Source organism: Centrocercus urophasianus, unplaced genomic scaffold (assembly GCF_019232065.1).
Source record: "Centrocercus urophasianus isolate 14NV4802_14NV808 unplaced genomic scaffold, USGS_Curo_1.0 seq_12, whole genome shotgun sequence".
NCBI classification, from domain to species: Eukaryota; Metazoa; Chordata; class Aves; order Galliformes; family Phasianidae; genus Centrocercus; species Centrocercus urophasianus.
Window position 1 is genome coordinate 56152006 of NW_024884364.1, and position 573162 is coordinate 56725167.

General features: G+C 41.5%; 10 protein-coding genes and 1 non-coding gene across 22 annotated transcripts; 2 read left to right on the forward strand and 9 right to left on the reverse strand.

Annotated features, from left to right (window-relative positions):
* Window positions 1–811: 811 nt before the first annotated feature.
* Window positions 812–4745, reverse strand: MITD1 (microtubule interacting and trafficking domain containing 1). 3 transcript variants are annotated; one of them, XM_042810022.1, is made up of 7 exons: window positions 4471–4745; window positions 4156–4257; window positions 3910–4046; window positions 3297–3383; window positions 2503–2618; window positions 2313–2373; window positions 812–2226 (listed from the first exon to the last, which is right to left on the reverse strand). In XM_042810022.1, the coding sequence occupies exons 1-7, from the start codon at window positions 4622–4624 to the stop codon at window positions 2131–2133; spliced, it is 753 nt and encodes a 250-aa protein (XP_042665956.1). In that variant the 5' UTR covers window positions 4625–4745; the 3' UTR covers window positions 812–2130. The 3 variants fall into 3 exon arrangements, with proteins under 3 accessions (XP_042665956.1, XP_042665954.1, XP_042665953.1); XM_042810020.1 differs by having other exon boundaries at window positions 4481–4561; XM_042810019.1 differs by lacking the exon at window positions 3297–3383.
* On the forward strand, window positions 4726–24334 carry MRPL30 (mitochondrial ribosomal protein L30). 4 transcript variants are annotated; one of them, XR_006167312.1, is made up of 7 exons: window positions 4726–4822; window positions 4991–5071; window positions 5714–5860; window positions 6727–6800; window positions 6888–7021; window positions 22831–22914; window positions 23465–24334. XR_006167312.1 is itself a non-coding variant. In XM_042810027.1 (6 exons), exons 1-5 carry the CDS (start codon window positions 4775–4777, stop codon window positions 7018–7020), a joined length of 483 nt encoding a protein of 160 aa, XP_042665961.1. In that variant the 5' UTR covers window positions 4726–4774; the 3' UTR covers window position 7021; window positions 23465–24334. The 4 variants fall into 4 exon arrangements, 3 of the variants coding, with proteins under 3 accessions (XP_042665961.1, XP_042665960.1, XP_042665959.1); XM_042810027.1 differs by lacking the exon at window positions 22831–22914; XM_042810026.1 differs by lacking the exons at window positions 22831–22914; window positions 23465–24334 and adding an exon at window positions 10851–11040.
* LOC122155809 (lysozyme g-like) lies at window positions 10688–16573 on the reverse strand. Its single transcript, XM_042810024.1, has 5 exons — window positions 16396–16573; window positions 15811–15900; window positions 15015–15211; window positions 13944–14082; window positions 10688–10980 (listed from the first exon to the last, which is right to left on the reverse strand). Exons 1-5 carry the CDS (start codon window positions 16400–16402, stop codon window positions 10847–10849), a joined length of 567 nt encoding a protein of 188 aa, XP_042665958.1. The 5' UTR covers window positions 16403–16573; the 3' UTR covers window positions 10688–10846.
* LOC122155808 (lysozyme g) lies at window positions 21628–24752 on the reverse strand. Its single transcript, XM_042810023.1, has 6 exons — window positions 24729–24752; window positions 24005–24077; window positions 23641–23742; window positions 23303–23499; window positions 23032–23170; window positions 21628–22118 (listed from the first exon to the last, which is right to left on the reverse strand). The coding sequence occupies exons 2-6, from the start codon at window positions 24045–24047 to the stop codon at window positions 21985–21987; spliced, it is 615 nt and encodes a 204-aa protein (XP_042665957.1). The 5' UTR covers window positions 24048–24077; window positions 24729–24752; the 3' UTR covers window positions 21628–21984.
* Window positions 24753–28990: 4238 nt separating this feature from the next.
* Window positions 28991–32602, reverse strand: LOC122155961 (lysozyme g-like). The gene is made up of 5 exons (XM_042810352.1): window positions 32027–32602; window positions 31306–31395; window positions 30976–31172; window positions 30624–30762; window positions 28991–29757 (listed from the first exon to the last, which is right to left on the reverse strand). Exons 1-5 carry the CDS (start codon window positions 32157–32159, stop codon window positions 29627–29629), a joined length of 690 nt encoding a protein of 229 aa, XP_042666286.1. The 5' UTR covers window positions 32160–32602; the 3' UTR covers window positions 28991–29626.
* An 8960-nt stretch (window positions 32603–41562) lies between these two features.
* On the reverse strand, window positions 41563–52423 carry TXNDC9 (thioredoxin domain containing 9). 3 transcript variants are annotated; one of them, XM_042810811.1, is made up of 6 exons: window positions 52386–52416; window positions 51958–52059; window positions 50464–50680; window positions 47811–47929; window positions 45358–45612; window positions 41563–42941 (listed from the first exon to the last, which is right to left on the reverse strand). In XM_042810811.1, exons 3-6 carry the CDS (start codon window positions 50650–50652, stop codon window positions 42824–42826), a joined length of 681 nt encoding a protein of 226 aa, XP_042666745.1. In that variant the 5' UTR covers window positions 50653–50680; window positions 51958–52059; window positions 52386–52416; the 3' UTR covers window positions 41563–42823. The 3 variants fall into 3 exon arrangements, with proteins under 3 accessions (XP_042666745.1, XP_042666744.1, XP_042666746.1); XM_042810810.1 differs by having other exon boundaries at window positions 51982–52059; window positions 52386–52410; XM_042810812.1 differs by lacking the exon at window positions 51958–52059 and having other exon boundaries at window positions 52386–52423.
* A 733-nt stretch (window positions 52424–53156) lies between these two features.
* On the forward strand, window positions 53157–84858 carry EIF5B (eukaryotic translation initiation factor 5B). Its single transcript, XM_042810150.1, has 24 exons — window positions 53157–53276; window positions 65358–65483; window positions 65568–65652; window positions 66026–66674; window positions 67159–67379; window positions 67552–67702; window positions 69545–69640; window positions 70240–70332; window positions 71760–71840; window positions 73601–73905; window positions 74527–74634; window positions 74785–74895; window positions 75804–75871; window positions 76973–77114; window positions 78061–78192; window positions 78804–78986; window positions 79124–79285; window positions 79948–80079; window positions 81320–81451; window positions 81578–81654; window positions 81777–81941; window positions 82832–82970; window positions 83500–83661; window positions 84078–84858. Exons 1-24 carry the CDS (start codon window positions 53242–53244, stop codon window positions 84183–84185), a joined length of 3663 nt encoding a protein of 1220 aa, XP_042666084.1. The 5' UTR covers window positions 53157–53241; the 3' UTR covers window positions 84186–84858.
* Window positions 84859–87397: 2539 nt separating this feature from the next.
* REV1 (REV1 DNA directed polymerase) lies at window positions 87398–141476 on the reverse strand. 5 transcript variants are annotated; one of them, XM_042809730.1, is made up of 23 exons: window positions 141384–141476; window positions 127920–127986; window positions 127072–127204; window positions 125015–125183; window positions 122552–122701; window positions 119602–120317; window positions 117666–117773; window positions 116072–116188; window positions 111288–111420; window positions 110059–110187; window positions 109198–109352; window positions 107196–107315; window positions 103469–103689; window positions 102240–102412; window positions 100644–100746; window positions 98830–98986; window positions 98264–98466; window positions 94341–94574; window positions 91584–91692; window positions 90374–90585; window positions 90035–90191; window positions 89052–89154; window positions 87398–87817 (listed from the first exon to the last, which is right to left on the reverse strand). In XM_042809730.1, the coding sequence occupies exons 2-23, from the start codon at window positions 127974–127976 to the stop codon at window positions 87706–87708; spliced, it is 3771 nt and encodes a 1256-aa protein (XP_042665664.1). In that variant the 5' UTR covers window positions 127977–127986; window positions 141384–141476; the 3' UTR covers window positions 87398–87705. The 5 variants fall into 5 exon arrangements, with proteins under 5 accessions (XP_042665664.1, XP_042665663.1, XP_042665662.1 ...); XM_042809729.1 differs by lacking the exon at window positions 141384–141476 and having other exon boundaries at window positions 111288–111417; window positions 127920–128364; XM_042809728.1 differs by lacking the exon at window positions 141384–141476 and having other exon boundaries at window positions 127920–128364.
* Window positions 141477–167923: 26447 nt separating this feature from the next.
* Window positions 167924–484307, reverse strand: AFF3 (AF4/FMR2 family member 3). The gene is made up of 21 exons (XM_042810250.1): window positions 484255–484307; window positions 436203–436323; window positions 430904–431698; window positions 334976–335020; window positions 293021–293107; window positions 286582–286618; window positions 281301–281352; window positions 254276–254327; window positions 238373–238413; window positions 208285–208453; window positions 199531–200583; window positions 196947–197071; window positions 193810–194011; window positions 191776–191903; window positions 179839–179902; window positions 177029–177165; window positions 174925–174996; window positions 172718–172811; window positions 169835–169884; window positions 169481–169695; window positions 167924–168183 (listed from the first exon to the last, which is right to left on the reverse strand). Exons 1-21 carry the CDS (start codon window positions 484305–484307, stop codon window positions 168062–168064), a joined length of 3714 nt encoding a protein of 1237 aa, XP_042666184.1. The 3' UTR covers window positions 167924–168061.
* LOC122156387 lies at window positions 173416–173525 on the reverse strand. The gene has a single exon (XR_006167477.1). It is a non-coding gene; the product is annotated as a U6atac minor spliceosomal RNA (small nuclear RNA).
* Window positions 484308–538805: 54498 nt separating the features above from the next.
* On the reverse strand, window positions 538806–573128 carry LONRF2 (LON peptidase N-terminal domain and ring finger 2). Its single transcript, XM_042809811.1, has 12 exons — window positions 572387–573128; window positions 557696–557814; window positions 554323–554445; window positions 553315–553476; window positions 552586–552811; window positions 550325–550421; window positions 549858–549972; window positions 549120–549241; window positions 548129–548287; window positions 545091–545253; window positions 543041–543190; window positions 538806–542684 (listed from the first exon to the last, which is right to left on the reverse strand). Exons 1-12 carry the CDS (start codon window positions 573126–573128, stop codon window positions 542526–542528), a joined length of 2337 nt encoding a protein of 778 aa, XP_042665745.1. The 3' UTR covers window positions 538806–542525.
* Between the last annotated feature and the right edge of the window lie 34 nt (window positions 573129–573162).

Here is a 573162-nt window from a genome sequence, read left to right on the forward strand (position 1 = left end):
TAACCTACCACTCCTTGATTTTACCAGAAATATAATTACCTTTCTCCCTTTTCTTTTACCAGAATTCCAATCACTTTTCCCTCTTTTTAGCTGGTACCAGGAGGCATAGCCTTGCCTGAACAATCCAGGTGTTGACCTAACTACATACATGAGTGGCAGCATAGAATATGACCAGAAATCAGTAAAATGATTGCAAACCCTGTGCTCCTACATTGCTCTGATAAAATAAATGCTGAAGAAGGTAACTTTCTATTCATTTATGTCCATTTCTCTTCATACAGCGTTCCTACTGACAATTAAGGGAACTATGTAAAGATAAAGAACTTAGAAAACCTGCACTGCACAGGTATGTCACTGAGGGTATAGCAGTATAGATATATACAGATAGTGCATATTCAAAAGATATGGAAAGAAATCAGTAGCCTTAGATATTTTGCAGTCAGAAGCACAGGAAGGTCTACAAATGAAGAGAGAGAAGACCAGGGTTACCTCCTGTGGTACCAGTACAGGACCACACCACTGGGCTTACTGCTGGAATAAAGAAGCATATGGTATGACAGGATGCAGAAAGCATAAGGCACCCATCAGTCCTGAGTTTAAAAGATCTCGATTGCTAACTGAGAACTAAGATTTGAAGTTGATCTGAAATATTGATGGGGGTTTTTCATTTAGCCCCTGTATGTCTGAAATCCGGGCTAGGTGAAAACATACAAAGTTTCACATTCAATGAACTTCTTCTCATCAATAGCTGATCTTTGAGACATTACCTGGCTTCTTGGAGTCGTAGAAAAATTTAGACAGATGACTTAAATTACAAATAATAAAAAATAACCTTTATTCCCATTAAAGATATGCATATGTTATGTACAACTGAATAAAATCAATGACAGTAACTACACCCATTATCTCAGCAGGAAGACAGGGACTTTCTATGGAATGTTTTGAGGGTCCTGGTAGCATATAACTTCTGTGGCACACAGTATTCTTTGTCTGATTCAACACTGAAAAAGTGAGACATCTTTATGCAAAAACATCAAGGCAGACCATTGGTAAACTGTTACCCATAAAACAGGGCAAAGATCAGCAGTTTCTTGTTGATAGCTTTGGAATAGATCTGTTTCATTAGAGGCAAGACTTAAAGAGGGATAATGAAATACAACAGGAAAAAGAAACAAGAAAGTTTTGGGTTATGTAACCTCTGGAGTAATTTAAAAAACGTTATTACTATTTTTTTTTAAAGGGCTCAGTAGCAGGGCAATAGCTTATTGCAGTTCTGACTGGCATGACTAGAAGTACAGACACTGAACTTGATGAACCTGAAGTCAGGAGAAGTCTAGGAGAGGATCACACAACTTTTCCATGCCTAATGCAAAGTATAGAAATCAGATATATGACAATGCAGCAAGGAATAAAGGAACATACATGAGCAATACTGAAGAGAATACAGCTAGAAAATTGTTTGCATCTTTTCTGCCCCAAATTCATCATTCAGAGAGATGTACAGGAAGACTCTAATATGTCTGCATACTGAACACTACAACTTTTGCATGCAAGGAGCTTAGAGAATGGAATGCTAGATATGGGGCTATTTGTAGTTTGTGAAATCAGGTATTATGGGATCAACTAAAACAGCAGAACATGACTAGAATGCAGGAATTCAAGGAAATACATAGGCTGCTTATAAAAGAGGACATATGGGTTGAAATAGTAGCACAGCTTCAGATGTTTCTGAGGTGGTCAATTAAAATTAAAACCCGCAACATTTGCTCAAGACAAACAAAATTAATAGCAAAATAACAGTAAAGAGGCCTTTAAGGAACATTACTAAGGCTGGTATAAAACCACTTCTCCATAAAGTTTAAGTTATCTTAAGTTTAAGACATAGGTTGTATTTAGACATGGGTTGTATTCTCTAAGATCACAGGATAAAAAAGTAGAGTGGAAGAATTGTACAGCTCTGTTTTCTCGGACTGTAAAGGCACAAATATCCTTAAATCTATGGATTATAAAAGCAGTGCTGGACCAAGTATCTGTTCTGGAGTGCTTCTGATGATGGACAGTTGGACCCAAGTGGTACAAATTTACATTTCTATGTTTATAAAAACACTCATTAAAAGCAGTTACAGTTGATTACATTTTCTTTGTATGTTTAGTATGAAAGACATCCACTGTTGTTTCATGGCAAGGTCGCAAGTCAAAGTCACAGTATCCAATACTAAAACGACCCTATGGAAATTAAGAGAATTGACATGGGTAACACAGAATAAGCTATTCTACATGGAAGTTAATTAAGGAGGTTTGAGTGTTTTTACCTGTGGCCTCTTAAAATAATCAAGACCCCTTCCAATCTTAATCATCCATCCATTGTTGAATCTGTTATTAAAAATAAATGAATTTGAAAACCATGAGTACACCAAATTAAAAAAATTAGAAATTATTCCAGCAACTAGGGCTAATTAGTTTAAATAACTGGAATTCACTGATTTTTTTAATATCACCCACCTAATTTCTCGATCATGGATTGAAGATGAAAATGCAACATTCAGTGTTATCCCATGATTCCTCAATGACTGCTTTATTTCTTCCAAGCCACTTGTCTGTTGATTCCTCCCACTGCCCTGTTAAAAATAAAGATAACACTTTCTTTTAAAAAAACATATATCCTATTTTTGGTCACCGCTTCCTAAAATCCCCTACAAAACCTTTTTAGTAATAATTTAAACCCAAAGAAAGCCATCTGAGTGAGGGCAGATTTGCATTTTCATGGGACAGGATAAGAAGCAGGCAGATTACAGATACACTTGCTAAGGTATGTGGAGGAAGATCTCACTCAACCCCTTAAAGCTAGACACAGATTACTATTTGAGCCAGCATAAATGCAGGGGTAGTTTGAAAGCTTTAGCTCACCGAAAGCTCTTAAATGAGAGCTATACAAGCAGTTGGAAAAAAGAAGCATCTCAACAGAGATTATTTTTTTTTTATAACATTTTCCACAAAAAAAAAAAAAAAAAAAATCTTTCACCAAAATAACCTTTCCATTTAAAATCCCATTACCAAGAATTTGTTATGAAAAAACTCTGAATTTATGAAATTATTAATGTTCAGCTATCACAGTTTTTCCTCTTAATCTATGATTTCTACTGAAGGCATTGAAGCCACTCTCAAACAAGTACTTGTAAATATGAATATATTTGTATTTAAATATAAACATTCATGTATACATGTAGGCATGCTGGATGTGTTTGTGTGGTGTTACCTGGACACAGAGAAATGGAAATTGAAACCTGGACACTTACTTCATCATAGGAAGTGAGGAGGTGGATTGTTTTCACTTTGCACGGCCCCTTAACCAGCATCTCACAGAATCGCAGGAAATTATACAACTGTAACAATTTTGTGTAATTCAGTAACTAGGATTATTTTAGCTGCTACATCAATTAAAACACAGCAGAACAGCAGTCAGGACTGGAATGCAGGAATTCAAGGAAATACATAGGCTGCTTATAAAAGAGGACATAGGGATTGAAATGGTAGCACAGCTTCAGATGTTTCTGACTTTATCGCTCTCTACAACCTGACAGGAGGTTGTGATGAGATGGGGGTTGGCCTCATCTTCCAGGTAAGAGTAACAGGATGAGAAGGAATGGCCTCAAGTTGTGTCAGGAGAGGTTCAGGTTGGATATTAGGAAAAATCCTTTCTGAGAAAGAGCAGTGAGGCAGTGGCACAGGCTGCCCAGGAAGGTGGTGCAGTCACTGTCCCTGGAGGTGTTCAAGAAACACATAGATGTGGCACTGAGGGGCCTGGTCAGTGGGCATGGTGGGGATGGGCTGGAGGTTGGACTGGATGATCTGAGAGGTCTTTTCCAACCGTACTGATTCTGTAATATGCAACACTGAATATCTACTTGCCTGATGGACGTGCCTAATGTAGGGGTCCTCCACCCATACTTCAGAAACAATCTCAGTCAGATACTCCTGGAAAAGCTTCTCATAGCCAAAACCTGTTGCATTTTCCTCTATCCTGATTTGCTTATGGTATTTGCCATCTGAAGAAAAAAAAAAAAGAAAAAAAGCACCTTTGTCAGTAAAATCATGACATAATCCCCAGGTAACACCAAACATTTAAATGTGAGCAAGACAGTGGTGCCTGCACACCTTGCTTCTCCTTCTCAATATACTTTTTTATGTCTTCAGCCCTGGTCATGTACTCGGATATTTTCTGCCGGTACCGCTGCTTCTTTGCCTCATCCTTCGTTCCTGCCAACCAGAACCGCAGAGATGAGTTCTCCCAGAGCCAGGCCCCAGGTCCCCCAGAGGCGAGAGGGGAGCGGGACGATGCAGCCTCCCGACTCGTGTCTCATCGCAGCCGGCGGTCTCCCGGCGAGCCCCGAGATGGCCGCGGTCCAACACCCGCACACAGCGCAGTGTTAATGGCCGCACGGTCCCCCGCTCCCGCTCGCAGCCCGGTACCTTTCACCACCTGCAGCAGCAGGTCGATGCCCTCCTGGTAGCACACCAGGGACTCCTGGAAGCGAGACGCCAGGTCCAATTCCACCGCCCGCTTCAACGTTTCCGCTCCGGCCCGCTCCAGCGCGCCGGTGCCATCGCCCCCCGCCCGAGACATGGGCACGGCGACGGGCTGTGGGGACGGAGGAGGAGCCGCGGGGAAATCGAAACCGGGCCGGTGAGGCGGGCTGCTCTTCACCGCTGCCCTTCCTCCCTCGGAACCCAAGCGCTGCGGTGGCGGTGCCCGGCCGGAAGGCTGCACACCGACATGGCGGCGGGCCGGGGCGGGTTGCGGCTCGGCGCTGCCTGGAAGGCGGTGAGGGGGTGGTGGGGGCGACCGTATGCTGGCATGGAGAGGGTCCGGTCGGGGCGGCCGCGGCTTTTGCTTACGGGGAGACGTGCGCGTTGGGAAGACCTGCGGCTGGGGGGCTCTTCTACAGCCGCCGTGAGATGTAGTTAATGGAGGCCGCTTTGTTGTTGGTAGGTGCTGGGGAGAAGACCGGAAGGCATCGTGCCCGCGCCATGGGCTCGGCACAAGTTCACCAAATCGAGAATTCCCGAGTCGGTACGTTCTGCCCTCCTAGAGGAGGCTGAAAGCCGTGGAATTACGGCAGAGAGATACTAGCCTGCTCGTTCTGGGCCTTCTCTGATGTGGCGGCTTTATTCACAACGGTTCAGAAGCCAGGTTGCATTCGACTTTTCCTAAATCTTCTTAAAGTTTCTTAGTCCTGTGACAAAACTTTTGACTCGTAAGCTAAACAGAGGTTGTCCTGTGAGGTGCACGTGTCATAAGCGCTGTGCTATTACAGAACGCCGTGTATCCGTGCTGTCATGTGGCCTAACTTCAGAGTTAATGTATTGATTAGCAAACCATTATAATTTTCACAGTGCTATAAAGCTGCATTTGAGCTTCTTTACTGTGGGGGTGACAGAGCAGTGGAACGGGCTGCAAAGAGGTTGTGGAGTCTCCTGCTATGGAGATATTTGAGACCCACCTGTACGCTTTCCTGCTACCTGCAGTAGGGAACTGCTTCAGCAGGGCGGTGGACTCAGTGATCTCCAGAGGGCTCTTCCTACCCCTATGATTCTGTGATTCTATCGCTTGGCAAGTTGACCTTATGAAAAGAAATTTAATTGGAGATGTTAGATTTTTACCAAGGCTGAAGTGTGATTTGGAGGGTTGAAAACTATGAGCTTTTTGCTCTAGGTATTTCAGCCACGGCCTGGAGATCATGAGAAGTATGGAGGTGACCCCGAGCAGCCCCACAAAGTTCATATTGTTACTAGGATCAAAAGTGTAATCGGCCGCCCATATTGGGAGAAGAAGATCATACATGATCTTGGACTGGATAAGGTAAGGAAGTTGTGATTATTCTTACTCACAATGTGCATTCAGGATGCAGAAACACAGGGTAGAATTCAGACGTTTTTTCTTGATTTTCATTGTTGCTGTTGTGTGCTTTATGTGCAATCACAAAACTTGGATTGTTTTACAGCTACTATGAAGCATAATTGAGAACTGGGTCATGTGTGTAAGAGCGGATAGGAACAGTAATGAAAATTGCTGTTAGTAGGAATTCAGATTATGAATACATGGTATTGCTGTAGTGCCCAAGGAGAACTTTATCTTCAGAATTCTGCTAAAATAATAACAACAGATTTGCAAATACTTCAAATTCAGTTTTCTCGCTAGGTGATATTAAGCAGATATTGCAAATAGACCTCATTTATTAATGAAAAGTTTTCTGAATCTAAAAGGTGTGATGAGTGCTCAAACAGATTTAAGAGTTCGTGTCAGATTTATTCAATTTTTTTTTTTTTTTAGGTAGAATTGCACTTTGTGCAAAAATTCATCTAGTTGATATTATATTTTGGAGGGGAAAAAAGTGATGAGTTTAAGGCCTAACTGAAGCAAGTCTCACACTGTATTTATGTGTAGGCATTTCTAACATTTGGAAGAAATTTGAATATATTGATAATGTAGTGGGAATAAAGCTGAAATTGGCATTTTACTGGAATCATGAGTTTGATCAAGCTTTGGTTTCATATTTTCATGTATAGTACATCATACTACATCATCACATCATGGTCATAGTACATCAGTATTATTTCTCCAAATCTAAATTTGCAAATGTGGTTTATATGTTACTGAAAAGTTTGGTGAACAGAGATTTTTACTTTGGAACTGTGTTTTTAAAACCAGTACTATCCTTTATATAGGCGCATCAACCAAGACTGCACAAAAATATCCCTTCTGTGAATTCCAGACTGAAAGTTGTTAAACATCTGATAAGGTTTGTTAGCTATGTGTTTAATTTGGAATACTGATACAATTCCATTCTAGTCCTAGAGCCTTACTAAACACAGTCTTCTATCTGTAGAATACAGCCGTTGAAACTACCATATGGGTTGCCAACAGAAGAGGAAATGGCAGACACCTTTCTTACAAGCAAGGGAGAGCTTATCATTAAACAGCGTCTGAAACCCGTGGAGCAGGAAGAAATTAAGTCATGAGGTGTGCTGGTTGGAATTATGTTTTCTAAAATAAATAATTTAAGTCCTGAGTTAAGAGCTTGTTTGTGAAATGGAAGCTGGTATGTACATAGAACAGATCTAACTAATGATAGTGTATTTGGCAGCTAACAGCAAAGGTTTGCAATGAGGGTGCATGACTTCACCTTTCCTACACTAAAAAAAGAACAGGAATTGAAAAGCTTTTTCGATCATGGGTTACCTGAGCGCTGACTGACTGTCTGTTCAGAGCTCAATTTATTGATGCAGGCATTTGAGTGGCTTACGTCTGTTATTCAAATCTCATGTTTGTTTCTTAGCAGGCAGTTTCATCTGGCCTGTACCGTATCTTAAAATAGAATTGTAGAATCACAGAATGGCTTGGGCTGGAAGGGACCTCACAGCCCACCTAGCCCCACCTCCACCATGAGCAGGGCTGCCCTCCACCAGCTCAGACTGCCCAGAGTCCCATCCAACCTGGCCTTGAGCCCCTCTAGGGATGGGGCACCACAGCTTCTCTGAGCAGCTGTGCCAGGACCTAATCAGTCTGAGTAAGAAATTACTTCCTGACATCCACTTAAACCTCCCCTCTTTTAGTTTAAAACCATTCCCCTTCTCCTATCACTATTAGACCATGTAAAAAGTAAGTCTCTCGACTTTTAAGTATTGGAAGGCCACAATGAGGATGCTCCAGAGCTTTTTCTTCTCCAAGCTAAACAAGCCCGACTTCCTCAACCTTTCTTCATAGGAGATGTGCTCCAGCCCTACAATCATCTTTGTGTCTTTCCTCTGGACCTGCTCTAACCTGCATCCTTCTTGTGCTAGAGGCCCCAGACTGGGGGTAGAAGAAGGGGCTCATGATTGGAGAGCAGAGGGGAACAGTCACCTCCTCACCCTAATGGCCAGCTTTCTTTTGATTTCACTTTTTTCACTTTTTTTTTTTGTAGTCTTTATGAAGGTTAATGCTTTTCACATGCTAACAGAAATCTGGAAACCCTGAAGCGTATTTGTTTGATACAAGTTAGCAGTTAAGAGCTCCAAGCATATAAAATAAGACCTTTCACTGGAGTGTCTTGGATAGTACTGTGTGCAATGATTTAAAGACTGCTTTTATTTACTATTTAAGAATTGTGGCTAAAATTAGGAAGCTGCTGCGATATCAAGTGATAAAGTAGTTTTCATTCCAGCAAGCATAAATTCCATCATTTATTGTGCTGTGAGCCTCTCCCACACTAGAGACATTGTAGAGGAGCTAATCTTAATTACTGTATGTTGTGGAAAGATCAGAGGGATACAGTGGCTGAAAATGAATGTTTATCCTTTCTGCATGCTTGCAAGGAAGAGTAAAAGCCTGTGGAAGTTCTAAGGAGTATACATTATCAGTAGAAGGACATAACAGCTAGATATGCTGTGTGCAGAAAAAAGGCAAAGGATAGGATATAGTAGTACATTAAAGGGTGAGATGGCTCCTGAAGACAGGCCAAAGACAGATGTGGGTTGAGTTGAAAAACCTCAGTTTCTCAACAAACTACAGGCTGCAATCAGGACACAGAAAAGACTGAAGGATATAGAGTAGCAAGGGAAAAAATGAGATAGATAAATTGTGTGTTGTTTTTTTTGTTCTCTGTCCTTCATTTCAGTGTCTGCACAACATCTTGTGCTGTAGTGTAACTGCAGTTTGTATGGTGGTTTCTGCATTCCCACAGGGAGGTGCTTGGTAAAGCTGAAATTTCAGCCCTTATGAAAGACATGTTGTTCATCTGCCTTGTTGCTGAGGGACAGCAGATACAAGGCCTGCTCTAGGAATGGTAGCCTAAACTGACAAAGCCAGGCATTCTAAAGTCTTTGCAAGTGTGTTTGGGATGTGTCTGCAGCAGTGCATCCTGGTGAATCTCCAACAGAGGGTGCACTGCCAGTTTTGTTTTACACAACATATACAAATACACAGATCTCTCAATTCACTGTACAGACACTGCAACCTTCAGAAGTTTCAGAAGTTACAGAAATGTAAACTGAAAAAGATGTATTTATGACCAGGCTAGCTTAGTACTGTGCACAGCTTATGTATTTGATAAACTGCCTGTGATAGAGCAGAGCTAGTCCCTGCTTCCCAAGTGCAGAGAATGGAAAACATTTTGGACAGTTCCTGTTCTTTGTGAGTAAGGATTAGCTACAAGAAATGTATGCCATTGACAGACTATCAGTTTTCATGAGAAAAGAAATTACATTTTCTTAACATTTTTAACATATGTGTCAGTTTGGTTGTTTTTGAAATACTATCTGCTCTAAGGTCGCAACAGCTTGCAGTGAGAATTTCTCAGATTTTCTATGTGTAAACATAAGTTCTCTAAAGATTTATCCTCAGGTGTAAAACTTGAGCCTAACAAAGTGCAAAAACCTACTGTGTGTTAACATAGTCCTCATGTAAATCTTCCTGAAGCACAGGTAAGAGATGCAGGCTTTTTGTGTAGGGAACAAAAAAGCTGACTTAAGATGGGAGAAAAATTCAGGTTGGAAGGTACCTTGCAGGTCTTTGATCCAATGTCCTGCTCTACAGCTCAGCTATGCTCATGGGGGGAAAGGTGTAGATGCAGAATAGTCTTACCCTGTGTGAGCTTCTCTTTCAGCTCATGCCTGTTGTCATTTATCCTCCCACCTTCCACCGCTGTGAGGAGCTTGGCTCCATCCCCTCCATTATCCCTCCCAGATACGAGGCGTTCCCTCCCAAAGCTGTCCTGCCTCGTGAGACAAGTCCTCCAGCCCCACGCACCCTGGGGGCTCTCTGCTGCCAACCTCACTCTACTTAATTTGTCTTCCCTTTGCCCAAAACAGCTCTGTTCTAGAAGGAACTGGAAAGTGCTCAGCAGATGCAAGTAATCTCTTCCTTCAGCAGAGCTGCACTTTTGTTCATACAGTCCAGGGTGTCTTCAGCCTCCTTGGCTACTTGGGCACATTGCTAGCTTGTGTTAGGCTTGCTTGTTGGACAGGATTGATTCACTATGTCTGCTTGCCATAGAACTTGAAATATATTCAAATGAATCAAACAAATCTTTGGTGCAATGTCTGGTACCAATATAGAAACATACATATGTAGAAATGCACTATTTTAAGAAGATTTTTGAAAATTCTTTTGCTGAGGATATTTTAAATGACAAATATAAAAAATCTGTAATAGAACTATAAAAATGCATGGTTGAAAAACCCCCTACAGTATTCATTATCTTTTGTAGCTCCTAGTGATACACTTGCTGCTTTTCTTTTAGCTACTCTAAACTTCTTTCTTGAAACTTTCTTGAACTTCTTTGTCTTGAAATAGCTGATTCAAACCAACAGCTCTGAAGCTAAGGTTCTCCAAATGCTTTAGGATGTGTTTGATAATAGAGCAATAAATCTAAGAGGGAGTGACACACTGAGATACACTCTTGTAGCAGATTAAAAGTATACAGTACTTTTGTATACATGTAAGTATACAGTATATTGCAAGGACTGGTGTTTGCCTTCAATGATTTGCTCTGCTAAGGTGAAAAAGAATAAAAGGTAGCTAATGAACCAAACTGTAACCTATCTTTTGCCATTGGTTTTTTTTTTTTCACTTCAAAAAAGATTCAAGCAGTCTTCATCTCTTGTAATTTCTCAGGTAGCAAATTAATGCTGCAGGAAGGAGTCATAATGCTGTTTAACAGGAGCAGCTTTGGATTTTATTGATCAATATGCGTTTCTAACAGCAGTACAAAATAGGCAACAAAATCACCTACTGACTAACAATTTGCAATTTTGGTAATGTAAAAGCATTTGCCATAAGTATTGTATAATGACTCAGATATCTTTCTCAGTATCCATGTCTCTGAAAGAACCTGGCTCTTGCAACCACATCGTTGGCATAGTCGTCGTGTGTTGTGCCAACATCCATTCCTTCATAGGTCTGGACGTTTCTCGTTCCTGCATTATAGGCTGAAATCCCACCTGAAATGAGAAAGAAACACTCAAACAAAGGTAGTATTTCCTCAGTAAATAAATAAAAGTCACAACCTGAGTGTATCGCTTGAGTTTGTTGGTGTCTTTTTACCAGTATTTTTTGGCTGCAATGTTACCATTTTCAGCTGTTTTCATCACCGAGGTGTTTCATTTGCATTTTAGCATTGTTAAGAAATTATGGTTTACACCCAGGCTTAGTGATCATTGTTTCTTTGCTGTATTTTGCAAATCTAACATCTTCTTTTGTAGTATTGCTTCCTTTTGTGATGTTGATAACATCAGGTACGTTTGTATCATAGCTGGATAGGAAGGGGCCAACCATAATGATGGCTTCAGCTGTGATCAGTGTCTGGGAATGAACCACAGAATCACAGAATCACCTGGGTTGGAAGGGACCTCAAGGATCATGTAGTTCCAACCCCCCTGCCTAGCAGGGCCACCAAACATACACATTCAGATCAGGTTGCCCAGGACCCCGTCCAACCTGGCCTTAAACACATCCAAGGACGGGGCATCCACAACCTCCCTGGGCAGCCCGTTCCAGGGCCTAACCACTCTCCTTGTATAGAACTTCCCCCTAACATCCAACCTAAATCTTCCCTCCTTCAACTTCGATCCATTTCCCCTAGTCCTGCTGTTGTCAGCCCTTTTGAAGAGTTTACTCCCCTCGTGGATGTAGGTTCCCTTCAGGTATTGATAGGCTGCAATGAGGTCACCCCGCAGCCTTCTCTTCTCCAGGCTGAACAAGCCCAACTCCCTCAGCCTGTCCTCATAGGGGAGGTGCTCCAGCCCCCTGATCATCTTAGTCGCCCTCCTCTGGACCCTTTCCAAAATCTCAATGTCTTTCTTGTACTGAGGGCTCCACACCTGGACACAGTACTCCAGATGGGGCCTCACAAGAGCCGAGTAGAGAGGGACAATCACCTCCCTGTCCCTGCTGACCACCCCTCTCCTGATGGAGCCCAGGATCCCATTTGCCTTTCGAGCTGCCAGAGCGCACTGCTGGCTCATGTTCAGTCTCTCGTCCATCAGGACCCCCAGGTCCTTCTCTGCCGAGCTGCTCTCAAGGACCACTCCTCCCAGCCTGTACGGGTGCCTGGGGTTCTTCCGGCCCAAATGCAAAACCTTGCACTTTGCCGTGTTGAACCTCATTAGGTTCACCCGAGCCCAGCCCTCCAGCCTGTCGAGGTCCCTCTGAATGGCATCCCTTCCTTCCACTGTATCAACCGCACCACTCAGCTTGGTGTCGTCAGCAAACTTGCTGAGGGTGCACTCAATTCCCTCATCGATGTCATTAATAAAGATGTTAAAGAGCACCGGTCCCAAGACAGACCCTTGGGGGACACCACTTGTTACCGGCCTCCACCTGGACATAGAGCCATTGACCACCACCCTCTGTCTGCGGCCTTTCAACCAATTGCTTATCCATCGGGTCGTCCACCCATCAAATCCACTTCCCTCCAATTTGGAGATGAGGAAGTGGTGGGGGACCATGTCAAAGGCCTTGCTCAGGTCCAGGTAAATGACATCGGTCGCCTTCCCTTCGTCCACCAATGCCGTCACTCCATCATAGAAGGCCACAAGATTAGTTAGGCATGACCTTCCTTTGGTGAAGCCGTGCTGGCTGTCTCGGATCACATGCTCATTCTTTATGTGATCGAGCATGTTGTCCAGGAGGATCCGTTCCATGATCTTCCCAGGCACGGAGGTGAGACTCACCGGCCTGTAGTTCCCCGGGTCCTCCCTGCTCCCCTTCTTGTATATGGGAGTGACGTGACCCTTCCTCCAATCATCCGGGACCTCACCTGACAGCCACGACTTCTCAAATATGATGGAGAGCGGCTCGGCAACCACCTCAGCCAGCTCCTTCAGGACCCTGGGATGCACGCCATCCGGCCCCATAGACTTGAATTCATTCAGTCTAAGGAGGCACTCTCGGACTTGCTCTGCCCTTACAGTGGGGAGGGATTTACCTCCTTGGTCCCCACATAGAGGTTTGGGGATGCAGGGTTCAGGGACGTGAAAAAGACTAGAATCCTGGCCACCAGTGAAGACCGAGGTGAAGAACTCATTCAGCACCTCAGCTTTCTCTTCATCTGTTGAAGCCAGTTCTCCTTTTAAATTTACCAAAGTAGGTACGCCCGTTTTGGCCTGTCTCTTCTGGCCAATGTACCTGTAGAAGGTTTTCTTATTGTTTTTCACGTCCCTTGCCAAGTTCAGTTCTGCCTGCGCCTTGGCTTCCCTGATCCCACGTCTGCAAGTCCGGACGGCATTCCTGTATTCTTCCCAGGTGACACAGCCTTGTTTCCAGAGCTTGTACACCCCTTTCTTCGCCCTCAGTTCTCTCAGCAGGTCCTTGCTGAGCCATGCCGGTTTCCTACCTCGCCTGCCCACTTTCTTATTCAGAGGAATGGAGACCTCTTGTGCTTCCAGGAGGGCATCTTTGAAGAGCCGCCAGCTCTCCTCAACATCCTTGTCTTTGAGGGCAGCGCGCCAGGGGATCTTGGCCAGCAATCCATTGAGTAGTTTGAAGTTTGCTTTTCTAAAGTTCAGTGTCCTAAATGTCCTAAACCATGTTTCCTTCAGTGAGAACCATACAGTTCAGAAATTGATAGTCTCTCTTTGGAGTTGTGAAAAGACAGCTTTTTATAAGTGGATATAGAAATACAAAAAAAAGCAAACAGGCAGATGGGGAAGAAAAAAACACCTTACTTCTTGCAGCTGAAAGCATAATGATATTTGTCAAGTTTTCCAAAAGCTTGCTAGAAAGATAATGGCATTTTTCCTTTTAGTGAGTATCATGAAATACTATTCCACACACTAATAAAACTAACAGGGTAACCAGGATGTGTTTAGTTTTCTAAGTGCTTGGTTTGACAGCATTACCATTCTTGACTTTTATGCGTATGGATTGTTATAAAGTTGACATTTTAAAGCTGATAAAGACCTACCTTTGAGCTGCTGCTCCTTACTCCATGTTGGGAATTTTTTCTGAATATCATTTATTGACTGACACAAAACGTCTGTGCCTTGTTTTATATGCTCTTCACTGTTCCATGCCCCATGAATCTGATGGTACCGTTTGTCAACCTGAAGACAGGAATATCAACACATGAGATAAATGCTATTTGTTCAGAGTTCTTCAGCACTTTTAGGCTGCCTGTACTCGTTTTGATCTTTACCTGTTCTGGTAAGAAAGAGCAAGTGAGCTCAGCCCAAGGCAGGGGCAAAGCCAGCGGATACATATGAACAGCAAACTATGGGGGCAGTGGACAGGAGTGTCTTTCCCACCTCTGTCTGTCAGGGCCTTATAAAACTTAGGTAACTGTTGCTGCACAGGTGCCAAAAGCCATGTTACTGCTGCATAAGCTTTTTCAGCTGCAAGACAACTGCTCCTGTCCTCCCCATCTGCACCAAGGGTGCCCAAAATGTTGTTTCCCTGGGGGTGACTCCTGGCTCCATCCCAGTTCTCTTCCCAGGGCAGCAGGAGCAGCATTGCATCTTGCCCACAACACAGTGCAGCCCTGAGAGGGCCGGAGCTTTTATGACAGTGTATCTGAACACTTGAAGCAGATGTTTATGGTTGTACAGATAAGTGTGCAAGTTGGCAAACTAGTGAGGCATGAATATTGAAGCAAGGTCCCTACTAGCTGAGTCCCATGGTACATAAAGAGTAATTAACCTGATTGCATGTAGCTACAGCCTCTGGGTCTCTGCACTTAGTTTAAAAAGTGCTTTTTGAAACAAGATTTATTATTTAACATATGAAATAGAAACAATCTCCTTGTTCCCAAAGAGCTCTGGGAAGCAAGCAGCAGTTTCACTGTGTAGATGCAGGCCGTTCTTGCCCTGATATTTTCCAGCATCCCCTCCCATCCATCCCCATGGCAGCTGGAAAATGGATCAGCGCTGCTTTATTCTGACTGAAAAGTTGTCTGAAAATAGCAGGGAAAGGAAAGAAAACCTTCTGGTTGACACTGCACCCAGTTTGGGCCACTGAATTTTGAAAGGGTTGGCCATACCTGCATTAAACCAAATGCATTTCCATGGTCACCCCAGCCATCCTTCAGTGCTGTCCCAGCATGTGATTCTCGAGAGATAACAGCAGCAACCACAGATGGTGAAATGCACTTGCTGTTGGCCACTTTTATAATAGTTTCTTTATATTTGTCCATATTCTTCAAATCTCTTTCAGCAATCTTCTCTGAAGCAGCAACTCCTACAGCACAACGTATATCATTTTTATTTTTATTTTTACAATCAGAAACAAAATTTTCTAATGGTTCTTCTGACTGAGCCAACATTCTGAATCCCTCTGAATCTCTTAAGAGGGAAACAGTGACAAAATTGACTAATTTCAGTGAAGTAGCCTAGTTGTCAACAGATGGCTGATATAAAAAGATATTTTTTCAAAAACAGTGCATTTCTCTAGTGTGCAAACTGAACAGTGGGACTGCTTTAAGTCCAAGCCTTTGGTTGGATTAGTTCCAGAAGATTTACTTATTTTAATTTAAGACTATGCTAGGGAAGCTTTCAGAACTTTAGGTCACAAGGGAAGCCCTCCTAAGGGAGAGAGAGAGAAAAATGGGCTTGATGAACATGCTTAGCAAACCTTGCGTTTTCTCTGTGGTAGTCTTGAATATTCTTGTCAGCATCTCAAAGGTGACTCCAATCTCAACATAATTTGTGCACCCAAATAAGATCTCTGACAGCAGTGCAAAGACCACTCACGTAGCTGTGACCAACAGCCAAGGGCTCGGGTTTGCCCTGAGCCCATGTGTGGGTGTGAGGTAGGAGAAGGACTGAGATAGCACTCACCTGCATAGTCCAGACCTTCCGGCTTCGCAGTTCTCTCTGATGCACCAGTTGTTTCAACATTTGCTATGTTCCCATAGAAATTAGAACAGCCTAAAGGGCAACATATACAGTGAGATGTCACATCAGAGCAGCGTATGGCATATTTTCAGATCCACAGCTGAAACTGATAGGCATAATTTAGATACTAGCCTGGGCTTTTATTGGAGGAGGTGCTCTTGTGGTATTGTATTTGTGCACGATTCATTTCCTCTAGTTTTAGATCATTTTAGCTTGTCTGAAACTCAGTTGGCATCTCCAAAGGGTGTTTTCCATTCCAAAATAAAAAATCTCTGAGACTCAAAAGAAAGCCTGCGCAACTTCGTTACAGTTTGCTTTCCCATCAACAAGAAAAATCACGGAGAGCATCCTGTGAATACCTTATGTGCAACGTATCTACATTTATCTGTTGCCTAAACGTGCTGTTGTGTAAGGTAAAATGCAAACAGTGAAGGAGAGGAGCAGTGCCAGCCTGACTTGAGTAGTCAGTAGAAAAGAAGCTTTCATACAATGAATTATTTAGAAGAGTATCAGAGAAATGCCACCGACCTGACATGTTTGCTGCAGGATGACTCCCAACTGTCTCTGGGCATTTGCTTGAGCTGTGTGTATGTTATAGCTGTGGGCACAGCTGCCGCAGCACTTCCTTCATGGCAGGGCTTTTATGGGAGAAGGGCAGTGTCCAGCAGCCTCCACCCAAATGCAGCAGGGTTTCTGTTTCAGCTACCATTTGAAAAAGGAAATAACACATAATTGAGTTCAAAAGTTGGATGCTGACTGGAAGTAGGAGGAGCCTTATCTGAAAACAACTCCAGTTTCTGGAATGATGACAAGCGCAGAAGGAGGAATCTGAGCTCTTGGATTTGTGAAGTTATTGTAGGCAAAGACCCAGCAGCACTACCACATAACAGGGCTGCCACTGCTGAAAATGTGGGTGTGCAGAGTGAGTGAGTTTCCTGGCTTTATTCCCACTCAAACACAGACCCAGGTAACCACGTAGCATGCAGCAGAACCATGGCAACTGTTTGGGAGTAAGAAAGAAACCACTGGATGGCAGATCTCCCCATCCCTCTTCATCTGCTAATGCACCTCTGCCCATGTTCATTTTGTGGGGCTGAAATGCTGTTCCACCCTTTGATCAGCTCTTCACAAAGTAAGCTAGGGAACTGATTCTGTGTCATTGTCTTGAAAGATTTGATTCTGTAACTTTTGCATATACTGTTATTGATACCTCAAGTTGATACTTGGACTAGATGATTGATCATTGGACTTATTTTAGTAGTCTTTTCCAATCTTAAAGATTCTATGATTCTACTGTAAGTCAAGAACCAGATGGAAAAATTCCACAGTCCCTACATGGAGCTTGTCATGTTTATGGTTATGAGGAAAGTTGAAGGAAGCTGAAACACACTGAAATATTTTAGACAGGCAGCAATATAGAGCACATATACTCATACAGAAATGACAAATACTGAAAATTGAGAATCTCACTAAAGATGATTTAGTGTAAACTCTGAATGGTTGTGCTGCTATTCTGTTATTGATGGGGGAAAAGAGAAAAAGATGTACTGCATTACTTCTGCGTCATAGTAACTGAGGCAGGGGGGATCCACAGAATCTCACATGTAACATCTCTAATACTGTGCTCATTTTTGGACTTCTTACTACAAGAAAGGCATTGAGTTGCTGGAATACGTTCAGAGAAGAGCAATGAAGCTGGTAAAGGCTCTAGAAAACAAAGCGTGTGGAGCAGCTGAAGGAAATAGAATTGTTTAGTCTGGAGAAGGGGAAGCTCAGAGAAGACCTGAGTGCTCTCTACAACAGCCTGAAAGGAAGTTGTAATGAGGTGGAAGATTCACTTCTTCTCCCAGGTAACAGTGACAGTGCAGAGATAATGGCCTCAAGTTGCACCAGGTGAGGTTCAGGTTGGATATCAGGAAAAGATTTCTTCTCAGGAGTGGTGAGGCAGTGGCACAGGCTGCCCAGGCAGGCATCCATGGCTTGCTTGTCACCAAGGATGTGGCTCTTTGATGTTGTGCTCTGTGCTGATATGTCAGCAGTACAGGGGTGGCTTTGGGCAGCCATTCATACGTGGTTTGTGTCCCGGATTCCCCTTTTGCTTGCTGTTGCTTGAGGCATTCAGTAACTTCCAGTTTCATATACTGTTCTTCTTAATTCTGGCTGCTCTTCCTTAAAACTGGTTTCTGCCTTGAAACTGGTGATAAGTGAAAGCTTCCTGCTATGGAGATGGCTTCACCGCTGAGCAGCACTGGCAAACACAGCTGGCCAGGAGACTTCTTCCCCTCCCAGCATCTCTGGGTTATGCCTGTCATAAACGTGCAGCCATGCTAATGGCCAGGGCTGATGCTGGCATTGCCAGGGACAATCTAAAGGCAAGGGGAATGCAAGGAGACATGACCCAAGGACTCATTTCATTTTGCTGATCATCTATTGGAAGTGGAAAAGCCCAAAGGAAAGCAGGAAGAGGGGAGAAAGCGAAGTGAGCTACATTTGATTTCCACAAACAAAACATTTGGATGTCGGGGGAAATTCATTACAGAGAGAGTGGTGAGGTGCTGGAACAGGCTGCCCAGAGAGGTTGTGGATGCCCTGTCCCTGGAGGTGTTCAAGGCCAGGTTGGATGGGGCCCTGGGCAGCCTGGTCTAGTATAAAATGTGAAGTTTGGTGGCCCAGCATGTGGCAGGGGGGTTGGAGATTCGTGATTCTTGAGGTCCCTTCCAACCCTGTGATTCTGTGATTTATTAAGCCAGGGCCTTTCGCAGAAACTAATTTCTGAAAAGCTGCAGTGATGACTGCAGAGTCAGGCCTCCCCCAGCATTTTTCAGAAGCAAATTTTATGGCAGTTAAAGGCAATTCCTAGAACAGGTTCCCAGCATAGAAGGGATTTATGGCTCACCTGCAACATTTCATCTGATGGAATTCACCATTTCACCCCTCCCTGCCAAAGCTTCAAAAGGGCGTGCTGCATCCATCTGCTGGACAAAGGGGGCTGAAAAATGCTTTCAACTAATGACGAAGCTGAGTGGGAGGAGGCAATGAGTAGTGTGATTTATTTTGACATCATGCTGCTGAGATGAATGCCTGTATTTACCTGCTTCTTTACTGTAGTTAGAGGTTTGGTTTTTTTTAACTGTAAGACCGTGGCTTAACTTATTTCTACTGGATTCACTTTTGCTCAGGCTGTCATTGGGTGCATTCTGTCCACCTTTGCAGAGTTTAGACAGCTGCAGACAGAGTAAGACATCCAGAGTCAGACAGCAAAGGTTGGGTAAGCCTGGGCAGGTTTCAGCCACAAGTGGAGGCAGCTGTCATTTATATCATTTGTAGCTCTTGTTCATCTTCAGCAGGAAGGAACTTGTCCATTTAAAATGTTCAAGTCTTTTTTCTTGAGTAGGTAGGAGATTTAGAATACACTTAATAGAAGAGCTCCTTGTAAAGGAGGGACCCAAAGAAGTCAAACAGGGTCCTTCCTGTTTGACTCTTATACAAACTAATACAAACTAATGATTAAGCAGCACAAAGCAAATTAAGAATATACTTGTAGGCCTTTTCTGCATTTCATCAAGAATCATACAAGAATCACAAAATTGCTACAGCTTTTTTGGAATAAAATTTCTAAGTAGGCTGTCCTTAAAATATTTTATTGCTGCAGACAATTCTATTGGTTTTTTGTCCTCCTTATCGTTTTAAATGTATGCATGGCAGAATACTATGCTTCTCAGTATTGAATGCAGAGATGGGGTGGTTTGGATCTAGTGGAACATTTTTACTATTTGCAATGTAATTTCTAGATAGTGTAGTGCCCTCAGTTAACCATCCATGATGCATGCCATTCCCCTCATGCCATTCATGACACGTGATTCTTAGCCACTGCTTTAGTAATTTCTTTTTCTTTCTGTGATAACCATTCGTATTTAAGAAATGAACTTCAGACACTGGTGTAGCAAAACTCAATTTTATAGTGCAACATTTACGTAATCAAAAAGATGTTGAGACAGAGATGCTGAGAATGAGAACTCCCAAAGGAGTTCTGTTAAAGGAAACAAGTAGCACCAGTCATTTCATAACCCTCCTGGTTTCATTTATTGTTTTGTTTCAAAGTCCCCTGTGGTTTCTGCAGAAATTCTCCATGTCACATCTGCAACAAAGAAGCCCCGAGCTGGAGAGTGCAACAGGACTTAAAAGCGAGACTTCCACAGTCAGCACAAATTTCAGCGTCTTTTGTAGTAAGTTAATTTCTGCAAGTTTGTGTCTTGCAAATTGTGCTGAGGTTTTAAATAAGTTTTTAGGTATCTTGGAAGTCTTGTTCATGGCCTTAGCTAAGTCTAGCGAAGGCCGTTCTTATAAAATAAATACTAAAGAGCAATACTTAATATTTTATATTCATTGCTGATAAAAATGAAAGCAAATAGTGGGAGCTACTAAACATTTCCACATTTATGGATGTGTATTTGCTTTCCCTCTGTCCGCTCAGGCGTGACAAACCATTTCCTGCTTTCCTCTTCCAGGTCATCTGTTGCATAGTTACACATACATCTGTCCTTAGTACATGTTCTCCCACTTAACCCACCCCAGTTCTTTCATCTTTTCAGGTCACAGTTTCCTCTCTTCTGATCATGGTGGTTGCTCTGCTTTGGCTGCTTTTCAGTTGGTCCCCATGTTTGCTGAGCTAAGCAAACAGATAATCTCAGATAAAACAGATAACCTCAGATAATCTGAGGCCTTTCTGGTGCTGGTGAGCCTGAAAACATCACATTTTGTAGATGATACTCTGTCATCCTTCCTAATGTGGCAGTTGCCTTTGTACCACAGGGCAGGAGGTGATGAACGCTAGAGTTTTAATTCTATCCACAGCTGTGGGAATCAAACCCACTTCAGTGGCATGGGTGAGGAGATTGGGAAGTCATTACCTGCCCATGTGTAGGGATGTCTGCTGTGAATGTCTGCTGTGAGGCCTGCAGCCATCTCATTGATATGTTAAGTCAACTCATAGGATCTTAGAGTCATTAAGGATGGAAAGGACCTCTGAGATCATCCAGTCCAACCATCAGTCCATTCCCACCATGCCCACTGACCACATCCCTCAGTGCCACATCCACACGGTTCTTGAACACCTCCAGGAATGGTGACTGCACCACCTCCCTGTGCAGACTGTGCCACTGCATCAGCACTCTTTCTAAGAAAGAATTTTTCCTAATATCCTAATATTCCTAATTTTCCTGAACCTCCCCTGGTACAGCTTGAGGCCATTTGCTCTCATCCTCTTGTTGTTACCTGGGAGAAGAGGCTGACATCTACCACTCCACAACCTCCTGTCAGGCTGTAGGAATGATGAGGTCTCCCCTGAGCCTCCTCTTCTCCACTGAACAATCCCAGTTCCCTCGTTCACTTCCCATCAGACTTGTGCTTCAAACCCCTCACAGCTTTGTTGCCCTTCTCTGGACATGCTCCAGGGCTTCAATGTCTTTCTTGTTGTGAGGGGTCAAAACTGAACACAGCACTCGTGTTGTGGCCTCACCAGAGCTGAGTACAGTGGGATAATAACCTTTCTGCTCCTGCCAGCTGCACTATTTCTGATACAAGCTGACCTTCTTGGCCACCTGGGCACACTACTGGCTCATGTTCAGCTGGCTGTCTACTGATGCCAGCAGATCGTTTTCCCATTCTCTTCTCTGCTTCATTGTCTGCTAATATTAACATTACTTATCCAAACTTTGCTATCACAGATGAAAATACAAGTATCTTGGAGTCTGGTTTCTTTTGCTAATAACATGTTTATTAATTTTCTGTTTGCTTATTTCTGTATGACTGAGAAGTGACAGAAAAATCCAACTGCGGTCTATGTATCTTTATGAAAAGTTGGAATTCAGCAAAAGTGACTACATAATTATATTAAGTAAGTATCGGGCATCTTTGAAAAATGCCTGTTGCTTTTAAAGAAAAACCACATGACCAGGGTCCTACTGAATATTGTTTTTAAAGATGTGAGTTTTAGCCTGCTTTTTTTTTGTTCCTGTAACATGTGCATCTCTATGGATTTGCAGTATGTAGCTTCTCTTGTGTTTTGGTGGCTGTTTAGGTGATGGTAGGTAAATCACTTGGTATGGTTGCCTCAGCCTAGTATCCATGCTTCTTGAAATACTGGGCTCGAGCAACCACGTCATTGCCGTAGTCATCATGGAGAGTGCCGATGTCCATTCTCTCATAGCTTCGGACATTTCCAGTGCCAGCATTGTAGGCAGAAATGCCACCTAAAATGAAACACACAAGGGGGTAATGCAGATTTAAAATTCCAGCCTGACAGTTTGAGAGAGTGCACCCTCAGCAAGTGTGGGGATGATGCCAAAATGAGTGATACAGTAGAAGGAAGGGATGCCGTCGTAAGCGACATAGACAGACTTGAGGAGTGGGCCCACATGAACCTAATGATCTTCAAAAAGGCCAAGAAAAACCCACTGAAAACAGCCCTGAGGAGGGGAACTTGGAGGTCATGGTGAACAAAAAGCTGGGCATGATTCATCATTGTGCTCTTTCAGCCTGGAAGGCCAACAGTATCCTGAGCTACATCAGAAGAGGGGTAGCAGCAGAGAGGGAGGTGATTGTCCCCTTCTGTTCTGCCCTCGTGAGGCCCCATCTAGAGCATTGTGTCCAGGTCTCAGGCCCCCAACACAAGAGTGATGCGGAGCTGTTAAAGTGGGTCCACAGGAAGGCCATGAGGATGGCTGAAGGGCTGGAGCACCTTTCCTACTAAGAAAGACTGGGGGAACTGGGCTTGTGTAGCTTGGAGAAGAGAAGGTTCTGGGGAGACCTCATTGTGGCCTTCCAGTACTTGAAAGGAAACTTGCAATCAGGAGGGAGACTGACTTTTTACATAGTCTGATAATAACAGGACAAGGGCGAATAGTTTTCAACTAAAATAGCTGTATTAGATGTTAATCTAATCTAATCTAATCCTTTACTCAGAGGATGGTGAGGCCAAGATGTATGGATGGGGCTCTGAGCATTCTGATCTAGTGGAAGATCCCTGCCCGTGGCAGGTGGATAAAGGTAGGTGGTTGTTAAGGTACCTTCCTACCCAAATCATGATTCTATAAAATCATTCAGTATGTACTTGTCCTGAAGTTTTTCTTCTCTCCTGGACAAAATCTGTGGTCTGCACATTACCTTTTAGCTGTTGATCCCTTGTCCAACGTGGGAATTTTCTCTGTATTTTCTTTATCATGTCAATAAGTATTCTTGTGCCCTGCCTGATATGGGTTTCTCCATTCCACGTTCCCTCAATTTTATGGTGTCTTTTGTCAACCTGGAAATATTAAAAAGAAAAGAAAAAAAAAAAAAAGGCATTTCACTGCAGTAATGGGAGATATGTAATTGGGGCTTACTTTTATTTGTATGACATTACTTCATTAGGTTTTATTGGAGCATCAGCAAATACCTGCATTAAACCAAATCCATTTCCATTGTCACCCCAGCCATTCTTCAGTATTGTGCCAGCATGAGATTCCCGAGAGATGATGCCAGCAATCACAGCAGGCTCAATACATAATGCTTCACCAACTCTCTTAATGAGTATTTTGTATCTATTCATATTTCCTAGGTCCCGTTCAGCAATCTTTCTCGAAGCTTGAACTCCTGTAACGAAAACAAAAAGATGTCTCATCTCAGAAAGGAGGTAGACCTTGCCTATAAGGTTATGCATTTTGAAAATACAAAGGACTTGAAATTATTGTGCTTCTGTGGAAGAGAGCAATCCAACTGAAGTGTAAGACTCACCACAGTAGTTTAAGCCCTCCGGTTTTGCAGTTTTGCATGAAGCACCCGTGGTATCGATTCTGTTTACATTGCCATAGCAATCCGTGCGGGCCTGGCACATACCTGAAAATGTTGTATGAAAAGACGTAAGCGTCCTGCACTCTGCATCCTGCACTTTGCAACTTGCACCCTGCGCCTTGTGTCCTGCACCCACCCACCCCTCAGAGCTAACCTCTTCTTCAGCAAGACTTGCAGGAGAAGTGAGCACCTTATGTCCCAACACAATTTGATAACAATTGAGATTTGGGAAGGGGAGATGGGGAGGTATGTTAATCTAGGGCTGCTCAAGGGATGAACGCAGAGGGGCAGCAGGATGCTGACTTACCCAGGAGGGCGGTGAAGCCCAGCAGCGTGAGCACCAGGTGCATGGGGTCGTTCTTCCGAGCACGCAAAACAATCTGGAAAATCAATCAGCAAACGTGAAGGAATGATCCTGTCTCAGTGCTCACTGATTTAACACAAATAAACCATTTCTGAATTGATGGCTTATGTCTCTCGGTTGGATACACAAAGTGATATAGAAGTGCAGTCACGTCTCTCTTCTGGCACAAACCAAGCTGCAATGCTTCCAGCCCACGTCTTCAGCAACATCTTAGTAACCAACCTCCAGCTCCAATATTTAGTTGATGAAAAATCAAATAAAGAATAAAATGAATGATGCTCAGTGTTCCTTGCTGCTGTGCTTCCACTCCAAATGCCCTCATCCTGTGCCCGTAGTCTCTATACAAGCACCTTCACCACACTGAGGTAGCTTTGCCCGAATCTAAGGCTTTATGCTCAGAAAACAGGCACTTGCAAACTGCACTTTATCTTAGTTATTGTGGATGGCTGCTTCAGGGTGAACCATACTCTGGTCGGCTGTTAAGGAAGCCAGGGGAGATGGGCTCACACAGAGATCTGAGCTCAGGTGAGCTGAGTCCAAAACTACAAGACAAATTTTTGTGTCCCTATGCAAGCACAAATCTCAAATATCTCAGCAGAAATCTTCTGAGGGGGGGTGGCATTGCTGAAAGGGATGAAAAGACCCCCCACCCTGAGGAGCATCTTACCTACTTGTCTTCAGCCCAGCTTCTGCCACGTTGCTGAGGTTTTGGGGGAGCTTAATTTATAGGGTGAGCTACCTTCTGTTCAGTGGCAATCCAACACTGTGTCGAAATGTACTGGGCTGTGGTTTTGGGAGCAATTTTCTAACGCAAACAGAACCTGTTGCACTACTGACATTGGCATGGTGGTAAGTTTGCTTTTGGGAGTGGCATTTCCTACATTTCAAAAAGGAAAAAAAGTCCTTATTTTTCTCTATGTGCTTCTTGTATTTCGTACTCAGGTGAGGGCTAAGCTGAAGACTCAGCTTCAGGTGTTCGTTGGGACTTATCCCAGCATCCTGCGCTGTGTCCATACTGCCCAAAGGAAGAGGGTTGGGGCTGTTTTATGTGTGCTGGACCTCTGTAGTACAAGCTTCTTGCCTGCCCCTCCCACCATTCCTCAGCTGCTTCTCTGTTTTCCCCACTACTTCAAGTGCTCTCTAAAACCTACCTCTTCTCTTGCCTACCTCTGCCCTGAGCCACTGTGGGGGAGGTGCAACCCTCAGAGGAAGAAAAAGGGTGCCATAAATGATGGTGTCCAAAGGCGGGGTTTTGGGCAGTGATGGGGACCTTCTCAGAACAATGCCAAGAATCATAAAATCATAGAATCACAGAGTGATTTGAGTTGGAAGGACCTCACAGCTTACCCAGCCCTACCCCCTCCCTACCCCATTCAAACTGGCCTTGAGTGCCTCCAGGAATGGGGCACCACAGCTTCTCTGGGCAGCTGTGCCAGTGCCTCACTGCCCTTGGTGGAAAACGTATTCCTGACATCTAATCTAAATCTCTCCTCTTTTAATTTAAAACCACTACCCCTCATTCTATCAGTACATGCCCTGATATAGTTTCCCAGCCTATTTTTCCCATAGCCTCCTTTGGAATGCTGTGGGGGAAAAGCATATCGGCTTCTGTCACTTCTGCTTTTTGTCTTTGGCTGCTGCCAGTGTCCAAAGGATGCTTAGGAAGTGCAGTGAGGACATTTGGGGCCAGCAGTGCACAGTATTCATTGTGGCTGGACTGATGAGTTCTGCCCATCCCGTTCTTCACAGATTGCCCTTGCTGGTATACGTGCCCTGGGTGTCATTCTGCCTCTGGCAGTGCGACTGTGGCTTGGAGCCACTGCACGGTCCTAGCAATGGTTAAAGGAGCAGCGAGCTGCTCCCTTGGGTTTGCTTTCATTGTTCATTTGTTTAACAGCTGAGATATGCTACCTGTGTGTGGAAAATTTGCCCAAGAACATTGTTATTTTAACATTATTTCTCGGAAATCTTACGGATGGGAAAGCTGATAATAAACAAAGGATTGGGGATTTCCACTCCCTTCGAGTTGGAAAGAACATTGGAAATAAGCTGGCTAATAACCAGTTGCTGTGGTCACGGGACTAGCTAAACCCTTCTCTGCCTTCTCCAAGGACCACTCTCAAGGCCCACGAGTACATCTTTCCCTCAGGTCTCACAGTAGGAGTGCTGTGGTGGTCAGCAGTGCCATCCCAGCCACTCTGACCTGCTCTGCCTCTACAGTTTATTCCCTCTGGAGTGCCGTGACCCAAAACAGCCTTCTTAAAATATCACATATTTAGCTACAAACACAAAGACCAGGTCTGCAGCAAAGAGGGCTGCACATACCAACCGCAAGAGATGCTCAGACCTGGGAACTGGTTCCTAGCTGGAAATCCCAGACCAGTTTTTCAACAGGTAATAAAGAAGAACAAACTCTTTCACAGCACAACACTGCTGTGGTGGAATTCCCCTTTGTTTTGTGTCTGTCAGAGAAAGAGTCATGAGCTGCGGCTGAGACCCAGCCAAAACTGGCATTTAGAGTCATCTACCAGAGGACCCTGCTCATCCGCATTTAAATACACTTCCCCAAACTGACATCAGTTGTAACAAATGCTAACATAGAAGATTTTATTTCCTCGTCTTGTTATTCCTATGTCTACTTGCTGACTGCAGAATCAAAGATGATCTGTCAAAGGGATTTTCCCTTTTTCTTTCCTTCCTCCTTCCCTTGGCATCAGCTTGTTGGGTTTTTATGGGAACCCCAGCCCTCCTCATGAGATAGCTGCCTACCCGCTTCTCCAATGCTCATACCCATACTTGAATTGCTTCAGTGTTTTGCAACTGTTTGAGTAAACTGTGTTTACTCAATTTCAGTTCCTTGATTCCTAGCAGGTTTTGACCATTAGTGGAAGTGTTGATGCTCCTTCTCACTGTGGCAGTCACCTAGCTCTGGTCCCATTCACATCATGACCATGAACAATATAGAAAGCACCGTAGGACAGTCTGGAGTGGTTCCATGGGAGGCATCACGTTGGTTTGACCATAAGCTGCCAAGAACTGCTCCAAACAGTACTTTTTCTTCCTATCTTAAGGGCCTTCACATGAGACTACTTCAGAGATTGCTGATAAAAGCCTTATCAAGCTTGCAGTGTGGCATTACCACAGATTCTATGTTGGCCATCTACCTGATGAGATAAGAGTTGTGGCTGGTTTGAGGCATTTTATCCCTACAGAACAACATTGCCAGAGCCCTCCTGGCTGCTTTTTTGATGCACTGTTGTCCCCCAGGTTCTTGAACAGTGGTTGTTCAATAGGTGTCTTTCCAGGCATTGCAACTAGGCTGTTTGGTCTCTGAATTCTAGACGGGGGGTATAAGAAAGAAGGAAACAAACTCTTTAGCGAGGTCTTTTGGGGTAGGACAAGGGGAAATAGTTTCAAACTAAATTAGGAGAGATTTACATTGGATATATAGAAGAAGTTTTTTACAATAAGGGTAGTGAAGCACCAGCACAGGTTGCCCAGAGATATGATGGGTGCCCATCCCTGGACACACTCAAGGTCAGGCTGGATGGGGCTCTGAGCAACCTGATCTAGGTGTAGATATCACTGCTCATCATTCAATTGGTCTAGATGGCCTTCATGGGTTGCTTCCAACCCAAATGATTCTATGATTCTATGATCTTCTTTCCCATCTTGTTCATCTTTTCTCTTTCCTGATCTGTCCTTCTGCTTTCCATGATAAATTCCATGCTATTAACTTGCTTTACAAGCTGCCTGCTTTTTCTAATCATTTGGAGTGTCCAAATTTGCTCCCACAGCTCACTGTACCCGCCAGCTGAACAGTTTATTCCAAATACAATGTACATGAACACGCAAGGAAAGATCAGAGGTCAAAAACAGTGCCAGCTCACTGGCAGAAAACTTCTGCTCAGACCTGGTAGCAATATGCTGGTGTTGAATTCTCCTTAACTCCTTCCTGCCAACTTATCAGGCAGTTGTATTTCAATTCACTTCCCATGGAGATTTTCTGTAGTCGGTACAAAGTGCTGATACCATAAAATAACGTTTGTGATAAAACACAGAATTGCTGCAATCGAGACCTTTAAATGGACTTCTAAAAATTTCCTTGATGGGAGCAAGATGTGGAGCAGCAGCCTCACAGGTAACACATGCAGAAATGGGACACCCAGTGCATTCAGAGATCCACAGGAATAGCAGCACATCCTAGTGGCAGCAGAGAAGGGCATTGTGAAGGGAACCAAAGAAATCTCTGCTTTTGCAAAGCTTCCAAACTCAAAAACTCTACAGATGTGGAAATGAGATTCCCTGCCCCCAGCCCATATAAAGCTTATAGTCTTCTACCAAAAGTGTTAACATACATTGTGCATAATGTAGGAGGATTGCATAAGATAGAAGTTTACAGCAAAGACTTCAACCTATGCATTTTACATAAGCTGTTTCAAGCAGAGATAATCAAACTGTGTGTGATGCCTTACGAGTCTGTATTATAACATGGTGTTTTACTAAAATTATCTGAGTTCAGCACAGAGTTCACTACAGACGAATTAGTATCTAGTTGAATACCTCTGATAGCTCAACACTGAGCTGTTTCCTGGAGTCTTAAAGCAAAACAAAACAAAACACAGTAATGTTAGAGATGTCCTATGGCTCCCTCTGGCCTCCAGAAACTGTAAACATAAAACTGCCTGCAAGTATTTCACTTACACACAGTCCTTGCTGGGATGGTAAGCAGGTGAGTGACTGACGTCTCCCAGCCCAGCTCTTCCTACTGCTGCTCTGCTGCTCCGTTTTCCTCTTTCTGTTCTCAGAAAGTCCCAAATTGGGTTAATTACCTAAGTCACAGGTTGCCACTGACGATGCCTTGTGAAACAGCAAAGATGAATACATTGCCAAACAAATAAAAAAATGGAATTCAACATTTATCTTTATTTTGATTGCCAGTAAGCCTAAATTTGCACCCAGAACCATCCACATTAAAAAGTACTCTCAAACAGTTTACAAACCCAGAGCTTACCCACTCCTAATTAGAAGTCAGGCAAACTGGCAGGACAGAGGGACAGAAGCTGGAATGCTTTGAAACTTGGCAGGTTCCAGCACAAATGCTCCAAAGGCAAAGCAGGGAAGATGCTGAGGTTGTTACCAGCACTGATGCTGTGGCACAGCTCCTGGGACAGGTGTGTATGGAGTGATGCAAGACTCAGAGAGGAGCCTCTTCATTGGGAAGTGGCCAGCACTATCAAAGGGGAGAAAACTCAAGGGGTTATCCCTCCTGTTTGTAAGAGAGAACATGGGCAGCACAGCCCATGCTGAGTGAGAGCTGTTTGCATCCCCACCTGGAGATGCATGAACAGCCCCAGGTTCAGCTCCTGATACAAGGAACGTCCTCACCCAACATTTTAGCATCACTTGGATGTCACTATCTGACTTCTAAAGGCCTCCAGATTGTGCTCTGTTGTCCCTGTGAGGCACATCAGTCCTGCCAGGTCCCTGGGAGGCTCTGGGTACTACTGTCACTACTGGGCTAGTCTACATGTAGTGGAGGCTCGGTGGCAGGGGGTCACTGAGCTAGAACCCATTTCTCTTGAAGTATTGGGCCCTCCTGATCACGCTGTTGACATAGTTGTTATCTCTGCTGCAGGGGTCTTCATCGTACATCTGGAGGTTGCCGGCTCTTGCATGGTAGGTGCAAATTCCCCCTGGAAAGAGTCAAGAGGAAGTTGTTGTGGGCTGATCAATCAGAAATACAGATTTTAAAATAAAACTTCCTAGCCTGAAAGGCAACGCGTCTCATTGAACTTATACAGCACCATTGGAAATTGCTACTTGTGTCATTAATACTGAAAAGTGACTCATTTAGCAAAAGCCCTATTTCTGCAGTTAAGGAACCCATGGTTCTCTCCAAATGAGGGTGGGAACAGCACAGTGACCCTATGAAGGCAGTCTAACGTGGCAGCGGGAGAGTAAGGATGGGAGAGCAAGAAATGGCATGGAGTGAAATAATGGCATGCAAATATGGATTCTAATGCCTCCTTGACTGAATGTTATAGCCTATCCCAACAATACTGTTGCTGGTCTGCTGTTTTGTGATTGCCTCTTTCAAATGAGGAAGATCTTTTATTTATGTATTTTTTCAAGAGATGCTGAAATGCTGTACAGTCTGCCAGGCTGATGCTTTTATTCTTTCAGAGGTGATAGCAGCAAACGCGCTGCACTCTCATCATTTAGAGGCCTCTGCTTCACGCAAATGAAAATTCTTCGCCTGGTGTTAATTAAGTGTTGTTAGAAAGCTTCTTGTGTTATTTAAATTGAAAAAAAACCAACAACCACAAACCTACAACCACAAACTGCCTTGATGTACATATCCCAGTATGGATTGCAAACCAAATTGCTGACAGGGAAAACTAAAAGAGTTCTGTTTGTCAATTATTTCTGGTTTAAGGATTTCAACTGTTCACATCCCTGGTGAATGTTCACATACTGGTGGTGCCAGTAACACAACTTCCCCTCTTTGTTTCTACGTGTTCCTACACATCACCCCCGCATGCACTCCCGCACGCTGTACCTCGCAGCTGCTGATCCCAGCTCCAGGCAGGGTGCCTTGCCCTCATTTCATTGATTCCTGCCACCAGCATGCTTGAACATTGGTTTATGTGATCCTCACTGTCCCACGTCCCAAAGGGCTGATAATACCTCCTGTCAATCTGGAAAAGTCAAGAAGGAGACCAGTTTTTCTCGGAACACAGCCACCACTCATAGCTTCACCATGCTCTCAGCACCCGCAGGCTGCGATTCATAGGGACCTCATATCCCAGTGCTAAAGGCAGGATGCTTGCTAACTGAGGTGAAGCCCTGAGGCACCCAGCACACTGCCATGCTGCCACACAGGATTATCTTCCCACGTCACCTGGCTGTACCTGCATCAGGCCGTACCGCTGCTGGCCCTGGTCCCAGCCGTTGTTCAACAGAAGGCCGGCACGGCTCTCCTGAGAGATGATGGCAGCAATGAGAGCCGGGTCCAAGCAAAGCCTTCTGGCCACTCTCTTAATGGGCACCTCGTATTTCCTCAAGCGGATGACGTCCGCTTCCACCGTCCTCCTCAGAGCAGCAGGGCCTGCAGCCAGGGCAGAGACAGCCTTACCCAACAGCTCCCTCAAAAGTGAAGCCTGGTGAGGATGCTGAGGATGCCAACAGGAGACACAGCATCTCTCTGTAGGCCAACAAGTCAAGCCGTGTCTGATACCTACCGCAGTCCTGGGCTCTTACGGCTGTGCAGGAAACTGTGGGTGCTTGAAGAGCACTGATATCACCATAGCAACTGTAGCTCATGGATGGAGCTGAAAAATTAAATGGAGGCGTTTGGAAACATTAGACCTCACAGCAGTATCATACAGCTTACTGCAGGTGAATACAGGCATGAGGTGTTCATCCAGACCCGTGATCCAAACCACTTTATTATCACTGTGCTTATACTGTTGCCACTGCTGCCTATCAGTGATGTTATCAATCACAGCTAAAGAGTAGGAATTTGTTACTTTCTGGTCAAACAGATTGAAATAAATTAAATATCATTTTACACAGACAGGTGTCATCCCTGTTAGATGTAAAGGTTGCTGTGGGGGAAGGAACCACAGCCTCTGTATTTACTTATCGATGACCCTTAGTGTCCAGGCCACCTCAGATGATGGCTGCTGGCACCTGAGCACTCTGGCTGAGAAGACCTCCTCTGTCCCTCTGCAGCTCAGTGGACAATTAACTGAGGAGAGTGCATGCCTCAATCTGGGAAAACTGCCCTATTTATTTCCTCAAAACCCATGAAATTCATAGGTTCCATCTAACAAGCAGCCTGTGATGTTTGTGAGATCATTCTGAGCAGGCAGAGAGGTCAGATAAGGCTGGATGGGTGTTTCTGTGACTCTGTGTGGCAGGGTGCTCTCCACAGCACACCAAACGTAAGCCCAGGCTCACCAAACAGGGCCGAAAGGCCCAGCAAGAGCAGTGCAGTGACCATGGTGATGGCTCTCCTCAGCTGCACCAGGACACCTGAAAACACAGGATGAAGAAGTTGGAGCTGATATTCAGCAGCCCTGGAAGAAAGCATGCATGGCAAAAGCTCCCCTGCTCCTTCCCATCACCCATTGGCTTCAGAGTGTGGTGATGGGAGGAGATGGGAGCCCCACTTGCTTATTTCCTACCTATTCAGATGGTTTGGAAGGACATCTCCTCCATCACATGTACCACCATGCCATCATTATCAGATTGAGAGGGAAGCACTAAGCTGGTGGCCATTGTCAGCAGGGATGTTTTGGCCTGTCATCTGCTGATACAGTAAAACCTCTGCATATATTCAGGTGTGTGATAATGGCAGATAATCACTTCAGTAATAAATGCCTCTTGTGTTTATCAATAAAATTCCAAAATATCATCAGATAATAGCTATTGACTGGAAAAAAAAAAGCATCGATTGCACTTGCCTTGCTGCAGAGCGCATTAAAACCATGCAGTTTTATAAATTACAAATGCTTTTTTTTTCCCCGAGAGGGTTTTGAGTACAAAACAATGCCACAGCCCTTGCAGGCAATTCTCCTGCCATGCTATTAACACCTGAAAATGCCTTATTGATTTTAATAAGGCTTGACCTTTTCTCCAGCCTAATAGTTCTTTCTACTGTAAACTACATCACATGGATGTTTGAACACAAACAGTCCATCCACGTCATCTGAAAGACTCCAGTGCCCTGAGAGAGCTTATTCGGGTAGCCAAACCACTGCCTGAGCTCAGGTTGAGCCCTAACACTGAGTATTTCTCTGAGCAACCAGATCTAGCTGTAGGTGTCCCTGTTCATTATTAATCCTGGACTAGATCACCCCTCAGAGTCCCTTCCAACTCAAACAGCTCTATGATTCTGTGATTCTATTTGCAAGAATAGAATATTGGATCAGCACAGATTGACCCAATAACTCTTAATTCAATGGCAAGTCCATATGGGGACCCAGCTAGCACTATGATTTGAAGCTGCTTCTACATGCAGAAAATTGCCATATAAAATTTCAAGTTATCAACCATTTTGTTTTCTGTCCCACCACAGAAATCATCACAAGCCTTAAGTAGAAACAGCACAACAACTGCAATAATAACAAAACAGTAAATCAAAGCAAAAATCAAGGCTTCTTCCCCTGAATATCTACTCTAAGTGGATTCAGACTCACCCGTCTTCAGTTGGCCTTGCTTTGAGAAAGGTCGCTCTATGAGTTTTATATATATGGGAATGAAGAGGTATCCACCCTCTGGGCTTTGGAATGTTAATTCCTACCTACTGTGATGACATTTGTTATAAAGTGTAACAAGCAGTATATAATAAGAGCTTTGAACCCTTATGTTTCCTTTCATCCAAAGATTTGCACAAGCAGTGGTTACTAAGACTCGGGACATTTCTGTGAAAGGAAATAAATATTGTTTTTCCTCCATCAGTGACTACACTGATGCTCCATAAATGACTTGCAGAAAGCATTTCAATGAATCAGTGGTGGGGACAGGCAAAAATCAGATCCCTCATAATGTTCTCCTTGCTTTATATCTCAGATCAGCCTGGGCACATTTCTGCAAGGGTTTTTGTCTTATTTCCTCAAGGACTTCAGATTAGTGATTGTCATGCCTTCATCGGAATTCCATAAAGGACAATTAAAGAAAACCATCTCTCTGCTGCATTGCTTACTGCAAGCCTAATTTGAGCAGGCAGCTAATAGACTGTGAGAGCAGAGGCAGGGTTTGAATTCTCTACTTGGGAAAGATGGATGCTGCAGCTGAGAAAGAAGGGTATTTGCACCATGTGTCTGAGGCACTTTTTGTGTGTAGAAGCTACTAAAACCGACTGAGTCATGTGGAGACTGAAAAATCCGGGTCTGTGAGGCCTGTGTCTCTGTCCTTTCCCTCCTTTTTCTCTTCACCTGACTGCCTAGCAGGAGTGGAGGCTAACAAAGCAAGGTTTTCTCCAGGCAGCTTTCTTTGCGCCATTTAATAAACAACAAATCCATTTATTCGTTTATTTATTTATTTATTTATTTATTGGTTCCCTTTGTGCTTGAGACTTTCTGAGTATGAAATACTATTTCGGTCAGATATTACTTTTTAAGTTCAAAAACAAATGATGTTACAAGTCTTTACAGCTCAGGATATCAAGTGGGCCTTGTCCCCCTAAAACCTATGAATACAACTATCACAGACCTAGACCATGTGTCAGTGAGGAGAGGGACATCTAGCCCTGCTGTTACACAAAGTTGTGTTGGGTTGTGGTGAGTCCTCAGCCACTCATTTTTGGGGGGTGAAACATTGAAATAACAGGAACCTTTCCACAGACAACAAAACAGCAAGGCATGCATCCTTCCTCTGCAAACCCCATGTCTTATCATGGAGTCTTGGACTAGACTAAATTGTAAATCTTCTACTACAGCTCAAGTAAGATATTAAGTACTTAATATCATTAAAGCGTTTGACATAACATAAGGCACTAATCTATGTGCTATCTTTGGAAAAAACAGGTAGAAAATGGAGCCATCATACATACAGCATGGCTTTAAGGATCTCAGAAGCAAATTGTGACCAAAGAAATGCTGGGGTAGGGAAAGCCCAAAGAAATGAGCTGGGAAATGGCCTGAGCGCACAGCTTGATGACAGCAAAACTGGTAGATATATTCATTTGTCTTTTGTAGAACAAGATGATCTAAGTAGAAAGAGATGTATTCTTCCAAATGGATGGAAGTAATTGTATATTATTATGAAGTTGCCCTTTATAAAGACACTGTCGTATTTGTGATCATAAACCACTGTTCCTCTCAAGTCATTTTGATGACTCAGAAATTTCTTTTCTTTTTGGAAAGTATCCTCTGACTGTGAGAGAGATTTCTTTCTTAATAGGTTGGTCATTCTCTGATGGTCCTTAAGGTCATTTTCATTTCAAATACTGATTCTCTTTGTTATGCATTTTCTCTCGTTTATTACCCACACAATCACAGACTTTCTGCCCATTGTACGGCACTGTCACATGAATTATTAATGCCTGCTTTGCATTGCATTGCATTGCTTTTTATTTACTCATTGAATTGCGGATGCTATTTTTTAAAGTACAGTTATTTCTATCTTTCCTGCTGTATGCTTAGATCCCTCTTCATCTTCACACGATTTCCTGCATAAGGCCAAATAAGAGGTCATTTTCTCAGCAGCATTATGAATGATATTTTTCCTGCTAAACATTTCTCTACCTTCTCAAAATTTGCTGGCTTCTCTCTCTTAGAGTGGAATGCAGAAAGCAAACAGCCTTTGTAGAAATGAGGTCATGCAAACATTGCTGAATGGAGCAGGGCTCTAAGCCAGCATGTTCATCCAGGGTACCACTATGCTGCAGGACCTGCAGGATGCTAGGTAGCAAGGTTTTTTTGCCTGCGCTGTGTACTCTCAGAGCATTAAATTCAGGTGAACTGCTTAATGAAAGTGAGCTGCACCTATCACTAGCACAGCACCATTTTGAATCTCAGCGCTAGATGTAATTTGGAAAATGATGTCAACAGCCTGAATTCAACCTCTGACTGACCAAAGGGATGGACACAGCTGTGTTATTATGCCACTACTGATACACTGAAGAGAGGATGAGCTGGAAGGCATCTTCATGTATTGTCCAGAAAAGCGAACAGCCTGGAGATGCTCAAGGCCAGGTTAGATAGGGCCCTGGGCAGCCTGATCTCATGTCTGATTCAATGGTTGAAACTAGATGGTCCTCAAGGGCCCTCCAACCAAACTGTTCTGTGACCAAAATGTTCTTCAGAAATGGTTGGAATTAAATAAAATCTCTACAGGAACGCACTGAGCTCACGCCCCTGAACACCGTATTCATTCCCTCACAACATTACCATACCTCCTTTTAGATTTTTATTGTTCTTGCTATTTTATTTAGAAGCACAAGTTTTTAGATGTATATGATACTGTGAGACTTATTTAGAAAGGCAGCGATTTGCTTGCCCTTGTTGTCACTGGTAAGGAAAGGATATGAAACCATGGCAATGCATTAATTATTAAATGAATATGTAAGAAAAAGAACACAAAGATTATCATTAAATATAACAACAAGCCAAACACATAATTTGAAATGCATTTTGCTGATCTGTAGTTTTTAGATATAAAAAATGTCAGCATGCATTTGCTTTCTGCTGGATTTCAGTCGGCCCAGCATGTGATTAATAGGAGAGGATGGAAAGCCAAGGAAGGAGTTCACTTATCGTATGGTATCTCCATCTACCTAAGTTTAAGAAGCAGGTAAGCTTCCTGGCACTCACAGCCAGCCTCCAGCAATAAGCTGCAGTTACACTGAGATACAGAGAATATAGAGTGGTCAAAAATGCTACCCTACAGCTTTACACTTACTTTAGAAAGGGATGCACCCGAGATCTAAAGCATACAACATACATAAGAGCACAAGACTCCATACCACTAGTTCTTCTCCACTCACAGATTTACACTTTTCTGTTTGCTTTCCTGTGCCATATACGATCTAACAATTCTTTTTTTATTATTATTATTTTTTTCCCCTCCCATTTAATGGAGGTGATTTTCAGAACGATGCTCCATTTTGAACACATCACCTCTTTCATGCCATTCTGCTTCAGCTGAGGGTTCTATCATCATGTTCCATGGGATGGTGAGAACACTCTCTAAAACTACCTGGAACAATACCCATACTAATTACTGTCTCTTTGGCACACTTCAGCCCTCGTTTCATAATATCACCAGTCAGATGCATTTCTCAGGCTATTCCTTTTGTCTGAGACGTAATTATAAGTAACACCGGGTATTTACAAGCTTTCTGACAGCTTTATAGAGAAACTGCCCATGCTGATGCACAGGGGATGCCGAGCACTAATTGACCAGTTAAAAATACATCTGTAACTTCCCCTCATGGGCTTGTTTAGTCCCAAACCTTTCATCTCAGGCAAACACTGTAGAGCTGTGTCTCTTAACTTCTGAAGGGGTATAGCCACCTTAAGAGTAGAATTTCTTTTCTATGTCCAGTGCATCTCTAAATAACAACAGCTAAAGTGTGCTGAGAGGGACTTCAAATCTGTTAGATGTGAGGCTCTCCATTTTCACCGTGCTCTGAACCAAACAGCTGTTGAGGGCCACAGTTTCCTCCCTTATATTGCCTTTATGAAAAATGCAGGTGAGCACTTTAACAACATCCCAATATGCACAAAACTTATCTCTAGCCATTGTGAAAAGAAATCAAGTATTTTTCTTCTGTTTTCTGAAATACTTTGAACATTACTGTAGGAAAGGTAGTTGAACAAGTAACTCACTGTGCTGAGACTTCATATGTCAGCTTAAACACAGACACATCACTTAAAACAGGTCACTTAGAGTTCAAGTCAGGAGAGGGTGTAAACTCATAAAGCCTGGCACTGAAGGGTTCCAGAACTGTGTTCCACTTACTTGACTGAGTTGTACTTCAGTTCTTGCACAAGTCTAAAACAGCCCAGCCAGAGCAGCTTGGTCCTTACCTTCTAAAGACTGGGCTCTGGTCTTTGCCTCCCAGCGTCAAAATCTCTGGGCAAATGGGAGTCTGTAACCTGAACTCATGTGTTTACTCACAGAAGGTGGCTGTGATGCCTACTCTGTTTAAACCAGAGTAGGTTAGTTAGAGGATAACCTCATGAAGGCAAAAACCCACATTAAACTCCCTTTTTGCATAAAGCACTTAAATGCCACACCAATAAGATGTCTGTGTGTTTGTTTTTTAGCCTGTCAAGCTTGCATTACTGTGTGGTGGAGCACAACAGAGCTGCAGAGGAAGCCAAGGAGAAGACAGGGGAACAGCTCTATAGCCTGTCAGCAAGGTCTTTCAGTACCAAGGTGGCACAGTCATATCAGCTCCTTGTTCCTGAGACTGCACTGGTGTTTTATATTACATATGTGGAAAAAAATAGAACAAACACCATACACACACACCAACAAACCAACAAACCAGTGGAAAATACTGGGAATATTGGACTGGGAATAGGGAAGAGAATGCAAACTTCTTCCAATTCCGTAATCTCCTCAGTCACTTCTGTCTTCTGCTCCTTCTTCCCAGTCCCACAGTCCTTATGCTATCTTGCACAAAACTTCAGAAGTGAGGGTAGAGAGAAGTGTTGTACCTGGGCAGAATGTTTCATAGTCGCTCACTTCACAGCACTCATCAGCATTCTGGATGCCTCTGATCCTATCCTGGGCCACCTCACACCAAAAAGAAAGCTGAGAAGCCTACTCTCAAAATACGAGTTCCAGGAAAAGGCTGACATTAGATACTGGAGCACCCAGTTCTTGGTGTTCCCAGGTCTTCCAGCAGAGCTAATCTTGTTTTAGTTTCCCACATATAAAAAGAGGATTACACATTTGTGACTCACAGGGATGTCAGGCTAACATCTATGAATAATTAACTTTACCCATTAATCATGATAACTATTAAGAGCTTTTCTGTGTGCCTGGAATTCATGGTACAAAGCACTGAGGGCCATCAACATTTTGGAAACCAAACAGGAAACAGTTCCAGGCTTTTTTGTAGGGCAGCACACTAACAAAAGAAATAATTAGCAAGGAAGAACAGGAAAGGAATTAATTAGCTTTCATACGTTACAATCACCTGATTTTCATACAGTGTCATCCTGGGAAAAGCCAATGTTTAGCAATACATTGTTTGTAAAGTAGATAATTATCTGCAAGCATATTTAAAAGGAATTGTATGTTATAATCTACCACAGGGCAGATGATGTTTGTACAGGTTGTGTTTAGAAAGGCAAAGTATAGCAACACAAGTCCAGTGCTGAGTTATACAGTTACATAGCTCTTGAACCAGCAGGTCCAGGTTTATTTCCGGCAGCTCAACCCAGGGCTGTAACAGTGTAACAGCTAGTCCAAAAACTGTAGCCTCAGAGTGTGTTTCATAGGATCTCTAAAAGCAATTCTCAGCACCCCCTTTTCATCTAAAAAACATCTAATATCTCTCAGCGTACATACATTTGAAATTAATTCACCACATTTGAACTAGATATATTTTAGAATCATAGAATCACTCAGGTTGGAAAAGACCTTGAAGATCATCAAGTCCAACCACAACCTCACCATCCTACCCTGACTCTAACAGCCCTCTGCTAAATCATGTTCCTGAGCACCACATCCAGTTTTTAAACACATCCAGGGACGGTGACTCAACCACCTCCCTGGGGAGCCTATTCCAGTGCTTAACAACCCTTTCTGTAAAGAAACGTTTCCTGATATCCAACTTAAGATCTTCAGAGCAGTAACTTGCTCAGATGTGTGGGAACCTATTTATCCTTTACAGAGGGATAAAGGGCAACATCCTCCTCAGAACATTTAACATAACTGTATAACATCAAATACCCTCCAATTCTGACTTGCAGGGGTCTTAAACCCGGGAGCATAACCCCCACTCTCAAGCTGCTGGACACAGTTGATCTAAAAAGACAGGCAGGTCAACCAATCACTGACAACTTCCCTTTGAAACAGTGGAATACACAGCAAATGAGTATGCAATGAGCCCAGAAGGCAGATGATTCCTGCATCAATTTGGTGAGTGTGTATACATAGGAAGAAAATAACAGCGTCCTCAATACACCTGTTATTCAGAGCTCATTTTCTACAGACATTTCTGTAGGGAAGTATTCATTTTAGAATTTCTAGAAGGAAAACGACACAAAATGGATGACTTGGAGCACAGGGCTGGAAAACATCTATTCATCTTTAGTGTCTGCCTTCATGAACGGTCCCTATTACAACCGCAGGGGACTCAAGCTACTAATGGGGTCCGACTGCAGCCACTGATTTGTTATGCACTTCAGAGTTTGTCTCATCTCTTTCAAGGACTGAACTTCCTCACACTTCCCAAATCCCAAATCAGCACTTTATGTAGGCAGATTTCTCAACCAGGGCATTCCAAGCTTCCAGTGGCATCAATCAGCCATCGGTGCACAGTCAAGCCCAAATAATCTAGCATTAAGCTGAACAGTACCAACCTCATTATTTTCTCTATGCATTAATGATTACTTTGTGGAAGCATCAAGCCCACACTTAATCGCTAATCGTTATTAATATTACATGCTCAGTTCATGCACAAGCCCCACAGCCTCAAATGCTGTACGTGAACATTTCTCATCTATTTATTCCACAATACCCCTTCAGGGCTGGCACATGCCAGACCAGGTGCCATTTTGTAATTAGTCTAGGTTCAGGAGCCCCAGTTAATCGTGTCCTTCTATACACATCATGTCACAGCCGAAAGCAACTAATCACATACAACCCAAGCCTTCTGGGTACTGCATATTCTCATCTTCTCTGTCAGTTTCATTGCCACCAGTTGACTGATGACAAAAATCAAGCTTCGTGCTTTCTGAATTTCTGCTGTTGACATTTTGTTACACTGTGCTCTTTTGTTGTTCTCTCTCTAGCTTACTGAAACACATCTGACTGCCACGGACATCTGGCCAAATAATCTGTACCACAGAATTACTGAGCTTCACCTCAGATGAAGAATGTGTTCCCCAAAATGCAAAGAATTTTCCACAACTTAAAGAATTTCTATATTTGAGATGAAAAGAATTAATGGTTTTGGACTGCTTGAAATAGTATGCAGATCAAGACTGGAAAACTTACCAGAATAACCATGCAGTGACAGTTTAAATCTTCATTCAGGGCAGAAAATGGAGAAAGCAGACACAAAAATCTGAAGCAGGCAGATCTGTGTGGTTGCTACTTGAAAATAAACTAACCAATACAATCTCAACCTCCTCTTTTATCCAAACTGCACATTCCTTGCAAGCCCTTAGCATCAGCACTGGAGCGTGTGAGGTCATGCTACAAGCCAATGAAGGAACAGGTAGAACTGAAGATTAGTCTTGGAAAAAAAAAAAAAAAATCAGCAGCTTAGAGGGACATGAAACCACAGCATTGGTATTGTGTTCATAATGGAGTTATTCACACACAGAACTTAATAAACTTTAACAGAGCTACCTGCCAGAATCTTGACTACTAGAAGTAGGACAGAAGTACAGAAGCTACCACCTAAATGCACATCCATGGAACATACAGGAATTTTAAACAGGATTTTATATTTCCACATCTACTTCAACATAATTAAGACTCAGAGATGAGCCCTGCTAAGGCACTCTTAACAATGCTGTGAAACATTTGTCTCCTAAATCCAATTCCATGTAAAAAAACACTAGTGCAGTTAGAGAGTTTGTGCACTGAAAGAGAGATCAGCTCGAAGCAAGCCTGCTTCTAATGCAGTAATAGGCAGCTGCATCTTAAGGTGATTGATTACTTTCTCAAAATGAAGTCAATGTCAGAACAGACAGTAGCTCGCTACAAATCTAGCAAGAGCACGTGCAACACTGACAGACCACTGAAAGAAAGTAACTCAGAGCAGCTAGACCATCTTCATGGAAAGAATGCAGAAGTCAACATTAGAATTAAAATAATTTTATTTCAATGTACATGACCTGAAATAAAATATAATAATTATTGTTTAGACTTACTTGCAGGGTTATATTGCTGGGCTGGCCCAATGGCATTCTCCACCACAAGGCAGCAAGAACTAACAAGACCCACTTCATTGGCTTTTTTGGGCCAATTCAAAGTAGCATCTTAGAAAGTATCCTCCAGCACACAGCAAACCATGATTTTGAGAATAAAAGAAAAACATTCAACTCTTTACCTACCCAGAAAATTTATATCATGTTCCAAAGATGCTCTCCCTTGAAAATTCAGTCTGTTACTGAAAAAACAGCACACAGAATGCTGAGCTATATCTAAACAGATCAAGGTTTCTCCTGAATTCTTTTCTCTAGCCTACTCTCTTGTACAAAGCATCTGCTAAAAAAAATCCACACATTCAAAACCATGTAACTATACAAACCTTTTTTACAACTTACAGGGCAATGTAGTTAAGTTATGCAATGTTGTGACACGGCACCACGAGGTAAGCAATCCTCTGTTAAATTGTACAATTCCTGCACTAATAACTTGTGGTGCTTTACTGACAATAAACAGTTGTAAGTTTGAAGAGAACTGGCAGATGAACAGATAGAGAAAAATCAAATTGCTTCTTGTCTCCTTTAATGAAGAAAATTAAAAAACAAAACTTAAATTCAATGAAAACAATAGGAAGTAGTCCTTGACACAACGCAGTTAAGTTGTGGACTCCTTGCCAAACGATGTGAAAGCTATAAAGATGTAACGATGGTTAAAAAGATTTTTTTCTTTTTATCCAACAAATGTTTTCAGACAGAGTTCCCCAAGCCATAAACTGCTCAGACTATTTCCTGAAGAGGCATCGCTATCTGCTTACCCTGTTTTTACTCTTTCTTGTGCATCTGCTGTTGGCCACTGAGACTGGATATAGGGCCAGATGGACCTTTGGTCTGACTTGATACAGCTGTTCCTAACAGTTACTTCACAACACTTCATAAATGTACAGTTAGACAAAGTTCATTGTTGGCAACACGTGACTTAATTAGGACTTTGATTTTTGAGTTACAAATGACTCCCAAAAGAGAGAAAAAAAATATTTTAGGCTCTCTTCTGATATGACCCAGTTGTATAAAACTGTATAGAAAAAGTGAGCATTATGCGCAGATGTAATGAAAAGCAATAAGATTTATAAAAATCATCCTTAAAAATGTACCAAGCATAAACAAAACATGATTTATAAATAGATTTAGTGTTCTAGTCATCATCAGAATCTGAATCATATTTCTTCCCTCTGATGGTCTTCTTATCCAACTTTGTAAAGCTTGTTCCAAATTTCTTTTGGCTTTGAAAAGGTGGCTCCATCAAGTTTCCACTAAAATAATAATAAAAAAAAAAAGGTGTTGATTAAGGTCATATTTATGCAGACAGAAAATAGCATCTCCAGCTACCTGTCCCTCCAGAAAAAAACACAAACACCAAGCAAACACAATCCCTGCTCCCTAAAGCCACCCTGAGTAGCACAGTGCAATTGCCAGTAGAGCACATCCTTATTTGACACTATGCACAGCCTAGTAGGCTGTGCAAGAACCCACCCCTAGTCTGCACATGACCTTGCGGGAGTCTTCTCACTAGTGAGTGGGTGCAGAGGTTGCTGAATCAGAGAACGGCTTGGATTGGAAAGGAACCTCAAGGATCATCAAGCTCCAACCCTGCCACAACAGGCAGGGCCACCAACCTCCACATTTGATAGTAAACCAGGCTGCCCAGGGCCCCATCCAACCTGGCCTTGAACACCTCCAGGGACGGGGCATCCACAACTTCTCTGGGCAGCCTGTGCCAGCACCTCACCACTCTCTTTGTGAAGAACTTCCTCCTGACATCCAACCTAAATCTTCCCTACTTGAATCTATAACCAGCTATTATCCGTGTTCATGTAAAGCTGGGGCTCCTGCATTTTCTACAGCAGACGGGAATCCTCTCCCCTCATTCAGAGAAGGCTGTAGGTGCTTTTAATTCACGTGAGCCGCAAGAGGTTTGCATGTCAGTGTTAGGGAGTGAGCAATTAGAACTTTTTAGAATTAGCTACAGAAGGCTGATTGAAAATTCGTTGTTAACACTTTGTAAATAACATGTTGAAGCTATTGACTCTAAATACAAAGTTCACTGACTGCTAGTTAATTACATGTCAGTAATTAGTCAATACGACATCTGAATCCTGATTTTACTCAAATCAATGTGACCAGAACATTTTTCCTCCTAAATACAGCACATCCTTTCACCATCTGTCATCCAACATACACTGAAGGAAAAAGAAACCCACAAAAAACCCAAACGCCTGTTTTCAGACTCATGAGGAACTCCAGAGAGTGGGACGCTGCATTCAGAGCTACGTGGAAACATTTATAAATGAACACGTCCAGGAATTATCTCCTGGGCTGTGCAGATATAGTGGCTTGCTTTCCAAAGCCAGAGCACCAAACATAGAGTGTGGAAAAAAAAAAAAGAACAAAATGTTCTACTGGAAGCAGAATACACTGTACTATGAGTCAAGCAGAAAGTAAAATTATGCAGTGAGCCAGTGTACTAAAATTTAGCAAATTCAGCACAGCTTGATACAACTCCACTCAATTATTTCTCCCATAAAGGGGTGCTGCTGTCTACAACATACATCCACACTGCCTTTAAGACCTCTGTTTATTCTCTTGTTACTGAACAGGCAAGTGGATATTACCACTTGTTATGAACTACAAATTTTCATTTTGGTCATCCGAAGTGCAACAGCTGATAAGCTAAAGTGAGTAATAGTTTACTTGCCTTTGAGATATAGTACCTCTTGTCATAATTTGGGAATTAGGCATTTAAATAAATTGCAGACAAAGTATTAGAAAAAGCATTAATGTAGCTTGTAGAGTTTTCACTGAAGTGAATCAAAATGCTCAAACTTTACTGCATTGCAACTGTGACACCTGAGCTCATTTAGAATGAATGACATTAGGCACAGGACTCAGCCAGGTTAACTCTTCTATATACCTGCAGTGAAAATGCTACGTCACAGCATGACACAGTGATTGAGCACCTGGTGGGAAGGCAGGGCCAGCCCAGGGGAGCTCAGGTGCATGCAATGCCTGAGTGACCACGAGGGGTGCAGCCAAGATCCACCCCTTCCCAGATCTCATTTAAGGGCTGGCAGTGGAGGCAAGGCCGTCTCACTGGAGACCCCTACATACCTGAGGCCTTCTGAAATTAAGCAGCTTCTTTCCCTTGTTTCTGTGCCCGCTGCTGTTGCATTTGAGTGAATCCTCACTTGCTGCAGCCTGGGATCTTGCTGCCTTACTGACATTCTCATGCTATCCAGGGTGTTACAATACCTCACAGCAAGAACTGTGTTTGTTTCTATTACTGTACCAAAAATACATAATGATCATTATAAGATCTCAACACATTGCCAAAGATATGCACTTGCTTTCCCTTGCTAATGTACACAGATGAAATCATGCCATAGAACATAGAATGACCTGGGTTGAAAAGGACCACAATGATCATCTAGTTTCAACCCCCCTGCTATGTGCAGGGTCCCCAACCACCAGACCAGGCTGCCCAGAGCCACATCCAGCCTGGCCTTGAATGCCTCCAGGGATGGGGCATCCACAGCCTCCTTGGGCAACCTTAAACTCGTTTGTGCCTTAATCATACAACGTATCAGTCAAAGTTACAAACCTTTAGATTCTTGTCTACAAGCATGTTCTTGCATTTTATCTAGAAAAAGCAATCACAAAACTGTTAATTACCTGTAATTAATTATGTCTGCACAGCCTAATCTCCATTCTAAGGTCTCTGTAGTGAAGTCATCGGTGTTACCGAGATCAGTGAAGCCAACAATATAGTCTTGTGTTTTTCCATCTTTTATTAGTGCTAGAGTTGGAATTACTTTGATGCGCAGTCTCTCACACAAGAAAGGAGATTTTTCTGCATTTAACTTCAAGAATTTCGTCTCAACATGTTTTTTTGCCAATACAGTCAAATGCTTGTCCATTATTTGGCACCTGTGAGAAAAAAAACATATGAAACATTATTGTCAAATGAGATGACAAACACATACTTTATAGAAACAAGAGTTACTTCTATCACGTTGCTTCTTTAGACATCATCTTTAAAATTAAAAATTTAGTTCCAAAAGAAGCTGTGTTCAAAGGGATGCCAGACCTAACAACAGAACAATACCCTGGAGCACCTTTATTGCATAATTACATCATCCATTTCTATTGTTTCTTAATTATACTCCAAATCCCCCATGCACCAGGAAAACCTCTTTCACTTCTGAAGACCTGCAGTTATTGACAAAATTTCCTCCTGATCTCCATGTTCCTCTTTAGTTTCATTGTCTGTGTGCTCAGAAAACTTCTCAGTAATCAACTTCCTAACTTCATAAAAGTCACAGCCTCCAACTCTGAGCCACAGTAAATCACTGTACACAGAAAAATATATTTGCACAGAGCCCTTCATTAGTGCCAAAGGCAAATGTTTCACTTTTCTGTGGCGAAGTAATAATAATGAACATATAATTATCGTTTCTCAGCTAAGGGACAGTAACATGAACTGCCCAAAATACTTCTCAGAAGGCAGAGACATATAGAACTGTCACTTGCAATCTTCACATTCTGAACTTTCTTCTTGGAGTGGTTTGGCTCAGCTGCACAAATCTGATGTGACTGTCCTTAACTAAAGGAGAAGGCTGAGAAGATCAAAAAGCTGGAGTGGACAAGGATGAAAAGAACTTGATAATGTGGATGGTAAATCTGACACAGTAGGTTCAAGCTGGTTGCCAGCATTACATGTTTCACAAAGAACTTTTAAAGAAAGTTTCTCTTCCTGTCTGGGACTACACACTTAATTGGCTCAAACAACAGCAATGAGATCCACATCTGTTTTAATCTACTTATTTGCACAGGTGTTTTTCCAACTTTGCTTTGCTTAGTAAAAGCTAGCTGAATCCAACAGCTTCAGATACTAAGAATGTTTTGGTCAGAAGGGACCTCAGAGACCATCCAGTTCCAACCTTTCTGCTATGAGCATGGACACTTACCAGTCCAGGATGCCCAAAGCCACATCTAACCTGCCCTGAAACATCTCCAGGAATGGGACATCCATGACATCTTTCCTGTAGGCCCCCTTCAAGTACTGGAAGGCTGCTCTAAGGTCTCTCCAGAGCCTTCTCTTCTCCAGGCTGAACAACCCCAATTCTCACAGCCTGTCTTCACAGCAGAGCTACTCCTGTCCTCTCATTTTCCTTGTAGCCCTCTCTGGACCTACTCCAACAGCTTCACGTCATTCTTGTGCAGGGGACCCCAGAGCTGAACACAGCAGTGCAGGTTGGGGTCATAGGAGAAACTCAGAAGAGCCCTTTCTATTTTACTACCTCTCTATTTTACTCAGAAAACTTAAGATGCAAATACCTAGCCGCATAATCTAGATTTAACCTTTTTTCTATTTCTTACATTGAAGCTGTTTCAGTTTATGTTCCATAAACCAGACAGAATGCAACTTGGGGAAAAAGATAGGACAATTGGCTCCTCCTTCAATAAGCACTGCAATCTGCAATTGCACTTCAACAGAAGGCACTGAGATAAACCATCTAGGAACAGCTTACAACCCAGAACTTCTGAAATTCCTCCACAGCAGTGGGAGATCTTATTTTAGGTTCCCATTCTGAGTCAGGATGTTTACTCAGATCTAGGTCTCTCAGAGTCTAAAGAAGTGACATAATCATGACAGTACAGGCCCAAAGAGAAAACAGCTGTAGCTGGTATCCAGGAACCCTTTCAAAAGTCAAAACCTTAAATTCTAAAGATGCCTACAGAGGTTCATGTTTATATCCTGATTTTGTCTGTCAGAACTTCCCAGAATATCTCCATCTGGAATAATGACAGTGATCTGTCAGAAGTTGCCAGTCTTATGTGGTCACTAAATGTAGAGAGCTGGCTCCCTGAAACAAAATCAACAATGACCCACAGTGCTGTCTCACATCATTCAAGAAACTTGCATAATTGATTACAATATAAATGCCAAATCACATTCACCTCACTTGGAAAACAACATGTGATTTTGGGGAAAAAAGTAAGAATTGGAAAATCACAGTATTTTCATACTTCTAAAAATCTGAATTTACTTATGAGATTTTAAAAACTGCTTTTATAAACAAATATAAAGAGAAGGTTTCTTGAACATCAGTTACTTACTATACCTGAAAGTTGTATCTCTGTAGAAGTGGCAAACCACATTTTTACTTTCTTTGACTTCTTGGAAAAAGTCTCTCTCACTTGGGATTTCTCTGTACTCTCCGTGTCCTTTAGAAAGCCACTCCTTAGGGAAAACAAAAGGAAATAATTAGTATAGATTTAGTTAGCCCTGCATCTGCTGTGCCAGCATGACGGCTCTTAAGAACCAAAAACAACAAACAAAAAAATAGAAGGGACTTCAGTGGAAGCCCATTTCATACAGGAATAGGTAGAAGGCAGGTGGTTGAGCTGTAAGATACCTCACATATTTGTAAACACAAGTCTTGTTCTGAATTGCAGAGATTTCTGCAGGGCAGCCTCTCAGTGAGATCAGACTAGCTCAAAGCAGAAATTCTCCAAATTGAAAACTGTAAATGTACAGCTTGGTCGACTCCAGACTGCTTTTGCACAATAAAAAACAAACAAACAAAAAACCAACCAGCTTCTGAAAATTAATTATAGTGCATTCGTAAGAAACTCTTCACAGTGAGAATGGTGAGGCAGTGGTAGAGGCTGCCCAGATGGCCCACGCTGGGAAGTGGGCAAGGTAAGGCTGGATAGGTGTTTGGGCAGCCTGATTTACTGAGAGTTGTCTCTGCCCATAGCAAGGTGCTTGGACTTCAAAGGTTCCTTCCAACCTAAACCATTCTATGGTTCTATAACAAAAAAACAACCGAAACAACAAAACCCAGACAGCCAACAACCAGCAAGTATAGTCATATAAAGAAATTATCACGATGACTTATTTTTCCAGAATAGCATGAGGCATCTTACTTTTTACTCAATAGTAAACTACTTCAAAATTGCACTTCAAAAGAGATAACAGTGACAGAACATCAACTGATAGGAGTACATTTGTGCACGTGAACTTCCATATGTCCATATCTAAGAGTGCCCAAGTGTCATGACTTTGAAGAAAAAAAAATATAACTGTTAAAGATAAGCAAATAGCATAACACTTTTTCTGCTTCCACGTGTGGAGAATCAAAGCCATTAACACTGCCTCTTGTCCAGAATCCCAACCATTCAACATTTTACTGCATTTCCAATTCAAAACATGGCACGAGCCACCACAGCCAAAGGATCTCCTCTCAACCCAGTCACCCTTATCCAGCTCCAGTCTATTTCTTTCTTCAGATTTGCTTTAAGAGTAAGTTAAGAAACCTATTTAGAATTCAGGTCTCAGACCACATGTTACAGAAATATAGGAGTTGGAAGATACCTCTGGAGATCATAAGTCCAACCCTCTACTAAAGCAGGTTTGACTACAGAGGAAAGTGTCCAGGATATCCTTTGAATATCTCCAGAGAAGGAGATATTCAACCCCTCAGGACCCCTTAGGACAGCTTTTTTTCAGAGCTCTGTCACCCCCAAAGTGAAGGTGCTTTTCCTTATGTTCACATGGAACTTCCAATGTTCCAGTTCGTGCCTCTTACCCCTTGTTCTATCTAATAGTGGGCACTACTGAAGTCCAGGGTTGCAATTCTACCCGCTGCCCTGCTTCTTTCACACAAGATCCTGAACTCTACTACCTTACGATCACTGCAGCTAAGGTCATCTCCAGCCTTCACATCCCCAACCAAACCTTCTTTGTAAGCAGAAGGTCCAGCAACGCATATCTTGTTGGCTTAACCACCACCTGTGTCAGAAAGCTACCAGCAACACTTTACAGGAACCTCCTGGACTGCACATGTTTGGCTGCGTTTCTTTTTGATGCCCACTGCAGGCTGCCAGTATAGTGTCTATAGCTGTAAGAGCTTTATATCTTTTTGGCTGTGAAGGGTTGGGACAGAACTGGAGCCCTGCTTTTGTGAGTTATCAGGGACCAAGGTTGTTGTTCCCAACACTGCCTACACCTCCTCAGGTGCTCTAACGACGGCTAGAGGATCCTGGCATCTCTCTCCTCACCTTGGGGTCTCCTCAATTTCAAGACCCCCTTCACACACTTTAATCCCCGCTCTGCATGCTGCTTCAGAACATGCCTGCACTTGAGGTGATCACCTCAGAGCACAGATTACTAAAACTTTGTGTTTTCAGGAAGAACTTCCAGGGGAGCATGAAGACCACAGTTTAGCAAGAGATGCTAGGAAACAAAGCAGAATTTCTTCCTGCAAGAAGAAATGAAAAGTCATACACAGCCAGCGTTTCATTAGATTAGAAGAAGCATGACAACTAATTTCACCTCAGAACAAGGACAGACTCTACATCATTCTTCTACAAAATGCCTTAGAAAAGAGCAAGCACCACACACATTCCCTAATTAAACTTCTCCAGCATCTGGAAACACAAGGAACCTCAAAGGCTCGTGGTTAAGTTGTCTGCAAGGCTTAGCTTTCATACAGCAACATTCACTGAGTAATGACACGCTGAGATCTTTGTACTAAACTCCTTATCCCACTCTTCCTATAAGACAATCACAGAGATTTTTTTCTGACTTTGAATATCACAAATCACACAATGCGTGGACAGATGCTTGCTTTTCTACATAATTTAAAATTACTAAATACAGGAAACTGAGAGAAAAAAAAATGCATTTAGTTCACCCATACAATTTTTCTAGGATTTCCAAAAAGCCTGTTACACCGTACGAATCAAAACCTATGTTAGTATAAGAATTACTTGTTTCTGCTGCTGGGCCTTTTTCAGTGCTTCAAGTCTCCTCTGTTTCAGGTGTTCCAACTCATCTTCATCCATTTGGTCGAGCTTCTGCATTTCAGCATCCAGATGTTCTTCCACTACCTTGGCAGTCTGAAGTATTTCATTCTCCAGAACTTTCTGAAGTATTTCAACAGATGTATCAGCAGCCATCTTTAAGTATAAAGTGATCTCCTCAGAGCTGTGGAAACAGTGATACCTGGTGTGAGCACTTCCAATTAAAAGCCTTATCTCTCTGGCTTGCAGTTTACATCCTACAGAAACAAAATGTCACTGTGTTTAAAGCTACTGTACACAGTTATTTTCTACATAGCAACAATGAACACAGATAGCAACAGAGATTCCAGTCAAGTCCTATTATTGTCATACAGATCCAGGCACCTTTGACTGTACACAGGAACACAAAATTACTACTCAATATAAAGTAGTAAAATGAATCAGTTCCAAGGGAACAGTCATCCTGAACCAGATCCACATGCCTTTAATTAAGATTCTGAAACTAGAAGATGCAATCAGAAATGCTGGGAGGACATATAAGATCATAGAACGACCTGGGTTGAGAAGGACCACAGTGATCATAGATTTTCAAGTCCCCTGCTATGTGCAGGGTCACCAACCACCAGACCAGGCTGCCCAGAGGTCTCAGAATAAACCTAAGCAGAGCTCTGTGTAAGCTTTCAGTAGTCTAAACACAATTACTTTAAGTACTTGATGCATGTTAACATATTTAAACCTGAATTAACATTGCTCCCCTTGCAGCCAAAAGCGAAGCACTCAACTGCAATTGCTTTAGGTCAGTGCACTGCTTCAATTAATACAGATTAACTATTATTGCAAGCATCACCTTCTGGCAGAGAGGGAAAGGATTTAAGAAACCTCAGCATCCACTACTTAATTGTTGCAATGAAGAAACACAGCTAAAATTATCTTCTATAAGATTTCTCCTTTCCTAACATTTCAAAAGGCAGAAAGTATTGAGACCAGAGTACATCAAGAGGTGGGGGAATCTAACTGATTGTTCTCCTTGAAAAACTTCCACCTTACAGCAACAGTTTTTTGTTGCGTAACGACTGGCAGTTTTCAAAGAGAAACAGAGGGACAAAACAAAGTCACTGAAATTGGATTCTTTAAGTGCAAGAGATGATTTGGTGCTAAGTGTAAATTCCATGGTTTGGTGGTTGGAGACCATGCACATAGCAGGGGAGTTGAAACTAGATGATCACTGTGGTCCTTTTTAACCACAGGCCATTCTATGATTTCCCACAGCCAGCGTACCAGCGCCATCGGCTTCCAGAACACCTTGCACATAGAGGCAAGAACGCATTTGAAGCAGCGATGGGCAAAGCACCAACATCGTGGCAGTACTCCAAGTTTAATGCACCATCAGCATTGTTGCACGACTGCCACGATGTACACACAGCACGGGCAGAGCGTTTATTCTTTATCTCCCGTATGCACCTCGAGGGGTGGTAAGGAGCTCACCGACACAGGTCAAAGAGAGAGATCTTCAGGATATGGGCGGAGCCGAGCCCCGTGCCGTTGGAACGCCACTGCTTCGGCCTCCGAAGAAACAGGAAGGCGGTTAGTCAGCCCTTCCGCTCCCTACCAGCCCCCAGCGAGCGTTCCCGCGGCAGAAGCTGCACCGCAGAAGACCGCCCAGATAAAGCTACAGCTCCGCAGGGCCGGGAGCCGCCGGCACCGGCGTAGCCGCTACCAACAGCTACTGCCCACCCACCTGCCTAGGGGCGCGGCCGCCGTCACAAACAGGGGCTGCCCGCACGGCCACCCTAGCTCCCGATGAGCTCAGTGACCGCCCCGAGAGCGACCTCACCCGCCCCGGGGCCGCCACATCCCCACAGCCCGCAAATAACACCACCGACACTCACCCGTTCCGCCGTCGCCACTCCCCTCACCTCGCTCCCGCCCCACCTCGTCACGCTCTGGCAAAGTCTCGCGAGAGTCAGAACGGGTCACAGGGGGGGCAAACTGCCTTTTCGCACGCTCATTGGTCAGGAAGGTGGACACGGAAGCGACGGCGACCAACGCGCGTGCGCCGTGCCTGCGAGGGTGGCGGCGGCGGCGGCGGGGGGTAGTGGGCGCGATCCCTGCGGTGGCCGTTACTGGGCGGTGTAATGGCTGCGGGGGGAGCTGAGGGACCGGCCGCGCGCCTTCCGGGGGTCTCCCGCACGGGGCGAGGCGTGTGGAGCGCGGCGGGAGCGTCATGACCGGGAGCCGCTTGTTTTGGCCCGCGCGACAGTTGCCGTGAGGTGAGGGCGGCCCCAGGCGGTGCCTCCGCGCTCCGGGAGCGTGAGGCGTGGCTTTGGCAGCCCCGCTCAGGAGACCGCGCGTGAACTGCGCGCGAGAAGATCCGCGGGTGCGGTTGATGGGATATTAAAGTGTGCCTTAAAAAAAAAAAAAAAAAAAAAAAAAAAGCGTTGTGCTCTTTTTGTTTCTTGGAACTCCGACCGTGGCTCTGCTGCAGCTGGGGCGGGGAGATAACGCTCGGAGCGCCCGCGGTACGGGGCCGACGGCGGGAGGAGCGAGGCCGCCGCGCTCTAACCTCCGGCCGGCAGGGGGCGCTCTCGGCGGGGGGCTCGCCGCAGCTCTCGGCGTGCCGGCGCGGAGCAGGCCGGGACGGCGCGGCGGGGGCGGGGCGGGCGGCTCGCCGTATGCACGGGGCTGCGTGCGGTTGCGGGTGGCTCAACGGTGTTGAGACGGGCGACGAGCCGAGGGGTCGCCGCCATGGGCAAGAAGCAGAAGAACAAGAACGAGGACAGGTAGGGGAACGGCGGCCGGGCCGCGCTGTCTCTCCCCGGGAGCGTGACAGCGGTAGCGAGCGCCGGTGCGGCGGCGCTGAGTCAGGCCCTGCCGGGGCTCGAGGCCTCGCTGGGCCCGGGCGGCGGAGGCAGGGCGGGCCGCGCTGAGGAGCGGTAGGCGCGCTGCTTGCCGCCTCCTTCGGCCCGTTCTCGGCCCCGCGTGGCGGCGGGCCGGCTCGCGGTCGCCGGCTAAAAATAGCGCCTGGGCCCGGCGTCGGGGCTCAGTGGGCTCAGTACGGTACTGCCGTGCGGGACAGTGCGGAGATTGCCCCGGCTGTAGGCTCCGGCCCTGAGGGGCTCTCGCAAGGGCGATTATCGTGAACCGTATGGAGCGCTGAGTGAATAACGTCAAATATGTGTGTTTCAGCAGGAGAGAGCGTGTGCTGTTACTTGTCACTATAAAGTAGTAATAAAAACGTTTACAGTTGGCTCGCAGTGTGCTTCTGGTTGTTAATGCTGACTGAGTTAAATGAAAGCTATTTTCTATACACAGATGGGTAGCGATAGGACAAGGGGGAATGGTTTTAAACTGAGACGAGGAAGTTTAGGTTAGATATTAGGAGGAAGTTTTTCACTCAGAGAGTGATGACACACTGGAACAGGTTGCCCAAGGAGGCTGTGGATGCCCCATCCCTGGTGGCATTCAAGGCCAGGCTGGATGTGGCTCTGGGCAGCCTGGTTTGGTGGTTGGGGACCCTGCACATAGCAGGGGGGTTGAAACTGGATGATCGTTGTGGTCCTTTTCAACCTATTCTGTGAACCTTAAAGTGTGCGTGAACTTGAAACTGTACAGGTCTTTTCCTTACCCAGGCTGACCATTTCGTATATTCTTCTTGAGCCATTAAATGCGCCTTTTCGTGGAAGTACCACCATGAAAACTATCTCACAGACTGTCATTTTTTCTGGTTCTAATATGGGTGCTTGTTCTTATGTTAATAATCTGTACTCTTATCTCCTTTTTCTTTAATTCCACAATTCTATGATTTATTAATCTAAGTCTTAAATCACTTTATGTTTTCTGGTACTTTTTGGATAATAAGTGTTTTGTTAGCAAAGATTGATCTTGGCTAACTATTTTTCTCTTGTGTCTTTTGCCATATTATGCATGCTGGTTTGTACTGTCTGCTATTACAGCTTGTTTCTTGGGCTGTATTTCACAGGTGTGTCCCAGGAGCAGCTCTGGCAAGAGAATGAGTCAAGTGTCACTTGAGGAGGAAGAAGGAGGGGTTGGAGATTTATGCTCTTCAGGAAGGCAGATCCAGTGCTCTCTGTACCTGGTGTGTTAGATGTCAGAATCATGCAGAAATCTTTGGGTGCTGAGGTGCTGCTGTCCTGAGTCCTTTCAGCCATGGTGATGGTGGTGGTGTGAGGTTCTGGAGGGGAACTGGAGAGTCATAGTGCCTACCAGGTGTCTTGTTCTCATTTGAGGCTGAAGGAAGGAAGCATACCTTCAGTGAGAAGCCAGAACTTTATTGTTAGAATAGTTGAAATCTTAAACCTAATGACTGTTTATCCAGATCTGATTATAAATTAGCGTGCTTACTATCTCACTGCTGCTGCAAGTTAGTGGTTTCATCCTGAGGATAGTGAGCTTTTGTAGTGAGTGGTCAGCATTAGAAGTTCTTTGTGAGGAGCAGTGCAATCATTGGTGTTGATGGTTTCATTTTTATTTTTTTATTTTTTTTTAGGATTGACTTGAGATGCTCTGTATGTGCCATCTGTTAGTGTCCATCCCATGACTGTCCTTTTCTCTGCAGCATCCTGCATCTCCACTTCTCAGTGCCTCTTCTTTCATACCAGGCCTATATTTTTCTGCTCTGCAACACTATGTTAGAGCTGTAAATCCCTCATTCTTTAACTGCTTGTTACTGCTGTCTACATGAAACCGTGATTGCAGCGTGCCAGGGTAAACAGAAGTAAAGCCCAGTTACGAATAGATACCTGGTCACTTAGAGAAATTGCTGTCACAGCTAAATCAAGTAACAGTTAAAGGCAGGCCAAGAGAAGCTCAGCCAAAGTAAGCCTGACAGACTTCAGTCCTAAGAGTTTGCAGATGCAGCACAAAAGCTTCTGAACTTCTGTTAGCAGGGGCAAAAGTTATTATTGGGCTACAGCTATGTTGTGGCAGAGGGTTAAGCTGGAGGATGAGATTAAACAGATGTGTATTTGAGAAAGACAGGACAGTTGAGGGGGGGTATATCTTATTGCCAGGAGTTTAAGGGGATGGGAATGAGGTAGGACCTGGAAAGCCAGCGGTGTTTTTAGGTGGGCTCTATCTGCAGAAGTACCCCTTCATCTGATGGGGCTGGTTCTGGCTGATACTCTGTAAGCCATGGGTTCCCTCCAGGGAGGGATCGTGTGTTTGCATCTGTAGCTTCAAGATAGACTTCAGCACCCCTGATCAATCTGCGTTCTGTTCCAGTGAAATGAGGGAGGACTGGCTCCCTGGAACCAAAGGCTCACTTTTGTTTCCCACATGCTTACTTTTCTGAAAGAGTGGTCAGGCACTGGAATGGGCTGCCCAGGGAGGTGGTGGAGTCACTGACCTTGGAGGTGTTCAGGAACGCTTGGATTTTGTGTTGAGGGACATGATTTAGTGAGAACTATTGGTGATAGATTGGACTGGATGGTCTTGTAGGTCTTTTCCAACCTTGGTGTTTCTGTGATTCAGTTTTGTGCTATGCCAAGTTATTCATTTCTTTCTTTTCCCCTCTTCTTTCCTCAGTAACTGCATTTTAGATGTTCCTTACATCCTTTTTGGCTGCCTCTCTGAAAGTGTGCTGCAGCTCAAGGGCACAACTTGCAGTGCAGAGGGAGCAAATGGGAAGATGTGGGCAGTATGTTGGTGTTGTGAATATTGCTTTGAGCATTGATGTAACAAAAAGGAGATTTTTCTCCTTTTCTGCTGACTTGCTGAGACAAGCTACAGAAGGTACAAGTCATCTTTACTCTGCGTTTCTCTTCTCTCCTCTCACCCCTTTCGTTTTAACTTCTGTTACGTAGTTTTCCCTTAGCATGTTACTGTGGAGCATAGTAGAGGTCATGCTGATCAGTAGTAATGTACATCCACGTAAATGAGGCTGACTAAGAACTTTGGCATAGGAGCAGGCTCAAAGTACACAAGGCTGAGACCCTGAGGGTTGCAATACCTGTAGTGAGTAGGGAAGGAATGAGAACGTGGGGTCACTGTCTGCTGTATTTACTCATTGCTATCTGAACCAAATATACCTTCAAATCTGTTTCTACTCCGCCAGCACCTCTGTTATGCTCCTAGGAAATTTACTGACTCCTGCCTTCTGATTTTGGTGCATATGTCCATGAAGAACATATGTGGGTGGTCAGATGGCGTGTTTGAGAGGTGCTCTGTTAAGGTGAGGAGCATCGTGGGTTGTAATTAGTACCTAAGCTAAATGGAAGTTGCTTTGATGGATTCCTCTTATGATTATGTTGATTGCTCATTTTCAAAGAAAACTTCATAGCAAGGCTGTCAATAAAAATATGAGACTTCATAACTTCCAGACGTTCCTAGTGGAAGAGTGGGTGTTCTGATGTGTAATTTGGCTCCTAGGAGTGGTGTGCTATGGATGAGTTGGTTCTTGGGTAGAGCTGTAATGGCAGAAGGCTCTCCCCTGCTGTTTCTGTGAGTTTCGTACAGGAGGCTTTTTAAATGTGTGGGAAGAAAGGCTGTTGAAAGCTACAGAACTCTGTGCTTTGAATTCAAACCTCAGACTGCTGTAGATTTCCAAGTGTAAGTGCTGTATGCAGTAAGTTACGAATAATTTCCTGCCTGAAATCTGAATCTTTACGTTCTTAGCTTTTCTTGTGTGTTTTTTTTTTTTTTTTTTTTTTTTCCCAATCTTCTCCCTGCTTAGTTCTTTTTTCTCCTCCTCTAAGTAGTCTCCTTTAGCTTCCAGTATGTAATCTTTAGGTGTGTTTGTCCTTGTGCCCTTTGATATTGTGTGCTGCTGCTGGGGCATACCTCTCTGATCATTCATGCGTATTGCTTTAGAGTGTGCAGGTGCCAGCAGTGATTCTGCAGCCAAGAATGAGCACTGCTGCTAAAATAAGACTTATAGTGTGGCTGCCTATGCTATATATTGTTTCCTGTTCTACAAATTCAGTTGCTGGTACTGTCTGCTAATCGGTTTGGTCCTTTAAATGAAATCCCCTAAGTGTAGCCTTGGGAAGTTCAGTGAAGGCTGCGCAGCCCACGGACACCTGGAGTTTAGAAATGTTGTGCACTGTAGAACGTGGACAATCTCTGTCTCTATCTGCTTCTCAGGAATGGTCCCACAACAAAGCTTTATGCAGTTCCAGCAAGGAGAGCAGCTGAGAAACACTTGAATTCGTTGTCGCAAATCTCATCTAGAAGCTGCTAGGATTTTGTACTGGCAAATGAAGTATAATTCTGTGCAAATATATGTATGTTACCAAAAAGGCCATGTTTTGTAACACAAGCATTTCACATTTTTAAGAAAGCTGATTTTATACACGTTATTGGATTTCTGTAAAGCAGAGCATCACATCTGGGCCTCTAGGAAGACTATAAGGATCTGCAAATGTTTGCAGTACTGTTTTCCTTTTCAGTGTTGCAGTTCTGGATAAAACCTCTAGTTCAGTTAGTTACTTTTAATACTTACGTAATATTCCTTTTCTTCCTCTTGCTGAAAATAATAATAATAAAAATAGGCCCTAGAACCTGCTGGAAATAATTCTTCTGCACACAGGCTGTGTATGCATGCAGTTAATCCAGTCACTAAGTTTGATTTATTTCAGAAAGTAAGTACTGTGCAGCCTGGTGGGGGTTCTGCTCTGGAAACAGCTGGTATCTCACAAAGATGTGTGTTTTGATGATCCTGCTGCTTGTAGGTTACTGGTTACTTATTCTCCCCACACATCAAATATTTATCTATATGTATTTCTATATGTCTTTTACAGTGAGGGTGGTGAGGCACTGGCTCAGGTTGCCCAGTGATGTGATGGATTCCCCGTCCCTGGAGACTTTCAGATTGAGGCTGGATCAGGCCCTGGGCAACCTGGTGTAGCTGTGGTGTCCTTGTTCATTGCAGGGGTGTTGGACTGGATGACCTTTAAAGGTCCCTTCCAAATCTAACCATCTAACTCTTTTCTATGATTCCACGTTTTACAGTAGTCTGGAGATGTGAATGAGTGTGCTATCTTAACTCTGAAATATGTTCCTTCAGATACACATGATTAGATGAAGTGTTGAGTTATAGGTAATGCAGGCAGGTGTGCTTTGTTTCTCAGAATTGTAAACTCTCTGAAGTGTATTTCAGAATGTGCTCTAAGTGGTATTTTTGGTTTTTTTTTCTGCTGATGAGAAATACCTAGGATACAGAAGCTATGAAGCAGTGGGCTTGGAGGTAATCCTTGTAGCCTGTGTACTTTTGTAAACCAGCAAAGCCCCAGAGATGTAATTCAGGGAAGACCAAATGTTACTTCTTCACTTAGCGTTTCATATTCTGTGCTTTTAACCATCCTCTTCTGGGAGCTAAGCACTTAAACTGAACCTCGAAACACTGTCTTCTCCCAGAAGCTCTGTGCTGTAAACTGCTAAGTACGTGATATCTTGAAGAAACATTTTATCTTGAAGTTTTGCTGTATCTTGAAGTGGAATTCTAAGTTGTGGTTAGCTTTTTTGTTTTGTCCTGTTGAAAGAGCCTTTCTGTTGTGGCTTTCTGTTTCCTATCACCTGTTGCCATTAAGAGTTTCCTATGCCTTCTATTTTCTATGCCTTTTTCAGAAGGTTTAGTTTAGCTGATAGTTATTCCACTCTTCTTTTTCCACGGCTAAACTTGAGAGAGGAGGCATGAGCCTTTCATGTTATGAAATAGAATCATTATCTTCAGAGCCTGACCGAATAACAACTGCCCTCTTGGTCAGGCTTTGCTTCCTGCTGTCTCATGTAATTAGGGAGCGTCACCAGCTTCCTTCATCTTACCAGGGAAATGGGGAAGGTGCAGTTTGCATCACGTATAGTTTGGCTGACTTGACTTGGGTTTGCTCTTGGTGTCTGTCCCCAGCTGCACCCTGCAGTCATTTCCCATCATATTGGATCTGGTACTGCAGCGTTGGCTCGTGTCTCTGGTCTTTGTGTGGGCGCCCCTCACTTACTGGGGGTGGGGAGGTGCAGCTTGTTGTGTCCCAGCTTTCTAACAGTTGTAGGCATACATAATCCACATGTTTTCAGCAGGAAAAACAAGACAGCTTCTTAAAATCTGAAAAGTTGGTGGTATTCATCCATTCAGCAATGGGTAAGAAGAAGAAAACAGCAGTAACTTTGTTTTCTTGCTTTCACTAACATTGCTGAGCCAGCAAATCCTTGTATTTTCAGTTTCATAACCCACTTACGTGAAGTGCGTGGTTTTGAACAATTAAATAATCACTTCCAAAGCATTCTGTGTAGTGCAGGGTTTTCAACCCGTTGCTCTGAGAAATGTTTTTTGTAGAGAGAATACCTGAACACCTGTGAGTAAAACAGCTACAAGTCTGCCATTCAGCCTTTGTAACTCACGGATTTTGGAATAAGCTTGTGTTTAGAAATGTGTCTCCATTATTGGGCTCAGAACTCATATCTTCAGAGATGTGGGTATAAAATGCTTTATTATTCCATGCAAACGCATGGAAACAGATGGTTCAGCTTCTTTCAGTCTTTCTGAAGTTCAGGTTGTTTTCTTTCTAAGCAAAAGAAGGTCACTTAATGACAGTGATGCTCTTTGAGGTTGGCTGGAAGAGCTGGTGCCATGTAAATGATGAAACATCTCCAAAGTTGCCTCAGCAAAAATGAGCCTCGTGGTTATGCAGGAATGTAGGAGTGAGCTTGCAGCAGTGATGCAACTTTCTTGCTGCGTCGATTTTTGTCTCTTCTGCCCTGTGCACACAAATGCTTTATTTATACTTTTGGCCTTTTTAAATCTGACTGTGTTTTCTGGCATTTGAACTTTACTGAGATATCTTATAGCATATTTTTATTTACTATCTCAGTTTTGAAAGTGCAGGAGATCTTTAGTAGTTATGTTTGTGTTCATCAGTGCAGTTGCTCCAAAAGCACTTGGACAAGCACTTTGAGTGTCTGTGTATGCTTTTAGTTTGGCAGGAGAGTGTTACCTCCTTAGCTTTGTTTGCAGAGCTCAGTGTTGGATTGCTAGATGTTAAAAGGTTGGTTTTTTTAAAAAAGTTTCGTTTAACTAATTTCAATAGAGTCAAGTTGATACTAATGAGGACAACTCAGCTCCTTTGCATTCTGCTGATTAATCCTGTTGCTCCACTCTTTCAGTTCATGTGTGGAGTGATAGTTTTCTCTCTACCACTGCCATCCTTTGTTGCGTAGGCACACGGTGCCCGTTGATAACAAAGTTCTGCTCAGTGTTTGGGGATCTGTATTGCAGGTACTACTGTCAGTGTACTTAAAGCCATAATAGACTGAGAGCTAAGAAAGGGACTTTATAGGATCTCACTGTTGCAGGCCATTGCATCAGAAAGGGAACTTGCTCCAAAATCAGATCACATTTTTAACAACAGCAACCAAAAGAAGACAACAAACAAGGCAGTCAACACCTTTACAGATGAGCTATTTTAGTATTTTTCACCAGATGTTAAGTAATAACTGAGCTTGTGCTTTTTTTTTTTTTTTTTTTTTTTTTTTTTTTTTTTTTTATTGGAGTGTTAGCCTTGAATGTCAATTCCTTGTTGCAGGAGCAAGAGAAGCACTGGGTTGGTCTCTTTCAGCCCATACGCATGTCAGTCATGGGGGACTTCCCACTTTTCTGACTCAATAGCTTGCAACTGTTGGGGATCTGATAAGTAGGAGAGCTGCTGGCAATCCTCTTACGTGCGACTGAGCCGAGGTAGGTGGCAGCTTTTTGTTCGTTCCCAGCTCTTCTGTAATCTTTTCACGCTTTCTCTTATAGGCAGGCTTTGAGCGTTATTTGTCACTGTGTTCAATGTGGAACACGATGTGGATTTTAGGAGTGTCGCTTTGTCACTGGCTTGACCACATGTGATTGCGCGAGGGGTGTTACTGAATTTCCTTTCTTGCTCCTGCCTTTCTTAAGCATCTCCGAGTATTGAGGATGGTCTGGGAAGATTTGATCCTGATTAGGTGTACTAGCACAGTATTCAGCTGGTGGCCCACTGAGTATCTGTTAGCAGCCTTGCTTTTTCCTGTGCAATGCAAGTTTTCAATAGTTTTATTTGATATCTGAATTCTAGTGATTGCTGTGTCCTTGTTATGGATTACTGCTATCTTATTTAATTAGCCCAATTAGCTGTGTCTTCTCCCAGTGCGTAGTTTTGCCCTGTGTTAGGCACAGATGCCCTTGGAGAAATGTCTGCAGCCATTTAGTGTTTGGCAGATGGTTTGTTGACATTTGTATGTGGTGTGCACACACTTAACTCTTGTTCCAGCTTACTTACAGCTCACTTTTTTAGCAATGCCAGAAGTAGGGAATGTCTTATCTGGCAGCAGAAATAGAGGCTGGAATCAAAAGTATATGAATAAGAAAGATGGCTCTGGCTTTGCTTCTCAAGCAGCAACAGGACAAGGCAAATGCTCAGCAGTGCAGCAGTGGTTGGCTCTCTGCTTCATGTTTTCTGGGCCTCGTTGAGGTGTGTGTGCTGAGGGAATATGGGAATATTTGTGTGGGAACCTGTCTACAGCAACCCTGTGTACGGTGCTCATGGGGTTGGGGTAGGACCCTTGCAAAGGCTGAACGTGGGGCATAGGGGGGATGGGTGAGACCTTCTGCAGGACTTGGAGGAGGAGGTTCCTGCAAGAGAGCTTGGGTTTCTGAAAATTGCATTTGGGGAGTACTTCAGGTTTGTGGGAAAAAGTTTCCTAGGTACATCTTCCAATGCCAGTAGAAAAGAAACTCCACAGTTCTGTATCTAAATACTTTGTGTTCCTTATGCCGTAAAAAATGACGTAAGCATCTCCCAGGAAAAGGAGGAGGGCCCTTTCTCAATCTGCTTTTCCACTTTACTATGGAATTCTAGAAGAATAACACTGAGCCAAGATTAGAGTCATTAGAATTCAGCATTCTAATTCTAAATAATGAAATAATTAGATTGCTGACAGTGGAATATATTTCAAAATCTTTACTGCAGCATTCCGTTGGCTGAAAGTCATGAACGACGATTTGAAGATAAGGAGATTCAAGGGCAATATGGAAATAAACTCTTAGTCATGGAAGCCAATATTTGAACTCCTTGGCTTTCCAGTGATGCTCTTGCTTTACAGTTATGAAGAAGAGTCATAACTTTATATATCACCAGTGAATGTGTTTTAATTTTACTTTTTACTTCATCCAGGCACAAATGTTTGAAGTCTGCCCTGTCTTGTCTTTGTAAATGGAAATGTAGTGAAAAGCATAGATTTCTTGGAAACCTTTGACTCGTAAGCTGTAGAAGCCAATGTTAGAAAGAGTCTTGTGCTGTATTTATGCCACTGTTGTGACAGCTGAATGGTCTTCATTGTTATTTCTAAATTGTGCTCGCTGGTGGGTGTTAAAGCTTAATGTCTGTGAATGAGTTTTTTTGGTGTTTGATTTCAGATCTTTTTCCCAAGAAGTTTCCCTTTTCAAGATGGGGTTGAAGTGTGCAGATTTAAAGGCAAAACAAACCCCAAACAAAAAAGGAAACCCACCCATAGTACACATGCCCTGTTTCCCCTCCTTAAAGCTTGCACCCTGGAAGGCATGAAGTGCCATAAGCTGTCTTTGCTAGTAGCCTAAAAACAGGTGGTTATGTTTGAACGTGCTTCCTGCAAAGTTGCAAAGTCATGAGAATATCCATGTGGATTACAGCCTGCTTAAAAGTTTGCCTCTTTCATGTCCGTGCAGCCATCTGGGTAAGGTCCTGTAACAGTTGGTGTGAGCTGTGCAGCCACTGGAAGCAGTAGCAGCAGTCTCTTCTAATTACTTCCAGCTCACGTTAGGCTCCTTTGATTCAAGGTAGAAGGAGGTAAGTGAGTGTACTTAATAAATTTACGGGCTACACCGGGCGTAAAAAGAAAGGACCTGTGCGAGGGCCTGCGTGCAGCATAGTTAGCTTGAGGTGTAGGGATGATTGCTGACGTTTTTATTTCAGCTCTGTGCTACCCCAGGGCCACAGCCAGTTAAACTGCGTATAAAAACAGCCCTTCAACGTCAAGTCAGCTGTTTCTAAGGTGCTAATGACCCCAAAGTTTATTCTTTTTCCCCTTGGGGTACATGGGGGATTGGTTTAGAAATCAGCATTAACTACAGGAGAGTTATGTTTCTGTGAGAAATATATCAGTGGGTATAATGGAGATTTGCTTTTCTTGTTTTGACTAAGAGCACGTATCCCTGGCAACGTGCTGGATGGTGAGCTGCTTCGTTGTATTGCTTTTTATTAGGTGTGTTCTGTCGGTATAGAAGAAAAGTTATGATCTTGAAAACAAATAATAGTTGATCTTGTGCTGTTGTCACAGGCAGACCGTTCTGGTGACTTGTTAATGCAGAGATTTGGGGATAAATTGGGTTTGCGAATGTCAGCATGTAAAAATGATTCTCTGAGCCCTCACTTTTTGCACAGAGACTTAAGCATTTCTCCAAAGATTCTGAAAAATGTAATCCATATATAATAGTTTTGAGCCCCTCACTACAAGGAAGTCATTGAGGCCCTGGAGTTGTGAGGGGTCCTGGAGCACAAGTCTTATGGGGAGTGGCTGATGGAACTGGGATTGTTCAGTCTGGAGAAGAGGAGGCTCAGGGGAGACCTTATTGCTCTCTACAGTAACCTGAAAAGAGATTGTGGTAAGGTAGAGGTCAGCCTCTTCTCCCAGGTAACAGCTGTAGGATGAGAGGGAATGGCCCCGAGTTGCACCAAGGGGTGTTCAGGTTGGACGTTAAGAAAGGTCCAAAAGGGTGGTCAGGTGCTGGAATGGGCTGCCCTGGGAGGTGTTGGAGTCACTGACCTCAGAGGTGTTCAAGAAACATTTAGATGTTGTACTGAGGGACGTGGTTTAGTGGGAAATCTTGGTGATAGGCGGACTGGGTGATCTTGGAGGTCTGGCTGGTGAAAGTGGGTAGCAGTGATCAAGACAGTGAAACTTTGAGTCAGTGAGTAGTTTTCTGTCCGTGTACCTAAGAGGGAGTTAGTTGAGATATCAGTAGCAGATTAAATGATTAATAAATATATTTTCTAAAAGCTGCAAGCTGCGATATGAGTGGTATCCTAATGCTTACTACTTCAGTAGGTCTAAAAACCTAAGTTTTAAGTGTGAAGTGGGGAATAAGCAAGTCACCTTTCTCACAGCTGCACTGTGAGTACAATCACATGACAAACCTCTGGGCACTAGACTTCATCTTTGCTCCCTTCTGCTGGTACAAGAGAAGCAAAAAAGTGCATTTGATTTACTGCTATTGATAAAAGAGAGTAGAAGAGCTTTTGTTTCTTGGTTGCAGATGAGGTTACTTGTAACAAGAAAGGAAGATACTTTGAAACAGAAGCTTACATTCTCCTTCTCATTAGATCTCATTGTATTATTTCAGATGCCTAGTGAAACTTCTTTTAGCTGTCTTTAGGCCTGAGAGAGGTGCTACTAAGTATGCAAATGGTGGAAATAATTGCTTGTCAACTGCATTACTATTTTTTTTTCCAGATGTTTAGTCCAGTAGGGGTGATATTCTGCTTCTCAACCAGCAGATTGCTCCTACTGAATTAGGAAATTCCTTCTGCATCATTTTTTACATTTTTCAGTTTAGGGATTGCTTTTCCATCCATGATGCCTACTGTGATGTGGAGGGATAAGCGATTTGGCTGTTGGAGGAGCAAAGTCTAGTTGTATTCTTCCAAGAAGGTTTTATCAAATCTCACATCTGAATTTTAAAAGTCAGTACTGGAAGATCTGAATATGTTTTACCATTCTTTTTACCTTAAAGCAGACAATACATATGCAGATTTTTCCTTTTTTCCTACAGGGTCAATTAAGTGTAATGATTTGAATGACTTCTATTTAGATGAACTTTCAAATAACCCTATTTTCCTTTTGCATTTTAGTGCAAAAGATGATATTGATATTGATGCCCTTGCTGCTGAGATAGAAGGTGCAGGTGCTGCAAAAGAACAAGAGCCTCAGAAATCCAAAGGCAAAAAGAAAAAAGAGAAGAAGAAACAAGATTTTGAGTAAGATTTTTTTCCTATCCACGTTATTTTATTTAACCTTGCAAAACTTCATTTACTTAAGTACCATAACTTTTCCTGTTTTAGTGAAGATGATATCCTGAAGGAGCTGGAAGAACTGTCACTAGAGGCACAAGGAGGGAGAGCTGAGAGGGAACCTTCTGCAGGAAAGGTGAACACTGTGGGGCAAGGGGAGACTATGTAATAGGAAGTAGTTGGGATATGAGACACTTCCATCCTGGAAGAGTTAGTTTGTGTTTGGTTGGAACTCCTAAGGAAGTTAGTGGATATTTCTTCTTATACTTGTAATAGTAAATGTCAATTGTGAAATATTTTACCCTAAGCAGTGTTTTTGTGTGATGATCATCATTCGAACTCAATCAGAATAAATTTTAACTGTGGGCTGAGTGTAGTACAGTCAGCAGTTCATAGTTACTGCTTTTCAAACTTCATCTTCAGTAAGAGAAGTTTTTCTTGACATCTGTGAATGCTAACTCTCAAAAGCATGTTATTTCCCATGGCTGATTTTATCATTTAATTACCAGGCTGAAAATGACAATGAAGATAGCTTATCAAAACAGGACAAAAAAAGGAAAGGAAAGAGCAAAAAAGCCAATCTTGAGAATGACTACGACAGTGAGGAAATGGAAGATAAAGATAGAAAACCTAAAAAAACTCAGAAAGCAAGACAAGACGTACTTTCTGGCAGTGATGATGATGATCTTGAGATTCAGCCTAAGAAAAACAAAGGGAAAACTCAGAAATCAAACAAAAAGCATGAACTGTCAGAGGATGAAGCTAACGTTAAGAAAAGCAAGGAGCGTGTGGGGACGTTGTCTACAGGTGAGAGCGGTGATGAATCGGATGAGTTCTCCCAGCCTAGAAAAGGACAAAAGAAAAACCAAAAACCGAAGTCCACTGCTGCTACTGGAAGTGGGGATGAGGAAGAAGAGTCATCATTCAAAGTAAAAACGGTAGCTCAAAAGAAGGCAGAAAAAAAAGAACGTGAAAGGAAAAAACGTGAGGAAGAAAAAGCCAAACTGAGGAAACTGAAAGAAAAGGAAGAATTAGAAGGTGGTAAGGAACCAGCAAAGCCAAAGGAAGCTCCAAAAAAAGCTGAAGAGAAGGCTTCTCCTGATGTCGCAGCAGCCCCTGGCCCTGGGGAAAAAGGAGAAATTCCTGCAGGAGCAGAGGGTTTGTAACATGGTTTCTAAAACTGTAATTTAAACATGCTGGTTTTTATCAGGAGACCAGAGTATTGACAGGCTGTGCAGGTGATTTGTTGCTTTATTCTAAATCTGGAGTAGTAATCATTTGGTAGCCTTGTCTTCCTCTTTGTTGGCTGACATGTGGCTATTTTTTCTGGCCTGTAGTTTATTCAGGTACGGGTGTAAACAAAAGCCAGATGGTGAATTCTCATTACCACATGTACGTAGCAGTTCTGTAATGTAAACATAATTTTTCTGCCTAATTATTGTTAGACATCTGTTACATTAAGTCTTCAGGCCCTGTCTTTGTAACATAAGAGACAGTTCCATTTTTTTTTATTATGAAGTGCTTGTATAGTAGCCTCTGAAAATGTTCCTTGTTTGGAGTTAGTTACAGTGTTGGAAATACTAATTGCATTTAGAGTCTTTACAATTTCTGGGGTCTTTGATCCTCTCTCTTCTTTCTGTAGCTGATGACAATGAAGGGGACAAAAAGAAAAAAGACAAGAAAAAAAAGAAAGGTGAGAAAGAGGAAAAGGAAAAAGAGAAGAAAAAGGGGCCCAGTAAAGCTACAGTTAAAGCTATGCAAGAAGCCTTGGCTAAAATGAAAGAAGAGGAGGAGAGGGCAAAAAGAGAAGAGGAAGAACGCATACGACGACTGGAGGAATTAGAAGCTAAGCGCAAAGAAGAGGTATGGCATTTCTTACTCTGAGGACAGAGTAAGGGTCGACTTAACCTGAACTCTTGCTGGTATGCAGCTTCTATATCCGTCCTTAATATGTTTTCTCATCAATGGAATAAACACACAGCTTTTGTGTGAAGCGTGCTTTAAAATCTCTGCATGTTTTTTAACCTTTCTCTAGGAACGGTTGGAACAAGAAAGGAAAGAAAGAAAGAAACAGAAAGAAAAAGAGAGGAAGGAACGTCTGAAGAAGGAGGGAAAACTTTTAACAAAAGCTCAACGAGAAGCCAGAGCCAGGGCAGAGGCTACTCTTAAACTACTTCAAGCTCAGGGTAAGTTATACTGCTGTTTTTAAAAAAAATTAAAAAAAATCTACTTTTCACACCCCTTACTTCTCTTTGTATTTTTTATCTATATTTGATTGTATACTGAGTAAATCTTTGTAAAGCTGGTCTGGATCCTCTTGTGTTAATTTGTGTACTCGCTTAAGCACATGCATTATTTTGCTTGAAGTCAGAGGAACAACATTATCTCCTTATGTTTGCTTTAGGAAAGGGATATATGGAAGCTTTCCTACTTATCAGTTAGGTAGAATCTACATCTCCCCTGCAGTGAAGTAAACGTGTTATAATCCCGCGTTGTCCCTGCTGACTTGTTCCTGTGGCTAAGGAAAACCCCTCTGACTCTGCTCTTGTGAGGCCCCACCTGGAGTACTGTGCCCAGGTCTGGAGCCCCAGTACAAGAAAGACAGGGAGCTGTTGGAGAGGGTCCAGAGGAGAGCCATGAAGATGATCAGGGGACTGGAGCACCTCCCCTGTGAAGACAGGCTGAGGGAGCTGGGCTTGTTCAGCCTGGAGAACAGAAGGCTGTGGGGTGACCTCATTGCAGCCTTTCAGTGCCTAAAGGGAGCCTACAGACAGGAGGGGAATCAACTCTTTGAAAGGGTAGATAACAGCAGGACAAAGGGAAATTATTTTAAGTTGAGGGAGGGAAGATTTAGGTTGGATGTCAGGGGGAAGTTCTTTACAGAGGGAGTGGTGAGGTGCTGGAACAGGCTGCCTAGAGAGGCTGTGGATGCCCCGTCCCTGGAGGTGTTCAAGGCCAGGTTGGATGGGGCCCCAGGCAGCCTGGTCTGGTATTAAATGTGGAGGTTGGTGGCCCTGCCTGTGGCAGGGGGGTTGGAGATTCATGATCCTTGAGATCCCTTCCAGCCCTGGCCATTCTGTGATTCCGTGAAAGAAGAGAATTCTAGAGGCTGAGGAGTATTCCTGTTGTATTTGTAAAGAACCAGTGTCTGACTCTTTGCTGTTAGGGAGCATAAAGGTGTAGAAATGTCTGTAACTAGTGAAATGAATCTTTAAACACACGGTAAGGTGGTGGTTTTTCTTCAGCCACTGTTGTAATTACTAGAATTCTTCTATCTCTTTGCTGCCACAACCAGATTTTTCTCAAAGCAACACAGTTAATTAGGTGGGTACCTGAAGGAATTTTGAGATTTCAGGAGGTGTAGTGATAATTAAAGGAGTTTATTTTTGCACCAGACTTTTGTTTATAATTGAATCCTTTCCAACGTTACAGTATTGGAAGGTATGGTGATGACTTGAAATTGCCATTATTTTAATACTTAGAGCTTTTTTCTTTCTCCTTTAAGTGGAGAAAAACAAACAAAAATGCCATCAAACTATCCTCAGAAATAAAAAGCAAATGAAAAAAAGAGCAAAAGACTAAATTCTGTCCTGAACAACCTTAAGCTCTTAAGAAGAGATGTGCATCTTAACTCTTCCAGTTTGCATGTCATTTTCAGACACTCGTTTTAAATGCATGTGAGCGTAGCAGAATTTGCACTGATGTATGTTAGTTAAACTTGAGGTGTGTGTGTTCATCAAATCCTATGGAAATTTGATTGATCAGTGTGTTTTTTTTCTGTTAGTGATGTAACTTCTTTAGGAATGGTCAGAGTATCTGAAGAACTGCATTTAACAGTGCTCAAATTCTGCTGCTTTTGAAAATGAGACTGCTTTTTGAGAGTTGAAATCTGCAATGAACCTACTTTCTGCTCTTCTCCTCTGTCATCTGGCAACTCTTGAAAACTTGTTTTCATTTAAACTAAAGGAAGCAGTCACCTGATTTATTTTTCTACAGTATTTTATTTTTTCCTAACAATGTTTTTACAGGTGTTGAAGTGCCATCCAAAGACTCTGTGCCAAAGAAGAGGCCAATATATGAAGACAAAAAGAAAAAGAAGCAGCAGCAGCCAGAAAATAAAGAAGGTGTGGTTTGCATCTAGGAATACTTGATAAATTAGTCATGCTTCAGGAAATGTTTGTGGAATAAATCAGCTAAAGCTATATTAGTTGCACTTCAGAGTGCCTGCAGGTTTCTTATGTCGTTCTTTAGCTGTGCTTTTTTTGTTGTTGTTTTTTAGTCTCCAACATAAGTAATGTGGCTACCTACCCACTTCAGAATAAAGAGCTGAACTGGCTGCCCATCAGAATTGCAGAAGTTTGGTTTTTTAATAGAACAGTATAGAAAGAACGGGTGGTTTGTTCCTTAGTACCGGTTCATTCTCTCTTGTGTTTGTAAGAAAGAGGCTTTTTGTTTTAATGTTCAAATCAGCGGTGATTGTCATAGCTTGTAACTGAACTTTCACATGAATGCATGGAAGGCCAGATGTTTCTCAGATGAGCTGCACACTTTGACTTTGTTTTAACTGAGTACATGGGACTTCAGTTAGTTTGCTATCAAATAGAAATGTTATTTACTTTAATAGCTCAACTTGAAATGAAACTTAAATGTGATGCTGAACGTCTGACTCTGCTTTGAAGTTTGGCCTTCTGAAAGAACCTGGAAACTAATTTGCTTCTTGCAGTTTCAGAAAGCTTGGAGGTGACTTCCCCAGCTGAAGATGCAGTAGAACTAGAAACACTGGTAAAAGAAGAGTCTCCTCTTCCAGCAGAGCCAGGTTAGTAGTAATGCTAATAAACTCAAAGCATGCAGGGGCAGTACCACACGGCAGGTATTTGCTGTTTTCAACACTCTTCCTCTATACCTTGTTGGGTAGGAGCTGAGTGGCCATCCATTCTTGAGGCAGTTGCCTTCCTTTCAAAGGGATGAACGGATGGAATTTTGTGGAATAAAAAGGCATGAAGAGTCAGAATGAGATTGTAAGGGTCCCTTACATGGTGAACTCCCATGTTCAATTATGTAGGCAACTGTGTCATATAGGTACATTCAGGGCCCTATGATTAGCTCCCTTGACTTTTCATTTGTTTTCTGAAAGGTGTTTTTTCAGGTGTGATGTGGGAGTCAGAGGGAAATATGTTGCTTCTCGTGACAGCCCTGCGATCTTCAAACTGAGAATACAATCACCATGAAGTGTTCTGTTTTCCCAAGTGCTGAATGCAGTGAATATGGATTAGCTTGCAAAACTGAGGTGGAATCAGCCTACTGAGGGGTTGTTGCTGTCATTTTTCCCTGTGCACAATATTTACTTTGGCAGAATAGCTTAATACTGGACTTCATTCTCAGTGAGGAGACAGTTTCAATTTTTACCCTTATTCTTAAGTCAGGCAAGTAGTGGCAAAGTTTCCAACTTTGTAAAAATCAAACTGAATGTGTACTCCAATTCTGGCTTGATGTATCTCTTGAAAGAGCAATTTTAGTGCCATAATAAAAAGCTATCTGGCAGGAAAGCAGTTCCTAGCTAATGTTACAGCAGTCTGGAATTAATTCTTTCTTTATGTTAAATTTCATGACTGTGTGTTGTTCAGTGCCCCTTTTGGAGAGTATTAAGAATCTGCATTTTTCCATTTGTCTATTATAAGAAGAGACAGCAGCTTTTATCTGATTTAGCTCCTGCTGGAATGAATTAATTTAATCTGGAATTCATGATGTTGCATAATTGTGTCAAGGCACCTGGAGTCTTAAAATAGCACTTTCTGTAGACGTTTCATACTAATTGAAGACTACAAGTGTGGTGGTTACAGCATTAATTTGTTTCTCTGTCACCTTGCTACGCATGGCTAATGGTTAATTGTGCAGCTTCTGTCAGGAACGTGATTTTGGTAGAAGTTTGTGAGGTGTATATGAGGCAGGTACTTGCATGATGTGCAGGGAGCAACTGCATCAGTACTTTATCTGTCTTCCAAAAATAAGCTGTGCTAGGCAAAGGTGATAGAACTGTAAAATTTACATGGAGAGGACTGAAGTTTACGTGTTTCTTAAGTGTGCAGCATTTTTCTACTTAGGGAATATGGAGATAATTTGTTATAATTATGGTAGCAAACTTGTAAGTTTCAGCAGTCCATGTGTCAAAGGAAAGGTCATCTTAAATTTCGTATGTTGGTGTGCTGTTTCTTTTCCTCTAATTTTGGATTTCTTCCTCTTCAGAAGAAAAGGAGGAAGAAGAAGAAGAAGATGCAGGCTTAGATGACTGGGAAGCCATGGTTAGTGATGAAGATGGAGAAAAAGGTGAGCATGTAAATACTGAACGGATGTGTTTTTTTCTGATTAACAGTTGTTCTCAGGGCTTTGTTTTTAGTTTGTATGGAACCAGTAGTGTGCTTAGACTCCCCTTCTCCCACTGTTAAATAATTTGCAAGGCAAGCGTGATAGAAAATAGACATAAGATTGTCTGTTCATCCAAGGCAGAGCTTTCACTGACTGAACAGACACGGTTCAATGCTCCCCTTTGGAAATATACGTGCACTTATCACCTAAAATATATCAGTTGGATATTTTTATGTTATTGGCAGTAAAAAAGTAATAAAATGCCCTCCTCTTAATGTATGTTTTCAACCTCATTTGGGAGCCAAGAGAAACTTTCTACTTGATACTGTATTTCTCTAGTAGCTATTCCAAACCCCTAATGATTTTACTACAGAAATCTGGCAACATCTAGGAGAATACCTTCAACACAGGTTCTCAAAGAGGTGAGAGACTTAGGTGGCCTGAATGTTAGCATGCATGCATTACAGTAAGTTCTAAGTACCTTCTCTCCTCTCCTTTGAGAGGCAAGCATAGAAGAGTTAACAGAACATTGATATTCCTAAGCATGTATGCCAAAGCCTCTATTCTGTCTGGTCAATGGCAGCTTCTGTTGGGGTTGTTAAGAGCTGAACAAAAATGTAGGGGTAATTTCTCAGATATTTTCCTCTTCTGTTGGAGGAAAGATACATTGCTGTGGATCTTCCAGACCAGCAGTTAATTACTGTAGTTAGTGCTTCCATGATCTGTCTTTGTTATTGAGATCAAGAACTATCCAAGTCTTTTTTTATTTGCTCAGCTGTGGACACATCATATTTCATTGCTAGTGTGTGCTCCTATGGTCTTAGGCTGTTCTACCTCAGAGTACTACTGGCTGCTAACCTTCTTTAAAGTCTGCTGCTACTACACTGAGGAGAATGCCTCTATTCTACTTCTTGCTACTTGTATTTGAAGGAACTGCCAATGTGATGTGGAGAAAAAAACCTTCCTGGGAATTAGATCTAGTCTATTAATAAGCTCATGGACTTTCAGTGTAGCAAGGAAACATTACTAATCTCAAAGAGCAGTGAGCCTACTAGCATCTTTGTAAAGAGAACAAGATATAGCTTTAAAGAGTGTTTGTTAGCTTGTCCTTTGTGATTTTACAGGTGTGGTAACCAGGGAGCTTTCAAAGAAAGAAGGTTACTTGCAGATAGTTCTTGTTTATTGAAGAATCCCTTTGAAAAGTATTGTTTCTTAATTAGGAATTAATTAGGTCTAGGGAAATTTAGAATGAGATATGAAAAGTAGTAGAAAAGCTCAGTTGTTCTCATTATTTCTGTTGCTTCAAGATACCTTCCTGATCACTGAATCCATATTGTGTTGAATTTGGAGGATGGTTTTGTTTAGAAGTGGGAGTGCATCCATTCCTTGTTGAAGTGCACAGAGCTTTAGAAAATGTCACTTCTCAGAATTTTTGCAAATGATTTCAAATGGAAGTGTGCTGCTGATATCATTCCTCCCTCCAGCCCCAAACTTACTTCACAGGTTCTAAACACTTTAAATCAGCAGCTCTGAACATGAAACACATTTTATATTTACAGTTGAGAGATGATCTTGCATTGCACTTCTGGGGTGGAACCTAATCTCAGTCCTCTCTCTTTGGCAGCAGACTCAGTAGACTTTCTTCATTTCTTTATTGTTGATCTCTCCCCTGGGAACGTGAATTTAAGGAAGTTCTTACTTTAGATTTTATTTTTTGATAGAGAGCAAACCTGTTCACATTGAAGTCAAAGAACAAAATGAAGTAGATGAGGAAGAAGAGGAGGAGGAAGAGGATGAAGAGGAAGAAGAAGAGGAAAGCGAAGAATCTGAGGATGCGGAAAGTGAAGGGAGTGAAGATGAGGATGAGAAGACTTCAGATGAGAGGGATGCAGATTCCCAAGCTACTGGGAAACAATCTGGGGAAAGAAAGCCCAGCAAGGAAATTAGCTCTGATTCTGAGTATGACTCAGATGATGACCGCACTAAGGAAGAGCGCGCTTATGACAAAGCTAAACGGAGAATTGAGGTATTGGGATGCAGCTTTGTTTGGGGGAGTTCTCATGATGTGCAAGGAACAACGAATTTTCAGTTCACAGGAAGGCCTTTGAACTATAGTTGCCAAAATGATGGCTGTGTCATGACGCTGTTTAGGCAGGTCCATACATTGGGCTAATGAAGGCAATGCCTGTTATTGCCTGAAGCCAATCTACCACAGCTTGATCATGAAGAATATACGTGTCAGTGTCACTCTTGTCTGCCTCTCCTTCTTCTGGACAAAGAAGCTTTTATCCTTTACAGAGAAAGATTTTAGTGTTAAAAGCTGTATTTCTAAATTGTACAGCATTTTTTGTGACTACTTTAATGCCCTCTGTTTCCTTACCCAAGTTCCTTCTTCAAAATGAACCACTGAGAAAGCTGATAAATTAGCCTGCGAGCCTGTAACAATAACAGCAACAACAAGCATAAAACACATTAAGTATTTGCTGTAGGCATTTGGACTTGGGAAAAGAGGGATGGCAGGCCTTGAATTGCCTTGAAAATTTAAGTCCTGCTGTTAGCTTTGTTTAGTGTAGATATGTGGTCAGTTCAAGGGGTGAGCTGTGTTTCTTGATTTATACGTAACAATTTTCCTGCATCTCCCATATAGAAGCGTCGAGCTGAAAACAGCAAAAATGCCAACACTGAAAAGCTGAGAGCACCAGTTATTTGTGTCCTGGGGCATGTAGACACAGGCAAGACCAAAATTTTAGATAAGGTAAGATGCAGAATGTGAAGGTACCTCTCCTTGTGTGTGTGATTTTTGGGGTTAAAAATAGAAAAGATTAAATTGTCCTCAAAGGGGTTACTTTAAATGGGATCTGACATGTGAATATTTCTGGTCTTTTTTTCTTGTTTTTGCCTTCAGCTCCGCCATACTCATGTGCAGGACAGTGAAGCTGGTGGGATCACCCAGCAGATAGGTGCAACTAATGTGCCCCTTGAAGCTATTAATGAACAAACTAAGATGGTGAAAAATGTAAGTTATAGCACTTCAAAGACTTAAAATACATATATATAAATTGTAAACTAGTTACTACTTAGGCCTTGTGAGATATCTCCACAAAGTCAGGTACCCTTTTCCTGCCAACGTTGGTGTTGATTTAATTCCTATAGGCAATAACTTTGTAAGCTCTGACTTTTGAAGCTTACTGAGTATTTTATTGTTAACAAAACTTCACTTCTTACCTCCTCTGCTGAAATTGGTCCAGTTCACAGGTGATGAATATTATTGTTAGAGAAATAGCAACTGTTGTGGTTTTGGATACTATATGCTGCCTGTAGCAGCTGACCGAAAAACTTTGGCAGTGATGCCTGTTTCTAAGGGATGGAAATATTACTTGTAATTTTAGTTGAGTAATCCTAAAACTATTCAGCTAAGTGCTGAGGAAGCGTTCTGGACAAACTTTCCTCACAAAACATTTGGCTGCTACTGAAAATAACGATGAGCTTGCATCATTAGCTCCTGTAAAATCCTAACAGAAAAGTCTCTCTTAATTCCATAGATATGTTTTGAACTTATTTAATTTTACAGAAGCTTTATGTAGTCTTTTAAAAATGTGAAATCCTTGGGGACGAGAAAACATTCACAACAAGGGTGATAAATCTTGCTAGCTTGAATGTATTTTCTGGGGTTTTTCTTTTTTCTTGTTCCCCTCCTATAGGCTACTTTGTCTTAACAAATCTTACCTGAGCTTATGGCTACTTGGCATCTAGGAGATGTATTGCATCGTATTTTTTGTATGGCAATTAGCTTTGATTTATTTTGTGGAGGTGCTGGCTTGAAAATGTCTGTGGATTTTCTGAAGCAAGTGCTATCTGTAAGTTGCCAGCTCAGGTTTCTTCTTGCACTACCTTGCCAAGGTGACTAATATTTTGCAATGTTAGTTTGACAGAGAGAACATAAAAATTCCAGGAATGCTGATAATTGACACTCCAGGACATGAGTCTTTCAGGTAATGTTTGTTCACACAGTATTGTATTTCCCAGAAGATGCCTGAAGCATCTGCATGTATTTTTAACTAAGTATTCAGTCTTTCTCTAGTCTGTTGTGTTTCTTCTTCCTTTAGAAAACTGAAGTAGAGGTTTGCTTACTTTACAGCTGCTTTTTATATCTGGTTAATATCTGGCATTTAATATCTGGTTAATGTCTTGTCTTCATGCCAGTTGAGACAAGAGTATCTGTAAAAACACGTAAATAATTTTTGTTAATATAATTATTGTAAGAGGGAAGATAGAGGCAGGAAGGAAGGTAGCTGTAGAAGAACGGGTGACCTAGGTATGCTGGCATGAAAAAATCAAGCTCATCTCGTCTCCAGTTCTGCGTCCAGCTGATATAACTGAGTTCAGGACAGTGAGACACCAGTTGCACAAATAAGCCGATTCCTAGCAGAGTTCTTGTACAGTGCAGGGATACAGGTGGCATACAGACAAAAGATGCTAGATCATCTTTTAAGTTAAAAGCACACTGTGCACAACTGTTCTCATTGAGGTGGTGTTCAGATGAAATCCCTGGACAGGATTAAGACTTTGTTGTGATGTTCTTAAATGGTAGCCTCTAAAAGGATTGACGTTCCAGGCCTTAGGTACATGATGATATTCTGACCTGTTTCTTGGCATCCTGTCACTTACAGCCCTTCTTCTAGCCAGGTTTTATTCAGCACTTCAGGTGTCTCATACTGGTGTTTGTCATAACATTGAGTCATCTGTCTCATTCAGATTTTCCTCCTATACTTCACTGTAACCCTCTCAGTTTCCACTCAAAGCAATTCAATGAATCATAACTTGTAAGAAGTCTATAACAGTAGGAAAGCTATAGGCAGAATTGTAGTTTCTTCTTACTTTTGCTTATGTGTATTCAAATATACACTGTTAAATGGACTTCACAGTATTATTTCAGTGTTTCATGGATGCATAATGAAGGACAATTTCTGATGGGGGAAAGATGAATATTTGATCAGCTTTCACTTATTCATGAGTGTAAGTTTGACACTGTATTTGGTGATTTTCTTAAAGTTCTGTTGCAACATGATCTTTTTTCTCTTTTAATGCCACAGCAATTTAAGAAATAGAGGAAGCTCACTTTGTGACATTGCCATTCTCGTAGTTGACATTATGCATGGTTTGGAACCACAGACAATTGAATCCATAAACCTGTTGAAATCTAAGAAATGCCCCTTTATTGTAGCTCTCAACAAGGTAAGAAAGCTTTTCTCTATGATGGTATTTTTTTATATTGTAAGAAGGTATTTTGACTCTAGTTTTCTGTTGTCTTTCATGATCTTGAATTGCCTGTGCAAAGACTGAAGCAGTGGTTCTTAGCTCCTTTCTGCTGCATTTTGGTCAGCTGCTTTACGGGAGTTTTGCAGAACAATGTGGCAGTTTGTCTCACAGTTCTTACTGATAAACTTACATAACTTCAGTATACTTTTGAAAGTGAACTGAATATTAGCATTAAAGGTTGCTGGAACCAAGGCAGCTTTATCTCATTACTGAAAATAGCTGTGATGTTTTTAAAACGCTTGGATGGAGGGGTGATAAAAGATTAACAAAAAGATCTTATGGTTTATGTTATAGTCCTGTCACTTAGGTCATAATCCATTTTCTGAGATCCAGTTCGGAGATGTAAAGCCAGTTCTTTGGACCTAAGATCAGTTGGTTTTCTGGAAGTCTTTCTGAAGCATGCAGGTTATATGTTTTGCACAGCCCCAACCATCTCTGTAGCAGTGTGGGAAAGGGTTCAAATTCACCAGTAAGTTTAGAAAAATCTTTGTAAAATGAGTGCAGTCACTTTTCAAAGGGAATAAAAAACAGCCTCAAGTTTTTGTGTATGTAAAGCTGTACATGAGTCTCTTTTGTCTGAGTGTTTTATCTTAAACCTGATGTAAATGATGTATGTAAACTTCTTCCATATGAACACAGACTATTATGGTTTAAATGATTAAAATATGAAGTAGTATTACTTTCCTGACGTTCGCTCTGGCATGGGGTAGATACATAGAGAAATAATGCCTTGGAAGCAAGTCGATTTGACTGCTAGCCATCCAGTATTGCTAGCTGATGAAGTATTTATCTCAAATTGTGTGGAGTAAGCATAAAGTTGTCCTTCATGTTGCGGAAGATGATGTATTACTGTGTTTTCAAGATCGACAGGTTATACGACTGGAAAAAAAGTCCTGATACAGATGTAGCTGTGACTTTAAAGAAGCAGAAAAAGAATACAAAAGATGAGTTTGAAGAACGTGCAAAAGCTATCATAGTGGAATTTGCAAAACAGGTAGGTTGGAATGTGCAAGTCTTTTCTGTTAATAGAAGTGGTAGTAAGGATGGTGCTGTGGGTGTGATGGTTTTGATCGCTTCTGACACATTGGTGTTTACTGTCCGTAAGCCAAATTTTGTTGTCAAGTAACAGCTCTTTGAACTGCTCCATCTTTGGAGTGCTAGTCTGGAGGAAAGTAACAGCAAATTGCTGTGCGTGGTCAGTGAAGACACGAAGAGCAAATCAAGTTCTCTGTCCCTGTTCTTACCCTCTTTGGGAATCACACGAGAGAATCCCACCTGTCCCTTGTTTCCTTGGACACCAGAGGGGTGCGAGTCGTATCAACTGTGGGAACAGCTGTTGGTGGCATACAATAGTATCTAGAAGCTTCATGTGGTAATAGGCTTTGTAGAGTTATCCCATGCTGCATCCAAGTATAGGTTGAAGCTGCATATTCTGTAGTGAGCTGCCAGTAACTGTGTTGGTTTTATTTTAAATTAAAGTAGAGAATCGCAGTGGTTGGCTGGAATTGTATGTTACTGTTAACTGTGTGTATATGGTGTGTGTGTGTGTGTGTGTGTGTGTGTACGTATCTGTTTTCCTCAAGTAACTATTAATCCTGATTGCAGGGTTTGAATGCTGCCTTGTTTTATGAGAATAAGGATCCCCGCACTTTTGTTTCTCTTGTACCTACCTCTGCTCACACAGGGGATGGCATGGGAAGTCTGATAGCTCTTCTCGTTGAGCTAACGCAAACTATGCTGACCAAGAGATTGGCTGAGTGTCAAGAACTGAGAGCTCAAGTCATGGAGGTAATTCAGCAGCTATTCTTTGAAACTCACCCAGAAATTTCTGCCCTCACCCCCTCGCTCCCTTCTACTTGGCTTACAATTAAAAAAAGAAATAATTGTTAAAGCAGAGAGTAACTTTCTTTCCCTCTTTTGTTCAGGTTAAAGCACTGCCAGGCATGGGCACTACCATAGATGTTATTTTAATTAATGGACGCCTGAGGGAGGGAGACACCATTATTGTTCCTGGTGTAGAAGGTCCCATAGTGACTCAGATTAGAGGTCTTCTGCTACCTCCTCCTATGAAGGAGCTACGAGTTAAGGTATGGAAACTGGTTGGTGTACTGGCTTTAAGAGAGCATTCAGAACCAGAGTAAAATCAAGTTTTGATACAATAGAGAATGTAGTAGAATTCAGTAGCAGTATGGAAGGATGATTTGAAAGGGAAGGCAGTACAATATGTTAAAAGCATTTCTGGCCATTGCTTCTCTTTATTCAAAGCAGAAGATAAACTGGTGTGTGAAACTGTTATGAGACTTATGTCTTGTGTGGGGTTAAACAGCAGTGTTAACATCATAAGTTTCCCAGGTCAACAAGATTGTCAGGTGGATTTCGGTGATTTGATGGCAGATGTATTTTTGGTGAGCAACTTCCTATCACTGCTTGCAGTTTCCTAGTGTGCCCAAGTTGTTGGTCCTCTTCTGTGCCTTGGACAGTTCCCCTGCTGCTGCATGCCTTGTCTCCCATTCCTGAATCCCAACAATAATAACAAAAAAAATGTAATGGGAGAAGAGTATTCAGATAAACAGGATGTCAGCACTGTGAAGTAGAGAAAGTAACTGATAGATAGGAAGAGCTGGATTTCACTGTCGTCCTGTCTGCTGCAATTGCTGGTGGTGAGCTCTTCAGCATCTCTTTACTACTACTTTGTATTGCTGAGTAGCATCTATGTGAACTCTTTCCTACTGTGTGTTCTCCTTTTCAGAACCAATACGAAAAGCACAAAGAGGTGGTTGCTGCTCAAGGTGTGAAGATTCTTGGGAAAGATTTGGAAAAAACATTGGCTGGTTTGCCATTGCTTGTAGCTCATAAAGAGGATGAAGTCCCAGTCCTCAAGGTGAGATGGCTGATGTTGAAATGAGACACTTAATCTGGGGGTGACTGAGCTCTCTGGTGGCGAAGTTCATCCCAAGATTGAGAGCTCAACGTTCAAGTAACTTGTTATGCTTATTTTTTTGGTTATGTGTGAGAAACTGTTACAATCATCTGGACACAAGGCTCTGCAGCATCTTAAGTGTTACTGCATTGATGTTTTTGCTATCTTGATTCTTAGTTTTCCTTGGTATTTTGCTGGGTTGCCTCTACTTATGGAATAAGGACTGAAAACACATCATAGCACAGTTTGACTGCATTATTAACTACTGATTCAGCATCTGTAGTGATTCATACATATATTTCAGTGAAATCATACTGCTGGTGGAGTTTCTTAAACTATCATCAGGATTGGAAAGACTTGCGTAATAAACTTTCTTTTGTAACTTTCAAAGAGGCTAAAGAAAGAACACATCTATCTCAAAAACTGAAATTCAGATGAGATGCTCCTGCCCTTCCAAAATGAAGAAGTAGTTTAAAAAGAAGACCCACTGTGCTGATAGTTTGTTTATCCACAGTTTTCCTTCAGCCTACTGTTTACTTACCTTTGCCTCTTAAGGAAGGTTAGTCCTTCACATCCTCCAGTTACAGGCTGTTTTCTGGGTAGATCAGAGTATGTATGTAAAATCTACTTGTTGTAGATGTGTGAGAACTTAAAAGTAAAAGGTAACAACTATTGATCTGTTAGAGGAAAAGAGTGTTCAGGCTTGAGAGGCACAGGCTCTTGAAAACAGGATTGTAACATCTCAGAGCAACAAGGTGGCCCTTCTGCTCTGATATCCTCCGTGGCGTACCTAGGCCTTGCTGCTCATGAGGCATTCAGAATCCTTTTTAGCCAATGGTTTTAGGGATCTCTCTTTGTTAATGTTCAGTTGAGCAACTGAAGACACCGGCACGTGCTGTTTTGTGTGTTCTTTCATCTTGCTGGAAGAAGCCTACTGTGCTTGGTGGAACAATGTAGGTTGCAGAGAAGTGTTACTGGCTCTCAAGATGGCTGTCTGCTTTGTGTTTGTGGTCACCTTCTTTCAAAGCCCTCAAATACGATTTGGTACAGGCTCTTCTCACCAAGCCACAGTGTATCACAGGGCTGTGTGTGACCTGTACTGTGGGGCTCCACGCTGGTACCTGTCGGTATGGCTGTCAGGAACAGGAAGACTGCATACCAAGAACAGCAAAAGAACTAAACCTTGCTTTTCTTTCTAAAGGATGAACTGATACACGAACTGAAGCAAACACTGAATGCAATCAAGTTAGAAGAGAAGGGTGTTTATGTCCAGGCTTCTACTTTAGGGTCTTTGGAAGCATTACTTGAATTTCTTAAAACGTCAGAAGTGCCAGTAAGTGCTCTCTGTGCTGCGTCTGATGTTGCTTCTATTGCTGTGTGGTGGTGTTTGAGTTGATAACTGTTTCCTTTCTACTCAGAAAGGTCAGTGACTGATTTGTGTGCCTTTTCTCTTCAACAGTATGCAGGAATTAACATAGGTCCTGTCCATAAAAAAGATGTTATGAAGGCATCCGTTATGTTGGAACACGACCCCCAGTAAGTGAGCTCTTTGCTATCTGCTGTGTTGGCAAATGCATAGCGGTGTTTCGGGAAGCCTCCCTTCTCAGCTGCAGTTCTGTGATCTGCCTGCTGAACTGCTTGACTTCTTTCTGTTGCAGATATGCAGTCATCCTGGCATTTGATGTGAGGATCGAACGTGATGCGCAGGAAATGGCTGATAGTTTAGGAGTGCGAATTTTTAGTGCTGAAATAATTTATCACTTATTTGATGCCTTCACAAAATACAGACAAGACTACAAAAAACAGAAACAAGAAGAATTCAAGTAAGTAAAAGCAGTCCAATTCTGCATGCTTCGTAAGTAACAGAGTCTCTTAATCCTTTTATTACTAAATGAAATTGCCTTTAGCTCGTTGATTGCAAGTTATTGCTTAGAAGTAGTGAAGGAAGGAAAAGAGGAAGAAGATGGGACAATAAACTGTTAGTTTTCAGGAATACAGTCCAGTCTAAATGTTTACATCCAGGATTAGGTTTAGTAGGATGGGAGTTGTGAAGTCATTGCAAGACTTAGCTCATGCAACATGGAGTGTTCTTAATGAGGTTTCCCTCATATACTTTTCTGACAGATGGGAGCTGCAGAGTTGAGAAAGCAAGCAGAAGGGTTTGGGTTCTATTGTTTCATGTTTATGTAGTTGCAGTGAACAGGGCTCAGTTCTGACTGCAGTAGCATGAATTATCATTTAAGAATTTATGGGGATCCAAAACTTAATTTTTGGAATCTGGTCCTCAGTAAAGACAGTAAACCATTTATTTTTAATCCAAATTTGAGATTGTGTAGCTCAACATTTTGAAATCCTTGTTCACAAACAAAAGTTTTGAATTTCTTCAGTCGCTGATGGATTATGGCAACAATTCTTATGCTCCTCTGAGGTTACAATTGCACTGCAATTACTGTTCCTTTGGTCACAGTCTTAGCCAGTGCCCGAGCCAGTCACAATAAAATCCACGACATCCCTGCCTGTCACTGTCATTGTCACCTACAGTTCTTTAAGATGGAGCACTGAATAGGATCAGCAGAGAATTTTCCTGCCTGATGCTTTGTCAAGTGACACTGTTAGAATAAACGTCTAGGCTGTGTGATAGCGGGCAGAACTGTGTGCTCTGGTTGCTGTTGCAGCATCTATTTCAAAACACCTTTTCTTTGTTGTCTTCCAGGCATATAGCAGTATTTCCTTGCAAGATGAAAATACTCCCTCAGTTTATTTTCAACTCCCGTGACCCAATAGTGATGGGTGTGGTTGTGGAGGCAGGCCAGGTGAAGCAGGGGACTCCCATGTGTGTACCCAGCAAAAACGTGAGTAAGAGCCTCTTCCCAAGGATGCTCGATCTAGCTGGTAGTTGCTGGAATGATGCGCCAGGAAATGTTTGCATGCATTTCATCGTTGTGCAGAATTTTGGCAGAGGAGATGAGATGCAGAGTTTTAGATCAGTTATTGCAATGATCAGCCATCGTGCTACTCTGCTGGAAGCGTCACATCCTGCAGCAAAGAGCGCCCTGCCAGGAAGCATAGCACGGCTGTGGCAGGCAGCCTCTCTCCTTTGTGCAGTGTTGATGTTGTGATGCAGAGTAACAAGCAAAACTTCCACTGCTGGTCACTAATAAGGGGAGAACTCAAGTCTTGGTGTTCTGAAGGATAACAAATAAGGCAGATGAGCTACAGAGGGGTTGGCACCGCTGCCCTTTTCTGTGCTCACAGTGCTCATTTGCAAGTTCTGAGGTAGTGGCTCCGATAGCTTTGTGTGAGCAACTAGCAGGAATTGAGAGAGCACCCGTGCATGGGTTTTGCTGATCTGTCTTACACAGTTTCTTCCTTGCGTTACAGTTTGTTGACATTGGAATAGTTACAAGTATTGAAATAAACCACAAGCCAGTGGAAGTGGCAAAAAAAGGCCAAGAAGTGTGTGTTAAAATAGAACCTATTCCTGGTGAATCACCGAAAATGTATGGACGGCATTTTGAAGCCACAGACATCCTCGTCAGTAAGGTAAAAGCCAGCTGCATTTGTGGTGTATGACAGGGGTAACAAAGTGAAACAGTCGTGTGAAGCCTGAAAAACTGATACTGGTGACCCTCATTGGAGACAGAGAGCCACTTGAAATTCCTCGTGCAGGGCTTTGTTCTGTTCTTCCGTAGCCTTTTTATGACTTCTGTAGCAGTGCTGCTCAGGAGAGCCAAAGGAATGAGGTACTGTAGCTAAAAGCACTTGGAAGCTCAGTGCGCCAGAGGGGGAATCTAGTCAGTGAGCTATTTGTGTACCGTTCTGTAGTTGGTGCTCACAGCTCACCCCTTCCTGTTCTGTAGGTGGGTGCCTTTTCTGTAGGCTGCTGTTCCCGGTGTGTGAAGAGCTGCCTTTGTCACCGTGCACATCTGTTTCTGATGGGCTTGTCTTGTGTGTTACAGATCAGCCGTCAGTCCATCGATGCTCTGAAGGACTGGTTCAGGGACGAAATGCAGAAGTCTGACTGGCAGCTCATAGTGGAGCTGAAGAAGGTGTTTGAAATCATCTAGATAACTTTTTACAGTGATGGGAGGCAGGAATAGACTTGCTATTCCTGTTTTGATAGTTACCAACAAAGTCGTATACTGAAGACAGTGTTGGATGTGTTTGGGAGGAAAATATGTGGATAAAATGTTTTCCATGAGAAACCAAGAAATTTACACTGGTTTGACAGTGGTCAATTTACATGTTCCCACGGTTCCAATGTGCCTGTTCACCTGTTCCCACCGCCCTTCCCAATACTGGCTGCTGTTTTAAAGTTTGCCCTTTCTTCTCTTACACCTTCCTTCCACCCTTTTTCCCTCCTCTCTCCAAAATAAAGTAAAATAAATTGAATTTTTATTACAGAACTAAAGCTCTTTCACTTTTATACTGATGAGATCAGTACTGCAGTATTTGATTAACTAAGCTTCTGCAGACTTTGTGATTCTTGGGACATTTTTGATGTAAGAAGTACTTCTTTATTTATGCATACCTCTTTCCTTGATTCTCTTTTCCAACATTCTTCTGCTTTGTGCCTATAGACATTTTTTTAAATAGACAACTAGGCAATTGGATCTTTCTGTATTTGCTTTGTGTGAAATGATGTAAAGCATAGTTGGCCGCCTTCTACTGCTTGTACAGTTCATGACAGTCAACCTGTAATCATTATAACGCAGAGCTGCAATAAAGGAGATGGACATACGGCTCTTGTTTGACGGCGCTTCAATAAACAAAACGTCCCTCATGAGTTGCAGGTCAGAACGACGGGAGGGTCGTGGTGGGGAGGAGGTTGGATGTGTCATCTCTGCAGCTGCTGCAAAGCGATTGTCCGCATTAAGTGCTGACTGCGGGAGCTGACCTGCGGTTGTGTATCATGGTACAACAGGTCCGGTTCAGAAGGTGTTGGTGATGACCAGGAATCAGTGCCATCCCACCATCTCCATCCCTTCTCTCCCCCCGGCTCTCCCAGTCTACCTTTCCTCAGGCACTGTTAATGTTCAGCTTGGGGTGAGAGTTGGGAAGCAAACGCAAGCTGAAGTGAAATCCGTAACGATCTGATTTAATGATTCAAAATAGAAGAATTTAAGTTGCGGTGAGCAGTTTGATCACGTTTCTTCTGTCACTTAGATCTCTTTTCTGAGTTGGAAAAAAACCTGAATTTGATGCTGGGGACTGTCTATGCTCCATTACAAAGGAGCAGTTAACAACTTGCCACCTGAACTTGATAAGAATTTTTGTTTGTTAGACTTTATCTTGCCCTGGAAAAGGACATTTTCATCTTGTTAGAGTGAGGCTAGACTCACATCACTGCATATATGCATATCTGTTCTAAGCCACAAGTTCCAGTGTCTCAGAGAGGAGACTGCAATTAATTAGTTGTTACAATTTTCTTTTGCAAACTATGCAATCACAAATGCTACACTAATAAAAGATGTTAAGATCATGGATGTCAATTAATGTGGTCTTGATGTGTTCTTAATTTGTTTCTTCACATCCAGAAGGGGAAGGAGTGTTGCTGTTTTTGGAGGATGCTGTTGCAAAACTAGTAAAATGCCTTCATTAAATGGTGTAAGGGGAGCAGAAAACTTGAATAAAATACTTAGGGGTTTGAAGCAGGGCTCAGTAAGGGAGAATGAAAATATCAGTTAAAAGTAATCCTCTTCTTGAAGATGAAAGCTTCAAGTATATCTTGAGCAGCACTCAAGAAGATCAGAGCTGTGTACCTGAAATGCAGCGAGCTAAATACTTGTTTGAACTGCAGCACATACATTCTTCTCTTTAACAGCAAAATAGAGAAATGGAATAGAAGTGCTTGTGATATTATGTACATCCAGTTGGGTTTTGAATACTTCTCTACTGCTCAGGACTCCAGAAGCCCTCTGAACAATCTCCAAGGTTTAGTTACAGGGCTGTGTGGGGAGGTGTTAAAAGTAATTTGTTGTACTTTGTCAATTAAGAGTGGAAAAGGGACTGTTTTCCTTACTCCTCTCAGTGTCTGTATACAGGGATGAGATTCCCCACCCTTATCAGAGCTTTCCAAGCCTTCCCTTGTATGAGATGCTCCATTCCCTTGATCACCTGGACTAGGTTCACAGTCTGTCCATGCCTGTTTGCACTCCCTCAGCCTGCTGCTGCTGACTCTTCCTCATGCAGCCCAGGAAGCTGTGGACCACCTCTACTGCGAAAGAGCCCTGCTGGCTCCTGTCTACCTTGAGCAATTGTATTCCATCTTTCAATTCTACAGTCAAATTCACATGGGTAATTTTGACCCATCCACCCCCAGATCTTTTCATTAAAAATTTGGGTTTTCTTCAAGTGCATTTGGGTTTCCTTTTCAGGCAGCTTCCTTCAAGATACTGAGCTAAATGTTACCACATGAGGCTGATACACATCTAGAAAAGCAAACTTGTCCAGAACACCACCAACAGAGGTGTAAGCACATAAACCCCTTATCTGGGACAAATTGTTGGGGTTATTTCATAGAATATCCCAAGTTGGAAGGGACCCGTAAAGACCATCAAGTCCAAGTCCTGGCTTTGCACAGGACCACCCAAAAAAAATCAGACCAAATGTCAGAGAGCAGTGCCCCAGCACTTGAACTCTGGCAGCTGGGGGCAGTGACCACAGCCCTGGGGTGCCTGTTCCAGAGCCTGCCCACGCTCTGGTCAGAACCTTTTCCTGATCCCAGGTACAGACCCCTTCTTGACAGAGTTCTGCTACTCACACACCCTGTGTTGTTGCACAGAGGAAATGCATGTTAACTGGTGGGATGTGAAGAGCGGAACGTGGCTCTACTCCAAGTACAAGCAATTCAGAGGACTGATAAGAGACTTATTGCTCCACTCTGGCTTACTCTCTGGCATACAGGGCTTATTTTGAGTAACTTTAAGGGTCTCCATTTGTTCTCCTTCATAAGCACATAGCTCAAGGACAACTCTACACCTGAATTTGCAGGCCTCAGAGAGCACATGCACCTCAGCTACCATCTGTGCTGGGAATGCCTGAGCAATGCTGGCTTCTTTTACTGAAGGATGAAGTAGAAATGACGTAATACTCTTTCTTCCCTCGGTCTGAAATCTGTGGAGCCAGAGTGCAGCAGATGGACATACAGCAATCTCCTGTGTATGCTGAGGCAGCACCAATGTGTAGGACTTCATGAAATGAATCAAAGCTGCAGCGTTAATCGAAAGGGTTAGCAATATTCAAAGTGAAGCATGACAAAATAGAATCAGTACAAAAATATACATACAGTTCTTTATTAAACAACTGTAAACACTTCACTGTAAAAATCCATAAAACTTTATAAACAAACATTTTGTAAATAGATTCTATACTACAATAAAAGAATTTTAACACAATTATTTACATGCAATACTGACAAATTTGGCACTTTCTGAAAAGAAATGTACAAAACACTTTGTTGTTTAAAAAGAAATTTGAAATTATAAAAACTCAGGGCATTACTATCATGCACTTTGCAAATACCTCACAAGCACTTATGGCACAGCTAGCAGAGAGCTCCAGGCTCTCAAGTTCCTCACTACAAGTTCAGATAACTTTTAATGTGCTTCCGTAAGTTTGCTGTAAAACTACCTGAACATTGTCAAGAATGAAGTCAAATGCCATATTCCAAACTGATTCCACAGATGACTGCATTAACCTGAAAGGAAGATAGAAAAAAAAAAAAGGGTGAAAACGACCATTACAGAACTAGCTTTTCTTACTTTTGGTCTTCAAACTGAAGAACAAGTTATCACAGAAATGATGAAAGGGACCTTCCAACAACTTTACACAAAAGAACCCAAAATGGCAAGTTTTACAGAATCACAGAAGTTTCTGCACCCCCATCTTTCCTTTCTTAAACGAAGACACGGGCACTACACCTCTCTCAACAAATGCAGTGATAACTATGGCATTTCAGTCATAATTTGGGGGACTCTATATTGTCTGTGCACCTACAAGTGGAACAAATCACGAACACACAGGTAAGTGCGAGTTAGCTCCATCGTTCAGTTGCTACTAAAAGAAAAGCAAAGTTAAGTAAAAAATACCCAAGGAAGACAGAGCCACTGTGTTCTCTCTCTCTCCCCTTATCAGTCACCTCCTGGATGACTGCTGCAGGAGAGCAGAGGGCTCCTACATGTACAGCTTTGGAGGATCTAATGTCAGTGCCACATGGACAGCTGCGTATCTTTCACTTCCATGTCCTTTGTCCTGTGCTTGCTGAGACACTGCCGTCAGAGCACATCTCGCATTTGGGGACCAGCAATGATATCTGATGCTTTCTGGTAAGTTTTATAAACAATTCACAGTATTCAACAAAACAGTTCACTGCAGATTTCCTGTTTTCTGAGGCCTAAAGACATCCCATAATACAAAAGTTGTAGTCTTTTGGACATGACTCGATCTGTGAAATAAATGTTTCCACGATCTACGAAACAGGAAGCTGAGCTACATGGTGAAGTGTCAGTTGGTAAGCAGGATACAAATGGAAACTGGGCCTCCCAACTCACAGGGGGAGTAACAGCACAGCAACTAAGCAACAGGAACGGGTTTAATGGGGTTGGAGAGGTGAGACAGAATCCGGATACAGAACTGTGATCAGGTGAGATTTAAGGTAGGCTGATAAATGAATGAAAACAGAGTGAAGAAAAGGGATAGTGACACAAAACTCTCTGCAGCAAACACTTTCTAAATGCTATTATTAATTTTTCAGATCATCTGTTCTATCAGCCCAGCTCTCTCCCTCTCCTCACTTTATTAATGTTTAATAAAATTTAAGCTCAAAATATTTACACTCATCAATTCAATGTCTCACAGGCTTGTGAACTCACAAGTACCTAATGCAAAAGTGCTAACAATTTAAATATCACAAATATTAGCAACTAAGCTACCTTTTCATGTACTTAACAACCAGATCCAATTTTTCCAAATCTTTTTCTTCTATTAGATCAGTACAATACTTCACAACCTGCAGAATGTCTTCTTCCATAGGATCTGTAAAAAAACAATGAAAAGACTGGAGAGAACTTTTCTTAAAGTACACTCTCAATATAACCAAAGAATTAGAATGCACTACAAGAAAACAAGGCAGTGTTAGCACTTCAGGTGCCAATCTGACAACTGCTCTATTCCCATACCTCCCCCAGCATCAGAAGCTCTGTACATAAATGGATTGCAACACCCTGAAGCATCAATTCTTTTTTATCCTCTCCTCCTGTAAGGACAAACGGCAACCGAAGGGCGAAGGAAAAGAAAAAGGGACTTAGATTGGAATGATTCTTCCAGAACTCTTGAGGAAAATGGCGCTGTCTGGGATACGAGGGCTCCTGCAGGTCAGATTTCCCAAGATATGAAGGTATTGCTAATTGTGTGACACGATGATGAAATTCAAATCACAATTTAACAACATCGTCATACTTTTGCCTTTTATTCTACAATGCCTTCTGGCAGTTTTTTTATGTGAAAAAATATGCATTCCTTTTCCTCTAAAACAGTAACTTTGGGAGCGGAATTTCCTTTTAAAAGCTTTTAAATCCATAGAGATTTACCATACTGGACAAAGTAGGAAAAACCTTTCATACAAGTAACATCAAGGCATGACACAAGAACCTGACCCACGGGCTGAAGAGAAGAGCAGGCAGATGGTCATGATGCAAAACACAGAACATGAGCTGGCAAAAACAAAGAACAACTGAGTAGGAAGAATCAAGTTACTGCAGGACTGCAAAGCATTAAGAAGTTACGATCGCTGTGAAAAGTAACCATCAAAAGGAACACTGATGAAAGAAGGAAGAAAATACGAAGAGCTTGTTAAAAAAATAGAAAGTTTTCCCTGTGATGCAAGTAACATCATCACTAGCATGGAATCCATTACCTGAAATAGTTGTTATCCATTCTTTCAGCAGCGTTTTTACATCATTGAATTCAACAGCTCCAGCCAGGTTGGGTGCCTGTGGCCTGAAGGAACCACACTGTTCAGTCTGCAGAGCTGATGGGTCTGAAGCATCTGAAGTTGATGGAACTGCTTCTAGCTGTTTGAAACATAAGTTGGTAATGCTCAGTCTGACAAGTATGGTAACACTAAAGACACACATGCATTGTAATGATCCAGTAAAGAATCCAGCAGAGAAAACAAGCTATATTTGTGAACACGGACCAAATCTAAAGCAATGGATGTGGCTTTACTGAAAGCTGTCGTTAGAGCTCCAATTACCTGAGCAGCTGCTCCTTCCTGTTTCAAGAAACCATCCATTAGCTTCTGTGGGCTTCCAGATGTAGCTGGCATGTTTTTCACAGGGCTACCCAGGAGTTTGTTTTTCAGAGGACTCTGAATCTTTTTTACAGGACTGGCTGGATTTTTTTTCCTGATTTTTTTCTTATTTTTTGTTGTTGCATGCTTCAGTTGTAGGCAAGGATTCTTTGATACTGAAAAACACATGAATAGTCAATGATTGATGCATTTAAAGTCAAATGCTTTTCCACTAAAAAGGACACTATCTTCTGTTAAAACTATGAATCAATTAGGTAAACATAACCCAAATAAAGGAACTTAATGTGCACCTGTCATTGCAGATATTGGCAATATTTTAGGTATCTGAAAAGCATTTGCCTAAACATTTGTATACTCAGGATACTCAACCATCCATAAGCCTTTCAATATCCAGCACTTCAGTGCTTGAATATGTGCAGCTATTGAAATCTGAAGCCTACTGGACAAGGTGGCTCATCCTAGAGCCCTCTCCAACCCAGACACCTGCTAAGACTTCTCTCCTGTGGGTACCAGCAGAATCAGCAGCAAAGAGGACCTCAAAGTGCTTTAATGTGCAGTGGCCTGCTACCCATTAAAATAAAGCTTCATTGTAGTAATGCAGCACTCAACTAACAATGAACTCGCTGGCATTTCCAACCCATTTCATAATAAGCAAATTCACAGGGAATTAATCTTCTACCTTTCTACTGATTACATAAAGGAGACCCAGGTGACCAGGCAGGAGTAAAATCATCTCTCAGATATGGCGACATGTATCAATTATTACCCTGAAGCACGTACTATTGCTATATAAACCAAGAGGATGCTAGTCCAAAGGTACTTGCTCAGCTACCTAAGTACTGAAGATGCAGTGCTTTAAATCAGGAGACATACCAAGTTGACATTCCATTCTGCAAACATATGGACACGGGTGGGTTTAGTGCCACAGTCCCAGTGAATTGAATTAATTACCCGTTTAAGTAAAGCCAGGCATCTGTTTGCAAAATGAGGCCACAGCTGGTTGTAACTCACTATCAAAAATAGAGAAATTTGATTTAACACAACATCTTCCCAGAAGCTTTATTTACATTTACATAGCATTGAGGGTTGCAGAAATCTCTTCAGGTATTAAACAACTCCTACACAAAAGCACTGTACAACTATATATACTTACCAAAAGCGTTAGCAGGTTGCTGCTCTGGTTGCTTTTGCCTTTGATCATATGCATCTTTCAGCTCTGCTTGCAACTCAGCAGGCAGTGCAGCAAAAACCTCAGGGTCCACCTGAACAGTGACAGAAGGAAGATTCATTTGATTATTTTGCCAGTCATCAGCAATGTCTGCTTTCCTCTACACTACCCACATGAGAAAGGTATTTACATTTTATGCCAAGCAAAAACGGATGAGACACACTGTAAAACCGAAACACTGTAAAATACACTGCATGTATAAGAAGTGTAAAATACACTTTTTGTACTTTAGCTTGTAAAATGACAATATTTTCCTTTTAACATTACATTTATTATTTTGCAAAGTTACTATTTATAGATGTGTAACACACCAACCATCAGAAATGATCAGAGGTGCTAATAACTCCTTTCCCCAAGATGCTCCACCGTTATTCAGCCGCTATTAACAGCACAGCTAAGCCTAACTCAGAGAACAATGCCTTCAAACTGACAAACTGAAACCTCTGCAAGCAAACATTTGTTCCTCTCTTTGTTTTGATACTGCTACACAAACCTCAGGTAAAACATCCTTGGGAGCGGTCTCACTTCTTTAAGTGAAGCAAAAGTCCAACTACTTTATATCTTGAACTAACACAAAAGGTTTTCAGAAGTCCATCCCTTCATTTACTGATAAGAACACAGCCCCTTGCCAATTAACTCCTAAGGCCTCAGTTCTTTTTTAAATATAAATTTTATTCAATAAAACTATATTAGAACGATTAATGTTCACTGGTTAAACATGCAAGAGTCAGGAAAATGGGAGGCCCAGTATCCAGTACTTCTTTTTTTTTTTGGTGCAATACATTGCAACTGTTCCAAGATTTAACAATAATAATACAATATAGGGAGATGAACAGAGTTTTGTTCTTCCCCCCCATCCCTGCCCTCTGAAAGTACAGCAGTCGCTGTACCGATGTTGCCCTAACACATCATTCATGCAGCTGTATCACACTTGCACGTTACGGAAAATGTCACTACTTCATCATTTCAGCAGATACCAGCACTTTTCATGTGCTGTACAAGTTCTAAACAGAACCTGTACCACATTAAGGCAATGTAAGGAGGAGGTGCAGAGCTGCCACCAGCAGTTTGCCCTGCTTCTACAAACGTCATTCACTTTTAAGCGTAGGCTTTGCTTTCTAGGAAGAGGCTGAACATCTGTCTGCCAACACGAAGTCGTGGATTAACTTCTTGTTCTCACAGAATGGCCTGGGTTGAAAAGGACCACAATGATCATTTGGTTTCAACCCCCCTGCTATGTGCAGGGTTGCCAACCAGCAGACCAGGCTGCCCAGAGCCACATCCAGCCTGGCCTTGAATGCCTCCAGGGATGGGGCATCCACAGCCTGCTTGGACAACCTTGTTTTGCTTTGCTCGTGTGTATAGCTTTTGTTTTACCTACTAAGCTGCCTTCATCCCAGCCCACAAGTTTTCTCCCTTGAGCAGGCAGGCAGCTGTGTGATGCTGACCTGCCCACACGATATATCCCACAATTTCATTTTACACAGCACAGCATAATTCAGCCCTCAAGTCCAAGATGTGTTCATTAACAGGTGAGAGTTTAATTACGTAATTTAAGAAAGCTGAGGGATGGAGAAATCACTTCCTATTCTCACAGTATCCCATACAGAAAAGCCAAATTTGCCATTTAGGGATGAAAAAAAAAAAAAAAAAAAAAATTTTTAAAAAAAAAAAAAAAAAAAAAAAAAAATCGAGCCAGCTGTTTTTGAACCAATCAACTTGAATTAAGGTGAAGAAATTTTAGTACCAGAATGGTCTGTGCATTAAAAAAAATAATACTATTTTAACTATCATTTCCTGAAAGCAGATCAGGAATTTCATCTAATTTTCTATACATTCTTTGACAGCATCGATATGCCTCAGAAACAGCAACAAACATCCCTTTACAAATCTGATTTGTTGCCAGCACATTGAGAACAAAAGTGTAGCAACAGCAAATAGAAAAATAAAATTGAGCAGCATCACCAATAATTTTGAATTATGCATATGCAAGATAGTGTGTATCTGTGTATTCCAATCTGTGATTTTTTTTTTTTTGCCCTATATTTGTTCAACATCATTCTGGAATGAAAGGTGGAGCATCACCAGAAGCATCGCTATTGCTGCCTCCTCCCCCCTCCAGGCCACTATTCTGAGGAACCTCACACTTCCCTTGCCCTGGACCAGCTATATAGGAGCCTTTTTAGGCATTAGGGAGAAATGCACAATCTTTACCCAAGCCTGCCTTTCTCAGAGGAATGTGATATTAAAAAAAATCACATCTACAGAAGCTAAAGGGTTGGCTTTACACCATCAGAGCATCCACACTTAAACACAGCGAGTCTCCTGTGAAAAGCTAAGCTGATTTTAGGCTGGCTTTAGACTGATGGTGCAGTATAGCTCAGCCGCAATGCAGAAAAACAATTATTTACACACTAGATCACAAAGCAATGTGTAAACAAGGTTTTGCATTAAGAGGACAAACAGGCATATTGACTATAAATCTTTAATAAATAAACGCCATCATTATACTCTGTGATAGAGCAAGTTATGTTTAAAAGCACAGACTTTCAAAACATCTTACAGGACCGTCATTCATTTTGAGTCAGTAACAGATTCTAGCAATTCTGTCTCAAGAAAAAGCTGCTAGCTCTTCTTGTAGGTGGAAAGTTGATGTTTATTGATGTCTTGCAAACATCCTACCTGTGAGAAAGCTGGCAAGGCTATTACATTGATTCCCATATTGGCATTTGGTTCTTGGAGCTCTGGTACTTGTAAAAGCACTGTTCCAACTGGCTGTGAGAGAAGTGCAGTGTTACATCCATTTATTGGCTCTCTTTTGCTGTCTCCATAGGTCTCTCCTTGCTGTATGGTGTAGATTTGCTCTACTTGCTCCCGGAGATCGGGTGGCAGAGCTTCTAACACAGACTTATCTAGCTACAAATACAAAAAAAAAAAAAAAAAAAAAAAAGAAGAAAGCTTTAAGATGTCCCTGAGAAACAGATCACAAAGTCAATTTCAGTAAAAGAAGACAGAAAAGAAAATAGTTTTATAGCCTTTGAGATTGAGGGGGAAAAAAATTCATCTTAATCTGTGGATGTGCAAACATTAGAGGACCTGGCAGTTACACTCTGCAGCAACAAAATGTAAAAAGCACAAAACAGAAATAATCATTTAACACTAAGTAGGCAGCAAATATGACTGCTCACTTTTCTCTTTTTACAGCATCTAGTGTTCTCATCTCAGATTGTATGCAAGCTTTCCTCAAAGTCCTTTCATTCCAAGTTTGCTATGTGTAACATCACTATACAGATCCTCTGGAAATCCTGGGTTTAAAATATCATGCTGTTCCTTCCCTAGCACACAGTATATATAACTAGCAGTATAGAACTGTCAGCACTCCTTCCTCATAACAAATTCCATATTATGATGCAGTTATGAAACAAAAGGGAAGAGGAGCACACTGTGCCATAAGGCCACCAAGGTTTTAAGAACTACACTGCACAGTTAGTGCATGTTTCTCCTGTTCTTACATTTTGCTTCTATAACAGAGCAAGCAGTGGAACTCCCTACTTTTCAGCCAGGTTGCTTTTAAATCATGAGCTGACTTCAACATTATGTTACAGAAAAATAAGCAGAAAAATAAGTTTTCTGCCAAAAGCATACTCGGCTTCTACAAACGTATAACTAGGGAAAGCTGCTAACAAAATGTCAGCAATTGCTTTTGCAGCTTTAAATTACAGAAATAAAAATCAGAAATTTTTACAGTAAAGCAGGTAAGTCTGCTTACACCTAAGGTATTGACAGGATTCAACTTGCTCATAACTGACCTTGAAAGCAGATACCAGCTCAGAAAGATAATGTGGGGGCAAGAAATAAGGAGGTTCTTCCTGTGTTAGAGAATCAACAGCCAATCAACCAACCAACAAACCCTAAACCCCACAGAAACATTTTACTTAAAGACTGTACTCCTCTCATCTAAAAGCTGACATTCCTCACTTCAGTGTCAATTGAAAAAAGTATCAGAAAAAAACCCCAATGTTAAAAACTACATTTAAAAAATTAATTAGTAATAAACTTAACAGATGCAACTCTAAGAGCTAATGTAAGAATAAGGAATTCACAAATCATATCAAAAGAACTCTAAACATTGATTACAGAATGTGCCTCATTTTTCTGATGGAAACTTTTCTGAAGTTTATTCATGTTTTTCACAGCTAGAATTCATAATTTTTGTTGAAATGAGAAAAAAGTGTCAGCAGAGTTGCCACACTGGATTTGAAGACATTAAATTTTAAGCTACCAGGGGAGCAAGTTAGCAGTTCCACTGGGAATCCAGGGGTCCAAGAAAGCTGGTCACTTTTTAAGAACCACTTGCATAGAAACAAGCAGTCCCATTGTGCCATAAGTTTAACAAGCAGGGCAGAAAATGGGCTCAGTTAAATATGAAACTCTTCTTGGAACCTGAGCAGGAAAAGATAATATGCCATCTCCAGAAATTCTGCAGGTTGCTTACAGAGTTGCAGTTTGCATTCGGAGGAAGAAAACAAGAAACACTAAAGCTTAAGTTGACACTGGCCACTGTGGATAAGATAACAAGAAAGGCCCTTTTTAAGTATGTCAACAGCAAGCTGAGGTCTAAAGAAAACAATGGAATGACATTTGATGCAGATGGCCATCTAACTATTAAGAATTGAGGAGATGGCAGAGACATTTAGTGCCTTTTCTGCCTCTGTTTTTAACATTAACAACAGATCTTGGGCTGCCAAGTCCTTGGAGTTGAAGGACCATGAAGCAGCAATGTTACATTTGTGGTCACCAAAACCATAAGGGACTATTTGGATCAACTCAAATCTTCCTAAGTTCATGCAGCCTGGATTCACCCTTGAGTGCAGGAGTTAATAGATGTCATGGCTGAACAATCTCAACAATTTACCAAAGCTTTTGGGTTCTGTGGAGGCACTTGATGACTGGAACCTAGACAACACTATTTCAATTGACATGAAGGCTACGAGAGAAGACTTGGGGAACTACAATCTGTTGCTCTAACCCCAATAACTGGAGAAGTTATAGAGAAGATTACCCTGGGTGCTATCAGAAGATATTTGAAGAATAAAGCTATCATCAGACAGCTAACATGCTTATCAGGAAGAAGTCCTCTTCTATGATAAGGTCACCTGCTTAGCAGGTGAAGGGAAGGTGGTAGAAGTACTCTCTCTGGATTTTAGTAAGGCATTTGATACTGTCCCTCCAAGTATTCTTCTGGACAAGCTGTTCAGCTGAGAGATGGTACATACTATGTTGGGTGATGAATTGCTGAACAGTAGAGCTGAAAAGTTTGTAGACATTAGGGCTATACCTGACTGGCAGCCAATCATTAGCAGTGTTCCCCTTGATTCTTGGGCCAGTCCTGTTCAACATTTCTATCACTGGTCCAGAGGTGGGAGTTCAATGTACTCTTATAAAGTTCACTGATGATACTCAGCTGAGAGGTACTGTTGACTCTCTGGAGGGATGAGAGGCCTTGCAAAGAGATCTAGATAGACTGGAGTATTGGGCAATCATCACCAGCATCAAGTTCAACAAAGGAAAATGCCAGGTGCTGTATCTGGACACTGGTACAGATGGAGACAAGTGGCTGGAAAGCAGCTCAGCAGGAAGGAACACCTGGGTGTGCTGGTGACAGCAGCTCAGCACGTGCCAACAGGGTGTTCTAGTAGCCGGGGGCAAACCACATCTTGGGGTACATTAAAGACAACATGGCTGCCAGCTAAAAAAAAAGTTGATTCTTCCACAATATTTAGCATAGTGCAGCCTCTGTGTGGAGTTCTGTGCTCAACAGTATAAAAAGGATGTTGTAAGCTACTGCTCCCTGCAGTGCCCTTAGGACAGGAAACAGGGAGGTGCTGGGTTCTGCTCCTAACAACTGATGGCAGGATGGGAATGGCACAGAGCTGCAACAGAGGAGAGTCAGGCTGGGCACTAGGAACAATTTCTTTACTATGAGAATTGTAACTGTAACAGGCTTCCTAGAGAGGGAGTTGATGCCCCTCACCTACATACGAGAGGTATTTTGAGAATACTGTCAATCAAATGCTTCAACTTTTAGTTATTTCTGAAGTGGTGAGGCAGTTGGAATTGGTGGCCTAAGTATTTTAATTCCAGTTCTAAATCCACAACAAAGCATGCTCAAGCTTTAGGCCACAATAATAGAGACAGACCTTTATAATTAGGCTTTAGGCTCCTTTAAAGAGCTGTGGCTGTGTAAAGTGAAAGGTAATGCTTTTTAATTTTTCAGGCTTGGCATCTTCCTCATTCCTGTTCCATTTCAATCCTTTGGTAAATGACGGGAAGCAAAACAGACAGGAACACTAAGCTTCCATCCTTTGAATAAAAATAACTTTTATTCTTTGAGTCAGTCTATAAGACTGCTTTTTAAAAATCAGTTTACTAAGGCAAAACAGTTTTGCATTAACAACCACCTCTTTCTGTGCATTCTATCCAACTGCAGTTTTAAAAAAAAGAACGGATGCAACATTTTTTTGTTTATTTGTTCTGCCCACATAAGACCAGCAATTCCAAATTATTATAATATATTGCAGATATTTAGTATTACTGGGTTTTACCTGGGAAGCAGATGGAACCTCAATACTCAAATTAAGCCTGGATTTTACGCTGATAGGAGAATGCAAGCCATTCAATTTGACAGCAGAATCAGCCTTGCTAACATTAGAATTGAGACCAGCTGTGAGATGGGTGCCGCGAGATGGAAGAACAGTGCAAGTTCTTGAATCAGAAGATATTTCAAGGTCCATAGCAGCAACAAATACTAAACACATTAAGAAAAGACACACACGAAAACAAAACAGATCTAACAGTTAAAAACTCTGAAGTGCCAACATACAGCAGAGCTAATTTTTCTAAGGTAAGTTTTCATTACTCAGTAGTTTACACAACATACGTCACAATAATAAAACTTTATATTATGAAGTATCCTCTATTAATACCCTTTTATGAAGATAGGAATAACGCTAAAAAAATTATGCAGTATTTTCATTTGCAGCAGCAAAACATGCTCTCAAAAACTTTGTTACACTTGTGTAAAATTGATTAAGTATTCAAAAAGATAACTGAAGTTCCAGTCCGTAAGAACTAATCATTATGATACACGTGAAGTACAAAACTTACTGACCTTCTTTATGTTCTTCTTCTGAGCATTTTTTTGCTTTCTGAACATGAAGAAGATCAATAACTGAATGTGATCCACCAGGTAAGCGTCCCGACTGCACTGCTGATTGAGCTGAAGTGGTTTTACTGATGGGGACTAGCTGCTGTACCTGAATTCCAACCTAAATCCAAAACATTAAGACACTCATTTAATAAAGTTTTCAATAATAACAATGAAAACATTAATCTACAATTCAGTCATAATAGCATTCCCTTCTCCTTCTCAAACTGGCTTCCTGTTGGGCATGGCAAAGAGAATAAGAATATTAAAAAAGCATGAATAGCCACGTAAAAACATGCTATAAAAATCCCAGGATTATCCACCACAATCCAACAAGTAATGAATTACAACGATAATACCGGCTTAACTTCTCTGATAGAGAAAAGTGCTGTCAACAGGCCCATGAAACAACCTGTTCATTATGACATTTCTTAGATATTGAAAAATATAGCAGCACTGACCAAGGAAAGTGGTCAGCATTAAATATGGCTACATGAACGAGAATGGAATGGCTTTCCTCAATCTCACTAGGTCACCACTTTCAAGTCTAAAACCGAGGAAGAAAATATTGTTTCACTTCTAGAAATGGTTCTCACAAATTCTCGAAGGATGAAAGTATTTCTGTGAAAGCAGTCTTGATCAGATGAGGTGCTTGTCATTCTGAAAAAACACCTTCACTTTTTATTTGCTTTTAAATACCGAATCTACAGAGCTTCAAAAAATGTATCCGACTATGAATACACTGGTACACTGTGGGATTTTACTGTCAATGTTCTGCACTTCTTAAGGAAAAAAAAAATACACTAAAAAAATTGCATATAGAGCTCAAAAAGCAGGAAGGAGCTCGTAAACACATTTTCATCAGGTAATTACATAGCAGGGATTCTAATTTAATAATATTAACTAGTTTGTTAGTTGTATTTAAAAGCCTACTAAAACACACTGGGACAAGCCAGCAGATTCATGAGCACAGATGTGGGCATTGACAGTTAAGGATGCAACTTTAGGACACTACAGGACAGACTGAAAAAGGGCACACATCTCACTTTATGCATAAGTTGTGAAGCTAAAGAGGACTAGGTCCAATACAGACACTGGGTACTTAAGTCAGTTGAGATGAATACCACTCAGTGAACTTTGTCCTATCATTCAGGACTGAACATCCCCCTCCAGAAGTGAAAAAAGCCACCTGGTCAGAGAAGTACATTGTTTTGCAAAATAAAGCACACGATACCCTCTAAGCTAGAAAAATAAGCTAGAAAAAAAGACAGGGAGAGATGATCATTATTTGATGCACTCCAAGAAGAAAAACCAAGCTATGGGGCTGAATTTGCAACACAATACTGTGAATCAACAATCTGCTTTACATCCAGATGACTAATCAATGCACGTTTTTCTAGAAAGCCTCTGCTCTGCCACAGCCAATGCCAAAATAGTCTTTGAGACTACTGGTTTACACTGCTATGACAGAACCATTGAAGTAATCAAGAACACCATGAAGTAAGTCATGACTCAAGACAGCCATTGATTTCACCTTCAAACAAAGGCCAAACCACGACCTGGTAACTTTTCTGGATCTAAAACTTGCAATGTAGAGCAAAAACTCCAATCTCTGATTGCAGTTATAAACAGTATCCTTACTAGCTACTTCATGAGTGGATAGCTTACTTTACAAAAGCTTTGTATGATGTACGCTTGCTTTAGCTTGGTTGTTGCCACCAAAATCTATGAAGGATGAGGAAGAAGTTGACAAGGATAACCAATTTCCATTAACTCACCCCTCGCATATCAGATATGTTCAGTTTCATTGTGTGGAACATGTTTAGAGTTTCTTTTCCAATTACTTTTGCACTGTCTGTTGCGTGGTCTAGAGTCACAGTCCTGAAAAGAATTTTCAAAAGTACTGTTAACAAGAAAATTGTTCCACAAATTCTAAAGACAACAGTTCTGCATTTGTTACAGAGAGGACCTTAAAGACAGACACATCATGACTTCTTGCATACAGAAACTGAATGCTAGTTTTTCTTTTTAGAAGCAACAGAACTAAGCATATTCTACAGAGAAAAAAAACAAAACATGAAAACAAAACACATATTTACTAATCAGACATTTCCAGTTCAAAAATTAATTTGCAATTTGTAAGATATATTCATATGTGTTACCTTCTGAAGCTAGACAAATATATTCCACGTTGCTGTACTCACAGAAGCACACCTATGAACTACCCTTTGTTTAATCTTAATTCATAAAGAGTTTACCCAGTATGATTTCAGTTGTCAAATGTCTAAAGCAAGTGATTCAAGGGAACACTGAAGGAGAAGCAGATGCACAAACGTGTGTGTGGACTACAGATAATGATGAGCTCTGATTACTGCTAACTAACTTAAAGCAAACTTGGCAACAGCTCCCACACAAAATTACCTGGTTGTGAATTTTCAAAATTGCCATCTAGGAGCTTTGTAGGGCACTACTAGCACCTTGTAGTTCTAGATTCCCAAATGGCATAGCATTTGAGACAAATAAGAACAGAATTTCAGGGGGCTAATCAAACAAATGAGAGGAATGTAGATTTTTTTCACAGAGGTAATGTATGCAGTTTTAATTCAGATGGAGCAAACAATTTTAAAGATGCTACATGTGTCCTCATAAAAAAAGCAGGACAGGACCATCTCTTTACTAAGGAATAAATGCTTTGATACAGAAGTGTCTGCCTGAAGAATAAAGGTGTATTTGGAAGGTTCTGAAACAATCCTGTATGAAATGAAATGCTCTCACAAGATGCCATTTGTCTGCATTTCATTCTTGTGTTTTGATGTGTTTGCAAGCATATAAATAAGAGGTAAAAAAAAAAAAAATAGTCAAAATCATCCAGTTGAACAATATAAAACAATCCCACAAAACAGAAAAACAATAATTGTTAAGTGTAATAGGGCTGCTTGTGGAAACTGAAGGTCCTCTTCCTCTGTTGACAGCAACCTATCAACTAACTTACTGGGGTACACTTTTGCACCAGGGATGAGCAGCTACCACAGGCAGCATCTCAATGAGATCAAAACCGCTGCAATGAGACCAAGCAAAAAGCTGCTTTAGTATATTGGCAGTGATCAAATAAAAAAACTAAGGCACTTCTTAACTATATGTAAAAGCTTAACTGTAAATGCCGAGAGAATGGGACTAGTTGCCTTCTTGAGTAGCTGAAATACAGACACAGAATGTTGATAGTAACATCTGATGTTAACGCAGCCTTGCTACATAGACAAACAAGTATTGAACACTTCAAAATTTTTGTCCCATCTTACTCAGATTCAGTGCTCAGCATTCTGCAGAAATGTGCTCAGGCCTACTACTGACCACTCTTTTCCATGCACAGTTACCTGGCAATGTTATCGCAGATTCCATGACCTCCATACTTCGCAGGTTCCACTGGTGCCCCAGCCTTTCTGACCATTATCTTGAGAGTCAATCGTTTACCCTTCATACCAGCAGCTTCAAGTCTACGTTGGATTTCTTCTGAAAGACTCAGAAGGAAGGCTTCTGCTTCCTTAGGCTAAATGAGAAAAGACAATATTGAGACAATCTGTTCAGACTATTACCGGTTTTCAAATGTGTAAGGTAAATCATTAAGCTTCATTATAACCCACTTCATAACATGCTGAAGTGTGCGCTGGAAAGAATTAAAAATAAGAAAGATTTTGCAAACTTAAAGACCAAGTTGACTCACTGGCAACTATCTTAATTAGCTCTGAGTATTTTGTTTATATTGTAGGCTGCTGAAGTTAGGCAGAGATAGTAGACTCCTACTGATGAAATATGTAGTCCTTTTGGAAGTAAATCTTTTTAAAAAACATTTAAGAAAAAAAATTATGTCTTAAGAACTTTAAGTCTAATTTTAAACACAAGTGTAGAAAATGAAGCATATACAGCTTGTAAGAAAGAAAAATAAGTGTTTTCAACATGAGAACAGTTGAACAGTAGAAGAGGTCAGTGAGAGAATCTGTGCAGTGTTTGTTCTTGGAGGTTTCCAATACCAAACTGGAAAAAGCCCTGAGCAAATGTTCTGATCCATCTCCCCCTCCTTTCTTTAAGCGAAAGTCTGAACTACAAAACATTTCTCTGAAGCTCATTTTTTTCTGTAATTTCTATAAATGCTTAAATTTCCAACAACAACAAAAGTTATTTTTTAACATGTTTTCGTTTCAATGACAAGGAAGAACTCAAAACATTTGCAAAACATCTAGTAAAAAATGAACTGGAGCAATCTGTTCATTGTTTCAGACACTGGCATATCTGAACAATCAGCACTTAAATGAATGAGAATACTAGGTGCTAACAAATCTACTGCAGTTCTCTTTTTCTGTACCAGACTTGTGTAACAAATGCAGAATAGCCAGCTATTTTGTGCAGGCTTCTTTTCAGTCCAATAATTTTCCAGTCTCTCCTCCCACTTTATCATTTGGTCTCCCACTTCTTCATTTTCCTCACTTCTATTTGATGGCTAAGATGGTGCTCTGACAGATTGAAGTGTAAGTGAGAATAATCAGAATACGAGAAATTCTTCCTACAGTTGAAAGAAATGGCTGCAAAAAAGAAAGTTTGGATTTACCTGTGTAAACCTTATTCCATAGTTGATTTCTGCTGAAACAGATTTTCTTTCTTTTTCTGTGCGGACAGGTCGATCATCTAAACCACGACAAAACCTGTAGAGCATTTGTCCTGTTTTTGGACCAAATTCTTTTTGTAGTTTTGACATCGAAGCACACTGCAGATCTCCACAGGTTCTAATTCCCAAAGAAGCCAGCTTAGATTCCATCGACCTGCCAACTCCTAACAACAAAGCAATTAGTTCTGTTAACACTACACGACTCAGCCAGACATGTTTTTAACGAATAAAATTTGTCCTTTTAAACTTAGGCTATGCTATATCAAAGAAACAAAGAAGAAATTCCACTCAATGAAACATGATTTCAATGTCTTCTGCTGTCTTCATCTCAATTTTTTCAGTTTGCATTACATATAGGATGTAGCACGTTTTTACATTCCCGTAAAGAGTGAATGATTCCTGCTTGTAAATCTTCGTTACAGGGTACTGCCTGTTGCAGTGGATATAGCTCTGAATATCACAGCACACCATCCAAAAAGAGTGTAAAACATGTGTTTATATACAACTGAGTATAGAAAAAAAAAAAAGAAAAATAACAAATATTTTGACTACTGTCCCACTGCTTCCTAGGCAAAAAAAAAACACAACACAACTATTTCAAGCAGAAGTGACAGCACATATGTATCACTTGTGCCTCGAATTACCAGGCACTAGTAACTGTAGGTATCCATGGCAACTGCACATATGCAAGTGTGATAAACTTCAGTATATTTCTGGGATTGGGAGAATGGGCTGTTACTTCAGAAAAAGTAACCCTATATTCAGCAAAATATTCACCCTATATTTAAAATATAAATACAAATATGAATATAAAATATTCACCCTATAATTCAGAAGAAGTTTCCCCTATATTCAGCACTGGTGAGGCCGCACCTCGAGTACTGCGTCCAGTTTTGGGCCCCTCACTGCAAGAAAGATATTGAGGCCCTGGAACGTGTTCAAAGGAGGGCAACAAAGCTGGTGAGGGGTCTGGAACACAGGCCATATGAGGACAGGCTGAAGGAGCTGGGAATGTTCAGCCTGGAGAAGAGGAGGCTCAGGGGAGACCTCATTGCTCTCTATAACTTCCTGAAGGGAGGTTGTAGTGAGCTGGGGGTCGGCCTCTTCTCTCGTGTCATTAGTGATAGGACCAGGGGGAATGGCTTCAAGCTACGGCAGGGGAGATTCAGGCTGGACATGAGGAAGTATTACTTTTCAGAAGGGGTGGTCAGGCACTGGAATGGACTGCCCAGGGAGGTGGTGGAGTCACCGACCCTGGGGGTGTTCAAGGAAAGGCTGGATGTTGTGTTGAGGGACGTGGTTTAGTGGGAGCTATTGGGTATAGGTGAACGGTTGGACTGGGTGATCTTTTAGGTCTTTTCCAACCTTGGTGATTCTATGATTCTATGAAAAATATTGATCTTGTGAGTTTACATTACCAGAGTCAGCAAAAGTTATAAATCAGCTTTTATCTTTCATAACCGCTTTCTTTACCCAGTGATATTATCGACACAAATACTAACGAGTTTTTACTATGAATGTCTGAGTTCATTGAAAGCATGTCAAAAATAAATGGGACTGGGCTGCCATGTTTGTCCAGGAAATGGAGTATAAAAAGAATTTCCAGTAAACCTGCATCTGTGTACACATACTATTCCTACTCTCCGTTTCAGTGACAGTCAGTGTGTGTATATACATACGTGTGTGTCATTATTACCTATAATTCTCCTTTCACAGTAAGTACAGATCCCTGCCATCATTCTGTTGACTTCCACTATGCCTTGAAGAGCCTCCCTAATTCGTTCCTTCCTCACAGCATTTTCTTTTGGTCTCAGCTATGTCTATCGTTCCAGTTCTCTTACTGAAATATTCTTCTCTTTCCTCACAATCAGGGAATGCAGGACAAAAGTCATGCACTCTGGCTAAACACAGAACAACTAAGCAACTACTATCAACATGCATAACAGTTGAATTTTACTGTCTCTCAAAGGATCTTTAAGGTCTTTTCCAATGTGAGCAATTCTATCCTATTCTATATACTAATACGGATCATTTTCCTCTGTCAAGCTGTCATTTTCATAACATTTGTGTGAAACTGTGTCTGCAAAACTTGTATCACTCAGAAAGACTTGGCTGAAACTACCAAACAGTTCACAGATCAGTACTGTCACATACACATGCACATTTATAAAACATAATCATCATCACAATTGTTCCCTCAGACATCTAGGCAAAAACCTCTCGGAATTCAACAAAATTTTTGCTCTTTCTAAAAAGAAGCAACGCATTCTGTCACAATTTACAGTATACAGTATTTAACTTAAGATCCTTGCAAAAAAAAATAATTCCTCGCATAACATATGCCTAATTTGTATTCTAAATCTACTAGAATAAAAAACTACTTGTAAGCAGACAAAAGCCAACAGAAGATGTACTCTCACAACAGCCTTATTTTTCATGGTCATCTGCGTCTCTGAGAGTTTCTTAAAAGCAGCAGATTAAATTCTTCTCCCTTTTTTTTTTTTTTTTGTCATACATGCTGTCTTATTATGATATCTGTGCTACCTTTTCTAACTCTTGACCTCATACACTTCTCCAGAAAGAGCATTCTCTTGGGTTAGTTCTAATTTCTAAGCATATCATGTTTCTCTCGGTAATAAAATGAATAACATCAGGTACTTATTATGTTCATTATAATGTAGAAACCTAGGACTCATTTAGGTGATTAATCTGAATAGTTTTGTCAAAGAAAATAAGAATCAGAATGGCCCAGGTTGGAAGGGACCTCAAGGATCACGAATCTCCAACCCCCTGCCACAGGCAGGGCCACCAACCTCCCCATTTAACACTAGACCAGGCTGCCCAGGGCCCCATCCAACCTGGCCTTGAACACCTCCAGGGACGGGGCATCTACAACCTCTCTGGGCAGCCTGTTCCAGCACCTCACCACTCTCTCTGTAAAGAACTTCCCCCTGACATCCAGCCTAAATCTTCCCTCCCTCAACTTAAAATCATTTCCCCTTGTCCTGCTGTTATCTACCCTTTCAAAGAGTTGATTCCCCTCCCTTCTGTAGGCTCCCTTTAGGTACTGAAAGGCTGCAATGAGGTCACCCCACAGCCTTCTTTTCTCCAGGCTGAACAAGCCCAGCTCCCTCAGCCTGTCTTTGTAGGAGAGGTGCTCCAGTCCCTTGATCATCTTTGTGGCCCTCCTCTGGACCCTCTCCAACATTTCTCTCTCATACTGGCAGCTCCAGACCTGGACGCAGTACTCCTGATGGGGCCTCACAAGAGCAGAATAGAGGGGGACAATCACCTCCCTGTCCCTGCTGGTCACCCCTCTTCTGATGGAGCCCAGGATACCATTTGCTTTCCAAGCTGCAAGGGCACACTGCTGGCTCATGTTAAGTTTTTCATCGATCAGGACCCCCAGGTCCTTCTCTGCAGGGCTGATTAAGGTTGCATAACATATTAAACTTTAAGCTTCTTGCACAGATATATGTGGCTGCATGGCTCTGTCTCTAAGATTCCTTTCAGGAATATGATTTTTGAAAATTTTGGATATCTTTTTTTTTGGATCATAACCAAGGAACAACATCTAATCCTGCTTGATTCGTAACTGGAACAACACAAATTTGTAGCTTAAACTTTTAAAATCAGGTGGCAAAATGTCTTGTAAAATGGAACTGAGTACCTGGAAGATTTGTAACAAGCTGACCCCTGATAAAATCATCTACTTCTTCAGGTTTTAGGTGATACTGTCCGTCGGGTTTTGCTTTACGAGTTGCCATTCTGGCCAGCAGAATATTGGAACCTGTAAAAACGACAAATTAAATTGTGTCTGTGGTAACTTCTGTCTTCTCACGTAGAATTCTGCAACTCAACAGTCAAGGGAAAAGAAGTGCAGAAATCACAGTCAAATCTTTATATTTTAACAAAAAAAAGACAAACAAAAAAAACTCAAAGCAACCAACAAGTATGTGCAGGATACTTCACGAAGAACACTCAATCTATTTTGTCTTGATGGTGTTCTACTTATGCAGAGGTATAGGTAAACAGTTAACTAACTGAGAACAGCTAAATGCACAGAAGAATAATACGTCAACACTGTATAACATCTAAATGTCCATTATATTCAGGGCAAATAATACTTAAGATGACAATTCTGCCAGGCATATTGTATATGAAATACTAGAATTAATCTATTGTTTAGGTTCTGGATAATCACTAAAACAATCTAGTGACTTCATTAAATTATTATGCATGCTCATTAAGTGTGAACAAAGCTTATTTCAGCATTTCTTCTTCCCCATTTATAGGTTTACTCATGCCCAGGCCAACACAACATCTCTGAAATGATACCAGAATAGCTTCATTATTGCCAAATGTCCCATTCTAAGATTAAAAAAAACCTCACAAAATGTCAGAAGAATCCAGTACTCTCAGCACTATGTGTTACTATTGCTATTTTCCTCCCATCTGTGTTCATATTCTTTTAATCTATTTGAAATTTTAGCGAGTAAGAACCAACTTCTGTGTCCACTGTTTCACTTGAAAAGTTTAAATGAACGAAACAAATATTGACAGAGTCTTCTTTCAATTTTCTGTTTAACTTTAGAGATCCACGTTTTGTCTACAGAGTACTGCATATCAAACATATCAACACAGCCACCGATACCATGAGGTAACAGTTACCTTCTGTAACACATCATTCTCAAAACACTGAAATAAAGCAGAAAAAACCTAATAGCTCACTTAACAAATGAAAAATCAGGATAATGGATGTTTACAGAGTAAGGTTTTATCTTTCACTAGCATTCCAAAACAGAACTGAAAGGCCAGGCTGGATGTGGCTCTTGGGCAGCCTAGTCTGGTGGTTGGCAACCATGCCCATAGCAGGGGGGTTGAAACCAAATGATAATTGTGGTCCTTTTCAACCCAGGACATTTGGTGATTCTATGAACTATTACATCTGATTAGAAAATCATGCTTTAGAAAGTAATAGAAAAAGGAAACACACTAAATATGCATATGAAAGAAATTGCAAGTGTGTTCCAACTCAAAACAGGACACAAAAATGAATCCAACGAATTACAGTCTCTGTACCACTATGCTGTCAAGTGATAAAGAAGAATTCTGCTTATATCACAAGTGGATTTTTTTAACTTATATAAGCTTAGCACATATATTTATAGATACTTAAGTCTAACGTTACTAGGAACAAAAACAAAGGAGAAAGGAAGGAGTCAAGTGAAAAGGAAATCAAGTCTTTTCAGAGGTATAATTTTATATATGAAACCCCTACAAATCACCCAAATCTTTGCTTTCAATGACTCAATTATATTAGATCATCAAACTCCTACTGCCTTCTCCTATACTAAACGCAATCTGTGATCAGCTTTCTATTTACTACAAAAATATAGTAGCATTTCATTAAAATGAACAGAAGAATATTACACAGATGGAGTTTTAGCCTACTGTGAGATAGCAGAGGAGGGCTGATAGCAACTGTATACATTTTTGCTTAAATCTTTCCACTTAGGAAAATTTTCTTGTATTTTAATTTATACTAATATAATGCAAATGGCAATATATTCTCTATTTCAGAAACACTTCAGAGTTATGGCAATATAGCATAGTTCTGATACACCTAAAGAAAGCAGGAAGTGGTGACAGAAATGAAGTAAGGCTCTTACCCATCCCAACAGAAGCAGTGCATTTAGTCTGGGCTTGAATTTCATCACGGATAGCATTTGCAAGTTCATCAGGAGTCAGTCTGGTCTCTGTAAGGATTTCAGTGATATCTACTAGCGCTTCATCACAACTGACAGCTTCGATGTTATGAGTATAGCTATCAACACAAAGTAAAGGAGGTGAAACAGCAGCAACAGCTCACCATCTGTTAAAACAAATATGTAGCAAATAAAGTCTTCCTTTTGAGGTAGCATTTCCCTGCTTATTTCGCATCACACAACTTACATGTAAAAAAAAAAAAAGGCACAACAGCACATTTCGGTAACATTGCTAACGTAGGATGAGTTTCAACATGCATCATGCTTTAAAAGGAACAGGAAAAAGATTTGAACACTTTTTTTTCCAGTCATTCTGACAAATATCCAGTTTTGCACAAGTGCATTTTAAATCAGAAAGTAGTTCCTACTATTAGTTTACTGCTCCAATAATGCATTCTTAAGGTACTCACAACAACCAAAAAAGCAAACAACCACAACACGAAGAAAAGCAGCCAAACAAAAGCAACACCTTGGAAGAACCTCACTACTACAGAGAATCCACTTCTCCTCATAAAGGTAATCAATAAAAAATTTAACAATGAGTCCTTTGGAAGTTAGATAATGACTTGCTTCAAGATAGAAGGGTGCTCAAAGGAAAGTAAGTAAAATAGTGCAAAAGGAAGATCTGAACAAATGTTTTGAAGAAGTTGAAGACTAATATGAAATGAGAACACTAGATCAAGAAATGCCATTAAGCAGTGGCATATTAAAATAAGTTTGATAATCTTACCATGGAAGATCATGTAAACACACAGCACATCTTACCTTGCCAGTATTTCATATACTGTCTGCGCAACTTCTTTATACGCATTAAAATCATACGAAACTGCTTGAAGGTTTGGACACAACTTTTTTGCTTGTCCAAAAAACATTCCATTCTTTATGCCAGCTTGTCTAAAATTAAAGAATAATTTAAAAAAACAACAATTAAATATAGTATCAACTTTCCCTGTCATGGGCTTTTCCAAATGTATTATTAGTGTTTTCTAACAAAAATAACTTACAAATTAAAAGTAATCCAACCGCTATCAAAATGAAAAATAGAAAAAATAACTGCAAACAGAACACTTGAATTAGCTGTGTAACATTCAGGCATACAGCCTGGACACAAAATGTCCTTAGGAAGTTGCTTAGGACAGAAAGTCTCCAGAAAGCCCTATGTCACAGAACTGCAGTTGCCACCCTCTTTTTCAAATTAAACCTAAGCATGTACTACATTGACTAAGGTATCTGGTTTTCATTTTCCACTGTGCAAACCTATAAAAGTATGCTCACTTGATAAATAAATTAACTTTTTGAAGCAGACACAGAACTGCTTACCCTAGAGTACTTGAAAAAGGTGCCAATGAATGCGCAATTTCTGGACTATTATCCTTATAAAAGAAAAAAATATTTTCAATACTGTGGTTATAAATATAAGTTATTTCATATTCTGAACGTTTATAAGCTGTTATCAGGGATGCTCAACATAATCTGGGCAAGGAGGAGTTTTAAGTTCAGTAATCAGACATATCAGTGTCTCACTGAAGTGATCCTAATTCCATGAAGACAAAGAAATGAAGATAACATGAAATCAACAGTATCACTGCGAATTACGTAAGGTTTTCCTTAACAGGGTTTGTTTCAGATAACTCCTAGGTTAGGCTGAAAACCTTTAAAAAGCAGCAACATGTAGAGAGAAGATTTATGCTTAATTCTAGCAGCCTACACAACTAATGTTTTTAAAATATATTTTAAAAGTTTCTTATCTGGATAAACTTACAGAAATATGACCTAACAAATGCTATTTTTGGACACTTTATACAATCAGAGAATCACAGAATTGCTTGGTTTGGAAAGGACCCTAAAGACCTTAAAGTTCCAACTCCTCTGGCATTGAATACCACCAAGGACAGAGCATCTACAGCTTCTGTGGGCAGACTGTGCAAGTGCCTCACCACCCTCTGAGTAAGGGTGAGATTCTCAAGTAATCTGGTAGGTTAACTTTCACCTACCTGGCTTCATAACTACAAGAAGCAATTTCAGCCATGGACAGAACAGTCAGATCACAGTCCACTCCATTCATGTGTGCAGAATCCAAATGCTCCCAGACCGAGGAGTCCAGCTTATCAGGTTTTCTAATTTCTGCTTGGAAAACAATATTTATATTTGTCTGTAAAGTGTTCTTCTTAAGAATTCAATAGAATCAATGTGAACGAAGTAAGCATAATAAATTATATCTGACACAATTTCTATGCTACTACTTGTTAATGGTGAGGTTTTTTTTTTTTTTTTTTTTTTTTTTTTATTAATATTTTTTTTTAAAAAATTTTTTATGTAAAAAAAAAAAAAAAAAAAAACAACAACAACCAATAACAAAAAACAGAACCCCCACATTGTAATCTCTCTCTACAGGTAGTTCTACACATATTACTGAGAAAAATACTGTGCTACAGAAAAATTTTGCTTTTATTTTCCCCCAAGATACTAGATAGCAACTTGCTGGTGACAACATACCCCCTCTGTAAAACAGGATTTATCTCAGTTAGCTTTAAGGACAATAAAAATGATCAAACACTTGAAACTGCTACAACCATATCAACCTTAAGACAGTCAAAAATTTACCATCTGCTTGCCAGAACAAAAAGATGCTTAGCTATATTTCTTGTTATAGGATGCACAACTACCACCAGAACAAAGAAGTTACATCCAAAATACAATTCCACCAGATACCACACTTATAACCTCTTATTTAAAACTACACTCCATTAATTATTTAATCTAGATAATGTGAAGTTATTTTTAAGGAGTGAAATGAAATGACCAAAATCCTAATCATCTCAAATTATAAAGAACACTAGCTAAAAGTTTATATTTCCTTTAACGTTCTTTTAGGGAAATTAATTGACAAGACTTCTGTTGTTATTTCCTAGTATTTATTAGATTACGTCAAATATGTCAACTTCTGTCAAGCATCACCATCAATTTCTCTTGGATCAAGATGACAAAATTATAAATACTACAACATCAGACTTTCAAAACACAGACCTTCCCTATTTCTATAAATGTCCACTGTACGCTCTTAGGTAAGTTTTAAGGAGCCCTTCTGGCCCACTAGATACTAAACAGAATTTCATAACACAATACTGGAATCCAGTAAAGCATTCTCTGTTCCCTTCCATGCGGCTTTTCACAGAATGCATACCTTGAAAGATACAAGCCTGTACTCTCAGTAACTCACCAGCCTGAAAAATGGCCAGATGCAAAAAATGTTATGCCCTCCCAAACTCCCCATCAGAATCAAAACAAGGTATCGCACAGACAAAAAGGGTCTATTTACTTAAAACAAAATATTATATGTACGTTACAGCTCTTTTTCATTCTGCAGCCTATTTATTATAATAAACAGGCAGTTTTCTTCAGTGCCACAACACCTAATTGTATTTCATGATACTAACAACTTACACGCTGACAATTTGAAAGGAAATGTGGTGCTACGTGCACATATGAGTAGTTATGAGACTAGAGAAAAGTGCTGTAATGAGTGGAGACAGCAGGGGCAGAACCTGACTCACGTGAAAAGTTGCTTTTATTCAGAATTTCTGCTAAGTTCATGTACCTTTTTATGTCTTAAATATTTTAATGTATGATGAGCTCAGTAAGTTACCTAAGGTGTCTGCAGCAGAAAATTAGAGCAAAATTATGCCCCAACTAAAGGTAAGGATGACAAGAAAAGTTTCTTTAGTCCATGCCTTCCTGTGCCCTGGCCTGAGATGATGCTGTCATCTTGTCTATCTTCACTGGACTCGTCGACTTTTTCCACATCGCAGCAGAGCGGATCCCCCCATGAGCTGATGGAGTCACTTCATGTGAAATTCAGGGCAATGCAGAACACATTGTCCTCAATGGAAGGCAAGGTAGAGAACCTCTCATCAAAAGCTGGGAAACTAGACAGGCACATGGTGAATGTGGAGCAACGGATGGAGAAATCAGAGGCCAGGACCCAAGTCTGTGAAAAAGAAATCGCTGAGAATAAATCTGTGACTAACATGATGGTTAAAAACTGCTGCTCTTTAGAATGAAAAACTGGAGACACTAGGGTTGGGGGAAAGGAAGCCTAAAAAACATTCACAGCTTGGGCATCCTGGCCATGGAAAAAAGACCCCAAACTATGAATTTTGATTAACGTATGTTAATCCTCTAACTTTTGGACACGAATGTTAAAGATGACACATACGTGGAAAACTAATTTTGACTACCCAGAAAGTCCATCTCCAATTGGATGATTTAGAGAATGACAGCATTTTTTTTTTTTTTCCCCCAAATTCAAAGTTATACATTTTTGGATGAATTCAAACAAGAAAAAGAAAGTATTCTGTAAAGACTCAAGATTCTATTGACACTAGATACTTGTCTAGCAAGGCAGATCAAAGGCAGGAACCAGTATCAGTAAAGAAGTCATCTGCAAAAAAAAGAAGTAGCTGAAGCTGCAGAATTCAATATTTGGTGAAAGTGAGTGACTCGTCAGGGTTTTTGTTTGTTTGTTCTGCTTTTTTTATTATTTTTATTTTTTAATTTGAAACATTTTCTCTAGTGAGCAAGACCAGAAGGCAAAAATCAGACAACGGTCTGGAAAGCATGAAGCACCAAAAAATGAAGCAGGTTCCACGTTAAAGCACGGATATAAAAATCTGTTCATGTTCAAAGTTGGTCGCAACTACCTTTCTATTTCATTTATATAACAGTCCCCCAAACAGAATTATGTACATTTAACACATTACAACTTAGCATTTGCTATTTTTGATATTGCAGAAAAAGCACTTTTCCATTTAATATGTGCGTTTGCTGGACCATATTTACCTGTGGCAAGGCACAATTAAGCACACACTGCTAAAGTGTTTCACATACACTTTCTAAGATACTGTGAAGTTAGAAAAACCTAACCCACACACCTTTTCACCTAAGACTATTACTAATTTCTCCTCAAAAGTAAGAGAATTCATGTTCTCGTGAAAATGCAAGCAAAACAGCTAGCTGCATTTTTTGTTGATAAAAACAATGTTTGTGGAGATAAAAACTAATAGAGAGACCAAAATACATTATGAACCTGCAGCTAATAAGATAGAGACTGTAAAAAGAGAGTTAAGAAAAAATAGTTTCACCAAAACAACTGGTTGTATAACCAGATTAGGTATCAAGAAAAGAGATAGCTGCCTGCCTGTGTGCAAGCCACTGAGATTGGATGGTGAAGTTAAGGAAATGAATGCGTGGATATTCAGAAAAAGCTGCTGCAGTAAGAGTTTAACTGAGTTTATTACATGAGGCTGAAACTTCCTTAAGTAAAAAATACAGCAGAAAAGATACCACTGAATTTGTGAATCACGAATGTGCTGGTTATCAGCTAAACGTCCTTGATTCTAACTGCCTCAATCTCCAAATATTGCTTGATTACATGAAGTCTCATCCTTATCCAGTGTAAGGACCCAGTAAAAGTTCCCACATCACTGTATAAAACAGCTACCAATAAATATTCATACACAAGCTGTTCTTACAGGAAATCCAACTCCATTCAAAACACAGCTATCTTTGTAACACACTTATATACGGCACTGCCAACACAGCAGAAGCTAAGACTAGAGCATACTGAGAAGTCTTTGAAAAGTTCAAGGCCAATACATTTCACAAACATATATTCTAACTCAGTTTTGAAGTACTGAACTACACAAAAAAAGACAAATAAAATGGCATCACTTCCTATACTTTGGAAAGCTCTAATCATCTATAGCCTTTTTTTTTTTTTTTATTAAGAGTACTAAAACTTCACAAACAACCATGGAATAACAAACTGTCTTGTATCTTGTACCAATGAAAACTAACTGAAGCATAAACCTTAGATCAACAGTACTTCCTACTGCAAGTTAGGTAGAAAAAAAAAAGTGCATCTACAAGGGGCGAAGGAGAAATTTAACTTCCAAAGCTAAACTGAAATAGTGGCAGTAAGACACCTGGCTACTTCAACATCCACCTGATTATGCAGACTGTTGGAGGAAAAAAAAAACCAAAACAAACCCAATCACTATTTATGGTTAGCAACCTACTTCCTCATTCTAAATGCAGTTCAGGCACTACAGTAACAACAACACTTTTTAAAAATAGTATGTTTACACTTGTATGCTACTACTCGAGGACACAAAGTAAGAGATCTCAAAGTTACTGCAGGCATGTAAGGAATTCTCATGCTGGAAGAGATGCTCTGGTTTTGCACAAATAAAATATTGGAAGACAGAACTCAGGAAGCTGCCACAGACCTTCATGGCACCCAAAAACGCTCTAAGGACCACCCAAATGGAACCACTGCATACAGATACTATAATCATTGTACACATATACAATTCAAAAGCCAACTTCAACCAATCAATTTCTCCCTGGCCACGTACTGACATTTCTACTTTAATAATTTAAAAAATAATTATTGTTCTTCTTTACAGAAGGCTTACTCAGAACCAAGTGATCCCATGTGGTCTCTATCTCTTACTTAAAAGAAGTACTTAATATACCTTACGCTCAATGAAATCTAAAATTGCTCTAAAAGAATTCACCCACCCTGAACAAAGAAAACTGACAAAAGAGTCACAGTGGCCTATCATTACTGAAGCCACAGCGCTTGAAGTTGTCCAAAGACATTTCCTTAACTGAAATTCCACATATGAAAACAGTTTATCCACTCTGCACTTGTTAATAACTTTAAGGAAAAAATCTTCAATTACAAAACAGTTTAAACAAATAGACTTATCTGTACCTGCTTTGCCATTCAATAGCTTATTCTGGTAATATTGCCATTCAAGCTGGGGATTTGCACCAGGGCGCAGCGGTGCCTTTCCTGCACCTCTGTTGCTAGTAACAGCTACTGGTTTTCCTGTGGAGAAAAAATGCATGTACTTAGAAGAGTTATAATACCTTATAATTTTAATAGTAGTGCACATAAGAGTAAGATTATAAAGATGTCTGCTTTACATTTTGCAATTTCTTTCAAGACCATACACTCTTCCAGCATTAAAGGGGAAGCAGCTATGAAAGTGACTTTGCACTGTGACTCTGAACTTCTGTGACTGCAATTAGACAGCAAAGAGAAGTTTTGAACAGGTGAATTGCAGTCATTCTTGTTTCTCTTTATGATTACTATAAACCATGTTGTGAAACTTCACCAATGCCCTATTAATTTGTTAGTTCAAAGCACAGCAAACAACATACCAATTTTAAATATTTGTTTAAACATATTTATTAGCTTAAATAAAAGAGTGTACACATACCAACACACTCCATTTGCTAAATTACCTGCACAATATCAAATCTGTAGCTAAACTTTTGACTCTTCAGTAACATCAACACCTCGTAATTTTTCTTAGCAAACTAATATATGCACTGAAAGTTCTGGCAGACTTCTGTGGAACAGGCAGAAAAATATCTGCAGGAAGTCCTAGGTTCTTTTTATTTGAGCAAAGGAATTTTAAACTTGGCAGGATATTCAGTTTAAAAAAAAAAAAAAAAGCAGCAAAAAGCACATATACTAGTATTATCTTTAACATTATTGCTCTCGCTTTTGGAGAGAAAAGTTATCATAGAGCTTACTCTTCTTACCCAAGCTTTATAATGGATACTAGATGTCCACCACAGCACCAAGTCTTCAGATTTGTGCATCAATGATGTTCAGCAATTACACAGAACAGCCTGTATTTCCACTTCTCAATGTTATATTTGAAATAGAACAAAACAACAAACCCAGAACAAAACCCCAACCCCTTCAAAATAAACAAAAAAAGCCAACACAATCAAAACCCAAATTGCTAAGTCTTATATGTGATCACACACCCCAACTTCTAAATGTTAAGCTGTTCATCCTCCAATAATAATTCAAGTATAAAAGCTTAGATAGGAAAAGGAAGGAGTGGCGAACTTCTCATGAAAAAATCATTCAGGCAAAGAGACAATGCTCAGTCTTGATGATTCCACCATTCTAATTAAACAAAGCTCCTTAGACAGCTTTAGGAAAAGCACCGAATAGTCCACTTTTTTTTTTTTTTTTCCCCCCCCCCCCCCAGTTTCTGATATGGCAGATCTAATTGGATAGGTGCAACAGTAATGGGAATAGTTACTCCAGATTTTATTTTTTTAGATACTGAAAGCAAACAGCCAAGGAAATTCCAGTTCTGTCTTCCACTTGCGTTTATATTGTGAGAAAACATGAATATGAAAAGTTGCATGGTCTGAATATCAGACAAAGATGCCCAAAAACAGATTAACATGTAAAAGTCATGTTTTAAGTGTACAACTCTTTTTGTTTGTTTAAGAAGTCTCAACTTAATAAGCTGTAATATTGAGAATGGAATACTGACCTTTGAGATCGGGTCTATTTCGGATCGCCACAGACACAAAGAAGCAATCCATATCCACGTGCATTATACAGCTCTGTGGCTTGGCTGAGCTCGCAACAGACACAATACCTAATATGAAGATACACCAATAGAAAACTTGAACCCTAATTGACATACTTTGGTACTAATTACAGCAGTCAGCAAGGACTAAGCAATTTTTTACTACCTCCAGTTATAAAGACTTGTTTCTTCTCACTAGAGCGCACATACATTTCCTAAACTGTCGAAGAAATGTAAAGATAAACAGCAGCCAAACAACCTAAGCAATGCATCAATTTGAGAGTTTCAATTTTATTTTCATCTAATTAAGACTTTTTACCTTGCTATAACAAGTTCCCTCAACACAAGGTTAGCGTATGTTGTGGAAACAAAGTCATAAACTGCAGTACGATAGTATTCAATCTGCAGCAGAGAACTTTACCCATTTTCCTTCATCAATCAGAAGACTGTTCTAAGGTTTAAAAAATTTCAGCTGCACTTAGAATTCCCTTTGACACTTCTTGAAATACATCACAATGTGTTAAACCTTCCATGCAACTGGATTTTGTTGTTGCTGTACTGCACTCACATGCAAACACGTGAAGGTAAGCAAGACAGCAGTGTAAGTTTTTCAGTCAGTAGCTAACATACAAGTAATACTTGTGTCAGATAATCTAGATGTCCATGTCTGCACGTCCATGGTGATGACCAACTGGAGGAGACTAGAGCTAACAGAAAATCTTAATTTGAACAATGCGTAACAGTGAAAGAACATTTCACATATAAACAGATTTGTTTTGCTTGACAATTGTGGTAACTGCTGAATAATAATAATAAAAAAAAGTGCTTCCTCATTCTTAATAATTTACCATTTGGACTCCTTACTAAAAAAAACCCAAACAACTGTTTTATGAAAGACATATTTACAAACCAAGTGCTTAAATTAGCCCTTAAGATGCTGCTTTATGTGAATTAGACGAACTCTCTAGGCCAAATCGAAGTAAATATATATTAGCTCATATCATACTTGGTCAGAAAATAGCATGCATTAAGGTATTCTTATAAGACAGCATGTTTTATAATTGGAGTGTGCTATGATAAACATATAATCAGTTAATTTACCTAACAAGAAATTTTTAGAATGTGAAAATTTATCATCTGAAGCAAATTTTCATGCGATTACAAATGAGTATTTTTTACAACATAGCAGAATCAGAATCTTGTCAATAGAACAGAACTAACCTTTTAATAGGATAAGACTATAAATTAGAGCTTCTCAAGATGCAAAATACTTAATCTATATGTGCAACAGTTTGCCTCATAAATTACACACATTTTAATTTTGGCTCTTGGTGTGCAATATAATGACAGAACATTTCTCTTCCACAAGCCAGGCCCAGAACTACCATATGACACAACTACTCTTCAAACAGACACAGAGGTACACAGAAAACTTACTACCAAAAAATTTAGATTTTAACTCATTTCCAAATGTTGCTGCTTATATGTATTTCAGTGTGAAAAATTAAAGGAAGAGTAATATTTTTGGTTTTTTTTTTTTCTTTTTCTTTTCTTTTTTTTTTTTTTTTTTTAAAAAGATTTTTCACATGGCAACTACAGACTTGTGCATTTAGATAGATGTATGTTTCCCCTCAATCAATCTATATGTCTTGGTATTATTTCTACAAGAAAGAAATGAACATAGATCAGTGCATCACAGTAGATCACAATTTAACAAATAAATACAGAAGTAGCAGAGCCTTTAGTTTTCACTGCATCCAAGTCACCACGCTTTTCCAGATAGCCTGACTGCAATGTGAATACTGAATATTACCCTGCTTAGTCTCTGGTAGACATTAAGTACGTGAACAAAGATAAGGCACCTTCTCAAAATAAACCTTCTTAAACAAGTATCTACCTGTGTCAGTTTTAAGTGCAGACCTGCCTGCTTTCCATTTTTTTAATTTTTCCCTTCCTGGAAAGACACCGCTGTTTTTCCTCTGTAGGCTGTTGACAAACTCAGTCAATTCACACTTCCATGTTGATATATGATGTAATCTTGAATGTGAATAAAAGTCAGAAATAAAACTACAATCTGAAGGTTTGGACACGGATAAGGAAGCTGTCTTGCTTGGAGCAGGTACAGAAGTGCTTTTTGTGCTTGAAGGCCCCTGAACAGTGGAGTGGTGAGCACCATTTATTTTAGTATTACTGTGCAAAGATGAAGATGAGGATGAATTACTCATAGTCCTATGTGGCTTCCACGAAAAGTCTGTATTTTTGTTGCTTTGCTGCAACTGCTGCATTGTGCAGTCTCTAAAGTCAACGATGCCTTTTTCAGGTTTCTCCTCCTCCTGCACAGAGCCTGGAGAGAACCTACTTGCAACACTGTTGCTGGAGGGCACCAAGCAATCCTGTGTCTTTAAGGCACTGGTACAAATGTTAGGCGTGTGTCCATTAAAAATGGCAGTGCTGTCTTTGTGAGATTGAATCCCATTTTGTTTTCTTCCAGGAAGGATCTGGTCCAGCTCTGCAAATCCCAACCCATCACTGTCTTCTTCCAGTTCTTCATTCCAGCTACTTATTCCATTGGGTGTGACCTCACTTTCCATCTCACACTGTTTAATGTGATTTCTGAAACAGATAGGCAACAGATAATTTAATATCATTTCTTTTATTAAACAGGGGCATTTACAGGTCATTTCAAGTATTTATCTTACCAATTGTTATCAGTATATAACTGGTAAGTTTTTACAGTCAGTCTCGAGACAAGAATCTCAAACTCTGAGCTACGCCTTCTCATTATGACAAAATACCATACAGCAGACTGAGCACATTCACTGTGTTATTGCTACAGTGTTTCCAGAAGTTTACACAGCTTTTCTAATTCGAGCGTGATTCTGGGCACTTCTATTTCCAAAGCATTAAATTTGATTATCAGTTTCCAGTGTAACTACAATAATTATTTATTAACAGAACTGTTATGCTGCCATGGATAGCATAGTAGTGCAGAAATACACAACTATCAGGAGGAGTTATCTTTCTATAAAGAGATGCTATTTTTGTCATCTAGTTACCAAAAAAGTACACACACAAAACTTCTGTTTTTAAAAAATGATTTAAATTAGCGTGTTGGATTCATTTTCTCTTTTCTCAAGAAAAAGATTGTTCAAGCTCTGTAAATCAAACATACTCTTGGCTTTAGACAAAAACCCGAACAGATTATTTTTCATCATCTAAGAGTGCAAAACAAAATAGCCTCCCACAAGTGCACCAGCAATTTACATTCACTCAGATGATGTAAAAACTAAAACTTAAGAAATTAATGGTGTAACAATCTTACGCAGAATTAAAAACAGAGCCTTCAAAAGCTGTACATACTCTTAAGACTGCTGGAAAAAAAACAGCCACCGCTCCCAATTCCCAAAGCTACCAATTTAAGTACAGTCACAAAAAAAACACGGGTAATAATTAATTATCCAGTATACCAGTAAAATCAGAAACCCAATTAACAGTGATAATTTGGGTAAGACTATCACAATTATAAATTACATTCAACATAACAGTTCTGAAGAGTTGCATGCTTGAAAGTGGCATACCCAGTGGTACAAACTACATACCAGGCTTTTAAATACCCAACTTGAGTCTAAATTCATATTTTTGGCAGTATGAATATTCCCCTCATTTAAAAATCATTAACAATGCAATAGTAAGAGATGACGGTGATCTTATCACTCACTGTTTAAAATATTCATAATAAATACTGCTTAGGATATTCATTTTGTGGCACCAACTTAATTTACCCCTGAAACTATAAAATCTCTCTCATGGTAAGTCTCCTCAGCAATACAAACAGATCACTGTTACAAATAAATAATATTATCTTGTTCAGTATCTTTGATCAATGGCATTGATCGATGATCTCCAGAGGTCCCTTTCAACCTCAACTATTCCACGATTCTTGTCTCTGAACAACAAATATGTAATATCTGTTTTTGAAAAAGATGCAACAATCAACTTAATTACAAAACACATCGTTCAAAGTAAAAGGGCTTTCACCTTCTGATTCTTCTACAAGAGTTTTGCTGAAGCCTTTGATTCTGTTCCCTTCTTGCAGTCTTTTAAGGTAATTCCTTCTGTTATAATTGGATTTTTTAATCCATTTTCATACCAGCTTTTTGTTTTTGAAATAAAGACCTACTTTTCAGTGTTATCAGTCATAATCCTTTAAATTATGCCTGTTGCTTTCACACACACACGCTGTATCCTATTGGACTCTCAGGTCACACTAGTGAGGAAAGTATCACTCAAAGACTAGAGACAAGACTTGGAGTCAAGGTGATGGCAGTTCCATCCTCCACTCCTCATAGGATCATAGAATTATCAGATATCCCGAGTTGGAAGGGACTCACAGGAATGACTATGTCCAACTCCTGCCTCCATAGAGGAGCACCCAAAATTCCAACCCAATGTCTGAGAGCAGTGTCCAAACGCTTCTTACATTCCATCAACTTGAGGCCATGATCACTGCCCTGGGGAGCTTGCTCCAATGCCTGCTCTTTCCTTAACACTCCTGACCCTCCCCGACACAGCTCCACGCCTTTCTTTCAGGTCCTGTCATCGTCACCAGAGAGATCAGTGTCTGCCCCTCCCTTGACTGCCTCATAAGGAAGCTCTAGATCTCCACAGTTTCATCCTATCCAAGCTGAAGAATACTACAACCATAGAGTTATACCTTACTTTTAAATTTCAGTATCTGAAAGTTTCCCTCCTACAGAGGGAAAACAAAAATAATGCTATCTTGTTACAAATGCAAGTCTATTATGAGTGAATGATTTGCATCAGCATATAAGGTTAGAAACACTTACACCCTGTTGAGATCTTTAGCTATATTGCTTGGACCTGGCACGGCATCTTCAGGTTTGCATATGCTATTAAAATTGAGACCTTTTTGAACACTTGACTGCTTGGTGTAAAGCTGATATGGAATGTGTGAGAGGAGACGCCCAGCTTTAATGCTGAAACAAAAGAAAAGGAATAGGTTACTACTAAAAATACTTAAAAAACAATGTACAGTAAGTGGTTACTTTCATCATAACCATTAACGTTCCAGTATGAATACTTACCGCCCCTTCCAAAACCTTCTTCCCTCTACAAACTGGATTGAAGAAAGAAGTTATTTGTAATGCAGTGATTGTTACTAAAAAATACATTCACACAGTTGTACTGTCAGTTGCCTCCAACTACCTCTCTAGGTAATACACAGACATCCCAAATATTTCATTTCAAGAACAACACTCAGTCAAAAAAATAATCTCATGTATGGTCCAGGTTATTCCAAACGAACAACAGGGACTGAATTCTTTAACTTGGCACAGTACAAGTAATACACATCCCCAGCAAATTTGGAAGAGGACAGCTTCTACTTTTTCCATTCCAAACGATAAATTTCCCCTTCTTGTAAAAAAGTGCACTGACAAAAAGCTACAGACCTTCCACAAATATCTACCACACTCTTTCCAGTTCTGTCCTACGTTCCACTCTCCCTTTCTTTTTTTCCCTTTGAAACAGCAATTATACTTCAGTAACTGCTAAATTGCTTATCAAAGTCATGGACTTTGAAGTGGAATCCTCTCAAAAATACATCATCTCGTGATTTCACCTCTCCATACCAATGCCTGTTGCTAGTGGAGAAAGATAACACCCTTGTCAGCCTATACTCCACCTCTCCTTCATGTACAGCTTGTCATACTGCACACTGTCACAGACGCAAAAGCTTCTTACAAAGAGGAACCTCTTTTATATCAAAGAAGCTTAATATTAGTGTTCAGTTTTGATGATACAATTGGATTTAAATTTTTAAAGAGAATTTAGCTCAGTGACATATGAACTTCTTTGCTGCTCTTCAACACCTGAACACTTTCTTCAGAGGTGAGCTTTTTAACTAGCTCAACTGTAACACTATTAAGGGAATTTGACAGTGGAATAGAATCCCTTATGTGGAGCTGTCTTGTGGCAATTAGAGAAGAATGTAATGGGAAACTGCATTACCTAATTAGATAAATTAAAGCTAGCTAGCATATACATAGAGACATGTTAAGGTTTTTACGGGATGGTAAAAACAGCCCTCAAATGTATCACTTCAGTATTGTTTGATATGGTAGGCATATTGCATTTAGAAAGGAACATGATTTACATTATGTATCGCCAGAGCTGAAACTAACATGGTAGAATTCCAAGGTTTTATATACAGAAAAAGATGATACAGCAAATAAGCTAATACAAGTGCTTATAACGTTCCTTGTAACACTCTGAACTTGCATAACCATCCACACAGTATCTCAAAGTCATTACAGTATTTTCAAGGTCATCAGAAAAATCAAAAAGCATTTAACATTTTTTTAATGCTAAGATATTAGCTACTGGAGTAACTCGTCCACTAGATCAATACACAGTCTGCTGTTTTTTTTTTCTCTCCATGCTGTATTAAGATGCAGCAATCTTATTGTAGACTCATTGCTCAACACCCCTCCCCTTTCCACACTCCCTAGAACACAGACTCTAGAATCACTGAAAAAAATTAAGTTGGAAAGGATTCTGCAGGTCTCCAGTCCAAATCATACTAAAACCAAAGCTAACTCTTTGAGGCCACCCAGGGTTGACACAGCTGCTCCTCAATGTAGACTCTTCTAGACCTTTCAGTCCTTTTACAAAGCTGCCTCCTAGCCAGCACCTCTAGCTGCACGGAGTAAATTCTGTTCCAGATGCACTGCATTTGATTTTGTTGAAATTAATGAACTTTCTTAAGAACCTCAAGATAACTTCAGTTATGCATTTCAGTGAGTGGAGGAACCAAAAGATGTGTTATTTGGATTAAAAACCTTGGGTTTAGTTTCGTTTTTAGAAGTCAAATTATGGTAGATCTTAAGGTAGAATAATTTCAATTTTATGAAAATGCTTTTAAATTGACATTACTCTTTATTTACAGATCAGATGAAACTCATGTGAAACACAAGGCAAGAGGTTAATTAAGAAACATCGCCTAGTATTTATTTAAAATATTGAGCACTAATCCAGTCAGTGGATGTGAAATTGGAATGAACAGGATAACGTTCAGCTTTGTGCTAGGCCTGACATTTTCTGAATGTTCTCAGTAAAGTTTATTAAAGAGCAATCACTGAGATACAAATCTTCAATACAACAGCTGTAATTTTACTCAGCTGTTGCAAGCAATTTGCTAAAATCTTTTATAAAGCTATTTTTCCAGATTTCAAGTCTGCCCCACAATCCTTTCCCTTCAAGAAATTCAAAAGCAACAGACCTAAACTTACCTTTCCATTATCCACTCTGGTCGAACAACTTTTTCTCCTTTCAGTTCTTTTATTTTGGCATTTGGCAGATTTGTGGCAATGATGTGCGTTGTTTTTGATCTGGAATAATACACATGGTATTGACCTCCATGCAACATCATAAGCCGTCTTAACTCATCAGCTGAGGGATCTATAAAATTTAAAAACAAATATTCCTGCTTTGTGTCAGCAAATACATTAAGAAAAATGGTAGCTGAGAAATACAATGCCATGATCAGGAGTGCAAAGGGCTGTTTTTGCGTGTTCTTCAAAGACCAAACCAGAAATGCATCTCTGAAGAAAAGCAGAAGACTACATTTCTAAAAAGACCGATTCAAAATGCAAACATTGTGCTTGTTATTGAGGATATTTCCACAGTATGTATGAAGGAAGCATGAAAAAAACCACTCGAGAATTCGATGCTTCACTACTTCCAAAAAAAAAAAACATTTCAATGCAAAAAAAATACAAAGAACAAGTATTAGATTAACTGGTATGTTGATCAAAGTTTGGGAGAGCAGTTTACATCCAGAAAAAATAGAAAAGAATTAATATCAAAAAGGTTCAACAAAGCAAAGAACTCCTGCACTACAGTTACTGACTCACTGAAGTAGCTAACCCGCTTTTCTTTACCAGACTATTCCTTAATTCCTCTGGGGAACAGAGACTACCTTACAAACAAACATCTCTTCTTACTCCCTCTAACGTTTCTCATCCCCTCTGATTACTGCAGTAGCTATTCCTTCTTACATGACTGGGGGGAAAAAAAAAAAAGAAAAAAGCAACTTAATGTGTGAATAATTATTTTTCAAGCAGCAGAGAAAAAAAGGAAAAAGCTTTTCAAAAACCTTTGCAGTGGTGTCACCTTGGCACTAAAAAGTTTGGGTGAGCTCTAACAAGTGCAGATGTTTAGAATGGTACATTAGGCACAAGATACCAAGAGTCCATCAACACAAGAAGGAAGAATAAATTTATTTTTGCAATAATTAAGCTACAATTCTTTCCAGAGGCTTACTCTCAACTCTCAAAACAGTTTAACCACCCAACTTAACTAAAGATATTGCACATGGTCTTCAAAGCATTGTCTCCTTCTCCAGTCTTGCAAACATCCATCTTGTGGATCCCTATTCGGAAACTACTGCCCTGAACACTAAAAGTAAATGCTGGAGTTTCAACAAAGAAATTGTATTAAATATCTGATCCAGCTGTATTAATACTTTAATCTTTTCCAGACTGTGTGAATCACAGCTCTTCCCCATGCTCAAACTAGCCGTGCTCCATATCACAGATGCTGCACACATCAGTTATGTAACAGTAACAACATTCTTGGCACAGGCCCCTGAATAAGGCTTCTGGGAAGTTTCAAAAAGGTTATTAAGCTGCTTTAGGGAACCCAAGAGAAATATGAATATACGTATGGTAGATTAAAAATCTTACTCCAGTTAGCATGCATTGCACTTGTCAGTCCACCAGATACAGGAAAGCATATCTATGCCTTAGCTCTTTCAATATTGACGGGTTCACTGTCTCAAGTATTACACCACTCTGAGCATGAAAATCTCTACACATCCATCCAAACATAAATTTAACGAATCTGCTGTATGTCCAATGCAACTGTTACCAGTTTGAAAGAGTAACATGTGATTTTGTAGGAGTATAGTGGTACTTACAGGGATTTAAAAACACTGACTGCTGAACAAATGTATTGTTCACTCAGACTCCTAGAATTCACTTTCAGTAAGTGAAACAGTAAGTGAGGACTTGTAAAAGGCAGAAAAATTAGTTCCTATTTCTATCAGTGACCATTCATGTAAATGATCCAGTAAAGTAATATTTATATTCTGAAAGTAAACGCGATTTTGTATGGAAAACCTTTATTGTGAAATACAAAGGAGAGTTAAACACAAAACTTAAGACACACAGTAATTGCTACACAGTTAGCTGCAAACAATAGTATTTCGCATTTCTTTACTCCAGTTAGGATAGTGAGCAGACACTGCAAAGAGACAGAACAGATCCTGAAAAAACAAAAGCTTCACCTGTAAAGCCATTGACATAGATGGCAACGCCACTAAAGATACTTGATGAATTCCCATCCCTCTGGTGTTGTATGGCAGAATCTGACCGGAACTGATCCTCCAGTTTCTTGACCTTTGCTGACATGTACCCTCCCTAGTTTTTAAATTAAAAACAAGCAAACAAAGAAAACCAAATTCATTATGCCAGTCCTATTTTATGTTTACAGGCTAAAACAAGCAAGTTACAGAAAGCTGGAAAAGTATGCAACATTCCCTCAAATTGATTTTTGCTGACATACAAAAGACACATTCATCTTGCAAACAGAAAATGCCAAATCCTCAACTTAAAATTCTTATCTGCAAGATAAACTGCATCTTTCTGCCAGTATGCCAGGACTTATTTCATACTTCTTTATTCTTATTCTCTAAGAAAAAAAAAAATTCTATCTCTAAAACTGTTCTTACGGAATAAAGAAAACAGAAATCAGGGAGTGATACAAGTTTAGATGCTAAGCCAAAGCTCTCACAGTGTTTGTTCAGCAATAAAGAATGTAGTGATAACAACTAAAAATATTCTTACAATTACTTGGTTTAGATTTTAAGTGGTGGTTAAAGCTACTCGAGGTTCTATACATCCCGATGAGTCACTTTAGCTGATGACTATAAATTAAGACTTCAACACATGACTGATGTTCAGAAGAAATTTTAAGAATTAAGTTTCACAAGTGAAGCAAAAGAGTTCAATTTACAGCGTACCTTCTGCATATTTAACAAAATTCTAAACCCTTCTCAGCCATAATGCCATTTGTTTTTTGTTGTTTTTCTTTTTAAGCAAATAATAAATAAAAATCACTTGGTTTTAAACATACCCATCCTCCCCAGCCATCGCCTTCACCAGCCCGTTTCCTCCATCCACCTCGCCTCATACTGAAGCTTCTGCATAAAAGAAAAATGCACAGTAAGATGCTCAGTAATATTGTCAGTGACATTTCAGCGATGCCTTCTGCAGAATATCACAAAGATTACAATGGCCAGGCATTGAAGTATATGAGTTGACTTCAATGCAAACTAAAAAATTGCACACAATTCCAGTTAGTCAATTTTGTAGTAACTTACAGAAAAAAGTCCTTACAAAGTTCAGTACTTTGCTCATCAGACCTCTGCTATAAACAGTGAAAACCAGAAGGTTCTTAAATACCACTCCTACCATTCATGAAAAATACTGCCCAAAACAAGAAGAGTCTCTTTCATTTTGAGTATTACCTATGTGGTGGGATGCAAGCAGACATGTCCTGGCATGAAAGTGGATTATTCTACCAGTGAATTCAGTCAGATCTAATCATAACAGGTCCAAACATTTGTCGTTTCAGTGCAACAGAATTACATAAAAGATAAAAAAAAGTCTTTTTTTCCAATGAAAAGTCAGTTATTTAAATGATATAGTATAATCTACAGCTAGGTTTCTTTAAAAAATAAACCTAGCCAGCCAAATTACAGCTTTCAGTTATGTAATACACTTATCCCCAGACCATGAGCTGTACACAGCAGTGTCCCCAGATGAGCCATTAGTGAGCTATAACAGTACTGGTAGAGAGAAAGAAATGTTTTGGACTGTGGCCAACTGCTCACTGTACCCAAGTGATCCACACTGACTGTAGCTGCTGTAACACCAATTTTAAAATACTGATCAACGGTGCGGTCTGATCAGGAGGTCACTGCTGCTACATTCTATCTCTCACTTTCTATTCTAACTAGCCCCCAAACTACAAACACTCTTTTGCCTTTTAGGGCTACAAGCTCTTAGCATGATGACAGGAATAGGACCTGGTATACTCCGAAACTAAGATTTAAGCCAGTCACTTTTATTTTATTAAATATTTCTTTATAGCCCATACAAATGCATGAAAATGCAGTTCATAATATAAAAGGAAGTCAACTGATTTTTTCTCTTCCTCCTCTGCTTTTGAGACGATATCTACTCTTTGGACTACACACAGAATCACAAAGTAGTGGAGCACAGAATCTTCCCTTGCTCTTCAGCCTACTAGAATGTATATGCAGGTGTATATGGAGATAATTACCCACTTTGGTCATTTACCTATCCAGACACCAGCATGCACTGTTCTGGAGACTGCCTGATTTACCACATTAAAATACTACTTTTTCTGCAAAACTTGGCTAAAAATCGAATTGCAGCCTTCTCTCAAGTCCCTTTTGTTCTCGAGTTACCAAGCAGGCATACTCTGAAATCCAGCTAAATCCCCCTGGACTGCAGGCATGTCTCACTGCAGAAAAAAAACAAAGAGTCAGCTGCAGGCAGGTTTTCAGAAATATGATCATTTTCATGTAATACTGTGAACATGCCAAATTAGGTACCAACAGAATTGAAGCAAAGCAAGTATAACACACTTCATCAGTTTCAGGATCTCTGCAAACACAGGAAGATCACGATGCACCTGGTTCTATTCTTCTCATGCTTGCTGTAATTTGATACATAACCTACACACATGTATATAATTATCAAGATTAATGATTTGTCAAGGAGATTAGCTCTACATCAACAACCAAAACAATGCCATCTCTCCCCATTATGTGACATTTTCTCTCGAGATACTCATGTTTCTTGTGGATTTTCCATCAACTCATGTAAACTGTAATTCAAATGTATCTGGATGAGAGTGTATAAGACCCACATAAGTCACCAGTAGTCTTACAGATCTGTTTTTCATTTCAATCACAAAGTTCTTGACCAGAACATTAGCTATTCCAAGCTCTGTATTTCAATAAGCAAGAGGTTGTCCATAAGTCCTTCCACTACCAGTAAAATGAAAACAAAAATATCCAATGCCTGCTAAACCAAAGAACTTTTCCATGAGAGGAAACTTTCCTGAAACCTTGAAAAATGAAATTCCTATTTAGGACACAGGGAGGTGAGGAAGAAAAATCTCTAGTTCAAAAGCCAATGGAACAGATCATCACAACCAGTGGAGCAAACAAAAATCATAAACTAGGACACAGCTGTGATTAACTAAAAATTAGATAAACGCAACTCCTTCAGATCGGCGTGTTAAAAAGCACAACGTATGAATTGCTCAGAAGTTGTCTTCCCACAGTCCTCAAAACTAGAGAAACCAGGCTGCAATGCCTACTTTCAGCATCTGATAATGATTTACAATTTCCTTGGCAGATGATGATTTTTGACCCAGCCCCTTCAATTCTAAACACAAGTTAAAAACACAGTATTCCAGTTACTACTAAATGTCTCTCTCTGGGTTACCTCCTAAAAGTTGGGGATTACTTAATTTCTTCCTATGTAGTTTTACAAACTGAGTGATAAACCAAGGTTTCTGGAATACAGAGAATCTCCACTACTCTCTTCACAAGGAACCACATGGAAAAGACAAGAGACCACAGGTACAAGCTGTTTCAGGACTGGCTTTGTCTTGATATACGACATTTTTTTTACAGGGGGAATAACTGGTCACTCAAACAGCCTCCCCAGTCACGTTGTGCAGTTCCCACCACTGGAAGTTCTCAGTATGCGACCATACAAAGTGCCAGACAATCTCAGCCAGCTTCCCTTTTCTCCTGAAAGGCTGCACCTGATTTTCTTTCAAGGTCTCTTCAACCTGGGCTGTTCAACGATCTTGATAAAGCCTTGAGCTTCCAGTGCAACTTTTTCTTTGAAAATGAAGATAGAGCTGCTTTTCTGAAACCTAAGGAACAAATGAATGTAAAAAACATCTTGCACAAGACACATTAAATCAGAGAAAAAAGTTAAGCAAGACTTGAAGCACGTTCACTGCTTCACAAAACAAGAACTGAAAAGATGATACAAAACTCTCTGTACAGGAATCAGGACGAAGGGATGAGTAAGAGAAATGCTTTGTGAAGAGCCCTCAAAGTGGTGGTGTGGAGAATCAATAGAAGGGACTTGGTAAAGCGAACCACCATGATACATCATTTTCAGGGCATCTCCAGAGCAAAGACAATCTACAAAACGACCCTTTGCACAAGAAAAAAGTTTTTAAATAAAACTGAAATGCCTATGCTGTGGACCTGGGAACACAAACAATTCCCCAACAAACTCTGTAACTGCACAGCAGTCTGTAATGATTGAAGCAGTATTCCTAAGAACAGAATCCAAGTTCTTCTGTGCAAGAGGAAGAAGTTTTCAAGGTTAAAAAAAAATATATACATATATATACATATATATATACATATATATATTTATATATATAGAATAGTCATATTAAGAATTCCCGCCCTCATAATTACTACAGTTTGGCCCTGTGACTTTCAGGAGTACACACAGTATAAATCTCAGTGGTTTGGTAAAGTAGGATTCTTTAACTAAAGTTCACTGGGAGATGCTTTCCAAAAACTGAAGCTAGAAGACCACCTAAGAGTTCTGGTGTACTTTGTGATGTGCTTTGTGCATGACTAGTAGCTCAAATACAGTCAATATCACACACTTGGAAATGATACGTAATGTCCCACTGCACAACGGTTTATAGGCCTCACGTTATACTTCTCATTCCACAACCACTCAATTTTATTATTAAAGACTGTTAATCAAACTTCACAGATCATTTAACGGAGTAAAAGGTTATATCTGTTTTATGAATTCTATAAACCTGTTCATGTATACATAAGATCTGCATGGCAACTGTGTTATTTTTGACTGTAAAACAAGGGATGTAGACGTGAATGCTGACATTAAGTATCTGACTCAGGAAAGTTATTTCTTTGAAATACTTTAAAATCAGGATGATGTGGTTGTAAGGAGGCTTTCAGTTATTTGGGATAGTTCGGATGACAGGCAAACCCAGACCAAAACCACAGGTATTATGGGGAAAATGCATAACAGCACAGAACATAGTCTTCAGTGGCTCTATAAGAAGTGAACATAGATTCCCATATGCTTTTTAATTCCAGGTCAGTACCAGTCCTGCCCAAATTTGAGTTGGCACTGCCATACTCTTCAGCATTCCCTTTTCCACTATGCAGAGACATTTCCACTGCCTCTTCAAGTCATCAACTCCAGTCTGGCTGAATTTACACTTTGCAGTATGTGAAAGCACAAACTATTAGTAAAGACAACCAGAGGCTGCACCATGACTCAACAGTCAGCCCTGCCAGACTGTGTCTAAATGCAAAGCACAGCTTCTAATGCAGGGAACCCCATCTCTAACCACTGAAAGTTGAATGGACGTGTAACACAGTAACATACATTGTTTTTCTGAGCAGAATGAACACTATCAACACCCTTTCATGCAAAATAAACTGATTTTATTAATTTACTCAACCACGAACAGTATTTTTGAAGGTGCAACTCTTCAGAAGTACAGCTATCTCAGGCCATTGCTAATGAATATCAGAATCTTCTGCCTGAACGATAGATTGAATCCCTCCCAGCTCAGCAGGACTTAAAAGCTGTTCCCATCAAACGGGTACTTTGCGGCCTGTTTGAGTTTCATGCATTTAGGTTCCAGCTCCCACATCAAACTCACCACTCTGCTTGGCACTAGGCTGCAAGTTTGTTGAGGAAAGAACTGTCTTACATGTTTACACATTTCTCAGCACATGAGACCTATTCTTGGCTGAGACTTCTGGAAAAAAGCTGCTGCCACAGAGTCTTTATCTATTTTATTTTATTTTTTTTTACTACATACTAAAAATCTCAGAATCCAATAAAGGAATTTCAAAAAAAAGATAGTTCGAGTTGCCTTTTTGTTTTGTTTTAAAGAGACCTATGATTTGAGGCACTTGAGTTAACAACACTGTTGTATGTTAAACTAAGTAGCAAGTTGCAAAGCGACTGAATTTTATTCTAGATTGGGAATAAACACTCAGGGTGAAGTTTCACAAGATGGGTGAGTCAACTCAATGTCTGCAAGCCACTGAAAGGAATGAAGCTGCTCTTCAACCTCTGGTAGCCTAACAGGCTTTATCCCTTATTCCCAACTTCTACTCTAACTCTGCATTCATATATTCATATTCACCCTTATGACTGCTGCTATGTGCCAATATGGCTTGCTGAATCAGAAAAAAATCCTATGATTGTATAGGTTACTTCCTCACCTGTTCAGTGTTCTGAGCTGAGTCTCAATAGGATCACACAAAGCCAAAGCAGAGGAGCCAGAAAAAGGAGTGACTAGGACTGGTCCATTCACTGCTGACACAACTTGAAGACTATTTCAGCCACTTCTGGAAAGCAACTTTTAAGTCACTGCTATAATCAACCAATTGTGCCGTAAATGGGGACACAGATTTGCAAGGACCAGGTTACTGCTTACTAACCAGCTCTGCTTATATCCTCCCCCAGTGAATGAGAGCAGACCATCCTGGTTTTTTTCCACAACAAAGTTTTCCACGAGAGTTACAATCAAACAGCACAGGAGCGAAGTCGGCTTCCCATCTTAATTCCCACGTGCCCATATTATAACCACTTCCAACTTAAGCACCTGTGTTACTGCGTTCACCAGCACGATCTTTTCTGCAATTCAACCTCTGATGGTATTTTAAAGCAACAGAAATGAAAACAAAAATCTGTCTCCAAAACCACCCAGCAGTACTCCCTTCTGTAAGTAACCTGAGGAGCTCATGTTAGCAAAGAACAATCACGTTCAGTCAAGTAATGGACACAAAACTGCTAGTGGGAATGAGAAATGTAGAAATAGTATTTTTCAAAAAGATGAGTACCCACGGCATTGCCTAGAAAGGTGACACGGCATACAACTCACATAATGAATGGAAAATCAGTTCTTCAGAACCAACTCCTTAAGAAGTTGAAGATGACTATTCCAAAAGCGTGCTCCCTGCATTCTTTCATTTGAGCCTGGCAGCAAAAGTATAGAATCATAGAATCCCCAAGGTTGGAAAAGACCTACAAGATCATCCAGTCCAAACACCCACCTACAACCAATAGTTCTCACTAAACCACGCCTGCAACACAAAATCCAAACGTTCCTTGAACACCTCCAGGGTCGGTGACTCCACCACCTGCCTGGCAGCCCATTCCAGTGCCTGACCACTCTTTCAGAAAAGCAGTATTTCCTAACGTCAAGCCTGAATCTCCCCTGGCACAGCTTGAAGCCATTTCCTCTACTCCTATCACCAGTTACATGAGAGAAGAGGCCGACCCCCAGCTCACTGCAACCTCCCTTCAGGTAGTTATAGAAGCAATGAGGTCTCCCCTGAGCCTCCTCTTCTCCAGGCTGAACATTCCCAGCTCCCTCAGCCGCTCCCCATAAGCCCTGTGCTCCAGACCCCTCACCAGCTTTGTCACACTCCTTTGAACACGTTCCAGGGCCTCAATGTCTTTCTTGCAGTGAGGGGCCCAAAACTGCACACAGTACTGGAGGTACTGCCTCACCAGAGCTGAGTACAGGGGGACAATCACTGCCCTGCTCCTAGAGCAAACAGTACTCTGACCTTCAGTGCTCGCCCAGAAAAAGACACAGGACCTCCTTGCTAAATAAATTATTTCAGTTTCCAAAACGACAATTTCTGCAAAAATGGTCTTTATTTCAGATCAGTTTACTTGCACGTCAACTACTAAATGCTTTCAACACAAACACTGAGATGCACTTATTTTGTTAGCTCATCATCACAACTGCCTAAAGCAGTTGCTCAGCACTTAACCATTTCCACAAAGAGCTGCACAGAACAAAAATGTTAACACCTTTTTCAAAACGACTTGGAGTCTGGGACAGATGACTATTTTTTTTTAAACTGTCACAGCTTAAGGAACCATGAACAGGTTACATGAACAGGGTACAGAACGCAGCAGAGGACTTGCTGTCCTAGTGTAAGACAGTACATCACTGCACAGTCTGCACTAGCTTTGAGCAATCTGTTTTCAACAAGACAGTCTTTTTGCTTTTATACATGGCATTTGAGATGGTTAGTTCTCTGAAAAATAGCAAGCCAGATTCAATTTGAGACCAACTGTCAATGTTTCATCCCCCTCCAGGAATAACACTCAGTAGCAGCTACAGTCCACTTAGGGCTTGTCACAGTAGAGGTTTAACTTGATTGAATTTTTCTTCTGCACGGAGAAGACTCCGGCCTCCGTTTCAACATTTCTGCATTATTTGGTAATATTTCCCCCATCCCACCCCTAGAGTTCCTCAGTAACAAGTGGTTACTCATAAATTGTCAATGATATGTTCAGCCACGTAGTTCAAGTCACTGCTTAGTTCAAATAGTCTTATTGCTGCAATACACTGGCAAATTTCAGATGTCAGCAACCAGCTTCATTATTTCTTTTAGTACTCATACTCTTTTGTGGCACAGGAATGTCCCCAAGAGGACAGAGCACACTCACAATCTTTATGCTGGCTTCTGACTGTCCAGATTCCAGAATAAAATCATTAAGTCAAATCAGGACAAGAAACCACTTGGAATTATAATTCTCAATAGCAATACACTGACCAGACTGTAAATCAAACCAAAAAGTAATTTTCTTGAACTTCAGTATCTGAAAGAATAAGTGAGATGAATATGTAATTCTTCCTCCAAGCCTATGTATGTCTAGCAGCTCATCGTATTTAAGAATAGAGAACTATGCTCTTCTTTTCTTTGAAAAGAAAGGGTGAGCTGTTGGTTTTTTGTTTGTTGAACTGAAAAAAAATCAATAAAACTTGCTTAGGAAATGAAAATCTGGGCATACCTCAGCCTGACAACATCCAGTCTTATAACTTGTGTCTCGCCCACGAAGCCTGCAATGAAATGCAGGTAAAGCAGCAAGCAGGCAGCACATGTAAACAAAGATCTCTTACTCCAAGTCATGAATTACTGCTACTGAATGATTTAAGGCTTCCTAAGCACAACTAGAAGGAGCGTCTAAAAAGCTGAAGAAAAATTTAACAAGGCAGGCAAAATGGGTAAGTGGAGGTAAAAGTGTTCTTGAATAGATCAAAAAACAGGTAGAAATTTTAAGAGGTGTCCAAAACGAGGAACCTGAGGATGCTCTGAAATTTTTAACAGTGAATTCAGAGGAACTGTTCTGGAGAAAACTTCTGACACACACCATCTTCCATCTTTCCCAGGTCCCCTGGGCATGAAATAAGCATACTGGTAAAATCACGTTGAAAGAGATAAGGGTATTGATTGATTTTATGTAGTTGCTTGGATATACATGCGTACATACAGATGCATTTTTCCACGCATGCAGGTGTGAGTGCACAGAGGCGTGTTAAACTTTTTGCTGATCTCTTGATTTATCCAGCATCCCAATTAACCACTTCAGTAATAGCAGTAGCATAAAAACAAATCTGCACTCTGGACCAATGCTCTAACTAAGGTAATGAGAAGGCTCCATTTCTTCTCTGCAAATTATTTTCTTGCAGAAACACCCAAGGCAGTTGTGCTTTCTGCTGAACTCAGTGTTATCAGTGTACACTGAGCAGATGCTGAGCAGGCCAGGCTCTTCAGGGAAAGGGAGATAAGACATCCACTTTGTCAGGCTCAAGTGGCATGTGATGTCAAATACTAAGAAGGACCATCTCTCTACACCCATATGGGTGCCACTAAACATGTAAATCATGGAATCATAGAATGGCCTGGGTTGAAAAGGACTGCAATGATCATCTGGTTTCAACCCCCCTGCTATGTGCAGGGTGGCCAACCACCAGAGCAGGCTGCCCAGAGCCACATGCAGCCTGGCCTTGAATGCCTCCAGGGATGGGGCATCCACAACCTCGTGGTGACAGAACAAGGGAAAATGGCTTTAAGCTCAAAAAAGGTAGATTTACGTTAGATATAAAGAAAAAATAAAGAAAAAATCTTTTACAGTTGAAGGTGGTAAAGCACTGGAACAGGTTGCCTAGGGATGTGATTGATGCCCTGTCCCTGGAGACCTTCAAGGCGAGGCTGGATCAGGCCCTGGGCAACCTGATCTAGCTGTGGTGTCCCAGTTCATGGCAGGGGAGTTGGACTGGATGGCCCCTAAAGGCCTCTTCCAACACTAAGGATTTTAAGATTCTATGAATCTATATCATCCCTTTTTTTTTTTTTTTAAGGTAACAAATTACAGGAGCTCGGAGAACAAAGAGGAAGCATCTCAGTATGGTTGTCTCTTTACTCTTACCTTGGTATTCACTATTTGCAACTTCTAGAGACTGTATAGGTTAAGGCAAACTTTTCATCCGACTCAACACATTTTCAAGTTTCTACTTAGATTCAGCTGAAAGAGATATTCAGTACTTTCTTGGAAAAACACAGTTGCAAGTTCATTGGAAGAAACAAAAAAGCTCTAATTCATTAAATCCCTGCATAAAACTCAAATCTGAACTACATTCTTGACCCAAAGTGGTTATAAATTGTATTTTCAGTACAGCTGACATTGAAACAACATTACCACCCTACGTTGTAAAAACATATCAATACAAGAAGGCCACAGAGCAAACATGGCCTTCCTCAGGCAAACGTGAGGTTTTGTAGAACTTAGCAGGTTAAAAATCAACATAGGATTTATTATGGAGAGGAAACACATTATTTTAAGATCCTTATCAACAAGAAATTAAAATGATAATTCTTTACCTCCTGATCCCTCTGACTGCTTAATCAAAGGATTGCTTTAACAGCTTACAAAAAAAAGCAATTTCAGAAATCTAGGAAATAGAGACTGAAAAGCCCTTTTCCCCTGTTCCCCAGTGATCTCACGTTTCCTTAAAACAAAAGGCAGACTCAGAAACCAGCACAGTATCCTTTTACTGCAAACCACTATCTCATTTCTTTAGCAGAATTAAGAGTTGCATTAAAAAAAAAAACACAAAGCAGTAAAATACATTTACTCTGCTTGGTTAATTGCACTCATTGTTACACACAGGAGTGTGGGCTTTCCTACCTGTAAGAATCACTTATTTCATGACTTCCTTTAAGCTTAGGTTTCCAAATTGATCTCAGTGGAGAACAACCATTTGTCCGAGATGCTTACTCATCATGCCCTGGCCTAACAGCTGATCAGAATCACCTCAGAGAGATGAAGTCACAAACACAGCACACAGAACTTTATTTTACTTTGAAGATTCACTGACAACTGGCAGCTGACCAGAAATGTTTGTAACAAGTCCCAACCCTCTGCCAAAACCTACCGCATGTATTGCCCTGCCAGAAGATGGCCAGTCTCTAAGCAAAGAAAACTCTGAGCAGATCTCAGCCCTGCTCTGCACAGCATCAGCACTGACTTCAGGTTTTGGCAATCAAACCAGTCCACCTGCATTTATGGGAACAGCTCCGCACGGTACCTGAGCCGCATAATTTATCCTGAGCTAAATTATCTGTTTCTCAGGACTACTTTCTTTTATAAATCAAGAAAATGAAAAGGTCTTTACAAGTTCAAGCAAACCAAATAAGGAAGTAACAAATGTTAATTTCCTTATGTTGGAATTTGGTAAAAATAGCAAGTTAAACAAATGCAGAAGAGTCACCCACAATATGTCTGAACTTTGTTTATGCCAGCAAATAAGTTTTAAACCATGAAGTTCGGTTCTATTAAATAGGAGGAACACCAACAAGTAACCCTACTTTAAAGAAGCTTTAAGATAGGAAATGAATTAGGAAAAAAAAAGAAAAAAGTGATAGCATTTTATGTTTTCCAAAAGCTAATACTGAAATTCAAGAGGTAGGGTCTGCTTCAGCAGTTGCTGCAAAGAATATGAAAGACAAAGCAGTCAATTCTATGAGTACTCCAAATTAAAAATCTCTCTTAGATGAACTTAATGGTCACAGATTCCTTAACTACAACAGTTTCAGTTAGTCTGGACAAGACACGCAAGAGGAAGTTATCATCACTGCTCTGATATTAAAGCTGTTCTGCATACTCATCTCAGCTCCACTGAAGATGCAGAAGGTTTTCCTAATTCTCATGAGCACCAGTTACTCCACAAGAGACAGAGAGGCAGGGGGACCACAGACACCAGAAGTCCTTCTCCCTAAAAACATCTGTCTCTCCAATTAAACAGTTGTCTGGTTTCCACAACAAAGCAGAAGGCTGCTATCGGGGAGAAGCATTACAAAAATTTGTCTCTTAAAAAAAAAAAAAAAAGACATTTCCACATTTCATTGTACTACATGAACTACGTTTGAGAATCCCTCGCCTGTTCCTCACACTCTTCTGCATCCACTTAGATTTGCTTCTTACTTTCACCATTCTTTATAACTACATGGCCACTCTCATTTCTATTTGCTTCCAATTCTTCTTAATTTTGCTACGCTTAGGTAAACACATGCCACCATCATCAAATTAATCTACACTGTATTCCTGGAGGAGGGTTTCAACATTTGGTTATTTAGCTCCCTTGTTACAACTACACCAGGCAAACAAACTGCTAAGAGCTGACAGAGATCTCAGAGATAATAATATACACCTTTAATTAAAACGGAGAATGTTTAATATAAAAATCATTCTTCATAAAATAAACAATAGCTAACAGATTAAATGGGGAAAGCACATGGGTAGGGTCAGATAAGTTATTCTTTCTCTACTTGTCCTAAACAACTGATTTATTAATAAGTCTGTGTAATCATATTATTTTTCCTGCATACTCAAAGCCAGTCTTTGTATCTGACTCCACTGATTTCTTTTTTAATCTCTCCAATAGCTGCAAGGGATGGCAGCAAGGCCGAAAATTTTTCACGAGGCTTTTTTAGAGCAGACATCCCAGTCAAGGGATGAGAAAAGGCTCATCTGGCTCAGCAGCCAGCAACAAGACACTGCATCACACCAAGCTGTGACTCACTGAGAGTACACACATGCTCTCCAGAGGAATGGCCTGGAGACACCTCTGCAGTACCAATTAGTGTGAAGACACTTACACTGTCTGTACACAAATACAGAGTTTACAACAGATGCCTGAAATACAGTTTGGCATTTCTTTGCTATTATCATTTTAGTTTTAAAATAACCTATCTTCAAGTAGTCAGACACTGGTAGGTCACAAGGCAGATGTCTGCACTGAGCCTCTTCTGTCCTACCAATGACCTCCAGTATGACAGTTTGGGATTATTTACTAACAGGGATTTGGTGAACTGTCCAGTGGGAAAACTGGATTGACTGAAAGACAATTAAGGTGGAAATGAGTAGCACACGCTTGAGGCAAGATGGCAAAGAACAAATCTGCCAGAGATTTGGATTCCTGTGTTAAATGTCACAAACCTTAATAATACCAAACTAGTGTAGAAATAAAATTTAAGTGTAATCCCTTACACCTAATAGCAATTAGGCTTAAAGTATGCTATCAGAGCAACAACAGCACATAAATGAAATAAGAATTCAGCTCATGCAGTTACAATCCACCGGTTTTGCTCTTCGGTTTATGAGAGATTGGATCTGGACTTCAAATCACGATGCACAATCAAGATCAACTCTTCTTCTCATGAAGGAAATCTCCCATTACCGTAAGCGGTGTATTCGCAGGCCTGACATTTTGAAGGCCGACATCGATTTGAAAGCACCAGAAATAATGGAATATCGCAGCACGCAACGCAGATTTTCCACCCAAAACAATCACGTGCCGGCGATATTATCTGTCTATTCCCTGGCTTTCCGTGCCGTTACGGTGCATCTCACACGGCGGAGAGGGATGGGGGGATGTGGTGGGGGGGGGGGGGGGCTGCCCGCTCATAGCCGCAGGTCAAGCCGACGCCAACCAGCCAGCAAAACACAGCAGCACGAGATGGGGAAGGAAGAAGCGGCGGCACGGCTCACGCTCGCCCTCGCGGTCAGCAGGCACGAGCCCGTGCCCAGCACTATTGCTCAGCAAATACAACTCACAGCCCACGCGGCGGATAACCGCAGGCAGCGCTGCGTGAGGGATCACAGAACTGCGACACGGCTCGGGCCAAGTCCCCCCCTCCCCCCTAAACCCACCCCACCTCCTCCTCCTCCCCGCCACCACCTATTTCCCTGCAATGACCCCTGCGCCGCTTCGGCGCCGGCGGCGTCCCCGCAGCCCCGTGTTGTGTCTGCGGCCGTACCCCATGTGACAGCCGGGCACGGGCACGGGCACACAGGTGCGGCTCGGGCCGCGCTACAGGAGCGGGCGCAGCCCGGCCCAACTTGCGACCCGCGCGCGCTCCCGGGGGGCTCCGTGCCCCCTCCCCCCGCACGACGCCCGCCTCCCCGCGCGCGCCGGGCCCCCGCCGGCGGTTACATAACCCCCCTCCTCTCCCTCTCCTCCTCCTTCTTTTCCCGCCGTTGAGGAGCGGGGTCGGGCCCAGGCCGCGGGCCAGGGGAGGGGCTGAAGCTGCGGGCCCCGCCGCGCCGGGCCGCCCGCACGCAGCACCGCGAAGGGAAAGGGAGGCGGCCGCCGCCGCTTGCTCACCTTCCGCCGCTGCGTCCCAGACGAGCATTCCCGTGCGCCGCCGCCTCCGCCTGCCCCGCCGGGGCTTCACATCGCGGCTCCCCCCGGCACGGGCGCAAGCAACCGCCTCCTCCCCACCTCACTCAGCCCGGCCGCGCTCTCCCTTCCTTCCTTCTTTCCCCCTCCTCCCCCTCTCGGTGTCCCCGGCAGCGGCCCCTCCTCCCCCCCGCCCTTCCTGCGAGCGCGTCACGAGAGAGTCTCGCGCCACCAACCGCCGCTCGGTCAACAAGCGGCGCGCGCCGGGCGGGCCGGCTCGCCCCCACCCCGCCCAGCCCGCGGACGAGGCGCCCCCTGCCGGCCGGCACCCGGCGCAGCGCCACCGCCGAGAAAGGCGCGGGAGCGCCGGCAGCCGAACACGTGACGGCGGGGCGGGGCGGGGCGGGGTGCGCCGCTCCCGCGCCTCTCCGCCTCCCTCCGCACGGATGGACTGCGGGAGCCGCGGGGTTGTGGCGCCCCCTCGCGGTGCTGTGCGGAGAGGACGGGAGGGCAGTCCGTGGGGCGGCCCCGCGCTGTGGCGCAGCGGGAGGGGCGTGGGTTGGGCCGAGCCGGCGGCGTTCCGCCAAACCGGCCTCTGCCGGCGCTGGCGGGGATCCGGGTTCATGCCTGTTTCTGCTGCGTCCTGGTGGCAGAAGTCACAGAATCACTTAGGTCGGAGAGGCCCCAAGGTCATCGAGTTCGGCCGTTAATCCAGCACAGCCGAGTCTATCACTACACCATTTCCCTAAGCAGCACAGCTACAAGTCTTTTAAATAGCTCCAGGGTCAGGATTCCACCACTTCCCTGGACATCCCATCCCAGTGCTTCACCACCTTCTCTGTAAATCAATTTTTCCTCATATCCAGCCTGTATCTCCCATGGCACAACTTGAGGCCATTCCCTCTCAACACCATTACTTAGGAGAAGAGGCCAACCCCCACATTGCCACAGCCTCCTTTCAGGTCATTGTAGAGAGCAGTAGAGAGGTCTCACCTGAGCCTCCCCCATACTAAATAACCCCCAAAACAAGACGATTTCCTTGCTGTGCTTTCTATGACTAGCTGGCATATACTTGTGCAACTCCTGTCAAGCCATGCGGGCCCTTCTCCAAGCTCTCCCCATGTTACACCTCAGGAGAGAGTGCTGGAGATACTGTGATACATGCTGAAGAGAAGCTGGAAGGAAGGAAAGTTCAGTTATGGGGGAAGACACAGGGGATGTGGTTAACCTTGTACAGGAAAGCAGGCATTACTGTGGTGTGGGAATATGGACTCAGCCTCAGGGATGAGGGCATACACAGAATCGTAGAATCATAGACCTTAAGGAAAAGACCTTAAAGATCATTGAGTCCAACCATGACCTAACCGTACTACCCTGATTCTAACAACCCTCCACTAAACCATGTCCCTGAGCACCACATCCAAACTGTTTTTAAACACATCCAGGGATGGTGACTCTAACAACCCCCCTAGGGAGCCTCTTCCAGTGCTTAACAACCCTTTCCGTAAAGAAATGTTTCCTGATGTCTCTCTCTGTAACAGAAGTCCCTACCTGTAACCTTCCTTCTTCCATCTGCATTGTCTGACCAGAGAAACAGTTGTGCTGTGTTGCGGAAAAAAAAGTATTTTCATGCTCTGCACTGTGTGAGGGAATGCAGACTTTCATGACTGCATTTTCTCCATAGCTGCTTCATACTGATCAGGGTACCCAGGTTGATGAAGAAAAGTCACATTCAGGTCTACTGAAGTCTGTTGACTATCAGGTATTTTAGCCAGGATGTGGATTCTTCATTTTACTTAGACTTTTTTTTTTTTTTTTTTTTTTTTTTGTATGAAAAAGAAAACCAAAACATTTGGGTTTTCAATGAAATTTCAATGAATTTCAATGAAATTCATAGTCAAAATCTGCCAAGTAGAAATGCTAACTAGACTTTTGACCAACTTTAACCTCTCAAATTTTAGAGGCATTTTGGCTGGCTGTTTTCTTTACAGTTCTGATCAGAAGTTATATTATCTACCCAAAACAACATTTTTGAAAGATACTTTGCTCAGAAGGGATATATCATTTAAAGTGAATCTGTTTCCCTGGGCCGGCATTTTCCATTTTTGCTGAGAAAATGCAACCAACATCAGCCCGTGCCAGTCCAGAGCAAACTGTTACAAGTGCAGTGTGATTGGAGGCATGCATTACTTTTTCCTTCCAGAGCTGTTTCTCCAGGGGGCAGTTGAGGAGCAGAAAGGCAGAAAGACAAGTAGAACAGGGATTAATTTAGGTTATTAAGAACAGCTTTAAAATGGTTAGTCAATGATTATATTTTATTTTTAAATAGATGCTGGCATACAAGCAAATTGTAAGAGGAACCAACAATTATTTAGAGGGGCTTATGGGGACAACAATTTTGTTGAGTAAAGTAAAGCTACGATAGGAGTTAGCAGTGAGAAAGACTGAAGGAACCATACAGTACTTTCAACAAAGATGCATACGATTAGTTAAAATAAGAAGAAAAAGGAATTAAGAAGATAAAAGTATGAAAGCTTAGGTAAAGGGATGAGTATCAATAGAAGTGATTTTCTTCTGTGTCTAAGGAAGTTCTCGCAGTGCATCTCCACCAGCAGGCTCCTAAACTGACATACAAACACATGAAGTTATGGTAGCCGGATTTGGAATGGGGTCATATGCTTATTCACTGTGTAAATATTTACAAGTGCAGACTGGCTCACAGTGTGCTCACTTCAGTAAAATAATTCTTGCCGTCTTCACCAAGTTTGGAATCAAATCTGGATTTGGGGAGAGAGGCAGTGTATGTGCAAGCCTCTGTTCAGTGAGACTGTGCTCCTAGTTGGAGCATCTCAATGAGGTAAGCATTACTGGTAAGCAGCTTTTACATATAAATCTTGCTTTCTGAGTCAAAATCTGCACCATGGTACCAAAAAAAGTAATTCTGATGTAATTTCAGTCACCTCACCTAAACAAAGGGATTTCAGGTGAAATACAGGAGGCTCTACGTCATGCTACTTTGTGGCCTAACAAGGGAGGCATGACCAGCAATGACTGTAGGTGCTGCGGCCTCTGAAGGCTGTTGTCGTAAATACAGAGAACTCTGGGCCTCCTCTTGTCAGGGAAGGCTGTAAAGCACCACCTGAAAGCTTGTCCTTGTCTTGATACTTCTGCGTGTTCCTTGTGCTCTCATGTATTTCCCAGAGTTACTTGACTGGTTTTGAGCAGCCATCATACATATAAATAAAAGGGCCAACAGGAACTCCGTACTTTGCTGTGTCTCAGAAAAAGGAATGGGTAAAACACAACACTGGCCATTACATTGCTTGCTGTTGCGCTGCTCTGTAAGTTAAGTTTGAACAGGAAAGAACTTCCACTTGCTTGACTCTGCTAGAGCCATGTTGGTCACCCAGTAAAAGGCAATAAAGGCAGTAAAAGGCAGCCTACCACCCCCACAACACCTGCAGAGACAGAGGCTAAGCAGCATGAAGCTGATAACCAGATGCTGCTCTCCGATTACCCATAGCAGGATGGCTGAAATAGAAGGGGAGGGACGCCTCAACTCAGGTTCAGTTTTCAGCAGCAATTGAGCAATTTCAGAGAAATTGAGAACGCGGAGGATGCTGAATTCACCACCTGGACTGGGAAAGAGTTCCCTTTCAATGCCAACACGCAGAGCCACGCCATTCACAGCTCTGACGGACACAGCGCACTCCGCAGCCCGGCTTGCAGTAGCTCTGTCGCACAGCTGCGCGCCCGCCAGCTGCACGCAGCCGGAGGGACGGCAGCCGCCTTTCCCAGCCACAACACCCAGCGCCGTGCGAGGCGGCCTGACGCAGCAACACCTAACGGGAAGGCGGGGGCACTGCGGAGCGAGCGAGAACCGCCAGCAACCCTGCCACAGCGCTGCCAGGCCGTACTGCACTGCGGGCCGCGCCCCGAGGCCGGGCACCGCGGGGCGGACACAACCCCGGCGGCGCCACCGCCTCGGGACGAGGCCGCGGCTCCGCAAGGCCAGGCGAGGGGGGGCGGCTCGCGGCGCGCTGCCCGCTGCTGACACCGTGTGGAGCCGCGCCGGGGCTGCAGCGCGCTGCGTCGTCCCGGGTTGTTCCGCGGGTGGTCCCGCTGGAAACGCTGCCGAAAGCCGAAAGCACCCCGCTCCGTGGGTGGTTAGTAGAAGAGCTGCCTACGTGCTCGGCGGCGGTTTCCTACCTTCGAGGTAATTATGAATGACGGAGACACGTTTCACAACGCCCGCAGTGCTGTAGTAACGCTCCCTGCCGTAGTGATGCCCTAAATACTGACTTGTAAAAGCTGCAGGGTTATTGCAGCCGTTATCCCTTTTGTTTCACGGTAAGCAGTACAAAGTGCTGATGTAAAATCTGATCTGCAGCGTTTGGTTGCGGCATTAATATGTTACATAAGGCGTATCGCTCCTAAAGCACAATGCAGTTGGGTATTTTTAGCAGGAAGATATGTTTTGTTGCAATCGTAATTAATCAGCTCTGCTCAGCAGAGCTCCTCTTGCTCTTTCAAGAGTGAAAGAAGCTAGAAAAGGTTTCTAGCCAGGGATGGAGGTTCCTGTGTCTCCTGCATGGTTTTAAAACATCACAGAAAAAAAAAAAAAAACCAAACCCAAACCTCTGCAGGATAACCTACAGTGGCAAACGATCTGTTTTTTGTTATTGTTTTCAGAGCAAGTTTCTAAGACCAGTTCTGAAAGGCTAACATCCCATAAGATCAAAACTTCCGGAGATAGCAGCAGTCTGCACGTGGGCCTGAATTAGGGGAAATGGCTGTTGGGCTTGGGACAGAAGGCACTCATACAATAGTAACAAAGGTTTTGCTGAAAAGTGATGGGAAGCAAAACATGGAAAAACAAACCTGGAAGGGCTATTGGAAAGAACCAGACCAAAGATCTCTGGGGCTTAAGAGGGTGGTGGTTATGGCACTGAGCATGCCAGAGTCCAAGAGGTGTCTGGACAGTGCTCTCAGATAGACAGTCTGATTTTTGGGTGGTGCTGTATGGAGCCAGGAGTTGGACACGACGATCGTTATGAGTCTATTCCAACTCAGGATATTCTATGATTCTATGATTTTGTTAATGATGAGGAAACGTGGTTCTTAGGTTACTACTGCTGTCCACAGAACCAGTGGATGAAGGGAAATATGTCACCGATGGGTATTTCTCCTATGTCCTCATCTTGCCCAACTAACAAGAACAAAAATGTTGGCACGTGAGCCTATTCTGATGGCTTTATTTTTCCAATTTAGAATTACAGAATTGCATGGGTTGGAGGAGACCTCTGGAGATCATCAAATCCAAACCCCTGCTAAAGCAGGTACCATGCAGCAGATCACACACGTAGGCATCCAGTCAGGTCTTGAATATCTCCAGAAGAGACTCCACAACCTCTCTGGGCAGCCTGTTCTAGTGCTCCATCACTCTCACGGTAAAGAGGTTCTTCCTCATGTTCATTTGGAAATTATTGCGTTCTAGTTTGTGCCTGTTACTCTGTTGTTCTGTTGCTGCACGCCATTGAAAAGAGCCTGACCCCATGGATTTGACTCCCACACTTCAGATATTTATGAACAGTGATGGGATTTCTTCTCAGCCTTCTCTTCTCCATACTGAACAGCCTTCTCTCATAAAGGAGTACTCCAGGCCCCTCATCATCTCTGTGGCCTTCTGATGGACTCTTTCTATAAGTGCCCTGTCTTTTTTGAACTGAGCAGCTCGGAACTGGACATAGTGCTCTGGATGTGGCCTCACCAGAGCAGAGTTGAAGGGGAAGATCACCTCCCTTGACCTGCTGGCCGCACTCTTTTCAATGCACTCTGGGATACCATTGGCCTACTTGACCACCAGGACACACTGCTGGCTCATGGACAACCTGTTGTCCACTAGGACCATTAAGTTCTCCTCAGAGCTCCCCTCCAGCAGGTCAGCCCCTAACCTATATTGATGCATGTGGTTATTCCTCCCAAGGTGCAGGGCACTACACCTGCACTTGTTGAACCTCAGCAGTCTGCTCAGGTCTTGTTGAATGGCAGCACAGCCTTCTGGTGTGTCAGCCATTCATCCCACCTTTGTATGATCAGCAAACTTGCTGAGGGTGGAATCTCCTCATCACTCCTCAGAGTGGTCCCTAGCAGTTATTCTGACGTGGTGCTAAAGTGGCCAGAGTGGACCAGTACATCAGATCCACAAAGTGTGGATTTATTCAGAAGCCTAAGGATCTCTCAGTACCCTCTTCCCCATTACCACTCGCTTGTGCAGTGCTGAACCGGTGCCAGTCATGTGGTTGCAGCTGAATGGTTGAGTCTTCCTCCACTCATACAGCAGGGATGCATCTGCTCTATAAACAGGGAAGACTACATCAAAATACTTTTTGGCTAATTTTGTTCTGAAGTACTCTAGGACACGGCAGTAGTAGAACTTATTTTAGATGAAAATTGCATATCTGCAAAGATTTCTGTATCATCCCAATAGTGTTCTGGCATCTCCATTTCAGCAGTTCCCTCAATGCAAAGTGGATTTTGTGAAAAAAATATACAAGTGGATTGCCACCTGCAGCCTAGTTTTCCATGAATCTGAAACCATGGCTCAGTACTCAAACATATTGTTAGATAATAATATACCACTTATATGTGGATATATATATGGATGCCTTTATGCTTGATGTTTTTTTCATGGTCTCTCTCTCCAGGTTAATATTCCCTTATCAGTTTTAAGTTCTGCATCTCTACTCCAGATAAGATGAGACGGAGTCCTTGATTTCAGTTGTTACATGCTTCTTCTCTTCATCCTTCCCAAATAAACTTGGAGCTTTGTTGGATACAAACCCTCTTCTGGAATTTTGCCAAAAGCAGGTGCTTGCTACGAGATGGCCTGTTCAAAATAACAAATTCTGTAAGGCAACAATGGAGAGGAAAGAAAAACTGGGTGGGCATTTTGGACCACAGTAATATAAGGAAGCCTAAAGCTGTGTCTCTCGCCTAACTCCTTGGTGTCTCCATATTCAGAAAGGTGGATGGATCTCTCCTTGCAGTCGCCAAGAAGGCAGACTCCCTGCTGCACTGGATTGTTCGCAGGTTAGGTATGAGGAGGGTGCTTACTCTCTGAAGTGATGGTTCTCTGCTTTAAGCTCATTTGTGTTAAGGTAGGGGAAGAATGATTCTGTTACCAGGTCAATCACCCCCAATTCTCTTTTTGTTTCTTTTTCTACTTAGGCTCAATTTCTTCCTTCTCCTCAGAATTGTTTGACATCTCAGTCATGGAAATCCGTAAATTTTACTTCCTTTTAGAGCTGCCAAAGTTTTGTATGGTTTGCTTTTTTCATGGTGATCAGGGTGCTGTTGAGAGCATTTGAACAGGCTTACATTCTCTCTTTTCTCTGCACAGATACCAAGGCTTTATTCTGAAGCCTCTATAAAGCCACAGAAAAGCTCAGTTTTTCAGTGATGGAAATTAGTAGATATCTTTGTTCTCTCAGTTAGTGCCGTATCCAACAAATCAAGTTGCAGAGATTCTATTGCAAATTCTCATTAACAGTCAGGAAGAATTCTGAATTAGGTGGGAAACAGGAATGTATTCTGGAATATTTTTGCATGATATGCCCTGTGGTAGCTCAGGATTGTGCATTTTGAAAAATGCCATTGATATCAGTGAAGGGGATGCAGTGAATTCAGTGAACGCTGACACAGACAATGCAACTGGAACCAGAAATAAAGGACTGAATTGATTTCTCCTAATTTAGATACCTTCAGCTGAGCCAGCCTCGAATGTACCCGTCTCCACTGAGTATAAAGGCACCTAAGGTGACTTGCTTATATATAAAGCTTGCTTATATGTAAAGTCTATACTCTGGAATGTTTAATATTAACAAAAATTAATCTTACTCATAAAAGTTGGTTTCTTATTCATTTCAACTTTCTGCCATGTATCAGTTTTCTTACATGGGGTCATATTATGGACTGACTACAGGATCAGAACCTGTCTCTGTCTTATTAGCAGAAGCTGTGGGAAAAGAAAGGAATAGGGAGAAAAGAAACAACTGGATAAGGCAAATCTTTGCTCCTAATCTTAGTATCATATGCAATAGCTGCCTGGGAAATGTGTGGTAGGTGAAATTCATGATTCTGAAATGAGAAAAACTTGGTAAGACAATGTCTTCAAACCCAACTCTGGATGCTCCTGTAAATCCTACAAATCCCAGAGCATCAAAGGTGCAGTAAAGGGGCCACTTTATCCTCGAGTTTGCTGTTCTACTGGAAAACACTGCTAGCTCCTGAGAAGGCAGCACCTTGGGTTGTTCTACCTTACTCTGGCTCTCAGCCCAGTGTGGAGGCCTAGGGAGAGACAGAATTACCACAACGCTTCAGGAAAGGATAAACAAGTAGAAAGTGGATGTTAATGTTAACATGGGCAAAGAGAACAGTGTGTCAGCAGAATAAAATGGTGTGAACAACGGACCTAGTGGTTACTCCTTCGAGAAAAGAAAAATCTTGTGCAAAGGCACAAAGTGGGAAATCCAGAGAATGCTTGTGAGCTGGAGGAAGAGATAGATCACTATCTTTTTTTCTTGTTTGTTTTGTTTTGCATGTAGGCAGAGGCCTCACAGTATTTTTTTGGAGGGAATTTTACTTGCTTCAGATGATGAGATAAATAGGGAAGATGGTATTGCATTGGGGGAACATTGGAGTCCTTCCCTTTTTGTAAAACTTCTTACTTTCTCTGGATACAAATTTAGCAGAAGGGAAAGCAAAATAGAAGTGCCAGGCTGTGTCTAAGTGTCATAATAGAGGAGGTTTTCAAAAGTTCCGGTGAATCAAATAAGATCACAGGTGCATGCTCAAATAGTGCTCATGAATTCCAGGCAGTTTAATGAGGCTGCATGCTGCACAAATCAACTGCTATGATGTATAAGAACAGGTCTAGACCAGATTGCTGAATTTTTATTGTTAAAAAAGGCTGAATTTTGGCTATCGCTTTTCTCTCTCACTCTTCAGACATGAAGCTAAATTTAATACATCTGGAAGCTTCATTCTCTTCTTGGAGACATGAGACCAAGGGAAGGATTATGAAAAGTCTTTCCACACATACATGCGATGTACTCCTCTGACTTAGTATTAATAATATATCAGAATGCTACCATGAATTAGCAAAACTCTTCTTTCCTACCACTCTGCCCTAGCAGGAAAGAGTGTGTGAGTAGTGTGGAGTGAATGCTGATCTTCTTTGCTCAAATAAAGGTGAAAATTGTTCTTCAGAAATGTTGAGCATCTGGAATCCCAGCTGGTTTTAAGCGTGTGGAAAGCATGGGATAAAATGCAGTATCTCCAATCATTATTATAACCAAGGTCAAGCTAGTTAGGCTGGGTTTGCTGCTTTCCAGCCTAAGAAAGGCACAGCACAAGTTCTCTTATATTTTCTGATATTTGTAATTTATTAAAGATTTATTCATGTTTTGTGCTCCTAATTTAAATGAGTGGGTAAAGGTTGTCCAGTTCTTCTCTTACTTGAGTGAATCTTGGATAGGCAACTGATAAATGCCTCGAGTGCAGACATGCTTTTAGAGAAAGCCCAGAAAAGATCATCCAAAAGGTTGCTCAGTCTGGGCAATCTCAGGCAATTTTTTTCCTGAAACAACAAACAAAATGACGTGAAGGCAATAGACAAGCAAGCCAGGCTGGCTGTTACTAAGACAGAAAAGAGTTTCCAGCAGAATGCCATGTGGCACACACATCAGCTCAGCATAAGGCTTGCCCATAAACCCTGCTTTAAGATGCTTTAAGAGCATCCGCACTTATCCCACACTACTCAGCCACAACTGGTGCTCAGAGCTGGGAAGGCAGTGTGTGTCCCCAGCTGACCCCTGCTTCTTCCATGCATGGAGCATTGCATAAAGGGATTCAGAACAATTTCTTAGTGCTGGAATATTAGAAATCACCCTCTTGAGGTGAGAGGAAACGTATTGTTTTACCCATGGCTCCAGAGGTGCTGATTTCCCAAGGTGAAGCCTTGTTTTGTCCCCGTTTCTTATTTCTTTCGTGCACGTGTGTGAACACACAAGGAAATAGCAGGGAGAAGACACAGCGTGTGCCTGTCCTTCCAATGTGGGTAGTGAGAGCAGTGAAGAAGGGAGCAGATCACAAGCATGTTGGTGTGGGCACACCAGTGGGGGTCTCAGAAAGAGGCAGCAGTCCATTTACAACCCTTGGGATCCGTGTTGTAAGACACTGCTTTGTGCCATCCCCCAGTGCAGCACCTGGGCTTAAAGCCACACTTCATCTCAAACCTCCCGCAGCACATGTGAGCCTGATTTTTGCCAAGGCCAACCCTTCCTTTCTGTCTGAATGCAGCAAGTGGCAAATCCAGGAGCGATGCTCTGCCCAAGGTGTGAGAAGATCCAGCAGATTTGCATGCCTCTGCTCCTGTGCCTCAGCTGCTGAACGCCGCAGTCTCCGCTGGTTGGACAGTAAGACTGGAAGCACAGAGAAGCGATAAAGAACAATGCAAGCGGATTCAAAGGGGATTTGGATCATTTAGTTGATGAGCCAGCAGATGGCAAATGCTGCTTAGTATAGAAAATGAAAAGTAATTAGTCTGGGAACAAAGAGCAAATGTAAGGAATGGGTGTTATATTCAGCACGCTGATCAGAGAGAGAAAGGGGTTACCGTGGAAAAAAATCATAGAAACAGTCACTTCAGTGCACAGCTGCAATAAAAAAGGCAAACAAGACACTAAACTGATGGAACAATGAGCTATAATGCACCAGGAAAGAGGCAATACAGTCCTCTGGAAGATGGTTATTAGGCCTCGCTAGAATACTGCAAGGAGCATGGGTCACTGTCTCAGGAAGGTTATGTTTGGAGAAAGGTGTATTATAAAGCAACTCAACTCTAATGGTTTCAGCAATCTCAGTTCTGAGGCAAAGTTAAGAGGCTCATTTGAAGGGGTCGAAGAGTCCTTAAAGGGATTTTAAAATTATAGTAACAATCAGTACAGTTACCAGACAACACTTAGAGTGCTATGAGATTATGAAAATTAAGGAAGTGATGCTGAGCAAAGAGCAGAAACTTCACAAACTGCTGCAGAAAAAGAAGAGACCATTTCCTTCTGATGGCAGTATGTTAGCTGAGTGTCATTTCAGCTTTGGAACACTTGGGCCAGTGAGTGGTGCACAATTACAGTATATGAAATTGTCATGCGGAACAAGCAGAAAGGCAGGAAAGGCCTGGAAAAATTTTCAGGGTTTGTTTTTATTTGGTTTCAGCATGTATATTTTCCTAAACTGTACCTGTCTACCAGTAAAATGTGCATCCTTTGCTCACAAGTCATAACAAATATGCACTGGGGCAAAGAAGAAGAAAGAACATGGAAAAGGTAAATGTTGCCTCTTACAAAGCTTGGGATCATACCATGTACAAATAAGCAAGTTTCAGGTTTAGTTGAGACAAAGAATTGTTGCTGGGTTGCTGCTTGAGAGAACATAGAATCACAGAATGTTTTGGGTTGGAAGGGATCTCAATACCCACCCAGCCCCAACCCCTGCCATAGGCAGGGCTGCCCCTCACCAGCTCAGGCTGCCCAGGGCCCCATCCAACCTGGCCTTGAGTGCCTCCAGGGATGGACCACAGGAGCATGAGAAGCTGAGCTGAAGGTATATCCACCTATATTAAAAAAAAGTTAACTTTTAGGGATATATCATCAGGAAATAGAAGGCAAGCCTCCTAAAAGAGAGCTATTTTCTATGGCTCAAGCTTAGATCATGATTAAGCTTTGCCCTTGTTGATGCTGGCAGCTCTATGAAAGGGAAAGCAAGGCAGGAGCAGGCAAGATTGAGCTTGACTCTTTTGTGCAGTGAGGAAGGTATGAAATTCTCACACTCCACATCTGCATGGTTGTGGCTCCCCAGTCTTAACTCCACTCTATTGTTATAAAGAAATTGGTTTTGTGCTGAAAATGCCTTGTGTGGATTTACTACAGATGTTGCTGTATCGCTAGTGGAAAAACATAGGTCTGAATCTGCTGACTTTGTTGCATCTACGCAAAGCTTCCCAGTGCCTCTGAAGTTGATGTACAGGTGGGAAAATGTGTAGGCTGATGATCTGTCCTTAAAAGGACCAGCATCAACTGCTTGTATTAACCTCAGAGACAGATGTGGGATAATCTACCCCTCTAGAAACCTGATTTTTATTCTCCCATAGTCAGATACTGACTTAAACTCTGAAACCCTGCCTTTATACTTCCAAAGTTTAGCATAATTGTTCTGACTGAATGTTCTTGTGATCCATATAGCCATCCAGTCTTTCTTTGAATCCTACAAAATTCTTGACCTTTCCTGTGGTGATATCTTCCATTGTCCAATTATACATTATGTGGAAGAGATTTCCTCTGATACCTTTGAATGCATCAAGTCTTCATTTCACTGAACATTTCTTTACTCTTGTGTTATATGACAAGATAAAGTGAAGTGTCTGATACGTCTTCTCATGGTGTATTTGGTAATTTATCTTACCATGTCTCTTCTTATACATCTTCTTTCAGAGATAAACAAGCCTAAGTCTTTTCAGTGTTCTGCCATGGTCCTGCCTCTGCCTCCATCCCTTGCCTTCTTACTCTCACTCTTACTCTCTGACCTCCACTTGTTCCCGCAGGGTCTTTTAGAGCTTGGAAGGGATAAGAACAGATGAGAATTAAGCACTGATTGGTACAGAGGGAGAATACTGTCTGCTTTATTCACTGCCTCATTCATTGAGTAGCTGAACATTTTGCTAGCTGTTTGGATTGCAGCTGTACTCTGAGTAGATGTCTTCCCTGAGCTGTCTGTATTGTTGTTTAGACAGTTGGTGATGAGCTCTTCACTTCAGACATTAACTTCCGTAACCACCTCCTCTCTGGCATCTCTAACAGTCATGCTGTCTCACTTCATCTGGCAGATATTTTGCTACCCAGGCAGTCTGCATTATCCAACAACACGACCTTATCTCACCTTCCTTATTCCTTTTTTCTTATCAAGTCAAGAAGAAAGGCCTTACCCTCATTTCAAAAAGGCCTTTTTAATGCTTCTTTTTGCTATCTGCTTGCTCTTATGCCCTCCTTAAACTATTCATGACTTTCCTTTCATGTTTTTGTAGTTCTCATGTGCTTTTCTGACACTGCCCATGCAGACTTTATGACAGGAGCTTTTCTGTGCTGATCTGTAAGGTTACTTACTACTACTTTGTAGTCATTCAGACCATCCTTAAGTCTAGCTTTCTGGTAGTACCTCCAAGATACAGCAAAGAGCAACGATGCAGGGTAATCTGGAATTGCACGGTATGTCCATTAGAAGTGTCCAGACGTGAAGATGTGCAGAGGGTGGAGCTCCCACGATGTTTAGCAGAAGCTGTGCTTCCCCTCTCATGTAGAAAACTCCTTGGAGATTAAAAAATAATTCATGTGTGGTCAGACAGTGACCTCCAGAGCAGCTGGGAACCAGACACGCAAGTGCATCTCAGTCACACAGATGATCCCACTCCCCATCCCATTAGGACCCTGCGGGAAGCTTTCTCACAGTTTTGGAGCTGAAGATGTTTCTCACATGTTGTAGTTGTAGATTGTAGACTGTGGTTTTATTTTATTTTATTTTAGTTTAGTTTAGTTTAGTTTAGTTTATTTTGTTTTATTTTATTTTTCATACAGGAACCTTGTTTGCAAAGTATTGCCTCCTTGAACTAAAGCTCAAAACATTCCTGATGCTGAAAAAGGAATTTACTTCTGAGTGTTTCTTGTTTTTTTGAGCCTATTTCATGCCACAGTGCTGTTCTGGATAAAATGGTTTCTTTCATATCAGTATATAGTATTGGAAACGAATAAATTATTGAAGGTAGGAAGATGGGAGTGAATTAGAAGTGGACCAAGTGAAGTTCAGGTGGTACCTGAAGAATTTCACCTGGGAAAGTACTACTGAGAGGAATTAGCACCGAGGTTGTAATGTGTTGGGCTGAAATCCACAAAGCATTTGTTTCTGCTGTCTTACTCAGAGAAGAGATGCTGGGAGGCACCTGTCCACTTAATTTTGCAGAGAGTGAAGGGGATGGTGAACAGTTCCCAACGTTCTTTAAAATGGGGAAGATAGTGGTGTATGGAATCTCTTTTGTAGTTTAATAAAGGCAATATAATCTGAATTTCATCTTTTCATTATGTGATGGTTGTGACTGACACATGATTTAAATTGGCACTTACAAAATGGAAAAGAGGAGAGAATGGCTGAACAGTAGAAGCAAAACCAGTTGGGTCACTTCTCTTTCTTTAGTGTGAAATTCTCAGAACATGCACGCTGAGAAAAGATATAATCAAAAGTGAATTTTGGGTTGCTTTCAGGGTTCCAACGGCCTTCCATCTTCTCATGGCCCTTTCTGTGCTTTGATAGAGGCTTTGCAAGATGGTTATCATATCTCTTTCTTAGGTCTGGAAACCGACAGTACAGCTTCATCCTCTTCTTGTGGCTTTGTCTGGATGAGGATGGGGAATTCGGTGAGACTGTGACCTAAAGCAGCCAGACAAGACAAAGTACAGTTTTTGTGTACACCTTGTTAAATTTAAGCTTAATTCTCCACTCTTGCTGTGTTGTAACTCAATACGCAGGGAAGTCTACTGTATTTCATTTTGATTAGAAAATAAAAGCTCAAGCTAGATAACAGGATCTTAGCCTCAGCCCTTAAATTCCATCCTAGTCAATAAATATGTTCTGATGAAGCAAGAACAAATTATTTCTGCTCCATCTGAACCTTTTTGAAGCTTTTACTTCATGCAACATCTTTGAAGTTTAGGTAACATTTAAGGCCTAAACACTTAACTGACCACAGCTGCAAAAGCTTGTTTTTGATACCTTTAGAAAAGCAGGGTAGCAATGAGAGATATGTCTCAAGGCAGTTTTTCAACGATATGCACCCTTTCCCCCACTGCTTTTCCAGTAAGGTATAGTCTTTGTGCTTGGTGTTCTCTGCTTTACTTGGTGAGACTTGTAAATCATAAGCTGTATGCAGCATTGTGGGTCTAAGAAATACCTTTCTGAGTAGTTGTACGGGGAAGGGGAGGGAAGGGAAGGGAAGGGAAGGGAAGGGAAGGGAAGGGAAGGGAAGGGAAGGGGAGGGGAGGGGAGGGGAGGGGAGGGGAGGGCATGTATTCCATCCTCAGGTTTTGATTTTTCCTTTTTTTTTTTTTTTTTAATGGTTTGGCTTTGCAATTAGCTTTAATAGCATTCAAGCGGAAGCCCTGGGGCAGTATTTTTAGCAAATAGCAGTCCAGGAGATGTGGAAAATTCTTCATTACTTTGCATCTTTAAATCAAGATAGGGTGCCTTAATAAAAGGTTAGGTTTCTCTTCATCAAGTTATTAGCCTTTGATTAAGGAATCCCTTGATGAAATGTTACGGCCCGTGTTTTGCTGGGAAGTATGACTAGATCATCATAACGAGCCCTCCAGGTCTCCAGCTCACTGGTGCCTGACTTCTTTCCTGACCTTGAATTACACTGAGAAGAAGAGGTTTTTCTAGAACGAGTCAGAAGTAAAATCCTGCAGGAATGTTTTGCAGGATTGCCAGCAAACTGCTGAGGTGTGCAGAGGAAGAGGTAGCACTGGACCTGCTGTCTGCTCTGGCAGGAGTGACTCCACAACCTCTCTGGGCAGCTTGTTCTATTGCTCTGGGCGGCTTGTTCTGTGGCATTTCATAAGCCAGAGCTTGTGTCTAAAACATGCTCCCTGTCCTCCCTAGCAAAGGCTCTCAGTTTATGTTCTTTGGTGTGTGATAGTTAGAGGGCACTGGAAGCACACGTTACTGGATGGTGGTGACTCACCAAAGCAGCAGGCCATTCTAGGGAAGATCATTCCTTCTGGCCTGCCCCTGAGGCATCCAGCCCACGCCTGCTCTGCTGTGGCTGTGATTTCTCCAGAAAGAAACAGAAAAACATCCAGCTCCCTTCCCACCTCCCCCAGGAATCAACTAAGCGGGGAGAACTGCTGGGAGGTATCATTGTGCAAAATAGTTGTGTTAAAACTACAGCATTTTGGCTTTGTCTAAGCATGCTGGAATAAGTAATTCTGAGAGAGAAAGGTAATATATGGGACAAAGCTGTAGGCATTAGGAATCATCAATGAATATGTGAGTGGACAGGGGAAAGCAAGGTGGAGGGTGACTTGGCACTTGTATTTCTCGTGGTTATTATCATACTGTTGGCCAGAAAGAGGTCAACTGCTGCTCTGCAACTGCGTGGGTCATGGCTCTCCTAGCACTGCTCACAGCCATCAGTCATCTCAAGGTACAGGAGATTGTCTCCTAAATAGCAGTGAAAGGTTGGTTGGTTTGGGGTTGGTTATTTGCTCATCCCGTGCCTCACTAAAAAATAGCAGTGAGTCTCTTCTTTCCCCAGAGAGCCCTTTGTCTTTATGTATTTGGTTCTGTTTGACACCCCGGCTAAATCTGCTGCCTTGTTAATAAAGTCTGATTGGATGTGCTTTTCCTTTTCCTCTGAAAACCATGTTTTCCAGTGCCTTCTTCCATCAATGGAGTGGAGCTTGGGGCAGGAGCACAGGTAACTGCAACAGGACCCTAAAGCCACACCACAAAAACAGGCAAATCTTTCAATCAGAAAAAGCTATAAGAAAGAGACAGATGAGACATACTTGAGACAGAAGGATGTTGATTTCATGGTTTATTGTCACATTAAAAAAGTAATCTTACTGATGAATTAATATTTGCTTTTTAATATAAAAGTGCTTATTCTTACAAATCCTTAAGGCTCATTCTGATACATTACAGTAGGATTTTTCACCATCCCAGAAACTGTGCTACATGAGTTTTGTATGAACTGCGGACATAGCAAAATCTCCAAACAGTAAAACAAGTCATCAATAATTTCATTGCCTTTGTACGCCTGAACCTGTTTGGTGGTGTAACAAAATTTAACGTGAAGACAAGCAAAAGTAAAATTTTCTTGTATTTTCTAGTTTGGCTTGGAACTGATCCCCGTAAGATTTCCATTTTGCTCGAGTGAATGGAACAAATACATTGTTCTTGAATCTTAATTTTAACTTCTGCAGCAGAACGGAAGGAGTGAGACAAGAGTGTTGCAGATGTAGTATTTATCCTATGTTTCTTGCTGAGGAAAGAGAAGGAAGGGCTACCGAGTACCAGTGCTGCTCACAGGTGATGTATTTGTTTTGTAATGTCCTTACGTTGTACTTTCACCTATGTAAAGCTCCCACCAAAGCCGATGTGAGTTTTGCCTGAGGGAGGAATAAGACTGGAGCTCTCATGGGGAACATTTTAGATTAAGTGGCTTATCGTGTTTTTGTCTCAGAATGGAAGAATGAAAGAGGTGAAAGTTACTAAAGCTCTTGTTTGTATTGATCGTAAGTGGACTATGATTTGTGGCACGTAGTATAATACACAGTTAAGAATATATGATATTTATTTTTAATCATAATCAGAGCTATATTAGTTGGATGGGCAGCGAATCTGCTATTTCTACTTAAATTTTAGGGACCTATTTACTGTAAATGCTTTCTTTTTTCAATGATAGGGTCAAAAATGCAGTAACTGAAACATTACCTAATGCGAAAGATAAAAATAATTTAAAGTATTCTGGAGCAAAGGGGGAAATGCTAACTGATCTAATAAATAAGGCAGTTTAAAAGCATTTGTGACTGCTACAGTGATGTATATACATATCTTACAGCATAAATTACTGTACAGAATGCTCTGCTTATTAACCGGTATAAACACTATTGCCTGCTATGTAGGGATGTTGCAGGATTTCCCTCATTGGAAATATAAACCGCTGTAGCTTTGGCTGGGTTGGTGAAGCCTCAGACAAAGCACCCTCGGAGAGAAATGTAAGCAATGTTTTATGAGGTGCAAATAAACCATGCTGACTGGAATGATTTTACAAAAAAAACCTGCCAACGTTTGTGGCTATAAAGAAAATATGAAATACGATAAAATACAAACCCAATTCTGGTCATTGTCTCACTCTTGAGTACCTCAGCTGGACAGGTGCTCACAGTTGGCTGTGTGAAAAGGGGAAGTGGGAAAGGCTGAAATGCTCCAGTATCCCCTGTATGCTGTGTGCACTTTCAGCACGCTGACCAAGAGGACAGTCAGCAGCTGGACCTCACACTGGGACTGCTGTGTTGCCTTGTCAACCACTGGTGCTACACTCAGCATAGGAAATGGGAACCCTGATTACTGTGATTAAAGCTACTGATTGGGTAAGTAGTGACAAATTTAAACATCCTGTTGTTTCAGAGGCCTGCACTCTCTTCCCCACCTGTTCGTTTTTCCTTGCCCACTTGCAGCGTGGTTTGGTTTTGGCTTCTGCATGACAGCAGCTCTTTGGAAGAAGGTCTGTGGGTCACTCTGTAGAGTGCCTGCTGCAACAGGGCCTTGGTCAGCAAGCATTGCTACAGTGCAGGTTTTGATTAATAATGCACACAGGAAGGCAGGGAGCTGTTGTTAGCAAAGTGTCAAAGTTTGTGCAGCCACGTTTTGTCATACTTGTTTTTATCTTCATCCACCGAGGCCCTGCACAGGAAGATCTGGTTTTGTCAATACCAAGCGTTGGCCTTGGCCTCTCCATGGAGAAGGTTTTTGGCACCTCTCAACTCTCCTGCTTTGTCTCCAGCAGGAGCTGCTACAAGTCTGGCAGTGTGTGGGCAGGCCACAAGCCTTAGGTGGCCTTGTGTTGCCTTCATGCTGTTTATTGTAGATAGAAATGCAATGCTGAGTTCTTTTGCAGAATTTGTTGAATTTCCATTAAAAGAGTAACACTGGCATTTTGTGGGGTCACAGCTGGTCTGATCTTGTTGTCCATCTACAGAAACACCTTCTTCTGTTTAAAGAAAGACAGCTACGCTCTCAGGCAACATACAAAAAAAAGTATCTTTAAGTGTTTACTAAACTGTAAAATACATTTTCTAGGTACTTCAGCAGTCTTAATAGAAGAAAGATGCACATTCAGTTCTTGAGGAGCTACTTGCTTCTTTGGGTTTGGGCCTAATGAATGAGAGAATGGGCTAGGGATGGTCCAAGACCAAAACATGCTTTAAACATTTCAGAGATAACTCTTTAGCTCCTACATATTTTCTGCACCTCTGCTCCCTCCCAAAGCAATGTCAGCCATATCCTGCCTCAGTGCACCTCGTGGTATTTTAGCAATTTCAGGAGCCGCTCTCAGTAGCAACAAGTGCAATCATGAGCCTGGGGTGGGATTTGTATTTTTGCTGTATCGGAACTCATCAGTGGAACCAGATGACAGAAACAAGTTATCTATGGTGTGATTCATCTTGCTTAGACTTTTCAGTATAGGGTGAGGAGAATCTTAACTTCTGTGTTAAAATCAGGCCTTTTTTACTCTTCTGTCCCATCTTCTCTTGGTACTTAATCCAATGAATCACTACAAAGCTGATTGTATAGCCTCAGTGATACAGTGAAACTCTTCGCACAGGCGTGAGGCTACCAGTTCCTGTTGGTTCTACAGCAGGGCCACCAAGTGGCAATGCTAATTCAAGCAAATCAGTAACACTTGAACCAAAGGCTGCAGGCTGTGTTGGCACTGCTTTAACTCCTTCCAGCTGTGCTGCTCGCTAGTCATCAGCAGTAAGGGCTTTGAGCCCCCTGGTTGGTGGTCTTTCTCATCCACCTTCACATCCAGAGAAGAAAAGCAGGTCAGAAGTTGTGAGTGGAGTTACCATCTTTTCCTTAGGGGAAAACTGGTTTCTTCCTAGGGCTAGCAGGGAAAAGGAGGTGGTGGGCACTAGTCCCACTGGAGGGGTAGCAACAGGAAAACAGAAAGGTGCTGAGCTGCCCTCCATGTATTGTGTGAGATACTCCTGTAAGTAATGCACAGTTACACAGAAAATAATAAGTTGGGAAAGCTGTAAGAAGAGCAGACTGTGACCAGGGAGGCTGAAAAAAAGGCATAAGATGAATTTGTGTACTGATGATGGCTACTTTACTATGTGTGGTTTCCTGGGGAAAAGATGGAAGCCCCTGAGCTCCCAGACAGCGTTTTCCATGAGCAAATGGAAGATGAACTTGTGCGTCATGGGTGAGGGCAGGGCCCAAAGTACAAAGTGCAGATGAAAGCATCCTTTTTGAATTCTAGTATTTTCAGACATAGAAAAAAGACTTAAGATGAGCCTCTACTTTGGTACTTATCTATGTTGAGCATGTCCCCACAGTAAATGCCTCTTTCTCTGTGGATAGAGTGAAGGTTTCTTCTATAAGAATGCTAAAGGGAGAACAAAAGGGTGAGTAGTGCTAAGCGAGGAAGGTTTTTCTGGCACTGCCAGAATAATGTGAAGAGCAACAGAAACAGTTTGTTCTGACTGGCATTCAGTCCTTGGTGAAGTGCTCTGCAGTTCTTCCAGAGGTAACGTTTCAGAGGAGAGCAGGGAATTTCACCCTGTAATGCCAGCTAATAATGGCATGATTTGGGAAAGTAGTTCCTTGAACACTGTGCTCCCAATGTATCTGACTTCCCAGATCAGTAACTGGTATTGCAAATGGACACAGACATTTTGTTGTTGTTAAGTGACTAGTCCTCTGCAGTGTGCTATTCTAAAAGAAGATATCCATCTGGATTCATTTGAAGATGGACTTGGAATAACAAATAAGTTGGACATTTCCGAGGCTGTTAGGAGAAACACTTTTGGTGAGACTGGGGAGGCAAACTTCTTTCACAGAAAGACAAAGTGGCTTGCTAACATTAAAATAAAGAAGTATATATATGGAATTCTTAGGATGCCTCCCACCTCTTTGTTAGCCTTTGCTGTTTGTCCCAGAATCACTCCTGTGATTCTTGCTTGCTGCCAGGCTCAAAGTTACAGATACCCTGGGAATGGCGATTTCACCTAGGCTCTGACTCCCCTTGGTGCTAAGCACAAGTTTTATGTACTTATGGCACTTACACTGAGAGCTTAAATGATGTTTAAGGTGTTTGAGGGTCTTGTGGCTCTGGGCTAGGGGGTGAAATTCATCCACTGTGCCTATCGGATCTTTTCCACAGCTACAACACCACTTTTCTGCTGAGAACGCACCGTGACTTGCATACATGAATTAATTCTCATAAACTCCTTCTAGACAGATGAATGTTAAATTTTTCTTGTGTTAGTACACATAAGAAAGAGAAGACCTGACTGTCTTGTATGATCTATGCTGTTCTCTATATTCACTCCTCAAAAGTGCCTTGGGACAGAGGAAATCCCCATTCTTTTCTTTTTTTTGGCATTCCCTTGGACTCACTAGAGTTCTTTGTGGTTAGCTTGGATGAGGCTGGGATTCAAGCTACACAGATCAAAAAAGAGGAAGCCTTGCTGTATTACTGCTGGTTTTGTGGAGAAAAGCAAGACCCTTTGTGCATCCCATGGATTACTTGCTTTGTGCTCCAGCACCCAGGTGCAAAGGGAGCTTGGGCTGCCAAAGAAGATGACAACACTGAAAGGGAATTCATACTTGAAGACTTCCAAAAGCCAAGGAGCCAGGCAGCAAGCAGAGGCAAAGAATTACTTCAGAAACATCCAGTTACATCTCAGTGAGGAAGCCCATAGTCTTCTGAAACTGATAGAGCCTTGGATGGTCCACATCTCAGTGCTTTTTCCTCTCTGTGGCTTTAGTGAGCTGAGGGCAAACAGAGCCTGCAGTATAACTTTCCCAGTTTGTTGATTAACCTTAAGAACAATTTACAGCATGGCAACTGGTAGTGCTAGATATGGAATCTTGGCGTTACGGAGGGCAAATGGCAGTTTTATGGGAGACATTAAAGTAGGCAATTTTTCATGCAACAATATTGGGTGAGAAATATTGCTCTCTGTTTTTCTAGACAGAATAGACATAAGATCATCCAAATGCTTTTCTAAATGAATTCTGGCAATTTTATCTACAGTAACATGCCTTCCCAGCCTTTGGTGCACAGCTCACAAGCTAATGTAACAATTACAATTATGATACCAATCAGACCTATCGGGCCTTTTTAAGACATGAAAATCAGACTGCTTCTCTAGTTTCAAACACAATGAGTTCAAATATGTGATGTAAATGCTAACAGAAAGATATCGAAATGAGAGGCATGTTAGGTCTGTGCCAGCCAAGCCTCTACAGTTATCTTAACAAGTTCATATTCTTCAGGCATTGTTTGTATTTCCATTGTGGCAAGAGATTTTATTCTTTAGTTTGAGGATTCTCCCTGGAGGGAGGAAGGGAAACACTGCTCTTGTTGTGAAAAAGAAACATTTCTTTTTGACATACTAAGCATTAAGCGGATTATGTAAAGGCAAAGCATATTGCAGAAGGAGATGTTCTTAATATAGTTTTGACCATGAACTCATGACCCTCCACAAAATTTAGGACAGTTGGGGGGGGGGGGAAACAAACAAACCCACAACATATTGCTTTGACAATCCTTTCATTTGAAAAAATCTTATAAAAATTCCTGGAATTCATCCACTGCAATTTACATAAAACTCAACCTTTCCTGCTTAAAATCATGAATCATTTAATGTCACATCTGCAGGGTATCCGAGACAGATGCCATTAATCCAAGTCATTTTGCAAATTCCAATTTCATTTGGATTAAAACCTACAACGAAGTCAGTGAATAGTATATACTATACATGCATTAAGGCTGGTGACTACTGAAGTCTCTTGGGTAGATAAACTAAGCACAGATTAGCCAGGTCTAAGTGCATGTCTTCATCTAGGGAAAAAAAGATATCCTGACATTTCAGTGTTGTCGATTTGAATCAGTAGCCGTGAAAAATGGTTGAACGTTTGTATTACAAAAGAGATACGATGACACAGTCCCAAAGGTGCATTGCTTATAAATTAATTAGCTGCACAAATTATTTTGATAACAGTTACTGCAGTTCTGAGGTGATATGGCTGCTCAGTGATGAGTAGTTGATGATCAATGGTAGGCACTAGTAATATCCTTCATGCTGAGTGACTTTAATTACTATTTAGATTTACAGTATATACATGTTTGTATCTACACTTAGGGCTTGATCTTCTTAACCTTCTTTACCTAAGGTCTTCTCTTCACTGAAGCATCTTCCTTGCCCTGTGATATTTGGCTAAAAGAAATAGGCAAATGAGCTGGGGAATCCTGCCATGTGATGGCAGGGCTGTGCTTGGCTTTTAGCCACACCTGGACTTCTGCGTGTGTCCTTCATTCATGTCACTATGGAATACTGTAGACGATTAAGGTCAAGGATTTGTATTATCTTGCTGTCTTTCAGGATCCTGTATGGTGCTTTGCACTTCTTGTATCCACCTTCACTATATGGGTGACTTAAATGTACTCCCGTTGCTTTATCAGCTTTTACTTATTCAGAAGCCTCGGTTTGTAAGCAAACCTCTCCCTCCATGTGTAATTCTTCTGGATTCATACAGGCTGATGTCTTGCTTGCACCAAATGAAGCTGCACATTGCTGTAGTGCTAAGAAACCTGCATGTTAATGGGCTTTTACGGCTGTCTAAAGCGAGTAAGCATCTTTCACTGAACCCCAAAGGATGGTGTCTACTGGTTTCATCTAGAACAAAGAAAGTACCTTTGAGTCATGGTGGAATATCTGCAACTGCTCTGGTTCTTAATGTGGAGTGTATGCTTAATTGGACCAGACCTAAAGGCCACACGCACCTCTCTCCAGTTCAGGCCTTAAGAAGATGAAATGAAGTATTTGTTGTCACCACGTCACATTCAGCTCCAGCTGTCTAAACTGCTGCAACTATTACGCAGCAAAAAGTCTGCACAGAAGAGTATTGCAAATCTCTTCACCAAAAAAAGCTGTATAGCTGTGAGAAACCCCTCAGAAAAAGGCCAAAAACTCTAATCCATGTATATGACCAATTGGTTTAAATGGCTGCTATTTCTTCCCTTTTTGCCACCCGAGGTTAAGGCTCAGTGTGCCCATCAGGCCACACAGATGATGCCAGCACACAACCTAAAAACCAGTGTGTTTTTCCAAAGAAGCAATGGGTATTTTGGCTGGAATAATCAAATGTGAGAACAATGTACAAGAAATGACAGTCATCTGCAAGAAATCCTTAGTGCTTGGAAACGTTACAACAGGACAGCATAATTCTTGCATTTCTTTGAAGTTGCTTGACATATTACATCAATACAAAGAGTTCATTGTGATTAGGAAATATACACCTAGTAAAATAAACATGCTTCAAAGTTCCATACTTGAAACTCAAATGCCACATGAGCAATAAACTAAACTCCATTTAAGGCAAGTAATTTATGTCATGTCTAAAATTTCTCAACATTAAATAGCAATAAGGGCTCCCAAACCCCCAAATTATCTGAAGATAAACATCATAGGCACCATCAAAGAAAACAGAAGCAAATCTAATTGGAATTTCACTAATTGGAAATCCAATTAGTGAATCCAATCCTAATTGGAAATTCCACAGTACCTTCGTATGATGTTGAAGCAGCTGACAGAATCCACTGCTGCCGGTCTGGTACATCATGGTAGACGCCCACCGCTGGAAATCAGGCAAGTAATAAACAGAAAGGCACTAACCATGTTCTCCGTGATACTTGGGACCAAACAACTTGTGTTCCTGCTGAGGTGGGGAACAGCTGGAACTAAGAGTGACGAAGGACTTGGAGGATGTGCACTTTATCATTTAAAGGCAGGCCCACGTTCACTCTTAAAGGCAGCCACACTGTAATATTCAAATCCGTGTTAAGAGGTTACCACAGCCTGATTTTAGGAGTTTTCCTGGGGAGGAAGGATCCAAGCACCAATCGGCACACAAGATTGGATTGGGATGGCTTGGAGATGAGCAGTCCTTATGTAGTTACCCTGGTGAGTTGCATCAAAGAACAGGGTGATGCTCTGAGCAATAGCCAGCCCTATTGTAAGCAGCCTAGATAAAAAAAAAAAATGCCGGTATTGGAGCTCTGCATGCTGTTCAGCCTGCTCTTGAACACAGGGTAATACAGCCTTTCCTTCCAGAGATGTTTTACTGAGAAAACATGCTACTTTGTTTGGTATCTTTTCCTTTTTTAAATGCATCTTTTCAAAATCAGAGAGGAAAAAAAACGCAGCGAGAACCAATCAATCAACCCTCCATATCAGTGGCTACTTCTACTTGCATCATCTACTGAAAGAGATTTTTGTACTCACATTTCCTTAACATACTTGTGAATTAAATTAGGAAACAACAATCAAAGGGTCAGTCAGTGACTTGGACAAGAACAGTCTATTGAAGTCACCAGAGCTGCTGACTTGAGTAAGGGCTACAAATCTAATTGCAAAGCAAGCAAAAAATTATATTTCCATTACAGAAGAAGAAAAATAAATGTGTCAAAACCATTGAAAATGAACACAAATGCGCTAAGGGCAAACACAGTTGGTATGAACTGGCCTTGACCTCAGCTGACCCAAATTAAACTCCAATCACTGTGGGATTAATTCTTCTGGCATGAAAAACACAGCCTGTCAACAGGAATGGAAAACATCCCACAAATCAAGAAACATTAAAGCCTAGTTGAGGATTATGCATGAAGAGTGAGAGGATTATGATAGGAAACAGTTCTTAGCCTGATGAGCAGAAAACTCTGCTTCCCAGAGAAAGGAAATTGCATGTAGTGTTCCTGTGCAGCCTAGAAGAATGTGCTGCAAGCTTCTGCTAGGTGAAAAAGATATGAAAATCAGAATCTATAAGATGAAGCCTTCCCATGCAAAGCCAACAATTGTTATGGATATCTGTCTGTCTGTATGTAGCTGAAATTAACACATTTTCTTTAGTGAGTGGATTGCAGTTTGCCATTTTTTTTTTTCATTTATCTGTTTACTGCTGGTAACAGAATGCAGTTTCCCACCATCTCCTTTAAAGTTCATGCAATCAGCATATCTGTTTTCAGGCTTTTTGCCTGTTATTGTAGGTTATATTGTTGGTGTGGAGCCGAACAAGAGGTCAAGTGATTTAAAAAGACAGGAGATAAAGAAATGCAAGCAATCTGTCAAAACTTATCTCACATTGAAGGAATGCTGTCTTTCTCCATCTTAATGCAGACTACGCATCTCTTCTGTGTGCCCCAGCAGGGCAGCTACAGGGAGATAGAATATAAATATTGGAACTTCTGTGAAGTGTCCACGCTTGCAGTAAGTTCTCTGTTGCTGAGACTTGCCCTCATTCATTTAGTTCAGGAAAACCCTTGTATATGTGCTTAAGCTCTACTGAAGTAAATGGGATTTCAGCACAAGCTTAAAAGGTAAGAGTCTATTGAGAGCTTTCCTGAATAGGGATTTGTGCTTATTGCACTTGGTTCAATCACCCCATGAGATTTTGGTTTCTGAATTTTTCAGCACACGAATAGAAAGGGTATGTTTTGTGCATTCAGATCAGTTCTTTCTAGTATTTCTAGTGTATGAAAATTTTCTGGAGAGTGGTACAGAACAATTTATTCTGAAGAGAAATCATTGTATATTGTACATATGCACAGATACATATCTACTCTCAGAAAACATCTTCTCAACATTGAAGAAATATTCACCTTTGTTTGGATCAATGCTGTGGTTGACTATTTCTGTAGCACAGTGTCCAGAATAACTGAATTATCCATGAAAGGTTATATAGTCCAAATGAATGGCACACAGTCATTATGACAAGTGAGTGCTATTCCGCACCCAGTGAAGTCCTTGTTGAGTGTACTGAACTAAATGCTCCATACTGCTGTGCAAGGTGATAGGTCCCATCAATGCATCCAAGTCGTTAAAAAATTCTACAGGGAGGGAAAAAAAAAAAAGATTTCAGCATCAGAAGAGTGAAGCTGTATTTGCTATTTGTCACCCTTTAATAGGTTTTATTCTTTTGCAAATTGAGTCAAGCTGAACATTTCATGGGAATGAAAGTTTAGTGCTAGTGAGATTAATTTTAAAGCCCCACGGTTCATGATGTTACAGGCTGATACGTAACAATTTTCTTTTGAAAGAACAAAACAGTGAGTTCTTCAGCTTTGCCTTTCGTTAATTTCCATTGAGTCTTGACAAAACAAACAGATGCTGGGCAAGATATATTAAGGACAAGTGAATCTAAAAGCCTATACATAAGTGTCTATCTCTACATATGCCAGATATCTAAACTGCCTTGATAGACAAATAGAGGCATATATACAACGTGATCATCCCAATCTGAAGAGTAATCCGCCTAAATAGTCAATAGCTACTTAATTACATCCTTAGAGGCATATAATGTCCATTTGAGATGTCCTCAGGCAGTTGATACATATATAGCTGACCTAACACAGGACATACAGGAGACTTCTGGAGCAGCAGTACAGGAAAGGACACCTCAGAAGGGCATTGGGTAGCTACAGTTAGGCAACTGAACTGGATCCTGGTGTCATCTTCAAGGTGAACTGAGCAGCCCTCTGAACTCTGCTGTTTGTATTGAACAAAGTTCCATCCACTGCAATGAGAGATTAACCCAACAGCTCACATACAAACACCTACATTTAAGTGTCCTAATTTTGATTTGAATCCTGATCACATCCCTGCCTTAAATACAGTGAAACCAGTTTAACTGGGAAAATCTTACCCCGAATAGGGAGTGAGGGTGCCTTGTTCCTATCTGTCTCTCCTTGGGAGTGGAGGTTGGATGGGTTCTCATTTCTTTTGCAGAAATGAAGTGTACTCCTGATTTGTGACATGGTCTGGCTAGAAGCATCTCATCCAGCTCCGTGACTCTGGGAGCAGAAGTCTGCCTTGCCCCTTCTCAAACCTCTCTCTCCAGAATGACACAAATGGCAGTGAATACTGCCCGCAGATACATCTGTGACCTGTGATCTGTCTGTCACCAGCAATGTACAGAAAAAATTAGTGATATAAAGATGCTTCCAAATGAGACAGCTGTCAAAAATTGCATTTTTTGGGTAATTTTGGGACAGACTAGAAAAAGACTGAAGAAAAAAAGAACCTCTGCAGCCCTACTCTGCTGACAGGATTCCTGTCAAAGCATTTTTTTGCTGATCAAAACATGTGATGTTCTTATAGAGTGGCCCATATCCTTGCATCACCCACCTCTATTTTCCTTGGCCAGGTTGTCAGCCATCTCCCAGTAGTCATAGCTGTGCAGGATGCTGTTGGTGATGCTGACGTGGTTGGCGGCCATCTGATGGATGCGCTGGGGGATGCTGATTATAGGAGATGAGGAAGGGGGCCCTGTGCTCCCCTGGGATCCGACAGAACTGACTGGAGAAGGGCTAGGGGACATGGGCGATGGAGTTCCTGTGCTCCTGAAATCAGATGTTGACACCATGGCTTAAAAGAGTGTTTGATTTAAAAACATGGAAGTATCAGAACATACAGCAGGTAAGAAAATGTAACACCTGACAGTCAATATGTTCTAAGTTTCTGCGCAACAGGTGAACTTACTTTCCACTGTTACCCCAAGAAGATGGGTTCTGGGCAGCTTTTGATGAATTCTGTAAAGGAAAAATAATTAACAATACACATAATTAATGTAAAAATACGAAATGAGGAACAGCAGACAATATAAAAGTAAAGGAATATAAAGAAAAAATTATGCAGACAGAGGTATTCGAATCTCTTGATGCAATTAACCCAGAGAGCCTGGTTTGGAATTGTGGCGAAGCGGTGCTGTAGCACAGACTCAAATCACATTCCATTACACATCCTGAGATGGGGGCTGGCTAGGAAAACACGCTCGCTGATGCTCAACCTTCTCACAAAAACCCTGGGAGTTCAGAGGGAAGTGCTAGGACTCTTTGTCAGGTTTAGGCTGGAATTTCTCGTGATAGAGAAAACCAGAACACAAGAAGGCCGTGAGCAATCCTACAGAACATTCAATCATGTAATGCCTGATTTCCACCAATCATGGAACTTCAACCTGAATTTTTTTTTTCCTTTTAATAAAAGATAGCTAGGCATACAGAAGTCCTAAGTCACTATCATCGTTGCTCTCTTTTGTCCTACTCTACTGTTTAGCAGGCCTCTAAGTTAGGAAAATAGGTCCTATTTCAAGATTTCAAGACTCAACTTTCTTAACTTCAGTGTTTCAGAGTTTTCTTGGTCCTGTGCCAGCAAAACTGCACGTCACCTGGCATTATCAGTAATGTTTCCATACACAGTGATCACATTATCTTAATGGTTTTCTGTAAGATGGGCACACTGCTTGAGCCTCTCCTAAAAAAAAAAAACTTGTTTTCCCACCTCTGATGCATCCTCTGCATTCCTTCAAGTGTTTCCACACTCCAGAACTGCATTTTGACACCTGGCCTTCTGTATTATTGCTATGAAAAAGTAGCTCAGGAGTGTCCCACACTGGGCTTTTCCTTCAGTGTGTTTTTTTTTTTTTTTTTTTGTTTTTTTGTTTTTTTGGTGTGTGTGTATTCAGAACTACTGGCCTTCCTCTTTCTAGTGCAACAGAAACTGAGCATGTGTTATTTACTTACAGAGCAGGAGGCAGGAAATTGAGAAAACTGAAATGGAATCAAGGATACTTCCACTGTAAATTTAAGTAGCCTCTGCCTTACTGTACAGCTTTCCACACCTTTTTTCTCATGTTGGCTATTTTTTTTTTTTTTTAAATTCTCTGCTACATTACTTTTTTTTTTAATATAATGGAAATAAAATACTTAAAAGGAGATTTAATAAGTTTTCTTTTCTTGTTTAAAATAAAAGTACGTCCGATTTTCCCTGAAAATATGTGTGAAATAGTTTAAAGCCATTCTCTGATTGATAATATATGTGGAAGCTCTTAATGCAGTCAGTATTTCATGTCAGTTGGTTTTGAAAGCTTTTAGATACCAAATATGAAATGAGTGGAGAATTGGCTTGTTTTCCACTGAAAATTATGGCAAATGGATTTTTTTTCCTATTTTTACTTTCAAAGGTGAGAATACTTACTAATGTGAAACTGCACTATCATTCTATCAGCAGGAGCTTTGCAGAAAACAAGCTCATCTTGTCTGTAACAGAGTGTAAGTCCATTTTATGTTTGCTGTGAAACAGTTTCTGTCTGCGAGTAAGAGACATTTTACATGGTTGAGAGCCTGACCATGCTGTTCTTAATGCAGGCATTCTCTGAATTGGTGAAGAAAAAGAAAGTGTTATAATTGGCACATATTTCTTTCCCCTGAAATCAAGTCATTGTTAGAGAAACATAAGATGTTGAATTATATATTGCTAAATTTTTAGAAGCAATTACAGTGACTTCAATTTCAGTTTGACAATAACAGATCTGTCAATTTCCTTCAATGTGTTCATGTGTTTAAAATCTGGTCATGAATGCTCGTGGTTGTATTTGAAATTTTTTATTAACAAAATGTCAAAGGATGGATGTTTTTCATTTCAAGGTACGTTCCTCTGTTAAAAAGAAGAAGAAAAAAAGAAAGAGAAAAAAAAAAAGGAGCCTCATGTTTAAAGACAAATGGCTGTTCCAGTTCCCAAAACAGTTTGTCTTGAAACAGTTTGTGTTAAAGCATTTATATGTACATATTTATTTAATTAGAAAGATAGAGGCTATTTTTCTTTCCATGTAGATTAAATGCTGGATGGACTGACTGCTAGGAGGGCTCCACCATAAAGATTCTGTCCTTGAGATACTTTCAGAAAAAGGCTGCCTGTCAAATAAAATAGATTAAAATGCTTTGAATGACTTCCTGTTTTATTCAAAACAACCAGGCTGTAGACCAGGCAGGAACTGGAGATAGCAAACAGTAGCACACAAAGCAGGAAGGGGAAGCCAGTGGTGCTCTGTCAACTACATGGCAGGTGGCTTGGTTGCCCTCTGGTGCTTTTGTACAACTCCCATTGAAGTCAGCGTGGGCTCTTTGCTAGTTCCTCGGGTGAGAACGTGTCCCACTGCACTGCCTTACCTACCCAAGCTTCTAAGGGGAAGTCCTGCAGCTGAGGACTGATACAGATCAAAGTCTTCAACTCACAGGAAGTCTAGTGGGAAGTGTAATCCTGGAGGTGATTCTTGGAGCAAAATCTCCAAAATCTACCTACAACAAAGCAGGTTAGCACTAGATAATTGATTGAGTAACCTGAAAATGCCTGTTAGTACAATAAATTTCTTAGCCTTCCTGAAGGGACGTGACTTGTATATTGCAAAGAGGGTCCCTTGTGAAGGCAAAATAAGTAACCAGTGATTAAGTGTTGCTATGGCAGTCTATAACAACGTTCCTACCGACTTAGTGGGACAAGAACTAACCCCAGCACAGCTATTGTTTTTATTAAAATGTATTTACTGTAACAGCACACTGATTTTAGAACATGTGAAAAAAAGAGTACCTTGAAATACTCAATAAGCGCTTTAGAATACTTGACAGCATGGTCTCTCTTGAGTCGGAACATCCTCCAGTACAGAAGGGCCAGGCAGCGGTAACTGCAATAAAAGGGAGAGCAGAAGGTGAAGTGTGCCTCCAAACAGTATTCTCAATGAATTATCTTAAATTCTTCAACTAATGTGCAGTGGAAGACTGGCGGCACTTTGCTTACTACTAAGTTCACTTGTTCTGTTCATTTTACTTATCACAGAATCTTATCATACAATGGCTGAGGTTGGAAGGGACCTTAAAGATCATCAAGCTCCAATCCCTGCCCTGAGGGGTATAGCTTCCCCTCACCAGCTCAGGCTGCCCAGAGCCCCATCCAACCTGGCCTTGAGCGCTGCCAGGAATGGGGCACCACAGGTTCTCTGGGCAGCTGTGCCAGCGCCTCACTGCCCTCTGAGTGACGAATTTCATCCTGATATCTAATCTAAATCTTCCCTCTTTTGGTTTAAACCATTCCTCCTTGCTCAGTCACTATTAGATCATGTAAAAAGTTGGTCTCCCTCCTGTTTGTAAGCTCCCTTCAAGGTTCCCCCAGAGCCTTCTCCTCCCCAGGCTGGACAAGCCCAGCTTGCTGAGCCTGTCTTCATAGGAGAAGTGCTCCAGCACTCTGATCATTTCTGTGGCCCTCCTCTGGACTCGCTCCAACAGCTCCGTATCCAAACATGGTTAGATGCCACAAAGTAGGTGACAATGCCCTAACCGTATGCGTGCTGTACTGAGCCACTTCCATCCTTATGAAGAAGACTGCTAATGATCTTTCACACTTTGCAGTGGATTCATGAGCAAGGCTAGGTTAGGTGCCGCGGCCATGGCAGTCCGTGAAGAGAGCCACAGAGCAGGCTGTGATCGGAAGGGTTTGTGCACCTTGGTTCCCAGGTTTTAGCCCTGAATTTGATGCACTTATGCTTCGACAAAGGAGAAGTCATTATTAGCCTGGAACCCCCAAAAGATTTAATCTTTAAATTCATTTCTCGTTGCAAATGCAACAGCAGCCTTTCGGGGTGCCTCATTCCGCTACTGCACTCCAGCAACCTGCAGCCTAAATAACAAACTAGCCATTCTGGCTCTATCTCCCGTGTGCCTTTCCCAGCAGACTTAGGCAGCCACGCGTAGCCTCCTGTCCGCCCAGGCCCCACGCAGCTCCCGAGGCTGCAAGCTGTCCGTGGGGAAGCGCTACGCCGGCCCCCTCAGCCCGCAGCCGGCGAGTTGCGGCCGCCCGCCGCTGGAGGACAGCCTCGGCTCGGCAGACGGGCAGCGGCTGGCAGGCAGCAGGCGGGAGGGAGCGGCCCGCCGCCCCTCACCGCTCCCCCCCCTCCTTCACCCCCCCCGTTTCTTTTTTAGCCGCTTTTCAGTAATTCCCCACCTAAGCATTTTTAAAGCAATTCCCGTGCCCCGTGCTCCTCCGGACCGCGCCAGCAGACTGGCGACAAAGGAAGGGCGTTTAAAAGGAGCGCGCACCTCTGAATACTTGGTTCTTTCTACACAAATGATTAATTAGGACTCTTTTATTTATGGAGGATGAAGATGCATTCAGTTTGGGTTTTTAACAGATGGTTAATAGATGTTAAAAACACACTTGCTGATTGTAAATGTCCACTTACTGAGAATCAGTAACCATGTAATAGGTATTTGATGTATTAACTACATAGATATTAAATTAAAATTTGATTTTAACAGCGTTTAAGCATTTTAATAGCCATCAGCAGCCACCCTACAGAATGTAAGGTGCGTGTGTATATCCTGAAATCTCTGTTTGGGAGGGAATCCAAGAGGCTTAATTATCGCCATCACCGTATCTCTCTTCACGTAATGTAAATGGAATTTATGATTATAGAGCCTAAATGTCAGCCATAAAGAAATTGCCAAACTATTGGTACAAAAGTACATTGCTCATAAAAACAGCAAACCATCGGGCATTTAAAAATTAATTATGCTGATGTACGATAGCTGACCTGTCACAGTCAATAAGTATGAATTGCTTATTTACAGAGACAGAACGCAGACCTGTTGCAGTGATATGAGGGCTGGACCTTCCCAGAGCTGAAAGTATGCTCTTTCTTTCAACAGACAACATAATCCTATCTGGCCGCGTCCAGCGTCTGATTTTCAAGAACTGTCTCCCTGCAGAAAAGGAGCCTTTTGAGGAAATGGTGATCTACTAACCATAGTGCTGCCAACTGCTTGTCTTCTGGCGTGGCATTGGGGCCTGAGTGGGTTTTTAGTCTCACTGCGTACCTTAAGCAAAAGGAAAGAAGCCCATGTGAGTAAACCGACACAGCTTTATTTTACTGATCAGCTCCTACAAGAGCTATGCTGACCAATGTAATTTGAGCTGGCCCGTTATACACATTTGCTCAAGTTACCAAACATACATGTCCTTTTCTGGTTGTGTTTTGGAACTATTTTGCCATTAACGGTGCCTCCCTGCACTCCTTATACAGCAGTAACTCCCCCTGACCATAGATCAGTGCAGAGGGAAGCCCAGCTGGCAAGGTGCTGCTTCCTGGCTTGCTGTGCTGCCCTACTGAAATAACCTCCGCCGTCGGGGAGGCCCAGTTACACAGAGTTCACGCAGGGAGGTTTTTGCAGTGCTTGAAGGCAGGTGACAGCCTGTCTTGAAGCTGGTGCTGCCCTCACCCTGCCAATTCCGAGCGTGTCTACCCGGATTTGAGCCTCTGAGCAGAGCACGGCACAGGGGGAACTTGTAGCTCAGAGCTATTTTTGCACATATGACATTACGCTCAAATCCTATAAATATTAAACATCCACAGTGGTAACACTGCTGTTTCAAGAGTGTATGTGCTGTGCAATCATAAATTAGTTTCTGGAAATCTCGGCTTCCAGCTGAATACCTGAACAATGGACAAGGTTAGGACAACACAGCACTTCTGGGCTCGCTTCCAGAAAAATACCTGCTCCCCATAATTAGCTGCCTGTGGTTTTTCTTATCTTTGTTTTCAAACTTTAATCCTGATACATGTGCAAAGATTCAGTATGAACATTTTGTTTTAACAGGTGTACCTAGTAAACCTAGCATATTTTTCTAAGCTGCAGCAAGTGAGATCAACAGTAATTCACACTACTACACAACCACAGCTACATACATTATTGAAAGCTATGAATCTGCAAGCAAAATTCATTTCCAGAGTTAGGACCATATATTTGCTATCATGATAAAAGACAGGGCAGACAAAGGAAGAGCTCTCTGCCTGTGATGGTGCAAGTATTGAAAAAAAGAAGGAAGAGATGCAGAGATGCAGTATTCTACTCTCCTACTGAAAAAAAAATATTTTACTTTGTTTAATAATCTTCCAGTTAGAAAGCTGGCCTCAATCCACTGAAATGCATGAGAAGAGAGCCCTAAGTGGAATAAAATGCCAATGGAATTGTTAATGTTGGTGAGAAAATGATTGCATCAACACTCCAAAAAAGAGCTCCAAAAGAACGCAATTGTTTGAGGAGCTTTGCTTCATTATGAATATGATTAAAAATGAAATGTTTTAATTACTATGACCTTAGTGCTGATGAGACCTGCATGGTTGACTGTCCTAAGGAATTATGCCATCGTCACTGACAGTGCAACTTTCTCTGCTAGTGTGCTGGACTTTCTCTTGCAGAGAGTCACTCAGATGCTGGGATGAGTTTGACCTATTTTTCTCTTCCAGCACTCAATATTAACTATTAGTACAAATTACAATAGAGGAAAGGACTTAGAAGAAAGAAACTCTCCTTGTAGGAATTGTGGGTAGGACTGTACCTGGGTTATCTTGTTTGGATAGCCATGTAGCTGGGTAAATGTAGGGATCTGTTCAAGTGTGAGCTGGACTGTTTTCAGGAGTCCACTAGCGTCCGTAGGAGAACACACACTAATGGGCCTCAAATGCCCATTTTTCTATGGCTGTTCACATCTTTCAGGTAACAATTATACTGTAGACTTAAACATGTTACAGCATTTGCAAATGATCGCTCCATGAGTGTGTTCTGGTATTAGGTAGCAGTTTTTTTCCCTTTTGAGGAGCACTTGACTTATACCTTGAACCTCTTTAAGTAATTTGCAACTCTGGTAATATTAAAAGCTTTGTTTATTTTGCATTCTACACCATTTCCTAATTTAATTTCCAGTGAAATCACAGATAATCCATTTGTGTTACATATGACTGACGAGGCACCTGGCAAGTCCTCACTTCTCTAGAAAATAATGCGATAAAGTAGATGAGCATATTTGCATGAACAGAGTAACCCCTGTGGTTGTCTCCTCCCTTCCTACCTGATGAGTTCAACTGTTTCTGAATACATTGTATAGGGGGATTTAGATTCCATTGGGCCTTGTTCCATTGCATTTCCACACTCAATAAACGATAGTGCTGCTTCTGCATAATTCAGTGCCTTTCCAAACTTTTCCACCTAGAGGGAAAAAATAAGGACACATAGAAATAATGTAGTCATCAAGATATGGTTACATTTGATGGGATTTTCTCAATGTGAGATTTTCTCACTGTGACTTATAAACTTGACGCAAGTCAGTATATCTTCAGATTCATAAATTTTCCTATGAGAAAGCTAAAGCTCATCAAACCTTGTGCATCAGTGAAAATCGTAAAACAGAAAGCAGAGCTGAAAAAGGCTAAGAGATGTTATTTGGTCCACACTCTTGTGTCAAAAGAAGGATCAACTCTGCCTAAGACGTTCCTAACAGATGTCTGTCAAAGCTCTTCAGTGCTGGAAATCCCATGAACTCAACATCAGGCCTTTTGCCTCAGCTATCAAGTGTCCTTACCATTAAAAGTGGTTTCACACATTGCAGATGCAGTCTTTCAGTCAACAAAGGAAGGCAACGATTGTCTTGAACTAAGAGAATAGGAGTTAAATATTTTGACTACTCTTATTCAAAGGCTCATTTCCATTCTCACTTCTTTTTCATTCCTACCATTTTCAGCACTGCGTGGCCTCTTGTCAGGATTTTGCCTTCTATATCCTCCTCCTCCTTTACGGACCACTCTACTCTCACAGCTTTTCATGCCATCCTTCTTCCTCACCCAGTTTGTTCTCTTACTTTCTGAACTTCTTTGACTCCACGTGTTTGTGTGCTTAAACATATACATATGCACATATATGTCCTCAATAATAGTGTATATGCACATGTGCACATTATGTTCATATGTGTACGCTTACATACCACTTATCTGGTCTCAGAATTTCATTTTTGATGTGGGTAGAGATGAATCATACTATTATCTCTCCGTCCTGACTTGTCTTTCCTTCAATCAGAACTCCTGCGGTACATAAAGCCCATTAATGGACTGGATGCATTTGGTTGAAATCTGATGCACGCAGTGAAAGGTTAATGGACCTTATTCTTTTCTAAGGGATAAAGATTTTAAATAGTAACTTTGGAATGGCACACTGGCTTCAATCTATTTTAGGTTCTTATATGACTCCCATTGCGATCATACCGGAGAATTTCACAAACTTTTTATTATATTTCTCTCCCTGACGCTCTTCTGCAGGTGGAAGTGCTATTATCCCAATTTCACAGATGGGGAACTAAGGAGCAGAGAGACTTAGAGTCATTTTCAGGCTGCTCACTCTAAGTGCTTATATTAGGTATTGCAGTGCCAAAATAGGAGGTATCGAGCCCAGCAAGGTGATGCAAAGTGCTCCCATTTCCCTCCAGGATCCCTACACACTCAAGGAAGGGGGAAGTACTTGTGATGAGTGATTCAGTATCAGTAAGGAGCTGGTCCACTGCGAAGGAAGACTGAATGTGAAGGATATTTCTATCACCTAGTGCTGATGGGAGGCTATTTAAGCCATGCCTAAGTGACTTTCATGTAGGAAATTTGTGTCAGAGCGGAGTATAACACTTGCACCTCCTATTTCTGGGAGTCTACCATAAAAACATTTTTCCTCAGGCTAAGACAGAATTTCCTTTGCATATTAAGTGATTTTTTTTTTCATTTTGTTTAAAGCAACACACTAAAATGCACCATTTGTACTTTTCCACAATATTTTCTGATTTAAGACTCTCTTTAATATGGAACTGAATAAACCATGGAAATTTGTGCTAATAAACACAGCTGGAGTGTAAAACTGTGTGTTAGTGTCCTAAATTAAGGGCCTGCTACAGCTTCCTTGGCCATTTTACACTTGGCACAGCTAAGAAAAAGAGGTCAAGAAAGAGAGACTGTGAGATACCTGTCTTCTTTCCTGCTCCTGTGACCACAATGTGTCTATCAAGCAGGGCAAGGCAGGGACTGCAGCTACTTCTACTTGCAAGACAGCCATGCTGAGTCTCACTCCACAGATTGCCCCTACTGTACCAGAGGCTGGCATTTTAAAGCTGTGCTGTGCTTATTCACTGTGCTGGACTAAAACAGGCTACGAGAAAGGTAAGAGATGGCTAAGTGGAGCTTTCCTGGAGCACCATGTGCTTCATTGCACCCTTCTGTTTGGGAAGATGGGGATCCCTTCAAGCACTCCATAAGGCCCCAGGTTCCCCTTTCTCAAGAAGGTCTTACTGGCTATTTTTCTAGGTACGTCAGAGCTGGAGACAAGAACGTGTTTGCAACAAGGGTGTTGCAACACCCCTCTGTGTGAAACATGTTCCTGCAGGGTTGTGTGCTGCTGGTTGTCTTACAAAGGGATTGTCATGAAGGGAAGATTCTTTTGGTACTGGAGAGCCAAAACTTTTCAAAAAAAGGGTAGATTCCCTGAACACCAGACCAACCTGGACTATTATTACAGGGCCCAGCCAGCTTGTTAAACTGAGAAGAAAGGTATGTGGATGCACATAGTATAGCATGTAACCACACAGTCTCTATTACTACAGTTGCTAATTAAAGCATAGGGATAAATGGAAATTTTTATTTATCCAGGCCTTTATCTCAGTAAGTCATTATTTGTTAAGTCATAGTTTATTGGGCTATGAACATTTGATTATATAAACATTTCTTAATTTAACAAGCCTAGCCATCCTTATAATAGATTTTATAATTACCCCAGCAATACCGCACTGATGAAGAAACTGCATTACAAAAATAATTTGGAGCAACATAACTGGAAAGAAAATATTCTCACCATCGCATCTGCTTTATGTTTCTTCCGTTTAGCTTCCTGCATAAAGTAATCTGCATTGCGTGGCCTACCAGGGGAAAATAAGAAGACACTTTATTATTTTCTGAAGCAGAATATTTTCAGGTTATTTTTCCCCTATTCTAAACCTGATTTGCAAACATTTTTTATGAAGAAAATACACTTATCATGTAACCATGCATCTTATATTTTCAAATTGCTGCCTGTGGAGACAATAGCATTTATGGCTGTTCTCATTCTTTAGAAGTCAGTGATTCAAAGCAAAAAAAGCTAATAAAATGCATTTTTATGGATTGTATAAACTGCTTCCCAAATTAGTGCAGTTTTGATCTACCAAATGGATGCAAGCATTAAGCGGAACAAGTTATTCCATTTTCTCCTCTCCCTTGTGTTTGCTTACCTCATTTTCTACTCCTCCCTGTTCAGTGTCATTTGCCTTGGCTTCTCCTTCCTTACAAAATAAGTGTGTTTAATCTCTCCACTTCAAAAATGCACACTGAATCTGCTTGCCTCCACCTCATCCCCCTTCGCCTTATCTGTAAGCACACTGAGAGTGCTGTTTGCTTTTGCTGCCAGGAGTTCATTTGTGACACGGTGCTAGGCTGCCAGCTGCATGCCACTGGCATTACTTGTGTCAAATTCTCCATTGATTTCTCCTCAAATAGATCTCAGAGACTCCATTCCATCCTTAACCTACCTGACCTAATGACTGCAAGGCACAAATTCAGTTGCTGTCTCTGTGCTGAAATTCACAAGACCATTTCTGATCCACACTAATCCACTTCTATTCAAACTGAAAACACGAAGTGCTGTCCCCCTGGCAGTGCTTGGTGACCAATTCACTGAGCCCTCATGGCTGAAACAGATTTCTTCATCTTCTCCCTATTGCACTTTTCTCAATGGAGGGAAGCCCTCTGCCATGTCATTTTAGTGCGTAACACAGTATCTTCAATTCTCAAAAAAGTGTCCGTATGTCCTGACCATGGAGATTCCCCCAGTCTCATATGTGTGAGACATGGCCTTCCTCCTTCTACTCAGCTAAAACTGAGTCCCAGCTCATCTCAGCACATACTGAAGTTACCGCTGTATCCTTGTCACTCTCAGAAGTTTCTCCTTGAAAAATTGTTCTCTTAGAATTCCTTCAAGTCATCCTTTAGACGTTTTCTAATGAAAAAGGGATATTGCTGAGTATTCAGAAAATGAATAACAATATTCTTGCCATTCTTGATTTTAAATGCATGGCTTTGTGAAAAATAGGGTATTATGGTATTACTGCAGCGTAGCAATCCTAATATATAAATAAATTTTAATTTGGATTTCTCAGAATGTTTGTTAAAAAAATGTATGAGTCAGAGAAGATATAGATCTAAAAACTGAAGTCAATGTATGAGACAAAAACTCTTGCTGACAGCGGTAAGAACACTTTCAGGTCCACAACAGATTAGTGGTGGAGGCCTCTTGACAGAAGAGGACAACCATATCTACTTCCTTGAATCAGTAAGGCCGTTTGCCACCGCATCTGCGTAGTCTGTTTCCTTCTTCTTTCATGCACACAGTTTCAAGGAAATTTAATTATATCACAGAAGGTTAGTCATAACTCTTATTTTGAAGGCTAAATATCATCAGAGAGAAATAAAATTTGCAGCCTGAGTAATTTTGAATGACATCTATCCTAAAAAGTTTGATGATGTGCTGAAAAATAGTTCATTTGTTCCATCTTTAAAATGTTCTTCTCCCTCAGAGTGGGATTTTTCCCCAACTCCCCAGAAGAAAGAGGACTAAAGACAGATTTCTGTCCCAGCATCACATAATCGACTGCAGCTGCCAATACTTTCTGTAGCCAGCAAGATGCTAACATTTTCTTAACAACACAAACCATCTGGATTGGTTTTGGTCAGTTACAGAATCGTAGAATTGTAGAATCACAAGATTGGAAAGGAGCTACAAGATCATTTAGTCCAACCATCCTCCCATTACCACTGCTACCACAAGCTACCAGACCATATCTGGTAGCTGCTCATCCAGACGCCTGTTGAACACAGGCAGGGCCGGTGACTCCACCACCTCTCTGGGCAGCCATTCCAGTGCCTGACCACTCTCTGAGAGAAAAAGTTTTTCCTCATGTCTAATATAAATCTCCCCTGGCACAACTTGTGGCCAATTCCTTGGGTCCAGTTTGCTTCCTGGGAGAAGAGGCCAAACCCCTCCTCCTTCCAACCTCTCTTCAGGAGGATGAAGAGTGCAATGAGGTCTCCCCTGAGCCTCCTCTTCTCCAGACTGAACAATCCCAGCTCCCTCAGCCGCTCCTCATAAGACTTGTGCTCCAGACCCCTCACCAGTTTTGTTGCCCTTCTCTGGACACGTTCCAGGGCCTCAATATGTTTCTTGCAGTGAGGGGCCCAAGACTAAACACAGTACTCAAGCACATATGAAGTATTAGACACTGAAAGAGTGTTAGCTGGATGGAGAAAGCTATGTTTTCAGAACCATTGAAAGACCTTTTAAAATCTCTATGTTCTGTCTATCTTATTCTTGTGCAATAACCTAGGTAAGACTGTTTACTCTGAAGTGACAAAAAAACAAAACAAAGCAGAGCATATCAGCAATGCAGTGGTCTCAGCTCTCTGAAATGATCAAAGTGATGATCCTTTACATGATCCTTTCAAACTCTGGTCATTAAAATATGTTCTTTGCAATATACCCTTCCATGTGACACCCAGAACCATCTGTATAATTTGCTTGTTTGAAGCACGGAAAGAAGCTGTAAAAACCAAGCGAGATAACACAATGTAATTATGGTCTACTCATAAATAAGACAATTGTAGAATGTTTTTCAACTTGTAGCAAGATTTATGCTCCAGAGTTATGCTCAGCAGCTGAGAGCATCAGCGGGAGGCATGTTCATGACTGAACCAAGAGGGCCCTGCTATGGGGTAGCTAACCAGAATGCAGTGTGTGAAAATCAAAGTCATCAGTGTCTATTGAAGCCAGCTGTTTCGGAGGAAAAAGCCTAGTATAAAGATGAAACTATTAAAATATAATTGTTAAGCACAGTATATATAGCCACAATGTGGATGTCTAGGTACTTTCATAGGAAAAATACAAGATTGATATACAGATCTGAGGGTGCCTAACAGAAATTAAGACTTGTTAGGGAAAAAATACATTGATTGTGTTTTTTTCCAATATTTGTTCAAAAACAATACACATGCCACGTCAAATTCTGATCTGTTAATGCTATCTATGCAATACTGTTCTTCCATGGATCACTACATGTTAATAATCTTTCAATTCAGATTACAAATGTACATGCTAATGAAATTGAAAGTTGAGAAGTTCTATAGATCTAATGTATGTTTGTGTACGTGGTACAGATTGTTTACATCACTTTAGAAACAAAATAATGATGTACTTGAATTTATTTATTTATTTATTTATTGTTTTTTTGTTTTTTAATGAGAAAGAAAAGATTCAAATTCAGTTTTGTTTAGGTTTCCTAGATTCCACTGCTGTACATGGAAAGCTTTTAAATCCTTTTACATCCAGTATACTAATTTAAATTATTATGCCACGAAGTGAAAAAACAGACAATGGGTTGGTAGAGAAGAAAAGAAGACAGTAGGCTACCTCAGCTCATGAACATATGAAGACACATGAGAAAGCTGAAGCATAAATTAATTACTCAGAATTGCATACTGTGTATTTCACATCTACGACGTTCATAAAATATTCTATTAATCACAGTCTGATCTTACAGACCTGTAAGTTACAGTGACTGAGAACATGTATCTCTTACTAACTTCGTGGTTCATCCAAATTTCATCTGGAACTTGGCCCCTTTAATGAAACTGGTGAAAACCTCAGATTGGAGAATTTGCAGGTGATCTCACTGCATCGTAATTTCAAATACTGTATGTTCTTGTTGAGAGGTATCTCGAAGAGAAAAAAGTCTGTTTCCTCACACAAGAAATTCAGAAAGATCTGTAGATGAACTCCTTTTCAAGTCATAGGTGTAAGGTTTGTGATCCTTTTGCAGATTGCAGCCTTGCTACAGCCTGAAAAGCCTGGAAATAAGGAAAATCTCTACAAATCGGTACCAGGCTACTGGTGGAACCGGATAGGATGTAAATGGTATCAGAAACAGCAGAGTCTCTTTGTTCGGCTACAAATGTCACGATCATGAGTGTAAACTGAAGTCTCATGGAAAGATATTCCCTGATTTCAAGTTTTCAGACAATTGAGTCAGATTCTCCTATGTCATTTGCAAGTGTCTGTATTGAGTGCTGTCAGCACTGTCACTCCAGATTTACAGACAGGATTCAGGCCTCTTTTTTTGGTAAAAAAATATATAAAAAGAAGTTTGACTTCAAATTAACAGGTACAAACAAGTGTTTTATGTCTATTAATAATCTTGACTGCACAAGGAACTCTTTTGTTTCTGAATATCTGATTGTTGGTACTTGTAGAAATATGGTCCTCTTCAACAAAGCCAAAAAAGAGTTCTAATACACTGCTCTAATGCCTCTCATATATCTCTCTGAAAGGCAAGAGAAAGAGTGTAAAGCATCAGTGCCAACTAAGTCAGGCTGCCGGTGAATTCTCCCCGGGATCGAGTGTCATTATGTGAAACTGGCTGCTCTCGAGGAGAATTTACCCTACTCTGTTGATTGGGGAAGGCAATCAAGTACTGCTGGAACCAGTTCAACGCATTCTCAGTCAACACTAGGCAGTCACCTAGGCAGTGCAACAGAATCCAGCCTTTTACAGAATAAACCCCCATGGCTAGATCTGATAGTACAAACAAGGCCAGGCTTCCTTTTGAACAGTGGTATTCAAACCATTTATGACTTTGACAAGGGCAGCCTCAGTAGCATGTCTGTGGCTGAAGCCGGGACGAGATTTATCAAACAATCTGCTACTGTCCAGAATTCCTCTCACTGGCACTGCCACCACTTTCTCTGGGAGCTTGTCGAAAACCAGCAGGAAATACAGCATTTCCATAGCTAGTTGTGTTGCACAGGATCCCAGCGTGAGGTGAGATGGCTGCGGGCATGGTAATTACTCCCCTTCCGAAAGCAGCCTTTTAGAATTTCCAGGCTGTTGAGCTCCTAAGAGTGGTGTTTACCCAGGTAAAATGCTTGAGTGTGTGTGTTTCTCCCTCTGCATCCTATTTAGCTGTATTGCCATGACAGTGCATCTCTGCCACCTTTGTCTTTTGATACTTTCTCTGAATTCAATTTACTCCAGTTCAGCAGATAATTGCAAAAATGTAAAGTCATGCAGTAAAAAAAAAGAGAAGAGAATCAAACAAAGTGAATCAATAGAAGCCTTACTTCGTGCAGTAATTTATCAGCATCTTCTGCAACATAATCTCCTCGAAACTCAGTGCAACTGCTGGTATTTACAGAGTACAGCATAGCTTAGACTCCAATATACAATTTTAATTATAACTGCATTCAAAAGCACATTTTTCATCTAATTTTTGTATTTTATATGAACTAAATACTAAACTACAGCATTTTCTGCTTCATTTACATAATCCTCCACTTGAACATTATTTCTTACTGTGGTATAGTGCTTTATGAGGATACATTAAAAAAAACTAATAAAAGTTCAATTAAACATCATAAATGCAGCCAAGTGCATATTTTAATACTCTTCTGAGATAATGCTGCTGAAGTGTTATAAAAAACTGAACTAGGGCTTCCTTAGTGTACAACAATTGCACATAATAAAAGCAGCTTAAATCATAATTCTAAATATAGTTTCACCACTTTAGTAATCCAGACCCTAAAAGGTGGGTGTGCTGGAAGGGAGCAGAAGAGCAGAATGAACCACTTTAGAATCTGATCAGAGCTAGAGGCAAACCAGAAGAAATGGGCATAGCCATGGTCAGCCCATGCCCAGTTTTGAATTTGTGCCAGTAGGCCACAATCCTTAAATACAAGAAGAGAAGGAAATCCTGTAAGGACAAGATAACAACATAAAGTAAAATGTCGGTGTATACAGTCCTGCCTACTTGTTGTTTCAGACAAAGATGCACTGGGAAATATACCAAGATCACTTCTGACATATTGTATCACAGATAAAGATGGTCATCCTGGGGGTAAATTATGGGACCGAAGCTGGGAAGCAGGTATTACTGTACAAGATAGTGTCCCACCCTGATGCTTTGTGGCGTCCTGGCCATTCCACAGCTCAAAATAAATTATGGTTAACTGCTGTGCCTGGAATGGCACATGGGGTGGAGGACAGCCTATGGCACTGTATGAGACAGGTATCTGGTTATGGGAGTCTCCTGCTCACTATGGCAGACCCAGCATGTTTGGAAAGTTCAGCAGAGGAGCGTAATTGTAGAGAGGGCAGGGAAGGTATTGGTGACCCATTAAAATGCCTGTGCTATAGGCATTTCAGAAGGACAAGAACAAAGGATCTGATTGGAGTCAGGCCAAATGTAAGAAAAATTTACTAAATCACACAGGTACACAACTGCTATCTTGATGGGCTCAGCATAATGACATCAATAGCTTAGATTAGATGAATAGATGAATAGCCCAGATACAGAGAGAGTGAGTTACTGTTGCAAAAAAAAAAAAAAAAAAACTGCCAAAATTAAAGAATGGCTCCTAATTTAAATGAAATGAAGAAACGTGCAATAAGTAAGGGTTTTTATTTTTGCAAAAATGCGAAATTACCCAGACTAATAATGTCAATGTAGTGAAATACTAGAGATGAAGAGAGTCAAAATCCACTACAAATTCCTGGGCACGACCTGGATTCATGACTTACAGATACTCATGTGAAATCAATACCTAGACTAAAACATACAAGGGCAAAGTGTGTATGCAAAGAGGGAAGAAGGAAAAAGGTATTAACAACAGGCACTTGAGCTCCTGTGTTAAAAACACAGGAATAAATCTCTACAGCCTTGCAGTTATAAACTACAGCTGTACCTCTTTTCTTGTATGTTAGATAAATATTCTGAAATCAGCTAATTTCAGTAGAAGCTGAAGGAAACACAGTCAAACCCTGGGAGAGAGGGTAGGACCACAGCTACCCAGGCTTACATTGTTTTAATATGCCAGGCTACACACCCTGAATTCCCAACAGGCAACTGCAAACCAAAGGCAGAAAGATACTGCTGTGAGAGGAAGTACCTGGCAGCCAGCTCTGATGATCCCAGCACTGATGTGTGAGGTGTGGGTGAAATTGATGAGTGACAGTACGTGTGAAACCTTGGCTCCATCTGTGCTACTGAAATAAGCAGAGCAAGGATACCAGCTCTATCATTGGATCATTCATGCTGTTTGATGGCTAATACTCTCCTTGGCATAGTTTTGAGCTTTCTCCCAGACAATGCCTGGGCACAGCTGGAGGACAGCACATGCCAAGGGCAGTTCTCAGGAGGCAGTGAGTGTTCTTTGTTTTGGGGAGTGAAGACAGTTCAGTCATATAATCATAGTGCTGGACCACTTGCCTACAGGGGGAGGAGGGGCACGGATGTAGCCTGTAAGCTCAAGAGAAGTCTGCAGTCCTGGGTTTTCTTTGGGACCAGGGTTTAATGGCTATAAATCCTTTATCTCATGAGAATCACCTGCTGGAGTTGTTTAAACATCTACTTTCCACCAAAACAGGTTCTTAGAGAGTGTCTCTATAAAGAAAGGGGGGAAGGTGGTCGTACAGAGAACGGGAAACTCAATTGTTTAATCACAGAAACAGTGTATGCAATGTAGGAGCTTAATGTTATTTTCTCATGGGCAGCATATGCTGAAAATAAAGTGCTACAAGTTAAAAGGGAAATAAGGATAAAATGGAACTGTCAGATGAAGTCTTGAAATTGCCCAAAGCCAAGAAATTGAGGACATTTCAAAGTAAGCATATGAATTTGTGATGAACTTAGTACAGCAGACATCGGTTTATCAGGTCATAGTTTAGGTGGCTGATGAGAAGGAGGAGCGTATGTCTTTTCCTTAAACGTGCTCCTGGGGGGGTGCTCAGGACTCTAGAAGTCTTTCCAAACACTTCAGAAGACCCAGAGTCTTTGAGGAACTTCGATCAAGGTGAAACAAGCTGGCTTCCACTGGTTTTATGAGTCACAACCCAAGAGCACCTTGTTCTTTCCACACTGAGAAAGAACAGGGAAAAAGAGACTGAAAATGAGAGACTTGGGGTCCAAGCCAAAGCTAAGAAATATGGTAAGAAGTTATCACTTCCGCTTTTTATGAGCTTTATGCATAACACCTTTACAGCCAGAATATTTTTGGACGTGTGGTTTATCTATAGATGGGAATGCAGTCTCACTGTAGGATATGTTCCTAAAGCTGTGACAATATCAATCGATTGGGTGTATGTACCACCTGAATCCATGGAAAGAAAATTCAACAAGAGATAATAATAAAGAAAAAAATTTGAAAAAGATGGAAGGTGTATTACTTTGATCTCAAAAGGCCAGAAAAAAAGAGAAGATGAAGAGAAGAGAAAAAAACAAACAAACCAGACACGAAGTTTGAAAGGGTGAGCTACAGTGCAAGTAAGAAAATAATCCCAAGGAACAAGTTCTGATGTAGCCATAAGGAGTATTGAGAAGCTGAGCATGCTCTGCTCTTTTTGTACCACACATGCAGCCTTTGGAGGAGGTGTGAGACTGTGCCCTCGGGCAGCCACAGCATGTCAGTGCTTATCACTTCAAGGACAACAGACTTCGTTCCTAAATGCAGTTATTGGGAATTCTATCATTCAGCTAAATTACAGCAGGACTGAATTTGGCTTGAAGCATTATGATGTAGCTTTTAAAATGTTCTCTTCATAGAGTCAGAAATGGCCAAAAATCCAGGAAATCTTGTTAAGAATTAATACTGGGAGTAACATGGATGTCGCATATACGTGTGCCATGCTGGATATGCTTGAAGCACATTCAGGGCTTTCACATTCAGGCAGTAAACAATGGCAGTTCAGGAAAAGCAATATTTTGGCTGCCTTTTGAAGACTCTTAGCTATATTTATTTTTATATTTTGATGCATGTGTGTACAGCACTCTGCCAAGCAAGATATACTTTTTATTGACCTACTTGTGTTCCAATTTATTGCTAGTGACAGCTGTTGTCAATGATCTGGAGAAAATAAATTGAGACTAAAGCAGAGATGCTGATTGGTCAAAAAAATTATTGTTTTAAATCGAATAAAAGAGATTTAGTCTCTTCAAACTACAGAGTCTGATTAAAATGAAGACTTGAAAGCCATGGCTAGATTACAGTAATTCCAAACTTCATGGATTATGAGATGAAATACTTCATAGGCATCATTTTGAACAAAATGCTGCCATTAGGATTACTACGTGACTTTAGATATACAGTACTGCATTTCTTCAAATCCTCTGCTATGGTACTGTAAGGATTTGAAAAACACTGGCTACCTTGTTTAGTTTGATCCTTCTAACATGAGTGAAATTTGTTGACATTTAACATTTGCAGCCAGTCCAATCTGCTACATTTCAGTGACTTCTTTTTGTGGTAAATTTAGGATCAAGAATATCTACAATAGCTGGCATTTGGTGGTGTTTCCTAGATACAGCTTGTGGATGACAGTTATAGTACGAGAAAGTCTCCCTCCTCTAGTTAGCACAACAGGCATGTAGACATTTGTGTTTTTCAAGGGCAAATTAAGACATATTTAACTTCTGTGTTTTATCTTATTTGGCGTTTTAGATTATTTTTTTTTATGGGTTGCAAATTGCTGGGGGACATTCTACATGTAAGGCACTACACAGCAACGGTTCTATTGTATCTCTCCCTGAAAAGGTGAAACAGTTGTACTGAAGATTCCTGCCAGAGAAATCACATGTATCACTAATGGAGAAAGCAAGTGATAAAAGCCTCCTAGATGATAGAGATGGTGAGAAAAAGCAGGTTTCTTATGACAAAATTGTGGAGGGAAAAAACACAAAATGGTCCCCCATTTTTTTGTCAGCATCTTGATGGAGAATCAGATGAAGACACAATAGTTCTATTGTAGGTGTTTCTGACTGTATTTTCTCTAATCCAAACAGATGAGCACATCCTACATTTTGACTTTTATCAGGTATACTGATACATTTTTGCCATGTATGTACATGTTTAAGGTGCAGAAAAATTGAACAGTGGCAAGTAAATTATAGATGATTCAAGTATTTCAAGAGATGTGAAGACTTAGGTAGTGCTTCTAAGCAGATTCAAATTTCCTCAGTGGAAATCACTGAATAAATGTGTTGAAAAATTTGAAAAATAGCATGGAGGGAAGTGGAGAAGGAACAAAAATGAGGATACATACACAGGGGAGAGTTTTCTCCAAAAGGAGCAGAAAGAATGATTACGTTTATTGAATTTACATCTCCTCATGACTTCCAGAAATGTACCCAGAAATTAATCTCACCAGCCTTCTCTTCTTGACAGACAACAATATAGTTACATCATTTTAAAGTCTGTGGGAATTATTTATATGTTATAGTAGGAAACCTGGATTCTCCCGATGAGATATTGTCATCCCTCTGGCTGTCTCTGAGAATAAGTTCATGTAAATGACCATTACAATTACTACAATTATTATGAGTAATATTTATTAAAATCCTCATTCTGGTAGAAAACAGGGCTGTTTTCTTAGGGTTTCCCTAAGTGAAAAAAAAAAGTGCAAGTGATGTTACTGGTGAAATTCTGGGAATGCAAAAGGTGTGTCAAGGTTACACAGCTTATGAAGCTCTATATGCTCCAGGCAGTCTGAGGCATAGCTTGAACAGAATTTCTTCTGCACTGGCCAAAAAATTCAGTATTTTAATTCCAGAATATTATTAGGCAAAAATAAGATAATAAAAAAAAATCTGAGTTTTCTTGATATTAAGGTTCCAATCTTAAAGTTTTACCTTTAAGTGATACCATATCCTATACAATTGTGGGAAATGAGCCAGCAGTTTTAATTTAGCAAAATGAAGACAATTACAAGCTTAAATTATTTTCATAAGAAGAAAGCAGGGATTTTTGAGAGATGCAATGGAAGTGGGGAGGGGCAGGTATCCCTTCAGATATTCATGCCAGCCACTGCTGCTTGCTTCTCCCTCTGCCTTTGTGACACCTTTTTCTGAGCAGCAGTAGCAACAAGTGAAGCAGCTGTCAAGGTCTGTGGATACAAGGCTCCCATCTGTCCTCTCCCCTTGTTCCAAAGGACATACAAGAAGGGGGTTCCTCTCACCCTGCCTCGATATGCATATGTATACATCTGTAGTCAGAGGTGTGCAGAATTACTGCTGAAGCACTAACAGGGCCTCCTCTTTATGGTCCTGACGTGTCTCACACAGGTGTTCCTATTCAGCCCATGGGCCAAAAAAAGCCATTTAAGCTCAGGTCTGAATCTTCACTCCCTATCCAAGCTTGCTATAGGTGTGCCTGTGTCTTCAGCCCTGTCACAACGGTGCTTATGCCAGGCCATGGCACAACACTGGGGCTTTCTTTCTGGTTTGACCTCAGATCCACCTCATCACTATGCATACCTGGCAGTCACTGGACTATGTCTGACTCTGTTTATCCTCACCAGACCTGATCCTGATCTGACTTCCTGGCTTGACCTTGGACCTGCCTCATCACCTTGTATAGTGTCTCTGTGACTGGACCACCCCTGCTGGCATAGCCCCCACCCCACCAGCCATCTTCTGTCCTTTTGCTCCTGGCTCATCATCCCTTAGGGAACAGCCAGTCCTCACTGCTTCCTGATGATCAGAGGCTTAATTTATGATGATAAATAGAATACTTTATAAACGATGTCTCAATCATTGTTCAGTGTACAGTATTACTATAATAATACTGGCCATATCTCAGCTCATGATGAACAAATTGTCACTCCCTTTTGAAATGCAGAAAGCTACATTGTTTGCTATATTTTAAAGTTATCTGTACTTACATATCATCAAAGATAAGTTTTGTCCTTCTGCAGTCCCTGGGTGCGCTGGACAGAGGTGACCAAGGCTCTGTTTGGGTCTGTGGCTTATTGCAGAGAAGAACATTTTCTGAATTGGTGTGAACTGCTTTCTAGACAACAAACAGCATAGAAGACATTGAGCTTCTAACTTCAAAAAAGCAAGTAATAAACCACAGATAGTCTTTGCATTGTGCTGTAAATTGTCAGTTAGTTTTTCTACTATTTCAGCAGGCAAGATGTGTTAACTGTCCTGTGACTAACAGCCACAAATTCACAGATACTGCTCACAGCACTTTGTAAAGGGCCTGAGTTTTTATGTGATACACAGATGAAATGGAGCTGAACTATTAGTAATCATCAAAACACTCTGTAACAAAGTCAGAGAAATTATGGAAGAACAGATCAGCTTGGCCATTGAGAAGATCAAGTTACATCTCCAGGCTTTAGCTTCCAAACCAACATTTTACTTTGCCCTGAGAGAGCAAGGTGAGCCCGTTTGCCCTTCATTTACAACCACTGCCAGAAAACATTACCACTTCTTCCTCAGGTAGAGGATGGAAATGTAATGGGGAAATGCACTAAAAAATTAAAATGGATAAAGACTACATCCCAGCTTAGGATCCCTGACAGAAATTCAAGAGACCACCTGGGCACACCACCTAGATACCTCATGAAGGGAAGAGATAAAAGGAAGCTATGTTTAACATTTATAGTTCACGAGCTCTCATATTCTGTATGGCACATCCGGATCGGTTCAGACGGCTAAAATTTTCAGATGAATAATCAAATACATAAGAATTTTATTGCAAAGCTTTTTAAAATGTTGACCAAATGGTGCATTGCTAGGCTGTGCAGAAAATCTCAGTGAAATTCATTTGCTGAGGGTGTGGATCATAAAGCAATCACCTTCTACTTTTGATTTCCAGCACATGCGCCTGTGAAGAAATTTACATTGTTTTCAAGATATCCAATGAAGACTCGTATCATTGTGAGTCTGAATGGGTTATAAATCTCTAAACTTATGTTTTAAAAGTTAAAAAGTTAACTTTGAAACCTCTTATTTATCAAATAACATACTGTTTAAAAACAAATACACGCTGGATAAAATCTTCAGTAGCAAAGAAAGGAGCATGGGCCTTTATAGCAACAGAAGAGTGCCTCAGCAACTCGACTAGATGCTACAGCAGCGAATATCAATATGACAGTGTCCAAGTTACGTCTTCTAGGTATTTCACACAAAGCTGCAAGGGGCAACGTTCTGTCCTTAGTCTTCTAACCACAGTGCCCTGCAGACTGGATGACAGGATACTATTTGGAGAGGTGAGAGAAATATAAATCTCCTTAACCAGAAGCGCTAACAGACACTTTATTCCAGTGTTCCAATCACAGAGCTCATGTACAAATGGAGGGGAACATCCATTTCCACTCTTACTGTACTCTGAAGACAGTGGCTAACCCCCAATTTACTAGTAAGTCTTCACCAGGAAGGATACTCTGGAAACCTTTAGTGTCATTAAGATTCTCTGACAGGATAAACATCTAAATGCTGGGGTGTGGTGGAGCTGAGTTGCAAGACTCATGTTAAGCTTTTCACTGGTGTCAACAGCAAGAAGTAGTGTATGAGAAAGCTGGTTGGAAGCCATGGAGAATTACTTATATCCAGGTACACTCACAGGTAGGCAGTGGCTGAGCAGAGGTCTTATACACTGCACCACACTTCTGGATGTGGGGGCCTTTGCATTATGCCCCCCAAATACTCTGCAGGCCTAAATCCATTAATTCCAGGCCACTAGCTTTTACCTTTTGCTTATGCAGCCTTTGTTATTTGTCCAATTTACAGCCTTCTTGCTGTTCTTCTGTGCCTTGCTAAACCCCAAAACAGAAAAACCAAACGTACAGTACCACATTCATTACTACAACGTTTTAGCATAAGACTCTGCAAAGTTATCTTAGATTCAACACAAAATGAAAAATATCAAGATAGGGTTTCATATTGTGAACAACAGTACAACTTACATTGAAGTCTCCGAGATGTGGCTGTGACTGGATTTCACCCTTATGCTTTTTGCTGGAGGAGATGGAAGGTAATAGACTGCTGCCATTAGGTCTGCTGGAGGAAGTTAAATCATCGTTGGAGTATTTGTGTTTTGATGCATCAGAGAGGGGAGAGACGGGTGACCGAAGCACTTTCTCATTTTTATTTATTGGTAGTGCCAAACTGGAAATGGAAATTACAGTAATGGAGTGTCACAAAGCTGGGTTTGAGAAAGGTAAATGTTTTATATATTACCAAAACTTTGAATTTAAAACCTGCTGGCAGTATAAAGTCTATTGGCATCTGGTAACAAGCTTACAGTATTGGGACCAAGAGTTCATTTACAAATTTGTATCATGTTTATCCTCTTTTCCTTCAAGGCAAATTGTAATTCTGGAGTTAATATCAAGTCTGTATCAGAGTGCTTGAAAAAAAAACACAGAGATAAATGGCCACTTGCTCACCATCTCTTAAGGGATAGCCGGAGACGAAGATTAGACTCTGAAGTGTAAGTTTAGGTTATGGAGCCCTATTTCACTATTAGAGGTGACAATTTATAAGCCACGGCAATAAAGCCATACGTGAACTAAGAGAGGAAATGTGTTTAAAGATGACTGGGTTGTCTCTGTGCTCAATGGGCAGCCCTTGGTAGCACTCCTTATTCTGATCTAACGCCGATTTTAAAGACAAAGAAAAATAGGCTGGTACTGCAGACAAAAGGAGACACAGAGAAATGCGAGCTGGCCTATACTGTAAAGAAGAAAGCCATGTAATATTTTCAATTTTCATTTATATTAGAGAAGCTTTGGGTGAGAAGCTATAAAAATATCACCTAAATAAGTTCTAGACACACTAATTTAAAGAAAATACGTGTCTGGTAATTTTAAAGCCATACACACAAAATAAGCATTCTTAAGGAGATAGTTTGCATTTAAGACAAAAACTGTGATTAAGGTCAGACAGACTATTTTAAAGCAATATCTTCCCTTGTCATATTCCCCTTTATTCAGCCTATTACTTTTTATGTACACTTCTCACTTCTTTATAGTTACTGTATCAGACAGTGTACACTTAATGGAATCGCACAACGGAATACGGTACAAAATATACTTTATTTCTGCACATCATTTCAGGGAACAGAGCTAATTAAATGTGCTCTTATCATACATTTGTCCATTTATCTGGCACGTCTTTAAAAACTAGCTGTGAGAGAAGCCATGAATCATAATTCAGAACTCTTCCTGTTTCCTACAGTGTAGTACTTATAAAATACAACACAAACTGTTTTGCTTTAATGACCAAGAGCTGTTTATGAATGAAGGAGTTGGGGTGTGTAAGTGGACAGCTGCGTTGTTCTTTTCCCTCCAAGAAAAATAAGAATTTCAGCACTATTTTGAATGTGCAGGCTGATGCTGTTATTTCTTTTTCCTTTTTCAAACACAAAATCATGCCTTGGCTAGCCATGTTTATACATCACTGTCAAAGTGCAGGACTACAGCATCCAAGAGAAGCCATGGCTCTTTGGAAGTGTACCCAAGCCTCAAAAGTTTGGACCAGAGCTTGAGGACTACCTGCCATTTCTATTTGTGTGGCAGGTCTTTCACAAGGCCCCTGGCACTTGGGCCCACCTACACGTACTGTGAGTAGTCAAACTACAGCACCCCAACCTTGTCATCCTGAGAAGCTGTGCAAAACCACACACAGCATATTCCAGTCTGCTGGCACTTCACAGATAGTGGACCTGATGTAGAAGTAAGATATTTAGGGTTACTTTGCCTGCTGCGGTGGCCTCTTGTATCAAACAAGGCCTTGCTCATTCTGTACATAGGAGGAAAGGTGGTTGTATGTTGCTAACGGCTGTAAGTTGTGCCAGGGGAAGTTCAGGTTGGAGATTATGAAAAAAAAAAACTATTCTTAGAAAGAGTGATGAGGCATCGGCACTGGCTGCCCAGTTCATGAACTGCGTGGATGTGGCACTGAGGGATGTGGTTAGTGGGCATGTTGTGTGTGGGCTGGTGTTTGGACTACATGATCTCAGAGGTCTTTTCCAACCTTAATCATTCTATGATTCTACATCAGACTCTACAATATCAAATTCTCATGTCTGAAGGTGTTTTTGCTCCTCTTTTTGCTACCAGCTATCAGCTGTGCTGACATAACTGTGCATGACCTCCAGTAGCATAAACCACACAAACTTCTGGGAAGCAGGGCAGATGAGGGAAGAATTAAGAAGCAAATATTCAAGACTTTCTTTTTTTTATATTTCTTTCCTTAATGCACAGTTACTACCAGAAGTACTGAACACAATGTTAAGCAAAATGCAAATTACTGCCCTGCTTCCAGGAAGCTCGGAATTAACCTTGTGACAGAGAGAGTGGTAACAGGAATGGTGTGTCTGTGTGCATTCATGCACAGTAAAATAAACTGTTCCATGATTTTTTTCAGTTTAAGAAATGTGACTTATTCTAGGTTAAAGAAATTGAATGCATACTTTTGAATAAGCAGCATATGTGTTTGTTTTCATCATGATTCTTTGCCAGTGCTAATGATAAGAATTGTTCAGACTCATCGGTGATCTGAACAATAGAAATACTTACTGCAATAAATCAAAATATTCTTTAATTTTAGCAGTCTCGCCCTAATATATATCCTGACATTGACAGAAAACGATATGTATTCTGGAACTGAGTATTTCGGGCAATTTCAATCTAAGTACTGTTGACTAACTTAAACCCAGGCATAAAGTCAGACTTAAAGTCTGAAACTTATAATGCTGTAAGGAAACATAAGATGGCTGCCCAAGTGAACCAGTGCCCACAAGGCAACGTCTGAGAATACATCTCAGATGACTGCACTGCTCTAGCTATACTTACTCATTCCATGAACCTCACACTTGAACTAACAACTCTCCACAATACGACAAAAATGTGAGTATATAAATGTGTCAGGAGCTGCTAAGTTGTTCATTAAACCAGAAGAAAGCAGAACGCACTGGGCAATTTTTCAACATGAAATGTGATAATTAAAAAATAACTCGTATTACAGGCAAAAATAACACAGGACATTAAACTGCAACTAGTTGTATGACTCAGTGGTAAATAAGAAGGAAAATGCTTACCTATTTTCATTTACATTGCAGTGATTTGCTGTTGCGATGCTGTGGGCAGAGGCAGCTAATCGTGAAGAATTCTCTCGCTCTAAATGAGTCTTCTTGATGTCTCTGTACTCTTCCTCATTCTCACACTGAGTAAAGAGAAAAATTATATCTTGTAGGTGTTGCATTTACTAAACATCTCAAAGTACTTTGACAAATCAGATGATGGTTTTCTGACACTCTGATGCTTTCTTTAAGCATATACCTAACAAGGATGAGAGAAGACTGGTTCACATCTTGAAAAACCATCATCTAAAGAGGCAGTGCATAGACAAAGGAGTACAATATAAAACTTGAATTGTTTCAACCACATTCCCACCTGCACCTTCAGATATTTTTTTCTTTATATTGCCCTCTTTGCCCACCTTCTGTGTGCTTTTCTCTTGCCTAGTGCTTAACCACATTCCTCTTGCCTCTCCCTCTCTTTCCTTTGCAGCAGTGACATTCCCTGCATTACTAAATACAACAGATCAGCAACTGGCCGATCAGCATCTAAGGCCGATTGGAAAGGAACAGCTTGCATACATGTGCTCAGCTTGCTTCTCCTTCAAACCATGATATGCCACATTCAGGCTGCCTTTTGGGAAGGGCCCTTAGGTGATGTGGTCCCTAGCTGGGGCCACAAAGTGTCTGGAAGAAGTTGGCCCACATCATTAGCAAGCATGTTAACAATCAAGCAAAGCAGATGACTGCGTGCCACTGCTTGATGCTACATCTTGGCCACATCTGGTCTACTCATATGAATGTAGCCCGTTTCCTGCCACTATCTGACTTTGTCTTGCTTTCCTTACATCTAACTATTGGTGGCTCCGTTTTCCCATCTTCCTACAATATCCACATCCCTTACCATTTCTAACGCTTATCTCATTTCCAATGATGACCAAGTTTTACTTGTGACCTCTTGATCATGCTGTATTCAGTGCTTTGCTGTGTGACAACAACATTTTCTGGTATTTTCTGCCACTGTGGCTGTTGCTGAGGGATTAACATAGTTCACTCTCCACAGGAATGAAGATCTTACACCTTAAGTGCTTAACTATCCTTTCCTTTCTTTGCTTTTCTCATCTTCTTTAGATCATGACAGAGATAGAAATGATAAAGACCTCCCTCTAATTTTGCAGTTATGCCTGATGATCTATTCTTATCAGTCCTATTCCTTAAGTCTTCTGGGAAGGTAGATTAAGTACTGTGTATTTGCATGGTAGTTATCACAGGGGCGGTCCTATTCCAAGCTGAGGGGCAATTTGGTACTCCAGCAATGCCTTGTATTTATTGTAACAATAAAATTTCCAACAACAGCAATGCTTTAAGACAGAAGACAAAAACATAATTTGTGCCAGAGAAAATCAAATTAAGCTTTTCTAGAATGACTGCATTTATTCCGCTTTTCTATCATACCCTTGTTTCCTTCTGGGTGTATGGGCTGGCAATATGACAAAGAAATTTCCTATAGCACAGAATGTAAATCTTTTGTTTCTGCCCTGCTTTGACCCGGTCTCCATCACCTTGTATTCTGCAATTATTTCCATGCTACTTCCTGAAGAAAATGCAGATAAATGCATCTCAAAGCTTAGCAGTAGCTCCACCAGTGGTAGATACTGAAAAAATACTTTCAAGTACTTAAAAAAAAACAACAACAAACACAAGAACAAAAAATGAAGAGAGAAAAAAAAAAAAAAAAGGAAGAGTGCTTTAGATAAAGGTCCCAAGAAACGTGCAGATCAGTCTGCACGTGTAGGGTAGCGCAGATAGTGATGGATGACTACACAGTAAAACTGTTCAGAAAGTGAGCAGATGGTGATTCCAGTTCAAAGTGACTTCTAGGGTCAGATTGTCATAAATGGAGTGGAAAGCATCCTCACTGGACAGCTGCAGCCTTTGGGTGAAGGGAGCTCCTTGTCAAGAGAAAGCTGGCACATCTGGTGGCTCCTGAAATGTTCAGGAGAGGCATGGCAGAGGGGTGGATGTGACCAGGAGGCAAGTGCTGCCTGGGAATGGGACAGCTCATTAGGTACCCTCACGGTTCTTATGCTGGTGTAGGAGCCCTGAGGTAAGAGCAGACCAAGCTGCAGAGCGAGGCAAGTCCCTGCTGAGCTCGGCTGCCTGCTGCGACTGAGGGACTCGCCCCTTGCTGTCAATATGAGGGGAAAAGGGTTGCTCCCTTTTTGCAAATATGCAGCGATATTGTGCAGACTGGGTCAAGACAGCCACGTACATTTGCTATGCCAAGCTAAGCAGTGCCCCTAAGAGCTATTTTTTTTTTTTTTTTTTTTTTTTTTTTTTTTTTCTCCCCCCCAAGAAGCCTCAGGAGAGAAAGCTACCTGACTTCTCTTTGACCAAGGCACAAAAAGCAATGTGCTGGTAGCCAACACCATCTCCAAGGCCCAGGGGTTTAATCGGCCCAGAGGCTTTGCCAGTTGCTCTGTGGTGAGCAGAGGCGAGGCCTGGCGAGGACATGCTGCTGAGCAGCAACGCGGGCACAAGCAATGCTGGGGCTGTGCCCCAATTCCCTGCTCCGAGCGGCCACCCCCACTCCCCCAGAGCTCACCTTGCGTTTCCTTCTAGATTTCGGTAAGCCCTTCTCTGCAGGGAGCTCAGCACTACTACCCTGCGGGATGCTGGCTGCCTGGTTTGTTCCGGCGCTCATTGCCAGCGGCTCTTCAGGCAAACGCTCTGGAATCCTGGACAAAAGAGCCAAGTCAATGTTGACCCACAGCGACTTTACCTCATCACTGTCTTTCAGAGGAGACAGGAGCTCATTCCTACCGAAAGGAACCAGGGTGTAAAACTGTTCCTCCAGCTCCTTTGCTATTTCACTATTAGTCCTGGCATTAATGGAGCCAAAGGCACTGCAGCCGCCGTGGGCTTTGCTGGCGGCTCCCGTCCCCAAGTCCTTGGCATGCGGCTCGGCCCCGGCCGCCGCCTGCGCCTTGGGCAGCGGGCGCTCCTCCCGCTCCGACTCGGAGCCCGACTCGGAGGAGGACGACGAGGACGAGGACTCGGTCTCTATGAACTCCTTGGATTTGGGCGCCGTTTTGCTCGGCCCCCGGGCCCGCCGCTTCTCACCGACCGCGGCCGAGCGGGGCTCCCGGCGATGCCCCGCTCTGCAGCCCGCACCGCCGACGCTCGCACCGGGCCGGGCCCTGGGCGCCTCGCTGCCGGCGCTTTCCAGAAAGCCGTGGCTCCCGGCGGGCTCCTCTGCCCCACGGCAGTGGGAGCCTTCTCCGGCGGCGGTCCTCTCGGCCCGCCGCGGTGCCTTCTTCCCCGCTGCCCTCCTGGGCGGCCCGCCGTCAGCGGCGGGGGGTGACTTCTGGCGTCCTCCCTTGCTGCCCGGTGCTTTGTTGGCGGTCCTGGGCCGCGGCCCGTCCCCGACGGTGGCGGCGGTGGAGGCGGCGGCGGGGCGGCTCTCCCCTCCGCGGTGCTCAGTTGGGCCTGGGGCCGGGGTCTTCTCGTCCTCCTGCCGCTCCGCCTTCACGTGGCCGTAGTAGGGGTGGGCTTCAAGGGCCGAACCGTCGTGGGGGGTCAGGATGGGTGCTTTGTGTGGGGTGACTTTATTCAGCCACTTGTCCAGCTGCCACTTGTTAGATGAGGGTGGCTCAGGCTGAAAGGAAAGCAGATGGCAATACGCTTAGTGCCGAATCCTGCTGCCCTCACCTACAGAGCCTCAGGAACACCAAAACACCCGTGCCACCAAACACCTGTAACACAGGTTTTACCCTTAGCAAGAGGTCACCCCATGGCACCCCATGGCACTCCATGGCACCCCATGGCACCCCATGGCTCAGGCTGTGGGTGGGAAAGGTAAGGCTGCCAGGTCAGCAGGCAAGGAGGATGTGCCATACTGCCCAATGGCAGCCTTGGTTCAGCTGCAGGGCTGGGAAATGGGAGGCATGCCCCAGGAGGTGGGATGTTTTTGGTTTCTGGAGGAGGCTGGGAAGGAAAATGGATTCCGTGAGTCAGAATTTCTTGGCATGATTCATACTGGCCTCAGCTTTACTGGGAAAGACTCCTGAGATTCCAAACAGAGGAAAATATAATGGGGATAGGAAAGGTGGAAAACAGGGCAGGGATATGGCTGAGGCTGACCTAGCAGGAAAGCTAGGTTTGTATATTTTGTGTCCTGCACCACCACCTTAAATAAAGTATTTAAACAACATACAGAGGCATATAGTGGTAGGAGGGAGTGCTAACCAGGCTATGCATATAGTCTGTTTGGTATTGATGTTGTAATCCTGTGAGATCATGCAAACATTTGCTCTGTGGTGGTATTGTCAAGTGCTCATTTGGTAAGTATTGTGTAGCTGTTAGTTCTCCTCTTTGTTCCTGTCACAACATGATCAAGTTATAAGAGAGCATCTAAAATATAGTGGTGTTTGGACAGTGAAGTGGTGGGATAATTATGATTTCAAATGTAACCACAGCTCAGAAAATGTTATTACAGAACAACGTGCAAATGTTTTGTAGTGCTTCTTACACTCAGTAATTTGAATGGAAGAAGATGAATAGGAAAGGAGAAAAAAAAAAAAAAAGGTGGAGTGGATGGCCAACCATATTCTAAGCCACATTCTAACCCAATGTGAAAAGCGCCCTAATTTCCTGAACTGGAACCAAAATTTGGTCAGCTAGACTATTGCTCATGAAAACTATCGATGCTCTGAAAGAAAGTTTGCTCAGGAGAGAATATCCAGTCCTTAATTTAAGACAGTCTCCAACTTAAAGGCACTGCCGTTAAAAAGAGTTTCTTGAAGGCAGCACAGGCTTCCTTCATAGCTAAGGGTGCCTTCAGAGTCACCCTGGAGGGGCTTTATTCACTCTACAGGAAACAAAGGCTCCTAAAATGAGCAGAACAGAGAGACATTGGAATTCATATGATACAAATACTCCTCCCTCTGAAGTGTCTAATTTACTCATTATCCAGCTAGCCAATACCTATGGGAAGCTTGCTGGATGGCCTTGAGTTTATTTTTTCTTAATCTTACTCCCTAATATCTTACATGATGAATTTCTTTCCAGAGTTGTAAATCTTGAAAATGGTTGGGAAGCATTTCTCTTGGACGAAGATGTATTTTTAAGACTCTTTATGTGAAAGAAATTGTTTTGTTTTCTTTTTACTGCTGCTGAGAGTAGAGATGGATGCCATTCATTATGCATATACTGGACTTATTACACATAATGAAAGGTTCACTATATATGGAGGTCTTTGCTTTGTTCAGGTGATGTATTTAACAAAAGCACATACATCAAAAGCACGTGTAAAAAAATATATCTCTACCTATAATTATAGGCCAGAGTGAGGGCAGATTGAAAATTCAAAAAAATCTTCCAGGTTTTCTGTTACATCCCATCCTCTTTAAGTAACTTGTCATTCTCAAAAGCAGCAGTTCAAGGGATAACAGTAAACCAGCAGAAAACAATGATTAACTGCTATAGTGTCATAACTTGTCAATATGGCACTTTCCTGCAGTGATGTGTCTGCTGTTTAGATGGAATAGCTGCACTCCCACCAAGCTGTAAGCCAACTATGAAGTCTAATAAAATGTATCAACAATATTGCCAACTTTGCTAATTTTTTCAGGAGTTTGAGGACACTTGTTTTCTTAAAGCCACAACTCCTGAAACCATGGGCTTAGATGTATATCCTTGGTTTATTTAAATAAAAATTCAAGTCCCTATGGTGGCTGAAACAAATTTTAAGATGTGTCTGCTAAAAAAAAAAAACCCTTTAAGATGTGTCTGCTAAAAGTAAAAAATCTGCAGCCAATAATGTAAATTTAAAGAATACAAATTCTGAAAAATCAAAATTTATATACTTTTCTCAGTATTTTGGGGACCCTGATAGAGTTTAGTCAATGTACGTGAGTGATGCCAATTCACTTTTGAAAGCAGTTTATTCAATTGATTGCTCTAACTGAAAACTACTGTACTTTGAAATCACTGCAAGAGAACAGTCAAGAGGGAAGAACAGACCCAGTGAGAAAAAGCATTGGGAAGATTCACTTGCAAGGTTTTACCAGTGCACATTACATGCCCAACAGTAATTATATGTGGTAGGAAATAAAAATCCCTAATTCTTCAATCTGAATCTCTTTCCTGTACAGGTCACACACATTTCTGTGGAAGAAAAGTTGATTTGCTTGAAGTGAGATAGCTTCAGCAGCATGTAAGGATGGAAAGGTGTTGAGGGATATGGTGGAAAGATAGTCTTGTGCAAGAGAAATATACTGTCCTCAAGGCCTTGACAAGCACTGGGCAGTTTTAATTGGGGTAAAGCTGTTGATAGCCAGATGATTGGCAGCAGTAGGAACAATGGTCAGTGGTGAAGCTGACTTGCCATGAACTGTTTTTGTACCAAAATCCATTTGTGGTTTTGGCATGAAAACCCAAACCAGGAAAACTCTATCAGCAGGATCGTTCCAAGAACTAATGCAACACAAATGCAGATGCGTTGGGCTTCAGTGAGAAACAGAAGGATGTGATCCACTTATTTAATAACTGTGGATGGATTAATCTGTACAGTATAGACAACAAAATCTGAGCTAGTCAACAAATTCCTTCAGTCAGTGGCCTACTCTTGCAGGATGTGAAACATTTCATCTTGAAATAGGCATCTGAAGTAGGTCAGATGAGCTGGGCCCTAGAAAATGTTTGTTCCTCTCCACTATCTGTAAAGAAGAAGCTGAAGTGATGAACAGATGTAGGTATCGACAGTACAAGTGTCCAAATTTGGGTGGGCTGACTCCCACACAGTATGTCTGTATATCTCAGATGTCTTCTGGGCTACAAATGCAATCAGAGCCATACATCCAAAAGAAACCTTTGTCAAAACTCATTATCCAGAAAGGCTTTCTGTGGTGAAGGGCTGTTAAACAATATGAGCATAATGGGATAACTCTATGCTTGTTATTACAAAGAGGGAACTAAAGTGTAGCTAGTATTATCATAAAGTTGAAGCATGACACCCCCTTCATTGAGAGATTGTATTGTCTGTAATGTGCATCTATTTAACCCACTGTGGAGTGCGAGTGAGCAATCCCTGCAGTATATTTAGTCAATTGCAAATCAGCATATTATTTTACCCCCTATGATAACCTACTTGTGCTGTCTACTATCAAACATTTACCTAGTTGTGCTGTCCTACTATCAAATATTTCATCCAGGGCAATCCCTTATACACACGTGGTATTTTCATTGTAGTTAAGACAGGTGATGAAGATGTTGATGTTGATGATGTCAACATCAGATGCTGCCACTACTGTTAGTGCTGCTGCTAGCACTTCATCAAACTAGAACTGGAGATTCCTATAGGTGCACACATAAAGTGAGAGGTTACTCCTGTCTCAAAGTATTCGCAGGAGGAAAGGGAGAAATTTGTAGCAAAAAAATGGTGCAATGGTGATCTTGAATCCTATAAGCCAAAGTAAAAATAGTTTCCATAGTTGGTCTAGTGAAAAAAATCCCCTTTTCTTCTGAATGTACCACTCAGGAAGTCAAATTGTGATACTTAAAAGTGGGAAGCAAGAACATAACATTGTTCCTAAACTCAATCCTAAAACTACAGCATTTTGGATTCACTGAGGAAGGCTATTGGCGAAAGAAGGAAGAGGTGACTGGGGCATGCTCACCAGTTAGGTGATTAGTTAGGTGCACACAACTTTCCTCTTTTCTGGGCTAAGGAGAGGAGAGCCAATTCTGTACAACACCTGAGGGAACAATAGGCATCTGCAGGTGGTGGCTGCTCAGACACTTGTACTGATGTCCATGCACTTGAAAGATTGGATGGACAGTGCTGATGAGGAAGGAAGATGGGGAAAAGCATAACCAATCAATTCAGCTTGACCAGGTCAGTCACGTGTGGACTTGAGACTGAAGAGAATATTGGGGGATGATGGAATAAGCACAGAAAAAAATTCTTTGATGGTTATGAACTGGTCACTACAGCAAAGACTATAAGGGACACTGCAACTCTTGTGTAGGGTTGGTGGCACCCAGGACAGCACACCTCTCTCTTCTGGCCTTGTTACTGTTGATGCTCTCTCCTATGCAGTGTCTTCTCTGCTCCCTTCCTGCCTTCTCTAAGGCCTTCCTGCACAGTGGAACTTCCTCAGCTGTCTAATGAGGCTTGGTCTTACTAAAGGTCTGGAAGATAATGGGAACAAAGAACAAACAAACCAAACCCTTAGCTTTTGAAATGTGGTTCTTCTGTGAACTTGAGATCTACACTCTTTTTTTACTGTCTGAAATAATTGGAAGGAAGTTTCTGTTTTCCAGAGTCTTCATTTATGACATTAATTAAGGTCATGCAAAGAATTCATGGCCTCAGCAAAGAAACAGGAGATAGAAGTCTCAGTCCCTTGTTCATAATTTCAGGTTTGGCAGTTCACAAAACTGTAACTACTTGCATTACTGTCTGAGGCACCTTAATTTGTCCACATCACTGAAACCAGTCTGAATGTTGTCTCCTGCTCTAGCTCAGCCATTATTCTTAGTTTACTGCAGACATAAAGTGTAGACAGCTGAGCTAGTCACTACAGGCTCTAAATAGTCACTGGAAAGAAACAGACACTTTTAGGGTGCAATTCATCTAATCTATTTTATATGTATACTTTACAATGAGCTGCTTTTACACTCTAGGCAACTGCATTTAGACACGGAAAAACAACTCAAAGATTTCAACACGAGATGAGGAAAAAATACAGAAGAATTGTAACAGCAGCTGAATTTCTATATAAACTAAAATACAGAAGATAACCTGTCCTAGAAATAAAAGTCTTGCAAGTATACACAGATGATATTTCTGTTTACAGAAAAGAAGGGAGAACTCATAATATCCTGCAGATTTCCAGAAATTCCTTCCAACCTGCAGATACGGATTTTCTGCCCAACACTGTGCTGGAGCACTCAAGTTCATGTACTTGAATTCATTATTTTATGCATATGCAATGACAAAGATGTATTTGCTTCTTCTGTCTGTTCTTCTGCTCATCCAGTAGATGAAATTAATCATAAGACCATGCGATAGAGACCACTAATTAAATTTAGATGGACAGGACCTCCTTAAAAGAGCTCCCAAGGACCTGTATTTCTCAGTTTATAGGTTAAGAACATGGCATGTACTTTAGGAAGGTAGCTTCACTGGGTTCCTAATTGTAAGTTAAAGCATTAATGCAAATCAGACAGGGCTTCTACTCAGAAATGTCACATAAAGAAGTTTTGAATTGGTGCCATCAGTCATGTAATAGGCTTGGGAAAACACGGGGCCTTGGGAAAAGCACAGATATCCTACTGCCCTGGTACACGGTGATCCTATGCTGGTGAATGTCATGACTTCTGTATTCAAAAGAACGCGCTACAGAAACCACTGCAGCCATCACATTTTTGTGATGGCACACATACAAGTGTGTTTTGTACAGCATGCCTTAGAATGCAAACCACTCAAATACAATGCAAAGAGACAAACAAGCTGTTGGAGCCACACAGCTGTTTTGTGACACTAATCACTGATAACTCAGACTCTATAAAAAAGTAGTTCCACTATTTCAAGAGGATACCTATAAAATGCTTTAAGAGGAGGCACTTCCTTCACATTTCCATGGCTCTCTGTCCCTTGCTTGACTTTACAAAGCCCATGACCTGCCTCTGTTAATTCACTTTCCATATTCCCTGAGGAATTGCTACTCTCAGGTCCAAGCAGCACAGCTATCTGCCTAGATGCTCTTTTATCTTATCTGGGTACTACGCTTCCTCCCCTTTTATCTTGTAGTTCCTTCTCTCCTACTATGGTTCCTACTAGGGTTCTCTTCACTCCATTTCTTCTACCTTCTCAGATTCCTGCTGGGAGAGGAGAGTGTGAGACCTCTACGCCGAACCCAGCAGGGAATGGACAGAGCAAGGTCATGATGGGTCAGATGAGTGGACTCAGGATGGGAAATGAGAAATGGACAGTGCAGAGAGGCAAGAGAGGGAAGAGAGGCCGGAAGGAAGGAAACAGGAAAACGGAAGAGAGAGCCTTAGGAAAGGGATAAAGAGAGGAAAATTAACTTGAAATGAATCTGAAAGCACTTTGGAGGAAATTGAGGAAGAGAAGTGGTAAATAAGGAACAAAACCTGAGAAAAACATAGAGTGTATAGAATATAGAAAAATACAGGACATTTCTGTGAGTGGTACATTTTCCTTGGTAGGAAACATGGCCCTAAATACTGAGCAAACATGAGGAAAGATCATGATCACTGATCTGAATGTGTGTGTTTGGTGGCCCTGCTAGGCAGGGGGGTTGGAACTACATGATCCTTGAGGTCCCTTCCAACCCGGGTGATTCTGTGATTCTGTGATTCTGTGAAAGGCTTGCTGGTTATTCAGGATAATGTTTCAGGGTGAGAGAATCTGTGAGGCTTAGTTGTCAGGGGAGGAGTCCAGTGAGGGGATGCTTTATGTGGAACAGGAAAATACACTGTCTGTATTTTATGTGTATTTACAATCTTGTCACCAGATTTTGAATATTTTTACATATGCATGTGATAAGGCTGTGGAGTTCACGGTTTTATACTAAAGGTGTGTATTGACCAAAACACATAAAAATGTCATGTGGTAGATGAACAGAGTATGGAAAGCAGCCTGTAGTTTCTGCTTAGCACAGTGTAGAAGTGAAAGCAGAAGGTGGCACAGCACTGGCAGCTTAACTGTACTTTGGCCAGGGCTTGTCTACATGTGGAAATTTTCAGTGCTAACTTTCCAGATGGCAAGTTTGGGCTTTATGTTTTGCACCATGAGTAATTCAGTTTAGTCCATGCTGGAGGTGGATTAAAATAAATCACACAAAGGCAGCAGCAGTGGAGAATAATTCACATGGGGAGTGAGGTGAGGGACGTGCGTGAGTGAAAAACAACTATTTTGATTTAAAAATCCACCCTCAAAATGATTTCATAATAGCTTCCCTGTGTGGAGAAGCCTTTAGTTCCCTTGCAGTGCTGAGAGCCCGCACCAGGACTTACGCTGTCAGAAAGCCATTGCTATGGAGGCAGAGATGCACAAAACCTCCAGCAAGCTGTGAGCCTTGTGAAGGGCTCCATTTCGAGGGAAATATCACACGGTCATTTCCTTCTTCATTTTTGTTTCTTTTGCTTTAATCTGTCCCAGCATCCCCCACCACTTTCGTTTCGTAGGGTGCCAGGAGGAGGACCCCTGTACTTTTTGCATCCATTTTGGTTCCGTGCATCTCCTCCCAGGCTCCTGATCTGGAAAAAAGGTCTGAATGGGCGTAATAGCGGATTGCCATCCCAAATCACAAGGAGTGGGAGCCCTTACCTCTGGGCTGGAGTAATGTGAAGGCTTGCTGCCGTCACTCTCGCTGGAGCTGCTCTCGCTCTCTGAGTCAGACTCCGAGCTGCTCTCGGACTCACTGGAGCTGCTGCTGCTGGATCCCTTGCTAGAGAGTCCTGGGGCTCGGGTGCTGGACTGCGGCCCCACCAGGCTGCTGGGCCCATGGGAATGGGAGGCGAGAAGAGAAAACACACAGAGAGAAACACTTAAAAACCATGCTGTATTGGAGCAGACTTCTTTGCGAGCTTGCCTCTGCTTCTATTGAAGGGTGAAGGGAATTCAACGTTATGCTATTATGTATGATTGGGGTAGCTGCACGTGCATTTACATCTAGAGCCTTTGATGTCCCTTCTTCACACAAGGGAGGGCAAAGCTTTCAATTCAGCTCATCTCTTTTCTCATTCAACAAACTGTGTAGGATATTTTAAAAGTATCAAACGTGGTAAAAATAGCACAGAGGAAGCAGTCTTAATGGTGCCTAATGAACCCTGTGCAGAGGTGAAAGCTGGAAAAGGTGAACAGTCAACAGAGCTGTAGTGTGCAGTATCAGCCATTTACAGCAGTAATAGAATAACAATAATATTATGTTCTCACTGGAGCTTCCTACTCTCATTTTGTTCCTGCACACTGCTTTGCCTACCCACTGGAGATGTGGTTGCCTTGATATTGACAACTGTGTGATCTAAGGCTCTGATCCTGCAGAAGCATGAAGAGATCAGGCTCATGTTTTTGCACATCAGCAGAGTAGTGCTGTCAGCAGAGCTGCTTGACTTCTTAAAAGTTATGTTTGCGTGCAAGTGTTGGTATTATCAGGCCTGACAGCAAAAGAAAAGTATACTTTCCCCATATAGTTGACCATGCATATTGAAATACCACAGTCATAAAGACTTGAGTGTGGAATGTCCTATTAAGTCATCCAGCTTATTCCCTAGGCAATGCAAGATTGTTCCCTGTAGCAGGATGCATTTTCTAGTGAGTTGTCCAATTGGATTTTAAATGACTTGAATGCAGCTTTTGCTTTTACCTCTGGGAAACTTCTCCGCAGACAAACCCAAATTCCACTGTCAGAGATTTCTCCCTATGTTCAACCTGAAGTTGCCCTTTTAAAATTTATTGTTGTTCCCTATTATTTCATCCTATTACTAATAGTTTCAGTGATGAATTATCCTCCTCCCTTTTTCCTTTCACATATTTGCAGACTGTTTTCCTGCCCTACTTCAGTCATCTTCCAGACAAGGCCATACACATATACTTCTTGTGATCTTTCTTCATAAGTCATTATCTCCAGGGATACAGGATCATTTTTATGGCTCTTTTCTGAACTCATTCCAATTTGTCTATATCTCTCTGATAACAGGATGCCCAAAACAGAGTGCTACATTATAGATGGTTCTCACTAGAGCCCTACAATGAAGGGCTATTACATCCCTGCTCCTTGATGCTGTTGCTTTTGTAAACATATACCAGACCTGTGATGGAATATATCGTCCATTAACACTCCTACATCTCTTTCAACACTTCTTTCTCCAGAGTTCCTCCACTGATAGCTTTTAGTTTACTTGCTTCCAGAGAGATTAGCTTGCTTTGTTTTTTTCTTCCTTCCATGCCAGATCTCATTTTCTTCTTTGTTGTACATCCTTCTAACGCTTCTGGCTCTTTTTGATTTACTTCTCTGCCCTCGGAGATGTCTGCAGCAACTTCTAATTTAGTATCAAATGCAAATTTAATTAAATGGTTATTCACTTCTTTTTCCAGATCATTAATAAGACTGTTAAATAAACTCTGCATGAAACACACCGGTACCCTAATAACCAACCCTTCCCAACTCCGCTCACCAATGTTTATCATTACCCTTGTTTATGCTCCATCAGTCCAATATTGTGGCTAATGCAATGGGAACTTTGGAGATGTATTTTGTGAGAAATAATATCTGATAATTAATTACAGTTCAGCTATGTTGCACCTAATTAATTGTCTTTACCTACTAATGGTGCATTTCATTCCGGAGAACTAGGATCTGATACCTGACATGAGCATACAACAGACATGCTCTGGTGCTAAAGAAGAGGCCAACATATAAGAGATGTGGGTTCAGGTCTGTGATTCCCCTCAGTGCACACTTTCCAGCCTCATCCCTGTCTCCCTTAACACATGCCAACCTTTCCCCACTGGAGCACTGGTAGCATACAGTGCTCCAACCACATCACCTTCAAGAAACGCCTGCATGCATGCAGCTCTAGGAGGCAGGAGGTCTGTCAGCATACACAGACACTAATGTAATAGATATACTTGTGCCTTTAAAAACTTGCCTTCTGCTGGTTTGATGTTATTCATTGTGTCCCTTTGTCTGACCAGGTAGGTGTGGAAAACAAGATTTTCAGGCAGGCATTTGTATAACAGCCTTAAGGTGTCTGAAACAGTAACAGCTAAGAAGCTTGTAAAAATTTTCCTCACTGGAGAAGGAGAATTGACGTTTTGTGCGCTACTTTGAGACAACGTTGTTTTCCACTTGCACAAGTTGCCTGGTAAACTCCAGATCTATACTGCTTACTTAACAGATTATAGTCAATCCCTTACTAATATAACAGTGAGAGCTATATAAAAGCCACTATCATTTTTCTGGTTTAGATTTTTTTTTTTTCTTAAGGGAATATGAAAAGGTAAGTGCCTTTTCTGGCAGTGTAACTTAGGGAATGCTTTTGACAGTGTCCAGCTCTGATGGATTCCCCATCCTCTCCACAACATCATTGTGACTGCTGCCTGAAAAGTATTTCAACATCACAGAACATCTGCACATTTATGTCCTGCCCCCAGTGATTGTGATTTTAATTTTTTAACCATAATTTTTGTTTGGCTTTGACTGAAGTATTCAGAATTGCTATATAGGGGATGAGGGAGAAAAAAACCCCACAGTAATATTTCTTTCCTGTTGTGACATGAAATGTTTTTCTAGGCTGCTGAATAGAAATTGTTACTACAGCCATAGATATAAAATATAACTGTTGGACTCTTCACAAACATCTGGAGATCCATGTTTGCTGCTCTAATGATAGCCAATATACTGAAGAAACTGAACAACATTACAATATTTTCCCACTTATGCTGTTACTGTTGTAGCCCCCTGTCCCCTTTCTACCCTTTCCGTTCTGAAATATGGTGAATTTTTACAAGGCTCCTCATTACATTATAGTAATCAGGATGAAAACATATACACATTTTTTCATGCTTTCTTCAAAAAAGTGACCACTACTTCAAATCTGTGACTTCCATTTTGGATTGTTCTCTCTGAAGTGTGTAAGTAAGATCATTCAGTCAAAATAAAATACCGATTTGCATTTTAGTGATGTGCACATTTTGCTGTTGACTGATTCTCTAGAATTAATTACTACATTGTAGAAATGATACTTTTATTTTAAGCAATTGAACAACAGTTTGGGTTAGAATCACATCCACCCTCTGGCTTAGGAGAGCAAATACACTGAAAAGGTGCTAGAAACCCTGTAAAGCACTTCATAACCAACAAAACACTTGAAGCTTCTGACCACAGTCAGAAACTATAGATGGCTATCCTGACCACATGGAGCTTACTCAATGTTTCTTAGATGTGGAGGCTCAGAAATACCCTGATTTCAGGAGATTAATACTTCTCTGCTCAAACCAATCTGAGATCCAGCTGGAGATGGGGAGTCACCTCACACTTTGTAAGAGCCTGAGGTGTTAGGTGTGGTGGGACTGGTTGTTAGAGCCATCAGACTGCATGGCCGTGACCAGAAAATGAATAGCACCAAGGTGGTTTAACACTTGCACAGGAAGGTGCAGGTGTTTGCTACTCAGTCAGTGAAGATTCCTAAATCAGTTTGCTTCAGCTGCCCTCAGGAGACCTCCTGAGGTTAGTTAGACCAGATCTGGGTCCTGCTTCATGCTTCCTATTAAGCTACTGCTTACAGCCATGCCGCTTGTCATAACAATAAATCATGGCGTTGAGCAGTGGGCACCAGAAATTCCTGGGTAAGTAAGTGTACACTGCATTGCAGGAATTCAGCCTCAATATTTCAAAGGCAGAAAATATGGATGCCTGATCAAGGTAGATGTAAAACAGATGCAGTTCTTTGCCAAGCTGCAAGTGTTTGATAGCAATATTAAACTAATTCAAAATGTAATAACCACAGAAGATTTTGTTATTCCAGTTCTTCATTGCATTGCAAAATGATACCCACTTTACACACGTACAAATGATTATCAGGAATGCAAGGCAAAGGAGAATCAGGTCTATACAAAGAAAACATTTCAGAGCGACTCCCTGAAAATACTTCTCTGGCTGCGACAAAGGCTTTGAACATGCCCATGCTTCATATTTTGGGATCCAGGCAGTCTTTGCAGCAATTGTATCCACAGGCTTCTTAGCGAAAAACCCTTTAACACAACTAGACACTATCTGCTATATTTTTCCTTGTCTGGAGATGGGACAATATTTACCCAGTGTAATTGGTATTGCTGTAATCACCTAAACTATTTTTCTATTACCTCTCACCCTGCAATGAGACCATCCACCAAGCACTGTCCCACTGCTAAGTGACCCAGGTTACCATTATGAAAGAGCAATGCTACCATTAGAATAAAGAGATGACTTGAATAAACCAGTGATGCTGTTAAGAATCATGTCAAGGTTGAGAGGTAAACATGGAGAAGGAGATCTAAATTTGCAGATATTACAACTGTAGGAGAAAATCCTAAAAAAGACTTCATGAATGCTTCAAATATTTGAAATGTCCAGAAGATCTATCACTGTCTTGAGGAACAACGACAACTGTGGGAAAACAATACTCCGAAACAGACAGCCAGTCCCTTGGCTGGCATAAGCTGTCACAGCTCCATTGGCTTCAATTAGGCCACACTGTTTTAAATCAAACCATAAATCTGATATCTGAAATGATATTTCAAACTCAGTGATGAAAACATATTCCATGGTTTAGAGATCTGTTGGCAGAGTCTCTATCTTAATTCTGGATTAAAGTATCTGAAACACCACTTCCTTTTTCCCTTTTGCAGTCAATCTAAAGCCTAGCGAAGATCTTTTATGGAAAACATTTTACCCTTTGTTGTGAGAAGCAAATTCCACGTGGTGCTTCCTCAAAGCAAAAACTGAGAGCACGGTGCCAAGATCTGTGTAATTATCTCTGCTGCCTGGCACCAAAGATGCTGCAAGCCTCCCATGCACACAGTAGGGAATTCCTGTGTTGGTAATTGTGAATGAATCACAGACGCAATGGAAATGCCCACTTCTTGCTGCTGCCCCTGAGTATTTTTCAAATTTTCTTTCAGCGAAAGCATTTGATGAATGCTTGCCATGTGGGGGCTACCCTGGGCTTACCTATCAGGGCATCCCAGTGTAGAAACAGAACACATGGGAATATTTTCTGAGGTAAATAACTGGAATGCCAAGGAATAGCCCAATAAGGATAGCTGACAAAAATGAATCTGGAAGTCAGCCTTTCATTTCAGGCCAAAGTCATACTGAGAAAAGGGAGATGATACCACAAACTCTAAAATTTGCATCTACTTGAGGACGGTCAGATATCCTCAGGGTTAAAATATGAAAGCTGGTTCTGCATTTAACATGTTCTGCATCCAACATGAGTATAAGCAACCTTTGCTCCAGGTTTAGGCCTGCCATGTCATGTCTGAATGAGCAAATCATTCCAAACTTCCATGGCTCTGCCATCCTCTCCTGGTCCCCATCACAGTCATAAATGGGGATGACTGAACTTGCTTACCCTCAAGTTTGTTAAGAGATGTCCTTTATAACTGCTTAAAAAGCACTTGGACATCCTCGCTGCGAACACAGTATGGAAGAGATACAAATTTATGCCTTTGTACCTTTGCTAACTGAGAGCATGAAACCAATTAGCTGTCTGAGTTCTTTACAGTTGCCCGTTGCTGAAACCTATTGTTCACTAACAAAAAAAGCAGCTGGCCCTGCCACGGTCGGCAAAAAAAAATAAAATAAAATGAGGCTGGGCATTTCCTTTCTCCAGGTAAACGATTTCCCAGGAGTCTGTTAATACCTTTCGGAAACAGAGAAATGTTTTCATACCTCATTCCTATAACAGATGAGGTATGAAACGGGAGTCATGATGAGTGAGAGTCCTGGAGGCTGTTTGGCTTGTCACAATATATAAAGCTCCTGTGGAAGCGCCGCATTACCTTAGCCGCACCACCTTTGCAGAGCACAACTAATAAAGCACAGCTGCCAAGGAGAGAGTTCATAGGCCCCACCTATATTTTAACACTGTCCTTGGGAGTTGCTTAAAGAGTTTGTGCTGACAAGACTGCAAGTATCATCTCATAATGCAAACCTAAGGTAAATCAGGTCTTTGCAGAGAGTAAGGTGTGCCCGGTGTGATTGCAATTTAATTGCCTGAATAGCCGCCAAAGAAAAACAAACTGTTAAGAAGAGACATTTAGAAAAACAAGTTATGAAGCTCATGCATGCAGATGGCCCTCAAGAGAATTGAGTCTGGCTGGGGGGTATCTATTTAAGGCCCGGTTGATGCCAGTAGTAGAATCACAGCTCCCACCTTGGATGACTGCTGCAGGAAAGAGAAAAATCACTGAAAAAACCTTGGCTAAAATCACCTCCTAAAATAAAATGCAACATTGCAATTAATAGTGACATCTTTGTATAAATAGCTCTATCAGAAGGAGCGTGTGCCGGCGTATCTGAGATGAAAGGGTCCAATAGACCTGGAGCAGCATTAGCGTGGGGATGAAGTGATTAGTCAGCGGGCTGACAGCTGTGCTAGGAGCCTGCTGCCAGATCCCAGTGTATGCTTTCCACCACTGCCAAGTGTTTGCTTGTCTCTCCAGATAAATGGAGCATCAGCAGTGTTTTATTTGACCTGCTCACAAGAAAAATAAAGCAACTCTGACTTCCTCGTGTGTTTGTCGTTGACCTTGCATCAGCTGAATATGAGTCGAGAAATTCTCTGGTTCAGGAAAATTAACTCTTCAGTAGAAGGGGGCCCTCGCAGTCTTTTTAAGTTGGTAGTATAATTTGACTCTTCGTGTCTTAACATACAGTGACTGAGAGAGTGGGAAGTGCTGCCTACATACCCTGTGGTGTCCTTGGAACATGCCCTTAGACCAATGACCCAGAGAATGATGAACAGCTTTGAGAATAACCTATAAGCAGCCACCCTCCTGTCCCCAGAGTGAAATTGGGAAACCATTTCCATGGAGAACTTTCAGGACAGGAATAAGTTGCAAGCGGTAGAAGTTGTGGAGCAGAATCACTCAAGACTGTGCTTTTCATTTCCCCCTGAGACCAAGGGCAACAGCTTTTATGTGCTTTCTTTCATTTGTACCCCAGAAGTTTCATTTTTTCTCTTTCCTTCATTGGTTTGATAATAATAAAATCACAGAATCGTTAAGGTTGGAAAAGACCTCTAAGATCATTTTGTCCAACTGCCAGCCCATCCCCATCATGCCCACTAACCATGTCCCTCAATGCCATGTCCATACAGTTCCTGAGAGATGGTGACTCCACCACTGCCCTTGGGCAGCCAGTTCAGAATGGCAACAAATACTGTACAGAAGACAAATACTGAAAGTACAGCACTTTACAGTACTTTCTAGAATGTTTAAACTATGTATTTTTTCATTTTTGAAATATGGCCCTCAGATAGGGTTTGCAAGAAGGAAAAAGGACTCTTTTGAGCACTGGCATATATATGGTACTAGTGTCTGAGCCTGTGGTCAGGCAGAGTTTTTCCACATCTGAAAAACCAGAAGTTTTGGATATCTTTCTGGCACTCAATGATTCCTCATAATAACCAAGTGCATTCTTCTGGAAACTCTAACTTTCCATTTTTCTCTCTTTCCCACCTGTCTCCCCTTCCTTTCATGCTTTGACAGAGTTCCTTTCCTGGCAGCATCAGGAGTTACTGTATGCAGTTGCCAGCTGTCTCCAGAGAGCATGAGATCATTGGTCCAGGTGAGATCAGATTACTGAGTTCAGGGCTCAGCTGTTAGAAGGTCTCATTAGAGTGGGCTAATGTAAAAGCCACAAGTCTCAGCAGAAGTTCTTTTGATCATGGAGAAACACCTGAGCATCTGAACCCTATTACCTGAAGAATGATTCTGAAGCAAAGGCCCTTCAAGAGGGAGGGAGAGTCCCACAAGAGTTGCTTGTTCACAAAACGTTAAGGTCATGTACAGCAGTAGGAGAAGATGTTCTTGCACTTCAGCAAAATAAGCAATTGGTGAGTGCTAGGTGAGGTCAGTGAAAATAAGGTCTCATTTTGCTAAGGGTTGAATGGGACTGTTTATAAGTAATCTGGCAGGATGTTACCTGCAGATCTCAACCAAGGTGATTTGCTGACTGTGGAGAAATAAGGTATGTGACTTGCACAATCAGAGCTTCATCTGTTTTGTAAGGCTTCAAAAATTGACTGAATAAGAATGTAGCTGAGTTAAGGTGGAACTGAACCCTCTCGGTTGGATCTTGATAAAGCTTGCCAGGGAGGTATAGGATACTGGGATTTTATGCATTCACTTTTTCTGTCTTTGACTTACAAGAAGACCTAACTGTGATTATTCAGAAATGCCCCACAGAGATTCTGACCTCTTATGATTGGCTAGAGGGAATCTGGGATTCTAAGGGTAAAAATGTCTGGTACGCCCAATGCCATAGTCATTGTGACTTGGAATGGAAGCCCAGAAGGTTTATTTCAGGTTCTTCTGCATTAATACTCTTTTATGGTTCAGTCAGCTTCCTTCTACTTGTCTAAAGATTAGAGGTGATACACAGTGTGTATATCCCCTCGTAACCCAGTACTGCACCATGGCATTAAAGCTGAATTCCTTTCAAATTTAATGATAGGAATACATTCTCCATTTCGGAGGTGGCCCTAGCAGCTTAGAATTTTGTGCAATAGGCTCCAGTGCCTTGGGAGAAATGTAAAATAAACATAATTAAGCACTGGAACAGATCATCAGTAAAAGTATAGACCATCTACAGTGGAAGTATCAGAAACTAAGTTAGGCAAGGACCTGCTTCAGAAGGTTTATGCAGGATTTATCTTGTCAAGTTATGAGAAAAAGGATTAAATGAGCATGAATTTCTGTGGATAAATATCCAGATGAGGTTGTTAAGGAGCATGCATTCTGTGCTTACAGGTCAAATGACAGGGAGAAAGTGTAGAAAGGGGTATAAAATCGGTAGGTGTCAGAATAGTCACAGCCAGGAGCAATACAAAACATTTTGTGGAAAATGTAGAGTGGCGTTAATCCACCATCTTCAAAATATCTCATCAGAAGAATTTTATACCATTCCTCTGGAGATCAGCCCAGTCATTGCTTTCCTTGTCTCATTTATTCCCTAAACCATGAAACATAGATGCACTTCTATCCCAAAAAACAGCAATTCTTGCTTCTGAGTGACAGCTTCATTAAGAGGCCACAGCAGACTGAACTTTGCAGTAGGAGAATCCTTGTCTGCTTTGGCCTGCCTTTGCCTTATTTCAGAATTACTGTTAACATAATGCCAGTCATCACTGCCCAGCAAAGCAGGCAGCCTTTGCTAATTTCCAGAAACAGTTGTGCCTTGCCTCAACACGGCAGCCCTTTGCCTCAGTGTGCGGGGCCCTGTACACAGCTCTGTCTTGCAAGACCTCTTGCTAAGCTCTGAGAGTCCAAATACAGATGAACTTGTGCAGATAAAATTACTAACTACCGTAATGGCCGTCCAAATGGGTGCAATAAATTTCAGTGTGAGACAAACTCTCTCAGGTTTTACTGACTCTTAATGCTGCTGCTGCCAGCTTTAGTGTTACTCTTTGACTCAAGCCATATTCTGTTGTTTCCCAAAGGTCTTTTCGGCCCGTCAGCTCTAATCAATATGCTGCCTTGAGAAGGAGCTTGTTTTAAGTAGGCTTGCTCACCATAAAGAACCATATAAAGAAAATTTGACTTCTACTCCTTGTCAGCATATATCACTTCCTATGCAGAGCAGCATTTAGATGGTCTGTTAGTGGAATCCAAGTGCTCTCTTTTATGTGTTTCAAGAAATGACAAATGCTTGAGAAAAATGCATAGTTGTTCTACAGAAGACATTAGGCAGACTCAGGAATGGCAAGCAGAGCAGCTAATAAAGCTCAGAATTGTAGCAGAGAGGATGTTAAAAGCTAATTACTTCGAGATTATTTGAAGGCTTATAAAAGGTTCTTCTATGCTCGGTTCTGATGTAAGTACAGCCTGTTTTCCAGCAACACGCACAACTGTTTTAATGTGTTTTTAGAAAGCGCTACCCAGGAAATTCTGTTTACCTGCTATTGACATGCTAGCTCAAAATAAAGGATGTTTAAAACCAATTTTCAGCTATTGAATATCTGCCTGTAGCTCAGCCTTAGGTTTTTGAAGGTCTGAGCTGCTGGGGAAAAATTTCTCCCATTCTGATAGGCTCAGATTCTTGGCCCTGTACTCCAGCTAGGTAAGGTCACCCTTTAAAGCTTGATGGGAGTGCACAGAGGTGCTCATGCAGCCCAGGAATGGTCCTCCTATTTAGGGTGTCTGGATCTAACTCACTGAAACACGGCATAACAATGTGCAGGTACTTGATGAAGGTTTTTAAAATAGAGAGCAGCCCCTACTAGTAAACTTTGCTGTACTTTCCTCAGCTATATTGCATAAAGTTGTCCTATGAAACACAATGACAAGGTGTGATAAGCACAAATATACAAAGCTATGTTAAGAGTTATGCAAATTGTCCTTTACAATTCAAAGGAAAATCAAATGTGAATTGCATCCTGTTGTTAGACATCACCCTTGGAAAGTAAATGTAAGGTTTGTTTATGCACACACAGAATGCGAGGGGAGGCAGAAATAAATTACAAAGCAAATATAATTTTATTTGCTTTATTCATCTAGAATGTGGTATTGATGTGTCTGGTCTCAGTGGCTCCCTAGCTGCACCCTCCTCCAGGATGTTATCAATCCTTTATTTCTGTAAAATGCACTACCATCTAGTAGGAAAAGCACCAGAATGGTATGTCATTTTAATAAAAAAAGCCAGTCTTACACCATGCTGTGACCTGATGTAGTTGCTGTCATATCTTCCAATATATTTTTCAATCTGTATTTCGTATGTTTTGCTGTTTTTTTTTTAACTGCCATGCATCTTTTTAGATTTCTTATGATATTACAGTATCTCTGAGGCATGCATAGATGCCTTTGCCTATTCCTCAATGTAGCTTTTGTTCTCCCTGCCTCTCCTGAAGCAGCAGAAAGGAAATGCAAACACAGGGCAATCGAGCAGGGGGAAGCATTGCTCAGCACTGTTCCCTCATGCCACAGCAAGATGCTGCTGACCCTCCTCGCTCTCCCCTAGGCTAACTGGCCCTGCTGCTGCTCCTCTTTTGTCCAGAGAAGCTGTGGTTCCCCGTCTCTGGAGGTGCTCAAGGCCAGGTTGGATGAGGCCTTGGGCAGCCTGCCCATGGTAGGGGTTGGGGCTGGATTATCTTTAAGGTTCCTTCCAAGTTAAGCCATTCTATGATTCTTCTCTCCCCACCTGCCTGAGGTCCTGCATACCCCAGGATATGCTCTGTAAAGTGTGGGCCTCTTCAGCATACATTTAGCAGTGCTATCCAGCAGGAGGCTGGTAAAGGTATAGCTCTTGGCATGTGCTGAGGCTGGAAGTTCAGCATCCAGCTGTGAGGATATACATTCTGCATTTCTTTAGAAGTGTATCGGGTCATCTGCCTCAGCTGGGAAGCAGCGGGTAAGAGCAGGAGATTCTGCACAAGGGCTTTGCAGAGAAGATGAGACAGACAGATAGGTTTCCAGGAGAGTATGGGTTTCCACAGTCTGTGCAGCAAGGAAATCACTCCTTGGGATTTTTTACCATCTCGACATGAATCTAACCCTTGCTAGACAAGCTGCAGCTTGGGGAGAAAGATCAAATGCTGGGTCTTTGCCATTAACTTAGACATTAGGGGAAAGGGCTAGATGACTTCTTTTGATAACTAGCATGAAGACCCCAGCAGGGTTTCAGACAGTTTTATTAATCATAAAAGTCAATAAAAATAGACTGTTCCTCAGGGGCAAAGGAAAAGCAAAACCTCGGAAGAACAAATCAGGGCAGGCATCTTCTATTCCTGAGAGCATTCTGTTTGCATTCTGCACTTGAAACGGAAAGGGAATACTTAAGAGTGAAACTCCCAATTGATATAACCAAATACTTTCTCAGGAAAGTAGACAGCACTTTCTTATGGACTTGTATTGCAACAGGGAAAGATTTTGATAAGCTTTATGTACAGCTTGGAGATACTGAACTATTGGGCAGTTTATCCTGAGACTTGCATGGCACACCCACAGTCAGCAAGTTTCCTCCCATGCCTTTGCACTCATCCTTCCCCTTTTACGTGTTTTTTTTTTTTTTTTTCCTTTCCTCTTGCCTGTCTCTTTTCTCTTTGCCCCCCACTTTTTTCCATTTGATAGAGATTACTTTTAGTTGCCTCTATGCCATTATCCATTCCATAGACTCAGCAGTCTTTAGCTGCCTTTGCAATATGAATGTCAGGCCCATAAGGATGTCTTTACCTATCTTAGGGCTTCTCAAGTGACTTTAGATACCCATGTACCTCATTTCCATTTTAACTTTCCCATCCCACAGTTGTGAATAAATCCCTCCAAACAAGCCCAAGGGTAAGACAAAGCACTCCTGTCTTTCTGGGCCTTGCAGACAACCTGCATCAAACAAGGTATAAACTTTCTCATCAAAGCAGCTTTATAGGGTTGTTGACTGCAAAATGCAATAGCAGTTTAAATGTAAGCATTCATTTCTCTTATTTAAACTGGAAGGGTTTCGGTGGTGAAATAACTGGATTAAGAATGGGGATATGATGCAAGCAAAAATAAGTCTGGAGGAGAACTGCAGGCAGTAAGAGGGAGAGGAAGCCTGCAGAGCCATTTTATCCAGGGGGCTGGTGACTGAAACACGTACAGTAGGGGAATGATGTAGATTATCTGCCCAGCAAGAATCACATAATGGCTTAGGTTAGGGGACCTTAAAAATCCCTACAGCTGGAACCATGAGCAATCCAGACATTGCATGGTGGCAGTTTCACCCACTACTCCTCCATGATTGTCAAAGTAAAATAGACTCTGGGGGTGTTAAGAGATGCTGTGTTTGGGGCATTTTGCAGCAGGTAGGAGGTGTGGCAGCAGCAGGCTGGAAAACTTTTCTCCTTCATATGTTTCTGGGTCTGTTTCTGAATGTGGTCTGAGGCAGCCCATCAGGTCATGCTTTATTCATTTAACTGCTTTATAGCACTCCTTCTATGAAACCTTGCTGTTAGGAGACTGCTTTCAATTTTTTTCTGGAGTCTCTCTCAAGTGTAGTTGTCTGGCATCACTGCCCAGAGCAGCTGCTGACAATGCCAATGTGCTGCGCTGCAAAATCCTTCCTCTCTGAAATCAAGGGTAGAAAAAAAATCATCATGAAATAATGGACTAATGTGGCCATTCTATCTATACTGCTCATAAATTAGATTTTGAACCTGGCAATTGCAGGGTAATTAGGATGAGAGTAGCTCTCCTGCAGGAACATATATTTCCTATTCTGCCTGCCTGCTACATTCCAGTTTAATTTTTTCTTTGTTCACTCAGCACAGAGAACTGCAATTACCAAAGGCGAGAGCCTAGTGGCAATTTTTGAATCAGGAGGACACTTAGCACAGAAAGGAAAAAAAAAAATAAAGAAAAAGAACAGGTATCACTAGTAATTAAAATAATTTTGAATTAGAGAGACTATTCCAATAATTGCTTTTGTATGATAACTGTTGCCTCATAACGTCTCCTTATGAATTACTAGTATGATGAAATTACATTTCTGTGGAGACTGAGCTGAAACAGACAGCTTTCCTAAGCGTAGCCTCCTGAATCACAGGCAACGTGTGGACAGCCATTTCCGAATGGCAGGCAATGCTGTGGTGCTGATCAGTAACAGCCACGTGGGTTTTAAGCCCTTCTTCCCCCTTCGGCCCTCTCAGAGGCACAGGAAACAGAGCAGGAATTCCCATCTCGGGCAGCCAGAAGAGGGTTTCACATTATTAAAATAGATGATTTCCTTCATCCCCGAGCCTCTGAGGAGCATAAATTGTGAACAACATCAAAGCAGTGAGAAGTTTTAGAGCAGACTGTCAAAGAGACTGCTGGGGTTTCCTTGGTAGATTTCCATTTTTAAGGGGTCTCAGCAATTGACTTTCTTTTGTAAAACAATTCCATATGTCTGTGGATTATTTAAGGTTGTTTTGATTTCGTTGTTGTTGTGGGTTTTAAAGACACAATATCACAATTATTTAACACAGGGAAATAAAGTTAGACAGACAGCGCCTGCAGTTACAAATTACTGGGATGATCTCATGGACTAAGACTTCGCGCACTTCTTCTCTGCTCTCTGGGGTTAGGCAGCATGATTCTAGATGAAATGAAAAGCAGCATGGCTATCTGGAAATAAGTACTGGTCCGATGCTGTGCAAATACAGCCCCTGGCTGTTCACAAATCACACTGATTTTAGGGGATGAAACACACCAGCATGTGTGACACGAGTAAGGGCTGTGACATTGGCCCAGATTTGAAGTGGACCCCAGGCAACTTTGTTTAATGATTATTGGAATTCATCTGCTAAAAAGCACAATGGCCAGCTGTAGTCTTAGAACAGAAGTCATCAGGGCAAGCTGCAAATGGATTCCCATTAGCTTCCTAACTGAAGGCAAAGGAAAGACTGTTATTAGGCACAGCATGGAGAGAGTTATTAGTGGGCCCCACGGAGGTGGCTCTGGCTGAGCCTGGGTTTTCAATGCTTTCCCTGCACAGGAACATTGACGTTAGTCACTGAGTCACAGACCACACAGGAGAGAAGTAGTCTCAGCCCAACCAGTCATTTCCATTTGCAAGATCATGGGTACATTCAGCAGTGACCTACGAACTAGATACCAGGTTGTACTGACCATATGTGGGAAACCAGCCTCCAGCTATATAAGTGGGAAAAAGGAAGGGGCTATGAGATGCATTGCCATTTATCTGGCTTTTATTCTCGTTTAAGACTGGGGGGAAGCTGTGCCTCTCAGCTGCATCCTACTTGTCTCCCCATGGAGCCCCTGCCAGAGGGAGACTGTCCAACCAACCAAGCCTAATGCCTGCAGTGTGCAACCAAGCAGGAGAAGCCAGTGGGTGCTCTGTCATTATGCTTGCCCAAACTTCTGGGTTATGTTGGCAGCCAGCAAACACTCAAAATAAAGATTCTTCAGAAGAAGGCACAAGTCTGAATGCTTTCTTTTCCTTTAAGAGAAGGATCTTATTTCATATGTGCATGAGTACATAGGTGGCCAAGAAAAGAAAAAAGAAAAAAGGTCTCTATTAATTGTTTCCTTGCCTAGCAGCAAATGCCAGACTCTTAAATCTGTCATTTATTGCTAGTGAATTATTCCAAAAGTTATTCATAGTTCTTACCTAGTAATCCTTCAAAAAGCATTTTTCATAAATGTTGAATCTAATTTAAAAGCTGCAACTGTGCATCATTTTCAGAATGATCTCTGATTTGAGTTTGATGATCAGGAGAGGATAAGAGCAGAAGACTTAACATTCACAATAATCAGGTGATGTAAGAAGGAAATGCTAAACTGTCTATCACTAATGAGTTCATTCTGATGAGTGTACTTCCCTCAGCTGAACCATACTAGCACTAGTCCTCCATGCACCACTGGCAAGGAGCAATGAGTGCAGTCCTTGATTGCCTCAGTCAGTGCCTTCCACCAACTGGAACCTGGAACCTGGTCAAAATGTGAGCCAGCTTCTCTTCAGTTTTTCCTCATACAAGACTAACTGGAAGTAGTTCCATCTCATGGCAAGCTTACAATTTAAAGCTCATTACCCTCTGCATTAAATGTGATGGGGTATTGTGGTTTATTTTATTTTTGTTTTGATAACTTAAAGCTCTGATTCATTGGATCAGGTCTTGATTGTGGCCTTGATTTGATGACTATGTTGCCCATCGTTAATTAGTTAACTGTGGTTCTACTAATGTAGCGATGTGTTTTACATTTGTTTGCTTAGTTTAAGTGTACAGAGCTGGCTTGTTTGGTTCAGCTGTAACATGAGTCATGTCAACCAAAGATGTACGTAACTCGAATCAGATACTTCCCAGCCATGCAGCTCTGCAACCAAATAAATAACTCTGCCTCCCCCAAGATGGTAGCAAGATTAAAACAAAGTTATTAAAATGCTGTCTTAGTTAGCAATTAAACTAGGAACCCCTCAAGGTTGCAATAAGACCCTTAACAAGCTCTTTACCAGATGCAAGACAAACCTAAAGCAACTGCTTTCTAAGCAAGCAAACCCGTCTCACATTTTGGCTTCAGAAACATATGTTGTTAATTTTAGAATTGCAGTTGCTATTTGAGTTGGGTGTCACTTCCAAAAAAAAAAAAAAAAAAAAAAAAAAGTGTGACTTTTGGGGGATAATTATTTTTCAGCACAGGTGTGGAGAGTACATTTAAGCACCTTAAGTGTTCACACAGGCTAAGCTTTGACTCAATCAAACTGCAGCTTACCACAACCTGAAAACTGACATAAAATCTCTTCTCTCAGGCACAGTATGGCCTTAATAAAATCCACTGTGGAATTTCTTAGTTTAACAGAGGCTCATCTTTTCTCCTTCCAGATTTTACTTTCCCCCATGATCTCCCTTGTTACACCATCCAGACCAACCACATTTCACCCCTGCTTCATCTTTGTAGCTGTTGGATTTACTAAAGAAGTGACTGGTGGGTTCAGGCAATTACGGGTTCTGCAGTTCCCAGTCCTCTCCAGCTAACCTCCCATTTCAACAGCTGAACACTGCCGCAGGATATCCCTGTGCAGCTCAACTCCGAAGAAACTAAGAGTGCTTTGTCTACTACATGTAGATGTACTGTAGTACATCTTCTCCACGCAGGGCAGTGACAATTCATTTTCTGGATGTCCCTTCATTTAATCAGAAACGATATTCACAAAGATTGATGCAATGTGATGTGGTAAATGACCAGCATACGAATAATTCAAAACAGATCCCCAATTTACTACTGCTCCACGGTGGTACCAGACTTCTGGCCATAAAAACAACCCTAATAATTTGAGTAGGGCATGTTTGTTCTAATCGTCTGCTCTGACCAACCTGGGAGACCTTATGCAGGTAGAGGAGGACAGCAATGTACGGTGGCCAGTGGGAGAAAGTTGTCACAGCTCTTGTAATGCTAATAAATGGTTAATACTGCATTTTGTCCAAATGTAAGAAAACGATGAAATGCATTTCACCGAAAATTATGTGGTGTTGGCGCAGTTTAGCTTCCTACACTGAATGCCAAGGCTCTCGCCGGCTTTAACACTGCTCTTTGTCTGCATGGGTAAAGAATATGCATGGGAATTGAGCAAGGCTCCGGCAGCCAGGCAGATATCCTTGAGACACAGCTGAGACATTCCTGGATAATCAGGTAGCAACCTCACACTTTTCACCAGCATTAAATCACTTGTAATTGTTTAGGAAAATACATACATTTTTTCCACAATGCTTAGAAAATACTGACAGTCTGAGATTCAAATTCAGTGGCAGCTGACGAGCAGGCAACATGCTAACACAGAAAATGGTATAAAAAGACAAGTTGAACCTGAGTTCGCAGTATGTCTCTGTATCAGTTACAGAGGGATAATCTCAGAGGAGTGTTTGGGTTTTGCTGTTTTCTCAAACTGTTCTCTGGGCTTGCACAGCAGACTCTGCAGTTTTTCTCCCCTTCAGTTCAAACAGAGAGAGGTGCTGTGCTGCAAACCCCTCCAAGAGGAGAAGAAAGGTAATCCAACAGCTGGAAGAGCCCCAAATGAGGTTCTTGTGAGGGCTCCACCTTTCAACCTCCTTATTTCAAAACTGTGGGCTATGGCCTTTGTGTCAGAAGCCTGACAGTCTTCTTTTCTATGCTCTGCCCCTCCTCCAGCAGTTCCTGGGGGGTGTTCACATGATGCACCAAGAAGTTTCGAACTAGAAAAATGAGCGTGCTGCTCGTCATTAGTTTCAGCACACTGGGAATCTGCCAGGCTTATACAAAACTGCTCATTTTCTGAGTCTTGGCTTTTTTCTTTTTTCCTTTTTTATCGAGCAGAAGACAAGCTCTGTCTTATTAGGTGAAAACAATGGAGTGAGAAGTTGGAAATTGCCAGGAAGCCTGGGAAAGACTGACACTCAGCCGAGATTTCATCCCATGTTTTCCTGTTGACCTCACAGGCTCTCAACACAAGAGCACTGAGTACATTAAAGAAAGGCCACAGTCTCATTTGGTCCTGTGAACATTGGCAATATGTTATGAGGACAATATACAAGCTTGAAAGGGAAAAAAACGGAGCAATGTCCTCATGCCCTGGAGGTTTTGTCTGGTGCAATGCTGTTTAACCAGAGCTATGTGAGGTTTTAAATGGCCATAGGAGATTTATAGTAGGTCATGACCAGATCTCTTTTCAGGGCAAAGTTTGAAAAGTCCATTTGTCTGAAAATTAAAAAAAAAGAGAGCCTGGTAATTCTCCAAGGTTTTTCCTCTTCCTCCAGGCAACTATTTTAGCCTGGCCAGAGTTCCTAAGCCCTCCCCAAGAGCCCTTTTAATGTGGGAAATATTGTCCTAGTGTCTGCTATCAAAGGAATAATGTTGTTGATACAAATATTTATAAACTCTCTCTAGCTCCACACGGTCAGCATCAAGATATTAAGTTTCAGAAGAAGGGACAAGATGACCTTAAAAGAAGCAGCTTTAGGAGATCAGTATTTGTGGGCATTATTAGCAGGGATGAGTGATGGATGTTGTAGGGAACTGTAGGGAGAAGACCCAAGAGGCAGGCAGAAACCTGACATGGATTTTGGGGGCAGGTGGCCACGGGGTGACTGTGTTGGTGGCAGTGCTGTTCCCTCACTGCCACCTGGCCAGTCTGTGTCCCACCACATGCTGGCAAGAGGCTTACACTGGTGTCTGTGATGCCACAAAACCAGACAACTTGTCCTGACCTTCGCTGCGGCCTTTTTTTCCCATGGGTTGGAAGGCACGCCAACCCCTCCAGCAATGGGGGCTGTGTCAGCCTTTTGGCAGTAGGTGGTGACCTGGGAAAGGGTCCAGGTGTCCTGGTGGGGTTTGAGTAGTTTTGAGGAGCAGGGAAAGGGCAGATTTGGTGGGAAAGGTGCCACGAGTGATGGCCAGAGAGCCAGCAAGGGAGGCTCAGGAAACCGGCAGAGGGGATTTGGAAGGCCCAGTTGGTGACATCCTGAAAAGAAGGGGGGCAAGAGGGGTTGATGAGGTGATGACTGTGATAGAGGGTCTGTGTCTGTTTTATCTCATTCCACTCTAAACAGGTTGTGGAAAGGAAGATAAAGGAAGATGTGACCTCCCACAGGGCTGCTGGGAGCCAGGCACTGCCATGAGCACCATCAGCAGTCACCACCTACCTGGATATGAACCAGCACAGACCTCCCCAGGCACCTACAGCAAGAGCTAAAGCCAGCGCCAGTGCAGATACTCACAAAAGCAAATTAAAGTGTCTTAAAGGATCATTATGAAGCAAGAGATTTACTTGGCAGGTCTCTGTGACTTCTGGGGTGATTTTTATCTGTTGTGTAAATCAGAATCATGGGTTTCTTTAACCCTGTTCCCCTGGTACGGTTTTTTTGTTTTTTGTTTTTTGTTTTTTAATTTTTTGACTGTTTGTTCATTTAGAGCAGTTATGCTTGATTGTGCCAGTAAATAATAAGTGAGTGCTATTTGTGAATCATTTGGGTGCTGGATTTGCACAGAGAAAGACCTCTCTTCTGTGCAAATGTGTGTGAGGAGGAGACATGCAAGCATGAAGAGTTAAGGGTGAAAAAGACCTTTAAAATCTTTATAGCAGAAGGTACACTGGTATGAAAAGTAAATTTCATTAGGCATAAAATACCTACCCTTAAAATAAATAATTTTCCATTTTTGCTAAAATGCCAGAAGATTGCAGGCTATGTTAGAGAATAGAATGTGTCTCATTTAATCATACCCCTTGGAAAAAATATCTAATTTAATTTAAGTAATTTCTATTTATTTCTGCCTTTTAAAATTATATCATTTTCAGGTTATAAAATGTAATATCTGAACATGGACTCTTTACACCTAGTTTCAAGCCAGACCTAATTTTTCATCTAAGTTAAAAACACAGGAGAGCACAAAGTCATCATACTATCTGACTCTTCTCTGACTGCAGAAAGGGCAGCCTACTATAAATAGTGTCCTTGAGAGAAGGAAGGTCTTCCATTTTGAGGAGGATTTTGAAACTTCACGCTGCTCCAGGATGGAACCAAGCCCTCCAGTTCTGAATTTTCCCATGAAACAGAGCCCCAGAGAAAGCAGTAGTCATGAAAAATAAAGCAGAAAGTGCTCTGATCATTTACGAAGAAAATGTCGCCGAGCAGACCACCTGGAAATGCTGACTGAGAGAGAAACCTTGCAAATTTGGAGCCATTTCAGCTTTCTGGGTTTTGGTTTCTATCAAAAGAGCTCCAGTGGCTGAGGAGCCCACATGCCTTCCCTGCAATCCTGCTGGTTTGGCTGCCTGATGGACAGTCAGGATGAGTTGAACTGCAGTTGTAACCAGATCCTGAAGCCTGCACATATGTGAGGTCTGTGATAGAACCCACTTGGGCACTTTTGGAAGTGCCCATACACAACTACGTGCTTTTTAAAAGCTGGTGTCAGGTCCTCAGCGAGTGAAAACTGAGATAACGGTCCTGAAATCAGTGGAGCTATTTTGATTTGTACCAGTGAAAATCTGGTCACTGAAGCCTAAAACAGAGTTCAAAGTGTGGAGTTTTGTGTAACGTAAGAATCGTGGCTAGTGTGCTCCTAACTAAGTCATTGATGAGCCACAAAGACAATTATTATGGGACTCAAAATGTTAAAAACAGTTATGTGATTTAAGCTTTCATTTCATGCAGAACAATCTCTCAATCATACCAAACCAGGAACTTGTCATTTTTCTCTTTACTTTTCTCATCGACCATGAAAAAAAAATGCTCCCTGCTGCCTCAAACTACTTGAGTAAACCCAAGTCTGCATCCAAACCCAATTTGTCAATGTTGGCTGAAAAGCATATAAACATACCTCCTCCTCCTCTGATGACTGCATGAAAGACTTTTCACATGCACAGAAGAAGTATTCCTCTATAACCAGCTCAAGCTGGTTCTACAGCTTCTTGCGACATTCCTTACCCACCAAAAGATCCTAACAATTTGAATTTGGCTGTGTCAGAAATGTGGGGTCAAGTCCCTCCTTTGGAAGCTCTGCTGGGCATAGAGCTTGAAAGTGGCTGTGCACAGAAAGAAAAATGTTTTTAGAAGGAATGAATTCCTTGGATGGGAAGAGACTTTTGCATGATATTGGGATTAAGAGCTATGGGTGTCTGTAAGTGGCAGACATTGCAAGGGGAATCTGGTGGTCCTCGAGACATATATGTTATTTTTTTTTTTTGACGAAAGTCCTGGGTGTCCATGAGATCACTCAGTTTGTACTTATTCTGATAAGGTAGACACACCCTATGAGACTTGTGCTCCAGACCACTCACCAGCATGCTTGCCTTTATGGGTATGCTCCGGGGTCCTTCTTGTAGTGAGGAGTCCAAAACTGAAAACAGTACTTACCAAGGCTGAGTACAGAGGGATGACCACTTCTCTGCTCCTGCTGGCTGCCCTATTTTTGATACAAGCCAGGATGCCATTGGCCTTCTTGGCCACCTGGGCACATTGCTGGTTTATGTTTAGCCTAGCATCGATCAACACCCTCAGGTCCATTTCTTCACACAATCTACCAGCCACTCTGCCTCAAGCCTGTAGCATTGCCTGGGGTTGTTGTGGCCAAAATACAGGACTTGGTCCTGTTGAACTTCATCCCATTGACCTTAGCCCTGCGATATAGCCTATCCAAATCATTTTGTAGAGCCTTCCTAACCTGAGGCAGATCAACACTTCTTCCCAGCTTGGTGTCATCTGCAAACTTAGTGAGAGTGCACTCAATGCACTCAATGCCCTCATCCAGGTCATCAATAAAGAACAGGACAGACCCAAATACCAAACTCTGGGGAAGACCATTCATGACAGGTGACCAGCTGGATTTAACTCCATTCACCACCACTCTCTGGGCCTGGATATCCAACCAGTTCTTTACCCAGCAAAGAGTGTACCTGTCTAACCTATGGGCTGCCAGCTTCTCCAGAATACTGTGGGAGACAGTGTTGATGGCTTTGCTGAAGTCTAAGTAGACTATATCACAGCCTTTCCCTCGTCCACCAGGCAGATCACTTGATCACGGAAGGAGATCAGGTAGGTCTAGCAGGACCTGCCTGCTGACTGGGCCTGATCCCCAGCCATCAAGGCAGCATCAAGGCAATCCCAAATCTTCAGCTGTGATTTCTAAACTGCCTTCGCAAGACATAGGAAAAAACAACCAGAGTGAGCATGTCATCTACAGAGCTAGTGGGGCTGATGCCAGAAAGCCCTGTTGGGCCAGGCTGATCGCTGAGCAATTAGGGCTTGAAGGGGCCATCTCATTCTGTCTGCTGCAGGAATAGTTGGCTCACTGGCAGGAAACTCAATGTTCTCATTGCTGCAGTCGCTCTGGAGAATTTCTGAGTTCTGGATAGAACATGATCCACAGACACAAAAAGGTAAAAGCCCCAAGCTAACACCATGTAACTGGGCCAGGCTGAGGTGCTGCTGCTCGCTATGAATTTTCAGCATTTCTTAAAATAAGGTGGTAATGGAAGTGTGGTGATCTGTGGGAACAGCATGATCCCCGGTTTCCTGCTATTAGTGCTATGTAAACTTGAGCTCTTTTTCTTCAGACTGCCAGGAAATAGATACAAAAGTATTTATAAGATTTCACTTTTGCAGCACTAAAAATAGAGCAATGCATCATTCATAGTACAGGTCTCTCTATTCTCTTATCCCACTGCTGAAGAAAGAAAGGCATAATGTTATCAACTAACCGCCCTCCTTAAGTCTTCCAATAAAGCAAGTCTGAGCTACTGGTGTTACTATCAAGGTTAAAATCCCCCTTGTTTTACAACATGTTCCTCGCCTACAGGCACTGTCATCGCCCAAAGGGAGCATAATGTTCAAGTCTCATTGAAATATCAGTAAGTAATATCAATAACAAAGAAAACACAGAATACATTAACAAATTCACTGCCCATAGCTATGTACCCATGATATATGGGAATGGTGTTCAGAGCATCGGTTCAACAATAATTTAAGACAGTGCTCCTTTGACCCATGCTGATGAAGATGGACAGATGGGTTACAGAAGATTATGCCTCCAAGGGTCATAAAAATGTACAAGGTTCCCAACTGCAGACTGATTTTTCAAAGACAATTACCTGCATGATTTAACCAGCCGACCATTTATGCCTTCCAGGTTTCATATCATTACTGTTTGTTTCCTCTTGGATTTTTGCTATTTCTCCTTTACTCACCTTTTTTTTTTTTTTTTTTTTTTCCCTTGGATGCACACATTAAAGGAAAAAACAAAAACAAAACAAAACAAAACAAAAAAAAAAAACCAGCAAAAAAAAACAAAAACAAAAACACTCTCACACTTCTTGCCCTATGTGATTTATTCCCAAGAAATTAAATTACATTTTTATAAGCCTGTGTTACCGCAAATGATAGCTGAAGATTTGCTGAAAAAATTAATTCCTGATCCATTGCTGTGAAGAGTCCTTGCTAGCACTGCACTGACTCTGTCTTTCAAAACCAGATGGAAGCAGTCCAACGGTATGATTAACTTCTTAGTCCCTGCAATTTCCTATTGCTCTGCTTGCCCTAGATTTCAGGATTGACCTCCTGCTTCACTGCAAAATGCACAGTTGCTCAGCTTGATAAATCACATGAATACTTTTTTGATCACAGTTATCTACTATTTACTACATACCCAGTGAGGTTAATCATATGCTGAGGCACTTCATATGCTGCACACATATACACTCCTCTTCCCAATAGCACTTTGCATATTTTTCATGCTGCCAGCCAGCAGTGGGACCTGTTTTCCCCTTTCCAATATGCAAAAGGCCCCAGACATGCACCTTGTCTCTTTTTTACTTCGTGTTAATTCTGTAATTATTCACACGTGGATTCTAGTAAGCCAAGGAAAATACATGAGAAACTACTGGTCAGAACTTTCTTTTAGCAGACAGATATTTTCCAAAATGCTGATGTTTCTCCCTCAGATATCTTTGAGAGCTATTGGGAGTGCATGGGGCTGCTCACAGGGAACCAGGAAATGCTGATTGTCATGGCAACAAACTGCTGCCACTTCCTTGAAGAAAAAAACCACATCTCAACTTTTCTTTTTCTTTCTCTAAATGCCAAAAGAATCACAGTATTTAATATAGGGCTCAATGTTGCTAAAATTCCCTGGGACAGCTCTGCTGTACCTTCTCACACAGCTTTGCAATGCATCCAAATTGCACCTCCATAGCCATTGTAGAACAAATCCAAAGAAACATCAGCAATAATCGACATATGAGAAAGCGTCCAATAGCAAACATGATGAGTACTACAGGGGGATAGAATCCAGTTCTACAGGTATTCTTTTTCATTCCAAGCCTTCCACAGGCTCTTTTTTGAAAGCCCCTTCTCACCAATTCACAGCAGCCTCCAGTAGTGAAAAGAACATCTTATATGCAATACATAGCACTACTCTTACTCATTCAAGCTCTATAGCTAGGAGGGCTGAGAAACTCCAGATCTTTTTTGCCACAAGCTGCTGCAGCCATCACCCTTTGCTATGCTGTACTGAATGGGAGGGCTACACCTGTGGGACACCAGCATTTTCAATCAGACGAGCTTTCACGTAAGGGATTAGTGGTTAATCCATATCCCTTGTCAGAGGCACTCTCTTTTTTCCTTGCAAAGATAATCCTGAAGGTATAAGCAGCGTACTAGCTGTGCTGGAGCTATGTATTTGTTCCTATGGCAAAGAGCATTGAGTGTACACGCTCCCCTCCAGACAGTCTTTGCTTCCTGTAGAGTCCATTTTCTCAGTTTCTTCATTCTCTGCTGGGACCCAGAGCAGCTGTCCTGAACCAGAACTTCCCTGTGGCTGTCACTGATCAGACAGCACTGTCACATCAAAGCTTGCAGGCCATCCAGCAAGCTGAGTCACTTTCTGATAAGCTAACCACATAGCCCCTTGTGTGGAAGGCTAGCTCAGCAAGAAAAGCGATGCTATCACAGAATCAGAGAATCAGAGTGGCTTGAATTGGAAGGGATCATCAAGTTCTAATCCCCTGCCCCTGCCAACCTCTAGATCAAGGACTAGATCAGATTGCCCAGGGTCTCATCCCACCTGGCCTTGATCACCTCCAGGGATGGGGCATCCATACCTCTCCAAGAAACCTACTTCAGCACTGCACCACACTCTGTGAAAAACTTCTCCTAGTCATCTACCCTAAATCTTTCCTCCTTTAGTTTAAAACCATTCTCCCTTGTCCTATTACTATCTGCTCTTGTAAAAAGTTTATTTCCCTCCTACTTATAATCTCTCTTTAAATACTAGAGGGCCATAATGAGGTCTCCTCGCAGCCTTATCTTCTCTTAACAAGACCAGCTCCTTCAACCTGTCTTCATAGGAGTGGTGCTCCAGTCCTTGAATCATATTTGAGGCCCTCCTCTAGATCCCCTCCAAACAATCCATTTCTCTCCAGTGTTGAGGACCCCAGTCTTCGGTGCAGTCCTCGAGATGGGGCCTCATGAGGGCAGAGTAGAAAAGGACAATAACCTCCCTCACTCTGCTGGCAACCCCTCTTCTGATGCATCCCAAGATACAGTTGGCTTTCTGGGCTGCAAGTGCACACTGCTGGCTCATGCTCAGTTTTTCATCTACCAGGATGCCTAAGTCCTTCTCTGCAGGGCTACTCTCAAGGAATTCTCCCAGTCTGTATACATGTCTGGAATAACCCCAATCCAAGTGCAAAACCTTGAATTTTGTTTTGCTGAACCTCATTAGGTTCACAGGAGCCCTCCTTTCAAGTTTATCAAGGTCCCTCCCATGGCATCCCTTCCTTCTGCTGTATCAACTGCACCGCTCAGCTTGGTGTCATCAGCAAACTGTGGAGGATGCACTTGATCCCATCATCTGTATCACTGATAAAGGTGCTAAAGAGTACCAGTCCCAAGACAGACCCCTGGGGGACACTGCTCGTTACCAGCCTTCATCTGGACATAAAGCCATTGACCACAACACCTGAAAGTCAGTTCAGCATCACTTCTGCTCCCAGATCATCTCTCTGCCTGCAGATGTGTGGCTCCACTGCTTCTCATGACCGGCTGCTCATTTCCCCACACCCATCCTTGAACTCATAGGTCAGGCCAGTGGTTGGACTTGGTGTTAGGGGAGGTTAGGTTGGATATTAGGAGAAATGGCTTCTCAGAAAGAGTGGAGAGGCACTGGCACAGGCTGCCCATGGATGTGGTGGAGTCACCATCCCTGGACAAGTTAAGGAAAGGGCAGACGTAGTACTTAGGGACATGGTTTAGTGGGCAGTACTGGTGGTAGATGGATGGTTTGACTAAATGATCTTAGGGATCTTTTCTAACCTTTATGATTCTATGAGCTTGGAGGTTTTTTTCAACCCAGATGATTCTATGAGGACCTTGAGTACAGCTGGTCATAATAGTAATCCATAACAGTAAACCAGCACATACTGTGCATCATGCATCCTAACTGTGACCAAATATGGATAGAGAAGGCATGGCTACCTGGAAATGTGAAGTATTATTCCTTCCACCAAACACAAAAGCAGACCAAAGATCAGTGGAGCTCACCAAACTCCCTGAATGGAGCTTGTTTGCTCTGCAGAACTGATGTTAGTGTTGAGATGCCTTGTCTATCAGCAGCCCAAGGTGGTAAGTCAAAAAGATTTCAGGCGTGGATGAAACAAATATATTAACCAGGTGCTGAGTATAAGCCAGTGAGCTTACAGTGGGCTCCTTGCAGGCTTTATCAGCGGGACAGGGAGCTGGCTACCAAGGCCACACGGCTCAGTGCCCTCTTTGCCAGACCAGCTCTGTCTAGCAGAGCTAGTGGGGTCTGTCTGATCCTCCACAATAAGGAAACAAAGAGGATAATAGGTTGGGACTGTGAATTAGGCATCTCTCGTAAGTACCACCCAAGCACTGCAGGGAATGAGACAGCTTTTCCCTATTAAAGCCAGAGAGGAAATTCAGCGGTGGCATGAGGCTTTCCTCTAAGCATTCAAAACCCTCAGGCAGACCCACTTGGCCCGAACTGCAGCACGGAGAAATAAAAGCAGCTAGGGGAATAGGAGTGCCCTAGGACCACTGTAAATCTTTACTTCATGGAAAATTTTATCTTGAGTATGAATATGAGCTGCAAGTAAATTTAATGTGTGGATTAAGTGCGGTCTCCCTCATGGTGGGCTTTTCAGCCGAAAAAGAACAAAAGAACAATAATGAGTGTTGTGCTTGAGTATGATTACAAACATCTGTAATTTACAGCTGGACATTCCCCACTGCAAATGTGTCCAGTGAGCAAGTGCTTCTGGGTTAGTGGAACAGACTGCACGAAATTAGCTTTTAACTTCAGTCCTGAGGTCAGAGTTCCGGGACCATGGGAGTCAATAATAAAATCTATTTAGCTCAGTGGGATTAAGCAGGTTTAAGACCTGGCTTAACCACACCGCTCACTGTTAAATAATAACAGATCACAACAAATACTTCAGGTACAGACATTTTTCTTAATTTAAAAGCTACTTGGGCAATGGATATGAGAGTCAAACAGCTGAAGACTGGCACTGTATCATTAAAGTATATGAGTTAAATTTTTGTTCTTCTCTGCTCCAGAAAAGGAGCAATTTCTGTAGTTAGAACACTATACCAAAGAGCATAATAAAATTAAAACCAAGCTGTGCTGTATAAACACTGAGGGTTTTTCACGAGAGAATGCAAAGCTAATGGGGCCTGTGCATCTTTCCTGACAAAACAGTCAGTGCATGTGCAGAGCAACCTGTCTTCTGGAGGCAGAAAAGCTGTTTCAGTCAGGCTTCTGGGTCACTAATCTTTGTGTTTGCACATAAATCTGCTGGGGGTTACTGTGGCAGGCTGAAAACAAGACTGAGTGCAACACACTGAAGAAATCAATGGCCACAGGTTTAAAAACTCTTTTTTTTTTTTTCTTTTTTTTTTTCTTTTTTTTGTGCCTCTTTCAGTTTAGCTAGCTGTTACCTTTTTAACAGAAGTCAAAAGCAAAAGCTGAAGTAAGAGCAACAGAGAATAGTGTTTATGAAAAGAATGATGGCTGAAATTGCGGAGAGCTTGGATTCACCCACCACCTCCCCTGGTGCTGGGATGTGCTGGTGCTCCTTGCTGCTGCTGGGACACGAGTGCTGAGCAGCCATATAGCAGGTGCCCTTGCTTCAGCCAAGGCCAAAGGGCTACTTTTGGGCCACTGCTCACACCTCAGAGAGGCAACACCATCAGTGCTCTTCCTGGGGGACACGGTGCAAGACCCGGGGAACGCTAACTGCTCCCAGGGGCAGCTCTGTAGGAATGTTCCTCATTCAGCACAGGGGAAGGGTGCTTAGAAGCCCCCCACTATCACAGAGAGGTCCCCACCACGTCAAAAGCTCTTTGCCTGGTGGCCAAGCTTGCACTCCACCATTGCCCTTCATGCTGCCCTGACTCTTCTTTCCCTTCGAGTTTGTCCCTTCTACAGCCAATACTCATATGCCCTACAACCAACCCACCGATTTCAACCACATCCCATACATTTCACCCTGGCATTTTTTTCCTTAAGGGGGGGGGCCCACAAAAACCCCCTAAACAAAACAGTGTTTGTAAACTGTGCGGGTGGTGGTGGGGTGTCGATAATTTTGGCAGTCTTAGCCTCAGAGCAGAGAGAAATGTTATTCATCCATGCACAAGATATAATTCAGCCTAAGTGACAGGCTCTGCTCTGGAGAAATCCTGGCCCGGGCTGGCTTCAAGAGTCAATTACTGCTTATTCCCAGGGAGGCGGGGGCAGGGGGCCAGGCGGGTGGAGGGGGCTGCCAGCGAGGCAGGGGGAAATTTACTCTGTGTCAGCCTGCGTGACACAGTGCCTCATTTGTGGATAAATGTAAATCTGCTGGTTCTTTTTCACAGGCACTAAAACGTACGGTCTCTCTCTCCCTCCCCCCCGCCGTTCCCAAAACTGGAAAAGAAATTAGGACCGTCTTAGAAAGCTACCTTATATTTCAATCAATCCTCTTTCATAAAAGTCATTTAAGGTAAATACCTATGCAGACTTACGGCCCAACTATAACATTTACTGTGGCCCAAATCCCGAATTCCTCGCTCGGGCCACTTTCTCATTGAAGTTGATGGAAATTCACTTGAAAAAGAGCTGAGTAAAACCCAAATGCTGGCTGAGGATTTGGTCCCTTGCCTATCTGCCCGAAGCACTGCTCCAGCTCCAGAAGTGAAAAAAAAAAAAAGAATTAAATTCCTCTAAAATACCCATCCCTCAAAACGTAAGGGGTGAAAAAAAGGCATTGTTTTTGTGCATGAAATGTATGGAGAATCTCATCACAGGAAGAGCAATTCCCAGGGAAAGAATTTGGAAAAAGTCAAAAGAGAACATCTCAAAATAAATGAAGTACTTATTGCTGAAAAATGAGCTTAGATATATCTCAGGAAACTCTAAAGCTGAGAATTTACTGCATCATTCATGCCTTCCACAGTAAGTTCCTTATCTCTCGTTTGGTGTCACAACAAGGGATTCTGCATACTCTGTATGAAATACAACAAGACTGCGATTTTTGCAGTAATAAACTCTACACATGCATGACAAATCCAAGCATGCAAAATGTTTAACATCCCAGTTCGCAGATACTTTGGGGACAAAATCCGATTATGAGTTATATGCCACAATAAATAGGGCTCAACGTTTCATAAAGCAATTTATAGTTCATAAAAATGACAAAATGTACCTGTCAGACAGAACGCGGAGAGCAGATCTCTGTGCTGCCTGCTGGAAGAAAGGGCAGAGATGTTTATTTTATATTCTGACTTTAAAATTACGAGCACAATCAACACTTTAAAAAATGCGTTACACACATTTTTGTCACGTGTCCAAATTTTAAAGTACTACCAAAGTAGCAGAGACTCTACGGCAAAATGGACATTCCAGCCTGGTCAATGTAAGAGCACTTTGTTAAGCGCGCCATAAACCAGGGAGCTGTCAGAGCACGGTGCAGTATTTGAGGTCTGAACTGCTCTATTTAGATGTTTTCTGCAGGTCTCTGAGAGAGAGCTCTGCAGGGCTCAGCTCTCCTCCTTCCCCTCTCCCCGCTCTGCGCTCCCACTCCCTCTCCTTTACCATCGGTCTCCTCCCATTCTTCCACAGAAACAAACATCACATATTTGGTTCCTTGTGCGACGAAGCCCGTAGCTATAATTACAGATTTAGCGAAGCCTGCCAGGGCTGCTGCAGACTTTTCCAGAGCGCTGCCATGTCAATCTGCTGGCAACCCTTGGCTATGCAGCGCAGGATTGACCTGTTGCTGGTTTGCTCCTCGGCTTTTGCCTAGCACAACTCTTTGGATGGGGTGGGGAAGCATGGTGCTTGTTCTTGTGTTAGCCAGCAGTCCTGGGAATAGAATCATAGCCTCTCAAGTTTAATAGGACTCCCAAGCCTATCCCCGAGCTGGTTTGCCACTTTATTATTATTATTCTTTCCCCTCCTTGAATCACTTCAAGCAGGGTGATTCATGGCTTCGGTACAGTAATTAGCTGCTAAGCAAAGATGAAATCCATAATGTTCTGAAAATCTGCTTTAAAGCCCCAATTCTGCTTGCGGCTGCCCTCCCCTCTCGTCCTCATCTGAGCTGTGCCTGGCAAAGAAAGGACACAAAGCCACATGGCACGGATAAGGGAGGGAATTGAACATACATTTTCGCTTTGCAGCCACCAGCAAGTATGTTTTGCAACCAATCCCTCTGGCTTCTTTAGATAGGGGAGGCTGCATCCCCAGCCCTGAATGCACAAACTGGCATTCTGGTCAGAACTGGAGAGCATGAATGTAGGTAGGTTAGATGTCAGGAGGGATTTCCACACTCAGAGAGTGGTGAGGCGCTGGCACAGCTGTGGTGCCCCATCCCTGGAGGTGATCAAGGACAGGCTGGATGGGGACCTGGGCAGCCTGAGCTGGTGGCTATCAGGAGATAAAGACTTTGCCAGCAGAATGGCTCACAAGTGGGTTCTCCTTTAACTTCACCATTCAGCAGAGAGCCCATGGGAAGGGCTGCATAGGTACCACCAGCTCAGTGGGAAGGTGCTCATGGCACACACCTGCTGACTTCAGTGTTAGGAAAACAGTAATGGGAACCCAATTGTATTATTATCCCTAGTAGCTCAACATAGTTGCATGCTCTTTAGGCACAACCCTTTTCAACTGCCCTCCATTTCAGCACTCTGGCACTGTGTCTGTTCTTGCTTCTGATAGGGGCTCACTATAACAATCTCACCCCACTACTGGTGCAGAAACACAGGAAAGACCCAAACCTTACGTTTAAGGATGTCCTGTGACTTAATGCTGACCCCTGCAATGTGCTACGATTTTGCAAAGCCCAGGAGCCTCCTCTCACTATCAGATCCCTTCCCCAGAGCCAAGTAATGCAGATACTGCTCAAGTCACCATCACTTCTCCTCTCTCACCCTTTCCTTGCAGGCAGCCACTATGTGGCAGTGCTCTTTTAGACACTTTTAATTATTTCCCACTCTTGGCTTAGACCACCACAGATGGTGCAATGAAGCGGGTAAGAAAACTGATCCATCTGAAAAATAGCACTTTTCCTATATTTATTTATTTACTTTTCTTTTTTGTCAGCTCATTTGTAACCTGGATGGTGAGTCTATTTTTACCTCTTCTACACCTTTCTGGGGAGATGCAGGGCTCAACTGGAGCAAGGTATGTGGTGGCCAGAGGAGCCAGAAGGCACTGAAGGAGATGGTTGTTCAGTAGCCAGAGTCCTCGGAGACCTTGCAGAGACCCCATGGAGGCACATGTAGGCTTTCATGATCCTAAAAGTTCCCTAACATGGGGATGTGGGATACACTCTCTTTTTTTCCCCAAAACTCCCAATTTTGAAAGAGGAAGAAGAGCTAGGTGCTTTGTCTCCCAGTCCAGGTGGAAGCAACCCTAAGGAGAGAAGAGGAGAGGACTCTTGTCATGATCTGCAGGGAATGTTAAACTGAGCTGGGCCATGTGGAGCTAGGCTGCAGCCTCAAGTGCCAGTCTCTAGTTTCCATTTTGGTTTATCCAGCTGCTGACTGCATTGAAAAGGTGATCCTTTCTGGGCAAGCAAGTACATTCAGATGACAGGCAGGACAGCAGAAAGAAATGTAAAAGTACTTCTCAGTGAGATCCTTCTACTTTTTCAATGGGCTTCTCATATTAAGTCCTTTAATAGGCATCCTTCTTTACCAGGATGCAATGCAGGTTGCAGGGGGCACCTTGCTCCTTGCCTGGTGGTGGCACATTCTATAAATGAGAGTATTGATTTCTTTCTCATGGGTTTGAAATGCAGCCATGTTTGACTGCATATTTGTGTGACCCCTTGAGTTGGTAATGGCCCCATTTCTGAATGAATGGGGAATAAGATCCAGTTGCAAGCTTACTCTTCCTCCCTGGAGGAGCAGATCTATTGCCTGCAATGAAAGGCAGTTAGCAACTATCTGGCAATTTTAATTCTGGCCTATATTGCTCCCATCTCCTGGAGAAAGTTAGCTGTTGTAATTAAAGGTAGTTAGCAGTTCCCTAGCAAGAATAAATACTTGCAATTACAGTCTGTTCTCTCGTTCCCTTCCTACTCGGCTTGGCTGCTCAACTTGTGGGGAAATATCTGCCCCTGGTTCTTGCTAACAGTTTATTGTGACCTCATTCAAGGTTATTCACGAATCCCCATGGAGGGTCATGACCCATAGCTTGAGAAACTCCTGCTACAGAAACAGCTTTCTTTGATTTATTATGTTTCTAATATGCTGGCATTGTCTATGTAGCAATGTAAGCAAACGGGTGGTACTTAGTATCATAAACTTCCCTCACCACTGTTTTTGAATACCTTGCTTTTGATTGTGCTGCTTAATTTGCATTTTATCTTACATCATTAACAACATTATTGAGACCAACTCATCATCCATCAAGAAAGAAGATGAGAATATGTTATACATTCTTTATTATTCCTGGAAGTAAGTGTTTGTGCTGCTTATATAAATTAGGGATAAGAAATAATTTTGCTGTCGACAGAATTTAAAGATCTGCAAGACTGATCACTGAAAGGTATTTTGTGGGAAGCTTAATATTCTCTTGATAAGTGATTATGTTGTACTCTGATTTGTTCAGCACTACTGAGTGTAACCCTAACATTTCTGTTCCTGGAACTAATGGGGTTACTCATCGAGGGAGGGTTTCCCCAGAAAGAACAAGGATATTGAAGGCCAGCCCATCACATAATAACTTTAATGCTAAGTAGGAAGCAGGGTGAAAAAAAAAAATATCCCTTAGGTGACTCAGGTACTTAGGCTTGAGAAACTAGCCACAGTAAGTGTGATGGATTACTCCATTTCACTACATCAAGAGTTGTAAATTACAGGATACTGGCTGGTTAGACTTCTTCGTCCCTCACCTGAATTGGTTCTAGATACATTTAGGGCAGAGTTTCATTGATCTGCCTACAGTTCATTAATCATTCATGAAAGATCCTAGCTGTACCCCAACACTACCAAGACAAAACAAGTTTTCAGACAGTAGTAATCACGTTCAGGTTCTCAATCTCCAGAGCCTGCATCTACTTTCTCCATCCTTTATTGCAGTGAGCCAGAGCTTGGGAGCATAAACAACAGATATTCATGTTTCAGTGTGTGTTAAATGAGCTACCAAAATTACCTGAAGTGTCACAAACTGCAATCTGTTGTTGAAGGGAAATCAGAGAGGAAATTAAATACTTTCATAGTAATTGGGACTGAGCAGTGAAGATAATGGACTGAATATAGCTCCTAAGCATGAGATCTAGCAGTGCTGAGTGGTCCCCAGATTTTTTTTTTTTTAAATCTAGTTGGAAAAAGATTGCTTCATAAACTGCTGGGCTTCAGGCATTTTTGGAAAAGAAGCAAATGAGAACTACTGAAGAATATTTTATGGAGTTTGGAGTGTCTTGGAGGCACTGCAGACAGACGATGAATGCATTTTCCTTTACATCACTCAAGGCATGCTTTGGCAAATAAAAGCCAATAAAATGACCATTGGTGACTCAGATAGTTTGTTTTCCATTTTTCTTCTAATCACTGTTACTGCAAGAGAGCTCAGTCACGGCAGTTGTGTGGAGTTATACCAGGTACAGCAGAGATTTCACTGAGGCAGTGCAGGTGTACATAAGGTGAGAATCTGAACTGTTTCTTTGGTCGTGGTGTAACAATTCTTACTGCCTGTGCATAAGAAAATTGTGTTGCTTCCAGAGTATCCTGGTTGCTTTCTTTGGGTAGTAGGCTTTGCCCTGGAATGATGCAGCAAGCTGTTTGTGCTCTTAAGTGATCACCTCCCTTATTAGCAGCCATCCAAACTGCTGGACGCTACCGTGCACCTACTGAAGATGAACCTACTGTAGATGAACTTCTACAAGCTAAGGTTGATGCAAGATGTCTTTACTGCATGCTACTCTTTGGCAATCAGACTTTTATACGTTTTTTTTCCTGTTTTATTTGTCATTATTTTCCACACTGATTCTGTTTTAATTTCTTAAGGTTTTGGTTGGTTTTAGTTTAAATGCATTTCATCCCTAAGCTAGTGAAGCCACGGAAAAGTTTTCTGAATGGCACAACCTGACTGCTTGCCATAATTTGGGCTAAAGGACTCTCCATAGCCTTTTTTCTGCTTCAGATTTGGGACTTATGGCAAAATTCTGGATGATCCTCCTATTGCAGATCCACCTCTGTCCAATCACTCATAGGGTTCTTCACTCTTGTGTTAAGATACGAGTTTAGCCCAGCTTTATTTGTATGTATCTTACTGAACTGGGTGTTGCACCTTTGTCTGTGAGATGGAGCTGCCTCCTAGCCTCAACACCGTCCATGCACTGATGTTTATGAACTGTGATCATGTTTTAGAGAAGCTCAGTTAAGACATGGAACAAGGGCACATGTCCAGAGGAAGGCTATGAAGATGATCAGAGAGTTGGCACAGCTCTCATATGAAGAGAACCTGAGAGAGCTGGAATTGTTCAGCTGGAGAAGGGAAGGCTCTGGGGAGACCTTATAGCAATCTTCCAGCACTTAAAGTGAGCCTACAGGAAATATGGGAGGGACATCCCTGGAAGTGTTCAAGAAATATCTGGATGTTGCACTAAGGGGCATGGTTTAGTGGAAAAATATTGGTGGTAGACGGGCATTTGGACTGGATGATCTTGGAGGTCTTTCTCAAGCTTGGTAATTCCACAGTTCTATGACTCTATGACTCTTTATCGGGGATTGCAGTGACAGGACAACGGGTAACAATTATGAGCTAAAAGAGGGGAGATTTAGGTTAGATATTAGGAAGAAATTCTTCACGCAGAGGGCGGTGAGGTGCTGGCACAGCTGCCCAGAGAAGCTGTGGTGCCCCATCCCTGCAGGTGCTCAAGGCCAGGTTGGATGGGGCCTTGGGCAGCCTGAGCTGGTGGGGGGCAGCCCTGCCCATGGCAGGGGTTGGGTGGGCTTTGAGGTCCCTTCCAAAGCAAATTATTCTGTGATTCTATGAATTCGTTGTGCTTCAGTCCAAGCTTTCACTCCAAGGCATGTTTTCCAAACATATTCTCTCTCTCCTAAAACTCTTGCCAGCTTTCAGCATTCTCTATGAGGAGTGCAGAGCTGCACTGTGTCACAATGGTTTTCTCATCAGGTTTCAACACAGAGTGAAAACCCTTCACACCGATAGACATGTCCTGCTTAATGCCCTGAGCCCTCCTGGCCACAGGAGCTGTATGAGGAGTCCAGTTCAGGCCACTGATCCTAAGTGATTTTTAACGTGTCTTATCTCAGTGCAATGCTCTGCTCTATGCTACTCCCAGAGGTTTTGTTTGAGGATCACTTTTCAGTGTGGATTTTGGAGGGATTTAAAATCACTTGTAAACTGCAGCTTGAGTGTTTCTCTGTAAATTTGCAATGTACATGTGTGAATGTGAGTTTCACTGTCTGGTTGATATTTATTTAGGATTTACAGGCTGTAAGACTTAGAAGGGTCTCCCCTCCTTCCCCTTTTGGAGTTGGTTATCATCAGAACCACATCTTTAAAGAAACCATAAAACCCTTTCTGGATTTCATGATTTCTCCAGGCCTTTCAACACCTCAGTATTCATTTTTCACTCCAGGGTTTTATTATTATATTTTTTGGCGTACATTGTTCTTTCTTCTCTGCTTTGCCCATTAATCCTTATTAATCTTCAGGGGCAGCACAATCTAGCAACTTGAACATGGCACCTGGGATTGAAAGACCTAAGCGCTAATCCTGGCTTTGCAACTGACTTCCATGTGGCTTCAAATGGGCCACGTCTCCGTCTCTGTCTCCCCATCAATCCTACAGAGATAATAATTCTTACTTAACTGTACCTAAATACCTCTCAAGGGCATTGCATTAGGTAGTTAATACTTGTTAAGTGATTTGGCTCTCCGAATTACTGTATAAGCAGCATGGATATTAATCATTCAGAATTTTATGTAACTGTGAATGTTGAGTCTTCTGCTCTGCATCTGTTCAGGTTTCTCCTGAGTTCTGGCCCTGACCAGCACGCAGCTTTTCAAGGCAGATGGGTTCACTTTTCCAGATGACTTAATCTTTTTTGGTGGAGACAAGCAGAAGGACCTTGGTACTTTACATTGGTGCCTGGAAGGTCCTTGATACTTTACATTAAAAAAATAGTTGTTAACAATGCTAGAGGAAGGTCTCAGTCATCACAAGCAAAGCAACGGCAATCTTGGAAAACATTCTTTGTTTCCAAAGAAGTAGACTTCTTATCCAGGAAAAGACTTGTTGAAGTACTGCTTACGCTCAGGATATCTCAGGCAGAATGTCAGTGTTATGCCAAAGGCTTTCTGAGATTTGGTGAGAAACCTGAGAGCTCAGGATTAAACCAGGATTTATCTGAAATTCCATGTATGTGAAAATGAGGGTAATGCAAGCGTTAGTTCCCTATATACTGGTAAATCTGCCCAGTAAGGTGCTATGTCAACCGTCTGTGAAGCATTTCTTACTACCCAAGTGGTAGTGCTTGGATTGTGCTAGCAGTAAAAAAGAAAACAGAGGATAACTTCCTAAGCTGACTGAAACCAGTGGGTCACCTCCTGTGGACTTCAAAGGATCATGATTTTGTGCAGGAGAAATTGTAGCAATGTTTCCTCAGTCCATTTTATTTAAATCTCAGTTTTGATGAATTAGCTACTGTCTGTTTTCCTTGTTTTTCTTCAAGTCTAACATAACCACTGCCCCTTTTACAATGACGTTTTCTTACAATTTCTTTTCTCCATTAATTTCTTATTTCTTTAACCTCTTCCTTTTTCCATGTTTCTTTTCTTTTCTTGCATCCACAGAGACCAGTGCAGCAGGTGGGCAGGAGGTGCTCCAGGCACGCAGAAGAAGCCCAGGAGAAGCCCCTGGAGGAACAGGCCATCCTCTGCAGTCCATATGCACTGTACAGTGCAGATGTCCATGTGTAGCCATGAAGGACAAACCTGGTAGCCTTCTATGATGTCATTACCACTGGTGCAGAGTCTGGTTGGAGGCCTGTAACTAGCAGTGTGGGGAGAGCAGTGGCCATTATGTACCTTCACTTCAGCAAGGCATCTGACAGCATCTCCCACAGCACCCTTGTTATGGAACAGAAAATGTAGCATAGATGAATGCATGGTGAGGTGGTCTGAGAACTGGCTGACTGGCAGAGCTCAGAGGATGGTCATCAGCGGTGCAGGGTGTGGTTGGAGGCCTGTAACTAGTGGTGATCGCCAGGGATTGGTTCTGGGTCCAGTCTTGACTAGCATATTCATCAGTGGTCTGGATGAAGGGATAGAGTCCACCCTCAGCAAGATTGCTGATGATACAAAGCTGGGAGGATTGGCTGACACACCAGAAGGCTGTGATGTCATTCAACAAGAGCTCAGCTGACTGGAGAGTTAGGCAGGAAGGAACCTGATGAGGTTTAACATGAGCAAGTGTAGAGCCTTGCACCTTGGGAGGAATAATCACATGCATCAATACAGGTTAGGGGCTGACCTGCTGGAGAGGAGTTCTGCAGAGAGGGACCCTGGGCAGTAGGCTGGCCATGAGCCAGCAGTGTGCCCTGGTGGTCAAGAAGGCCAATGGCATCATGGGGTGCATTAAAGAGAGTGTGGTCAGAAGGCTGAGGGAGGTGATCTTATCCCTCTTCTCTGCCCTGGTGAGGCCACATTTAGACTACTGTGTCCAATTATGGGCTTCTCAGCTCAAAAAAGACAGGGATCTCCTAGAAGGAGTCCAGTGGAGTGCCACAAAGATGATGAAGGGCCTGGAGCATCTCCCAGATAGGAAAGGCTGAGTAACTTGGGTCTGTTCTGCCTAGGGAAATGAAGACTGAGAAGGGATCTGATAAATATTTATAAATATCTGAAGGGAGCTGGGAGGCAAATGGATGAGACCAGGCTCTTCTTGGTGGCATGTAATGACAGGACAAGGAGTAGTGGCCTAAAACTTGAGCATAGGAAGTTTTGTATTAACATGTGGAAGAACTCTATGGTAAGGGTGACAGAGCACTGGAACAGGTTGCCCAGAGGGGTTGTGGAGTCTCCTTCTATGGAGATATTCAAGACACATCTGGATGCCTACGTGCGTGATCTATTGTAGAGTATCTGCTTTGGCAGGGCGGTTGGACTTGATGATATTTTGAGGTCCCTTCCAACCCCTGCAATTCTGTGCTTACATGAGGAGCCCATGGGGCAGCAGTGAATGAGGCCTGGAGATGCACAGTCCATGGATACCCCCACAGGAACGTCCTGGGCTGGAGCTGCAGCCTGTGCAGAGGGGCCCACAATGGGGCAGGAGGGCTGGAAGAGCTGTGCCACCTGTGAGGACCCTTAGGGAGCAGGGGCAGAGAGTAGAGATGGAGGAGTGACAGAGATAAAGCATTATGAACCGATCACAGCCTTCATTTCCTTATGCCAAGTCTGTTTTGCCTGTGACAGTAACTAGCTGGTGATCATTCTGTCCTATCTCAACCCTTTAGCCCTTTTCCATGCTATTTCGCATCCTGTTCCATTGAGGAGGGGCAGTGAGTGTGGTGTGTGGAGTTCAGCTGTTCATCAGGGTGAAGCCACCACAGCTGTCAGCACCTCCCCAGCCAGGGCTGTGTGCCCAGGGGGAGCGCAGCTGGTGGAGCTGTGGCTCTGCTTTCTGCTTCACTTGCGCAGGGCTGGTGCCAGTGGCTTCCCAAAGCTTGGCTGGTGCTAAAAGCTCACAGGCTGAAAGGGACAGACAGGTACAGCAACGGAGAAACCATGCAGTGGAGTAAGCAAGCACGTGCCCTTTGGGCTCCCGAACGTGTCAAGGGTATGCTCTCCTATTACAGCCCGTAATAGCTGTGGTATTGCAAACAACCTTAATTTGTGCTCTAAATTATCTGTGGCTGTGGGTTATTTAACAGTCCTCCTGCAGGCAAGCTGCAATGAATTTCCCTGAAGGCAAACAGAGGTTTATGGCCACCCCTGTGTGGGGCACAGGCCCAGAGGCAGTGGCTGACTGCAGCAAGGGCTCTCCCTGTGGCAGCATGAGCTGCTAAATGGTGAAACTAATTCAGTGAGGTTTTACAAACATTTGTGCAAGGACGAGGGAAAGCAACTCTGGAGATATAGGGGATAATCCCTCCTTATGCTTCAAATCAGCAGGCATTGCTGAATCAATTGCATCATATGTTCCCATGGCCATCACAACAGGTGTTCATAGAGGAATTCCATTTCACCAGGGAAAAATCTAACCAAAGACAGCAAGAAGGTGGTTGAGGAAGTTACAGGATGTAGTTAAAAAAGCATAAGGTTGACAAGGGTAATACCAGAAGGAAGGGACAGGCCTAGAAGTTGTTCTTGAACTATAACTTAGTTTAGTTGCAGTATCAACATGTAGAAATAAAGAAAAGCACCTGTATTTTATTTTCCAGTCTATTTTTAGAGATTCACACAGAGATCAGAGTGCTGTGTTTGAATTTGCCTGGATTTTGTGCATGTCCAAGAGTCAGGCTGATCCCCAACTGTCATCCACAGTGGCAGCATTCATATTTAGAGCTAGATCCTGCCTGCCAGTGCATGACAGACAGTGACTCTGATTTTGTAAGATAGGCAGTGATGTGAGCCAAGTTTGGCAGGACAAGACCGAGCACTTATTTTGTTCTATCCGACAGTTTCAGTGAAGCAGTCTTGGTCTTCTTGTCATGCCTGGTAGAAGTGCAAATTTAGATGTCACAGAGATTATAAAATCAGAGCTGGCAAACCAAAGAAAGGCTTGGCTCAGTTGGCTTAAAACTTGCTCTGGATTTTAGCTGTGTTGGATACCAAAGGATTGGTTCTCTAATACACAGGAAATAATGGACTTAGCCGAGTTAAGAAAGGCTGTTACAAAGGCAGTTCCTCTGGTCTGAAAATGCACTTGTGTTGCAGTGACAGATGGCAGTGCAGGCCATTTGGATTAAGAACAAAAGCACCTGAGGGTCCAGCTACTCCTTAACCCTAAACTTACATTTTCCTGTTTTTGCTTATCTCTGCTTTGTGCAGTTTTGTTTGCAATTAGACTCGCATTGGGCAGGGTTCATGAAGTAAGCTTCCCTGACTCAGTGCAGTGAGAAACTTCTCATCAGAAGGATTTTTCTTCAAGTTTATCTGGGCATTTTTTGAAAGTTAAGCATATTTGCAGCAAAGATGCAGGTTCAATCCTTTCTTTTGCTTTTCTTTTTGCTTTCTTCAGGACTGTGTTCTCATCTTCAATCTTCTGCTCATTTTCACTTCTGATCAAGCATTGAATATTGCACTGATGAAGAGGTGAATAAGGGAGCACAACACTAAAATGACTTAATGTGGTTAATATAGTTGGATGCAGCATATGTGCACACAATTAGTGCTGCCTAAAAATAGTCTTCGTTATGAACAGGGCCATGCTATAATTTGCCTGATCTGGCTGCTCTTTCTGGATGTACCTGGCTCTGCTCTTCACTTGGCTGATCTTCGACATCAGAAAGCTCAGAAAGTGCCATTGTACCAGAGGAGGTTTGATGGAAAGAAAGCTTATAGCCACTTTGTCCCTTCTGCAATTTCTTTCAAAATCCTTTGCAGGTTAATTCAAATTAGCTGCAATATTAGATTCCATATGAAGAAATAGTGCTTATCTAGACTCTGCTAAAAATTACCCTTTCTGGAAGAAAGTGCATGTATAATTGCTCATTTCAATGTAATTTGTAAGTTTTTGAAGACTGTTGGTCCATATCCAGATAGGAGAGGAAAAAGTCCTGCACCTTATTATAAAGATAAATGCATTCTGTCTCACTTGTGTCTGGCTACCACTGAAGTACAGTTTTTGGACCTGATAAATAAATCATTTCTCAGTGCTACTTACGTGGCCACACTGACTGCCACTGTCCATGGGGAAGGACTTTTATCCTGTTGCGTTAACAGGGTAGATTTGTCTGGCAGACAGTTCTGCCAGAAACAAGCAGTTTTTGCTGTGAGACCTTAAGCAGACGTGTGATGAGGGGAAGCATGGGCACAGATGTTCCCACTAGAGCTGTGGGAACAACCTGAATCAGCACTAAGCTCTCCATCTTGGCTATGGCCAACAAGCATGGTGTACCCCTGGACTAGAAGCATTCTCTGGCTGTCCCCAGGCTGTGATGGGGAGGGCCAGCCCCCAGCAGCTCCGGGTCAAATCATGCTCCTGAGAGTTTATTTCTCTGCACTGAAGTTGTTTCTCATAACCTTCCTTGAGGCTACTCTTCCCTTGAGGTCTCCCATGGAGGGATATGGGCTCAGTTGGTTTTGGCCACCATGCAGAAGGGCTGGGTGGTCTCAGGCTGCCTGAGATCCTGTAGGGATGCCTGTCCTCTCCCTTCAATGGGAAGGCAGCGACTCCCTGGCAGGCATTGCCTTCACTCTTTTTTACACTCAGGGAGAAAACCAGCACGAAAATACCCAAGAGCATCATAGCTCACTGCCTCCCTGCACTCCATGTGCCACGGGTGCCCTCACCCCCCACCTTCTTTTGCTGTAGCCATGAGATGTTTAAAAAGAAAAAAAGAAAAGAAAAAAAAAAGGACTAAGACTCCGTTTTTCCTTTCAAGATACAGCAGGGGATTGAATTTGGAGCTGCGTCCCTGGGAGGGTGTTCTGATTGCTTCTTCAACTTCTGTTTATACAATTTTAGAAAATTTTGGCAGGAATCAAGAGCACATACCAGGGTGTTGGCTTTTATGAATCTCATGGGATGTGAAAGTCAAGCTGACTGGATGAACTTTGGTTACATATTCCAGACAAGCACAATGACTCTATTTATTCAGACTTGGCAGCCAGAACGCAGATTGACTCTGTGGGTAATAAATTTTCACAGCCACAAAACTTCAGCGGCAACCAACCTGATCCCGCACAGAAAAAATGCATGCAAGGAAGCAGACTGGGGCTGCAAAAATATGTTAGATTATTATTCCATGTATGTGTACCAGTCAGTTAATTTATTTGGCTATTGATTGACAAGAATTGCACAAATGAATCCAGGGATCTTTTTCCCCTTAAAGGAACTACTTGCTATTACAAAATTCTCATATTGTAAAAGGACGAGTAGAGGGAAAGAATTGTTCGTGTTACAATTGACAATCTCCTTTTAATATTTCACCCAAGACTGATTTAAGTTATCCAGTGACCTCTACAGAGAAGAGCAGGGTATTATAATGGGGACTGCTTCATGTGCTGTGCCACACTTCAAGGAACCTGAAGGCAATAACCACTACAATTCAGCATTCTGAACAATCTTAAGTACAATTTTGACATCTTCATGCTACAAAGCTTCAGATGCTTTCTGAGAGAGATGATGGTGAAATTATTACACTGTGTTATAAATCAAAATGAATTGGCTCTTTAACTTGCAGATTTATGTTAACCACCTCGGTATCTGTTAATTGCTTGCTCTTCAGATATTGATTGGGGATTAAAAAGTATATTTTCTTCAATCTGTGTGATGTAAAATATGCCAACAGGAAATTTTCCCTCTGCATATTAGATTCTATGATCACTGCCTGTAAAATTAAAATGATCAGTTTAAATGGATAAACTACGCTCATTAAAGAGGAAAAATACATTTATGTAATTAAAATTAAGAGACTAATATGTGTGGATAATGTCATTACTGTGGGCATACACACACTCGGCTGAAACCCAGCCTCCTTCACCTCTCCTGGGTCTATGAATCTTGCTACCTTAATTGCTGGCATGGAGGGAACATTTGGGATCCCGAGGCTCTTCATCATGCCCCTGTCTTGCATTTGGCCTCTCTTGCCCATTGCTCACATTCTCTGGGTCGTGCACAACCCTCCAAATACCAGCCGTAGGACTGCGGTAGCACCTGTCCCTGTCTGCACTCCTGCAGAGACTTTCCATTTGCTGCCTGGCAATTTCAAATGCATGCACAAAATTGCCTTCTAGGTTTTCAATTTTTTTTTTTTTACCCCAAACTTCCTCATCTAGGAATTAACAAAAAGAAAAGCTTCCCAGCTCTTGCACAGTTCATCTTCAGCTATTTAAGAAATTGGACTACTTAAACGAGTATGATTGCTGAAAGGTCAATTAATTCAGTAAGGAATATCTGAGAATTACTCATGTAAGGTTCCTATCCCTTCATCTTTGATTTCCTTCTTTCCTGCTCCTGAGCTCAGGAAGAGATTTGAGATTAAAGAGCTTCAGAATTAAAAAGTGAAAGAAAATGGGTTCTTCCTCTGACATTTAGATGTGGATCCATGTTATTTATTTGAAAGAGTGGGTCTGTGTTATTCTTTTTTGGGCCCATTTCCTGCTCAGTAGATGAAAACTTTGTCTTTTGTTTATCCAGCAGACATAATCATTTAGGGTTGTTCATTAAGCAAACCTGCAGGTCTCAAGTGAGGTTCTGCAAAGCATTTTGTATAGCCAGAGGCAACCTGTGCCCTCAGGAGCTTTTTGTCTATACAGCCAAGTTAGAAAAAAAATGCAGCTATTCCATTTTAGAGAGAGGGAACCACGCCAGTGTAGCTGCTAGAGGCTGCTCATGTAATGACTGACACTTAGCAATGGGACTTTGGCTCTGCTCCTTGCTGTGCTGATGACAAATGCTGCTTGGCTCTGGGTGCTGGTAGGATAGATATAGTAAAGAAGTATAGAGGAGAAAGTCTTGGGCTGGAGCAAACGCTCTGTGAGGCTCTCATTGCTGAGTGAAGACCTGGTGTGGCACACACAGACAGAGCAAGCTGAGCACAGGCTATCCCTGCTGCAGGATGCTCAGTATTAAGGGGGATCCCTCGTGCCCTACTCCTGGGATGATCTGTGCCTCCCATCTCTGCATCCCCCCTTCCACACACATCATCCCCCTGCCAGCCCCATGGTGTAACCATGTGCTTATTACTCTTCAGACAACCACCCTTCTTGTCCCTCACTGGATGTCTCCCTTTGCTGTCTATGTGCTGTGCTTTAAACTATCTAGACAAGCAGAAAGAATAATTAAATGTGAAGTGTTTTGAGATGAAATGTATTAAACAAAAGGAAATTGCATAAATATGTAAATAATTGATTCCATGTGCTGAATCTTCTTAATACAATAAAGCTTTGCTCAAAATAGATGAAATAATGGTTTAATATAAATATGAAAAGGCTTTGACTTACTTGTTGCTTGGAATATATTGTAAAATACAAACTTCTAATGACAACAGTTAAAATAAAACCTGGAAGAGCTTCAGGCCTACATACCTAGAGTTATTTGCCTAAGGTCCCGAATTTCAGAAGTCTAGATAGCTCCAGTTATCCTCAATTGAAAAAAAATCACATTTGAGAGCTGCGTTATATCTCAGCCTGGAGCCACTTGTGAGGTGCAACCAGGGCAATGTCTCCTCCTCCTCATACTTTGGTGGAGTCATGGGATGTGCATTTTAGGGCAAGGAGAAAGGAAAGTCGCTCTTGTTCTCCCATTCCTCACCAAATCCATACCAGTATATTGGGAGAGAGCTTGTGATAGTAAAATCTGGCAACTAGGAATTCGGTTGGCCACACAAAAATCAAGATCCTGCTCTACTCTGGTGAGCACAGACCCCCAACCTGAAAAAAAATCCAGCTCTCCTGGCCCATAGAAAACATTTGGAGAAGTGTGTGCTCCCAGGCAGGCATTTTGGGGTCCTTAAAGCTCAGGAAAGCGTCCTAGTGACTGTTCCATGGATGACCAGCCAGGGTTCTAGGCAGGTAGGCTGCCCAGGGGCTGGCCGCTATGGCCCAGCTTGTGCTCAAAGAGTTTGGCCTCAATCCCTAATACAAATTCCTGTTTCTTCCCTCCTTGGCTGCTCTTTAAAACAAAACAAAATCCAATCAGGAGGAGACTGATACGAAAACCTTCTGGGTTGCATCAAGGTAATAAATCAAGACCCCCGCAGAACATTCCCCACAAATACAGCAGTTAGCACATGCAGTCTGGTGCAGAGCAAGAACATCTGTTACTCCATTTACAGTACTTTCATGTATTTTGATAACCTTGATGTATATTTTGAAAAAGCATTAGCAAAAATATTTGCAGTATCTCTGTCTCGACAAGAAACATGCTGCAAGTTACATGGTTCTTGTCTGGTTCTTACCTGGTCATTCTCCTCTTCATCGCTGCTTAACTTCAGATCATCTTCTAGCATTCTGGAAAGCAAACAGTAAAATCAGTTATAGTTATGATTTACCAAAATGTTTCAGATCTCTGAGCTACTGTAAAAAAAAAGTAATTGAAATAGAAAATATATTTTATGCCAGTAATATTGTAGAAGTGACACTGTCCTTATAATTTTTTCTTAGACAATTCCTATCAACTTCTTAATTCATTTCCTACAATTGGTGCCTAAGGGAAAATGTTTACTAGAGTAATAATGGATTTTGCAAAGATTATTTTTATTACAATCACCGACAAACAATTTTCATGTGCTAAGAATAATATTTTTGATGCTGACAGGTCAGTAGTCTCTCTGAAAGGAAAATTTTGCTCCGCTTGGCTTTGAGCTCACAAAACACAAGTAGGTATTTACACTGGCAGTACTGCAGCGCAAAATAAGATTCACTGATGTTTCCCAAAGGCCATTTTTACTTTATTGCCTGGTTGATGTAAGATTGACATTGACTGAAATGATTAAAACTGAAATGTATTATCTCAGTGCACAGGAGTATGCACAAGGAGTTCACGGTCATATTAATATAGAAAATAATGCATCTTTTCTAAAGAGGATTTCATCCTCCTTTCCCATAACCTTTCCTCAATTTGCTTCAACTGGCTCTCTAAAAAGAGGAGTTTGTCTTTACTTGCATGCATTTTTTTACTAGCTAAGGTTAAGTAACCAGCAGTTAAAAGAGCTGAGGAGGTGCAAATCTTTCCCCCAGCGCTTGAAAGGTTTTCAAGAATGGGATCTATTTTAAAAAATCCACCCCTGTAATAATAATAATCATTCAGAAAGTTGCTAATTTTTCTTGCGTCCTGGGAAAAGGGAATCTGTAATTTAGCCTCAATTCCAGAAGAAAGCTTGGGGAACAATTTAAACACATTCTGTGACGTGGGTGGTCCCTGGAGTGTAAATATATCAAGAAGACATATGTAGTAATTTCAAACCACCTCCTCGTTCCTGCGCCTGGATCTTCCAAGAGTGTGCCTGAAAAGCGGGTCTCTTAAATGGGCTGCATGGTGTGCCAGGTCTGAAAAGAGTTCCGAGCCTCTCCCTGCTTCTTGAGACTGGCCACTGTTGGCACCGTGCACAGCTGTGTGCGCAGCCGCTGCCCTCGAAGTTGTGTCCCTGTTTCCCTGCAGCACCTTTGGGAGGATGTAGGTGTACCAGAACAAGAACAGGGGTGGAACAGGAACTCTTGTTCTCTCACATCTTACAGATACATGATTCCTTTCCCCTTCCCCCCCCCCCCCCCCCCCCCCCCCCCCCCGCCCCATTCAATTATACTTATGTTGAGATTTTTCCCCTGTAAAACCCACACAGAAAATTAAAAAAAAAAATCTTGTAGTGATGCAGACACCTCAAGACACCCATTATGCTGACAACCTTACAGCAAGTCTCTGGTGTTTCATCAGGAATTATGCCCACAGCCAGAAAACACTCAGCAAGTGGGACAGATATCTAAAGATACCTTTCAGTATCTAAATAAAGTCTATAAGAAAGAAGAGGACAGACTCTTTAGTAGGAGAGGACAAGGGGACATGTTGCGATAGGACAAGGGGAAATGGTTCCAAACTAAAAGCGGGGAGATCTAGATCAGATATAAGAAAGAAGTTTTCTAAATAAGGGTGCTGAGGCACTGGCACAGGTTGCTCAGAGAGGTGGTAGGTGCCCCGTCCCTGGAGATGCTCATGATGAGTCTGGACAGGGCTCTGAGCAAGCTGATGTAGCTGTAGGTGTCCCTGTTCATTGCAGGAGAGTTGAACTAGATGACCCTTAAGGATCCTATCCAACTCAAACAATTCTGTCATTCTATGAGATAGATGGGATTCATCTTCCAGGTGCTGAAATATGGGAGGGAATGTTTCCTGTAAATGTTGTAAGATCTGTGTTGGCTTTGGGTCCCAAAGTTCACAGGGGATCCTTAGGAACAAACAACATTATAGTTGCTCTTATGTTGTTGTTGTTGTTGTTGTTAGATTTGTTTGGGCATTCCTGAGAAACTAGTGTTGAGAAATATGTAAAAAGCTCCAGTTTGGAATTGAGCATTATGTAATTATACGAGGTGAAATCTGCAGGGATCGTTATTTGAGCACAGAGAGATCTGCTTATTGTGTGAAAAGTAGAGCACTTCTGATGTTGTTGCCCATAATTCCTTTGTTTTAGGTTCTTGAATCCCTGCTAGAAAGATGGTAGTTTAGTACATTATTTAAGATTCAACTTGTTAGCTCTTCTCCTAAAAAGAAGCTAAAAAACAAAGCTTATAATAAAAAGTAGCTCTATGCTTACTAGTGCCCCATCTTTTTGTGTCAATCTGAAAAAGCATGTGCGGTGAGCCTGTGGTTAGATGTTACTTCAAAGCTTTGAAGGCTCCAGGTTGTGTGGAAACAGGAGTGGGCTTTAGGCAAGACAAAAGATGTGTGTGCAAGGATCATCCACACAAAAGGAACAAGAAACCACAGTGCTGGCCCATTGAGCTTCCCCTGCTTGTATATCTTAGCCTGTCTTTATTTTTCTTGTCTGTTTCTCATTTTAGAAGTGCTGCTTTCCAAGAAAAGCAGTGCCTGTCCAGGGCTCGTGGCCCCTCTTGGAACTACTGTAAGAGCACAAACAATCCCCAAATACTGGTGATAGGAAAAAGCAAGTCACCATAAAATGATTTCTTGCTTGCTTGCTTTTTCGTTTTTCCCCAGAGTGGGATCAGGCCTGCCTGATCCATATATTTGTCACAAGGATGTATCAGGTTAGGAAAGCTTGCCAGACGTAGAGTTCTACCTTGCAAAGGCAGGATCTGATTTCCTACTGTGCAGGAATAACTTCAGTGCCTGAATATCCTGGTGGACTCCCAGGCTGCTTTCACTGCCAAGTCAGACCCAGAGCCCTGATCTACAGAGCACTGCTTGGAACTGAACAAACTGTCACCAGCAACTTCACCTCCATCTGTACCACAGAGCAGAACACTGGGCAGTTCTCAAAGCTCAGGCTGAACTCAACCAGGGGGGGAGGAGGAGGCATTGGAGTTTGAGGGATGCCTGTCTGCAGGAAATGTCCTAAAGAAACCAGATCAATTTTGAGTCTGAATGCTTTTGAGAAACAATTTTGCAAATCACTTATCCCACAACAATGATGATGGTTGAAACAAAAAGTCCACAACTGGACCAGCAGAACCTATTTGAAGAAAGGAGGGGGACAGCAGAGAAGGAAAATACTTAAAGCTTGCAAGACGTCATGTTAATTTTTAATTTATCTGAAAAGCACTTTGGCACAGATTCGGTAAAGAGTGAAGTTTGTTAGCAGAGCACTTCAGATCATGTTTAAATCAACCCCTGCTCAGGATGGAAATTCTTCATGCATGCTGCAATCCAGTACAATGACAAACATAAACAAGTCAATGTGCAAACACAGCTTCTTCAACACTGCCTCTCCACAGTTAATACCTCTTTCAGATTATGCAAAACCCAGGGCAGCAAATGGCATAGAATCATAGAATCCAAGAATCATTATGGTGGGAAAAGACAACTAAAGTAATATAGTCCAGCCATCAAACCATCACCCCCATGCCCATTAAGCTTCGGCAAGATTTTTGGATATGCACTTGACTTTAGCACAGTGAAGCACAGGTAAAACGATGAGTAAATACTGCTTTGTAAACGAAAGCTGGAAAAATCACGTGGTACTGGATGCATCTTTGAAAAGCACACATCACTTAGGGCTTCTGCACTTGAAGAGAGAGTGCATGGATCCGGGTAGTCAGGAAGTTACTTTACAGAACCTAATTATATATATTTTAGTGAAATCTCCATGAGGTCACAGAGGCTGTGAGGGGAGGGAGGCTTGGGCAGGAGCTCTCTCTGCTCTCTAATTAATGCATCTGCTCCTTTATCTGCCAAGAATGTAACAGGTAGAGTAGTAATGAAAGGAAATGAGGATGAGTTCGGGATATTGCAAAATGCCACAGCAAGGCAGCTGGTTTCTTTCTCAAGGAACCAATTACGAGGTTTCAGCCATGGGTGCTGTGCCACTCAATGGGAAAGGAGGGGGGTGAAGAGCTACATATCTGTTGTGGAAAATAGGCAGAAAGCAGCCTAGAAGGTACTGATACCCAATTTGTGCCAATTTCAATATGACTCAGCATCCAAATCTCTTACATGGCTTCTCAGAAAGCCTAATCTCTTTTATCTGGGACTAATTACTATGATGGTTCCACAAGTTGACTGGGAGGCATCTAATTCCACTGCTCATCCCATCATGTTAATGAGCAGGAGATGGTCAAAAGCACCCAGGGTTTGGTATGGTGGAAGTTATGTTCAAAATTTATGGTTAAGCTGAGACTTGTGGCTTCATTATTTTGCTTTTTTTTTTTTTAAATCCTGATTTGTTGCTGTTGGAAAGCAGAGTCCTAAGCAAGAACTGTCTGGGAGACAGCAGGAAGGCATCCAGTTTTCCCTCTGGGAAGTCACATTGAAGTAACATCTAAGTAGGAGGATAGAGCCAGGACTCAAGTCAGAGACTTTTGGATTTGAAAGAGCTAGAGAAGGAATTGCTGGGGAAGAAGTTAATGGTGTGATGTCTGGCAGAGGAGGTCATCATCAGGCAGTTTGGGAATCAGCTGTGACTTTTAAAGTCTGGAGCCAGGCTACGACACTTATGACACAACCCTATCTTGGAGAGTATCTGCTTTCAGTCAGAAGAGGCTGACTCCCACTTCACCACAACCTCCCTTCAGGTCATTATAGAGGGCAGTAAGGTGTCCCCTGAACCTCCTCTTCTCCATCCTGAACAATCCCAGTTCCCTCATTCACTCCCCATAAGGTTTGTGCTCCAGCCCTCCCACAGCTTCATTCCTTTCTCTGGACATGCTCCAGGGCCTTAATGTCTTTCTTTGCAGTGAGAAGTCCAAAACTGAACACAGGTGCGGCCTCACCAGGGATAAATACAGAGGGATGATCACTTCCCTGCTCCTGCTGGCTGCACTATTTCTGATACAAGCCATGAAGTCCTTCCTTCCTCTGCAAATTACTTATTGAAATGTAAAACTCTCAAAAAATCAGTGGCTCAGCCTCTGTGGTTTTGTTTTGTGATTAGAGAGCTTGCCTTTTGGCTTGCAAATCAAAGGGCAAGAGAAGTGGCTTCAAAAGAGGTTACAAAAAGGAGGGTGGAAAGTAAAGTACAATGCTGGATAGGTTTTTTCCATGATAATTCTAGTAATTAGAGCAAAAAGAATGAAATGTAAAAGGACAAATATCAATAGTAAATAAATCATTATCACTACTGCTTTAGGAGAGAGCATGCCAATGGTTTGCAAGCCTAGGGCACAAACGTGTATATGTTGCAATTGTCACTTAAAAAAATGCAAAAGTCACCATCTTTGCAATTTGTGAAGGATCTCATGAATGTGCTAATCTGATCAGATGTACTGTTCCATTTTAATGCTATGTAGCACCTCAATCAGAATACGGCGTTTATTAAGGACTTTTGTGATGTCTGCTCATTATGTAGGAAATGGATCTCAGTAGTGGAAAAATATGTTGATTTTAGCTGAAGAGGAACCCCACAAAGAAAAAAGCTGTGATGAAATATGAAAATCGGATACCTAAGTGCTCATTTGAGTTTATACTGCAACATCTCATCTGAATGAGATGGCTTTGGGGCAAATTATCTGTTTTTTAACACATAATATTGACATTTTGTTTTCTTTCCTATAAATGTGCAGTGACCTTTGAAGAACCGGACATTAATTTCAATATCACCAGAAACCCAGCAAGAAGACAGGTACTTTTCTAAGTAGTGGTATGCAAGGAGGCTTTCAGACCGACTCCAGCTGTTTAAAGTCACAGCTGATGCACCTATAAAGAGAGAAGAAAAAGCACTGGGAAAAAAACCCGGTCCTTTCTGAAAGCACCACATTGTGCAAGATCTTTACCTCTTGTTCCCAGCAAAATGAAAGAGAATGCCAGCTGGGAATCTGCCTTTCATATCCAAACTGTCCTCTTATGTGAGTGGGATTATTTAAGCTAGGGGTGCTCACAGACGTCATTTGACTTATGCACTAATAAGACAAATGTACCTTCACTTTCTGTCTCTTTTTAGTTGCTTTCTAAAACACAAACAGTAGAAAAAATATGCCTGGTAAGAACGATGGAGTTTTCTAACAAGCAAATTAACAGGTTTTCATTTAAAAAAAAAAAGAAAAGAAAGAAAAAGAAAGAGGGGAACAAACATTGTTGTGATTACCTTGGTTACCTGCACATAACAGATGGCCAGTTATATTTGCTACTCATCTACAGCCAAAAGAGGTATTTCAGACAGCTTTGTTTGCTAATCCTAAATACAGGAGTAGTTGTTTTTATACAGCATTAATTTTTAATTAATTGGTTTCTGATTACAAAATTATTTTTCATATTAGTGTCATAACTGATGCAAATCTTTCACTTTAAAATAATTTCATGCATTTATATTTCCTGAAAAGTGTAGTACTTATTCCTGTTTTGTAGAAAACAAATCAGAAGTGTATGGATTGAGGTAAATAAGTAGATCAAGAGGGTATTTTATAAATGCTGTAACTGAGCTTTCAGTCGGCTTGTAAGACCTCTGCAAGAATTGCTTGCAGCATCTGAAATTCAGTTTGAATATATGATGTTTAAGTTGTAAAAACCCATCAACAAATAGTTTGTGTAAGTTCTACTACACAGAAATATGTAGGAAAACATGATTATATAGGATACTGTCAAATCTAATTAAAAACAGAGGAAGAAGGCCAGTAAAATCAGGCTGCTGAAATATTAACGTACTTAATGCTGGAATGAAGTATATATATCAATGTGAGATTTAATTCTAGAGCATACAATTTAAATGCCTGAAAAACTGACTCAGTCCATAGAAATAGAATTAGCAATTTCAATAAAAAATAGATGCTATGAAGAAGTTCTCTGTGCTTGGCTTAAATCCATCTAAGCTGGTATATGCCATTCTCCAAAACCATTTAAACTGGCTAAATGCTCTGCTAAATTCCTATTACGCTGATGACCTCATTAGAAATGCAAGGTAGTCCTCTTCGGGTAATGCAGCCATTACTCTCTTTGTGAGAAGAAGCTGAAATAAGGCTTCCACCATTTGCATGAGGCTAGGTTCATTTCTCCTTCCCCAGGGATCTCCCCAAGAAGGAGGGGATGGGAGAAAATATTTTACTGTGTGCACATGAAATATAGGGCTGGATGTGTTGTGTTAGTCAGACACATCCATATGAAAGCACAAGCAGAAGAGAAAACCTATCAGCCTCTATGGACAGGCTGAAAACCCTGCCAAGTAGAGTTGCACCTTAGAGGTTAGACCTGCTCCTTCCTAAACTTCATACAAACTGAGGGTGTATGCCGTTAGTGTAGGTGGTTCTCAAGGGCTGGCATGGTAAGGGAACCAGAAATCAAACTGAGGGAAAAAATGGGAAAATAGAGCCAGTTGAATCATATGGAGAAGTTTCAAACTACTCGATAGGGTGGGAAGAATCCAGCTGTAGCCATCCTTGCACACTGCAGGGGTGTTGGACTAGATATCCTTTAAGGGTCCCATCCAACTCAAACAATTTTATGATCCTATAAGAAAACCTCTCAGCACCACTGAGTCCACAGTGGCTCTGTCAGCACAGTGTTTGGGCAGAGGAACACGTAATACCTCCTTAGAAATGAGAAAAAGTCTTCTGAAAGAGGAAATAAAATAGTGTGAGCCGACTTTCCGAGCAAGGAATCCACGTAAAAATGCACATGTACTCAGGGAGAGGGAAGAGTGATGAGCTACTTAGTGGCTTGCGCCTAAACACCAGCCTAAGTAGTCCAATCACTCAGAGGACTTGCCAAAGTTTTATGGCTAATCACACTCTGTGTGACAGGAGGAAACACATTTGGGGCATAAAAGTTCTGAATGAGCTACTTGCAATTTTCCAATCCATTTCTTGCCTCCTTGCCCCTGTTCCTTCCAGGCTCTCTGTGTGTGATTAGCAATTATTTACTAACTCTCTCTCTCTGATTTCCTAGCAATTTCTGATCCTGCCGTCTACAAAAAATTAATTTCAAATGTGAAATGAAATAAGAGTGCATGAACTGCTCTGCTGGCATGCGTGTCAGCTGTCATGGCAGAAATCTTGGGGAATTTATGCGTTTGAGATAAAATTGCCACTGCTAAGTCTCCCCACTGAAGGTGCAGTATCTGATTTTGTACTTGGTGATTATTTTCTTATGAATAGCCTCTTTCTGCCTAATCCCCAGCATTATAAGCATCTGTCCTCATATTGGAGTCATCATCCCACACATTTTTATTCTCTTGCTCCCTCGCGAATGACTGCAATCATCTGTAAAATGCTGACCGTTCATTTAGCAGTGTTCATAACTGTGGCTGCAGAGGTGTTTATTCATACTGTGCTGGTTGGGAAAGGGAAAGGAGACTGTGTAGGCTAGAGGTTCTCAAACTTTGCTCCGGTATCACTGCATCAAAATGAGAAGAGCCTTATATCATCAAAGCGATAGGCAAAGTGGCAGCTCCTCATCCTCGTGTCACCCCCTGCATACCAGAAGCTCGTGCCATCACTCTGCACCATGGCATCCTGCCGGGCACTGACTTCTGCTGCTGCTCATCTCCATCTCTAAAGCATTCTCAGAGTTGCAACTGCCCAGGACAGTCTCCACTGAGAATGAGGGAGACCGACGGCCATTCCTTGTTCCAGGATATAAAACATCATGTCACTTTCCTCCAAGCCTCATCTCTTGAAGTGAGACTGAATTACTAAATATTTCAGACTGCTTGATAACCCGTTCCAGCTTCACTGCTTCTTGCTAAGTTCTACCACTGTTGAATACAATTTCCTTCCATGTCATAGCTATCAACACTGGATCTCCTCCCTGTTCAGCTGCTCCTTGAGCCAAGATCCCTTGCTGCTATGACCTTCAGAAATGGTTAAGAGCCAGGGATCTTTTAATTTGCATTTAATTGATATTGCATGCCACACATTTTAAAGTCTTAAAGGTCTATTACTATTCATTAGTAACTTTATCAGTCAAAGTTGACAGCTCCTCATAGAACTAAATCAGCTTTGGTTGATAGGAACATGAATTTATTTCCTTGAAAGTAAAAAACTGAACTGCAGTAATTGTAATATTACTCCTCAGTTCCTTAAAGAAACCCTGTTTGGGCTCCCCAGAAACTTTATTTGGGATAGATGCCTTGTGAGCTCTCCAAACCCTTCAACTCTCCTACTTCTCTTAGGAACTCTGCACTGTGTTCACTGTCTGCTGGGGTTCTCCTGCATTTCAAGGTGCATCACAAGTCCTTAGACATTACTAGCTGGTGCTCTTGATGGCTTGAGGCAGCTTGGAAGCTCTCAGATTTATGGATATTTGTATCTGGTGTGATTTAAAACAATGTATTCACTCTGGACACTGTCCAGATTCCCTGCTTTTTCTTGTACAAAAACATTTATTTAATCTAGTATTATTAAGTGAATTAATATTTCCAGCTAGTAAGAGGCTATTGCTAGAATTTCTTCATCGCTGTTGTATTTATATACTTAAAGAATACCATTGTCTTTCAACTTTCCTTTGGTATCTTCCACTTTCCTTATCACTATTCAGTGTTTTATAATTCCTCTTTTAGATTGATTGCTATTTCCCACTTTCATGTTACATGTATTTTATATTTTGTCTCTGTCATTTAGACTGCTCTTTCAGTACTAATATCTACATTTCTTTCACCACTGAAGCTCAGTAGCTTACAGAAAATCTCTTTTCCAACTTGGATATGGAAATTCATCCTTTTGCTAGCCTAATAAGCTCTATTAAAAAAAATAAATTATATATATCAAACTTCTACATGTGCCCTTGTTTCTATTTTTTTCTACCTCATCAATTTCTGGTCAATATGTTCTTTCACTGTGGGACACCAGCTCTTCCTTGTGGGATGGTTCTTTATTGGTAAGGATTGGATAAAATAAAACCAAGATCTAGTTTCCAGGCAATCATGTCCTCCCTATCCAGTGACTGAATTACCTTTCTTTGAAACAGAGATGAGTCTGTCTGGTGAAATTTCCTCAGTGCCACAAAGATCATGAATTTTTAGTAATCAGCTACAATGGACAGCATCTTCAAAACGAAGTCTTTGGGAATGCATTCATGGCATCTGCCTGTGCTTTGCATGCCATCCCCTCTGATGGCTAGAAGTGGGGACACGGTGGCATGTGCATGATGGTGGGCACAGAGAGGTCATCACTGAGCTGCCACAGAGGCACAGAGTGGTGGGATGGGAAAATCTGGAAGCTCTTGCCTCCTCCTCACCCTGGTGAACTCCAACCAGCAGCAGCACACCCATGAAAGACAAACAGGACTCACAAAGTTTTTAGCGTTTCCTTTCAAATACTTTTCCTAGACATTTCCTGGAAAGCCACTGTATTTTTCTCAGTCCCGTCTCCAATACTTATAGCTTCATTTAGTTTTAATATAGTTATAAATGGGCTGCAGCGGCCTGCTTCTTTTAATAACTAAGTAAATGAAACTCTGTCTGTAATAATAAATGAACCATCCATCTGGGAGGCCTCCAGTAAAAATTTCAACAGGTATTTATTGCTCCTTTATGTAAACAGTACTCTGGACAATACAAGTGATTATACTCTCTGTCAGCCCTGTCAGGAAGGAGACAGTATAGATTTGGACACAGTCCCACAGAGCGCACACTGAATTTACAGGTTTATCTGACTAGATGAAGACAAAATGATTAAAACAAGCAAACAAACAGACAAGAACCTGATTGGCTACTGTGAAAGTGAGCAGGCCGTTTCATTTAATGATAAGCTCCATGAGGAGAAAATATGGTAAATAGATGGGTCTGCAGTGCAATGGGTTTCTCACAACATAAGGTGCTTCACAGTCTCTCCCCGCTCCCTAAAAAATCCCAACAACATCAAAACCAAAGTGAAACTCAGAAGTGGAAACAGTTCCACTGTGAAATCATCACTTTGTGAGGACTTCAAGGTATGTTTTGTATGTTTTGCCCTTGTAGGCTCCAGTGTTCCAGGACGAGTAGTGCCCCACCACCACTCCCCATCCCCAGGGATCTTCCCTTTCTTTCATGAACACTGGTGCTTATGAACCACTGGAAAGGGCAACGGCACGACACATTTGCCATGATGAAATTTCAATTAAAAAAACATCTCATCCCCAAAACCATCTTCATAGTGCTATTATATTCTGGTTCCTAATTACATACCATTACATTCCACTACTGTTGAAATAATGCAGTGTCTGAATGTATTGTCAAATAACTAATTCTGTGTGTGGTGTGAGGAAAAGAGAAAGAAAAATAAGGGGCACTAAAACATCTTAGCTCATGCATGGCCAAAGTGATGGAACCATTTGATACTGAGGAGTGGGCTGCAGAGGGCTAATTAAATATGCAGAATGTGAGAACCTGCTGTGATTTTAGTCAAGATTTCCAGCCTCCTAATTTCTTCTGGAACAGGTTGATCACTCTTCCATCAGTACATCTCTGAATGCCTTTCATTTGCAGCCAAGCAAGGCATAGGGAAAAAGCGGGTTTTCCCTCACAATAGCTAACTTGTTAGGAGAGGGTGCGTTGCTTTGTTATTCTCTTTTCACAGAATCACAGAATTGTTGGAGTTGGAAGAGACCTCCAGGGCTCACATTCTTATCACAAGATGCTGAGACGAGAGAGGGTAACCCAGTAGGGCTGAACCCTCCATTTCCATAGCACTCCCACCCAAATCCAGTAGGAGCAGTGCCAGATTTTCCATTGGCCTTCCATTTTGCCTGCACCATGCTTTTTTTGCTTTGAGATATCCCATTCCATCAACTCCTTCAGACACCACAACAGTAGAAACAACCCACTGAGGACAGCTCCTCCAGGGAGAGGAAGGGCTTTGTTCCCTGCATTTGGATCCTGCACATACACTGAAGAAATACACCACCAGCAACTGCAATATATGTAACAAAGTAAAACATATTTTTTCTTTGAAAACACTTTTTGGACAAAATTATGAAGTTAGCTCTCAAATAGTAAACCACACTACATCTCCTTTCTAATGTCTCTTTTAAAATATACACCATAGAGCAGCTCTCATAACTCGCTCGACACACGCTATCTGATGAGTTATAGGGAGGTCTTCTATGTGCAGAGTGTGTGTTTTCCTTCCACACACCGTTATGAATTTTCCATCCCTCATCATTCATACTGTGTCAGAATATCTATTACAAAATCCCGTTTGCAAGAAGGGCTTCTTTTTTCCCCCCTTTATTTTATCACTGCTCTTAAATCTTCTTCTGGACACCAGCCTGGCATGCTGGCAATACCATGCTGGCATTTTCTGAGAAAAAGCTGTATTCAAAAATAATACGCCAAGGCCAGAACATCACTTCAAAAGAAATGTCCTTTTCTAGCTAATAGAAATACTTTGCAAAAACAAATGAGACACAACTGCATTCTGATTGCCAAATCCTACCGCCCAGCTGCTAACTACTGCAACCATCTTGTGAAACCTGGAAGTCTAAATGATGTCTGATAATGCTTTCTGCTGTCCTGAACCTTTGGAAATGTTGAGTCATCCTGAGAAAATGTCAGCAATCATCTTTCACAAATGCCTGAGTGTGGACGAGGCTCTAACTAAAGCCTGGTGTGAAGGACTTAGAGTTGAGTGGAATTTTTCATAGGTTCAGACACTCCCAGGAACTGACCTGCCTCATGATGCTCTTCAGGCTCTAATTCATGTCTAGAGCCTACGCTAGGAGGTAATTTAAGTGAAAGAACTTCTAACCAGAACAGTTATATTGATTAAATAAACTTTCATCAAGCTTGGGCTGTTACCTCTTGATGTTCTTCCTTCACTACACATTTTTAGCAACTCCCAACAGTCTTTGGTTTGAGCTACAGGTACACCTCAGTAAGATCCCAAAATGCTTGCAGAAGAACCTTTTGAACATCTGATTTTTGTTGATTTTTAACCTATCCTTGTAAAAGTCATGACAATTTGCTACTAGTTATTTTCCTGAAATAATGAAAAATACATGCTGGCGTGTATACAAAGCAGTGGCAGATCCCTACAGTCCTGCCTGGAGAGGCGGAACTGCTGAGGCTGCTCTTTGGTGTTCAGTGCCCCATGGACTGTAAGGGGGGGGAGAGGGTCTGTGGGGTCTTTGAAGCATGCCTGAAGACAGTGATGCTGTGGTAGCTCCCTGTATAGTTAATGAGTGGGAGCTATGTACTCCGAGCATTAAAACAGCAGTCTCAAAGAGATTTTTAGGGGGAGAAAAAATGCATAATACTCACTGAAAAATAAATACATACAGACCGAGATACCCAAGTATACTTCTTCTTCAGAATGCTGATAAATGTCATAAGAAATCACAATAAAAATAGCCCCAAAGGCTCATTTTCTTATTTTTAAGAGAATAATAATGATTAGTACTGCCAGTGTTTGTTGCAAGCTTTAAGAGCAGGAAGGTTCAAAATGCCAGTGATCCAAGGAGATTGTCAGTTTGGGGATATTCTGCTGGCCCAGCACCAAACATCCTGTGACATTTTCTGCCAAAAAAAATCATGCAGCAGAGAGTGGACTTTCATCCGTGCGAGCTTCAGGCATATCTGAAATTATTTAAATGAACGTAGCTGCAAACTAATTTTATTCCGCTGTTTTATAGGAGTTCCCATGCTCTGCTGAAGGCAAGATCAGGGAAGCCCTGGGAGCCCTTGAAGTGCACTTCAGAGGCTGCTGAGAGCAGAAGGCTTTGCCAGGTCTTCTCTGCCTTACAAGAGGCCACTGCTGGAGGATTTGCACCACAGCATCCACCACACAGCACAGGGCTACCACCACAAGGGTCTTATGGTGGGCCAGCACTGTGAGTACCATCAGCCTGGGTGTCACCACCAAGCCATGCAGCCCTAATTCATACCACAGGCACTTGGTCTTAACACAGCATATATACTACGACACGACTGGAGTCCTAGAGGTAATTTCCTACACCTTATTACCACATAATAATGGCCTCTTAACAACCGGGCTAATCAAGAATTAATGAGGCACTAAAACATTTTAAGGAACAATGAAGGATTTAAAAATTTCTCTTATGTGTTTTATTTAAAAAGCAATTCATTTAACAGTTACTGCCCTTCGTTCAGAGTCATATAAAAAGTCTTGGTACTCATCAAACACATCAGCTGAAAGGTTTTATTCATTTATCAGTTATTTACTTAAGCGGGGCTGCACATAACTGCAGAGACCAAGACATCCCAAGCCAGGCCTGGGCCCCTGTGCCTCCAAACCTCCCGCTCTCTGCACAGCTTTATGTGTATAAAGCTAGTTTGTTCTCCTGGCAGTGAAATGCGGAGCCAAACACAGGACAGGCCCAGCCCAAATTAACACGACCGCCGAAAGGGGACTTTGCATTATCTCTGGAAGACTCCAACTGTCTTTTTGTTTCTTTGTGACAAGGAGGGAGCGTGCACTTTGTGGGGGCATCCATCCTTCTTGGTGCTTGAAAAGCTCAGAGTGAATTTAAAGAACAACAAAAAAAAATAAAATAGAGATAAGCTAGTAAAGAATTTTGTATCAATGACTCAACGCTGAATTCATTCCTGAATATTTTTTATCTCTACCATCAGCCTAGAAGGGATAATCAAAATAAAAACACATTAAAATGTTGTTTATTTAAAAAAAAATAAAATTCTCCTCTAGTGAAAGGATGGGGAATATAAACTGGTTTGCTGAAAAAAAAATCCCCAAATAGATCATTTTGTGACAGATAACTGTTATGATTATTAATTCCTCCACTGACATTGAAATTAAACTGATTCCCAACATAATGGATGAATAAATAGCACACTGGAGTTTCTCAAATGCTTCTACATTTCCTATGCAATCAAAAAAAAGAACTCTCTCATTAAATAATATGCTGACAGAAAAGGCAATTTGATTAAATAAACCTAACTGCCAATCATGCTGAAAGTTATAAAAGGAAAGCATTGGTAGCTAACTCTAAAACTTTGTTCCATATTCATCTCTCTTCTCTTCGTTTTTTTTTTTTGTTGTTGTTCTTTCTCTTTATGATTCTTACTAGAGAATAACAGAAAACTATGTGATCCAGAGGAAGATTTGGGCATACCTGGGCACCTGACAGAGGAGTTAGAAGCTAGTCTTCATCCCCGTGATCTACCACTAAGCAAGGATGGTATGAGGGAGAAATCAAGAGAAAAAGGCAGAGAGAAGCAGGCAAAGAACATGCACTTAATCCACAAACCTGAGCTGCTGTGGGTCTTTGTGTATCACTTGGCACACATATCTTTTTATTTTGGGGGGGAGACATGTTTTCTGGGGCAAAAGTGGAGAAGGGAGTGGTGAGATGGGTGAGGGCCAGCAGAAGTGAAAAGTAAGGAGAGATGAATCTGCAGGTGATGAACTTGACAAATACAGGGATGGGGTGGTAGGAGAAAGAATGGAACTAGAAAGAGGAAACAGAAAAAGAAAAGCAGAAGTGGTGGCTGGTGTGGCAGATAATGATGGCAGACGATGAGGGAAAGAGAAATTGTCCTGTGTGAGGACCTGAGCACACACAGAAATGTGGTCCTGCAGAGGTGCTCCCCAAGGCTTATGGAACTTGGCTCCCCACCATCCTGTCCCCAGAACCCCCAGAGATGAATAAGCAAATGCATGCTCTCTCACAGCAGCAAACAAAGCCATGTATTGCCCAGCTGCATTCCAATAACGGTGGGGTTAATTTTTTGTGCTATTTAATTTCATCAGCTCTGTGGGGTGGGGAGAGGGGAAGAGCTGTGTAGCACGGTGTGATGTGTGGAAAGTCTCTGAACATCACAGTGTCTGGTGGCCAGAGATGGGAACGGGGCCTCGCAGCTCCCTCTCCTTAGCTTTGGCAGGCAGCAGCTTCTTAGGACATCAAATACTTAATTAACTGAGCTGCAGGATTGTGGGATAAGACTTGTGCAGTTACTTCTCTGCTGGAAACCAAGAGTGTCAGCCTGGACCGCTCTGTTCTTGGTGAGTCTTTAAAGCTAATGCAACTCATGCTGAAGATGTTCTTTGAAAAGGACCAGAGATCTATTTGGATAAAACTCTGAGTGGGTGACAAGTGCACGCGAAGAAATAAGATGAGATTTTAATGTTTTCTCAAGTACAAGAACGTAAGCAGTTTGAGCAAAATGCCTTGCTTTTCAGCTAGGCATTGAAGCTTTTAGGTTCTTAGGACACAGAATGAGTTGATCTTTTCATAAAGAAGTCATAGCTGTGCAGTGTCACTGAGCCAAATGGGATCATGCTAAAGATGTACATAGCCACATCCGCTAGATAAAAATAAATCAAAATCATGTTAAAAGGAGGGCTGTTACTTTTTATGATCTTTCCATAATGCCTGTGGATGATGGTTGTCATCCACCTACTGCAGTCATAATGAAATATATGCAAGTTGGGAAAACATCAGTATTTTAGGTCCTGCTACCAATCTAACAACCACCATCCAACTCTGCAATCACCTCTCACTGTTTGTGCATTATATATCTTCTAGTATTTGTTTAGTGATGTGTGCTAGACGTAGTAACAAAACTCCTAAGATCCTTCAGCTGATCCTTTAGCTGATAAGTCTTCTGTGAACATTTCTCTAGCCTTATCCCTTCTCTCTCAGAGCTCAGTTCCTGACTCCCAACTGCTCACCAGCAGTCACACGAGGCTGCTGTGAGTGCTGCAGGGCTGGAGAGGGCCACCAGCCAACCAGACTGCAACGAAACCTATGGGACAGCCTCAAGGAGAGGTTCCTTCCTCTTGAATGTGATGCTTGACAGTGCAAAGCTCTTCAGCAGTGGAAAGGAAGCTCCTCCAGAGTGATCATGCAGCCACCTCCAGTCCTGGTACAGGAGCACTTGCTTACCGAGCTGTGCAAGGTTTGCTGCACCACGGGATGTGGAGGTTGGTGTGTTGGTGGCTGCTGTCAGAAGAAGCAGGTCTGGGCATATGCAGGTTCTGTGTTTGTGCCCCTTGGTCTCTATGTGAAGGCATTCTGTAACGGGCTGCATTTTCAACAGACATAACTCATTCTGCTTTACTGACAGCGCTCACAGGAAAGCATGCAGCTGCTGGGGAAATGGTTTTTAACTGAATTGGAGATGAGCAATAAAGCTTAAACACGGCTCCAGTTACCCACAGGAACATTTGGTCTTTCAGACAATAGTGCTGAAGCAAGTCCTGCTGGAAAGCATCATGTTTGTCTGCAATTATTTGCAAGATCAAACCTCACTTTGTGACAGAGGCTTTTTTAACAGTTTCTGGCAAAAGACTTCATCCTTTCTTCCATGGAAGTGTACAGAAACCGCTGTTGCTGACAGTGACTGCAAATATTGAGCAGTTTGTGTCTCATATTACACTTACTGCAAACATTGTACTGATGGGGAAAGCATGTGGATTTTACATGAGCAGCCACATGAATTTTTGTCTTAATGCTGACAGTTAAAAAAAATACAAACCAGAGCAATGACAAATTATTTTTGAGGTTATGTTCTGGGACATTCCAGGCTTCTGTCTGAACCACGTTAAGGCAGGTTGCATGTCTGCACTGCATGTCTGCATCATCTGCCTCAGCTCCCTAGGGGACCTCTGGATAGAGCCCCCCCCCCTTCCAAATCAGCCATTTAAAATGGCACAAAAATCAGCCATCAAACAAGGTAATTTGCTCGTACTTTGTATCATGCTATTAAATACTATTAAGAGATTATTTGTCTTAATTTGTCCTCTTTGTTTTGGCAGTAGGAAAGCTCGTGGCGAGTTTATGGGATTTTCCCCTATAATTACACTAAATTCTAAGGCAAATGAATGAATGGTAAGTCTACATACTCATCAGGTAACAGACCACTTCTGTTTTAATTTATTACACCCACACCTCTTGGAGCGTCTCTCTGAGGAAAAATGTAAAGAGATTCTTCCTCTCTACCTAAAACTGCTCACAGTTTATAACGTGAAAGAGGGAAACAGAAAAAAATGAATCCTGACAAAACAGCTTACAAAACTAATAAACATCAGCATGCAGAAATGTCAGCTGTAATTCTGCTATAAAAGGTCTGTGGGCCAATCAAGCTATGTTTTTTTCTCATAAAAACTCAGAAAAGCTCTTCTCTTTTTAAGTCAGCGGTACAGTTGCCTTGATTTTGGAATGATCTGTAAGTAAAACCCTTTTGAATCCCAGAACAATACGCCTCATCCAAACCTTTGTCCCGATTCATCACCAGCTTTGATAGCGTCAGTGCATCACTTTGCTTGCTTGTCAAATCTATCATCAATTTTAAATTGCCAATAAATGTATTCCACATCTCTCTGGGGAGATGTAGCTTGTCTGCATGCTAAACAAAGAGCAGGATGCACAAAGCCAAGATACACACAAAGATATAATGCCACAGGTGAAATGATAATGTGGAAATATTCTTACCCTGAGGAAGGCAGGCTCCAGTTGTAGCTTAGCAAATCAAAGACCACAAAACTTGCTTGCAATAACATCCTAACAGATCCAAGGAGTTCTATTTTTCCACAGTTAAAAAATATCCACACTCTGGCATTAAATGCAAACCCAGAGACTAAGGCAGAGGTGTTTCGACAATTTGTTTAGTTAGGTACAAAAAATAAACTGTCATGAAGTTGTCAGTTTGCTACTACAAAGGCTTAAAAAAATTGTAGGTACAAATGGCTGAACAGCAGAACTTTTCCACAGAGGAAAATCCATTGCCATTTCTGGTTTCAGTATCTTTTTGTGTTTTGCATGGAAGATAAAAAGTTGTCCACCAAGCTTGAAAAATTTCTTTTTTTTTTTTTGGTGAGTTTGTTAGTCTCTGGAAGAAAAAAGCACTTCTTTACATACCCTCAATTTGATCTTCATAGTGGTAAAATAATTCAAAAGTAAAATGAGACAGCTTCCCATTCAAAGCCTTGCTTTCTCGTAATTAAAAGTATATATGTGTACCAACAAAGCAGAAAACTAAGGCACAGCAAATTCCAAAATCTTTCCATTCCTGGACGAGCTTTACTTTTCAAATGTTAATAGGATGCCTGCATTGAAAAAAAATAAAAAAATAATAAAAAAAAAAAGTAAAAAAAACTTGGCCCGCGTTCAGGCTAAAGAGTCTGTGAAACAGACTTTTTCCATACTATGACCTCAGTCTTAGGATTTCTCTTTTGCAAAATGTTGGTTATTTGCCTTGGCAGGGGGCCAGGACTCTCTATCTCCCTTTCTCCCTGCCTGTCCCTCCTCCTCCATCTCCCCACCTCTGCACCTCACCTCGCACACCGACCATGGGCTCAGACCAGCACCGCGTCACCCCTCACCCTGCAACTGATGGCATAAAGCCCCACTAAATCAGGCTATGTGAGCATTCCCGATGGCACTTCTCTCCTTTTGGACATGCTGTGTGGTGTTCCATTCCCCCTTCCCTGCCATCGCACCAGCAGCAAAGCCTCCCTTCCAGGTGTGGGATTTCCAGAACAGCAACTGGGAGCTTTAACACAGCAAAACCAGCAACATGAACCATTCAGCTACAACGTGCCTAACACCCAGCTCCAGTTTATCCTTTTACTTCAGGGAGAAAATACACAGCAAGTAGATGGTTTCTGATGGCATGTCTGATGAAATCAAGTTCCTCCCAGGTATTCGCATCTGATTTTCCTGGCAACCTTTCCTTAACCACCATGCTTGGAGCGAAGACCGCATTCAAAATTCCCAATTAGTCTCTTACAAATGACAAAGTCCAAGGAAAACAGTGCCTAAGAGAAAAATAATATGCGTTTGGTGCAACACGGGAAAACATTTCCTCAATCTTAACTATATTTTAGCGGGCTAAATTGCTCGGTTTTATTTTAAATGATGTAAATGAACACAAGTGTTAGGGAAACATTTGTCACTTGGTACAAAATTAGAAATAATGGCCAGCATTGTAGCAAGTTTTCAAACTGGAGAAAAGGTGCTGAGTGCTTCTTATTTGAAGCAAGAGTATCTTGTGCCACTCTCTTTGAGTCCAAGGAGGCATCAAAATGAGAGCTCTGGTGTGCACAGTATAGGTAGAGAGTGCAGGGGAACAAGAGGGCCTGGATTAATGGGGACTTAATAAATAAAACTCTGTGCTGAGTCTTGCAGCAATAAGAGTGGTCATTTCTGGCTATCGGTTACATCTATTAAAAGAAAAGACTAACATTAAAAATCAGGACAGTGAAAACCCTATCTCTTCCTTTGGAAGTCAATAACAAACTTCCCCAGACCTCAGAGGTGCTGCTATTTAGACTTCACCTACCCCTGTACCTACTGACATCTCAGATAAGGCCTTTCTTGTCTGACAGAGACACAACAGAAGATAAATTTTATCCTAAGGTAACCAAGCTGCAATTATGGCCAGATCGGGCTTCCAAGCATTTTCTTTCTAAATCCAGCAAACAAAACCATCTCACCTTCTTTAAAAGATACTATTCTTTACGTTTATTTTAATACAACTTATGTGTTTTTGAAGATTTTATCATCTTTGAGAGCCATGCATCTACATTTTTTATGTGGCCAAAAAAACCACCCAAGCCACCAATCTACTCGTCCTCGTTAACTTAGCTAAACCTCAAAGACAGATTCAGTCAAGACCCATGTGGGAAAATGTCTTCCAAGAAAATGTCTTTATAGGATTTGAAGAAAATAGATTTGTTGGTATTAACTTACAGTATTTTTCTGTGGACTGTCAGCAACATCATATACCACAAATCCAAAGATTTATGTTAAGGGAAGGATAGGAACTGACAGCTCCTTACACATCAGTACTGTGACAATACAGCTGGGGTTGATGCATCTCACAGGTGAAACCTTCTGTCTCTTGGTACAGAAAGTTACAGGGGAGTTTTATTTTTTAACGGTATTTAATACACAGAGAAATACCCTGTATTTATACATGTTTTGAAGGCAATGCTTCAGAGGAGAGAGTGGAAAAAAGAATTTTTTAATGGGATTTTGAGAGCTGAGGAGTGCATTTTAAGATTGTAGCTGCTCCTGCTGGACTGGCTGAGCACTGACAGCCTGGCAGTGTTATGAGTTAGCTCCCCAAGTCCAGGTTCAAGTAAACAGGCGGGATAGCGTTATGAAGCCAGCCTTCTTCTTCTGCCAGCTACTTGGTTCATGGATAAACACCAGACATTCACTTCTACAGTTTTCAAGACCTCAATCACTCCAAAGAACACTGATTTCATTCATTATGGTAAGGTTTTTTGGTTTTTTTTTTTAAAGTATGGACTACAAGATGTCTCAGAAATATCACAGACAGGTATTAAAAGCCATTGATGATAGAATGTGTATTTGGTGCCTTCAGTTGCAAGACATCTAAAAAAATAACAGTTTTTTTCTAAATTGCCTATCATCCCTTGAAATCTGTGTTTTTGGTAGAGGAGGCCCAACTGTGGCTCACCACCAAGTTAATACTCTTACGATAGCCCATGGATTTACTGAAAGAGGAGTCACCAAATCACTGATCAGTGCCTACTGCAGATGTCCTTGTTCTTGAAAATGCCCCAAACTTCCAGAGTTTTGGATTTCTCTTTGGAAAGTTGCCCTATTATTTTATCTGGAAACTAAAAATGGATTATATCCCAGAAATATTTAGGTAATTTTTTTTTTTTTTTTTTTTGTGTCACCTTCCACAGTTGCATGAATTTCACTCTTTCCATTGTTCTTCATGCCCCTCAACTATTTCCTGATTCTACTGAGCCATTACAGTCCTTGTGGCAAGCAAACAGAAGGATGTCTAAGATGTGCCACTGAAAGAATCTTTCCAGATTTGCCCCTTCCCAATTCACCATTTCCTCCCTCAGGTGCTCTGAGATGAAAGCAAGATCCTAATTTAAGTTGGATGGTGACTGCTCCAAGAAACTGTGGCTGAAACTCTGGGGGAAGGTGAGGCAGTATTGATGGGGCATGGCTCCCTGCACCCAGCCCCTCCCTGTCACTGGCACTGCTCAGGACATCCACACTTACTGTTTGAGTCTGTCTTTAAAAACTTAATCTATCTCTCATTTCCTTTATTGTTCTGGGTGAGTAATCCATAGCCATTTTTTACAGAACATTGCATTTTTCAACACTTTGTACAGATATTAATGAGCTGGTCTTCATGGCAGCCTAATTATTATTTTAGATGGGGGAAAGCCAAGGCTAACTTTAAATAACTTGCACCAGGTGTTTTGGCGAAGTGAGGTGGGATTAGGATTCATCTTCCAACTCTGGTGCTCAGTGGATGCCTGAGAGACTTAAGGCTTTGGCTCATGATCAGACAGCAGCCAGATGTGGAAGGAAAAGCTCCTCAGGGGCTCGGTGCACAATGGTGCGTTGGTAGCACTTAGGCTGATCGCCTGTATTTGAGAATGATACTTTGCTGCCTGGAAGTGGCTTGTAAATCCCCTGCTTCAGTTTTCCCATCTGCAAAATGGGAAATTAGCAGGAGTTTTTGGCTGTAATATCTGTGAGTCACTCTGTAGATTTAAGGAGTAAGACTCAAGGGAGGAAGAAAAGGTAAGAAACAAACAGGTGATGCTGATGGAACAGGTTGCCCAAAGAGGTTGTAGATGCCCCATCCCTGCAGGCACTCAAGGCCAGGTTGGATAGAACCCTGGACAGCCTGAGTCGGTGAGGGGTTGGGGCTGGGTGGACTTTGAGGTCCCTTCCAACCCAAACCATTCTGTGATTTTATGATTCTATGCCAATACAGACATAGGTTGCACCATGAAAGAACAAGAGTGACACTGCTCCAATTACCTGTTTCTTATTTTCTTCCCTTGGGGGAATCAGGGTGATGAGAATGATGTTAGCAACTGGATGGGCAAGAGACTGTAGCACTAATCTCTGCAAATAGGCAGCTTGGAAACAGCTGAAGTTAGTACAGTTAATGAAGTTCCCATGAGCAAATTATTCTCTAAGTGATGCTAGTAACCGGTGCCAACATCTATTTCTGCCTGGCAAAGGCAAACAAGTGAACACATACCGAGATCTCTGTGATTTTCAGAGTATATTAGAAAGGGCAAAACTTGCATAACTGCCGTAAATTATAAAAGCCTCCTTCAATCCTGGTTAATTCTCTTGTAAAAAGGGAGGGAAAAAACTGAAGCATCTCGGCATGAAAACAATAGTGGGAGGGGTAATAAAGAGACAGCAGCAAGGTATCTCATTGCTAGCACTGGTATCATTAAGTGCACTAGAAACGTTGAGGTAAATACATGGCAGTGAATCACAGTCAGGCATGATTAACCTTGGATAGTCTGAACTGGAGATCATTTATAAACACAAAGGTACTACGAACATTACAACAGACGGTACATCAAAAGTCATCCCAAGAGCAGGAGTTTTTTGGGGGTGCTTTGTGTATATGTGCCATTTTTAGGTTGTTGTCACAGTTTGTGTGTGGGAAGGTGGGTGATCTCAGACTTCCAGTGCAGTGGGGACTTGCTGTGGCACCACTGGACCCTCTGAAACACAGGAGCTTTTTGGAATAATTTTTCCTTGCATGGATATGTTCTACAAGTAAAAGTTTCAAGTGCAGTGTTCTAAGGTTTAGTGAAAAGATCCTCAAAAAAACAGAAAGAGCACTCGGTCTCCATTCTTCTCCTCTTTAACATCCTCCTTAATCCTACAAGTGGTAAGGCTGGGGTAGACGGGAGTATTTTCATAAAAATTAGGTGTTTCTAACAACATTTGGTAGGTTTTCTAGCCACTGAAAACTGAAACTTCCATCACAAAGCCAAAAGAATGAAACTCTGCTGGATATTTCTGAACAGTCCTAAAAGTTTAGAAACGTGCAGGGAAGCTGTAATCAGATGACCCATAGAGAGCTGTACATACTGAGTACAACAAAAAACACTTCAAATCCAGACCTCTGATGGCTTTAAAAACATTCTGTTACATGGACCATGAATCAGCTGGAGAAGACTCAAGACAGCTTAACACCTTTGTATTGTTTGCACCTTTTAGTGCCATCATGTAGTGCCAGTTCAGATGATTTCTGCGCATGCTGATGCAATGAGGGCCATAGCTGCACTGTGCAAAAGGAGCAAATACTCTGCCCAGATTCTGCTCTTCCTCCATGATTTTGCATAATTCTCACTCTCTTACATTAATCTCACTTATCTCTAGCATTGTAATGGCTGTCCTTATTTATCTAACTAATTAGGATGTTGCATCAACTGATGTGAATCATCCGAAGTATACTGATTTCATAATGTATAAAATTGTTATCAGTGGAGAGGCAGGTCCCACCAGAGTCCATCCAGAGAGTTAATGCATACCTGAAAAAAGCTACACATTATGCTCTTTGGAACGATGTATTTCCTGTACCCAAACCCATTTGAACAGCACTGCACACATCTGTGCCCCAGATTTCCATGCCCTCAGAGGACACAAGCAGCATCTTCATCCTTTTTGCTCCAGAGCAACACCTGGTTTTGAGCCCCAGGAGCCCAGTGGGTCAGGTAGGAGGAATCCTTCAGAGGAGACCTGATGTAAATGCTCGGTTCACAAGCACCTCACCGCCTGATTCAGGAGGGCAATCAACCTGTCTTCTGAAGCTGCATAAATAATCTTTGGATGGTGGCAGTAAATCTACACCAAGGATGAATTAACTGCCACTGAGTCATATAAGCTTGGTTTGACTGTGTGGCTTGTAACATGCCTGAGGGAAATAAAAAAGACATTTGCAAGAAAGAAACATTAATTTGCTCCTCCCGATCTTTTCTGTTATTTTTATCTGGGCCAACATGCCTCGCTTTGTGTTTTTGCTTTTTATTTTTGGTTGCTGTTTGTTTCATTTTCACATGGAAACAATGATTCATGGTGAAATGAATCCACAGAGCATTCCTTCTGGCTCCCTGGAATTTCTTCCAGCCAGCCCTGAAGGTGTCACCTCTCACTGTGGCTTCTCCTCAGCATCCCTCCTCCAGGACCCAGGGCATGGCCATGTGATAGAAAGACAGAGTCCTGCTGGTGTGGCCTCTCAGTGTGCACTTTGTGCACAGCTGTGTGCACTGTGGTAGTAAAAGTCATTGCTGCTTCTTAGAATTGCCCAAGGAACCAGTATCTTCTGTGAGGTGGCCCTGGCATTAGCAACAAGGCAAAGATAAGCATTCTAAGTATTCTGCATGCAGTAGACAAGTGGATAGTTTCAGAAGGTCACACTAATATATCTTACTGGGCAAGAACTTCCCACACTTAAACAGATTTTGAAGTCTGCTGTATTTAAATTGGCACTCTGTGTGTCACAGTGGACAGTCTCAAGCTGACACTGAGACAGATATTGGGGCACATCTCTGAACCCTGCTCACTGGCACCACAGCTGCCCAGAGAAGCTGTGGTGCCCCTTCCCTGGAGATGCTTAAGGCCAGGTTGGATGGGGCTCTGGGCAGCCTGAGCTGGTGGGGGGCAGCCCTGCCCATGGCAGGGGTTGGGGCTGAGTGGGCTGTGAGGTCCCTTCCAACCCAATCCATTCTGTGATTCTATGATTCCATGCTCCTCTCTCTATTCTGGGCCCAGAGATGCTAGGGGGTTTCAAGTTGATAAAGGAGAAGAAAGGAAAGTTAAGAACATTCGTCATAAATAAAATACCACCAGACTAGCAAAACCACTGTGGAGGGTGGCTTATGGTTTACATATTGCTAAATATCAGCAAAATAAATGTGTTCATTTCTCCAAAATACCTCCAGATGGCATTAAAACCCTTCTTCTTTTGGTCTTTATTGCAATACTATTTTTAAAAATGATAATAATTGGAATCATTCTATTAACCATTCCCAGCAATCATACTATCAGAAGGCATAAGGCTGCTAATGCTTAATTCATTTAATAAGTTTGGCTAAATAAGCTCACAGGCTGTAATTACATTCCACAACACAATCCACAGGACAAGCTATTTCTTACACCATGTCAAATCTTTTTCTAGATTCATTTCCAGTAGGTTTTTAATGCGTATTTGCAGCAGAAATGAAAACATCCCACAATAAATCACTGTTATTGTACCTCCTTCTGTGACTACTTTTGACCATGTGACAAATGGTGACACCTTGTGAGATTTACATGATGTAACGCTCCGAATTTAAATAACAGGAATCAGGAAACATAAATTACGGACAAGATGCACTCTAAAATTCACATGACTGACTTGCAGGAACTTGGCTCTCACAAATGGGATTAAAAAGGTGACCGGTTTAGTGGAAATTCATACTACTACTGCATGGTAAATAATAGAGGAATTAACTTATCTAGCTCAGTTTGGAAGACTGTTGTTATTTATATATATATTTTAACTTGCAGCCCATCTGTTTTATAGACTGGTTTATGTTGGCAAAACAATTCTGTTCTTTGCATACTGGAGTTAAAAATGGTAAAAGCTTCTATTGTTGCACCAGAGTGAAGGTGAACACTGATATATTACAAGTGCCTGTTCCTATCTATTTCTCGACTTCTTTTGTTAATTCAAAAACATCAACAAAATCGTGAGAGACCAGAGATAACTGTAATTGGATTTCAAGTAATTCAGAGGTGAAGCTGCAGACTGCAGTCTTTTAAAATTACATCAGTACATCAAAGGCATATGTGACATGACGTTTTTTTGCAAGTGTGACAAACTCTGGTAGCATTAAGGTAATGCTGAAGTCAGGTTGTAAAGGGCAGCCTCTCACACCCACAGAAATCATTTCATATCTACTCAGCATGATAGGGAGCCATTTCACTCGTGAGGATCTTTGACTTGCCAGCATGCAAAAGTTCTAGGAATAATTAATGCTTAGTCATTATCTAAAAAGCCTTTCTAAGAACAGCATCAGTGAAAGAGCTTTATCTTAATGAAAACAAATGGACAAATTCAATATTGCCCAACCAGTCTGATAAAACATAGACGCCTTTTTCGGATCATAAAGGCAGAAGTGACTTACGATGTATGAGTTGTGCCTTTCTCTGGACTCTTTGGCTCTACATCACTTTTTCCTTTAAAAGAGAAGAAAATGACATCAGAAATGGTAAATATGGAAACTGTTCAGATGCGACACGTCAAAGATTTACTCATTGCTACTCATTTACACCAATTGCTCTCATCACAAGCACAGAATGCTGCTGTGGCAACCATAATGCTGGGGCACTGCTGGAGTATTTACAAGCTGGGAGTTCTCCCCTACTTGACTTTTCTCTCCACTGGCACATGTACTCTGGCAATATTAGGCAAAGAAGCTTTCAAGGAGAGACTGCTTAGAGGACAGAAAGATTCAAGCAATTCAAATTTTACTAGGGACAGGAGACCTTGAAGCCATGGAAAGATTTTCTCCAGAGCCCTACAGCTCTGCTATTGATATGCATTCCAGCCAACACACACATGCTCCCATGCCCTGCTCCAGGAACGTTATATTACATACAACAGCATTAGAAGGAGCTGCAAAGACAGTGATTAGAACATGCATCTACAAATGAGAGGTGCTGTCTTGTGCAAGAAGAGGCTAACTTGGCTTACACACCCAACTTGAGGAGAAGTCAGGTGCTTGAATATTTGAGAAGTATCAGAAGCTTACGGGCTCCCTCTTTATGTTTCCTTATGACTCACACAGCTTGTGATAATCATCTTCCTGGGTCCAGGAACACCGACACCAGGAAAGCTGCTAGCTGATGGAATAATACTGTTCTGGTAGGTCAAGCCAAGACCTTTTTCCTCTTTCATCTCCTTTAAAAAGGAAGGTGGTTGTACTTTGCTACACTCATCAATCTGAGAAACCAGAGGGAGTTAACACCTCAGTGTAAGATTTTTCTTTAGGTCTAACTTGGGTAAACAGGGTAGACTGATCCATTTCAATCACCTTGAACTTGAATTCTAGACCTCAGAATTGCAGCTGCTGTTTCCCTTGTGTATTGTCTACATACAGGTTTATGTGTCCTAGCAGGCAAAGAGGCACAGAGGTTGAGTGTGACTGGCTTACTGATGGATGTGTTTTCCTCCACTACCTTTTAACGAGCTTCATTAAACCAAAATCCACCTGTGTCTTCTGAAAAAAATGTGAGAAGTGCTTGTTTTCATCAGGCTGTTCCAGCATTCCCTTGTCACTGACTTGAGCTGAGTGGGTTATAGACCAGCCCCTAACCCATTCTATATGAGCACTATGTATCACCCACTTATTGCTGCCAAAGTCTTCACACAGTTTTTGTATAGCATTGAAGTGTCAGTAATAGCTATAAGGGGTGCCTCTTGAAAACTCACTGTTGCCTTCAGAAGTGGCAGAGTTTTGCCACCAATGTCCTTCCACTGCTGTGCAGAAATCATCTAAATCACTTAATCTAGATGGTGACCTTCTGAAAGTAGGGGTCTAATAAAAGGAAGTTCTGGGTAATGGAAACACTTTGCTGTCGGGCTTGCATCTCATCCCCTCCTGTGGAAGAGTTCGTCTGTACCTTTTTTGTTCTTAAACTTTACTGAAAAGGCTGTGGAAAGATCTGGTTGTCTTTAGAAACACCACTGTCTCTCTGAGCCCTAGCTTAAGGCACCTAAAATATAGATGTAAACTAGGCAGCCACACAAGATATAATACATCCAGTTCATAATCTCTAGGACACTTTTCACTTTTAACAGACTTCAGAAAACATATCCAGTTGATGAACCTGCTGGCTAGAAAGCTGTTGCTACAGTGTACATTTGTCAGCCTGGAGTCCTGGAGCTCATCTGTGTTATGGTAATTTGGAACAAGAAACCAACAGTAACAGTTGGTATGTATTCAAAGATTTTCTATTTGTAACTTAGATTTTTTTTTAATAAATGATGAATTCTTACCATGATCACACTGGTTTGTTTACGTGTGAGGGGGCATATGGATTCCTGAGTGCTTTGCCAGCAGAGTTCAAATAAGTTCTACTTTCAGCAGTGTGTGTTAATGTAGAGAGGGAAACAGCACAAGTACTGTGAGGACTGAGTGAAAAGGGAATCTCTGTGATTAGGCAAACTGGATATTAATGAATTACCCTACAGTAAGCATTTGCAGCTGCTTTAATGCTAATTGTCACTTAACATACTTCTTTGCGGAGGGGGAGGATGAAGCTTTTGAGGATGCTAGAAATGCATCACTCCAGCCTATCGGAGTAGAAAATCTGGTCATTAATGCTTTATCAGTTAGTACCAACTTTGTTCACACTTGACTGAGGAACAGAAATATGAGAAATGTGTATAGACTAAGCATAGCTGAATGTCATAGATATGGTACTGATAAGCTACTGGAAAAGCCTATGTAAAAGGGAATTATCTGTCAGAGCAACTTGTTTTTTTTTCACACTCACTCTTGGCTAGACCAAGAATTGTATCTCCATTTTTCATGTAACCTGACAAATGCATGCAAGCACCACTATGTGAGCACCACTGAGCATTTGCTGAACTAAATCCACTCTAGCTCTGGTTTGTTTTAATGGGCAAATTTGTGGGGTCTTCAGTTTTTCTTAGTCCAGTGGAATTAACAAAAGGATATGCTACCTACCTCACCTCTTTTACAGGGCTGCTGTTAGCGCACTTCACTTCAGTTGCTATGCCCTGTATATGTTTTCTGAAATGAGTGTAGAAATGTGCATGTGTCCACATGCTGGAGTGTATGTATGTGCATGCTTCCCGAAGCACATTGTGGAAACCATCAGCCCACAGATCCTTAGCCACAGACCTGAGAATTCTTTGCTAATTTCTACTACATCTTATCATTGAATTTCTACTACATCTTATCCTAGAATCATAGAATCAGTAAGGTTGGAAAAGATCACTAAGATCATACAGTCTAACCATCAACCCATGACCACCATGCCCACTAACCATGTCCATCAGTATCACATCTACGCGATTCTTGAATACCTCCACTACCTCCCTGGGCAGACTGTTCCTAACATTTAAGAAAAGAAAATCAGGATGAGATAGGCTCACACAACTCATTTCCTAATTGTTTTAAATACAACCAGATGGGATACGTGCAATTCTCTCCCATTTCAAAATAAAATTCAAGTGGAATTTTGTAGGATTTCCCTGCTGAATAGTGGAAGGAATTTGGGTGAATCACTCAACCTAACCATTATAAATTATCCTCTCTGGATAACAGGGATAAATAACACTTATTTTAACAGAGCAGAATAACTTCATCCATTAGGGGTTTTAAAATGCTTTCATTTCCTTGTGGGGGAAGGATGAGAGAAATGCAAATGAGAAAGACAATCTTAACAGTTGAAGTAAAAACACTGCAAATGCCAGATTCAAGAGCCACTCCACAGAAGACATGGTGCAATGGGGAATACCAACTAACTGAGACTTTGAAGATGTGCATTTGGATAATGCAGTATATAGACCATTAGATTTCTTTCCCATACGGAGCCATTTGCTAGCATTGCCTCACATCCAGATCCTTTTTACCTGAATTTCCTTTGGGTTTGTTGTACATGACCGATAAGTTCTGTCTCTTTTCTACCTAACTGTGCTTTTTTATTTTCATATCCTGACAGGAATCCTCATGGATACATATCTCAAAGGTAGTTAAATTCCTCCAAAATCTTAGGAGTTGTGACTTGATGTCAGACAGCAACCGTAACATTCAATACCTATGGAGGAAGTGTTTCTGCATGGGCTCAGCCATTCTTTGGCGTAGTTGCCACTACAGCCAACCAGGACCAAGTGCAGTTCCAACCCTGCGGCAGACATACACTGATTTTGCTGAGCAAGATCAATGAGGAGATAAGAAGAAACTGGAGATGCGAAGGTGTGGGATTGCTGATGGGGGAACTGGCAGTGAAATGAGGTGAAATGAGCAGAGGAAAGATGTAAAGAGGCAGAACTGCTTTTTTAATTCATAGGAGAGCAGGTTTCATTAGATCTGCAGAACAACTTATTTTATCAAAGTGCTGCAAGAAGGAAATAAATGAAATGGAACTAGGATCGAAGCTATCCAAACGCCGCAGCCTCTGATGTCATGGTGAAGCCCACAGCTCAGCTTGTGTGTTTGTCATGCCCACAACTCTTTGCACGTTTGCATAGCCCTCTCTATTATGGCCCCTTTGTGCTTCCTTCTCTCATTACTGATTATTATCAGATTATTTTCTGACAGAACCTCATCCCCTTTGCCTGTTATTATTTCCTTATTGCTGGTCCTCACAGCAATATCAAACTGATGCTGGCAATTAAGTGACACCACTGCATGTTTCTTCACAACATCAACTTCTGCCTGCCGACCTTTCCCTGGCAAAGAGCTGCACAGTTTTAATAGCCTACGTCTCCCAGGCTTGTCTTGCTGGATGTATTCTCCCTCACGCAGTGGGTGACCAGACACTTTCAAAGCCCTTCCTACCAGCTCAGGGCATTTTTCATCTTCAGTCACAGCCTTGTAATTTGCAAACAGGGCTCTGTGCTGGCTGTCAGGTCAGGAAACTAACAAAATAGTTCTTCTGGTTGAGATGATTTTATGTTGAGAGCAGGGTAGGATCATGTATTTTTAATATGCAAGACAACATTAACAACAGTCAGAGGTGTCAGGGGAGAGGATTAATACTTTGCTTTATGGAACAATTCAATCTTTCTTTTCAATCCAGCTGCTCAGTTGTTTGTTTGTTGTTTTTTATTTGTTTTTGTTTTTCTAGCTAGAAAAGACCTACTGCCATATGGTCTTTGAGGCATCATTTGGTATCACATTGGCACGATTTGTGTATCTTTTCACAGTGCAATAGTCACAAAATATACCATTGCCTATAAAAGATAAGTGATCATTTTTTCTGCAGTCTGGATTTGGCAGTGCCCTTTCCCAAACAACTGGTTCAGCTCTTTTCTGGCATTTCAGAAAAGCCATTCTTTTGCTATTTCAGTCTTTTCCATCAACATAATGAAATAGCCATGGGTTAGTGGTCATGGTAGTGATGGGTTGATGATTGGACTAGATGATCTTAGTGGTCTCTTCCAACCTTAATGATTCTATGATTCTATAAGTGAATCTTTCTTCTTTTTCTCTTTTTTTCTTTTTCTTTTCTTTTTTCTTCCCAGTCCGCCAAAGATCTGGTGTTTGAATAATTGCTCTTGAATTCAGATCCTAATATTTGGCTAAAAATGAGTACTGGTTGCTCAGGCTCTGCACTGTACCAGTCTACTACTGTTTTCTTATCAGTCCCCTGGTTTTCACAGTCATTGTCATTCCCTCTACCCAGTGCAGTCATAAATGAGTTGGTACTTACTTGTATTGCTGTGTCCTGTAGATCCCTGTTGTGACTCCTGCAATAATAATAGAAAAAAAAGTGTATTATTTTTATGGCAATCTTTAGCTGCAATACTTGCTTGAACATTACCTTAACAATATGAACAGCACTGTTAATTGATCATTCTGTTTAAAAGTCATTTTCAATTACAAGAATAAATCCAATATTGTTTTGAAAATGCTTTAATCAGAAGGCTTGAAAACTTATTTCACAACAATCCTCTAATGGCACAATTCCTTGTACAGCTATTGCCAGTCTCCTGCTTACTGTTCATTTATTGATCAACCCAAACTCATCTATTATTTTCTACAAGTTTAGATGAGAAGACAGAGAGAAGACCAATACTGTTTCATGGGCCATTGGATTCCTGAAGTAGTAGCACAGCTGATCTTTGCTTCTTACATGCTGATATTGGCAGCACTGGAGAATGGAAATACACACTTTACTTCTGGATCCCTGAGATTCCAAGGTCAACCTTGTATCACAACTGTAATATTTATGAATACGGTACAATAAATTAGACTGTTTCTTTGTCACATGTAAATGTTCAAATATTTTAATCACAGAATTTGTTTAAATTCATAAAAGTGCGACAGAAACAGATAGGTACAATGACAATAGTAATAGAATCTACAATGAAAATATATTTCAATTGAGGAAAAAACAAGAATACAAGGAGAAGAAGCAAAGAAATCTATTTATTCATCTGAATCTGAAAAAAAAAAAAAGAACAGTTTTGTAGGTAATGGTATATGAGAATGACATAAAAATTCAAAAATTCTATGAAGCAAACACCTGGCCTTCAACTATATCTGATGTCTCTCAATTTGATCTCTGCTGACCAACACAATTTTCATTATATTCTATTTTTACTTCAGCAGATATATTGGGTGCTCTGCTAAGTTCTTTGAATACTTTTTGAGAACATGTTGCTGGTAAACAGCCTTTCATTAAAACTTCTGAGTCAGTTGTTTAAATTTGCTTCATTTTAAATAGTTCTCTACCAGGAGAGGCAACTCTTACATATGAAAACCTTGGGCCCCTAGCCTTGTGTTGGTGGTCACATTACTGTTTATTATTTTGTATTTTTGTAAGCTGCTCCCCACTCTGCCACTAATTGAGACCTTAGTTACCACAAAATCAGCCCAGAATAAGCTGTTTGAAAACAACCTCATGTGCATGCCGCAATTACAACAGTAAAGACTGTTTTGACAGGCATCTGCAGCATTCATTCTTGGTGAGGAATGGAACCCTCAACAAGATCTGTCATCCACAGCAGGCAAGTGATGGGCCAGACACACAGCCAGAAAACAGGAGGCTCTCAATTATCCATTAGACAAAGCTGGTATCTGTCTCTGCTACGCTTTGAAGAAGCAAAGCAGTTGAGAAACCTGTAGGTTTGCTACAGCTTGGAACCCGGACTTCAGACCTTAGGGTGTTCTTAAATTTTAGAAAATAAATAAATAAATAAATGAATCCAAACTCGTGAGCATCCTTAAAATATATCACTTTTTCACTCTTTATCCAACTTCTGTCTGCATTCAACCTCCTCTCTTGTTCACTAGGCATCAGATAGATACCTCCCATAGAAAACTCCCCGGTAGACATCTGAGAAAAGGAACTGCAAGTGTCCAGAGAAATTAAGAATAAGCTGACTTGATTAAGCTAAAATTTTGCTGTGGATCCTGTAGAAATGTGGTTTAGGGGCTGCGGGACCCGAGTGTTCGGCACCTCCAAATGAAGGTTGGCTGAACAGAGGACTGTGAGGTCTTCGAGGCTTGGCTGGTCAAATACCCTCCAGCTGCACTGTTTGCTTTGGAATGAAGACTCTCTGGATTACATGGCCTTAATATGTACAGATTCTATGGTGTAACACACATCTGCAGTTCAGTGACACCATATGCACCTGACATGGGAGAAATCAGATTTTGAGACAAGTATTAGGAGTTCCTTCCCTCATCTACAGTTAAAAAAATATCTGTACCAGGTTTCATATGCTAACAATAATTTTTCAATAATTTGAAATTTCCAACTTTTGACAAATTACCTCAGCATTTTATGAATGCTTCTGATGAAGGAATATTAAAGCCTTTTTTTTTTTTTTCCCAAGTGGCTGAATATAATCGTAAGATGTCAGAGGCAGTTCACAGTGATAATGTGATGACACACATACTTGAATTTAAATGTTGTTCTAGCAGCCAACCAGGCTGCCAATAAAAGTAGGCTCTTGGAGCACATTCTGTTTCTAGAGTAGTGAAGTTTTGTAACTACACATTGGGAAATTGTTTCCTGTTTTGGGGAAGAGAGTTATTTGATGGAGATATCCTTGAGTTTGTAAGATTATTTGAAACTGCTAAGCAAGGAAATTGTTCACTCTTTTACATTTTCATCAACTTCAGAAAGAATGCACTCTCCCCTTTTAATTATCTAGCATGGTATCTTTCCTCTGCCATTGACTCTGCTTTGTATCAAATTTCGCATCAGCAAAACATAGGAGTTACAACATTTTCACATCTCCTTTTAACTGATTCTTTAAAAGAAGTGCCTTCATTTTCAGCAAATTATTCTATATAAAAAGGCTAATAAAAATACTGCTAATAAAGAATATTCTTACCGACGTAGGAAAAATAATGCTTTGTGTAACTTGAAAAGAAGAGGTTAAGTCCCCACTTCTGGAGTTTTTTCTTTTTTTTTTTCCTAATGCATTTACTTCATCTTGTTAAAATCAACAAGAAAGGAAACAGTAAATGAGTTGGGCACTGAAAAGACAACATTATTATTATAATTTAGCTTCTGAGAATAATCAATCCATAGTTTTGTGACAAGATAGCAATTTTCCTGGAGTGGATAAATTTAATTCTCAAGTAACAAAGTGATGGCTGATCCTATAATATCACGCACACATAAATAGAAATCAAACACCTGATCGAACTTTCAAGACATGAAATCACAGTAAAAATAAGAAAAGAGAGCAAAGGCGGCAGCAGAATTAATGGCATTTTTTCCCTCATGCTGGAATAGAGAATTAATGTTTGAACATGAAAGCTCATTCACACAAGCATCAAGTGAGCTCTTATTTACCAAATTTAATTATTCATTTAAAGTTTATTTATTAAGATGCTTTAATAAAATTACAATCAAATAATGCCTAGTCATTTGTTCATAACAAAGTGTGACAGAGATAGGAGAGAGGAAAGCACATGTAGGCTGTCACATCACACACTGATCCAATTATCCTTAAGCTTTGAAAAACAAGGAGTAAAGAGACAATCACTGCTCCTTCCTACTAAACTCAAGAACACAAATTCAAGAACAAACAGAGAAACAAAATTCCAAGTTAGCAACGAAATGCAACTTAATGCCCTCTATTACATTAAGAACAGTTCCCTACATGCGCTCACCCAGCAGCACTGTGCTGAAAAACTTACTGGGCAGTAGCCAACACTTCAAACTTGACACTGGCTTTCCTTTCATTCCTGTGGATTAATGCAGACCTCCAGCATTAGTGAGGTCTGATTTTGCATACACGTATAGCATATGCACATACACCCTCCCATCTGCAGAGCATATAGAGTTGTATGGCTTCATATCCACATGCACAGTTTCAAAAATGCAATCCTATCGTATTTGTGACATAGAAAACTCAGTTATTAGTTTTTATTTACTAGACAGATTTCAAAATGAGTCCGGCTATAGTTCTTGTGGCCTTTGCAATTTTAATAGCCTAATTAATAAATTTCAAGTTTCAAGCTGTCAGATCACTGATTACTTGAGTCGTAGGTGAAAAGTAATTTGGTAGATACAGAGACTAATGATGCTGGCACTCATTTCTTATAGACAGAAAAGTAAGAATGATTTGCATCCTTGCAGAAAGGAAGGAGTCTTACAAGGTTCTCATTCCCAAGACAGTAAATATCTTTATATCTGGAAACATTTTCTATTAAAGGATTGTAGTCTATTTACTCGTACAGAGTAAATCTGGAAGATGCTTTGCAAATGATCTGAATTGATGTCTCAACACTTCCATAAAGTCTGGAAATGTATTCACAGTACCATTCACCCCATGGAGACGGAGAGATGGAGAGAAGGAGCCAATGCCCTGAATTTAGCTTTTTAGCCTCTTTGCTGTCCTTGGCCACCGCTTGACTGACAGGACTATCTTTCTGAGTAATGTGCCACTCACACAGCATAGTGTGTGGTCATAGTGTAGTTCTTAGGTTTCAACTGGGAATAGCTATGTAGCTCATCTGTAGGAAAGTTTCCTAGGAGTTATGGAGTTATCTTGTACGAGATCCAAGAAAGATTTTTCGCTACATTTTGTGAAAAGTGGTTATTAGCTTGTGAGTGTTTTGAAAACATGACTGAAAAATTAGGAAACCATTATTTGCATTTTGGAGCCTGAAAAGCAGATGCCTTTTTGAGTATGCAACCATTTGGGTCCAAAGGAGGTGAAAGAAACACACTTTAATTATTTTAAAATATTAAAAAGAGACAGTGTCTAAATTTATCACGTTTTATGGCCAGTAATGCAGGATTTTTCCAAGAGGAAAATGTACTTCTAGGTATTTCTTCACTATGTTATGTAAAGTACTCTATTTTCTGACAATGTAGGCCACCAAGGACAGAATAGAGTGTTGGTATCATTGTATTACTAAAGTATGCACACATACTGTTAGATGAAATCTTGTCGATCCTAGGCTTAAATAAAATGGGAATTCTACTTCGGTAGGAGAAAAGGCAACCAACTAGAAAAGGCTTTTTAAAAATGAATGGTAGATCTCTGAAACAGCTCCACAGTTCAAGCTATCAGATTATTTCCCACAGAGATGAATGAACAGGCAGAGAGAAGATGAGAAAGTCAATATCAGCCATTATTCACATATCTTAGCCCTATAGACCATGGTTCTGCTACTCCTATATTTATCACAATACATTTAGTAGTGAGGAATTGCATTCGTGATGGTCACATATGCTGATAGGGGCATACCTTGCCCATACGCATCTGCACACGTGCTATATGAACACACTGAATGGTAATAATTGTGGAAGAATCACAGAATCACAGAATTGTAGGGGTTGGAAGGGACCTCCAGAGATCATCGGGTCAAACCCCCCTACCAAAGCAGGTTCCCTACAGCAGGTCGCACAGGTAGGCATCCAGGCAGGTCTTGAACATCTCCAGAGAAGGAGAGTCCACCACCTCCCTGGGCAGCCTGTTCCAGTGCTCCATCACCTCACTGTAAAGAAGTTCTTGCACACATTTGTGCTGAACTTCCTATGCTGCAGTTTCCAGCTGTTTCCCCTTGTCCTGTCTCCATTCACCACTGAAAAGAGTCCGGCCTCACCATTCTGCCCCCCACACCTTAGATATTTATAGACCTGGATCAGGTCCCCTCTCAGTCTTCTTTTCTCAAGGCTGAACAGACCCAGTTCACTCAGCCTTTCCTCATAGGAGAGATGCTCCAGGCCCTTCACCATCTTTGTGGCCCTCCACTGGACTCTTTCCAAGAGACCCCTGCCTTTTTTGTACTGGAAACTAGTACTTTTTTTACTAAGAAACTGCTGAGTTTTTGTCATTCACTCTGAACATTTTACTGGCTGGTAAGTTGCTGATCCATCTCCTGCTGGACTTACTTTCACTTAAGAAGCCTGTAGTCCGCCTCTCACCTTCAATCAACTGTCCGTTTTCATCAAGCAAAGATAGTGAGTTATTTCCTTCTGTTTTTCTTTCATAACATGCCAGAGATGTTTTGGTTTACACCCCGGTACTTCAAAACCATGACACTATCATCCACGGCAAAGCTGTTTTACTGTAGGCAAACCTTGATGTTTTCTTGGCTTTGTGGTTATAATCATTCTGCTCACTAAATTCTGAAGAATGGACTAACAGTTACCAAAGGAAGTTGCTTTGACAGTAAAAAGGCTATAAACGGCATCAGTATTATATTTCAAGCTTGAATACTTCACGACAAATGCTTGTGGCATATAAACTGTATATGATGATACAATGAGAAATTTTTATTGGCATTTGCATAGGAAAGCTGACCTCCTTCCCTCCTGATTTACCAAGTACAAATAATGTGGTTTCCCCAAGCTTGTGCCCATAAGCTTCACTGTGCTGCATTGTATGCTTCCTGTGATACACATAAATAATGGATGGAGCTGGTTTCAAAGGACCATTACCAGAACCAGAGGCACTGGTCCTCTGGGACAAGGACACTGGTCCCCTGCTTCCGGACTTGAACAGGCAAATACTTCACTGGCAAATGCTTCTGTGGCTCCTCTGGAGCCATACTGGCACATGCATGGCCAAGGTTATCAGCACTGCATCAGCCTCAGTCCAGAGCCCTCACATGCTTAACCAGAACTCACGTAAGTCATATTTCAAGATGCAGGCTGCACCTCTTACATCTCTTACCTTGTTTGGAAAGGGAAACTTGCTTTGCTCTGCCTTCCCTGGTGTGTGAATAGCTGACAGTGGTGGAGGCCATGAATGAGTCATCTCCTGAAAAACAATATTGCACAGCAAACTGTATTTAGGAAGTCAGTGGAATAGGAAAAAATAATAGTATATTACTAGCATGGATAGCTGGGTGGAGGAATATATAAGTTACTGTAACTTTGAGGAAATGCCCAGTTCACATATAATCTAGGCAATACATGAGCTACATTGATTTTTATCGCAGACTCTTGAGAGCAGTTCTTAAGCACCATTTCATTTTCCTGAATAGTTAATGCATCTTAAGTGCAAGAAGTTTGATTTTTCTGACAATCAGCATCCACGTTTTAATCATAAGATGTATCCTGCCTGGTGAGAATAATAGAGGAATCTTGTTTTTGCAGTATGGGAACAGAAATCTCAGTTTGTGACCAAATAATGAGGTACATCCTATGGATTAATCACAAAATAGATTTCACAGACAAGGTCAGAATGATAAATGTTTAACACTTTGAACTTGCCCAGTGGTTAATTCCTACAATTTTCTTTTTTATATTAAAGGAATTGAATAAGCTCATAACTGCCACTTGTTTGTGCTCTGCAGGTCGTGGCCATGCAACAAGCCCTAAATGAAGTGTGCTGCTCTCCACCTTTGCCTTCTTCCTGTGCATTTTCAAAAGACATCTTTTAATAGCTAAGAGATGCATGGATTTTAGACTTGTATGCAGTCATTCCTGATCCAGACACAGGTAGCTGGCAGACACACCTTCAATGCTATTACCACTCAGGGATGGATGAGTTAGTCTCTAAAGCAAGTCTGAATTTGGGAAGGAGGGGGCTAAAGTGTGAATTAAACACTTCAGATAAGAGATGATTTGTTAAGAGAGGAGCTTCATATTCCTGCCTAGTGTAGGCTGTTGTTTTTTTTTTGACATGTTTTTTTGACATGTTCAACAGCAACAGCCATAATATTTGGTACACAGCAACTTAACAGAGTTAATATGAGAAGCTATGTGAAGCACGACAACTCTGAAGAGTCAACCAACAAGTTTCAAGAGCTGAAGAGGAAACCACATCCTCCCTAAGCTGCGGGCTCACTGACACTATCAAGAGTTTGCCCAGCAGATGCTCTCCTTTTTTTTTCCTACCACTATTGAACTTCTCAGCAATATTCCAAGGGCATGTGCTGAGATCTATGACTGCTCCCAGAATAATACCAGAGTTGTATTTCCATGAGTCATTTCTAGTTTGAGGAATGTTCTTGTTTGAAGAAAGATGTGGGTGAATCTATCGCCCACCCTTCGGTAGTGCTGATGGAAGTGCTTCCTGACCCGCCAAGCACTGAGATGGGGCATTTTTCACACAGAAGGAAGTCTCTGCCTCTTCTGCCAGTGAGTGGTTCAGCCCTTTCAAAACAGTTTATTAGTAATAAATGTCACCTTTAAAGCATTCTTGATAAACAGTTTATTTTCTAATAAAAAACTGTATTTTTTTCTTTTATTTGAGGCAAAAAAGTGACATGGTTTATTAGATTTCAGTAATCTACGTGGATACCTCCAATCAGAGCATCATCTGGTTTGCAGTTTCAGTATCAGAACCGCTTTGCTTTTCAGTTATTTGAGGTAGACTGTTCATCTTACGATTTGCTTATCTGGTAAGTGGCAGTAGAGTACATTTTAATGTACAGGAAGTTCTTTTAACACAAGCAAGCTGAAACACCGGCAAGCAGTTTGCCATTTGGAAGGGAGCAGAACTATTGCTACAAGTACCTGGCATAAGTGCTATTATTTTCAAAAGATGAATTACATACTGAGAAATATTCCAACTGTAAGAGTTTATGACAGTAAATTGGCAGAAAGCAGAGTTGCAATAGTGACATTTAATCCTAGAGCTGTGATCTAAAAAAGGAGTTGTTTCTCATCCGTTTTTCTCTGTTTCTCTTTCACACAACCATTTGCTTACTTTCTAGAAAATGAAGTGCTGTGTGCACAGACGAAAGGCATTTTCACCTGCAAAGCTCCATTCCCAAAGTGTTTTTCCCAAGAAGCTGAAGCGCTGAGCCCCAAAGCATGTCTAAGAAATAACCACGTGTCCCTTTCTTTTGAAGGGCAATGCCTTATGTTACCTCCGTCAAGAACTGGGCCAGCCAGACTGGGATGGGAGCATCTAGTGGTTTTGACCTAAAGCCATCCTGCTTGTGAAATACACTGCTCAGTGCTTATGATTTCCATTTGCCCAGGCAGCAGTTCCTGTAGGTTATACTGTGGCTGACCCCCACTGTCACCTTCATGGAAACATCTTCTGAGAGGTCTGCTACGTGCCGTGCAGAAACCAATCTGTTAGCAGAGCTCTTCCCTCCCACCTTGCCTGCCCAAGTCTGACAATGATACCTTCATCCATGGAAATCATGAGAAGGCTGATTAAAAATAAGGGTGACCTTTCTTTTTGACATGTCAAAATCTTTCATTTCTTCTTTTCTCCAAGATTATTTCTCATCCACACTTCAATGAAAAATGGCTCTAATAGTCTTTTTTTTTTTTCTTTTTTTTCTTTTTTTTTTCCAGCTAGCTTCTCTTCCCCTCCCTTTACACTTGCAGTTGCGGTATGTAATAAAGTTTTCTACATAATTTAAATTTAACGTAACCATTGCTGACACAAAGTTGTACTAATATCACTGATATTTGCCATGGTTAATAATTGCTATTATCATGAATATCTGAATATGATTTTATCAGAGTAATATGACAAATTCTGTTCGTGTGATGTATATATTGCCACCATTTGGAATTCAGTCAGTTTAGAAATGAAATCAGATTAGAAATATATATAAATATAAAATCAGAAAGCACTATGTGAAAAATATCCACAAATCGCAAACTGTCTCCATTGAGCAATGGTAAGTTTTAAATCTAGTAAAATATTTTTTGAAAAGAGAAATATTGAACTATGGGCTCAGACTCTTTCTGACTGCCAAGAACAGAATCGCAAAAAATAGGAGAAAAGATTGAGGTTTCCAGCAACTTCAATGGCAGGCAGAAACAAGTGAAGAACATGTCCTTGTGCACCAACTCTTGTGATTTTAGTCTTTATCTGCAATATCTGACACAGATTAAAAGCATGGTAGTATTTGACTGTAACAAGATCTTTTTTCAGTACATAGTGTGAAATGCTTGAAAAGGTAAGACCAAGAGGCAACTGTCTAACTAAACAAAAAGGACTCAACTTCTAGTGTTAAAATAAAACTTCATGCACAGCTTCTCTTTTGAGGTCAGCTACCCTATCTGCCTCTGGTGCTTGGGATTGGCATGGAGCAGCCACTGGACTGAAAATAAGTTTTCAAATGCACTGATGAATGCCACCAAAAATTTAACCCTGCATCAAAAGCGGCTTTTTTTTTTTTTTTTTAATCATAAACTGAACAAAAAATAATTCTGAATTATCTTGCACTGGATAATGTTTCAGCCATTATAAGATAATGGGCTAATTTTAAACAGATTTAGATATTTCTACCAACTTGATTACGTTAACCTTTGAATCCTGGACAAGGTTAACTAAAGGAACAACTGAAAAGCCATTTGGGGGCCAGAAGTGTGGAAAACAGATTTCCAGATCAAAGAATGAAGTCCTAGCTGGACTGCTTAGATATAAATAGAATCATAGAATCATGGAATAGCTCAGGTTGGAAAAAAACTCAAAGATCATCGAGTCCAAGCACAGCCTCACCATCCTACCCTAACTCTAACAACCCTCCCCTAAATCATGTCCCTGAGCACCACATCCAAACGGATTTTAAACACATCCAGGGATGGTGACTCACCCACCTCCCTGGGGAGCCAATTCCAGTGCTTCACAACCCTTTCTGTACAGAAGTGTTTCCTGATATCCAACCTCAACTTACCCTGGTGCAACTTGAGGCCATTTCCCCTCATCCTGACACCTGTCACCAGTGAGAAGAGACCAGCCCCGTCAGAAGAGAAGTGGATAAATGTGGATAAGCACAGGTGCTCAGTTTCAGGATGGCCTATCTGAGACAGCGGCAGTCACCCTCCTCCTCCTGCTAGCAGATATACCACAATGACAGGTGGCTCAGATAGGCTGGGATGGTGGAGACCAGCAGAGGTTCCAACTGCAGGGACATGGTGAGCAAGGGGACAGCAGAGGAGGCACCAAGTGGGAGAGACATGCAGATAGCAACAGGCCACAAATCTCAGGAGACCTCTGACTGACCCTTTTTATTAACATGTGCTTCTCCCTGTGAGGGTTACATAGATGTCCCATCTTTGTGGTGGTGGTGTTGGCATGTTTCACTTACACATTGGAATTCTGTGACTGCACTTGCCTCTGCCCATCGTAAATCAGCTTTCAGCAGCTATATGTAAATGTCCAGCTCTGTGAGTTATGAAGGTCTGAGCCCAGTTAATCTCAACCAACACACAAACTTGGCTTTTCTTCTCACGGAAAGGAAAGCCTTCAGATAAAGAAATCTATAGTACTGTGTATCCTTGCTCCACATGTATTTTCTGCAGCGACAATTAAGTAATGAGACATTTCTTGTGGATTAATCACTGCTTGGTAGTGTTTTGTTTGGGGCTTCTAGCCCTAGCTTGTAGGTAATTTTTCAGGAAATGTTCTATTCAGAGGTAAATAATAGTATTTACTCCAGACTGAAGTCAATGCTGTTTTTCTAGTGCTATCAGTCTTGCTGTGTGTTGTATGATTCTAGGAACGGTCGAAGTGATTGAAAAAAATTGTAATTAAAAACAAGTAGTGAATTCAGTCTCATCTAAATTTAAATTCCTGCCACATGTATTACTCTGTTCATTTGCTGCCACAACCAGAACTTATCATTGGTCCATTAAGAAAATTGACTGTTTAATCCTCCGGTAGTGTGTGTGTTCACCTACCCAATTTTTGATTCATAATATTTTGTCGCTCACTGAGGATGATTTAAGAATTTTTTTTGTAGCATCTCATAAAGGACCCTGTCAAATCCTTTTTGAAAATTATCTTAGCTGGCTCAGACTCATCCGCAGCTCTACTGACATGTCACAAGAATTATAGGGGATTGGTGATACGCAATTTTCATTTGCAAATACTCTGCTGGATAGTGCACAGGGACTGCAGAAGTGCTCTCTTTATAGTCACCTACACTATAAAGCAGCTTTTAGGGAGGCAGTGGATATATCCTGTCATCTGGAAAGGGAGGCAATGCAAAGCTAACACAGAGCTTTCCAAGACCTCTTAGTAAGTGACCACAGGACACAGCTAGAAAACTTACCTGCTTGCTCTCCTCTTTTTCTACAGTGATTTATTATTTTTTTTTTGCACAGGAGACTCTAAGTCCTGTCAGTTGGAATGAATCCCTTTCAATTCAGTGAAGCTACACTGCCACTGGCTGACAATGTGGCTATGATTTTAGTGTCTAATATCCAAAGCAAAGAGTCTGACAATGAAACTTTTGCAGACTACATTGAAACTGACAGCATTTCATTGTGATAAGGTTTTCATGATGTGAAAGATCAAATTTTCACTTTTTAAAAGTGATTCCTCTTATATCTGCTATTGTTGTGACTTTTATAACCTGAGCCCCAATGCACATTTGTAAAATAGTAAGATAAAGCTGTTTCCTCTCATCTCTTTAAGATGTCACCTATACAAACTACATCAACTTATCCCTTTTTCTTCCTTGTAAATTCTTTATTTTCCTTTGAGCACTTGATAATTTTCTTCATTCCACTAGAACATCTTTTATTTTGTCATTATCCTTCTGGCAACAGCTATTCAGAACTACTGTAACCCAACAAAATACCTTGCTATTTTTCAGCTTCTGTTGTTTACTGTTTTACTTCCTTCCCATACACTTACTTAGGCAAGTTTTGATTTATATTTAATATTTCTGTCACATATGGTGTGAAATGCTTTCTAATCTTTAGGTAAGTGACAAACATAGAATGACAAACATAGAATAGACAACATGGCTTCAGCTACGCTCTGACTGGAGGACGGTATAAGGGAACCACTGAAAGCCCCCTGAGAAAGAATAGAAAATAGTCTTAAGGACAGCAGTTGCATAGAGCTGAGTGCTGGTACAGTGTTGAGTCCCAGTAAGCAGTTTTTTGTCTTCCCTGTTCCTGCTCCAATGATTTCTAGAAGAAAAGGGGAAGAAATGGAAAAGAAGAAAAAGGATTAAAAAGGGAAGGGAAAGGGAAACAGGAAGGGGAAAGAGAAAGGGAAGAGGAAGGGGAAGGAGAAGAGGAGGGAAGGGAAGAGAAGGAAAGGAAGGGGAAGAAAGGGTAAGAAAGGAAAAGAAAGGAAAGGGAAAGAAAGGAAAAGTAGGACCCTGTAAAGAGAGAAGGTCAGGTTTTGCAGATTGCAGTATTAAAGAATGTGTTCAGCATTAAATCTCCAGATGTTTGGTATCTACAAAACTAAAGCACTCCAAATCATGAACATTTGTAATGTGATCTATGGATCAGGTTACTCTATAGCAGATCACAAATGCCAGTGCAATAAGTTTCTGTTTGGAATTTGTTATCACTGCTTTAGTGGAACCATCCTGCAAATAACCTGCAACATTTAGTCAAGGCTTGGCAATATAGGAAAGATAAATATTAAAAAAATGCTTCAGTCATTCAATGAACTGATTTATTTAGGTCCTTCGCTGTATGATTATAATTCTTTAATAGAATTAGAGTCTTGCAAATTGTTCTTTGTTTATGTGATACAAATGAGCTGCTAAGGCCAGGGGAAGATAAGGATATCCAAGAGAATGGTGGCTTGAGTCTAAGAGCAAATGTTAACTAGACTATAAACTGTGCCATGATCTATCATATCTGAGTGAAAGCCAGAAAGATTTCTTACCTCTAACTATCAGGAAAGAAACAACATGTAGCCCTACAGGTATACTACAGAACAGAAAGCAGGAGGTTTCCTTAAAAACTTTAAAATATTCTTCACTGAAAAAAAAAAAAAAAAAAAAAAAAAAGAACAAAATTGCTTCTCTGTTTCCAGAGATGAATCTGTGATCTATCTGTGATCTTAGTTAGGAAGCTATGTTTTTAAATGAATGCATTGGGCCATATGATATGACAAACTGAGAACCAGCCTTGCCTGGGCAAGCTGAGATGATGTGGTTAATCAAGGTGCAATCTTTATTAGTGCATTAACCTCCTGCACCCAAGGACTGTGGATTCTAATTCTTGAATTGCCATGCAAGACTGATGCAGCTAGTTTTCTGGTTTCAGTTGGCAGCAAGCTAACAGAAGTGGCTAATGAAGATGAATTGCTGCCTCTTGGGAGCGGGGGGAGGAGAAAGAGGAAGGTAAGAGACCTAGGATACTTCAAGGTCCAGAACTCTGCATGATTTCAAATAATAATGAAAAAGTGCACATAGTTGACATTCTCAGAGATGGTAACAAGCATGTTAATTTTGCAGTCTGCTAACAAAGCAACAGCAGCAGCCTCAGGACTGCTCTGGAAACACTTCAAGAAATTAAAATGTAGGCTATTGGCAATAAAGACCAAGACATTGGTTAGGGATTTACACTGTATTTGATGGATGGTTGCATTAATGTGGACAAAGGAACAGAAGAGAGCTATGAAACAGACATATTTACTACGAAAAACATCTGTGGTTTGGAGAAGACAAAAATACTGCCATGGTAAATATTTAGCAACACTGAAATATATTTGCCGCAAATGCATGTAATTTTCAAATAGGAACATTCTTTTATCCAGATAAAAATATGCTGATGAATGCAAGGAGGTAATGGAAGCAAGAAAAAAAATCCACTTTTATGAAACTATACTTTTTCTAATTTTTTTAAATTTTATTTTTATTTTTTTTCAGGATTCTTGTGCTGTATGAGGCTGAAAGCTTTCAGATAGCCACACTGGTGGTCCTTATTCATCCCCTGGACAGAAGGTCAAAAAAGAGGTCATCAGATTGGCCTGAGTTGATCTTAGTACCATTGATTCCATGCCATGTCCATTAGTACCATTCATTCCAGTACCATGTCATTCTTGTGAAACCAACTTAAGAGGGCTGGGGTGCCAGAAAGATTCACATAGTCCCTGGGAGCCCAAGGGCTCGTGTAAAGAGTGCTTTTAAGCATCTATAGTGGAGACTCACCAGTAGGTGTGAATCTATAATTTTAGCTCTGCTTGCTCTGCTTGCTCAGCCAACTGATCAAATATTTTAAGCTTCACAAACATGTGAGTAGTACAGCAGTGACCGTGTAGCTATGTTATGGAAAGACATTGCGTGAAATACATTGTTTTGAACAACATTAGAAGAAATGTGCTAAATTTACAGGAAAAATATTGCATCAGGCTGGGACATCAAGCTGTGAATCTGAGCACCAAGGCAGTTGCTCTTCTTTCCTTTTCCCTTCTGCAGCATACACAGGTTCTGCAAGGCAAAGCAGCCTGTAAATCCTGCCTGGACAACCTTGCACGGATGTGGCTGACTGTAATTAGCAAACAATTTTGTTTATGATGCTCTGACAGCTTGCAGAATCTGTTCATATACAAGGCATTTATTCTGAATGAGATTAAGAAATCAGTGTAGCACTGCGTGCTTCAGTGTATGTGAATTCAACCATCTGTTCTCAAGGCTGCTCATGTACCTCCTAGATCTGAATTGACAGGAAGATATTAAATCTTGATGATTCTTACCCTAGAAGGAGCACAGCTGCACAAAGCAGTGGCTGAAGCTGAAAGAGACCAGTTCAGCTAAGAATACAGACACGTACAGAGCTGAACATGGCAAACTCATATCTATGAATGAAGAACACCAGATACTTCTGGCAAAATGGAACTCTAGGCCCAGAAAGGAGTTAGAGATCACCAGTGCATAAGTGACTGAAAATATCCTTCCAGTATCTTGCATTCTCACACACAAAAAAATTTTCAATCATTATGTGTTTGTAAAAGGGAGGAGCAGCACAGTTGAACTTGTGAGCCTGATGCTGGAACAGTCTGTTTCCTCTGTACACATTTCTTCAAAAATGCTAGAAACAGATAGAAGTTGCAAAAAGATGACAGATTTACAGAGATCAGTGCTGTTACAGTAAGAGGAACTATGCTTGAACTACATGAGCATCTTCAAAGTGAGGGAAAAAGCCTCAAACCCTGATTTCTAACACTCTTAGAAAACTTTTAGTCAGCTACTAACTTCTGGTATTACAAACCAATGGCTAGAAACAGACAAATCATAATAAGATAAAGAAGAATAATGTCTCATGAGCTGGTGTTTCACTGCTGGGACGTGGTGTTAAGTCTTCATCCTTTAAAGTCTGCAGATCAAGAAAAGGTGTTTTTCAGAATGATGTGCTCTAGCCAAAATCAAGATAATGGGCCTGAAACAGGGGAGAATGGCTGTAGTTACCTGGATTATTATGCTGGCAAGAATGCCAGTCAGAATGGGTGATAAAACACATTGTTCAGACTCACACCTAAAATATGCCTAATATAATTCTTGTTCTTTATTTTGGAGGGGTTGTTTTTTTTTCCCAGTTTATCAAAATCTCATAGGTAATGGCTCTATCTGCAAACTGGAAAGTGCTACCATATTTCTGTATCTTGGCTGTCTTCCTAACAGGGTGAGGCTGAAGTGTGCATGAGGCCCCTCTTCCCTACTCTCCCTAAGTTTCCACATGACCTTTTAATGCTTTCACATTAAAAAGACATTGATGTTTTAGAAAGGTCATCTGTGATCCTTTTCAAATGCTTTCCTTAATTGTATAGATAATCCAATTTTAGGTTTTCCATTTTAATGTTGTGGGTAGCAAGCTGGTTTGTTGACTGGCGACATTTACGTCACAATTTTCTTCTGAAGAGTGGCATTTGGATTCAGTCCCAGCCTGGAAGAGTGCTGGGAGTGCGGCAGGCAGAGGAAAGCTTGGGTGCTGGTAGAAATGCCAGCACAGGTGAGCAGAGATTTGGAGAACCAGGACTGCCCCGCTTAGACAAATTACTAGACAACTTTGGGACTTAATCCACAGTAAAAATGAATTCACAAAGCTTTCACAGTACAGTGGTGGAGATTCTCTTGGAAATGACAGTTCAGCCTTCTCAAAACTACTATGGAACTGCACTTTCAACTGGTGAATTTAGGTATCTGTGAATTGACAGAAACTTCCGAGGACAAGAATATCTGTCAGTATTTTAGAGAGGTGATTTCCTTTTCTTTTTGACATCTTGCAGTTCTAATGTTTGAATAATTTGATCCAAAATGTGTTTCAAAACCAAAGTGAGATAAGAGAAAAGGAAGAAATCAGTGGTCTGTTTGTATCACTGAATAATTCAGCAGAGGTGTCCCACTGGATGCATTCTCCATTTGAAATCGTTGAAGCTTTCCTAAGACCCCATCCCTGCACACAGGGAACACCAGCCACTACAAATTGGGAAAGGTTGTCCAGAGAAGCTGTGGATGCTCCACAGAATCATAGGATCAGAGAACTTGATCCCATTGTCAATGTCATTGATGAAGATATTCAAGAACATCGGTCTCATTACTGACTCCTGATTGACACCACTTGTCACTGATCTCCATCCAGACATTGAATTGACTGCTACTCTTTGGTTACAACCTCACAACCAATACCTCGTCCACTGAACAGTCCATCCATCAAGTCCATGTCTTTCCAATTTGGAGAGAACGCTGTTATGTGGGACCACATCAAAGGCTTTACTGAAGTCCAGGTAATTGATATCAGGGGCTCTTCCCTTGTCCACTGATGCTGTTACACCATCATAGAAGGTCACTATGTTGGTCAGGCAGGACCTACCCTTAATAATGCCATGCTGGTTGTCCTGAATCACATCCCTCTTTTTCAGTGTGCCTCAGCACGGCTTCCAGGAGGATCTGTTCCATGATCTTCCTCAGTAATGAGGTGAGGCTAACTGGCCAGTAGTTCCCTGAGTTGTTCTACTTACCCTTCTTAAAAATGCATGTGACATTGCCTTTTTCCATTTACAAGGGACCTCATCTGACCGCGATATCTTTTCAAATATCATCAGGAGTGGCTTGAAGACTGCATCAGCCAATTCTCTCTGGACTCTGGGGTGCATTGGAGCCCATGGACTTATGGATGTTTAGGTTCCTCAGGTGGTCACAAACCTGATCTTCACTTACAGCAGGACTGCCATTGCTCCCCCTGTTCATACCTTACAAACTATTTGAGTCTCACTTTCTGACACATCCCTGGAGGCATTCAAGTCCAGGTTGGATAGGGCCCTGGGCAGCTGATTTGGTGGGTGGCAGTCCTGCCCATGGCAGGGGTTGGAACTAGATCTTAAGATCACAGAACCACAGAATGGCCTGGGTTGAAAAAGACCTCAAAGATCCATGTACTTCCAACCCCTCTGCTATGGACAGAGTTGCCAACCACCAGACCAGGCTGCCCAGAGCCACAGCCAGCCTGGCCTTGAATGCCTCCAGGGATGGGGCATCCACAGCCTCCTTGGGCAACCTGTTCCTACGTGTAACCTCACAGCTTTGTGCCTTCCAAGCCACAGCCTTGGAAAAGAGACCCAGACCTGAGTCCTGAAAAGAGAGGAAAGTGAGAGAAGATGGCCTGAGGCCAGTCCCTTGTGTCTATGTGGCAAATGTTAGGTTTGTCAGTGACACAGTTCTTCTGGAAGCCTTTGCAAGGGCATTTCACCCACTAGGCTGCCACTGCCCCCCATCGTGCCTTCAGCAGCACAAAGTGGCACTTGCCATTTCTCTGTGCTACACAGGGTGGCCGTTAAGAATGTGATGCAGGTAAGCAGGGCCCCTTTGTTTGCCCCAGTTATTCCTAAGCAGTCTGGCATTTCTTGATTGTGAACTGAGTCTTGCTTGAACTGAAAGCATGCCTGTGGAACAGTAAAGGAGACCTTTCTTTAACTGTGCAGTTCACTGTTATCTAGTGTTTACATTAAGTGGGCTCCTCAAAGCTACCATTGTCTTTAGCTCTGCCTGCTTTAAGCCCTGAAACAATAACACTTAGTGCTTATTGTACACACTGTCTTTCATTTGCAAAGTAGTCTACAAACTTGAATTAAGTATCACAGCACCCTTGTAATCTCTGTAAGTACTATACTACCATTATGAGGTAAAAGAGGTAAAAATAGAATTAAGGTTGAAAGACTCTTCAGTTGGAAAATCACCTAAGAGAAACTCATCATTTTCCTGTCGCAAAAAGTATTGAGGGTGAAAACACCACACTCAGAAACAGTAAGAGAATATATGAAAACATACACTGAAGCCTTAACTCTGTTTCTAAATCACACGGTCTGACTCCATCCATTACTTCCTTCGTTTCATTAAGAAGAAGTGCAACACCAGAGTCTTATATGTTATTGTAGACACTGTCTGCATAAGCAATTCACAACTATTTTTAAAAAATGCAACAGCTTAAAACCACTTTAATGTAATGTAAAGTTAGAGACTGCACGACTGCTTCGGTGTTAGCTGAAATGAAATGCCTTTAGGTTTATCTGATTTGTTTAAAACCAAGTGAAATGAATTATTTTAAATGAGAAAAAAAAAAAAAAAAAAAAAAAAAAAAAGAAGGAAAGAAAAAGAAAAAGAAAGGATCCCTGAAACAGTTTGTAAGTAGGCTGGTAATGAAACAACTCAGCTTGAACAGATGAATGATGAGCACCCACAGAAAGAATTCATGATCTACTGCATCGTTCTGCCTTGCCATTTCTAGGTATTCGCCAGTGATGTTCTATGAGAATCTCGGTATGAAGACAGCTTGGTCTTAGAGCTAGAATGCTATGAAAAATGACACTAAGAAAAGTTTTTACAACTCTCTAAAGTATTCCTAAAGACATTTGCCAGAAAACAGTAGGTAATTACGAAATTATGGGCTGTGTCATGACAGAGTTATGCAAGGAAGTGAGCTGGCTACATACGCTTGTTTATTTTTGAGCTCTTAACTGCACATGATTTACTTTTTCACTTTACAGCAAAATTAACATTCTTTTGCTGCCATGTAAAAAAATGAGAATGTATGTATTTTCTTTTTTACCTCATAGAAATCATGAGGAAAAATTAAAGTAATACATAAAGAAAAGGGAAACAGGTCACACTGTTACCGCTTTTTAATTATGTTACTGAGTTTCTAGAGAGCAGGGAATCAGGAAGAGAAGTCTTAGTCTTGGAAATTTAAAATTTTAGAAGTAATAGAATATTGTTTTCTGGCAAAAAAATGTTAATTTATTTTGATTACTTTTCAGTAGAACCATCAAATTGCATTTGATTGCAAAAAGATCCACATCATGTCTAAGTATTAATTAATTTCCACTTAATCCTTAAATGAATCTCCTACCAAGAGAAGGATTTCACCTCCAATGATTAAAGGCAGTCCCTTAGATCACTTCGTTTATTTTCACTTTGGGCCATTTTCCTAGTGAAACACACCGGTGTTTTACCAGTTTACCAGACATATCTTTCAGAGCTTTACCATACATAGAAACGCATTAGAAGAAAGATCACAACACAGAGCTTTTCTCCTTCAAGCCATGAAAGCATTAACAAGGAACATCCTCAACATCTTGCATTCAGAATCTTAGACATGAAAAACAGCCGTGGTACAAACCCAGTCCTCCCAGTGCTGAATCATGCTTACCAGGAGAACAGGTCAAGCATGGCAAAGCAGAGTGCCCTGCCAGGGGTTTTGCAGAGATTAGCCAGCAAACAGAAACATGGATATTACCTGTGCACAAGACAGGCTGAGGTTTTAAGCCAGAGCATGTTATAAAGTGAGATGAGAAAATACAAAAACTGTTCTTTCAAATTAAACCTTTAATGCCAACTAGCAGTAAAGCTTTTAGTAGAGTCTGTTTTACTGATAGGTTCAATGTGTTGAATCCCTATCCATATTTTAGCCCCAGTGCCTAGATTCACATTGCCATTGGTTTCTGATGCTTAATCTCATTAGTACAGCTATTTGTATTGATGCACCCAATATGGTTGCTAATACTATCTTAGCTGAGTGTTATTTATTGTATCTGTATATACAACAATATTAACACAGTCAAGCATCAGCATTGGCACTTCAGGGCACCATTAAATTCAGCCAGTGTTCAGTGAGAGATTTAATGATGGATTTAATGGTATTAAATAGGAAAAAATGCCCTTGGCCTTTACATTCTCATTTAAAAACATATAAAAGAGTAGTAATTCAGGCAGTTATACTTCTTACAAAGATTTCCCTTTAAATCACACTCAGCAGTATGAGATCAGCTGTACTCAGCTGCGATCTGTTACTGCATCTTGACCAAAGACAGCAGCTCCCAGCCTATCAGAACTACCAAACTGCAGGTAAATTCAGCTCAAGTTCCTATGCCAAATATGAGTGAGTTTACTGCTGAAGAGATGCAGGCAAAGATTGGTGGAATGGCTACAGAGATAGGGGGAAGGGCTTTAAATGAAAAGAGAAGAAATTTATATCTGATGTTAGGAAGAAATTTTTCACTCAAAGGGCAGTGAGGCGCTGGCACAGCTGCCCAGAGAAGCTGTGGTGCCCCATCCCTGGAGGCACTCAAGGCCAGATTGGATGGGGCTTTGGGCAGCCTGAGCTGGTGGGGGGCAGCCCTGCCCATGGCAGGGGTTGGGGCTGAGTGGGCTGTGAGGTCCCTTCCAACCCAAACCATTCTGTTATTCTCTATGAAAAAGAGCAGCGTGGTGTTCCCTGTGAGCTACATAACAGGCACCTCAGCAACAAAGGTTAGCAGAGCTGTAAAGTACCTGGGCAGTAGATTTTTATGCTGCATTATTTCATGGAATATTTATATATATAACGATATTTATTTATTTAATTTGCTTGCAAGTACAAGCAGCGGTGTGCTTGCTGAGTTTTTCTGTAGCTCGTGGCTGTGTTTATCATGATTTGTCTGCTAATGTCTGATACCAGGAGAACCAAGTGAATTTCACCCAAGAAAGGCAGGTGAATGGCCTTTTTCTGTCTATGAAGCAATCACACCTTTTAGATATCACCAAAGGTGTGGAAGAAAAATGGCTGAAGACAAAGATGCTCTCTACGTGACCCTTGGCTGTGATCAGACCTAAGCACCTGCAAGTTCTTCTAAAGCTTGGAAATTGTGGGACAGATGTGCAAGCCCTCTTTGACTTCTGTAGACAGAAATGAATTTATACCAACATGAACAAGCAACTGTTCAGTTGTATGCTTTTTTTATACATTTGCAGTCTGTATCATGAAAAAGAAGATTATGGCTGACAACACACTTATACTAGCAATATGAATACTGACAATTAAAAGATAACTGTAAAACCATCACGTTTGAATTTGAAACCAAATTGAAAAAGGTTTTTTTCAACAGTTTCAGCATTAAAGAGAATATGGATCGAATCAAAATTATACTTCTGCACATATGGGTAATAACACTTAAAGCTAGATCCTTAGTAGCAAATCATGCAAAACACCACCACCACCACCACCAACAAACAAACAAACAAAAAACAAAAACAAAAACAAAAAAAAAACCCCAAACCCACAAAAACAACAACAGGAAAAGCCCAAGTGACTGCTTATCAGGGAACGTTCACATTTTCCTCTGAAATTTCTGTTTGTGAGTAGTTTTACCAACACAGCTACACAGCATTTCTAACAAACTTGCCATATAGTGTCTCACAGAATAATGTACCTGATTTAAAGCACGAGTTATGCAACAGAAATAAAGAAAGGGACAGGGCATTCTCATTTTATCATGCATCCAGACTCAACCCTTAAGTATTATTAAATACAGAGCATTATACAAATGTGCATGAGTTTGATTCCACAGCGCTTTCTAAAACAAGGCTAAGATATCAATGATGTTCAGCCAAATCACAGGTGGGAAAAGCCATAAAAGATAAACAGTTCACAGCACAGCAGTAAGGAGATGGAAACTGTGTTAACAGAAATTTTATCCAAGGATGAGAAGAAATCCCATTTCTTATCAACCAAGCCCCCAAGTCTCTGATGTCATTTCTGAACAAGGGTCTTTGCCTGTTACAGATACAGCTAACATCCTTACACAATGAAACACAGGCCTCTCAGTCTGTCTGCTTCAGGAAAAAAATAAGCCAATACAGGAAAATAGGTTCCTGTTCCTGCCCCATCCCTGGAGATGCTAAATGCCAGGTTGGATGGTGCCCTGGACAGCCTGAGCTGGTGGGGGGCAGCCCTATCCACGGAAGAGGGTTGTAACTGGGTGTTCTTTAAGGTCTTCTCCAACCTAAGCCATTCTATGATTCTACAATTCCACGATTAGAGTGAGGACTCCTGCATCCATGCCATGTGTGTGTTTGATGATTTTGGTGCATGAGACCTTGGATGTATGCAGAGCTCAAGCCTCGTTTATGCACACATAAGCATGGTGCATATGTGTGTTGCTCATTTTGCACAGTTATTTAGAATAATAAAGAAGTAATTTTTGTTTACTTTTTACAAAAGATCTTAAATGGTAAAGTTTGTTGACAATGTAGTTGACAGTGAGAATTCTTTTTTTATAATCTCTAATAGTATGCAGTCCAGTATTAGGCATTCCTGAAATTGCTTTGAAGCAAGCTGTTATCTTTGGATGAGATACTTGTGGTGAGGCTTTCAGAGGCTTTACTCGTGTCTACGGGCAGAGGCAGCTCCTGTTGAAGTCAATGAAAGTGGGTTACTCAGGAATAGTAAAATAGGATATTACTGGTGGCAGTAAAGATTTAAAAATACCTGAGTAGGCCAAATTTGTCCCTTGAGCTGTCTGCTAAAATGATATACTTTTAAGAGATTGAAAAGGTTCATCTAGAATTTCCTCTGTTGGCTAAATAATACTTATGCAGGTTTTTTGCATGTTGATTATGTATCAATTATTGTATAATTGCATAATTACTTAAATTAGATTAAACTACATAATTGTGAAGTCTAATTACAGAATGAGGGGGAAAAAGGGTAGCCGACCCAACGTAAAATGTGGCTCCTGAAGAGAGCCTGTCCACTCAGGTTTTGCTCAGGGGCAAGTTTATTGTGCATGATACACTGATTTCCTCTACAGCAGCCACATTTGAAGTAGCCCCAGGTGCATCTTCTGCACGGAGACCCTTTCAGGAGCTCCGGTGGTAAGGTTGGAGTGGGAATGCCACTTATAACTTGGCACCTTCAACAGTAAGGTGTCTCAGGGCACTGGATTTTGAGTTGGTGGGGAAGAGAGGTTGGTTGTGGAATCTGTGTGGAAAACATTTTGTTATGAACCACAGTTATCTCTCAGGAAACTGCTCTGCTCCTCCAAGTGCTGACCCATACAGACCTCCTTTCTGGTAGGAAGCAAGTGGCATTTTAAATATAGATGTGATAGGAGAAATCTTACCCAAAGGGCAATGGAGGACAACTTTACCAGTGTCAGTTTTTGTTTTCAGCAACTGGAATTGAGGTCTTGGAGAAGTAAACAGTAGTAATAGTAATAATAGTAATAATAACAGAAGTAATCAGTAAACAACATTAAAAAGCAGGTCTCTGTATACCTTGGTAAACAAAGAACAGGCTCTCCTCTCAGCTGGGAATACATACTGTCTGCAAATAGACTCAATTTGGGATGTGATAATCATGAACAGAAGCACTGGCTAGTTACGTATTGATTAGTTATGTTCTGGACACACTCAGCAAAGTGCTCCACACACATGCTGTGCTCCTGTCCCAAGCAGCTGGCAGCCTAGACATGTGAGATGAAACTCAAGACGGATGCAGAGATAGGAAACAATACATGGAAGCAAGGCTACATACCACTATTTTGGCAGCCCAACTGCTATTGGACATATTTTAATTTTTTAATTTATTTTCTTAAAAATATCACAGTGCATTTAACAAGAGGGCTAATCAGAGGCACCAGCTACCTCTATATCGTATCCAACTGTTGATAAGTTGGGTCAAGAAAAGAACAGGCCATGAAATGCTGTTTGATAATATAGAAAAACAGATGCAAGCAAGTGGCCACATGGTTGAAGCTGCAGATCGACTCACTGTTCCTTTTATTTTGTTTCCCAGCAGAACTCACTGCAGTGAAAGCATCAAGGCCAAAACCATCACAACATGAGCGGATGTGACCCTGCTGTTGGGCTGCAACAAAAAAGCTGATAGATGTGCTTTCACTGAGCTGATCAGAGGGCAAACAACTGGGAAGCAATCCAGATCATACACTTCTTGCATTTAGCTTTGTAGAGGGTTCTTCACTAGGCACTAAGATATCTTGAAGAGAGTTTTCAAAAAAAAACCTTGGACTATCAGATGCTGGCTGGCACCAAGTGTCAGATTTGGCTCTGGTTCTCAGAGATGAAGATTCGCAGAATGGCAACAGACAGGGCTGGCAGATTCATCACACTGGAGAAATAAAATTGCCCTGATCCAGCCTACTACTAGAGTTTTCTAAGAATTATGGGCATCAAGAGATCCAGTGGGGAAGCAGATAATTTTATGGAGTAAAATGTCCTGTATTTTTACTGAAGTGCATAGCAAACAGAAGTTGGCAATATGTCTCTTCCTGATCACAAAGATTTTCTTCATCCACAAATCTCTGTAGAGCTCTGAAAAGCTAAGTTGATGGATTTTACAGACCTTATCAGGGCCACAAAAATGACCCAAAGGATGGAACACCTCTCCTATGAGGACAGGCTGAGAGAGCTGAGGCTGCTGAACTTGGAGAAGAAAAAGCTCCAGGGAGACTTGAGAGTGGCCTTTCAGTATCTAAAGGGGAGTTGTAAGAAAGAAGGGGACAGACTCTTCAGCAGAGCAAGTGGAAATAGTTTCAAACTAAACTAGGGGAGATTGATACAATAAGGGTGGTGAGGCACTGGAACAGGTTGCCCAGAAATGTGGTGGATGCCCCATCCCTGAAGACACTCGAGGTCAGGACCTGATCTAGCTGTAGGCATCCCTGTTCACTGCAGGAGAATTGGACCTTCAGAAGTTCCTTCCAGCTCAAATGATTCTATGATTGTATGATTGGTGGGTGGCAGCAAGAAATATGCATTGTCTTGAAAAACATGTCTCCTTGACAATATGGAAAAAAAACCTTGTTCCTCAGGACTCGGGTAAATTGTCTTGGTTAATTCTTTAATGTGAATGTGGGTTAAGAGAGACTTCTCTCTGCCTTTTGCATAGAGAAACAACATGGGATTAACTGAGCCAACTTACCTATGGTGGAAATTTCCATGAATTAAACAATCAACTGTTAAGCATAAAAATGACCTCATTGGCCATGAAGTGATACTATCAACTTTGTAGAGGTTTTCATGTAGACACAAGCAACTAAAAAAAGGCAAAGTGGCAAAACTTCCCAAATAAAAAAAAAGAATTCATGGAAAAACAGACACTGAAATGTAAAGAAGGCTCTTTTCTCTGTCAGCACACCTTGCACTATAGTGAGTTGCATCTGTTTTAACAGTTTTGCCTCACAGACATCAAAGATGGGGGAAAAAGGAATTAGTCCAAGCTGTTCAGGTTGGATATTCATCACTCACTACTATCAGGGTTAGCTGGAGATTATCTTCTCGTGTGCATTCTGGGGAAGAAAAAGATTTTCAGACAAGCAATCAAAGAAAGAGAATTTAAGAGATAGTCTGGCCAGACTTCTCAGATGTACCAAAACACTTGTTTTCATGTCAAAGCCCAGAGATGTAGTGCAGAGGGAAAAAATGTAGAGTTTTCACTAGTTATTGCCTCACAAATGTTGGAGAAATTGTTTTAGAGGTGTTGTATGATCCTAAGGCCCAAATGTTACAAGCATATTTTGTAGTTAGAAGAAAAAGAAGACTGCTGTGAGGCCGCCCTGACCATTCCCTTCTGAGTACAGGGAAACAAGTTGGGGAAACAAGTCTGAGAGACCTGGGACTGATCAGCCTGAGAAGACTGAGGGGGGTCCTATCAATGCTTATAAATATCTAAAAAGTAGGTGTCAAAAGGATGAGGCCAAGCTCGTTTTGTTCGTGCCCAGCAACGTGACAAGGGGCAATGGGTACAAACTGGAACATAGGAAGTTCCATCTGAGCATGATGAAGAACTTTACTTGGAAGGTGACGGAGCACTGGAACAGGCTCTGCCCAGAGAGGTTGTGGAGTTTCCTTCTCTGGAGATATTTCAGATCTGCCTGGACACTTTTCTGTGTAACTTATTGCAGGGAACTGCTTTAGCAGCAGAGTGGACTCAATGATCTCCAGAGGTCCTTTCCAACTCCCACAATGCTGTGATTCTGGAATTTGAACCTTGCTGCTGTTGAGAGACTGCCCAGAGTGCTCCAGGTGTGAAATTCAACAGTGAACACATAGCCATCAGTTTTAAAACACTGCCAGAATTATTTGCAGATTTTTTTAAAAGTAGGTTGACTGACTGTGAAGTAATGAGCTTCTTTCATGTTTCCTTCACACCCCCCTCCTCTGGAGCACATGCCTTTAGAAATAACTGCCCCAAAAGCACATGCCATATTACATCTTCCAAGAGAGAGGCTAGATGAAACCTCATTGATTTACAGGTTGTTGTGTGGGTGTGTACCATGGAACAGCATTTTTAGAGGCTTTTAGCACACCAGCTTTTATCCCAAACGGCTTAATTAAAGCCTGATATTATAACAGTACTATTTGCCCCAAAATGAACAGTAGCTACACCAACCGCTGCTGCATTAAGCCTGGTTAATGAAAGTAATTACAATATGCTAGTAACAAAGGCATGAGGGATGAGGATAATAAAGAGCCATTTGCTGCACACGGAGGTCTGCAGAAACCCCCAGCTCCCCCCTTGCTGGAGCAGAGCGTGGATCTGGCAGCCTCACCACGTGCCCTCGCTCCACATGAGGCACTGGGGAGACACGTGCCAGTGCCACCCCTGCCTCTGGGGAGCACATATGGCCCTGGCAGACAGCTCTCTCCAACTGAAGGAAGCTTGGGAAGTGTGATGATGAATGGGAGAAATGCTGGAACAGAAGGGTGCTGAAAGCAGGAACCGCACATTATCTTGGAGAGAAGAAACAGTGAGTTTTAAAGGGAGTTTTCAGACCTTCCCCTGCACACCTGGGGTAGCCTCTGCTTTTATTGCTGCGGATTATTTAAGCTTGGCTGTCAGAGATCATAAATACGCCACCATCCAAATTACTTCTCTGATTTTGAATCTCAACTGAACACAAACACAGAGTTCCCTGCATGAAAACAAATCGTGACAAACGGGGAAACTACAGATTAGCACTAATGCATATGCTTGAGGTTCTGACCCCAAATTCAGTTAATAGAAAAATGTTCTATTTCTCCAAAACCTAATGGATGAACTCTCAATCAATGGATATCTGAGGAAGCAGGATGAGATCAATAACAGAGCTAATTTTGCAGAATTAAGGAGCAACATGAAGATTTTTAACGAGGAAGCAGACACCTTTGCAATAACTGCACTATGATATGTTGCCTAGCAACAAGATATAAAAATGATGTATAACACCAGTAACTTCTTTCACATATGAAAACAGCACCCTACCAAGACAGCTTCATAATGTACTCTTACAAACTAAAAATCCATAGAGACCATTAAAGCCTCCATCTTCTGTAATATACTCTGTTAAACAATCATGTGTTTTTGTTAATGCAGTAAAACACCGAATTTATTTAATGATTACCCAATGATACATCAGCAATAGCAAGCAGGAATGTTTCTATTTTAAGCCTGCAGAATCCATCCCAAGGTATTGCGCCGCCGCAGAGAGCAGACGTAATGAGCCAGACCTATGCAATGCCAGTGCGGGGGGGCTGGGAGGAAAACACGCTGTGGATGGCTAAGAAGGGTGAATTAAAACCACCCACTGTCTGATAAAAAATGGCATTATTGGAATGCATAGGAATGCATCTGCTCCTTTCACCCACATTTTTCTCTTCCTTGTAGCTTAATGCACCTGAACTGAAAAGTGAAGAGGATGACAGACGAAAGAGACGGCTGTTGGTAGGGCCATCTGCAGCCCGGGCAGTGGGGGGAGCAGCTGGCACCAGCCCCCAGCGGCAGCAGGGCAGCACTTGCCAGCTCAATTACGGGAGATGGTCCGCAGCCAAAATGCGACCCTGCAGCCAGGTAGCTGTGCCAGGACATCAGGTCCTGGTCTCCAGGAGAGGTGAGGGGGAAAGAGCATCCCTCACCCTGGGAATGCACCAGTGTGCTCCTAGCACCTAGAAAAGCAGAGGCAAGAGCAGCCTTAGCAGAGCCAGAAATTAGACACTGTTTCTCCAAAGGAAGAAACGGTGTTTAGGACTGGTAATGCTTTGGGAATCATGTCAGGCATGGCTAGGAGTACCCAGAATTTGGCATATGGGGGGTGGGCATGTGGCTGAGGGTCTGACCCTACCTTGGTACCCAGCATACATGGTCACAGGTGAGCTGTGAAACAGCCCTGCAGCCCAGCTGCCATGGCAGGAGCAGTCCCCCTCCCAGCTCCTGGTCCACCTCTTAGTGAGGGCCCTGTAGGTCTCCTCATTATCCCCATAGAGTGTCCCTGCCTCTCCTTGCTGAGAGCCATGAGCCATGAATATTTCCACACAGAGATACCTGCAGATTTTCTGAGGTACATGTGATACATGTCTGGAAATGAAGCAGACGAATGTGGCCCTTAATCCTCTGTTGATCTCATGCTTTGAATTTTAATCTCTCTGCCACTGACTTGCTTTTTTACCTTGAGTAAACCGTGGCAGCTCTCTGTTCCTCCATCCACCCATCTGTTCAAACATATCTGGCCATGCTGCCCTCTTGGGCTGACCCATATTTATTGGATCATGGAGAGATTACATTAACATGGGATTAGATGCCAGGACACCTTAGGATGAAAATAAAAACCGTGTTGTTGCACATAATAAGCATAAATCATCCTGGCTTTGAGCTGCTGAAAGAATTATATATATATGAAGGCTAAATATTCCACAAACATGGCAACTTCAACCAGAACAGAAATCCTCATCTTTGGATGAAGGGGATTGGTAGGTTACTGGATCCCAGGTTTTGTTAGGAGAAGACCACAGAGACTGAGCACTGCACTGGGGGTCCCCAGTAAGTGGGCAATCCAGGCAAAGGCAGCAGGAGTGGCCTAGCCCAGCCTGATGGCAGCCGTCACCTCTGTCAATGGCCTTTGAAGGTGAAGTGCTGCTAGAAATTAAAAAATGCCATTCTTCGTGTTGTACCAGGGACCTGCAAAAGTTCATCGTCAGGAGACAAATGTGATCGAAGAGGAACTGGTGCAATTTCCTCTAATCTAAGTGAAGGCCAACTTTGGAGTCCAGCAGAGAATTTCTCTCCAGAAGGTATTATCCCAGCAGTTCTTTGGATTAAAAGTAACCAGGAAGTTGGAAACAGTGAGATATAGAAAAATATATAAATATGTAAATGCATGAAGGGAAGTCAAGTGTGACTCCCTTTCCTAATTGCCTAACACGATTCCCACAAGATGCATAAATTACAGCTCCTATTAACAGCACTATGAATAATAATCAGTTTACTTTCTGGCTTGTATCTAAATATACTTTCTATATGATTTCATCTTTTATTCAGCTGTTTAAAAGCAGAACATCTAATTACAGTTCCTATTAGTCTACATTAATTTTTTTTTTTTTGCCACAAAGCATGTGTGATGACTGATTTTCTAAAAACAGGCAGAATTTTTTAGCATATGGAAAAATCATGTTATTATTAATACATTCCCACATGACTCTACATTTCAATTCCCTTAATTATTTAGTCATTGCTGATTATGTCTTTTCACAATTCATTATCCCATTTCCTGCAACGTGGGCATTTTATTCATTAAGTGTCAAAATGAAGGGCCTGACCTCCAGAAAGATAATCAGGAAATAAGTGGCAGATATAAAAGGTCTGGGTTTCCCTTAAGTGCTCACTTATTTCAGTAGCTGTGCCATGTTTTTAGTAAGCACTGACAGAAACTAACTGTTGTTGATAATTCCAGAAATGCGCACAACTGCCAATCTGCATGAGAGCTGTTTCTCCAAACGCGTGCTGCCTGGCATCAGCTGATTGCTTCTGCTGTGAAGTGACAAGAATAGGACAGCGTGACAGCAAAGTGATATCGCTTATTATGTAATGATGCCAGGAGGCTTAGATGGGATATGAGGAGGAACTTCTTCATTGCAAAGTCTGGTCAGGCATTGGAACAGACTGCCCAGGGAGGTGCCGGAGTCACCATCCCTGGAGGTACTGGAAAGACATATGGATGTGGCACTGAGGGACATGGTTTAGTGATGGGACTCCGTAGTGTTAGGATGATGGTTGGACCTGATGATCTTTTTCAACCACCTAAATGATTCCATAATTCTATGAATAAGTTGACCAAAAAGCTGATGGGTTCTTGGCCTTCACATTTGCCCCTCCTGGACACCATGAGCTCACAGGTAACCTATAAACTGTTGGGGCTCACCTTGAACTTCTCTGTCCCCTAAATGACTGTTGCACCCTTTAAGCAAGGCTGCTTTTTCCACACTGTGAATGATCTGATGCTGGTGGCCAAGAAGGTATAACAAGTCACATTTCCAACTTGATGTTTAGACCATAGGCCTGGAGAGGGGCAGCCTTAGGATTTTGGGCTAGGTGTTGTATTTCAGGCTATCAATAGATCAAAAATAGGTCCTTGCTGTACCCAAATGCCCAAACACATGCCTCTGGATTTCCCCATGACCTGAACATCAGCCACAGCTGTCTTAAAAACTGAATGATGATGGAAAAGCATGAGGTATAAGCATTGCTGCCTGGCTTCCCATGTTCATTGCTAAGCTGGTCCATTCAAATGGCAGCAAAAGCTTGGTAGACAGCTTTCAGATGTTAAGCCAGCAATGTATCAGGGGTGTTACATCAGTGCACTTCTCCCTCCCCTCTGCTATAGATGTTTGCCAAATCCCATAATAGCAAAACTATTACTATATCAAAACCAAGTAATGATTATTCAGAATACTATTGCACAGAGTAACAATTAAAATTGAAGTCTGAAGATTAATTAACCTGAGCAATTGCTAATAACATATGGTAATTGTGCAAAGATGCAAGTGAAAATACTATTTATAATGTATAATATGTATATATGCGTATCATTATATGTGTGAAGGCATCTATATAGAATGCATACATCCTGTTTTATTTATGGAGTTCCTATCAGCAAAAATTAATTTGAAATGCTTTAATAGACATTACATTAATATACAGTAGTTTCCTAAATAGCCTCATAGCCAGACAAATACTTTGCCTAATGCCATTTCATTTCTGCCAGCTGCACGTGAGTTGCTTTTCATCTGGCACACACTTCGTTATACATTATTAAACAGCCAATACGCTTGGCCCCAGAGTTAGCATCGTGCCCCCTGCTTATTTTTTTAACAAATTTCCTCTTTTCTTTTGTACCAGAGTGATTAATCATTGCAGCTAACAGCGCACTGTTTATGATCTGAGTCAGTGACTTCAGACCATCTTAATCTCCTGTTAGGCAGGTTTTAATACGCTGGGAATTTACTTGCAAGCTTTTATTTATAGCACAGTATGCTCTCAATTTCATGTAATAACCAAAACAAAACCTGCAAATAGCACTTGATTTCTGCCTTTAATGCTTCTGACGAACTTCTATGGAAGAGAAAAGCACAACCAAAACATGAAACAGAAACTAAAAAAGCAGCATGATAAATACTTATTTTTCAAAACCGTCTAGGTTTTTATCCAGTTGTCTAGAGAGAACCTGTTGCCTTCCAATTTCTCTCTGCAGTCAGATCATTTCTGGTCTCGGTTATTTTGTACCCTCTGGTTGTCTGCAACAGTGCTTTAGATGACTGGCTTATTAAAGTGTGGCCCTCTGGGGCTTCTAACGTCCTTATTTGTAGCATCCTTATTTGCAGCATGGTTGGCAGAGAATCAGCTTTGATTTCTCTGTTAATAATACAAATATTTCCAGCTAACTGTAAGATCTATGCTGAAATGGCTGACCTCTTTTCTCCGTTATAACAGCAGTTCAAAAGACTCTTTTATTAAGCCAAGTGCCTGACCATTATTGTTTTTTATTGTGCTGCAGTTTTGTATAATATTAAGGGAAATGATTTGAGGGAAAAGATAAAACACCAAATGGATTTAGTTATCAAAAACTTTATGGTGTTTCATCTTGCTTCAGGAGCATCCTGAAAGAATATTTTGGGAGGATTTTTATTCTTTTCTTAGCAAAAATTGCATACTTGTTACAGTGCCCTCCATCACTTGGGCAGTGTCAAGGACTACAGGCTGGAGATCTAAGTCTGCTTGAGCAAATGCTGAGCAGGGCAGAGACTGGGTAGCTCCAGAGGCTGGTTAGGGTGAAACAGGAATGAGGTTACAGAGACAGGGCTGCTGTGCTGCTTTCTCAGGGCTGAGAGGTATGAGGAGGACACAGAAGAAAAAGCAGCACACAGTGTTTCAGACTGGTGGTCAATGAAGTTAGGGAACCAGCTCTGTGGGGCTTTGGACAGTGACTCAACACTGTTCCATCACTGAGGTCCTTTTGGTTTTCTAGGATGTAGAAGAAACAAGTAGGATCCAAGATCTTTCTCCCATGGTCACTTGCACAGTAGTGCATCTGCTTTTGCCTTTGTTGCATGTATTTTAACCTGACATTTTTTCATCCTCACATTTGTTCCTTTATCCTAAAGCCACAATGAGCATCTTAGCACAACTCCAAGGCTTGTCTATCGTGTTCTGCAGTTGGGATATCGGTGGTTCACTCTAATTTATGCTTTCTCATCTTCTTGAGCTGTTTCCAAAGGCAGAAGATCATTATAGACTCTAAGCTTATGTATGTTCTCCAGTTTTCTTCTTCTAAGCATTGTCAACCAAATGGTTTGGGTGCAATTGTGATCTTTTGATGCTACTACTTGTTTCTTTCTGTTGCTGTTGTAGAAAAATTTCCCATTTACAAACAAACAAGCTTTCATCCCTCCTAGCTTTAGTGTTCATGGCCCATTTCAGTCAATTGACTGGAATCCCTCTGTAGTCAGTAGGGAGAGAGACATCTCCGGAGTACAATTTTTCCCATCCCTTCTCATGTGACACCGGGAGATTAAATTAATAATGTTGATTAGAAATCTATCATCAAATAACTACAACAAGGTGAGATAAATTCCATCTCCACTCATCACTTAACACTCATGTAGTAAAAAACATCTTAGTTTAAATGCTCTCATTTGCTTTACATTTTGGTGAACTCGTATAATTTTACATGTTGCACTTAGAACAAGGAACTTGTTAGTGACTTCACTTTTAGAAATTTAATAGAAATATATCAACTAGTGTAGAGATAGCAAGATGAGTAATAAATGTTACAAGAACAGCTTTAGGCATTGCATACTAATAGCTGTGGCAGGATTGACTTGCTGCGGCTTGGTTCTATGATCAGCAACAAGATAATTAGTAAAATTATCCTGCAAATTCATTATCTTGATTCCTTCCACTTGTGCATTTTATTCATTACACGCTAAAATGAGAAGCTTTGCCTCGAGACAGACAATCAGAATATAAGTGGCAGACACAAACGGTCTGAACATTCTTTAAATATGCCTTGGTAACTGTGACCTTAAATAGTCTCCATGATACTGAGGAATTTACAATTATTATTGCAAACAGAAAAAACTCTAATTTTGAAGCTGTGCATTTTATATATTTTGTCAAACCTTACCTCTGTATCGGGATAAATTACTTAAACATTTGATAGCTCTATAGCAGGTTGTATTGTTCCTGGCTTAGTCCAAATTCCCTGAAGTGCTGTGCATCACTCTCCACTTTCCTTGTCCTCCCACCATCCAGATCTGAGAGGCAGCTAAACTATATCATGACTCCCTTCAATCCATGCATCTAGAGTTTTGGTTTTTTTTAGCTGAAACTACGGTGCAGGAAATTTTCATGTGCTGATGCACTCGGGGCTGCTATCCTGCTATACAGGTAGGACACAGTCCGACATGAGATGAGAGGTTCCAACTGTTTCACTAGAATCAGATGGTCCAGCTATGCTCTGTTGAACAAAATATTTAATTCTACAGATCTTTATAAAATGTTTCACTTTTTAGAACTGCCAGAAGGTTCATGCATCCCTTCTGCTCCGAAAGAACATAGAGTTCAGCGTCAATAAGAGTTTCACCAGCCCTTTCTGTGCCTGTTTTGCAAGGAGTGCTGAAGCTGGCTGCCTGAATATTGAACTCTGGAGTCAGTGAGCTAGAGCAGGCGGCACCATGAAGGTGATTCACTGCTGGAGCCAGACTTGTTGCACACAAGAGACATAGCGCAGTGCTTGGCTGGAATGACCCTGCAGCCATCTGGATTCAGAAACAGCCACAGAGAAGATGTGAGATGGATAGGAATGGCTGGGGTGGATAGGTGTACGACCAGCTACACTTTTCCTTTTACCTCTCCTGGCTTCAGCATTTAATTGCCCTTATCTTTGCCTCGCAGATTTTTCCATTTTCATGTAGTTTAACACACTTTTAGTTGTAGGATTCTTAAAATGCTTTTTTCTTGAGACATGAGCTCCATAAAAATGTGTTTTCCAAGACAGCAGTGCTTTAAAATCCTTGCTTTGTTTTTCAAAGAATCCTGAGTTTTTACTTGGAAGAGCCGATTTTATCATTACAGTAGGAAAACTCACACTCAGGATGACATACGGCCTTAACGTTTAGCAAGAGAGGGTTTTGTGGAAAAATTGAGGACATTCACCTGGTTATGGAACATATAATTATGGTTATTGTTGGGTACTTCTTACTGGCCCCAAACCCTGCAAGGCTCCTACGATGTCTACAATTATAACCAATCCTTTGGCTCTTGGCCAGAATACAGGTCCTACTGGCCCTTGAAGAGACAGAACAAGATGAGTCATGCACCAGCCCGTTTTTGTATGTGTTAAGCTTGCCAGTACTTGCATACACTATTTAGCTGGCATGGCTTTTACTGTGCCATATGACTTCTGAATTAGCTTTTGCCAAGTGAAGCGTGTTAAGAAGGGACATTCTCAAGCTCGGCTCACAGCCGTGCCTGTCTGCAAAGCTGCTGCAGTGAGAAACAGTGCCAGGGGCTATGTGACAGTGCTCAAGGCACAGGCAGCTCAGGGTGGGCTTGCCTCTTCCCCAGCATCACTGGTGCAAGAGATAGTACAGCAGGACCAAAGACTACGGGTCTGTGTTTTAGCTCAAAACTCCCTCTCCCTGTCCATCCAATCTGCATGCATTCTGCTGGCAAAGAGGCACAGAGAGAGGGGTAGAAATGGACATTCCTTCTGAATTGTTTTAAATCAAAGCTCACTGAAATGACAGCAAAAAGAAAAAAAAAAGAAAAAAAAGAAAAAAAAGTCAGGGAAAGCTTAAACGACAAAATACAGAAAGGTATACACATCACTGAAACAATAACTGATAATGAGCATCCTTTACAGAAGGGTCCATTTGATGACTTGGGGAATCTGCCTATGTATAATTAATGAATTCCTTATGGCTGTTTTTTACTGTGGAATGCTTTATACTATGGGTACTAGGAAGGCAAGAAAAATAATTTAGCACCTGCCCATGAACAGGTTAATAGCTAAGTACTACCAGCACGTGTACAGATCTTACCCAAGGAAAAGAAAACGTTAAGGGCCTTTTTATTTTTTTTCTTGTCCCTCCACAGGGGGCTAGATTTAGACAGTAGAAAATCCCAGACAAGAGAAGAAAAATATCAGGTACTAATCCCAAATCTTAAAAAAATCTCAGAGCCTAAGTCACGCTGGTTAGCCCCGAGGGACCCAGAGACAAAGGCAGCTTGTTTGGGAGGAGACAGCCTGAGGGCAGCTCTCTTAAGGGGTAGACACCATGCAGGATGAAAGAGGCTGCTATCCAAAAGGGTGGGAGAGGGAGAGCTAGCTCAGCCTGGAAGACTGGGTGGAAATGTCATGCATGGAGCAAGGGAGTTGAGGAGTGGCAGCAAAAATCAACGAGAAAATTTAGGCAAGGCAAAGTGTGCATATCTTCTGTTGCTTTGCTTGGAGATGTACACCGTTTCTCTAGCTTAAAGGGGAAAAAATACAGAACCCACTTATGAACTATTGTTTTGGAACAACTGCAGAACTTGCATGCCTGCCTGAAACAATGGTCACATATTACAGAAAACCATAGAATCATAGAATCATTAAGGTTGGAAAATACCTCTAAGACTATCGAGTCCAACCATCAGCCCATCACTACCATGTGCACTAACCGTGTCAGAAATGTGAGGTATACAACAAATGTTGGTGGATTCCTCCAGCTAAGGGAAGCTTGCCCGTGAGTTGGCACTAGCGCTAGCACAACAGGCTGAAGACTGTCCATCCACTTAGGAAAGGTCTAAAGAGCCTGGAAATGGAGCTCGTGTCTCTTTTCCCAGAAAAAAATTCTTCGTCTCCTCTTTTTTTGCACTGTGAGGCTGCTGCAGCTTTCAGCTTCCGCATCAGATGAACAAGAGAAGGAACTAGCTGCCACGGCAGCAACTATATTTAGCAGTCTATTCTGCTACTGATGCATATATACCTGGCTCCTGTTGACTATAATGAGAATTATTCTGCCAAACCAAAAGGAGAATAGGCCTTTTAGGATTCAGTTTGTACTAACAAAATGTCTATGGAAAATTACCCTCTTCTGGTCCATGCTAAATTATTCCAGCTTTTCATTAATACTCATTAAGTTTCTAAGAGCTGGCATTTTTAGGAAAAAAAAAAAATAGTTTTCACTGACAGAAAAAAGCCATTCAGATAAATGAAGAAAATGTTTACTCAGTTTAATAGGAGTAATTTTCTTTTTGGTTCTCAATTCAGCATCAGGAACTGAAGTCAACAAAGGTTGGATTAGGGTCTACAATTTTTTTAATAAGGTTCTTCTCATTTACACTGGAATATGCTGAAAATTCAGGGTTATAATGAACCATTACGTATGCGTACGTGCAATGCCAGAAAAATTAATAATGTCTTGAATTTGTTTGATATTTGTTCAGCATTCATGAGTAAATAACAAATAACTTGATAAGTTTCATCAGAAAAAGCATGTGTAAAACCCACATAGCTGGAAGTAAACTTTTTTACTGCATGAAGGCCACTTTCTCTCCCACCAAGTTATTGTCATTGCTGTGAACAACTTCTTTTCCCCAATGGCAGAGTGACAGGCTTAGAAATTCTATATAAAATTGCATGTTTTTCAACTGAAGTTTGTATGTAAGCCTTTTTATTTCCAGGTTATTTTAAGCATAGTCAAAAGTAAGCAAAAATGAATCTTTTAGAAAATTTCTGAAATGTAATGGTTCATCACCATCTCCATTATAACCCAAACAATGGTACTGTCTGAAGAATGGAGTTCAGAATGCCATTATTTAAGGCTATATCAATGATTTGTTGGTTAAAATAATCGCATCTTTTCCAAGTATCTCAGTTTTTAAGCACACCCGATAGAATTTTACTTTGTAATCCACCAAGTCCAAAGTAACTCTATAAATGACAAATCTCATCCAAACACAGTAAATTGCATTTAGCACTAACTGTAAAGGACACATACTATGATATTTTGTTTGGTCAAAATGGGATTAGTAATCAATCCCTCTTAAGATACTCTATTAACTTGGAGCACTTTGAATCACACAGGCTAATGATTATGTGCATTCTTCTCTTTCCTTCAAAAGCAGTTTTTACTTTTCACATTTTCAAACACAAAGCAACAACTAAATGCAGTAAGCTGCATTGGCAAAAAGATGTCAAAACATATGGAATTAAAAAATTTCCAATCACTCCTGCAGTGCGCTAGCACTGTATTCTCCAAGGCCTTTGAAATTTTCTTCAAGGCTGAAGGAAACCCAGCACATTGCACAGAAAAGCTAGACCACGGCTACCCTAATGCACCAAGGGACCACATACCCAAACACTGGCCCACAATTGTCCGTATCATTAAATTATTCACATCAGAATGGTTTAGACCTTGGCCAAGTCTTATAGACAAAATCCATGCATGCCCAGGGGCCATTCCCCACAGGCAACACTCTGCTTTGTGGCTGTAAGAGAGTTCAGCACTTTGGATATGAGCCACGCTACGTTGACTGGCCTCAGGGCAAGAGAACAGTTATTAGTCCATTTTATTTATTAGTACAGACATCGCTATGGAATATTCTTGAAAGTGATTTAATTTCCTTTTAGCAGGCTCCTATTTTCTCCCACAATTTCCTTAATTGGTCTTTCTGCCAAGTGAAGCTAACTTTTAACTCATGTGTTGCTTCTAAATATGATTAAACAAGATTAATAAGAGAATATTTGTCTCAGCTCCCAAACGAGGAAAGCTGCCTCTCTCAGACATAAACAGAGAGCTCACACTTCCTGGGTCAAACCAAAATGGGACGTGTAGTGGGAGAGCTCCCACTGATCAGTCGTTCTATGATGTAAGAGCTGTCCGTAGGGCTGTCACCCTGTGGGCTCAATGACTACCAGCCAAATTGGGGCTGAGTGGAAAGTGTACTATATAACAGCATCTTCTGGCATTGCTCTGGTGATTCAGCTTTCTTAATACCCAGTTTAGTCGAGGAAAAAAAACCCCACAAAAAACAGCAAACAAAACAACTTTTTTTCAAACGATTTATAAATTGTATAGAGGACAATATACATTGCAGAAGAAAGCCTCTGCCATCACAAGGTTTACTGGAGGATGCCTTAATCTCAAGTCACATCTCTTTTGTGGTCTCACTTCATCTGAGTGAATCTTACCAGAGGGATGTAAAGAAGGCTGCTTTCTAAAGCTGACAGATGAAGGCACCAAGCCCCCGGCTCACAGCAGTGTGGGTATGTATGATTATCCAAATTTTATTCTTATTTCATTAGGACAGATAGTGCACATCCTTTCTGGTATTAATATGCATAATTCTGTTGGCCTCCAAGGAACTGTGGCATGGATAGACAAAATGAGGATCTATCTGGCCCTTTGCCATTAATAACAAGGAGTCATTTATCTATATTGGAACAAGATGGTGATGGTGCCTCTTTTCCAGCTTTGTGAAGCACTCTAAACAGAGGGAAAAATGAGTAAGTATTTTACTATATTATTTTGGTATAGCAGAGAGGCTGGATAATTCATTCTGGATTCTCTCTTGCCTTGTCAAATAACAGGGTGTACACACTCACTACAAAACAGCAATTTGGAAAATTAATTCCACCACATTAGCATGGTAGTGTTTCACCAACTCTTTTATAACAGCCTGCCTCTTACTAATACAAATCCATTGCACATTTGGTACTTATGCTCTAAAACGAATATGAGCCTCTTTCTCTCTGTTCAGTTCAAAACAGGACATATTTTGCTGTACTCGAGCATGTCAGTACCTCAGTACATGAATGGCTCATGTCACTGAAAGTGCCTTGCATCCCATCAGGTCCCGGGAGACTGAAGCAGAGGTTACCTCTGAGTGGCATTTACTGTAAGTCTTATTTTCACTGTAAGGTTTTCTAGTTTGATCCCCTATTTCCACTAAACTGTTTATAATTTTTGCCTATTCAAAGCAGTATTTTTCATTGACACTGAAATTCATTATGTTCAAGGTTTCAATGAGCAGCATACAGCAGACTACGCATAACAGCATGTACTACAGACCTCAAATTGCTTTGACATACCATTTCGAGCAACAGCAGTGAGAGCAGCAAAAATCCAAGTGTGGCAATTCAGGGGGTCTGCTGATGTACAACCAATTAACAGCTGGCTGATGTTATCACTGTTAGCATTGCACTTCAGAGCCATTTTACACAGTATTTTGTACCTGAAACTACATGCTAATGACCAGTGAATAGTCGTTAACGCATCTGAATTTGATTAGTGGAGTACAAATTTTCACTGACAACTGAAACACACAAAATGGGTTGTGGCACTGTGGGACATAGTTAGCAGGCATGGTGGTGGGTCAAGAATTGCACTAGATGATCTCTGTGGTCTTTTCCAACCTTAATGATTCTATGATTCTATGAACATAGGCAAAAATGGGATGTGCTATGCATGGTGCCTAAATGAAGAGTACTTTCAACTCAGGCTGACGGCAACTAACAGATCACTTGGAGAAATACTCTGAGGGCCTCAGAAAACCAGCCTGGTGCCACCTAAAAGGGGCAAAAGTTACGAAAAGTGTAGAGTAGCTCCGCAGCCTTTTGGACAGACAAGGAGGTAATAAAGAGACTGGCAGTAGAGCACAGGCAAAGAAAGGCCAAAGCACCACAAGCAGATGGTGTACTCTGAAAACTGCCAAGATATGATGAGTCAAGTGATTACAGTGTACGAAGGTACACTGCCTATTCTGCAGTCATTGCAGTTTATGTGAACAAAGCGAAAATATCTCTATGTAACCCTGGTGTGGTTGTTAATTTTGCTATAGCAAGACAAGGTACTGCATGAACTGCACATTCTCACTGAAAAGCTGGATAAGATCCAAGCAGAGAGCCTGATAAAGTTCCACAGTGCTGTCATCCACATCGTCAATGGTACCTATCTGGCTGGCTGGAGGAAAGCTGACATAGGGAAATCACACAGAATCACAGAACTGCAGGGGATGGAAGTGACCTCAAGAGATCATCAGTCCAACTCCCCTGCTAAAACAAGTTTCCTACAATAGGTTGTACACGTAGGCGTCCAGATGGGTCTTTAATATCTCCACAGAAGGAGACTCTACAACCTTTCTGGGCAATCTGTTCCAGTGCTCTGTCAACCTTACCATAAAGAAGTTCTGCATGTTAGTATGGAACTTCCTATTTTCAAGTTTTAGGCCATCGCTTCTTGTCCTATTGCTACTTGAGAGAGTCCTATCCTCCACTTGAGAGAATGGAGGAGCCACTGGCCTCATCCACTTGTCCCCCACCCCCCTTTACATATTTATTAACATTTTTGAGATCCCCGGCTGCTGTAGAAAAGAATCATAGAATCATTTTATTTGGAAGGCGCTTTTAAAGGCCATCTAATACAAATCTCCTGCAAAGAACAGGGATGTCTACAGCTAGATCAAGTTGAACAGCACCCAGCCCAGCATGACCTTGAATGCCTCCAGTGATGGGACAGCCACCACCACTCTGGCCAAAAGGTAATGTACAACAAAGATGGATGCTATGGTGCCTTAAGAAGAGCAGTGTTAAAAAGCAAGTATTGGATACTGAATTAGTTGACTTGAACTATAATTAAATGTTTCTGGGTTGTAGTGTTTTGGATGAAATGATACAATATAAAAATGCACCCAATGCTTTTTCTTTTTTTTTTTTTTTGAGCAAAAAATACAAAAAGAATGACGGTGAAGAGATGCAATTAATGGTATATTTCAGTCAAAACAGTGCCTGAGATGCTCTGAAATTAAGGTTACTAAAAGTAAAGCAGTGTTATGAAAGTTCTTCTGGAAGATTACAATGAAAATAAATGATACTTTATTCCTCTGATACATTTTTAATACAATTCTATTACTTCAAAGTACTTTTGCACTCCATGAGACTGAACAAGAAAGATTGTGCACACTGGACTCTTTCTGGGTTTTCTAACCTCCCCTCTCCCCCATCTGCAGTTGCTGCATTCCCCCCTGCAAGTTCCTCAGGGGTTCCCCTGGGCTCAGTCGCAAAAGCCAATCTGAATTTCCCTATTAAGGTGCTGAGCTGTGGGCAACCTCTTCATCCTCCTCCCAGACTGCCACAAACCACTCTGCTCACAAAGGTGGCTCTTGATCTGCACGCCTATACTCGTGCAGAGCAGCAAAGTGGGTCTCATTCCACCTGTAGGCTTTTCCCTCCGCTTTGGAAAGCAAGATGAGTGGTTAGAAATATACAGCTGATTACCATATTTGTGTTCTGTAATTCTTCACATGTCTGACTCCACCAGGAGCTTAACTGAAGCCAGTGGGATCTTACAGTCATTAACATTTACAAGGCAGCAGTTCACAGTTGTTGAACTAACAACCTACCCCTAAGAAACTGATTTTTCTCCCCTCTAAGTATTGACACGTGCTCTGCTGGCTGTGATGCTTATTCACAGTGACAGTGTGTTTGGTAGGATTTTGTGTTTTCACAGGATTTGTCTTGCGCAGACAGTTTCTAATTTACCTCTGCTCTTGTTTTAATTCAATCAGCTGATGGAGTGCAGCTGATCTCACAGCACATATGGCTGTTCAGGTTGGAAAAAGCCCTGAATATTTGATGGGTTGATCCTTAATGCTTTCTGCTAAAGAATTAGCAGGCCTGCTAATGAGCCAAGGGATCCCAAGTGGGGAAAGGGAAAAATACAGAATTAGATGCTGTTTTCATTCTTTTTTTTTTTTTTTTTTTTTTTTTTTTTTTTTTTTTAACATGGCTCAAATAAGGACTGCTGCGTTTTACACAGTCTGACTGGTTTTACAATGTAGAGAAATTCAAGTGCATCCATCACACTTAAAAGGACCTGTTTTCATAAGTGGATGTTCTGTGGCCACAGGGAGTCACAACCTATTTGCAAGGGCACCCGAGGCACTCACCCTGTGCAGGATGCTTGGGCACCAAGCAGTTATCCCTCACTGGTGTGTTTGCAGCTGTAGCCTCAGTCCTTTCACTGCCTCCGCCACTTATTTTTCTGTCTTTCCTGAGAAAACCTTACCTGTCCTTCATCCCATACCCCATCCTGTCTCCCCACTCCCCAGAGGAGGTCACTTCTTCTGTGCTGACTGACTGAGTCTGGATTCCCTCCAGCCCTTTGCTCAGTGCTTCTGTTGCTCTCTTTCATCAGTTTCCCTCCATTGCTGCATCCTGCAGCCAAATGGTGTTTGCAGACCAAGTGCTTGACACTATGTCCATCTCTCTCCAATTCAGTGACATGTCTCACGTCAACCCAAAAAACAAAGGGAATGCACAAGGGCCATCCTTAATAATTAAGAGTTCAGATTGCCTGTTGGTTTCTTTTCAACAAAGCCACTGCAGCTCTAGGAAATCACAGCTAAGGCTGTAAGAGCAGCCAGATCAATCTCAAACCACTTATCTTACAAATCCCGAATTGCCTACATCCAGCACTCAACCTTTCTCCTTAAATCCATTGCAAATATACTCAGAGTGTATCAGATATTGGTTGCAACAGTTGTTAGTGGAGTGGCAGAAATTCTGCTCCCATTTTTTGCATGTACTACAGCAAAATAAATATTTACTCCAAGCCCCACCAGTAATAACAGCATATACAGTTAAACACATACCAGCAAATAGAAATCAGCTAAAATTATGAAGCTCAGTTAGCAAGACTGTGTTTCAGGAGACGCAGGGAATAGATTGGCTTTGGAGATATCACAGCGATTGAGGCAGCAACTGCTCATGGCAGCATGGAATTAAGGATATTTGAATAGTATAACTCCTTTTTTTCTGCTTCAAACTTTTTTAGCATGTCCTCCATCTACAATGTGAAAGCTTACAAGGAATTACCTTTTATAGCTACAGTGAAATAATGCATCTTTTCTCTCTCTATTTGACATAACATCTGCAAACTGGTCTTACTGCATAGAATCATAGAATGATTACGGTTGGAAAAGACTTCTCAGATCCTCTAGTCCAACCACCAACCCACCCCCACCATGCCCACTGACCACGTCCCTCAGTGCAACATCCACACGGTTCTTGAACACCTCCAGGGAAGGTGACTGCACCACCTCCCTGGGCAGCCTATGCCTCACTGCCTCACTGCCTCACTGCTCTAAGAAATGTTTCCTAATAGCCAACCTGAACTTCAGGCCTTTCCCTCTCATCCTATCATTGTTACGTGGAAGAAGAAGCCAGTCCCACCTTGCCATATCCTCCTTTCACGTCACTGAAGAGAGTGATAAGGTCTCCCCTGAGCCTCCTTTTTTCCAGACAGAACAATTTCAGTTATTTTTATCGAAGGCTTTACTTTTAATTTTCTCTGTCCTTGACATGTGTGCCTGCAGCTGGACAGAGAAGTCGCTATGCTTTGAAGAAGTTGCTATGAATTAGTGCACGGCATTAGATTAGGTACAGGATTCCTGCAGTGATTATAAACTCAGCAGGAGTCCTTACAACAGCTCCAATCTCGACAGTGTTACTGTCTTGTTAATCAACCTCCTTCAGGACTCGAAGCAGTTCTGTGCTTCAGTTCTTGGGGGCTTTGCTTGGAAGCTGCAGTTCTGTGCAGAATGATCTGTCAATTTACAAAGTCTACAGAGCTTTGATACACTCAGTAAAACACATCAAAAAAGGCTTGACTTAAGCTGTGGAACCCTGTGTTACATATAGACCACACAAAACCTATACAGTCTTCTTGACATGATCGGTGCAAAATAAGATTTGGAGATTTTTAAGCAATGCCTAAACTGGTCTGGAAGCCCAGGCACAGATGTTAGCTCTGGTCAGGTTCTGAAACCTGCAGGTGATAGGATGCACACCCTCACCTCCTCCCACACAGTAGGGGGAAGGGAACAGAGGGAAGAAGCCAGAGAAGGTGCTGGGCAAACTTTCTATCACCCTTCATGTTGACAGGGAAATGAGGACACGTGGCCCACCATGAAGTGCCTATCCCATGCTAGAGCAGTCTGGGCAGGGAACACACTGTCTAGGAAGGGAGGCTAGCTACTGTCTGCTTTGTCTTGTGGAAGAGATAATTATAATGGAGTGCAAGGTTTCCTAAAATTTAAATTTGTAAACAACTTCTTCCTTTTGTTGATGTCCTGTTAATTACAAAAGGAAGAGTGACCTTTCCTGTTACAAACATGCTTTGGTGTGATATTGAAGAGCTATCTTTTCTGAGGGGAACACAAAGATTGCAACTCCCTTGGATTTTCATTGTTCTGCCCTGAAAACCTGTATGGAAACTGCCTAGCAAATTCTGGCTTTGCTATGGAAATAGCATCTCCAACAACTACATGGAAATGGTGTTCCTTGTTTCTGAAGAGCAATAAAAATAAATCTGTGTTAGAAGTGAATTGACCCATTCAGCACAAAAAGAGGCTATGGAGGATGACATCTGGAAAAGTGTGGATGCCAAGTTTACAAAATGAATAGCTATTACTGTTGCTGTTTAGACCAATGTCAGTAACAACGACCACTCTGATACTGATTTGTACTGCAAGAGTACCTATGAACAGCTTTTGTACTATGCTAGTCCTTGACTCAGAGAGTTAATCTTTCAAGAAAATGAGAACAGGTGGGCCTAGCTGGGTTGTAGGGACCTGTGAACAATGCTCTCCAACTTATGGTCTGATTTTTGGCTGGTCCTGTATGGAGCCAGGAGTTGGACTCAATGATTCTTATGGGTCCCTTCCAACTCCGGATATTCTATAATTCTATGAGGGACAGCAATGTTTAAGCATGAGAAACAGGTATATACCCGACATCACCACTGTTTTCCCACAGTCCTTGTGAAAAAGGAGACTCTTAAGAAGGGATCTGAAGGTAGGTATGGAGGTAATTGGGGAAGTGTTTAATGCTCTTCCCAGATCTGATGGGAAATATGGGATAAATTAATTCATGTAAAATTTAGCCCACTGTTGTGTGCTGGAATCTGGCATCACTGTGATAGCTGGTAGCTAATATGTCAGCACTTGAGTAGACGAGGGCTTAGAATTGAAGACAAGTAACTCTGCTGGACATAATAGAGAAGGAGATGATAGTGGTGAGATGCAAAGACAAAGGTAATATGGGCCAGATATCAAGTTAAGATTATGATCCAGCAGCATGAATGGATGTGGACAAGATTGCACCAAGAAAAGGATGCTGCAGTAATTAAGGAATGTAATGAGAAATCAGACCAGAATTAGACCTTTGTGAGCAAAGAGCTTCAGTTAGAAATGTTGCAGAGTACTAGTTTGCAGGATTTGCATGTAGTCTTGGACACAGAGATGTGGGGGAATTTTAGTGTGAAGTGATACTCAGGTTACAGACATAGAGGATGGGCAGACTGGAGAGGTTATCCATGAAAACTGAGTGAGAGGACACGACTGAGAGTGAAAGTGGTGTGCTCTCTATTTTTGTTGTGTTAACCCTCAGCAGATAGTGAAATACTGATGTTAAGTGTGGCTTTCGACTCTAAGCATACTTAAACTGCCCCCTACCTCCTGCCCTGTAAGGAGGCGGTCTCAGCTTTGAAAGCCTTACATGTCTCTTACCATCCTTTAAAATCTTCTGAACATGATTTTGCAGAATCAAGGAAATCAGAAAGAAGTTGGTAAAGGTAAAAGAAGCTGAGGGAAGTAGTAGGACATGGGACAAAGTGCTCTGCAATCCTTGGCAGGAGGAGATGTGCCGTGCAGATCCTCAGCCAGGTATTTTTGGTAGGTACTTTTGTTCTTAGGCTGCCTTCTCCAGGGAGAGGCAGGATTGCAGCCAGCACAATGACCTGTGAGAAGTGAACAAGGGGTCTTGGGAAAGCTGCTTGTAGTTAACTGATTCATTCAACTTTTAAGCAAAGTGAAAGAATTTTTTAATAAATCCCAATGAACAAAAGGGTCATATCCATCCAAGGATGTGCTGCACATTTCATCATGAAGCTTCACAAAAATATTTCTTGAGGAATGTGCCCAAGAGACAAAGAAGAGAGAAACTGTGTTCACCAGTTTGAAGATGTACCTTACAACTGAAGGTCATATGGTGCATTCTGCACTGCATGGGACTGTATGAGATTAGAGTCTTTTACATATCCATGTTCCTACACATGAAAGGAACCGTGTCTTCTCCATTTTTGGCCACTTGAACAATTTGTATTTCAGGAAGAAAACTGACTTTCTTAGCTGTTCTTTTAAAAAATCCTATGTTAAAAAAAAACGGGTGAATGAGTCCCACGTCATAATCTCAGTGCATCGTGAAAAAGCTCTCATGAATTACAATATCCACTACTAACTTGTAACAAAAGAACAGAGATTAAGTCTAAGACTTGTTGGATATGCAATTAAGTCCTACCACAGCCCACTTTGTAAATGTTAGCTAAGTAAAAGCTCTGCCAGTGAAGTCATAAGCAATCCATCATAATCAACCTTCAATAAACTCTTTGTCCAGTTCAAGAATTAAAAGCTGTATTTAATATATTCATGGAGAATGGAGAAATGCCTTTAGAAACAACAGTCTTAATGCACTGCTAATCTCTAAACCAAATATTTATAGCCCTGTAGTTTATAAACAATCTGGAATATTTGGGTAGTGGATGTCCAAGAGGTGGATACACACACAGTAATAGAGAGGTTTTACCATTCCATCCACCTGGCTTGGTGTTTTACTATTATATGAATTATAAATATAAAAAAAATATTGTATTGTCAGTGTAGAAAGAGAACTGAAAAGAGCAGGAATTAAAATACATGAAAATGGTTCACTGTTTATTAGTTTGTCTGCTTCAAAAAATAATCAATATTAAAGTTGATTCAACCCAAGATGTGTCCGGATATGTATTAATTTGGTCCATGAAAATAAACTAGAAATTACTAGGATAAAAGAAATAATAATGAAATATGGAAATAACTGCAGATTTTGCACATTGTCATTATATAATGGACATAATGGAGATAATGACATTACATAATGGATTCTAATTAAATCCAGGTGGAAAATGACCTTCCTAGACCTCCCTTCAAAATTAAGATTTTTGACAGTCGTGATTAATGGAAACACGCACTTTGCATGGTTTGTAAACCTGAAACATCGTTGTACATTTCAGTTTATAATTTATCCCATTATCTGCTTCTGCATGCATGAAGGTCAGCTGTACTGGCACAAAGTAGCAGTGAAAGCCAGAGGCTCTGGAAGGTTGCTTACACACATTTTCAATTCTTTTATTTGGTAAATAATTTTGCTTATTTATTCCTTAGAAAGATGACAATCTTAAAGTGTGATATATTTAACAGCAGTAATTGCAATATTCTTGTTGTTCTCTTCCCTTTTTAGAGTAAACAAAATGGCACTAGAAGAAAGGGTTTTTTTTTTAAGAATTCCTACCCGCAATATTTCTTCAATGCAGCTGTTATCTCCTGTTCCACTGTCCTGTAAACAAAATGAAAATTCAGTTTGTTTGTGTTTTAAAAAGAAATAACAAATAGCAGGTTGAGGACATGGTTGTCACATGAAATACATTCAAAATTCTATTAGAGTTTCAAAATGAGGCCAAGTCTTTCCAGCCTCTGAAAGTTGCACAGCTGAAAATTCTCAAATTATTCCCTGTCACCACCACAGGAAGATGTAATATTTGCAGTGTTTACATGTGATTGGCACATATTTGTATAAATTCATATGATTTTGTTTATGCCACTTTTGGGTGTGCTCCATGCTGTTTCAGATATACTGCTTATAAATAAGCATAAGCAAAATGGTTATTGTCTGTACACATATCCAATATGTGCAGTTATTTATATCAAATAAATAACATCTGTCTGTATCCTTTGTGCAGGAAAGTTTCTGCAGTGACACTGCCTGAGTAAAGTACATGGGGTAGCTGTGACATGACAGTACATGGGGCAGCTGTGATACTGAGGGGAGAGCTGCAGGGACAGCCACACTGAGCACTGGCTGGGCAGCACAGTAGTTGTGAGAAGGTGGTTACTTCTTAAAAAATGCTGACCTCTAAACCCACCCTGCATGTTGTGAGTTTGAGGATGCATAGGAATTCAGCTCTCCTGAATGGCACAGCTTACTCTAGAGTCACTAGGAAACATCTCTTCTCACAAAGAGCAGTGATGCAGTGGCACAGGCTGCCCAGGGAGGTGGTGCAGTCACCATCCCTGGAGGCATTCAAGAATTGTGTGGATGTGACACTGAGGGATGTGGCCAGTGGGCATGGTGGGGGTGGGCTGATGGTTGGGCTAGATGATCTGAGCGTTTTTTTTCCAACCAACTGATGCTGAGGGCCTGCCCTTCTCCAGCAGTTCTCTAGAAGACAGAGGTGGCTACTGCATGTTGTAAATTTTCTAGGGATTTATTTCACCACACAAAATTTTCCGGTGGATACCAAATTGAATATCAGCCAGTAATAAGCCTTTGCCTCAGAAATAGCTAATAGTATCTCAAGAGGAGAGTTGTTGAGGGATGTGATCCCTCCCCTCTAGTCAACACTGGTAAGGCCTCAGCTAAAGCACTGTGTCCAGTTCTGGGTCCCCCAGTACATGAGAAGCATGGACATACTGGAGAGAATCGAACAAAGGGCCACCAAGATGAAGAAGGAACATAAAAGAATATCAAAAGAACTTGGTTTTCCAATATGCTGAACTCTTGTCACCTGAAAACCATACTTCTCTGAAGCATCTGCATTTGTTGCCCACGTGTCCAACAGACAAAAAAAATACCATCAGCCAGTTTTGCATAGCCCTGGACACCCTGAGTGCTGCTCCCCAGCCTGAGCTGTGGCACAGAGGAGGCCTGGATTCACATTCTCCCATAGCCTAACAGCTATAACCAAGGTCAGCAGTACCACAGCGTAAGGGAACAATCTGTTGCGTAATTTTTTTTGTGGCTTTTATTTCATATCAATTCATAAAATGTCACAAGGGCATTGTCAGCACTCCTGCCAGATCTTTACTGAATATGGCCCTTGATTGTTAGACAAATGATCTGTGCTAACTCTTCCTAGTGCAACACATTCTTTTAGCTTTACAGACCCAGGAAACTATAAACCACTGATATCAAAGAGAAAGGAACTAAGCATTCCATGAAGTCAGCCTGTGGAAAATTACTTGTATCTGACATACTAATACTAAAGAGCAGCTGCAGTCCCACACAGACAGCCCAGTTCTCATTGCACCCCTGTCCCCACGAGGCACACAATGCTCCCCACCTTCCCTGCTGCTGGGCTGCAAGAAAATAGTTCCTGGCGCCAATGAAATTAACAAGACAGACAGAAACATGCACACAGAAACAGCACAACTGTCTCTGGATAATGAAGAATTCTAAAATTTGTATTAGCAATTTTTGCTTGTTTCTTCTCTGTGTCTTTCCCTCTATTTTATAATTTTATTTCCCTAAAGCCTGGTCTGTGATCTTCTGGAAGTCATTGGTGAGTGGTATCTGTCAGTGGTCTGTACTGGGAACAGTACTGTTTCATATCTTTATTAATTACATATACAGTGGGATCAATTACATTCTCATCATTACATTCTCATACATCCCTCATTAGGATCAGGGGGAATGGTTTCAAGCTACGGCAGGGGAGATTCAGGCTGGACATGAGGAAGTATTACTTTTCAGAAAGGGTGTTCAGGCACTGGAATGGACTGCCCAGGGAGGTGGTGGAGTCACCGAGCCTGGGGGTATTCAAGGAAAGACTGGATGTTGTGTTGAGGGACATGGTTTAGTGGGAGCTATTGGGAATAGGTGAATGGTTGGACTGGATGATCTTTTAGGTCTTTTTCAACCTTGGTGATTCTATGATTCTGTGATTCTCAATGAGTTTTTAGATTATGCCAGTCTGAGAGGAACAGTTGATATGACAGAAGGAAGGGACTATAGTGATAGAACAAGAATAAATTGTTTTAAATGAAAAGTGGGGAGATTTAGATTAGATATACAGAACAAATTCTTAGAGCTTGGTGAGGCTCTGGCACAGCTGCCCAGAGAAGCTGTGGTGCCCCATCCTTGGAGGTGCACAAGACTGGGTTGGATGGGGCCCTGGGCAGCCTGAGCTGGTGGGGGGCAGCCCTGCTCACAGCAGGGGCTGGGACTGGGTGGGCTTTGAGGTCCCTTCCAACCTGAAGCATTTTATATCATCTGTTTTATAATCCCACTAACAACAGTGGGGAGAGTAAAGCCACCACCCTGTATGCCTTTTTTACAAAACAAAGAATGTGCTGCTTGACTTCAAGTTCACTGCTCTCCACTGTCATCCTAGACAAAGAGGCATGAGTTGACTTATCACTATATGCCTTATCTATACAATGCACTGATGGCAAAATAGTGCTCGTTACTTTCTTATCAAGGGCAAAATGACTGAGGGTAAATTTGGCAGTAGGCTATTTCAGAGGAAGTTCAAAAACAAGCTTCTATTTCAAAACGAAATATCCCTCCTAGAAGTGTAATAAAATAAGTCTGCAAATACTCATCAGCAAAAAATTATCCTTTCCATTACTACAGAACTAAAGCCATAGCTGTTCTCCTCAGTACATATCTCTGGGCAGAAAGTAAAAATATTTCCACATCTCTCTCTTAGTATTATCACAATGACTTCCAAAAGGCAAAAATAAAGAAAAAAGCACAAGACCAAAGAAATGCTATGCAAAAAATGATAGTAATATTTGGAAAAGAATTCCATTTCTATACTATCCTCTTTGTTCTTCATCTTTTTAATACCAAAGACAAATTTTTGAATGTATTTTTTGCTTTGAATTCTGACTTGCTGGTATGTATCTTTTGTTACTGTTGATATCAAAGTTCCCAGAGTAAGGTTAGAGAGGTTAGGAGTTAATGTCCTGCACACAGCAAGCAAATTCAATTTCATGTGGCTTGGGGCCATATATTTTTCTTTATGATATCACAGAATCATAAAATCAAAAAAGCACAGAATGGCTTTGGTTGGAAGGAACCTAAAAGATAATCCATCCCAACTCCTGCCATGGGCAGGGCTGCCCCCCACCAGCTAAGCTGCCCAGGGCCCCATCCAACCTGGCCTTGAGCACCTCCAGGGATGGGGTGCCACAACTTCTCTGGGCAGCTGTGCCAGCTGGGCAGCTGTGCCTCACTGCCCTCTGAGTGAAGAATTTCTCCCTAATATCTAATCTAGACCTCCCCGCTTTTCATTTAAAGTTATTCTTGCTATTAGACCATGTAAAAAATTGTTTTCCCTTCTGCTTGTAAGCTCCTTTCAAGTACTGGAAGGTGCCAGTGAGGTTTGCCTGCAACTTTCTCTTATGCAGACAAGCCCAACACCCTCAACCTTTCTTCATAGAAGAGGTATTTCAGCCTTCTGATCATCTCCACACCCTTCTCGTGCTGGAGGCCCCAGACCTGGACACTCCAGATGGGGCCTCACGAAGGCAGAACAGAGGCAGACAATCCCCTCCTTTGCTATGCTGGCCACCCCTCTTCTGATGCAGCCTAGGACACGGTTAGCCTTCTGGGCTGCATACAATGCAGAGTTTCAATGCAGTACCTGAGGCAGGTCTGAAAGGGGTCTGTAGGCCTTGATTTGGGAATGTTTCCCCCCTCTCACACTCTTTTTTCTCTTCTCCATTACAAGCTTACTCACATCACAGAGGAAACCTGACAACCTACATTTAGCATATTTTAATAACTATAAAAGATAAAAATAAAATCTAGTCAATGTTTCTTGAAACCTGAATTAACAAAAGAGAATGCACCAAATAGCCCCGTGCTATTGGTAGGAGTGGGCTTCCCTGGTTCATTCATCGTTGTGTCAGTTCTGGCTTCATGATGCAGCACCCGCTTAAGAATACATCAAAGTGGGCTACAGCCTCCACAGCTCTGCTGTACCCATTGCCTTCACATCACAGCCAGCGCCAGGAACTGGCATACTCATGCGGCTGGCATGGCACCTGGTGGGAGGAGGCGCGGGGCTGCTGCTGAGGAGCAGCGGCTGCTGCAGAAACAGCCGGGAGCATCGCGCTGCTGATAACGCATGGAGCTAATTACAATGCAAAGCACAGAGAAAGAAGACTGACGAAAGGCTACAGCGAATCCTTGGGAACTGGGATGTCATTTCAAAAATGGCTACATCTGTGCAAATTTTTTTTTTAGAACATTACTTTTTCTTCCATTAGCAACAGCTTTCAGAAAGAGACACATAGAAAAACTCCTTGGAAAGGAATTGCTTATCTCCGATTCCCTTGTTTCAAAGCTGCGCATGAAGAAAAGAAACAAAAATTACCAGAAACTGTTTTCATTTCAGCCTAAGAGATTTTTACAGTGTGAGCCTGTGGCGTTGTTACTATTTGTGTTAATCACTCTTACAGAGCCTCTAGGAGTTACCAGATTTTACCTCCAACAAACATTAGGGTGATTAAGATCTCTGGAAGGCTGAGGTGCACACTCAGCAGCCCTGCTGGCCTCTCTAGGAGCTAGGTTTGCTATGTTAGTGCTGGGATGCCACCATTGGCCACTGCATGTCCAGCCCCTCGTACCACTACTGCCCCAGAACTACCCAGCCACCACCCACCAGGAGCACAGGTAAGGGAAAGATAAGTATGGGAGGATCCAGCAGGTGTCAATAGAAGGAAACAGCTACGTGCTTAAAAAAGAAAGGCATTCATTTCCATTACAAAATAAGAGTCTGCAATCGTAAGTTCCACTAGCAGTTATTTCTCTGGTAGTGCTGCATCCTCTGAATGAGGCACACACATCACGTAGATGCGCTTTTCACAATCCTTATTTTGGTTAGAGTGTTTTGTGGGGCAAGGCAAGACTGACAGGTGTGCTTCTACTTCTTATTCTTGCTCATATGTCTGGCCTTCTACATGCTGGGTTGTGGAGAACTTGCTCTCTTGAATTTAAAGTGGCCTTTCTCTCTCTGACTAATGAGATGGGCATTTCCATCTTGGTGGGCAACTTGTCACCTACCAGTGGTACATCCCTCTAAATGGGCTGGATGTCAGGAAGCTGGGGCACACAGCAGTGCACCCCCAACCCACCAGCACTGGGAATACTGCCTGCTCCCCCGCTGCTCAATGGCCTTGTTGTTCCCCAGAGGAACAGAACTGAGCTGGGCGCAGTTATCAGAAAGAGAAAGGAAGAGACTGCTGAGGAAGCTGGATTTTCTGTTGTTCATGATTTTTGAAAGCTTTGTTTTGCAACTGTACTGTTCCTTACTAGTTATTCGTAATGCCAGTGGCCATGATCTGTAGATAGAGCAGTTTTCTCCTGTGCTCACACTGCTGTGATAGGAGCTGTTTCACTTTTACTACAAAGAACTACTGTTGCTGTTGCCTTAGATGCTGAGATGTGAAGATGGGAACTGGGATGAATGACTGAATTCTCCTCAAGTTCTGTGTCAGAAAATGCTGCACTAATTAAAGTTATTAAAGCTATCTAATTTACAGTGACTGTTAATAAACTGTTGCCCTTAATATGCTCATTTTCTTTTTGAAACTGTCTTCATATTTATTATGGGGATTATTTTTCGTACCATGGGATCTTGCAACATGGTCTGCTTCAAAAGGGAAGAGAAGAAAAGTTAACAGAGGTTTTATTTCAAGAAAAAAAGAAGAAAAAGCAAGTGATGAAAGTTGTCTCGCTTTGGTTTAATGGAAGCATCTGGGTATAGTAACTGTGGGTTTTGTAAGTGCAATGTCATCATGCCCCAGTCCTGTGCCAGGAACTGGTAGATAATGTACCTAATCGAAGAAGATGAATCAAAATGTTCTTAGACAGAAATGCCAAATGACTGTGTAGACTTGCTGTGCACACTAGAAAGGAGAAGCTAATCGGGCAAGAGTGCGTTTTGATCACAATCCTTGGTTTGAACTCAGCTCACCTACAACTGGGGCAGGACAGCAGCTTTTGGAGACCTCTGAGAAGGGAGACTGCAGAGGGGCTAATGAAGCCACAATCCAGAGTGTCATCAGCCCTGGATGTGCTGGAGCTATGTGCAGACACAAGGAGCCAGGGGACGAGAAAGGATCCAGTCTTGCATCTAGATAAGGTTGGATCTGGAAGTAAAGGCACTCATTGCAATTTTATTTTTTTAAGTAGGAGGGTGATGAGGTTAGAGCATAACTCCACCAGTGCACACAGGGCCTGCCACAGAGCTCAGAGGTTCTCTTGCATGAATAGTGCCTGGCTTGAACAAAGTATGGAAATCGCTAAGTCAGAAAGCAAGGTGTTGCTGAAGGGCTGTGGACTGGATTGCTGCTGGGAGCTTCTCTTTAATTGAGGCATCTACAGCCCAGTTTGGAAGTGGCGGGTCTAGCCATGAGTGGAGGGGATAGGATAGGGCTCTTTGCACTGATGAGATATTCTGATCCAAGTCCACTTCACAAAAAAAATCAAGAGAATGAAAAGACAAGAACCCTTCAGAAATTTCTTCATCCTCCCCACCCCTATGGGCCATCAAACAATCAGTTACTGGAGCTGCACTGGTAACATTTCATCTACTGAAAGATGCTTGGGACCCCCAGATGGGGCCTACTGACAGATGAGTGGAACAATTTTACAGGCTTTTATGTTATATTCATAAAAATGAGAAAACCTGAGCACATCAGAATTACACTGTGACCCAGCAACAGTAAAAGAGAGTTGTAATGGGGAAGAACTGCAATGTTCTATTAATAAAATATAAAGGTTTTACTGTTATTGGGAAAGATGGATTGTGCGAAATCAGTACCATGTCAAAGTATATTAATGTTTTCTTTCGCTAATGAAACAACAGGGGCTGATGTGATTATACTGACTTGTTACCCATCTGAGGAATACAATGGGATGATAGTAATGAAGACTGCAGTTTTACTTCTTGCTACTTGCTCAGTTCTGAGTGGCATCAGGTAAGCAACTTGAAACCAGTAGGCATTTACCAAAATGCTATCAACAACCCCTGCATAGATTCCACAGCATCCTTTCCCATCTTAAAACCAAAAAAGGGTCAGCAGGAAACTCTGGAAATGACTTCAATTTATTTCATTTTCTACAGCACTGTATGTGAGCTTTGATTGTATGAACTGACCGGTGGTTCCCAACTATTTGTTGCAAAGTTTCTATAACGAACACTGGAATGTTTGGGTTTTGAAGCAGATAAGGCACTCTGGGGAACATAGGGGCTTCTCTCCTTAGCCCTTGTGCCTCCAAAGCTAGCCAAGGAGCTTGTGCTGAATGTGATAGAGATCAGCTTGTCTCCCCCCCATTAGATGCTCTCCTTTCTGCTACATGGATGGCCAATTAGTGTCAACTGGAATGCTCTATTTTTAGTGATGTGGCCGCTTGTCTGCTGGGACCTGGACTGAGACCAACTGATTGCATCTATTATATTGTTTGTGTTTGTTTGGGGAGAATACATAACATCTGTAAAGCAGCAACAGTTGGAAAAACACGCATTGTGGAACTGTTAATCATTTTGTGACATTTTAATATGAATATACCATAAGCTAGTATAATATTCAATAAATTAAATGGATTATTTTGCCAAGAGATTCTTTAAAAATGTTAATTAACAATAAATCAATAAAAACTATTCAACATGAAAATCAATTACATCCCTGTTTACATTATTTAACTCCAAGCATTTGTTTGTGTGCTTGTAATTAGCAAGCTATAAAAGACGCCATAAATAGGTGCATAATGAGAAGAACTGTTTATAAATGATAATTGGTATTCATTCCCACTGAGCCAAAGGTGATGTGATTACAAACTATCATGCAGAAAGGGTTAATCCTCTTACAGATATACAAGTTTAGAGTACAGAGCTCTACAGAAATCCCTCCTGCAAAAAGACCCTGATTGAAGAAAGCCCCAAAGGAGGATTTGAGGGAAAGAGTAACGGCTCATGGGTACTCCTTAAAGCCTATCTACATCCAAATAGAATTGGTCATGGGGAAAAGCCTACCTTTTGGGTGGTGGGGCATGATAAGCAGAATCTGGCACGAAGAATTCAATGTTTGTACAGCATCATCATGTAAACAATATCTAAGTCAAAAGGATGGAGGTGTGACTAAAAATCTGGGTGAACACCCTGGTAGGAAACAAGACCGCTTTACCACTACCTCAGTCAAAGATTAGGGCCAGGAAGGGTCTGGCTTTTACTGAGGACTAAAATAGGATCACAGGATGTTCAAATTGCAGCCCAGAGCTCAAAACACTGAGCAGCAGTAGCAGCTTGTGTCTGCAGAAGGTAACACCTGAGTTTTTCTCACTGAGGTGAAAAAGTTTGTTTCCTAGGACAAAATAACCTCCCATTAATGCCTATTGCTGAAAACCACATTCTCAATTTTAGAGACTGTGTCTTAGTCCACAGCCTGGAAACATTTGGCTTTCTATCAAAGCTTTTTGCTTTTCAAGGAAGTCACCAACACGTGAGAATTTTGGCTTTAGCAGTGTCTCCTCCTCAGCAAGCTCATGCTTTCATAGCAAGTGCTTTGGTGAGGGCAGCAGCCATCAAGAACCTTTGGAAGAGCAGGTCTGAAGTATGGGCAAAGCAGTGGACATCTGACCATGAAGCCAGCCCAGTTAAACAATCTCTTTGCAAATCCTGAGATAAACTACTTTTTCTACCTTGTCAGGGCAAAATCTATGTTTATTTCCTTTCTTTTCTGGACTCTGAACTGAAGTTAATTAATATTGTCCTGAAACACATACACTGTATTACTTTCCTTGATCTGCACAGAATATCATTTCAAACACAGAAAACATGGATCAGGATTTTTTTTAGAAAAAGGAAAGTCTGTTATCTGTAAGGAATAGAGAGTGATACACAGTGGTTTGAGAATCACAGCTTGGTCTCGTGGCTAAAACATGTCCTGGTCATGGCAGTTATGACCTGGACATCTATTTGCCCAAGAGGGATGCAATTTGCTACTGGATACCCAAAGATTTATCAATGAAGACGAGCCTATATGCATCTGCATCTCTAAAGCAGTACCTTGACACTTCTGGTCAGCTCAGGTGATTCTCTGCACAGAGGCTGACAAATAGTACAATTCTCAAAGCTGCAGGGAAAATCTCAGCAGAGCTTTATTGTGCTCTCAGCATTCCTGAAAGTCAAAAGAAAAATCAAGCCGTGCTACGGTCCCTGACAGACTGATGGAAACACACTCTCTGCACAGCTACCGAAAATTGTACTCTCCAAAGGTTTTGCAGAGCTAATAGAACATGTGAAATTTCAAATAAAATGTCAGTGCTGTAATGTCTTAGGACTCTTACTTTTCTCTTGTTTTCATGTACTCTCAGGTTAGCATTCCTTTCAAAGGGGATATTGCATTCAAAAATCACAGTGCTTTCTGGTTTCGTAACAGCGAAATACAGATAGAGGAAGAAAAATCAGCCTCCTCTTTTCCAGATTTTGTGTCTTTGAAAGAGTTTGCTTACCCTTCTGGTAGACACTTGCCAGCTTCCAGCTGTTTGCACAGAGCTCACAGCTAAAAGCTAATGGAGAACCATTTATAAATACCAGAAACACAAAACTGTATAAACCACAACTTTTGGCCTTGTTACTCAGGGGCAGTAACCACATATCACTGTCACATTAACAGTTTTAATACAAAAAAACCCTAGTCATAAATCCCTTTATAGCAGTGCAGTGCCATGGAGCAGGACTGGGTACGAACTTCAGTGCCCTGGATATGCCTACATAAAACTACTCTCAGCAGTATTACTGCCAAAAATGGTTTTAAATCCTGTATGCACCAGCATTTGTACATATGCAATACACAACAACACAGCGTCAGGAAATGAAAAGAAGAAAACAGCAGTAATGGTAGAGGTTAGTTTGTATTGGTTCTACACGACGACCAGGGCTGCACTGCACTAGAGAGATAGCCCTTAGGTTTGGTTGATTTGCATTTCCCAAACTTTCATGGTCTGCATTCAAAAAAGTGCTTTTGGATTTTAATTTTCTATTTCTATTTCTATTATTTTTTAAATTTTTTAGGTGACGTTTCACAATCTATATTTTCTCTAGAGGAAGAGCAGTTCACTGCAGCCTCATTTCATTTTAAATGGAAGCTGAACAGAGAGAAAATCTGCAATGCTGTTCCTGCTCATAGGAATTTCCATTTAGGTCGAGTACAACAAATATGCATTGTTTTAAGGAGCAGAGGCAGATCTCTGTCCCTCTAGAAGACCAGAAGGTCTCACTGCACCCCAAATTATAACTGCATGTGCAAAAACCATGAGTACAGTAGGAAAGCTTTTGAGCCAAGAAGCCACAAGCTTTGCTTTTGTTACACGATCTTGATGAATTTATTTCAGTGCTTTTATTCAGGTTTCAGGATGTTGAATCCTTTAAACTTGTTAGTATTTTCCTTTTTATTGTTCTCTACTGCCTTTCAGTGTTTTATTTTATTCCTTTGTTCCTCAGCGCAACTGAAGGTAATACAGTCCTGGGCCTATTACCCTGAATTCCTTTGATCTTGCGATGGGTATCAACAAAGAAGTTATTTGTTCTCAACACATTAAACCCTTCTGCACAGCTTTTTACAAATTCTGTTATGCAACTTTGATAGGGCCGGCAATGAGTTGTCAGCTACCAGAAGGCAGGGGACCACAAAGACCTCTCAAAAAGCCAACATATGAATGGTGTCATCTTTCTGTTTCACTTTCAAACGTGGCTCATACAGGTTTGCTGAATAGGAATCATTTGACAGCAGACATCTGAATTTGTATTGCAGACTCCAGTACACCTTTATAAGGACTTTAAATATCTTAGTTGAGTCCTGAGGATCAAAGCTTCCTATGTAATAAACCTATCGTGAGTTACCCAGGGAGATTTTCTGTATCAGTAACAATGGCAGCTGATTTGCCTCGCATAACAAGCGGCCAATGGAATAGAAGGGTTGGCATCAGTACTCTAACTAACAAGAAAAGGAACCTATCTGAAACTCAAGAATTATGGTAGGGTCTATAATTTACTTTATAAACCATCTACTACAATGTTAAGATGTACATGCATGAAGAGCTGTTTCAAACACATCAAATCTTGATTTTTTTTTCAAATCAGAGAAGCAGAATAATAAATAGAATTGGCAGCATAAATGAATATAATGCATTAAACAGAGAAAGCTTTTGGCTTTTTTTTTTTTTTTTTTTTTTTTTTTGTATACAGCATTAGAAACAGAGAAACATTGTTTCACAGCAATCTGCATTAAATACATTTGTTGTGGGTTTGAAATACTGCTAACTGTTTTGGATGAGAGAGGATGCTGTGCATTTATGATATATGATACCACATTGTCATCAGTTGTCATGCTTTGTTTATGGGACTGAGTAATTTGTAATCATCGGATTACTATGTTTAGTCTGCACTCTGCTTTTTAGAGATGCGCATTAAACAGATCAAGCCCTTGCATGTTTACTGTATTTGTTTGTTTATTGGAGAAATGACAAGTGGCTCATTTCCCCAGGAATTAACTATGAGGGTTGCTCTGAAAGTAATGCCTCCTATTTTATGTTGTTGGCCCATCACATCAGAAGCAGATGTCGATGGGATGGCAGTAGAGGTTGAACCTTCCCACAAATATCCCATTATGTGTTGTTGTCATGTGACAGAATGGCATCTGACATGAAAGTGAGGATGAAGCAAAGGTCTGTCATTGAATTTCTCCATGTGGAAACAATGGCAATCATTGAGATTCATCAATACATGCTGAACGTTTATGGAGCCCAAACAGTGGATGTAAGCACAGTGACAGTTGAACTGCAAGGCCAACACTTTCCCAGCAATGAGACTGTCATGGCAGCTGTGAAACAGAATCATAGAATCATAGAATCATAGAATCACGAGGTTGGAAATGACCTGCAAGGTCATCTAGTCCAACCATCCTCCCATTACCATTGCTACTACAAGCTACTAAACCATATCTTGTAGCTCCTCACCCAGCCTCTTGAACACTGCCAGGGATGGCGACTCCACCACCAGGAGGTCACCTCTGCTGGTGCAGATTTTTACAAGTGCAACTTTTGTTCTTTTGTTCTTCACTAATGGCTAATAGCTAATGCTGATGGCTCTGCTGAAAAATACTGTTTTTTAGTTGAGAATTTGCTCTATCAAAAAGTGTTATTGCACTCTTTGTATCTGTTGTAGATTCCACAGAAATAAATAGGAGGCATTACTTCCACCAGCATTTCCTGCCCATTTTATCTGCAGGCATAGCTCTGAATCCCCAACAGCCCAGAAAAATTGTGGTGTGGTAGAGAGTGCAGCAGTTCCCACAAAACCAAGGATGCATCACTTGCAGCAATGGATACTTAGGGTAGAAGAGAGTGAAATGGTTTTAACAAACCAGCTCTTGTTTGTAATCCTATTTCTGCCACAGAAACACAGCAGTAAACCCGATAATGTAGCAAGTATTGCATACAAGGAGTTCAGCTGTTTTTGAGCATGGGATAGCACGGCTCTTGCAGTCAGGAGCTGGTCCATCTCCATTGACTCTGCGGTAGGGCTGCAGGAAAAATCCACATTAAGGAGCAGTCCCTACTTAATTTAAAGTTTATGTATGTGCATGCTATAAACATAACAGGATTTTAAACATCCACAGAAGAAGAAAATTCAGTCAAAAACCTTTGGCTGAACGCTTGCAACAACAGCCCATCTGCACAAATCACCAATGCAGGATACAGACTAAAGCACAGGAGAATAAGTCACCACTCACTCACTGCTCAAGTCATCTACTTGGTGGCACTGCACTGAAACTGAAGGCACAAGTGAATAATAGAATTTGTCTTTCATAGAAAATGATTACAGAATCAAACCGCTGAGCAAAAGTGCATAATTTGTTGACTTGCCCCCCCAAAATGTCTGTACCTCTGAGGTAAAACAGAAAAACCCGCAAGAATGAGGCAAGAGCCAAGATTACATTTCCATCCTTATCTCTCTTTACTGATGCTCTCTCGGAGGTCCCTGCTTGCATAGCAGCTGCTGAATTGCTACAGTTTACAGTCTGGCATATTAAAATAAACTAGCACTGATTTTGGCAATTTGCAGTTGTGCAATTGCTGCTGCTGCTGCATAAATACTCACCGGATCCCTACAGCAAAAGCTCCTCATCTGTTCCCACATGTGAGTCAGACTTTCCCACTGGCACAAGCATAACTGCGGTAATGACTGCACTGTTAACATACCCAAAGTAACTTGTTATCTGTGTCTGATTGCAGTACAGAGCATGATCCAAGGCTACCAACACCAAAGACGTGATTTCTGAGAGGAGCATGTCCTGCCATTTGATGAATGGAAAGGATTAACTGAGGATGCTTTGGCCTGAGATAGGCTGCAAAAATCTGCATTTTGCATGCACGCACATCACTGTGAAGATCTGTATAGCAGTCTACAAGCACACAAACAGAAACATTTGCAAACATATGCAAATGTAGTATAGTACATGTAGATGTACTGTGGCATGTATAACTTTAAATACGGAATATGGCTACTATTCTATATGGGCAATGCTGTCTATTTTTAGGAAAGATAACAATGTGTACATTTTGTAATCTAAAGAGCTGAAACTAATTTTGGTGGGCAGAATGTAATTCTACCAAAATAACACAGGATCAACTAAAAAGGAGAAAAGCCCTAAAAAACCCTTAAAAAAACCCAAAAACTTGCAATGGTTATTCTGAAAACAGCCTGTCTGCGTGAGCCTTCCTTTTCCAAATCAAGTCAGCTGGTTTCTCGGGCACAGCCCAACAAAGAATCATAGAATAGTTTGGGTTGCAATGGACCTCAAAACCCACCCAGCTCCAACCCCTGCCATGTGCAGGGCTGCCCCCCACCAGCTCAGGCTGCCCAGGGCCCCATCCAACCTGGCCTTGAGTGCCTCCAGGGATGGGACCACAGCTTCTCTGGGCAGCTATGCTAGCGCCTCACTGCCCTCTGAGTGAAGAATTTCTGCCTAACATCTAACCTAAATCTTCCCTCTTTCAGTTTAAAGCCATTCCCCCTTGTCCTACCTGCCCATGCAAAAAGTTGGACTCCTTTCTATTCCTAAGTTTCCCTCAAGTACTGCAAGGCTGCCATGAGGCTTCCCCAGACCCTCCTTTTCTGAACAAGCCAAGCTGTCTCAGCCTTTCTTCACAGAAGAGGTGCTTCAGCACTCTGACCATTTTCATGACCCTCATCTGGACCCTGTCCAACAGCTTCTCATCCCTCTTGTGCTGGGGGTCCCAAACCTGGGCACGCTGCTCCAGATGGGGCCCCACAAGGGCAGAGCAAATGGGGACTGTCACCTACCTCTCCCTACCGGCTACCTTTCTTTTGATGCAGCCTAGGACACAGCTGGCCCTGTGGGCTGTGGAATGAGATGGGGATGATGTACATTGCACAATGGACCAACTCTGAGTCCTATGGGTCTGGCCTTTGGTCCCAGCCAGATATGGCCTACAAGGACTCAGGAGCAGCTTTCCTAAGAGCAGTCTGCAGTTTGTGCCATTAAACACCTCTTGCACACTTTTGTCCAGAATCAGATCAAAACCTTTCTGTCTGCTCACTGACTATCTGAACAGATGCCACAGGGATACAAAATGTTCCTCTGATAATTTTCCTCCCATATATGTTCAGTTACAAAATATGAAGTGGCAAAAATCTAAGGAAAGTAGTGCTGCCACAGACTGGAAATTCCTTTAGAAAATAAAATGATCATTAAATTGGAATCCTGCGTTCCAAATGATTGGCACCACCTTGCGCATGGAAAAATCAATATGAGAATCTGCAGAACTAGATGTAAGGAAATAATTTTTCCTGCCTATAGAAACTTGTTTTATTGTCGGTGGGACTTCCTGCAATGAGATAAGAATGGCTTTGGGAAAAGAAATGAGCACAAGATCAAACATTCCCACTTCATATCACAACGAACAAAGCAAAGCTGTGTGTCATCTTGTTTTACATGCGCTCATGAAAAGCTACCAGAGCAACTGGAGCACTCTCTCAGCAAAGCAAATGAAGTCCTTGACTTATTCTATCCTTAAAGATAGTCAGATATCACTACCACTGAGCAGATCTACTGCAGGAAATGTGAGCAAGGGAATAGCGGTGAAATTACGGTTTGCATACAATGAAGTTCTTATCCCTAATGTTTGGTACAAAAGCAGTGCATTTTCTAAGACAAACTATAGAAATGCAATTATTGTAATAGTGTATAATTTACCCAAATATTTTGACATTTTTCCACAGATAGTCTGTTTTCCACCATTTGCATACCTTTGACTCTAGAGTATAGGCATGCATGAGCACTGAAGGCAAGACAGCAAGTAATTATTTACTGATTAAGGAGTGGATGGGCTTGAAGTTTGAAGCATTAGCATTCTTATTTCATCTTCATCCTTCCAGAGGAGGACGGAAGAGAAATGAATGTTTTCAACTTGCTGAGATTCCTAATTCATGATGCTAATGCCATAAATTCCTCCTCTTTGCTCCTTTACTCGCTGCTGTCTCCTGATACATCCAGGTCAGCCACGCTCAATTCACATTTACTTTGCTGGAGTGGTAAAGGTTACACAACTCAAATTTTTTCCATCTCTAAGAGAGGTGAATCCAAACGGAGCTAATTTGTATACAGCTGCAGGCAATATAAACATGGCTGGTTAGAATTCTTTATATAGTATAAGCCTTTGTACTCCATACTTCATGGAAGTTAATAAGTAGGTGTCAAACTCTGAATTAAAATTCCCAGAAGAGGACACAGCACAAAGGACAATAAAAATGATTTTTAAATAATCATAGGGATAAATAGCATCCACTTCTGACAAATGTAAGTGCTGGCATAAAATGTTATTAGGCTACAGAGATTTTCTTTTGTTCAGGAAGTATGTTTTATTCTCCAGCAGTGTCATTCATCATCCTAATGAGCCCTCAAAATGTAAATTAAATAGCAAAGACTGATTCATTGAAAAACATCTTTGTGCTGTGTGTTAAACCATTTTTCTACTTTTATCCTTATATATTGGTTCACTCTTTCATTGCAAAACAACCCCTCAGCCATTGTAGACTTTAATGACCGAGTTCAAGCAAAGCATATTTTCAGTAAACAGTGTTTATTCATTGGTGCTTTTGGTATTATAATTAAAAACAAAATAACAAAAAGCAACTCATTTAAAAATGTTGTGCCCCTTAAATTATATTTGATCCGGAAAATCTCAGAAACCTGTGCATGCATGTGCTTTTTGTTTTACTCAGCATCACTCAGTCCAGGGAAACCCTCAATGGAAAAGGATTAGGAGAAATTTCAGGCAGCTTTAATTTACTAAACTGAATACATTAACAACTAAGCAAACACCATATATACTTTTTTTTTTTTTTTTTTTGGTAATGGCAGGAAAAAAAAAGAACGTGGGGTCATGAGCTGAATTAGTTCAGATTTCTTGTTATCTGTTGATAAGAACATTACACATTCTTACCAGGAATGCAGCAAAGAGGTTTCAAACTTGACCTGAATTTATGCATGAGCATACACACAACAACAAGAGCGACAAGGAAGAGGGCTTTTCTGGAGCTGATCCAAACAAAAACATAACAGGAATGGAGAAAAACAGTAAAAGCATGTCTGGTTTTGGTATGATTAGTCTTCAGTTATCTTGTTCTCTGCCTCTTTCCTCCTCTTTCCCTTTATCTAATGCTTCTATAAATCATCTCCAGCTTATTTGGTATATATATGTTTGTGTGTATGTAAAATGAATAAGAAAATATTAATAGAGAAAGTAAAGTTTGCTTGATGACAAGGGTGCTGTTATTAAACTGCATGTGGAAGATTTAAAAGCCACAATCTTCAGAGTAAATTACCATAAAATCTCAACATTCAGTGACATTATGCTTTTATGAGGTCAAAATATTGGAGAGAGACACTAGGGGTTACAATGAAACCATCCAGCTGTGAAAAAGGTAAGTACATGCACGGTGCCTTGCTGCCAGGGATCCAAAAAATGCCCCTAGCCCCAAACTTCTTTTATTGCCAACCCAGAGAGAGATGAGCTATGCCTTAGTGAAACTGAGTTAGGAGAACCTAAGGATGGGGTTAACTGTTGCAACTTTTAGCTAGAATATCTCTGATGACAAGTGGCCTTCTGAAGGGTTTCTCCTAAAAAAAAATAAATCAAAATCGTGATTTATGGAAGCTCAGTGATGGCTCCACACTGCTACTGTTAGAGGGACCATATATGTAATTAGGTAAAACTCCACTAAGCAGATAGAAGAAAAGAAAAAAAAAATCAGGTTTATAGCATGAAATATTATCACTTAAGAAAATTAAGCGTCATGAACCCTAGATGAGAGAACTTAATAAACCACCTATCATTTATCTCTGAGTGCTGATTCAGAAATCAGACTGGCATTCACAACTGCAGTGACTGATTGAAATAAATGTGTGCAGTATAGTAGTTTATAAATGAAGACAGTAATTTACGAATTAAGGACAGACTTTATGCCCACAGAATAAGTTGCTACTGCTGAAAATACATTTGAAGACACTTCAAATACACTCGACTCATAGGAAAGAGTCAACTGAAGCAGAAGCTCTGCGAGTTAATACTTTGCTTGACTAGACTTCAAACACAGAGGATTTGCTAGACGAAGGGCCTGCCTTTCACATCTCTGTGCCCATAGAACATGCCCAGATACACCATCTGTATTTTCACTAAATTCCCTTTTCGTGAGCCTACATGTATTTCAGTAATCGGTATTAAATCATCTTTTACACTACATTAAAACACAGATCCATGGATCCTGCTAATGCTGTAAATGAGTCTCTTGAGTTGGCTGGTCAAAAAATAAAGTGCAAAGAAAGAATTGTGACTCCAGAAAATCTTCCTGTTACATCTCAGGCCACACAAGAAGTTGGAAAAGAGAAAGTAAGCAATGGAAACTCTTTATTCGGACTACTTTTTTCAATCCAAAAAAACAGTGAGGTTATGCATTCCATCTTAGTGTTTAAAGAATAGTAAAAATCTACTATCTAAATGCTCATCCACAAACCCAAGATTATATTTTCATTCGTATAAATGAACAGGGCAAGGCTTTGCAGCTTTTTCCCTTTCCCTTTCCCTTTCCCTTTCCCTTTCCCTTTCCCTTTCCCTTTCCCTTTCCCTTTCTCTTTCCCTTCCCTTCCCTTCCCTTCCCTTCCCTTCCCTTCCCTTCCCTTCCCTTCCCTTCCCTTTTCTTTTTCTTTTTCTTTTTCTTTTTCTTTTTCTTTTTCTTTTTCTTTCCTTTTTCAACAGTTTCAATTTGATTTTTAAAGTACAACAGAAATAGCAATAAAGGAGAAGTTAATGGGACTGATCTGCCCTGGGGTCTTTCTGTCTTTTCTTAGCATGACTGAAGACTCAGTGCTTCCTGCCCGAAGGTTTGCCTTTGGTGCTGCACAGAAATTGCAACCTCTGCTCCTCCTGGGCACTTGCAACCAATGAAAACCTACCCCAAAATAAACCCTGTCATCTGGGCCCCAAGTAAGGGGCTGACAAACACCTTTCTCTTCCCCAACTGATCTACAATGCAGGTAGCTGGCTGCTCAATTTGAAATAACGTTTGCTTTTGCTAGTTCAGGTACTAAGAGAACTGCAGTCCACAGCAATGAAGGAGCCATCAGCTGCTGGCTGCGTGCTGAGGTTGCCCAGGGAGTTGGTGGATGACCTTTAAGTATCCCTTCCAACTCAAACAATTCTATGACTATGATACTACAATTGCATTCTGCAGTGCAGTGCCTTCATCAGTTGCTCCAATATGATCAGGAGTGATTTTGCAGATCAGTCAGCTGGTTGCTGACATTATACCTACAACCTTTGCCAGCCCAAGTTCAGCTCTAGCTGCATCCCTAGTGTTTGGACTATCAATGTCTAACACAAGACACTGACATGGACACCACCACAAAGGGGCTGGCAGTCCTCAAATCACCCCAGGCTCCAGCTGTGCCCCAGGCTGGGCACTGAGATGCAAGAGAGACCTTGCTAAGGAAATGACATGATGGGCGGCTGCTGGCATTTGGTTGGCAAGGGGCCTTATCCTTGTGGGGTTCATCTCACTGACAGTGTTGACAATGATGGACGTGAAAAAGACCAAAACATGAAGGAATTAAGAGAATTAAGCTCATTCTGTGTAAAATGTTCTCCCTGGAGTGTGTGCACACTGTCCCTTGTCTGGTTTCATTTTCTGCTGCTTGCTACATGGGAGCTGTTAGGGAGTCTGAATCTGGTAGGATTAGCTACGGCTCCTCCAGCCACTTGAAAGGTTTTTAGATCATACAGGCTCAGAAATGACTGGTGCTGAAGGAACTGGGGGAAAAAGTAAGGGTGAGAGAAGAAAAGAAGTCTTAATATAGTGCAATTTAGTGGTTTTTGCTATGCTGGATGTTACAAACCTTCTCCAAATATTCTTACAGTGCACAAATGGTGACTTAGAAGCAAAATTCAGCATAAATGCGTAAAGCATGAGTACTGATGGAGAAGAATACTTCTGAGTGTGCAGCAGGGTGCAAATGGGTATCAGAGATACCAGAATCATTTTTTCTCAATTATTTTTGTCCCGGACTTAAAATGTTAGAAATAAAATGAGCACTCGCAGGATAAAATCAGAAGTTGTGTTTTAAATAATGTGCGTGCAGTTAAAAATAACATGTGTGCAGTTAATTCCATGATAAATGATATCTGATAACACGTAGGTTGCTCCAAAAGTAATGCCTCCTATTTATTTCCACAGAAAATACAACAGGTACAAAGAGCACTGTTTGATTGAGCAAATTCTCAGCTACAGAACAGTATTTTTTTCTGTATAGCCATGGCCATTAGCTATGCATTTTTGTCAGTGATGAAGAAGAGCCTATACGCCACGCTTGTAAACATCTGCGCCAGTGGAAGTGGCCCACTGTCACTGAAGCACACTACCCATGGCCTCACTGTACTCACATCCACTGTTTGGTCTAAAAACATTCACAAGCATTGATGAATGTTAATGAGTACAATTTTTTTTCTGCATGAAGGAATGCAGTGACACACCTTTACCTCATCTGCACTTTTGTGTCAGATGCCATTGTGTCAGAGTGCCCCTCTGCTGCCATCTCTTACACAACAACAAAACATAACAGAATAGTGTTGGGAAGGTTCAACCTCTACTGCCATCCCACTAACATACTAACTACTTCTGACTTTGTGGACCAACAGAATAAAATAGAATGCATTAATTTCAGAGCAGCCTTTGTACATTCCTTGAAATAATTTTACTATGTTATCTATCCTTGCTTGCCATTTTTACTATACCTACTGTGTGTCTATCAAAGATAGTTAGATAAGTTGACCACTGGATGATCATATATCTGCACGGCAAATGATACAGCAAATGAGTATTGAACGGTTCTTAGTAAAAAAAAAAAAAAAAAAAAAAAAAAGCATTATTTCAGAAATAGCACATAATTGTACAATAAAACATCAAATTACACTGCATAAATCTAATAAGAAATGAAGATTGTCATCCAGACTACCACTGCCAAAACTGAGCCACTTTCTTACTTCTGAGAGCTTCATTCTCAAGTAATTTTTCTCTGTAAGCAAACAGAAGGGACTACTCCCAAACATGGTGTCATTAAGTAAGACACAGAGGACACCATGTATGGAGAAGAAGACAGCATACCAGAACACTGACTAGGCTGGTGACTGGCTCAGATTTATCAGCCCTTTTTGACTTCACTGTAAATGTAAGTAAGCAAACAAAGGAGACAGCTGCCACATCTTCAGTGGATGCTGTTGCACAGATAATTCATTGGAGACACTGAAATAAGGCGAGAGTGGTGATCTTGAGGGTCAACTGCAGCAGAGATGCCACACAGTGCGTGATGGCAAGGACAAAGGCAAGAGATGCAGTGTCCCTGTCACTGCATCTGTCAGAGCAGAGCATCCAGCCCACTGGGGACAAGGCTGGAGGGGAGGGTGGGAACAGAGTTATAAGTGACTTTGAAGGGGAAAAGAATAAATGTAAATGTGACCTGGTAGACAAGAAATGGAATGACAAAGCCAGCAGGGAAGGTGATCTTTGTAGGAGGGTTTTGTAGGGGCAAACTGAGAAGACCTTGTCAAGAGGATGGTGATGAGACACACCATGCCAAGAAGTAGGCAGGGCTAGACGTGCTCTGCAGAGGCAGGATCACTGAAAAGCATAGATGAAAGAGAAGCAGTGACTGGGCTTGCTCCCAGGTGCACAGGATGAGAGGAAGGGAAGGGTCCGGTCAGTGCTGCAATACCTCCAGCTGAAGTGCATTGGCAGCCTCAGACTCCTGGCTGACTTCCACTCACTGACTGACAGATTGCCCAGGTTTTTGCAAACTAGCTACAGGATTTAATAAAAAGCATTGCTTTGCCATAGAGTCATTAGCACACTGAGTCATTAATATCTCCGCTCCTGTCGAGCCACAGGTCATTCATTGAGCAATTCCATTTTCTCCCAAGTGTAACAGCGCACGTGGCAGAATCTGGCCCTCTTTAACATAATGCTGATAAAAGCAGAGGCACTTCTAATGCTGGCTTACAGTCGTGCTCATATGTTCGTGCATTTCATTAGAGGTGATACATCAAATTACTTGGGGTACTTAACTCCTTTAAATACTTTGACAGAGAGTTACGTAAATTATGGCTCATTTTCTGCATAAGGAAGAGTCACAGGGTTATTGTAATAGACATATTCACATGTATTAAATGTACATGCATGCAATTAAAAGTAATTGTTTTTACAAATTTAATTAATGTCTCCCATACCAAATATTTTGTATTAAAAAACAGGCAAGAGAATAAACACAATGGCTTCAAATAGCCTGTTGTCAGAAGACTGGGAAAAACAATCTGTGTGGGGGCTTTTAGCATCACTGTATTCCTAGCAGAATGATGCGCTAGTTCGAGGGCCACTTTCTTCGTCAGCAGACGTAGCCAAGTCTTCTGGAATTCATGACCACTCACAGCCTTTAATGAAAGCTGAACACATTAGTCAGAATAACCTAATCGCTCTGTCTTTGAAGATAAACTCAGCTTCTCTTGCTCATGCCCACATACACTGAAATGCAGAGTCTCTAGGAGTGTCATCATCATGTAAGACACTTGCTATTAAATCTATTCTCAATACAAGGCTGACCTGAGGTACGTTTCAGAAATCTTTCTCTTTGTCTGCTCTAATCCATCAGAATCCTTTCAGCTAAAACTGGCGCATTTATACATCAAAACTGTATTTTTTAAGTAAAGCTGTCACTTTTAAGGCATGCATCTTTTCAGGAAAATGTCAGAGATGTTATACTTGGGTGTCCTCCTGCCCAAGAGGCCAGCGGAGCCTGAACAATGAAGCAAACAAGACAGCTAATCAATAGCAGTCACAGCACTATTTTTTATCCTCCAACATCTTCATTTTCAACTCGGTACACATCATTACAATAGGAAAACAGGACAGTCAATCTCCATTAGGTTCAAACGCTGCATGAAAGAATTAATTTGGCTGCCATAAAAATGATGATACGACCGCATGCCCTTAAACCCTTAAAATTTATTCTAAATTTACAAAAACTACTTGGATAGGCAGATTGCCTAGATATGAAGGCAGGGACATATTGACTTTTTTTTTTTTCCTGTTGGCACAGTGTATTTCTTGCTGTGATGATTTCTCTAAGCACTGGAATACATCCTGTACATTTTTTTAAGGTTTTGGTATAAAGCAATTTCACAAGTACCTGTGTAACTAATCAGATTGAAGGTTCACGGTGCCAATTTCTCAGAAGTATGTCCTGCACGCTGACTCTTACTGCTAGCTCAAAAAATATCCTTTAAATTTGGGATTTTCAAAGGGATTTAGTTGTCCATAAGCCATTCAAATATGAATGATGAACACCAAACTCCCTTTGGCTATTTTGACAAATCCATTTCAACTAACTACTCATTTTCACATTTAATTTGAGTTCAAAGGAGTCAAAGTTACAATTCTCTCCCCCCTCCACACTGACTGCTTTCAGCATCTGGCACCGAACACTGACCTTATGTCATTCGCACATGTATGCATATATGCATATGAATATGCACATACAGTCAAAACCACTGAAATGGGCTGGCATATGGCAAGAAGCATTTCTGGCACTTCAAACACATACACTGGCACTTTCCACAGAGGGAAGATGGTAAAAATGAAAAATATGCAGGGACTTCAAAGCCTCCCTTCTTGCACGCCTATTGCTGTCCTTATATTTCCTGTATTTAACAGAGAATGCACACACACCAACTCAGTTCAGTACAGCTTTTCAGTACCTGACACATTAAATTCCATGGGGAACAAAGTTCATACAGCCAGCATCAAAATAATACTGAGATAATACTTCACCTAAGACTATTTTGAAGTAAAAGTGACCAGTATTCTAGTTTTTAATTATAATGTGATTCTGCTGGATCAGATACGCTGATTATTTTGACTGAAACTGGAGAAATCATTTCATGTATAAATAACACCATGTTTCAAAACTTCAGCTAATTTTAGACCTATAAGTAAACATTTCGTTTGTTTGTTTTAGTTTTTTAATTAGAATAGTAAGCAATCACTACTGAGTCTACAGGCACAAACCTGAAACAGGCCTTAGGTAGAAATGAAAATGAAGGGAATGCTCCTTTCGGAAAAGTTATTCCAGATCTGCTGTATGTTTGGTACTTCCTGTTGGGGCTTTATGTAAAAACTCCAATGTATGCTTGATTTTCAGCACATTTATGACTATAGGTATGAAACTAAAGACATAAGACAAGCAAATAATACAGAACATTGCAGTGCTTTGGAAGGGCAGAACGTCGGTAAAGACCTGAAAATGTATTTTAATTATACTGTCTTTGAAAAGGAAGTGATTTTCTGGTCTTTGTAGAAACAATGAAGCTATGGAATTCCATTTCTGTGGAGAAGATTAATCTTTTGGTAGGTCTTAAGAACAGGAAATATCCTTTGAGATAATTCTGTCTGAATGATGTTAATGATCATGAAGGGATGAAGTTAGAAATGAACAGGGGGAGAGAAAAGTTTTTACGTTAGATGGGCTTGTTGAATGCCTCAGCACCAGGAAACAGGAATGACTAAAAAGCTTTTGGAGGGGATTATATTCACAGAAGAGCTATACCTTGCTGAAGAGCTATACCTTCAGTACCTACCTGTTGACAGTTAGGGCTTCTGGTGGCTTTTCATATGTTTTGGTCTACTTCCTAAATATGCACAGGGCTGCTCAGCCTTTTTTACTGCACACATGAGCCTCGGTAAGAGGTACAATTTCATCAGACACCAATAAACAGATATCATTAATTCTTGCTGATAGCAGACTGTATTTCTGTAAGAGCAGTGCCAGTGGAGGCCAGAAGAATGAAGTGATGGTTGAAGGTGTGACAACCAAGTCAGATATATGCATTTCCAATTTATACTTAATTTCATTGTTTTTCATCTGGGCGCATCTCCTCAGAAGGGATAGCAGAGACATTCAGAGATCTTCTGAGCCCTTTTGACAAACACTGGGACAACCAGCCACAGTATGGCCAGCTGGGAAGGGACTCTGACAGCCCTGTTCTACGCCCTCTGCTCACCTGGGATGAACCCATGCCTCCTGGTGCAAGCTGAACCTAGGCTTTCAGACCATCTCTGTCCCAAACACTGATTTGCTTTGGTATCATATACTATCCAAATTTCAGTATGATGGGCTCCTCTCAGTTTAGTACAACAAGAAAATTGTTCTGTATACTATACCCCATGGCCCTCAGGAACTCCCTTGAATCTTATCTTTCTTGTGCAGTTTCTACATGTTCAGTGCTTTGAGGGATAAGAGTTGAGATGACTTCCTTATGTCTGTGTGCATATTGCAGGAAGTAGGTCTGTTTATCAGCTGAAGTATGTAACCTATTTAGTACTTTTTCATAATCTTTCAGGTCCCTCATCTCTTCCATTCTTGTATCAAAATAATTGGTAGCAATGCAAGACTCAGAAATATCTTAGCTGTCACACGAAGTGGATATCAACGAAGTCAGTATAAAAAAATTGCATGTTATGCTGATCTAAATGCAGAGATAGTATGAAAAAGAATACACAGTGGTGTGCTATGCATCATTTAAAATCAGACATATTCTTCTGCCCAAATCCTTGTCACTGTCAGTGTTAGATGTGCAGTTCTTCCCCCCTTTACTCTTTACAGGTTCTAAACATATGGATTTTTGGTTTTGCTTTGCGATTGTTTGTTTGTTTGTATGTTTTTATGAAACAAAGGTCACTTATGTAGCTACAGATAAATAAAAATTCACAAGCATCTCCAGAAAAATCAATAAAGGTACTAAAAATCTAAGTTGATAATAAATTTTTGTTTCCCCTTCACATAGCTCAGGAATGTCAGTATTTACTGGAACCACTGTAATATCAGATATTTCAGAAGAGTATTGATTTTGCCACTGAAGTGTGACTAAAGGGATAAATAAACTGCTCTTGGGGTCAATTGATCCATTTATCTTAGCTGTTATTTTATAAAAAGTCAAAGCAGCATAAACTTTGATAAATAAATGTTATCATGAAAGAAATACTATTGATAGAAAGATTTTGAGTGAAAATATCTAGTCTGCCACTACTAACTGCAACATTGGCACTATATTTATGCTGCATTGAGTACTAACAGTGAGGACAACATATGTCTTTTCACCAGTGGTGCACAATTGAGAATTTACAAATTAGCATGAGGCTCAGAACATTAGAATGAATGCTACATATGCAAAGCAGAACGTTTCACAAGATGGGAAATACTCAAAAGATGCGAAAGAAAAGCAAGAAGAGCCTCTATTTTTGTATTTGCAATGAATCTGAATCACAGTAGCACTGGTGTATTCTGGCATTTTAAAAATATAGCATTCGTTAACAGCTGATGTATTCAAGTTGATAAGCAATGAGAATAGTCTGAAGTGACTTGATGTTGCTTTAATTGTAAGCAGTATAATAGCTACTCCAAGAAGTTACAAAGCTATTATAAAGATTACAGTGCAAAAGTCATGCAGCGCCTGCCACAGTGTGATTTTCATGTGGATTTAAGGTGGGGAGAGAATGTTAGGACATATGCAAGGCCTGTGAAAGACACAGGAAAGTGGTGTCATTGTGATAAAATGAGAGTTTACTTTGTAAAGACAAACATGTAAATCAACAGAAAAAAATACAATGACAAACATAAAATGACATGGAGAAGGTTTATAAACCTTTTTTATACGATACATAGGTAATAGGAGAATTTAAGAGTCTGAATTAAAGTATTTACAAACTAGACATCATTTCAGCCCATAGCTGCTTAATACCTGCTCTGCTCACAGCCAGTGGAGAGAAGCAGCATCTGAGAGCAGCTCTTCTTCCAAGGTCTGAGGGTAAGAGACAGGATCAGCCTCCCTCTGGAGGAACCCACTTTAGTCTTTTGACTCCAAATGGAGTCTGGGATAGACATAAATACCCAAATTTAAAATACGGCGAGGGAAGGAATATGCACCTTGTGTAACATGACAGTGTTGTAAAGGTATCTAAAATTCACAGATTGAAAAACTGGGAAGTTGCTGTTTAAAAAGCAAAGCTGCGTTTCCTGTAGTCATAAAAATTAAAAATTAATTAAAAAAAGAAACAAACAAAAACTTAAAGATAACTTTAAACAGTTTGAAATGGTTATATGGGTTTAAATGAAGATATAACTGACAAACCTGGAACATCTTTGTTCCTAAAATCTGGATTAATGACTCCTCAACAGACTGCTGGGAAATCCAGGGAAGAGATCCTGAAGAGACTACCAACTTTTCACTACTGGAAAACCATAGGGTTGCTAAAGCAATAAAGGTCTTGATTCGATCTTGAGCACAAAACTAAAACTTGAAATGCAGAGGCCTGCTCTCCCACAAGCGCAGTAATTCAGAGGAGTGCTCCCTTCCTGAGGTACTGCAATTATGGGAGAAATGGTGACAGGAGCAGGAAGACACAGGAAAGACAACTTTATGAAAACTTCACCATGAACAGCCCATGGAAGCCTACAGCCAGAGGTAGTAGTTTTCTTCATAAACAAATAGGTAATATGCAGAGGTTTACATGGAATCAAAGAATCATAGAATGATTTCACAGCCCACCTCCCCACCCCCTGCCATGGGCAGGGCTGCTCCCCACCAGCTCAGGCTGCCCAGAGCCCCCTCCAACCTGGCCTTGAGCGCCTGCAGGGATGGGGCACCACAGCTTCACTGGCAGCTGTGCCAGCATCTCACTGCCCTCTGAGTGAAGAATTTCTGCCTAACATCTAACCTAAATCTCCCTTCTTTTAGTTTAAAGCCACTCCACAGGAAACAAACTTTGATTAGACATCTCACAGCTGATAACTAAGAAGTTATCCCAGACTGTGGGAACAGTCCCTTTGTCCCAGTATCCCTCCCAGCCCTGCTAAGATCAAAGTGAGGTGGCCCCTACCCACACTTCAGCCTTATATAGCTGTGACACAGACACATCAGGCTAAAGAAAGCTATGGCATTTGAGCTTTTTCTGATGACTTTAGAGCTCTGCATTTCTAACCAGCTCTTAAGACGATCATCCAGAGCAACAGCCTTGTTTGTCTCAGAGACCTACAGGTGAAGATCCTGGAAGCATTTCCTAAGGTGCTCTGTATTTTACTTATGGATTTGAAAAGTGAGGTTAGAAATCCAAAATTACTGTGCAAGCTTTAACAATAGCACAGCCTTGATGAAAGCCTGTGAGGAAGCACTGTGATTCTGTGAAAGCCAACAAAAGCAGCTATTGCTTTTTTGCTACTGAATGAGAAATCTCTAAGGAGTGCATGCGACTTCTCTTCATGAAGCTGTGATGACCAGCAGGTGACTGTCATGTGTAGGTTTCCTGAAATGTCACAGCTCCACACGGGTACATGAACTCAGCTAGAGAGCTCGGGGGAACATGATACTCTGCTTTTCAGTAACGAGCCTCAGACAGCTTTAGGGTACATCCAAGCACTCATCTTCATCCTTCTGAGTGACATATCCTTTAGAAAACTGCTCACATCTGCATCTGGCCATGTGCCATCTGAATCCCTTCTGAAACAACTAGGGCTGAGAGCTAAAGAAAACCAGCTACATACAGCCACTCTACACATACTCACCTTGGTTAGAAATTAACACCATCTGGAAACACACAGCAATACTTTCCTTTATTTCCAGTCAGAAGAAAGGAAAGGAGACAAATATTGTGCACAGTATATGTTTTACTGTCTGTCCTGCCAGTAACAGCTGCCAAATAGCGATCTATTTGCTTCAGCAAACTACTAATTTTCTGTCATGAACTAGAAACAAACAGCAGAGACATAACATTTCCCACGTTCCAGCAACAATGTTTATGTACGCTACACAAACATGTTTCAGTGTATTGTGGTTATATGTTCAGTATAAATATATGTATGATTTAAATTGATTTATTTCCCCATCTTTTTTGCTGACCATTGGTTCATGCGGTGACATGATGCATGCTTCTCATGCATCCCCCATGGCCTGGGATTCTGTTTTGGCTCACAAAATGGACAAGTATAGAACTATTCCCTTTCTGTAATACTGTTTTTCATGAAGATCGTATATATGTTTGGGAAAGATGGCAAATCTGCCACACCTCTGAAAGAAAAAATCATTCCCATACCATTTGATGAGATACGACTTCAATACTGTGCTTTGATATAAACCTGGCTTAACACCAACAGATTGTCAAACACTTCTGGTTGAAAAGCTTTGAAGAAGCAGCGTGTTTCTGAGCAAAACCATAAAGGACAGGGAAGGCAACTGACTCAGAGGAAGACAGAGATTCTGATACCCTGGGGGGGGGGGAGGGGGGTAGAAAGAGCTTCAGCTCTGCAGAGCTCTGCCGATGTGCACTGGGACCATGACAGAGATTTTACAGGCTGGGGCGAGGGTGCAGGAAGGCTCAAGTGCAACCATCCTCTCCAAGCAATGAGCAGTAGCCTTCCTCCCCAGTAAGGCAGATAGCAAATCTCTGCTGACTGCTGTGGATGAAGAAGCAGGGGCAGCAAAGCTGCTGCTTCTCAGTTGTCTTGACATATGCTATATCCATCAGTTATTTTTAAATCATGTCGTTTGACAAAGCTGCTGAATTCATTCACAATTCCTGACTTGCAAGCTGAGCTGCTCTGTTACTTCTAGGAATCTATGCAAATGGTGAAATGATGCTTTCTGTTTTACTCTGTATTTCTAAATCACTACAGGTTGTGACTCTTCTTACTCATCTGTTCTGTTTGCTGGCAACTGTCTTAAAGACCGCAAGAAACAAACTAAATAATTAAGTCATCCACTTTCTTAGGCTTTAAGCAATATATTATTTAAGAGCCCAGGCAGAAAAATCTCCATCCTGAAAACGTGCTCTTGGGATTGTCTGGGGACTGGTTATTTTGAAACCATTTGTAAAGTTTGGCAGATGTACAAAAAGTTGCAAGGATCAGATCCTAAAAAAGGTTATCTTTGTTGTAATTGTGAGCGAAAATCATAATTATTCTGTTTGGTACTCTATCATAGATTAAAATATAGCACCTATTCAACTGCCACCAGAAAAGTAATCATATTTCAGTCATTGTATTCTTTTCATTTGATAAATGAGTTTGCTTTATATATTTGCTTTAAACAGTGAAAGAATATTAATGCAGGTCTGGTTAACATCATGTTTGAAAGTGCAAGAGAATGGTTATACGAGAGGTTTAATTCCTGTCAGTATTAAGTATTACAAAAAGCAAAATGAGCACATGGTTAAGCCAATTTAAATGCACTTCTAATGAACAAGTGGACCCACTTAAATGCTTCAGTTAAAGAACAAATGTTCCTGACTCTTTCCTATTAGTGCTGTCCATCCATGCTACCATCATGATCACCATCTGTTTTACTAGAAAAGCAATTCATAGGCACACCTGCTGATTAATACACACTGTTTGACCAAATAATAAAAAATAGGTCATCAGGGATCCAGCCTCAGTTACCATTAGAGCAACACAAAACAGAATTTTGCTCCTGCACACATGGCCTGCATAACCCATTGCAAGGATCTGTGCTATTTAGGAAGGACAAACTCTCATCATCCACTCAATTGACCATGTGGAGGTAGGGTTTATTTAAGCACTTTTTTTCTTTGATACAGCTAGTGCTGGTTTTCCTTCAGCTGCAACATAAAAGTTACTTAACATTTTTCATAACACCTACGGAAACTGAAGAGCCCTCCATTGCTCCTGGCCAGGCAGAGAAATAATCCCCTTCCAAAGAATCATGATATCAGCACAAATTTCAGATAAAACTTAACTGTTACTAATTCAGTTTCCTAGATAACACAGCACATTAAAATAGCAGCAGATGTTACTCCATTGAATGACAATTGTGTAAAAACGTAAATATTCAGAACACTATTTCCTTTTGGTCCCAAGCTGACTCCAGGAATCTACTAAAGGACCTATAAACAGCAGTGGTAATTCAGTGCCATGACTTCAAGGATTACTGTGCTTTGCACAGGAACATTTGGGCAACATACACACAACAAACTGTGGATGACCAAACTACAGGTAAGAATTTCAAGGGAAGAATAAAAAGGAACAAATAGCAAAACAACTCCCTCCTCAAACCCTAAACAGTTTGTTGGAAGTGCAGTATGTAAAAATGAAACATATGCCTCCTCTGGAGCCAAGTGGTATAGAAGAAATATAGCAGGAAATTAATCATCAATAACAGGTTTTGTTTAGTAAAGGTTGCAGCCTCTTGTACCTGCACTTCATCCTTCCCTACTTGCTAAAGGGGAACTATCTCCCTCCTGCAGAGTTCTACTTGCAGGTTGGAAAGACTTGCTTTGGGGCATCCACACATGCATCAGCTTGATTCATATAAGAGAAACTCGAGGGAAATACGCACTGAGAACATGTCACTCATCTGGCCTGTGCTAGATAAGTAAGCAAACTCAAGGAGTTTCCTTCTTTGACAGTAAGGAGAGTCTGAGCAATTAGCTCAGATACTGACATTGAAGATACACACCTGATCAGATGAATCCCATCTTTGCAGCCATGGTGGAATAGGGGGAATGGGTTGGTTCTTCATGTGAAGAGATTCGAATGAGAAATCTCACAAGTTAAGAAAATAAAACTCAGGACAAAGTGACTTACTGGCAATGGTCACACACTGTACTCCTCATCTAAAAACTACTAAATCTGTATAAAGTTGTGAAAAATTGTTGTTTAAAAATGGCTATAAGTACACAAACCAGCATTAAAATGCACATTTAAAATGTCTTTGTTAAGACTGTGATGGGAAAATGAGGTTTGCTGGGGTCACTCGTGACTTAGCTCTGCATGCGGAAACCTAAGCAGAATTTCACTTAGGCCAACAAATGAAAAGCTCCTCTATGTAGAACGAGGTCCCAGAGGACCCTGGAGCATCATGGTATCATTATGTGCCCTTTCTGGAGCATATGTTCCTGATTGTCCTGATATGTTCCTGTTTGCAAACTGCCTGCTGTCCCTCTCTCCAGTAGCACAAGTTCCTGACTTGATGCTGGGTCTTGAGTTCCCACTAGCACGTCAAGCAGCCTCCTAGCAGCATCAACTTGAAGGTGCTGATATGCAACCTAAATTACCCAAACTATTGTCATGAAGCTGAGAAACAACCTCTTTTCTAAGTCTTCTGGCCTCTTCAGAAGGTGAGTGAAGAAGATGGGAAATGAAATTAACCATAATGATGGACCGGTAGTATCCGAAGTCATTTATATCAGTTAAACAGATGCCACTGAAATTATAGCATTCTGCTCATGCATTAGGCTGTTCAAAACACACCCAGTTCTCCTTTCCATGATAGCAAGAGTTACAGTTCATGAACCATTCATTAACCAGGTCAGCTCTCCAGCCCTATGCAAGTCAGTCTGTGTTACCTGGATAATAACGATAGCTTAACTTTGCTTGTTGGCCCCAGATTTTATTCAGTTTGGTATCTGCTTACACACCTCACAAATAACAAACAAGGGAGATTAAAAAAAGTGAAGTCTTAAGAACTATCTGGAATTCTAACATAACCTTGTAAGTCTGAGATGTTTTAGCTTAGCATATTTTATAAATAATGTTTGAACTTTCAAAATGAATTGCAGTTGAGTAGCACCATTAAAATAGTTATGTTATTAAGACAAGTCATACCCAAAGTGGATAAGAAGAGCCAAAATTATTTAATTCCATCATCATAAATTTTAAATGCAATTAATTTTTGCTGCCTGAAGTTGGTCTTTTTCCTTCCTTCTTAACAATTTGATAGATTGACCTAATTAACCTGGAGTGATTTGTAAGTTAGCAAATCAAGTATCCTTTTTATTCTGACTGACATGTCCTTTCTCCATCACCTCTCCAGGATCTCTGGTCTCTTTTCCTGTCTCCCTCTTCTCTTCCTTGCTATCTTTTGCCTTTCTTATTTCACCTTTCAAATTCTCCCCAAACAGGCGTTCAGTTCAGTCTGACCTTTACTTATTGTTAAAACTGCTGAATCAGAAGTTGTCAGGAAATTTTGATTTATCTTTTCCATGTTCTGTGGAACAAGTCAGACTACTCAGTGACACTGTAGCTGAAATGCCAAAAAGATAGTATTTATGCCACTATAAGCCACGATTCCCTAATTTGTATAATGTTATACTGTATTTTTATAATCCAGTTTATTTTCAGCAATGACAGTTATACAGTTTTGAATAATAATAGATATTTTTTAAAGACTATACTAATCTCTTATCTTCCCATTTGTTATTTCCTTGTCCTGTCTGTTACTGTAATATAATAGTCATGCATTACAGACATAAAAGGCTCTATTCCATCATGAGATGTGCACTTCAGACAGATTATCTCCACCAACTATTGCCAAACAAATTAAACAGCACAAACATGTCTAAGGCCATAAATCTCCTGTGCCCTCAATTCAAATACTTCTAAATATATGACTTTCATTCTGAATCATATGGAAGCAGTCACCCCAGGCAGTATATTGCCCACTGGTGCTTGCAGAAACAGACTCCACCCAGACCAAGGAGGGCTGAGAGCCTGAGGGCAATGCTCTGGGAATTCAACATGAAACAGAAACAACACAGATGCAGTTTGCTTTTTTTCCTTCACGTACAACCAAGATACAGTCTGATCTGAAGCACATTTTATTTCCAAGGGAGCTGGCATAGCCCCACAGTGTCAACTGTGATCTAAGCAAATAGTATAGGGAGGGCAATCCCAAACTCCCCGACTTCTCAATAAGTGGCTGCATAATTCCAATTGAGACTGTCAGTTTCGGAGAAAGTTTTGAATGTTATCCAAATCCTATGAGAAATTCTTTTCTCTATGGAAAGATTCTAATGGTGTTCATGATCAGGCAATTGGAAGTCAGGGGCTTGGTGCAGATCTCCTCTATTACAAATATTTGTTTATTCTCTGTCAGTTCAATTTTCAGTCTTGACATCTAAGTCTTCTTGGAGTCTTTGGACTCCATTACGACCTTCTGTACTTATTCCAAATATTGAGACTTTGTTCACATCATATACAACATACAGTGAGACCTGGAGGTGAAACAACAGCTAGTGAGGGCATGGGACTCTCCACTAAGAACAACTCTATGACCCATTCTACCACAAGCCCCAAGCAGAGCCATGACATCTTTCATGCAAGAGCCCTCTCTTTGCCTTGTACTTGTACTTCATCACCTCCATGCCATGGACATTTCCCTGAATGTCTCCTTCCTGCCTCACGGAAATGCCTGAATAATTGAACTGTGGGATGCATAGAATCACAGAATCATAGAATCACCAAGGTTGCAAAAGATCTACAACATCATCCAGTCCAAACGTCTGCCTGTCACCAGTAGTTAAACTATATCCCTCAACACAAAGTCTAAATGTTCTTTGAACATATCCACGGTTGGTGACCCTGTCAATACTAACTCTGTAGCTGTTTCCAGTCCTTCTTATTTCTCTACTGTATCATGACTAATTAATTTTGTACTACAAACAAGGAACTGAAAGATCTGTTTAGGTCTGGTTTAAATGAAAAATTCCAGCATGTGTCCTTGCTAAAAATGATTTTATAGTTCCAGTGTCAGATGTTTCAGGCACTAATTATGCTTCTATTTCATTCAGGTAAGTGAATTTGCACTTAATTTTTCTTTATTATTATTTTACATTTTTCCACCTGTAAAATAACAAATACCAAATGCCTGGATTTTGTTTTCTCTCTCACTTTCATAGGACTATATTAGACACAAACAGACTCATTATTGCAAGGTGCACTAACCAGAAAAATAGTTCTAAGTTTAAATCCAATTATATGATGATTTTCTAAGCATACTATTAAGTCTATTAGCAGTAGGATGAAAACAAAACAAAACAAAACAAAACAAAACAAAAAAAACAACAAAAAAACAACTTATAAATATCTAAGTTAGCAAAGTGTAATAGATCAAAGCCAAATGCAATAACTGGATATACTAGAATATACAAATACTGTTGATACAAGTAAGTGATCTGAGAAGATCTCTGTACTAAAAAAAAAGAGAGAGCTTAGTCCACTGTTCTGGGGTACTGGAGGCAAGTGTCAGTGGGCCGCAGCTCGGAATCTGCAGTGCCTGCATGGCTACTGGGCTCTTTGCTCAGCAATCTCACTTAAGTGTTTTCATTTGCAGGCAGAGGACACTGATCTGCCCACTCTTCCATGCATGCATATTCATTCAGTGCAGCTATCTGTATTGCTGTAATACACCTGCCCCTTCATACTTGAGCACAGACATACCAGGTAAATGCAGGTGGATGCAGTCACTGGTAGAGAAAATGTTTTTTCTTCCATTGTGACTGATGCAGAGATAGCAGCCCCATCTCAATATTATCCTGAGGTCATCAGACAAGACGTGAAGAAGACTGTCAAAAGTACAGCTCATCTCTAAGCCATTGCAGTTCAGTACTATACTTGTTCAAGCTGAGCACAACTGATTATTGTATCCAACAAAGCAATGATAGGACTAGAGGGAATGGCCTCAAGTTGCATCAGAGGAGGTTGAGGTTGGATATTAGGAAGAATTTCTTCTCAGAAAGAGTGGTGAGGCATTGGAACAGGCCGCCCAGGAAGGTAGTGGAGTCATCATCCTGGGAGGTGTTAAAGGACAAGGTAATTGTAGTACTCAGGGACATGTTTTAGTGGGCAATATTGGTGGTAGGTGGATGGTTGGACTAGATGATCTTAGAGGTCTTTTCCAACCTTAATCATTCCATGATTCTAGGATAAATAACCCACTAGGGTAAGCCTGCCACTCATCACGCCCTCTCCTGTTGGATGCTAGATCACTGATGTTTCACATCACGCAAGGAGTGGTGGGTGGTTGTATGGCAAGTCAGTATATTCCTGGCCCGATGCTTTCTTTGGGAGCAAAGTTTTTTTAGGAATCCCAGTAGCAAACACAAACTGCTTACACCCAGTCCTTACAGTCAAAGGTCTCCCCACTACATGGTCTCCCCACTTGGTCTCCCCACTACATGGGAATCTGGGGCCTTTAGAAGGCTGTTGTTACACATGAGGGTGCAGAAAGCACCCATCTCCTGCACACACTATATCATTTTTACTTCTGGATGCTCCAGAAGGATGAAAATTGTGTTGCTGTGCTTTTCCCTTCTTCCCACCACCATTGCAAGCTCATCTGTAATTCCTGCCTTGGGGAAAAAGTATGTTTCATAACTGGGAAAAAGCTGGCTTGGTGTACAATAGGATTTAGGTATCACTCAGTGTGAGCATCACAGTTGAAGGCTCAGATGCCTTCCTATTCAGGCTCTGGAACTGTCTCATAACCCTCACCTCAAGCCACAGCCCTGCCACAGGTCCCTGACGCTCTGTTTTCCATCTGCTGGTCTTGACATGAGGACCTCTTCGCAACAAACCTGAAGAGTTGGCATTGCAAGACATATTGCCGCTCTTCAGAGGAGTGATGGCTTCCTTTAGCCACTCCTAAAAATATGAAAAAAAGCCCTTGGTTGTATTCAGAGCCATCTGCCCTCAGGGAACAAGTAGCAGTGGACACTGCACATGTTTAGCAGATGGATAACATGGGCTTGAAACCTGCCAGACCAAGGACAGTCTGGAAAAAGTGCTTTCCCCTTTCCAGGTGAGCGCTCTCAGCATTGAGCTGATGCTGGAGAGGCAATGAGTGATGGGGAAAGAAGATAACAGGGAACACTTCAGGCAGCCTTGCCATGGGAGAAAGAGCCCACTGGAGTCAGAAGCACCTCAAGGGTAGTCATGAGGTAATCATGAGCCTATTCTCAGCCCACCATTAGAGGCACAGGCCTTGGGTTGGAGAGCGGCCCTAAACCTTGGCTCTCTTTGCAGCACTTCCAGCTGGCTAGCTGTGGTAGGACATTCAGATCCTGCTTTCAGACACATGAGTTTCTCTAAGCATTGTGCTATCTAGGTGTAATAGATTGCTACTGCCACGAAAAGCCATGCTGCTAGAAATGAAAGGCTCAATGTATAAAAAATGCCATGTTCTCCTTATTACAAAGGAGTAAACTTTGATTAGTGGAAGTGATTAGTCTATAAAATTTAACTTGCCATTTATTAACTTAACAACCTAACAACCTGGCATTATTAAATACTCAGGGTGGAAACCACTGCGACCTATGGAAAAGTATTTGTCTGCACGAGTGCAGATCAATAGTTCTACATTTAGTTAAAGTTTTATGTATTATGCCAAATACAGTTCATAAATGTCACTTCATAATTTGCATTAGCACAAATTATTAGTTAGGAGTCACACCCTGGCTTGCGAGACCAAAATACATTAGTTGTTTCGGCAGGTCTCTGATTTATAGTTATGCTTAATGATCCTGTAAAAAATACAATAAATAACTTTTTTGTTCTAACAATTTTCTTTTATTTTTTCTTCTTCAAGTACTGTCTAGTGAGGCAAAGGCTGATATTTTAAACTGTCAGAATCAAGGCTGTATACAGGAATATCTAACAATCAAGATCTATCAAGAAACCAACTTCCTTCCCATATATCTATATGGGACTACAGAATAAATTTAGAAGTGTGACAGATTGAGAATAGAAATTTAATTGATCTCTAGAAATGGAAAGGTCATTTTCCATAATTTCTTTACACAATGTGTTGCTTGAAACAATACTTTCTAAGAAAAAAAAGCTCACATTTGTATTTTAATATGCATCCATGGGTCCTTTTCTAACTTCTTTCCTTAATTACACTGAGGTTACAGAGGTTTCCATCCCTTATTCAGGCAGGGCTTTTGAGGCAGTAACATTTGCAAGTCATATTGGAGATAGGTCTGAACTTCAGTCTCCATATAGCACAGTGAGCACACCTTAACAATTTTAATTGGCCACGTATCTGAGAGAGGTCAACAGTGAAATCTCTATCCAAAGGTTTATGGCTGTCATTTTATAGATTTTGGTTTAGGACTAGCACTTGCACAACAATTAATGATCAAACTGTGATATTTAAACTACTGGTCTCAGACGCAGGTGCTTTCCCTGAGCGATTGGAAACCGTGACAAAACCAAAGAGAATGTCACAGTCTGCTCCTCAGCGCAGACACCGTTCTCTCCCTACAGCTGGAGGCTGTAATCCTCACGGTGTTTGCTCTGAGTGTGTGCAAATACAGATCCCTCCTGTCCTCTGTCCGCCTGCGGTGGTAAGGACCAGCTGCATCATGGCCTAAGCTAATTGTCAGAACGGGAGAGAGAGAGGAGGTGACAAGGGAAACCTTCAAAAGGTTATATTCTGGATGACAAATGCAGCGCAAAGGGTCATAAATGCACTCTCACGGAAACCTGCAGATAGAAGGGACGTTAGCCAGAGTTTCTTGGGATAGTGCACTCCCATCATTTAACAACCCTAATGGAACAGTGTCCTCATATTTCTCATGACACTGCTATTCTTCTTAACGGGGATTAACAACCTTTCTTGTTATTTTCTGTGTAGATTTCTCATGAAATAACATCCCACATCAGATACTATATTAGACAATAATAAGAACAAATGACAGACTGCATACTTACTTGCTTGACAAGGGTGCTGCATTATCCCACCACACAAAGAGTACAAAGAAATTTCAGGGGTTTATTTATTGTTTTGGCTATTACATAAAAATATAACAGAAATAAAAACTCTGAAGAACTAGTATGGTGTAGTATTGCTCCAGTCATAATGTGCTAGTACACAATCAATTCTTATAAAAGCTTTTCTCTTTCAGAGTAGTTTAGATGTCCAAAGGGAATAAATAATTTACTGCTTGTTCAATCCGGCACTTCTCTCGTATTATTTTTAAAAATTTATTCTGCTTTGCATTTGCCACATAAAGTGTTCTTTGTTTACGTTCCATCCCTTTTAAATCTTTTTTCTCTTTAAGCACACAGAGGATACTCCTGCTCAAGTGAGCTCACTAACATGAGGCAGATGGCTTGAGGAGAGTTCAGGAGGACATCTTGTTTCTGAAGTCAGCATAGGCTACCTGGATACATTTTGACGCTGACATTTGAGATTTCCTCATTTCCAAATAAGAACCTTACATGGCTTATAGACACAGAATGGTTGACAGCTGGCTGGAAAGCACCCCACGTTCAATACAGCTATCAGGGACCTCTGCAGAGAAAGGCTGGAACAGCTTTCCTACACTAGAGGTGGCCATGTCTAAAAGAGAACCATTCAACCTACATGTGGTTGAATGGAGGAGCCTTCTCATCCTGGGGATGGGGCATCCCCAGCACCTTCCGCTACCCAACATTTCTGTGATATGATCAACTGTGAATACTCAAGTGCCTCCACTTTTAGACAATTAGATTATACACTAGACATTTAGTTAATGCTTCCATCTAACAGGTTTTAGAGTTTACAGATACATATTTTTTTTTCCGTTTTGAATTCCTTAGAATTCTTTGTAGTTCCCCTAAAAAAACCAAGGTCTTGCAGTTGATGACCGGCCTTAGCTTGTCACTGGGACAGAAAAACAAAACCAACCCTGTATGTTTTCTACACTTTCTGTCTAAATGTTTGAGTCTTTAAAGTATTGTAGGAATAATCATAAAAAGGCACAAATGAAAATGAATGCATGAAATAGCACAACACATGACAGCATTAGTAGTATCCTCTGCTGAGAAACTCACAACTAAGCCTTTATTTTTAAATTGCCTATTTCAAACTGTTTTACTGGTTTGGAAGTTGGTATTTATTGGGGAAATGAGCAGTGTTTAGTGGATCAAATTTCCAATTACAATTTTCAGTTTCAAGCCTGTCCAAAAAGACACGTAAAAAATCTTGAGACATTGTATGACCTGTAATGTCTTCCAACAAAATCTATCTAATAAGGAAGTCAAAATATCTCATTTACTTTCCTTGATATCATAAGAATTCTGAATTACACTGATGTCTCAGGTGTCACATTGTCTTAAAGTAGCATCTAAGCAAGTGCATCATTTCAAATCAGGCAAAAGATGTATTAAACTCATTTCTAAATACGTTACGCATGTTGGCTTTGCTGTTAGTGTGATCCCTTCCCAGTTTTTGCTCCAGTGATCACTGGTGACTCTCATGACCATGGTAAGCAGTCTGCAGATACATTTTCAGTGATCCCACTGCTGTATTTTTCAGCTAAAAGTGCAATGAATACACAGTGACCTGTGAATGATTTTGAAGGCTTGCGTTCCTCTGTTGACCCTTAAAACTTTGAAATCACTACAGTAAAATGTTTAATGAAAGGAATGAAAGATGCTTTTGCTCTAAAATACAATTAAATGACTAGTGAGTCACTAAAAAGCAACATGTGCAGTCATCCTAAAATGCAGTGTCATTACTGTAGCTCTGGACGATATGCAGTAAAACCGCACTGCCAGTATTGTAATGCATACAATACTGGATTTAGTTAATGATTTTCCCATTACACTGCAAAAGTAGCGTAATCTAAAATCAGTAGCTGAAATTTCTGATCAGTTTTGCAGCCTGCCTTTGAAACCACAAGTCCAGGTCATACAGCCAACTGAATCTTTGCACTACTCCCTGGTTTGGACTTGGAAGTTAGGGAAGAGCAATAGAAATGAAGACTGAATATATTTCATTGCCTCAAGAAGCACACTTTTGCTTTCTAAATGTAAAATACATGCTATTTTCCACAGTTTATGGGCAGGAACATCATACTTGGATTATGCACTATGAGGGTGTACAGCTATCTGTGCTGCCTCTGCACAGAAATTCAGCAATTAATCTGTGGATTCCAAAACAGCCTGGGAAACATGCTCGAGATTTGAGATTGAAAATTTTAAGGTATAAATATTTGCTTGCAATAAAAAATTTAATCTTGATCTTCACAGACCTATTTCTAAACTCACTAAATTGTTTCAGGTGAAAAGAAATCAGCTCTAGATTTACGAGACTGTTGATAACTGATCTGTGTACCGTTAGCCCCAATTTTATCACAGTATCTATGAGAGTCAGGCTCAAATCCACTCAATAAACCAAATGACTGCAAGCAGGGATTTGAGCCTGGGTAACCACACTTCTTCTTTCTAGTTCACTGCAGGTTTAAGTCAGATGCAAAAATGAAATACCTCCCACAGAACTAATTGGGTGAACCTGGACTTGTTGTGCGTGTCATGTGCTGAGTAGGAAACCATTAGGAAGAAAAGGCAGCTCAATTTAGATCCATCCTGGTCCAAGCTGAACTCCCACTCAGCAATGGCGATATGGAACAAATGCAATTTCTTCTGTTAGAGGTGTTCCACTCTTTTTCACTGAATACTTAGTATTCAACAGGAGAAGGACCAAGTAAATCACTCCCCTGCTTGATGGGGAATTCATTCTGGTTTGATTTGCATTCTCTGAGCTCTGTTCTCTATGCCAGGCACCAGTCTGCAATTAGCAAGTGGAGCAGGTATCAGAAGTAGAAACCCTTTCCCTGTCCTCTCTGGACTATCCTACGGGTTTTGCAGCCAGGACAGTCTTTTGAATGCTGTGGTTTACACTGCCCCACACAGAAGCAGAGATGAAAATGTGTCTCTCATATCTACATCTACATCATGGAGCTTAGGTGCAAGTACCTCTGTCCCCTCCCTCTAATCCCGTTTTATCTATCTAATTAGACACTGCCTTTGCTTTTAGTACAATTTAATTCCACAGAGGCATTTTATGTTTTGTCTCATTAAAAAAATTCCTCTAACTGTTCATTCCGATGACGAAAAAATCTTTTCCGTTTCAGATAAATCTTAAACAAGTTTTAATAAGTTCCTTATCTGGCTACAGAACTGAAGCAAAGCACACACAGCTCACTCAAAGATTTGTCCTTTCTTGAATTTTTCTACCACTGCTGACTGTGACAATTGTGGAGCTGCACCTTCTGAGTTTTAAGCAAAACAGATCAGTCACTGGCTATTTCCTGAATGGATTTTCTTTAATTCACCACAGTGATTGGCAAAAGTATCCTGGAAGTGTGAAAGCTTGTTTGGGGTGAGAGGAGGGAAGGCAGTGAAACACTACAAAGAGGACTGTTCATCAACAGCAGGGGTTAACACTGGCTCCTCTGACAATCAAAAAGTATTTATAAGTTGTTATGCATATTCAGAAATGCCCGAGATCATGCTTGTGGGCACCCACATGCATAGAATCCTTTCATCTCCAGGAAAAGCATGACTTTCTGGAGGTTGGTGCCATCCCACTCATCCTCCCTGGATTTGACATTTATGTGCCCGGTTCTGGTTAAATTCCAACAATGACAGTGATGCTTGACCTCCCCTAAAGAAATTGGCTGGCAGTGACACTTCCACTGCAGCAGTCTGGGTGCTGGGCTTCTGCTTCTGCTTTTTCTTTTTTCTTATTTTTTTAGTGTGCATTAGAATCTTCAAAAAAATGATCTACCCGACTTTTGTCAAATACCAAATTCATCTCTGTGAATTGATGCTATGGGTGTGGTAGAAGGAGAACATATGTGTTTGAGACTGAAGAAAACTTTGAAAAATACAATGAGTAGACTTAGTAGAGATGCTGATGTTAGTTGTGACCTCATTAATATTAAATCACTTTTGTAGGCAACGGAAATTTCTTGCTGTTGTCACACAGTGGCCAGGTGCAAAGGTAGACGCTTACACTGCAAACTTCCCATGACAAGACATCCAGTGAGACAGTGTTTAATGACAAGAAAATAATTCTTTTGTGTTTGTGGTGTTCATCCAGATGTGAAGACCTCTGGTTTCTGATTTTCCTACAAATGAACAGTTAATAAATGAAGGGTGGAAATGGATCAAAAGAAGAGGCTGCAACACCTTTTCTTGCTTTCTCTAGGGTATCCTACATATATGTATACACACAAATATATATCTTTATACACAAATATACACATATACAGGCATATTACACATTTGTTATACATATATGCATTTTTACACCAACATACATGAATATTTGGAGTGACATGTCGTGCATCTGTTTTCCAATTAGTCCTGGACATAGAACCCTCTCTCAGTATTTGCTGTCTTCCAATGAAAATCAAATAGCTTTCATCAATTCTGCTATTTCTGAAGCACATAAGGAATTTCCCAACACTTCTCCCACAGATTTCTCTCCTACTACAGATCATGGATTCAACTGGGGAGAATCACATATAGGCATGTGACAATCTTGAAGCCACTGCCTGATTCCTTTTTAACAGCACCCATATGGAATGATTCACTGGGTCAACACTAGGAGGATGATGGCTCACTGGAGTTTCCAGAGTACCAGTCCACAGATAATACCTTATGAACATAATGCTACACTCTTCAGAGAGGTCCCTGCCATCTCTTTTTGTCATTAGATGCTTGCTGTAGCTTACTGGATGTCCTTTCTGCTATCCAATAAGCATTTTTATGCTTCTATTACTGTCTTGCTGTTGCAGATCTTTAATTCATCCTGTCACTTTCACTGCTATTATGGCTTTGAGAGTTTATTTGCTGCAGGCAACAGTGAGCTTGCACAACAGTGTGACATGAAATGTAGTGCTAGGCTGCTCGTATCTACTGTTGGTGCACTGCTCCAGTCCAGCAGCATGGTCTGGGTGTGTTTATCTCTTCGGTTTGTCTTTTCAATATATTTTCCTGGCAATCCTGACAGCTGTTTCTGCTTCGCCGTTAGACTGGGGGAGATGCTGAAGAGGCAGGATATGGCCAGAGCTTGCTGACGCTGTACACTTCTGACATGCAAACCAAGGTCCATTATCCATAATAACAATTTCTGCAGCTCTCTCCCAGGCAAACTCAGCCTTATGGCCATCAGTGATAGAAATTGCTGCTTTTTTTAATGCTAGGGATCCATTTCCCAGCCGTCAACAAAAGCACTCTGCATTCATTAAGGCAGGAGGGGAAAAATGAAGACAAGACAAGCTACAGGATTTTGTTTAACCTTGGTCCCCAGGGACACTGGCCTTCTCACAGCCGCCATCCAGTAGACCAAGCGCTAAGTAGCTCAAAGCAAGATGGCTCCCTGAGGGAGCTAGTGGAGTATTTACACAATGAGGCTGCTGACAGCCTGTCTGTATTAATACTGGTTAAAACCAAACTTGAGACACTCACAGATCGCAGGTTGGCAGTTTATAGGAGTAAGCTGACTGTCTTAAAAAAAAAATAGGGAGAAAATAGAGGAAAGAGGAGATGTAATTTTGAAAAAGTTCTTTTTGCTGTGATGCTGCTAAATACTGATGAATTTCAAGGCTCACGAGAGAGTATGAAAATATACTTCTGAAATATTACACTTGGTCAGAACCCAGCCCAGGACTGTTCTTTGTGTAAGACCTACACTCCTAACGGTCTAATGCTTCAGCTATGGCTGTTACTGGAGAAAGAATCCTTTGTTCCTGTCAGGTGGCATTAGCCACAATCACCCTGAATGCCTTCAGCTATGCTGTGAGTGCAGGTGCACATCCCTTCCAGGCAGCTGGAGGCTGAAGAGCTGGGAGGGAGGCTGTGGGGTTTGCTCCATCTGTGTTTCCCAGATATCAATGACCTTGCTGATGCCAAATCACCAACAACCACTCTGCCTTATGCAAAAGAGGGAGAGAACCTCACCATGTCTTTCCACCAAGACACACCAACATGCACAGTTAATACCTTTAAGCAAACAGGTTTTCTTCAGACTTCAGTTTGGTTACTAAGACTAAAAGAAGGATCAGCTTCAGATGAGCATTTTTATCTTTTCAGCTCCAAAAAAGTTGAACTTACACTGAACACAGAAGAGGCAGAGGTTAAAGAAGCTTTTGTTTCAATTAAATGAACAAGCTATGAGAAATACGAAGTATGGCATTGTAAAGTGTGATATTACACTTCAGTTCCCTTGTCAGTCAGGGATTCTTCACAATGAAAAGTTGTTTACAAATTTAAGGTAACACTAATATATTGTTCTCTTTTATCAGAATGCAAGAGGTATTTACATTTATTCTCTTTTACATGATTACCTCTAAAAACAGCACATATAAATACCGTGTGGGCTAAAGGGCTATAATTCTGCCATGCATTTATCTTTTTATTTTGCATGGTGATTTTGCTTTTTTCCTCCCAACTGCTGCAAGACATTTTATGGATTTTAGGTAGCCGAAATAATCTTAAAGGTTTTAAACTTCTCATTTTCCATTCTGCTATAACACTGATCTCACTGCAACAGTATTTTTTTAGTTTTGCATCTGGGTCATATGTGTCATACGGCATGTGTCATATCATTAGCTTGTTCACTCCAATCTCTCATTGCTTGCTAAATATACCTGAGAGAAAGTCACCATGAAGATGACAAGACAACAATCGAAATCTAAATTCAGTTTTGCTCAATTTCAAGTACAAGGCCATATCTCACCAGGTGCAAGTAAAAGATCGCATCTAGTGAGATCCTTCATCTCATGACCCCCATATGCTGCCAGCCAGGGGAGATAAGTCTGACATGAGAACTTTGCACTACTCCTGTTCCCCTCCGTGACACATGCTCATATCAAGAATAAACCAACATCAATTTAGTTGAAATTGGAAGTGCATTTCCTTACAACCTTATTGATAATTTAGAACAAAATGCCACTTTAAAAAAATCAGTGTCAAAAAAGTCTAAATGTCACTGTGTCTTGGAAAGTGTAATTAAGGACTTCAACTTTGTAATGCCGTACTGGCAGGCAAGCAAAATGTGTCTTGTGAAGTGTCAGCAAAACAACTTTGACATATGTCAGTGACATGCCCTTCTCTGAAATACTGTGTTCAGTTCTTGCTGTCTAACTCAGGGCTGTGTGAGAACCTGTCAGCTTTGAGGCCCTGACAGTCATCTCCTGACTGAAGAAGACCTGTTAATGCCTGGTCGTGCAATGTCCTTTGCTTAGATTCTAAGCACTTACCAATGCTTGGAATTCTAGTGGAAATTTAGGTATGTAGGCAGAAAGAAATCAACAAAGATGCCCAGAAATATCTTCTGAAAGGGGAGATCAGATTCGTGAAGTGCCCTGAGGCACACAACTGCCCTGCAGTTAAGATAGAGGGTACGAAGAAAATTGGAGTTGAAATAGCTGATAAAAATGATAAGAGGCATGGATGGATTTCCAGATGGATGAAGACAGAGAGAGATGATTTGGATGGTTGAGCTGAAAGAAGAATAAGTCATGGATTACTGCAGTAAAAGTCAATTGGACGCTGCCATTTGCCTTTTCTTGCAATATCTAAAAAAGGGAACAGTTGATGACACGGAATGGCAACAGGTTCAACTTCTTTGGGGGGCTGAAATGTAATTAAAGTAACAAGGAAAGCCTGCCTCTTGCCAGGATTAAGGAAGAACTGGCCCTTTATGAGGAGAACACGTTCTGTTACATTAATTCGTACACAGTGTTAATGAGAAGCACCAAGTCTCGGGGATCTGCATAAACCAGTAAGAAATGTGGAGACTGGAGAGACAGTACTTCCTCAGGCAGATTGTTCTGTACTTTAGTTTCTGGCCTTGTGCTGAAAGCTCAGGCCAGAGTCAGCATGCTCGAGTAGATGGACAACTGGTCCTACTCAGAATGGCACTTCCTACCTTTCAGTAAAAAGTAATTGCTCAGTTCTAACCAAAAGAACTTTGAGTGAGATCAGTTGATAAAGCAAATACAACCATAAAGAAGAGGGAAAGTATTATGTGTAAGCAGTAAATTCTTGTATGGGAAGAAAATAAATAAAACTAGTTAAAGTAAATACAGCCCAGTAAAACTGAGTAATGCCCAAAGTGCTCAGATATAATTCTCACAAATGAAGGTGTCTTTCTGTTTCAGCAGTTTGTGCTGAGGTACATGGAGTATGATATTTTCTCCAGCAGTAACAAGCAATTGTCACAAGAGCAGAGGGTATTTTATCTGCTCTTCCTAAAATTCTTAAGGCAGTGCATCAAAACGGGGGAAAAACACTCCTAGCCACAGAAGACTGCTTCCCCAGTTAGTGCAGATTGCTGCAGCTCTTCTGACATCAGTAGAACTGTACTGGCTTGTATTAACTAAGGATATTTCTGCTCAGTGAACACCTTCTGTAAGATGCTGTGTTCCTCAAATAATCATATTAATTCTTATAACTACGTTTATTCTCAAGGCTGGTTTTAGTACTTGACTGTGAGAAGGAATCACTGAAATTCAATGTACAGGTCTGAAATAAACATTTGTTCAAATTCTGTGACTTGAGAGGTTTTACAGTGCTCCCTAGTCAATTAAAAAAAATAATCTGGAAAAGAGCAGCACAATGTGTTGTTGTATAAATTTGCTACCTAAGCTTGCTTTTTATTCATTTATAACTCAAAAAATAGCTTTATCTAGCTACCCTGTTTTAATTGCAAATTTGTAAGTTACTCATATAATACATAAGCTTGTCCTTTGGGGTTTCTCCTTTGTCATGGTTTTGTGATTTTGGGCTTTCGGTATTCCACATCATAACATCATGTGGGGCACTGGGACTTTAACTGTTAATGCTCAAGTCCTGGGTACCTGCCCTGAAGAGAAGAAGGACTACATTCCCCAGGGGACCTTGCGGTTAGGGAGAGGAGGTTTAACTCCTGGCAAGGTCACCTAATGCTTTTTCTTGCCTGCCCTTCGTCGTGGGCACTGCTCCTGTCTCCCTGCTGCTCAACTGAACTGCGCATCTCACCTCAGCGTTGTGGTGAGGCCTATCCACCTATCGGACATTCTCTCTCTCTCTCATTATATTTGATTTATTAGCTTCAATTCTGATTATATTGTATTATAGTGTGTTATCTTGCATTCCGATAATATACTTAGTAAATTAGTTTGTTTCTCCTCAGATCAATGCCGCTGTTTTAATTATTTTGGGGTCCCCTGTTTCCTTTTTTTCTGGAGGCACGGATCTGCGGATCCCTCTGCCCCGCTCGTCACGGAACCGGGCCGAACCAGCCCGTAAACCGTTGACATCCTTACATTTTGTTGATCTCTGTGATTATTTATCTTTCTAGTTATTCTTTACTCAATAGATTTTAATTAATTTAAATCAGTGGATTATTTTTACTGTCCAATTATTCTTCTTGAGGCAACAGAAGTCATGGCCACAGAAAAACTTGGTACATTACTGCACAAAAAAACCCTGTGCGTGCCTGTGTAAAATGATGTCATATAAACCATTACATCTGAGAAACGACCCTAGAACAAGATGGTGAAATGTTCTCTCAGCCTCTCCTTAGCTGTGAAAGGCCTTTTCAAGTGGAATCTCCACCCTGTTCCCTGATGGTTCCCTTCTAATCACTCTCTCACGTAACGCTGGCTGAGTGAAATAAAGTGGCTTTGTAAAAAGCATATTCAAAATACTGATCTGTCTTCTGATGGCAGCCTGCATCTCCTGCTTCTCAGCTCTCGCTTGATTAAGTGTAACGTTAACTGTGAACAAATTGCACTGCAGATTTGTAAATCCTGAAATAAATGGCTGTATACAGATGAAAGCAAGCAGTTTCAAAATTAAAAAGAAACGCATTACAGTGGTTTAAATGCACAGCGCAACACCACCAACATCGTAGCCCCATAAACTCTATTTAAATAGAGCAATCAATAACAAAAACAAATCCAAGCAGTGAAAGACAGCTCAAGCCCAGCAGATACCCCTCTCAGAATGGCAGATCTGGGGCTTGCGAGACGCCTACACTTACTATCTGTCCAAACAGCCGAGGGTGGGAGAGCAACTCTTTGGCTGCTTCCTTGTCTTTCAAAATCGATAAAGGTTACATTGACTGACAACCTTCCTGGAGTTTGAAAAGAGAACAAAATACCTTCGATTTTCTTCTACCTCAAAGAAGATACCGTGAAAAAAAGTACTTGAGCAATTACTTTCCCAAGGAGTATACCGTGGCCTTACATCAGCAGTCCGCCACATGAGGGTGACTCACTTCACGTCATGAGAGCTATTTCCTTTCACAGTGATGCAACTCAAGTTCCCCATGTCACTGTAGGTACAGCGCACAAGAATGTTACAGCCACTATCATAGAATTATAGATTCACAGAACCATAGAATAGCTTGGGTTGAAAGGGACCTTAAAAATCATCTAATTCCAACCTCTCTCCCATGGGCATGGTCACCATGCACTACCAGGTTCTCCAATGGTGGTTCTCTTAAATGCTGTGTGATATGTTCAGTGACTAGCTGGAAAACATTTGGTTCCTCAAGCATGTTTGAGGCAGGAGCTCTGACGGATACTCTTTGCTCTACTGAGCCAGTCAAATGGCAGTATGTTACCCACTTGGCACCCTGTACTTCATATGGACCATCAGGGTGGGAAGAAAACCTCCCCTAATGATCCTGTTTCTCTGCATCTCAGTGAAAAAAAGAGGCCAGGAAAGGATTTCTTCTCTTCTCCCCTACATCTCTGTGCTCTGTTGTGAGAAGAGAGACACAAGGAGGAAAAGGACATCCCTGCACTCTCAGTAGCTGCAAATGCTCTTCCCCAGCCTCAATGGACAGCAGGAGATCTTGTTCTAGGTCAGGAGGAGGCTTGGACAAAGCCTGTGTAGAAGTAGTGGGAAGAACACATGAGAAAGCGAGGGAAGAAGTTTGGAAAGGAAGGCCCAGTGCTGAGGTTCTTTGCTCACTGCAAAATGGAGAAGGAGATGCTGAGGACAGAGAGTGAGATGGGGCTTCCGTGGGGCTTCCACAAGTAACCCCATTGGAGCAGATGAGCATAGACATCCATGTTTACAAAACACTGCTGCTCATCCTACTGAGTATGTTTCCTTTATGTGGAGAAGAAAGCTATTTTAGAAAGGATCCCAGTCATTTTCAGGTAGGGGCAATTACCCAAACCTTGGTCTAGGCTCAGTTACAGATGATCAAGGACAATCAGTTACTTCAGAAGTTCAAAAGCTTTGATTAATATTTGCAGCTACTATGCAGCTACAATGCAATACAAGTCTACCCTCAGGGCTTTTGTGTTTCTTTAAAGCATTAGCCATTAATAGACTAAGTTTACCACTGGGATACAGAGCACTGGCCCAGCAACGCAGCAACGCTGCTCGAATGTATTTATTTTTCGATCTATGGTTTTCAAGTACAGTGTATCATTTATACAAGGCTTTAATGAGAGCCAAGAGGTGTACATCATATGCAACCAACTTCTATTTCTAATAGAGCTCAGTTCAGATCAGAGGATGATTTATTAGCTTTCCTCAGCTTTCACTTGTATTTCACTACAGAGATCAGAAATTTAGATTTCGATCTAAAATTCACAGGATAGCATCAAGAGCTTTATTTTCAAAGTCAAGATTTTTTTAATCTTAAATTTACGAATGTTCTATTCTGCTTAAGGTCAATCATTCTGAGGAACAGAATATCTGTTGGAATATCTGCCAACTGCTTTAGACTGTCTCATTAAAATGAAAGCACAGTACATCTAAGAGAAAAGAAAAAAAAAAAAGTATTTTGAAAGTACAGAATGTGTAGCAAAAAAGCAGAAGGAAAGACATTTGTCTAAATAAGTAACTCTTAGCAAGATGCTCATTACCACAGTTATTGTCAGTGGTAACAGAAGTAACAATACTTTCCATGGCTGGCCAGAGGAACAGGGGCTGTCGTCTGAAGCAGAAGATAAAGGTAGTGCCACCTCCCTATAGACCTTAAGATAGACACGAAGTATGACCCCGTACAAGGCTCCTGAAGCTTGAAAAGTGAGTCAGCATGTTGGGTCCCCCCACAGACAGCTGGCAGCTGGCCAAAGTCCAGAAAAGGATCTCTGTTTGGGTTATAAACAACATAATGTGATCACTGGCCTAACGTGATTCAGAGGCTAGCTCTTGTGTTGAATGGTATAAGACCTAAAGGCAAGAGGAAAATCAGAGCAAACAAGAGAGAACTTTGAAAGAACTGTTTACTATTTGAACAATTCGCAAAGCAGATGTTTTCTGAAGGTGCAATAGAAAAAAGCTTGCCGCAGATGACAAGAAAGCAATTTCCGATACCTTAAAGCATTGTCTGTAAGAAAAGTTCCCGCTGGAATCAATTTATCAATAAAATTTAAAACACCCTAAGATTGAAGTTTGCATATTAGAAATACAGTACCACAAAATGTTCCAAATACCAATTAAACCTGTGTTAAAACCCAGAAAACCTCCTGTCCTATCATCTAACTGAACTGAATATGGAAGAAAAATATTAAATCAAATAGAATACTAGCAAATAGTGTGTGTTGGTTCTGATAGAAATATTAGCCTAGTATTTAGCGGTGTCAATTACTTTATCCTTCCCTAACCCATCTCACTTCTGTATATTTGTGGTTATTAAATCAGTAAGCTTAGACTTTAATATGGAAGAAATAATTTAAAAGTAAAGAACAGAGGGGAATTGTGAGCTTATGCATCTCTCTACAACATCTCCTTGAGACAAGAGTCCATTTCTGCTTATTCATGACTCTCTTCTGTCACATATTTGTTCTCGCTACAAGATCTGAGCACAGTAAGAACAGCGACTGACGATTACAAGATTGGATGATTTTTTTTCTTTTACTAATGGAAAAGACAGACATTAACTCATCCTTCTCTTTACATGGATTTATTATGTTCAATAATTGTCTGTTATTATTACTGTACATTGTAATCTATTTCTAATGAATCCCTCTTGGTTATGGTGAATCAAGTCTTGCATAATAAATTCTAATCTGTTAGTCATTATCTTTGTTAATGTTTTACAGTCTACATTTATTACTAAGATTAAGAAATAGTTTGTATAGTCCTTGGTATTTTCACTATTTTTAAGTACTATCTCTTGCAATTAGCAATCTCTTTGAATTTCCTTTGCCTTCTTATGCTAGTACCAGCCACACTGGAAACATCCCCTGTACTCAGCTCTGGTGAGGCCGCACCTCGAGTACTGTGTCCAGTTTTGGGCTCCTCATTGCAAGAAAGACATTGAGGCCCTGGAACGTGTTCAAAGGAGGGCAACAAAGCTGGTGAGGGGTCTGGAACACAGGCCATATGAGGAGAGGCTGAAGGAGCTGGGAATGTTCAGCCTGGAGAAGAGGAGGCTCAGGGGAGACCTCATTGCTCTCTATAACTTCCTGAAGGGAGGTTGTAGTGAGCTGGGGGTCGGCCTCTTCTCTCGTGTCATTAGTGATAGGACCAGAGGGAATGGTTTCAAGCTACGGCAGGGGACATTCAGGCTGGACATGAGGAAGTATTACTTTTCAGAAAGGGTGGTCAGGCACTGGAATGGACTGCCCAGGGAGGTGGTGGAGTCACCGAGCCTGGGGGTGTTCAAGGAAAGGCTGGATGTTGTGTTGAGGGACATGGTTTAGTAGGAGCTATTGGCAATAGGTGAACGGTTGGACTGGGTGATCTTTTAGGTCTTTTCCAACCTTGGTGATTCTATGATTCTATGATCAATGTTTTCAGTCTTTTTTCCAAATCTGCTGCTGGGAAACACAACTTACAATGTGCATTCCCACATGTGTTTTAGAATGGGTGCTTCTTCATGTGTGATATCGGCTCATCTGATCGATGCTGCTTGGGTTCAAGTCTATAAGCACATGCATGGGACTGGAGTTGACAGGAGCAGAAATGGCTGCACACAACCACATCTGGGCATTCTGCAGTGATTTCTCTTTTTCAGCTCTGGAAGGGAGAGATTTCTCTGGTAGAAGTAGTAAATCCGCTCAAGCTGTAAAACTGCTTCCCATCTACTAATCAGAGGGTTTTGGAGTGTGTTCTCCAGACTCCTATCTGTAATACCTTTCACAGCTACAAATGTCTTGGCATACATCTAACAACTGGGGAGCTGTTATCACATCTTGAAATCTCATTGCAAAACAGTCCTTACTGACTTGACATGAATTAGCCATGGAAAATTCCACGCCCTGCATTAAAACGTGGAGGAGAACAGTGCTCCGGTCCCACTTAATTAGATGCATGGTAAGAGTTTGTTTAATGTCATGCCCGTGAACATTATTGCAGCAAAGAGAGGGAAGGGACTATTTTAATCAGCTGAATAACTCCTGAACAGCGTTATGTGCCTGAAGAACCTCTGGAGTCCTTCACTGCATGTCCTTATACGGTGGTGAACACCTTTGAGCAGGAGGCCATCATAGTTGCTTTCGGAGCAGCAATGCCTTTTCCAAGGTTGTCTGTGCCATTTGCTGTCTTCATTATGGCAAAAGTTTAAGGGCGGATAAATGAAACACATTTTTAGACTCTCTACAAATGCTTACTGGCATGTGGCAGTTAGATTTGGCAATTAGAGCCGGTTGGTAAACTTTGGATGATAAGCAGTGTAAAATGCTGATTTGTTCACACTTTTAATGGGAGCATATTGGGTTCGATTAAGAGTTTTTGGAAGGGTTCCTCAGGGCACGAAATACTTGTGGCAAAAAATGTAAGCTTTGCAGCAGACAAATAATTAGGTAGTCACTCAAAGTTCCATTCAATTTTATTGGATAAGAACCTGAACTTTTGTATACTAGGCAAATATCTGGTCAGATATATGTACAAGTGAAAGCATTCTGCCTGGAGGGAAGCAAGGATCTCTCTATAACAGAAAACTTCAAAAAGTGTCTAAGTGAACTTGTACCATCATCCTGACAACATTGTCTGTAGGATGGCAGAACTGTTCTCTGTACGCCCCTATGAGCAATTCAGTAAGCCCTGTAGGTTCATCCATCAATCCTCCTGGATGTCTTTCTGAGACGTGATCTGCTCTTAAGAGCTATATCTTTTTTTGCTATATTCATGAGGTGTTTTCTTTTTTACTGTTGGAAATATTACCCTTTCCTAACATCTCAGAGGAGACCATCTTCTTCCATTTTTCCATTTGTTTGTCTAATGTACTGTAATATACTAATATACTGTATAGATTGGCTTTCACTTCAACAGTTCTAAAATGTTATTTAATATGCGATCAGTATATAATCCTTTATAACATTCCCAGTGCCTTCTAAGTGCCCAATAAGCACTATTAAAACAATTTGAGAAGTATTATATTGAATACTGAATAAGCTGATTCCTAGGCAGCATCTTCCTTGCTGGAGCACAAAGTCTTGGTCTGAGTTTAAACATGTTGCAAGCAGAGACAGCTGGGAAACATGGGCTGCCTTAAAACGTAATATCTAACACCAAATCTGAATTGGGGTTTACCGTGGTTTACGATCAGTACATCAGTATAGAGGAATTAATGAGTGGGACAACTGAAGCTCCACCCCCCAGTTCACAGGCGATTCTGACGGTTGGTTTATATGCAGAATTCACTGTGGTGAGTTTAATCATCAAGGAACGGAACAGAAAACACCTGGCAATGGAATGACAGCCTGAAGAAGTTGTGTGCAGCTACCTTTAGCTGCACTGTGATATAGGCAAATGTTCTTGAAAGGTTAGCTCTGAGGGCAGCGTATGGCCAAACTTGCATTACTGCTGTTCAGCAGCACTCCCTCCAGCTGATGAACTTTTCTTTTCTACAAGCATACAGCATGAAGGTTAGGAAGTTCCAAGACTAAGGTGTTTGGAGACTTCCGTAACGCAAATATTTACTCCTAATAAACCTTGTCAAAGTTGCTGTACTGAAGGAAAATGGTGTACTATGGGAACTGTGGAAAACTGAAGGAGAGCATTTTTAATGTGCATGTAGCCAAAGATTTTCCATAACTGTAGTGTCATTTCTGGCACTCAAGAATCACTAATAAGGCCACATGTTTCCCGAACATGCTGGGAAATTGCGCTTGGTGACTACACTGCAATGGTGATATCTTCTTTCTTCTTTTAAGAACAGGAAATTCCAATAGATTTCTACATATAGTTGTTACCAGTTACTCTGAGACAGGACGTACACCCAGTGAAGGGTGAGAGTGGAAGAGCTGCTTCAGAGGAAGACAGAAGTTTCATATTCATTTGAAACTGAGGAAGAAAGACAGAAAAGGAAAAGAAGAAACCATTTGAATATTAGACAAAAAGAAAGAAAACTAGAGAAAGAGGTATCAGAAATTAAGAAGAGAATAAGTAGCAATATTCTCAGGGAATGGAGAAAAGAAAGGTGGAGAAAACAAAAAAACAACAAAGAAAAGAAGGTAAAAATAGAGGCAGAAGAATCACTCATATGTAGCTACTGAAAACTATTGAAAATACAATTCTGTGATCATGAGAAATATCTGGTCGCAGGCATCAAATACGTGTCTATACACAATAAAACTGAGATCGGATTGCAGTTGTGAGATGAGCATGAGGGATCACATTGATAGCCATGAGAAAGAGGACAGCTCGTCAGGTCTTCTGAGAAGAGCCTCATGTTTCCCCCTCTATGAGAATACTGCACTCGCTGGTTGCATATATGGACACATGAAGGGTATGCAGATGTGTGCACACATGCACACACAAAGTATAGCATTTAGAAATGCTTGGATCGTTTCCAAGGTAGTTCAGCAAAATGAGGCTAATAAAATATAATTAAACATTAATTATTGTAACTATCAAAAATAATTGACTTGTACAAAGCACAGCACTCCTATTAAAGAGGGACCTAGGGGTAATAAAAACATACAGTATTCTGTAATGCAGACATAATAATTGCTATGAAGCAATCAAATTTATAGGCAACTGTTAAAATTCTTTTGTGACTATTTAAAAGTGCGAGCACAGGACAGATTTGGTTCAAAATTGTCTACTATAAAGCAATCCTGGTATTAATAACGAGTAAACATTTCCATTTAAAAATCAAACTGAAGGCGTGCTGCTGCTTGAAGTAAATTTGAAGCAAAATTGTCTGGAGCTGTCACAAAAATGCTGCAGTATGTATCCCATCAAGTCATTCTTCTGTTAGCTTTCTTTCTGAAAATCTTCTGAGTATGAGAGAAACAGAGCTGGCAGATGAAAGCACGGGAGCTGAGATCTTCAGCTGGTGCGAAGCTACATGACTTCACTCACCTTCTATGCTTTACTGACTTTTAACAGCAAAGGAAAGGTGCAGCCTCGACGCTGTGGAAGAGATATAGACTGACTGAACCAAGGTCACATGAACTAAAGAAAGCTTAAGTAAAGAGTTTCTTTGACAAGTGGAGCCAAAGAGGAGCTGTAGATAGGAACAGTTCACGCTGAGGACCCCCCACTACTTGCATTTCAGGATGTTTGACTGCAAACTGGCACTGATCTGCTCCTACTGATTGAGCGCCCATTAATGTCTGGGAGTACATTGGGTTTGTGGCTGGAATGAATTTTTGGTCGACTTTCTTCTAAAAGCAATCCAGTTTGCACACCAACACTACTCTGAGAGGTGAACCAAATTCTGGTGAATGGTGATTGACCAAAAAGGGACTGACTTCAGGAGAGATCCTGAACTAACCTAAAGCTCTAACGTAGATGAACCTGGAAAACAGCATAATGCTTTTTAATTTTATCTTCTGTGTTTAAGTTGGACAATAGGTATTTCATCCCCTTGCAAAGAACGTGTTTTCCAAGTTTGCCTTGAAAAAAACTGAAGTTGAGTGTTTACATGGAACATAGCCTTGAGTAGGATGTTAGTGGGCAGAGCACATTCAAAAGGACCACCGATAACAGTGAAGATTGTACAATTCTATTGTGCAAGATGTTTGCTCTGCAGACATGACAACAAACTGCACAAAGCACTTCTGTGTGCTCTTTCTCACTATCAGAGCCTTTACTCACTCTCTGCATTGCCTCGTCTCCCATGTCTTGTTTACAGCTGAAATTCACTATTTATTTTGCAGTTCATCTCTCTTCTTTCTAATTTTATCTCAAATATTCTATTTGCATGGAAAAGTTTTGTTCTAGCCCACATGGAATAAAAGAGTTGAAATGGAAACAGGCAAACTGCAAAAAACAAAAGTTTATTTTCCTGATCCTGTTCCTAATCAGGGAAATGAGATATGTAGGAAATTTTAGGAAAAGAGAAAATAGTGCATTTCAGATAATTCTTAGGCTCTTTTCACTTTCTGCTGCCAGTGTGATGGCAACATCTTGATGAGTTAATGACATTAAACTCGTTTTAAGAAAATGTTGGCTTACTTCAATAAGACAACTACTAAAAAGAAGTCACATTTTTAGAGCAATTGTAATGTAGCGTTGTGAGTCAATGGAAGTGCCATGACATGAAATACATTTGGCATATGCTTCCTTCACTTGTTCTGCAAGAAAAATATTAAAAGAAGAAAGGTGAAGTCAGTTGAAATAGTGAGGAAATGACACTGCTGCCTGAGACATTATCATTACTGTGTTCAATTTACTGTAATCCACAAATCAAATTTCGTTCTACATCTAGTTCTTCGTCTAATTCTAGAAAAATGAACAAGCCCAAGGACCAACTAAGGGGCTACTAAGGTTCAGTTTTTGGTTACCATCTCTTGTACCCAGTGCTAAATCATATCATACACCATATCATGTCATACTATATCCTTGCATTGCATTGCACTAGAATAACAAGAAAGTGAAGAAAAGTCTTTTTCATTTGAGCTGTTCTCCAAAAATTTTCCATGTCATGCTATGCTTTCTGGGCATGCAGCAGGTTGAGCTGCTTCTAAGCTATAAATATTTCTCTTACATAACCAATTAATCAGCTAAAAAGTCAAAGAAAGCAACTATTTTTAGTTTAATATTGCTAGTCATGCTTCTACAGTGTTATTTTTTGCTGTTAAATAAAAGGACTTCTTCATTCTGCAGTTCTTTCCCATCAATGTGTGGGACTGTGCCAATTCAAGCAACATTTCTGCATAAAGAGCACTGATTAATGATCCAGAATTCCAGGCAAGCTTTATTGTCTCATTTTTGCTACTACAGAACTGCTTGCAAAGTTTCTGTAAAAAGATATAAGCCATTCATATACAACAGCCAAAGTACTTTTCAGGCTTTGGTACTTTCAGCCCAAAAAGAATGAACCAATCAAAGATTTTTGAAGAAGCATGGTATTTTTAGGAAAAAGTTTGATTTTTCATTGAAAAATGTTTTAGATACAAATGTTTTTCTAGCTTTAATTCCTACCAAATATAGCCTTGGTTTTTAAAATGCCTTCTGCCAACTACTCAGAGATAAAAACAATTACAAACTAGCCTATGGAGATAATCTTCAAGTACTTCAGTCTGAAATGGTATAGTTTTAATTTGAATTGAAGCTTTAAGTCATCATTTTTTAAATAATTTTTCATCATTACAAATATAAATTTTGTCTCCAAGTCCTTTATTGAAAGAACATCAAGGTTGTGATACAATTTAAAGCTATCTCCTTGGTGCAGGGAAACCAGAGTGATAAAGCAAAATGGGTCTGAAAAATCTGAAACTCAGAATGAAAAATTTAATGTCAGATGACATAAGTACACCTATTTTCCACAATTTCAAAGCAGAACATTGCTCTTGAATATATCGCACTTCTACTTTAAGGCAAGATCCAGTGGTGGCTGCAGTTCCTACACGAGTTAGATTTGGATCTGGTAGACAACAGCAGGGTTCTGTGCCATCCGAGGACTCTGAGGCTCTTCCGTCTTTCAGTCCGTTACAGATGAGCCTGGGTCCCATAGCTCCTGCTTCATATCTGCCTGACCCATGAGGCACCTCACTGTCTTACATTTCAAATGACTTTGGGAACACATGTCAGCTCCATTGGATATGAACTACTAGATGTTCACAGCACAGGGCTGGGGATGCAGAGAAGAGCTAAGCTCTGCACAGCGTGGCTGGCCCACTCCAGTCCCCAAAATCTGGGACTCTGAATCCAGAATCTTTTGGTTTCACACTACTACTATATGGGTGCTTAGTGCCTCCGTTGGGCAGACATGGATGTGAGGGAGTGAGGAAATTGCTCTCTCTCCCTCCAAAAGTGCACCGAGGTTAGAGGACAGACTCCATTCCCAGCTATGGGCAACATCTACTCAATCTACTTAATAACTAAATCTACCAGGAAACCTTAAAATAAAGATTTTTTTTTTTTAATTTCTCCTCTAAGACACAGATAATTTTTGAGTGAAGTTCTTTTGCTACACAATGTTGTAGTGAGGAAGCTATTGCAGACTTTCTTCATTTGAGAAATCAGTCTCACATCAAACGTACATCTGTGTCATTCTTCAGTGTTTGTTTATAACATGAATTTTGATTTTGTTAAACATTATCATACAAAATCAAATGAGCAGAATTTTCCTGTATTTGTTTACATTGGATTTAGATATGGCAGATTTAGCTGGGGACAAAAAACAACAACAAGGGATGAGGAGGAAGACAGACAGGGTAAAATAATTGTTTCAGTCACAGTGCAGTATTTGAAAAGCAGGGCCTCACCACAAATAGCTTGCAGTTTTAGGAGGATCAAACGGCTTATGTTAGGTTAAGGGTAACTTTCATACAAAGCAAGATGTGAATGGCACCGGATTGTGTTGTCTGGCTGCCAAGATTTATTGAAGATAAAGGCAGCAAGTTAAATCACTTTCCGGGGAAATCCAACTTGGGACCTGGGAAGTTCTTGCTGTATCTGATGCATTTTCTACGCCAGATGCAGAGGAGATGAGCCGATCTTTGAAGAAAGCAGTCTGTACAGTACCAAGGAAGGTGAGCAGCAGGGCACTATGATAGTCCTGTCCAAACCAGAATTTTCCTGCAAATGCAAATTCTATCAGGCAGCTGGACATGTATGCCCTCTCATCTTGTCACAACCAAATGAAGCTGCAGCTCCAAGACAATCAGGCGAGGCAATATGCAATTTTGTACTTAGTTTTATGGGAAAACCCAACAATCAGAAATTCTATGTCTTCTCTGTAGCAGTTGTTATTCTTTTGCCAGAGAAATTGTAGACAAATATCGCTTTCAGCTCTGCTAAATTCTTAACAGAAGAAGTGAGGAAACTCCACAGAGTGCAATGAAAATGTTTTAAAAATGCAAATAAGGAATGACATACAACAGAGAAGAAAGGGAAAGCTTTTTCCCAGGGAACATCAACTCCATTATTTGAACGCAATCCCAATACATTTATAATAAACCCATTTCCTTGTACAATTCCTCTTCTCTTTGAATGACCCTTTAAAAAGAGCTATAGATCATGGTGCTACTGTTTTAACAGCTGACTTCTCACTGTGACTGACCTGATTGTATTACTGAAATACGTTTAAAATGTATATACCTCCCACAAAACAGGACGGGAATAAATACCTGGTAATGTGAGAAAAGCCTTGCATATCTATCTTAATCTCACCAAATTTAAACCTGCTTAACCCAAGTCCTTCTCTACAGAATACGCCCAGTGATGAAGGGAGTTTTTTAACTCCGTGATTAAAAAGAAAATTATTTTTTCAAAGCTAATGTGTATGACATTGCTGCTTCAGTGAAACTGAACTGAGCCAAGATGACTGCGTGTTAAATTTCACCAGCATAGTAAAAGTGATGTCAAGAAATAAGAAGAAATACATCATCATGTTCATTTAATGGATAAAACATGAAGTGAGCAGCAGTGGAGATAAGCGCCCTGGAGGCTGTTTGGTCTGTCATGATGTTCACACACAGTAATCCCTGACAGTCCTTTTTAGGAAAGAAGGTTTTTTTTCCCTCTGCTTTTTGCTAATGCGAAGCAAAGCTGTGGTGTGTCATGGTTCTATGTTTTTGTTTTTGTTTTTTATGGTTTCAGTATTCCACATCCAAACATCATGTAGTGTACGGGGCATTAAAGTGTCACTGCCCCAATTCCAAGTACCTATCCCTGTACATTACCGTGACAGTGGTGATTGCTGCCTACTAATGCATTAGACTTTTAACAGTGTAAACATGAAGGCAGTAATTCATAGAACACTAAACTTGAAAAGACATAACAGACATGTAAAGTTAATTTGATTTACAGCATAATCAGGAGCAGAGGCTTGTTTTTGGTTTGTTTGGGTTTTTTTTGCTGTTTTTTTTTGTTGTTGTTGTTTGTTTGTTTGTTTTGTTTTTGCTTTGGCTTTTCCCTTCCAATCTAAATATGAGTCCAGAAAAACAAATTTCTGCTTCCCCACAAACCAAAGCAGCAACTCGTTTGTCTTATGTGAATGAAAGAACACACAAATTTGTCCCAGACCTCCATACTCTGCATGGGGGGTCAGTAATTCTGCTTTGCAACTTGTATACTTTACACTGCTGTTATTATCATCTTCATTTGTTTACTGCCAGAACATTTTCAGTACACCAGGTGCTCCCCAGACAAGAAGCAGATGCTACCTGGATTTGAGACCCTTAAAGACTTTGAATGGGAAGACAAATAAGGAGTAAGGTAACAGGTAACAGAATATAAGCAAGCACTTAAAAATAATTTGCTTATGCTATGGTCACAATCGCTTGGCTACTTTTCATATGTCAAATGATGCTGTTGAAATAAACATCTCTGATTCTGCTTGTCTTACGACTGCTGGGCAGTTTCAAACTTGATAGTCAGGCTTCATACTCCTTGGATACAAGAGGTCATCTCCATTTGCCAGCTCAAGCATTTCTTTATCTAGCCACCACATCCAACTGCATCACAACAGACTTTGCACCCCTGCAGAGGCCAAACACAAGTCAATCTCCCTCTTGTATTGGAAGATTCCAATCTGAAAAAGCCCAGCTCTCTCAGCCTGTCTTCATAAGAGAGGTTCTCCAGCCCTCTGTGGGCCTCCTCTGGAACTGCTCCAAAGCTCCATATCCTGCTTGTGCTGCAAGCCCCAGACCTGGACACAATACTACTTCAGATGGGACTTTACATGGGCAGAGCAGAGAGGCACAACCACAGAGTCAGAGAATGACTTGGATTGGAAGGGACCTCAAGGATCATCAGGTTCCAACCCCCCTGCTGCAGGCAGGATTGTCAACCATTAGATCAAGTACAACTCCCTTCTTCCTCCTGCTGGCCACCCCTCTTTTGATGCAGCCTAGGATACAGTTGATTTTCAGGGCTGCAAGCATACACTGCTGGCTCATGTGAATTTTTTTGTCCCCAAGTTCTTCTCTGCAGGGCTGTTCTCAATGAGCTCTTCTCCCAGTCTGTATACATATCTGGGATTGCCTCAACAAAAGTGCAACAACCTTCACTTGGCCGTGTTGAACCTCAGTAGATTCCCATGGACCGACTTCTCAAGCTTGTCCAGGTCCCTCTGGATGGCATCCTTTCCTGTTATTCTATTAACTGAAGCACTCAGCTTGGTGTCACCTGTGAACTTGCTGAGAGTACACTTGATCCTACTGTCTATGTCATTGGCAAAGATGTTGAAGAGCACTGGCTCTGAGATAGACCCCTGGGGGACACCAATTGTCACCAGCCTCCACATGGACATAGAGACATTGAACAAAATCCTCTGGTTGTAACATCCAAACATTTTTTTTATCTACTGAATATTCTGTTCTTCAAATCCATATCACTCCAATTTAGAGATAAGAATATGATGTGGGATTGTGACAAAGGCCTTTTCACTGGCCTGACGTGCTTTTGCTGCAAGTAAACAATCTGCCTGCATGACTTTTGGCTTCTGTGAAGCAGGTGATACAGGCATAGTCAGTATACCCAAACACATCCTCTTAGATATTATTGAGATGGTTTACAGGGTCATTCCCTGAAAATTCTCTAGGAAACACTTAATGATCGTTCCTCAAAAGCTCAGCTATCTCCTGCTGCACCTGATGCAAGAGGTATGCACAACAGAAAGAAAGAAAAAATTAAATTTGCACATGTGCCTGATGATCATTAAGCAGGTTTCAGAAGAAAATAGAGCTAGGCTTGGAGGATTTTACCGCAACCAGAAGCGTACAGTACAGCACAGACCTCCAAAGAACAAGCAGTGAAGATGTTAGAACAGAAGGTTGCAAAACGGATAACACACATAGCTTTGCCTAATTCAGAAGTGTCATCATGGAGGACAATGACTGCTCCAAGGGGACTGTGAGGAGGCCAGAACTGGCACCAGAGCCCCAGAGAAACACAAAGCCTTTGTGGAGAGTCAAGGAACCCTCTAGAGATGCATAAACAAAAAATGTTATGCACACACGCTCTCCAATGTACCTCTCTATGTATCAGAGATGTGGACCTTTGAGAAGGCCTCAAGGCAATGACTCCTAGCCTGTGAAAAGAATTGTTTATGGCCAGCTGAGGAGATAGCAGAAGTGAGATAATCATAGAAAGGATAGGCCTCGGCATGGTAATCAGGAGGCATGAGCTGTTGGGTAAACCTGCCAGGCACAGGACAAGCACTGGCAGAGCAGACTGCATCCTTTGGCCCCAAAGAATTGGTCTGTCAAGCGGCAGGATGACATGCCGAATGTTTTGGCAGTGCATGAGTCCAGGGAAGCACCGTCCACGTGGCTCCACTGCAAGGTGTTGGCGGGCAGTGCTGGCCAAAGTTCCAGCAGCATTTTCTGAGCCCAGCACCCAGGTGTGTGCAGCCTGCCCATGCGGCAGCCCCTGTTTAAACACAAAACAACACGCCTGCAATTACGTGATTTCAGCACAATAAGCATTTTCCAGCCTGGAGAGAAATGAGATCTCCTGCACCGCTGTACATGTGGCATTTCATTCATCAGTTTTTCCAAATGGAAGACTTGTCATTTAAACAAAATGAGTGTATGTGTCGTTTTACTGCTTCTGAATGCCCTGCGAGAGAAACACAGCAGAACGCACGCAATTCATCAAATTCATGATAGGGGAGGAACGTACTTTTGTTGCATCCCCTAAATATCCTGCTTCTGCTACTTTCTCTGCTCTTAGTGACAGCAAATGTCATTTGACAGAGCCCAGAACACACTTGCTGTTTTCCCATCTCTAATCTTGCCTTTTTCTTAATTTAAAAAAAAAAAAAACACACAAAAAAACCATGCACACAAAACCCAACAATGCTGATATTTTCAAGAGCACTCTTGCTGAATTCAACCTACTTCTGCCCACATTTGAGCTGGTGGGAATTTAGGTCATTGCTGAACCTTTTAAAATTCTTACCATGTATTTATAATTATTCTTTTACGGGTTTACTTTAAGTAATGGCTGTGTATAAAATACTCTGTATGTATGCAAGGCACACTTTCACCTTTCCTGGCATTGGACTTTATTTGTAATGATCCTTCAAAACCCCTCCCTCCGTAAGACAAGAAAATGTAAGTCCTGTGCTGTTTATCTACGTTTCATTTGTGCAGAAACCGCAGCATGCCTTGTGAAGGGCGATCAAGAAAGGAAACAGACAGTCTCAAGGATATTGATGCATCTGTGGCTCCTTGATAAATGCAACATTTTGAGAAAACACCATTTAAAATAATGTGCATTAGAACTTTCAGTGAAATTATCCCTTTTGACCACAGGTACCTGACACAGACACAAATATGTTTCAGATGACATTAATTCACTTAAGAGGAAGATGTCAGAAGTACATTTCATATTTAATAATAATTATGGAGCCAGTTTTATGCCTACCAGCTGGAATATGGCAACTTGAATTAATAATGTACTTTTTGAGCTTTGTTTCCAGCAATGGGACTGTCTGAATCGGGACCATACTTTCAGAGTGCAGCAGCCAGTCTCGTGGTAGTACATTACTTCTCAAAAACATTGTGAGACTTAGATACAAATCTCTCATATAGAGGTCCCCAGACTTGCCAGGTTTCTGCCAGACACTGTGGATCCATGGATGCTACTGGGACAGAGAACGATGCTGCTGGGCAGGAGAGCTGGGAGCAATCACCACTGGCCTCCAGGGGAGCTAGGAGCTGCCCACATCCACATTAAAGGAGTTGATACTTGGCATGTCCCAGGATGCCACTGCTGTCCAGCCCAGAGTGCCTGGAACCACATGTCTGGATGGTCAGAGAGGCACAAGGAGCACCTTGCATCTTGCAAATGACAGGTGTCAGTGTTTTTGCCATAAGAATTCCAAGGAATATCTTTGTTACTGGGATTTTAAGTAATCTGTTCTTACCAGGAACAAAACAAATTTTGTAAACGTCAAAACGAGAAAAATGGGAAGTCACGGTTTTATCCAGTCTTGCCCTCAACAACTGTCTGGCCTGAGGGGAGGATTTCTGATAGGCTCCTGTGCAGTGATTTGACATCCCCAGACCTTCTGCCAATGGAATTAAGACATTGCTCTCTCAAAGGCCAACCTAATCTCATCAGTTACAAGGGGCAGAACCAGGACTGTCACACAAGATGTGAATGAACCACCTGCAGTTGCTTTGTAGCAACATTATCAGTAGATAGGCACCATCACTCAGAAGTGGTAATGACTGTCATACCTGGCCTTAATATCAGTTCCAAAATGCAGTCGTACACGTGCTGTGAAAAAAGCATAGCAATAACAAGTCCACCCAGAAAATGATCCAAAGACAGATTTGCAAACGTCCTCAAGTTTCTTCCCACATACCTTACATATTTTTCAAATGCTCTGGAGTTCCTTTCACCTTCAGATGCTGTGTATTGATTGCTCAGTGAAGTCAGACCTGCTCCTCTTAGGATCTTTCACCAGCGCTCAGCCCTGCAGAGTTTCTATCATCCCTTGTCATCAGCTGCATGAGCAACACTCAGAAGTCAGCCCTCTTCTCTCTTTTGTAGCTTATCTTTACATTAGTATCAACAGAATGCAAACATAGATAAAAGAAGGATTTTTATAGATGCCTTATTAACAGAAGCTACTTACTCACTGAGTGCAAGCTTACTTAAAACAAGCTTTGAAAGGATTGTTCTCCCCCTCCCACTCTACTAAAGTGCTGCTAGTACTACTAATTCAGACTGGATGAATTTACTCTTGCTTGAATCCAGTGCAAGCCACATGTACTTTGGGGAAGAGGGGGATTAAACAGCTTTTAAATTATGTTTGGAAGTGCTTCTCACAACTCTGTTCAGGGAAGGGTTTTATCCACTACTACTTTTTTTTTTTCTTCATTATTTATGTGTATATCTGTGGGTCTGGATCATGTCAAGGCTCCTAGATAGTCTTTAATCATTTTGTAGCATTTAACATTTTTGCAAAACATTGTCTGGGTTAACACATATTCCAGAAAATGAGCATTCAGTCTTTTTCTCTCTGTCTTAATTTAAATGCAGTTTTGATTGAGGCTGAACTTATGTATTTTTAATTACAAGTAAATATTTTGTTCCCTCCTTTGCTTTTTTTCTTTGTCTTTTCTTTGAAACTAGGTGCTTCCTTTGGTTTCCGTTTATGAAACCTTTTCCAGAAAATGATTACTTCACGTATGAGTCTTCGGTGGCACATAGAGATTCTGTAGATATTATTTTAATTAGGTTGCTTGGTTCCATTTCAGGTTTAAATGGCTGTGGCTTGGACCTTGTGTTGTGATCTGCTGAATGGGAGGGAATGTCTGCTGAGGATTCTTTCCTTATAGAGGTAGTGTATTAATGAGACATTTTCTTAATAAGAGCCTTGCGTCAAGTCCTGTAATCAGAACACGAGAGACACCCAAAACAGCAGAAACGTTCATTAATTCCAGAATGCCACTACTTCTGCATCGCATTTGAGGATTATCCCGAATGGAATTTAACCTTACCAGAGAGTTGGGATGAGAGGGTGTTTATGTACTACCGTGAGAGATATAATTAGTCAAATTTATTGTGTCATATACCAATTGTGCTTCCTATCTCTAAGGCCAGTCTTTCTTTAAGAAACATGAATTAAAACAGCAACAACAACAAAACCTGCTAGATTTAAGGCTGCAGTACCTTGGAAGCAATTTAATACAGGACTTTAAAATTGTTACCTGATTATTCTTCAGTTTTCACTAACCAAGACTGTGAAATTAATTGGTGTCTGACTTTATACAATAGACTGAAATCATTCTAATTTAACACCTGTGAACTCATTATTGAGTCTTTCCATGCAGAGAAATAAGTGTGTTATTCAACATTTCTGACACACTGGTGCAATATGATCCTACTATCTTCATCCAAGCTCTCTGGGAAGGGAAGCCTAAAACATTAATTAAAACAAAATCCAGTCATATATCTCATCATTCTGCTGCAGCTTGAAGATAAAATCCTCCAGGGAGATAGAAGGACTGATCTACAGACTATTAACCCAAGTTCTCCTTTCTGTATTCGCCAACTGATTGTATTAACACCCCTTAAGGAATTAAAAGCAGGCAAGGAATAAATGGCTTAGAAAGATATACCTATTTTTTTGATCTGCATGTCATTATTTGCAAAGCAAGAAGAGCACAATAACAGAAATACTTTACGCTAGTGTTATAATAACCACTGGATTGGGTTGTTGTATATAAATATGACTATAATATAAATAAGCACTATTGTATGTACAATAGCAGAAGTAAAAATACCATTAACTTTCCCCAGAATGTCATGAATGGGAATACAAAATTAAATTTTTATCACCAGATTTCATAAGGGTCATTTACTTGCATCTAATCCAGAATAGCCACTGTAATCATTTATTGCTTTCATGAACTCCCTGCTTTTCAAAATATTTACCATTTTGGCTAAAATAGTTAACATTTGGCCTCATCTGATAGGTTACCTCAGTTAAATCTCTTAAGACATCTTTAAGCCATGAACAAAAGTGAGTAAATAGAGTGCACTGCTGTTTTCTGAACAGGGAGAAAGGCCTTCAAACACCACTAAACATGGTGAGCACTTTTATCAATGACATAAGTGCTCCTGGCTTGGGGAAGCTAGACTTAAAGTGTTTTAGAACAGCACAATAAGGAACAAAGTGCTATATTTTCCCGAGTGTATGTTTATTCACATACAAATACTGGCTGTCAAATGCATTCAGTAAAAAAGAAGCTTACTTGAGAACAGAGGTAGCTGTGTGCAAACCCGCTGATAAAAATACATTTATCAGATCTACAGGCTAAGGTGAGCAAGTCAATCAGCTGCAGAGCAAAGACTTATTTTCTGCAAACCAAGTACTACCTGTCAGTCTCTCTTACACTTCTCTGCAGCGATCAAGGTTCATTTGAACAATCTGATTGTGCATGAGGCATTACAGATCAAATTTGCCAGTGGTACAGAGTCTCCTCTATTTATTCTTTACAGAATAAAATAACTACTGAAATGACCTAGAAGTTCCCCTTCTCTCACTCAAACAAAATGAATTTCTTGGGAATAATGGGCCTGATTCTCATTATCACTAAACTATGCCTCTCCTCCTTCATCCTGACAGTGAATCTCTTTACAGTGAATGTAATGGAATTTAAATTGCAATTTCTACACTAATTTTAGGGCTGCTTTATAATGCCAAAGCCAGATAAAGGGACCTTACCATAAATAAGAATAAGGCCATATATAGTTCATATTGATCCACCTACTTCCCACTTCATCTTTTTCCAGTGCCACATGCTTAGGAAAATGAGTTCACAAATTCTTTTTTATATCCCAAACGAAGACTTTCAAAATTAGTCCCTCAAATGATACGGGATATAGTGGGCTTGGGTCTCAAGTCTGGACACCCAACAAACCCTGAAGTCCTCACCACTCTACCAGTGGCCACAGTTCTTATGTTCCTTCCTCCACACACTTGGCACATAAAATAAAAACTCTATGATTCAAATGACCTTTTCCAGCTGTTCCAGTGCTGAGAGAAGAAATAACCATCTGAGCAGGAACACAGCTGGTTAGCAGTTTAGCAGTTAGCTCTTTTGTTTATTTCATTCTCCTTTAGTAATTTGTCCCATTCTCCTTCCTCCCTTCCATCACTCTTTTAACAATACCTGAAGTGCACTGATGGCAGTAATTCACAAGGCCAAAATGCCAGGACTTGTCTTGTTAAACATATTCCAGAGGACACTGCTGATTGAAACAGAACTTGTGCTTTTACAATTAAACACTGATTTTCCCTAAAACTTAACTTAAGAACCTACTGAAGTGTGACCAAAGGCATGCACTTCTCTTATACATCTTGTATGCCTGCTGTCTTCAGTATATATAGAATAGAACAGAATCACAGAATCACTCAGGTTGGAAAAGACCTTAAAGATCATCGAGTTCAACCTAACCACACTATCCTAACTCTAACAATCCTTCGCTAAATCATGTCCCTGAGCACCACATCCAAACAGTTTTTAAACAAATACAGCTTTACATTCCCTGTTCCTGATGTGGCGCTAAAGAGCCGTGGCCCTGAAAAGCATGCCATCTTGATAGCAGAAGGCCACAACACTAATTGAGATGGAGAACTGGGTCCCTAAGCACAAGACAGTCCTGAACTTAATGGAGAGAGTCTAAGAGAGGGCCACCAAGATGATAAAGGAGCTGGAGAACCTCTGGTATGAGGAGGGGCTGAGAGACCTGGCAAAGAGGAGATTCAACAAATATCCAAAGGATGGGTGCACAGAGGATGCAGCTCTGTGAGTGGTGCCCCAGTGCCAGAGCAAGAGGACACAGGCACAAATTGGAGCACAGTAGGTTCCCTCTCAACACCAGGAGCACTCCTGTGCTGTGTGGGTGACAGAGCACTGGCACAGGCTACCCAAAGGCTGTGGGGTCCCCTTCACGGGGATCTCCAGCAGCTGCCCTGGGCACCCTGCTCTGGGTGGCCCTTCTGGAGAGGGATTGAGCCTGAGGGATGCAGAAAGCCCTGCCAGCCTCAGCCATCCTGTGATTCTGTAGCCCTTAAATCCATATTAAAGAAAATGGCAGTGACATCTGCCCTGTGTAATGCAAATGCTGTCCTGATGCTCCTGGAAATGTGCCAGCAGGTTCCCTTGGGGCAACAGAGGGGCTTTTGTATTCTCTTGTTCAGTACACCAAACAACTATATTCTGGGTTTACTGTAACACTATCTCAGCAAAAGCTCAAGAAATTAATCACTTCCCAACTTCTCTGTTCATTATTTATTTACATTGTCACCTTTTCTTTAGGGAAAAAATGGATGCATTAAATAAGGGAATGTCTCATCAAATACACACAATGCAAAATTCAAACACAGAAACTTGTAACTTGTGGGAGAACACAGATGAGAAATATTCAAGTAAGAGTTTAGCAGTGATACAGAATTTAATTCTGTAAGATACCCTAGATTTCTGATGGGAATACTTCACAAATGAAAAACACTTTTCAATTTAAATTAAATTAAATTTCCAATTAAGTCACAGAGAGCTGTACTCCAGCAGGAAAACCTACTAAAAATCACATATTTCTTGGCCATGAATTAAACATTCAGTACAGTTCAGTCCACAGTAACCCAGCATAGGAAGGACAAAAAAATGCTGTCTGGGTCCCCCTCCCTCTTTAATTTTAAACCTTGTGTTTTTAGAATGAAATGCTTTCTTATATTCTGACATTAGTTTACGCAAGACATTCTTCATTATAAGGAGTTCCAGCTGTAAAGTTTACTTCGGAAAACAAATCTGATAGGCAAGCTACTTGTGTCATCGAGTTTGATACGTTCATAAATATTTAAGATATTTTATGCAATATGCCCATCAAGTGACAGGCCAAAATAGCTCCTAAGACTTTACCATGAATTAAAAATGTGAAAATAATGGATTTTCTGGGTTACTAGCTGAAGTGAAAATTGTAAGGAAAACTGCTCGTGTTTGAGGTGAACATTTTTGTTTTGTTATTTCTTCAAAAAGGAAAACAGGAATGGTAAATTAATCATACTACATCAATCAAAACATTGTATTTGATTTGAAACCAGATGTTCTGATTTTATGATATTTTTGTTCCCTGAAAAAGTAAGAAATGAAGAGGGGAATTTTGAAATGAAGGAATTCTTACACATTAAAAAAATGCGCTGAGAAAAATTTACCTTTGCCTCCAATGGAGCCACGTTCTCCTACAGTTTTTATCTACATATCAAAGATAATCTTCTCTTGTTGAAATGACTGAGAGAAAAATCGTAGAACATCCCAAGTTGGTAGGAACCCGCAAGGAGTCCAACACCTGGCTCCACTCAGGATCACCCCAAAATTAAAACCAATACATGGGGTGGGATGCTGGAGATGAGTGCTGGGATAATGTGTTGCACCTCCCTTGGGTGCTGTCTCCGTTCGGATGTGCTGTGGTGGGAATGTGAGGCAGTGGGGTGGAGAAGCAGGAGTGCAGAAAATGCCCCATTTCTTCATCAGTAGCCCTGAGGGTCTGCTCCAAACTGCTGCTTTGATCACCAGGGACCAGGCGTGGTTTCCTCTACAAATTCCTGAGAGAAGACGTTTCTAACCACTGGGTTCTGGGGTGTTGAATACAGGGCATCTTTTTTCCTTATCTTGGCTGACAGCCAGTAAGTTACCAGACAGCAGGGGGGTGACATCTCTAGTATGTCTTTAAATCTTTTCTCTGCCTAAATGAGAAGAAGCTATCTCCCTTATTCTCACACTAACTCATCCAGGGGATCAAAGATTTTGCTGCCTCAAGTGCTTTACACCCACATGCATTGATCCGAATGCAGCATTGGACCTTTGTTTTTATACAGAATATATTTGAAGACATTTGCCAACACAAAAGTAAATGGTTTTCTGTTGTCATTGTTTGGGTGTTTTTGGTGTTGTTTTTTTTTGTAATAAGAAAAAGACATAAAAAGTTAGACCAGCCGGCACCCCTGTGAAGATGTCTCTTAAGAAAATGTTGTCACTTTGAAGCGTGATTATTTGAAGCATTACTACAGTGTGATTTCACAGAGCAATTAGTATAATATGCACCTCTTCTCCGAAAGTACCCTCTGTAACATATGCTGAAGTCATAAGTCATAATTCACTGTATCTCATTTTCAATTTACAGTGTCAGCAAATTTCAGTGATATAATGCTATGGAGCAACATTTCTGTGTATTTATTACTGTAATCACGATACTGAAGTGTGAAGACACCTTGCTAAAACCTATAACGCCTTCTAAATGGTGCTTTTTTGAGGGGGGAAAATCCACTAAGTGACTAATATGCAATTTACAACTACAGCTTCAGTGATTGCTGTTCAAACACAGAGTAATTATTTAGGCATGCAACAGGCTTGGCATAGAAGCAATACAAAACAGACACAAAAAGCCAGGGATTTATTTGACTAATTGTAGACATCAACACATAAGCTAAATGCTCTATTTTCCCTCGCTGGTCAATGGAAAGGATCATATGCTTTTAAACATTTCTCTTATCCTAAGTGGACATTTGGGAAGTTCAGATTAACTGCACTCAAAAAATAGTTTATTTATTTTGATGGAGTACAATGGGAGCCTTGAGTCACTTGTTCACATGACCATGTAGAAACATCTATCGGAAACATCTAATGCATCGAGAAGACAGGACATAATAAAGAAAAAAATGCTTTTATGTTTCAGTAGTTTTGCAACTTGGCAATACAGAGCAATAGTGCTCTGTAAGTAAATGGGCAGCAGTAGCCCAAGATATGCCCTGACACATTATGTTTTACCCTCTGCTGGATAAAGTACTGTCTTCATGCCTACCTTCTATGTGTTTGCACTATTTGAGGGACATGGTTGCTGAGTACAATGGTAATGAGTTTTGATGGTTGGACTAGATGATCTGAGAGGTCTCTTCCAACTTCAATGATTCTAATGATTCCATCCTAGATCCTTATCATAATCTACTGTGTAATCCTCTTTGTCTTCTATCTCTCTTTTTTTTTTTTTTGGTAAGAAAACAAGTACTCATTGACAAAATTCATTGACTGTTATATCTATGCCCACACATCAGTTTGCATTGTGCCCATCCTTATGATAATTAAGCATATTCTTCTACTTCGAAACAATCCAGAAGTCAACTCATTTTATATTTACAGACTGACTATGTCTGATACCTTAAATTTGAGATATTCTTCAGTTATGAGTAAAGTTTATCTGCTCCCTCTCATATTCACACAATCTTGAATTTTTTTTATTTAAATTTAAGTTATAAAGGTCAATTGAGAAACAGGAAGAGCTGAATTGCAGAAAATAAACGGAGAAAATTGCAGAAAATAAACTCAAGAGAATCCTTCTCTTGAGCTACAGTCCACTGAAATCTTACCGTTTGTGGAAGCCAAAGCAAATTGCTTCTCTCAATAAAGAATGCCAAATTTTGCATATTTTCAGTGTCTTTTCCTGGTCTTAGTATAGTCCATGTCCAGATTTGCATAGGTTTCAGTCATGCAGGATAAGGTTAAGTTCACCAAGAAAGGAGCAGGGCTGAAACCTGTTTAAATTTAGTCTTGCTTTGATCAAAACAACAAGGCTTAAAATACTGGTGTGGAAACAATCCAGTGTGAAACAGACTATTAGTCTACAACTGTAGAGAGACCATAAATGTTTCATTCAGTAGGCTCTTAGCACAGAAGTTTTAGTATCAATAACTTATGTCTTCTTTTTATTCTGTTTTCATTTCCACAGCAATTTTTGGCCAATTTTTCATTACACTGTGAAGCATTCTTGCTCGTTTTCTGTGTTGATTTGCAACAGGATTGCCTCATTAAAAAATTACTGTATGAGATGGTTCATTCAGAAAGGAGGTTTTTATTTATTTATTTATTTTTTATCACCCTTTTATAATCTTCCCACTCTTTCTCTTCCTTCCTGTCATCAAAATATTGAAGAAACAAGCAATAAACTCTCTGACGTTTGCAAAATTCAGTACTCTACTGGGCTTGTAAATGAGAATGAAATAATTGAGGAAGGAAAAATAAGCTTCCAAACTATTTATCAACGCATTATACTAATTCCATCTTTCCGACCTCTATGATGTCAGGCATTTTTTTCCTTCTTCATTAAGGCATAGTTAGTTTACATGAACTGCTGCTTAAGATACTTGCTGGAACACTTAACAGCTCACTCATTTGTTTGGTACTTTCATAGGCCTCTTGTGCTGGAGCAGAGGTACAACAGCTTGCAATGCAGAAAAAGAAAAGATAAAACTACCCTGCTGTGCAGATTTAGTCAATTTTCACTGGCTCTCGCACAGAAAACAAATTGCAACCCCTTACAAAGAGTTCTCTCTCTGCACTGGCAGCCCTGACAAGTGCAGACAAAAATGAGTAAATCAGGCAACTTCACATCAGGAGGAAAAAAATGGCTACTGCTTCAACAGCTGCTATCATAATTAAGAACAGATTTCATCACTAAACTCTTGCTGGTTGTGTCTGCAGCAAAACAAATACACAGATGTGGCACATTTGCATACTGAAAAATCTGTGCCGTGTAACTGAAATAAATTTGCATTTTCAGCTCTTAAATATTCACTTTTTAATATGAGACAATGAAGGTAGTTTGCATGCTAATCCTCTGTCTTCTCTCATCAAACTCATTCAGTCAGCTTATGAAATATAATGCAACGCCACTACCTAATGTGTCCACCTTTTGGTCATGCAGTGCAATGCCACAATTTATTATCATGTCCAATAAAATACAATTTCAAATCACTTTCAGAACTGTCCTCTACTACCACTGTTTGTAAATGTTTAAAAAAGAAAAGAAGAAAAGAGGGAGATGTGAGAGAAGCTCCTTTTAATCATGACATGCACTAAATTTACTGCTCCTTCATTTATCCACACATTTTAAAAGGTCACCTACATGATCTAGTAGAGAAGAAATGTGACCCTTTTTGAGTAAAAAGGGTGTGTAGCATCGTGCCCTGTAAAGTAGGGTGGAATTACTAATGTAACGGTGATTGAACCCTCACAGCTGACACATGTTCATTGGAAGTTGTACATGGTATTTTGAGAGTTGCTCTGGCAACACAGAAAGACCCTTCGGCTTCTCCTCAATCCAAAGATCCATCTTTGGGAGCTAAACAACCTAACTATTTTCATGCAAACTCTCACAGTGCTGTTCTGCAATTGATGCTTTCTCCCTGTATATTCACAATATTTGAAGAAAGAGAATGTGATTACTGAGGTCCACATCTACCAAACTGCACAGAGCGTATCTGTGGATCCGCTGATCTTTTTGAAGAACAGTTTCAACTTAGAGTACTTTACAGCCATGCCACTATGCTTTTCCAAGTGAATACATTTGCTCAATTTAAACCCCTCTGCAGAACTAATTTAAGTATTGTGTAGAACTAGATGATTACATTTGAGCACAGTTATTTCCCAGACAGATGCAACCTCGATCAAAGAAGCCTGAATACAGCCTCTTATTGTAGGTACACAAAGCCCCACGTGCTCAGTCTTCTTCTGGCACTCATTTCAGAAACTGACGGGCTGCGTATTACAGATAACAGGGCTTAAAATCTGCACATTTCAGTGATGTGAACCTTTACACAGTGCAGTTGAGCCTTGTAAAGCATTACTGTCGATATTTGCACACACATCTTTGCATGCTTACAAAAGGAGGTGATTGCTTGAGAACCACTTTCTAGACAGTGGACACCTTTATAACACAAATAATTAATGCTGCCGCATCATCAGTGCTCTTTCAGAGAAGTATGTAACTACCTGCACATGGTAAATGTCAGAATTTTAACGGCAAACCAGCGTGCAAAGAATTCAAATGAATTCTCCATTAATAACGAGGGGGCTGCACAGCCAGGGAAGCAGAGTGGTGCTGGGAAGAGGTACACTTTGCTTCTACGTATGTTCGTGCTTTGTAGGAAGAGTGTCCCGAGCTACTGCCTTTAATCTTCCAGATGCCACCTAATTGTGGCAGTGAGACTATTTGTGAAGCCTCAAGGACAGCAGCTGACTGCTTTGTATCACTATTTTCCAGAAATACAGAGAGCTGACCATGTCCTCCAAAGGCAGCAGGAAATATAAGAAGGTGGCAGAAATAAGCCCAGGTCTCCTGAATCTAACCAGAGCTGCAGCTCAGTGTCCTCTCCCACTGATTCTGCATCAGCCAAGGCTTTTCTGTCTAATCTACTTGTCTATTCAGCAAGGTGTGTGAGAGGTGACACACTGTCTGGCAACATTATGTTTGAAGACTTCCATAATGCTAATGCTGGTGCGCAGGGCACTAGACTTTGTGCATTGATAATCTGTCAATTGGAAAACAAGCAGGAGTCAGACCATGCAGTTCTGAGAGCTTGAAAAGTTCACAAGGAAGGATTCTGTAGCTGTAACTTCAAATGTATAGAAAAGGGATGCCAAATTAGGACTTCTGCCATCAGAGCTGAATATGTTCCAAAAGCAAAATTCTTCAGCATTTTACAATGAGCCCAGAGTTTGATGAACCATGAAATACCTTTGCAATGAAATTTTTTGGCCTAATGTCTTGAAAAATACAGTTTTCCAGATCTATGCATAGCTTTATTGTTTGTTCTTTCATGGCTATTTCATCTTTCATTCTTGAAGAATGGCTGTTTCTTTAAAGGAAAATGATACAGAAAAATTCAGATATGGCAATGAGCTTTTCCCATCATATGAGTGCATAGCTATAAACAAGTAACTCCAGGATTTGGGGTAGCAAACACTATCAGAAGGATTTGCTGGATGAATTAACTGCATTTTTGTGTGTCTCTTATCTGCAGATACACAGCGCAAGTGACATAGGCAAAAGAGCAAGAAGACCAACTTTGTGCACATCTGGATTCTGTTTTCGTTGTCAAGCTCTTACTTCTGTCTGTCTGGAAGATGCTCTGTGTACCTTTTTAAAATGAGTTTACAGAGGTTTCCAAGGGAACACGGGGTCACTGTTTCATTTTTTTTTTTCACTTAGTCTGTGGTTCACTTTGTCATGAAGGTAGTATCAGTCAACTCTCAAAGACTTTGCAGTTAACCTTTTCTTTATTGTTTCCTTTTTTTAAAATGGTAAAATAAAATAAAGTCATTAAAGATCAAGCAAGTGTAGCAAAGGCTGTATAATCATTGAATTTGCTTTCCTTGATGTACTTAAAATTATTAATTTCTTAGCAATCAGCAATCTCTGCAAAACTATCTCCCAACTGCACTTAAGTATGCTATTTCCATTACATTAGAGCAAATAGGAGAAACAGGTGGATTGTTTTTAATAAAAGAAATCAGATAACTGAACTCAGCTCCAGGACATTTGTACGAATATTCCCTGGTGCATACTTCAGCAACAGCACTCAGGGGGATGGCTTTGCTTTTGAAGGACACGAGCTTTGTGAGTTCAATTATGTGCAGTCTAGCTGTAGCATTCCAATGCTGTGTGCAGGAAAGCTAATAAGAGTTTAGTTCAAAAGTGGTTTTACTCAATTTCCAATCTAAAATCCTCATGCTTTAGAATTATTAATAACTTTTATCAGTTCATGAGGGCCAAGTTTGTTTTGTCTTCATGCTTAGAGCTTAAGCCAAGAGTGAAGATGCAGGCTTGTGAAATCTCATCATTTTTGTCAAAGACCAATAATTTATGTTTTGAAATCTGAGGCAAATATTTGATTGCAATTTATTGGGCTGGAAGTAGCCTTCAATCGCCAGGTACTGTTGTTATAATGCAAAAATGGTGGCATTAGTTTAATGTATTGTAATAGTACAGGGTAATGGTCCTTAGCTCAGTAGTACTGAAATACCTTGACAACAGCAGTTGAAGTCAACGGGAGCATTGAAAGTGCATATAAAAGTGCAGTCTGCAGACCATTAGGCATAATTTCATCAGATCTTTATTGGAATAAAGATTGCACTTAAGCTTCTGCTGTTGTGTTGGCAATTTAGAAATATTGTATCTGTGTACAAGAATTTTACAGAGTCCCTCTGTTAAACCTGAAATTAAAGTACTGTTAGGATACACAGACACTGGAAATTCTTGGGGTTAATTATCTGCATATTATAAGAGATCAGTGAGATAAAAGGTAAATTTTGGGTGCTGGTGGCATGAGTCCAGTTTACACCTGTAGAAGCTATAGTCCATACTTATGCACAAATGCAATGTATATCTATTTTACTGAAGTCAAAACACTACTTCACCAACTTTAGCATTGCCCTATTGACAGAGGGAAAGCATTCATGCACACCTAAGTCCCACTGAATAATTGCAGAATTTTTACTAGAGAGAAATAAGGTTCACATTCAAACAGCATTGTTGCCAGCCATGCATTTAAGGCTATGCTACATATCTACCCACATTCTCTGTGTTTTTGCACAGGGCTTAAAAACAGATCAAGCTCTGCTAAGAAAAGTCCCGAGTCTCCAGGCTGGTCGCATAACAGTTTACCACACTGTCAGCTGCATGGGGCTTGTCTCAGCTGGCTTACTGACAGAGGAGTCTACAGACATCTCCAAGAATTCCTACTGGGCACCAGAAGGCATCCTAGCTTGTCTTTGAGGACAGACTGTGGCTGCCACCAGAGCGTCCCACCAGCATTCTTTGCCACAGAAACCAGAGTATGTGCTTGTGGGTGAATAGAGATGTTGCCCCTGGTACAGCAGTTGGCTTCCATACGCAACAGAAGCTCTGGAGCTTGTTATCTCTTTCCTGGTGTTTTATCGGAAATGCTTGTTTTACTGGAAATAAAACAAGTCAGAGAAAAATTCTAAATAATTTACACTTTTCTTGTAACCCAAGGGGAAATAATGACTACTAATTTACTAGCTGGCTTCTGTGACAAGCGCAAAGGGAAAATGAGCCTAAAAAGTCTTAACAAAAGAAATGGCATAAGAGAAAAAAAATTAACAAAATGCTTACATTACCAAAAACCAAGCAAGTAAAGGAACCTATTCTACAAAGTAGCCTCATATCAATGTCAGAAGTCATGACAAGCCAGGAATACACGAAAAAAAGAAACTGAAAAAAGGTAAAGGAAAAGAAAAGAAAAAAATGACCAAGAAAAAAAAAAAAAAAAGGAAAATGCTTACATTTGTGTGGTCTCTGGAGGCTGGAGAAGATAATTGTCAACAGATAATTGTCAACATCTTTATCATCTGGACACAGCCATTCCAACTATGCAAAAAAGAGGGCCCAGTGACCCCAGACTGAAATTAGCACAAGGCCATTATGTGTGTCCCCATTACACTCTGCAGCCGCTTTCCATTTTTATCTTTCAGCAACACACGTGGGATTTTCTAACACCTTGTGCCTTGAACTTCAGCCAAGAGATGCCAGCGGCTGGGAGTCACCGCAGCAGTGCAGCAATGGCACCTGTAGCCCTGCCAGCCTTCTCCGGCTCGCTGCGGGGAGCCAGCTCCCTTTGGTGAGCAATTACAAACTCAAAGTCTGACATTAGCTTTGGAACAATTACATGCTTTGTGAAATGGGTAAACTTTATTTAGTACGGGAAAAAAGCACCATGTTGCACCTCTTCCAGTTTGATCTTGCCAAAGGCAGAATAACTCCTTTGCACCAGCAATGGGTTGTCCACATTCCTCAGCAGGCTGCAGAGCATCAGTGCAATTTTCTCTTCCCATATAGGAGGAAAAAACCAACAAAACACTCTCAGGCAGCAGCCAGCTCCATGCCCAGAAAGTCAAATGTAGGCTTGATTACATAGGGAGGAATCAGTTTGTTCTCACATTCACAATATGTCATACCAGTGGGGAAAAAAAAATGGCAATTAGCGTGAGCTCAACATCGTTTGGTTCAGCACAGCTTACTCAACACAAATGTATTCATTTATTTCCTCCACTTGAAATGCCTCCGGCTCACACTGGTGGTTCCCATCTCTCCCTGAGCAGTTGCTCTATTTGTTTCCACTGATGTCACAAGTGTGCCTGAGCCATCCAGACAGACTTCCAGTGCACTGCCCTTTTCTGGACAGAGTGTCCTTGCAGCTCCAGAGGGTGCCTTTCACTATCAGTAAAGGAAGCACAGTGAGTCACAGCTATCTTCTGCCCCACTGCACACACTCCTTGTTCCCTCTCTCATCTTGGTATTGCTCTTCTCCCAAATGTTGTCTTTGCTCACCCTATTAACTCATCCTCCTCTTGAACATCATCTATGTTTTCCATTTGGGTTCTTCTCTCTGCATAAGCCCTATCTCCTTCCTCCAGGTGCAATAGGTTAATTCAGTTTCCAGGCTTCTCTTAACCTTGCCTGTGCCTTTCCACTGCTGATATGCTCCATCAGGAGATGCTCCTCAATTGTTGTACAGCACCCTGCATAATGAATCCTGACCTCCAGTTTTGCAAAAACATCATAAGGAATTTAAGCTTCTTGCCGAATCCAATGGAAAACAATCCTACTGCATGCTTGCTGGAGAATCCTTGAGAAGGGAAGGAGACAGTGCTGACCTGGTCTCACCGTGCTTAGCACCCTTGCACTGTTTCCCTCTGCTCTTTGCATTTAACCCCTAATTGCAGTCAAAAGCCTACCTACTCCAACACAGTTGAATTTTTAACCTAAGTGTATCATGCTTTAATCAACAATTTTTTGTGCTCACCTTCTACTTGTTACTTAATCTGTGAAATACAGTTCAGAAAAAAAATCCAGCCTATAAAACCTGTTGGTGTAAAGATAAGCACTTTATTTAATATCCAATTAAATGTGGTCACCGGAGAAATCACAGCTTATGCAACTTTATCAGAAAAAGATTAATCTATTTCAGGCTTAACCCAAAATGTCATAAAAGAACTCATGAATTTAGATAGGAATCCACTTATTATCCAAAGACATTTTCCTATTGAGTAAGAACAGCCTAAATTGCTGACTATATTTATACTCAGTTCAATCAAATTTCTGTACTCAGTAGCTGTCATTGATTTTAGGACAATTATCAAACAAAAATGATGAACAAACTGAAGGAACATTATAGAGTCTTTTTCAGCTCCACAGTAATCATTAGAAAAGGCACAGCCTGCTCACTGATAATGGTTTAACAGCTCACAGGGTGACATCATCACATTTAAAAGATAGTCACACCCGGAAGGCAGAAGATTTTTTTTTTTTTTTTTTTTAAATAGCATTACAATTTGCCATTTTAAAGTTAATTGTATTTTGTTTGGTGTTTCAAACCGCATAGGCTGCACTCAAGTTACTTTGTTCATATTATGGGATCATGCCCAAAACCATGATTTTAAAATAAGGAGGCAAATAGCTGAATGTATTTATTTAAATTAAGCAGACTTCCTCGCCTGTCTAGGAACAGATTCTTTTCAGTTCATTAGTTGAATTTCCCACAGGGTCTGAAAAGGCGCATTTCATTTCTATACTGTTTGATTTGTCTAGATGATTTATTTTTAAAAAAGTACTCTACTTTAAAATCATTGAATAATAACTATTTGGCTTCATCTTTCCACATTAATTATTACATTTAGAAGGACATGTATCTTACTGATAGAACGGGAAACTTGCATAAGAACAATACAGAATCACCAGGCAGCCGCCAGCTACTGGGGTACGGTTTTTCTAATTTCTCTCTGCTACATCAACCCATGTGGTGGATGTCACGTCCCTGAAGACATTCAAGGCCAAGCTGGACTGGGCTCTAAACACCACAGAATCACAGAATCACAGAAACACCAAGGTTGGAAAAGACCTAAAAGATCATCCAGTCCAAATACCCACCTATCACCAACAGTTCTCACTAAACCATGTCCTTCAACACAAAATCCAGACATTCCTTGAACACCTCCAGGGTAGGTGACTCCACCACCTCCCTGGGCAGCCCATTCCAGTGCCTGATCACTCTTTCAGAAAAGCAGTATTTCCTAACGTCAAGCCTAAATCTCCCCTTGCAGGGGAGGTGCAGCTTGAAGCCATTTCCTCTACTACTATCACCAGTTACACGAGAAAAGAGGCCGACCCCCAGCTCACTATAACCTTGCTTCAGGTAGTTATAGAAGCAATGAGGTCTCCCCTGAGCCTCCTCTTCTCCAGGCTGAACGTTCCCAGCTCCTTGAGCCACTCCTCACAAGCCCTGTGCTCCAGACCCCTCACCAGCTTTGTTGCCCTCCTTTGAACACGTTCCAGGGCCTCAATGTCTTTCTTGCAGCAAGGGGCCAAAACTGGACACAGTACTCGAGGTGCGGCCTCACCAGAGCTGAGTACAGCGGGACAATCACTGCCCTATTCCTGCTGGCAACACCATTTCTGATGCAAGCCAGGATGCCATTGGCCTTCTTGGCCACCCAGGCACACTGCTGGCTCATGTTCAGCTGAGCATCAATCAATTCTCCCAGGTCCATTTCCTCTGCACAGTCTTCCACTCCGCCCCAAGCCTGTAGCGTCACCTGGGGTTATTGTGGCCGAAGTGCAGGACCCGGCATTTGGTTTTGCTGAACCTCATCCCATTGGCTTCAGCCCAGCTCTCCAGCCTGTCCAGATCCCTCTGTAGGGCCTTACTACCCCCAGGCAGATCCACACTTCCAGTCAACTTGGTATCACCTACAAACTTACTGAGGGTGCACTCAATGTCCTCATCCAGGTCATCAATAAAGATATTGAAGAGGACAGGCCCCAGCACTGACCTTTGGGGAACACCACTCGTGATCAGTTGCCAGATCTAGCTGTAGGTGTCATTGCTCACTGCAGGGCACTTGGGCTAGATGACCTTTAAGGATCCCTTCTGACCCAAATAATTCTTTGATTCTAAGGAAAGGGTTCAAGTGCAGTGGCTAAAAATCAGTATTAAGCAGTAGTGGCATAGTTAAAATGAATTCCTTGATCCAGCCTCACTCCACTGAGTGCAAAATTGCCAGGGCATACATGGTACCATTATAAGAAGCTACAGCAGTTCAACTCAAGCCTGATGGCAGCACGTTTGCTGAAGTGCATGTCTGCCTCTACACTGTAAATTCTTTTTGTAGTCACTTACAAATCTGGAGCTTACTTTGGCAGGTTGGCATATTATATCCATCCATATATCGGTTGCCTATTTAGTGCAAATTTGGAAAAAAAAAAAAAAAAAAAAAAAAAAAAGAAGGATGTGGACAGCACTTTCCTGTCACTGAACTACAAACCTAAGCTTCACAGAAGAGGTAGTAGAAATAGCTAGGCAAGCTCGTTCTCTGAATACACAAAACCCAGCCTATTGGAAGTGGCAATGAGCCAAACTCATAGACGAGAAGGTGGGAATGGTAAGTGTGATCCAATTTGCTTCAAGAAAAAACAGATTAAGAATAAATTTGGGTGTGCCTGGGGATAGGAAAGAACTCATTGGGGCACTGCACCCAGGAAGCAAACAAGCAGGTGGGAACTGCTGCCATGAGGGGTACTGGTGAAGTCCCAGAGGGGGCAGAGCTGTGTTCCAGCCCCGTCCACATGAAGTCATCACTAGGCAGAGCTCAGATGGGAAGAGCAGCAGCAGGATTCTCTCCTCCATGAACCTTTAAAGATTTGTGACAGGGGCTTTCTAGCTGAACTTCCTCTGTGTCAGTTCTTCATCCCATGCTCTTTATATAGCAGCAATTAGCATATCTGAGAAATCCCCATTCGGCATGTTTTATGGTCTCTTCCCTGTGTACTGAGATAGTTCTGTAAGTTATGTGCAGGGATATGCCATAACTCCTAATGTGCAACTGTCATGAAATCACTCACATAGATTTATTCACTTAAGAGCCAGTGAGGAAACTGATTCTGAACAGGATGCTTGGGACTTTAATTACCAGGAGGAAAAATGAGCCCTGCACCTTGGACTGGCGAAGAAGCTCCTTTGATGCTCTAAAGGTATGTCCTGAAGTTAACAGATTATATAGCATTTCTAAATTCAAAAACCATCTTGGGCCACCAATCGCTATTCTGTATTGCCATTGCTGACTTTCTTCAAAGCAATAACAATGTCAAAAACAACCACAAGTATTACATCTCAGTTTCTGGTACAAAACAAAGAGAAACTGAAGAAAAAAGGACTGTCTTCCCCCAGGCAATATCTTCTTGACCAAAGGAAGTTCATACAATGTAGAAAAGAAATATTCATTGCTGTCAAACCCTGATCTTGCTACTGTTGAAGACAATGGCAAAACTCTTAATTTCAAGCAGAGAGTGATCAGTGAGTAATTCGAATGGAAGTGGTAAACCTACGTGACATAATCACTCAGGAACTGTCTTTGCTTCAAGGGACCTAAATGGTAGGAAGAAATGCAGCAAGAAACATTAACTTGGAATTCAGCAATAAGCCTTTGCTGATGCTTTCACATAATTTTTGTTTCCAGTGCAGAGGTTATGAAAGACTTCTATAGACTACGCTGTTGCACAGCAAGCTGTGTCACAGATACCTGAGGATGGAGCTGGCTTTGCTTTCATGCTGACTTGGGGGGCACAGATGCCATTTAGAAAGGTGTCTCCACCCGCCTGCACCTCATCTGATCCCCCCACAGCTGTGCTTCGTGTAATCTTGGCAGAGCTGCCTTTACTGCTTAGGAAGAGCTTTGAAGCTCTGAAATGAGATTGCAGTAGTAAAAGATGAATCATTTTTGGTTTATTGATGAGAATGTAACTGGATATTATCCGGAGATATAAACTCTCTGAGTTGGGAAAAAAAAGAAAATAGCTGGTATGGTTTCAGGGGCTGAGACAGTGCATGCTCCTCATAGTAGCAAATAAAAATATACTGCAGCAAATGCTACTGGTTTTAGGATTGCCCAGTCATCTCTAAGCTACTGAAAGATCTTGTACACAGCCTTGGTCATAAATTGGAGCTGCAATGCCAGCAGTTCCAGTTGGGTTCCTCAAAGCATAACTTCATCCTTTCCACTTCAGGTTCTGATACTATTCTTCTTTTTTTCAGACTCCCCCACAAGGCCCACAACATTTTTATGTCCTTTCCTTCTTCGTATGTTTTACTTTTCTGCCTGCTAAATATTTCTGATTAGGTCTGAGAAATAAATTCTTTATTGGCTTACAGTCTTCTTCAAACTGTCCACTGCGTGTTGCCCTTGGTGATTCCTTCTGTGCCCTTTGCCCAGACAGCATATTTTAGCTACAGACTGGTAGTTCCACTTGATCAGCACTTAACTAGCTAATAAATTTTCTTGTATCATATGTCACTCAGAGTGTAATTAAAACTGGAGAAGATCTCTTAGAAAATAATGGGTAACCGCTAAGTCACAGCCGCTCCATATGATATTGGTTTTGACTGTGTTATTAATGAAAAATCTTGTAGCTGCCTTCTACTTCATAGGATAAAGGCTGGAAAAGACATATCAGATCATCTAGTCCAACCAGCAGCCCACCCCCACCATGCCCACTGACCACATCCCTCAGTGCCACATCCACACGGTTCTTCGACACCTCCAGGGACGGCGAATGCACCACTTCCCTGGGCAGCCTGTGCCACTGCCTCACTGCTCCTTCCGAGATGTTTCCTAATACCCAACCTGAACCTCCCCTGGCACATCTTAGAGTCATTAGAAGCTGGAGTACTTACATAGTTCCCGCCTGTGTTTTGCAATGCACTTGTACAGCCAGTTTTAAATAAATGCCAGCTTTGATTAACAATGGATTACACTGTTGATGGATGCTAATAATCTCTAGTACGTGCAAGAAAAAAACGCCACCATCTTCATTATCTTGTTTCAAGAGAGTTACAAAACAGAGAACATTTTAAATCCTTTAAACGAATATTAGGAAAAAGAGATAAGAGTTAACAAGGAATACTCCAATTTTTCCTCTCTTTTTAGCTACATAAGCTTCCATCACAGCCACTTGCAGTAAATACAGAGGAGCATGAATATCAATTTTTGGTTCTGAGAGAAATGCTTGGTCTCTACTAATATTTCCAACCCCACGGTGCAAACGTTTCGGTGTATTTATGTTCTGAATAGAAGCGGTGTGAAGCCACCTCACACTGGGCCTCCATCTCTCAGAGAAACATGTTGGTGGGGAGGGAAGAGTAGGGCATGCACAAGGGAATTCAGGAAAGGAAATGCTTATCCTGAACTCTGTACGAAGCAAGTTCAGCTTCTCTGGCACGCTGCTTTTAACTCACAAAATAATAAGGGTACCGTATTTCACTGCATGAGATTGTTATATATAAAATACAATTAAGAGATTTGGAGCTGCATGAATATGTAATGTACACATTTCTTTACAGATGCATTTTTCTCCAGACAGGCCGGTGCCTGTTTCAATTTGGAAGCTATCCATTTTCATACAAAGTTAACCAAGAGTGACAGGAAATCAGACGCCTACGTTATTTATCTTTTCTGAACTTGGAAAAAAATACAAAAAAAAACCCAAAAAAAACCAAAAACCAACAAAAACAAAACGGTCTTCTGTTAATTACTTTTCTAGGAAGCTATTTTGTGGTACTATAGGGATAGATCTTCTCTATTCAGAAGTGCTACAGAAATGACAACTTTACGATGTGCAGGGCGAATAAAGTATGTTACATGCAGATATTTAAGGGTATATTTGTCTTCATTTATTGAAAGAGAATATGTGACCAACAATAAAGAATTGAACTGCCTCTGGCCTGGCTGGGTGCATTTACAACAATTACTGGAGGTCTGACCTTTTTAACCTTACACATCAAGCAACACATATACGTTATTTATTTAGCTGGAATTAACAGTGATCTGTGAAGCTCTTTGTATTTGCCTTTGGTTCTCCTGCTCATCAGTCATAACTGACCCCAGTGAGCATGTACAGTGGTGGCAGTTTCATGTCACTCTAATTTATGAAAGACTGGGGAAACTACAGAACAGAGCCATAAAATCTTTCCCGTGGATACTTCAAAAAAAAAATCCTAATCCACCTTTATGTTCAGCATGATCCTGCGTAGACTGCTCTGAAGACAAAGAGAAGGCAGAAAAGCTCTACCTCATTATAATTACTGGAAGGGGGAATGTGAGTCCCTGCAGCAGCAACGGGGGCTTGGACTTCACACCTGACTGCACACCAACCCAGTGCTCCTGTGTGGTACAACAGGAGCTGTGAGAAGCTCCCTGTCTGAGCACTGTGTCGGTAATCAGAAATCCTCAGCAAGCCACCACTGCTCTCTGCTCTTTCCAAGCACTCCTTTGTTCAGGAGATATCAAGCAGATGGGGAGGAGATGCTCGGATGAAACTCAATGCTGAGGACAGCCTGGCGCTTGCAGCAACCTCCAGGAAAGGATAAGTTTCTCCAACACCTCAATACCCTCACAGAACTTTGGAGCAATCCATGGTAATGGGGTCAAAGGTGGGAAAGTGGGAGCAGTGCCACTGCACATTACGCTGCTTTGTTTCTGGCAGGGAGGATTTTTATTACATCCAGTTACCATCATCATGAGCATTACTGATGGATTCAAAGAAAAAATGGAAATCAGAAAAAACGTGCCATTGAAATCTGGTTTTGTAGTTCTAGAAATCTCATTTCCTTCATCAATATCTTTATTGCTTTCCAAAAGGAACTACAGAAGCAATTATACAGGGTTGTGGCCATGTTTCTGCATGCACTCTTGTATCAACTCCAGATCTAATTCATAAACTGAACCACACTGTCTAATGAAAAAAATAAAAGAAGCAAAAGAAACATGCTTTGATCGCAATAAACCACTGAGCTCTAAAAGGTGGTTACTTGATCATCTTTTGAAAAGGTTGGAAGACCAGTTCTATTGAAGGGAGGATCTCACTTCAGAGAGACCCCAATGAAGTGCCCAGAATATTTACTCAATAACTAGGAAAAACAAAACAAAACAAAAAACCTTGGGAAAAACTCACAAAAAGGCAGGTGCATACATTAAGGATTTCTCTTGACAATCATAAGTTTGCATCCAGTTCCAAGAGATTTTTCTCTGATGATAGCCATCCCACTGGTTAAAACGATGGGAAACAACAAGAGATTCACCATAGCAACAAATGCATAGCAGAGCACGTACCATATGGAAAATAATGCATGAAGGAAATTTTAGGCTCTAAATAAATCAATTCTGTGTTTTCAAAATGTATAGGTAAGTTTAGCTAGTGCTTTCCTATAAAAAAAAATACAAAAATAAAAGTAAAAAGGGATTATGTTATTTAATTCAGAAGGGAAATGAAATTGAGGGAAACTAGGCAGCTCTAGAACTAAAGTAAAGGTATTCAAACAGCATTTTCCTTCTACAAGAACTACTATGGAAGAATAATTAGAAAAATTAGGCCCACTGTGTTCAATGAACTGCCTGCACACAGGCTTACTCTGTGCCTTTGTGACTGCAGATTGCTGGAAGGAGAGAGGCTTGTACCACAGTTTAAGAGCTATATGGAAAATCCATCTTTGCACATTGTGGTCTCCACTGTTTTTGTTGAGACTGTTTCAAACACCACTCTGTCTATTTAATACATTCTATCATAGCCCTCCCACGGACTCACTCGAAGGTCCTGAATAACCTACGGCTAGCAGGGATCTTTGCACCACACTGCTCTTGTTGTCCAGTTCTTCCTGTCTAACGTGGGAAAACATTCTTTATTTGTGGGGAAGGTCACTGGTAACATTACAGGGATGAATTGAGCTGTGTCTTCTGGTAAATGTGGCTTGCTAACTCTTTCCCAAGAACATCTTGGAAAGAAAACATCAACAACTGGCTCATACTTAGAGTACTTAAGTGCTGTGATTGCTAACTGGCTTCCCAAGCACTGCAATTCTTCAATAAAGCTGATAAATAGTAGAAAAGTATCAACACCCTTAATTCTGCGCCCATGTCTCCAGCCTCTCTAGTTAAGTCCACAGTGTCAGAAAAATTCTGGAATTATTTTTTTTTAATGCATTCAATTCATCTCTCCTTTCTTTTCTATTTTTATCTAAAACCATATTCAGCTGACCCTCTGCTTTCACTTCTGCCTTCCTGGGTCAGAACCCAACACCCTGGGAATCAGAGAAAAAAGGCCAGAATTCAGCTCCTGCCCAAATCGTCCTCCTGCAGCAGTCCAACAGGCTCTGTCACAGCAGGGGGAGGACAGTGCTGTGCATTTGAGGAAAGGGCTTACACAGATCTCTCCTAAACCCTCTTCCTTCCTTGAGGGATGCTCTCTCCCGGTATAGGCTGGAAAATTTCCAAAGGAGGCCTGCACTCATCAATACCATCTTCTCTATTTAGTCTACGCTGGAGTTCATATTGCCAAATGAGATGGAACTGCACTTATTTTCTAACACACGAACTTCCAATTTTAAGCATGGACCTGCTTGTTACATATGCTATGCACCGAAGTTCTCCCTAAAACAATGTGATTTTGAACAAATTGTTGACACTAAGCTCATATTTAGGTGTTCTTGTTTTTTTTTTCCTCAGAATGGGAAGAAGGGGAGAAAAGAGGGTGGTTTTTGCTTTCCATTAATGCACAGGGATAGAACTGATAAGAAAAAATTTGCAGATTTAAAGAACGTTTGCCAGTGTGTGTGGCAGATGCTGATAGCTATATATAGCCACTCCAATGAGAACGAATGCAGAGCATCTACGCAGGCAAGCAGGAATTTGCCTGTGTAAGGCTAGGGCAAAAATGAAAAAAAAAGATTCAACATTTAATCTATCGTGCATTACTTCTCCTGCAGAAGAAGTTGTGTAAGTACTCCGTGAAGTAGAATACGAATGTGTCCTCATGATGACCTTATCTACATTTCATATAAACGTGCTCCCAAATTTAACAGAACATAATCTTTCCTTTTTACTGTTAGGCTGCTACTCATTCCTGAACACAGCCTCAATATCCTTCCTTCATAACCCTGATGCAGCTCGCAAGATGAAATTCAAAAACAGAGCTCAGATATAAAGAACATGATTTGCCATCTTAGACTTTTCTTATTGTCTCATTTGTAAGAAAATTTTAGAAATGAGAGGCACTTGCTTGCTTTTCCTGCTTCTTGTTCTCTATACATTTCTCTTCCCTTCTATTCTGTGCAGTGGATTTTTACCTACAGCAATATAATCCTAAGTAGTTCAAAATGTGAAATAGCAGTACTTGAGATGACGAGCTATCATTTATAAGGAGCAATATGATAATTTTGGAAGGACAGGGAGGTTGGGTATGGATTCTAATTAACATTGATGAACCTGGTTCCTGAAGATTAAATTCCCAAATGAGTAACCACTACCTTTCTACACACAGGTCTATCCAAGTTATTCTCATTAAAACAATTTAAAAAAAAATTATAAGCTTCAGTCTGTGTCAAGATACTCAAGGCTTTCCAAAACTGATTAAAAATATCAAATGAGGTATTGAACTACATTAAAAATCAACCTTTTTAATGTATTGAAAATGGTCTATAATTTGTATTCAATTGCTCTTATTTCCAGTGAATAATAATTGTAATGCAGCCAACTCTGTGCCCTGTTTCTCTGTAAATCTCAAGGGATGTAGAGAAAAGGATTTTGCATCCTGCTGAAGACTCACGTGCTCTGCATGGCATTGCTTCTTACTCCTCGATTCCTACATGGAGCTAACTTTGCTGTATTATATGATGTTTATTTTTCCACTGATGTCTCCTTCAAACTGGTAAACTCAAATAATGTGTAAATCTATGAGATATACCAGTGGGCTCTGTTAAGTACTGTAAGCTAAATGTACTTTCATGGAAGCAGAGAACTCAGTCTACATGCAGTAGAAAAGTAGACTTGCAAATGAGGAGATTTATGGCAATATATTCCTGTTTTCTTGTTTTCCCTGTCTGTGGAACTTGAAGCTGCCTGTAGCCACATGATGTTCAAAATAAAACTGAAATGTCACACAGAAGTGCATATCACTACAATTTGCCCCTTAAAAGAATAGAGAATATAGTTTGCAGGAATTGGGAAAACAGTTATTTCTTACCACTCACCTCTCTACTTGGACAGGCTTGGAAGCCTCTCCCCTGTCTCCTGCCCCATAATTTTCCCTCCATTGTATCTCATCTTTTATTTCACACCTATGCTCTGCACTCACATCTTGCTTCCTCAACTTGCAGGAAAGCTCTTGCAGCCCAGCTTTCAGGTCAGTTAAGTAGCCACTGAATTTGTTTAGACCAAATTATAAAGAATAGGTTTTGGAGCATGGTATCTTTATGTACATGTTTTTGAGAACTGTAAGTGTAAAACAAAAAGTTCTACGACAAAACTAGGCTGGAAAACAGAGAGCTAGGGCTATGAAAATGGCACAGAGGGTTGTGATCATTGGCACAAAGTCTTGCTGGAGATAAGTTCCTAATGGTTTACCCCCTCCAGTCAATACTGAAGCCAACACTTCATTAGCATCTTCATTAAGAACCAGAATGATGGGCCACAGGGTAGCCTCAGCAAGTTTGTAGATGATGTAAAACTGGGAAAACTGGTTGATAAACCAAAGGGTCGTGCTGCCATCCAGAGGAACGTTGGCAGGCTGGAGAAATGGGCTGATGGGATTTGTTTGAAGTTCATCAAGGAGAAATATAAAATCTTGACTCTGCAAAGGAATCCCATGCACCAATATAGGCTGTCATCTAACCAAATGAAAATTTTCTCTACAGAGGAAGAGAACCTCACAGTAGAAGATTGAGATACAGAGGAAGATCCTCACAGCCATCATGCTGACCACGAGCCACAGATGCACCCATTCACCTGCCCCCCAAAAAAGGCCAACAATACCCGGAGCTGCATTAGGAAAACTGTGGCCTGCAAGGTATGGGAGGTGATGCTTCCTCCCTGCTGAACACTGAGGCCATATCTGAAGTGCTGGAGCCAATACATGAAAGATATGTATGGACTTCCTGGAATTTAGTGAATTTAGTGCAGGGCCACAATTATGGTAATGGGAGAGGAGTATCTCTCATACAAGGAGTGGCTGAGAAAGCTGGAACTGTTCAGTGAGGAGAAGAGAAGGTTCAAGAGGGCTAGGAGCAGGGAAAAATCATCAGTATAAATATGTAGGTTGCTCTGAAAATAATGCCTCCCATTTATTTCCAACAGATACAAAGAGCATAATAACATTATTTGATAGAGCAAATTCTCAGCTATAAAATACTATTTTTCAACATAGTCACCACTGTTAGCTATGCATTTTCATCAGCAATGAACAAGAGCCTGCATGCTGTGCTCACAAAGATCTAAACCAGCAGAGGTGACCCACTGATTCACAGCTTCTATGGCAGAGCTGTTGCCAGGAAAAGGTTGCCTAGGCAGCCCCTTTTTCATTGGCCCAAACAGCTGGAAGTTAGAAATTGTCAACTCCAAACTATACACTGCATGTGATAGGACAGTTTGATCAAGACTGGCAATGTGCTCCATGGTCTTCCAACTGGTATGGGACCTGGTATTACTGAGTTACAAGAAAAAGGCTGTCTTCTTCTCTGGCCTGACTCCGTAAGTTTGAGCCTTCAGCTTAGCACTGCAATGTAACAGTCAGAGTTGATGGCTTGTCTGGGTTCCAGAAAATCCAGAAGAATCACCCCTTTCCTATCCCAAAAGATAGTGCACATCACTTTACCCACTGAAGACTGCACATTGAGCTTTTTCATTCATACATCTTCAGCTATCTATTGGTTCAGTAAGTCCTTATAAACTTGTACACGGTGTTCTTTCAGTTCCTGTGTCAGTATACATGGGACCCACCTGGCACAAACTCTGTGGTAAGTTTCCAGTGCATTTAAGATGATGTTCATCTCTACACAGGGTTTCCCAGTCATAGTCCATCCATTCACATGGATGAGCTGATCAGGATGCTCTTCATTTTGTGGTGTGAAATGCTGTACATGGCCATGTGGAACATGGCTTGTCTTCCATGTCACTGTCACCACTGCTGAATGGCCCCACCCACTGCCTCACTGTGTTCACATGCACTGTTTGGTTTCCATAAACATTCAGCAAGAGTCAATGAATATCAGACGGTGCCATTTTTTCCACATGGAAGAATTCAGTTCCACATCTTTGCTTCATCTGAACTCCGTGTCAGACACGACTGTGTCAGACTGCCCCTCTGCTGCCATCCAGTACATGGCAACAAAATGCAACAATATTGTCAGGAAGGTTCAGCCTCTACTGTCATCCCACCAACATCTGCCTCAGGCATTGTGCATCAACATAATATAATAGAAGGCATTACTTTTAGAGCAGCCCTCATACGTACCCGATGTCAGGCAACAGAGAATAAGGAGGAAGATTCTTCTCATTAGTAGCCGGTGACAGGACAAGATGGAGAGTATGAACTAAAAGACATGAAATCCCATTTGAGCACAAGAATACATTTTCTTATTGTGAGAGTGATTAATCCTGGGCACAGGTTGTAGAGAACTAGTGGAGCCTCCAGCTGTAGAGACTGACACGGTCATCGGCAGCTTGTTCTAGTTGACCCCTCTTCTGCAAGGAGATTGGACTAGACAATTTCAAGAGGTCACTTACAACATCAGCCATTTGATTATTCTGTGACTCTATTAAAGATCTCATGGTAATGCCTACATTAAGCTCACAGAGCACACTAACTGCCCTACTTATCCCATTTCAGTCATATGCTTTTTATTTTAGCACACAGCAAGCTTCATTCAACCACATGCACTCCAGATACCCTATTCCCATGTTCTCAGTCTCTCTCCTTTTCCCCCTATTTTTCTGACTTCTCTCAGGAAACTTTCTGGCATCCATTTCTGTTTCCACATAGTTTCCCAGACACTGTCCTTGCCTATTTGTCAGTCTGTTTTCCCTCATGATCAACCTGTATTTCATCTCTATTCGTCTGGCCGTTCCATGTCCACTAGGGATACCTGATTTCTTCTGGCCATCACCTTTAGTCCCATCCTGTGCAAGGGAAACCTCATTTTGTCTGCAAAGGTTCAGAAGACTATGCTAGCTTATGTGGTGAAAGTGGCTTAAAATTTATATCCCTAATAAAGGACAGTGACCTTTTGATGCCAACGAGGAGTTCTATGAGTTTGCAAGCAGAAATTCAAAGAATGCATGGAAATTTTTACAGAACCTTATCAGAAGATGTATGATAAAAGTGAGAAGAATGGAAAGGCATTTTGAAGAAAAAAAAAAAAAGTACTACTGAAAATTAAAGGGAGAATAGATTAGGCAACAACAACAAAAAAAATTCAGTCTTAGTCAATACTTCTCCCTGTAGCAATATCAGTGTGTTACCATTTTCATCCTGTGCCGCTTGGAATGGAAAATGTTAGAACAAAGGAAACGTCAAGATAAAGGAAAAAATGTTGGGTACTTTTATCGTCAGTACTCTCAGCCCTCAAATATGAGATCTAAGCATTGTCTTTTATTAGCTCAAGTTACAAATCCTAACACCACCCATAACATCTACCATTTCTTCTGAGCAATATGTCTATCATTTTTATAATCACTTAACCTCTTTTTCTTCACCTACCAGACAATGCTTTTTTGTCTACATCCTTTAACTTCAGCTAAATGTTTATGTTATCAAATACTATTTCAAGAATACTGTGTCCCACAAAACTTGTGAGAAGCTGGTGAACACTGTAGCGGTTACCTTGCGGTCCATGTTCTCCTACCATTGCCTACATTGCTATCAGTATCTAAGCAAGTTAGTTTAAGCAATCTCAACTACATCTATATGTCTAGAAACTGCAGTATAGATTTACCCTTATGCATCATCATGGATTACGTACAACAAGTGAAAGCTTTCTTTCCTACTGAGGTAGGCAAATCTGGAATGCAAATGGAAAAGTCTGAATTTCAGACAAACAAATGATTGCCTATCAAAATCCCTTTCCAAACTAGTCACTAGGGTATTGCATATATGTGAAGGGGGAAATTTGTAAGATTCAGACAATTGCCACAGGCATCTTAAATTCTAACAATACTTCTTACTTGCAGATAGTGGCAAGTGAGAAGTCTGAAGGAGGTAATAATAGCTAAATGGATATTAGCATATGCCATTACCTGATCTATCTGCACAATTACAGCAATCTGTGAATGCTAAATTTGCTTATCACATCTGACTTAAGTGCCTAAAACTACCCCTTTTCAGTAACAACATATCTCTTCAGAATGGTTTGGAACTGATGGAACTTAAACTTAGAGAAAAACCACATGGGCATAATGTCTACAGGAACTGAGAAAAGTAATTGCTTCCAGAGAGACTTCTTTCCTCAACCAAACTGAAGAGGGAATACAGCAGTCAACTCCATTTCTGAAAAACAGGCATTAAGAGGCCAGAGAGCTTTACCAAAAATTAGAGTTTTCTTCTCCTTTAGCAGTGCCAGGAAAATTTTTTAAAAAAAGACTAAAAACATTTCAAGGCACACCACAGTCATCAAATAAGAGTAAACAATCAGTATATCTCTGCTCTGAGACGCTATCATTGATTCAGTCAAATAAAATCATTCAGTCCTATAAATACTATAAATTGTTTAAGCCATGGGAGCTCTGCCAGTTTGCACAAGAAGACGTGACCATCTTTGTATAAATGTAAACGGTCTCTCAATACACCCATGAAATAAAAAAAAAAACAAAACATTCTTCATTCTGCCAAAAACAACCATTCCCTCCCCACCCAAAAAACTCAAAACAGAAAATCACGTAATACACAAGTGACAAAATAAGGTGTCCTAATGTAGCCATTGGAATGTGAAATAAACAAACATAAAATAAGTCCAAACAGATACCTTTCACATCTACTGCTAATAACAGAAAAGTTGCCTAGAATTTTTTTTGGATATGTTCTCACCTTTATAGCAAGACTGATTTTTATAGACTGTGTTTATTTAGGAAGAAAACCTTGGTCTGTTTGAAAATTGATTTGAAAGAGAAGATTTTATGAATGACAGTCTCATTGCTACATTTTTATCTATTCCACAGATCTCACATTGCTAACTATAATTTATCTAGATTGTAAAGCTACTTTGACATCATTGAGGATGGCAGAACTACTTCTGATGCCAAGCACTTCATTTAATCACCGAGAAAAAGAAGAAAGTCAACTGAGTATGAACACTGTGACATAACACACAAGCCTAGCTAAAAGATGAATTTAAAATATCCAGACATTACATGTGGACATTCAGGAAAAAAAAAAAAAAGTAATATATACTATTAGAAAATGTGGCACTGAGGAGGTGTTACGGACCTGAAGACATTTTGATGTTGAGATATCTTTACATCACCGTGTGGTTGCTATTTGCATATTAATGTTTGCAAGGTAAAAAATAAATATAAAAACTAAGGCATTAAAAATATGTAAAGAGACAGATGCAGTTTGCAGTTCTAAGCTGCAAGTTCTAAGATCTATTCATCTATTCAGGACAGGATGTCATAAAAAGCATCAAAACACATACCTCTTCTTGCTTAGGAATGTTGAACTTCGTTATCTTTGACTTGGTCCTGGCCGAATCAGGTTTGTTAGAAGGCACTCCCCTGTACAACTTGGTCGTCTCAGTCAATAACTTCAGCTTTGGAGACTCATCAGGGGCCTGGTCTTGACCGTCCATTGGCCTTACATAAGCCGTTGGTTTCTGCTGAACCAGACTGGGCTTTGAAGCAAGAGATGGTGGGAAGTTCTGGACACAGTGCCCACTGCTGTGCTTTGAGGGTCTCTCTTGCACTTGAGCTCCTCCTTCTGAGCCACAATTTAACTTTGCTGGCTGCTGGACTCTGCTGATGCTGTCACCTAGTGTGGCTCTCAGTGAGCTTTGCTGGGCAGCATTGGAGGAGGAGGAGGTGGGACTAGATGCATAGCGTTTCAGTTTCTCCAGACTGGATTTTTGGTTTGCCAGTTTGAAGTCACCCTTATGGGACTCCAGTGAGCGGTGTCCATGCTTGCTGGCTCTCTGCTGACCTTCTGAAGCAGCATTGTGCCCAGCCTTCTGCCAACCCATTGTGGTACTTTTGCTCTGCTGCGCAGGTAGGGCTGCTGGTGCGGAAGAAGTGTTGGAAATGGAAGAAGGAGGTGGCGGTCTTGAGTCGGCGATAAGAAGTTCATCGGGCTTGGGGAGAGGTGTCTGAGGAACCCCAGGTTTTGGAACCCCAACAAGGTGGCTCTGGTTTGATCGGTCAGTTAGCAAATCTTTCATTTCATCATAGTTGCCCAGTGTATTCTGGATGCGATTAGAGAGCTCGTCCCCCTTGTTAGTCTGCAAAACAAAAATTGAGTGTTCTACAACAGTCAACCTAAGACAAACAGAATTCCCTGCAAGCTTCTGCTGAAATCTTTACTGAAGTTGCACTCTCTTATTCAGCAGCCGTGTTGAGGGATGAAATCGAAAATCCTTATTGTCTCTGAAGATACTTGTCAACATCTTAAATCTACCCTGAACTGGAAAAGCTATAAAGGGCCTTAGAGTATATAAAAAAAGAAATCTATCACTGGTATCATGCTGTAGTTAAAATATATTACCTGGAAACTAGAAAATTTATTATTGCAACTACACAGAACAGTTTGGATTAAATCTGACCATGATAAAACTTTTCCTATAGCCCAGTGCAAGCTCTCCTTCAGCCATGAATGAAAATATTGCATTCCTGATTACCTTCTCTGCCTCTTCAAGTTTTCACATTGCATCTGGGAAGCCATGCAAGACCCAGTGTAAGCACTGAATGAACTCTCTGGTCTAAGCCAGCCAAATACTGCAAGATGACCTGAAGGCAGCTCATGGGAGAGTGGGAAAACTACAGGTCGTTACATCCTTCTGATGAAAGTGCTCTGTTGGGATGTTCACTCCAAACACTCTTCCCTTGGGGAAAAACGAGTAAGTAGAACTCCCCAAATTCTTGAAAATACTCAGTATTTAATTATGCAGCAGTGGAGACACAGTCAGCATTTCCACCCTTGAAGATTAATCATTGTTTTTGAAATAATCCATTTAATTCCTTGTTTAAAAGGAAGAAGCTCCACAAAGAAATAAAACAAGTGGAAAAAAAAATACTGAAGAAAGTTAAAAATTATTTCTTTAAAAAGTCACTGTAAGAAAAGGAGTATATCATTAGCATCTCTGTAGCACAGATTTTTCTGAACCCTATCAAGAATCAGGTGTGTGATGTGCTTTGTTTTGTATTTTCAGAGGAAGATAGTAATGAGATAGTGGTGTTCTCCTTTCTCTCTTCCAGATATGGAGTCTCAATGGGGAAACACTCATATGCTTCAGAAGGCCAAGCTATCATCTCTGGATCCTCTGTTTAGAGGGGAAACAGTAGCTTAGAGATGAAGAAAGTAAAAGGATTGGAAAATAACCTCTTATATACAGAAATGTGAAGGATGTAGTAGGAATATCAATCACTCTGGAAATGTGGGGATTTTTTTTCAAGAATTCCAAAAAAATTGAAGCACTGATTCACAGTCAACATAGCTTAAGAAGGGAATGTTCCTTCACTTCACAAGAATCACACAGATGTCCTAGAGAAGAGGAAATTACTTAAGAGGCTTCAAAAGTGGGAACCATCAGGCGTATCTAAAAAGAAAGTGTTGCAGATGAGTTGCCTAGCTCACAGCTTTAACTGGGGTAGGAAGCATGTTCAACTCAGGCAGAGTAAGAGGCACAGAAAGAGTCTACATGGGGATGCTTGGTTGGTACAGTGGTAAAAACTGAACAGCTGACAGTGGAGATCTGGATGATCAGATTTATGGCTATCTGCAGTTGGGCTTATTGATCTTCAAGATGGTTGGAGATATATTCATACATCTCCTGGGGTCTGTGGCTACTACACTTAGGTATCTTCTTGACCAGAATTATTATTTTCTGAAGGCATAGAGAAGTTTGCTTTTACCCAGTGGATCTCTTCTGTCCCTCCAGTGGACATTCAATTTGTGTAGCTATCTTGAAGAAAGATGCATTTCCAGCTTCCCTTAGGGAAGAAGATCTACGCTTGGGTCTTTGCCCAGCCTGTCTCAGCCAGCCTGTGCCTCAGGTTTCCTTCCCTCCCAGGAGCACAGCAACAAGGACCTCAGAATGGAACAGGGCCCCTAATACCCATAAGTCTCCTCCAGCACAGACCATTTATGGGTCAGCTCTCTATCCAGTTAGATCAATGGATGCAAAAGAATTTATCTTTAAGTTTTGTCCCAAAAAATCCAACGTGCCTAACAGATAGTCAGTTCTATCTCATGACTGCTAATCGGAGGGGAGGTAAATAAAAGCCTAGTTGCAGATTATCTATAGACTGTCACTAGCCCAGACAAGTCAGTAGACTATAGGTATGATACGAAGGTGATACAGAGATGCCTGTTATTGAGAAATGCCAGATAACCACAAAAATAATTGCAACAAAAAGATCTAATGCTTTTACAATGGAACATGCTGTGACTGGTGGGTATTGTTTGTTCCTTCTGGATACACTGGGGCATCTTGAGGGGAGAAGATTTTGTGCTGGGCTGAGCTCAGCTGGAAGAGTTCTCCTGGGAAACAGCTGGGACCTGACGTAACTTGCTGGGAGCTTTAGATGTTAAAGCTTTTCCTATTATTTGCTCTGAAATATTGCTGGCTTTATTTAATCACTCACATAGGGAAAACATAATCACAAAATGAGTAAGTAGGGAAAGCATTCTGTGCAAACATTTATAACTTACAGTGCTCTGACATTCTTCAGTGTAGGATGTATTCCTGCATTTGAAGACTTGAGATCCAGCACTTTGAAAAATAAGCCAGATGGTTGCATGGAAGGCCATCAGATTTTTTTCTCCATGAAAAACACCTATGTGGTTAATGGGTCAAAATATTCTGTCCATGAAATATCCAGAATGAAATTCTGTTTTTTTTATCTCCTGCAAAATACATCTCTAGTAATAAAAGACAGTGGATTTCCTGGAATCCTTCCTAGAGGGTTGCTATGGATACTTTGAAATTAACTGGATAAGGCGTAACTGAAAGAGTCAAGATTTTTCAGGAAATCTGATGTTTGAGAAAGAGTACATACCATTTAAGAGATTTCCAGTCTTTGATTTTCAGATATGGCCTTCTGAATGGCAAATCCTTTGCCAACACCTTTTCTAAAGGATAGTCCAAATATGGCCATGATGTTTACAGGTGATAAGCAGGGATGGAGTCCCTGTTCTGATTTTCTCGTGGGATACCTGCTAAGCACCTTCACTGCTTCTACAGACTGCATCCACTAGTTTTCATCCATTCCCGCTGTAGATGGAGTTATTCTGAGGTTGTGCAAAGATCCCTTCAGATGTCATAAATAAATCAGAAGCTACTGGTGAGTCCGTGATACATGAAGTCTGCAGCATGACAGTAAGTACATTGAGACAGAGGTAATAATCCAAGTGCGTACAGTTTTCCAGCTATGCCACTTTTGTAAGTAATTTAAGCCTCAGTATACCCACTTTCAGTACCACAGACAAAGCAGTATCAGAGACCGAGCAAAAAAACCAGGTCCTTTTTTTCTTAGGAATATATCTGATTGGATCCACCAAATGGAAAATTATTAGTCCCTATTGCAGTGGAGTCTTCAGTAAATACCAAGACACGGCTAACATGTTTCAGGCTTTTTTCCGTGCATTAGCCCTTGATTGGTCTCACAGTAGACTTTTTCAAATGGAGCCTTAAGGAAGATTTCAAGACATTTCCCATGGTTTCTAAATGCCTTTGTAATGAATCTGAAATTCAGGCAGCTGGAGGTCAGCTTCAAGGCAGGCAGAGCTGTCTTCTATCAAGGGACATGGTTTGAAGGTGGTAGATCTTCCTTTTTTATTAGGAACTAGAAACAACAACAGTCTGGAAGGATTAGCAAGTTAAAAGGTGACCCTGGGACACGAGCAAATGCTCAGAAGTACTGAAGTCAGGTGCAGTAGCCAAACGTCAGGTCCCTCATAGGACTCTGGAAAGAGGCACTGAGTATCCAAAGCATCAAGGACAAGTGAAGCAGCATGGAGGGGAAAGGCTTCACAGTACGGTGGATTTAATAGCAACTTGGGCATAACTGGAAGGTCAAAGGAGCAGATACATGATGTTGTTCTAATGCACACAGGCAAAGTCACTGATTAGCTAGAGGAGAGAGGCACCCTCTGTGGGATACTACTCTCTGGTCCTATCCATAAAGGCTTGGTTTGCAGGCTTCTGGAGACAGTAGTTATGTGCAGAGCATCCTGCTGGATCCTTCCAACAGGAGGTAGGCATGGTGTGTCTCACCTTGCTGTTTCCATGAGGATTAAAATAAGGAGTTGAATTACTTCTGCCTTTGCTGAGGGCAAAACATGCCTAGCAGACAAATACTGTTGGTACTGCTTACAGGAAAAAAAAACAAACAAGGTATTTCATCACATTAACCTTGGCCAGAGCATGATGTTTACTGTATAGCTTGACCTTCACACATAACTCTAACACAATTACTTTCTCCTATGTGTTGCAGAAACAGGGCACCATCACCTTCACCTCCTAGTTTTAATGCCATCTCAAATATTGTTAGGACATTTCTCATTTATTTCATTCTCATGTGCTGCTGAACATTATAGGAAGCTAATGTAAGAAAAATCCAATTCTCAATGAACCATAAATGTTCTATGCAAATTTTGAGGGGCTGGCACTTGTGGGAGGTTGTTGAGACCTGGACAATACCTTCTGCAGGCTGCGATTTAATACTGTGAAATAAAATAATAATAATAATTAAAATAAAAAAGTCTCCCGGACGGAAAGCATCTACCTTGTACGGTTCACTGAAGAGGGAGTAACTGGTGTTAAATGTGCCATCCTCCTGCTGGGCCTCCTGATTTCTCCTTTCCCATTCTTTCCTGCGCAGCACGTTTCTATCCGGCTCGTAGACACTACAGCAAAAAAGAGGAATAGATTTTTAGAGTTAAAAATTAGCAAGCAGTATATAAACCAGTGTGAATTTGAAAGTGAAGAACTCTGGTTTGCAGACAGATGGCAAAAAATAAGCAGGAACATGAATCAGTTGAATGCCAGTCCAAGCAGACTGGGGAGGCTCTGGTCTCTGGGAATGCTGATGCTTTCTTCACACAGGGAATAGATAATTAAATTCTTGCAGAAGAATAGAAAAGGAATCGCAGAGCAGGATCTAGTCTGTACAGAACCTCACTGCTTGAAATGTGACAAAGGAAATATCTAAGCAACTTTGACAAAGATTGAAAGTACTCTTCAGGCAGATGGTAATTACAGCTATGAGTAAATAGAAATTATGAACATATTTCCACTTATGACATATCCTCTGAGTGTTGTGTGAGAATGCTCCTTTTTTTACATGGATATGTTTCTGTAGTGATTCTTTCATTAACTAGCTCCCTAAAGAGCTGTTAAAACTACATGCTGTAGTGGTTTCCACAGTTAAGCTGCTTCTTCTGATCTCTGTTAATCAGCCAAGTCATGAAACTACTGCTGAAACAATTCCTCTTTCTGATGGATTTGACACTATCACAACTATAGAGCACGAATACATGAATACTAGCATGACAGTGTATATACGGCTGGTGGAGTGTAGCTTGAGAGGGAATAAAATCACTGTACTACACAACAGTATTAATTTTTAGAAATGAATTAGACACCACTATAGACATACAAAATAAAAAAAATAACTTTTTTTTTTTTTTCAGAACTCAACTACAATGTGTGACATCATAAAACAGAGAGTCCTTTCCCCGAATTTCCTCAAAACAACACAGGTTTAGGCATTTCCTCCTGTACATTTATTCTCATCAAAAGAAATCCAGTGCATCCAATCAGCTCTCTTTGTTATTTCAGGACGAGTTGCCTATTTTGCCTAGCTCAGCTAATGCCTTTCTTCTGGCACTGTAAATCTGTAAACCAGAAATATATATTAATGTCATGTAAGTGCACCATGTGTTAATGAAAAAAAAATGTTGCCTCGCTAACCACTTCCTGGTTAGCAAAACATATGTTGCATTGGCTTCCCACGTGATATTACCTAGTGTGCCTCGGGCAAGCCTGCAAAAAGGCCACCAGCTATCTGATTCTAATTCTAGACTTGAGAGAGCTGAAAATATATAGGATATGTTAGATGCTGGCAGATTTAAAAACAATGCTTTAGCAGTCACCAAATGAACACAAAGCCTCACGTTTGCTTGCTAATGCTGCTAACTTCCCAGACAGATCTGCTCTCTCAGCGAGGTCTCATTGCATCAGACCAGATCCTGGTGGGCTATCAGGCAGCCCTTCTGGAAGCCATCTATGGGCAGATGCCAAAGATGGAGCTGGAGTTTATGGGGAACATAGGATTCTTCCTCCAGGAAGAAAGGTGTAGCAAAACAACCCTAAGGGCTCACATAGTGTGCACTGCTGATGCCAAGGAGGCTAGGTAGTTGCCATTCACTGCTCCTTGACCAGTAGTCCCCAGTCAGTACTGCATGCCACCTCAGCACACTCCCCTCCTATAAGCTGGGGTAAGAGTCCTTTTAACAACTTCTGTGCCTGCTGTAGGCTTTCTGCCACCAGGAATAACCACTGCTGTGTGGATTTTCCTGAACTTGCAGGGATCCAGTTATAACTTCATCCTCAGCTGCCTTTCCCCATCCCCTGTTGACTCTTCCAGATGTTTTGCATTTGGACTGCAGCCTGCAGTCAAATAGAGATGGGCAGATTCTCTGAGACTGATTATAATACTGATCTCTACCCAGTTTCTTGAAAGTAAACAAGTGTAACATTCTTCACTATGCCTCACAAATTTGAAAATGCTGTGGTGCAATACTCCTGAAGTGGAGAGGCTTTTCATTATTTTATTTGATGGAGACATACAAGTCTCCAGTATCCCTTTTATTTGATGAAGGCCTATTTGATGTAAGACACAAGTTCTCAGATTTCTGAACCGTTTTCCCAAAGGAGATGTTCACTCTTGGCCACAACTCACAGCCTGCAATAATTCATAATGATTATGCAAATAGCAAAACAGTGTGACAATGCCTAATATGCCACCTCTAAGCAGTAAGTTAGGAAGAGCAGCAAGTCAAGAGCTGCATTCTTTCAGTAATGCTAGATGGCAAAATCTCCAGCATTTGCAAAGCTGCTCCTTATTTGCATGAAAGCTGTAAGATTCACATGTCCTTGAACGCATGTCACCAAATGTATTTATTTTGGTTCAAGGAGAATACTGCCAACTGCTACAATTGTCTTCACTGCAAACACTTCACTTAATGGAAAACGATCCTTTTTAATAGTTTTCTTTCGAGCTTCCTTTCGTTTTTTAATTTGTAGTTTAAAACATTCCCAAGTGCCCGTGTACCTTTTAAATCATTTACATTGTGTTCATCTTTTCCGTAGAGTTCACAAAGAATCTCGAGATTTTTTTCTCACTGGAAAATCTGTGCATATGTGTGTGGTGTACGTAGATGTGCATATGCTATATGCACACTCAGACATCAATTTACAAATTAAGAATTTTGATACGGTAAACCAAAATATGGAAGCAGTTTTGCAAGACTGGGTAACCAAAGAACATACAAGCAGTCATCTCTTATAAGCCAGCGTCATTTATATTTGTTTTATAGAGGTCAAACTCCAAAAGGATGAATTTAAATAGATTTTAAATGGTATATTGTTATTTTTAAAATGCTGTGCATCTTACAAATTAATGCTCAAAGGACATGAACTGAAGCATGAGTGATGGTTCAAATACCTTCAGAAGTTACATATGAATAAATGTTGTATTATAAAAATCACACTACCCTGCATTTGGCACACTGCTTTAAAAACACACTTTGATTTATCCGAGCCCTATGATCTGCCAAGAGATGCACTGAGAAGGAAACATCTACTAGCTAATTGCGTCCAAACACCAGAGTCTGGGGCTCGAAGCACTTTCAGCGCACCTTTATCCCAGTAACAGTAGGTCTAGCTCCCCTGCTTCTCCTAGGATACTCTGAATAAATGCCATTGTCAGGTGTTCTACAGATCAGAATGTCAATGGGTTGCTGAACTCCTCAGAGGAGGCACAAATAACAAATGTCAAGCTGCTGCAATGTCATTGGGAAGGCCACCTTTATGGTTACCCCCTCTGTGGCTGTGGCTCCCACTTGATGGACAGGGAGGGTGGCTGCTGCCTCCCCCAGCACTGACCTCTTCCCAGCACTGCCAGAAGTGCTCGCAGCCTCATCACGCTATTCCTGACATCAGAAGGAACCGCTTCCTTCAGTCCTTAATTAGAAATAGACACAGCTGGCTCAGGGGACAGCCTGGGAGCAAAGCAATAACCTTACCTGAAATACCTGGGACTGGATTTTAATCTCTTACAAAGTCCAAGGAGTTATGTAGTCTCAGGTTAGGCTGAAAGCAATCATATAAAAAGCCTAAAGTTTTAGGCTCTCTCTGTTTTTTTTTTCTTTTTTTAAAGCACACTATTTTTGACACAGTTTTTACCCCCTCAGACATCACTACTTGGAACAAATGGAATAAAAACACCTAATCTCCATGGAGACAATGCACCAGCTTTGTCAATAGTGGTGTCTCCATCCCTGGAGGTGTTCAAGAACCATGTGCATGTGGCACTGAGGGACATGGTTACTGGGCATGGTGGGGGTGGGTTGACAGTTGGACTGGGTGATCTGAGAGGTCTTTTCCAACTTAATAATTCCATGATTTTTTTCAGGAAATGTCCTCAAACTTTGAACTCCAAGGAAGACGCCATCTCCCAGCAGCAAAAGCACTGCACCTTTGCTGGTATGTCACATCCTTTCACAGCCATTTGGTGACATTAACAATGCTGCCCAATGTTTTCAGAAACCACAGAATTGCTACATCACCATGGGGAGACTCAAGGAATATGCAGTTATTTAAATAACAGATCACCATTTTCTGACAGCCCAATTGATACCACTTGCAAAGACTGAGCTGCTTTCTCAGACACTGTCAGCTTATACCCAGACATCCTCATCTAAGCCCAAACTGATCCTTCTTTTCTCACAGCCAACCAAGAGCCTCCATATGAAATACGGTCAGACCGCAACAGTAACTCCCAGCACTGTGGAAATGAAACCTGCTCCAAGCCCCCAGGTACAGGGACTAACTATCCCTGGGGAGTGTGCAGAGATGATCATTTTCCAAATGAGAAAGAAAGAAAATAGCAACAACAACAGAAACCAAAACCCCAAATCTGTACTGCAAATGAATGAAAGATACGGGAGATTCCAGGATAAAACAAGAAATGGGAACAAGCTTTCTGTGAGGAAACATTTATCTTTAAAATGAAAAATTAGCACGCAGTCATTTCTGAATTATGAGCAAGATGAGAACTGTTTCAAAGCTATGGAAAACAAACATATAAACAAATAAAAAAGGGTGATGTTAAAAATAATAAACTTTTAAATGTTTTTTTTTTCTGATAATTCTCAGTATTTCCCTACAAATTGCAACCTGACACATTATTCAAATTACTAAATTTCAGGTTGAAGTGAGGACATTTTCTGAAATATTTGTCTGTTTCTCCCCTGAATTACCAATTTTATTCCAAAGTAGGTAAAAAGAGTAACTCCAAGGAAAAGCTTAAACAGTGCAATAAAAAACACAGCCCAATCCTGATGCAGGATACTGATTATAAAACTGGATTCAGAATGGAAACTGGATTCTGAATTTAAGAGAGCTGTCATTCTCATATCTCTGTGATATCTTAAAACACAAAGGGATGAGCCAACTTGAGACCTTGTAAGGGCAATAGCCTCAAAAGAAAAAGGTTGAATTTTGACAAATTAATTACAACGATTCAGGTTATGTTTCTTGCTGAATTGCCAGGCAACATTGGAGCACCATCATTTAATGTCTGTTTTCTGTTTCACTGCTCACGTCCATGCTTTTTGCTGGCCAGCTTCTCAGGGCCAGTTCCTTTTCAGCTAAGTATAAATAATGTCTATTTGGGAACTAATTGCTAGTGGTTACGGTCAGCTCTTAGAGATGGCAGCCTCATATTTTTGAGCCTTAAATGTTTTCCCTAATGACATTTGAAGTACCGGTTCGATTATAACAAAGGGGGTGACTTTGATGACCAAGTGACACAATCAATAAAATGCCTTCCTTGGTTGCAACTGACATTTTTTTAGACTTTTTATCTCTCTTAAACAGCAGAAGTTAATTTGAGGATTTTTACAGTATTTTTTCCCATTTACAAACAGAAATGCCGTGGGGTAAAGCAATTACTCTGATTTACTGTTTTCTCTTTGATTGAACATAAAGATGTAGCAGGGTCTCAAAAAAGCAGTAACTTAACAAACTGTGCTCCTACCCACAGACAGATAAAGTACCTACTTTGCTATTTCAAAGAGTTTACCTCCAGGCAGCAGCACAGAGCAAACATCAATCAATGACATGTGTCTAAGATGAGATTGATGTTTACTCTCACAGCTTTTCATCTTACATCCAATAAATTATTTTTCCTTCACCAAAATGCCTGGTTAAATTTCATTTTTCACTTTGCAGTATCAGTTTTAAAACTTCTAGCTTCCAGCAATTTTAAAGCTAGGATTCATTGACGCTTCATCTTTTACAGCCTGTTTATGATTTATATTAACCATGAAACAGTGCCGCACAAACATGAATACGCTCGTGCAGAGCTGAGCAGGGCCAGCCACATGCTAGGTGGCAGGTGCGGGCAGAAAGGTGCAAGATTGCTTTAATTATGTGCCTGGAAACACTGAGATGGAAACCAGGGGTTTCATTTGCAGGGGTAGGTATATAACATTCTTGAAATTAACGCACGTAGAAATATATATCTATAGCTCATGTCTGCAAAATCAACATCTGAGTGTTCAAAGTAGGTCTTCGAGGACCCATGCTGGGCAACTGAAAAGAGCCAAAGAAGGCTAATTGTGGGTGCAGTTGGTATCGTGGAGGCACTCGCACCTGGCATTCACAAAATGTGAGGTCTTTTCATGCAACCTGACTGAATTTTAAATACGTGCTGAAATACTGACAAAACCTATGATGACTGCAATTGAGACTGGAATCTAGGCTGTTGAATCACAGCAGTAAACATCACAACAGAGGACCATTAAAAAAGAATCCAATTTAGTTCAACATCTGCTGGTGCAAGAGCACCTCTTCCAGCTCTGCTACAGATAAAACATGCACATTTTCTTCCCTTAGCAGAGTTCTACCCAATGAGAGAAATAAAAACCTTACCAGCGGTATACACAGATATGAAAAATATCACCATTCACAAGTAATAGATAATAGACACTCAACACCTTACTGTTTTCTTTTGGGCTATAAAGTGCTGGTGTTCTTTCTTATAACCTTAAAACTGCTAACAAAAATACCTACAATGGATGGAGATCTAATAATGACAAGGAAGCAAGGAAGAAGCAGAACATTTCTATTACCTTTAATTTTACATATTAAGAACTAAGCTTCATGGGAAGATTTGCTGTGCTTCTCTAACAATGTGTTATCTGAAAGAATATTCATATATTATAAATTCATCACTGTTAATAAGCTTACAATTTGAATGAGTTTTTATTTTTTTTTTCCCCCATAATTCAGAACTATGGAGAACTATTAAAAATTCCTGAAGTAAATGGAGAGCTTAGTTGTCGAGTAACAGATATGGTAAGATGAGATAGAGGAAACAATTCCTCTTGTTCCCTAATCCATATGTTCCAGGAGGAGAGAAAGAAAACTCAAGACTGAATAGCACAGAACAGACTGAGCACAGTAAAGCCCTTTTGTTTGATTTTGTTAATGTTACTTTTACCTTGTAATTCAAAAATACAGCTGAAGGGATCAATAAAGAATTCTTTTTTTCTGCCCAGCCTAACACGGCTAAACTCCCTGGGCTGTGACACAAGGCCCTACCTAATTTTGCCTTGCCTGCATCTGATCCAGTCTCGTGTTACATCTACCCGCCAGGGATGTCAGACACAACACCCCACTTGTCTGATTTTTTTTTTTTTCTTTAATGATTTCTCTTTTCAATGGCCTCCTTATTCATGGGAAATTGCTCCAGTTATTTTGTGCCAAATACAGAATTTGTTTTTTCCTTGAAACTTCTTTGTTAGGCTCTCTACAGTCATAAGTAGTCAAAATTTCTACATATATATGAAACATATTTATATACATAATTTATATATATTAATCAGTCGTCTTGCTTATCTGTGTAGATGACGTGCACACTGAGGCAAATTATTTCTGTAGTTTGGTGTCCACTTATCTTGCCTAAGTGGTGTCCACTTACATTGCTTATTGTTGGGACAGAACATTTTAAATGGATTGAAAAAATCCAGTCTTTCAGAATCTATCTGATATTTTGCAGCAATTGTTTAATTTTACATTAAACAATTAAAATAATTTAATTTTAAATTAAACAATTAAAAAGAAATAAAACTTTACTCAAGATTTTGTTATCCACGTTTGCTGCAAACTGGATTTAATGAAAGTCTTCAGTTGTAGTTTCAATAATAAAACAATAAAACAGATTTCCTGAAAAATTTTCAAAATGATCACAGAATCACAGAATGGTTTGGGTTGGAAGGAACCTCAGAGCCCACCCAGCCCCAACCCCTGCTGTGGGCAGGGCTGCCCCCCACCAGCTCAGGCTGCCCAGGGCCCCATCCAACCTGGCCTTGAGTGCCTGCAGGGATGGGACACCACAGCTTCTCTGGGCAGCTGTGCCAGCGCATCACCTCTCCCTGAGTGAAGAATTTCCTTCTAACAGCCAACCTAACTTCCCCTCTTTCAGTTTAAAAGTTTAAACCCATTCCCCCTTGTCCTATCACTATCCACCTGTGCAAAAATTAATTCTCCTTATGCTTATAAGCTCTTTTCATGTACTGGAAGATCACAGTATCTCCCTTCTCTTCTCCAAGCTAAACAATCCCAGCTCCCTCAACCTTTCCTCACAGGAGAGGTGCAAATGACTTGTTCCATCTATTGTTTTTTTTTTTTTTTTTTTTTAAGAATTTTTTAGACAAAAATAAGCCTCCTTGCTCCTGATTTTCTTTAGAAATTCAAAGAGGATATTCTTTCAGTGGGGCTCTGAACAGTGATGCACCTATCCACAGCTAATTGCAGGCCTGAGAAGTACACTGAGCTACACTTCACATAGCACAGAAAATGTCAGAGCTCTGTAACCAGCAGAAAAATATTATCACAATGTTTACCCTGGTGCAACTTGACTTGAAGCAGCAAAAGCAAAAGACTGTCATGAAACATTAAGGCCAGATCTTTACCACTAAATAGATAATAAAAAAACGTTCCTGGCACAGTAGCAAAAGAAGCAAAATTTCACAGGGTTCCACAGCTGATGAAGACTCCTTTCATAGCTTTAATTTGTTTAGCTCCATTCCTTCTGGCACTATTAAGAACCCCAGTGAAACATCAGCAAAGGTCATTCAGAGACTCAGTATCTGACTGTAAAGGGTGCCAAATTTGGTCTGTTTTTATATTCTGCCCCCTTTAGTTTAGATCAACATTCAGAATTATCTGATGTCCAAAAGGCACCAAAACACAGCACTGGCTGCCTCATGTGTGCAGTGCAGCACTTAGGATTGCAGAGCTGTACAGTACTACAGTTTCTTGGAAAGATCGAGCTCAGTATTTCATTACAAATGTGTCATCTGTTAGTAGCCATCAAATCTATGACTCATGAAAATGTCTATACATGTTTTATTAACAAAGCAACATTTCCAATTTGCTCTTACAGTAATGTGCAATGACTGAAGGTTCATCAGGGTTAATCAAGCAAATGATGTAAATTTTATATTGTATTATGTTACATTTGGTTTAAAATAGATCTTGAGTGACAATCTTTTTTATGTGTTAAATCATGATTTACAGAGTTATGGAAACCACACAACAGCCCCAGTGTGAAACAAATAATGAAGAAGTTGGTGTATAAATCATCAGACTTTATGTATTTCCAGAAAATCACTTCTTCTTGGATACTTCAGAGGACAGAGACTGAGTTCAGTTTCTCTAGAAGCAGGACCAATGTTTTGAGACGCTTTAGTTTATTCTTCTTTTGTATGTTAGAAATGGAAACCTAACCATAGCATTTTATAGACTAGATAGTACTACAGAGGAATCATTGCAATGCACAGGTGAGGCTGAGGTGAGGCTGAGGTGAGGCTGAGGTGAGTTTTAAACAGATGTATTCTAGCTTGTCTACATGCTAAAAATAAACAAGGATTATGTTAACAACTTCACAGAATCACACACAGCATCAAAGAATGGTCCCTTGGAAGGGACCTCAAGGATCATGAATCTCTAACCCCCCTGCCTATGGCAGGGCCACCAACCTCCCCATTTAATGCTAGACCAGGCTGCCCAGGGCCCCATCCAATCTGGCCTTCACATGCAGGTAAAGCAACAACCAAAACAGTTAAACCCTATGCCAGCTGTAGAAATTTAAACAAACAAACAAACAAACAAATAAATAAATAAACATCAGTTATAGCAAACATCCAAAATAATAAATCCATTAAAACCACTTTGCAAAGAAACTGTGAATTTTTTTTTTTATTTTTATTTTTATTTTTTTTAATAATTATTATCAGTTTGTAAGCATAAAATCTTACTAGGGGAACTACAGGTTTCTGTCTTCATTCCACTCAATCAGGATATAATGATAAAAAATTGAATCATGCATAAACACCTAAACCTAAACCCAAATCCAAATCAATATCTTAACATAAATCTGATTCTGGTTATAAGATCATGCCCAGAGAGTGGTGGTCAATGGCTCAATGGATGTCTGGATGGAGATCACTGACAAGTGTTGTCCCTCAGGGGTCAGTGCTGGGACTGGAGCTCTTTAACATCTTCATCAGTGACATCAACAGTGCAATCAAGTGCACCCTCAGCAAGTCTGCAGATGACACCAAGCTGTGTGTTATGGTTGGCACACTCAAGGGACAAGATGACATTCAGAAAGACCTGGACAGGCTGAGCAGTGGGCCCAGGTGAACCTCATGAGGTTCAATAAATCCAAGTGCAAGGTCTTGCACCTGAATGAAGGCAATCCCTGTACAACAGCTGGGGGACGTAATGATGGAACACAGCCCTGCCAAAAAAGACCTGAGGGTACAGGTGGATGGCAAGCTGGTCATGAGCTAGTGTGCCCTCACAGCCCAGAAAGCCAACTGTATCCTGGGCTACATCAAAAGAAGTGTGGCCAGCAGAGCAAGGGAGGTGATCCTGTCCCTCTACTCTGTGCTGGTGAGACCTCACTTGGAGTACTGCATCCTGATGTGGAGTCCTCAGCACAGGAGAGACACAGACCTGTTGGAATGTGTCCAGAGAAAGGCCACAAAAACGATCCAAGGAATGGAACACCTCTCCTATGAGGGCAGGCAGATAGAGCTGGGGCTGTGCAGCCTGGAGAACAGATGATTTTGAGGTGACCTTGTAGTGGCCTTCCAGTATTTAAAGGGGGACTATAAGAAGGAAGGAGACAGACTCTTTAGTGGGGTCTGTTGTGATAGGACAAGGGGAAATGGTTTCAAATTAAAGGAGGGAGGATTTAGACTAGACATAAGAAAGAAGTGTTTTTATGATACAGGTGGTAAGACACTGGTACAAACTGCCCAGAGAAGTGGTGGATGCCACATCCCTGAAGACATCCAAGGTTAGGCTAGATGAGACTATGAGCAACCTGATGTAGCTGTAGGTGTCCCCGTTCATTGCAGGGGAGTTGGACTAGATGGCCTCTAAGGGTCCCTTAAAACTCAAATGACTCTATGATTCTATGATCTGGTGATCTATCTATCTAATGCTATGCAGACAGCTTGCTTTAATAGAACTAAAAAGACCACTGTAAGAAGTCTGGGTTCAAGAAACTGTGATAGCTGTGGTTTACATACAAATTCAGCCTACAGTGAAAAAGTGCTTATATGAGACACGTTGCATTCCCCTTTCACAAACAGCTAGTTCCAGCTAAACAAACTGCATGTCACTAGCTAGTTTCTGTAAAATACATTGAACATATCTATATCTTCTGAATGTGTAAATGTAAACGAGACTGAGGCTGATGCTTAACCAGTTGTCAAGACTGCATTAGAAAGATGCACAGCACAGAGAAATCAACAGGCTTTAAGTTTCTTGTTCATTACATTCTGCTCACTCTGTGCAGCTCTGCCATATTTTGATATGTATTCTCAAGGGATGTGCCATCAAAATTAGGAAGCAAGGTTAGCCAAAACCAGCATACCCATGCATAAACGTACAATTGAACTCCGTACTTAAATAAAAATGCATACATGTTAAAATGATGAAAAAGTTGAAACTTTCATACTGTGTGATTGGTGTAATTCACGTGTGCCCCTTACACATGCTATCCACAATCCATTTTGCCTCTGAAGACAACTATATCGTAATTTGTGCTGCCCATCTTCAGAGCTGCACAGAGAAGCACCCAAGCACTCCATTTCCTAAGTGACATGCAACAGTCACTTAAAAGACAATTCATGTCTTTTCTCTCTCACCGTGTCCTAAAAACATTTGAAACAAATTTAATGTTTGTGCCTCTCTTGGCACTCTGTTTCCGTCTAGTAGTGTAGTAGTGTCTAGTAGTAGAGTAGTGGTGACAAGGCCAGGCCACAAATCCAGACCAAAATGTAACATGCCAGGAAAACAAAACCCTAAACATAACAAAGCACAACAGTGTGTTTTAACTCACAGTAACAGCATGACTGTTCTCATGTCTCAGTTTCAAGCAGGTCAAAACGTCTTTATATTGATCTGAATTGGAAAGCAATAACACAGAAATAACAAAAGATACCCAGATGCTTTAATGGCGGGGATAGATGGAAAAGCCACTCCAGAAACATCCGTACAGCAACCATGCCAAAGAAGCAGATGCTGTGTGCGGAAGGGCATCAGCCTGGTTCCAGTCCAAGGTAGGGAAGCAGTGACATGATGAAGCAAGATGCAGCACTGTGCCCCCGCTCCTGCGGCTGCCTTGCCCTGGCCGTTGTTTTCTCAGACAATTTTAGTTTTACCAACCACAAGGAAAGCTTAAGAGAGATGCATTTTATTTTTACTCTACACTTTATTTGAAGTCTGGATTCATAATTTGCATCACAGTAAATTGTAAGGGTATCATTTACCTGCATGGTATAAAGTGTAAAATAATTCAGTGTTTCAGTCTGACAGTACTGAGAAGTGTCTAAATTCTATATATTACTATAAAAGCATAAGGAGGAATCTAAATTGTATTTATTATTTTAAAAACACAACTTTAGGGAACACCTATAACATTTCGATTTCAATCTTTTGTGGCAAAGATCTCCTTTTATTGTGGTAGGAAGCTTAGAAATCTGTGGATTGTTTTTTTCTGCAATTTTTTAAAATGTCTTAAAACTTCAGTTTGACTTTTTCTCACTCTGGCATTTGAGAACATAACATTTGTATGTCCTCCCAGAAAGCCCAGTGAAGCTGGTTTCATGGAAACAACACAGGAGGACAAAAACCCTCCTCTGACAAGTTGTGCATTGAACTCACCAAAATTAGAATCATAGAATCACAGAGTGGCCTGGGTTGAAAAGGACCACCAATGTTCATCTAGTTTCAACCCCCCTGCTATGTGCAGGATCCCCAACCACCAGACCAGGCTGCCCAGAGCCACATCCAGCCTGGCCTTGAATGCCTCCAGGGATGGGGCATCCACAGCCTCCTTGGGCAACCTGTTCCAGTGCGTCACGACCCTCTGTGTGAAAAACTTCCTCCTAATGTCTAGTCTAAACCTCCCCTGTCTCAGTTTAAAACCTTTCCTCATTGTCCTAATTAATTTTCCTCTTTCTCACTAGGGAAACACAGTACAGACAAGAGGAGTCAAAATATGCATTTGCTCACTAGCGAGCAAAAGGAAAAAGGGAAAACAAGGCTGAAGGAAATTCCTCTCATGTTCCAGTTCAGAAAAGCCATGCTTAAGATGCTTAAATAGGAAATCTTCTGCAACAGAAAAGAGTGGTAGAGGACGAACCCATCCTGCGCTGTTATCAGCCACAGTTCTCCAACCTTCATTTGGTTAAGAATGGACAGGATTTTGGTGACAAGGCCAGCTCTATCTTGACCACTATCCAAGCACTTCACTGAAACTCATGTTCACAGTGCTAAAAATTGAGTACTTATAAGGGTGCAAATCACAGTTTGGATTTAGCTGCTCCCAGGCTCTCAGGCTCTGTAATCTTAGAAATCATAACAGTAAAAACCCCCACAATGGATAACTGATTTCTTGTTACAAAGTTACATGTGAACCTTATGGAAAATGCTTCAGATTTTAAAGACATGGGACAAATCCACTAGCTTTAATACTGCTTTTTTTTTTTTTTTTTTTTTTTTTTTTCCACCAAAATCCTGCATGTCAGAGGGGAGGTGCTCCTGGATGGGGCTGCAATACGAATGAAGAGCAACGATTCTGCAAGCGTTGCTTGCTGGCAGAAACCTGGAACATCACTGAACAGAAACCTAACAGAGCTGCTTGCTGTCCCCTGCCATCGTCTGGATGGGCCCCAATCACTCAGGTGTGAGGAGAGAGCACAAAACCAGATCACTGCGGGTGAATGTGATTTTTATTTGATTCCAAACAAAGCACAGTATAATTCACACTTGGTAACTGGAACATCCCAGTGCAAAAAATAAACAGAAGCTGCTATCAGCAAGAGAATATCTTGTTGCTAGCATGCAGCATTAAACAGAAAACTGCTACTACAATCGGCCCTCCTTCAAACTTTCTGATATGGCATTGTCAACATGGCTGCTCAGTAACAAAGGAAATGGCAGGGAGTTATTTCCTTCTAGGTAATGGAAAAGCAAATGACTTACATAAAGATATTCTTTATTTTATTATTTTATTTTAAAATACAACTAAAAGAAAAGCCCAGAGAATTGTTTCAGTTTTGAATTTGGGACTGTCTCTTGGAAAACTGTGACACAAGTGTGAGAATATCCACATTCCATTTTGCTGTGAATGAAGATAATATCTCAGCAAATAAACGACAAAGGTTTGTCAAAGGTTCCCGAGTTTTTAAATAATCCTAAAGAACATTTTGCTGCTTCTGATGCGTGAATGTCAAGACTACCTAATTTGATTCCACGATAAAGAAAAAGCAAACTTTATCAGAAAGTCAGAAAACAAATTATGAAAGGGCCAAGACACTAAATGAAGAGGAACAGACAAGCTGGGTACACATGAATATCTAGCCGAAGATAATATTATTTAAACTTATTCATTTCAAATTAATCTGTTCTCTAACAATTTAAAAGCCCAGCCTTAACATATTATGACATATTGCATTTTATATACACAAAATAGAAAAAAAACATACTGCACTGTATATCTCCTTGGGGCCAAATTAAACAAAACAGAAATTCCAGAACTTCATTTCCCTTAATGAATCTACTTGCTCAAATGCTGGAGAAAATGTATAACTCTAAAACATTAGCTGATTCCCTGAAACCAAAGAGAAAAGCACTCCACAGAGTTAACAGCCTCCCACTTCCAGTGTGGGAACTATCATATTGCAGTCTATTTAATGCCCCTTATCATGAAAGCTTACAAGGAGGAGCAATCTCTGGTACACAACTTTAGCATCTCAAAGAATTTACATGTACAACACAACAGGAATGTAAAAAGAACGTTGGTTTTAGGGTGCAAGGTATAAAGCCATAGGTTCCCTGAACCTGGTATGACCCAGACAGTATCCTGCAGCAGAAGAATCAGCTGAATGATTCATGGTCCCATTTGGGTCCCATTTTAGCAACCCAAGCACACAATACATCTCATATCCTTTCACTGTTTCCTATTGCCCACGTCTTTTTGATAACAACCTTCACCCCAAACTGACCTGCAGCTGAGCTTTGCAGTCTTCAGCTTCAGCTGCCAGGCGCACTGGAACTCAGGAAACACAAGCACCTCTTCTGTTTTACCTACACTTTGCTTTGCAGGGCTGACAAAGCAGTGCCTTAGCTATGCTGCATCTAAGAAGTCGGTAAGGGCAGGAGAGCAACCCCGTGCTCCTCTCAATATGTGAGTTGCTGTCAGCAAGAGAGGGTTTATCAAGAAGCGAGTGCCTGGCCTAGGGACCTCTGCTGTAGGGAAGATATGGCGTAGGCCAGAAGTGAACAAACAGGTTCATAAAGGAGTGAAGTATGAAAAAGGACAAATTGGGTTTGTCTAGTTTAGAAAGGAGAAGACTGGGAGATGCATGATAATGATCTTCCCACCTACAAAAACTGGCTGGAGAGCAGACAATGATGAATTGTGTTCTCTTTCTGCTAGGTCACTCAACTTAATTTGCAGCAGAAGAGATTTAGGTTATATGTTTAGAAATGCTACCTAACTAAAAAAGGAAGTGCTACAAGAAACAGGCTATGTACTCCACAGCTTCTTCTCTTATTTCAGAAAAGGTCGCTTGGTTTTTCTCCCACACTGGTCCCCACCAGCCACACTGCAAAGTTCCTCTTTCTGGGACAGGTTTAATCCACAAAATAAAAAGCAAGAAAAGGAAAAGCCCATCCAATGAACAATGCAGCCCCCTGTCCAGACAAGCAACAGTGTCCTCCATTGATGAAATACTATTCACAGCCAGCATCCGGAATAATTTTTGGCCATGATTTTGTAACTGTATGAGTTAAATGACAGAGAAACTATCTGTACTTCAGAATTCAGAAACTGATCTGTAACCAAGTGAAAGCAGGAATATCTTCTCCATCATCACCCAATGAACCAAGTTTAGCTTCTAGAGGGATGTGCAGAGCATGCAAAAGCAGTTAGGAGAAAAATAAATAGAGCTTTACTAAAATATCTTGTGTTCATGATCAGGAACTTAATTGCTGCTGCTAGAAATTCCAGAAGGTTGCTACCCAGAGCAGATAATATTTCCTAGTAGAAATTTCATTTTGATCCCTCAGACTCTGTGCTGCCCAAAAGTTCTGAATTCTCTCTGACAACAGAAAAGGCAAGTAAAAAGCCACGAAAAAGGAATTTAGTGACCAAATGTCACAAATGGTCCCTCAGTCCCCAGATTTAAACGCATAACATCTTCAGGGGATATAAATGGTATAACCTTAATCATATCGAGCATGCTATTTTAATTTATTCCGGATAAGACTGGAATAAGATCCTACTTATGCCTAACCATATACATAAAGCAATATACAAACTGTATACAAAGTACAAGTCATTGAGAACCAGCTCAGGAAAACAGTCATCAGTGTGGACTTTGGGAATGTCCAGGATGTTGTTGAAACCACAGCTGGGAAGAAGCCAACTGCCTGAAAAGCTGAGTCCTGGAGCACAAGTTTACTAAAATAACTACTACTTGGCTTTCTCTCAGAATTTGCAACTGTAAGATGAATACAGTATAACATGTTCACCTTTGGAAACATGAAGTTGTCACATTCGAATTCTCCTACAATGTGTTGCAGTTGATTGTAGAATTAAAGATTCATGGAATTATTTAGGTTGGAAAAGAGCTTCAGGTCTAACTATGAGCCTGACCTACTGAGACCTGTCACCAAACCGTGTCCCTTAGTGCCATGTCTCTTAAACACCTCCAGGCATGGGAACTCCACCATTTCCCTGGGCAGCCCATTCCAATGCGTAATCACCCTCTCTGCAAATAAATTCTTCCTAGTATCTAACCTAAACCTCCCCAAGTCAACCTACTTGTGGCAGTTTCCTCACAATCCTGTCACTTGTCAGCTTGAGAAAAGTGACCAACACCCCTGTCCCTGCAGCCTCCTTTCAGGCAATGACACATTAGAAGACATTGTGCAGCAACGACATGAAACAATGCTGATTTCCTTTTCATAAGTAAGCTGAAAAAGAAAAAAAAAAATTACAAATCTCCCTGTACCCAGCAAACTGTACATACAGTGCAGATATTCCACGTCGCCTTCTTTTTGGGGGCAGAAGGTATCTGGTGAGACATCTTCTGTAATGTGGAAATGATAACATCTTTTGTCACAAATTAGGGTAAGCAATTTTTTTTTTCTCGTTTGGATATTTTTGCTGTACCTGTTCATGGCATTCTATTAGCTGCCACCATAAAATGAAAATACTGTTGGTAATATTTATTTGTAGAGAGAAACATCAATGCTAAGCACTTAGCAGTATATTATGATTTTTTGAGGATGCACTTGGGGGAATCAAAGAATTTTATTGCACAATAGATATTACTCTGTTTGCACTTGTATTCCTCCAAACTTCAACTATTCACAATGTTTTATTTCTGAGAATACATTGTCAGGAACACCGATTCTGACGATATCGTTAAGTATTCAAACAATTCCTGCACACCACTAACAAAAAAAAAGAATGCCTTTGGGTAAATATCTTTGCTTTCTCTTTTTCCTTGCCTCTCCTTTGTCAGTTCCCTTATATGACTTATTCTTGGAGAAATTAACTACATTCACTCCATTTACTGTTTAATAAAAATAAAGCTTGAAAAACAATATAAGCTATAAATAAAATCATCTAGTATTTGTGTTGCGCTAATTTGTCAGGGGTTGAATAAATGTTAATTATACAGCTTTTAAAAAATCAGACTTGTTAATGTCATTTTTAATTTAGAATGTTACACTGTAAATGTTTTCCATTGTGTTAATTTACACCTGTTATTACAGCCTCCGTTATTAGGTTTACACTGGAACAGCTACTTTGTGCCACTGAAATTTGCTTAAAACAGCAGAAACAATTACTAATTAGAAGGGCATGTTTACTTTAATTATATTTATTTTCTAGTCTAGTTTTATATGTAGCACACTATGAAAGTGTATGATTCAATTAGGCAAACCCATTTATCTTAGGCAATTCCTCAAATGAGCATTGCTTACAAAGACAGCAAACTCTTTCAGCACTACTTTGCTTCATAAATTTTGTAGGTGACACTAATAAATACATATGGTGACTGGGTATCACTCTCTCTGTGACCTCAATGCTTTTTCCCATTTCTGCTAATGCTTATGCAGTAATTGCAGATTACCAGAATTACATTTCATTCAAACAACGAGTCATGCTGCTTTAATCAAAGATTTTAAACCAGTGACATGGAGAACCGTCTTTAGCATTCATAAACTCAGAATCAACACAAGATAAGCATTCAGCTCATTCAGTTATCCACACAGTATCAAACTACCACAGACATTCATCCACGGTATCTTGAGCCTGCCTGATGTATTACACAGCACTTTGCAAATTTGCAAACCTAGTGCAATTTAAACTTCCTGGGAACAAAAAGTTAATGTCTTTATCCTTTATAAATACATATCTGGGAGCAGTTTTCCAGTGAAAGCTGAATTATCTACTCACTCTCGTACAGATAAAAAAGGAGCAAAGATGTAAAAATTCATTGCAAATTACTTCCCTGAAGCTCATGTTTTTAACCTGAAGTTAGGACTAGAAAAGGAAAAAAAAAAAAAACAAAAAAAACCGAGAGTTAAATTTTTAATTGGTTGTTGCCTTCCTAATATATGTAGATGATATTGGCAGGTAGTGCTACGTAGTGTTGCATTTGAATAGCATTATTTCATCACTTATAATAAAATTCAACACTAACAAAACTGAAGATAGAATTGTACAAGCCAAAAGGACTCTCAGTGAGTTCTACACTGTTAAGGTGCTCTGCCTTACTCAGCAGAAGCAGTCAAAGCTGATGCATTTATGCTGCATATACTGTTACTGCGCAGGCATAGTGGTTGTATGGCACACAGTCATTTAGAATGTGCAGCTGATGCTGTCCAAATGGCATTGAAGGCTGTAGGTCTGCAGTTTCCCAAACTCTGAGGCAACCTTTGCCTGTGGAATGACATACAACAGCTCTACATATCAGCAGTGCTATGTACTATGAATGATTATGTTGTCCAAAGAAGTGGTGGTGCCCCATCCCTGGAGGCGCTCAAGGGCAGGTTGGATGGGGCCCTGGGCAGCCTGAGCTGGTGGGGGGCAGCCCTGCCCATGGCAGGGGTTGGGGCTGAGTGGGCTGTGAGGTCTCTTCCAATCCAAACCATTCTGTAATTCTATGATTCTATGATCAAATACCTGGATGTAGATCACCGCACACTGGACTGTTTGAGTCACACTTTATAACTTGCACTACAAAGGGAGTTCAATCCTAGTTACATTTCTCCTTAGGAAACAGAGAGTAACAAGAACAATGAAAATCTCAACTTCTAATAAGAACTGAGCCAGTATCTTGTGTGGCCCAAGATCACAGACCTACCTACCGTACCCTAATGCACCGTCAAGTCAGAAAAGGAAACAGTGTATAAATAGAAAGCCTGATGTAATCCAGAAAAAATACCCTATCTATTAATAAGTCAGCATTTTTAAAAAAGCTAACAGAGACATATCTCAGCTGAGGCAATTATTCTGTAGGTTAAGAGGAGAGAAATACTGCTGCAATTGAAGATTTGTCTTCACAGGGGCTCTCAGGAAACTCAAGGCAAATCAACCAAGGGAATGAAGTCAGCTCCCTGCCAGATGAACATACATACATACAGCTTACCCCTTCTCCTAAAGATAAAGGGATTGACTACAATGATGAAAGATCACTTGAGACCGGACCAAGCTGGCTCACGTCGGGTTTCAACATACTTCAAGGCATGCAGGTTGACTTTGTGCATTTGGTGATTCTAGAGGGGTCAATGAGTCCGTCCTTTCCCTGGTGCTGCTATTCCCTACACCATAAAGCAACTAGTTCAAGGTCTGGCCCCATGGACACCAACTCTGACCTCTCTCTAGCAGCACCTCCTCACATATTTGTATGCGAATTGAGGGTGCGGAGAGGTTATGTGGAGTGCACTGGCAATTTCCAATAGCTAACTATCTTTAATAATGAAGCATAAGATAACAAATCAAGTCTGAGTCATAACTAATTAAAAGAAATGGGAATTGAAAATGAATGCAATTAGTCAAAATTCCTGAACAGTGCCTTTATTATAAAGTCAATGATTAAAATGGAGAAATCAGTGTTTTGTAACACACATGAGCCTATGCACAAGCAAGTTTTGGCTTTTCAAGAGCCTTGTTTTATAATATCTCTGTTTTCTGCAGGATTTATTGGATTCCTGTTTTTGTTTGGTTGTTTGCTGGGTTTTTGCTTCTTCTTTTTTTTTTTTTTTTCAAAGAAAGGGATGAGCTGGACTTGTTATCTGTGCTGATACACTGACATGAAAAGTTGACCATGGAATGCTGTTACTGCCTCTGTAATTAGGCGCTTTCTCTGCAACAGCAGGGGAGAGGCATGATCAGTTAAAATTGAAATAATGCCAGTTGCATTATTTTGTTTAACTCAGTCATACATTTCCATGCATTTGTGTGGAACATACAGCTGTAACGAACTGGAGCTTTTAAGTGCTAAGACATATACATGCAAAGCAGGTTTGTACCCTTTTTAAAGGGGCCTGTAGGTGTTAAATTGCAAGGAGACTTCAAAAGGATCTTAAATTATAAGAGAAATATATTGATGCACTCTAATATTCTTCCTCTGACATACGCTTTCTATTAAATGTAGACTGGCTCTTCTTTGACTTGTTTAGTAGGGATCCTCTGAAGACTTTTTTTATCTGCAACGATTAACTAAACAGTAACAATACTGCTCTTCTGACCAAAAATTCTCTGTGATCTAATTCTTTTGGCTCCACTAGAATGCATTTTTACACAAAAACAACCCAAAAATTGCAAAGGGCTTCCAAATCCCCCATCCCCTGGAAGCCCACGGTCACAAACAGCGTGTGCTTTTTATCACTCCCAGAAGAAAGCAGCAATATTTTAGCCCGGTGTCCCAGGTTCACAGGTCTGTGGGTAAAGGGCTGCCTCCATCATGCTGCACCTGCGATCTGGCACTGCAAGGCGAGGCGGCTGCCTGGGGAGCTGCCTGGTGCTCGCTTCTGCTGCTGGGGTGTGAAAGGCTGCAATTAGTGCCTGCCTCAGCGCTGCAATAGTTCTCCTTGGGAGGGAAAGGTAATATCACAGGTTTCAAGTCCTCCCTTCCCCAGGGTTTCGGCAAAGGGTGCACATCAGGGAGCAGTGTGGTAGTAAGGATGCAAGCTAAAACACAGGCAGTGATTTCTTGAATATTGTGATGCAGGGGAACTGCGCTGTGCTGTCAGTAGCAGCATGTAGATGAGTGCACTGATATGCTCCCCTCCATGGGCTTGCAAGCTGCCTTCAGGCAATGCTGCTCCATACGCACATGCTGGTACGCAGGCACAAACTCACACATACACAGCTGCTCATTATGCACAACATGGAAAAAAAAATACAGAAAACTGGGAGCTACAAGAGACTGGAGGATGTACAGTGGGGTCCACAGGGCGGTAAGTTTAGATCAGGAAAGACAGAGAAGTGACAAAAAAGAAAAAAGAAAAAAGGAAATATCTGAAAAGCAGCAGTACTCAAATATTCCCAACACAAATTATGATTTTTTTTTCACTAAATCTATTACATCATCTTCCAAAGAGCTAACACTGAAAACACAAATCTGAGTGCTACTGCACTGATAAGGAAACTACTGAAACAACAACAAAAACCCCACATTCAGGCTATTCCAGTCCAATGCAGTTGAGATTCCTTTTATTCTGATTCACTCGGAAAAAAAAAAATAGAGTCTTGTACACAGTCGGAGACCACTTTAAAACAGATATATGTGCCTATCTTTAAACCATTAACAAGCTCTTTTTACCAGAGAACTCTGGCTAGCACAGAAAACTGGGCAAGCACCATGGACTCAGATGATTAATAATGCATGAATTCCTCTGAATCAAAGGTAAACCAAGCAAAAATGACAAGCAGAAGGGGAAAGCATCTTAAAAAAATTACCAGAGAGCTAGTTTTGGATCTAAAGGCAACACCAAGCCTGCCAACTCCTCGAAGAGGCTGCCAAGAGGCCAGATGCCATAACTGGAAGGATATTATCCAGAGTTTTACATCTGAGTCTCATGAGTGCCTTTGAAAAAGGACAAAAAAATGGATCCTGGCAGGAACTCAACTGTTTAATTTCTATCCCCACCCTAAATATTTATTTAAAAGTTAAATTGAAACCATTGCAAAAATTAAAGACAGGATGTGTAAATACAATGTTAAGTATTTACAACGACCCACAAGGGTGAGCAAGCCCAACCAAAGCACTGGAAAACTGTGGGAACAAGAGTTTGAGTCCCGAGGTCAGCCCAAGCCCCCTGTTTCAGTGGGGCTTCAGAGAACACACTGAGCCACTGAGGAAGGACTTGGGATGCTGCATTTTGAAGCAGTGGTGCATGCTCTGCAGCTGGGGTGGGCTTTGCAGCACTCCGTGCTGCTCACAACACAGCAGCTGTGAGGTTCATCCCCATTCCAGGATGGGATACACCTGCCACATTGCAGGTATTAAATGTGCCCCAGCGCAGGAGAGCTCAGCTCATCACAGGAGCTGGCACAGGGCTGAAATACAAGAGTGATATTTTCATTTTGGCTATGCTGTAGGCATGTTCGATTGTATCATGAGGGACGTGCTGACCACCCTTGAGATACAAACCAGCTGTAAACCATCAGAACAGTTTAGATGGTCTGCAGCTTTCCTCATGCCCACACCTGAAGAAGCTGCCATAACAAAAGAAGTTAACCACCTGCAAGGAACAGACTGCAAAAAAAAAGGAGTGGAAGAGTCTTCACTCTGCAGACAGTCCAAAGGTTGGCTACCCCCACTTTGCAGCCACATCCTGTAAACTGCAATGTGGCACTGACAAATTGGATCCAGACCCTCTAATCAGAAAGTGACCGTAATATTTGGATTTTTTTAGATTGAACTTGCAAGCCTAAAGTCTGGTTTTACTTCATTTTACTGGACATATGCATTTAAAATTCTTGAATAATTTCATTAATTTCATTTTAATCACTGGCACCGTTCTTGTGAATCAAGTTAAGCGCTTTCATGGGGTCCTCTTAGGTCATAGTCCTGCATGGTTTATGTAAAGAATTTTTTGTAACTAGATTGATTTGTATATCATGCCATCATTTGGCACTGAGCGCCTGTATCCTTTGACATTAACTGGCATTTCTCAAACACTTTCCTATAAAAAAAGTTACTCAGTTGAACAGGTTTGTAATATGCATCTGCATATATTTCTTGGGTAGAGAAAAGCAGTTATTTTGATTTCTGCCATGAAATATGGCATAAATGTAAACTATGAACTGCAGAACACAAAAAAATGTGGTAACTTTTTCTGGCCAAGCAAGCATTATTTTACATGACAAGAAACAAATGTTCAAGTAAAAATTACGAATGGAAGCAACCAAACCAGTGTCAGACTTGAAGAGACACAAGATTCCCCAAAAGGCAATGACAGGCTAACCTGTCATGTTATTAGAGCCACCTGCTTTGTCTCCCCTTCTGTACTTCCTGCAGGTTCAGTATCATTTGTTAGGGCTTTTGAGGATTATTCTTTTCAGGAAAAAAAAACCCAACTAGTATTCAAAGTAAGAACTGAAATACAGAACTAATGTAGATCCCCCCCTTTTAGCTACTTCAGGACATTGTTTATAATGCACCATTTCGCATTTACCACGAGGCTCCTCAATTAGTTCATAGGCAAGTTAACCTTCTATCTCCCAACAAAGATAATTCATGCTCATTTTATACAACACAGCATTCTGCCGGCTATTATCCATCATTTACAAGTGTTATTTGTCTATAAAAATGACACTAAAAAGTTGAAAAATGATTCTGCTCTGCCTGCTTCTGAATGTGCTTTAACAAATGGTACCAATGCAAAAGGCTCTAAGTCATGTAAAAAGCAATTAGTCAAAGAAGTCATAAATATTTTTTAAAAAGGATATAAATGATTGCTTGCCAGATAGTAAAAGCTCTAAAGGTTGCTACATAATAAAAGACTGAACCTACATATACATATGTGAGTAACATTACCCCCGTGTGCAATCCCATTAGGATGAAGAAGGCAACTCAAGCAAGCAATATTAGCCAGGTGAGTAGGTGTTTGTTCTAAAACAGTTAAAATAGTATTCTTCATTATTTATCATTAATGAAGTTAATCAAATTCAGCGCTACTTACTCATGCATGCATTTAAATAGAAACCTGAACATGACATGCATATTTATGGAACAGAGATTGAAAGATCATTATCTGTAGGGAAGAAAATTCAGCACAGAAAAGGATGTGTAAAATGTGTCTGTTATCTTACTAGAACATAAACTGTTTTGCTTAAAACATAAATATTTATTTTAATTAATTCAATTAACCTGAATAATAGCTTCCACACATGACAACTATAGCTAATGTATGAATTTTGTGATTTCTGATCAAGATGTGGGCCACAGGCGTAGCTACCATCAACCAACTGGTCTCATTCAAAAGAACTTAATGGAACTCTACCAATTCATAACAGCTTGAAGCTGGTCCGTAGCTCTCTACTAACTGCATCTTTTACATTGACCTGAAATACACTATACTGCAAGACAGAAACTCAAAAGAATAGAAAATAGATTGCTCTATTTACTTTTTAGTTAACAAATAAGGTGAAAGTTTCACAGCTTCAAATTTCTGAAATTGCATGCACTTCTTTCTTTCTATCTTTTTTTTTCTTCTTTCTTTTGAAATTTAAATACCTGTACAGAAGTTTACAGACCAGACAAATGTGGCTGGCAATCCCATGGAGAGATTGAAAGATTAAAAACCTTATAAATACAGCTATTAAATATTCGTGCCACTGGCATTCTGTATCTTCAGTGAAGTTCTTGCTTTTTTAGGAAGTGAAACATATAGTTAAACATTTGATTGCAGTAGCTATCAGTTTTGAAAGAGTTCATCAGAATGTGAGGTGGAAAAAAAATCACTTGGTTGCTAAATATGTAGTAAAATATGTAGAGAAAGCAAGGAAAGAAGGCATCCTTCTGCATGTTCTTTGGCCTTCAAAGAGTGTCAGATCAATATTCTTTTAAAAACTATCTTATTGTCCAAATATCTGAAGAAAAAACAGTTACCTTCAATTGTATTTTCAAGTCCTAACGTGCTTTTATTAACTCCTTTTTATTGCCCAGCTTAAATATTCTAATTGGCACACGGTACGCTTGCAGTCACCAGATATCCATTAGACTTTAATGGGGTTGAAATGCTCTACAGTATTACTAGGCTGGCAGACCTACTGCAGTTTCATTTATAATGATGCAAGGTGAGTGGGACATAAAAACACAATGGTCACTGCCACTGTGAGGATAAAAGAAGCTATCTCCAGAGTGAATCCATAAAGATGGTTTTGCACAGACAAGGGCCAGCCTCCACAAGCACAGCTGACAAAAGTGAGGTCTACCAGAGAGGTACCAGAACAAGAAGGTCTGTAGAGCAACACTGCTGGTGTCGAGCATCTTGCGGCTGCCCAGCATGTGTGCTGGAGTCTAATTCTACCCAATATGCGGTATGCCCACCATGTGCTTCTCATACACAGCACTTACCCAACACGTTACTCTCTGTGGTAAGCACGAGCCTTTACACAATCACCACTGACATAATCTGTTGTTTCTGCATTCTGAGTCACAAGAGTCCATGCAGGAAAAGAAAAGAAAACGATGTGTTCTTCGCAAGGTCTTCCCTCTCTCTGCATCCTCCCAGAATAACATATATAAAGCATTTATGTGCCTGATACAAAAAACACATTTGTGCTTAATATGTTTGGGGAGGTGCATGTTTTTCTCTAAAAACTGGCTCTGCAATGCCACCAAGGCCATATTACCAGAGACCCAAATTATGGCCATTTTGGTAGAAGGAGAAGTTAATGACTCTAAGAAACATGAAGGAAGACTGAGGTAGTCTAACACACATCTTGAAGGAAGAAGTGAGGACTGGGAAGCTGTATTTTTGCAAATGAGAAAGCCTTTCCCACTGACACACTGCAGCCCTGTAAATGTCATCCTGGAAGAAAAAAAACCACAACCATCCCAGTTTAATTTAGTTCATTTCCATGTAAGAGATTTTAAATGTCCCACGTTTTATGATACTTAGGAAATATTAACAAAAATCTGCAGAAATCTGGAGATCTTTCTGCTGCTACATAAATAATTCCTTTGTCTCCACTCCCAGGGAAGTGCAAAGGGCACACAAAGATTCGTACCTTCTTCTTCCCTCTCCCTCTGTCCTTTCAGAATATTTTACCCAATTCAATGTGCAGGAATAATCTTGTTCTCAAGCAGAAACTTTTATGAAGTCTAAATAACTGATTCCACACATTTAATCACAGAAACCTCCTTTTATCCTTTAATTAAGAAGCACTGGCTGTAGAAATTGAAGTGGCATGCGTACAAATATTTTCAGACACAAAGGAAGAAGCAAAGCTAACCGAGCGATTTGGTAAGAAAGGAGAACAATGTCTCCCAGACCTTCTGTATTCTTTAGTTACAAGTGATGAGACCATTTCTATTTGGGTGGTTTTACACAATAAATTTTAAAGAGTAGTTGCTTAAGTACATCTAAAGGTTAAAACCTCAAGCAGCTAATCTGTATGTAAGAACAAGTAACTGTCAAATACTTAACCTTTTACAGATTAAAACTGTCTGCCTAACAGATGTGAAATCATCATTGTTGTAATTGTTATAAGTAGATATCTGAGCATTTTGTGGAGATAGATCTTTTTTTTCTGAGCAGTAATTTTATGCCCCAGGTCACTTGCGTGTTCATGGCTGTGATAAAACCACTGCCTTCCATGAAAAGTTATATGCCAGGGCTTTACAGCTGCTGTACTGGTTTTCAGCACTGAAGTTATTGGTGGTAACGGGCAGTTTTAAATTATTATAAAATGAACTTGTAGGGGGACTGGAAATGTTTTATTGTTCGGCTGCTGGAAGTGGTTATATAAGTGAATTTTCACAATAGCATGGCCAAAGTATAGGAGGAGAAAGAGTTCCAACTTCTCATAAGCCGTAAAGGTTACTGTAAAATACTGCTCTTTGTCTGCTTTGGATGGAAATACGCACAGCTAATTGCAATATATCTAAAGTGCCATTTCTTTATCAGTTGAAAGTATCAAAGATACAAGAAACAAAGATATTCTACTGCAGTAAGCGAGCATGGAAACAGTATTTTCCACCGCTCCTAGGAATTAGACTGTTGCTCATCAGGTGGTTCCTGCACGGGTCTACTGTTACAGCTGTGTCCTGCAACCACATCAGGCATCTCCTCTTCAGTCACAGTGAAATGTACTCATAAGAGTATCGAGTGACCAAGTCAGTTTGTAAGTACAGTACGTCGCATGCAGGTGTTAATTCTGGCACGTGAAGAGAGCAGAGGAGAGGCACAGTTAAAACTCAGCCTTTCTAGGACTGCTGAGCATGCACTGGGGAAGTGGAGCTGCCTCAGGCTGAGCTCCAGGCCTCAGCCTCCTCTCCCCAACCACCTTTTTATAGTTTTACACCATTTTAACTGAGAGTACCAGAGGTGGGAATTCTCCATGTGCCAGAGGCTGCCTGCCTGGCCCAGGCACCTTCAGTGCCCCTCACTGCCACCTCTGCATCCCCTCTCCTGAAAGGCCTGATTTTCTTCAGCTGGAAACTTCCAGCAAACATTTATTTTGGGCTCCAAGCCAGATACAAAAACCCTCACCTTTTTGTTTTTTGGGGTTTTTTTTTCCCTGCACCTTTTTGTTTCTTTTTCCATCTTCCACACAAATATGGTTTTGAAACAAGAAATACTACTTTTAAACACAAGTCTACTCCACAGATTGAAAGGTTTTTCTCCATCAACCTGGTTTCCTAAGGAAACACAGAGTAAGACCACAGTGTCTACCCATGAGCTGCTCCTTTTCTCCTGGCAGCAACTCTGAACCTGCTGATTGATTTCAGCTAGATCTGACAGAGTTTTCAAAAAAAGTCCTACAGAAAACGCAACTGTTTTCCACCCGCGTCCACAAAGGGAGGCAGCTGCAATCGGTAGCACAGAGTTGGTGGCATGGGGCTGCTGGCTTATAGCATGCAGACAAAGCAGGGTCTAGCTTTTGTTAAGTCCAGTGCTCAGAAAAGCTTTTTTTTCCCCTTCTACCTAAATGACTGATGATTAAAGATTATTGCAAAGCCTATAAAGATTGTCAGTAAAGGTTACTGTAGAGCCTATGAGTATTCAAAGCCCAATCACTAAAGTCTGAAAACTGAGGTTTTCAAGAGCAACAAAATTCCACAAGATTTAATATGTGCTTTCTTGCCGAGTACTCTGCAAATGACCCCTCAAATCTTGACTCATCTGAAAGGGAGATGCAAAAGTTGGTGCATCACTACCGCCAGTAGGAGGGGTCATTCCCAGGACACGATGAAGCAATAGGCACTGACCTGAACTCTGCATCGATGCTGTTTCTATACAAATTTATTTGAGAGCTGAACTTGAGCAGAGAATGCCAGCTGTGCCATATTGTAAAGTGGATTTGTCATGTGGATTTATCCATACTTTGTCCATTAAGTCACCCTTGGGAATGAGCTCTAGTTAGAACTCTCTGATAGATGTGTAGGGTTTTTATACAGGAGGAAAAAAAAAAAGAAAAATAAAAAAAAAAGGAATGCAGTGATTCCAGGAGACTGGAGGAAAAAAGAAGAGTTATTATTAGCACATCGAAAGGCATCTGAAATATAAATTATTTGAAAGCACATCACTTTATATATCCTGTTAATTACATGGTTAATATTATGGAATCTGACAACTCCCAATAGACACCAGAACTATTGATGACTTCCATTTTATGTTGGAAACTTCTCTCTTCTTGTGCAGAATTACCTCTTTAACCTCTTTCAGTTCAATAAATTCACATTAAAATGTGACCAGGAGTGACAACCTTGGAAGAGGACTAACCTCTCTATCATGTCATTTTAGCCTCAGTCTCAAATTGGTGCAGCACTCCCATAGCTATTAGCTCAGCTCTTCTCCTGCCTCCTGAGTAGATGAAACAGTATGTCTAATTAATTTACAATCCTTAAGTACAAAGGTAGCTATCAGCAAAACTACATTAAAATCAAACTACCAATAAGGTAATTGTAAAATCATAATTTTCTGGGATGTTTTCACTAAATATCATCTTAGCTTTGTAGCTGAATGTTTTCCAAAGTCTAGCCTTAGAGCTATGTGCAAGTCAAATATTTCATCCATTACAGTATATACAACTCTACAGGAAAAAAAAAAAAAAAAAAGGCAGATACGCTTTAATACAATGAAATGCAATTTAAAGCCAAGTCAATAAGATACTAACCTCTTATCCTCAAATGAGGGCTACGTTATACATCATAGGTTAGAAGTTAAAAATGAAGAGAATGGTTCTTGCCACTCATAATTCAAAGACTGTTGTCAAAAGCTTTCTGTTCATAGAAATTCTATCGTTTTTATTCAGCTGGCAAAAACTGTGCAGTATTCTAAGTAGCTCAGACAGATAGCTTTTTTAGCTATACAGCTCAGAGCCAATTTTTCCTGAACAGCATAAGGACTTGATTTTACTAATGTATACATGTTGCACTCTACCCGGTTCCAGAAATAACCGGCATCCGTGAATGCAAGCTGGGATCTAGGGAGGATACATGCTAACAGCCAGATTCTCTATTCTGCTGTGTGCTCCCAGAGACAATTCTGGCTGGCAAAAAAGTTTTCCTGCCCTAAGAAGCCCTCCAACAGCACAAGGGTGAATGAGGAAGCTTTGCTGCTGTCCATCTCCCTTCCTCCCTCTCACCGATGAGAAAATACTGGATATTGATGGTATACAGTGAATCCTGTACACTGCATATTCCTTTCCCCTATGGCACAGCATTCTCTTAGGCTTGGTCTTAGACTTTTCTTGTCAGTGGAGCTTATGTAAAAGGCTGGGAGAGGGGCAGAAAGCTGGACAAGTCAAAGACTTCCTTGCTATGGTCCAGAGGTGGTTACAGGCAAGATGATGAAGCTTTAAATGTGAAATCTCAAACTGTTTGCTAAATGCTGTTTGGTGTGACTGGCCCTGAGGAACAAGCAATTGCAGCAGGAACAGAGAGAGACGTTCTTCCTGAAAGGAACAGAACAGGATGATTGTTTGTCCCCATCTTCTTTCTAGAAAGAAATCATCTGCTATTGCCAACGCTGAAATCTGTGCAGCATGCTCATGTCTGCACCAGGTTCAGAAGGATGACAGGAGCTGCTAATTAGAGATAAAGGCTATCTTCAAAATCTGGATAGGAGCCACTAATTTTGACTGCTGTATAGTGACACTTCTCATTCTTACAAGAAATGCCTATAATTTGGTACAGGCATTATGTTAGCTATATTTTACATCTATATAAGTAAATTTAGTTAAATAATGGCACATATGTGTGCAATTTTCCACATACCGATGCCAGCACCCTGCAGACTGTACAGCAGGCTACTCAGTTTACATCCTCATGTATTTTGCCTTTTCACATATAGGCAGGCCTATAGTTATTGATATTCCTTTAGAAATCTGACCTGTTGTCTGCTGGGAATTATTATATGTCTCACCAGAAAAATGCGTAGAGGGGATAGCTCCTGCATGAGAGCATGAGGACACGCATGCCTTTACCCTTATGAGCTGCACATGCCTTTTCCCCAGACACATACCTAGCAGGTGCAATCCAGACCTTCATTTGTCACTCAGACACCAGTAATGGGCTCTCTTGAAATACTCTAAATAGATTAGATTAGGTGAGAATTATCTTCTCCTTTTAGAACATCTCAGCATTAACAACGAAACTGGGTACATTTTCTGGACAAATATTCTTTCTCTGAAAATCCAGAAGATGAGACAAACATCCTTGTCTCCTCTGAAAAAAAAACATTTACCAGTTCTCACTAGAGAGCAGCAGCTGGCTTCAATTAATCTGGTGTGGAAACATTAAACTTAATAAATATAATGACATTAAGATCTAAAACTTCTTCTAAAAGACTCAGGTACTGGGATGAGCTGCACAGCTTGGGGCAGAGTTAGGCACCCCACTCCCAGAATGTAATTCACAGCACTGGCTGCCAAAATTCCCACACTGAAGATGGGGAGAAGCCAACACCCAAAAACGAGGTTCTCAGTATCCATGGGAGGCAGACCCTGTGCCTGCCAAAGGCAGGAGTCAAAAAGAACTTTGTTTTTGCTGTGATTAGACTCTGTCATGAAAGCAGTAGACATAGCTTGAGTTGTGCACACTCCTGGGCATTTCACTTAGACAATGGGAGGAGACTGGAGATAAGTGCATTTCTCCCAGGAAACTATGGCAACTCGGTACTTAGTTGGGTTGTGTAGGGTTTCTGCACTGGAGATTTATGAGGAGCTATGAAAAAGAAGGGGACAGACTCTTTAGCAGGGTCTGTTCTGATAGAACAAGGGGAAAGGGTTTCAAACTGGAAGAGGGGAGATTGGGTATGAAGAAGTTGGTTCTTTATAGTAAGAGTAGTGAAGCACTGGCACAGGTTGCCCAGAGAAGTGGTGGATGCCATGTCTCTGGAGACATCCAAGGTCAGATTGGACAGGGCGCTGAGCAACCTGATCCATCTGTAGGTGTCCCTGCTCATTGCAGAGGAGTTGGACTAGATGACCTTTCATGGTTTTTTCCAACTCATACCATTCTATGATTCTATGATTTCAGTAAGTTAATTCTGGCCACACTGTGCCCATAAACCATTATGTTATACCATCCTTACAAGCTGTAAAAGCTGAAGCAAGGATCTGCTTTGGTGGTACATGACCAGCTAAATTAACCTCCTGGCATAAGCCTGCAGTACTTCGTTATGCAAATAAAATCAAATTCTAGTCTCTAAACAACTGAGAGTTGTTTTTGGCTGATGTTGTGATCGTTAGGCATATTAAATGACAGGTATAATGAAAGTGATTTTTAGTGGTTCAGGTAGGTAGCTTGTATGTTAGTAACCCATTCAGCTTCCAACCTAGGTATGTCTCCAAGCTGCTAACAGTCATCCTTTGTGGATTATGTGCTGCACTTTGACCTCCCAGAGCTGCTTGCTTTTTCTGTAGACTTCAGACCTAAGATTCTTCTGTGCTCCCTTAATGTGTGCTCCTCATAAGCAATAAAACTGTGCCTCCTGCCTTAACTGCCTGCCTTTCTCAGCAGCCACACATCTCAGATCGCAGACTTCAGGTTTAGATGCCTTACTGTCTGAAGTGCTTTACAATGAATGATCTACTGACTCTCTATCATCCTTAGAAAATGAAGTCTCAGAGAGAAGCCTGGTTCAAACCCTTTCCTTGTCAGCCCGTCAGGTGTCCCAGCTGGCAAGAAAAAGGTTGAAAATGCATATAGCAGTTTCCCAAAGAAGTACATCATTTGATACACTGGCAGCATAAAACACACAGAGCACATGCCTGCTGGAAAGGTTCTCCTGGCCCACATCCTTCTGGGGAGCTTTGCGCATGTAGACACAGCCAATGGGGCAGAGACTGAAAGGGGCCTTCACATACAGCACTGTGGGCCTAGGTCTAGTAGAAGCATGGCTGTATTCATGTGATGTTGAGCACAGAAGACAAAATACGTCTAGCCTCTGGACAAAAATATGGGACAAAGCTGGTGGACTCGGGTGTTGCTCCCTATGAACGCAGCCAAACTCTTTACAGACCTACTGACGCAATGCTCAGTGAAAATGGTGCCAAAAAATCTCAGAGCATCACTTGAGATAAATACAGCCCCAGTGTTAATAATAATACCATTTGTTTTTATCATCACACTGTGTATTTTTGCAATATCTTTCACTGCATCTGGTCTGTATCAACTGTCTAGTAATTGAGTGTTGACAGTAAAATTATGTAAAATTAATTTTGACACTCTTTCTCTGAAGTGTCTGTTCTGTTCTTCTGTGTCCCTGGAATGAAATGTTTTGATACCAGTGATTTTCTTCAGAGAAAACAGCTCCCAAAGCTCCTGTTGCTACAATTCTATCCGCAGTTCTGCTGAATGTGTCATTTCCTGGCTCTACCTCATCATCTGATTTCAGCTTGACAAGTTCATTGTGTTTTTTGATGATCTTCTTCTATATTTTACCATTATTAAGAGGTCAGTTTTTGCTCACTTTAAAAATTTGACCAATTGCAATTTTCTGGTATTCAAACCATGTAGCACGCACTAAGGAAAGCATCAAGAGTGCTCTTTGCCTATTGGAAAAAAAGCTGATAACGTATCTACTGAAGACATTACCAGATCATGTCCCACGAGCGGTTGCTTTACTTTTGCTTGATTGCCAAGAGCTAAATATTTTCAAGCAGATCATATTCATGAATGCATCATGCCTCACTATTTCATCTTGCCAAAGATTCATTAAAAATCTACTTAAAGCTCCCTTCCTAATTTATATCGCTTCTACGAGTTGCTTTGATTTGAGAAATCTCTTTTGCAAAAGGAAAGTCATCCATTGTTTGGACTTCAAACAGAAATGTAGGTGTTTAATTGGTGGATGTGGTTTTCATTATACTTTCCATCTCCACCACAAACTCTTTTCATAAATTGTGACAAGTCTGTTGGCAGCCTGCTGCATCAGACTGGAGGTAGCTGTCTTGATAAGCATGTCGCCCAGCTGAAGAAAAACATGAATTCCCTCCAACTTTGCTCAGAATTGCTAATTAGCTTAAAGGCAATGTCCTGAATTGGCACAGAAAACCACTGAGAGAAAGTCCTGGGGAGAAATGTGACTATAACTCAGTAGGGTATGGTAATATCTTAAAGGCTTTCTGGTTTATTGAAATCACACTAGCATCTCTGCTCTGTGTGTACTCCTTATTTACACACAAATGTAGTGATTTACAATCCAACGTAGTCTCTGGTTTCATTTCAATGCAGCCCATATCATGATGGTAAAGAAGGCTTATTTGCCAGAGAAAGCAAAAACAGTAATGTTTTCATTTTTGTAAAATCAGTCGCCCCGTCTTGCAGGTGTGAGATCATCTTTTCCTCTCAAATGAATGCAGAGGTGGGGGTAAAGCAAGCATTCATCTGGGCAGAGTTGCAATTCTGAGTTGCAATGGAGCTCATTCCTGCTCACATTCAGATTAAAGATAAATAAATAAATAAATAAAAACAAAAAGCTTCCATTAGCAGAAGAAAACTCTGAGGATAGGAACAAATAGAAGAAACAGAACAGAAAGGGGAGGTCTAGCTTTAACCATTCTTGGATAACTTTGCATTCTTTCTGATATTTTCTTAACTTTTTAGCAATAGGATGGCTTGGGTAACAAGCAATTCTCTCATTGCTCAAAAATAATTTACATAGGAAAATGTTTAAATCTGCAAGAACTGACCTGACTCTGGGCCACATGAATCATGATAAAATAACTCACATAGAATTATAGAATCATAGAATCACTGAGGTTAGAAAAGACCACTAAGGTTGTCCAGTCCAACCATCAGCTCATCCCCACCATGCTCACTAACCATGTCCCTAAGTCTCACATATGCATTTCTTCAAAACCTCAAGACGGCACTGGGGAGAACAGTTGGCTTAACTGCCAAACTTGAAAATATTAAGTGGAAATGAAACAATCCCAGTTTTTCCAAAACAAAGACTTGGGAAAAGTCATTCACTGTTGACCTGAAACACCCTGTCCAGCCCCTGCACCCACCAGAGCCTCAGAGTCTGAAGCGTAAGAAAATCAAAGGAGAAGAGGAAAGCATCTGCAAAACCACTGCTACATCACCTTTCATTCAGGGCAGAGAGAAATCCTTGGTCCTCTGTAGTATCTCCACTTTTGAACATCCTCAGATATGGGGGAAGAATTGCAGTGCGGGTCTACCAGGCTCCAATCCCTGACCTCCTAGGGAGACCCTGACCACCACCACCCTTGGGATGGTCCTCACACATTCACAGCTCTTAAGCTAAAGCTCTCCCGAAAGACAGTGATGTACTCATGATGCCGATGCTCTGAGTTGATAAGAGCATTCACCTGACACCTACAAAACTTTCATGCAAAGAAAACAAATGCAAAATTAGATTTAAACTTGTAGGGTTTTGAGGTATAATTTGCAAAACTGCCTACGCTGTCAGGAAGAGCACCTTTATGGGTGCGCAGTTGTTTATATTCTCAGGATAATAGTCTAGTTTGAATGAGTACGGGCACAATGAGAAACAATGCTCATGGTTTTAGTCTCCCACGTGTGCCAATCCTCCAGGACATGCCCTGGAAATTCTGATGTGAAGAGCCGAAGTCAGCAATTCTGCTGGGAATCCCAGGCAAACCCATCGCAGCGGAAGCCTGACATCCAGAAGACCTGGAAACCAGCCAGTTTGTGCACAGCATGTCCATCCTGCATGCCTGCATTCAGGTGCATCAGATTTATTATGCATGTGCAGATCACCTGATTTATTACCACGGTTTATTACCAGGTGCAGCAAGGACAGCACATTCAGAATTTGTTGGATTTACTGCACATACATGGGACATCTGTGAGCACACAGACTTTTCTCCTGAGACTTCCAAGGAGGAAATACAGGATCCGTACTCAAACTTCTGGATTCACTTTGGTTCTGTACTTTACTGAGTGCAGACAATGACTTCTGGGATAAGGCAAATGCAGCTACTTTAGCATACTCTTACAGCTATTGTGAGAAAACTTATTTGTACTTTCAATCCTCAGGAGGCAACTGTGAGAACATAAAGGTGAACTAGCAGCATTTCAATAGAGCTAGCCTGTTCCTGTTCCACGGTGCAGATCCATTAGCACCTAATGAGTTACAATGACATGAGCTTTAACAGATGACTTTTCTTCCGCCAACCAAATTACAGTAAAAGCACCACTGAAATTTTATTAGCTGATTTTGCATTTGAATATGAGTTGAGGAAAAGAGAGCACCTGAGTTACATATTTGCTCAGAAATTAGATTTCCATTTTCTTTTGAACAGAAAAGAATGTATGAGAGGTGTGTTTCCAATTCATTTCTAAAACTGGGAATTTGTGTGCATTGTACTGCTATCCAGGTGCAGCTACAGGACTCTGATCTGAAGCAGCAGTACTGCAGTGGTACTCCATAGCACTACTGCAAGAAGTATGTTTAATTAGTTCCCACTGGTGCCACGTGTATTCTGATGATGCCCTGAATAATACCCAATAGTTATTACTGTTTCAGTAAGCTCAGCCCTAAGGAGTTACCTTCAACACCAGTCCACAGAGGCTGTCCTATGATATTTTGCAGGTTGCAGCATTGTGTACACAGAGGTGCCATTTATTTATGTAATTTGATAGAGTAAGGGATGGCTCACATGCTCTCATTGCCTTTGATCTCATATGACCTCAAGCTCCAATCTTCCCACAGATAACTCCACGGCACTGAGATACACAATACCACACCGGGAAATCCTGAAGAAACCACGGCAGGGAGGTTGGAACTAGATAACCTTTAAGGTCCCTTCCAACTCAAATCAAAGCTGTAACTTTTACCTGTTTGGATTACTGCAGCCCTGAACTACAGTGAGTAACTGACTGTCACTTAACAAACCCATCTACTGGGAGCTTTGCTAAGGACCATTTTGCTGCTGCTATGTGAATGTCAACTTGCACGCTTGGACTTCATAACAGAGGACCAGCTCTAGCTGGAACGCTGCAGCAAACAGCATTTCCTAGGCAGGATACTCTGACTATGCCCCTTTTTCTTTACAGCTCTTCACCAGCTCCAACACGACCTCATGACCAAGGACCTACAATTAGGAAACATTATTACAAAAATGCATTACAGAAAATCTGTCCCTGTTCTTCAGTTGGCCCATTCAGGCAATTCACTCTCCAAGTTCCCAGCTAACACCTTCAGGCTATCCTTATGGTGTCACTCATGCTTAGGAGAAAAACCTTGTAAACATGCACAAAATCACATCGTTGTTCCTTTTGAGGTTGTTGCTTAGAAAGTCCTGTTTCTTCCCATTATGCCCCCTATCCAGCATCTGGCAGCACTGTCAGGATGGTGGCTTGTTGTGACCACTGTTTGTTTGGCTGATTATAACGCTCCCAATTTTTCTTTCCTGACCAGTTTTGCCTATATTCATAATGGTCTTTTGTCTTCCAATTTGTCTGTAAAGTTTTTGATCCCACAACCAGCTTTTTGCTCTGCACAGCACCAAGCACAGGAAATCATAGAATCATAGAATCATAGAATCATAGAATCATGGAATCATAGAATGGCCTGGGTTGAAAAGGATTATAACGATCATCTAGTTTCAACCCTCCTGCTATGTGCAGGGTCACAATGGTGATGCAGTAACAGCAACAGGCAGAAGGGTAAAATATCACTTACTGCCCTCTCCTGCAGAGCACAGACCATTTCAGTTCCTCAGTGAAATACTGGTTACAAAAGGGATGTGAGCAGTTTCAGTATTGTTTCTGCTGGAGTGAAGATTTAAGCTGTTTGTTTTTTCTTCTGGAAACCTTCAGTGCAGTTTAAATTCAAATTATCCATACTCCGCTATTAACCACAACTTTTTATTATTTTACCATCTTCCTTTTATCCTTCTTCTCTTTAACACAAGTGATAATTTATATATATATATATATTTAGCTATAGGTTACTTTGCTGTGAGTGTGTCAGAGAACTCATTTTTCTAGTTCCTTTGACAAACCTGACATCTTGCAGCTGTTACACATCTTGTTTCAATTACATCTCCAGATAAAAAGAATTCTTAAAGCCCTAGGGCTACAGATGGCTTCCTGGTGAGGGGTTAATTCCAACTTTGGTTTAAAGCCTTTTTGGTGGTCACTATTCTTCAGCAGTTCTCTTCAGCCTTCTCTTATGCCCTTCCCTCCCCACTTCCAATCTGGCTGTCTCTCACAGTCTAACCCCCACTCCTCCCGGGTCATTGGGATAAGAAGATTCGGAGCACCAGCATCCATTCCTGCCTGTTCCCGCCCAGAGATGCCTGGAAGAGAGTGAGCTATCTGCCGCTTGAACCTTATCTCCACACATCATACAGGCAGCTTACAGCAGGGCACAGCTGAAAGAGCACAAATCAGCACAGTGACAACTCAGACCACCGCTAATCCCTCATAAATTCTGGGCTGCCCCACAGACTTGGGAAGCTCTTGACAACTGGTGATGCTCTCAGCATCTGGCAAACCACTTGTGTCTAATTGGGTACCCTGAGATATTTATACTGTGCTTAATGGTTACAGAAGAGATTGATCACCCTATTCTTGGTATCTATCCAAAAAGGGTATATAAAATCCTTTGATCTTGCTAAGGCAGCAAAACATGTCTAACCATCAGTTATGTAAAGGTGGTTGTTATTAATTTGAATACTGCACAGAGACGAAAGAACAGAAGTACCATATAATGAGATATATTAAGACTACAAAAGAATTAAGTGAAGCCGTTATGTTATGAATCATGATTTTATTGTTTAGCAGTCAGCTCTTGATGTAATTCAGATAATAATGAATGGGCTAATTCCTTCCACCTTTATTCAAGCAAAACTTCCATTGACTTCAAAGAGAAAGTTGTCCAAGTCAGGACTACAAATTGCAGCATCTATCCCATTATTTGTAAATGCTTTTTGGAATAGAAAGTGTTTCTTTATAATGGGCTATCGCCAATAACAGTAACATTTACATAATAGAAATCTCCTACCTAAGTGTCTTTCGTGTTCAAAAAAGACTTTTAATTCCTATTGCAAACTGCCATATTAAAAGTTCCTCTGCAAACCCTAATGTTTATTAAGGCATAGGAATGTATGGAATTTCACAGTTCCATTTTGATCATCTTTCCTTCTGCTCAACACTTTTCATTTCATTTTACCGTACTTTTCATTTTTTTTCCCCCTCAGGAGAACATGTTATTTATTGATTATTAGCAGAGAGATGATTTATCATTGCAAATATTTCTCTTTTTCATAGAAAACAAGGTGCCAAAATGGAAAAATGTGCTAAGCCTTGTTACATTTTAACAGATGCCAGAAGCACTTGAGGAAACAAATGAATAAACACTCATGTATCACCCTTTCTCTCACTCTACAGTTCTATGTGTAAGTTAACATCCAACATAACATGTCAGATTGGTACCATTAAGTAATTCTTAAAATAGAAGCTCAAACCTTGAAAAATGTGCTTAAGTGTAATATTTTGTTTTGATCAGGGCAGGACTTCTCAGGTTTTTGAAAAGGTCTCTCTTTCTCCCATTATAAAGTATGCACCTCCATCTGGAACTTATTTTGATACTGTTGCTTCAGAAAAGCACACGGAACAATGGATGGGCATTACTTGACTGTTTTAAATTGAAATTAATTAATTATGAAACAGCTGCAATAGTCTAAATTACTAATTTCCCCTTTCAGTGAGAATGAATTTACAGGCATTGGCAAAGCATTCAAAAATAAAGGCAGAGACTAGAAAGTCTGTAAGAAGGGAAGTTATGTAGAATTGTCTATGATCTGTATTTCAAGAAAGTAAATAATTAATAGCTATGAGGAAGCATATTAGAGATTGCTCTTTCTATTATACAGTCATATCGAGCAGTAAAATAATGCTTTAAATCTCAACAACAAACGTAGCACAGGACTTGGTATAGTTTACCTTCCCAGATAATCATTTTTTCAGCTGAAAACAGCAATTTTTTTCACATTACAACCAGGCTGTGAGTTGAAAGAAGCTCCTCAGTCATTTAGTCAAGACAGATGAGCAATGAGTGTTAGAAAAGCTACTAAGGCATCAAAAGATCTACAGTCAAGGCCATTAAAGACTAGCTAATCTGCTCTAGTTCTAATTCTCCTCTAATGGGTTTCCTTAAATGTGCTTTATATCAGCTGTAATTAGTTCAAGATACTGCTACTTCTAAGAACAACAAAAAAAAGGTTGCATTTCTACCACCACAGTGTGTAATCATGTTCACACAGCCATGCACCCGGGCGAGGAGGTTCTTGAAGAGTGTTGTAAAAGACACCTTGCTTGGATCTACAAAAGCCAACGTGCATCTGCAGAAACTGCATTTTTTTATACTTTCCTTTCAAGGGGTTATCTCATTGCCGTTTCACCTCAGATGCTGCAGAATCAACTGAAGTAAACAGGTAGAAATACATTAACACACACATATTGGAAATACGTACACTTTTCCTTCCAATGCTATGATACTGGAATATCATAATCGGATACTGGAATTTCATAATCAGAAATAGTCAAGAAAAAATGTAAACTCCCGTGGCCCTTTTGGAGCTATCTATGCAGTGAAAAGGGGTAGAGAACTATAAGCTAGCTGCAAACATGTTGCTATATCCAAACACGCAAGGCAATGTGGTAATACTAATTCAGATCAGTTGGGATCATGGTGGCTTTCTTGCAGGGTGCCTAAATAAATGGAATAGCACACAATCTCCTTTTGTACTAAGAAATTCCTGTCAGCCTTCAAATCTAACCACAAACAAAGCACATTGTAACATTAATTTACTCTTTAAACTGGTGACATTTAGCTAACTCAAGGTCATCATCCTGGAGAAAATGTTATACTCTCCTTGCCAAACAAAAATGAAAAAAAGCACACTTAGCTTTTATTGTTACTTTGTCCTTTAAAAACAGTTGATGACATGACAGGTTCCCTTGCTGACTGCTTCAGAAACAAAAAAATGTAAAAATGTTTCTTCTATTGGATGCATACCAACAGCATTGTCTTCTCTAAAGCATCTCTGACAACACAATTCATTCATTTGTTCTGGATCGAGCTTCAAGCATCTACTGCACTTGCTGTGCTAAGACAGAACACAGATACATTGAAATTATGTCATTCCCTCCCATAATCCACAGACCCAAGAGCTGAACCCTTGCGGTCAGTCAGAAGAAGTTGATGACAAAGGAAGAATCTACCTTCTCTCGCTGCACTGCTAGCAGGTAGGCACTATCCAGCAATAGCAGAACAAAATTCAAACCCACGTTGAGGAGGATTAGGATATCTGCCAATGCCCATGCCTCAGAACAGCCTCTCCAAAACCTTCACAGAGGCCAAAGCAAGTTTAGAAACAGGGAGATGGATGGTAGGAGGGCATGGCTGATAAGACTTCTAAATCAGATGCCTACAAATACATACTTCACCAATGTTTCTCCCTCCTGTCCCACTCATCTGTCATACATGCAGTAAGAATTGATCACCCCTCAAAGCAATCAAAACATACGCAGTGTAAGAGGATACTGCCTGCGTCCTCTATTTGTCCAGTCTTGCCATTCAGCCAAATGAGGCTGAGCCACAAAGGACCCTTTCTTTGGTCCCAAAGATGTGAAAACAACCACAAGGAAAGACTGGGTTACATTAAGAAGTTGTGTGGCTTTGTCAAATACAACCCTCTTGTTTTCAGTTTTAACTACTTGCAGTTGTGGGTCATCTTTATTGAGAAACAAAGCACGGCAACAAAAAGCTTCTTAGCAGAGATTTCTGGTCTCCCCTGCACAATTTTAAGTGTTTCCTGACTGCTGAGGCCACCGCTGCTGCATTGGAACTAATTTATTTAAGAAAAAACGAACGTAAAGGATCTCTGAGGATAAGTTTAAATTGCATTCCAACTGTCACATTTCCCAAGATACACCATATCCTGGCACTTGGTACGTGCGTGCAGGTTAACATCTTCCTAAGAGAATAAAATGCAGTCAACTTAAGTCACTAACACATACTTTTTGTTTGTTTAAGGTACTGGAAAAGCTGAGATACCAAGCTGTAAGAGAGGAACACAAGTAGCTCTTTCATGCATTTTTACCTCTGCAAAGACATAGAAAATGTTTAGCACAGAATGTTAATAGGTGCCATTGTGTTCATTTAACCGCTGTTACACTTCATTCACTCTTTCTCCTAAGTATGAATTCACTGCTACCCACAAATTATTTGGAAATTATATAGGTTATTACCTGAGTATTCAACTACAAGTGTCCATTTTGGCTCTCCTAAGACCTTAGGCAGCGGCAGCAAGAGCAATCAGTGTCCTAACATTGATTTTAGCAGACAGAAGATCAGTTAGTGGCCCCACTGGTAATGTTGCAAACACTCTTCCATATATGGCTGATTTGCTCACTTTTTTCAGATGTTTAATGGAACAGTGCTTTTCAGCCACCCAACGGTATTTGCAGAGCATTCGCTTTCTGAATAAACATGCAGCTTCCACTAGAAAACAGCAGAAAGTTTTGAAAGCCAGTGCAAGATGATCATCAGATAAACCACCCCAAACACACAGCAAAGTGGGAATCGACTCCTGACCCCACGGTCCCTTTGGGTTGGATTCCCAGCAGGAACACCTGGGCAGGAAGGTGGCATAGCAATAAAGTCAGCAAGGCTGGGATGGGCCCCTGTGGGCTCCCCAGCAGACGGCAGCCATGAAGGCAGCCTTGGGCATGGCAATTCCCACAAAGCAGCAGGGCAGAGCTGCCGCAGGGACGATCTTGTTCCAAACAAAGGAAGCTGACAGCTTTCCTTGCCTCTACTTTCAGTTTTTCACAAAGCAACTTGTAGTTTTCAGCTGGAATTAGCCTTACAGCTAACCAGCCCATGCACAAAGACATTGTCTCTGGGGCTCTTGGAAATTACAATTTTTTTGATATCTCATTTTGTGAGGATGTCACTTCCAAGTTATTATTTGTTCATTGTTAGGTGAGATACGTACCACCTCAGACAGAATTTAACCTCCCTGTTTCCTAGCTGTAGTTAATGTAATTTTTTCTTCATTTCTATTGATTTTCTTTTATAACTGCTATTGTTAATAAAGTTATAACCAGTCTTTCAGATATCTCTGAACATATGTTGTGAATAATTGCTGGAATTCTTTTTATCCATGCTTTGTTGTTTCATAGTCATAAATATGACTAGGGAATGGATTAATTCATTACATGAGGTTAAAAACCTTGCAATTAAGCAGTTGCTTTTTAATGATGGTGTTACAGAGATGAGTATGATGTTGCTCCTAATATATGGATGACAGGAAAGATGTGCCCATAACCTGTATTGCTTCTGTGTCTTTTTTTTCCCCTTCATAGCTCATATATCTCCTCCACTAGTTTTAAAAAACCTGGTATTTTCCTCAGAATTTTCACACTGAATGTGAAATGTGGTGGTGGTGATGGGTTGATGGTTGGACTGGGTGATCTAAGTGGTCATTCCAACCATAATGATTCTGTGATTCTAAATGCTGCACGCACTTCACATCTTCTCTGGAATTGCCTTCCAATAATGTCAGGAGGTTTCTGCCTCAGCTTTTCATGGACAACACATCAAACACAAATCTACAAGTCCATCAGGAAAGACCAAGAAGCTGTTAGCTTCATGCTTCAAATATGGGCACCTGTGGGCTTGAGTGTTCATGGTCCTCAATGGAGAGATGCTAAAGCAGATTCACTGTAGCACTGATGTATCCACATCTCATTGATCAGGGAAGAAAAAAAAAAAAAAAAAAAAGCATTAAGAAAAAATAATCCTAAAACAAGGTTACTGAGCATACTGTAAATCAGAGATAATAAGCCAGATCCTCATCTGATGCAAAACATCAAAGCTTCTGGACTCAGTGGAGCTCTATGGGCTTATATCAGATGAGGATGTGGTACGTCACATCTAGCAACTGAGAGCTCACATGGTCCTACAGGCATATTTTTAAGATTATACAGCTGATGCTTATAAGTACTATGGCCATGAAAAAGCTTGCTGTTATTATTTATACTTATTATGTTTAGCACATACAATTTATTCAGTGCTGTACTGAAAAAAATAAAAAAGTAAAAAAAATCAAACAATAAAAGCAATTCCTGACCCAAAGGGCTTACAGCCTGAAAAACAGGCATCAGGAGTAAGGAACATGCTGTGAAAACAAGAGAAGGGAACAGCCAATAGTTATTACGCTTGTTATTGTCTGCTCATGATGTACAATCATCACAGGAAGAGCAAATTTTTAGCTGGGATCTTGGCGAGGGGAAGGTGGTAACCATCAGTTGACCCTGGGAGGAAAGCAGAACAGAAAGCACCACAGAGATGGAGACAATAAGGGGACAAATGAGATTTCAGGGTTACAGGTAGAAAGGGGCCAAGAGGTAAAAGAAATAAGGGACAAAGTCCAGGACATAGCTAGAATAGAGCTGTAAAAGAGATGGGACGTAAAAGCAGGCACGTAAGTATTTTTTTGTGAGAGGGAGGTATCATGGCTGTGTGTGTCTGTACATGGGCGGCCTCTTACCCCACTGTGACAACGACTTGAGTGACAGCTTCACCTCAAAAAGAAATCACTGCTTACTGTGATCCAAAAACAAACATCTGGATATTCTGCTTTGGCTGAAGAAGCATTTGTAGAACTTGCTTTCTAGAACTGTCTCTATTAGACACCGCAAAACACAAAATAAAAGTCTTGATTTAGACAAATACAAAATGTAGCGACTAAAAGCTAGACAACCCGGGATCAAGAAATTACAAAAGGTTCATTTATAAGAGCGCTGGATGTCTGGCCACTTTTTGTTAATAGCAACTTCCAAACAAAACTCTCATTGACTTCAAATGGAGCAGGAACAGACCCAAAGATAGCAAATGAGCCAGTAACTCGATACGTGGTCTGTACGACACACCGGGCCACCTTACGTTGTGGCATTTGATATTGATTGCAGCTTGGAAGCTCTACAGCTATACCTTTTTTTTTTTTTTTTTTTTTTTTTAAACACAACTACTCAACCTCTACAGAACTGATGCTCGCTCAGAATATCTAGAATTACCAGTGCCAAAAATACACTGATTACGTATGTGGCTTCTTCTACCTAAACATTGTTAATGGCTAACATATCACGCTTAGAATTAGCTTCTTGTTTGACACGACACAGTCAGGAGTTAAATAAATCTGCAAATTGTTTTTAATGAATGGGAAAAACTTCATTCTATGCATCTGTCTGACACAGGCGTTGAGGAAGGGGACACATCACCCATGGGCCATCACCAGGGCTGGCCGTGCACTGAGCCCAAGCACACAGCTAAGGGCCTGGCTGAATTTTGGTGTAGGGTTGTTAAATAAAGCAAATAACAATGCGAATGCCTACAATACTGAACCACTCCTCATGTCCTTTGGTCTCCTCATTCGCAGCTTTCCAGCACATGCGATATGTTTTACTGCTAGTGGAGATTTTCCATCTCTTGTCTGGTGTAAACGAACACAAAATTATGACATTGGACAATACCCATCCTCCAGTCTGGACAAATCAGACTACGCATATTGGATGCAAATAAAAAGAGACAAACAGGAGGCGTGTGGGTCTGTGTGTTTGGGACAGACACATTACTCAGAGGTCACGAAGCCCCAAGTGATGTTGGTTTGACCACCTCAAAAAAATAAAGAAAGAGCTTACCACATGGAAATGGGTTTTGTTTATGCCACAGATTTGTGTGTTCTGATGAATTTTCTATTTGAGATGGTACTCATCCATCACTATTTGAATTACTGCAGTTTACTGGGAAGCGGAAGTGTTAATGGCACAAATAAAACCCAGGGAAAGTGCTCCTTAGCAGAGAAGAGCTTACAGTATTCTCCCATTTCACTTCACTGGTTAAAGGCTGTCTTACAGCCCTGACACAACACATTATTACATTTTCGATGTTACGGCAGAGTAAAAGACATAGCACGTATTAATTGGAGAGCGAATTCATTAACGGCATAAAAGTAACAATCAATGAGAATTGATCGGCGTGCTTCTGTTCATCTGGAAACCCTTTCCACACCCTTTTGATTTTCCAAGAATATACAGAATAATAATAATAATAATAATAATAATAATAATAATAATAAAAACACTTGAGAAGACCGCGTTAATATTTAATTACTGTACACTTAAGCAAAACGTTCACCAAATACTGCAAAAAGTGGATTTTCAGTCATCAGTTAAGCGCACAGATTGTCATTATAGCTACATTCCAAAGAATAAAGGACAACATTCATTCTTGCTGCAGAGAAAATTAAGTCTCTTAAGTGCCTCTCTTTGCTGCAGAGCACTTGCTTGTTATCTTTGTGCTACATTTTATTTTCCTTTTTGGTCACACGGCACCCACTCAGGTGCAGCTGCTCCTTGACACCATCTCTCTAAGTTTTCACTGCCTTTTGTTGGTTTCTCTTTCAATTCAATTGGTGCCACTTTCAAAGTGACTGTTTGGAAACATGTGCCAAAACAACTGCTTTGTGGCAGACCCTCCCTGTCTGTGATCTTGGATGTTCCAACCCAAGGCCACGGAGCACAAGCCTACAAATCCCGGGTTGAAGCCCCTGACCTCCTTGCTCAGTATCTGGGGGCCCACCCTCTGTTACAGGGGTGAGAGCTCAGGAAGGAGCGTGGGCCTGCTGCTGCGCAGCGGCTTTTAACTGCGATCTGAAGCCCTTCTGCTGAACCCAGCTTCTGAACAGCAACAACAGAAGGAAAGCAAACAGATAAAAAAATCTATTAAAGCACAGGATCACTCCTAACACCAATACTGACATTTCTGAGCGTGTCCCTTAGCTGGGAGATGGTTGATGTCTCTTTGGGCTCACACCTGATTTTTGTGGCTACCATGGTCATTTCCGAGTGCTCCCACAACATCCAAAAAACATACTCAAGGGGTCATAGAGGAGTAGACCCAAAGCCCTGGCTCTCCAGAGTCACACTGCTGGCTTTTCAAATTCAGTACTCACTTCAACAGCTAGCTCAGGGAATGGATGGTGAACGTCCTCATGCTTTGGCTGGGAAAAAGCAAATCGTTCCAAAGTTCATCTTCATTCAACAAGAAAGGGAAAAGCATTTGAATGCATACAGGTATTATTTCCTCTGCTCTCATTTAGTAGAAACCCCACATAACTTAATTGTTAAACTGTGCATATGGACCGAAAGCTTAAAATCAGATCTGTGACAAACACTGTGCGTGGCATATAAACCGAACATTGGTATTTATAACTGAAATGAGGACATAACCTTAACTCGTGTCGCAGGCAGAAAGGCTGTAATTAAAAACTTTTATGGGGCAGTAACTAATTTTGCATGATAGGCGCTCTTTTCAAGTTCCCACCGCAATATAAAGTTTTATGGGCCGCCCGCTATCAGCGCACAGCGGCGTTACTCAGCCCCAGCGGCTCTCCCACTCCCGAGGGCTTTGGCAGGGAGCAGCTCCACGCTGGGGTCTGTGACACCTGCCCCGCGGGGACAACACGCCCGCCGACACATGGGGATCCCGCAACGCGTGGCAATACATCACAACACGAATAAGAGAAACGCGCGGCCGTGATTTGGGGCAGAACTCCGCACCTCTACCCCCCCCACTTTCCCCCCCCCCCCCCCCCAAACCCCTTTCCCTCACAGCGCGCACCCCGCCGGCACCCGGCAGCTGCTCCGGCAGTTGCAGGGGGGGGGGAACAGTGGGGGGTAGGCAGCGCTTCCCACCTCTGCCGCTAATGACATTTCTAGAAATGGGCTCCCCCCTCCCGCAGACGGGGGGGCGCGGGGGAGGTCAAGGGCACGCGGTGCAGGGGGCCAGGGAGGCAGGGAGCGGAGCACTGAGAGCAGCCAAGCTGGGGGAAAGGGGAGTGCGGGAGGGACAGGGGTGTCTGCGGACTAGGAATGATTTGGGGGTGCAGCCGACGGGGAGGGGGCACCCTCCTGGAGGGGAGCGAGCGGCAGGGGGTCCCCCGGGGTGCTGCACCCCTCCTGCTGAAGCCCCTCCGGTGTTGCCTTGCCCCCCCCCCCCCCCCCCCACCGAGACGATGCACCCTAGTGGTGCAGCACCCCGCGTTTATCGCTGCCCTCCCGCTAAACGCACCGCCGCCCCCAAATAATCTCAGCCCCCGATGGCTGCACACCTCCGGTGAGCGCGCACCCCTCGCTCTCGTTCCATTCCCCTCCGCCCATCCCGTGTTCCCCCAGCCCGTACCCGCCGCTTACCACAGCGAGTCCAGGTCCCACTCCTGGAGCAGAGCTAAGTCGAAGCTGTCCATGGTGAGCTCAGCTCAGCTCAGCTCAGCTCAGCTCAGCTCAGCGCCGCTGCGCCGCAGCCGCCCGGCGTCCGGGACGCATCCCGACTGCACGGCGGGCGGGGACACCCCCCTCCTCGCCACCTGCCCCCGCTTTCCAAACAGAAAAGAACAAATTAAATAATAATAATAATTAAATAATAGTATTTATATTGAAAAAAAAAAAAAAAAAAAAAAAAAAAAAGATCGTGACACCGCTCGTTTGGAAGCGGCGCGGCTCGGCTCGGCTCGGCTCGGCCGCCGTGCTCCGCTCCCGCCCCGCTCCGCTCCCCCCCGCACCTCCTTCCTCCCTCCCTCCCTTCTGCGCGCCGAGAGCGCGGCCGAGGCGGCGCCCGCCCCGCGCACGCTGCGCCCGCGCAGAGTCCGCGCAGCGCCCGCCCGGCGCGGGGGGGCGGGCCCAGGCTCGGCACTTGGTGACAACTTGCACTCGGGGCACGGTCGGGTTTTTTGGGGTTCTCACGCGTGCCCTCGTGGTGTGCCGTGGGTTGCACCTGTGCGAAGCGCAGCACCTACGGGTTGCGTCTACGTACAGTCCGCGCAAATGTGCGCGGTGGGTCGAGACCCGCGTTATGCACGAGTCCTTTAAACGCGGTGATGGGTGGTTGGGCATAGAGGTGCCGGTGGAGGGGGCGATGCGTTTCGAACGCTTCCCTTATCATCGGGCTTTTTGGTTGCCGGAGAAGTGCCGTGTCATCGCAGAAGAGAGAAACAATGTGCAGACGCGCTCCGAGGGAAAGGCTCGAAACCGGCACGGCTCTCCGAAAGCCCTCAGAACCCTGAGCCGCTCCTGAGCTGCCTCGATGCCTTCGCACAGCCAGGGCGCTGCTGCCTCCTACTGCCGGCACTGCCCGGCCCCGCTCCTGGCACGCGGCACGGGGAGGGCTGCGGCATCGGGGCAGCCGCCTGGCAGAGATGAGAAGGGAAAAAGCGGGGCAACGTCTATAGAGCCGCCTAGAAACAGCCTTTGCTGTCGGCTGGGGGAGGGCTTAGAGGGGCTGACGAAATCCCCCGTGCAATATTTAAAAAGGCTGCTCTGAAAGTAATGCCTCCTGTTTGATTCTTTCGGCCCACGGTGACACAGGCAGATGTTGGTGGGATGGCAGTAGAGGTTGAACGTTCCCGCCAGCATCCCGTTGTATGTTGTTGCCGTGCGACAGATGGCAGCAGAGGGGCGGTCTGACACAATGGTGTCTGACATGGAAGTGCGGATGGAGCAAAGGTGTGTCACTGAGTTCCTCCATCCGGAAAACAATGGGACCCATTGAGATTCATCAGTTCTGAACAGTTAATGAAATCAAACAAGGAAAAGTTGAACTGCGTGGGTAACATTTTTCTAGCGACAACACTGTTGTAACAGCTACGAAACAGCAGGTCACCTCCAGTGGTGCAGACACTTACAAGCATAGCTTGTAAGCTCTTATTCAACACTGGTGAAAATGCATGGCTAATGGTAGTGGCTATGTTGAAAAAGAAAGCTTTGTTCCTGAGAATTTGCGCTATCGAACAGTGCTGTCGTACACTTTGTTTCTGTTGTAGTCTCCATTGAAATAAATAGGAGGCATTATTTTTGGAGCGACCTACACACTTATGTGTGAAGAAGCAAGGGCAGCCTACTGACATTGACCTTAAGCATGTCCCACCCTGTAACACCCTGGACATTCTAAGTGACATTTTCTAGCCCATGTTGCAGCATGAGTCCTTCCACAGAGCCCCAGCATGCATACTGATCTGTGGCTAAGCTGAAATCCCCCTTAAAGGGGAATCGAAAGTGGGAGGTTTGGGCTGCCATTGTGAACCAAATCAATAGAGGGAGACCCCTCTGCATCAGTGGTGGAGTTGGTCCTGAGTCCTGTGATGACATTTTACAGACCCAACAGAGACTTGGAGGGACATTCTGTGAGCTAAATTCATCCTCCAAACCAAGATCAATACGAAAAGGAGACAAACAGCATCAGCAGCACTGAGTGAGTTAATTTTCAGACAGCAATACATAACAGTAGTGACATAGGCAGCATGTTTTATGTTTTTAATATGTTTTAATACATGAGGTTTTTTATTTTTGTTTTGTTTTTTTGCACATCTTGCATGTATATTGTTATTGTTGTGTTCTTTTCTTTCCCATCATGGCCATGTTTCTCTTCTCAGGCAGAACACAGTACATCAACACTAACTGCATTGAAATTAATATCATCTGAAGATCATTTTTCAGCCGCCCAGAGCTGATTGGGTTGGGTTGGGTTGGAAGGGACCATCCAATCCAGCCTTTAGCACCTCCACAGATGGGGCACCCACAGCTTCTTGGGGCAGCCTGTGCCAGAGCGTAACTACCCTCTAAATAAAGGATTTCTTCCTAACATCTAACCCAAACCTCCCCTCTTTTAGTCTGAAACCATCATCTCTATCTGCAGGACTTGGCAGTGTGATATTCAGCTCGTGCAGGGAGCAAGGCCTGCTTCCTCAGGAATGCATGGTACTGTATAAATAAAAATAAGCTATGTGCTATCTAACACTGCTCATTGTGCATATATTTTTAATGAATCATGTAGACATTACTTGGCCCCTCGTTGTGCTCTTTCCTATGTTAACAACTCTTCATTAAGAAAAAGCAAGCAACTGTGCCCAGTCGAGCTGACTTTCTATGAAGAGCTGAAGGCCTGAGAACTATATGTAATTCAAACCCATTACATAAAGAATGCATGTTACAAGAAAGCTGAACATCATCTTAAAAGTTGACATTTCCCTCTTCTCAGATGTTCTGTCTTGAGTGTGGCATAGCAACTGCCTGAGGAAGAGCAGAGATAATTGTAATGCAACATAAAATAAGGGGGAGGTGAGAAATACTACATTTTTCACATCCTATGTGAAAAATATCCCCATAGTATCTGTTCAGCGTAACCTGCCTGTATAATATTTACCCAGTGCGAAATGAATTCCCAAAGAACTCTCAAGACCTTGGCTGAATGCTTTCACAGACCAGCGAAGGAGTTCTGGAGGTACCGTAAGATACAGAATGATTTACATGTATTTACCAGCATAGGAAATTCCTCAGTATGGCAGAATCACAGAATGGCTTGGAATGGAAGGCACCTTGAAGCCCATTCAGTCCCAACCCCTGAGAGATGAAAAGCCAGGAAGCATTACTTAGCCTTGCTCCTGCAGCTCATCGATGTGCTGAGTGAGGCTCCATGGGGCAAGAGCTCGTAAAGCAGAGTGGGTGTTGCAGAATCGGTCCCTTGGAGCTTTAGGATGTGTCCTATTTGTCCAGTGAGCTCTTAAGAAGTCCATTGTCTGTCTTTTATAACAAAAGGGTTGTTGTTTAAATTTCAGTACAACACTCCACTTCAATTAGATACTTAGAGGCTTAAATACAGTGGAGTTTTAAATGTGTTTTTTCTCAGCCTGGTAGAGTTCAAAGCAAGGCAGAGCTACTGGATTATCCAGTCCAGTGGGCAATATACCACTGCCCAACCATTTTGACAGTCTTCTACTGAACCTCGCTGTCTGAGCAGCTGCAGAGCCCATAGTTTAGTTCTCCAACCGTCATAAAATGCACATTCATAAATAATTTTACTCACTGAACAGCGTTTCTTCCCTCCTGCATCTCTATGTCTTCACCCTGATGATATTTCATTACAGAACTGCTAAGTTCCATCACACATCCAGCAACTGTGGCTTCAGCAGAGAGCAAAATGACCTCTGAACAGAGCTTCGACTCGCAATCTGCACTGAAATTCCTTAGGATGAAAGTTGTGTTCATATCTGATAACCAATGTATGCCAAACCCTACCTCTGACTTCTTGTTAAGTGCTCCTCAATCCCGTGCTCTTACATGCCACTTACTGTGCTATTATCTGCTGTGTTCACTGGGTGGTTCTTCGCTAGTCACTACAGAAGATGCCAAAATTATTGTGAATGATTTCTCTCCTGCAAATATCATCACAGCCTATTTATACGCCATGGCTTCTGAGATTTGATAAGACCAGAGTGTAATATGGCATGGATACAGATGCTGTCAAAGCTAAGCTAACACAACATATTTCATCGCCCTCCCACTTAACATGCACACTACACAAATGGTTACAAACTATCTCTCTTTTAAAGAAGCAAAATATACGGGTTTAATTTTTAATGATTTAGCTTGGTAATTAATCCGAATTATTAGTTAACAATTGCTAAAACGGAGAACGATAATGGATTCGGCGGATAATGAAAGTATTTATTATTTTAATAAGTTGCCTGGCTGGAAGCCTCAGTCAGACCCCCGTCTGTTGGCCACATCCTGCTTTGGCTCATGTGCAGGACCCCCAGCAGGCGTGTCTGTGGCTGTGCCCCCGGACGGAGGAACAGAAATCGCCGCTCCCATCTATTGATGACGACATCTATCATGTCAGCCAGAGAATTGATCCGTCTTAAATTATGAGCCGGGCCTGAAGGAATTATGCCAATTAGAGACACGCATTTCTTTTCTCTCGTTTCTCTCTTTCCTGTCCTTTTTTTTTCTTTTTCTTTCTTTTTTTTTTTTCCTCCACACAAAAGGTTTGGAGTTCTATTTGTGTTATGAAAGTCCTCCTGTAGGCTGAGAAGGATTTAAAAAGAATATTTAACTGCGGGACAGAAGTGCTATCAGGGCCATCCGGGGCTCAGGGGAGGGGAAGGTCAAGTTTTTAACCTGCCAACAAAAGGACTGAACTCAACGCTACGCCTGGGCTTTCCCTGGGCTCAGGGAAGAACAAAGCCCTTTTACTGGATGAGGCTCTCTGGGTGACAGGGGCACGACCCACAGGGCTGGCAGCAAGTGAGACCAGCAGGTATGCAGGGCTTGGGGGGCCGCCCCAGGATCAGGCATGGGGTGGGAGCACAGGGAAGCAAAGCAAAGCTCCTCAGTGTCCCCACTGCCATGCTGGCTGAGGGGCATGGGACAACCATAGCAGAGACCCTAACAAAGCCAGCGTTGGCACATCTGGGAAAGAGCACAGTGAAATATATGTTTTTGGGTGATTTACAAACCAAAATAAGGAGAGGCAGGTTGTCCTCAGTGAATTACCACATGGCTTTATTATGCTCTCCAGGGGTTTCAGTAGCTGCGTACCAGCAGCCTGGATATGCTGTGGAGTTCAGACTGGGAACATCCCCATTGCCACCCTTTGAATTGTCCTGGTTGCATCCAGTATGCAAAACAGCTGTCCTAGTCTGCCATTCAAACTGGGCTTGGGCTGGTGCTTGCAGACAGGATTTAATAACATCCCTGACAGCTGCTCTTCTCCAGTGTGTGCCTGGGAGATGCATCTTGCTGAGGGTCTTCCTGCTCCTCAGCCATGTCTTTGGTAAGGGTTTACTGTTGAAACTGCCCATCCTCAATGGGTGGAAAGCAGGTGTAGACCTGGGCTTCCCAAATGGGATACTCTCTGAAAGGGAAATCTGGCAGCAAAGAACAAGAAAGAGGCGATGGTGGGAGTGCCGCTTGGATGGCAAAGCAGCTCTTCAAATGGAACAGACACTTGGAAAAATGATCGAGAAGAATTTAGGGTGGGACGTTTTCACGAGTTCTTTGTGCCTCAGGAGTCATCATGGGCCAACCCATCAATGCCGTATTGAAATGGCTCCTCTGCCTTCCTCAGGACTCTACCAGAGGGTTCTGGTCAGGCCCACAGAAAGGATCCCAGTCGGCAGTGTTGCTGTTTGGCCTAGGTCAGCCCCACTGACTTTCCCTTGCAGTGGTGTTGCTCAAGAAACTGCACATTCAGCAAAGCTACTGCAAACAAAACACCTCTCAATTTCTGAGCTAACAGGAGTGTCACATGGGGGGAAGTTTTGTTTCATGAGGGAAAGAGAGAGCCTTTTGGAAAGGCAGGAAGGCGTTTAATGCAGCATTTCTGGACCTCTTGGTGGGGTTTCATGTACAAAAGATTGTGTATCCAACTTAGAGGGCACAGACCTTAGAGAAATTCAAAGGATCTTTTGAAAAGAGGTTAAATATATTTAAAATTTATGAGTGTGCACCCATGCAAATTGGAAGAGGAAATTAAACTATATCTGCAGAAAAGGAAAAATAAATCTACTTACATATGATGTAATTTAGAAAGTCAACTGCACCTTTGAATGATGTCTGGACGAAAGGATAAGGTAATGCTGAGGAAGGCTTAATATCTGGGCTTAAAAAGCCACATGGGGCCATAAGGAAAGAGGGTTTGCAATATACATGTATACTCATTATGAATAGTTTCCAGTAGAATGAGAAGTATATCTAGCTTGCTTTCAGCTGAGAGGGAAAGATACCAACCAGGCAGAGTACGTTCATTTTTTTCCAAACTCGCTTGTGGTTTCTGTGCAAATATATCCATTCTCTGTGTAACTAATTTGAAAGCCTAAGCACTGATATTTTTTAGTATTTGCAGGTCTCTGTTTCCTGTGCTGTGCAAAATCAACCTTCAGTCAAAGTAACCAGACTGAGAACAAAGTGAAAAAAAATGATGGAAGAGAGGTGTAAAGCAGAAGGAAACGATTTGTGTGGGCATTTTGGAGAAAAGCCAAGCATTGTATGACCCAAAGAAAGCAGCCAGCACACTGGGTAGCATTTTCCCTTTAGCTCAGACTGGGAAAAGCTGCAGGGCTCTCTGCAGCTCTTAATGGTGGGGATAGAGGTCCCTGCCACCATGAGCTGGCACGAGGAAGCTGTAGGATGAGGGGTGCCTACCTGTAGCTGTTATTGGAAGGAGCAGAGTGACACCTTTTCCTGGGCACACACCAAATAAAGAAGTGATGCTTGCACATAGGCTGACCAATAAGGGCTCTGTGTATTATGCCACTACTAACAATATACTAATAAGTCATTACAGAGCAAAACCCACAGAGTTAAACCAGTGTTTGAAGCCCAGTTGGGCACTGCAATCCACACGCTGCAGTGAAGGAGCAGACGGTCTCAGCTGAGCTCCTGGTGAGCAGGTAACAGCGGGCAGTGCCGAGCAATGGGGTCCCTGGGCGATAATTTCATTGGAGAGGCCAAGAAGAGGACAGACAAGGAATTAATCTTGCTGTGCGGTGCTGTTAGCAATGTGAGGGTGAGAGAGGACTTGGCTGGGTAATGCTGACACCGCAAATCCCTTAATGAGCACTAAATTCACTTAACCAAACTCCAACTCCCTCAGAGTTCTGATGGAGATCAGCCTGTCAGTTTTACCTTGGAGTTTTCTACCCTTTGCAGGTCCATGCCGTGAACCTGAGCATCAATAAATCCAGTCTCTCCTTTTATTCACTGTACCTATTTATTCCTTGGTATATTTACCCTTTTATTAAGAGCTTCCACTTGGTTAAGACTTGTTCAAGTATAAGCTCAACAGGAAGCATTTTCCTTTATACTGCAATAACTCTATATTGTTGCCTAGAGGGTGACAGAAAGTAACGTAAGATTCATAAAAATATAACTGTCTGAGCCAAGTAGATAGAATTATGGTAAGCATTATCCAAAGCGTATTTCTCTGTCCTATAGGGTGAAATCAGAACATCTTAATGTTTTCCTTCTTGGGTCACATAATTCTGCAAAAGAACACCAAGAGGAATGAGAGACTGCTTCTGCCTGATCGTTACAGTCTGTACCAGGCTTTTGAACAGGTTTGCAAATATAATTACTTTATTTCATTATGTGTCATTTTACACTTTGCCCATGAACCACCCCACAGAGCCCATTTGGTTTCAGACACTTTTTTTTTTTTCTTTTTAAGCTATAAGCAACTGGAATTTAAAACTCGTTTAAGCTGTATTCAGGCTACTTTTTGTAGCTCCTTTTCAAGTTTAACCGTTAAATGAATACCTCCTTAGAATAAAAGAGAAATTCGTGTCTTACACTCATCCATTTTTTTATCCAATTAATATTTTAAAAAATCCACACCTTCCAAAGGCACCCCGGTGGGTACATTTTAACCCTATCAGAACCACTGTAGTGGTTTTTGAGCACAACTTATTTTTCCTTGCTTTGGCGGAAGAGACTTTAAAGACCATCTAGTTCCAACTCCCTGCCCTGTCCGCACCGGCCTTGAGCATCTCCAGGGATGGATGAGACATCTGCCTCCTCTCTGGGCAACCTGTGCCAGTGCCTCATCATTCTTATTGTAACAAACTTTTTCCTTATATCCAGTCTAAATCTCTCCTCTTTTAGTTTGATACTGTTATCTTCTTATCCTATCGCAACAGACTCTGAAAATAGAAATAGGCCTGACATAGACCATGTATATCTCCCTGTCCTGTATACAATGGTGGCACAATCTGGCTGGCATGTTTTGACAGCAGCATGGCACACTATGTTCCCCCTCGCCAGCAGTAAGACAGCATCCCTTCTTGAAACAAGCCACAAAGAATACTGGGGTCTACAAGAGAGGAGCTAAGTGAGCCCCATCCTGCAGAATGCCACGAGGCCAATTGTATGAACTTTAACAAGACCAAGTGCAGGGTCCTGCACTTTGGCCACAACAACCCCAGGCAACACTACAGGCTTGGGACAGAGTGACTGGAAGACTGAGTAGAAGGAACGGATCTGGGGATGCTGGCAGATGGTGCAACACAAGCCAGCAGTGACCTAGGTGGCCAAGAAGGCCAAAGGCATCCTGACTTGTATCAGAAATAACGTTGCCAGCAGGAGCAGGGAAGTGACTGTCCCTCTGTACTCAGCTCTGGTGAAGGCTGCACCTCGCCTGCTGTGTTCAGTTTTGGGCCCCTCATTACAAGGAAGACACAGAGGCTCAGGAGTGTGTCCACAGAAAGGCAATGGAGTCATGAAGTTTTTAGAGGACAAGTCTGATGAGAAGCAGCTGGGGGAACTAGGAACATTCAGTCTGGAGAAGAGGAGGCTCAGGGGAGACTTTATTGCTCTCTACAACGATCTGAAAGGAGGTTGTAATGAGGTGGAGGTCAGCCTCTTCTCCCAGGTAACAGTGACAGGACAAGAGGGAACGGCTTCAAGTTGTACCAGGGAAGGTTCAGTCTGGATATCAGGAAAAATTTCTTCTCAGAAAGTATTCAAGCATTGGAACAGGCTGCCCAAGAGAGGTGGTGGAGGTGTTCCAGAACTATGTGGATGTGGTACTGAGGGACATGGTCAGTAGGCAAGGTGGGGAAAGGTTGACTATTTGACTAGATTATTTTAGAGGTCTTTTCTAGCCTTTATGATTCTATGGTTCTATGATTCCATGCTCTGTTCTCCTGACTTTCAGGGACAACGTTTGGAGTCTGAAAGCCAGTAAAGCCATATGCTCTGTGCGAGCAGCTCAACTAGCTCTATCAGCACTAGCAACAAGCTTTAATGTCTCACCACATTGGTGAAGAGCTACCCACGTAGAGCAGCTGTTTCCAGTGAAGAGGAAGCAAAATTGCAAGAGTAGCATCGGGATCCATGCCACAGGCAAAGTCTGTGAGAAAGAAACCTTGCACTTGACAGATTACAAGAATAAAGGGTGAGGTCATCTACTACAGCATGGCAATCATTTCATTTCATTATTTAGTTTTAGTTTCATTTTCATTATTTAGTTCTTATCTTAAATAAGATGGAGCTGGCTATAGTGGTGTTGAGCAGACAAGATGGGGCTGAAAACTTTTGGCCATTTTTCACATGTATAGACTTCAGGATTCTGCTGTTTCCTTTGTTCTGGTTGTCTGGCAGTAATTTAATATTTTTATTTCGGTATTTACTTTAATTCTTAGAAAGCCAAGAGGTGGAGATATGTTGACAGACTGGAAAAGGAAGCTATTATTAATTAAAATTACTTTAAGTCTAAGATTAAAATAGTGCTCCTGCATATAAATTTGCTTCAATGAGCTGGACCCACTGTAATGTTAAATCACTGCATAAATTAGGAAGTGTAGCAGATGTACTGGCTGGAGTCTAGATGTGTCACCATTTCAGATGGCACAGATTCTGTTTTCCCTATGTCCTTCCTATAGGCACATACAGCTTAGATGCCAGTGGGTAATTAGTCATCTCTGGTATAATTTTTTTTTTTCTCTTAGGTGAGACTAGCCCCAAATCCATGAAAAATGGTGGAAATTATCTAACCATCTTGAATGCCTATTGGACCATGCCCAGAAAGAAGCAGAGTACTGAAATTCAGAAGGCAGCAGTTATCTCTGTTGTTTGCTGGTAGAGCAGGAAGACAAACCTTGCAAAATGAGCCTGCTGCTCATTTTGTCTAACTAATGCATGCATTTGCTATCAGTGAGTCTCCAAATAAACCTAGCTCTATCTGAGAAATCAAGGATGAAAAAAGGTACTATATGAGAAAGCAAAGCATTGAAGTTTTGTTGGTTTGATGTTAGCTGTAGAGACTGAAGCCACACAGGACAACTACAGTGTCACCTTCTCCATGGAAATGGAGAAGAGGAAGATGTCCTTCTGCCTGGTGTGACATCCCTTATGGCTGACTCTTCAGCAGAAGTTTATCTGCATTCCCACACAATCTACAGGGCAACCTATGAAATAAGCTAGAAAAAATCCAAACGAGGAGACTGGAGAAGCTCTGACAAATGCACCATAGCAGAGCAGTTGGCATAGGCTCTGCCTGATGCTGCAGGAGTGATTTTTCTCCAGCATCACACACAGATGGACAAGCAAGACTGAAAAGAAACACAGGCAAAAACGCTGTGCGCTGATGATGCTGATGCAAGAGGTTTACTGAATTGCAGAGGGACTAACTCTTACTTCATGGAATCACATAATCACAGAATTGTTTGAGTTGGAAGGGACTTTTAAAGGTCCAACTCATTTTACTTTTAAATTACTCCAACTCCCCTGCAATGAGCAAGGACACCTACAGCTAGAATATGGAATGTGGGGGAAGCATTTCAACCACATTCAGCTGATGAATATGCCTGTACAGGTGGATGAAGACCACACAGCCATGCTGGAAGACATTACAGACACACAGATCTGATTTCATAAACACAACCATTCTACTAGTTTTCTGATATCCGGGGAAGCCTGCTCCATCCATCCTGCATGTTGCTATCTCATGAAGCCAGCACAGCGTGGCATCCGTTGATAGAAAGAAGCAGTATGGCATGGTATTTCCTCACCTTTGCATGAAGTCACGACAAAGGGGGAGACCAAAGGTTTTGCTGCCTCCTTCCCTTCTTTTTGGGCAGGAGAGCTGGGAGGAGAGGCTCAGTGGGATCTCTAAAGCCCTCTGCAGGCCTGGCTGTTGCGTTGTGAGCAAGGACACGGTATCCCTAGAGCTGCTTGTTTGCGAGACTGCAGAGGAAGGAGAGGATTTGCCCCAGATGCCTTCTTATTTATGTTCTCTCCTAACTGTTTTATTATGCCTAATTTGTCATCCTTAGAGGATGCCTCATCATGTGCAAATTCTTTGCAAGTTATTACACTGACACAGAAATAATAGATGCCTGATTTACGTTGTAATCTTCAAAAAGAGGGATATTTGTACTTTTCGAGAGTGTTATGATTGCAGTTGCTTCTCAGTGGGGTTTTTTGGCTTATGATTTTGTACTGCAGTGTGAAAACGGAAGAGGAGTTCAGTCATTCATTAGAGACACCTCACAATGAGATTCCAAATTCCAGTCCCTTCCCAGGACACCACAGTACTCAATGCAGACAGCAGAGCATTAAAAAGCTCTTAAGTAAATAATGACTGCGATGATCATATAGTGGGAAAAGGAATTTTCAATTCACTAGGGTTAATAGCGATATGCTCAATTTTCTAAACAAAGATTACTGCCCATTCTCTGAAGCACACATACACTTAATACACAACCACAACATTAAAGCTGAGATAAGGAGACAGATAAAACTCACAGTGGGAAGCTCCTCACAACGCATCATTCAGAGACATGCCTCCGCTGTGCAACCGAGTGCTGTGCTTCATCCAGAGCCCCAGCCAGTCCTGTGCTCTGCTGAGGGCCTCAACCCACATGGGGCCACACAGGCTCCGAGGAAGGCATCGACTCTCTGGGAGCAAAGCGAGTCCAAGGATGCTCAGGAAAGCATCCGTATCTCAGCTCTTGCAGTCCTGGAAGATGTGGGAATGAGAGATGGTGTGCTGCTTTGACAGCATTTGGTGTGGGGACCTGTGCTCCTCTCTGGTATTTTGGTGAAGAGGAAAAGAACCTGAGGAGGTGTGGCTGACATGTAAACACCTCCACTGTTTGGTGGGATCCAGCCCTTTCCCTGGCAGTAAATGTATCCTCTCCCTGCCAATGGAAATAACAAAACCAAAGAGCAAGGGCCGAAATCTAGCCAAAGTGTAATCTGAGATCAAATGAAAGGGCAAATGGGGAAGTTTCATTAATGCTCTTCTCACTGAGCCCTTACCCTGCTTTGCAGCACTTCCTGCATGTGTGAGGAGAGCAGTGGATACCAAGGGCAGGGATTCTGTCTCTATCTGCCAACAGCACAAGCAAAACTGGCATCGTTTTCATTTTCAGATCTTTTAATCTTTCATGTAGATATTTAATGTCCCTCCTTTATAGGCCAGCCTCAGAATCACGGCACAACTGATGTTACTGGCTATCTGACTGTCATTCTCTTTCACACAGTCTGTGGTTCGCTAGCTGATGATAGCTTAAGCGGAATTTAATTGGTAACATATTGCTGGTTGAATTAGGAGCCATATGATGCAGATTTAAACCCTGGTAATTTTTGCATAAAGAACAATCTGTCAACAAATCACAGGAAGAAAAACAGCCATCAATCAGCTTGTCAGGTTTATTAGTAATAGAGGAAGTTTTGTTGCCTTGTTTGGTTGGGGCCTCTCTTTAGTAGCTGTTAGTTGTTTTTCTAGATACAGGTATCTTCATAGGAATGCAGATTTTCCATTTTCCTGTACACATGCATGGGCATAAACTCATACAAGGATGGATTTGGCTCTTGAAGCTGAAGAGCATTGGGGCTGATAAAGTAGACAGTTACTCCTGCCCTATATTCCCACACAGATCAAACCACAGCACATGTGGATGCATTGCAGTCACATCTGATTTAACCATCTGATCTGAGTCCATGTTTAGACTAAAACATTGTATTTTCTCTGTGCCTTTATATTTCTACCAGCTGATTCTGTGTTATTACTCTTCTCCTTATATACTCACATTTTTTTTTCTCCAAAGGTTCATGCTGAAAGTTTTCTGACTGGATGTTGGGACTTTTACACCATCCTTTCCATTTTTATTTTTTCTGAAATCTGCACTTCTGAATTACTTTCCCAATTCTGACAACATTTTCTCCTGTATTGTGTTTCCCTTAAGATGTGTTGTCCTATGAGGCATGAAGCCAACTTCAGCTTTCTATTGCTAGCCAGAACAGGTTGTCCAGAGATGTTGTGGTTGCCCTGTCCTTGGAGATATTCAAGGTCAGGCTGGACAGGGGTGTGAGCAACCTGATGTAGCTGTAGGTGTTCCTGTTCATTGCAGGGGAGTTGAACCAGATGGCCTCTAAGTGTTCCAACTCAAACAGTTCTATGGTTCTCTGAAGAAACTTATTAAAGAAAAGTTTCAACTTACAGAGCCTCAGGGAAGGGATCTGTCTGCCCCATTCCAGACACTGAAGAATCACCATGAGTGGCCTCATCTGCTCGCAAGGACTTCCCAGTCTGAGAGGGGACCTTCACATCACCTAGCAGACTTCCCAGATTTTAGGGTGTACACCCTCTGTGAGTTGTACATCCACAGGAAAGGAACTCCTACAGTGATAAATGCTGCTGTGGGAGAGATGGTCCCACACACATCTATGGACTCTGGTCAGCCTCTGATGCAAAAGTTGCCCTCTGTGGTAAAGGTGCACGTGGTCTCCACTTTGGTTCATGTCTAACAGGATTCATTTTCCTTAATGGTCAAGAATATGCAAAGTAAGTCCAGATGAGGCACTGATTGAACAGGTATCCAGTGGGCATCATTATGAAAAAGATGGGCAATCACAAAAAAGTGCCCCATGAATATTTTATTTAAAAGGATACCTTATGTACTGCGATTACCCTTGGGTGACAGCAGCTGACAGAGCACGTCTATCACTCACGATAAAAATTGCAGGATGATCTGCACCGCTGTTCATAAGCATGATATAAGGTACAGCAGTTGTTACAGCAGCATAATGTTCATATGCAGCAACAAATATGCTACGCAGAGACATGCACATAATTAAAAAGACGCTCGCTGGCTTGCTAGCACCGTTTGCCAAAGAATAAGATGCATGCAAGTGGATTTGCATACAAATGAGATACTGTCAGAACAATAATGGGACTTTGATAAGACCACGTACTCATGTCATTAAGTCACTTCAGTAGCTAAGGAATATTTAGTTAGCATTAAACGAGGATAAAAGTTGATCGTTTCCCCTCCCCCCAGTATTAAAACAACAGCCAACAATGCACATCCAGTTAAAAATACAAAGGCATTTTTGAATTAGAAAGATACTGCAGTTAATGCCATCTTTTGAAAGTTTTATAATGCATTGTGGGATTAAAATTGCACTTTTTGACTCAGAAACTAAATTTATTGTTACGGGCTATTGTCACCAAGTCTCCATGTCACCATCCTGCATGGTAAGTGCAGCCATAGTACAGTGTGTGATATTTTTAAATAAATATATTTTATAAGGAAAGAAATTTAAATTTATGCTTATATTTACTTGTGTACTTAAATGTAATTCAGTCAGATTAGACTAAATATGTACTGAAACCTTCCAGTGAATCAAGAGCTTCTGAATCCCTCTATTTTTTTGCTGTACTTGGAGACCTCTAGGAAATGTCTGAATTTTGGACTTGATCCAGCTATGCTGAAATCAATGGGAACTTTTCCATTGACTTCAGTGAAAACAGGTCCCTTGGGAAGAGTCTGAACTGAGATATATTGCTTAACTCAGCTGGTGAAAACATTCTGGAAAACCATCTCATGGCAATCTCAAGGTCTGCACCTCAGGTAAATGGGCTTACTGTAATTTTGGTGGGTTTGCCTGTAAATAATCAGAGGAAAAGTGAAACACTGAAAAAAAGACTTCTCAAAGGAGGAGCCAGGAGTTAAAATAGCCTTTTGCTGGTGGTGGGAGACCTGCACACGCTGCATTATAGGAAATGGCCTTGCAAATTCATTAACTTCTTTTCTAACTTGAAAAATGGTGCAGGAGTCACTCAGAGGAGGGTAAAAATTAATATTAATGATTTCATTTTGACAGAAATGAATTCATTACCATGCACATTTCCAACGTTTTTCAACAGTTAATTTTAGCTGCTGAAAAAGACCTCGCTCGCTAACTGAAAATATGGTAATTTCACATTAAAAACTGTGTATTAATAAGTCTTTCTTTGCCAAAGTTACAAGCACTTGACAGGGTTTTATAAACCACACTGAGTACTTCACAAACTTTCAATCACACGTTACGAGAGGACAAAAAAATCCAAATTTAAAACCAGCTTCCTGATTTGTTTTTTATAGTGTGTAATTTTTTAAGCTGCTGCTGTTATGACAAAACAACTAAGACATATGGAAGAAATACATCAGCCCTAAGATTCTCTAGGTTTTCTTGAGAAAGAAAATACAACAGTTTGTTATAATAGCTGCCGCTTCCATTGATAAAAGATATCCTGTTGTGCTAATAGATAGGTGAATTAGCAGTTATAAAAAAATAAAAAAGCAGCTGATATGAGGCAGATTCACATTAAGATGAATACACTTGTTTAATCTCTGGCACATTGAGCTCGGGGCATTATTTGTACCTTTTGCCAGCAAAATCTGTGTTGCGCTGCTAGTGGACTCAAGGGGGTCCTGAGAAGCTCGAGGTGATGCTGAAATGAGTTTCTCCTTTCTTTGTTCAAGATAGCTGCACAAATTCAACCAAAGAGTTTGAAGGTTTTGGAAGAGTGCCACTAATAAATTGCCCATTTTAATCCAACAAAACCTTCCAAGGGAGTTTTCAGTGCTTTCTAAATGAACAGCATGAAGCCTTCCCAGTTTGCTGCAGTCCCTTGAGGGCAGTGGGAAGGGCAGTGCAGGGTGGGATTCGCCCCAGCCCTGCCCCAAGCCTTCTGCACCCCCAGCTTCCCAAAAGCTTACAGAGGCTCATGCATGAGCCCCCTCAGTGCAGCTTGTGAGGCAGGCACGGATAAAACAAGGAAATAACTCCCTCCAAATGCTGTCAAACTCACAAAGCGCACAGCCTGAAAAACAAAGGAGATTGCCTTCATTTCCTTTCCATTCTAATCATCTTCAGGGCTATTTGTAACAATAGTAAGCATAACACTGCCAAGCGCAAATGTGATTTCCAAGTTGGAGTTCCTTTCATAAAATGGATTAGTTCAATTTTCCAGATGTCAGACAGGTGTGCAGTTAAGTATACTCTGGAATTCAGTTTTGGTGATTAACACTCATAATGACTATTTGGCTGTGACAATCAGATCCTTATTTTCAAACCCTACCATATATCGTTCTACTACATTTACTTCACTTATAGCCACCAGCCAAATTCAAGATCAGCTAGAAGGAAATTAAGAACCAATTTATTATGCTTGTGCTGTTTGTACTACATTCATCATAACTAGAAGAAAGTGACTACAAAAAGGAAGGGTAAAGAGGTATTATGCCAATACACAGAAAGAAATGAAGACATGTCGCTCTATTCCATGCATTGGCTTTGCATAAAAGATGAAAGAAAATACATTCTCAATGTCATACAATCATTGAATCATAGAATGACATGAGTTGGAAGCAACCCCCTAAGACCATCAAGTTCCAACGCCCCTGGCACAGGCAGGGCCACCAACCTCCAGATGTTTCTCTCTGCCACTTGCATCTCTTGGCCCTTTGCCTTGCAGAAGTTACTCAGTCCCAGACCAACCCTACACACCCTGTCCAAAAAAAAAAGCATTTTCTCAGGATCCTGAGATATGTCTGTGGTGGACACATCAGACTCACAAAACATGCCACGAGACATTTCTGCGAGATAGGATCCAGCCCATCAAACTCTTATTTAAGCACGCGCATTTTAAAGGGACTGAAACCAGGAAGAGGAACTGTGAGTTAGGAACACACCTAAAGAGAGCTGATTGCACCATTAGAAGTTCTGCTTCCATACCTGGATTCAATTCTGTATTTCCCTTCTAGGCATCTCTGCATGCCTTCATAATAATAATAGAGTTACCGCAAACCTATAACATTTCACAAAATTAATTAAACTATTTGAGCTAGAAGCAGATCACTTGAAAAACAACTTTTGGTAGTCTTGATGTTGCAAAAGATTTGGTTTCAAAGGAGCAGCCTGAGTGCTTGAAGCTGTATAACTGCTCTGTCCTGGGTGGGAGAGCCTAGTGTTGTGGTTGTTGTATTGTTCATATTGATCCTCTAAGTATTGTTCACTGATTGCTCATTATTTAGGTCTTGTTAATAAATCAAAAAACTGCTTTGATTCTGATTTAATTGAAGTGACATACACAGAGCATTTATTTCCTGCAGCAACCATAATCCAGGAGTACTGGTAGGCAGCAATATTGTGACCACTCAATGCAGCCAGACAGAAGAAACTAGTAGTCAGTGATGAGGATTTTCAGATTCCTATCCTAGCAATGAGGTGAGGGTGTAAAGCTTCGGTCTTACAGATGGACACAGGAAGGAACCAGGAGATGAGAAGAAAATGTGACTCAATAAGCAAAGCGAATACTTTTCCAGGCTTATGAAGACTGCGATTTGGATCCTGCTCAGTCTGTCAGCCCCACACAGTTTCAAATCTGCTTTCAGTTCCAGGCAAGGAAGCCTTCCTTGGGCACTTCTTGCATACTTTCCTCTTTCACAAACACACCTACACAACATCTTGCTGGTTGTCAAGCTTCAGCAGCCTTTTCTGAGCCTTCCTAGTACTGTTCTATTTTGTGGATGCCAAAATACCTTAACTTGACCCGATCTCTCAGGGGGTTCTTTTAAAATGGCCTTATTGACATTTTAACAAAGACCTTTGTGTAAAGACCAAGTAAGGATTACTGAATGTGTTTGTTCTGCCTTACAATTTGTGTACCCAGATATTACAGTACTATGCTTTTTTGTCAAAGAGCAGAATTAAAACTTACATCTGGAAAAGTACCAGGCAGAGTTATACGAAAAAAAAAAAAAATTAAATGCCTTTTCCGAGTGAAGGCACACACTAGAAAATAGGCTTTTTGGTTATTCTTCTCTCATTTTTACTGATTTTGAGGATGGTGTCAGATGAAACTTGGGCTAGTTCTTTTCTGGGTCAGGCTCCATGAAAGTGAATTAGTGTAGGTGGTGACAATAATAACTCCAAGGAACACTGTGAGAGAAACATCATTTTAAGGTCTCTTATCACCTTTGAAGAATCTCCTTCATTATCATTGCTTGTTTGAATAACACGAGCAGAAATGGGCCTAGAGAGGTCTCTCCAGTGACAGTGTTGGTGTATCCTAACCAGGGCTCTATGCATGGCTCTTTTGCACCAAAATAGTACTTCAAAAACTTGCTGGCCCAAATACATGGAATTGACTCAAACATACCAGAATGACCCAAATCAAAACAAAACCAAGGCTGATGGGGAAACGGGGTTCTCTGTCCTGAACACCCGCCCACAGAAAAGTGGACAACGGGCTTGAGAATCTTGAGAGAGCCTGACAACTTGCCCTCTTTTTTCCTGTGTTGTTGAGCAGCATGGTTACGGGCAGCAGCTCTTGCTATGACTGTTGGTTGTGTGGTAACCCTGGAGCACTGTGCCCACAACCCCACCAGTCAGGTTACCTTAGACATTCAGACGATTTCTGAACAAAATACTTTCCTTGGTTGAGTTGGTCACTAGGAAAATATAGCAAGGCTTAATGTGTATGAAGGGAAGAAAGTGTTTGGGAAAGACAGAAAAAGGAAAACTATGAAATAAATTTGTTCCGTAGTTAAACATCACAGCAATGAATATAGCCTAAGTGGTTGAAGTCCATTGGGCTTTTTGTGCATTTTGGGCTGTGAATCCATCAAAATGGAGCAAGTCTCCAGAATTTACCTGCCTCTTCAACAAAGAAAAGCGATGCTCAATGCTGAGTTTCTTAATGAAGTCAAGGAATTAAGAGAATAATATATTCTTAAGCTCGGTGTGCAAGTTGAGCCATTACAATCCTAAAGCACATTTGGGAATCCAGTGTTAATTAGCCAGAGAAGGGAGTCATCAGGTCAAATTTGTATCTCAAAGACTTACAGTAAAACTACTTGAGCAACAACAGCAAAATACTAATATTGTAAGTTTTCTTGATCTTAAATAACCAGGATTTGACAGTTTGTAGTGGTGGCTATTGGAAAACTACTTTTTCCCTTTAAATGAAAACTTTTATTAACTTCCCTGGGTGTATAATTTTGTAAGTTGTGGATTCTTATGAAAATTAAGTCTTGGAAGATAATTAATCTATGAGGTAGCTGTACACAGAGACAAACTATGAAAATGTAACTGTTCTACTCTATGCTTCTCTACCATTCGGTATGGAAAATGTATTAGAGCTTCTGGTTGAAATACTAAGCAATTAAATGAGGCAGTGAAAACATATTTTTATTTATGCTGGCTTATAATACTTAAAATGAGTTGAATAGTAATATATAGGACAAATTGAAACGTGTATATATCAGAATCCCCTCCTAAAGTAAAAGAACAAGACTCTATTTTGAAGACCAATAACTTGATTTTTTTTGTTGTTTGTAATAGATGTCTTCTTTAGAACTACATCTGATTTTCCAAACATTGTTCCACACTCATTTGCACTGCAACATCATCACTGCCCCCCAGCGCACAGACAGACAATTTTCCAGCATGGAAGCTGTCAGATCAGACATTCATTCAAAAACATAGCTCAAACAAACTGGATGGCTGACCTGAAACCCCATCCACTGTTTTATTTCAAAGTGTTTTCGTACTTGTTTCTGTAGCTTGGATCTAGTTCTTTATCACTTTGCTCCCTTCATCCTCGTGGTTTATTCAATCTGACAAAGCTTCAGGGTTGGGTTGGGTTTTTTTTGCATTTATTCAGTGCAGTTGAGAAAAACCCTCTTACAATGTGTCAATTTTAATATTTGCTCACTCCACCAGTACGCAAACGGGTATTTCAAGGTCTCCCTCTGGGGAAGCAGCAAGCACACTTGATGTGCCAGTAACACAGTGCCAGTAACCACGTCTCGGCACCTGGAGTCGGGGCTGACAAGCCTGCATGCTTCCAACTCATTTTTCCTTCTCTCTCTCCCTCATCCTCCCCAGTCATTCAGGTTGAGGACACTCTAAGTAGCTTTTCTTTTGGAACTGTTTTTTCTCCTGTGATGGCTTGAAGATTTTATTAAAAAGAATCCTTATGGACTAATGAAGTAATCAGATGACAGTTTAGTAATTAGCCTTAACTTTTCTTGCTCTATATTGCTGATCATTTCCACAAGGATGAAAAGTGAGTAAGTTACTAAAGGTTTTACTTTTTAGGATTTTTTTTTCTTTATCTCATCAAGTCAAAATTTGTTGGTAAAAGCTACTTCCATCAGATCAACAAAAAATATTTACAAAAATAAAGGCAAAAACAAGTGATGTGAGAGCCTGCAAACCATCTCTGGCTACTGCCATCATCTAATGTGGAAACAGCTCTTAGAAAACAGGGGTACAACTGACTCTGTAGGACAAATGGGTTACAAAGGACACTGCAGTCAGTGAGAAAGCAATCGCACACGCCCTTGTGTGCTGCACATGTGCATCTATATACACTTATGTACTTTGGGAATACAGAAAAACATCCATGTAACTACAAGTGCCTTGTGTGTAAGCCCCTCTTTTTGAAGAGTTCAATATGAACATGTTGTAAGACAAAGGTTACTCTTTGCCATCAGAAATTATCTGACATGCATCAAATTAGCATTTACAAGATTTTAGGCTCGTTGCAAAATTTTCTGCTGTTGAATCCTGGCTTGTGTAGAATTTATTAATTTTGCTCAACTGGATTTCATAAAAATTCTTCTTTTGACTGCAACCGTATGGGACATTTGATATAATTTAACTGTGAGTTCCTAAGAGGAGTTTTTCTGTCTGAGTTAGAGTTGCCTATTTGTGTGCAAGCAAACTACTATACAACATTACGTTTTGTGCTACTGGGTAATGAAATGCTATAATTGATATAGGTCTTTACCACTCTGACTAGCATGTAGTACGATATAAAATAAATTACTAAAAAGGAACAGCATTTTTCTAATCGTAGATGCTTATATAAAGCATTTGGGATTGTTGCATCTTAGGGAAATGACAATTATTCTCTCCATATTCACTTGATTCATGAACAGTGTGATTTTCCAGCATTTGTATGCTGTTAACAGCGCTCAGGGAAAAAGCACCATAACAAACAGTCAAGTGGCTATAAACCAGACCCCTCCATGCTGACAGACTAATTAATCTGATTGTTCCTAAACACCACTGCTTGTCATGTGAGCAATGGCATTGCGGAGGGCAATCAGCACCCAGTGGCAGCCAGCTACAGTCCTAGAATCATAGAGTCATCAGGATTGAAAAAGATCTCTCAGATCTATTCCAAATACCAGCCCACCCCCACCATGCCCACCGTCCATGTCCCTCCGTGCCACGTCCACAGAGTTCTTGAACACCTCCAGGGTCAATGACTGCCTATCAATTCTCCCCATTTTTCTGAGGGCACAAGGCTTCTCTCACCAAAGCCAAAGGCTAAATCTTCACTGGTGCCATTGGTTTTTCAGAAAATTGAGTACCATTGGTTCAGTAGCTGCCGATTTCCCACAAAAAATAATGATAATAATAATAATAATACAAAATAACAAGCTGAAAATGTGTTCCTTGGAAACCCAATCACCAAGTGCGGTTTTGTCTGACAAGAGCCTCCCAGCCCACAAAGCACTCAGGAGGGATGTGGTCTCCTCTTGGTTCCCTTGGAGTACAAGGAGCAAGCTGTACAGAGCCTTGCAGCCTCCTGTGGTGATACCTAGCTCAGTTACAAGCACAAATAGGTAGATATGAATCAGACTCTCATGGTGTTAAGCAATCAAGATTGAAACGTTGTGCCACAGTTTGTTAAAATGCTCAGGTTGTTAAGCAAATCTGTAAGAAAAGTACTTTCAAACCAATAAACAAACTGAAAAGCTGCAACCAAAATGCTGCTCACGAAACAGCAAATACTGTAAATATAGAGGGTACTTTTTTTTAAGTTGTTTTCAAATTTCTCCAATTCATGGGCAATCATTCTCAAAGCTTGTGCTGCAGGTCACAACAGCAGGCTGGTGATTTTTTTGCCGTTTGAACAAAGCATTATGTACTAAGGCAAAACAAGCTTGTATTAAATTCCTAACATCCTGAGAACACAGCAAATTTCTAGCAACACGCTGCCAGGAATAACGTGAAAAATATAAAATCAGGTTATAATTTTTGCATTTATTTATTTATTTTTACAAAATTCTCATTAAATTTCCCATCACATTAAGAGCAGCAATTGCTGCTATAGAAAAGCAACAACCTAGCGCATCAGATATTCTCTGGTGGATCTTTCAGACCCAAACCTGCTTAGCTTTTAAGATTAGACAAGATCAAGCCTACTTAGACAAGGAAGGCCATCTGTTTTCAAGAATCCAGCTGCTATCCCTTCAAACACAACTCACTGCGGACTCCCATAATTTATTAATCCCAGGATAAACCCATAAGTCTGCAATATCATTATTTGACTTCTTTATACCATTAGCTTGAACATTTTATCAACTGCTGTGCAGGTAACAGTCAAAAAGCTAAGGAGATTTGTCAACCCTCATAATTAATATCTCCCTTCTTTTAAGTTACCAGGACTCCATTTTAGCACAGACTTAAGCTTGTGCCTGACTTTCTGTGTGTGGGCAGTTCTGGTGAGCAGATTAAAACCTGGCACGTGTCTGTGATCCTTTCCATAATTGGGACCCATGTTTAGGATTTGCCTGTGCAAATTTGTTACTAAAACTAGTCCATATATACACACACACAAGCATGTGAGTACTCACATGCAATTTTCTTATTCCTAAATTTACTATTTCTTCGGGGAAGGTTTGGGTTGGACATTAGTAAACATTTCTTCTCAGAAAGAGCAGTGATGCAGTGGCACAGGCTGCCCAAAGAGGTGGTGCAGTCACCATCCTTGGAGGTGTTCAAGGATTAAAGTGGATGTGGCACTGAGGGATGTGGTCAGTGGGCATGGTGGGGGTGGGCTGATGGTTGGACTGGACGATCTCTTCCAACCTGAGTGTTCTCTGATTCTCTGATTCTTCAGAAAATAGGAAGCTAAAGACCGTGCTTGACCCATGTGGAACAGGAATTTTCTTTGAAACAAAACGAGTCAGGAGCTGTCTCTCAGTCCTCAGAATTTATGTGATGGATTTAAAAGTAAAAATGGCTTTTTCTCAGTCAGACAACTCTGAATTGGCTAAATGACTGGATGGATGTTAATAAAACTTCCCTTTCTTCTGTAAAATGATCATGTCTGGTCCCAGGTGGAGCATGATAAATCAGTGCAAAAGCTGTTTTTTTCAGAAAGTTAAAAGTGACTGAAAATAAGCATTTAGAACATAAGTGCCATGTTAGTTGCCTTTCAGAAAGTTACTATCGTAATGGTGTAATCTGTTTGCTAAAAGTGTATTTAATAAGATAAGATAAATATAGCTTTCTGTATATGTACAAGTATATACTTGGCAAACTCTAAACTCTGTTGTTCTTCCCTGGGAAGGTGTGAGGAGCCTCTCATTCCAGTTCAGCATCTTCGGTCTGAGGAAGCCAGACCATTCTGTCCACAAATGTGGTAACATGGCTGGATCTTTGATTGGAAGTGGGAGGTAGCTCCACCCTTGCAGGAGGCTGAACAAAATTCTTTTGAGATTCCTTAAGCTGCTGCCAGCAAGTGCTCAGTTCTCCAACGTAATGGTCTATCACAAAGCACTGCAAACTAGTAGAGTTAATCAAATTTTGTTTTCAAAGGAATCCATTAAGAGATCTGTTTAATTTTTGGGAACATTTTAGACTATATGTTCCATGTATTATACATATTCAAAACAACAAATGGTAGTATTCTTTCCTCCTTTTTCTCTCTCTTCTTTTCTTCCATTTTTTCTCTCATTCTTTCTTTGAGCAGAACAGTGGATTTTACAATGGCACTCACTCATGGAAGATAATGTTTGGAGTGAGTAGTTCAAAATAATGAAAATGTGACTTAAAAAAGTTTAAGAAGTATTGATTGCTAGAAATCCATTCCAACTGATTATTTCCAGCATCCCAATATTTTGTTTTTACAATAAGGGTTTTTTGCCATAAGGGCGATGAGGCACTGGCACAGGTTGCCCAGCAAGGTGTTGGAAGTCCCGTCCTTGGAGACACCCAAGGTCAGGCTGGACAGGGCTCTGAGCAATCTGATCAGTGGGTGTCCCTGTTTATTGCAGGGGAATTGGACTTGATGACCTTTAAAGGACCCTTCCAAGTCAAACAATTATACAATTATAAGATTCTATGAGTATTAAAATCATTTGATTTGTGGTTAGGGAACATTGCTTCCATCTCCAGTGCAACAGAGGGCAACATGCAGGAACTGCCACTGGTTATGTTGTTAACCTCTGCTGGCAACAGGAAAGCAGCCTCCTCACTTTAATATGTCATTTCCTGACACCAAATACCTTCTGAAAGGTTTTATGACAAACACTGTGCAGCTCAACAGGTGTACTTCTATTGTGAAAGTGCATCTTAAAAATCATTTTATATAGTCCTTATTTTATTATAAAATATTATATAATCCCTCCTGTAATTGTGGACATTGGTATTCATCTGTTTAATAGGTAATAAAATTTACCTCTGTCTCTAAATGTGTACAGTGCACCAGGTTCATAGTTTGAGAGACAATCTGCAAAGTCTAAGACTTCAGCAGAGTAGACAAGGGTTGAAATGCCTTGCTCACAGATCATAAGAAGTTGCTCACATGATACTCATGGTTCTTCAGTGACTGAATGCCTAACCCCAGTGCTGACATTTCCTGGCTTTTCACTGCTTGACTTCGCCACCTTCCTGTACATTTAATACCACAACTTCCCTTTAAAACCCTCTGAAAAGCATACGGTGCTGGAGTAGGGAGAAAAGCTGGTCTCTCTAAGAGAGAGAGTCTTCCAGAGATAATCTCCAGGGCTGAAGTATAGAGGATAGGTTTTGCAGAGTACAACGGAGTCTTGAGGGCTAACAACACTATCTCGGGTCCTTTTTCCAAAAATTACTGGATGATGTCACTGTGAGAAGACGGGTTGCAATCAATCAATAATTGCATCTAAACTTTCTCCCCAGTATGGGTCTAATGGGCACAGTCTTCTAGCAATGATCTTCACAGGGTGCAAAGCAGGACTTTATTTGGCACCAGAGGCAGCTTAATAATACTTACTAGTACTATTATATTTCCCATATCTTATACATGCATGTTAGTAGGTGTGGGTTAACATAGGCCCTCTGAATTGTCAAGACAGTATTGATTTACTCCAGGTAAGATCGGACTTGGAAGTCAAAAGAGCAGATGTGCAATCAAACAATCTTGTTCCTAGGGAGATAATTCTGCAATCACTTAAAAAAAAAATACTAAAAAAGCACTGGAAAAGCTTATTTGTTTTATCTCTCAGTGATTATTTTGCTTGGTAATCACAAACATCCTGTGTTAAGTCTGACAAGAATTAACTTAGACTTTGGCAAATACTGGTGATTTCCTTCACATTCTCCTCTGATAAAGGTAGTCTGACTTTGATATTGCTTAAAGCAGTCACAGCCTTTGTTCTTCAGAAATGATAAAGCATTTCTAATTCTGAGTTTTATAATACTACAATATGGAGAGACAGATTTTATCTTAATAACATCTATATTATGATAAAGAACCAGCTACATGACAGGAAAGTGAACATTTCAGTTCATCTACAATTCTCCATCACATCAAAAGACACTACATGTGAGAATGATATGCTAAAACTTTCCATTATGCAGTTTGGAAACACATATATTTATTCCAAAGGTGTATTGTTAACAGTAACCTCAATGGTTGATCTAGATAATGTTTCACAGCTAAAATTGATACTTTAATTACAGTGTAATAAGATACTAATCTTATTTCTGTGCATCTTCTAAGATATTTCTGAGAGCAACACATTGAACGTAAGGAGCTGTTCCTGATACAATAATTGCAAATAATAGCACGAACGCTATCCCTCCCAGCTATGTTGTGACACCTGAAGTGTTGTTAGTATTTAATGCAACCAGTGATGATAGGATAAACTCAACAAGAATTCTATTTCTAGGAAAAGGTAATAATTTCTGTGAAGGAACAGTATATCAGACTGAACCATTCCACATCCAGAGAAAGAATTAGCCATTTATTCTATCTAGAACAAAATAACCACTGGGTCCACCACATCTTCCAGTAACAGAGGGTATAAAAATAAACATAATGATCCATATGCATGTGTGCTTTCTCTTAATACACACATTAATAACGGCATGTTTTTATTTTAAATAGACCTTTCTCACACGTATGCACTTTCATTCATATAGATGAGGTCTATACTCATGATGGGCCCAATTCTGCCTACCTTGGTCATACGGAGAAGCAGCTCATCCTGCAGTAGTCCCACTGAAATTAAGCACAGATAGTGCTCTTCCATCCGAGTATGGTGGCAGATTCCACCTATATATAGCACAACTATATTTATCTCCCTCTTAAGTGGTTAATTTAGCTCTGTATCACTGAATTAAATATAAATTATCTGCCAGCACAAAAGCAGCTTGGGAACAATTACAGCCCCCTATCTCCCCCCACCCCAAATATGCTAAATTTCAATGTGTAATATGCAAATCCTAGGGGTTTTTTACACCAACCAAGTTGAATACTTAATACGAGACAAGAAGAAAATCATAGTTTAACATACACCAGTAGATGCAATAAATAATGAACAGCACTAACAGCTTAACATCATAAGGAAACAGATGGAAAACTTCCCTCCAGAGATCATTGCATCTAGTATTAGAGAATGAGTTTCTGGACGTGCACAGGGTGAACAGTTCAAGTCTGAATTACAATGAGGTTTGTAACACTTTTTTATTATAAGTGTAGGAATTTCATGTCTTCCTTTTAGAAAGTACTGCTATTATAACATTCATCTGTTTCACTGAAGACGTGAAAAGCAAAAGGCAAAATCTTAAGCTGCTAAAGCGTGCATAGCACAATCAAATCAAGATCTTGCTCTGGGAGTACCTTCACGGGGTTTGCAGAATATAGCAGGGCTACAATGCCATCATCTGTCCGGGAGAAGAAACAGAGCCCAGCTGGGGAGCTAAATCTTTGCTGACAGCATTCGGACACGCTACTCAAAAACACCAGCAAGTCAATAGCTATTCTATTAGTAAGTGAATGACTATTATGCCTTTAAAGAACTATAACAAAGCAATGCCCAGTCTGATTCTGTGTTAACATTTCCTTTCTCACATAACGTGGCTTGGTGATATGCTTCAAGTGCTTTACAAGCTGTGAATACAAAAAGCAGATTTCTCTAGAAAGAGAAGCATATTTGTTTAGTTTGAATAAACCATGCTGGAAAAGTGAACCAATTGTCAGATTTTGAAAGCATTCGTTTCCTTTTCGTTTTGGTATGTGGTGCCCAAATAGCTTACACCCACAACATGTAACTTCCACAGTGTATGCTTCCACTGGAAGCTGCCCAGCAATAAAGGATATCATGCTTGAATCCTTCACTTACTCTCCTCTCAGTAAGCACTTGAACCCATGGCACAGCTCCTTTCACTCCCAAATAAGAATGTGTGCACATGTACATACAGCATGAATTACACTGGATCCTCTTTCTCACTTCCCATCACAGCAGTTTCAAAGTGCAAAACTCCCCTTCCAAACAGACTCTTTCCAATGTCTACTATAACAGTAGCTACGTGCCATGTACACAGCCACGTTGTGTATAGAATTCCATGCCAGCACTAATAAGCACAGCTTCTCAAGAAGGTGGAATTTTTGTCCTTACTTCCTTCCTCCATCCTCTTCACACTCACCTCATCCATGCTGCAGACTGCAAAAAATGCACAACAACTGAATGTGCTCCCAGAGTCTCAAAAGCCCATTGCAGTAGAGCTTGCCCAAGCCAGCTGAGCTCCTGTCTGCTCTGTCAGCTGTTCGATAACATTGCCTCCAACATTAGACGGATGTGGAGACCACTCTTTCTATTACTGCTTAGGATATATCAGCATAACTGGAGCTTGTATTGATTTTGAAGCCAAAACTTTGAGATGACTAAAACTCTAGGGCAACCGTAGGGTCAGCCAGAACACCTTTGGTAATAACACGAGGAGCGGAAGTTGATATTCTCCTGACAAACCCGCTAAGCTTAGAAATGTCTAGCACTCATTACATTACAGGCAATGCTGGCCAATAATTTCAGGTTGCTGTTCCAAGACACAAATTACTTCCAAATGCAGGACTACACAGAAATGAATGGAAGAGGTCCAATAACAGAACGTAAGAGGCACCGAAGAGTTATTTCAACAAGAAGACTACTCAATAATTTTATATCACACGGTTTGATACTGAATCCAATAACTCTCCATTGCAGCACCGTAATGCACAGGCACACAGTTACAGCCCATTGCAAAGAGAGGGCTAGTGATATATTCACATGGAGCATAAAAAAATTTGTAATAAAAAGTGGAACAACTTTCCTAAAAAAACACAACCACCCTATGTCCTCCATCTCATGTTTCCCCATCTCTCCCTGCTAAAGAAGCAGCCTGGCCATATGTACCCCCTCAATGGGGCTAACATGGAGTCCTTGGTGGCTGAGGAGCTTGGAGCCACCTCCACAGTTTCTTTCTGAGGAAATTCAAGGTTTATACCAGGAGTTTCTCCTAAAACTTAATGGAGTCAGTGAGTTTTATGTCAGACCCTGGCACAAGCTCCAGGATCAGGCTCAAGACTGTAATGAGGGCATTAGTTGTCATTTTCTTAAGGCCCTGACTTGTCTTGTACCTTAATGAGGTCAAAACCAGCTTTCTTTCTATGCTCATCACCTAAGGCCCTAAAGGCACTCCCAGTCACCATCTTCACAGCATGACAGGGTTTCTGATGCATCACATGCTTTCAGATCACACAAATTTCTTTCCAGTTTTCCCTCTTAAAACCAGCTTTGACAAACAAATCCCATGTGGCATTGCTGGTGGCATCTAGCATGATAACCAAATGAGCTGATACAAGATAAAGGTCTTACAGAATATGGTGAGTTGTAGCATGTCAGACTGATGCCAGAAGCAAAGATTTCCTTCTTCCTTGCTCTTCCTTGCTATCTCTTTGAAGCTTTGAATAAGAATAAAAAGGTTCCTTCGCTTTTGTTCTTCCTTTGGATTCAGAGGACAAGTTACATTTTTTAAGTGAGATTTGGGTACTTTGCAACCAATCTAGATGAAACTGGTACTCAGGAGCTTGTCCAGAAACCCTGCTTGGCACAAGGAGAAAAATTTTCCCCATTACATTTGAGGCTTTTCAAGGAAACCACATATTTTGTGTCTGAGGTTTGCTTTTGACCTTTCTCTTTTCCTTAGGCTATGACACATTACCCCACAATAGCTGGATTTATTGTTTATTAACTTAAAACCCTTTAGAAGTGAAGTATTTTTTTATATAGTTTTGGGAAACCCTGGAAGATGAGGAAAAGGAATGACCAGAAAGAACACCAGGGAAATAAATCTTTGAAGGCTGAAACAAAATACCGCATCTGTTAGGGGAGGGAGCTTGATACTAAGCAGAGCCTTGCTTCACCTGACTGGCTAAGAAAGTGGTGTTTAAACCACTAACCAGGTGGATTTACACCCTCCAGCATACACTGCACAGCCAAGCACGTGTTAGCCCGTGGCTACAGGGACTGACAAAAACAGGGCAAGGGCAGAAGCCAAAGGTTGTGCTTATGCGAGCAGTTTCTCTGTGTACAAACACTGTGACCAGATCCTTCATTCTTTTGCAAAGAGATGCCAAGAAAGGCGAAAGGCTGAAAAAAGAAGAGAAGCCAGCAGCAGTAATCCCAAATTCAAAGACATTAAGTGAGACACTAAGGTGCTAGACTTCACTGGGAAGGAGGAAGGGGAAGAGTTCAGGTCGTGCAGCATCACTGACTCATCTCTCTTTGGGCATAGCTGGGTGTCTGCTACTCACAGCAGGGATTTAACACTAGCAGAAGGAACACTCACCCTTACTGCCTTTTCGCATTAAAATGAATAAGGTCATCTTCCCATTGACTTTTGTGTTTCACTTATTTAAATAGTGACAAATTAAGTACAGTTTTGCACAAGTTCAGGTCTGAACCATGCTGAGCTGTTGGATAAGGTCTGACCTACTTAATGCAGAGCGAGGGGTGTTTATCCAAGAACAGGATCCTGACCCACTTTCATGCTGGAACAGCACAGATACAACTTATTGAATATGTGTTCATGTTGGCTTTGTAGTCTTAAATCATCAAAAAGCATTTTGTAGCCATTAGATCACAAATATTCCATGTTCCTATTATAAAAATATCAGCGTGAACCATTTTCAGAGTCCTCCATTTTCAAAGCTCTTTACTATTATTATTATTAATTATTTATGGTACTACTGGGTCCAGAGAGAATAGTCAGGATTAACTCCCTATAGTGCGAGGTTCTCAGAAAACACAGAAAATGTAAATATTAGTTAATTTGTGTATTTACTAGTCGTGTCTCTTCCCAGCTACCCTCAGCATGACGGAGTGATGCATTGTCTTACAGAGCCATACATGCAATCTGGAATTTAAGTTTTACAAATTGTGGTCTGAAGGAAAATATTCCTCCCAACCCAATCCTGATGACTGCATGGGGAGCCATGGAGCCTATATGATGTCTACTTGACACCCAGCTGAGGAAGGCCATCTCCTGAGGAGAAAGAGATGAAAGGGGGTCAAGCAGCAGACAGGGCACCAGACTGCATTCCAGCACTGCGGTTCTCCTTCCACCTTCTCCAGCATCTTTGCCCTGTGCACCCTGAGCATCACCACTCTCCCATCACACATTGCAATCTGTTGACTGCTTTACCAATCCATCCTCCATGTGTGCTGAGGGCTCAGAAACCATACCTCAAGACAAGTGCATTAGTTCAAATTTCCCCAGGGAGCATCGCTTGCCCATATGACATCCCATCCTGCCATGTCTTGCATGCAAGGCTCTGAGTCAAAGGTAGCAGGGCAACTTGTGAGAAAAATAATCGCATCTTCTGCAGGCAAAGTGCTTCCCATTGAACGTGCAGCATAAGTTGCTCATGTGCACCACTTATCCCACTATGTCTACAGAATAAATTATGCTCAAGAAATTTGCTCTCAATGGCCTCTTTCAGATATAAGCAATGAGTAAGATAAAACCTGCCACTTTATGTCAAGTCACACTCGTCAAGTACAGATTTAGTAATAGTAATGCTTATCTTTTATGTAGCACTTTACATTTTCCAGTTGCTGCACAGAGATTAATTAATCAGTTCAACATATATAAGCCAGGCCTAAAGAACACATTGAAGGACTGACAGATGCCTCCGCTGCTACAACAGCACAAAGGCAACCGTCTGGCCAGCAAATGAACAGGTACGTTGAATTGAATAGGAACACGGCACTGGCAATCTGTTGAAATATAAGTGGCAGCATGTTAGCTCAGAGGTCTTGCTCTTTTCCAACAGAAAAAAAGGCATGTAGTAAGCACCTCCCACTCTCGTGACTGGCAGAGTTACTAATTCTTAAGCTGGGAATTAAGAGAAATAAAGATAGGCGGATCTTCTTCCAGCTTTGTGGCACCCTGTTTTAAAGTCATAAAATCACAGAATGGTTTGGGTAGGAAGGAACCTCACAGCCCATCCAGCCTCAAACCCTGCCATGGGCAGGGCTGCCCCCCACCAGCTCAGGCTGCCCAGGGCCCCATCCAACCTGGCCTTGAGCCTCCAGGGATGGGGCACCACAGCTTCTCTGGGCAGCTGTGCCAGCGCCTGTCTGCACTCTGAGTGAAGAATTTCCTCCTCACATCTGACCTAAATCTGCCCTTTTAGTTTAAATCCATTCCCCCTTGTCCTAACAGACTGTGTAAAATTTGCCCTCCCTCCTGCTTGTAAGATCCCTTCAAGTACTGGAAGGCTGCAATGAAGTCTTCCCAGAGCCTTCCAAGCTAAACAATCCCAGTTCCCTCAAGCTTTCCTCATAGGAGAGGTGCTTCAGCCCTCTGATTATCTTCGTGGCCCTCCTCTGGACCTGCTCCAACAGCTCCACATTCTTATACTGGGGGCCCCCCAGGTCTGAACACTGTACAACAGACGGGGGCTCAAGAGGGCAGAATGCAGGTTAAATATTCTCCCTGCTGTGCTACTCCAGCCTGTTTGGGACTTGCTCTACAACCTCCCTGTGTATTGAGGGATCTGTTCCTATTGATGATGTGGGGAGAGGCCTTCCTTGCTGTTGTCCCTGTTGCTACTAGAGTGCTTCAGACATGCACCTTGAATTAAACCAAGCCTGGATAATCAGCTGGAATGAGCTCAAACATGAGCTGTCAGATGAGCACATTGTTTGCTGGATGTGTTGTTGACAGTGAAGAAAAGCATTTGTAGTTCAGAGCTCCTGCCCTCCAGACAGGCATGTTGGGCAGCAAAAAAGCTCAAAACTGAGAAAGATAGTGAGGTAGTGGCACAGGCTGCCCAGGGAGGTGGTGCAGTCACCATCCCTGGAGGTGTTCCAGAACCGTGTGGATGTGGCACTGAGGGACGTGGGCAGTGGGCATGGTGGGGGTGGGCTATGATTGGACTGAGTGATCTGAGAAGTCTTTCCAACCTATATGATTCTATGAAGCTTCATGAGTGCAATGATTTTCATCTCAAACTTCTTCCCTTTCCCGGGAGTGCTTGTGCACCTCTTCTTTCCCCAGTCCATGCTGTAAGCTGCACAAAGACAACTTGAGGGCTTAAGCTAAGGACATGCCCTGTGCTTTGCCCCAGCTTGTCTAAAGCAGAAACAAACAAACAAACAAAAACACCATGAAACAACCAACCTCTACAAGAAATCACTGACATTTTTATTCTTAGGGACTTTCTTTTTTGTCATCTGCCTTCCCAGTATCTTCAGAAATTGTAGAAAGGCATTAATATGCGCATGTGTGATTATTCCTACCCATACACCTGTCATATGTTTGCTATGTGAAGAAAAGCCTTACACTGAGCATGTGTAATGTGCTCAGATGTGCTAAAACTGAACAGTTCATGAAGGTGCAATGTCAGTCTTGAAAGCATCACTTGAATGAAGAGTCAAAAGAGTTATGAAACTAATAAATGTGAGGCTCCTTTTATTTGTCTCTCAGTTTCTGAGTCCTGAAGTCTTCACTTCGGGACACTTAAACTCAGCCAATGAGAAGAGCAGCCCAACTGCTATTTGAAGTGAAAGATGATATTCTCCCATAATCAAAAGACTCCAGAAAGAGAGATTGTTTGAAAAAGTATCAATTAGCCTGAAACTCATAAAAAGAGCTGCCAAAAACTCTCAATTTTCCAATTTTTGACACTGTGCTTGTTTACATTTTTATTCACATAAGCTCACTTGCACTTGATTACCAAGGCACTTCTGTTGGCTGCAGGCATTTTCTCTTTTTCTTGCATTTACTGTTACCAAAATCTCTCCTGAGGTGGGAACCATAGAGCTGCCTACAACTCTTAGCGGTGCCCAGTTCATGGAAACTGGTGACTTTGCCCTGAAATCAATGCTCAGACACTTGGAACTGTGCTGTTAGGAGACCCTTTGGTGCTTCAAATCAAAATGCCTTAGGTTATGGAGGTGTTCAAGGCCAGGTTGGTTGGGACTCTGGGCAGCCTGAGCTGGTGTGGGGTAACCCTGCCCATTGCAGGGGGTTGGGGCCAGGTGGGTTTTGAGGTCCCCTCCAACCCAAGCATTGTAGGATTCTGTGATTCTATGATTCTATGATTCTGTATCTAGAAAGGACCATCAATTTTGTGGCTGTTTCATATATGAAAAAATATGAAATGCAACAAAAAAAAAAACATAGAGCCACTTTTAAAAATCTGTGATTCCCCTATGTACAGCTGAAACAAATGTTCCTCCCATCTTTTTCCCACTCATGAAAGATGCCCCCCCAGGCCTGTCAGTTAAATTCAGTAAAGTCCTTATTATCACACTTCACTACATCTCAGGATGAATGAGGAGAGCTGTGCAAACACTGCAGCTATCTTTTTTTTATTACAGCTGCAGCCACTCCCCAGAGACGTTATTAATGTCCATGGCTCTTGCACAGAGCCGGCGTACGCTGGCATCTGATTGCTATTCAGATCAGCAGCCTCACACAGCCTGTCTGTGAACCAACACATCAGTAGGCACATAAAGGGCTCTTGCTGCGGGCTGAACAAGTTCCTAGGGCTGCCATCATCAAAAGCTAATAGCAGCATGATTGCCAAAATTTTGTGAAAATTGTGCTAAGTCGAAGCAAAACAAAACCCAAGGTAGGGGATGTGCTTTCCCTGGCCAATTTATTATGTATTGCTGCTCAGCAATACCCTTTGTTCTTGCATGTGGTAGTTACTCTCCATTTATAGCTCGCCTGGGTGTATCATTCAAAAAGAAGATATATGTTGTTCCTTAAGAACATGGGAGCACATTAAGAACATGGGAGAACGTTGTTTCCTGAGGAAGGCCCTAGTTTGATGAGGGGCAGCTATGTGAGGTAATTCAGGTGTAAAGCAAAACCCTTGGGGCTTGTGCAGGGAGAAATCTGATGTGTGGAGTTACCACTCAGCTCACCTTCGCCGTGGGTCGGGGAAGGTGCCTGTCCTGCCAAAACAGAGCTGCCCACCAGTAGCTTGGAATTACATACTGCCTTGTGTCAGCAGCTTCAACCTGGAAACCCCATTCTCTGTAATCTATACCCTTGGCACAGGTATGTATGTAGTGCATAGATAAATATCCCAAGTTGGAAGGGCCCCTTAAGTATCAAGTAGAACTCCTGGCTCCAAACAGGACAACCCAGGGAAAGACAGTAAATGACCTCAAAGTCACCAGCTCAAACCTTTTCCATGCCCTGTTCTGCTGTTTCCAGCAGTGCCATGGGTAGCTACAGATGCCTCGTAAGTGCAAACCTCAAAAAGAAGCTATTTTACTGCAAAGAGAAATGCAGGACTTGGCTGGCTGTGTGCATGAGATGTACAAAAATGTGTGAGTGTGCAACTGTGATCCTCATGGAATGCAGGAGAAGTCCACATACATATGAGAATGCAATTCAGGACTAAGGAGGGCTGTCACTGGAACTGGAGCAGATGGGAGGAAATATACCATTCTCTGTAGTGATGGATACCACGCATTCATCACTGATTATTTCTTTATAACAGACTCACAGACTGTATGTAGATCGAGAATGAGATAAAAAGTCACACCTTCTCTTTTTTAGTCTCCACAAGAAGTACTAGCCACAACTCTCAGCCTGAACCTGTTTTGCATTGTTGATGTACACAGGAGGAATCTGATCTCTGACGCTCTCCTGAGTAGGGCTTTGCACAGCATAAAACACTCCTGGCCTATCACAAACTCTTCCTTCCCTATAGCTGCCTATTTCCACAGCCCTGGAAGGACTGGAGTCACCCCTTGCCCTGTTCTGAACCAATATTTCACTGCCTCTTTTCCCCCTTTCTGTATGTAAATACATTCCCCATGGGAGTTCTGTGAAGGCTTTCAGGAAATCTGAGCTAACAGTTTTGTCTGCCTTGTGACAAGGATGTGCTGCATCTAGATGCTATGAAAAAGTGGCTGGAAGTATCAGACAGAGAATATTACCATTTGCATATCCACATCGCAAAACCACTTACATTTGCTTTTAAAGGCCTTGTGAGTCTTCTTCCCTTCTGGTAAGAAGCATAGATACATAAAAATGACCTCAAAGTGGAGGATGAAAGGTTTCGATAGAATTCTTCCGTTACGAATAGAGAGCTAGCTATGTTTCCAAACAGCAATAAGCAACATACAGATTGAGGTATAATTTATTTATAATATCAATTGCAAAAAAATCACCTAGCCCTCTTTGGAAAGGGTTTTGCTCAGAGAACAATGTGTTTTCTCGGAGAAGTTTTACTTGTTAGGCACTTTGGTACAATTACTTAATCATGCACAGTGTGGCTGAGTTGCACCTAAAATTGACACTTTCCATAATAGTGTCTCATTATCAGTGATTCATGGGAGAGGTGATGCTGTGATAATTAGTGCTTTATGGGCAAATGGGCCACACATTCTTTAAGCAGTCCACTTCCCTAACAGTGATTTATTTAAGTGGTTGGTTTCTGATAGCCATGTAAATAAATACATGCTAATGGAACACAGCGACTGTGCTTCTGTTGACAGGTTTCTGTGTCTTACCATAAAGCAGCTGAAGAACTAAATCTGCATATACAAATGCATAATGGTTCGAGGCTTTTATGTGTTTTTGCAGGAGCAGAATTGACTGAATGTACAGAAAGATGCAAATTTCCCATCTCCTTCAATTTTCACCTCCAGGGCTGGCTTCAAAGTTTACTTTTTAGCTTAGATATTTGGAGAGGATGACGTTGGATGACTGAGCGCCATGGTGCATCTGCTGATGGCCTACTGTTGGTATGGAGGCTGGCTTCCCCTCCCACTCCATTAGTACACTTTGTTGGCTAAGTGTGCTCTACGCTTTGAGCAACACCCTACCCAACCGATTCCACATGGTCAACAAAAGCAGGGATTTTGTCACTGACCACCATCCCAGGGCTTGTAGGAAGGGGTGAAGCGAGTGAGGCTGGCTCAGCTTTTCCACTTCGTCATCCCCTGATCACTGTGAGACAGCCAAAATGAGAGCTCACGTGCACTCCTTGTTCTATCAACTCAAGTAAAAACCGCAAATAAGCTCACCAGCAACAGCAACAACACTCCAGAATTTTTCTGTTGCAATTATGGTGCCATGTAAACACAGCTTCAGCTTCAGCTTCGCAGTTTATACCGCTTACGGAAACTCCTGAGACATGCATAATCTCATTGAGCAAAATCCTAGACCCACGCAAGTAATTAGCAAAACTCCTACCGGTTTCTACAAGCAGAATTTTGCCCACCGCGAGTAGTTTCTATTTAAATTCAGAATCCAAGCATGAATATAGAAAATTAAAGAATATTATCATAGCTGTAATAAAAAATGCATAAGTACATTCATGTGCTTAGAAAAAGGAAATAAAGGAAGGATATTTACTAATAGAATGCATAACAGTTTACATCTGCTATTATAGTTACAGGGAATTAGACCAGATGTTGGAAGTCTGCCATCTTTTATTTTGTAAGATGTATGTAATCTGGCATGTCAATTAAAATATGTTCAAAATATGTAAATTTCTTCTTCAGCATTGTAAACTTTCTTTGACACGGTGGCTGAGTCATGCTTGTCTGAATCACTCCGAATTTTTTGCATGACTTTAGTCAGCCTTCATTCCCTGCAGCTATAAAGAAGAGCGGTTCCTTGGCTGTGCCAGCCCGGAGGGCACGAACTGACATTCAGAGGCTGACAGGCAGAGTGCGATGCCCTTCCCCTGTGCTTGTCATTAACCTGTGTTCTCCCCGGGGGTAGAAAGCAGTTTCTTCTCAAAGTGAAAACAGCAGCAGGCTCTTTTTACTCCTATAAAAGCATTTGATGAACATGTCCTCTGACTAGACAGAGGAACAGGGAGCAATGTAAGAAATGGCTACTATCAGGTAGGCCCTGTACCTTAAGCCCCACCGAAACATCTTTCAGAATTTGAAAGTACCTAAATATAATCAAGAATATCAAGCTGCAGGACTCGGAATTCTTTGAACACTCAACAATTTAATTTATGATCTAGACAGGGCCAGGAGACCCTCATGATAAACTAAAACCAACTGCAAGGTATTGCACCTGGGCCACAGTAACCCCTACTACCAGTACAAGGATGGAGCACAGCCCTGAAAAGAAGACCTGAGGGTACAGGTGGATGGCAAACTGGTCATGAGCCAGCAATGTGCCCTCACAGCCCAGAAAGCCAACTGTATCCTGGTCTGCATCAAAAGAAGAGTGGCCAGCAGAGCAAGGGAGGTGATCCTGTCCCTCTACTCTGCGCTGGTGAGACCTCACTTGGAGTACTGCATCCTGATGTGGAGTCCTCAGCACAGGAGGGACACAGACCTGTTGGAATGTGTCCAGAGAAAGGCCACAAAAACGATCCAAGGAATGGAACACCTCTCCTATGAGGGCAGGCAGATAGAGCTGGGGCTGTGCAGCCTGGAGAACAGATGATTTTGAGGTGACCTTGTAGTGGCCTTCCAGTATTTAAAGGGGGGCTATAAGAAGGAAGGAGACAGACTCTTTAGCAGGGTCTGTTGTGATAGGACAAGGGGAAATGGTTTCAAATTAAAGGAGGGGGGATTTTTACTGGATATAAGAAAGTTGAGGCTCTGGGATAGGTTGCCCAGAGATTTGGAAGATGCCCTGTCCCTGGAGTGGTCAGGGCTCTGAGAAACCTGATGTAGCTCTAGGTGTTCCTCTTCACTGCAGGGGAGTTGGACTAGGTGACCTCTAAAGGTCCCTTCTAACCCAGAAGATTCTATTATTCTATTACAAAAGGCTTGTGCTGTGTCTAATCTACAGCACCTTTGCTGAGTGGTCTCCAGTTGAGTTGCACTTTTCTTCAGATACAGTGCCCTGAAACTGACATTGCCTTCCAGCTGAGCCCATGACAGTGCTGAAAAGAGCTGAAATATTACTTTGGCTATTTCTACGTACATGCATGAGCATTAGGTTTATTTTTTTCACTATAGCATGACATAGTAATTTCACATTCAGTCTCTAATCCATGACAATTTCTAGATTTTTTGATTTATAGTTCTATTTGCAGAGCTGGTCTCTCTCCGGCAACAGCGGTTTGTGCTTAAGACATTTCCTTGTTGAATGCATTTTTTTTCCTTTTTTCTTTCTTCTTTTTTTTTTTTTTTAAGGTCGTATCTCAAAGACATGAAGCAATTTGAAGCCTACCCCAGCACCACAGAGGGTCCTCACCCCTTGCTGCTGTCTGTAAATGCGGCTGGGCTCATTCCCGAGTCCATCATCAGCACCATTGCTTTGGCTGCCAAAGACAGCAAGCAATCACAGAGCTAAGGCAGTCTCCTGCCGAGCCCTTCTTGATCAAAACTTCCATTTTGATAATGAGCTAATCACCAGCACTCCCTGCGTAACGTTTTCCAACCCATTTTGTGCCCACCATGCCATAGATCTGTCTAGACCACACACTTGCCTGTGAGCGCTCCGTGTGAGATGCTGTGACCAGACATGCATTTGCTTCTGTCAGCGAGATCTGTCACCCTGTCACTTAAGAAAATAAGAGCAGTTCGACAAATCCATGTTGGCATTTTCTCTTTCCAGGTGTTTGATTATGTGCTTCAGCATTTTTACTGGAGTTGGCGTTGCACTGATCAGCACATGCGTCCCCAGATGCTCACTGCCAATAGCTGGGGGTGGAACGAGATGACCTTTAAAATCCCTTCCAACCCAAACCATTCTATGATTCCCCCTGTCCTCAAATACAGGCACCCTATTGCCCCTTTCTAGTCCTTCAGGAGCTCAACATCTGCAAATACTTACAGGAAATCCCCAAGGACTCTGAAATTTCAGCCCCCCAATTCTTTGAGTATCTTAAGATTTAGACCATAAGGTCTAGACAAATTTGAAAGCATCATATTTATTTAGAAAGTATGTGTTAACCTGGTGCTGTGAACTTGCTTGGAGGGCTTGTTTATTTTCAGTGCTATATTAGTTACATAAATCTCTGTTTTATGCTCCTGAATGAAAACTTAGCTGCTGTATGAGACTGTATACAAAGACTGAGTCACTTCCTTTGAGACACACTGTGTTAAAACATGGGATGAGTGTCTGAGATCTCCATTTTGTTGTGGAGAGCTCAAATAAAGAAATCTTCCAAGAACAGCTGGCAGAAAATATTTGTAATGAGAGCTGCCAACTACTAGAGGAAAGTGGCTTTTTTATTCAGGGGCACCACTGAGACAGACTGAGGAGACAGACTGCACTGGATTTAGAAAATGAAAATCACCCAAGTGGACAAGGCTGTAAAAACTAAGTAATATGAAAAATGAGTCCTGTAACCCAGCAGCACCTGCATCTGGCAATCTCATTCATGACTTCTGCAGGAGATAAACCTTCTTGCTCTATCAAATAAACCCCGTAATTACATTGCTTAAGTAGGATATTAAGTGGCATCATATTAAGCCATTACATGACCCTTGTCATCATCAGCCCTGCCAGGCAGTGAGGAGAGATGTTGCTCCCTGCTGATTTCTCTGGGTATCTATTTAAACATACTGTGGTAATTAGAAACATCTAAATAAATGCCTGCCCAGGATTACAAGGGCTGAATGGAATAAGCCTTTCTTTCTTGTGGCTACAATGCCTGTACCTGCTGCTGTTGTGTGCACACATCCTCTCCGACGTCCCTCGTCTGATATGGTCTGAAGCTCTGTGAGGTAAGAAAGCAGAGAGGTTCAAAGGAGGCATCCTTTTCCTGCTCCCTATTGATACTGCTTCTGCCACTGGCGAACAGGATCTTTCTACATGGCTTAAAAGACAAATCTGCTAATTCCCTCTGCTTCACTCCTTCATGCTTTTCTTTAAAGGGAAACCTGCAGGTTTCAGAAGCCAGCTTCATTCTAGGCATCCTTCCTAATTACCTGAACCACCACCATTAAATGCAGCACAGATATTGATCACTATCATGAATGTTGCTTTTCTAATACTCAGCGGCTCTGAATCAAACTGTGCCACAGATGTTGATTTCAATGGCAAAGCATATCAGAGTGCACACCACAAATCCTCCTGCCTTACAGTAACTAGCTGAACAAAAAAATGTCACTTCTAAATCCTGTCCTCCAGCTCTATCTAAGCAATTATTATTAGGGCAGGGGCAATACTGGGCATCTAGTCCTGAGAAAACTTTCCTCTTTAGGAAGGAGAAATGCCTTGCTGACCGGGAAAGGTGATTGGGAACACAGTGCCAGACTGGATTGACTCCCAGATTTAGGAAACTAATGGCCCAGAAAGGTGCATGCTCAATTTTCAAACCAACACATCTTTCACTCAATTGTTAAAAGCAGAATATTTCCTCACTTTGCAAGGAAAATCACCACAAAAGGGACTGCGTCTCTGCTCCCTGCTGCCATCCTTGCTATTCTCCCACTGACAGTATTTACAATTTCAATGCCCTAGTTTGGGTTCTGCTGTGTTTTCAGCTGCTGTAAAAAGCATTCAAGAGCAAGCTCACAACAAGCTGTGGCTAATGCCACTGTCAAATAATTGTAGTGGTGGACACAGAGCTTGCAATAAAACTTTTTTCATTTTCAATATGAAAAAGTCATAGGCATCAAGGATCTTTGTCAAAAGGAGTGTTTGAAGATTTCAAGACATAAGAATAGATGTCTGTGTTTAAGGCCTGGTTCTACCTAGGAGAGCTACAAGATGTTTCAATAACAAAGCAGCTTTGTACTCCATAGCCAGAGGCCAACCCAAAGTGGGCTGTGGCACGCAAATAATACAAATGATTTTGCTTGAGCTATTGGAGAAAGTCATATTGCAAGCATTTGCTTGACAGCAATTTTGACATTCATGTACTCTCTGCCCATTTCATGACCGGTTTCTATTCCAGGTCATTGGATTAAGTTCTATCCATGAAATGGTCCAAACCAGACATGGAGCACTACAAAATTTGGCCAGTGTTCTACCTTGGCATCTTTCTCTAGCACCAACAGAAGGCAAGATAGGACAAGGGGTAATGGTTTCAAATGAGAAGGGATTTATATTGGATATGAGTTTTTTACAATAAGGACAGTGGTGCACTAGAATATGTCACCCAGAGGTGGTGAATGCCCTATCCCTGGAGACACCCAAGGTCAGGCTGGATGGGGCTTTGAGATATCTGATTTACCTGTAGGTGTCCCTGTTCATTGCAGTGGGGTTGGACTAGATGGCCTTCAAGCATTCCTTCCAACTCAAATGATTCTGTGATTCTATGACACATCACCTCTAATGCTTTACAGCGCAAGAGCTGCTCTGGAATAGCTCATCTGTTGGCCTTGCTTTCCTGAGGAAGTTTATTTCTTCTGAATAATCACAATCTTCTGGATATACAGTGGCTTTTCTTCAAATAGTGTATCTCAGTGGGACATATTCCCCAGCAGCTACTGGGAGAGGATGTAGCCTGCAGTAATGATTATAGCCGGTTTGTTCAGGTGGATAAGGTTGGTAGAGGTGTCGAATAGAAATGCTTTTGGACCAACTTACCTAGAGGTTAAGGAGCAATTTTGCTTGGTACGGAGTGGAAGATATTACCTAAGTGCTTTCCATACACACACAATTGACACTGAAAAAAAAAAAGCAGTCTATTTTTGTCTCCCATAGCCAGCCCCTCAATCACAGTATAGAATTACTTTGGTCCAGCTATTGCCTGCCCAGAGAAGGGCCTATATTCATTCCACCTCCAGGGTTTCCATTAACACAGCAGTTACACTGTCATTTGGGCAGAAAGCCCAAGTCAAAGCACTGCTTCATTTGATCTGCATCTGTCCTAAAGAAATATCCCTCTTCTCTTTCCATCCTGCTTCCCTCTGAGAAAGCTGGCTGCTGTTTCTGTGAGGAATGACTGCCTCCATTTGACAGCAGAGCACTTTGAAGCACTCACGTTAAGCAGGTAGCACTGCTGCTGCCACGAATTACTGTCTACAGCACATTACAGTGACATCCTTGCTTTTCTTTTCCATTTCATATGAGGATCTAAAAAGGAAAGGAGCCCTTGTGCGCATGGCAGGGTTCAAACATGCTGCCTTTCTGTGCCACTTTCAAGATAACAGAAAGCAATTTCGTGGAAATAGAGGAATGCTCAAATAGCTCAGATCCCACTCTCCCCCAGCATCCAGTGTTATGGAATTTACAGTCAGCACCTCTACTTCAGGAGGACTGAACATCTGACATTCCTGACGTCTTGGTTCAAAACTTTCCCTTTTTTTTTTACACCAAATTTCACTGTTGGGATACCAGGTTATTATCTCATAGAACCTGTCTTGAGGGGAATTTGTGGCCTGACACCCTAACGGGTGCTGTTACTTCTGGCAAGTCTCACAAATTGTCCCCAGTCCATGTATCTTTTTAAGTGACAAAAAAGCCCCTGCTAGGACAAGGAATCCGTAACACAGTGAGGTTGCTGTTCTCCGCCAACCCAAGTAAGTGCTAATGAAAATCTCAATGCTTATTTATGTGTGGTGTCTGCTGTGGTGTCCTGAGAAATGATAAGCAGAACCTTGAGCATATTCTTGTAAATTCTTCTAATTAAAACATTTTAATTTGCAAAGGCTGTTCTTTGGCAAGCACGACATGGGATAGTCTCTGCATCTTTAAAATATAGGATTCCTGCAGCAAATTTAGGAAGGTAGAATTTCTTATCTCAAAGCAGTTAGGAGAGATGTTATGTGAGAAAAATTTATTCCAAATGACCTTACTTTTTCTCTAAGTGAGAATTTATGCCTGGCTCCCAGTACCTGAAATAAGATCTATTTCTCTATTGCTAATGATAACAGTGACCTCTTGTGGAAATTCCCTAAATCGACCTCAAACTACTTCAACCCGGCTGTAGTTTCTGGGTCTGTCTGGATGTCATGTCATTTTATGCTTGGTTTTAGCTCTCCTGTTAGAATCACTCGAATTCATAGGCAGATGTCTGATCAACAGTCAACATCCATCAGTGTTTTAAGCTACAAACCAAGCTTTATTACCAAAGCAGCTGAACCTTTTCTTACACTCTACTAAAGGAGCCAGCAGGTTTTGCAGAAAGACACAGTGAATAAACACAGCAGCAGCATCTAATTACTGCTGGAAGATTTACCAGACCTTTGTTATTAAAAACTTGGTGCTTTGCAAAGAGTGTGCCAACAGGTAGGAGGAAATTCTTCAAACTCATAAAGAAAATAAATCGAAGAAAAAGGAACCAGCAGCTAAGGATGGTATTGAAATGGCCTCAGTGAGAGTGTAAATTACAGTAAGGGCATTGATTTTCACTGGAGGTTAAGTGTGAAGTGGATAAGAAGATGGGAATCATGGAGGTGAAAACCAATGCTGAAAAAAAAGGCTCATGGATCTTTATTCACCTAACTACAAGTGACCTCAGTCCTGACGGAGTTGATGCACATATTTTTACTTCGCAGTTTTTACAGTGGATGGGTTTTTCATGCATTTGCCCAGTTAGGAATGCTGCCTTTTTAAAACAATGCAATACCAATATGTAAGAAGAAGGATAACCATGTAGGTACCTACAAACCCACCAAGCTGATGTTAACAGTATATAGGACTTCAGAGCATCTCTGGAATGATGAGACCTGGAGACCTGGAGTTAAATGAAAAATGGGGTAAAAACAACAGAGGTTAATCAGATATCTGCATTTCCTTGTTCTAAGAAATTAATTACTCTCAGTTGGTTTTGGCACAGTCCAGCATGGGATTCTTCCAATAAAGTTCAAGGAAATGGCGATGACTAGACAAATCATAAGGCTTATGGGATGCAGTCATGGCAAGTTGAAAAGACGTTACGAAGCTGCAGATGGTGTCACAAAACAAAGAATGTTTTTTGAATACTGAATAACAAAGTGACTTCTGAGGAAAAAACTGGTTTCCAATAATTTGTTGCAGAAACAAAAGGCTATTTTCATCAGTGATAAGTAGAGGTCATAATTGAATATCAAAGATGGAAAGTTTACATGGGTTGATAGTGATAAGATAAGGGGGAATGGTTTTAAACTGAGACAGGGGAGGTTTAGGTTAGATATTAGGAGGAAGTTTTTCACACAGAGGGTGGTGAGGCACTGGAACAGGTTGCACAAGGAGGCTGTGGATGCCCCATCCCTGGAGGCATTCAAGGCCAGGCTGGATGTGGCTCTGGGCAGCCTGGTCTGCTGGTTGGCGACCCTGCACATAGCAGGGGGTTGAAACCAGATGATCATTGTGGTCCTTTTCAACCCAGGCCATTCTATGATTCTATGAAAGTAAAGCATTAAGCAATTGCTAAAGTCCCAAAGAGATCAACAGATGGATCTGTGCTGCAGGCTGGACTTGCATTTCCCTGTGTTGGACATCTCTTTCCTTGGGCAGCCCCTCTGGTGCAATGTCAGAGAACAACAAATAGCAGTATCATAAACTGTATGCTTACCATATATCAAGGCTGGAAGACCTTTTTCACACATTGGTGAATTTTGTCACCTGATTGTTTTTGGCTCTGAAAACTAGATATGTTGCTTTTAGGAATGTGCTGTATTTCAGGTCACTGGGAACATGTATTGTTTCAGGTCATTGTGCCTGATTTGAGTGGGACAGTGCAAACCTGTCCCATCAAGAGGAACAGGGCAGCACATGCTTTGAGCAGGTACACCTGGTATATTCTATATTCTTTTTTTATGGATTGAATCACTTAACCATGCCAGCAAAGTGTCCTGCCACAGCTGGAAAAAGATATGTAGTGCTTTTTCTCAAGGATCAGTCTTGGGAGATGTCCTTTCTTTTTAATAACTTTTGAGGTTTACATGAACAGTAGATCTGTTTTATAGAGATGAATGACATAAGTACAAACAAACTGACACTTGGAAATCATGAAAGGAGGGAAAGAAAGAGAAGCTTACCATGACCTACTCATGGCACTGGGATCCACTAAGGGGAAGATTCAGTCTTCAGGGAGACACATCCAATAAAGGTAAGAAAATAACAGAGTATAATACAGTTCAAATTTCTGGGCACACGTAATAAAGACACAGGAACTCAAAAGAGGATCAAGTGCAAAGATGGGCTCCTTTGTCCACTAGAGAAGAGGAGGGAGCTAGCATGAGCAAACAGGAGGTTGTAGAATGTTACGGTTACTCTGCGCAGTTACATTGAGCTAAAGGACACAAAAGGAAAAATCTGTAAATCATACCCCACCTTCTGAGCCTAGAAGCTTTTCACCACCTTTGCTTTGACCAGTCACTGTCTGTGGTCAGTAAGGAACTGAAGTTTGCTGATAATGTGAGTAGCCTGAAGTGACTGCAAACATAGTGTCATGAGGAAAAAGAGAGACTAAATACCCCTTCCATATACATCATGGTGTACACATAAGATGCGATTTACATCTATGAAAAAAATAATCTTCTTTATGAACAGCAAGTAAAAAGATACACATGCATGGCTGAAATGAGAAGTCATTTGAAATATGAATCGCTATTTGTTAATGGGGTGTCAGCATGTGCCAACAACTTCCATTGTTAGCACTGGCTGAGTTCTGCCAGTGCCATACAATAATCTGATAATTAGAGGGTTTATAGCAGGGGACAGGAGACACAGCAAGCTTTGCAAAATGTTTCTGGTGCTACTTTCTTTATCCAGGGGATACTTATTAGTAGTAATAACATCACCAAATAAAAGCAATGAGATAGTTTAGCATCCTGACATTAACCACCACCTGTAGCTTTTTTGCAGGACACTGTGAAATTTAATTGAGTGGTAGTGGGTTTTTCATTTGCTTTATTTTACACTTGATTCACAGGAAAAATAACACACATACTCAAATGTATATTCAGCAAAGCAGATAGCTGATAAAACAGCCTAACCACAATATACTCATATTTGTTTTTGTACACATTGTACTGAGCATTGTGAAACTGGGACACATAGTACTTAAAGCATTATACTACACCAGACCATGTTCCATTACCGTTTTACTTGGTGGAGGAGGGGAAAAAACACTGCTCATTTTACTTGTTTTTCTTTTTCTGTAATTACCTCTTAACATCCAGCACTTAATATAATTTCAAAATCTCAACATCTCAAAACCTCTCTCGAGTTTCAGAAACATCAGCACAGCACCAAGCCAGCTTTCTGTGCTCCCTTAGCAGCAGCCAGAGGATCAGCATTTCATCTAGCTGGTGCCACCATCCCCACAGCTTCTGATTGGGCCCTCTTGTCATTAATCCCAGTCTGTGGCCTTCAGATGTTTAATTACCTTTCTTGAAAGCAAGACATGGCCATTTGCAGCCATATAATCATCCTCCTTTTGCTCAGTAATGTGGTGCCTGTACAGCAAGACAGTGGTCAGGGCAAATGAAGTCTGTGCTGCAGCTCATACAGGTGTTCCTTGGAGACCCTATGCAACTCTGAGAAGAAGCTCAGGAAATGAGTCTGGTCCTTCAGGCCAAGGCAGGGGGTGTGGGTGAGAAATCCCAAACAGAGCTGTATTTATTCAGCTATTATTCTGAATCAGAGACACAAAGTTCTCAAGACAGAAGCTGAGATGCAGTGTCCCTGTGACTCCTGCGCAGCACAGAAGTACTGCACCTCCAGGCAGTGCTCATTTATTACAGGAGCATAACCACGTCTCACTGCTTGGCAGAAAGGGAAAGAGAAACTGTCTTAGCTGGAGCCAGACAGCAGGAGGGATGCAATGCCAGGACAGCCAGGCCCCTGTCTGGGAGGTACAAAGATTAAAAACAGTGCTGAGTCACTCACATGCCCAGTGGCTGAACACAGATCTGCTCACACCACTCCCTCCCCCAAAGGACACGTGTCTGCAGGGAGAAAACAGTGGTATAACATGTAATTTCTGCTCTCACATATGGAACACCCGCTGGTGCTCACAGAATCAGTCCAGACTGTAAGAGGCTGCTGTGGGAGTGAAAAAGAAGAAAAAAACAGCAGAATTAGGGCAGAGGGAAACAAGAAGGGTCTGTTGGGCTGTAAGAGAGACAAACTGAAGGGCTGTTCATAGGTGCTGAGGCAAAATAGGTGATGCCACCAGCTATGCATTGCTTAGTTTAGCTTTAAAATGGGGATTTTTGAAATCCCGCTGTGAGACATCTTTCTGCCTCTGCTGGCAGAGATAGCCAGAGCCATCAAGAAGGACATGAGGGATTATTTCATGGTTTATACACTTTGGGTATGCTTTAACCATGACAGTGATTAGCACCAATGACACTGCCCAGCTCGGGGCTATAATGTCATGCACAGGCCCAGTGAGACATGGTGCTGAGCAAAGAACTGGTGCCACCCATGGCTGGGAGAGGCTCAGGGATAAGCCCAGCGTTAGGCTTTGGCTTGGGTCAGGGATGTGCAGACAGCAGAATTTTGGGGGTGCATGAGCTCAGAGAAGTGAGGGTTCAAATTGACCTGGTTTTCCTAGCACCTGGGCTTTGGGTCAATGAAGAACATCTTAAGTTTGGAGCTTGTACTGATGCAGTTTTCTTCTCAGCTCCCCGTGCATGGCTGCACTGAGGAGGGAGCAGAGCGGCTGGCCCAGCTGCAGGAGCTAGGTGTTGTCACCTAGATCTGTGCCACCAGCCAGCCCATCCAACTGGGACTGCATCCAGTCTGCAGCAGCACTACCTGCAGAAACCATGCCAGGAATTCCCTAGCATTAGTTTTCTTCTTTTCCTATGGATACCTCTCTCACCAGCATGCTTTGGGTAGGCCAGCAACTTCAGGGTAAGTGTGGTGCCAGCAGGAGGCGGCAATGGTCATAGAATCACAGGATTGTTAAAGTAGGAAAAGATCACTAAGATCATCCAGCCATTGATGGAGGTCAAGCAGAAGAAGAAGCCAGCAATCAAGCTGGGCCCAGATCTTAGCCAGAACAAATCCAGGCTGTGTACAGCAAGACCTGGGATCTCTGACTCTCCCAAACATCCAAATTCTCCCAAATACCAGGTAACAACTATTCCTTCAGTGTTTAACTGAAAGCACTAGCACAACCTACTGTCATCTGATGCTTCTAAAGCTCAGAAGGGGCCTCTCTGATGCCACCTTCCAATGGTGGCTTAAAGGGCATTGAAATTCATGGCTTCAGTCTGTTCAGCATCTATATATTTTGTGTCCACCTCCCTCACACATAGCAGAAACATCTTCTAGTTAGTTAGGGTGCTACAGGCAGATTTGTGTCTCCCATCTGTTTCACTTTGCTTGCTGTCTGGCTTTCAAAAGCTGTGGGCAGAAGAAATGGTAAAGTTGCCTGTTGAATAGGAAAAAAAATGGCTACAAATATGTTTCGATCACATAACACAAGCTCCACTGCCAGCAGAAACATCTGATTTATTGTGACAAAGACCAGCAGTAAGGGAAACAGTGGCATCTATCCCACCACCTCTGGGCTGCCTACTGCATGCCTCACTTTTGCCTGACCTTGTGTATCTGCCAATAGACATGTCTCTTTTTTTTTTCTTGATGTTACTAAGACATGGATGGAAGCTGCACTGTGCCGGGCAGGCCTTTATTCAGTTCGGACTGGTGTCTTTCTGCTCCTTTTTAATGCAGCATTCTGCAGGCTTTTTGGTCATCAGCAGCCCTGTATGCACAAGCCTGGGCTCATGTCCTGTCCTCACGTGACAAACCAGTGCACATCCCTTAGGACACTTGCATGTAATTTCATCCTAAATTCATCACCACTTTTCCAGTCTTCCACTTCTTCCCTTTCCCACACACTTAGGAAACCAAGACCTTATATTTCATTTAGGGAGATCAAGCTAACGCACTGTAAAGCCTTGTATATGTGCTTAGCTAGGAGATGCATGCTAGGGCTCCCTATACCACCATTGCACCTGAAGCCTGTCAGAGCCTCACAGCTACAGTGCCAGCTGTGCTCACCCCCTGTTGCACCTGGGGTCCCTCATCATGGAACTTCTCATTACTAAAAGCAGCCACCAAGGCTCAGAAACAACCATCTGTGTCCAAGCAAACTGAGAAGAGCTGAGGAAGGCTTTTGGCTCTTGCAACATAATACTCCCCTCCACTCCCCTTGGATTTGCAGACTGTTACAGATGGAGTTATACAACACAAATGCTTCTTCGGCAAGACAGCAGCCAGCGAGAAGCGCACCATCACGTAAACACAGCTCAGGGCCCAACCTGGGACCGTTCCCAGCAGGTACTTTGTGCACAGCTTCACAGCGTGTCTGGGAAAGAGGGCTTAACACTATGGGCAGTGTCTGTGCCAGAGAACAATCTTACACGCAGTTTAAAAGCAAAGGTACAGCCAAAAACTTCACGTCTTTCCTTGGATTCCTTCTTGCAGTTAAAATGTAAGGATGCAAAGCTACAGCATGTCCCTTGCTAATCCTCCCTGCGTCCTCCCTGTCCCCTTCTGCTCTCAGTGTATTTGCACGTACGGTAGCTGTTCCCTGGCCTCTGCCTGTGTGGGTGCATGTTGGACGTGAGCCGCGTGCTCCTGTTCCAGGATGGACTCCAATCCCATACGTGCTAGCAAGCAAACTGACTCCTGAAGCAGGGACAGATGATTCAAGTGAGAACTCAGAAATATTTAACTCCTCAGTGCCAACAGATTTTCCAGCCCTAAGCACAGCAGTAACAGAGCACTGAGCTAAAGGCAAACTGGAACTAGCAGCTATTGGATTTCTCTGAAAAAAAAAAAAAAAAGAAGAAGAAGAAAAAACAAGGTAAATCTGGCTGCTTTATAAATGGGAGAGCAGTTAGTACACATCCGTGAGAAGGAACTGGCTGTTATTACCCATAAACATAAAATAAAGAAGCCTCTGCACTGTAGAATTAGCACATAAGGACAATATTTGAAAAACTCTAGCCAAAGCTGACACTTACGCAAAATCAGTGCTGCAAAGTAAACAGGAAAATTACTTGCTTGAAAGCACCATCTGGTAAGGAGGCACCTCTGCAAAACAAGGAGCCCAAAATTTGGACAAAAGGTTGCTGGATGCAGTCGTGCAACTACCTACACAGCAAACAAAGCATTCAAATGTGAGAAAAGAGGGAGGTTCATTTTGTTACAAAACCTCTTCAGGAAAATGTGATTCAGGCCTTTCTAGCAATGGAAAACTTGCCAAAAATAATAGAGATGCGGAAACTGAACAAAAATAGAGAGAGTGTAGAGTAGAAAAGTCCTCAGTGCACAATTAATGTGAGGAATTTGTTAATACACCATGGCACCAAGATCAGAATATTGCAGAATTGAAGAGACAATGGACAACTTTTAGGAATACCATGACTATCCAGCCTTACTTATTAAAGGTTACAGCCTCTTTCTTATTCTGTGTGCTAGGAGTTTGCCAGAGAAAAAGCTTTTCAAGATATATCTAATCCTCTAATTGAAGAATTTGGGGGAAAAAATGCCAGATTCCTTTCATTTTTTTCCCATCCAAGCATTTCTTGTACTTTTCAAGTGTCTGGTACTTGTAAACATTCAGAAAGAACATTTGAATATCATCCAGTTCTTATGCAGGATTTACAGTCACAACTCTGCTGCTGGGACTGAGTGTGCTCAATTTTGAGCCTCATAGTTACTCCTGGTGTGGGAACAGAGCAGGAAGAGAGCTGATCCATAACAACAGTGACAAAGAGAATGAAAATTTATTCTGAAGTAGAATCACAGAATCGTTAAGTTTGGAAAAGACCATGATCACTGACCATTCAGTGTTTCTTTCTCTGTTAGATCTGCTGTGGCAGGATACAACGGGTCCTGCTGCCTGCACCTGCAGCGTGAACCCAAACCCTGGCAACTGTTGAGCCTACAGAATTTTCACAGAGTTTGGTTTATTTCTTACCTTTCACACCTTCTCAGAATAAGAAAAAAAAAAAAAAAAGACAAGGAATGAACAAGAGCTACTGGCAAGCAAGGAATGAGAATCATAGCAGAGAACATAACCATGATGAGTGGTGGGTCTCTCAGGCAGTTGATGGGTTGAACACAGGACTTCATACCACAGTTACTGTGAATGGGTCGAACAGGCTGTGTGGAAGTGTTTTCCTTAGGTGGCTGCTGTGATTATTTAAAAAAAATAAATGCTCTTGCGTGCTGGCAGTGTGCTGCTCATGAGTCTGATTGGATGTTGAGAGTATTGTTTGAGAAGAATTTTTGACACAATACTTCCATCAAGCACGTTATCTGCCCCTTTTAATTGCCCTTATCTTCAGCTCTTCAGCCCCAGCTGAGACTAGGGCATGTTCTCCTGGGACTCCTGGTGACTGCAGCAATGTGCCTACCTCTCTCTGACCGTTGAGGAGCTCTGCAGAGACAGGTTCGTGCTTAATACCAGAGTGCCCGAGAGGAATTTGGTTGGATGCCACCCCTGTTTAATCATTGAAAACTGGAGGGCAGAAATTTCCTCTCTTCCTCTGGAATATACGGAAAGGGGAACAGGGACCAGAACAACTTCCCTGAGTCAGTGTGTAAATCTGTGTCTAGTCTGTGTTTACTGGCCTGACCCTCAGAACCAGCTTCTGGTCCAGCCTCTGTCTTCAAACTCCAGGTCCTTCCAGGAGAAGGTCTCAGTGCTGATTTTTATTTTTCAGAAAAGTAGCAATGAAGACATTTCTATGGATTCATGATTTCCCAAATGTAGCCAATAAAGCCAAATCCCACATATGGCAGAACTGAGCTACAGAAGTTGTCAGCAAGCAGTACTCGTCTCCATTTACAAACAACACATCCCCACCACATAATGTATATGTGATTAAAAACATGCCTTTCAGCTGTGAGTGTACCACATGCATTCATGCAATGAACTCAGGAAAGTTCTGGCATGGATTCACGTATCTTCCCCACCCTCCAAGACACTTGGCCTCATACTTTTTTGGTCCAGATTACTCATTTTTCTAATTCTATGGCTGAATACTCAACAGCTTCCAGCAAGTATTTGGCTTTCCAAATGTAAGTGAAGAACTGAGTCTGCTTGACAGAACCAGTTATTTTGGGTTTGTGATTTGATGAAATAGAAAGCAATGCTAACAGTGTAACACGGTACTAAGGTTTACATGCTCCGAGGGAGGTATCACTCTAGGGCTCAGGGGAAATTAGCATCATTTGATACAGGGCCTTTCTGCATCTCAGTTATCTCTTAACTAAGAATACGCACAAGAAAATAAAAATCTAACAAGTTACATTCAGGTCTAAACATCCATTTCTCATCTGAGCAGCTACAAAACCAAAAGGCACCTTGTGACTTCTCCCCTTCCTTGTCACTTCCCACTCCTGAAATGGTCTTCTCCTCCATCCCACCTTACGAGAGCTCCTTCATCACCCTCTTACCCCCTGGCTGCCCCACAAGTCTCTGTATTGTTTTGTGCTTACATATTTGGGACACATCTCTTGCCTTGCCAGACACTGAGGATCCATCTCCACAAGTGCACATAACACACCAGAGCAGGTATGCTCCTTGGCCCTGAGGCCAGCTGGTGTGGCAATGCAAGCAACTGTATCAGGCGGGCCTGGTCCTGAGGCAAGGCAGGAGTCCACGTGAGGACTACCATGCCTTTGGAGGTCAAGGCCAGCAGAGCTGCTGCTTATCAGCAGCTCCTCTCAATTGGTTACAGCCTATGGCACCTCTGCAGTGTAACTCATTCGCTCTTTTGGCATGGTTGATTTTATAATCCTCAGCAACATCTTGCTTACTGTGCTTCCTGTAAGCCTCCAGTCAGTCCCATTCAGGTAGATCAAGAGGTCATCGAGGCATGCTGGTGCCAAGGGCCAGAAGTCTTTGTGTAGCTGTACAAGTTTGGTGGGCTCATCACCATTCCCAAGTTCTTTGAAGACCTGTTTCCTCTGACACCCACCTCTTGCTTGCACACCCCCAGGCTCAAAGCCTCATCAAACTCCACTGTGGTCCCCTACAGACTCCTCCATTACACTCACAATGGGTCTAAAGCCCTTAAAATGCAATCACCTATGAATTGCAACATCTCATCACTGCTTCTCAGGTGCTGTTCGCTTCTTAAAACTGTGAGGCCGTCTCCTTCCCCAGACACTTGTCAGGGAATCAGACTATCAGTTTCTTTCTGATACCAGCACTCAGTGACTTCTTTCTGTTCAGTGACGTTAAATGCATATGTGGCAGTGATAACAGATAGCAAATGTTGCTGACTGAAGCATCACGTCTTGGGGATTCAAATAGCGTTGAACACTGAATAGCAGCTCCGGGAACCTTGCAGCTGAGAAAAAAATTCCTCACCAGTGGACAGGAAGGGAGGTGCATAGCCATGCCAGCAAATACCAAAAAGGCTCATATTTGAGTGTACATCTGCACTGCAGAGATGAGAAGTGTAGCCCTAAAGCCTTTTGACTCTTCACAGTTCCTCTCGCTTCTTTGCTGCCAGCTTTTCAGAAGCCAGGGGGACTAGTGTCATTTTCCTGAACTCCAGACCATACACTTCTGACCTTCTTGCAGCTGAAAGCCAGGAGCACTACAGAGCCAGTGGCACACTGTGAAAATGAGAAGCACTTCATATCCACTTGTCCACACATCTACAACTGCATGAAATGAAATGTGCAGTACAACTTTTATGCAGGTAGCCATAGCCCCCCACATTTCTCCCTTCAAAGACACTGACAAAGGGATAAAGCTTTCCCATAAACTCACATGCTTATAAAGTCATTCTGTTTTATTCCAAATATCACATAAATTAAATACATTTCCCATGAATATTGCAAATATACATGAAATGAACATTGCAATTTTTAAAAAAAGTTTTGGCTTTGCTTATGCAACAAGAAGTGTCAAATGTGGTTAGAACATGAACTTCTCCGGTATTTACTAGATACAAAAAGGTGAAGATTAATAATTTATATTTATACATATGTACACATTCCACTTTGTAACTAGCTTTAAAACAGTAAAAAAATGGTTTCAAGTTTATCTACATTAAACATACTCGTTTAAATCTGGTCAGAAGCCCCAGATAAGAGTTGATACAATCATTTCACAACTGCAAAATTAAGGCGCTACCAAAATACCAGTTCCACTAGTGTAAAATGTAATAGGAATAGAGAATGTACAGGTTTCTATTATCAATTTAAAAGTGGACTGGAGAACAAGGAAAGAGGAGCAGTAAGAAACATGACAAGATCTACAGGTTAGAAGTACAAAGAGATCTTGATGACTATCAAATTAACATATTAAAATACAGTAGATAAAAGGCCTCAGTGGCAAACAATTAGTATGCTTCTAAAAGACAAAAAAAGGTTAAAATATATATTTTTTTGTAGCTTGAAGCTTTACAGGTGAACAACAGGTGTAGAGGTAGAGGGATTTTTTTTTTGTTGTTGGCCTCTTTATGATGTATAAAGAAGGGCCACATTCACCACAGTGAAAAGACTCATCATATACCCCAGCATCCTTGCTTGGACAGCAAGCAAGAAAAGTGTAATGAGCTAGAAAGGCAACAAATCCTGTCTACTTTTTCCAGGAGCTCAGCTCCATGCTTCCATAGGTACCTTGGTGACGAGTTACACAAAAGCGCAGAACGGCTGTAACGCAGACACTTCCTCCAGCCAAGAGAGGAACGAGATAGCTAGCTGTTCCAATGAGGTACTACTGGATGCTGTAGAGACTATATGGCAGAGAGAATTTGGTAACAATGACACTGGTACTCACCCGTAGGAAGCAAGTACCAAAGGGTAGTGGTGACTTTTTTGTTTTCTTAAAGCTTTGCTATTTGATCAGCATTCAGTGTTTTGGAAGAAATGTCAGCTTTGGGCTGCTAATATGATTATCCGCATCCATACACAGACAATTCCGAAGTTGTATCACTTATCCAAAACATACTGTTACTGATGTACTCAAAAACCTTGACTAAAAAAAAATCCCCCTACTATTCAGCTTTCTCGTTGATAACGATCGTTTCATTAATTATGCAGGCCTTCATGAACACAGTAATGTCACTTTCCATGTAAAATGTCTCTTTACACGTTACAGAACAGCAGTAAACAACCTCTGTTGTTCTGTAGGGTTTCCTGTTAGAAGTACCTCGACAGTAGATATCTTGAAATATCACTTTTGCAATGAAGAATATTCACATTAGATACTGAGGCAAAGCCAAAAAGACACTAACTAGCACCTTGATTTTTTTTCTTTTTTTCTTAAACACACTCCTAAAAGCAAAATTAAGCACATGGAAGATCAGGGACCAGCAATACACAATACCATCAGCGTCCCTTGCAGCCAAACTACTAATACTCAAAACTAGGCCACGCACATGAAGGAGCGAGATGACTGAATCTAGGAGAAATACACAGCATGGACAGGGATGGGAAGAACAGGAAGTTGAACAGAAAGGATTGCAAGATCAAACACAGTCCATCTTCCGGTCTAAGAATTAGTTTGCAAAACCACCCTTCGGTAGGTGAGCTGACAGTGGGCTGAAGACCTACTGACTTCTGGCATTTCCTCTCCAATACACAGAACAGTTCTCTGGAAATGACTTTATATTTCAATGCTTTTTCTTCGGCACCTTCAAATCGTGGAGGAAATGCATTCTACTCGAATTTTTAGTATTTTGGTGATGGTAGCAGAACTTGTAGAAGGCTACTGTAGAGGTTATTACATCATTGGTTGTCACTTCACAATTCAGAGAATATACTTACAAATTATTTAAATAGAAAAGGCGTGTTCAAGGTAGAGGCAGTTACAGTACATTCAGGGTATGTTACAGAAACCATTTGTGGTAGCCATTTGCTGAAAGGAAAAAAAAAACTCAGTACTTTTGTTTCCCAGACCACACAGGTTATTACTACAATACCCAAAGAGAGCAGGTAATATATGTTAATCACTGCAGTTCAATGCAGTCTTCTTCCAGAACTCATGTGCAAATTGAAACAAAAAAGGTTTAAATACATCTTCATTGACAAGTAAGGAAAAAGAACTAAAAAAGAAACCAGGCACTTTGACCATTTAGGTAAACAGCCATTTCATCTTACCAGACTTCTGCACACGAGTAAGTCTTTAAATCGAACTTGCTATACTTGCAGCACGTTAGGATTCAAGTCAACTTTTTTCCTGTTGGTACTATCAATTCTAGGAAATGCTTACAGGAAATTATGCCAATTGAATTGGTAACACTGTTATTTCATTGGCAATTGAGCAAATGTTGATCATTTGACTGAGAAGCAATTTCAGAGCTATCAAAGTTAGATATTAACAAAACAGTCTATAAAAACCAATAACACAAATGAAGGTTAACACCTGACTTGAGCTTGCATTGAGACTTGCCTTTATAGTGTTCAGTTCGTGCCTCTGTTCATGGTGTTATCATGGACTGATTTCCAACACACACAGCAACGGGTACTAAGCTACAATACTTTCGGTTTGAAACACGTTCAATAGAGATCATTCCAATGTACCATGAGGTTGGCACGACACTGCAGGTAAATGGGATATGGTATTCTATCCTTGCCAGTCCCACTTGCAGAGCAAACGTTAAAAAAAAACTGCAGTCTGCCTTCCTAGTACTTGGAGTGAAATCATTTCACAGCAGCGTTCCTCATAGTTTAGAAAGCTGGTATGATCTCAATTTAGTGATAAGACCAGCTAGGTCTACTTTGATTTTTCTTTTCAAATAATCCAAAGTACACCCGTCCAAGCATTTTGTACACACTCAATCTGCTACAACACATATATCACAACACAAGGGATTACCTAAGGCTACTAAATAGTGTATTTATTCAGTAGCTATTATTCTTTCAGATGAACATCCTCAGATGCCTTGACCACAAACTGCTTAGGTGTTTTTTTTTTTTCCTCGCAGACTTATATTTCCTGAAAAAGAGAGATGTGGGTGTATGATGGACTGTCTACCAGTTCACTAACAGAGCATACTGCTCGTTACAGTCTTCATGTATACTTTGGCCGGGAAGCGCAGCTCCTCTTCTGTTCACTACCTTCAAGAAAGTCTAGGAAACACCTCTTTAATTCACTGTCCAGTTTCCTTTTCATACTAAGCGGAAATCCAAATCACATGTAGGCCAGCGGTGCTACTCTAGTATTTAACTCTCTTGCAGGCTAGAAACATTAACTCTATCATAGTATTTTTAAGTAATTTATCCACACTTATCAACTACATTCTAATTGTAGCACAGCTTCGTAGAGGCTCAGATTTCACCGGGACAACAGGAGAAGAGTGCAAGGTTTGGTGAATACCCAGGATAACAAACCGATGCAATCGATGGATGCTGGACACAGTCAGAAAGGGCTGTTCATTTTTGACAGAATCTTTAAAAACAAACAAACAACCCCTCCCCTCTCACCCCCCGCAAACAACCAGTCATGAGATGCTTTCAGTGCGCATTTACAACTGAAGATCATGTTATCTAGGTCTTTTGCGAGTCACAAATATCAAGACGCGTCTGATGGCAATAAGACGATCTTTAAGGGAGGTCATAGCCAATATAGCCAGCTGAGCTCTGTTCTCCAGAGGCAACACTGCCAAGAGCCACCAGTACCAGGCAGGACCACTGGGGTTGCTCTGTAAGAGGATGGAAACACAATCATGTATTAACCAACACTGCCTGATTAAGACCAGTACTTTCTTCCCACCTTCCTTTTGTTCAGAAATGCATCATACAACTAAAAGCAGCTACTAAGCATTTGATTTCAGCCATTCTCTTTGTCTTTTTGCTCCATTAAGGCTGATCTCTTCATATACCAACTTACATTGATGTATGATCATTGCTTTCTATGTTTTATGCAAATAGAACAAAATTGGGTAAATGAGCGGAGCTTAGAATGCACAAAAATACAGCAAAAACCTCTTTTAGAAAATAGCTTTGTGTAAAAAAATACATAAAAAATAATTATAAATGAATAGTAAAGATTTATTACCTGCGGCTCTGGTTCTTTTCCTGGCATGGACCCAAAATGATTGAGAATTTGCACCTTCATATTGTCTTTAAGAGAAGTAAACCAGGCAACAGCTTGATCATAAACTGAATCATGAAGGCGGACAAGTTCTTCGTACTCTGGTCCTTCAACCTTATTGTTCAAAGAAGATGGAACAAAACAAGTTTGGTACTATGGAGTTCATATGCTCTGCCAGAAGCAAGTGAAGCACAATAATGCAGTGACTGCAGCTGTCAACTGTCCACATCTAGGCAAACTGTACCCAACTCTCATATTTCAAACCTGGATGATGGAACCCTCCCCTACTTGTTCTGAAATGACACTTCCTAGAGAAGTTACTCATTAATAACCTAAATATTGGCACAACAGAAGAATCTGCTTTCTAATCTCAGAACATTGTATCAATCATTTCAAACCCACGACCTTAAGTCCCTGTCACTAGAAGACCTCTGAACTTTCTTATACTGTCTGGTAAAACTCCAGAACTTCTACTGCCACTCAGCACAAGCATAGGGTTTCTACAGCATTTAGAAATTAGCAATACTTCCTAAAAGTGTTAAGGTCATGGTAGAACAGCCAAGGAGAAAGTAGAGGGCAGAAATGTGCAGGCAGGAAGCAGAGAAAGTGAATGACTTCCCAGTACCAGGAATAGCCATTAAAAAAAAAAAAGACCCTTGCAAAGAGTTGCATAGGGCTGGCTATTAGCCACTAGGGAAAAGGAAAAAAGCATAAGCAAAAGAACAACACTGCAAATTATTTTTGTTTGTTTTCTTTTAGATCTATACAGACCAATGGTGTACTTCCTCTGGGCTACTCAGACACATACCTGAGCCACCTACTCTGGTTGCCCTTTCTAGGTGAGAAGGAACAGCTCTAGCGGGCAATTAATCTCATTGTAAGGTAGATATCCACAATAGAGCAGATAAATAGGCAGCTTTGGACTGAGACTTCTCACCACTGACTGTAACAGGAATGTATAGCACTGAACTCAGACATCAGCCTCTGAAGTGAGACAAGGTAAATCTCACTCTAATAGTAAAGAGGTGAGTCTCTGGCACCATCTAGAAAACAATGTCTTGACATGTAACCTCCACCACCCTTCTCTGGGGATCTAAACACTGTGAACAGATTACATACTTGGAGCTTCCACAACGAGGAAGCACTCCACAACATCTCTCCCCTGCCTGGTGAACAACACTGCATCATCCTGTACAAGTTGCAAGAGCCCTACCTGGATTTTACAGACTCACACTTCAACCACAAAAGTGTGCTGAAGATTTGCAAGATCAGAATGGATTTCATCAATTGGCATAAGATTACTAAGTTCAGTGTTAAGAGGGATCAAGATTTTACAGATGTGCTCCGAAGACGATCCAGGTGCCATAATTAAGTATGGCCAAAAATTCACACTTTGGCCAACACCCATCGCAAGCACTTCACTTGTTGGAGATATTGTAAGAGGACTTGTTTGTAAAATTACTCTCCTCCTGGCAATTCTCAGGTCTCAGTCAACTCTGATGGATGTTTGTACAGGCACAGTAACAGTATCTCACAAAGATCTCATTTTAATAACGGACTCCCACATTTGTTTGAGGAGCTGTTCTGCAAACCAGAGCTGGGAAGTCATAGGAAGTCTGCCAAACTGATCTCCTGTGTTCAGTGGACAAAGAGAATAGCCAATTCTCTACTAACAGAGGTGTTCTTAGATGGCTGATAAGCCCTTACCGGTCTTAAAACACTACTCTGAGCTCACCTAACTGTCATGACAGACCTTGTTATCAGAAGCTACGTAAGAGATTCATGAAGGCAGTGCAACACTTCAAGTGGAGATAATTGTAAGGATAGAAAGGAAGAAAGGGAAGTGTGTAAGAGACAAGCTAAGTTTGTTCCACGGTTGTCAAAATAGAGCTATGGTATTTATAATGGTATTGATTAAAAAATAATGCACAGCTAACTTGAAATGCAATAAGGAAAGGCTATTTAAGTGAATCCAGCAATACATGGGTATGAATAACTTTGCACCATAGATCACCTTTTTATCTTCAAGATATTCGATGTTTGCTGTGTTATATCCATCTCGTTGGCCATGGCTTAAGACCCTAAAACGACGGACACCAACTGTATCAACAACTGAGCGTCCATCAGGAAAAAACTTTACGTCCCTGATCTCTAATATACAGCCATGATCTGCAAATCTGAAATGACAGAAGGGTATAAAAGTGGAAATCATCAACAAGCATTTATATACATCAGGACAAATACTGGGCCTAATTCACCACTTTCAATTTGAAAGAGGTCCTTGCTTTGGTGACAATACATTTCTGCTTATGTACATAAGCCACACAACCCCCACCCTTTTTGCCTTCCCTGGAGGTCCAAGGCAGCAGCACCTTCAGAGCCTAGGTATTTAAGGGAGGTAGAGAAGGGACAGGAAAGCTAAATGGAGCTGTGAGTTGCCAGCGCTTGTGGCAAATTCACTTGCTTTGCAAAGAAAACAAGATGGGTAAAGATACCATAAGGAAGCCAAGGAACTGAGACACAAACGCAGGGCTAGCAGGGTGATCCCCTCTACTGTGAGGTGGAAACAGAGGATTACAGGCTTTAGGAGGAAAAGGTTTCTACAGAGCAAGATTCTTCTTGCCCCTGTAGCCTTTAAGTTAACCAAAATAAAATACCCCCCTTATAAAAGTGCAATTGCATTTGTTATATTTGAAGCACAAATTTTAATTGTATTCTGGAAAGTAGCATGCAACAAAATTTTATTTAAATTAATTAGGCTTATCTACTCTGCACCTGTGCTTTAGTTAGTTCATTATGGAAGCTGATCACACAACAATTCCTCACTGTGATACTCTGATCTGCCAGTGTTTGCAGCCTTGTACCTCAGCTTACTGCTAACCAAGAGAATGCACTGTACCTACCCTGATCTCAAGATAACAAATCCTTATAGGATCCAAAAAATGTTTCATTAGGGAAACACTTGTTATACCAGGGCTTGGCCATTTGCTCAATCAGAGTAATGAAGAAACAGCAATGCTGCTGGGAAATGACTCTTGTTTCTATTCCACTGGAATTCAAGGTCTGGGGAGGAAAAAAGCTGACTGCTGTGAAACAGCCAGTCTCTTCTGGCCGTTGTACTGTGCAGACTGAGGAAGAGCAAGAAGCATACAGCTGCACACCACTAAGTTCTGTGTGCTTGACCACTGAGATTACAACAACTGAATTTATTACTGAAAGATCAGATTAATCACCATTTAAACAATTACAAACCCTTTCTCTCTTTTTTTTTTTTTTTTTTTTAAGGATTGTAATGGCACTCATATCAAGTTCAAAAAATTTATCTGCAAGTGATGTTTTTTTGTCATTCTTTGAGAAGTTACTTTTGGATGGAAAGTGACTTTGATCAAAGAGAGACAAGAAACCACCTGGCTATGAGTATAAAATGTACTGACATGTCTTAAAAGCTTATAAACAATTCTTCTCTAAGTTTTAATTTTAAGTGAACAAGCAAAGCAGAGGAAGGTAATTAACTTAATATGACTTGTCACCATGTCTTTCAAGGGAGGTAAGAATCTCAGCCTCCTATACTCTTGTCTCAATAGATGAAGCAAAACAAGTTTCCCTACTTTCTTATTCTCATTAGATTTCACAATTTTGAACAAACACAAATTATTTCTTTACTTGTGTAAGACACAACAGCCTGCTAGGTGACTACAAATAAAGGCTTCCTGCACTTCAGTGTTTTTGATTTAACTGGAAGGCACCATGCTTAAAATGTTTAATTATTTCAGTAGCTCTAAACAGAGAGAGCATACTAACAGTATCTAACCATACTAGTTGCATTTTAAAACACCCTTTTTGGCACTATCAAATAAATGTTCGTTTTTAGGACTGTAGCCCCTTATCCCTCTGCACTAAGCCTTTCCACATGTGCAGGGATCAATTATCACTGATGCCACAGGGTCCTTTTCTCCTCACTCTTAAACATATTTCCTTCCAGAAAATTGATAATAAGACTGTAATGGATCACAACGTGACAGCTGTTGTAGGGACCTAAACTCCACTGGGAGTGCACCATTGACAGCATGTCAAATGGCACGGAGAGCAGCCAGAGCCAGCTGAAGCAACTCCTGCATTCTTACTGCCTCCTTTGTCCTCTCATCTGAGAGGAAAAACATCCCTGAACTGGAGAAGGAAAGGCTGCCAAACCTGGGTATGACTGCCCTCCTCTCAGCTCCAGCCATGATCACCTGCAAAAGGGCTGCTCCTGAGGATGCTTAATGTATTCTTAAGACTTCCCACACTGGCAATTCTGCATCATTCTTCCAAAGTAAACAACTTCCTATCATATCTCATAAGACAAATGTCTCTTCAGACCACCTCATTTTTTTTTTTCTTCCAAGATTATCTGCTTATCCTGTTTTCCCTTTCATCTAGACTTCTATTTAATCATTAGTATTCATCTCCACACAGGGAAGTGGAAACACACTGTGTCAAAATTTACAAAAAAAAAAATTAAAGGCAGGATCATATACAAAGACAATGTAACCCACTCACTGCAGAGCTTAGACATTGCAACACGGCAGTGAAGACAAACATCAACATTCAGTGCTCAGCAGCAGTACAGGCTTCTCAGCCAAATGCACAGTTCATCTGGTTCAAATGATTCTGCCCATGCAAAAAAGCTATGCAAGGTTTGGGTTTAGTTTTTTGTGTATGTTTTTGTTTTAAATGAGCAGATAGAAGAGCAACTGTCATCCACACTGTCAGCTTTCACTAGAACAAACAGGCCAGAAAGCTTTCCAACCACACACACATTTCAGTGCTATTTCTGGAGCCTGTAGTAGCAAGATGAGTTGTGTTTTTGCTATCCATCCAACAGGGGAGTAATAAAAATAACATCTATGCATCCAAAGGAATGTTTCATATACTAAAGTAAAAAGTCATCAACTGCTGTATTGGTTCGTACAGGACTGGAAGGAACCACAGGAGGGGACAAGTATGCTGTGCTGCAGTACCCCATCAGCATGCCAACACTGTAACGAAGGACATTCTAGCTCATCTCCTTACCCTTTCAATTCATCAGCTAAGCACATGCCAAACTGTTTGGTACCAGTCTCCATGCATCTTCTTATCATCAGGCGATAACGAGGTTCAAAAACATGAAGTGGGCAAGGGATGGTAGGGAAGGCCATAGTACATACGAAGATGGGAACATCTTTATTCAAACTGTAAGGTAATTGTTAAAAAAAAGTTCAGTTTTTTCTGGGCACTGCTATATTTAGCATAAACCCATAAAAAGAACACTGCTTCCAGTTGTCTCCTTAGACTCACTTTTGTTAAATGCCTCTCTGGTTGTGGTTTGTCATTTTCACAGGAAAAGTACATTTCAGGTCTCATTTTGTTAATGCATTAAGGAAAAAATTCATCTAATCTAGTTTTATAAAGGAAAGGTCAGGAAATAATAGCCAATTTCCCAAAAAGTGTGCATACAGATGCATCTAGCTTAAATACAAATTGAAATTTTTTGGTCATGACTTTTTATAATAACATTGTAACTGAGTACTAACTACATTCAAAGCAAAGCGTGGAGAATTCCAGAGCTCAGTGAAGTCCTTAAAGTTTGAAGGGCACCAATCCTTGTGTTATTTTTCCAGGTTTCATTCCATGTTTTATTTTTCTTTTTAGTTGAGTTGTAGAGTAAGCTTCACATCACTGACACAGCAATGAATCCCTGAACTTCTACTGACCTGAAGTATAACACATTCATAATAGGGTTTCTGTTTCTAAAGAAATCCCACTAAAACTTTTAAAGCTGATATTATATTGATTCAGAGGAATAAAGCTATTATCTCTATTTTAAGAATATTGTTATGCCTCTCTACCATCCACGCATGTTGTTTATCTGCACCAACCATGTAAAAATTATGAAACGTGAGAGGCTTGTTTCGGAAATTCATTCATTTTGTGCATTTTCATAAACAAGTGTAAAGCTTTTCAGTAATTCAGACTAAAAAATATATTTTTCTAACAGTTATCAGAAGTAAAAAAGAGAGCCTACTTTGACAATTCCTTCATTTCGTCCTCATAGACTTTCTTCCTTTCAGATAATTCCTCTGGCAAGTAACGGACTATCAGTTCTTCTGTAAGGACGGTCTTTTTGTAAGTTCTGCTCGCCAAGAACTGCAAGGAAGAGTCAACTCTGAAGCCCGATAACAAGAAGTCAGGTAACAACTCTTTCTCCCAGCCCATTGCCTTTCCTAAGACACATTAGCTCCAGCCTTTGGGCATAAAAACTACTTCAAGATATGAGGCTCACTCTAGTGCCCATTAGCTTCACTTCCAATGGCATCCGTACTACCACAAGAACAGGTAGTTTCTCCCTGCTTCTGCAGAAGATATATATATTATTTTCACCTAGAGCTGTCAGGTTACTGCTCCCCAAGATGTACTCTAAATATGAGACGCATTATGACTACTGGAGCACAAGGTTTGACCAAGGAGTGCCCATTCCTACTTCACTGCTAGTAGAAATACAGACTGATGGTAGGAACACATTTGGACTCCATAAGCATGAGCCTGACGTGATACTGGAAGTATCTCTTCCTTTAAGCACCAACAAATATTTTTTTTTTCCCTAAGGAACAACAAAATATATTCTGAAGCAAGTAAGGTCTGTGCACAGCTTGACGCTGAGTACTATCACACTGTTCTGCAAGTAGAGCACAGAATCCTATACATGTTAGCAGAAGAACACAGCTTTGAATATTTTTATTAACCGAGGCAAGGATATACTTACTTCTGACAGCTTTTCTTTGCAGAGTGGGCAATGTGGATTATGGTCAAGGCAACGCTCAAGGCATTTGAGGCAAAAAGTGTGTCCACAAGGAGTGGTAACAGGTTCATAGAACAACCTGAATATGCAAACACAGAACAAAAAAACCTAATCTGACAATATAAAACAATACAGATTCCTAAACTGTGGAAACAAGGGAGTAGACCTCACTATCTCACCCCTTCCTGCTTTTGTATAAATTAGTGACAATTTTATCTAAAGACATAAAAAAGGGTTTCTAGTTTTGAAGTGGTAGGTAGTGCATAATGAAGACTGTGTCTGCACAGATTTATCAAATCCAAATTTCAGGAAAAAGAAATGAAGCAATGGTTTTGGCATTCTTTGGCTGCTTTCCCTTCTGACACCACAAAAACATTTTTCAGAAGCTAGAAAGGCTTTCAGATCTTAATCACAGGTCAACACAGCCATACCTCATGCAGAGGGAACACTCGAAATCCGACGCATCAACAAGAGTTGTTGGTATCTCACTTGAAGTGATGACAGTGTTTTCAGGTAAAACATCTGCATCTAGAAGTTAAGGTGATGACTACAGTAAATATTTTAGCATTACTGCAATTCCAAATAGTAAGCTGTTTTCCATAACTATATTATCTCCTTTCTTTTTTGAAGCTTTGTTTCAAATAAACATATTTTCCATTTAAGTTTTAAACTGTCTGGCAGGAAGCTTTTTGGAGAGCAGAGAATGATGGCCAGAGAAAGCATTTTAGAGCTGAATACCCACAAATTGCTTCTCCAAAAATGGTTGTTTTTTTCAAAGTCTAGTTTTGAAAATATTCTGCTGTTGCTTTCCCATCACCATCACTACCTCCCACATCAGCCAGGCCAGATGTTTTTAAGTATGTTAAGTCCAGAATTTAATTTGTTTACACGCAGTTAAACTATTTCATCAGTGTTTATTATAGATGTCTCAGCAGGAATAATTTTTCTTAACAGTATAAAAAGGCTTACACGCTTCCAGACTACCCTGCTGTGGAAATCCTATGTTTCACACAGCTTCACTTTGAAGGACTACTAGAGTTATATGAACTAATGCAGCTGGCAAACACAGTGACAGAATACAAAAATTTACGTCCATCTTGTTTCTTGAAGGTGGTGCGTATTGCTGTAGTGAACACATCCAAAGATCACAGGCCTCAAATACCATAGCAATATTTAAGCTCAAGAGCTACCAGCTTAGGCTTCTGATGACATTAACACAAGCAGATTAATCATAGAATCATAAAGGTTGGAAAGATCACTAAGATCATCTCAGTCCAGCTGTCAACCCATGCTTGTGACTGCTCTAAACCATGCCACTCACTGTGATATCTACTCCTTTCCTGAAAACTTCCAGGGATAGTGCCTCCAGCACCTCTCTGGGCAGCCTGTTCCAATGCCTCACCAGATTCTGCAACTTCTTTCACAGTCCACACCTTTGTTGCTCAGCAAGAATTGCAACAGAGCCTTCACGACCTTTTAATGAACCAAACTCTTGACAGTGGAAAAAAAAAAAAAAAAAAAAAGAAAAGAAAAAGCTCAGCTTTTTGATGTTAAGTTGAAACATTTGGATATTTTGTTAAAAGATAACTTGCGCTGAGCATCTGGTTTATCTCCAGTACAGACAGGAAAGGGGAGAGGGCACTGATGTGGCCTACAAAGAAAAACAGTGTTATCTTTAACCTACATCTTGCACGTTAGCCTTTAGTAACAGCAAGAACCTAACTGCGTTATTCTGCAAATAGCAGCGTGGCATCAGGATCTAGCACAGACCAGAAATTAATGGTTCTGGGTAAAATGCGATCTCTGCCCTTTGCTGTGGAGATAGAAGAGTGTTAGATTTCACAATCTATTTACTGAGCCTGCAGTTCAGAGACAAATATGGGATTTTTCCCTTCACAACACCACGACCAGAAACTGGCTGTAAATTGGTAATTTGCTGAGGTGGCAGACAAGCAGCAGCACTTGGAGACTTGTGATATTTCAAGACAGAAGTCAGATTGGTCAAGGAGGTGTGCACTTTTATTTCTTTTAAAAAATGCATGCTAATACAGCAGCATTTTAAAAGCCTCTTTTCCCAGTTATTTCATTACTCAGTGCAATATAGTGCCTTCAGCATTTTTTCCCAGAGTACTAGAAACATTTCAGAGCTCTTTGTTGAAAGCCTGAGAAGCACACCAACTGTAAGCATGGCTATCAAGCAACACAAAACTGGGTGGGCTTATTACCCCTTCAAAGGGCTCTTTTGTTTGTTTGGCAAATTTCATGTAAAGTTGCATATGACTCTGATGCCAGTTAAAGATCAGTTTCCAGGCTCACTGTATCTTTACTTCATATAGAAAAACAATGACATTCCACTGTACTTCTGAGACTTAGAAAATGTGAACGCCAGCAATACAAAGACTAAACTGTTAGTGGATTACAAGTTATGAGAAGAAAAATGCAGAGTTCATTGAATGAATTGAAACTGCATTGCAATAACATAAATAGTACTTGAGCTTTAGTGCCTTTAACATCTTCAAACTCTACATGTTCCAATAAGAGAGGAATATCAGAGCAACGCTGTTAAGAGCAGAAAGACATTTCCTAGAATACAAATCCATACAGGAAATGTTTCATTTACACCTAAAAAGGGAGGAGGAAAAAGGTAGTTTTTGAACATGAGCAAAAGAAAATCTGAAGCCACAGCACAAACCTTTCTTAGGGATTTTACTGGGGACGTCCAAGCTTTGTATATCCCTCGTATCACTGGACAGCTTTCTTTTTAAGCCAGTCCCAGGTAAATTGGAGAGAACAGCTCCCAGAGACTTCTTGCTGTCTTCAAAATAGCGATCCAGTACATTATGGGAAGTGGGAGAATCAGTGCTTCTAAATACATCAGATTCTTGGGACGGGTTTTTTGTTAACCTGAACACAGTATCCTAAAGAAGGTAAGAACAGTTATACACAGCAGAAGACAAGTTTTGTTTTTCTTTTTTATTATTATTATTAGTTATATATGTCAGTAATAGATCAGGGTAACTACACTGAGCTTAGAAAGGAACAAAGGTCCACATGAAACAAGGTTACAGTCTAGTTGCATTAAACAGATTTCTCTCCCTACGCCTTCTGCCTAGCAGCTGTGTTTCTATCATACTAAAATCCCATAAATGACATAAAGGAGGAAAAAAAAAAAGATACAAAATAAAGACAAAACATGACAGATCTCCACAAGAAGGCATCACATTGTTTTCTGAACACAGAGTTTTGACCTGTTTTTCTGAAAAAAAACATGTCCCAACAAGAGATACAACAGTAACTGGAGAAAACAGGCTTACCATGAAATAAGTGCCTACACGAGTGCTGACAAAGACAACATCACACACGATCAGACAGATCCTTGTATTATTTTTGGTATTTATATGTTGAATACTTTTTACTATACCTTTGAGCACCCAGCAATGGAACTATCTTCAGCAGCTGACTGTGTGTTTATGCTACTTAAAAATGCAGGTTTCAATCTTGTATGGGATGTTCGACTAGAAAAAGGTGCTGTTAGACTATCATGCACATTTTCAAAGGCTGGGAAAAACATCTCACACATTATCTGGTCAATTAGAGAGAGAAAGAAGGGGAGAAGAACAACAGTTACAACATGGATCTTTATGTTTGTACAAACACAGATGAACAAACTGTGTAGCTTCTGAATGCCAAGAGGCTTGCAACAACAGTGGGATCCTACATTCCCCAAAATCTACAGGAAACTCATGTGGCAGGGCCCACCATAACCATAGGCACATCCCAAGGCTCTCCTCTCTGTGGGAACTTGGGGCCCATCTCCCTTCTCAAAGGCCTCTGTTCCCCACAATCACTGAGGCTGGCAACCTGCTCTCTTCTTCCTCTGCTGATGTCCCTCTGCACTATGATCCTCATATCTCTGCTTTCAGAAGATCATGCTCTTTTACTGAATCAAATTAATACAGATGTGTCTGAGTTCTCCTCTGCATCCAAGCAGGCCACTGCTCTACACTCAAGCTGATTTCAACCCAGGCTAAAAGCTGTTTCCCTTCTCACCAATCTCCACCAAGCACCTTGCTGAACTCCTAACTTTTCTGAAACTGCTGCATGTATAGACTGAAAGAGAATGTGACTAGGGTCATACAGCCATGTACACTTATGGGAAGTGATACATAGATTACAGGGTTGTTTTTCCCCACCCCCGTCATTTCCCACATGAAGAGGTTTTCTGTTGGGCACTAAAATTAGAAGCTTTGAGCTTATGGAATCCAGGTGTATTCAAATCCTGCTGACACACTGCAAGCATCATCAATAAACAGCAGTGGTCCAACTTACAGATTTGTGGTGTAATCTACAAATACACTATCTGTGTGACGGAGGCACCTCTACAGAGCAGTGCAATGGCCAAGAAGCAAACAGTAAACACATCTGATACCTTCTGGGCTTCTTTCTTCATTGAGCTCCATTCAGGATTTAAGGCAACACAATAGAGAAACTCCTTCAATGCTTCCTCAGTCCTTTCCAATCCAGAAAGAGCTTTTGCTTTCACATAATGACCCTGTTCGCACAAAGAAAACGTACAAATCTAGAGATTGTTTCTGAAGAGGCAGTAAGACACCAGCACACAAACTTGCCCACTCCTCTATTTTGCAGAAGAATGAGAAAGCCATTCCCTCCTGCTGAACAAAATGTCCCCAGTGCTGCACTGCAGCACCCCCAGCCAGACACTGCTCCTTTCCTCTTCAAGGAGGACTTAACACAGAGTAAGGAGGGCTGTTTGTCTTCCTGGGGACTCCCACCACAACATATCCTACAGGGCTCCCTGTGGCCCAGAGAGGGGTTCCCTGTACCAGGACAGTCTGAACAGCAATGGAGTTATATGGAAAACATGGGGCAGGCTGGCAGCGGCCCTGGATGAAGCAGAAGATTTCAGGTTTAGGATACTCACTTTTGCTGAGTGTCTTGTCCTATTTTATTTGGGTAGAACATATCAGTATATTATGAATGTAGGGCAACTTGACAGTGTTTAACCTGAAACCTTTTAGCTCATCCTACCTCTCCACATCCTGGAGTGACACACCCGTGGCTGAGGTAAAAGAAATCAGCTTGGAGACAAGTCCTAATTTGCTTATTAGTGGTGAGAGAGGAACGCCTCACCTTTGAATTTCCCTGTGGATGTCAATTTGCAGTTCAAATCTGACTCTGGAAATTATTTCCTTAACGATGGAGAGAAACTAAATGTGTTTGTAAACATCTGCTCTTGAAAATGAACACTAGTCCACCTCCGATTCACACAATTATCTTCAGGCTGTGCTGGAGGCTGAGAGACTGGTCAGATAAGCAGATGTCTTTTTCTGTTCCTCATGCTCTTGCAAAAACATCAGGTAATCTTATCCAGCAGGTAAACTTCCCTCACCCTTTCAGTGCAGCCCTTCAAGTTGAAGCCTGTTACGATCTCTACCTTTCCACTGTCTGGGAGAAAAGGAGGAAGCTTATAGCAACAGACACTGTAGGAAAAACTAGTCACTGTATGCCATAAACAAGAAGTCTTAGTATGCCGCCATCTCCCGAGATGAGGACTGAGCAGGTAAATTTGACTACTTCCCAAAACACAGAAAAGAGCAGCCTGTTTATCCCAGCAAGAAGAAAGCATATTTCCCAATAGGAGGCTGAGTCCAAGAAGCATGCAAGAGGCCAAGTTCAAGGAGCATGCAAGAGCTTGATTTGGTTCCCAAGCAATGTCTCTTGGCTTCTGAGAACCAGGATGCAGCTAGCATGCTGGAGACATTTCACATCAAGATCTGCATGTTTTTTTTTTCTGAATATGATAAGAGGAAAGGTACTAAAGAGGCCTGACCCTGACCTTTTTATTCTGATGCTTCCACAGCCTCTCTAAACATTTTTTTCCAGAGCTACTAATCATCCTGACACTACAGACAAGTTTACTCTACTGCCCTGGTAGCTTGTTGTCCTCTGGGCTGTGTGTGGAAGAAGTATCTAAAGATCCAACACCAAGAATTATGCTCAGGAATAACAGACCTTACAAGACTAGCACTGTCACCTTCCCTTTTCTATTTTCACAGTGTCAAGTAAAGCATCAGATCTGAGGAGTAAAATCTAGCCAGAATCCCAAGCAGCTTCAGAGAGGGCATCAAATTCTCTCTGCCACTTGCAAAGTACAAGTGGAAATTTCTTCCTCACAGACTCCAGGGACGTGGTTTCAGCAACTGAAAATAAATAAACTGGTGGACCCAAGAACTTTAGGAACTCAGACATTGAATTTCAGTTAGCGATAAGCCAAAAGTTTCTGGTAGGTGAATGCTCATCTCCCAGAGCTCTATTATTTTTATTATTATAAAATAGAACAGCTCTATTTTATGGTGAATTTTTGCACTACACATTTGCTCTAATCTCTGCCACTGGATGAAACAGTGCAAGATACAAAACAAAGCAGAATTCTTGAATAATGCTAATTCAGGATCGCCAAAGCTTCTGTGGAAATTCTGACATACACAAGCAAAATGCATCTGTGATACTGCTGGTATGCCATGATGACAACTTTCATTTTCAATTAGCATTCTTCAGAGATGCGATTAACAAAATCTTTATCCGCCTACGACAGACACACATCACATTTCCATGGATGCAAGGCAAACAGACAAGACACTCCAAGAAAACATTTGAATGTGCTTAATTCATTTGTCTCCTTTGCACAAAAAAACACAATTGACACTGCTCAAGATGAATTCCTGCCTTGAGTAGAAAATGATCCTAAATAGAGAGTAAAATTTTGAAGAGTAGAATTGGAGATGGGGGTAAGATTACCATTTTCCTTCTAACAGAAAAGGTTTTAATGGGTGACAAGACAGGTATCTTCAGGAGACGAGCATCTAACTTGTCAGAAGCTAGATGCATCAGATGGCACCTCATTGCTCATCCTACCTAGCTCGAACAGAGACCAACCTGCAGTTTTTGTGCTGAGGCTTGCCACACCAATTAGTTTATGCAACACCTCAGTCTTCTTCATAAGGCTAAAGAAAATCCAAGGTCTCCTTACAACCCTGCCTACAACCCATGTCACCCTATCTCTCAGTCTGGAGGCTTCATTTGGTCAAAGCTGTGCTGCAGTTCTGCTAGTGACAGGTGAGGGACTGACTAAAGGTGTAACCCTAGGCAGGGTGAGCTGTTGGGATACCCAGCCTGCCTTCAGGCATCAACTGTGGGCACCATGTGCTTCCTTCTCTTTCTACCTTAACTACCTTTTCTACCTTTCTGACACCTGCTTCAGACTGCCCACAACTAGTGCTCCCAAGAATCTCATTTGTTAGGGAAAAAAACCCACACCAATATGAATCACTATGTCACACAGGCAGGAATCTGATGTATGAACTCAGTATTGAAAGAAGAAAAAATGAGTAAATCCTGAAATACTATCTGGGATACTCCTCAGAAAGACACTGTTGCCAGGAGGCTGGCAAAGCCACTCACTGCCAAAAGAGAAAAGTGATCCCATGCCACCGATGACTTCTGAATGCGATTCTGCTTCAAGCTACAGCACAAGCTCTAGCAGATCAATGGGCACTAGCACAAACAAAATCACATCACTGGATGCCCACCAGAGAAATCCCATGCTAAGGACCATCCAGACTCATCCTGTGAAAGAATGACCTTCCAGTCTGTGTTTCCAGTCCTGATAACACAACAATGTTCACCCAACAATGACCTCACCAGTGCCATCTGCCCCCCAAAGAGAAGTCCTGAGAACAAGCAGTCTGATTTGCTTTCCTTGTAGCATGCAAGCACCATACCGCAGGCCAGTGGGGTTTGCTTCGGCAGAGGATGTCTGCATCATGGAGGGCTTGCTGGTAGTTTTTCATTGACGTACAGAGCTCTGCTCGCTGTGCTATCAGTGAACACTTGCAAGAAGCTGGAAGACAAAAAGGTTACAAGAAAGTTAAAAGAAGCAGTAGTGTGTTAAACGCAGTAACCTAATTTCAAATAGAGTAACCTAAAAAGCACAGCTGCATGATCATTACGTTTTCACTTTTATGTAATGGAAAAAAAGGTAATTCTTCTCTTCCTTCCTGAAATATATTCCTCTCAGTCTGTAAGCAATCTCTGCATTCTCTCTCACAAGAGTGATTCCATATTCACATACGGGTCGTCACTTGCTCTTTCTGTCACATAGCTTACATGACTCTTCAGCAAGGGAAAAAAAAAGCACCAAGCTTTTTCTCCCTCTACTCTAGTTCTACGCACTACGTGCAGAAAACACCACAAAGAACTTCAGTTACAGAACATCCCAGAAGCCAATCATTAAATAAAATGCATGCAGTCTTCAAATTACATCCACTTGCCATCCTCATAGCAGGCAAACTTCCAGCGAGAACACATCACTGCCTCAGCAGCCATACGTTCATGAATTGTTTTTAGACTGCATGGACTATAAACATCTCAAATCCTATCTTATGGTCTAATATGTTTTAAGATGGAAATCTAGCTTGAGCATAAAACTTCAGGGAATTGCAGAAAAGCTAAAGTGGCTCCACATTCAGCCTGTCTACCAGGATGGCCATGTCTTTCCTGCAGTGCTGCAGTCTAACCAGCTTGTCCTGCTGCACAGGGTTATTTTGTCCCATATGTATTTGCCTTAGCTAAAGCACACAAGACTTGCCAGCCCGAGCCTCAGGGTGGCAGCCCTGCAAACATTCCTTCCCCCTCCAAGCTTGATGACACACAAACCTGCGAACAGCACACTCCATTCGCTCATCAAGATTGTTAGTAAGATATTAAACAGCACCAAACCCATTACCAGCACCTCAGCAATGCTACTGGCATTCATCCACCCCACAGCCTGGAGTGAGGAACTGGCACCTAGTACCCAGCAGCCCAGCCAGCTTCCACCCATCCCTAACAGCCTGGGTGCTCTCAACCTTTGCGCGCCAGGAAAGCCTCAGGAGAGCTGGAATATGGCTGCCAGGTGGCAGAATTCTCATGACCAGGTTAAAGCTTTCATAACTGGGATTAAAGTTTAAAAATGCTCCAAGGTGCACTGAGAGACAATACTTCCTCATTTCTACAGGTCTGAAACTCTGCCTCCTAACTAACTTCAGGGACATTTCCAACTAGCATCTCCTTCTGTATGGCTGTATGTTGGGTTCTCATCTCCATACCCTTCCTATTCTGCACAAACATCCCAACATACCCTCAAACATATCCTCAGTAAGAACAAATTTGCCATGTGAAGCTGTATACACTGTACACAAGTGAGTATGGACAGAGAACAAGCATGCAACTGGTACAGGTGCTACAGCTGACAAAGTTCAAGCATCGTGCAGAGGGATGGCCCAACTGCATCCCCTCCCTGCCCTGGAGCTGACACCAGCTCTAATGCAGCAAAGCAGGTCCGTGTGGTTGCACAGCAAACCAGAGCGAGAAATTAATTGACTGAAAGCTAACGCAGTGAAAACAAATAAATATAAAGGTTTAAGAGGATCACTTTCCCCTCAACTGGTTCACTGTAAAGCTTCAGAAATGTGAACGCCAGGATGAGGGATGAGAAAGAAAGAAGCAGTGAGGACTGATGCTTTCTTTAGCCCAAGCATGGACTGATGCCAGATTTACTAACTGCAGAATGATACACCACAGCTGATGCTGCCTCAATGGGCCCAGACAGCAAAGGCTGCAGACTACATCTAAAACATGGGAGCTCTACAAAAGCTTGTTCACACATTTGTTGGTTTTCTCCTTTCAGTATTACACATGCAGACTGCTGCAGTGATCCATACTAGTAGAGAATAACTCTTAAGAAGTAAATTAACAAAATTAAATTGAAAACAATTAACCTCATGCCCTCGGAAGCAAGCTATTTTCTTCTTTTCCAAAGATGCTCAAATACAAGATTATTCAATTTTGTTGTCTTTTATTAATCTTCTGACTGTATTAAACCCATTCTGCCTGTATTTCCATCAATGTATCTGCTGCATGTTTTTTCTGCAAATATTGACAGGGGTAGGCAAAGCATTGGGTGGGGTACTTTTTGGCACCAAGGAGGGAAAGGAAGCAGTGCAAGCTTATTGGGCAGGCAAGCCAGCTTCCTGCTTCTGTTCACTAGTGCACCACTGACATTTCAGCCATGCTGACGTTTCCTCATGTTTTTCAGCAGGCAATTCAGAGTGGCTCATACATTCAGTAGACACAGAGAACAGCTTCATCATTTCATTTTTGGGAATGTCTCAACTGCAGAAGTCTTTGTTTTCATTGAAAACGAGAGGCAGAACACAACTGTGTTGCAAGGGCTGCAAATCTTCCCAAAGCAAAGCTCACAGGCTCGTATAACATGAAGAGAAAATAAGATACTGAAAAAAAAACTTAAGCCACACCAGAAAAAGCTACATCTACTCAGGACTTCACCAAGTTCCTCTGTTCACCAAGTCTCAATTAGAAAGCAAAAGGTGTGGTCCATTTTAACTAAACATTCCTAGCCAGTTATTCATTAACTGAGGAAGAGAAAGGGAGCAGGGGGAACAAGCTTCCAGCTTTGCTCAAGAGAACAGTAATTATGAGAATACAGAATAACAGGTTTCCTATAGTGAGATTAGGCGGTCAGACAGGGCTCAGTAGCTGGAGCGCTGCCCAGCCTCCTTCATTCAAGTTCACCTCCATTTGGTGGTGAGGCCACTGGCACGTCCCATCGTCAGCATGGAGCTGGTGCCAGCCTGCAGGCAGCTGCACCTGGGCAGCGTGGAGAGGGAGCAGGGCTGGTGGCAGGGCTGCACGTCTTAGAACCCACGAGCTAGCAGATACCAGCACCACATGAAGGGCGCTGTGGGCCAGAACAAACAACACAAAGCCACCCAAAAAACAATCCTAGGCTACGTGACTTCCCAAGGTTAGATCCTACAGCTGCTCAGTGAAACCTGCACCAGGAAGAACTGCCTCTGGCAGACGGCCGATGCCAACGTAGCTGCATGTAGCTATGGAAGGAAAAAAAAGGTATAGCTTTATTAAAGACAGAGATTCTGTAAGCACTGCTGAGTTGTTCCACTCCCTCATATATCATGTAGGGAAAAAAAAAAATAATCACATGAGGTGAATGGAGAGGGCTTGAGGATGTACAGATTTCAGGAACACTGCTAGGTGCTGACAAACTACAAGAAGCATCAAGATTATTTAAAACAAACCACAAAGTCACACAATAACCAGTGGTTTGCTTTAACATAACGCACCCATTCTTTCTCACTGAGGCTAAGAATAAAAGATTTCTTTTAAGAAATGACTTGGTATCTCAGTCCAAATTAAAGCAGAAAAGCATAGACAATGTTACTGTTTCCACAATACCAACAGATGGCATTTCCTGGATCAAAATCTTCTGGGAGCCTGCAGCTGCACAGCAAAATTTATGTTCTTGTCAGCATCGTGGATCCACCATTGAGCCTCCCAGGATCTGTGGCTCCGGGCAGCCGGGACACAGATTTCCTGGGAGCCACAGGTCATGGGAACCTTTGCACATGGCGTCCTCGCTCCCAGCCCTCACCCCACAGCGCGAGATGATGCCTGAGCATTGCACAACATCAAGGGGTTCGGCAGCTCTGTGCATCCTGGATCCTCTCTGGGACAGCCAAGTATCACCAACACAGAGTGCTTGCCAGCTTGTTGAAACTGATGCAATAGCTGGCTGAGATTTTCCAGAAACGTTAGCTTACTATCCCTCCTAGTAAATTTAACCTCAACTTTGCTCACTTCACCTTTGCGCTCATGTGCAGACATTCATTAGATCACACTCTCACTTATGCAGAAGCTAACACCCAAAATTACTTTTCCAGACAGGCCCAAGCCTTCACATTTTAAAAATACTGTATGGTTGAATGCAGGAGGCTGACAGAAAAGAACATGGCTCCCTCAAACCTCCCTGTGCTAGGAGGAAAATGAATGTAATTAGAGAATTTTCTAAACAGGACATGGATGACGCTAAGAGTTTTTCTGCAATAAACTACTCCAGAGATTTGTTCCAGGAATTCAGCACAGAAAGAACTAACTGAAATTTGCTAGAACTCACTAATCCTTCTTATCTGACATTTCTTTCTTCCTAGAAGAGCATGTTTTATTCAAGTCTACCCCAGCTCTAAGCGCATTTTCTAAACGCCTATTAGAAACAGCATCATGACAAAAACACCTTTGAGTGCTCCTAGCAAGAGTCAATCTAGGATTCTAGGGAAAAAGCTTTCCCACATTTTAATGTAACTTCCACCACTGGACAGAGCAAGAAATTTGGCTTCTTTGCTGTGCTCTGCACTCAGCTCTGGTGATCTGGTTGAGGAGCAGGGGCAGAAGCATGCTTGATGAGATAATTAGCAAAAGCAGTAAAGACAGACAGGAATGCAAACAAAACTTCTATCTATAGCAAAGACGAAAAACAAGTTCAGCTCCCCAGAACTGAAGAATGGCATCAGTCACAATGTACACTTACAATCATCAAGTCCCCAGTTTCTCATTTATCATTCCACAATAATTGGATTATTTTAAAAAAGTATGTTTTCTGAGCCTCACCATGATTTCTCCTTGCATTTGTATCCCTATCAGTTTTCCAGTATGTGAAAACAAATCAAAACCCCAGACGAAGCACACAGGAAGTTTCATCGCAAAAAGACTCCAGAGGTGGGAAATTCTCTCTCTGCCAGCCCGTTCTTGCAGCCCAGCAGACTCCAGCTGATCTGGAATGGATGCTTACAAACAGTTCTGAGCAGGGAAGCAACACTTAAGTCCTGGACAGGTGTGATGACTTCAGCAGTGCCCTTCTCTACAGAATTTGTGTGCACTTCTGAGCACCAGAATTTATGAAGAACATCGGACCATTAGAGAGTGTCCTGATGGAAGGCTACAAAGACGATTAAGGGTATGGAGGGGAAGACGTGTGAAAAGCAGCTGAGGCCCCTCGATGTGCTCAGCACAGAGCAGAGGAGCTGAGGGGAGGCCTGATGGCGGCTGCAGCTCCTCACAGGGAGCGGAGGGGCAGCGCTGAGCTCTGCTCTGTGTGACAGCGACAGGGCCCGAGGGAACGGCATGGAGCTGTCAGGGGAGGGCAGCTGGGGGTCAGGGAAAGGGGCTGCACCACAGGGCAGAGGGCATGGAACGGGATGCACAGGGCTGTGGGCACGGCCCCGAGCTGCTGAAATTCAAGGAGTGTTTGGACAGTGCTCTCAGACATTGGTTTCGGATGGTACTGTGTGGAACCAGGAGTTGGACTTGATGGTCCTCGTGGATCCCTCCCAACTTCCTTACGTTCTGTGGTACTTGGTTCTATGGTTTTTTTAATCATCATTAAAGAAGACCATAAGTCCATAATAGAAGAATTATTCAAAGCTCCCATGCAGCCAGAACACATCTCTGTAGCATCAGATGAAGCAACCCCAAGAGCTTCCCAGCCCTGAACTCATCCATAACCAAGATTATACAACTCAGCAGAGTAAAACTAATCTCTTTCATAAGCTTACTGCCGTGCAGAAGCAGTACACTGTTTTACAGTACAACCATTACACAAGCACTTAGTTCCACTAGACAAGAAACACTGCCAGACATTACAGCAAATGCTGTTACAAGCTGCAGGAAGAGCCTGCCCCAAGAAGCAAGGGCATGGGTACCACTGCACTCCTGCATTCACCATCTGTGCAAATGGCTGCCATACTGCTGCCTAAAAGACCTGTCCAAAGCCACTTCCTTCTTGCTCACACTACCCACAGCAGTCATTATGAAAATACAGAACCTCCTATGAAAAGCTCTGTCTACAATACAGCTTTTTTTAATTCTTCATACAGATATGACGTATTTGACTTCACAGGGGTAAGGCAAATGACTGACCCTATCAGAGAAGGTAACCACGTGCAGAGAACAAAGGTGTGCACTGCACATTTCTTAAAGGTACCCCAAACCAAAATCTCTCTTTACCCACAAAGGAGACTAGAAAACAACATATGAGGATTGTCTTTGGGAACTGGGGCTGTTTGGTCTGGAGAAAAGGAGGCTGAGGGGAGGCCACACCACTCTCTATAAGCACCTGGAAGGAGACTGTAATGAGGAGGGTGTGGTCTCCATTCAACAGACAGCATGTAGGAGGTGGCCCCAAGTTGTGCCAAGTGAGGTTTAGATTGGATATCAGGAAGAAGTGGCTCTTGAAAAAGAGCTTAGACGTTGGACATGATTCCTGGTCTGCCCAGGGAGATGGCGGAGTCCCCATCCCTGCAGGTATTGAAAAGACGTGCGGATGTGGCACGAAGGGACAGGGTTTAGTGAAGGGACTCGGAGCCCAGGGTGATGGTTGGACTTGGCAATCTTGAAGGCCTCAGAACCATCTGAAGATTGGAAGAAACTATTCTACAACTGGAGCGTCCAAGTTATAGCCACTATTTCACAAGCGGCACTGAATCAACAGCTCTGTCCCCTTGTCTTTCCTCCCAAAAGTACAAGGATGTGGAACCATTCACTTCCTTGTCCTTGAGCATACTTACCCAGATAACTTTCCGGTCCACGATAGATAACAACACAGTGCCTTGTTTTCTTCAGCTGAGGTGATAAATACAACACAGCTGACAGATCAGCAAGGCAATTGAGAGCATATGATATCTAGACAAGTTAAGTCTCTCTGGGCTTTGGTTCTTTGCCTCTTGCTGTTGTGAACAACCTCTGGAAAGGGTTCAGACTTAAAAACATAGATTTTTCTGTACGTTTGATGAAACACTCTGGATTTCCAGTGGTTTTATTTTGGGCTCAGTGAGTAATTCCTCAGCTAGGAAGCCCTGCATAATATTTAAAGCTGGACTGCCATCATCACTCTGCACAGTTAATCACTCCTCCCTTGATTACTCAAGGGAAACACTGTAAGAGAAGCTGTATTCTGCCTAGAAGAGCTGCCATAAAGAGAGTACAGTTAACTTAGTGCCCTGTCTTCCAAACTGTACCTCCAACCTAATGAGGCAGAGGCAAGCCAGACCAATTACATTACCCTACGGCTTAGTTTGCATTCCCACAATTGTAAGCCAATGAGAACCTTCTGTACAAACCAACTAAGTGGTGAATTTCATGGTACAGCACAAGTCGTTAATTCAAGATTGTTCAGAGTACAGCTAAATGTAATGGATTAGATTATCCACGCCTCCTAACGAAATCCTGTCTTTCCACATTATTATGACGAAGCCCACTCTTTCCAGATCTGACCGCATGAACCAACACCTCTCCCCCACACGGTCAGTTTTCACTCTGCCCCTTGGATATCTGGGCACCGTCTTGGGTGACATACCCCAACTCCATCTGTGGCCGCTTGGTAATGCTATAATAAAACTATTGAGCACACAAACGTGACACATTTTCAATGTTTACTGGTTCTCACAGCATTTAGTTAGGGCTTCAGGTAAGGTTTTCTAACAAAAAACCTTTCTTAGAGAGAACAGTAGACTCAGTTAGAACCAAGGTACCCGCTTCAAGAGCGGGTAACACTTTAATCTGTTAGCATTTTGTTTTTTAAAACATAACAAGCAAAGCCAACACAAACCAAAACCCCACAGGTCAAACTTGTGATTAATCTTTAGAAGACTCAAGTAGATGTCTAGATGCCCCATACAAACAGGCAGCTGAGATGCACGCAAGTCGGTGATTGCGAAGAGATTCTAAGATCCCAGAAACCAAGATCAATTTACAGCAAGATATGCTATCATAATACAAGCTCACAGGTGATTATCTAGCTGCCTTTTTTTTTTTTTTTTTTTTTTTTTTTTTTGTTACTATCAGTATATAAACTGCATTTCTAGTAGTTCCTTTTGAAATTTCTATAGCCTTCTCCTTTTTCCAGTTAAAGTTTATTTTTGCCTAGGGTTTCTGACTGCATACTGCAAAAAGGACTTTCTCGTTTCTTAGTTACTTCCCCACTGTGCTTTGGTCCTGAAAACACAGCAGATCACATAACACACTTGTGTAAGAGAAGGGGAGTGGTAAAGTAACCCACTCATCTTCAGATTAAGAACTTCAAGTCAGTTCCATAAATGTCTTCTTCCTTTGTTACGTCTTTTTTATCACAGTAACAATGAATATGCTTTTCTTTTAATAGCTGTTTGAATAATCCTAGAGAACTATGCCTACATGCAAGAAAATCTGAAGCATTTTGGAAGTAGTTCAACTGCTTATAGGAAATCAGATCTCGATGATAACAAGGAGGGGAGTAACCATCCTGAACAGTGCAATACCTAAGTTACAAGAGCATTCTTAACCGTTTTAAAAAACACCTAAAGATCATCCTCTGGTGATAACCACAGATACACTCCTGCCCACCATGCACAGGACTCACGTGGTCCCTGGTCTTACAATCCTGCAAAGCCCATGCCTTCAGCAGGCCCTCACAAATTGACAAAACCATCAGATTCAGCAACGGGATTTGAGCTTTAAGCAGTCAGCTCTTCAAAAAATCAAGAGCAATACGGGTTCCTTCTTCAAAGTACTTCACACATTTGCAGGAGCAGTAAATTCTTCATGTATGACACAATTTCTTCAAGCACTACCTCAGTATTAAAGAAGCGTGTGTGGGGTAGTCAGCAAAATATTTTAAGTTTAAAATAACATTCAGCGTACACAGTTTGTAGGTAATCTCTGTTTCTATTTTTGCACCAATGAAAAACAGAAGAAAACAGGTTTGGGAGACATGTTTAATTTAGGCGGATTTCAAGAGGTGCTTGTACAGAAAGATGGGAAAGCTCCTTTTTTAGCACTTCTCTAAGAAGAAAGCATCTGCTATTTTTTGCAGCATATTATTTCAGAAAGATTACCTCTCATTCTTCATTTAGAAATCATACTTCTCTAGCTACAAAATTAAATACTTTTTTGATGAATTATTAAAATGACTGAATCATTTGCCATTCCAAGAGTCATGACAGTCATCTACCAGCTTTTTTCCTCCCTTTGTTTTTGTGTCTTTTCTTTATGGTTGGTACAAAGTCAAGAGACATTTCTTTACTACTGGAAATCAGAAGCATTCCCAAGACACACTGTGAGGAAGAAGATTCGGTCAATCTCTTTTTTTAACCACATGAGAAAGACAGATGACCTTATCTTTGATATCAGTCTTCTAGAAATAGCACACCAACAAGAAAAGACCATTAAAGTGCCCTAATGCACATAATTCACACGCAGGGATTGTGGATGATCTCTTTGAACAATGCCTATTCGATGCAAGCACACCAGTAAGAAGCGCAAGTCTTAAGAAAACAGCAACAATAAAACCTATGTCCTGTATCATCAGTCGCCTTTATAGAACATTTAAGCACAGCTTCCTAAACAGATTAAGCACAGCCTCCTCATGCAGACACAGAGGGGACTCTGCAGCTCTCTGCTTCTTCTGACCTTGATCAAAGTGGCCAATCTCTCACCCACCGCTCCTATGGTGTGGCAGCAATAGGAAGCTGACCAAGAATTGTCATCAGCTTTCTCAATCAAATTTAAAAAACAAATTTGGATGCAGGCTTGGAAAGCAAACACCCTAGGAAATCAGTTTTGGGATCACTTGCCCATAGCCTTTTTTACTCAGGACTACAAGCATTCAACCAAACACCAGGAATGTTCCAGTGGAAGTTCATTCACACTGCACTCCTCGGGAAGCAACAGTCCCCCACAACTTAGCTTTTAGTGGCAGGAACATCCATGGCAGCTGTTTTGGAATCAACTTCTACTGAAGCATCACTTAAGTCTGTATGGAAGGTCAAAGGACACAGCAAGACACTTTCTATTCACAATTTATTTTTTTCTCCTCCTATTTAACAGCAATGTAAAGTCATACTCAGCCTATAAAATCAGACACAACCGGTTAGCAGCTCCCTCACAGCTGGGAAATGGGCAACTCACACTTGCCCCACACTCTAGAACAGATGAGCTGCTCTTCAGCAAGCAAAATCTGGGCTCCAAAATCTGCATATTGTTAACAGATTTAAGCCTGAAAGCCAGTGTCAGTGAAAATGCAGATGTTCATCCTCAGTACTGATGTAAAACTACAGGGAGGGGGAAGGGTACAGCATGTACCACAACTGAATTCAGATGCAAAAACACTCACGTGAAGAAACGTATACATAAGAGGGGTGATGCAACGGGACAAGAGGAGGTTGATGGGAGGCCTGATGGCGGCTGCAGCTCCTCACAGGGAGCGGAGGGGCAGCGCTGAGCTCTGCTCTGTGTGACAGCGACAGGGCCCGAGGGAACGGCATGGAGCTGTCAGGGGAGGGCAGCTGGGGGTCAGGGAAAGGGGCTGCACCACAGGGCAGAGGGCGGGGAACGGGATGCACCGAGCTGTGGGCACGGCCCCAGTGTGGAGTTCAAGAAGCTTTTGGTCACAGCTCTCAGACATAGGGTTTGGATTTTGGGTGGTGCCACGTGGAGTTAAGAACTGGACTCAGTTGCCCATGTGGGTCCTTTCCAAACTGGGATATCCTATTATTGTGATTCCAAGAAGGCCAAGACGGCTTGCACCTTTGATGCTCTGTGCAGGCAGAGAGAACACAGTGCAGCACGCGAACTACAGTGTACTACATAAGCAGTGCACCAGGTAGAGGTGCAGGGCCTAGCGCTCAACAGCTGTCCTAAAAGGCTATGGCTGCTGGAGAACAGGCACAGCTTGCCTGAGATATTATCCTCATGAGCCTGAGTCTCCCTTTATGCCACTCTTCCACTGCCTCCCAGCTTGCTTTTCCCCCTGTAATTGAATTAAGGGAGAATTCATTGGGCGTCAAATAAGTTTCCATGAATGGCTTTACCACAAAACAAATTACTGCTGAGTGGCTGCATTAAGTCTTCTTTTGGATTGGGCCAATTTCTGGTGAACCTCCACTGAGAGGAAAAGAAGGGAGAAGAAACCTCTCTCCCCGAAGTTCACTCCAGAGAGGCTGAGTCTCGTCCCGCCACCAAAGCCCAGGAGAGCACCTAGTTTTGTTTATAGCCATGCTCCAAATGCCACCCCATCTCTCAGGGCCAGCATGCTAGTTTCCACCCCAGAGTTGGAAGTGGCATCATAAGGCACCCACGGCAGCACTCCTCCCAGCACTCCACCTTCAACACTATTGGCAGACTCCATCTGAACTTACCCCCTCCTCTCTTTTGGCCTTTTATTCACTGGAAATGGAGATGTGTGGGCAAGGTGGCCCTCTATATGTGCTTGGGAAGAAAAAACCCCCTTCTACCCACACTAACCCATCCTTAACTCCACCATTGTCTTCAGCCTCAGCAATCTCCTATAGTCTTATTCTGAGCCCCTTGAGGTGGATAAAAACAAAGAAGCTGGGTAATCTGAATGGATGCGCATCAGCAATCCCCCAGAAGAAACCTAGTTCTGCTGAAGCTGATGCAGGAGGCAGCACACACTCTGAGCAGAAATGGGTAGGCTTATTTACAGGAAAGGCATGGGATACTAATAGGCTGCCTCAATAGAAAGAAAGGCACAGAGGATCGGCAGCTGAAGGAATGAGTCACCAGTACCCAAATCCCCTTACAGTCTCTGTGTTTATTTGCTTACTAGCATGCTCTCACCCTGAGAAGAGCACAGTCTCCTTCAGATCCATGCTGAATCTAATTTTAATGCCAGCAGACTACAGCACTAAATGTGCAATGAGCTCCTGTGCCTGGTCTGCACGAGACAGACTATTTTTTGATAAATACTGCTCTCCAAGAATAAACAGCGTTGCCAAGTCCCTTCCCCACTATGATGCAGTCTTTGGCCCTGCAGAGTTAGGCACCCTACCTGGGTAAAGCCTTACTTGTTATCTTTCGTCTTAAGAGACAGCCATCTGCTACCTCTGTAATTACAATTTGTTCTCTGGAAGGACAAAAATAAAACCGATACATTCAAAAGAACATCTGCAAAATACCTGCTCGTTTGTCACTGAAATCCAGCCACCCTCAGTCTCTGAGTGCAAACACACACACACACCTGTACTGCTCCCAGACAGTTTTGTGCATGTCCACAAGACCAGCAAGAGCAGAGAAAAAAAACTGAGGGGTGGCAGGGAGGAAACCCACCTCTGGTTCCCCCACCTAGTGTGCCTGAAGAGCAGCCAGAGTGCTGGGTATTGCCCAAATGGCAATGCTGAATGTTGTGATGGCTGAGCAGCACAAAGCTTGGCACTGAGCGTGATCCAGCTGGAAACAAATGCTTCCTTTCAAGTGGCCAGACACGTGCTTGCTTTGAAGAAACGGTAATTAGATACCTTGCAACAACAGAGACCTATTCCAATGTCTGTGGCAGTGAAAGCAGCAGCCGCTTTGTGTAAGCAGTGGAGATGACCAAACTGTGGCCTTCTCAAGGCCAGGAGGTTCAAAGCATAAAGCCAGTTTCCTCAAAAATGTTAACAGAACTGCCAACAGAATCCTTCAGAACAAAGACAGAAGCAGTGGGGGCACTGCAAACCTGATAGGTAAGGACAGAAGGACAAAAATATCTGAGGTGAGGACTAAGATTCAGCAAGACTGACTAGTTCCACTGGAAACAGCCACCACCTTAAAGGTGTGCAGGTTATCTTCTACTATCTGAAACGAGGAGCAGGCACTCCAGATCCTGCTGGGAAGAAAAGAACTACAGCACACTTGAAGCACCCCAAGGATCAAAGTGCAGATCAGACGACAAGAAGCCACAGGAAAACCCAACTGCTAACGGAAGACCTGCTTTAATTTTACAAATGTTGTCACACCCAGCCACGTGTTGCAGGGAAACAGGAGTAAAATCAGTGAGCAATGAGCTGCAGACCAAGAGGCCTGGAGTCTTCCTCATCAAAGGACACATATAACCCACGTGCCCTTCTGCTTCCACTCCTGTTTCTGAAAAGCCATGCAGATCCCCACTGCCATGACTCCCAGCAGCAATGGAGGTAGAAGAGGCGGCACCAGTCATGGAAGCTTAGGACCTCCAGGGCTCTGATGGCAACTTGGCCTAGGCCCAACCACAGCCTGAGGGGACACAAGGGGAGGCTGCAGCTTTGCGGGCTAAGGGGGCTGCCCTTCTTCAGGAGGGATCTGGATCTGCAAACGGGCAGTTACCCCTGGTGTTAGGATTCTGAAAGCCAGTAAGGTGCCTGCTGCTATTCTCACAGGGATAAGTCACGGTGATGGCATTACCTCAGGACCCTGAGGCACGCAGCCAGGGCTGGAGGACGTGCTGCAGGGACAGGCACGCTGCGTCCCCCTGGGCCACCACGCACAGAGCAGCACGAAGCACGCTGCTGCCACACCTCCCTCTCCTACATCCGCAGCTATTTTTTGGGATTTTTTTTTTTTTTTTGAGGCTGCCTTGCTAAAAACTCCCTGTGACCTACATTGAGCCTCTCCCCTCCCTCCGCTTCACCTTCCCAAGCTCTCCGTCCTGCCCTACTTTACCAGAGATTACTTCAGCTAAACCATGTAATAGTTTTACTGAGAATGCAGGCTGTGGAGGAGCCACGAGCAGCCAGACCAGTCGTACTGCACGCAGCCCTTGGTTTCCCACTGTCAACCAAAAGCTGTGGCGAGGAAGAAGCCCACATCCACGCATAGCAACAGTGCAGAACAAAGCCAAGTGCCTCAGCCCTTCGCTGAGAAAACGGAAGGTGGGGGTGAGGGACATGGTTCTGTTCAAAGGAGGGAAGGAGCTCCTCTGCTGAGGAGGAATGCCGCTTTCTTCATGTTTCATTTGTCTCAGTCAGATTTGCCCGCAGGATTTCGCCCCCGTAACGCCACGGCGGTGGCTGGCTCTCCTTCCTCCCCCACCAAAGCAAGACGTCTATGGCGGGGGGGGGCTGTGCAGGGATCCCAGCTCCCAGCCCCATGCCTACGCCCATACACCCTGCTACTACGAGGCAATGCAGAGGACCCACCTCCCACAGGCAACCAGGGCTGCCCCCCGTCCGCGGGGCCCTTCATTTAAACCCCCGCTCCTCCGAGAACGCCACGCACAAACAAACCTAAGGAGGTGAAATTGTCTAAAGAGGTTACATTCGAAACACGGGCTGATGCTCTCCACAAGTCACAACGCTGATTTATCCTGACACGGCGTTGAGACAAAAACAATCCGAGCCTTCCCACCTATTTATGCGTTCCTGAGCGCTTTCGATGGCCGCGTCTGGCTGGAAGCGCAGCGGCACGCACAGAACGCCCGCGGATAGCAGCCACCAGCCACGGGGCCACGCCGCAGCCGGACGCCGACGCGGCCGCGCACGCTGCCGTGGAAGACGGTTCCCCCACAAACACGAGAGGGGATTTTCTAGAAATGGTGCATAATGAGTCATCGACTGCAGGCGGCTCAACGCGAGACACCTTCCGAGCGGGGACGAAAATAACCGCGAGACAAAAATAGCAGCTCCCCGCCGGGCGACAGCGGGGAGGGCTCGTTCTCCAAACTTGCGGCCGGAACTCATTCCCGCTCCCGGCCCCCCGAGCGGCCCCTCCCGGCACTCCCATCCCGCCGGGCTCCCCCGTCCCCGGCCGCGCCCCCTCGAGCCGCCGCTCACCCATCTCCAGCGCCTGGTCGTACTTCTCCAACGCGGCGGGCAGCTCCTGCCGCTCCCGCAGCTCGTCCCCCTCGGCGCGCAGCCGCCGCGCCCGGCTCTCGGCGCCGAACCACTTCTGCAGCAAGTTGCCCAGCACCACGTTGACCCGCGGCCGGGCTGCGGGCGGCTGAGGCTGGGCGGCGGAGGGCTCGGCGGGGCGGCGCGCCCGGTGGCAGCGGCCGCAGTCCCCGGGCTCGGCGCAGCGGCGGCAGTGGGTGTGCCCGCAGTGCAGGGTGACGGGCTCGCACAGCAGCCGCCGGCACAGCGGGCAGGCAAAGAGCTCCGGCGGACGGCAGCAGGCCGGGTCGCCCAGCGCCTCGCCATCGGCTCCGCCGCCCGAGGAGCCGAGCGGCGGGGGCGGCAGGCGCAGCTCCTTGTCGCGGATGCTGAGAGCCAAGCTCTCGGCCAGCTCCCGCAGCTCCTCGGGCCGCAGCCGCGCCAGCCGCGCCGCCGCGCCGTAGGCGTCCAGCGCCTCGGCCATGCGGCCGGCCCGCGCCAGCGCGTCGGCGCGCCGCAGGCACAGGCCCCGCTCGGGCTGCGGCAGCTCGGCCAGCTCCGAGCCGTAGATCTCGGCCGCCAGCTCGAAGTTGCCGCCGCGGAAGGCCTCCTCGGCCACCTGCAGCATCTCGGCGCACGGGCCGCCCGAACCGCTCCCGGCGCCGGCCCCGGCGGGCAGCGCGCAGGGCCCCGGGCCCAGCTCCATGCCGCGCGCCGCCGCACGGCCCCGGGCCGCCCTA

Bases quoted from the DNA above. Each gene is read 5' to 3' on its own strand.
- MITD1 (XM_042810022.1), bottom strand. From the start codon at position 4,624: ATGTCTCGGGCGGGGGGCGATGGCACCGGCGCGCTGGAGCGGGCCGGA. The intron at 2,619-3,296 runs GTAAGTGTCCAG...TATTTTTAACAG, and splicing joins TCCTCACTTCCTATGATGAA to GGCAGTGGGAGGAATCAACA. The intron at 2,374-2,502 runs GTGGGTGATATT...TTTTAATAACAG, and splicing joins ATCCATGATCGAGAAATTAG to ATTCAACAATGGATGGATGA.
- MRPL30 (XM_042810027.1), top strand. From the start codon at position 4,775: ATGGCGGCGGGCCGGGGCGGGTTGCGGCTCGGCGCTGCCTGGAAGGCG. The intron at 5,072-5,713 runs GTACGTTCTGCC...TTTTTGCTCTAG, and splicing joins AATCGAGAATTCCCGAGTCG to GTATTTCAGCCACGGCCTGG. The intron at 5,861-6,726 runs GTAAGGAAGTTG...TCCTTTATATAG, and splicing joins ATGATCTTGGACTGGATAAG to GCGCATCAACCAAGACTGCA.
- LOC122155809 (XM_042810024.1), bottom strand. The intron at 15,212-15,810 runs GTGAGTGCTATC...GTTGTGCTGTAG, and splicing joins GGAAGGTCTGGACTATGCAG to GAGTTGCTGCTTCAGAGAAG. The intron at 10,981-13,943 runs GTAGGTCTTTAT...TTCTCATTTCAG, and splicing joins TAAGGAGCAGCAGCTCAAAG to GTGGGATTTCAGCCTATAAT.
- LOC122155808 (XM_042810023.1), bottom strand. From the start codon at position 24,047: ATGCACCTGGTGCTCACGCTGCTGGGCTTCACCGCCCTCCTGG. The intron at 23,171-23,302 runs GTATTTGCTGAT...TAATATTTCCAG, and splicing joins ATGGATTTGGTTTAATGCAG to GTTGACAAAAGACACCATAA. The intron at 22,119-23,031 runs GTAATGTGCAGA...GTTTCATTTTAG, and splicing joins AAGGGATCAACAGCTAAAAG to GTGGCATTTCTGCCTACAAT.
- LOC122155961 (XM_042810352.1), bottom strand. From the start codon at position 32,159: ATGCTTTCTTCCAGGGCTGCTGAATATCAGCTCCAACTTCTTCATCCT. The intron at 31,173-31,305 runs GTAGGTATCAGA...CCCTGGCTGCAG, and splicing joins CGTAAGAGCCCAGGACTGCG to GCCCTGCTGCTCTGAGGAGG. The intron at 29,758-30,623 runs GTACAGCGTGCG...GACTCTTTCCAG, and splicing joins CTGGGATCAGCAGCTGCGAG to GGGGAATTTGCACCTACCAT.
- TXNDC9 (XM_042810812.1), bottom strand. From the start codon at position 50,652: ATGGCTGCTGATACATCTGTTGAAATACTTCAGAAAGTTCTGGAGAAT. The intron at 45,613-47,810 runs GTATAGTAAGTA...TTTTTCTCACAG, and splicing joins TACAGAGATACAACTTTCAG to GTGCCAAATAATGGACAAGC. The intron at 42,942-45,357 runs GTAATTAACAGT...TTATTATTTTAG, and splicing joins GCAGACATAATTAATTACAG to TGGAAACTTGATGGAGCCAC.
- EIF5B (XM_042810150.1), top strand. From the start codon at position 53,242: ATGGGCAAGAAGCAGAAGAACAAGAACGAGGACAG. The intron at 67,703-69,544 runs GTAAGTTATACT...ATGTTTTTACAG, and splicing joins TAAACTACTTCAAGCTCAGG to GTGTTGAAGTGCCATCCAAA. The intron at 74,896-75,803 runs GTAAGTTATAGC...TTGCAATGTTAG, and splicing joins AAACTAAGATGGTGAAAAAT to TTTGACAGAGAGAACATAAA.
- REV1 (XM_042809728.1), bottom strand. From the start codon at position 128,039: ATGTCACTGACAATATTACTGAGCATCTTACTGTGCATTTTTCTTTTA. The intron at 110,188-111,287 runs GTAGGTGAAAGT...CTTTAATTTTAG, and splicing joins TCTTGTAGTTATGAAGCCAG to ACAAGCTGGCATAAAGAATG. The intron at 91,693-94,340 runs GTAGGATGTTTG...GTCACTGTTCAG, and splicing joins CCTTGCCAGCTTTCTCACAG to GTGGACCCTGAGGTTTTTGC.
- AFF3 (XM_042810250.1), bottom strand. From the start codon at position 484,307: ATGGACAGCTTCGACTTAGCTCTGCTCCAGGAGTGGGACCTGGACTCG. The intron at 281,353-286,581 runs GTAAGTACCAAC...TCTCTTTTAAAG, and splicing joins TACAGGACACAGCAATACAA to GAAAAAGTGATGTAGAGCCA. The intron at 200,584-208,284 runs GTAAGGGCTCCC...CTTTCCTTTCAG, and splicing joins CACATTACTCCAGCCCAGAG to CCTGAGCCACCCTCATCTAA.
- LONRF2 (XM_042809811.1), bottom strand. From the start codon at position 573,128: ATGGAGCTGGGCCCGGGGCCCTGCGCGCTGCCCGCCGGGGCCGGCGCC. The intron at 552,812-553,314 runs GTATAGTAAAAA...TACCTTCTTTAG, and splicing joins CCATTGCTGGGTGCTCAAAG to GATACTGTGTTCAGGTTAAC. The intron at 549,242-549,857 runs GTAAGTATATCC...TCTTCCTTGCAG, and splicing joins GCAAAGAAAAGCTGTCAGAA to TTCTTGGCGAGCAGAACTTA.